Source organism: Larimichthys crocea, chromosome VI, assembly GCF_000972845.2.
Source record: "Larimichthys crocea isolate SSNF chromosome VI, L_crocea_2.0, whole genome shotgun sequence".
Classification (NCBI taxonomy): Eukaryota; Metazoa; Chordata; class Actinopteri; family Sciaenidae; genus Larimichthys; species Larimichthys crocea.
The window spans coordinates 11565446-12104104 of record NC_040016.1 but is presented as its reverse complement, the minus strand read 5'-3'; the positions used below and the strand labels follow the sequence as shown (position 1 = coordinate 12104104).

The 538659-nt window shown below is 39.0% G+C and overlaps 29 protein-coding genes across 58 annotated transcripts; 11 read left to right on the top strand and 18 right to left on the bottom strand.

The window, feature by feature from the left end:
• Positions 1–47759: 47759 nt before the first annotated feature.
• Positions 47760–60438, bottom strand: rbm6 (RNA binding motif protein 6). Of its 3 annotated transcripts, none has more exons than XM_010732781.3 (23): positions 60308–60438; positions 59685–59755; positions 57174–58722; positions 56978–57067; positions 56790–56859; positions 55781–55854; positions 52683–52757; positions 51762–52044; positions 51484–51641; positions 51237–51337; positions 51078–51147; positions 50848–50977; positions 50680–50738; positions 50466–50589; positions 50120–50217; positions 49548–49895; positions 49309–49458; positions 49122–49187; positions 48807–49034; positions 48646–48720; positions 48465–48562; positions 48324–48375; positions 47760–48228 (listed from the first exon to the last, which is right to left on the bottom strand). In XM_010732781.3, exons 2-23 carry the CDS (start codon positions 59735–59737, stop codon positions 48133–48135), a joined length of 4047 nt encoding a protein of 1348 aa, XP_010731083.3. In that variant the 5' UTR covers positions 59738–59755; positions 60308–60438; the 3' UTR covers positions 47760–48132. The 3 variants fall into 3 exon arrangements, with proteins under 3 accessions (XP_010731083.3, XP_019118493.2, XP_019118492.2); XM_019262948.2 differs by having other exon boundaries at positions 47760–48225; XM_019262947.2 differs by having other exon boundaries at positions 50848–50974.
• A 1547-nt stretch (positions 60439–61985) lies between these two features.
• Positions 61986–74782, bottom strand: LOC104920530 (caM kinase-like vesicle-associated protein). Its single transcript, XM_010732813.3, has 11 exons — positions 74483–74782; positions 66703–66842; positions 66474–66605; positions 65481–65555; positions 65176–65314; positions 64925–65045; positions 64717–64792; positions 64488–64618; positions 64293–64371; positions 64074–64161; positions 61986–63428 (listed from the first exon to the last, which is right to left on the bottom strand). The coding sequence occupies exons 2-11, from the start codon at positions 66795–66797 to the stop codon at positions 63132–63134; spliced, it is 1233 nt and encodes a 410-aa protein (XP_010731115.2). The 5' UTR covers positions 66798–66842; positions 74483–74782; the 3' UTR covers positions 61986–63131.
• Positions 74783–85824: 11042 nt separating this feature from the next.
• On the bottom strand, positions 85825–99105 carry LOC104920504 (macrophage-stimulating protein receptor). Of its 4 annotated transcripts, none has more exons than XM_019262977.2 (21): positions 98967–99105; positions 96937–98220; positions 95278–95454; positions 95018–95140; positions 94341–94514; positions 94065–94234; positions 93514–93646; positions 93273–93409; positions 93018–93191; positions 92805–92904; positions 92435–92665; positions 92145–92291; positions 91880–92042; positions 91268–91357; positions 90811–91014; positions 90637–90717; positions 90348–90529; positions 90107–90216; positions 89128–89293; positions 88903–89039; positions 85825–88704 (listed from the first exon to the last, which is right to left on the bottom strand). In XM_019262977.2, the coding sequence occupies exons 2-21, from the start codon at positions 98134–98136 to the stop codon at positions 88473–88475; spliced, it is 4131 nt and encodes a 1376-aa protein (XP_019118522.2). In that variant the 5' UTR covers positions 98137–98220; positions 98967–99105; the 3' UTR covers positions 85825–88472. The 4 variants fall into 4 exon arrangements, with proteins under 4 accessions (XP_019118522.2, XP_019118523.2, XP_019118524.2 ...); XM_019262978.2 differs by having other exon boundaries at positions 90811–91017; positions 91283–91357; XM_019262979.2 differs by having other exon boundaries at positions 91283–91357.
• Positions 99106–102349: 3244 nt separating this feature from the next.
• uba7 (ubiquitin-like modifier activating enzyme 7) lies at positions 102350–135841 on the top strand. Its single transcript, XM_010732784.3, has 24 exons — positions 102350–102532; positions 102615–102783; positions 103106–103240; positions 103545–103651; positions 103741–103831; positions 104154–104286; positions 104446–104543; positions 104628–104777; positions 104941–105105; positions 105268–105372; positions 105469–105549; positions 106007–106162; positions 106702–106867; positions 107010–107206; positions 107831–107895; positions 109456–109666; positions 112232–112306; positions 113146–113347; positions 113441–113532; positions 115831–115923; positions 117311–117502; positions 131823–131924; positions 133420–133502; positions 134879–135841. Exons 1-24 carry the CDS (start codon positions 102486–102488, stop codon positions 135006–135008), a joined length of 3045 nt encoding a protein of 1014 aa, XP_010731086.3. The 5' UTR covers positions 102350–102485; the 3' UTR covers positions 135009–135841.
• On the bottom strand, positions 135122–138641 carry inka1b (inka box actin regulator 1b). The gene is made up of 3 exons (XM_010732785.3): positions 138515–138641; positions 138354–138404; positions 135122–137195 (listed from the first exon to the last, which is right to left on the bottom strand). Exons 2-3 carry the CDS (start codon positions 138354–138356, stop codon positions 136284–136286), a joined length of 915 nt encoding a protein of 304 aa, XP_010731087.1. The 5' UTR covers positions 138357–138404; positions 138515–138641; the 3' UTR covers positions 135122–136283.
• A 1596-nt stretch (positions 138642–140237) lies between these two features.
• LOC109138798 (guanine nucleotide-binding protein G(i) subunit alpha-2) lies at positions 140238–179102 on the bottom strand. Its single transcript, XM_019260235.2, has 9 exons — positions 178165–179102; positions 155735–155777; positions 153826–153967; positions 148873–149033; positions 145038–145166; positions 143160–143289; positions 142575–142728; positions 142234–142426; positions 140238–141488 (listed from the first exon to the last, which is right to left on the bottom strand). Exons 1-8 carry the CDS (start codon positions 178280–178282, stop codon positions 142236–142238), a joined length of 1068 nt encoding a protein of 355 aa, XP_019115780.1. The 5' UTR covers positions 178283–179102; the 3' UTR covers positions 140238–141488; positions 142234–142235.
• A 715-nt stretch (positions 179103–179817) lies between these two features.
• On the bottom strand, positions 179818–204863 carry slc38a3b (solute carrier family 38 member 3b). 2 transcript variants are annotated; one of them, XM_019261330.2, is made up of 17 exons: positions 204531–204862; positions 196173–196358; positions 195790–195810; positions 195546–195627; positions 195318–195433; positions 192840–192913; positions 192138–192230; positions 191388–191469; positions 188207–188289; positions 186719–186777; positions 186170–186343; positions 185932–186011; positions 185743–185843; positions 184859–184983; positions 184626–184770; positions 183302–183405; positions 179818–183173 (listed from the first exon to the last, which is right to left on the bottom strand). In XM_019261330.2, the coding sequence occupies exons 2-17, from the start codon at positions 196277–196279 to the stop codon at positions 183069–183071; spliced, it is 1551 nt and encodes a 516-aa protein (XP_019116875.2). In that variant the 5' UTR covers positions 196280–196358; positions 204531–204862; the 3' UTR covers positions 179818–183068. The 2 variants fall into 2 exon arrangements, with proteins under 2 accessions (XP_019116875.2, XP_019116923.2); XM_019261378.2 differs by lacking the exon at positions 195790–195810 and having other exon boundaries at positions 204531–204863.
• A 5748-nt stretch (positions 204864–210611) lies between these two features.
• On the bottom strand, positions 210612–219345 carry rbm5 (RNA binding motif protein 5). 2 transcript variants are annotated; one of them, XM_010732789.3, is made up of 25 exons: positions 219190–219345; positions 218896–218938; positions 217576–217756; positions 217331–217489; positions 217128–217197; positions 216630–216703; positions 215856–215939; positions 215496–215556; positions 215067–215132; positions 214810–214970; positions 214618–214715; positions 214373–214460; positions 214214–214282; positions 213957–214023; positions 213570–213670; positions 213324–213480; positions 212857–212948; positions 212572–212745; positions 212308–212448; positions 212133–212219; positions 211832–212017; positions 211651–211725; positions 211452–211552; positions 211183–211312; positions 210612–211080 (listed from the first exon to the last, which is right to left on the bottom strand). In XM_010732789.3, the coding sequence occupies exons 2-25, from the start codon at positions 218910–218912 to the stop codon at positions 210955–210957; spliced, it is 2565 nt and encodes an 854-aa protein (XP_010731091.3). In that variant the 5' UTR covers positions 218913–218938; positions 219190–219345; the 3' UTR covers positions 210612–210954. The 2 variants fall into 2 exon arrangements, with proteins under 2 accessions (XP_010731091.3, XP_019117062.2); XM_019261517.2 differs by having other exon boundaries at positions 212133–212216.
• A 1223-nt stretch (positions 219346–220568) lies between these two features.
• Positions 220569–222592, bottom strand: brk1 (BRICK1 subunit of SCAR/WAVE actin nucleating complex). Its single transcript, XM_010732791.3, has 3 exons — positions 222358–222592; positions 221843–221925; positions 220569–221089 (listed from the first exon to the last, which is right to left on the bottom strand). Exons 1-3 carry the CDS (start codon positions 222473–222475, stop codon positions 221063–221065), a joined length of 228 nt encoding a protein of 75 aa, XP_010731093.1. The 5' UTR covers positions 222476–222592; the 3' UTR covers positions 220569–221062.
• Positions 222593–223736: 1144 nt separating this feature from the next.
• Positions 223737–225300, bottom strand: gpx1a (glutathione peroxidase 1a). Its single transcript, XM_010732792.3, has 2 exons — positions 224985–225300; positions 223737–224353 (listed from the first exon to the last, which is right to left on the bottom strand). The coding sequence occupies exons 1-2, from the start codon at positions 225207–225209 to the stop codon at positions 224003–224005; spliced, it is 576 nt and encodes a 191-aa protein (XP_010731094.2). The 5' UTR covers positions 225210–225300; the 3' UTR covers positions 223737–224002.
• An 821-nt stretch (positions 225301–226121) lies between these two features.
• On the top strand, positions 226122–263213 carry tex264b (testis expressed 264, ER-phagy receptor b). The gene is made up of 4 exons (XM_010732793.3): positions 226122–226613; positions 233207–233428; positions 252991–253156; positions 261487–263213. The coding sequence occupies exons 1-4, from the start codon at positions 226362–226364 to the stop codon at positions 261774–261776; spliced, it is 930 nt and encodes a 309-aa protein (XP_010731095.2). The 5' UTR covers positions 226122–226361; the 3' UTR covers positions 261777–263213.
• A 3831-nt stretch (positions 263214–267044) lies between these two features.
• On the top strand, positions 267045–292874 carry grm2b (glutamate receptor, metabotropic 2b). Of its 4 annotated transcripts, XM_019261628.2 has the most exons (8): positions 267045–267679; positions 269592–269769; positions 271014–271090; positions 271983–272610; positions 285350–286187; positions 286732–287795; positions 290650–290842; positions 291779–292874. In XM_019261628.2, the coding sequence occupies exons 4-8, from the start codon at positions 272101–272103 to the stop codon at positions 291850–291852; spliced, it is 2679 nt and encodes an 892-aa protein (XP_019117173.1). In that variant the 5' UTR covers positions 267045–267679; positions 269592–269769; positions 271014–271090; positions 271983–272100; the 3' UTR covers positions 291853–292874. The 4 variants fall into 4 exon arrangements, with proteins under 4 accessions (XP_019117173.1, XP_019117289.1, XP_019117228.1 ...); XM_019261744.2 differs by lacking the exon at positions 269592–269769; XM_019261683.2 differs by lacking the exon at positions 271014–271090.
• A 981-nt stretch (positions 292875–293855) lies between these two features.
• On the bottom strand, positions 293856–300769 carry rrp9 (ribosomal RNA processing 9, U3 small nucleolar RNA binding protein). 2 transcript variants are annotated; one of them, XM_010732795.3, is made up of 15 exons: positions 300575–300769; positions 300346–300434; positions 298864–298976; positions 298701–298768; positions 298114–298155; positions 297879–298005; positions 297627–297751; positions 297459–297551; positions 297245–297345; positions 297021–297155; positions 295936–295998; positions 295642–295799; positions 295298–295377; positions 295111–295184; positions 293856–294008 (listed from the first exon to the last, which is right to left on the bottom strand). In XM_010732795.3, the coding sequence occupies exons 1-15, from the start codon at positions 300647–300649 to the stop codon at positions 293906–293908; spliced, it is 1446 nt and encodes a 481-aa protein (XP_010731097.3). In that variant the 5' UTR covers positions 300650–300769; the 3' UTR covers positions 293856–293905. The 2 variants fall into 2 exon arrangements, with proteins under 2 accessions (XP_010731097.3, XP_010731098.2); XM_010732796.3 differs by having other exon boundaries at positions 295654–295799.
• Positions 300770–300872: 103 nt separating this feature from the next.
• On the top strand, positions 300873–304566 carry LOC109139248 (hypothetical protein). Of its 5 annotated transcripts, none has more exons than XM_027279872.1 (6): positions 300873–300988; positions 301475–301641; positions 301740–301896; positions 303046–303221; positions 303430–303658; positions 303768–304566. In XM_027279872.1, the coding sequence occupies exons 2-6, from the start codon at positions 301492–301494 to the stop codon at positions 303968–303970; spliced, it is 915 nt and encodes a 304-aa protein (XP_027135673.1). In that variant the 5' UTR covers positions 300873–300988; positions 301475–301491; the 3' UTR covers positions 303971–304566. The 5 variants fall into 5 exon arrangements, with proteins under 5 accessions (XP_027135673.1, XP_019117604.1, XP_027135671.1 ...); XM_019262059.2 differs by having other exon boundaries at positions 300873–301199; XM_027279870.1 differs by having other exon boundaries at positions 300873–301284.
• Positions 304567–304699: 133 nt separating this feature from the next.
• si:ch211-213o11.11 (probable G-protein coupled receptor) lies at positions 304700–310416 on the top strand. The gene is made up of 2 exons (XM_010732814.3): positions 304700–305359; positions 307671–310416. The coding sequence occupies exon 2, from the start codon at positions 307772–307774 to the stop codon at positions 309050–309052; it is 1281 nt and encodes a 426-aa protein (XP_010731116.3). The 5' UTR covers positions 304700–305359; positions 307671–307771; the 3' UTR covers positions 309053–310416.
• Positions 310417–315212: 4796 nt separating this feature from the next.
• Positions 315213–317574, top strand: cav4a (caveolin 4a). The gene is made up of 3 exons (XM_010732797.3): positions 315213–315526; positions 315745–315932; positions 317016–317574. Exons 1-3 carry the CDS (start codon positions 315299–315301, stop codon positions 317164–317166), a joined length of 567 nt encoding a protein of 188 aa, XP_010731099.1. The 5' UTR covers positions 315213–315298; the 3' UTR covers positions 317167–317574.
• Positions 317575–317918: 344 nt separating this feature from the next.
• On the top strand, positions 317919–323217 carry LOC104920518 (caveolin-3). 3 transcript variants are annotated; one of them, XM_027279874.1, is made up of 2 exons: positions 317919–318160; positions 322721–323217. In XM_027279874.1, exons 1-2 carry the CDS (start codon positions 318065–318067, stop codon positions 323060–323062), a joined length of 438 nt encoding a protein of 145 aa, XP_027135675.1. In that variant the 5' UTR covers positions 317919–318064; the 3' UTR covers positions 323063–323217. The 3 variants fall into 3 exon arrangements, 2 of the variants coding, with proteins under 2 accessions (XP_027135675.1, XP_010731100.3); XM_010732798.3 differs by lacking the exon at positions 322721–323217 and adding an exon at positions 318875–319461 and having other exon boundaries at positions 318002–318160; XR_003462519.1 differs by lacking the exon at positions 317919–318160 and adding an exon at positions 319582–321251 and having other exon boundaries at positions 322721–323060.
• oxtrb (oxytocin receptor b) lies at positions 323215–330323 on the bottom strand. Of its 2 annotated transcripts, XM_019260784.2 has the most exons (4): positions 330076–330323; positions 328849–329936; positions 324563–324863; positions 323215–323728 (listed from the first exon to the last, which is right to left on the bottom strand). In XM_019260784.2, exons 2-3 carry the CDS (start codon positions 329771–329773, stop codon positions 324601–324603), a joined length of 1188 nt encoding a protein of 395 aa, XP_019116329.1. In that variant the 5' UTR covers positions 329774–329936; positions 330076–330323; the 3' UTR covers positions 323215–323728; positions 324563–324600. The 2 variants fall into 2 exon arrangements, with proteins under 2 accessions (XP_019116329.1, XP_010731101.1); XM_010732799.3 differs by having other exon boundaries at positions 323215–324863.
• Positions 330324–355226: 24903 nt separating this feature from the next.
• Positions 355227–383973, bottom strand: LOC104920520 (SLIT-ROBO Rho GTPase-activating protein 3). 4 transcript variants are annotated; one of them, XM_010732802.3, is made up of 22 exons: positions 383411–383958; positions 376543–376738; positions 372667–372829; positions 370886–370948; positions 367651–367842; positions 367199–367327; positions 366855–367076; positions 366623–366724; positions 365015–365212; positions 364821–364905; positions 363612–363639; positions 362564–362666; positions 361212–361272; positions 360439–360516; positions 359964–360098; positions 359760–359865; positions 359460–359687; positions 358844–358917; positions 358557–358737; positions 357698–357844; positions 357242–357557; positions 355227–357106 (listed from the first exon to the last, which is right to left on the bottom strand). In XM_010732802.3, the coding sequence occupies exons 1-22, from the start codon at positions 383475–383477 to the stop codon at positions 356642–356644; spliced, it is 3339 nt and encodes a 1112-aa protein (XP_010731104.1). In that variant the 5' UTR covers positions 383478–383958; the 3' UTR covers positions 355227–356641. The 4 variants fall into 4 exon arrangements, 2 of the variants coding, with proteins under 2 accessions (XP_010731104.1, XP_010731103.1); XM_010732801.3 differs by lacking the exon at positions 362564–362666 and adding an exon at positions 361599–361629 and having other exon boundaries at positions 383411–383957; XR_003462518.1 differs by lacking the exons at positions 355227–357106; positions 357242–357557; positions 357698–357844; ... (2 more) ...; positions 359460–359687; positions 359760–359865 and adding an exon at positions 361599–361629 and having other exon boundaries at positions 360036–360098; positions 383411–383972.
• A 3872-nt stretch (positions 383974–387845) lies between these two features.
• ptgis (prostaglandin I2 (prostacyclin) synthase) lies at positions 387846–394173 on the top strand. The gene is made up of 10 exons (XM_010732803.3): positions 387846–388002; positions 388543–388666; positions 388802–388977; positions 389084–389230; positions 389342–389454; positions 389575–389756; positions 392146–392308; positions 392612–392793; positions 393186–393337; positions 393853–394173. Exons 1-10 carry the CDS (start codon positions 387932–387934, stop codon positions 394010–394012), a joined length of 1470 nt encoding a protein of 489 aa, XP_010731105.3. The 5' UTR covers positions 387846–387931; the 3' UTR covers positions 394013–394173.
• A 1664-nt stretch (positions 394174–395837) lies between these two features.
• kcnb1 (potassium voltage-gated channel, Shab-related subfamily, member 1) lies at positions 395838–428919 on the top strand. Of its 2 annotated transcripts, none has more exons than XM_010732816.3 (3): positions 395838–396244; positions 399063–399718; positions 422287–428919. In XM_010732816.3, the coding sequence occupies exons 2-3, from the start codon at positions 399110–399112 to the stop codon at positions 424210–424212; spliced, it is 2535 nt and encodes an 844-aa protein (XP_010731118.2). In that variant the 5' UTR covers positions 395838–396244; positions 399063–399109; the 3' UTR covers positions 424213–428919. The 2 variants fall into 2 exon arrangements, with proteins under 2 accessions (XP_010731118.2, XP_019118595.1); XM_019263050.2 differs by having other exon boundaries at positions 395839–395927.
• Positions 428920–429020: 101 nt separating this feature from the next.
• On the bottom strand, positions 429021–432926 carry si:dkey-7k24.5 (somatomedin-B and thrombospondin type-1 domain-containing protein). The gene is made up of 5 exons (XM_019263123.2): positions 432194–432926; positions 431417–431608; positions 430840–430918; positions 430538–430720; positions 429021–429397 (listed from the first exon to the last, which is right to left on the bottom strand). Exons 1-5 carry the CDS (start codon positions 432429–432431, stop codon positions 429280–429282), a joined length of 810 nt encoding a protein of 269 aa, XP_019118668.1. The 5' UTR covers positions 432432–432926; the 3' UTR covers positions 429021–429279.
• A 6559-nt stretch (positions 432927–439485) lies between these two features.
• On the top strand, positions 439486–442904 carry rdh20 (retinol dehydrogenase 20). Its single transcript, XM_019262715.2, has 5 exons — positions 439486–440060; positions 440674–440772; positions 440983–441128; positions 441405–441536; positions 441892–442904. Exons 1-5 carry the CDS (start codon positions 439608–439610, stop codon positions 442007–442009), a joined length of 948 nt encoding a protein of 315 aa, XP_019118260.2. The 5' UTR covers positions 439486–439607; the 3' UTR covers positions 442010–442904.
• Positions 442905–443125: 221 nt separating this feature from the next.
• Positions 443126–450233, bottom strand: stau1 (staufen double-stranded RNA binding protein 1). Its single transcript, XM_010732805.3, has 15 exons — positions 450030–450233; positions 448577–448893; positions 448030–448151; positions 447795–447942; positions 447529–447685; positions 447239–447410; positions 447041–447136; positions 446432–446644; positions 446211–446354; positions 445970–446116; positions 445809–445884; positions 445405–445724; positions 445191–445313; positions 444347–444426; positions 443126–443927 (listed from the first exon to the last, which is right to left on the bottom strand). Exons 2-15 carry the CDS (start codon positions 448767–448769, stop codon positions 443840–443842), a joined length of 2079 nt encoding a protein of 692 aa, XP_010731107.2. The 5' UTR covers positions 448770–448893; positions 450030–450233; the 3' UTR covers positions 443126–443839.
• Positions 450234–450388: 155 nt separating this feature from the next.
• pbrm1l (polybromo 1, like) lies at positions 450389–463585 on the bottom strand. Of its 6 annotated transcripts, none has more exons than XM_019262329.2 (30): positions 463461–463585; positions 463018–463196; positions 462013–462110; positions 461748–461895; positions 461504–461653; positions 461150–461266; positions 460991–461059; positions 460788–460886; positions 460611–460696; positions 460380–460471; positions 460073–460289; positions 459737–459878; positions 459473–459558; positions 459042–459321; positions 458840–458945; positions 457975–458614; positions 456907–457127; positions 456624–456815; positions 456222–456379; positions 455882–456124; positions 455215–455360; positions 454941–455098; positions 454650–454833; positions 454360–454561; positions 454067–454265; positions 453823–453978; positions 452528–452689; positions 452113–452177; positions 451725–451929; positions 450389–450841 (listed from the first exon to the last, which is right to left on the bottom strand). In XM_019262329.2, exons 2-30 carry the CDS (start codon positions 463159–463161, stop codon positions 450678–450680), a joined length of 4929 nt encoding a protein of 1642 aa, XP_019117874.2. In that variant the 5' UTR covers positions 463162–463196; positions 463461–463585; the 3' UTR covers positions 450389–450677. The 6 variants fall into 6 exon arrangements, with proteins under 6 accessions (XP_019117874.2, XP_027135668.1, XP_019117984.2 ...); XM_027279867.1 differs by having other exon boundaries at positions 452561–452689; XM_019262439.2 differs by having other exon boundaries at positions 453907–453978.
• A 2458-nt stretch (positions 463586–466043) lies between these two features.
• On the top strand, positions 466044–482250 carry camk1a (calcium/calmodulin-dependent protein kinase Ia). Of its 2 annotated transcripts, XM_019260161.2 has the most exons (13): positions 466054–466142; positions 466229–466325; positions 467710–467828; positions 474628–474759; positions 475735–475809; positions 476534–476672; positions 476767–476893; positions 477177–477252; positions 477342–477454; positions 477553–477631; positions 478298–478385; positions 478547–478718; positions 479714–482250. In XM_019260161.2, the coding sequence occupies exons 3-13, from the start codon at positions 467743–467745 to the stop codon at positions 479815–479817; spliced, it is 1191 nt and encodes a 396-aa protein (XP_019115706.1). In that variant the 5' UTR covers positions 466054–466142; positions 466229–466325; positions 467710–467742; the 3' UTR covers positions 479818–482250. The 2 variants fall into 2 exon arrangements, with proteins under 2 accessions (XP_010738186.1, XP_019115706.1); XM_010739884.3 differs by having other exon boundaries at positions 466044–466325.
• A 689-nt stretch (positions 482251–482939) lies between these two features.
• On the bottom strand, positions 482940–486066 carry LOC104926106 (protein FAM107B). The gene is made up of 4 exons (XM_027279875.1): positions 485835–486066; positions 484909–485089; positions 484663–484819; positions 482940–483501 (listed from the first exon to the last, which is right to left on the bottom strand). The coding sequence occupies exons 2-4, from the start codon at positions 485079–485081 to the stop codon at positions 483397–483399; spliced, it is 435 nt and encodes a 144-aa protein (XP_027135676.1). The 5' UTR covers positions 485082–485089; positions 485835–486066; the 3' UTR covers positions 482940–483396.
• A 3332-nt stretch (positions 486067–489398) lies between these two features.
• si:dkeyp-67f1.2 (protein FAM3C) lies at positions 489399–493312 on the bottom strand. The gene is made up of 10 exons (XM_019261101.2): positions 492781–493312; positions 491418–491503; positions 491238–491336; positions 491097–491132; positions 490875–490998; positions 490722–490780; positions 490291–490341; positions 490096–490180; positions 489878–490004; positions 489399–489729 (listed from the first exon to the last, which is right to left on the bottom strand). Exons 1-10 carry the CDS (start codon positions 492783–492785, stop codon positions 489631–489633), a joined length of 771 nt encoding a protein of 256 aa, XP_019116646.1. The 5' UTR covers positions 492786–493312; the 3' UTR covers positions 489399–489630.
• A 6322-nt stretch (positions 493313–499634) lies between these two features.
• Positions 499635–534272, bottom strand: cfap20dc (CFAP20 domain containing). Of its 2 annotated transcripts, XM_010739882.3 has the most exons (17): positions 534048–534272; positions 533833–533922; positions 533130–533223; positions 532976–533048; positions 531900–532014; positions 531612–531759; positions 531011–531157; positions 527974–528146; positions 527732–527840; positions 526169–526282; positions 525942–526076; positions 524270–524592; positions 513057–513428; positions 511149–511388; positions 504687–504748; positions 501052–501146; positions 499635–500171 (listed from the first exon to the last, which is right to left on the bottom strand). In XM_010739882.3, exons 1-17 carry the CDS (start codon positions 534066–534068, stop codon positions 500053–500055), a joined length of 2430 nt encoding a protein of 809 aa, XP_010738184.3. In that variant the 5' UTR covers positions 534069–534272; the 3' UTR covers positions 499635–500052. The 2 variants fall into 2 exon arrangements, with proteins under 2 accessions (XP_010738184.3, XP_027135669.1); XM_027279868.1 differs by lacking the exons at positions 499635–500171; positions 501052–501146; positions 504687–504748; ... (4 more) ...; positions 526169–526282; positions 527732–527840 and having other exon boundaries at positions 528035–528146; positions 531007–531157; positions 534048–534261.
• Between the last annotated feature and the right edge of the window lie 4387 nt (positions 534273–538659).

Below are 538659 nucleotides of genomic sequence, written 5' to 3'. Positions count from 1 at the left end.
ATCAACAATATTATTCCCATCTTCAGGCCTCTGGTGGCCTCACCATCTGTCACTTGCGTGAGACAAGAGGAAAGCAATTATTGAATCCTGGCTTTGAGGAGCGCCTGCCTTCATAAAAGTCCCTCATGCTTTCCAGTTTTTTTCCTCTAGCGTTGCTTTCTCGAGCAGCTATCTGAAGAGCAAAACGTGAAAGATAATGTTGAAACCAAAGATCACCATCGGGTGCCAGACCACAGAGGCAACACTTTTAGAGCAATTCTGTGAAAAGTGACGTTTGGGTGCCTTTGTTCTGCAGAGGAGATGCCAGGATTATAAATCTGAGTTTGAATGTTGCTGCTGGGACACTTTATTCTTCTTTCTCTGGAGAAGTTTTTATGTTTGTTACAGATATGACATCACTTCAAATGATTGACTTTTATCATCCAGACTGATCCTGCCAGTTTTAACAATGTTATGTTTGACTACAAGTTGAATGCACCTATTTATAAATGTTGTCATTTTCCTGGAGGACATGAAGGCAACGCTGCATAGATTATTGTTATCTCTGAGAATTGTTCATAAGAAGCATTTTCTGCTGAAGACACTGTTGGTTTTCATGGAAACAGGTGGCACTGGGGAATACAAATCCAGGAAGTATAGGAGCAGAGGTCATTCTCTCATATGAGTTTTATTACATTCAATGAATTTTCCTCTAACCTTCTGCCATCAATGAGTCCACCAGCCATGGAAAGTAATTATTAACAGGCTGTGACAACCCTAACCTCTGTCTCATGGTTCTACCACATGATGCGGAGGCAATTAACAGCTGTTCATTACTGATGAGGTGAAGAAACAAGTGCACCCGCACACTGTGGAGCACATCTGCATGTACGCACACATCTAAATGACACGGACAGATGTGAGTGCGCACACATCCTCGCACAATTGACCATTAGCAGTACACTAACAACACACACACACACATAGCTGAGGATGCCGCGGCGCACCGAATGGCCTTCAGCCCCCTTCAAGGGACACATCGTTTGTGTAGAATTTAATGAGGGAACATGTACTCATCCCTCCACCTCACCGGGAGAGCTGTTACCTTTTGGTGTGATAAGATATTAAAAATTCACACTGTTTCTGCAGCGCTTTGACTAGTACGGCAGCACGCTCATTAGCATTTAAATAGGAAAAAGATAACGCCACACTTCGCAGAGTCATACCTCCATCACAAAGCTGGCAGACAGAGAAGAAAACTTGAATCAGGCCCTGAAAACTTTGGCTCTTTTTTAGACACCTGAGAATGGAAATAGTTACATCGTAATGTTGAGATTCCCTTGAAAACATTTATTTTTTCCCTTGGAGAGAAGGCTAAGCTTTAAAATCCAACATCAAGTTTCATTTGGCAGTTTTCAACCGTGATTTATTAGGAATTAGTTGGCATAACTTTATGTAGCAAAAACAATAATAAAGTTAATTGAATGTAAAAACCAAATAAAAATGCTGACTCTGTGGTCTCTTATCTTTGGAGCAGTTACAGCTATTCTGTCTTGCTACTGTAATATTAGAGCCACCATTCGGTTTATTTAGAATATAAATACTGCAATATTTGTTTGTTATTCTGCAAGTACATTCCTGCCTGTAGAATAGACAGTCACTCCATGTTAGGAGATTCCCATTCAGGCCACATACTGTTAGTTAGGGAGTGAACCCAAACTAGAAAAATACTTTGGATTTTTGCTATTTTTGTTGGCCTGACGTGACGCTCGCAATGCTGACTTTAACAATGAAAAAGTCGACTGCATATAGTTGAAACAATAGCCTCGCTGTAATACTAATATACATAGAGGGAAATGTTTTTTCTTGCCAGTGAATCCGTAATTAGCCACATTTATGCTGCAATGTAAATTCTGTTTAGCGCGTACTTTTCTTCCTTTGATTACTCACACAAGACAAGTCTTTTGAGCCGCACTCTTGAGATTAATGGCATTCTTTTCTCCGTGCATATTTTTTCCCCCATCCAGATCTCACTGTGTTTGGCTGTCATTTTTCTGCTTGTATTTGTTCCTCAGTCTTTTGTCACAGGAGCTGACTATGACTCAGCTGGAGCTTTGCGAAGCTAAAAATGGGACAGCTGCCTTTTTTAAATGACACAAGTTTGTCTCATTGTATCTGGCTCACATGTCTCCTGCCTGGGAACAGAGAGAAGGCGGGCAGCTGTGGTGGGATGATTTGGTATGAATTAAAGCTGTTTCCTAACAGGCTCCACAGGGTCTGATCCTGTCCCCTGCTTGTCTGGTGGATTCTCTCCCCCTGTGTCAACCGGAGGAGAGCGTGTATTACATTACATCAGCTCTTTTTCCCCTCTTGTCTTTTTGTTAAAATGTACTGCAAACAATAACAATAGTCTTATATTTAGCATGGCTTTGTGGTTGAAGGTACCCCGGCCATACTACCTGTGGTCGGTCAAGGGGGGTTTGTGTAACAGTTTTCCCATGCAGTGCTGAATGGTGTGGGTCTCCTGAGGGTCTGGTCTGTCAGTGTCATTCTTCATCGGCATCCAGCCGCAGGTCTCTGGCCAGCGGGAAAGACTGAGGACTAAGAGGAAATGACTGTGCTTTTTGTTCTACGCTGCACTCAAAAGTGGTCAGCATTTGTAGTTGGACTCATTCTAATGTAGTCTGTGGTCTGTTGGGGGACTACATGGGACTTTTTGCCATAGTAAAAACCTCCTCAATATGTTCAATCTTCTGTTGAGTTTCTTCCTTGTTTCCCTGCTTTATTTTTGTTTTCAGCTACTGAAAGACTAAGACAATAAGCATTGGCTTACAAGACAGCACTTTGTTGATAAAAGAAAATATACTGCACCGCAGACATCCTTCTCCTGTCCTTTCCCCCTTCCTCTGTTTCCTATCATTTGTGTGGAAAGAAACGGATGTTAAATATAACTAACGACAAGAACAATTAAGGAAGTTTGTGCGACCATGCAGATTTAGCTGCCGTAATCTCCTCTACTAGGTCACTCCTTATTAGCCCATGGCTCTAGGGATGGCAATGTCGGTCTGTCGATCCACCACTTTAGTCCAGACTGAAATATCTCACCAGCCATTGGATGGATTGACAATTTTGTACAGATATTCATGGCTCCCAGAGGATGAATCCTAATTACTTCAGGGCTCCCCTGACTTCCCGTCTAGCACCACCGGTAGGTTCACATTTGTGGTTTTGAGTGAAATGTCTCAACGACCATTGGAGGGATTGCTGTAGAATTCGGTTCACACATCAATGTCCCACTCAGGATGAACTATAATTACTTTGGTCATTTTTCATCTATTGTCATCATTGGGTCATAATAATCATGTTAACATTGGCTTGAAATGCCACTGTGTCTAAGTACAGCCTCACAGAGCTGCTGTAGAATCTTAGTCTTGTTTTCAATGTACAACCAACAAGGACAGGAATGTGTGCGCTCATGTGGAGTTGAAAGTTTTGATTGTACAGTGTTCAAAATATATATTTATGATGCCTGTCTTTAATTTGCCGTCCTTTTGCAATGTTCTAGCGGGACTATGCTGAATCCCTTGTCCTTCACCCTTCCGCTCACTCTTTCTCCCCCTCTCTCCCCATCTCATCCTCCTGTCATCACTCGCTCTGATGAGGCCGTGAAACAGGTGGCTCGAGAATTCAAAATGACATAGGAGGGACAGCAACCAAACAGTTGTGTGTATGTGTGTGTGTGTGAAAGAGAAACAGAAAGATTTTGACTGTGTGTGTTCATGAAAGAGAGAATACAGAAAGGGGAGCACCCCAAAACAACAATAACAAACGAAATACAAATCTGATTACTTTGTATTTTTGTTGATAATTTCTGCAGAACCCATTACTGCATTTCTTTAAGTTCTCTCTCAGACTCCCCTCTCTGCCCAGACTGTCAGGCCGTTGCCAGAAAACACCTAAATTAAATTAAAGTTAATGAAATCCATCTTGATTCAAACGCAGAGACTCTAAAGTATCACAGATGAAGAGCTGGAAGCAGTAACAGATTGTATGGTTTATACAAGACAAAGGCATTCATGACTGTGGTATTGTAGTTCAGTTCAAACAGATACCATGGCTTGCTATGATAAGAAAAAATACTCACATTCGCTTGGCCTCAGAAAAGGAACGTTTTCTCAGCTCTGCAAAAAGAGAGCAAATCTGCCTTGACATCTGTTCCCGGACTTTCCAGCAGCAGTTGTGTTGTAAAAGATCCTGTAGTAAGTTGTCTGGAGACAGTATGGCACATCAAGCACATATTCTAAACTATGTCTTTCTCTGGCGGCTTAGTTCTCAATTTAATTAACTGTGAAAATGTTGTTGGAGGGATGTCACAACTGTCGGTGGCTCCTCAGTCAATCCCAGAGGAAAGTCTCCCAGTCTTATCACCGTCTGCTTTCCCATACGCACTCCCAACACTCGAGTTACCAATCGGTCTCACACATTTCACAAAAATTCTGTTCGCAGGATTGTTGTATTGTTGGTCAATCATGTTGGTATTATAGCTTTGTTTTCATGTGAGCTGTGGTTCTTGGATTTGGCAGTAAAATAGAGAATAAATGCAGTCTGTGGCTTAAACCTTGTCAGAGACGGTTGATAAAATGGTTGTATCAATTTATCCTAATATTTAGTGAAAAACTCTAAAACGCTAATGTTGCTTTACAAACATTGCACCCTGGTATGACCACATGTTGACAGTTTTTTGGTCAATAACTGAGAGAAAATGAGCAGCCTCAAATCTGCAGTAAATAGCCCTCTGTTGCCAGAGTAAGGTAACCTCATCTTGTTCACCGTGTGAAGTTGACAGAGAGATAATTGTATTTTCTTTTTAGATCTGCAGCAGTTGTCCACTGTAATGAAGTGGACTGTGACTGTGTTTGAGTAAAGGTTCCTTCACTTTGTTTCTTCAAACTCACATAGAGCAGACAGATATTTTATTTTCTCAGACCACCACATGGATACCAGCTTTTCAGGTTGTGTAATAATTACAGAAAAAATTGGGCAATACCCGGAGGAGGAATGTAGTATTTCATGGGTTTTGTCCCAGCCTCTCCAACTCTGGGGATATTTTAAAGAAGTGTGGCAGAGGTTGCACAACCTCCCAGCAGGATGTGTTACTGATACAAACCAACAGGCCAAGTCAGTTCAGCCAAGGCTTAGATGCTCCAGCAGTTTTCTTCTAGGCGTATGATGGATGTTTGGCCTGTGCACATAAATTCCACATTAGCACATGCACTCCAAAGCGAGGTTGACAGATTCAACTGTTGAATAAATATCCTCGCCTCCACAAACGTAGAGCACTTTTTTCTTTTTTTTGCTGTTACACAATGTAAACTGTTCAGCATCTCTCTATGTGTGAGTTTTGTACTTGCTGTAAGGGCGTGAAAATGCGCTGTAATACAAAGTTGACAAGCTCGTTTTCAAAGTAAAATGAGCTGTTACTGAAAACAATATTGTACTCAACTGACAGAAGCGGCTGACAGGCTGGTGTTGAGTTTGACATGTTCATTCAGTTTTTGTCGGGGGTTTCAACATGACTTCCTTTTCTGACACATTTTAACGGACATGCTGAGCAGCTTACCCTCAAGACACACGCATTATACCCATACACACAGACACACTCACTCTGTACGTTAAAGCAGCAACACATGTAGTCAGCAATCTGATTGGAACAGAGGAGGCGATTAGACAGACAGCCCAGGGAGAGGTGGCGCCTGTCATGTGGAATGGATCTCATTAAAAGTATGCCCCAGGTCACACTTTGATGGACAGGGAGACGTCAGTCATCTGCCAACTAGATTAGCAGAGACCGAAGCCCCCGTCCTTCCTCTCTGCCCCTTGAGAGCCCACAGCATACCAAGTGGGTCCAGGCAGACTCGTATGTGTACCCTGCAGCTTCCGTCAAACCTCTCACCTCTGGCTTGCCAATCACAGAAACAAACCAACTCAAATCCAAAAGGAAAAAACCCACCTGCTGTGTCAGAAGGCAGGTGGTAGCAGACTGTCCCCTGTGTATGAGGTTGTTGCAGTCACAAAGGCCAAGTCCTCTCTGCCCTGTTCGGGTATATTTGTATATAAAAAAAGAGTCTGCACAATTCAAACACTTTGCTGAGTCGAACATGGTTTTGTCAAAGCCTGTTATCATACTTCACATACTGAACTGTTGAGGTTCAAAGAATTCCTCCCCACAGGCTCACTAAACTAGCATAACCAGCATTTTTATGTGGTCAGACAGCACAACATATTCAACTAACAGTTTGACACAATTTTGTAAATCATTTTGAATCAACCTCTGCACACAGGAAGTCGTGCAATTTATATTTCCAGCACCAGAATAAGACAGTTTATTTAGAACAAATAGAACAAGAGCTCTGTGAGCATGACCAGAAATAACATGGCTGAACAAATAAAGAAAAGATCTATTCCGGCTACAACCCATATTTGTCTTGTATTTGAAAGAAAATACAAGACAAATACAGACGGTTGCAGTGGTGACTTAAAGAGAGAGAGAGAGAAAAAAAGTGAACATCTACATTTAGAGGAATAGTTTGATATTTTGGAAAATATGCTTACTGGCTTTCTTTATGGAGAGTGTAATGAAAAGACTGTCATCACTCTTATGTCTATCAGTTCAATAGAGAGCCGAAGTTCCAGGAAAACCTAATTTAAAAGCCGAATGACATTTGAAACTATGCTTAACCCATAACAATCATGCACCCTGTCTACAAGGTTAGGTTTTAAATACTTAGGCACTTAATTTTAGAGATAAACAGATGTTCTATAACTTCACAGGAAGCTTAATGACTTTGGTATTGGTATTCTTGAAATCGAATACAAGATTCTGCTGAAAACGATCTTGTCTTTTAACATAGTCCCGTAGTACGGACACTTGGATGTCAGATGTGAAGGGTAACTGCAAAGAGTGGTTAATACAGGCAGTAAAATCTTTGGGAAACCACACATGCATCTAAGTGGCAGACATGTACCAAACACCAGAACCAAAAACTCTTCACATAACAATTGATGTGTCTCAGCCATTGTGCCCACAGTTTGAATTGCTTCCCTCAGGAAGGCGCTTCAGACTGCCAGCCACAGAAAAAATCTCTCTATAATTTGTCCTGAGTGTAGTGAATTTGTACATTTGTCTTATGTTTGCAGAATTTAGCTCTTTGCCTTTTATTAATAGGTTGAACTGAATTCCCTATGATTAAACTCCACCTCCTTTTTTTTTCTTTACTGTTGTCTGACTTGTAATCCATGTTAACTGAATGAATGAAACCAAAAAGATACTTTTACATTTTCATTGTGGATAATACAGTTTCTAACCTAACCTAACCTGACCTAACCTAACTAACATAACATAATAACTAATAAGTAAAAGTACAGTCTTGCAGAAGAACCTTTCTCAATTGTGCCCAAATGTTGTGTGGCTCTTTAAAAAACAGGGTTTGCAGGCTAAACATCATGGCTTGACAGAAAAGATGATGCCATGAGCGAGACACGGCTAGCTGAGACATATCTATAACAACAGCAGGACAGAGAGCACTAAATGTTCCAGAAGTTTTTAACCAGATTACTAGAAAGTTAAAAAAAAAATGACGAGGAGAGCCTTGGTGAGTAGACAAAGTTACTCTGTAGTTTCTTTCATGAGACCTGTAGTTTTATCTGTGCTTATTAAGTAATCACCATTTATCTTTGTTATAAAAAGGCTTTCAGTTTCTTATAGCAACTGCTGTTATGGATGCTGAGTATGGAAAGTAAACCCCTGGAACACGCTTATTTTTTTCAGAAAGATGGATGCAAGAAATGCTGATTGGCAGATTGCAGTCACAGAAGTTATAATATATAACGTGACATTATGACTTTGGCTTTCTATATGTTGTGGGAGCCAGTCCCTAGTTAGCTTAGCTTAGCAATAAGAATGGAAAATGGGGAAACAGCTATCTTGGCTCTGTCTCACTAATTAACACTTTTAATGATTAAAACTATTTGTAGTTTGCGGCTTTGTGTGCAGGAATATTTCTTGGCCAGGAGAAGTGACTTCCTGGGGTTTCCACTGGTTGCTTGGCAACCCCATGGTGGCATCAAGACTCTGGTAAGTCACTGCGCTTGTCCAAGACTAACATAAACTGCAAAACCACAAATTGTTTCATACAAAATCGGTTTTGTACAGATTAAACAGTCATTTGAAAAAGCCAGCCTAGATGTTTCCTCAATCCTTGGCCTCATGCTACGCTAAGATAACTGACTGCTGACATGAGATCTTTTTTTTCCCCCAAAATGTCCAAACTATTCCTGAAATTCAAAGTCTAAAATTCACCAGTCCTGCTGTGAATATGTAAATCACTGCTGGGAAGTTAATTAAAACAGACATGTTTCCCTCACAACCCGGCAAGAATTGTAAGAGGCTGATTGCAACATACTATAAGATATAAATACACTTCATTTGAAGGCTTGCAGTATACTTCTTCTGCCTTTCTCCTTGTTCTTGATCTTCTCTTTTGCTCTTTGCGGTGTCGTTGTCTTACAGGAAGAAAGAACACGCGCTGTAATCATACAGTGACCTACTGTTTATCCCAACATTCCCAAGAGTTCATGTCTCCAGCAATAGACCTGTGGCATGATGCCCAGGACAGGGGCCATGGATGGCTCACTTTGACAAGCATGCTAGTCAAGGCTGTGCTAGCTTCACTCAAAGCAGATCAGGATTCCCAACAATCTCTGACACGCTGACTGACGTAATACAAAGTCCATTTGAATTACATCTAAGTCTGTGGCTGGTAAAATTGAGAAATAGTTTTGGCAAAAGATCGAAATAATTCCGGCTATTTACAGAGCTGAGGATGGGTGTGAGGAAATGCGTCAGTGTATAATAACCCTCATCAGCATTTCGATTTATGACAACCCATGCAGATATATGAAGTATCCCACATTTAATCCATGCTGGACACTGACCAGCATGCAGTGTGTCATGCTTCATGCATCCGTAGTGATAAAGGCCAAAGGTAGTGAAGACAGATATGAGGCGATGCCATCTCCATCCTCAGCTTCTGTAAGGAGGTCTAGTCTTGAGCATGAACTGGTGCTGGCAAAATGAACCAATAAATCATCTCTACACTGATTTTTATAAGTAGAGTATGTACCTGGTCTGTAGCCACAGTCTTGTACTTTGAGTCCAGCATGACAAAAGCTCTCGTCTTCTTCTTTCTACTCTGCTTTTATATGTTACCATCTGCCAGGGATTAGAATGGAAGCATTACTTTAACAGTGTTACAATCGCTTTAACACACTCTTTCCCCTCAGAGCTTTCTGTAGTTTACGCAAGCTCGTTCAGCATTATAAATGAATATACTTAACCTGACTTGTTGCTGGTGATACATAGTTGTTGGCTTCTTTGCGTACATGCCAAACTGCTGCTCGTATGCCAAAGAATAGCGAAGACACCGTTTGGGGACTCGCCAGATTGAATTTATGTACCAGAGTCACACAGTAGACTTACTTCTTGTTAACATGCGGATACTATTCCTGGCTGTCAGCAGAGTTTGACCTGCTGCTACCATTTTTGTTGATTAGATTAGACTTCCTTTAATACCTGTTAGTGTTAATTATTATCTCCAGGTCATTTCTTTTTTCTGCTAGTCATACTACAATATATTACAATATACTACAAACAATATATACGATGCAGTAAGTAAATGCATAATTATGTTTAAGTTTACGTGGCCAACAACTTAATATTTTAGTGTAATTGAATAAATTTCCACTGTGTCCTGTACTCATGTGGCTTGCAATCCCCTGCTCAAAAATCTTAAAAAACTCAAACATTTGATATATTTAGACATCCAGACTCGGGGATACTGAGGCAACATAACATTTGAACTTCCCGGCAAAATGAAGGCCTTGAAGTCTTTGTCACATTGACTGAGGGGGTCAGAGGGGCCCAGCAGTGGATATGATATTTGCCTTCTTTTCCTGCAGGATTGTGACTTTTAGACATCTTTGCAATTTGAGCTACCCCAGAACGCCACGCAGGAACTTCCCTCCTGAAATACCCAGGACCTGGGTCATTGGGCTCTGACATGACCCCTCACCTCTTCAGTATTTACTTGCCTAACCAATGTTATGTAAACCGATAGGTATGGGAAATGTTAAGTGGCATGCACGCTTTGTTGTTTTCTTTTGAAATGTCTTGAAGACTGGCTGAAGCATGTTAATTTGTGTAAAACATGGTAATCAATTAGATGAGGTTGTTAGTATAATGCGGATTAAATTCAAATGAGAGCCACCACGGGCTGAGATGCCTGAGGAATAGCAGACCATGGCGCTTTCTGTACAACAAGAGATGATGAGAAGAGGTTGAACACAATGCAGCAGTAATCACAATACATTTACTAATCCCTTCCTGAAAACAGCAGGGGGAAACCCCACATGTAGCTCTTCCCCGAGGCTCCAAGACCAGCCACATTTCTTTGGTTTCTTCTGGACTGACATGCCAACAATAAGTTTTGGGGAGAAGGGGGGTTGGCAGATTTGTAAATGTCAAAGAAAAGAGGATTGTTCCATGCTTTTGGCAAACCAACAAATAACCCGAACTCACAGTGGATTCAGTTTATGAGTGTGTTAAGTCACTATCATCTGCAAGACGAGGGAATTCAATACAGAAAAAGGAGGCAGATTGTGTACTTAAAACCAATAAACTGCAGTGGTATCCTTATGGAAATCAGCAAACATCAGCAACTTAGAAAATGAAGATACAACACGCAACGGCATTATGCAGTTACTGCAGTTTATTGTTCTTTTTTTTAATAATATATGCAATGGTTAAATGTCAGATGCAAAAAAGTAACAGGTCTATAAACGGCACAGTCTTCTGATTCCTCTGAGGTGTTAAGTGTTGTTTTCTTCACTGCACAGATAATAACACATTTTAGGTATAGCAGTGAATTAAACAGCACGATACTGTCAAATTCATTCAATGTGTAATCTTTTTTTTCTAGTGCTAATAGATACTCAGCTGGGCTATCTGCATCTGCATCTTTTTCTCATTAAAAATTGCTGGGGAGCCTGCATGTATTCACAGCAGCCATGAAAGAGGGAGCGATCAAGTAATCAAGCTCCTGCCTCTCGCAGGTTGTTGCCTTACTCGCGTTTCCCTCATTTGACTGTCACTCAGCGAGATACCACTTTCTGCCTCCTCCTTTAATCATCTGTCATCCCTGCTAATGCAAAGCGACTGCCAGGGCCATGTAGGAAATCAGCCACATCTTTAGTGTCACTTCTCATTAACATAGAAAGTCAGGTAAGACAGGAGGGCACCTACTGTATATCCACAGGGACCGGGGCTAAACCTCTGACACTGAATTTCTCTACTTGCAGTCAAAAGTTGTGGATTTTTTTCTGTGGCATGGCTTTTTTTTTTTTTTTTAAAGGAGCCTAAAGTGATGTCCTATATGTGGCAGTTGGTGCCTTTAGCAGTTCTGTAATTGGATCATCTTCTTGACACTTCATAGCTGCACACAAATATTGCTTCTGCATCATGAACGCTTCCCTCCACAGCTCTCTCCGTCTTTTTGCGGATCTTTTCCCTTCATTCACACAGCTGGAGGAGCTCTCAGATTCAGCCATATCAAGTTCTCAGGCACAGCTATTCTCACTGCCTGCCGGCGGGTTCAATTTTTAATATTAATGAAGCTTTAGCAGATTCAAGCCTGACACTCACCTGCAGCGCAGCATATGTACATGTATGGAGACCTCGTTCATGTCTGACAGACAGCCCACTGTGGAAAGCGAGAGAGAGCTGCTGACACACTGATGTTCTAAGTCTCTCCCCTGTCCTCCCCACATGTATGTCAACCCCCCAGCGCAGTAGCTGAAAGCCCTGCACGTCAGCGCCTCAGAGCACATGTGTGGTGATGTGTGTTCACCTGTAGCAGATTTTGAATCTACTGTACATTCCCCCTCCCTATGGTCCAGACTGAGTTACCATGGCAACGTATACTGTACAGCACTCTCTGGGATGCCTCTCTTGCAAGAAGCACAGCGGGTACGCACAGATGCAACGGGCTCTGGGGGCATACTGAATGAGCAAGCCTCTAAAGCAGATTCAAATGAACTAGTACTTGTCATTATGCTGCAGAAACTGTTTCCTATAGGCTCCTTTTCACTGAAGACATTTTGACATGTCGTGTCAGTAAGTAAAGCACAGGTGCAAGTAATAAAGTTATGGCTGAATTCCATTTAGCTGCTTGGGCTGATATTGTGCATGCTGGCTCACTGTCACACTGTCATGGCTTACTGGGATTACTTTAACAGAAACAGAGCCATCGTTAATGTTATTAATAACACCCGTGCTTTGCCTGCTATGACATGTTAAAATTGCTGCTGTCAAAAAGGCCTATAAGTTACACAAGAAGTATTTTTATTAATTCAACGATAAAATACAGGATTTGTAAGTCCCATATAGAACAACACATCGATGAGATATATTTGTTTTATGATGTGACAGTAAGGGTTAAGGTTTGGTGAAGTTAAGACACAAACTTGGTTAACATGAGGAAAAGATCACATGGTTAGGATTGGGGAATGATCGCGGTCATGGTTTAAAGAAAACCACACTGACCCCACCCCAAACTCAGTGGGAGTTGGGAAACAAACAGTGGTCTCCTGTTTTGTTGACTCATCCATCCACCCTGAACTCCTGCTTCACAAGCATCACCATTACATCCTCTGTTACTCCCAATGGACATGAGTCATAATTCCATGAGAAGTTTCTGTCACTTACACTTGTGTCACTTTGAGGCAATCAAGCCAAGTCAGCATCTTATTCTAACCTTTGTTGCACTTTTGCAAAGTGAAGTTTTTTTTCTTTAACGTAATTAGAATGATGAACTCTAACCCTGCACCGTGAAATCTGTCAGCTTGCCATGCCTCCGCCCCCCAACCCACAAGCATGACATTAAGTCTGCCCTACATATTAAACTGGTCATGCTCTGAATTGGGGTTATCCCTGCACCCACTCCACCAGACCACCCTCTGGTTGTTTCTCCTTGTGTACACAAACATTCCTATCTGTTGTGTGTTAACAAGGCTGTCTACAAAGAGGTGGATTCATCCCTGCTGTCATGGCATAAAGAGGAAATGCCGCACTGCCATCACATCCAAGAATCTCTTTATATCTGAGTATCTTCCTGGCTGAAGTCACCACTTCCTCGACCTTCACTTATTGACATTCGCTTGTGACACTAGAGTATCTTATGGGTGTGTGAGAATGTTCATCATGGTATTCACAATCCTGTTGTTATTTGATGTAGACACTGCATTAATTAATTATTCTGCAGAAATCCATCTAGTACATATAGCCATAATTATATCTAACATAAATTAGAAAGAAGTAAAGCTATATAATGTCTATACAACAAAATATAGAAGCCTTCAGTCATCATGAAGACAGGAAAGAATTTAGTGCTAAATGACTGATAAATATCTGTATCCAAAAAGATTTATTCTAGGTTTTTTATTAATGAGTTTATCGATTGAATTATACTAATTAAAACATAGATATTCTCTTTCTCCTGTGGCATCTCTGGAAATACATTTTCCTATAGCCCAACTGTATAAGTAGATAATGCTGCCACATTGCTGTGTGTCTTTGTGTGTGTTGAATTGTTCAGAGGTGTGAGTTCCTATGGTTCCTTTGAAGAACTGAGCTACCTACAGCATGAGGACGTCACTGGACGGAGGCAGCTGACACTGCCCTGGCACTGTCCTGCCTTTCCAGACACAGTAAAGCCAGAGTGCAATCTCAGCCAAAGTCCTACGCTTCATAGCCAACACAGGAAACGCAACTAACCACACACACACATACACAAACACATGTTCCAAAATACACATGGTAGCCTGTCAGTTCCCCAAACCTTCCCCCTCTGGAGTACTGTCACCTGTTTAGTGTTTCCATGGAGACCAAGCACACTAATGAGGTAGGGTGTGAGTTTCTGTTTGTGTATGTGTGTGTGTGTGTGTTTAGACACATGGGTGGGGGCAGGTGTCATTAGGTAGGGGCAGGTGATGGGAAGCAGCGTGGGCTGTTATGGCTGAGTTTGGCTCTGCAGCAGCAGAGGATGAAAGTCTAAACCCAGGTCTATGAAGAAATAAATAACTACACCAAAATGCCCATGTTGCATATAACCATTAGATAGCTCACTAAAAGGTGGAATTCATTTATAATAAAATGCCTTACCCGCATTCATGACGTCACACCCAATGAACAATAAAGCTGTATGTCCAGAGAGGCGGGATAAAGGAAGGAAACTATATGGAAAACATGTCAACCTGCAGCCAATTAACAGTGGAGATGAAGCAGATGGCTCGTTTGGCTGCTAAAATAGGATTTTTACTGACTCCCATGACCTTGAAGACTTGCCGTCAACAAGCAAACACATCAAACTTTTGATTGGTCACAAGAGACGTCTAAACAAAAGAATGCAAATTGTCTAAAATGTCACAAGACGTTGGAATTAACCGGCTGTATTTTATTACCCGTTATAGCAGCATACTAACAATCATAATATTTATGCAAAGTTGATATTTTGTGCCGTTTAAATTACCTCACAGTGTTGTGTGTGTTCATGCTCCGACAAGGGCATGAGTTTGTCACCTAGAGGTGTTGACAATGACATGTGGGAGTGGATTAGTGTGGTGGATCAATAGAGTCAGGCAACAAAATGTTAATCTAGTAGCCTCCAGAGTACGTGAGAAAACAGGGCTAGTTTGAAAGTGACTCATCGGGTCTGAATGTTTCTCTCTTCATGCGATCTGATGTTACAGGAAGAAACACTGGTGCTCTGACTGTATTGTTTTAGGAAGTGTTAGTAAAAAGTCATTATATACTGACACTCAGATAACGCCGCTGTCAACATAATCAGCCAGTGCTTACATAGCCAGATTCATCTTCATTGGGTCGTATCTTGCCAATTATTTAAAATGATAACACCTTTTGTCCACAATTGTGCTTTATGATTCTACAGTGATGCTTTTTAATTAGCTTTAGGTTTGATTGATTTCTTGTTTTTGAAACCAGCTGCACATTGTCAGACAGACTGTTTTCCACATTCCACACCTTCCGCAAGCACCAAAACCAGGTCATGTAATCAAAAACCCTGCACGGAAAGCCCACGGCCCACATCAGCTCTGCCATCTGTGAAATGGAGGCCCTCTTCTAGACCAGGATGACAGACCCCAGGTGCAATAGCCACAACACTAAAAACCATATCTCTCCTTTTTTTGGGGAAAAAAAAGCTCTTTTGCTCAATATGTGACTGTACATGTAGAATGAACTTCCCCTTTTTCAGTTAGTCAGACATACCCATAGGATTTGTGCTTAATAAACTCTCTGGCCTTTGCACTTTAAAGGAAGTCCATCTGCTCTGGAGAGTGTTGAGCAGCCTCCAGGCAGCTTGTGAGATGCGTGCGGACTGTATGGTTCAGCACTCATGACTGTGTGGAGATTTCCACTTCCTAAGCGGCACGTTCTTCTCTTCCAGATCCACTCAGCCTCTCTGACATGTTTAGTATTGCCAGTAATTTATGTCTGAGGCGCTGCAACAAGAAGCTTCAGGTAAAGGTTGTAAGACCTCAAGGGGAATAAGCAACAGCTGAGGAAAATGACTGACCTCATCCACATGTGTTAGATTACTTTAGAGTCTATTTCTGTTTAAAAACACTATTAAAAAAATCACATAATTCTTACATTGTTTGAAATGTTCATACATTATAAATGTTTTCTTTACTGCTGTCCACAGTTTCTACTTCGTTTAACAGCTGCAGCAGTGGAGCTACTGTAAAGGTCATCACAGTTTCTTATTTTCTGTCATAACATCTTATGTTTGCAGTCAAGTTTGCTGTTAATTGCATGGCAGTATGCAGAGGACAAATGTGAGCAATTATTGCTTCGTATGTGATATATATACCCACAGCAACAACTACACATGAAATGTAGACAGCTTAACATGTCTGTCAACATGATGGCATGTTATGTGGTGCGCCTAGCATCCCATAATCCCCCTGGATCCTTCAACACACAGGGTGGTAGGGGAAGAGTAGCAGGGGAGGTGGTGCTGGCGTCCTAGAGCTTGTCAGTGTTCTTTTACTGTACATTTGGTAGTAAAACGTGTACCACATACTTCCAAACTACCACATGTGACAAAATGAATAGTGAAAATCCTGACTTGGTCCTTTCATTTTGACTTTTTGTACATAAAAATCAATGAAATGTGTGTCCTCTGGCATCCTTTTAATCACAATAACTCAACTCATTCAATCTAATGTTGATGTCTATTATTATTAAACCTTTTAAAGTGTTACCAAACTCCATTGAGCCTCAGCCACACTAAAAAAATGATTGGTATTCCTTATTTAAAGATATAATTTATGGTACCAAATACATTTTCAGCTTGCCTGTATTCACACTGTCAAATGTAACTAGAATGAGGAATTGTTATACGAGCGAATACGACAACTAACCAACTGCTGTCACTGTAGATCTGCCATTATCCTCTTCCTCGGTCCCAAAGAGAGTAACACCATAAATCAAAGCCTGATGAGCTGCCTCATGCATTTAAGGAGATCACTAATGGCATTGTTTCACTATTTACCCTCTTCAGTCTGGGTGTCACAGAACAAAAGATTAATGGGATTACCCGGGGTTTGTCCCCGTGAGAACAAAATGGCCTGTCCACAACAACTCCACCTGGAGGACTGAATGTAATCAGCTGACAGACGGTGGGTTGACACACTGTTGACATTTGTTACCCCTTTGGATCACTCCTACTATGCAAAGCAGGTTTGACTTTTATGTAGGCCTGTTTAAAATAGTACTTAATCCAAAGAACAGCTATAACTATAGTTATATAGCTATAATTATAATATGTTCTGATGGAGGACGGACTTCAAATAATGACAGAATTGTATAAATTAATGGTTTGTATTTGTAATAAACATTAAATAAATATAAATACATTTTATGTCATATTTGAGTTGATCAATTTAAACTCTTGTATCACTGCAAGAACTACCCAGGATGCATGTTAAATGTCACACTTATGTGGACAGTGAATTAATCTATCAAAAAAACTCTCCTATGATCATTACCAGACCAACAGTACAGATAAATCTATATTTTTTAAAGTTATTTTTCATTGAATAATAAAAAAACGAGAGAATGGTGCAAACTTTGTGATAGTCTTTCCTTAAAAACGATGCACTCAGGGTGTTAGTAGCCGTGTGAAGAATAAATAAAGAGATCCTGAGAGAGAAGCTCATACATCTGTACGCCTGTGCAACAGTTGTGCAATATTGCAAAAGACATGATACCCATATTGTGGAAGACTGTTTTGACGCTGCTCACAATTTTGTGGAATTTTGTTTTTCCTCATAATAAGTGCGTTTTACGATAACAAAGAGCCCTGCTGTTCTGATAGAGGAAAAACCACCATGTTAGCTCTCAGTTTAGCTTGTTTTCATTCCAGATGCTGACTAGACTGTAATCACACAGTACAGCTGTTTCAGTACCGTCCTGACATATTAGGAGAGACGGACCTGGTTCACAGCTATCAGGCTAAAAGGAGACTTTCACAGGGGAAAGGTGAGCAGTTTAAATGCTCTCCAATCCCCTGCACATGTGTGGTAAAATATATCACTGCTCAAGAGAACTGTCAACCTGTGTCAAAATGAATCAACCTTAGTGACACAGACCCAGGCACCCACACACATAAATCTACACATGCATGAAATTCAAACAAATACCTTTTCACTCGCTGATGGAAGTCCTTGTAGATGGGACCGATATTTGTGTGTTGTAGGAAACTGGATTTTAAAATGAGAGAAGCACCAAGACAGTAATACGCAGCTTGTTTGCATTTAAATTTGAACATTTATTGGAAGCGTCTTTGAAACCAGCGCCACCAGAGAGGCAGCAATATTTACTGTAGCACTTTTAATACACTGGCAGGAGTCTGGAGGAGAGGGATATTCTTCGGAAGTGTTTACAGCTTTAGTGACTTCTCTCCCTGCGCACTGAGGGTCTCTAATTACAGAGTCGTTCGCATACTGTCCGTGCTTACTCCTCACGCTTCAAACACGATGCTCCATTCACACAGTGTTTGTGAACTGAAAGAATAGCAGCCACAGCTGTTGCAGCGTCATCAGAGGCTCATCCAGCAGCATGAGGTCGAAGGTCAAACACAGCTGAGTTCACGCCAGATATTCAGCTTGACATTATACAAAGGACGATCACATCACTGAGAAATTTAATTAACAGAGCATTCGATGGCACAGGCAAAGATCGCTGAGCTCAGGCCCATCCAACACCTTTGGGATGAATATAAAACGCTATTTGTGAGCCGTCCCTTATTGCTGAACATCATTTTCTGGTCTCGCTAATGCTTTCGGGGCTGAACGGGAGCAAATCCCTGCAACCACAATGTTTTGTTTCTTATTACAGCAGCATATTAATGCCACATCTTTGTTCATTAATCACATATTAGTGTAATGTGCTGATGCCATGTAATGTATATTCCTTTATCCTCACAATATTATTAGAATTCACCATCTACAGAATATTGAGTTAAAGGATAAGGCTGACAATATTATATATATTTGTCTAATGTCAATAATGCTTTGAATAGAACAAAACAAAAATATGTTTTTAGTCCACCTCTCAAGATTTAAAATTCAATTTTTATATTAAATGCTATTTCCTAAAACAGCTGGGTTTTGTAGTTTATAGCCAACCTTACGCAATGTATTTATTGGCTATTAGATTTAGTGCTTTAGTGTCCACATTCATAATAATAAAGGAAGATGTCATCCAGTGCAGCACCGTGGCTCACGGATGTGTTTTTTTGGCATACATTGGCATGTAAGAATATCAAATAAACATACTGATCATATTCATCTTTTAGAAGATACAAGGTGATACTGGAACACAAAGGATTAAACACAGCAAATACGTTTTAACTATGTAATCACAAAACTATTTAAAGTAGACAGGTATGTGTGATTTGTTGGGTACAGCGATGACCTCTCTCTGGGGGAGTCGGGAGGAAAAACATAACCCGCTCTGACTGATCAGTGCAACAGTGATGCGGGGTCATTCACTCCTGTTTTCTTTTCATGACAGAAAGTCTATCAAACAAAGTTGCTCTGAAGACCCTGGAGTATATTCTCTCAAAATAAATACCATGTCTCTCTTGAACTTTGACTCTCTGTCGTGCTGAGTTTTGATTGTTTTGCCCTCGTTGGAGTATGATTACATACGACCCTTGATTTTAACAGGCCTCCACTTTCTGTTCAGACACACCTCTGGGGATGAGGAGATGAAGTGAGGGAATGCTGATCCTCAGGAGAAAACTACTCCTGTAGCTCCTTTTCTAATTTGCACACACGGATCAGGCTTGGCTCCAAAACAAGTGTACACAATAATATACTGCAGCCTCCTCTGGATCAGAATTGTAATCTGAAGGAGCTTAATGACATTAGATTGTTTTTGCAAAACTAAAGCGCTTCACTGAATCCAAGTGAAGAGAAAATGCCTGGTGGAACCCTGACACACTGTTTCCCTTTGGAAAATAAAATTACGGCAATTAGATTAGAACAATAAAGCCAATGGTTATCATAGTGCAGCCTTTTAACTATTCAATTATGCTTAAGAGGCTGCTGCCGCCTTGGGCCAATCCACATGAAATGTCAGCTTAACAGAAATGGCTGGGTGCTGCCTCAGTTAAATACATGTTCAAACATTTTTAGCAAGTTGAAACAGAGGTGAGACAAGGGGTTCTCCGGATGATGAGGGGATTCACCTTTGGTAAGATAATTTCACCATAAAACAACAAAAATATTATTTATTATTTTGGGAATCTTCACCTTTAAACTGGTTTCTACTCTGAACATAAATGTGTTCATGAGAAATATAGCACAATAAAATGAAGGGTTTTATGATGATAATTGATGTAAGATGACACAACTCTTCCATCTAAAGAAAAACAAATTTGTAATGGAAACTTTAGTCTAAAAAGACAGAAGTAATGGCTTTTCAAAATCTTTAGTGCTATGTAACTTGACGCTATGGTTCCAGAGTTGTTTTGATCCTAGGAAACAATGTTAGCTCTTGCAAGAAAATCACATGGTCTTTACGACCTCACAGGTGACCTTTATGTTGTGGTCACCGGCACAAATTTGGAGCTATCTCCAGTTTCCAGAAAAGAAGCTGATCGTGTCTGTCTGTACTTGTCTGTTAAAATGTCTGACCTTTGACCACTGCAGTAAACAGACTTATTGGGTTATAGCTGTTCCTGCAACAAGTAAAAGGATGTGGAGTCAAAGGACGCCACTGTGGAGACGGCGGGGGTCAGGAATTAGAGGACAGGAGGTACTAACAGCAGGAGAGAGGGGAAGAGACAGCAGGAGCGACTGAAATGGAATTTAAGAAAAATGCAGTTGTTTGATGTGATAAATGGATCCCTTCTATTAAAGGCATCAAAGCACTATAAAGATGATATTTTCTAATTGGTTTTCAACTGGCAAATGCAGTACTAACCAGCAGGAAAATTTGCATTTGCAAAACTGTAAAAGAAACATGTCATTGTGCTCTGACTACTTCAGCGTCCACAAGCTTGCAAGCCAAATTTGTCCCATCAGTCAAGAACGTTATGCAATTGTTTGACATTTCACATAAGTGTGTCTATGAGTATTTGCCGCTTTTTTGAGGGTCTTACAGGAGGGGTCTGCTCCCTATTGAACTCGCCTGCTCCTCCAGTTGATGTGGCTGCCATTAAACAAACAGACCCCACACCATAGCAACTAAAGAGGCATTTGTTTGCAAAAGCATATTCAACAGCAGTTCATTAGTGTTGGAGAACGTGCCAAATTCAGTTTTGTTTGGAGTATACAGCTGGCCCAAGTTTGATCAACAATACAGAGGATTGGATCACATTTTGCCTCCAAAGATGGACCAAGGTAATAAGTTGATGTGTTGTTCATCTAAAACAGGAATTGTGGCTCAGTGTTTTGTCATAAGGTCTTTCAGAGCACCAGTCCTCCCTTGCCATCCTTCCGAGCTTCCCTAAAAGCTTCCAACTTGGCATCCCCAGGGGAGCCTTCAGCCCATGTCTACACTAATTGCTCATTGATAGAGATTGTGATTATCTGTGCTTACGGGGTAATTATGTAGTGTCAGAGTCACTAAATCAGGGTTGGAATGAGGCTATCACAGTGTTGGCTATCTGGGGATTAAGGGGGGTATGTCTGGGCCTCTGCGTTATCTTGACTCCTCTCCTGTCCTTATCTCCAGAGCGTGAGCCCGGAGAGAAACAACAGCCGGGCCACAGCCAAAGCAGACAGATAGTTGGAGTGCCAGGCATGCAATGCAAAGACATAGAGCGCGAGAATGATCCCCACACATGCGAACACACACATGCATGGCTCATTTTGTTACACTCTTTGTGTGCGCCAGTATGAACAAATGCCATATCACACTGAAAACGTCCTTGTGAAAGAAAACAACTCCACTTTAACAATTTAATTGAAATCTGGCTCCTTTTAAAGCCTTGGTCTTTTTAATATGTTTCAGCCCAGAATTTATACGTCCAACAAATACTGACTAAACTGGTGGTTGATCATTTATTGGCTGGGTATTTTGACATCATATCATGTGGTCTTATATACAGCCTGTGCGGCCGCAAATCTACGCCAGGACTGACCGAATGCCACAATTGTCTTAGCACCCATTTGTTAAACTGAATGAGAGCCCACGAGTACAAAACAACACTAGCACAACGACTTCGGAGGAAACATTATGCCTAACTAAAAAAGTGCAGTTGTGTTTATTTAAATGCATCAAGAGATATATAAAACGATTCATATATTTGAAGTGACCCAAATTTCTCTTCGTGATGTGTTTTTAATGGCAACCACAGTTCTGATTTACTGTTTATGAAGAATGAACAATACTTCCATTACAATATCCTCTTTGTATCCACTCTCTCTTCACTGAGTGAGTGTGTGTTGGATTGGCTCTGCCAGCTCACTGTCTGCAGGGGTGCCTGTCAGTCAGAGGCGCAGTTAGTGAGCCGAAGCCTCTACACGGAAATCACGTATAATTATGTGGGATAAAATAGTCTGCCTCTAATTGAATTTTGCATCCAACATCATTCAGAGTTTGTTTCTCATTTGGAATCGTGAACAGCCTCTTTTGTTACTTCAAATCTGGGTGGGTCATTTTGCTACAGTAGTAGTCTACTTAATTTACTGAATATAATGTATTAATACTTGGTGTTTATCATTATCAACTATGGAACAAAAAAAAAGTATCACTGAATCTTGATGGATCACAATTACTGTAGTCTGTTTTTTCGCCTCTCTATTACTAGTTGAGACGCACATGTTAAGTTGCAAATGTTGTTCACATGCCTTGATAGATATTTGTTTACCATATAAAAAGTTTTATGTGCATGTCCAGTGATAAAAATACCATGCAAAAGTTTTTCTTTTCTAGTAAACTTTTTTGGGTCATAAAATATCTAAATATCTAAATTGTGCCCTATTTTGCCTCTTTAATGTGAAACTTCTCAACACATACTTGAATTAGGAACAATATAGTATCCTTATAAAATGTGACAGTTTTGATTGGATTTTAGGGCTAGGCTATGCAATCAACAAAATGTTGATTGGACCATGCTGTAAAACCCCAGATAAAAGTGGCAATGTTTTAAAATTCTTTTTCTGTGCGTGACAAACACTGAATGTTTAAGATCACGGTTATGACAAATAAACTATGGTCACAGTATGGTAAAGATTATCCAACTAAAACATCTGGTGAATGCGACCCACCAACCTCACCTCTAATTCCTTCTCTACATAATCAAAACACAACTTCTTACATTGGCATTTGAATGTTTAACATACATTCCTGGGTACCAGGCTGGACTTTACTGTTTTACCAAAACATACGTACATACATACATTGACAGCATAAATAAAAAGCTCCACAAATGTCTTGTAAGTTGGACATGTACCAAAAATGGGGTCAGCTATGTGCTGCTGTCATGGTAAAAATTATATGGATTCCACATGTCAAAGGTTCTTTCAAATAGAGTCAGAATGTTTCTCATCAAAACAGAGAAATATGGAAGGTTTCATGGAATAATATTACTCAACTCTGAGAACCTCTGTAAGCCCTTCAACATTTCTGTTTCTGCATCTGCACAATGTAAGAGCTACATCTTCTCGTGACAACCTTCAAGTTCTAAAGTATCTGCTCTGATGACAGAAACTTCCCACGACCCTGCATCCATCCTTCAAATGCTCTCTTCCTCTTTCTCCTCTCTGAAGTTTCCTTCAGTTTTAGAGCATTAAGAAACTGAATTTTGAATTTTTTTTGTCTTGGCTTTTTTCTTGCCTCTGGCAACGTTTGTTTGGCTTTAATGGGGATCTTGAGAACTGGATAACATTGTGGAAACCTATAATGTCGCTTGGAGCACATCCACTTGGCTGGAGACATTGCATTTAAAAAGTTGGAATATGTTTAGGGAACTGCACAGGAAGAAATCATATCCCAACCTCCCATATCTCTGTGAATTGAAAAATCAGTCCCTTTACTGACAGCCATTGCTTAACAATGGAGGCGAAAACGGAAATTTAGCACTTACGAATCTATGGACAGCGGAGATGGGAACAACTGATCCAATCATAGGCAAACATGTTTTATTAATTCAGAATGCATTTTCTATTTGGAATTTTAAATGAGTCATTCAACATTTTGGACAATGTGCTTAGTCACTTTATCGGTGAGAGTTAAATGAGAAGAGGGATACTGTCTCATCTCACAAATATGAAGCTGGAGCCAACTTCGCTTAGCATGGCTCTGCACTACTGATCACTACTTCACTAATTAACACGTATCTCATCTGTTTAATGCTAAAAAAAATAAAAAGTTGGTAGTTATGTTCATGTGGTTTATGTCCTTTTTTTTTACACTTCAGGTTTTATGTGACGCAAACAAAAGAGACAATTTAAGTAAATGACTGTGTTTTAGGGGTGCACCTTTAGACAGGCTCATGCTGGCTGTTTGCCCAGCTAGGTGCTGCTTTATACTTACTGTACTAACAGGAGAGAGGTATCAATCTTCTCTCAGCAAGTAGACGAATAAGTGTATTTCCCAAAATGTTGAACTATTCCTTTGATTATTGCGTCTATATTTAGGTATTTATAAAGGAAGAATGTGTTTAGTCTGGAATGCCCCTTGTTTGGTAGAATGCAGAAGAACATGACTGAGCCATTCAATGTTTCACTAACGTTGTCATCAGTTCCCCAAACATGTCACTAATCAGCATATCAACCCTTATTTAGAGTGACAGTTAGAATTAGGGCCTGTAACCTTCCAGCTCTCCACACAGCTCTCTGCCACCAAATGACAGAAAACAATATTATATTTAACCGCACTGATTACACCAATAACCATGTTGAAAGCATTTGAAGGCTGCAAATTAGATGTTTGTCAATGGTCCAAGTTTCCTCATAGTAGTGGTAAACAAAGCATTATATATGCTTTTAGTGTCGTATTCCAGCAGTTCTTACTGTATTTAGATTATGATTATAGCTTTGTCTCATTTGACGTCTGGATTCAACCTCACGGCCATGCCATGGCTGTTTTGCCAATGCTTTGCACGCTATTTGCTTCATGGGTACTGCTGGACTCTCATCCCTTTTCTTTCTGATCTACCTTTCTTATCTCCAACTTCAAACAAAAGTACCCCCCTCCCTCCAAAACATTGTCTAACAATTCCTGATGCTCCTGCTGCTTTCGACTTACTTGTAGCTCCCCACCCTCTCTTTTACTGTCAATGCACGGAATACAGATTATCAGCAGAGCATCCCTTTGTTGTTGCATGGAGGGGATGGGGGTATTTGAGTTAGATCTCCTGGATAACATTCGGAGCACCCAGATTTCATTTCACGCAATGCTCTTTCATGCTGACAGAGTTGCTCATACTGGGATGCTGATACGGTTTTTATTTTTAAGAAAGTTTGAGAGGGAAAGTTAAACTCATTACCAGCAATGTGTTATTCTTAAGTATAAGATTGCAATATGATAACAAAACAAATGTATGAATGTAGTTCATGTTTTCTCATTCTCAGGATCCCAAGCAGTCTGCCTTCCAATCTGTCTGCTGAGACCCTTTAATGGAAGAGGAACTGGGAAAGCAGACTCCTGCAGACATCTCAGTGATGTTGTTGCTTTTTATGGCATGATGGACTGGCCAAAGCTGACAGACTGAAGGGGGAGATCAGATCTGTTTTTTTGTTTTGATTTCCTCAGACGTCTTATCTCTAAGTGGGTTGGGTGCAATCCAGCCGCAGACGTAAAGTCCAGAGCCGAGACGACACGCTATGCTTACAGGTTATCATCTCTGCTTAGACACGCATGACTCACCTTGGCACCAATTCTTGCATCTGTCGTCATAGTTACCTCTCCAAAATGCAAGCTAGGAAGCATTTCGGTCTGTGTCTGTATCCAGTTTGATGTTGTTTACTGTTGATTGTTTGTGTTGTAGCTGCCATACCATGTTGATTCCTTAGCAGCACATATTTCTTAGTTTGTTTTTTTCTTTTTGCCTCCTTGCCAAGAATTATATGAAAAAAACCCACTCTCAGTCTGCACAATAAATATAAAGCTATAGCCAGCAGATCAGCTAAACAAAAAGACTAAGAACAGAGGGAACAGCTAGTCTGGGACTGTTAGAGGTCATACAGTCCACCTACAGGCATTAATAAACAGAATTAACATGTTTAATCTTGTTTGTTTAAGCCGTGGAAAAAACTAAAGTTTAAAAAGAGAAGTTATGTGCTGGGCTATTTCTTGGCTTGGTTCAGTTAGCTCCTGGAGTCTTGTTGTCTTGTTGTCTGTTGTGAGATTGCCGAGCAACCAGCAGAGACTTTGTCACCATTGGACAGATTCAGATTAGCTGTTTATGTGTTTTCAGTATGATAAGCTAAGCTAAATTGCTAATATGATACTGGCATTGTAAGTTTGCATGCATACACATTATATTCCATTTCTGCTGTATTCTGTAAATAAAGCTCCCTAAGTCTTCCACAGTGGACTTTTAATCAGTCATGAAATAAATAATTTGATGACAGCTGATTAAAAGGCAATTAGTGTCTTCCTCTGTGTTTATGAAAGTTTTGGCCAATCGCTGACAGGTTTTTAAACAGTACACATCCTAAGTTATCCTAAATTGTATTGGTCACTCAGGTGGCACAGGCTAACATAAGCCATGTGAATGGAAAGTAAATACAATGAGACGGTCACTACAAGAGGCGGAAACAAATATTTTGGTTGGGTAATACATCACCTGGAGAGGTTCTAGTATCTGCTGTATTCAGGGGCCCACATTAGCAGCCTCACATTGCATAAACTAATAACTCTCACCTCGATGTGTAAACCTTTTTAAAGCAATATTTACAACTTCTGAACTATATTTCCAAATGAGGGTCGTTTTTTAGATTGCTTTAAAGACTGTTTATTGGGCTTCCTGTCAGAGATACTGTCATACATGAGAAGATTGTTTACAAGAGCTGAGGAGGCTCTTCTGAGCTATATATGGCATCTGTGAAAGCATTTGTCTTACTATTACTATTAATAGTTCTCATCCTCAGACATCTTCCATATCCTCTTGTTCAAATAAGTAGGGTAGTAAGGTGCCTGGTACAACTGATAACATAATACACCCCAATAAAACAGGATAGGACTTAAATGTAATGACTACATTAAATCAAGTCTAGTTCAAGTAGAGCACATATCTTAAATATTACAACATTCCCCGTGGAGAGAATGAAGGTCATTTCTCAAAGTGGAGAAGACTTATCCTCACGCTTAAAACAGAGCTCATCCATCTCATGCTATCAGGACATGCCTCACTGAAGAGCAAAAACAAAACACTTCATAGCAATCCACAGTGAGCTCATGCACAGTGAAGCATCATGGGAATACTCACTTCTGAACGAAACCAGGCTTTGAGAGTGTGAAACGGGCTGAGTGTCTTGCCAGACTTCAGAGCTTTTCCCTCTTTGGGCCACAAATGAGTTTCATGGAGAAATCATCAAACTCAACACAGTATTACCAATAAAACTGATTTATTCCCATGAAGAGGATTGCCATAAACCGCTTTAGAGGTTTTAAATCCTACTTTTTGTTCTCTGGATGATTGATGTGCTTTGACATGAGCAATCTTTCTGTTTTATGTTGCATTTATCTTTATTTTTATAAAGCCACTGTAAACATAGTTAGTACTTCTGTTTGTTTTTAAGTCACTCACGGAGATATGACTCTTGTGAACACCTCTTGTGCCAATGCCAGATGGCGTCTCTTGTCTCTCCCTCAGTGCGGGTTATAGGTTGATAATGAGTTGGACTGAGAATACCATTCAGGGAAAAGATGAGTAATTGTCAATAGGATCAAGAGTCAAGTGTTTTCTATTATACTCCCCTGCCATTTTCATTGAACCACAAATGCAGATATGTTTTATCATCCACATTCATCTGGAGAGATAAACCCAGCTTGCTCTAACCTGAGAGGCATCGGTAGGACGGAGTCAGATGGATAGCAGACGGAGGAGATACAGGTTCAATCTGAGCAAAGGAGCCTACTACACTGCCATGGTACACGAGGAGAGATTGCATTACATGCAGCCATGAGGGCAACGACAGAAGTAGCGGTGTCCTCCTCTTAGAAGTGGCGATGTTCTCCTCTATTTCTTCAGGGCATTCCACACACACCATGTCCAGGGAGCGGCTCACGTCAGACGATCCTCTTTCTGCTTCATACAACGCCGCCAGAGCTGTCGTCAGAGGGCTTTACCAGCGGCTTCTGTGAAACCTGAGACCTGCAGGACAGGCTTCACGCTGGGGGGCAAGAGGTGAGGGAGGGATGGTTTAGTACTGTTGAGGAGGTAATGCACACCCCAAGTAGTAGGGAAACCGTGGCTTGGTGGCTAGCCACAGGGCTGCCTGAGTGTGAGGAAAGCCAACCGGCCGCCTCTATGAGGATCAAATTTCCTCACAACTTGTTGCCCGATGCTATATAAACTCTGGCATGCGGTGTTGACACCTGATCTGGACTAAAAGGGCCGCTGGAGAGATTTTCTGCACCCACCGTGTCCCCTGCTCTTTCAAGTCCACTGCCGCGTCCTTTTGCCCAGACCAACCCACTGGCATGGTCACCCTCCATGAGGCCCCCAGTGGCTCTACCGCACAGCTCTCACTCAGTCTCAGTCATCACTGCTCTGCTAATGAGGGTCTCAAGGGACAGTCTGCCACAACTAAAGGGACACTGTGGGAACAGGGAGTTCACATTAGCGACTGTGAAGAGGAAACCTCCCTTTCTCAACTCTAATGTGTCCTGGTGTGTGACAGCTGTCAATCTGCCTGCCAGAACACCCCAAAAATCAGACTTATACACAGTCACAAAAAGACTGTGGCTCTGAAATGGAGACTGAACGGGGCAGTCCGTCAAAGTCATATTACTTGTTATGAGGGGCACTACTGATAACAGTTATTTAATGCTTTCTGGGACTCTGATGTTTTAAGTCTAAAAAAATAACCTCTGATGATGTCATTTGGGTTATTTCAGCATGAGCTTATAGACAAACTAGGTTACTATAGTTACAAACTAGGGATGTAAACAAACTAACAACCACCAATAACCAAAGCTTTCACAGAGAGATTTAAAGCATAAGATGCACAAATATTCACTTTCAGTGTGGTAAATCATGCTGGTTAGCGTCACATAGCTATCTTGATTGGGAGTGCAGTCATAGGCTCATTATACAGCTGGTTATAAACACACAAATCTATTGAATCCCTCATGGACATGACGTTTCGTATGTTGCATGTGCCGGTCTAATGTATGAAAGACAGTATCAAATTGCATTATGGAAAATATGGGATGTAAAGTTTTTGGAGTGTTACCCATACAAGGGACAAAACTCACTGGAGCCTTTCAAGGTGTGCACTTGACATAATGTAGACCTTATTAGTTACTAGTTACTATTTAGGCTGTGGTGCGTGATAGTATAGCTGAGACGAATGTCACTATAATAACTCTCATTCATGAAAATAGTAAATGATGCAAATATACAGTAAATATGTCACTAGTGCAAACAAGCAGCTGAATTAACCAAAGCCATTGAAAACCTTGACTGCCATCACAGCAATAAACAACTCAATGAGCTCTAAATGGAGCAATGAGTGCTACAAGCATCAATTATTCAACTTTATTGAGTAGGATGTAAGTTTTCTAGTCTTCTTACATCGCAAACCTGATGAGCTGGCTGCCTCTGAGAGATCTTCACAGTGTGCCATAAATATTTTCATAACACAGAAAGTCTAGTGGTCGATATTGCATACTTCCATGAAGATCAAGCTAATGGGCATGGTTGATTGAGTGTTGTTAGTTCAGAGAGATGGACAGGGGAGGCGAGACGAAGTAGAATGAAGCAGAAACATAGGAGCAATAAATGGCTTCATCCTGGAAAAAAATCCAGATGTGCTCAACACAAGCAATGCCCATCTCTACATACAAAGAAGTCCTTGTAGTCCTTGTGGTTTAGGTATTCAAAAAAAGATGTGAGAATGAAAAGATTTAGAGGACTCCTGAGTACACAGGCTCTAAATGAACTCGTCTGAAGAAACATTTCAAGTGGTTCTCCTCAAATTTAGCATTTGCAACTTTAGCTTTTAACCACTCTGCTGCATAGGCCTCTGGTTGTTGTGTTGGTGTCAGCTTGAACAATCCTTCCTGTGACCTCTGAGAAGATGCCTTAAGCTCTTTGGAGAGTCACTTCAGATGAGGATTAGGACCGGGTGTAGAAGAAGAAGAATTCAGCAACAAGAGACAGCTCTTTTTTGTTTCAGTGAGCAGGGAAACAGAAAGCGACCACATATTTCTGCAAAAGCTGCAAAGAAGTGAAGCAAGAGGAAAAAAAGAGAGATTAAAACACCAGAGGGCCCCTCTTTCTTCACTCAGGATGTTGTTTATATTGTTGACAGGCCTTTTAACCTCCCTAAGCTCATTCTGTAAGGTCTCTTTGGGAGCTCACTTTGGGTCTGGAGCCTCTGGAGCCTCCATTCAGCCTGTATCCAGTCAAGCAGTTGCATTATTTATGAGTGCCGCTGCTGTTATTCTGACTCCCTTATTGAGATTGTTGATACCTCATCGTGGAACAAAAATAATGAGAGGACAATAAATCTAAGTGCTGTCAACAGCCACTTGAGGGAACAACATGTCAGGTTTCTCTCCCGCAGATTCTGATGGCATCGGATTCTTCTCTGCGTGTGATATGTTTTCCTTTTGGACAGGTCCAGTGGATTGGCCTTGAGGCCCATTTCACAGTGGATTAGTTTCCATTTCAAGCACCGGCCCAACCCCCACCCCCTATATCGAAGACATGAACTCAGGTTAAATCCTCAGAAAGTCTGTTTCATCTTTTGTCATGGGTCTAAAAGCGATGTGACAGAAGTTTGCTCTTTGGGGAATAAATTATGCTGGGTGAGGCCAAAAACAGACTCAAATCTAATTGTTTAAAATGGCCCAGAAAACAGGGATTGTAAATCACAGACAGTGTTGAATAAACAAGTGGAAGATACAATCTAATAAACCCTCATCGCTGCATAGAAACTGATAACAATACTCATAAGACCACCAACATTCAGTACAGTGCATCCTCTCTCCTTTCTTCAATACACTTTCCGTCTCTCACGCAGTATATACACAAGTAAACATGCATACCCATGCACAAGCCTAAAGCTGCAGAGACTTACAAACATTACACACACACACACACACATATATATATATATACATACACATGCACACACCTGCCCCACAGACTTAAAGTCTAGGAACATTTCTTGTAAGAAAAGTGTTTTAAGTAGACAGCTGTACATGTATAAGCCATGAGCTCCTCATCAGCGATCGTACTTCCAGATGTGAACACAAATCAGTCACTCAGTGCGGGCCTCACTCTGCATTTCCACGCGCATGTACAGAACAAAACGGGTGTTTGTATCAGGGGAAATCATAACAGGAAAGGACCAAAGAGGAGCGCTGTCCCAGCTGAGGGAAATTTCCAGCACATCTTAGACTTTGGACAGACACCTCATTAGCATCTGTCCACATCTGTAAATGACAGACAGTCATTACACCCAACCAGTCATCTGACCGCAGGTTAGCGACATTTCTGCAATGCGGAAAAAAAATGCATAGAGATTTCAAAGCGTTGTAATATGTTGATATACACGGAAATACACAGCTCTGGGTATAATCAAGGTAACTTCACAGTGTTGCAACAAATCAACTTCATATAATCAGATTCTGTTATCAATTAGCTCTTTGTCCTGTTGCTGAATCAGTATTAACTCTTGTCCTTCAGCACCTCATCACAATGAACCTCCAGTCACACTACATTAGCGGTACCTAAATGAGGCCAGTTATGGGAGTAAAACCACTCCTGCTCTGACCCTTTGACTCCAGCACATGCATCCCTCACATTTTCTCACTTGTTTTGCGGTGCATGCCAACAGACCAGAAAGTGATTTAAAACACTCGACCCTCAGATAGATGAGGTATGTATTTCTCACATCAGATGTGATTATCTTCCTTGAAAAAAAAAAGTTTAATATGGTAATAAAACTTTGAGTTTCTCTTTTATACGGCTTCCCGAAATACAAATTGATCATATTTGTTAAACATTCTGTTTGTTTATTTAGCAGCAGAACAACTGTGGATCTTTCAGTACAAACTCAAGCTGTGCAGCCAAATATTGCTCAAACTTCGAGATTTGTATTTCAAATTCTAGCGAAGATAAATGTTTCCAAAGATGCAAAATATGTCGAATAGTGCACCATGAAGAAACATCATATTGAGTTTAAATATCCCATCAGTATAAACATGATATATCTTACAGTAAGTACACAGTGTGGAATAAGATATTTCTGGCCATAAAGGTACTTTAGTGGGGTAAAGAGGAGTCAGTACTCTGGAAAACTTGAAGTTGTTGTCCTTTGGCATCAAAGTGACTCCATGGAAATTAACCCTGTTGTATTTTCTTTAGCATCAGTCTCAAGGAAGTAATAACTAAGTGGGCTCATTTCTCACTAGCAGTGTTTTTTCTCTGGGGCTGTCCGTGGTACAGCCTGCAGGTTCCTGGTAACAAGCATGTAGACCCTCAGTCCGGCTCTCCTGCAGAGTGGCATGTGAATGACTTTGGTCCAAAACCCTAAGGGGTCTTGCTGGCCAGCCTGGCTTCATTAGCAGAGTTAACCTTCAAAATGCTCCGCTGCCTCCTACGCTGCCCTCGGGTCTGTTATGGCTGAAAGGAAGTTGGAGCAAGACTTGTGTCAAATATACTGTCAATGTGCTAAACAGGAACAGCTTGGACACAGTCAAGTGGCAGACCAGGGTCCCGCTGGGCAGATAAAAGTTTGCTAAATACTACAGGAAGTTAAGTGCCTTGCTTTCAAATAAAACTGTCTCCTGTCTGCAAGAAACTGTTTTAGTTTCAAGCTTAAATATTTATTTGATAATAAGTTATCAGGGAATTAACTGCACAAGTAGGAGAACTTTGCTGTGGCTAGAACATACCCTATCCTCACTACTGAGTGAGTGGTACTGTTTATGGGACATCTCTGTAAGGTAATGTACCAGCAGTCTCTGATCATGGTTTCACGGTGCAATTTTTGGATTAGCGGTCACTGGATCCGAAGACCATTTGCAATGTGGCATGCATGATATCACTACATGAAAGAAGAAAATAGCTGTCCTATATGTATTAAGTATACTCAGTAATCATGATGCCCTCCCTCCATCTTGTACTGGTTTACCTTTCTCTGGAGATCAGACTCCCACTCTGAAATATGGGAAGTATTAAATGACCTGAAACTAATTCAAAGAAGCTGTGGAATTTGTCAAAATAGATATGTATTGATTTCAAATGATAGGGGCCGGTCTGAATCAGTCTTCTGGAGTCTAAATTCATTAAATAAGAAGAAGGCCAGCAGTGAGTCAAAGTCAGTCCTATCTCATTACATGATGTTGTAACTTACATATTATCTATATCTCTCTTTTATTAATGTCCACACTGCTATGTCTTTGACTTTAAGATGAGTCTGCGCTCATCTGGATAAACTTAAATAGAAAATTAAGTGAGACCTGAGGTGATGCCGGCTCACCCAAGTGTCACACCTTTGTTTCCTTAATTTCCTCTGCGAAGGACACTTGTGCTCTGTGTGAGGCTGTTTCACGCCTCCCCCTCTGCTGGCTTGAGGCCTGATGAGGTCCAGATGTGGTCCAGATGAGGCCCCAGTCTGATGCAGGGATCTGAGAGGAGCTGTAGACTCTGGGGGCTCATCAAACTGCCATAGGTTCTGCTCAGATTGATGTCTGACATGGCACATGATTCATTTTATGTCTTGTTTGGTTGGGCAACAAACTTGACGCATGAATATATAATAAATGAAAATCAAGTTTTTAACTTTGTTAGCATGATGTTTTCCATATGCTACAAAACAGGAGGTTGCAAAAACATGGATTCAGACATGCGTCACATCATTCATTATTATCAGACAGGAAAAGAAGAGGCATCAAAGGAGAAGCCAGGTGTAGCTACATATTGTTATTTTGAAAGTTAAGTTTCACTTAACCCTCTCATTTCAACCTAACAGCACAAAATCAACATAGCAATGATGTGGCCACTTAGCTACATCAGAAACCGAAGCAGAAGCACTTGTGCACCAATACAATAGCTGGCAAAACAGAATATGTGTGTTTGATGAAAGGTGAGGGAGGCGTGCATGCGATATGAAAGTGAAGATGTACAGTTACATAAAAGCCATTCCAGCCTATTTAAATGGACAGAGATTTATTTTTAGGAGTGTAATTAATGCCAGCAAGAGTACCTCACGAATACTGATGCTTATTTAGGACTTATCAATGACATTGATTTAATTTGAAAAAAAAAGTGTGCATTACTGAAGTGCAGTCACAAACCCATGAATAATGTTTTGCAATTTAATTAATGTCCTACATCAAATAAAAGTATTGTTACGCCTGGTGTCTTTCCACTATTACTTCATATAATGATGGAGAAAGCCTGTTTGAGTTTGTGCGTGCGTGTATGTATAGATGTAGGACTGGTTATGATGTTAGCATGTTTAAACTGTGACTATGGTACAGTGCAGACAAAGCATTCCTAATAGGGCGGGCTCCCCATGGCAACAGCTGCATGATGTCAGATGTTGAGCAGAGATTGGACAGATGTGGTGATTTGAAGTATGCAGGAGATTAAGCCTGTAGTCTGCAGAGAAATCAGAAATGTTAAGCGAGTTTGCTGTAATGTACTGTATGTTTTGAGCTTGATAGGAAGATAAAGGATATGGAAAAGCACATTAAAGAACAGTTTTAGAGAAAACAAAGGAAACTCTGTGCACTTATTTATGTGGAATTCATCTACTTGATTTGATGTTTGGCAAAGGCTCGAATGCCTCATTCAACCTGGGACATTGATTATGGTTATTATTATTATCAGTCAGTAAAACTTTACAGGAAATAATTATGATTTTTTTTTTCTGTTTCTTTTGTTTCGACATGGGTCAGAGGTTGATTGGTGTTGGACATGCTTAAAGTTTGCTTACACACCATGTGAATTCTCACAGACTCCATGGACAGACTATTGAGGAGGATTAGTGAGCGAGCGAGAGAGAGAGAGATAGTCCTAATTGCTCATAATTCCTGTGTGCTGATTATATGTGTCCCAAGCTATCGCGTCAGCAAAACGGATCCCATGACAAAAAGACATTTTACAGACCTGAGGATTATCAAATGCAGCAGGGAGAAATGCTGCGTGATTTATCCGATTATCTTTTCTTTGTTGAGATGTTTCTCATAAACCTCAGGTTAAAGCAGTGGGAAAAAGAGACCGTGGCAGATACCATAAAAAGTCAAGTCACCTGAATCTCAAAATTTAATATTTCCTAACTTAATCTCTTGTGGTGTCTATAGATTTTACTCAGGTTTTGAAATATTTGCATCTGAGATTTCTGCTGCTACTCCAATATAATAGAGCTGAATGGAGTTTCATTTATGGTTCTTAAACCACTGAAAAATTACATTTTGAAAAACTCAACAGCAGTGTGTCTTTCCAGAAACAATGTGCTAGTTACTCACCATAAACCACAGACCACACTGTGAACAGTTTTCATTGGAACTACTTTCTTCTGAAGAAAAGCCTGAATGAAAACTGTTCACAGTAAGGTCTCTGCTGTGGTTACTATTTAAAAATGTAACCTTATATTATAACAAATAACATTAATCTCAGTTAAAGTAATCTCATATAAAGTATATATATATATATACACATATCCGTGCTTCAGACTGTGTTAAACATGGTGCTTTCAGTGTCACTTCTAGTCAGTAGTAAATTGATGTAAGTTGTGGCCAGTGAACCATGGTGGACTTGCTGGCCCATAAACACACATCCAAACACAGAACTCTGGCCAAGGTGGTAACATGACTTTTCCACGTTTCGACGTTTTAAGTGTCTTTGTCTGCCGTGTGTTTGACATGAAAATAGATGACTAAGCATAAAGAATTAACAATGGGACTAAAAAGGAAGTGGAACATGGAAATTGATGGAGGAGAAGCCAACCATGTATTTTGAGAAGTATCTTTTTGTTTCTTTCCCAGCGATGGATCACTGATATACATAGGGTGTTCTCTAATGATGTTAATATCTTTTTTTTTTTTTAACCACAAGCTACTTAAAATTTCAGGCATTGGCTCCTTCAACCTGTGTTTAAATTGAAAGCAATGAGGCAAATACTCAATACAGTGAAACATCAGTGTCCACAAATCCACATGAATTCATAAATAATAGGCATTGAGGTCAGCTGTTGTTTCACATGAAATTGTAGGGTACTTCATCATGTGTTTTGCCTTTACATGGAGATTATAAATTCTGTCCAAAGCTTATTTTCCTAGTTTGCTTATAATACACTGAAGCTCAACTTGCACACAGATGAGGATTTTTTTTGAGCCTATTATGACCAATAACACTGTTAAAAAATCAAGTAAAGTCAAATATAAGGAAATACAATAACCTATTGTCAACATCTTAAAGGATGCATCTGGAAATCCTTTTCCAAGACTAAAGCTTTAATCATGAATAAGACCAACTTTGATTTAAAAAGCACAATGAGAAGTTAAATGAGAGGGTTAAAAAAAAAGCTAACACTGACACAGGTTTATGCATAGTCAAGTACAAGCAGCCTGCGAAACATGTGATCAACTTATGTGCTCCTATGTTTATGTTTTTTTACAGTTCATAAAATATTAAATGGGTTTGTTCTTTGGCTAATGCATCGAGGCAGGGCTTTCACATGTACAGTCCCTGTTAATGCATGTGTCGACGATTCAGTGGCCTTACATTATTGTGTTTGGCACCCAATGCACAGAGAAACTTAATCCTGTGCTGCTCTTTTATTTGACCTGAAAATTACCTGTTTCCTTAAGGGCAAAAAAATTGGTTGGAAAATACTATGAGCCATTGTATTAACAGCTTGCAGCAGCTCAATTTAAGGGAATAATTCATTTAACTATACAGCTACTATACACCATCACATACCTTATTACCCAACACCTCAAAGCAGCTCACATAACTGCCTTTTTCACTTCTCAGTTAAAGGCTCTGAAATCATATCAGCACCTATAGTATGATGTAGTCAACCTTTATCAGCACTGTCTCCAATATCAAAGCGTGTATTGTGATTGAACACAGAGAATCCAGGTAGATTTCTAAAGCAGAGGAAGAGAGAGACAAAAAGTACTGATAATTAATGGCTGTCACAGGATACGGAGTGGATGCAGAACGATTACAGATGACATATAAATTGCTGTGTAATTTCAGATGCTATGGGCGTTTTTCTGTTGGAGCAGGTCTCCTCTTGTACCGCCTGACAAATGATATTCAAATGGAAGTCGAGGCCAGAGGGATAACATGCCATTGTTGAACTATTTGATATGCCAAGGACATATAATGGTCCAGGCCACATGCAGAACAGCAGATCAAACACCTTCTCGGATTTCAGGATAACAGAGTGTAACACAAAACAAGCTCTTAGAAAAGACTCACATCATTATACACTAGTGGGTTCATGTTGTAGTATCAGGTCTACATTCATTAAACTACTGATGTGTTTCATGTTGATTTCGCATGTCAGACATGTAAATGGAAACATTTATTTAGATTTATGAAAGCAAACAATGTTGCTTTCCAATGACGGCATTGTTAACAATGCTGAAATCAACACAATCCACTTTGAGGGCATGATTAGTCAAATATGCCCACGCACTGTCTACTAGAGGGCCTCATCAAGTTTCCTTGCTTGATTTATGCCTAAACAGCTGCAGAGGTGGCACGCACACCAGCCAGGCCTGACACAAATGCAGCATAAAGGTGGGTGCGTTTTCTGCCTCCGTAACACAATCTCCTCTCTCCCTCAGCCACTCCAGATACAGTTTGATGATCTATGAAGGTGATTAGGTTCACATCAAAGGGAAGACATGCAAGGCACTGGGAGTCTTAGCTTGTTGGAGTTGATCCAAGCATAGTGATGAACTGATGATGTCTGTGTTCCATGAGCCCCATTAGCTGGCTAACAGCACACCATGACTATCATAACACTTTGATCAATGGCCAGAGAAACCTGATGGCATAGCTGAACAGAATCGAACAAATCCGTGAAAGTGATGTCTGTGAGAAAGATCACATGTGACCCTAATGTCAACCCCAAGACAATTTTATACATGTATACAGACCAAGAAGGCCATAAAGTCCGAGAGAGAAAGTCACAGAACGCACACATACGTACAGATTTTGCATGAATAAGTTCAATTGACTACATTAGGTCTGTTATCAGTTAGTATGACTATCAAATACCAAAGTAAACCAAAGTAAACTTCCCAGGGACCTAAATACTGTATATCCTGCTGTATTTAGAAATAACTCCTACCATCAAGACTAAGGTCTACAGTCTCTAGTGAGGCTGAACAAAGGCTGGCTTCAACATGCTTACATACTCACAATGATAATATTAACATATTGATATGAATTGATAATGCTCATCATTTTAGTTTTAATGTCTTTGCTAATTAACATTAACCAAAATCCTTTGTTTTGCACATATTTGGTAGTATTGGGGAAATTGAAGTTTTGACTTGATGATAGATAAAATGTCACTGGGTCACCAAAGTTATTAAAATTCATTAGGAAGAAACAAATATCTGTTATTGTCCATCCAACAGATGTTGAGGTATTTCATTCAAAACCACAAATAGGAACCTCTTGGTGTCCCAGGATCACCGAAGGTATTAGGATTCATCCTCTGAACACCACGAATATCTGTGCAAAACTTCATTGCAAGCCATCCAATAGTTGTTGATTACAATCTGGATCAAACATGTGATGTAATGGATGCAGCTTAGACTCAACAGTTTACAGGGATTTGTATTTTCTGTGTGCATGAAATCAACATAAAGATGGCTACATGAGATCGGTTGTAGTTATTTGTATAACGATTGACGCAAAAGGGCCTTATATAATTCTGTCATACTTGACTGAGATTCCTGCTTGGAATTTGCTCCTGATAAAAATCTAATATAAAAAAATGTCCAACCAACATGACATAAGCTGTAAAAAACCTATCTGCATCAGTGATCTTGGGAATGCTTCCAGACAAGCACGGGAGACAAGGGGAACTGACTGTCCTCATTATCCCTCCCTCCTGTTTGCCTTGTGAAGCCATCAATCAGGGCCTGCTAACACTAATCAGTCACTATTGAGGGGTGGGGGGTGGGGGGTCTAAGCTCTTATAGGACCACCCAATCTGATCCGTAAAGTGAAGGTGGGCTGTAGCATGGCGACATGTGGCTTCTCCTGCTTGGATTGATGTTGGCGAAATCGTTCTTCAGAATAACGGCTTTCATTTCTACTTTGTGAAATTTCAAAATGAAAAGATTCACCAATGTGACGAGCAGAAGAGGGCTTAAAAGAACATGTGGAAGGCAACACTCACTGTGTTGACACTAATTAGGGAGTGAAAGAACTTAGAACTGCAAAAAGTCTGGGATTTCAAAGGTAACATCAGATGCAAAAGGACAGAAACAAGTTGAAAGATGTTCTTGGCACACTTGTAGATTTACAAGCAGACGTTCTGAGTAAAGATATTCAAAGATGGAGAAGAGGGCCAGACAGAAGTGACAGAAGTGCTTGCTTTATTATTTTCACAAGTAATAATATTACTCCTTGCCAACTGTAATTTGTTACACTACTTGTCATATTATTACACCATTCCACAACAACAACAACATTCAATCTTCCATTACAAAACTGGTGAATGCATCCCTTTTTCTTTTTTTTTCAAAATTCAGACACAAAACACAGCTGAGGCTCGAACATTTCTGCAGCATTTCCTGCAACGTGAGAGGCTACATGAAAATTACAATCTTTTAAACAACATCTGTTACTACTAATTATATTTTACCTAGGGTTATTTTGTTGCCTATGACTGGATTTTTTCCCAAATATTGTCTGAAAGAAGGAGAGTCAGTTGTGGAGACATTTTATTTACCACATCACAGCCACCAGCTTCATCAGTTCTTTGTCACTTGAAGCCTACTGTTCATGATTACAATCCAGTTGTGGTTGTTTAGCTATTGTAGGGCTACAGCCATCCTCTGTGGCTAGAGACATCATCATTTTTGGTTGGGTGTTTTTCCACATGCTTTATGTTGCGCGGTTGTAGTAGGTGTTTCAGAAGGTTTGAGGCTGCAGTGGAAAAGGTCTTAGTAACATTACCACCTGTAATGCATTTAGAGTTGAGAACAGTGTTATTGTCATCTTTCCCCTTGACAACAAAAGTTTGACAATAGTTATATTTCCAGCCGCTGAATATAAACATTACCATATTCCAGGCTATGTTGCTGCTTGGTGACATGCACGACTATGAAAATGAATCCAGGGAATTGATTAGACTGTTGGACTTCAAATCAATAGGGAGGGAGTTTGTTTTGAAGGTTATCAGCAATATTTTTACTGAAATGTTAAAAAATAAGTATTTGTCTTAGTTCTAGTAATATTTTACTGCCCAACACTGGTAGTGAGCATCAATATATTGACTACTCATCACAATAAGTGTGAACTGGTTTGATTTGATGAAAATTGTTCTAAATCAGGATCAAGAAAGCAGTAAGACAGTAAAAGTGTTGCTAACTACATTCACATTCTTTATATGAGGTTAGATAGTTGTTCAGTTTGGTAAAGGTTTAAGCCCTAAGAAGATTAATTACAAGAAATTGTGGGGAAGATTAGGAGAGGTTTTAGTTAGAGGGACATAAAAAACATAAAATACCAAATCAATTCTACCCCTGTCTAATCTCAGCAACCTAACAGGTACATTTTTAAATGAGTGGGTAAACACATTGTTCTCAGTAAAAGCATCATTTAGAGGAACAGGTAATTACTGGTTCATTATCACAACATAAATGCATTACAGTGGGGAAAACAATTTTCAATGAAAACCCAATTGCCAGAACAATGTGAAATTCTCAAGAAACTAGACCTCTGCTAAAATACATTCAGATGTGCCACCACAATTGAGGTTTTACAGGCTCCCATTAAGAAGCACATATTACAGCACGTCTCTCCTTGCTCTCACACCTACGCAGCATTCAGGGACCGTTCGCCCCCAAACGGTTGTGTTGTCGTCAGTAGTCTCTCCTGGGAGGTGAAAGTGTCTCGGGTTGAGTCCGGAGCTTTTTCAGCTATCACTGAATATGTGAGTCTTAGATGCATAACACAGAAAGAGAGGGATTCAAGGCTGGTTGGTAGATGCAATCATTTTAAACATAAAGGCATTTAGAAGTAGTTTAGAAATCGTACATAAAATGGAGCCACTTTATCTGACATGATTCGGCACTCCTTACAATGTCTATGTCTGAAAGAGACAAAATGATTTATTGCCTCCGTTTGTCACCCACGGGGCCTCAAGCACTTCATCTGGAGACAAATTACATTAACAAGACACAGAGACTTCTGTTTCTTTCTAATGTACAGGCTGACTTTGTTACGCAAATGGTGTTGCTTTCATTTCAATTTCTCCTATAATTCACTGACGGCAAGGAAGCAAACGTAGTCCTGAGCTTTTTTCTTCATGCGTAGACATAAACGCTATACGATTTGATTTGCAAACCCCATTACACAGATATGGATAAATGTGGACTTTCCTATCATAGTGAAAATCAAGAAGAGTGAATGAGAGCTCCGACTGTACACCGCAACATTTGCATGTCTCCCAGCAGCCCCATCTATTCTCATTTGTGTAAGAGTGCAGGCAACATTACAGATTGCTATAATCCCTCAAAGCGGACAATCGTGATATGGTTGTTAATGTTGTCACTGTACTGGTTTGTGCCCCCAGGACAATGAATAATTGGTATTGTATTTGTATTTTGTCATTTTCACTCCAGGAATTGGCTTCAACGCAGGTGATTGTGTTACAACAATGCTGTCATATTAAAAAAAAAAAAAAATCTGCACTGAAGGTTGTAAAGCCAAGAATGAGAATGAAAATATCCTGAAGCCAGTTTAGAGTGGATCGAGTTGTAATGTCGGGTGAATGAGAAAAGGCAGCAACACTACATCTTCATCTGTTTCCCAACACGGTGCTGATAGCTTTATCAGCTGAAGAAAACTAATGTAAACCTACTGCTGATGAAACAACCCATGTGTTCTCCAGTTTCCTTCCGCAGAGAGAAGACTTGAGTTGAGGAGAGCTTTTGTTCTGGGCTAAAAAGCTGGTGTTGCAAGCATCTTTCAGCACCCTCTGATTCAATGCACATTCACAGGGCCCTGCTACACAGGTATTGCCCCGCAAGAAGATTGAGAAGCTCTGACGTGTTTCTATCGTCAGGGGTCTGTAAAGTGGGATCTGTATTCCAGCTGTTACAATGCATACTTGGCACGTAAAACGTTTGTTGTTGATATTCTAAGAAATACAGGTACTGCAGCAGCAGGAGATGATCATACTCACTTCAAAAGAGGGGCTGTGTTTGTGAATTTCAAGGGAGGGAAAGAAAGAAGTAGATAGAGAGGGTACCATAAAAGAAGTATGGCTGGTCCTACTTTCAGCTTCCAAGGTATTCCCACTATAACACTGGATACTGGATGGAAGGGTATACATTTCATATTCCTTACAGACCAGATGTACATCATCTTGCTTACCTTGAACACAGACTCCTCATCTCTTTGTATACAATGAACGCAGAGAACTTGAGACATCCCAATATATCAGAAAAGGTCAGGTCAGGTTTTCAACGTTACAGAATTTGATCTGTCTGGCAATCACTCGCAATATAAATATACTTCAAGAGATAAAGGTGACCAGCCAGTTTTTTCAAATCCATTCTCGAACATCATGTTGAGCAGAATGCTTTTAATTTGGAGGATTTTCTCACAACGTCGATAAACACAATATAAGCGTAATCAGGCTACAGAGGTATCAGCTGCCAGATTGCAGGTTGAAGTGATGTACAGCGATGCAACTGTACAGGATTAAACTGGATAAAGAGGGAAAACAATGCATGCGTGAGGAGATGACAGATAGAGAGCAGCTCAAACGGTATCAGAATGGACTATTAGAGGTAACATTGTAATGTACAATATAGCAGTAATGGCTGATTGCAAGAATGGTTATTTCCACTTCATGTGACTTGCAATAATAAACTGAGGCAGGGAATTGACCTGAAATGATGTTTCATCCATATGGTCGCTGTGTTAAATTCATCAAACATATTCCCATGGGATATCATCATTACTGCAAAATGTTAACAACATTACTGCCAGGTATTTCCACACCAAATGTAAAATCATAAAAATACAAAAGCCAGAATAATTTGAGCATTTCTCCGCTGATGAAACAAACATGCTATACCTGAACATGTGAGTTATTACCGAGCGCAGGTCCTACATCTCCTCCTTATATTGATTCAGTATATTACTGTTTCGTCCCTCGGTCTTATGGCCCCTCAACCCTTTGCTCACTCAATCTTATATTACATTAAAAATTAAACAGGTCATTAATAATACACAAAAATGAAAATCTAAACATCTGAGTGCCTGAACTCCATGACCAGAATCTGATTATAGGAAAAGTTGCACACTGCAGTAAATCCATTAGTTTGGCAAGTTTAGTTCTCCCTCAACGTCAAATGACCACACCAAGGTACTGAAACACTTCAGAGTTCAGAAAAAGCTGCATTTTAAAAAAATCTTGGCATGTAAATCTTGTCTTGTGAGAGAAGACTGAATAGAGAATTACTTACTTAGATAATTACTTTTTATCACTTTTGTGGCGGGGGATTATGCTGCTGCCTTCGGCCAAATATAAATCTTCGTTATTACATACATCTTGCTTCAGTGAATCCTTCTGATCCCCACCCCCAATACAATTAGTATAAATACTCATGTATCTAAAATATGTTTGTGTCTAGTGGAGGCGTAAATATGAGAACTGCCGTTTGGCCATCTATGTGCAGTAGCATCCAGTCCCACCATGATATAGGCCTACACAGTATACATTTAAAATCATCACATCTTTATTTTATCTGGCATTATTTAATTTTTTTAAGTGTTTTTTGGGGTGTTTTTTCAAACTAGCTGACATATAGATGGTCATGACGTTGCAGGAATGCAACTCACAGGTTAGCTGTGCATTAGACGAACCATGTTACTGAACAAAACAAAACCAGTTTTAGGCTTTAGTTGTAGATTGACATTCATTCTTACGTAAAGAAAAAGTCTAGATATAACATAAATTATACAACAAATAAGCTGAGTGAAGTGAGAGTGTCAGGTGAAGCCTGTTCAGTGTCTGTTTCTGGGTCTAAACTTTGTGAAATATACCCTGGCAGCACAAGTGACATTTGCCAGAAGATATTAATTCACAGGGGATTCAAACCAGCCGTCAAGCTTGATGATATAAAAATGATGAAGAGCAGAACTTTCAGCTTAATGTCAGCAAGGTTACAGTACAATAAGATTCATCTTTTTTAAGTTACAAAAAGTCTGAATAGTTCAGCTATGCTTCGGGAAACCTTTGACAGCTCTCATAGGGAGTGTTTCTTCCAAGGCAATGCAGCAGTGTACGGGACGAACGCCTAACTGCGACTCATAATCTGTCATCTGAGTGATAATTAAACCAGACAACTGTAAATTATACAAAAGTTGCTTTAAAGTTTTTTTCAGCATCAGAAAAGACAGAGAAGGTTCCATCCGTCTGTTTTCTGTATTAACTATCACTGCTGTCATTTCCCCATCAGTGCTGGATTGCAGAACCATGACATCATTTCCAAATGTTTTGAATGTCCATAATGTTCTCAATGACAGGACTGCCATTTGGAATTGGTTCTGCTACGTGCAGCGTTCCAAATGTTCTCAACATAAGCTTGTGCTCTGAAGTACGTCACGCGCCTGACAATCATAAGGACATTTTCAAGATGATGTTATAGATTAGCAATCAATAACAGACATCATTTTTCAACTTACACTTGAAAGGATAAGCCAGATGGTAAAACGAGCATGATTTTCCTATGAGCCCGTGATCGTATAGCCTCTTCTGTTTGCATGGGGTGACCACAAACACATGCTACTCCTTAAGGGAGTCCCTCTACATGGGATGTGTTTTTGATCACTTGTCAAAACGGACAAAGACGAGATTTGAGATAACCACACAGTCATCCGACATGTAAGCATATTGTAAAATAATCTAATTCATCTTTAATACATGGATTTAATTTCAAATCAGCTCTTTAAGGGTCTTCTTCAAAAGGGAAAATTACACTGGAAAAACTAGATGGTGTCTGGTGAACTGCTTGTCTGTTGGCGTTGATATGAATGGATGTTTCGAAATATGTGAGCTTAATAAAATTCTCTATTTTTTTCTCAACATTTAGAGCATCTTTGTCCGTCTGCAACCGCTTGGTGTCAGACCTCCATTAAAAGGAATAATTTAATGCTTCTCCTGCCTCCTTTCGCCTCCGTGGATTGACAGCACATCTCAACATCTGACAATCCTGCTGACTGTGTTCTTCTTCTGTCTCGTCCCCAGACTGCTGCTCCAGCTCCACCCGCCTGCTGCTAAGAGCCGTCCAGCTGGGATAATTGGCCCCCCTGTCCACCTTTTCCTCCTATTCATGCTGCCTGAAAGCTCTCCTTCACAGGGGACACTAACATGGCAGCTCTCCGTGCCCTACCTCTCTGTTTGGCCTCTCATCCTCTTAGACTAACTGCATATTAATTTTCATTGCATAGACTGTTAGGACTGGGTTTTGAAGACATCTGTCACTGGGAACTGGGGCTGTCTTGTGACAGAATGGAGAAAAGAGGAATAGAAATGAGTCCAACAGAAAATAACAGAAAATAAGCAGATAACCATTTTCTGCCATTTTGGGGAGAAAGGGAAATGTCAGCTAATCACGAACCTGATGAAATGTCTACATAAATCATAATGCTAAGACCTACTAATAATGTTGACAGTGCTGCACAATTATATTTTATAGGATCTCAGTGGTACACCATCCGTGTCATTATCTAATGACAGTTTGTCCTCTCCAGAAGGCTGCGGTCTGAAATTTGTATTTAAATTCTAGGTCATGAAACACAATGTCAATAAAATACATGAAAGTTGATGTGAATCTTACTAATAAATACTCTATTTATATGCAAATACACAGACAGTGTGTCTAAATCTGTGGCTCTGGAAGTGTATGTATTTGAATGTCATAAGATATACTGACCTACATGGAATTAAAATGAAAAAATGAAAATGAAACATATCAGCAGGATAGACTGTGGGGGAAAAAACACAGCAAATATAGAAGTCATTTAAGAGATCTTGGACATCTGAAGACGTGATCAACCTTTAGGTTCAGCAGACATGCAAGCAATAAATTATTTCAAGGACAAATGGAATACATGCTTTTCAGACAAATAAGTACAATGGGTTTCCGTTTTATGGCAGCAAATGTACTCCTTCTTTTTATTCATTATATTGTTGCAAAATCTACTGAGAAGGCATATTTTAACATGAAAGTTTTCACAGTAAAAACATTGGCTCATCTTACATTATGTGTGTGGTCTGAAGCATATAAGTGAAAAAAAGGGTGTTGGGGAAAGTTGTGGGAGATCTTGATGACTAGCAGGAATTGAGATTACATTGCATAGACAAATGCAAATAATTGAATGACTCTGTAATTGCAGCAGAAACATGTAAACTTGAGATGAACTAAACAAGTTGAAACTCAATACAAGATAATGATTTTAGCTCTGGAGGGTAGGGCGTGATGCAGAGTTTGAAAGAGTGCTGGCAAACTGTGATTTTTGATGCAGGTTCAATTGTGTTTTTGAATGCTGAGCACCTTGACAACAGCAGGCTGGAGGTTTCACTTTCAGTCCTACAAGATCTGCCCCAGGAAATGGTGAGTTGTTACTCCAGTCCCTCGCTAAACAGAGCTGACAATAAACCTCCAAATTCCTAATATAAATGTTGCCATCTGAAGTCCATTTTACAACTGAGAAGCAAAAGCTATGGCAATTTGGTGTCAGAGTTTCACTGCAAAAAAAAAACAAACAAAACATCTGAACCTGAATGATCACTGTAGCTGTGTATATTGTGTTTCTCTCTGCTTTGCTGCCAAGCCACAAAACAAAGGTTTACACTGAATTCTGAAGCTTTGTTTCCATGTAGGTTTGTACCTCAGACAGAGAGACTCCATGTAGTCTATCACTCACAAGCAAAACACAAGCTACCTGTTGGTTGACATGGAGTATCTGCAGGTTCAGCCCTCTATTTCCTCATTAGTTTGGTCCAAAAGTAAGCACACAGCAGGAAGCATGATTGCACTTGCACAGAGGAAGATGTTGGCTCCTGACTTTCTATTAGTGTTTGAGTGTCTCAGCTGTTTGTCATTGACTGCAGGCTTCTCAGGCTCCCCGGTGTTCTTGTTACTGCTCCCAGAGGAGCTAGTATGTCAGCACACTAAACCCACGCAATCCTCTACATTCGTTGTACCATAGTCATAGGGAGGGTGAGGCTATGATAAGGTTCCTTCATATCAGTAAAGGCCAGAGGGGAGGATTCATGTTCTAAATCCTGCAGTGCACAACTTGGGAACACTAAAGCTGCATCGACCAAGAACTGAAGTCAAACGCAGAGAATTGATGAAGCAAATAAATATGTACACATACACACTCATATTCACTTTCAAGTTTCATTTCATAGTCTCCTTTTTTTAACTTGGAAAACAGTGTTGCTAAACACTGATGATTTGATTCAGGCTTCATGCTTGGATACATCACACAAAACAAAACATGGTCTTTTGCTGCCACCATGTGAACATGAGCTGCAAGTACAGCACACATCGACTGCAGATTATACTTTTGCAAAACACATTCACTGCAAGAAAACACATTTGAAGCAGAAAGGTTTGTTCAATCTTTTTTAATCATTTTTTTTTTTACTTACAAATGTGTACATATATGGCAATTTCGACCCATGAAAATGAAAATGTAAAAATGTTTCTGTTTTAAAACAAAATGTATTCGTGGCCAGTGTGACAGTATCATTTTTTATTAAAAAAAAAAAAAAGACATCCTGGATACGTTTCACAAATTTTACATACAGGCCACACATAAAAAACATGGGCAAAAATACTCACATTAACAGCATGAATAAACACTTTCTGTACAACATCCATTGCTGAGGACGTCAAAGTTTTTAGCTGGAGCTAAAAAGCATCATGATGTTACGTCATTTTTCACTTCATTTTATAGTAGAAAATAATGTCCAAAGGCAGGGAAACAGTAAAGACAAAGTCAAAAGAGGAGTTCTCATGCCAAAGTGGACAAGCATATTAACAACTTCACATAACAAAAGTGGGGATGTGTTCAGAGGAGATCACTCGAGTTCCTTGAACCGTGCAAACATGGCCTTGCGTACTGCTTGTTTGTAGGTGGCATGGTCCCAAACGACAGGCTCTTTCTTTTTTCTCTGCTGAAGAGGAAAGTGCAATGAAAAGTTTAATGACCTACTAAAGATGCATCACATGAAAATGATCAAAATTAATGAAATAAAAGCTTCACACCTACCGGGACAGGTTCGGCGCCTAAGCCAGGTCTATCACTGACTTTATTCATTTCCCTGAGCACAGAGGACAAACAGTTTAGAAAGAAATGTAATACAAACACTTGAATGCTTCATTTACCATTTTAATGTTAATGCACACCTACCTTGAGCTTCCAGCCCAGGTATTATGATGCTGCTGCTGTTGATGATGGTGTTTTCTTCTTTTCTGTTCCGGTGACCTGGGAGTTTCTCTGGCATTTAGCTGTGAAGGACACATCCCGCCTTTAGTCATCATCTGGCAAACTGATTCAGAAAATTTTCCCTATCCCATTCATTTCCACTTACTTCTTTTTCCTGGTTCTCCAGTGCCTCTAGCTCCTTCTTTGACCTCTTGATCTTAAGATGGATCTCCATATTTTGCTGTTAAGACAACAGATTAAATATAAGAGGGTATATTTATAGGGTCACTGTCAACTGTTGTTCATACAAAGGTTAGCAGGTAGTACTTTGTGCAGGTCAGAAAGTTGCTGGTGGCGTATCAGAGCATCCTTGTTGGGGAACTGTCTCCTACACAGCAGACAGGCCATCTTCTTCCAGTCTGTCAGTTTGTTGTCCTTGTCTTCCGGCAGACTGCCCTGACTGCTTTTAGCTGCCTCTTCCTTGTCTTCTTCCACCTCTTCATCACTTCCAGCTGCATAGTCTGATGCCAGCAGGCCCAGGGAGCCCATTGGACGCTGGCGAGGCAAAACAGACAAACGTTAGAAACAACTGTCTCAGTGATGTAGAACAAACAAAAACAACACCATGCAGAGGATTCTTACTTTTGACTTTTCATCTTTCTTAGGAGGAGCAAGGGGCTTCTTAAAAAGATCATCAGCACCTGAGATCTAAGGATGTAGACAAAAACAGGACAAAAATAATAAACAAAGGTGTACTAAAACCTATATTCACTGTAAAAATGAATGCACATAACAGATAATGTGTGATTGTTAGAGGTGGGTCCCTAACCTTCCTCTCAAAGATGGCAAAACCAGCGTCAGCCGACTTTGATTGCCTCCTGTCATCGTCCAGTCCACCCTTCAGCACAGGTGATGCAGCACGGACACTTTCCTTTTGACGGTTCTGGATCTTCGCCCAGCGCTCCATATCTTTCATGATCTGAAAAAAGCAACACACTTCTTAACTATGTCCCCTCTACACATCTGTATTCCACATTTTGTGCACGGCTATTGTGACTCAAGTGCTACCTTGACAGCAGCAAGACTTCTTGGTTTCTCCTCTTTGTCCTTTTTAGCAGAATCTTCCTCGTCATCTTTCTTCTCTGGAGTTGCTGTAGAAGTCGGGACAGGTTCAGGAGCAGAGCTGGCGGCAGAAACAGGAACTGGTGCCAGATCCTCTGTGGTCAGGGGGGGCACCAGTGGTGATTTCTTCATTTCTAGAGGTGCATCTGCTGCTGGGTTGGAAAGAATGGCCTGGTCTTCAACAGTCATGATCCCAGGTTGGGTCTCTGCAGAGCTCCCTCCTGGAACTGGGATGTAGGTCTTTGATGTAGCGTCCCAGTACATGTACTCTTGGGTTTGAGCATTGTAGAAATACTACACACAAACACGGAGGGGAGAAATAACAACCATCAACCATGTAAGACATGTACGGTGGCTAGATGCTGAGTATTGTTTAAACTGATTTTAGAGCAGACTGATCTTCAGTTTTTTTCAGAAGCTTTAATGCAGGCACACATGAAACATTTACATAGCATTTGGATATACAACATTACACGTCAGAGAAGTCGCTGGATCACTGTGTTGTCTTGTATTCTCACCCGTGAGTTAGGATCGTAGTACAGTGTCGTCTCAGGATCGTAGTAGAAGCCTGACGTAGCGTCATACAAGTAGTTGGTCATGTCTGGAATCTCAGAGCCTGGAGGAAGACATTTACATTCATTTTATTTAGTTGGCAGAACCATCTGTCCAAAGCAACATTCAAATGATTTACAAGCCACAGTAGGTCTTCATGAAAAAGTGCCTCAACACCTGAACACACCTGAGTTTTGTCATTTACTATTGAAATCACAATATTATAGTAGAGTCTTTACTGTAATATTGTTGTTGTTATTGACAATATTAATTAACACTTTTCTGGATTTGAACGTTTGTTTTTTATCTTACCATAGATGTAGGTCTGTGATCCATCCACACCGACTGTCATCCCTGGTGGCTCTGTGGGCATATGGGAACCCAGACCAGCTTGGAATGATGGATCCATAGCTGGAGCTTCACCATAGCCAACTCCCTACAAGATGTTAAGGGAGAGATGTAAAGTTTAACACCTAGCTTTAAAGACAGGTTACCCTAGAGTTCTGCTTTTTGCTTTGTAACCTACCTGTCCCATGCTGGGGTCTGGTGGCAGTGCAGGATTAGAGCTGCCAGTCATCAAATCACCTGGTGACACAAATGGCAAGACTAAATAAAACTGTTTGATGTTTCTGTTAGTAATAATAAACAGTGTCCAGGGATCAAGAGATCAGAATGTGTCTGAGTGAGGTCTCACCAGGCAATCCAACAGGGAGACCAGCTGGGAGACAAGGTGGGACACCGACAGGGATACAAGCAGGGACACCAGGAGGTGGCTGCAGAGGCTGCAAGTACTGTGGAGGTTGTGGGTATTGCTGCGGTTGCTGCTGTTGAAATGCCAAAAATCACAGGTCATCTTTGAGCTTTTACCAGCTGCTTTCTTTTTTTTTTTTTTAAACTTAATAAATTAAAGAAAAGAAAACTCACTCCCATCATGTTGGCCTCAGGTGGATACCCAAGGATGGAACTGTTTGGTTTATCCAAGTCTTTTTTGAAACTGAAACAGAAAGTCACAAGGAACAAGTGACATAAGATTTCTCTACTTGACACGGCTGTTTAGAAGACTCTTGCAAAACAGTAACTTACTTTTGGTTCTTGAGGGGTCTTGCGACCTCGGCATAAACTCTGACTCCATCAATGTAGAGGGGTCTGGGTTTAGTGAGGAGCTCAACCAGACGTGTCACTTGCTGCAGAAGAAGAGAATCATAGGGAAACGAAGACTTAGGTGACAAACTGATAGAACATAAAATTATGAATTTATGTGAATGAAATTATATTTATTATTATAATAAATTAAAAGCAAGTTGTGTGTATTCATATTTAATTTAGGTACCTCATGAGAGTCCATGTCAACAAAACAGAAACACTTGGCTCCTGGTGGCTTGGCCTTGACAAGACGAACATTTCTTTCATCCAGATATGCAAAGGGATCCAAGGCTTTCAAGATAGCTTCTACTGTGGTGGTGGGCTTTACATTTTTTATTATCATGGCTGTATAGAGACACAAAGGAAAGTGTTGTTTACCTGACTTGGGTTATGAACTATAATAGCACACAAAACAGAAATGTCGACAGATTGTTCGTGAAAACCCAGGTGCTTTAGTAGACATACTTTTGCTGTCTTTAAAAACGGAGAATTTTTGCTGTGAATTGTGATTAGGAAGGTTGCGGTTGCCCCAGGACTCTGCCTGCTGCTCAGTTTCTTGCTGTTGGAGTTGTTGGTCCACCTGCTGTTGCCAGGCCTCTGGAGTTAGGTCAGAGCTACGCTGCCACTGGTTTTGTTCCGTAGGGCTTTTTGGTTTGGACCCATTCAGGTTGGTCTTCAATTCTTCATTGGGTTCATCTGGTCTGGGCAACTGGGGCTCCTGGAGTTGAGGTACTTTGTGATCTGACTCCTAATTCACAGAGATGTGAAGGAAAGGTCACTTTCAAAATTACTTTTAAATCGTGAAATTGTAAACAATTGTCAAGCAGTCCCTTTTTTAACCTCAGACAGGAGCCATTATGTGGGAAAGGCCATTGGTAGCAACTACATTTGGTCAGCTTTCCAAAGTTTCATAAGCACAGTATATTTTTAGTAAAAGGGCTTCCTGTTTTCTGCTCCATTTTGCCTCTCTAATTTGCGGTTACTGCTATTTGCTGTTAATGCAAACACAGCAGTTTCACCATGTGGGGTATAATCCATGTCCAATCCATCTGTGTTCAGTCTTGTTACTTCCTTTAGTCAATTCCTTTTTTCCCATTGATTTACAATGACAAATTACTAATATGAGTATTTCTGTTGAAGGGAGAAATTCAGAGCAACAGTGGTTATTATGGTATGGCTATCCATCCATTTCCTTTGTATGTGGTACTAAATAAATACTATAATAGTATTACTATAATAAATTATGCTAAATTTACCATGAGAGATGCTATAATTCAGGTAACTTGATTTGTGAAGTACCTTTAGTGATGACCCAACCTTTATTCAAATTTTGGATTTGTTTAAGGATTTCTAGTTAACTGAAACAGAGAATACAATAACACTCACTTGAACACTTCTTTCACGCTCCTCAGGCTGGATGTACTTCATGGATGTTGTTCTAGTGCCAACCTTTAGGGACCCCTGAAAGGAAAAACAGAAATCATCAATTAGCATCATGCAACATAGGTGCCCTATATGTTGAATAATACCAATGACACCCAACATGCACTGTGGCAGGTTTAGCCCTCCTCTTCACTGCTGAGGATAAACTGGGCAAACACTTATAGTGGTGTGCAAAGGGAACTACAATTAGGGCTGCGACTAACAATTATTTTCAGTATCGACTAATAAATACAGATTTTTCTATCAATTAATCGAGTGATAGTTTGGTCCAGAAAATGCCAGGAACAAGTGAAAAGGGCCCATCATGATTTCCTAAAAACCATCTTCAAATTGCTTCGTCTGACCAAAACCGAAAGATATGCAGTTTGCCATCACACAATACAAAGAAAAGCAGCGAATCCTCACAACTTAAAGCTGGACATAGAAAATGTATAGCATTTTTGACTAAATCAATGAACTGATTATCAAAACGTTAGCTGTCACATTACAATCCAACAGAAAACAGAACCAAAATGAGAAACCGTCTCTCAGTAGACGATGAGTACAAACCAAACTATGTATTCCCTTTCCAAGACCATACTTGATTAGTATGAAAAAAAGGGCTGTTTCAAAGGGAAGCTCACACATCTAAAAGTACTTTACAAATGGGTAGCACTGCATTTAATATCCATAATTCTGATGTAGGTTGTGCAAAATGGATTCAAAGCCACAGTGGTTAATTCCAAAGAGTACAACTTTGGCACACAACAGAATTAACCACTAAAACCACACATACAGCCATAAAAAAGGAACCCTAATGACAACTTCTATGTGGCTAGTTGAATAGGATTTTAAATGTCTGACCACGCAACTACTCAAATCATCTAGTTTTTAAATCTTGAGCTATCATTGAACAAAAGTGAGAATAAAGCAACCAAATACTCTCAAAATACAAATAGCAGAGCCAAAAAAATAAACTGCTACACACTTCAGCAGCAATTCAACTGATCTCAACTACCCCAAGGTAAGGAGCTACTCCAGTTTTATTGGCATGGTAAAAGCACATCAATCCTGGCCAGCGGTGAGGACTTTTATCTTGACTTGTAGATTGTATCAAGAAAAATGTGAACACAAGCGAATAGAAGTCCTGGTGCCCAAAATGCATAGACGATGAGTTCAAGAGAATACCATCAAGAGGTCCTGCACTCGAGGAAAGACCAAGATGATTGAAAATACCTTGAACTGGTAAAGGAGGAGGACTGCAGCTGAAACTAAAGACAACAAAAGTAAGAGTCTGCAGCCACACTAGCAGCTTTGAGAAGCTGTAATGTTCATTGTGAAGAAAACCAAACTGCTAAATAGTTAAACCCAAGTATCAGACAAATTAAAATTCTTTGAAGCGGATCATCAAAGTGCACCAAGACCAAAATGTTAGCACCAAAGTAGACGATTACCCATCCAAGATTTTGAGTTATTTCACTTTGAACCACAAAGTGGAATAACTCAAACATTAGGATTCATCATCTGGGAATGGATATGGATATCTGAATCAAAAGTTCTGCCAATCCATTGGCTAGCTGTATAATATACTTCACTGGATAAGTCAAATATATGACCCGTTTGTGTCGCTCGTTGGAAGGTGAAGGCAAAAACCAGTCATCAGTCCATCCTCTGGGCACCATGAATATGTAAACCAAAATTCAATAGAATTCATCCAATATTAAGATATTTCACAACAAAACTACAATGTCACCTCAGAGCAGCACGCTAGGATTCATCCTCTAGGGACCATGAATCTCTGTACAAATTAGCCGTTGGGATATTTCAAATCTGCACCAAAGCGGTTCACCAACCAACTGATCTACCAACTGACAATGGTATACAGTCAAGCTGCTAGTGCAGCTAAAAGACCTCAGAAGCCATGTACATCCATAAAATGGCTCAGAGGATCATACTAAAGTTATCACTACAATCTTGCCTGAAGATTGCTTTTGAAAAATATTGTTTTTAAAAGGTATTACCGATAACCGACTATAGCCTTGTGTGAAAAAAATGCAACATTCCACTTTGTTTTCTTGAGGCCAGTCCAGGAACACAGCAGAGCCACCAATCAAGAGGGTTTCAAAAGGTTTTTTGCAGGTTTGTCCAGCAAAAAAGTTGAACCTGGCTCAACTTTTGCCAGATCACCCACAGTGCATCATCGTCCAGCAAGGTGCTGCAGTGACAAAACGATTACATACGCATTACTGGTAGATTACTTTGAAAAATGACCGCATTTGTACCGTTTACATCATGCTCGTACTGAGTAAAGATAAAATAACGGTCATTGTGATCATTATCCATGGATGTTTTTGTGTCTTCTCAGAGATTTTTTTACTCCAACTGGCATCGTGGAACACCTGTACCTGAAACACCATGCCCCTCGAACCAGCCCCATGCATCGTTTGTGTTTGAACACCCCTTAAAAGCACTGGCGAGCAATGAGTTGAAGACCGTGGTTGCCTCCTTGACAATGGAAAATTATTCGCAAGTCACGCCAAGCAAAGAGGAAACCAATATTTTCTGAGACATGAAGACTTATAAGTGCGACCCTTCAATCCTTTTTTTTTTTTTTTATATAAATACAGACTAAATCATAACAAAGGAAATGATGGATATATACGGTACTCATTGTTGATCATTGTAAAGATCTTAAAATTTTAAAACTTCTTAACTGTTAAACATCTGTATGTTCAGGTTAAATCCATTACAAGGAGGAGCAGAAATTTGAAGATTTAGGACCAGTAATGAGGGAAACCTATTGTATGTCTGTGCATTTCAGTGCATTTAAGTGCTAAACAAGTAATCTGAAGTCCTATTTCATTTATGTAAAATTACAATAAACTGTTGAGATTTAAAATATCAGCATCTAAAAATGTCAACAACTGACTAAAGTAAGTTCACTATACGTAACAGCAACCCCTTCCCAGGTTCTGTCCCTCCCCCATCTACTAAATGCCCTCTCAACCCCTCATAATCCTGATGGGAGAGACGGCCTTCGTAGAGTGACGAGGATGGGCCACCTTGTTGGACTCCATGAAGTGGACTGCATCCTCGAGGTTTAAAAACTCCACATAGGCCGTATCGTAGCTGTAACCTGGGGACAGCATTTGAAATACAGATGGGTTTTTGTTAGTCAATGCTAGTAATGACACCCACTAAAACATGAAAGACAGCAGTTCGTGAATACATCGAGATCAGTGTGAGCGAATTTTCAAACCTGTACTAACACATACCTTTTCAGGAGTACACACATTTTGTTTATGCTTTTTTTTTTTTTTTTAATTCAATCTTCTGATGACTGACGTCATATCAGACTTTGCCAGGAAAGGTTTTGATAGAGCCAAGCATTAACAGAGATATTCCAGACCAGTAGCAGTGACGACTGCGTGGTGCGCACCATGGAAACAGAAGAATGTTCTTTTCGTGTTTACATAACATTTTTAAAAAAAAGTCACCTCATACTTCTTTGTGTGATGGACATTTTATATATATATTTATGCAAAAAAAAGAAGCTTTTGAGATATAATAAACTTCACAAAATACTTCATTTATAACCACACCTACAGCGATTCACTGCGGAGAACTCTAAAGCATGTCATCAGGATCAACAAAGCACTACAAGGCAGTTTCCATTTCAGGTTTGTTGACATAGTTTTGTTTTGCAATCAGAACATTTACATAAAGTGTTCCTGAAGGAAACATTCAGTGAGTCACTTGTCACAGATGTTTTGTGACTGATATTGAAAATCACTCTCCAAAGCTCCTTATATTGAATCCTTGGTAAATCCTTGGTCCTCTAATTGCTGATAAAGACTGCACATTCTCAGAAATGAAAATGATAGCATAACAGAACCCCCCCCTTTCTTCTTTATCAAGCGACTTCACACAGACCACCAACAACAAAAGCAACCAAGAACGTAAAAAAAAAGAATAAAGGCGGAGTTTCGAATGTCGTAAAAGCGAAATTTCGAGGGGACACGTTAGCGATCGACTGCCCCAAACAGTTCCACAAAGAAACTGAATTCTTACCTGGCACAACATTTTTGATTTTCATCCCCTGCATTGGCACACCATCACGGACAGCAAAGGCACCAAGAATCTGCAAAAATAAGCACGAAATAAGTGAGTTACACCATGGCTGTCCATGATAAGTAATACAACACACAGTTTAGTAGCCATAATTGTAACACACAGTTGCTTTTCTGATTGATTATTACCTGCTCCATTGTGGCAGTCTTTGGAATACCGATTATGGATATCGTATTGGAAACTTTGTCCTCCACTGATGCGTTCCTGTAATCTTGATCCTTTCACAGAAATTTGTCAAAACACGTGTTATGAAACATCAACATTATAATGAATGCTAATATAATCTATAAAGAAAAACTTGCAACAAAATAAAAATACACCTACCTGAGAACCAGACTCACTAAACTTTGAAGGTGTGATTGGTTTAGGCTCTTTCATGAGTTTCTCTGGTGGCTGAAGTGCCTCACGTTTGTAATCAAAAGCCCTCCCGGATCCAGTTCTGTAATCGATGTCCCTGTAGTCTTGGTCTCTTGTCTGTCCAGTGTTGCCACTTTGGAAATCACGTTCTGGCTCCATCTTACCCCTGGCAGGTCCTTGAGTGTGTGGGATCTCTTTCAACCCTTTGAAACAATCACTTGGCACCTGAATCTCATGTGGGGGTTGAGCCTTCTCTTGATGGTAAGGGGGCCTCTCATCACGATTTGATTTATTCTGACTATGCTTTGGGTCCCTTTCTCCAAGCCAATGTTTATTCTCATTTTCTCTCCCAAGAGGACCAGTAAGGGGACTTATTTCTGGGTGTGGATGGTCTTGTGGAGGTTTGCTGCCAATTGGTGGTAGATCCATAGCAGGAAAGTTGTCACCATGACGAAAGCCGACATCTTTCCCTGGGAATTCAACAGATGGCCTATCCCTTTCCTGAAAAGGTGGCGGATCTCTAACATTCACATCTCGACTAAAACCTACAGGGAAGTTGGGTTCAGGTACACCTCCCATACCTTTACCCATATTCATGAAAGGGTTCTTGTCCTTGCGGCGGTTCTTCCATTCTTCAGCAAGAGTCATTTCTTCACCACTTCGATAATCCATAAGAGGACTGCCACTTGACTCTGAATATTCTCTATCTCTGAGTGGGTCTTCTGCACCCATAAACTCTGCTCTCTGAGGGGCAGCAACATCTGAAGGCATGTCTGATCTTGCCCTATCCACTGGAGGGACATCACTGTTTCCAAATCTTAAGGGAGATCGATCCCTACCTCGAAATTCAGCTGATGGTCCAAGACGATTTCTGAAATCCATATCTGAATCAAATCCACCTCTTGGATTGAAAGGTGGCCCTCCTCTTCTGTCAGTGTCCATCATTCTCCTATCACGTGGATGGACATCCATATCATAGCGATCACTGTCACTCATGCCCATTGGAGGCCTGTCACGCATGTCCCTAAATCCATCATTTCGATCCATTCTGTCCATGTGAAACCCCCCTCTTCTTCCATCAATGTTGGGATTGTTGAATTGTGGCATGTCATAATGAAATGGCTCTCTGTCTCTCATGTCCATAAATCTGTTGTTTGGTTCCCGTGGAGGCATACCCCTCCCTCCCATGTCTGCGGAGTTCCTGCCTGGTCCCGGGAAACCAGAAGAATTCATCATTTTGTCTCTCATGTTAGGCTCATAGTGTCTTCTAAGACCAAAGTCTGGCTCCTCTCCGGGTCTGAAAAAATCTCTGTTTGGCTCTCTACCACGCATATCACGTGGGTCCATGTCACGCCCCCTCATTGGTGGCCCATCCATCCTCCTCATGTCCATATGTGGTAGATCTTGAGGTCTTGGGCCCATATGACCCATGGGACCCATGTTCATCCCATCCCTACCTCTAAAATCAGGCATGGAACGATCTCTGCCACCAAACATATCCCCATGATGATCACCACTGGAACATACATTAATATATTAGACTACTGTAAAATAAAGTAAATGAAGTAATATGATACAGAGGGAAAAACATTCAGTAAAACTGGCTAATCAGCATGATGGTGTAAAGAAGAGGCAGGCAATATGGTAATAAATACTGTGATATAAAATAAGTCTGTTTAAGTAAGAATGCCGCAATATGAAGAAAATGTATACGTGCACAAACAGAGGGACTCAATAGTTTAAGACAGTAAACACAATAGGATTACTTGAAAATGTACTTCATCTCCACATACACACTCACTGGCCACCTCATTAGGCACACCTGTACAATCCAATTTGATCCAATACAACAGCTCCACCATGAATTATACTTGTACAACAGTCATCATTTTTCAGTTTTTGTTGATAGTCAGAAAGGTAACTGTACTTTGTTTATTTCTTAGGCTGTAGTGGGAGGTAGAGTTAAACTGGAGTCCTTATATTGAAAGGTGTGGCCATCTCATGTTTGTAAATTGTGTGACCAAAATATTAGAAATACAATTCAGTCAAATCAAATCAGATTTTATTTGTATAGCCCAAAGTCACAAAGTACATTTGCCTCTGTACAGGGAGTGACACCCTCTGTCCTTAGACACTCGGTTCGAGTGAGGAAAAACTTGCCCACAAAAAAACCTTTAACAGTGTGGAGGGAGTCATGTTGTACACCACTACAAACTACGACCTCAATAATACAACACCTCTCTGATATTGTCAAACAAAACTGACCTGAATGTTATCTATGTAAAGGCGGAGCTGTTGTTAAATTATGTGTGGCCCAGTGATGGTATGATCATTATAAAATTATTATTATTGTGATAGCAGATTGAAATCACATTCACCATTAGAGAAAAACACAAGAGGTGCATTTACTAGAAAATCTTCTTTCATTAATAGGAAGTTCAAATTTAATCTTTGCTTGACAGAAAGACACTTATTTACCGAAACGGTGGTCCTCCCCGTGGTCCTTGTCCTGGCCCTGGTCCATCCCACATGGTGAGTCTGTGTCTTATCTAGAAGTTAATGACTTAACATTATTTTATGAAGCTGCATGAAGACATCACCCTTCACTTTGTGGCAGTGATATATCCACCATAATATAACTGGACTTAAAATGACCACTGATTATAAATCTTTGAGCACATGGCCGCATAAATGTGAACGTTAATGTTGATACTTTAGAGAAGATGGCTGCAGACGTCAAGGTAAGTATTACTGGGTGGCGTGATTTGCTAATGCTGGCCGGCCTGCTAATTATAGCCATCAGCAGGCCTTTCAGATCTACGCCACAACATAAACAAGTATGGCTGCTACTGGAAAAGACCAGCCTACAACAACAAAAAGGGGGGGACAGCAGCATAAAATCAATGTTAGCGTGACTAAATGAGCGAGCAGAGTCGGTTTAATCAAGATTTAAAATGACGCTATCGTCAGCTAACGTGGCTAACGTCATAAAGAGCCGGTTTCTTTGCGTTAGCTCGCAGCTAGCCAGCATCACAGGAAATACTTTTATTATATGTTTCCACGTTTATCGCCTACATGTTGTTTTTGTTTTTTTGACCCACCTTTCTTGCTTGTTCCTCGAGTTCAGTGTTAGTATTTAAGAGGATTGTCGCACAGGCCGTCGACGGCTTCAGCGGACTGACGACAAATGGAGGAGGTCAGCTTCTTCTTCTTCGTTGATGTTTAACATCCTTATTGTTGCATATACCGCCATCTGCCGGACTTTACTTCTTTACTACTTCCGTTTTCTTTTCTTTAAATTATTTTTATTAACCCATTTAAAACAAGTCACCCCATTCTGATTTTACTCCTTTCTCTGCATTTCCCACATTTTCAGTTCCTGTCTTCGTCTGCAACCCTGCCATCATCTCCTCCCAGATAGCAAAAATCTTTTGGCTTCGCTTTGGCCCAAATCTGGCTTTCATTTTGGCAAGGTTATGGGGTGGATGTCTGGGCCATAAATGGCCCAAATTAGGAAAGCCAAAATCATTCCAAAAGGGAGCCAAAATTCACCCAAAACAAATTGTGGACTTCCAAAATATAGCCATAAATGTCTTAGAAGAGCCCCAAATCAGCTGTTCCCCAATCTTCTGGCATGCCATAAACATGCCATACCATCCCTATACTTAATACCACTCTTTGCCCAGTCTTCTGGCTTGCCATAAATATGCCGTACCATCCCTATACTTAATACCACTCTTTGCCCAGTCTTCTGGCTTCCCATAAACATGCTATACCATCCCTATACTTAATACCACTCTTTGCCCAGTCTTCTGGCTTCCCATAAACATGCCATACCATCCCTATACTTAATACCGCTCTTTGCCCAGTCTTCTGGCATGCCATAAACATGCCTTAACTCAGCCATATATTTCTGGCGTCTCCTTATCTATTATGGATAACCCTAATCATACCACAGTTAAGCCAAAAAGGCTTTCTTAATTCCAAAAGAAAGCCAAAAATGTCAAATGTATGCCATAATACAGCCACAAAGACCTGTTGGATGGTTCCCTATTACATTGAGTGTGTTATTCTATCTACTGTGCCGTATTCTTAGTCTGCTCATGGTCACCTGCTCCGCTCTGCTACCTCTCCTACTTCATCTTGTAGTTTATTTAAATGTCTCCCCTTTTCCTGGTTCTTCCAATTTTGTTTCCATTGATTGATTATTTCTTTCCATATTAAACTTTTTCCTTCTGCTTTTGATAATTTTACTTTCATTTCCACCTCCTCTTTCTTTACTGCCTCCTTTGCCATTTGATTAGCTTTTTAGTTCCCCTGTATTCCTAGGTGAGCTGGTACCCACATGAACGCTATTTCCCTCCCCTGCTGTGCTAATCTGGATGTCCACCCAGTGGTTATTAAATCCAACCACTGTCATAGTCGATTTTCTCGATCTATCTATCTAATGTGAATTATTCATTATTTGTGTTAACTGACTAAAATTATGGAAAATCCTCATTTAATGTCCTAAACAAATGATAACTACATGTTAATTCTGTTGAGCCTTCAAATGTCAAATATCTCTTCTTGAAGCATGTGTGTACAGTTTTCTTTCTTTTTTTTTAATACTAAAAAGACTCTAAAATATATTCTCTTGTGTTGTTATTAGGACCCAGATTGCTTCTATCTTTTGCAATAAAAAGTTGGATAACTGAAATGGTAGCTTGTCTTTTCAAGTAGTACTGTCATACTGTCAGTGAGGGACAACTTGAGAAAAATGTCACAGTTTCACCAATATTTGTATTGCTCATTTTATTCATTCACAAGCAGTGTAGCAACCCGTTAGCTCAGCTAAATGTTGCTAAATACACACGTAAATAAAAAAATACACATGTATACAATGCAAATATACATAGTGGTACAGTATATGGAGCTATATAAACTCTGAAATTTACTAATTACAAGTGACAACACAACAACGACAGCTGCACATCACTGCACATACAATGCTCTAAATCTAATTTAGTGTGTTTTTCATTGAAGTGTGAAAGAGGACGGAACACAAGTATCAATACAGCAGCATAAAACTAAACAGAAGGGCAAAGGAAAACAGCTAAAACATTACAAAGAAATCAGTAAGCAATTATAATCAAGTAGTTTCTTTTGAAACATTTCAGTACATTACTGCAACAAATATTAAGGCACTTAAACTTAAAAATATGCTTTCTTGCTGCCGTAAAATTGTAAGTTGACTTTTTTTTTTTACTGCAATAAAAATAAACCAGAAGGTTTCCAGTCTCTGTGTTAAGTTGAATCCACTAATTGATTATATGTATCTGATTGTTACCTGACCTTACGTGATTTGTAAGAAAATATATATATATATACTGTATATATATATTTATACAAGAGTATTTTTAATTATTGGTTGATGTGTCAGTTTAGTTTTAAGTCTGTAGCTACACTTGTAATATTACATATTTTTAAATGTGAAATAATCAATTTACCAAATCTTTCAACTCATAATTTTAAGTCACAAGACATGAACTCAGGGTTGTGAGTTCTGAAGCTGAAAACAAGCAACTCGTTGAAACAAACAAATACACCTATATACAATGAGCGAATGAATTGAGATGATTTCACTAAGTTACACTAAGATTTTTTACAGATTTCAGGGAAAAGGAAACAACAGAAGAGCTACTTTGCAACTAGCTTGTAAAGGGAGTTGTACACAAAATAACAAGGGAGAGTGGAGAACACTATTCAAGAGACCAATCAGTACAGGAGGCAAAAATTATGAAATGCATGATGTTGTGAAATAATTCTGCAAACTGGGGGATAGTCGAACAGCATAGACATGGTATCATCATGCCAAATTTATTGGCTCTACTGCACATGTGCTTGTTGGTTGGCAAGGGTCCTCTTCTTGTATTTGTTTGACGCCTAGTCTCCCTTCCTTTGTGGCAACATTTGGGGAACATCACCATTGCACCTTGCTTGTGGCTGCTCTTCCTGTCTGGCTGCACTGGGCTGGGAGATGGTGGCAGTCTGTGTGTCAGGAGCCTTTTCACTAAGAGCGGCCTTTATGCTGGCAGCAAAGCTACCACTGCCGCCGGCTAGAGGAGCAGGAGCGCCGCCAGGTGTGTTGGGGTCAGCTGCAGCCCCTGCAGTGGAAGCCCCAGAATCACCCTGCTCAGGCGCTCGAAGTCTCTTCATGAGGGTGGTCACTCTAACAGCTTTCTGTAAACAACGAAAGAGATATGACAAAACCAAATTAACTGATGGCATACAAATTCTCTCTGATGCAGTCAGCGTCTGAGGAAGGCCTCTTGTCTGCAATGCCTGATCTTGTTCTAGTTTGATAAAAAATTATTTCTTAGTTATATTTTTTTTGGCTGAGGACCCAGTCTCTCTCTGAAACACACACTGTGTCTTTTTTGGAAGCGTTACCAGGGAAATAGCATCTTAACAACCTAAATTAAACTTTTTGAACAGTTTTAAACAGCAGTTAAGTCACATTGGAGCTCTTGTAGAGATATTTAAACATGTTTTTGACAATTAAAAAATGGAAAGAAATATATCATGTTAGTGGGAAATAAGGGGAAACCCCTTTGGGCAATGTATGGATAAATGTACAATTGTTTAAGCACTTAAGTTGCTATAGTTGTTAACTGTTGTGAACACAATATGTATATCATTTATTATTTTGTATCGGTGGTGATATTATCTAAAATAAAGTACAGCAAATCCAGAATGTTTTAAATACACACTGTAGTACTGTCCTCCTAGTTTGAGACTTAAGTCATGATCCTGAGCATGACTACCATTTTGTCTAACACGTGTAATAACTAATGATATATGAGCAAAGAGATATAGAGGTAATACCTTCCACTTGGCTTTGGCAAAGTTCTTTTCTATTTGTGCACAAACGGCATCCTTGATGTTCTTGTCTGAGGCAGCATTTCCAGAAATCCTGAGAGAAAGATTAAGACAACATTTTTTCCCCCAGCATTTTATGATATTTGTGCTCCTTATTTAACACAGATCAAACTTTAGTTTTGCTCATATAATGATTAATAATTGATTCCCTTTTTTTTTTTTTACCATTCATGGGCAATAGCTTCCTGTGCAGTCAATCGCTGATCTTGCTCGACTTCCATCAAGGATGCCACCAGGTTTTTGGCTGCAAAACAACAAAAAAATAATAACAGTGGACTTGCTTCTCCAGACCTTAAATACATATGTAATCTGTGACATGCAATTGGAAATAATATACATAACAAACTCATTATGTCTTACCAGAATCTGAAATGTCATCCCAGTATGGTGAATCAAATTCATAGTCCCCTGACAAAATCTTTAAGAAAAGGTTCTTATCACGATCGTCATCTTCATCAGCGTCATCATAGAAAGGAGGGTTCCCAGACAAACTATTGTTGGTAGAGCATTACAGAACAACACATGTTTTGATAAAGCCACTTAAATATACTTTATAAAATGAGTGCAGTATTTTTCACTGGGCACTTACAGTATATACATGATGACACCTATGGCCCAGCAGTCCACAGGTCTTCCATATCTCTGCCTCCCAACCACCTCAGGAGCTGAAGGCAAAAACCAGCTTTAGACTAACTAATCAATGTCTGTTTCTATTGTATGACTACAAACAAAAGTTAGTTAAAAGGTTAGTTAAAATATTTTTTTTTCTATCTCCAGTCTGGTTTTATGTCACTTACCAAGATATTCTGGAGTCCCACATGGGTCCTTAATGAGTCCATTTTCCAGTTTTGCCAACTGGAAGTCACTGATAACAATTTTGGAGTGCTTCAAACGATTAAAGTACACCAAATTCTCCAGCTGTATAAGTGAAGAAATAAAAATATACTAAACAGGAAGGCTTGCTAAAGAGCAGTTATTCACACACACTTTGTTTGGGTCTGTGGTGAAATGCTATTATTTTTCACTAGGTGTCAGCAGTGTGATATACCTTAAGATTCCTGTGGATAATTTTCAGAGAGTGCAGGTAAGCTACAGCTTCCAACACCTGTCTCATTACATTGCTGGTGTCCCTCTCAGAGTAGTATCCTTGATCTGAGATCCAGTCAAACACCTCTCTGCCTGTAGCACTGAATAGATGGAATAGCCAAATTAAATGCACGTCACTTGTTGATGACAGGAAAAAAAAAAGGTCACATGTTGAATAAAATATCAGTTTTGTATCAGTTGAGGAAGTGCAGTGCACGCCAGTCTATGCTACCATTTTTTTCTTCCAGTGTCTCCAATAATACTCACAGCTCCAGAAAAAGGAAGTACTCCTTCTTCGTTTCAAAAGCGTCAACCAGCTGGAGGATGTTATGATGTTTTACCCTTTGAAAAGCAGGAAAAAGGATGAAGAGATTAATAGGACGAGGGAGAATGGAGGGATGTAAGTGACGTTAAAATGAGCACCAAATAGAGTCAGTGAGTAGTACAAGTTATAGAGCAACACACGCTCTCAGACATTTTCACAACCTTTGAAAAACCAACACCACAGTCAGACACCAGTTGACTGGGCACACGCTTCACGTGGGTAATAACAAACCACCTTCAGGCTTTTTAATGCTTAATCGTCATTACTGCCTTAAATTAAGATTGAATTAATTCTGGGCATGCATGTTGGTTATCATGATATCCTTTCATTTGCAATTTCATTGGAATTTATTATGTATTGCTCTTGGGCAATAATGAATTCTATTCTTCTTTAATCTCTTATTATGCAGCTATTGTGCCTCTTTTTTTAAGAAAACAAATTTTTAAAGGCTGATCATGTACTATATTTTTTGTTTCCGTCAACATATTTAATGAAAAGACCAAAACCCAAAATGTGTTTATCTTTAACTTAATACTTTGTGACTTCCCAACAGCCGCATTTGTTCCTACTGAAGATAAAAATCTAAGTAAAAACAATCAAATAAAGAAAAACAAATAAATCAACACGAGAAAGATCAAAATTTTGGAAAAACAACAACAACTACACAAAGCTCAGTAATCTTTGAAAATAGATGGGCACTGTAGTTCTTAGCAAATGTAAGTTAAACAGTAGTAAATAGAATCTGTGCAGATTAGATAACTAATGAGTATTGCAGCATGATAGTGTGTGTGATATGGACTTGGGAGCTTTTGCACCATACTTTGCCATGTCTTTGGTTCGACCTTGAAAAAAACTTTGTGATTACACCTTGTCTCAGTGCCAGGCCAGTGCCTCAGACATGTAAGCTCTAACAAGTAGCTTAAGACTTCACTTACATCTTTAAGATCATGATCTCATTCTTGGCAGCTTTCCTCACTTTCCTTCCATCCTTTTTGTGGAACTTTTTACAGGTGTACATTTTCAAGGTGTTCCTATCCTTCGCCCGGAAGATCTCACAAAACTCCTCTCTGTTAAAAGGAAGAAACGTACATCATATTCTGAATAGATTTCTAAATTCTGAGGTCTCTATGCACTTATCAACATTACAAAAATAGGTGTACTCACGATTTAACAATTTGTCCGAGGTCATATTTGTCGGTCACCTCTGAGGGATTGTTGTAATCCTTCTTCTCCCCGAGTGTCAGACAACCAAATGGCATGGCAGCTCGTGCCCTAGCCAGGGAATGTCAATGCCACAACACAACCTGTCAACAACATGCAGCATGTTAGATTTACCTGAATAGTACACCTGCATCTCCACTGTGCAAAGCGGATCTGAACACTGGCCATATACCATAAAACAATATTACTGTAAATATATTGTTGTAATAAGCTTCTTCATTAATGACAATAACAGAAATGGAAGATAATGTTGCTCAGTGATGGTGCTTAACACCAAATGAAAGCAGTAAATCTATGCACACATTTATAGGGAGCAGTTTGCACACATAATTACTTCTCTCTCCGAAACCTTTTCAGTCATACATCTGAGTATACATAAGTGTAACTGACCTTGTGGGGGCAAATTATTTCAAATAACCACAAGAGCAAAACAACATGAAAATTGGATTTTCCAATAACACAATCTTCTTCAGTGAACACTCTGCAGTGAGTCAGCTATGTGCTGCAGCAGCAGCAGTAGCATTATTCATCTGTCTGCTTTCTACAGTGAAGAATATTCAGATGGACTTGACCCTGTGCTGTAACGTTTGTCTCCTCTTTTTATACTTTCTCTTGAAAGTTGAGAAACCTATTAACTTGCCAGCTCTGGTGGAACAAGTGTGGAACCGTTTTGTGTTTCAATTTCTGTTATGGTCAGTGAAAGATTAAGATGTCCACAGTTGTTACAACATGCTCATTATGGTTCAGACTAGCCTATGGTATTCACAGTTACTGAGCACCTTACATTAATTAAGTAGATATGGGAGGGAAATGTTGAACCAGCATAACAATGATCTAAATTATAGTCTACTTTAATCTGTATATACATGAACACATTTCATTTGCTGCAGTTAATATACAGTACAATCAAGTTAGAATTGCCTATAATAAGGTACATTATCACACTGATGCGGAAATCATATAAAAATCAAATACTGTTATAGAGCAGAGCTGCTCATTGATTTGCAAGATTTCCCACAATGGACAATACAACTGGAGATGTTACTGCAAAAGGATAGATAACGCAATGTTAATGGTATGTAAAAATCTCTACAATCACCATCAAGTGGCTATATATTGTCATATTGTCATACAGTCATCTTTAATAACAGCCTAATAAATAATGGTCACGTTGCTGATTAAGGTAAAACAGCGGCATGCTGCTGTATATCTGGTAAGAATAAATAACGGACGCACAAATCATTGCATTTAACATTACATTTTTAACTGTAGACATCAAACAGACTAATAAATGAAGTTCACCCACATGGAGTCCTTTAACACATTTCTATGCCAATTTCACAGTCTCAATAAATAAATAAATAACTTAACCCTGTTGCTTTTTTTAACTGGAAATTTACCATGGACATAAGATGAATTAAAATACTGGCTGATTTATTATGATATATTGTATGATGCAGACAAGCAACAAGCATTGTAGTGGTGCATTTAGTGTTTTGAATTAAATGTCTCCTTCGTTAATAACCTTCTCACATGTGTTTTATTTCTTTTTTTGTTAAAGACACAAGCAGTACAAGTAGTGTCTAGTGAGTCTTTTTGTTGTAAATGAGGGTTGAATCGCTGCTGCAGCTGCAAAGCAGAGTACTACTCAGGTCCACAACAGGCAGCTAAATATTACTGGTAAAATAGGATGCTTGTATGGAAAACAGACCCAATTTTTTTGGCAGGCCTTAGAGCAGAAATGGCAGCCAGCACAGAAGAGTGGGAGTAGAGAATTTCTGACTGAGGTGCTGTCTGGAGCCACAGTCAAGACCCTATCAGAGACAGAATATTATTACGGCTTCAGCATCCAGTAATATCTGTAGTACAACAAAGAGTGGTCTTATAAATATATAATAATTGAATTTGATTGTCTAATAATGTGTCTCACACAGAAGAACTGTTTCTATTATATTATGAATCAAAGAGAGCCCTTTAGTTAAACATATTAGGCTGCATATACAGTGTTTGGCTGACCACAAGGGGACTCATTACTCAGTGATCCACACTCCGCAGAGCTCTGCTGTGGAGCTGATATAAAAAGTGTTACCTTATGTAAAGTGCTTCATTATGATGACTAAAGAGAGTCTGTTTCCACTGATGTTCCTCGTTTAAGCTTCTTTACTGATACAGATTTAATGCAGTATATCTGTCTTTGATCCGTCCATCTATTTATACTGCAAGGAGGAAAAAAGAATCGATTAGGTTTTTGATTCATTTGGAAACAGCCCTATACTGCTGTGGTCCAGTGTCTCTATTTTTTACTCTCCCACCGACAGATTACATGAAGTTTTCTTTACATGTGATAAGTCAACATGTCACTGTAATACCTAACAATCTGCCAGTCAAATTTGGGATTGATTATTAATAGACTTTACTAAATTAGCCTCAATGTGTTTATGGAACTAGGGGAAATGACACAGGTAACTTTACCCTGTCTGATATTAAAGACGTTGGTCCCAGTCTATGACAACAACACTGTGCTCAGCTACTTCTTAAGCTTGGTTCTCAAAGACAGGCATGCCATTGATATAAACAGCGTGGTAAATCATCCTCTGCCATAAGCATTATACATGCAAAACAACATGTATACATTTTTTAATTGATGGAGAGAAATTTAGTCCAAGATTGTTCACCTTCCCTTTGTTAGAAGTTATCATGGCAGCTATAACAACACCTCTGATATTATCTTAACTTCTCAGCATGGTCCACAGAGCTTCACTGCAATTAATACAACTTGGGCCAGAGAAGTGACAACTAAAGACATTTTAGCTGTGTATGGAAATGTAACATACAGTATTTATGGAATTCCAAAAGTTGCTCTCTGTCAATAACAAACAGAGATGGGTAAAATATCATTTAATACAGCATGCTTTTTGCAAGATTTCTTTTATATATTAAGCTACTTTATAAGTTTATAGTCACAGAGTTCGGAATGTAAGCCAGCGTCAGCCTGGAGTCCTTACTTTTATTGTTCAAGCTCATCACAAACATTTTTACTTGGGGCTATATTTTTTCCAGAAGTATACACAGAAGTAAAAAAAAAAAACATGTTTTCCAGGGCTGAGTTAAGAGGGTTGTAGAATGCCACAAACTACTTAGACAAAAAGCCCATCTTTTGCTGTGGCACTCACAACCCAAACAGTGATGTATTTCAGTACACCATTTGCCTGATCAACATGCAGCATACAATAGCATCCCCCTGTCCTAAAGATGAGGGCTGTCAGGACACCATTAGTCTGCAGTATGATGAGTATTTGGAAGATATGCTCTGGCTAAATCGTATCCTCTGTATGAATACCCAGACTCACAATTACTGCTTTTTTTTGGGTCTCACCAAGATTCACACAACTGCACTCTCCGGGTATCAGAAATATTTCTTGTTATAATACAGGCCTCACTCCTGTGCCATGATGCTCATTCAGACCAACACTTTCCTCTTTCAACTGTTTGTCATGCCTCAACTGTACCTTTTTTTTTGCGTGGTGTATTCAGTCAGCAGACATCATCATGTTCATGATCACTTTAGAAATGGCTTAAACCAAATTTAGATTATTTACAAAACTAAGCTTAATATGTTGAAAACGCTTCTTTAGTCCGCCACATCACCAATAGTCACCTCATCTAGACAAACAAAGAGAATTAAGGGGTGAGGTTGATATTATACCATTTAATTAAATCATTCAACCCTAAAATGAATCACAGATCCTCACACCTGTTCTCGGAAGCTTGACTCACAGTACCACAGCGCACTAAGCAGTAAGTAAGTCAGACAGAATTTTGTGCGCACTTGTTTTTCCTCCTTTCAAAGCAAGATAAAAGGCTGTTCTCCTTCGCCAGGAGAAGAAAAAGATAGAAGGCACTTGACTATTGCTGAATCAGGGGTCTTTTATCTCTGCCTTTTGAAAGATCTGAATGAAGTGTTCTTCGTTAATGAGAATGTAAATGCTGTTTTAAACCCAGAGCTCGGCATTGAGCAGACCTAACTGTGGACTCCCTTGGGGGATAATGACAAAGGCAGAGTTGTTGCTTTTGCGTAACAGATTTCAAATCTGTGTCCAATTAATTTCCCATTAGGAAATTTATTTTGTTTTCAAGTAATAAAGCTGATAATATACAAACTATAAGACCTAGAATCATACTTGCATGATTTCCTCTATATGTCAGTAATATAGTTAGAGTATTTTTGTTTTACTAATATGCTCAAATAATGACTTGCATGGTTTAATGATAAATTTAATGAGGGCAATAAGTCATTTCTTATTTTGAGGGGAATAGCCACCACATCTCAAGCAGATCAAGACAGGACCGGAGCTTCGGAGAACTTCGGGGTACTTGGCCTACTGTCACCGACACCAGGATTTAAATCAGCTTTTCCAGACACTTCAGGATATGTGTTACCAACAGAGAGCCAAAAAATAAAAATAAAACAATAAAAAAAAACAAAGGAACAACTGACGAGCCCGACAGGAACTCAAATTTGACAGAGTGGAACGAAGTGGAATGTGTATATGTAGGGCGAAATGTATGACATCCATCTTTGAGCCGTGGGCCATACTCACACAAGAAGCAAGGCAGCAGTTCAGGTGTAGCTCTTTGTCTTTTTGTTTCACTGTGCATGCAGTATATGCTGTATTCAAAGGTACCCAAGTTATATGACAAAATATTAATCAAACTGTTGCATATTGTTACGTTTACTCACTATACAATGATGTGAGATTATTATTGTTTATCATTCTTTCATTCATTCATTCATTCGTCCATCCACCTGTAAAGTACGATAACATCTTACCCAACTACCACAAGCCTAAATTTGAAGAATAAAAACAAAGAATGTTTGTTGATGATGCATCTTCGCACGTATTCATCTGTTGCAGAACTACATCAGCTAACCTGAGGGGAAATGTTTTAATGCAAAATAAAATATACAGTTGGTTCAGGTTTGACAGTTATTGACACGAATTGTGTTCTACACATGTTGGCCTGATTTCGACAAAATTTGAAAATATGTTGCACTTTGGGACAATGTTTTAGCAGTTAAAACAGACAGTAATTGGCGTAATGAGGTTCAAGACCCCAACTTCAATACCCTACATCTTCAACTACATCAGCACAACTAACCTTGTAACTTACCTTGAAAATAACACTAATCGACAAGAGGGTGTTATAATTAGATGTCAAATCTGCAACTAAACAGTGTTCAAGCTGTTGTTGAATGAGACTGTTTGGCCAAAGGGGAACATTATAACTGAAGGTAAAACATTTTTAACATGTGTCAGACACTTGTTCTTTTCTGAAGGGATGATGCATTTTGGCTCCGTGTTCTGACATTTAATAACATACAACATATAAATAGACATGAAGCTTCTCAGCTAGACTGCAGTATTGTGCTGACCAACTGAGATGAAAATTGAATGACGTGCACTGTTTTTTTTTTCTGAAGTGGCTGCTCATTTTTATGGATGTTGCGTCAGTTTGTTGTGGGTCCTACTTTTAATGGACACTTTGTCTGTGTCCAAGGGAAATAATGTAATTGTGTCTGATCTTCTGAATGAAATGTATGGCCACGGTCAATCTAAATTAAAATGTCCTGTTTAATCGCTGAACAAAGATTGAAAAAGATTTGTGTTTTGATGCCTCTCTTTCTTTTTTTTTTTATGAAATAATTATTATGTCAGAGTCAGTCAGAGTGTGGCAGCAGGCCAGAGAGAGCCATGGATTTGGCCACAGCAGAGCCTCTTCAAAGGAAAAGGCTTGGTGACAGGGGGCAGATGGTGGAGGTGATGTTCGAGCCAAATTTTAAAGCCTGTAATGCCTCATTTACAGTCTAAATGTCGCACTTGCTAATTATGAACACAAAGAACATGCTTACGCTTCATTTTCAAGGACATCATGTCAGAACATGAACAGAAGCGGAGAAATGTGCTTGTTTTTCTCAAAGTCCAGAGACAGTGTGAATCACGTCTCCTTTGTGTTTGTCTCTGCATTGCTTTGAGTCCACCATTCATCTCTTCTTCTGGCATCATTGGCTCATCTGACCAGTTTCTTCTGATGTTGTTTTGTTGCCATGGACACCAAGTGCTACAGTATGCACCATGGTACTGTGTGTACGGTACAGCTCTCTGCGTACTCATCGACACTGCTGCCCAAGAAGATCACTGCCACTTCACAGAAGCCTCCAGAATATTAACTAAACTAAAAACAACAAATAATCCTTTTTTTTTTTTTAACCACGTCAGTCTGAACGCAGTGTGTGCCACAGTTATCCAACAGCTACTTTAACTTAATTAACTATAGCTCAATGTCCAGTGACACACACCATGGCCCAGGTAACACATTCAAATGAGCGTGCAGCCTGTTACATAAACAAAAAGCAACAATTCTATTCAAAGAAACCTTATGAATGTTATATTAAATGATGTTTCCCTAAATGAGCCATCAAGGCCAAAGGGGTGAAAATCGACATTTGTGGTCAGTGTAGCAGCATAGTGTGCGTGTAGTCGTCTATTTCAATGTATTTTCCAACAATTTTCCTTCATAAACCTTTTAGATTGTGATTAATCTTCAAACAACAGCCATTCATAAATACGCCAGATTTTTTTTCCTTTAGTATCCTATTGTCTACAAAATTTATTTGAACCCCCTGTAAAATGTTTTCTGCTCTTAGTGTCCAACACAAGATCCCTTCACATGTCACCACCTCAAACCACCCGGCTGTGCAACCCCGACCTCATAAACTTTTTTCTCCTTCTTTTGTTTTTCCACAATTTTTATATATATATATATATAATATATATATATATATATATATATATATATATATATATATATATATATATATATATATATATATATATATATGTTAAGCCACTGAGGTAAAGGCTCTATAGAGTGATCCAGACCTCTGGAGGTCATCACACAGTTGTGTGTGTGTGTGTTTGTGTGTGTCTTTTTATTCAGTAGATTAGATGACAGTCACCTTGACATGTCAGAGCACTTGTCCTCCTCCTGGAATGGAAGTAGTGGCACTAAAAAAGTAAGTGTGTATTGCAATCACAAGCTTTTTGGGCGTGAAATGATGACAAATAATGACAAGGCTGCAGGGACACCGCGAGACTGTGAAAATGTGAACTCAAGAGGTGCTGCAGTCTGAGTGCATAAAGAGCATGCCTTATGTAAAAAGAAAAAAAAAGGAGAGGGGAGGGGGCAGTTTGAGCGTGTGTTTATTAACTATAAAGCTCATATTGTGAATTAACTTGTTGAATGAGCAAAATTATGCGCAAACTTTAACAGAACGACAGGTTTCATCGATCACAGTTTGTGATTTCTTATGACAGCCTCACTGCTCAAGCAGCACTGACACACTCAGACAAAAAAAGAAAAAGAAAACAGTATTTGCGCATCAGCCAGGTTAGAGTGCTGTTGCAACATGAAAACTATCCTGCAGGTAAATCCACGTGAGCACGTCTCGATATTTCAACCAAATTTGCCGCAAAAGTTTTCGAAATCAATCATGTGTCTTCGGGTTGTTTTAGTATGAGAGGTGAATACGAAAAAAAAAACACTGAATGAATAAACCTCGGAGGACATTCTTCACCTCTCGCGTTTTTGGCAGTGGTTTTGCAATCCTGTCACGGTATAAAAATAAAAAAACAAAGATTACGCAAAAATTGCGCTCACTTACCTTCAATGAAGTAAACTGGTAATAATCAATAATCCAATCCTCTGTCTAATATTTCTGTATCTTTTTTTTTTTTTTTGTCCTGGTGAGGCTTCACTTTTTCCTTCCACTGATATTTTACAGCCAGTGAGCTATCAGAGAGATTTAAGATCCTCGAGCATTTCCAACAAGTCAGCTTGTTCACGGGAGTATTACGTGAACGTGTGATGGTAACAGCGGGTTATGATGCAGGGAGGAGGGGAGGTGTGTGTGTGCGCACGGTGAAGCCTATCACTATAATGTTTTGCGCGCGTGTGTGTGTGCGTGCAATAGTGCAGCAAATGTTTTTTGATAATAATATCATGATTTTCTTTTTTTTAGGACTTTTAACAGTGAATGAACTTGATGATGATCGCACAGCTCAGTTGGAGGGGCTGCATGTCAAGCTGTCCAACACTAAGTAGCAGCAGGGTCAAAAGATTTGTTCTCTTTTTCTTTTTTTTTCTCAAAGTGCATCCGGATGATGGTGCCTGTTATTCAAGGAGACCATCTCCCCAGAACAAGAGCAGCTTCTACCATCTCACCAAACAAAAGAAACAAATAAGAAAAGCTCTCACAACTCCATCAATCTCCATCTCTGATCCTCTCCCATAGAGAAAACTGTGGTCATGATCAATCTGTTTGCTCTCTGCTAATATTAGTGGAAGTGATTGATCTGAAATCATGTGCAGAATTTCTTTCCCTTTGATATCCCAGAATTTTCAAAAATGTATTTTTTGAGAGCGAGAGAGAGTAAGAGAGGAAGGAGACAGTGCTCAAACAAAGCCTGCTTCACATTACATAATGTATAAGCAGGAAAGAACACATAGACCCAACTGCATCACTGTGTGGCAACAAAATGTTGGAGGGACAAGCAACATGCTTCAAAAGAGACAACATCACAGAATATTCAATAGCCGTCACTACCCACCATTCATGTTAATAAGTAAGCAGCTGACGGTAGACCATTCTGGTGAGTTCCCTATACAGCGCTGTGAGATCCAGCTCTGCTCTCAACAACTGATGCGGGCCTTTTCAAAGTACGCCAACCCATGGAGAGGCAGATAAAAAATAAAAAAATAAAAAAAAATCCCACAGGCTACGACTGAGACAAAGCTTGTGTGAACCAAGAGATCTCAAAATCCCACATCCTCTTCCACTGGGTCAGTGCTAACAACAAGGCTATGTTTAGAGACAAGGGAGATCTACTTGATGGGATTGAATTGACTGTAGAGAGCATGAACTGTGTGCTCATGTCTTAAGCTGGTTTGTGACGTGCATTTAACATGCTATCTGGGATGAATTTAAGCGCATTCAAGTTATCCACAAATTGATTGTCAGACTGTACTGAGGGGCTTTTTTAGAGAGTATGAAAAGACATTTCCAAAACAGTTTTGGAAAATTACTGGCAGTAATGTAAATAATGCCAGATTAATAGTGCATGGGCTGTGTCCTTTCTTCTGGGTTGATGCGCGACATAAAAATAAACCTGTGGAAAAAACTAATCAGTGTTTTTGTCTCTTCTCTTCGCGTGATATCAGTGTATGTTCCCCAGAGAGGTGAAGAAGTGAGGTAGAAACAACATTAACATCCAAATTGTCGACACACTCCTGGAGCAGGTAACACCAATAACTCTTTGCTGACCAGGTGTGTGTGTATGTGTTAAACATATACTGTCTGTCGAGGCTATGACTGCAATGCCCTGTTTTTATCACGTCTAAGTCATTTCTGTGTGCACAGAAGTATGAAACATTGATTTATGAAGTGTACATTTGCAATTAAAAGTTGCCTGACTACCACAGAAATCTTTACACCATCGTGTGCAGGTGGCAGCTCAGCAAGAGAAAACTGATCTGACCATCAATAGTACATTGCAATTACAGGTATACAGAGGATCTGCAGGGATTTTAGCTTGTAGGCAGTCTCTGTAGCTTTGGCTTATGTAACAGGAGTGTCTCTTTCCTAAAATGAGTAATGCCGCTAAAAGGCCATTGGAATAACATTGAAGAGAGCGATGGAGCATCTTTAACCTGCTCCCCACCTACCCACAAAACCACCTACTCTCTCTTTTTTGACTCCCGGTATCACATGGCTCTCCATAACGCTGGCTGTCTTAACAATACAAGTTGTACTGTACAAATGCGAGTGCTGGAATCAATTATATCACTGTCATCATTTTAAAGCTGGAGGTTTAGAATACTCATCCAATCCTTCCCTGAGGAGGCAGTCAATCACTGTGTCAGCCCTATAAGTCCAAAAGTACCTGAGACATCAACCTGAGATGCAAAAGATCCTGAATTTTAATGGGGATAGACAAATTTGAAATTACTTGAAAGTAAAGGTAAAGTTGAAAATAGAAATACACCCCCAATGTCACAGCAGCAAAACTAGAACAAAGTAGTTTTTGTCAAAAATAGAGCTCAGGTACACCCTATCCGGGAGACAGCCTAGAGTGCTGTCATAAATGAAACAACATGACAGCATTAGGACTTGATTTCACTTTCACTGTCTCAGTTTAGGGAACAGCATATGCATATGTATTCTGAAGGATTTTTTTTAGACTCTGCCAAATATAAAGTACTCACACGTATGTTCTAATAATTGTATGTGTTTGACACTACAGCTAAATTGGCGTTGACATCCTGGGTTTTGGTGCGCTGTCACCATAGTAACAGCCTCTTAAGGGACATGGATATTGTAGCATTCGTTGCCATTTGAAAGGAGTGAATAAAAGTCATTTTGCACTAACAAATCTCACACCGAGGATTCTTAAAGCAAGCTTGAGGATCATTTTCAGATCTCTGAGAGTAGCCAGGGGTATTTGTAATGTGATGATTTTTGTTATATATAAATTTTTAATGCTATAATCTCGGTGGCTGAAGTCTGAACAATCGTATTACAGGATTTATCGAGTCTTTGTTGTGGATTAACTTTGTATCTCTAGGTCTTTCTTTGACCTTTGACTCACAGTACTGACTGCCGTTTATTATTCCTTTAGGGGATCTTTTGTTGCCATTTATTAGGCACAGGTCTAATCCAGTTCTAATCGGTCTAATTTAGTTAAATTGTGACAGTTTGTTACATTGTCAGTCATTTGAAAGTGCATTACATTCATCTAGAATCTGACCTTCAATAGTCATTGTAGCTGTCTAATATATAAAAAACGGGTTACAGCCCACTGCTTAGACGATTCAATATGCAGGATCCTTACATGTCATCGGTTATTAGCCACCGTTAAAGTTATTTTTTGCCTGATTTATTTTAGTCCAGGTAAAAATGGACACCATTTCTGAGCTCATCCCAACAAAAACAGTGCCTCTAACACTCCGTGCAGTACGTTCCTCTAATGTGATTTCTATCAGTTATTAATTATCCACAAGAAAGCAGCTTTTTCTGTCTGTCATACAGTAGAAGCATACGCAAAAGTGGAATCTGCGTCACAAAGCTCGCAGGCAGTACCTCACTGTGCTTCTCTGAAACTACTCAATGCTCTGCTCATCCTTATGTTACCATGGCTGCATCTGGTTAATCCAGCATTTGTAAGTCTATGAATGGACTCGAGTGACTCCCCTGCTTCACTGTTTCAACATGTCTGTCTTCTCGCCTCTTTCTGAAATGCCTTACAGTCTCTTCATAGAGGAATTTTAAAATAGACATTGTGGGCTAAGTTTATATCACATCAAAATTATTTGCTGTTTCACAGAGATTTATATTGTGAGGATATAACAAAGCAGGAAATAGTGACTTGCTTTGCTTGCAGGCTTGTGTAGTACCTCACAAGCTCCTTTGTATACACCATTTTCTCATTAATTCTTTCTTAGCAGGCAGATCCGGGAATTATATGCTCCAAAGGTGTAAATAAAGGCCACTAATGTATTTACAAAACACAGACACTGAGCAAAACAGCCCACTTGAGCAATGAAGAATACAGCGTAGAGCAAAATGAAGACTGTGTCAAAGCACACTGCAAAAATATCCTTCTACCGTCTCAGATTCAGACCTGACATGAATTAATTGAAGCTAATACAGTTTTCCTCATCTCAGGAATATTTTAGATATGGGTGATTGAGTCTTAAAAAAACAGATTGGTCAAGCAGTGCACTGAATTAATTTTCTTTCCAAAATATTTATCTCCTCAATCCTGTTCCCAAGCTTGTAAAAGATGAGTCAACTCATATAGTTCAACTTAGTTGTCATAGAAACCAAAACCAATAGTCATGGGGCCTGTGATGGAAACCTTTGAAGGGCTGAAGGCATGTTTCTCACACGCATCAGTGGAGACCTTGACCGCTAATAGAGCAGACAAATACATAGCACCTTTAGTTTTTGGTGTATTATAAAGGTGAACGGAATTAGGGTTGACTAATCTAAACATCAGATCCATTTTTAGTTATTGACTGTAGGAATATTTACAAGACATACAAGACATGATCTATATGACAGACCAGGCCTTAAGATTAAACTTTCATGTTTGTGTAGAAGCAGAAAGTTTCAATCTTTCTATGTACAGTCAAGTTTCATGTTTCTCAGGCATTCCTACGAAGAGCAACATAAGCAAGGTAAAAAAAATGAGTTAGTTAGTTAGTTAGTTAGTTAGTTAGTTAGTTAGTTAGTTAGTTAGTTAGTTAGTTAGTTAGTTAGTTAGTTAGTTAACTGATTTGATCTTTTCCCAACTGATCCCTCGTTAACATTTTCGCCTAGTTTTTATCTGTTGATGAAAATGTCAGTAGATCAGTGCACTATTTTTTGTCTTGATTTCCTACGCATCTACAACAACAGAGGCAAATGTGCTGCTCAAAGCATTTTGAAAATATACACAGCAAAGCATCTTCCAGGAAATATGCCTTGGTTTCTCCGTATAACCCAAATACGTTGATGTGGATACTGCTTTAAAGAAGCAGAAGTCTCTTTGAGACTTGAGTGGCAACACTGAGACTCTTTTTTGAATATTGCAGATGAACTTTTTAAATAGTGTGAGCACCAAAAACAACATTTTAGTCACCCCCATTATTGGCAGAAATGTCAGAGATGGATAACTCTTGAATGCTAATTCATCTAGACAGTTGGAGAAGCCATTTGGATTTTGACTGTTATTGCCTTCTTTCGTGGAGGGAGTGTCACAGATGATACCCTCACACTTCGAGTCGAACATTTGGTGCTCTTTGAGGGTTACCATAGCTACCACAACACAGCAAGACCGGATGTCCATAATGTTCATCAGCTCGTAAGTGGTGGTGCAGCTACGATTTCTGTGTCAGAGCAAAGAGTCCAAACAAACAATCCATTTCATAATCAGCAACAGTGAAGTTGTAAAATATCTCATGCACTGACTGACCAACTTTTATTTTTTAAAGTCTTAAAACAGTGAAAGAAGTAGACTTTAGTGGTAAACTAGTTTGGTGCATTTTTATATTAGTTCATGCTTGTGGGACAAAGCAGCAACAATAAATAAATTAACATTCTTTAAAGGTTTCATATCCTCGTAATTACTGTATCTCTCTGCTCATGTGGAAAGGCAATTTATCTTTTAGTTCTCTGGTGCTAATTCAGAGTTTATGAGGGCTGCCTTTGGGTCTGCACCGGCACTTAACCACTTTCATAAACAGTGGGACTCTTTTTCCTAATTGCTGCAGGCTACCACTGATACAGAACTATTGTGCATTTCATAGACTGTATCATATCGACATTGATTTAAAAACAGCTTTCGCATTCATTCAAAAATGGTGATGAATCTTTTTTGGAAACATGATGACTTAATTAGAGTATAAATGACTAAATGATAATTACTGGTAATGTTACTTTTAGAAATGCTGCATTCAGTTTCAGCTCATCTATGAATGTAATTCTTACTGATAACCATATTGGATAATAATGCAGATATAAATATAAACCTACTTATAAAGTATATATAAGAACATATTCAATTACTTATTAATTTTATAGACAGACTTTTCAGCAAATTGTAAATATGTTTATTGCAGGGACTGTGGTGGTACTGAGTCTCATGAGAGATGTGGGTCACTACCTGATCTCCATAAGGAGGATGAGCTGAAGATGCGATTCAGTGAGTTAATGAAAGGAAAATATGTATTCAATGTACTCAGAGTATTCACTTTGAGGCATATACTGTATAATAATCCTTTAATTAATCATGGGAAGGAATATGACCCAGTGTTTAAGTGTACTCAATACTTGAATGAATGTTATTTTCTGGAGTATGTGTATCGCTCTTCCAAACTCATTTTATTTATTCCCCTGACACAAACATGCATAGCATACATGAAAAATATGAATAGATTATAAAACATGCATAAAGCAGTTTGCTAATTTTCAGCCATATCGCTCTGCCTTCCTACACACCACTGGTATCAAATGGTGGTTGTCATAGCAACAGGCTCACAAGCAACAACAGGGCTTTTGGAAGACAAATGCAGATCAGCATAACAGAAAATCTATCCGCGTTTTCTGTCTACAAACCCTGTTAACGACAGATAACTTGATAGGTTTTCACATCTGTCATTTGTGAGAGACAGTAACATACGTGACTGTTAATGCATGCAACTTGATGACTTTACGTGACTGAAGAACATACACTGTATGTGGTGTTTCAGGGATGAGTGGCACGTTGTGATGGGCCTGTGTTCAAACACAGACTGGAAAGCTGAGGCATTTCTGTGTGACCGGATGTGTTCTCACTGTGTCTGTATCGGCATGGGTTTCCTCTGGGTGCTCAGGTGCCCCACAGGTCAAAAGTGTGCTAGTCAGAGGTATAAGTTTAAGAAAAGACACATAATTTTTCTGCTAAAATGTAAATAAAAAATAAATTTAGTCCAGTTTAGTATTCTAAGGCAACTTTGGCTTGACTGACCATCTAGCACTGTCAGACTAACTGAAGTATGAAACTTTGTGCTCAATGTGCCTGACTCTGTGTGATATGACAAGAAATGGCTAAACGTTTTGTAAGTCCATTGAAGTTCACACCAGACACTGAAACTCATCACGTACTGTTGAGCTGCTTCCAAAATTGGGGCCCAGTGTGAAACAGTCTCAGCAAATGTTGAAGTGTGACTTTTACAATTTGAAGGAGCCAAAAGGATTATAAGAGCAAATTGTTACTGAGGAGGATGCTGATGAAAGAAGGGATTGCTTGAGCATTTGAAGGCGTGAGCTGGTCAGTGAGGTGTACCTGATTAACCCCTCTGTGCATTTGAGATCTCTTAGTGGATCAGATTATTGTTATTTTTTAAATGTGCTTATTTCATTCAGTCAGAAACACAGTCTGTGATCTGAACACTGACATCTTTGCCTCACGTGTTGCACTTAATGACGCTATATTCCATGTTTGTACGAATTGTTTATTCCGTGCACTTTGTTTTTGTGAGGAGCAATATGTAGGTGTCAAAGAATGTTTATGTGTTTAACATTTATGAATGTGTTTTTCTTTCTCATTTTGATTATTGAAAAAATATTAAATTGATCCAATGGCACTTCAATATGAGAAAGCAAATATGGTTTGTTATCTTATGGGTGTGTTTGTTGATTAATCATGACAAAATTGTGTCACACCTTTGAAAACTGAGGGTCCAAGACATATTGGGATTTAAGATTGATTGCTTTCCTCTCCATGCATTGACAACAGATGTTCATGACACTTTACTGAAACATATTAATTCTAGGCTTTTGATATCCCCTGCATGATTTGTTTTACAAGAAAACCCTTGACCATGACTACATTTTCCCCGGCAGGACGGATGATGCAGTCCTTGACTAAAGAAATCTAGTTGGCGTAGTCAGTACATCCAAACTCTATCTGCCCTAGTTACAGGTGTGTGTAAATAATTAATTATTGGCAGCTTTATGCCAGAGTGAGGGAGAAAATACATCGCTACAAATCGATGACAAATCCTACAATGCAGGAAGAAAAATGGACTTAAACAAAACAGTGAGATAGGATTGCAGGGGCATAAATATTAATGATTGCTGATTTGTCAAATGGCAGTTTTAGAAACTTGATGAGCAGCTGTAATGATTGAGTGTCTGTGCTGTCCTTCTAACTTTAGGTAATAAGGTGCATCTGGTTGTTTAAGGGTAGTCTGACAGGCTCTCTTGCAGACAGTGAATGCCAAATGTTGCCTTATTTAACATAACCTAGTTGATTTTCTGGGACTTGATAGCAAGGCCAAGCCGTCAGTGTACCAAGAGTATGATTCACCTGGATTTTATCCTGTCACCCAAAAATACCATGGGCTGAATATCCATAAACAATCAAACGGATACGGAGAAAGCATAGCTAGCCCAGCAGTATGCCAACGCATCATGGATCGAGTGAACAAAATCAGTTAGACCAACCACTATGCGATCCAAATCATTGGTATATTTATTATTATTATATCATTATTATATCTAAAACCTATAGATTAAGTCATGGAGGCAAGTGTGATTGCAGTTAATTTATATTATTAGTATAGAAAGCCTTCATAGGCCCATACATACAGATATATGTATGCAGGGTAGTTTTACTGGTGAAAACTTGAGTGTTAGTTTTAGACTGGGGAAACGTTGTAAACGATGTAAACATAAATAATATACACAAGGCTGGACTAAAGAGGTATAAACAATATAAAGTTGTTTTATGCGAGTAACATACATTTTCTGACAATATTCTATATGCATGAGTGTCCTTTTTCATTATTAATGCAAGACCATAAGTCAGTGCATGAAAAAGAGCAGCGATGAATCAGCCTATTTTCTAGTAAAATAGGCTATAGTACATATATTTGTGTGGTCTTGAAATGAGTCATTCCCACTCTGACCTTCTTATGTCCGTCCTTGCACTTTGTAACTTTGGGCTCTGGGTTGGCTCAGCACCCATGGACATACAGTAGCTAATGGCAAAGGTAAGGAGACCCAATGGGACGATGGAGGAAGCGTACATTTCTGAATGACTTCTGGACGTTTGCAAGAGCTTTATGAAATAAAAAAAACTGAAATATAGATGCTGAGCTGGGATTTTTACCATTGTCTACTAGTAAGTAATATTAGCTGTCTGCAATGTCTTGTGTTGTAGCACTTGCATGATGTTTGGCTGTATTGGCAAAGTTGTGAATATTCAGTATGTGGAACAAAAGCTACAAGATGCCATGGCTTACAGATAACAAGATGGATGGTGAAAAACTCTTAACGAGTACAGCTAGCTATGTGCCTGGAATGGCCTTGTGCCTCAAAAGCGCTTTCATTGCTCTGCAAATTTGTGTTTTCCTTTCAATATAATCCCATCTGTGGAGACATTCACTCAGAGAGCAGATATAGGAAAAAAAAAAAAACATAACACTTCTCTCCATCTGTGACCTCCCAACTCTTCATTTGCTCGCTGAATGCAGTGCAACAATGGAGAAGAGCAAGGGAGAGGAAGGAAGATTGCCTCGCTATTCAGGTATCTACTGATGCTACACAAGCTCAAGGATAGCAGATTCAATTCAGAGAACAAAAGTGTGAGAAAGGCAACAAAATCCACTTGCAAGATATTTTGTGCAGGATGTTAGGCTTTGGAGATGGAACAGATTCAAAAATAGTCAAGAAAAATATTGACTAAAAAACACATATCATATATACCATCCTATTGGTTTGAATTTGAAAGACAAAAGCTGTTAACATTTAAAGTAACTAATTTTGAAGATAAATGATGCATTTCTACATTTATAGAAGTTATGTTAGAGTACAAAAACACCTGAGAATTTAGATAGATAGAGATTTGTGCTGGTTTGTTTCAGTATATTTTACAAAAGTACAACTGTTGAAACCAGTCAGCCAAACACTGTTTGCGTCTACAGACTTTTTCTCACAAACATCTCAGAGACCTTGAGCAATGTACAGATGTACATGTTCAGACACTGAATACGTACACACCCCGTTCAAAGCACTTACAAGAGAACGCTCAGCAACAGTGAAATCACACTTTTTTCTTCTTCTTCTTCTTGCTGCTCAAGTCATTTTATACCAAATGGTGCAGTGCAGAACATCTGATGCTGGGTTTTACCACAAAAGACCAGAAGCTCACTAAATGGCCCAATCGTTCTCAGTGGGATATACAGATGAATCCCAGACGAATAGTAACATGTCGGCAGAGCTTTGTCCATCGAGATTGCTTGTTTTTCTCAGCAGTGTCTCTCTCAATAGAAAGGAAGAAAGAGATTACACCTAAAAGAAAAGTTGAATTTATTTGGTCACATACAGTTTTAGCTTTTATCGGGCTGAATATGCACATTTAGAATGCTAAATAACTTGGCTCATCATAAGCTAAAGTTGCCAAACTGGCGGCAGTCATGTTTGGCTCTTTCAAATTAGTCGTCCATTTACAATATTGCTCCTTATTCAGTGCCTGGCAGGATAAAAAGGACATGTATGCACAGAAGCCAATCACTGACCACTCCACTGTTCTAGTGTCCCTGCACCAAAGACTTAAAATTTGATTTGAGATTTAAAGTTTGGCAACTACAAGAGTGCTAATTGGCTGTCATAATCATGCTTTTCTTGCCATTTCTTGACAGGAAGCAGCCACAGTTTCTTTTCCCCTCTTGTCCAGTTTGTCATGGATCACACAACAGCTGCTGTATGATATTTGCGGTTTCACAGATTTCAACTGAACCCTGCTTCGGAAAAAAAAAACAGGGCAGTGTGAAATAAAAGTGTAAAATATTTATAAATATATACAGTTGAAGACAACAAAAGGAATTTTAGACCAGACACTTTAGAGATCTGCTCTCAGCATGTTCAGTGTAGATATTCCCCCTCGCTGTGCTACTGGGTTTGGATAGGGTTGTGTGTGTGTGTGTGTGTGTGTGTGTGTGTGCTTGTGCGTGCATGTGTGTGTATGTAACCAGGCTTTTCATTGATTCAGAGATGGTTGGTTCAATCATTCCTCAGTTAATTATTTTTCCTCAAAGCAACAAACTTCTTTAAAAAGGAATTTTGTACATGGAGATCAATCTGCTCTGCCTGTGGAGTACTACTCTGTTTGAAACCAGTCGTGTGCCCCTGGAGGCGTTTCTGAAGTCTGAGAAAACCCCAGTGATGTCAACCGGGTAATCTTGACTTGAACTTATGTTACATTCATGTCATATTGGCATGTAATTATCATCTTTCACCTTTAGTGTTTATGTCAACATCCGACATGATTAGTGGAAAGTGGGAGGACTGGGCATGGGGGGGGATCTCATTGAAGATGTGTTCGAGTCGCATCGTGGGAAGTGTCTACAAGTCAGGATGTTTCTGCCTCTGCTTCAATTTTGGACATTCATTTTAATTCTGTCCCTCGCAAGTCCCCCACCTGTATGACAAATTGTGAACTAAGAGACCAGGAACTGTAATGATCTTCTAACACAAGTGATCAAATTGTCATGTTGACTGAACATATTTCCTTTTGTTTCAACAAGCAGCAAGAGGATTTCATAAAGTCAGTAATGTTTTACCAGCACACTGCTTACTCCTTAACCACCTACTTCACATTTACAGTATTACAGTATCAGATATACTTCAAACGGTCAAACCAGGTAGTTTTCAACATCTATTCTCCCTTTCTCTTGAAATCCTCAAAATTACAAAACAGGTAATCAGATTTATGGTCATAACACAGGAAAAGTAAAGGTTTCATGTCATTGTGCTGTTTTTCATTCACTCTTTTCATTCCTTTCTTTTTAATTTTCAATTCTGGTGTCCTTGTTTCATACCAAATTTTTATTTGAAATGGCAATGGCCTCATACAATCCCAGAAGTTGCAAGTTAATTAAAATCATTCATAGTTGACAAATGAAGAGTTGGAGGACAAATTTGCACAGAAATCCAGACATCTGGGAGCCTTTATAGAACCTGACAAAAAAAATGTCTATTCTGCTTTATCTTGGTGGCCAATGGGCTGAGGTACAGATAGAAGATGGGGTGAGTGGGTTTATGTGCAGCTCATAATGTTTATTTCTTTTGTCCAACCTTTTCTTTTCCCAAAATAAAAGCACATCTCACATGGGATGTTTGTTCAGAGTAAAAGACATCCATCACGTCGGCTTCCTGTTCAGTCTATAGCTGCAATCCTAAACTTTTATTTGAACACAAACACAGCTCGTCATTATTTCTGCCACCTTTTCAGTACCTGAAAGCAAGAGATAAAAAAAAAAATCTTTTTTTAGATCCATAAATTATTCGTAGAGTATTACAAATGCTACAGTAGATACACAGATTAGGCAGAAGCATGCAGTTTTCGTTCTGGTTGAGCTGACATAATTCAGACCTCTAACAGTGTGTGTTTTTTTTCTCATCCACCTGGCAGAGAGCAGGAGCTGCACTGCCTCAGACCGGTGTGAGTGGTTTTGATGATCCACTTTCATGAACTTCCGTGCCTTCACTTGCTGCAGTGAGCTGCATTTTTATCAGAAAAAAAAAAAGTAAAGTAAGAGAATTTACCGTCAGGATTGTTTTCATAGTATAAGCTCACAATAAAGCTAAAAAAACATCAAGCATAGGGAGACTGATCTGCTGATTTGATTTGCTGACGCGCTTTAGAGACAAGTATGTGCAACCAACGATTTGTCTGTACAAAAACACTCTTTACAGTGCAACCTAGGGCAAGAAAAAACTGCATAAACTCATTTTTTTGTTAAACCATACTGCATTGTCAGTGTAAAAATAAAAAAAAATCAGTGCACAAAGTCTAAAATCCATTGTATTGTGTACTATGCTGTGGTGATCATTTGAATTGCGTGTAGTAAACAAGGAAACTCCCCAAATTGTGCATTATGGACAGAACACCATGCTATGTTGATTGAGTTGAAAGACTGAGTTTGTTCTGAGGTTCAGATGAATATAGTTGTGCTGTTTGCTCAACACTTGTATGCTGAGCTGCCTGCTGTAGTGCAGAGTATCACTGCAGCAACAACTGTAGTGTGCTTTAGGAGGAGGCATTGGTTGCCCTCTAGTGATGATGACGGGTACTCGACGTGTTTCTAAGCATCGGTTGATGTCTGAACAACACCGACAGCTCACTGTATAATTCAGTGGGTGCAGAGCTTTTGACAGAGGCTCTAAATATGAGTAGCTATTCTTCATCCAGTACGAAGATTTCACATGTACATGGTCAGCATATACACACCCCTAACAGTCTAATACAATGGCTTAGAGACATATATTTACATAAGAGCACATTGTCTCATGTAACCCCACATCCTATTTTACAAATCTGAAAACAAAAGCACACTGAACATTCATTCTGTCTCTTTCACACTTGTGTGCTTAAGATAGTGATGCGATTTACGGCTCTGTGAAGGGAGCTGCAACTTATTGCTGGGTGGTGGTGAAATAATCACTAGGATGATGATGATAGGGTAAGATCTGGATTAGATTCAAACATAGACATCCCACCAATATAATTTCATTTTGCACGTGTTTAGCAGCATTAAATTACTTGTAAGCCTAATACCAGAGCTGATGTGAATGATCTGCATTGCATACAAGGTAATGCAATTTTCGCATGCTATGTCAGCAAATGTACTGTGTTTTCTCCAAACACATCTACCTCTGGTGACTGGTTGGTTGTCACTGGAGTGGTGGGCACAATGATAAAAAGAACAGCTCAGTTCATTCATACCAAATGTAACATCATAAGCTTCAGATGTTTGAAGAAAAACAGAACAACAAAAAACATGTGCTTCTATCGACATGCTGTCTCTATTCTCCTACAAATAAATTGTAGTAACAGGGACGCGGGACTTCCAGCATGATTTTGCCTCTGCACCAATGAGAGTTCATAGTACCCACAGTGTCTTTTAAATCAGTAACCAAACCTTGCATGTGCTCAGGTTTGTAGAGAATGTCAACGATGTATGTGATGGATTATTGTATCCAGGTTATGTTGTCCCCTTTCTTGCATGCTTTCCAACTTTAATCCAAATCCTGAGTTTATATCAGTGAGTCTTAGGGCTTTGCACCCTCAGCTGGCAGCATGACAGTGTGAGTCCAAGTCTGAGGCCTCGGCCTCATCTGCAGATCCCGTCAGGGACGGGTAAGGCCTTGGTTGGTCTAGGTTGACATAGGCAACCTTTAGGCTGATGTAGTGCTCTCCTTCCAAACAAGACAGGATGTATTGTACTTCTGTTACCAAGCTAGTGAAGCTAGGTCTGCACTCAGGCTCTGGGTCCCAACATGTCAGCATGATGGAATAGCTGTGGAATGAATACATGCGTAAATCGGTGAATGAGTAAGTATGTGAGTAAATTTGTAAACAAGTGAATGATGGCCATAAATGATCAAACTGAGAAAAACCCCACATATGTTGAGATCTCCTGCAGACACTGAGATGATAAACAATAATGTTATGTCATTATGGTATGTGATATTTATAGGGTGTGTATGATTCTTACAGAGTATCAGGGCAAAACTGTGGCTGGAGAAGCCGACGTCCCTTCAACAAGTAGTGTGTGATGTCATAGGGGTCCACATCTGGATATGGGCTAGCACCTCTGGTCAACAGCTCCCACATTAAGATGCCATATGACCACTGGGAAACAGATAGGCAAGGTATTGTAGATACATACACAACAGGTGTAAGAAGCATATTTTTAGAGGGCTGTATGAAGTACACTCACCACATCAGACTTGGTAGTGAACTTTTGTGTTTGCAGGCTTTCGATGGCCATCCATTTCACCGGCAGCTTTACCCGTTTGTGATCTTGAATGCTGTAGTACTCCTTGTCATATATGTCCCTCGCCATGCCAAAATCAGCAACCTTGACTGTGAAGGTTTCATCCAGCCTGAAAAGACAAAGCATTTTAAGAAAATAATCCCCCAGCCGGTTCCTTTTCAGTTAAAACGTCTCTGTACTCAGGGTCTAGCCACTGAGCCAAAAAAAATCATTGTAAAATCATTGTTGATGAGCAGTGGAAAATGAAATTCTCTCTGAAAAAGCAAATGAGATGTTTCCCCAAAAATGTCAAAAGTTTCCATTAATATGTATGAACAAATACATAGACATATTATACCACCAAATATTTGTCATCCCAAGAGAGGATTTTTTATTTTTAAAGATCTAAAATTGTCCCAAATATTGTACTTTTTATTTGGTGGGATCATCATAGTGAGCTAATAGGAATTACTTGACTACGATGAAATACTGAATGAAACAGTAATCAAGTATATTTATTGTCCTTTTTTGGGTTTTAGGATTTTAGGATTACAGATTGGTCTCTTGGTCCTGTAAGTACTGTATTTGACTTTAGAACAACAACCACCAACACTGCTATCTGTTGCTTGATATCAATAAAACCAATTAAAGGATATTTAATAAATTAAATACACCTATAAAGCATAAGCTATCCTCACATTGCCTTAACTTTAAAACTAGACAGTGAAGGGGGGTCGTTTAGCTCAGTTGGTAGAGCAGCCGCCCCATGTACAAAGGCTCAGTCCTTGCTGTGGTGGCCCAGGGTTCAAATCTGACCTTCAACTGTCTCTATGAAAAATAGTTTGAAAAGACCAAAAAAAAAAATCTTTAAAAAAAACAAAAAACGTGAAAAGGCTTCCTTGTGGCGTGACAAAGCGTTAATCAGCGTATGATTCACACTCACATGCAGTTACGTGCAGCCAGGTCTCTGTGGACAAACTTTTTCTGGGCTAAATACTCCATCCCCTTAGCAACCTGAAGCCCAAAGCCAATCAGGTCTTTCACTGTTGGGTTCTGTGGAGGACAAGAAGTATTAATCAGAGCTGATGCAGAGCATCAAAGCGTAATGGAGTAGTAAAAACTCAGATTAACACAGCAAATATTCATGACCCTGCTGGTCCAGACAGTTTCATTGCGTAATTTACCCTTTTCTCTGATCGGATGAAATGACGCACATCTCCATGCTTCATATACGGTAAAACCACCAGAGGGAGCCCTTCTTTAGGCAGCATTATGCCAAGCAGACACAGTATGTTAGGATGGTGAAAACCTTTCATGATAATTCCCTCTCTGAGGAACTGGTCCACCTCCCCCAAATCTGTGATCCCTGTAAATACACCACAGCACCACTGTATTATACAGACCAATCCAACAGCCACAAGCACAAATAATGCGAATTTCAATACAACATAAAAAAAAAAGGTGTTCACATACTGTTCAATGATTTAACAGCACAGTGGGTCTCTTGCTTGTTGCTGTCTATCAGATATCCATGATAAACTGTCCCAAAGTGGCCTGCAAGAGAACAAAATAGTTATTATGATTATTTTGTGCTTAAGGAAAGGTGGAAGACAGAACAACAAACATTATAAAAGACAAGAGGATTACCTTTGCCGATAATCTGACTATCCTCAATTCGCAACATCTCAGCAGGGATCAGGACATCTTTGACTTCTTCAAGAAGATCAGAACTTAGACTGACCATTGAGATATTGTCCCGTGGCATTAAAGGAATGGCCAGATGATCATAGCTGGCAGCATACAACAAACCTTGGAAGGCCATTCCTGAACCTGATGTTTGACTGGACAGATCTACTGTAACGCACAAGAGAAAACACACAGACATGATAATTGAGTTAAGTTCTATAAAAGGTTTATTATTGAAAATAAACCAAGTTACATTTATTTAGCAGGCTCTGTAAACAATGACAGTGATTTTTAGAATAGATCTACATAAAAGATTGTATTTCATAGATATACAGGATGAAGAAAAGAGAATAAATGGATGGATGGAAGAACAAAATAACGGTTAGTATGTATGAATGAATGAATCTGTGTGCACTACCTCGTCTGTAGTCACCTGTCGGGGAGAAATCAGGGCCACTTCCCATGCGGTTTCGTGAAAGCATTGTTGATAAACGATTCTCTATGTTGGCTGAAAAGATACATATGATGAATAAAAAAAAAAAAAACTGGATAATAAACTTAAATATACAGTTGGTCAGGTTAATAATTAACAGGTGATAGTGCAGATGAGCTTACATTAGAAACTGTTTCTGTTTAAAATAAGATAAGATAGACTTGAATGATTCAACACTTGTCACAGTAACTCATATACACAAGGTTGAACATAAATTATTCCCACAGAGGAAATATATAGAAAAAGTCATTAAGTCATGTTGGTGTTGAAGGACTTGCGGTAGCACTCCTTCTTACATGGTGGGAGTAGCAGTCTGTTGCTGAAGGAGCTGCTTCAACCCACCACAGTCTCATGGAGGGTGTGAGAGGAATTGTTTATAATGGATATCAGCATTGCTATCATCCTGCTCTCCCCCACTTCCTCTATGGAGTCTACGGGGCATTCCAGGTCAGAGCTGGCCCTCTTGACTCGTGTTTCTCACGACTGCAAGTATTCTATGTTAGCAGAATATATCATGAAATAGCTGAAGTTTCTTACCTCTCTTTTTCTGCCTCAAATGGATCATCACAAGTAATGCGAGGCCAGCACCTACTACCAGTGCAGTGATAATGCCCAGCACAATGCCCGCAATCACAGTGCTGTTGTTGCCGTCATCGTTCGCTACTGTGCCCACATCATAAACCATCCCGTTCACAAACACCTAGCAGAACAGATCATTTCCTCTTGTTGAATACATTTAATTTAGAGCGATTTATGGTGATGATTTAAGGTTAATGATTTCAAAGGTCAAAGAGTCTCTCACCTTGACAGGCAATCCCTCGCTGGGTATAACCAGACCTTTAGGAATCCTGCAGGTCAGCTCATTTGACAGAACCTGGACGTTGCAGTCCACACCTCCAATGGTCATTATGATCTTCATACATGTGCTCACTGCATTCACCTTTCTATGCTGTTACATATGTGGAAAAAAGCAGTTCATTTAGTAGTAATAATTGTTATGTGTAGAGCAATTATATATTAATTGTACTGCGCAAGTATTGTTTTTGAGACTTAAAGACGATAAATGAGTTACATCAATAGATGCATACATACATGAAGTGAAACCTCCGTCTCTCCCGGTTTCAGAAGTAATAACCTGTCGTCATTTTCAAAGGGAATGACTTTGATATCAGGGTGGTAGTGAAAAGCTCTCTTCCAAAGGTTATTTTTTCCATCCATGTAAATAGAAATCTCTCCTGTGTCAGTCTTTTCATCAGGCATTTCCTCAGGAAAAGCAGGGGTCCAGCACTCCATATACGTGGCATTTGTTGTTCCATTGCAGGCCTTAGGTGAAATAGTGTTCAAAATCACAACTACAGTCACAGTCTGGCATAACAGGAAAGCAATATTCAGCTTTCCTGTTATGTTAAAAGGTGTCTATAAAGTTTCACAAAGGATGCAATTTTTAAAAAAAATCACTAACTTGTTGAAGAGACTGCAGGTTAAGGTTTCTGGAAGTGTACTGGACCACAGTTTCGTGGCCAGAGGCAAGATTCTGACCTTGTATCACCAGCTTGGAGCCGCTGTATGACAACATAAATGAGCATGTTAATAATAACATTGACGTTATGATAAGGAAGTGGGAAGTATTTTTTTAAGAGACTGAGCTCAGAGCAGACTAGGGTCAGTGTCCTACCTTTGCAAACTGCAATGAGGAGTTACAGAGGTTATAACTGGGTTTTCCTTATAGAAGAACATCTTAGAGGTGTTCACTTCAAAGTCGTCAATCAAGACTTTCACAGGTACCTTCCCGACACCCGTTGCAGCTGCTGTGCGGCAGACAATTGAAGTCCCACTTCCTTCAGGAGCACTAAAAAGAACAGAAATCTTAATCTGTGTTGTAGACTATAATCATGTGTTAGCAAAAGAAGTAGTCTTCTGTGTTGGTCACCTTTGAATGGTGCATTTTTTGTCAGCAAAGAAGACATCTATCTTCATCCCAGAATTAAGATATCTGCCTGTCAGTGTAACCATCGTTCCTCCAAACACAGGTCCATAGTCAGGTTTGATTTCTGTTATGCTCGGCTCCTGATTATACAGAGGTAAAATATTTATATCATACATATCATTGACACAAACAAACAGATGCATAACTCATTTTAAAACTGCTTAAACTGCATAAAAATGCCCACCACGAAAGAGAAGCCAGAAATCTGAGCTGTGCCTTCAATCGAGTAGCGTCCCTCCACTTCCCCCTCGTGCACTTCTAGAGTGATGTTGAGGTCTTGTTCCGGTTTGTTTTTTTCCTGTATCTTACATACTAGCCTGTATTAAGAACACAAAAAATGATGTTCTGAATTCTGAAAATGCTGTATTTGTATATTGTCAACCACATTTGCTGTTATTCAAGTCTCATGAGCTTAATTGGTTATCGTTCTGACGTCATATACAATTCATGATAGGACTTTATGTACCGAATACATTATTAGTGCCTGAAATCACAAAGAAGTCATAGTTATCCCACAAAGTACATAAATAATATCTTAAAAATGAAAATAATTAGTATTAGTATTATTTTATTTTTATTATTTTACTTATAATATTCCTGAAAAAGACAAAAAAAAAGAAAAAGAAAAGTAAACTCAGTAATACTACTCTTCCCTAATTTGCAATTCCCAGTACTTCCAACCTAAATGCTGACGAAATGCACTGTGTATGAATGAATCAAATGTGTGCTACTCACATTTCACTATTGCTCTTTTCAGGCAGGACAGTACACAAGGTTGAGCCCACTTTGATGATGTGGGTTTTGCCGCTGATGATTTGCTGCTGAGGTCGTAGCGGAGACTGAAACTCCCAGCCGCACAGTGTCAATTCTGTCTCGCCACCAGCTGGTTCCATTTTAGGGAAAAACTGAGAGAGAGAGAGAGAAGAGTAATCTCAGAATCAGTATCACCTTATGACTCATGGTGTTTAAACTTTATGCACTAGCTAATCAGTTACATAGCAGCAGATCTACCTCTGTTATGATGGGCACACAAGAATCTGTGTTCAACTGCGAGGCACATGGCTCATTATGCCTCAAGCAGATTCCCGAACACCAGCCACAGTTCATGAAGCGTGGAGCCATCAAACACGTGGAGCATGTCTTAAAATGTTCACACCCTGGTCCTGCAGAGGGCACCATGAACATCTGAATCAGAGACAAAAAGACGAAGTTAAAGTTAGCCAGATGTCAAAAGGTAAGCAGGATGTTTTCATGCTGATTAAGACATTGCTCAACATTATGCACAGACCAACACTGGCTCTGTAGCTTCATTAAAGGTCAAGGTAAGTAAAGAGATCTCATCCTCTCTTACAGGAAGAGACGTAGTCAATGCAGGATTTTGCAAACTGAATTTGTCATGTTTCCTGTAGGTTTTGTTATTTTTAACTTTAGGTCTCTATCTGTGTACCTTTCTCACTGATTTAGGATGTGGAATTTCTCCCACCCTTGGAGCCATTATCCAAATTTGAAAACCTGTTCAACCAATCATCTAATCGCAGTTGAATTTCTTTGGCTTTGTCCATTTTGACCCTGATGAAGCCGCAGTAGTTCAGAAACATTGGTCTGGTTGCACCATTAAATGCTACAGATCAATCTGTTGTACTCTGGTACTCTTACCCCTTAAAAGATAAACAGTATTGAAAACATACCTTATTTCCAACTACAAAGAGAAGTGAATCTTCTGAGAACACAGCTGCTGTCCTGGACACTTCAGTCTCTCCCAGAGAGTAGTTGGCAAAAACTACAGTAGGCCTGTATGAAGTAAGAATCACCTAAACCAGACAAAACAGAGCCACAAGGATTTTAATTTTATAATATTAACATACACCTTTGGACAAAAGAGGAGAGACTTTTATCTGGTACGATGCATTCAAACTTCAGAACATTTAATACTTAGACATATTGCTACCTGCAGTATTCGTCCATCTGAGGTCCCAAAGTGGCCCAGGGTGTGATTTCCAATAGTGGTCACCAGGACAGCAGTGAAAAGGACATCACTCATCTGCCTGTTGAAGAGGTCCAGTCTGTAGTATGGCTTTGACACCAGTGTGGGTTTCTCACAGCAACTGCCATTACCATTACAGCTCTACGCAAGTGGTAAAAATAACAAGAGTAAGTCTTTAGTCAGAAATGGAAATGCACATTCATAGATAAAATACTAAAGTAGCTGCCTGAGTCACTCCTGCTAAGCCCATATGCACGTGTTTGTATATTTTTGTGCTTGAGAGAGGAAGAGGAATAGAAAAAGAGAGATTCTTAATTCACTCATTTAGGAAGGAAGTGCTCTAGTCTTGCCTGAAGTCATAGTAACAAGCTGTGAGAGGAACAAGGTCATAAAACAGCAGTGACTCCAGCTCCATATGTTGACTCGGTGGCTGTTTCTCAAATACGGAAACTGAACTTTCTGTACTCCACACACATAAAACAGTAGATAACAGATGTGCGTGGATGTCTGGCAGAGGTCTGGTTAATAAAACGTCATTTTAAAAAAAGAGAGAGGATGTTAAACTTATGGTAAACATTCCACTGCGGCAATTTAGCTGACCTGCCCGAGCATGCCCTTGTTTGCTTCCCACCGTTTGAATGCCCCATATTCATGTCATTTGATCTTTTTAGCCACTTTGTATTACCGCATTTCAAGCTTGAATACTCATGGTGTCCTAGTTGTTTTATTGTACACACCCAAATCTAGAAATACTTCACTTGAACTCGGGAGTGCTGGGCACTTGGATTAAATGGGTGAGTCTTTCCTTCCCTATCCCTCATTTCTTTGATATTCTACCCACTTCCCAATAACGTGCGCAAATACCAGACACAGTCCAACACGGTTCTTCTCTTGAAATTCCACCTTTTTATCAGCAGGATTTATAACTTGTGTTTGTTGGCACACACACATTCCAGTAGGTGTACACATGGCTGTGAGAGCTCAAAGGACATAGTTTGAACTCCATAAAAGGAAACAGACCACACCTTTATTATTTTCTTGAACACCACAGCAAAATGCCCTATTCAATGAAGACGTTTTGAAAGTGTGCTCGGCTTGTTATTTTAGGATTTAACCTAACAAGGTTTCTTTGCCTTCCAATACCAGTTCCAATTAAGTTCTATTTTTTTCCTCTGGTATTTTATCAATTAGGAGTTCCAGTCATTGCGTTATCAGTTATTTGCAAAGTAATACAAATTTGATAAAACATTTTGCACTGTAAACATTTGCCAACCTTTCATTGACGAAGCAACAGGCCACAGAAACGATGTGGCAATGCATGGCCACACTACTGACTCATCCACCCCTCCCAGTTCTCCCATCTGACCCTGTTCTCTCACACACCTTCATCAGAGTTGCCACAGTCATACATATACTCAGGTAGACAAGGTTTACTTTACGTATTAACTTTAGTATCTGTTACTATGTGCTATCCCTTATTGCTAAAGACAATATAAAACTGATAAACTACAGTGTTCCGATTCCAGGTGACTAAATTGCACAGTGTTTGTCTGAGTAGGTCACTTCCTGTCTGGGGACCTTTGTACTGTTCCTGGTATATATATAAAAAAAAAAGTTACTCACTTCATGTGGGCAGCTCTCAGGCGGCTGGAAGTGACTGAGACCTCTGGACAGCTGCTCTGGACTTGACTTGCAGCAGACTTCCACACCTTCATCAATGGCATGGTTTACTTTAGTCAAAGGGAAGGCACACAGGGCTGAGCCTTTTTGAGGCTCACCATGCTCATTCACCTCTGCAAACACTCCATATAGAATGTCTTCTGTCTCAACCACCCTCAGCTCTCCCGCCAAATCCTTCCCTGCTCGCCCAAAGTGTGCAGCCTGTAGCCCGTTATACAAAATGTCCCTGAAATCCTCTTTCTGCCTCCTTCTGCGCTTTGGGTCGTACCTGCACTCCAGGACCACCTCTCTGTACATCCACACCTCTGGAATTAATATCGGCAGTCGTCCCAGACGAGTCTGAAAAGCTGAATTGCTCTTTAGTGGATCCTCTCTCTGCAGGGACAGGAAGTAGACATACTCCTTGTTGGAGAAGCTGTAGATGTAATCAATCTTATAAGAGTCCCGTAGACCGGGGAGCACTGTCAGGCCATTCATGACCATATGAAAGCCATCCTCAGTTGATAGTGGCCTCATCATTGATATTGACCTCCTTGGATACCTCTGTGCCACTTTGTCATTGACAGAGGCAGCTACAAAAAATAGCGATGTTGCTGCTTGTTCAACAATGGTGACTTTGGTGCCAAGTGGGCTCGCCAGACAGTCTGGACAGTAAGTTGGAGAGTTTTGCTCTTTTTTGTATAAACACTGAGGCTCAGGCATTGAGGAGCTATGGTCAAGGAAGTAACAGATCCCATGTCGAGTACTTCCACAAATGTACAGGTAGGGCAAGAGAAAGCCAGCAGGATCCAAAATGAGGACCTCGTTGTCTGTATCCACTGGATCTTCAGGGTCTGGTTCTAAGTCACACACCTGACAGGTTTGACAGTCAGGACTGCCAACAGGTCCAGTTTTCACCTCCCATATTTGTTTCATAGTGTTGTCGACTGCCTTTATTACATTCTGGCATCCAACAAACACCCTTTGATCATCTCTGTCCACTGCTATGTTCTGTATAGGTTTGTCTGTTTGGAAATAGGGGAGGGGGTAATTTACAGTGAAATCCACCAGCGTGCGTGGTGTTGAAGCACATGTGTGCTGTCCTGAGGCAACTTGTGTGTGTATCCATATGCATACTGTCAGCAAAGCGGCCCAAGTGACCATCTCCACGTCACAGTCCACCGTGATTGAGTGTTACCTATAAGACACTTTCTTCAAAGAGAACATTCTGAGGAACCAGCAGGAGCTCTGTACGGGAAAACAGAGGAGGAATGTTGAGATTTAACAGACAGTAGTAGCATCTGATCCTCACATTCAGCAGAGATTCACTGCTTTTGAAAGAGGAGGTGGATACTGTAAACATTTTAGCTTGTTTAAACTGAGAAATACAACATGAGGTATGAGCTGCTGTTGTTTTGTTTCCTCTCGTTGAACCCTGTGATTAAGTAGCTGCTGCTTTTTAAATGAAGACATCTAAAATAAGACACAGATGTGGCATAGCTGTGAAACTTACTGAGCTAAAAAAGCTAATAAAGCCAATGGAAAAATAACACCTTGATAGAGTGAAGATCAAATCTAGCATGGGCAAGACATGACTTGCTGTAACATGTGGAGCAACTAATGTTCAGCCCCCATGACCCATACACAGAATAAAAAGGTTATAACTAAACCTATTTTAATAATAAAAAATAAAAAAAACACACCAGATATTTCATGTTTTCCAATTTTAATGCAACAGTGGGCAACTATTTTAAAAGTTTCATAAAAGAGAAGAACTCACACTGATCTGTAAGTTGAGGACAAAGTCGAGATGACTATTATTAGGATTATCTGTATTTATAATAACTACTAGAATTAAAATACAAGTGCAGGAATGTGCAAATAAGCTGATGAGCTAAGAATGATAGAAAACGTGTATTTAGTCATTCATTGACGTGGACCACTCTACTCTACTCTAGATATTCTCCATTAAAAATATGTTTTAATCATCTTACCTGGCTTTGAAAAGGGAGAATGTCGCTGTGATTCGTCCACCAGTCTCAAACTTTTATTTCTTTTCAAGGTAGATTTCCTGTGAATGTCTACTCACTGACAAGCGGCAACGCACTCACCTGACAGCGGACAGGAGTTCCACTAAACGACGCTCAACTACACAAAGTCTTTAAGACCACTTCAGTCTACTTATGAGGACAGGATCTCACGCTCACCTTCAAAATAAAAGCGCGCTAAAGCACCCATCATACAATACATGGACTGAGAAGGTTGTTAACAGGTGGAGCTCTGCCATGGCTGTAATAGTGTAGTAAAGTGATTTGAATCACACACACACACACGCACACACACATACACACACACACACACACACACACACGTAACTACTACTACTTAAAATTAATTATTTGTTTTCTACAAACATTATGTAATTTTGCATTTATGTTATGTACTTAGCAGATCACAATTTTATTAATATTTGCACCATTGTTCAATATAGAAATGTTATAATGGGAAAAATGACCAAACAACGTAATAATTAATAATAATAATAATAATAAATAAAATAGAATAGCATTCAAGCTCAAGTTTAAAAATCAAGCATATAAATCTCCGCTGACACATAGATCTAAAATTTAATACGGAATAATTGTAATAATACCAAATGTGCAAAACAATCCAAAGTATGTTAAATATGATGAAAATTTGATTATTGATTATAACAAATTACAACATAATATTACATTATAACATTGCATATTAGAGTTCCGTTATTCAAACACCATCTATCACCTACTTGTATTAATCGCATTTCAGGAAACTTTGCAACGGATGCTTGAGTAAGCGATTTCAAATTTATTTTGAAAATTCACAACCGGGAATGCTGCCGTCATTCTGACTTGCTTGACCATTATTCCTGAAGTGGGAGCTGTCCTGTCAAGCCGCACCCGCAACAAGGAAGTATGAAATTGTTGCGAAATCCGACCACTTCATCGCTTTCTTTCCAAGAGTCATATCATATCTACCCTTCACTCGCGCGTCACTGTGTTGTATTTAATGGAAAAACTTGATCACCATTTCAAAACACACTGTATCCCATGTAGCTTTTCATGCCAGAAATGCATTGCTTTCAGATGAGATTGCTTTTCAGATACAGGCAACTGCAGCCAGGAAGCTATGAGAAGAATGTGTTTACTCAAGCATGTCATGAAGACTTTAGACATAACCATACTGACACTAAAGAGAAGCTTAACTGCTGGATTATTGGCATTTTACAGGATATTAATTGAGACCATCTATTATCATACATGTCCAAACAGAAATGTTATCATTGACAGGAAGCATTATAGATCCAAAAGTTAAACATCTACCAGTGAATCCAAAGTCCAGAAATCACAAAGTCTGCGTTACTGTATTCCGCTAAAGAAGAAAAAACTTTAGAGTCATTCTTCACACTTTCACGTCGACAATCCTCTAACCAGAAACCATCTTCATTCTGTTTTTTTTTTGTTTTTTTACAGAGAAAAGTTTGGCAGCTACAGAAGTACAAAAGCAGAATGTTGCACAACAGAAAAAGAAAACTCTGTCTTGTTTGGTGAGCTTGATGTGAAGCAAAACCAACAAACAAAACTCTCAAGGACTTCATCCAGTCCTTGAGTTTGCATCAGGTCATGGGGCCAAACAAAAATACACTGGACCATGCAACTGAGATTTAGATCTGGTCCATTCAAGGAACGTTTTATGTAGTTAAAGAAGGAGTATCTCCAGAGAGTTGTTCATCTCTGAGTTCAAATTCCCAGAGGGTTTTTAAAATACATGGCCATAAAATATGTTATTTCCCTTTTGCAAGTGAGAAAGCCAAGAAACCAAGTAGAAATTGGCTTATATTATTTCATATCTCTAATATTATATTAGTTACAAATAATACAGTCATTATACTGATTAAATCATTTTGTTTATTATGTAATTCTAGTAAAACAAATGTTGTTAACACGGATAATTGTACAGCAGAATAAATTACCTACAGCTTTGAAGTTTTGTAAATAAATTAACTCAATAAGTTTTACCAAAGACTGTCCATTAAAATATCTACAATAATAAATATTAATAATAAATAAATAGTATATTTAGTCTATAGACTAGTGTATGTATGTAGAATATAATGAATAAATCCAGCAATCTACACAAGACACTGTGAAATGTTGATTCCTCCAGTCTGTAGAAATGTGCATAAGTAAAAATGTTGTCAGAGGAATATCTCTGCAAATGACTTACAATGAGTTTATATAGTATATTTGTCGATAAAGAATGAACACAATCTTGTAAAGTGTGAATAAATATAACTTTATGAAGTTTTATGAACTTTTTTTTTGTTAAACCAGCAGCTGATTCTCACAACACATCATTTAGTTTAATGTTGGACATTTCAAGTGAAGAGCAGACGGTGAGCAAGCACTAATCACTACCGCTGTCATGATGAAACACAGTAATTTCAGTCATCATATTGGATTTGATTTCAGGTTCCCTTTTTTAGATACTTCCAAATAGTGTTGTCTTGAAGTTATTTGTTCCTCATTCACCACAGTGATCTCAGTGGTTTGCTGTCATACTGTCTACGTAATCGTAGCGTGCAGTAATTTCTTCTGGAAGGGATTTTTTTTTTAACTCTTTGCAAGATTGTTGAAATCAATGACAAATACATTAAGCAATACTAGGGTGTTTCTTGTTAAAGGTCATATAAATATATATAATTAAAAAAAACAGTAGTTTTCACTAGTTACAAATGTCCTAAAATAAACTCTACTCCTCCAAAATCATCAATTTGGCAATAGTTTAATATCTTGACACAAGATACCAAGATTCCTTCTTCACTAAAAAGTCCATCCTGAGTGTAGTTCAAGAGTGTATACGCAACACTTGCTAAATTGTTTTTCTTAAATTCATATTTAAATTAGAGCACAGAGAAACTTTGCTCCATAAGGCCAAAGAGAGAAACAATCTACAGAATACAGTTTATGAGTGCAGAGGCACTTCAAGTTAATATACAAGAACATTTCTAATAAATAACTGAATGTTTTTTTTTTTCAAAGTTTAGGCCATGACACCTCAATTAACAATTTTTATTTAGACCTACACAGACTTTCTGCAATAACCAAATAAGTACACCCAAGATTAAGTTTAACTCCTGAAAATTCCAGTTCTACTTTCAAACCCTAGTTTTTGGGTTTAAACATTTTGATTGTAAACTATACCGGTGTAGATTTTCTAAAGAGCTGCTGGGAACATCTCGATAAAACAGTCCTGAGTCGACCTCTAGTGGCCACGCCTGAAAGTATCCATTCAAACAACAACACATTCTCTGAAACGAAACTGAAATAATTTCTTTTATATTTTTCATAAGTCACGGTAGGTTTACTTTCTCTTCCTGGTTTGACCTGTTCGGTTGTCATTGGAAGGTTCTCGGTCTCCTCAGTTCAAACTGATCAGCTCATATTGGAGACTTTATCATCAGCAAAGGCAACATGACAGAAATCGGTGAAATCGATGAAGGGTTCTACTCCAGACAGCTGTAAGTAGTCCACAAACTTATGGGTGGGTTTAACTGTACATGCTGCTGGATGACAAATCCACTTGTTCTTTTACCTGTACAGGTATGTTCTGGGTCATGATGCCATGCACCGGATGGGCACAGCCGACGTCCTCATTGCAGGCATGCGTGGTCTTGGGGTAGAAATAGCCAAAAATGTGATCTTGTCCGGAGTCAAGTCTGTCACCATCCAGGATGAAGGCCAGACAACATGGACCGACCTGTCCTCCCAGGTACTCACCCTGTGCTGTCAATCTGTTAAAATAAACTTATTTACTCATGAAGCAACAACAGTGATATTTATAGTCAGAACTGGGGTGATATTATGGCAGTCATAAAACATTATAACATCATAAAAATACCTTGAGATTAGTTAATTATGTCTTACTTCAGCTAATTTTCTATATTTAAGATAACATCCATCATAAAGGTTAGTAACTTATCTTCTATGTGAAAAATCAGATGAATAAGTTGGTAATATATTTACTCCCCTTGCTCTCCTTTGCACTAAGTAATAACTATGTCGTCATCCTGTAATTTCATGTTTGCAAACAGTTTTTCCTGAAGGAGTCCCATCTTGGTCAGAACCGAGCCAGATGTTCCCTACAACAGCTGTCTGACTTAAACCCACGTGTGCAAGTGTCCGCCCACACTGGACCACTTGATGAAGACCTGCTTCTGCAATTCCAGGTATGTCACAGTACCTAAAGGCTTCACATCTAATTTCTAAAGTTTGCCAAGATGTCTCCTACTTCACTCTAAAGTATATTCTTAGTGTATATGTATACTGGAGGTTTCAACTATGTTTGGACCACAGTTGGTTTTCAAACTAGTTGTAATGTCACAAAGTCCTCGCTCTGATTTAAGGCAATTTAAGGCCTTCTAGTGTGAAACTCAGGACAAATGTCATTCTACACAGTACAGGTTAAAATGTCCAAGCGATGTACAACAAGCAAAACACTTTTCTGAGTGGAGAGGAATTGTCATTTTCCAGGTGGTGGTCCTCACTGATTCCTCACTGGATGATCAAAAGCGTTTCGGTGAGCTCTGCCATTCACAGGGAATCAAGTTTATTGTAGCAGACACCAGAGGACTCTGTGGGTAAGTGGCAAACTGCCAAAAAAGAATGACTCAATATACTTAATAATGCATACAAGGAAAAAAGTGAAAACCTTATGGTTCATTTGCAGTCAGTTGTTCTGTGATTTTGGGGAGGAGTTTGAGGTCTTGGACCGGGATGGAGAGGCACCTCGATCAGTGATAATACAAAGTATTACCAAGGTATTATGTTTCATTTGTTTTATGTTACTGGCACATTAAAAGCCTCTTTAACACATCCAGTCATCCATTTTAAAACTCATTCATCCTGCAAAGAGCTGTGTTGGATAACATTTACACCTAAGGGCAGTTTAGAGTTGCCAGTTCATTTAACCTGCATGTCTTTGGGACTGTGCAAAGCAAATATGCACAGGAAGAACATACAAACAAAAAGCCTATTTTCCTTGTCTAATTAAATTTCCCAATCCAAATACTTACTTACTTGAACATTATTACTCAAATATTTATTTCATATCTGAAGGTTGTTAACTTGACTTTATTTTAGGCTAATCCTGGAGTGGTGATCTGCACAGATGACCAGAGGCATGGACTTCGCGATGGCACCAAAGTTTCCTTCTCTGAAGTCCGTGGCATGACGGAGCTCAACAGCATCAGCCCGGTGGAGATTAAACACCTTAGTTAGTGTTACTTTGTCATGATTATTTTGCTTTTTCACAGTTTATTCCTTCAGCTGTTTAGACTTGCCACACATAGCCCTCTGCATGTGACTCAACATTTTCAACCTTTCCAAGAAGCATGCCATGTGTCAGTATCTGTATCTGTATCTGTATCACCAGGCCCGCACTCCTTCAGCATTTGTGACACTTCGGCCTTTTCTGACTATAAACAAGGTGGAATAGCGACGGAGGTTAAACAGTCCTTAATGCTAAGTTTTGTAAGTGTCAACATTTTGTTTTAACTTTCCTTATTTTTGCTTTTGAAGAAGATGTTATTGAGATGACTAAAACATACATTGCAGAAACCACTGAGTGAGGCTCTATTGGACTATGAGCTGGTGATCTTGAATGATTATGGAAAAATATCAAGGCACATGACCCTACACTTGGCTTTCCAAGCCCTCCATGGCTTCGTGAAGAAAGAACAGCGTCTCCCTGTTCCTTGGTCTCAGGTCAGTAACGGGTACAGGATACTATATATTCAATTCATTTTACAAAACAGGTTTTGTAAGTTACAAAAAAACAACACCCTGGCTTTGGTGTTGTAATATGATCATCACAGCATTTTACATGATTGTTTCTACTCATTTCTTGACATGATCTATCCCCGTCCAGTCTGATGCAGACACCCTGCTTGACATGGTGAAAAAGTTGAATACAGTTGCTAAACTGGACGAGCTGGATGAATCTGCTGTGCGAAACCTGTCTTACACAGCCCAGGGTGACTTGGCTCCTATGAATGCTTTCATCGGAGGCATTGCTGCTCAAGAGGTTATAAAGGTGAAGTTAAGGCCTCTAACATTAGTTACACCTTTCAGTTTTGATTTGAGTAGAACAGCACTATTGTTGCATTGTGTGTATAAATTATACATAACTTAGCACTTGCAGCATGGTGGTGCCGGTGTGTATAGCTGACTGTATGCTCTGTGCATGTTCCTGCAGGCATGTAGTAGGAAATTTACACCTCTTAAGCAGTGGCTATATTTTGATGCGCTGGAGTGCCTCCCTGAAGAGGGGGACCAACTGGCAGAGGGCTCCCTTCCAGCAGTATGTTAAGAGATTCCTCCATTTAAACAAATTTACGTACATCAGTCAGGTACATTCAGCCAAACTTCAGATGATTTTTGTTTTCCTCTTTGACAGATAGGCACGAGGTATGATGGACAGATTGCTGTGTTCGGGTCAGCGTTCCAGGAGAAGCTTGAGAGGCAGAAGTATTTCCTGGTGAGGGCAGGTTTGGTATTTTTCCAGCAGGGGGCACACTCAGCACGGGAATGCAGGCGCTCCATCTGCACTTCCCTTTGATCCTGTCTGGTGTTAATGATGGCACATGCAGGAAATGGCTGTGATTCAGGTGGCGTTTCCTGCCAGCGTTGACCTCTTGGTGTGCAGGGATCATTCAGCTGTGCCAAGCCCTTTCCCTGTTTCCTTTAAATGTGTCATTTTTAACGGTTGTTTACTAGCCGCATGTGTGTGTTTGAGAGAGATAGTGCATGCTTGTGTTTATTTTACCACAGTAAAAACTCCACATGAAGTATCATGTGCAACAATAGATTAAATTTTTTTGGTTACATTGTAAAAAATATATTTTTTATTTGTAAACATAGTTTTAATTTGATGACATTTTCTTGTATTCCATGAGATAATGTAAATTCAGTCAGTCTCTTGTCATTTTTTCAAGGTTGGAGCTGGTGCTATCGGCTGTGAGCTCCTCAAAAACTTTGCCCTCCTTGGGCTCGGTGCTGGAAAAGAAGGACACATCACTGTGACAGACATGGATTTCATAGAAAAATCCAACTTGAACCGACAGTTCCTCTTCAGGTCTCAGGATATTGGGGTGAGAAAACGCACAGTGCCTTCTCTGGGTGGCGAATAATGTCACGTGCCATCATAGATCACTGGTTCTTGTTTGACCTGGTTAAGTGGAAGGGTCAGAGGGCTTTACTAATGGGACAGGTTGAGGGGTGAAGGTATTGTGACAGTCTGAGGTAAAGCATGTGTCAGATTACACATAGCTGCTAAGCTCCATCATTTGTGGCTGCTTTGTCTTGTAGTTTACTTTAGGAGTATATCAGACAGTTGACCTCTCATGTCTGAGTTAACAGTTAGTGAATTTGCTGACAAAAGATCGTGAACTGATTCTACTGTTATATAATAGAAAAGCAGTGAGATGAGTCAGAATTTGTGTGACAGTTTAGTTCAAACATAGACTGAATTATGTCTTCTTTGACAAGTGATGATGACAAGTAAATATTAACTTTGTTTAGCAATCTATGTATATTTACCACCGTTTTGTGTCTGATTTTCTGCACCTGCATTGCTCACATACATGATCTCTCAGTCACACTGTCCATTTGCTCATTTGTCCATCAACAGAAACCAAAATCAGACGTTGCAGCCAAAGCAGTGCGAGAGATGAACCCACAGATGAACATCACCGCTCACCAGAACCGTCTGGACCCTGGCAGTGAAGAAGTGTATGATTACAACTTCTTCATGGGTCTTGATGGAGTGGCTGCAGCTCTCGATAATGTGGAAGCCAGTGAGGACACTTTGTATTCATCACCATTATGATATTAAAATTCTCATTACCACAGTGATTATACCAGTACTAGTACTAGTATCTATACAGTACATATTTGTAAACACATGCTACTTTTTTAATCCTTCTTTTTGCTGCCCAGGAGTCTATCTTGATGGACGCTGTGTCCTACACAAGAAGCCGTTGCTGGAAGGAGGAACTCTAGGAAGCCAAGGTCATACTCTGGTGGTGGTGCCTCACCTGACAGAGTCTTATGGGCAGGACAAATCAAAACCTACTAATGTCTTCCCACTGTGCACTCTCAAGAACTTCCCTCACCGCATTGAGCACACCCTGCAGGTACAATATACCTCTAATTAAGACTAATTAAGCTTTGTGTTTGATTTATTTAGACAGATAAACATGGAATAGGTCTTAATTAAAATGATTTAAAGTTTAAAACATGTTGGGTTAAATGTCGTGCCGTTGTTGTTGCAACCCTACAACATTTAACCCCATGTTGCATTGGACTACATTATGCTAAATGGTGTTTCTAATATTTTAATCCATATCTTTTACATATTGATGACACTAGTAACATCTTTTTATGTAATGCAGTCCAATATAGTGCACAGATTTCATAAAGAGTCTAGCCACCCTAGCAGTACTGTAAGGATGTAATCCAATTAGCAATTGGCTCTAAATACAAAGTATAGCTAAGGGTTATGGAAATGCCATTAGTTTTGCAAGTATGTGGTCTCTTAAAAAATTTGACTGTGTGATAGCATTAAATGAAAGGTTAAGAGATCACCACAGTTATCAGAGTTCATCCCTAAGGCGACATGAGTGAGTGTACCAAATTATGTTGCAATCCAACCACTAGTTGTTGAGACATTTCACCATAAAACAAGTTACAGTATTTTGCCGATTGTATTATCTATACAAACATTTACATTTGTCTTTTCTTCACACAAATTCTTTTAGTGGGCCAGAGACCAGTTTGAAGGACTGTTTAAACAAACTCCTGAAAATGTGAATCTCTTCCTGAGGTAAGATATGATGCCATCCTCATGTGATTTACCCTTTTTTTCCCCCCACAACAAATGTTGCCTCCAACAAACGTGAGAAATTACGCTCACCAATCTACTGGCAGTCCGCTGGCACTGGGTGGAACTTACTTTCTCATTTTACAGTGCTTGTCTGCTTGCTTTACAAAGCATTCCAGCAAACCTACAAAACCTAACGAAGTGGTCAAGCTCATTATTTTGTTTCATAAACAGGAAAACATGTGGTTGGCGTTTAGCAATAAACCCCTTGTAAAAGATTACACAAACAGTCTGTCTTGCCAGGGCTGTACTCTGCAATGTATCTTTCATAGCAGCTCTAACACTAATAATAGATAGAGGCTCTCAACTAATTAGAGGCTTTCTGGTTTCGAAGCATGTACTGAATGGAAACAGAGATGAATACAGAAAAGGGTACTATGTTATGTCAAAGAGACTGTGATATTTATTTGAGAAGTAGGATTTGAATGATTTTCGGATTTTATGACGCCTCAAAAGTGTCAGGAGGCCGAAAAACACTGAGTTCGCCATAACACGTCGACCTAATTATAATGTAGCGGCACATTAGTGACAGATCAGGAGCCTCCAGTCTAAACTTTGTCTGAGCTTTGAGCCTCAGAGCCCTCCTAATCCAGCCGTGTTTTGAGATGTCTCTCTGTTTGTTTTGGTGAGATATAATCCCCCCCTCATTGTAAAGTACTTACACTCTTGCTTGTATCTTTAAAACCAAAGCAAAAATCATGACTGGAGCTTTACACAGCTGATGTTTGGAAAAAGGAACATGTTTTATGGGTTTAGGAATACTCCAATAACCACATTTTTTCTTTCTTTGGAGGCCTCTTTGTAATGCAGTCATGAATCAACCCTTCTGCACTTTTTTATGGGGAAGGGGGTCAGCTACATGGCATAGTCCAGTAAATGTTACGTCTTTGTTAATGAGGTTATGGAAAAAAACGAACAAAGTCACATTTTGTTGTGTTATCCCTCCCACCTGCGCACTCTATGCAGAAGTATGACTCAAAATGTTCCTGTTTAGACATGTTTAGGTGAAACTTCACGCAGAGGAGGCAGGTCTCTGCTGTTTTTTAGTTCAACGCTGTGCATCATGAGCTGGCACATGATAATGGTGCAAGAACTGTCCAGGCGTGTGTGTTAAGTTACACTGACCAGCACACTACAGGCTTACGAAACACTTCCTTCCCTTGCTATGAGTCCGCAGCTCAGTGTCAAAGGAATCCCCTCTGAGTCATTAACAGGACTACACCCTAATTTAAAAAAGATCGGCTTAGTCATTTTCTTTAATGCTTCATGGAACTAAATACTTTTTCAGGAGTTTCCAGATTTTCACTTTCCAGCATGAATGTCAGCTAGATACAAAAAAACAAATCCAGCATGTCAAAGTTTGACCATAACTATGTATCGTACAACAGGACATTTAGACGACACTTGTCCTGTCTTGTCTTTTATGCATCTAGTGATTATTACCATCAGTATACTGCATGTCTGTCATTAAATCAAAAGGAACTGCTGCTCTGTTTCCTGCAGAGATGAAGGATTTGTAGTGCGGACTCTTGGTCATGGAGATGCAGAGGCCCTGGAGGTTCTTGGGGGGGTATGGAGCAGCCTGGAGGACATAAAAGCTGGGGGACAACGTCCAACAAAATGGGAAGACTGTGTGAGCTGGGCACGTTGCAAGTGGGAGACTCTCTTCAACAATGATATCTGCCAGCTTCTGCACTGTTTCCCTCCTGAACAGGTAAAATCACACCAGAGGAAAAGAAAAACAACTCTCCCTTAAGGCCAGTACTAAATATCTGTAATTTATCTTCATGGACACAGAGTGGCACTGTTGTGTACAAAAGATCATTGGATACCAATCAATTACAACACTGTAATGTGGCATTAGCACAAAAGGAATGCCAATCAGTGTCTCGTTTTTCACATTTCACGTCATGGCGTAGTGCAGCATATTTCCCCAGGCTCAGAGACCACTATTACCATCGTCTGAAACCTGAACCACTGAAAGCCGTTGCTGATAAATATCTTTGAGCGGCTCTGAGGGTTTGTAATCTGCTGAAGCATGCAGACAGAGTGATGTCACATGTTGCTGTCACACCTGGGGGTGGACGGATCAGTATCAACCCAAACAGACCCTCACTAACCCCAGATCCCAGTCCAGTAACTGGCCTCTTCTCGTCTCATTATATGTCCCTGCAGGGTTTTAGAAATTCCTCTAACCAAGGATGATTTTCTTCCATTCATGTCTGCTTAAATATTTCTGGTAGGGCCATAAATTCAATGCACAACAACAAAAACACAACTAATGGTAGTACTATCCCTTACACTGAAAAAATGGTCAAGTTCTCATGTATCATTTGTCATATGTTTATCCCCATCACAACTCACGACAAAGAAACTCTACAGTTAACTTTTTACTTCTCTTTTCTTTCTTCCATAGTTCTCTTTGTCCTAGCTACGTATAGGAGTTATGCTTTCATTGTCCTCTTGGAAAGTCTCTTTCGACCACAATCTTTCTGAGGAACTATGATAAGGTTGCTAACGTCAGTTAACGGTCACAAACCGAGCTGACAAATATAGGTACACAAGCATGAGTGTTGACCACACAATCAACATTAACAGCTGCTTTGTGGGTGTGAGCCTCCACATAGTTAGAACATGCGTGTTGAAACACTGAAGAACAATGGATGGATCTGAACCAAAGATATTATGGGAGCATCTTTATCCTACACTGATCAGAGTTTCCACACAAGGCTCAAGACAATACATGAAAGAAAAACAACAGTGTGAGACTGGCCTGTATAAATGGCTGTAGTTAAAATGACATCAAAGATTAAAGGCCTCATGTTGTAAATGCAAATAGATCATATGTGTGCATTCAGTTTATCTGCTGTATTTATCCTCTTGCCCATTCATTACAGTGAGTGCTTCATTGCCTGCTAATGAAGTTACTGCAATTAAAGACAACAGAAAAGGATGAAAATAGTCGATAGTCAATTAATGAGGCTGCCTTGTCATTAATCAGGGAGTGAATTTAGTAATGCTGATTCCCAAATTTTATTAAATTATAAATGTATTACCAGTTCTGTTTTTTTTATTTTTATAAAAGACAAAATAAGAAATTATTACAGAGATTACATTTTTAAGTATTTTATTAACATTTTATGCAGTACTGTAAATGATTCATCAGTCATGAAATAATAATTGATAATAATAATTGAATGATAGAAGTCAAGTATATTGATTCAGCCCAAATTCATTAACCTCAAGGTTCTACAGTCTGTACAACATGTTGTGTTTTGGGGGACTGATGTTTGGCAATCTTTTGACTACAAAGACAGAACTAGGACAATGGCTTGTAAAATATTTCCCAAATCTTTCATGGTGCAGAACAGAGCAGAACTGCAACATGAGGAACATACAAAAATCAGATTTTTGGCCATAGCGTGTGTACCACGTAAACAAACAGAATAATCTGGCGAAGTCTGAAGGGAAGAGTCACTGTTGATATACTGCAGAGTCTTGAGTAGTGAATGGGATACAAGTGTGTAGGTGACTGTAGCAGGAGGAGGATGATTGGAGTCCAGAGCCCAGATAAACACATATACACAACCACAGAGAGACCAACAGGGAACCAACAAAAAACACAAGGGAGAAAGAAAACAGCTGGAAACATTAGGAGAATTTTTCTAAACCAGAGCATTGCCTAATGATTCAACTCATTTAGATTTCAAATGAATCTAAATAATCCCTCAAAGTCTGTTTTTGATTTATTAAGAAAGGAATGTGAGACCATGAGAGGGCCATGAGAACACAGTAAATGATTTTATTCTTTTTAACTGACACCATCTTTCTGCCCTGAAGCTATCTAAATCCTGATTGTGAAAGGCAGAATGTTGTTGATGCCTTTTGGCTACTACTACTACTACTGTGCCAAACCCCCCCTTGCAGTGAAAACTGGCACCAGCAGCAGTAGGTGACTTTCTCTTTCCTAGCATATGGACCATTTGGGAACATCAAAGCTCTTGGCCCCTTTGTTCCTTTATCAGACATACAAATTGTGTTGTCAACACAGGACTGATAACAATATTAATCCGGCTGTGCCATGGGAAGGTTGTAGGCCTCCTGCTGTGATGTTTTATCAAGTAACATATTGATACATTGTTGTTGTATATGATATAAGGTCAATTTGTAACAATTAATCAAAAAAAGGGCACAAAGTGTTTAAGTGTGAGTTTTATGGTAAGCTATCTTCAGCTCTTGATCATTTGGGATCAAGGGATTTTCTTCTGCTTCTCTTTAGAAAACTGCTTCCGGTCTACCCTTCTGGTCTGGATCCAAGAGATGCCCTCACCCACTGACCTTTGACCCCAACAATGTGAGTAGTGTCTGGTCTGAATCCTCATGCAGTAGTAATGACAGGAATTACTGGAAAAATGCCACAGTATTCAGTGATGACCATTTGCATTCTTTCTTTATCTGGTCTGATAGTGGCTCTTCCACACACTGACCATATACTGGCTTCTTATCTGAGCTGTAAATGCTACTTTACCTGCATGGACAATGAAAGTCAGATGGTAATCTGCTCTCCACCATCTGTTTGATTGCCAAATGACATACTCTCATATTAAGTAAAGAGGAAATAAATAACTCTCACCTTTGGCAGACAGTGTGACAACTGCAAATGTTAGGCTTAGTGCCAGTTTTCACTGCCAATACTGAAGGATTTCACTTTTTCACCTGGGTGGTATAGGTATTAACTGTGAAAGCTTTGTCTGAAGTGTATTATTATTATTTTTTTTTAACGGTACACTACTTCTGCAGTAGATCTTTTATATTTTACTACTTACTTAGTATCTTACAGTTTCAGGCAGCAACGTTAACACTTATGAATACAGTGTTGTATTTTAGAGAAGTCAAACAATTGTAAAATGCAGTTGCTGCCAGAAGATAAGAAGTATCTGTGTGTGTGTGTGTGTGTGTGTGTGTGTGTGTGTGTATTCAGAGAGAGAGAGACAGTGATTGAGTGACCCATTGTTATGTCTACCTGTTCTATTCAAGGAAGTAATTTGGTCTTAATGTACTACCTTAATATCTTTCTGCCCCTATTTGTCTCTTTTACGGTTTCACCTCACAGGCAGGTCTGCTGTAAGGACTCTTTATTTTACATGTGAAGCATTGTTTAAGACTTACCTTTATTTTCATTCTGTGTTTTAGGCAGTCCATATGGACTTTGTGGTGGCAGCAGCTAATCTGTACGGGCAGATTTTTGGTGTCAAAGGGACGAGAGACTGCGCTTCTATCAGAGATATCTTAGAGAAAGTTGTCGTACCGCCTTTCACTCCCAAGTCCTCCGTGAACATTCATGTCACTGACGAGGAGCTGAAGGAGGACAAAGAAAAGGACAGTGATGATGCTGGTGAGTTATTTTAACTCACCAATGTTTTATTTAACTGCCTCTTTTATTGCTAGGGTTTTTTTGCTTTACCCTCTCTTTGTGTCTTTGCACCAGATAAAGCCCAGCTTGAGGACCTGAAAGGAAAGTTGGCCTCACCGTCTCTGAAAAGCTCAGCCATGCAGATGTACCCCATCGACTTTGAGAAGGTAGGGCAAGAGAGCAGTGAGACCTCTGCTGCACGCTCTTCAGAAGCCACAGACAGTTCGGCGGCTTAGTGTTAGCAGGGAGCTGCACTCGAATCTATAGGTGCTTTCATTCTTTTTCTCCTCATCTTTGGGTCCTCGCTGACCCAAATCTGTGCTATTCCTCCACACTCATGAAACAGAGCGTGCTTGTATTCTGTGTTCACTGTTAGAACCCCTTGGGGCTACGTATATATATATATATATATATATATTATATATATATATATATATATATATATATTATATTATATATATAATATATATATATATATATATAATATATATTATATATATATTTGAAGTTTACATCCCATTTGTAAAAATAACCAAAAGCCATATCACATGGAGCAGATGCATTTCTAGATGGGCCTATGTGAGAGCTGCACACTTTTGGTGAAATCCAGTGGAGACAAACTGTCTGTAACCGTGTCGACTGCATCTTGGAAGTGGGGCACTGAGCCCTGCAGGTAGATTTACCTCTATAACATGTCCATTGTGCATCTAACCACTGTCACACTCTCTCCTCACACTCTTTAACACCACCTCTCAACAAATATTCACTTTTTGTGTGGTCATTAAATCGGGTTTAGCACTTGGTTGACATCTTGAAGTGTCTGCTAGGTGCAGGGGGGACAAACATAAAGTCCATCTTTTCTAGGTTATGTGGGAGGGCAGATTAGACAGTTTTTCCACAACACATTCCCCAGAGTATACTCTAACCAGTTGCTTCAGCACAGACCGTTAATAAGATGAAGTGCATGTAGCATTTTGGGAAACATGGTCACAACAACACAGACTCAAAGACTCTCTTGACTCATCAGTCATCTGCAAGAAAGTAAAAAATCAGTTGTTCTGTAACCAGGCCAGATTTTGAAATGCTTCACCTGAAAGTTAAGTTTGCAGCACTTTGTTTTTTTCTTTGTGGTTCAGCATTGTCATTCCTTCTGAATGGAGCTTACATCTTTTGTTAAGGAGTGCTCAGTGTAGCTCCATTTTTTAACACAAAACAACTCTAAAGGTTTTTGTTGTTGTACTTTATAGTACAAATATAAGCAATAAACAGAACAGGATATAGATCAAACCATTCACCCAACCCACCAGAAGATGCTGCACAACAGCAAAATGGGAAAGAGAAAAAAGTGCAATGGATCCAGAAGTTTCTCTAGTGTCGTAAGGACATCAATTTGTGCCGCTAGTGAAGTTTCAACAGTGGGGACAGAAAAAAATATTATAATTTATATAATATATAATATACCCCAAACATTCTGTCAAGAAAAACCAGCGGTGGTAACATCAAACAAATGCATAATCAGAGCAAATGTTTTCTCATAAACCTTCATAGTTGTGCACGTCCTTCCTTTGTGCATCTGGGGAAATGTGTCCTCTGTCTGATCTATCCTATTTACCTGTTGACCTACTGACCCTCCAGTCAGTTCCTGGGTTTCCTGGGAAACCTTGAGAAAAGAGAGGAATAATTAAAATTCTCACCTCTATGCAAACATTTGTCCTTTTTCTTGATGGAGGTTTGAAGTGGTTACAAATAGCAATGGCTAAAAGGTGTGTCACAGCGACGAAACCTTTATTTTCCAGGTATGGGGCACTCCAGGGTTTAACAAAGAGTTATTAGCAGGCCAGATGAGGTTCAGTTGCTGTGGCTGCAGAGGTGAATGTTGGAGGAATTTGGAGGTTGTATGAAAAATGAGCCTGAATGAGATTCTGGTAAAGCATTCAGTGACTCAAGAGAAGCAGTAATGAATGTTCATGAGGTAAGTCAGGTACATATCGAATGTCATCTCAATTAAAAATGAGATCCCCAAACTACTGAGCTCTCCCTTCTCTTCATTTTTATCACTGCGTGGCCGGGTCATACCGTGGATAGATGGAATGTGTGTAGGAGGGTTTCAAATGCATCAGGTTGCTGGTTTGAAGCTTCCTCATAACCCCTAAAGCCATCCCTGAGTGACAGTCACCCTCCTAGCCTTTGTAGAGCCGCAGTAGCAGAGGCATGATCTCACTGGTCACGTCGATCACAACAGAAATCTGACTTCCACTGCATTCTGATGGGATGACCAAGTCATGTATTGGGGTGATTGAAGTGACACAACAACAAAGCTTCAAAGCTCAAAGCAGGCATCACATCACTGGGATTGTCACTTGGAATGGACATGAATACATACATTGATATATTTTGTTCTTGTGTATCAAGCCTCTGTATTGAATGACTGATTCACTGTATGTTTAATATCTCATCTGGCACAGGATGACGACAGTAACTTCCACATGGACTACATTGTTGCTGCTTCCAACCTGAGAGCAGAGAACTACGACATTCCTGCAGCCGATCGGCACCAGGTCAACATTTTCACTAAATGCATCTTCGAAACAAATCTCTGTGAAGGGTTAAAACATATAGGGTAAAGTCAGAGGGATGGAGCTGAGGTAAGAGGCGGTACAGATTAGAAAAAGCAAGAAAACACAGCAGACCAAAGCTCCCCCTCCCTTGGGGTCATGTTTTTAGTTGGTGCTGCACACACCTGCCCTAAAGCCACAGAAACAGCCTCCTCACCTATTGTTCCAGGAGCAGAACTAATCACAGCACTTTACCTGTCGCCTGGGAGGTGACACCTGAGCCAGGCCTTGTACCGGCCGCCACTGCAGACACAGACCAAGACAGATGGAGGGTGGGGGATGGGTACTGCTGAGTGAGGGGAGACAAAAGAGGTTTACGCTTGTGCAATCACACTGAGATCTCCACATGTTGCATCTTGTTCAGGAATAGCTCTACTTTTACAACATACAGTATATAATCACTGCAAACCCTAGGCAACAATTACATTTCAGTATCAGAATAGCAATACAAATTTTGTTCCGCTATCGATATACTGTATATAAATGTGGCAAATGCATAAAAAAATTATATAAAATAATCAAATGAATGTCTAATACAATTAAATGTGCTCTGCTGCAAACAAAACTCTTCACACATAGTTGTTAGTTTCTGATTAAAATGTGCCATGGTGAAAGAAGTGCTATAAGTATTTGCAGCAAAATATACTTGAATTATGGAAAGTATAAGTACTCCTTATGCATAACAACTCCTGTCAGTGTTATATTACCAGATGCATTAATTATTACTGATGCATTGAATGTTTATGTTGTAGCCTGTTTAAGTTTAAGTATATTTTTACCGCTTCAATGCATCATTGTTATTGATTAACTTGATTGATAGATTCAATAACTGATCTTGAAATCGAAAGGAACTAGTAACTATGAACTAGTTGTAGTGAAAATGATACAATATACTATTCCATACTATACAATATACACTATAGTACATATATAATTTAGTACTTGTACTTTACTTGATGATTTTTTATTTTTTTATACTACTATTGCAGTATAATTATGAGTGGATTTAAAAAATAAAAATAAAAATAGATCTATTTGAGTAATTACTTTGCAGTTTGAGTTGAGTGGGCATTAGCACAACCTGGAACAGCTTAATATTATTCATTAGTATGTGATTTGTCTTCTTCCACCACTGAATGTAGCACAAAAGAGAAATCATCAAGTTAAGTACAACCCCCTCAAAACTGAACATTAGTACGTATGCTTAAATGTTTTGCACCAGTGGTATTCTGTAAAACAAGATTCTATTGAAAAGCAATTATCGCTCATATTGAATTCTTGTCCAGATCACTTGTATTTAAACGTGGACTCACCTCTGTCGCCTCCACAGAGTAAGCGCATCGCTGGAAGGATCATCCCAGCCATTGCCACTACCACAGCTGCAGTGGCAGGCCTGATGTGCCTGGAGCTGTATAAACTGGTGCAAGGTCACAAGAAGATCAGCTCTTACCGTACATCTTATTTCATCCTGGCTGTCGACCATTTCGTGTGGTCCCAGCCACTTCAGCCCCAGTCCTTCGAAGTGAGTAACAGCTCTATGCATCCACAGCAGTCAGTGACATATATAGGACCTGAGTAAGGCACTTCATACAACCTGACAGACTCTTACTGTATATACTATATCATTTAAGCCTGCCTGCTTTGGGGATAAATCTGTTTGGTCCTTTGCAGATTTACATCCTTCCTTGCTGGCTGCAGAGCAATAAGTCATGAATGAGTGCTCTCAGAGTAAGAGACCACTGCTAACTGTCAGTCTCTTTCATGTAAGCCAAGTCTTTAGCTAGGTCAGTCTAATCCTTAGAGAATTTTAGTGCCGTTAAGGCACAAACATACCCATGTCTGCTTCTGTGTTTGCACAAATTAAGTGACTTAAAGGCAACTGTAATTCAAAGTGAAAGGACGGGAGCTTATTTCCTTAAGACAGTCCTTTTAGGATCAAATCCAACTTAATGTTTGGGGTTATACCAGCTTTGTGAGGTCATACTAGGTTCTTTATGCTATCGACCAAGCTTTAAAACACAAATAAAAAAATGACTACTAGCCAGATTAAAAAGCCAAGCAACTCTTTGAGTCACATTTTAGGGCGAGTCTGAGAGGAAATCCTGTCAAATAATGTTGCTGCCCCCTTATTCGCCCGACTGCTTTCCCCTCAATATCTCACCTCTGGGGGGGTTCAGATATTGGAGCTGCCCTCACTCAGAGCATTGAAAACCCCTGACAGACAGGGGTCACTGGGGGTCAGAGAGTGGGGTAACTGTGTCCCATGAGACGTGAGGGTACACTGACAGGGAGCTCTGAGACAGTGTAGGTCTGGTTTCAGCTTTGGTTACAGGCAGAAATGCTGCAGCTGCATTAAAGGCTGCCATGATGACAGAGGCAGCTGTGACTTTCTATGCGGTCCTGAAGTTCCAGACATGCCCTTTTCCTTACATACAAAGACCCCGGTGTTCTTACAGTTGTTGTCTGTAAACTCCGTCATTCGAAGTGTTTGCACATACTTTCATCGTTCTTTTCCTCGAAAATATGCTGGCTGAAACACAACATTGTCCAAGCAGCATTGAACGTTGGATACACTCTGTAAATGATTGCAGTCACACGCACAGTGTAGCTGACATCATCCCAGCCAGAGGTTATTTATTCAGGTATTAAATCATTTAGTCAGTGGGATGGACAAACATTAGATATTCCACACCAAGCCTTTTTCAGGACTTTTCGTGACTTAACAGGTTGCAGCATCAGCTTTTAAGATTAGCTCTATTCAGCAGAGGAGACAGAGCAGAGACGGGACACCGCCAGCGGAAAAAGGCTCGGCTAAGGATCAGGGTTAGCATTTCAAGGGTTGGGGACAAATCCTAGACAGCTAAATATCAGTAGTAAATGAGGAATACACATGGTTACACTGAGAGGGAGAGAGAGAAAGAAAGATGGTTGGCTGCCGTCAGCTATCCGAGTGGGAGATTTTCTAGTGTCTGCCAAAGAAAACATTTGAGTCTCTAGTCTTCGTGATTAGTTTACATTTGTCTTTGATACCCTCTAGAGAAATCAGCTGAGCTTGGTGATTGATAGTCTTTCCCTCAAACATATTCGCCTTTTAAGGGATGTAGTATAAGAGCCACACAGATAAATCTGATCCTGAAAACACAGCAAAAAGAGGCCATCAGTTCTTGCAGTTTATATGAGCAAGATGAAAGTGAAACGTATGGATCCTCATAAAAAAAGTCTGTTTTGCGCTTAAATACAAAAAAAACAAAACAGATGCCGACTTTTAAATAATGATAATAGGATTACAGAATGTTGATATCAGCCTCAGAAATCAATGTGATTAAAGGATATAGCGGATGCAAATATGAATTATTTGAAATACCAAATTTAGCACACCGCAATGACTGATGAAATAACAGCAACATACCTATTAATATGTTCTTATCTCCCTAATCTGTCTGAGTTTGGGGAAGGTTTTATTAGGCGGCCTTTGAAGCAACTGCAGACGTGCAGCTGTTAAATATCACTGATCAGACATGCAGTATCAAGAGCTCGGCTTACTTTTGCAATAACTTAGTCCTCTCCTCTTATGAGATCAGTCTCAGTTCATTAATATCAAGTAACAACACTCACATCTCACTAGTAGTACTGGTGGCCCACCCACTGTTCATCCAAAGTCGAGATCATTTTAACCACCACATCACAGCGTTGCCAGATGTTTGGCAGTCATTGTAATGCAACTTGCATTATCACAACTCAAGGCTTTTGTAAAAAAAAAAAAATGTTTTAGATGTGGCTAGTTACCACTCTGTCCACACATGACAGTTTGCTCAGACTGCTCATTTTCCCACCATGCAGACCCAGATTGTTGCTTTAAAGCAGCTGTTTCCCAAAATAGGAAGTTTCCCCCCCACTGCTGCTATACTCTGTATGGAGACAGAAATATGTAAACAAATGGGAGGCTATCCTTGTCTGCTCAACACTGTGTTTCTTTAGTGTCATTTTCCTGCTTGTGTTTATGTTTTTCAGTTGGTGGGCCAAAGGCGCAGGTCATTATAGGAGTAGTGAGTCTGGCAAGTTCACAAAGATCAGAATCTCTGAAACTATCGGAAATGTTTGCATAAAATCTGTACACACACATCATGGTATGTCTGTACAAGCTTGGCGTTACTTGTCTCAGATGCTGATGCCACAGTCATGACAAACGATTTACTGATGTATTACTCTAACACATGATGAGTTCATATAAAATAACTGCAAAGTACAGCATCTCATAATTACAATTTCCTACTGAACAGAGTGCAAGTGGTTGCTTATAATGATAAACCTACATCTGACTTAGCAATTCAGCAACAGGATAATGTTTTAGTGTCTTTGAGTTCATTGTTTTGGATATGCAGTCCATGACTACCTATTTCACCTCACTTTCGACATACAATCAGAGTTTATATCTTGTTCCACTGCACGTGTGTGGCCAAAAAAAACAACAAAAAAACTATGAATACTGCTTTAAATGCACTTTTTTGCCAGTTGTAAAGTACGGTATGTAGCTCAAAGGAGTTGTGCAGTAAGTAGGCCTAAGTTCATAGATCACAGATGGTGCAGACAGTGCATGCATGCATTGTTATTTCAGAAAAACCATAAGACATTAAAGGATATCTAAAGAGCAACAGAGATTAATGAGTGGTGCTCTCCTGCAGCTGAAACTGAGCTGCAGCCTCAGTAAAACACAGAGAAACATCACCGGAGGCTAGGACAGAGGAGGACGTGTCTCAGCTGGGTATTAAATAGCTCCATCGTTACTCCCCCCACTCACCCACCAACCCTGCAGCTTGCCCAACTCTCTGTACCAGTGTATGCTGTCTTTGCTTGTCTGACACACTGCCTGCTGGTTGTGTGCCACGGAAACACTCCCTCTTCCATGTCTCCGCACACATCCTCCACACCCTGGTCTTAACTTGACGACCTTTCACGCTCCCTTGGTGCCCCTCTTCCCCAACTCGCCCTTTTAGTCTCTAATTGAATTAGCAGTGTTGGAGGCAAGGCTCCTGATCTGAAGGAAGCCAATCCAAGGTCAGCGCTCACACTGGTTCTTTGTTAATTGCCTGCAGAAATGACGGCTATTTCCTGCCTTCACAGGAAGCAATGTATTGAAACCAGATTTCCCAGTGAGCACTACGTGATCTTTCTGGAGGAGGCAGGGATTTTGGGTTCATCTCCTCCAGCCTCTGTTTCTAATAACTTTTTGTTCGCAACTGGCTCAGCAAATAAGCCCACTTGATATCTTAATGTGCATTGAGAAATCAGGATGAAACGAGGACGTTTGCACGTTTGCTGAATAGTCAGTCACTCCAGGGTGGTTATATGTTGTTTCACATGGAAAGCAAAAACTTGCAGCTACTTGATTTGTGATTTATAATTGATGGTCACACATCTGCCACACAAATGACAGGGACTGGCTTAAGAGAGAAAGAAAACAACAAAGGGGGAGATTTACCTCACATGTGGTTAAATCTGTGTTGGCCTGCTTGGACTATGCCAGTAAAGAAAAAAGGGTGAACATGATCCACGGTCCTCAGTGATCCTCCGGGAGCTCCGGCATGGAGCTGCATTGTGCAGCTTGAAACTCAAGCCGCAGACATGAATAGTGCTCACGGGATAATGAGTAATCTGTGATCAACATAGACGGCTTGTGCCTTCTGTTGTTCTCCAGTTTTTTTTTGTTTTTTTTGTTTTTGTTGGTGTTATTGTGTGGTTGACCTTATGTTTTCAAGTCATCTGTTGTTTTATGTTGTATTGTTCTGTCACTGCTGTTCTTTAGTTCCCCACAGAACATTACCTTCCCATTTGTGTCATCAATAACAATATTATGTCTGCGCAGAGCTTGTTTATTTGTGTAACATGAGACATAGACTGGCATTAGACAGTTTAGGACAAATGAGTAAGCAAACAGTTAAAGGGGATCTTTTAAATAAAAGCCCATTTAAAAATATCTGTCCATATCATTTATCTAGTAGCATATGTGGTGCGGCTCATAAACCCATGCGTGCTTCCTATTCAGCCAAATTAAAAAGCCAGAGGCGTTTCGTTCAAATCATCCTCAACGATACCTCACCATCTCATATATTTAACCCACCACAGGCGAGAGTCTTTAATGAGAAAGACGGTAACAGAATAGTTTTTTGGTGAGACAGAGCCATCTTTTTTTTCAAATGTCTCGAGAAGGCGGTGCATCTCAACCTGTCTCAGAGGCAGAGTTTCAGAGACCCACCAAACCCATGCAAAAATCACTGTTTCCTTCAATGAAGTACACTATTTACGAAAGTATAGTCTAGTCTAGTATAAGCTGCTAAAAAAATGTTAGCAGGTCTGACTAATCGTCTAACTACCTATGGCAGAAATGTATGTTTCCATCAACTTCATATTCTTTTGCAGGATTCCCTTTTTTAAAATAGGTCAGGTTGAAAAGGAGAGCGTGTTTTCGACTAACTCTTGGAGCTGAAGCCAGTTTAACTACAGCTGATAAACATTAGTCACAGTAGTTGTCGTTTCAGGCGGCAGAATCAACATTAACCCACTAAACATAAGCCTGCTTGTTTTCTTCTGTCTGAAATCAAGGGCCCATTGTTTCAAATAGCAGTGAATCTGCCACTGTTATCACTGTAAACTGCATTTGATCAAAGAATGTAAATCTTGACAGGGGTGGAGTTTAGCAAACAGTTTGTTTTTTGTTAGATGTGAGCTTTATAATTATGCTGTGAATTTCGATTAATATATCTATTTTTTAAGCAGGAAAAGATTATAAATCTGGCTCTCTGAGGCATATTCACTTTTTGTCTACTTGTTATAGCATCAGAAAAGAGCTTGTATCTTGATTTTAAATGGTAAAGGCTGTACTTATATAGCGCCTTTCTAGTCTTTGGACAACTAAAGCTACTTTTACATATCACGTTCATACACTGATGGCATTTGCTACAATGCAAGGTGCCAACTGCTACACAGTAAGAGAGTAAGTACGTAGACTGGTAGTATACAGCTGGAACAATCCTTTTTTCCTTTCCACTTTGAATAATAAAGGATCATTTTTTATCAACCAACTTTAAAAAAATAAATAAAAACTGTACAAGGAACCAACATGAAATGGCAAAATAGGTTTTTGCCATTTTCTCACAGCTTCCTCTCCTCAGGCCTGTTGGGCCATATGGAAGTTATTAGAGGTCCCTGTCCTCCTGTTTCATTATTTTCTCATTAAAACGCCAATGCTGGCAGGAGACGGGCTGCAGGTTTCTCATTAGCAACATTAAACTCAAGCTTCGAGGCTGCTCCTGATGTCATGAGTTTACAAATGTACCCATTAACTCTGAATTGTAAAGGCATTCTGTCATGTCTGTCGTAGTTTTTTTCCTCCCTTTCTCTATCAACATACACAGAAACCGTTACCTCATGCATATACAAAAAAACCTCACAGCTTGGGTCACTGTATGCAATAATGTCACAGGTGGTGCATGACGCTCTGCTCCATGGGGCACTGTAGGACAATCTGTCTGCTGTCTGTCTGCAGACTGTATGTTGCTCTGTCTTATTATGTATGCAGTGCTTAGGTATGCAGGCACTGACTAACAACATACACATGTCCAGGTTCTGTAATGGAAATAGAAATAAAATCACTTTTACTGGTCTTAAAAGACACATAAATATCCTCATAAAAGAACTGGAACAGTTTGTGTGCATCCACAGACTGTAGCTACAGGGGATATTCATAGCTCCTAGTGAATGTTTGTCATAAATTTGATGCTAATTCTAAGCTTAACTACTAAACTACATTTTGCCCTAATTTCCGCTTTGTAATTAATGAGACAGAAACGTTTTACTAACTTACTAACTGGCCAACAATCCTTTTGGCAAAGCTGAATGGCTGAGGCAGTGAAGGCTCCGTTATTAATTATTTATATTATATTTCCATGCTTATATCTAAAAGAAGCCATGCATTGGGCTAATGAGCTGGTGCAACAAGTGTGCCTCAGTCAGTAATTAAGTGATTACAATTTATACCAACTTTTATGGAATCGCAGCCAATAGTTCTGAGACGTTTCACTCAAGACCATGAATGCAAATCTGCCGGTGGAGCTAGACAAAGTCAGGAGATGACTAGATCCACCAGGATTAATCCTCTGAGCACAGATGGATCTTTGTAACAACTTTCATGGCAATCCATGAGATGTGACATAATATATAAGTGGTGGACCAACCAACAGGCTGTCCTTAACATCCCTGGAGTCATGTCAAGATATGTTTTTCTTCACAATCACTCTGATATCAGGGAATGAGCCATGTATTCAACACCCTGTGAGCTGTATGCAAGTCTAATGTCTCAGGCTTATTTGTTTGTGTCCAACAGCAGACAAGCGTAGAGCTAATTAACTGCTGACAAGAACTGGACATCACATTGACCTGCAGATAGCAATAAGTTGCTCCAGTGATCATTACATTCAGTACTGGATTACATCATGTAACCTAAGAATGTGATCTTTAGTTACGAAAGCGTTTAATCAATGCTACAAGCTGTGTGATGTAGCAACAAAATTTGCAGAGATAAAAGCTGTGTCCCAACTCCATCCTGCATGCCGATAGTTATTCACAGTTTTGTACAGGAAATAATTTAATATCTGTGAATCAAAGAGTTCAACTGACAAGACCTATGTTGTATCAGTGAATCATAAAAAAAAAGTACTGAATATGAAATTTGCATGTATTGCAAATGTTCAGAACTAATTAAGAGGCACTACCACTTATTCATGGTCTTGTGTTGGGGCCATCAGATGAATTCATAGGTAGCATTTTTATGATAATTTATCACTTTATAACTGCGACTCTGTCTACGAGACATTTGCTCTTCAAGTGTCTCTGCAGGCTCCAGCAAGTCAGTGGCCCATTTGTAAGAAGATCATTTTATTGACTCAGTCCTTCTGCTCCGGGTCATTTTCAGCCAGGCGGAGTGCTGTTATCTTCTCATTTAAAAGACAATCACATTGAGATGTTGTTTGCTGTTTTACACGTCAATGGAAGCCTTTCAATAGGAACGGGCTGCTTTTAGTCTGTGTGTCAAACTCGGCACTCTCCTGAGAAGTGCTGCTGAGCTGCCACTCCTCTTCCACGCTTCACCAGTATACAGAGGTTATCCTTTAAAACATGCATTTTACAATTCTTAATATAAAGTGTCTTTAATACTTTCTTTTTAATGTATTTTGTTTGTTGTATTGTTTTCATGTGTTTGAATCCCTTTGGGCAGTGTGCTTGGTTGGTAGATATCCTGTCAATTCTCTGGGGTGTTAATTGTAGTGGGCTGAAGTGAGCAGTTGGAGGTCCCAGCCATCTGTTTTCTTATTGCAGTCCAAAGAGAGCGGTGATCAATAGTGATCAGGTAGCAGATGACACTCCCGATCAGACAAAGGGCACATTTTACATGATAGTACTGTTGTCCCCTTTGTAAAAAAAAGACCATACAAGAAAACAAAGAAAACATAACCAAACATGTTCCTGTAGATATAAACAAGCAGAGATCAGGAGTGGGCTACAGAGGTCTGCTGAGATCACTTCTTTCTAAACCTCCAAATTTTTTTTATTTATTTTCAAACTTATCATCATCTACCCCTACCAGCACCGCTTCAGTGACATCACTGATTTACCAGATTTCAGACTGTAGCCACAAAACCCTTTAAACAACTCTTTCACATATGCAGCAGCGCTTCTCAAAACTGGCAAGCAGGCTTTGTTAAAATGTGTGATGTAGAATCAGTCTGAAAGTCTACTGATTTCTGAGACATCATCCAATAAAACATAGATAGACTGGTGTTCTCAGCGGAAATGATTGTAGACCTTATTTGTATACAAAAAGCAGTAACTTTATGACCAATAACATCATGACATTTTCACACTCCATATAAAGATATCCAATTATTATCATCAGGTCCATGTTCTCCCCATAAAAACATTAATTGGAGCATTTACTTCACTTTCATCTGCAAACATTGCATAAACATTGCAACAACATTGCAAGTTACTGAACAAATAGAAGTCATTAGCTGGAAATGAATTTTTGCTGCTTTATTGTCTGTTACAGCTGCATGATGGAGCATCACTTCATGCTAATCTAAAATGATAGTACATCGGATCAGTTTGCAAAGTGTGTGTGTTGCTTTTAGTGTTATTCCTTATGGAGCACACACACACACATGTTGAAACAAATGTACTATCATTTTCCAGAAGTACTCTGGTGATCTTGCAGACCATTTTCCAATCCATCGATGTTCTCTGTGTATCACCACAAGCTATGTGCTGCTAGTATGTCGTAAAGGAAGGTGTGTTAATACTGGATGGGTGAAGAGGAAATTGATTGTTCTCTTGTGTTTCCAGTAAAGCAGCGGTTGCTGAAAATTATATGATGTATGACAATATGGATTCAGTTTTAAAGAATGTTGTTTGTTGCTGATAGGACTGTGTAATGCTGTTGTGACTACAATTGTTTAAAACATACACTTACGTAACGCTTAACAATAAAGAGGATAAAGTGACAGCTCATGTTTTATAAATTAGTACGATATAATGTAAAGCCATTTGAAACTCTGATTACTTTCAACCCCTTAAAAAACAACAACAACAACAGCAATCCCATCTGCTAGACTGACTATCCACTATTTTACATGTTTTCCAAATATATCTGAAATAACCTTGGTGCATGCACTGTATGTACTGCATTAACAGCATATACAGTAATCAGCAGCATTACTACCATATGTTGAAATGGTTCACGCTCAGGTCTTGGTGAAAAGTTCCCAGATTGTCTCCAAAATTAAAACTCAAAGAGATTAAGAAGAAAATATGATATAAAAGGACCACACAGATCCTCCATCTGCCTCCTGTAAAGCTCACTTTGAAGCCCTCCAAAGGAAAAAGAGCCTTTGAAGAAACAGGCCTGTAGCCGCAGAGGGTTGTAAAATGTTTCCACTGTTTGGATTCTGGCCAGATAATGAAGCTGAGGCAGGAGCGTGCCTGAGCAGTGCTATGTCTTGTGGCATACTGCAGGGAGGAGGGCTTATCGAGCTTTGCCTACTGATCTCAGCATCCTGCCTCCAATAACGCTCCATTGTCTTAAAGAGCAAGATTTTAAAAGTCACATTATTATTACACTCCACATGCAATGACCTGTGCAGTATGACCAGCGTCATTGTGTTCCCTGAAGGGGATTTCAATCAGACTTGGATTCATTCTGCCTCCTTATCAGGTTCACTTGGCTGAACTTCCTCTGGCTCCACTACATTCCCATGCCCTCATGTATATCTGCAGTCGGAGGCGTCTATTTTTGGGTTCCTTCAATCAGTAGCCCTTGTTATCATAAGAGACTTTATTGTGTATCAAGTCCTGTGTTGTTAAACTGCCTTAGATGCAGAGCACAAATCTAACCATGCTAAATTGTCAAGCTATTATTTTGCAAATACTTTAACTACAAAAAATAGAAAACATCTGAACATACAGCTGATTCTAAAATGGGTTAGAATTCAACATGTGACCCTTATGATTATCGATTTAGAGAAAACTGTAGTAGTTACAGTATGATACTGATTCATATTCCCTCTTATCCTTTGATAAGTTGTTTGATTAAGGGTCCAGACTGTGACCCCAAGGCTTGGTTGACTTTTGTTTCAGTTCTCAGTTTATTCTCAGTGATTCTTAGACCGTACCATGACTCATTGGAAATAACACTTTGTGATGTAGCCGGATCCCGCTCACCTTTTGATCATGTAATTCTATAAAGTTGAAGCAGAGGTACAGAAGAATGGCTCATATGTTCCGGTTGTATTGAATTTAAGATGACTTTTTATTGGACATTACGACACATCTAGTGCTAAAAGGTCATTTTTGACTTGAAGTTATTTGTGCCAGATGGGATTTTAATTTAAATCTGTCTGGTGTTTCAAACAGAATAATGAATTAAACCCAGATATTTTTTAATCATATTGCAGTTTTTACATATAACAAAATCTTTAACACATTTTTGTTTCTCTGAATTTGTCTAGCAGACGTGTCATTTATTGCATGTTAAAATCAACTTAAAAAAACAAAAACACCTTGTGCGTATATTGACATGTGGCTTATTTTATGATGAGATAAATTTTTGTGTTATTTTTTTCCTGGAAGATGTTACTGTCTATATCCAGATTTTTCAGGAAGAGAAGCGGAGCTCACCAGGCTTCCTGTCAACAAGAGGAAGCAGCCTGAAGTTTGGGCTGTTAATGTTCGATGTTAGGGAACTTAATATCTGAACATGCCACACTGGGAGAGACATTTTATAACATGCATAGTGTTATAAAAACGTATATTACTTAAATTATGTCAAGACCAGTGGAGCATTTTTGGAATTTGGCCTTTTATCTCAGAACATTAGGATGAGAAAAGGGGAAAAGTATGAAACCATTAGTAGTATAACCACTGGATGTGTGTAATGTGTGTTGGCGTTGCATGAAAATAATGGTGTTTCCAAATTTTGGAAGTTGGTACAACCACTCTAGAATTGATATAGTCCATTACATATAATGTCAGTGAAACTGTGACGAGTGTTGTGGTGAAGTGAGAAGTATTTAAAAAGCTTGAAATGTCATTGTGTTCCTTTATTGTTCTGGAAAGACCAACTGTGTCATGTTTTAGGGGGAAGTTTAAAGCTCCATTTATAACACAGACTAGAATATGAGGACAGCAGATGAGAGATTTGGCTGCTCGCCAACAACAGAGCAGACAGAGTATAAACTTATATGTCCAACACTGTGGCTTTATTCCATTCAGACCCGTGAAGTGGTCGTTTGTCTCGTCCCCATCCTCTGAAGTCAAACTTAGTGTAATTCAGTCACCAAGAATCCTGACTGCCAGTTCTGCTTTATGTCCAAATGGACCTCTGGATCCACAGACACCCAGTGAGATAGGAGAGTACTAATACACTGAGATTTAATTCTAGACATTTTTACTGTTCACTGCCAGACACACTAGAGAGTTATTTTTATTGCATTTGCTTTGCCCACTCAAAAATCTCTGCCTGCCGTTTTCAAGATGGAAACTCTAGCCCCAAGGCCGAGCTGATTTCGTGTAGCTGTGATTAGCCACCGAGTAGCACTTGGCAGGGATTTGTCTTTTGCACCGCTGTCAGTGAAACAGGTGACCTCTCAGACAGTAATTCTACACTGTAACCTCGAGACAACCTTGCCCAACTTTAATTGAGTGGACTTGAAATATAATTTTATATCAATAGAGAAGCTCTTCTCAGTTTTCATGACAGCGGTGTCCACCTGGAGTGGAGCTGGTTTATTAAAAGGAAATGTGTATATGTATCATATACCGCAGAAAACTGCATATTGGCAGATTTTTTGTTATTTTCCCGTCGTTTCTCCAAGAGGAAAACAATAACTCTCTGTTTCATATTTTTTCTCTTTCCCCAGAGATAACTGTTATGATGGGGCGTTTTAGTTTTTCATGGTAGAGGTTCTCTGACAAAAAAGATATTGTAGTTGTGCTTGTGCGAAACCATTTGTAATTGTTTCCAGCAGCCAGTTTGGTTCCAGCATTCTTGCTTATTTTCTCTCCCCTTCTTTAGTGTTGAATAGTTGACGTCACTCTACACTCTACACAGGGACTGATGGGGCAGTTGATTGGCTTCAGGTCCCTACCAGAGTTGTGTGACCGATATGAGAGAGAGGAAGGGAGGGGAGAGAGTAAAAATAGCCTGCATGCCTGCTTTGCATTGTATAAAATCAGCATCTGCACACAAAAGCACATGTGAAAAAACTCTGGCATTGAACCACAGAATGAAGGAGGTCCATTTTAAAGTCCAACAATGACTTTGCATTTGAAAGATCATTTAGAATTATGGTCTTGTGTACCATATGTGCATTTCAGGCTTCAGTTTTGTTCTGACAGTGGAAAGCTTGAGATTGTAGTGATAATTCACTCTGCATAAACATTGAAGAAATGAACGTGACCATGGCAAGCTGCGCATCTTGCAAACAAAACATGCTTTGTCTGAAAAATAGGACAAAGGACCTAGGCATCCTGTCAGACTCAAGGAGAAGTACGCCTTGAGTGTGTCTCCATAACCCAAAACCCCATAAGTGGTGGGAGTTGTGAGGGCTAGTCGAAAAGTTCCCCTTGGCTGCTGGAGCAGAGATAATTGGACCCAGGTTTAGACGGGGTTTTTGGTATTCACATCTCGAGCCAAGTTTTGATCTTCACAACTCTCACCAGACAGCGCCTGTGCAAGTCGGGTCGTCTGACAATGTGACATATTTTGACAGATTTTCTGCATGTGAGCAATCCTGACCCATTTCATGTCAGATGATGTTTTTTTTTTTCCTTAGAGACCCTGCAAACGTGGATTATGGTATGCTTTATGGTAAACACATGGTGTCATGTGATAACTAATATCTGTCCAGTGACGGCAGAAACAGTAGTGTCTATGTCAGGAATTTGAATTGATCTCTCTGGGTGTCAGGACTTCTGTATTTTGTATTTGTTCTAAGGTCAAAGGTCGATTCAATAGGAATAATGACTTAGTGGAGTCGTTGCCAGGTCATCCGTACTAAAGTCTGATCTCATGAGATGTGAGCACACGTGTATGGTAGTACTGTAGGGTGACAGTGGAAACTGAAACAGGAGCAACTGTCTGTTTTAACCGTTTGTGAAGTTGTCTCCATGGATGTTTGTTGAGCTTCAGACTCACGAGACTCTCTTCACACTTGTCATATGGTTATGATGTATCAAATGCATTTCTGCTACTGACTAAAAATCATCATATTTTTTATTTTAAAGGTACACTTAGCAATGTATAAATTAATTGTCATGTAAAACAATACCATATATTTTTTGATTTCATTTATTTATTTCTTTTATTGTATAAATTAAAATATGATAGCTCCAACAATAAACCAAAACATGATAGTTTTTAGTTTGATACTAAATCAAGAACTATCTGATTAAAGAATGAACAAAGAAGATCACGAATCTAAGCAGACATGAGGTCTAGTTTGGATACTCCTGCGCTACAGACGCATTTTTTCATTTTTGATCAGTCCAAAAATAGCATTGAGCTTTGATATACAGGCCTATTATCAAAACAGTCCTCGCAGTACAATGTACATCTGTCAGCAACAGGTAAAAACTGCTATTATAAACAGACCCTTCCCTGTTTTGAGTCAACAGTTTAAGTTTAGCTAGTGTAAACTGCCCAATTTCAAGTGTGTCTCTTTAAGGCAGAAGACTCAAAGACTAACAGGAAACTCCGAAATAAAATGGCCCCTCGAAGCTCAAACTACAGCTACTTGAAGTGAAATCTGGCATGGTGTCTGGAAAAATTCCTATGTTGTTATTTCACTGACTAGAAAAACACATTTATATTCACACAGATGCAGCGTTTAAAAGCACCATTCTTCAACTTTTCTCAAGTTACTATAATATCTTCTGTCCCTGACATAACTGGATTTATTGTTGGGATGATTATAAAACCAGTAAGTAGATGGAAACTTGAGAAAAGCAAAGAGAGTCACTCCATCATATATAAGGAAGTACCATCTTGACCTCATCATTGCTTGTTGGGGTCTTTACTGCAGCCTCCATGGGGCTGCTGATTGTTCTCAGCTGCTTTATAACACCGTGATGAAAAATGCAGTCTCTCTGTCTGTGTGTCCAAGACTCTTCTTATGGACCCAGACATATTGTATATATCTCTCACAGCGACTAGTACTTCATCTGTCAACTTTGTCTGTATGCATGTGTGTGTGTGTCTGTGTGTTCGTCGCCGTGTGTAACGTGTCTATCGGCAGGTCGCAGGAAAGAAATTCACCCTGTGGGATAACTTCCTTGTTGAGGGCAGACGCGCCGGTCAGCAGGAAATGACCTTGGGAGATCTGGTCGATTATGTCAAGGTATGGCCTCCTTATTCCTCTCAGTGAGGAAACGCACACTTTCTTCACACCAAGTTCTATTGAGTCCATATTTTTTTTTCCTAAACCTGTTCACCTTCCTGCACTGCACACAATGGCCATTGTTTGAAATGATTGGCTACTTTACACCTACCATTCACAACTTCGGGACTCTATCATATCATCCCGGAGGAAGGGCGTGCTGTTGCGAACCATCAACTTTCCCCCAATTCATACGTGTACTAAAGTCAGTTTCACAAATTATTACTAAATATGTTTTTACTGCAGGAAAAAACACACAACCAGCACAGAATTTTGATTTCCACTGAGCTGAGATAGAGGACAGTTTGTGCTCTTGTGCCAATGACGAATGAGTCATGTGTCTGATACTTACTTTTGCCTCCACTGGTTGGAGAAAGTTATTAGTCCATGAGCGAAATGTTAGTCATGAGTTTTAGAGAGGTGCTGGGAGGTGGAAAAATAGACACAGACAGGCTTGCTGTTTTCCCGTGTTTCAAGTGTTTATGCTTAAGTTACATTAGCCAGATCATACTAAGCAGTCTGCAAGGCAGCGAATCAGCATATTTCAAAATGTCAAACTTTTCCTGTAGGACTAGTTATCTTCATGCAGCGTAGATTTTATGATTGTTATAAAACATGATTAAATGGGTAAAATTAGATAATTTGAAATTTGTACAACTACAGTGAAGTGGTAAGCTAATAGATGAGCAGATAAACATGTCAGGACTGTGCCACCTGTCTTCGATCTAAGTCAAATTGTTGGACAGGTGACAGAAATTTGATTTCATGTCTTTACCTGCAGGTTTTTTGCTACCTAACAAATTGCGATACAACTTTCAACAGCACGGACCATTAACAGAAAACAAGAGTAACAAGTGATACTCACTGTATCCTCTACCTTGACTCAGTGTTAAGTCATCACTTCCACTATCCCATATTGACTGCTACATTCACCAGCCGATCGGAAACTTGTTGATCAGGTGGTTGCACAATATAGTATACATATAAAGAAGATAGTAATATTGGTACCTACTATTGGTTTAATATTGGTCTAGAGAGTACTTGTAAATTACCCTGTGGTGTAGTATAAATTCCACAACAGAAATGTCAAAGCATATCACTCCAAACCTGTTTTTATTGCACCATCGTGTCCTAAGCAGAACTTCAGTTTATTGATTTTACTGGAGTTTGTTCTGGGGAAGCAAAGAGAAAATAAATTGGCAATTGATCTTATTCGTTCCAGGTTTCGTTTAACCTTTGACTGGCCGGGTTCGCCCTGGTTTGTTTGTAGAGACACAGAGCTCCTGAACTGCTGAAGTTGCTTGAGGTCACAGGTCATCGTCAGAACTTTAGCTCAGACTGCCGTCTTTGTAGGAATTATTGCCACATAACATATACAAGTGACGTTGTACTCTCATTATGCCTTGTTATGTTTGTTATATTGTACTGTAAAATTGATGTATTTGTCTTTGTGCAGGAAATATACAGCTTGACCATCTGCAGTGTCTTCTACGAAAAGTTTATCTTATACAACAAGCAAGAAGAGAGGCTCAAAAAGAGGTATGTCCAGTTAAGACAAAGATACAGTTCATTTTTGCATATGGATGGCTACACATGGCACGTAACCCAGTGCAAATAAACAAACACAATGTGCAGCCTCCCTTTGTTTGTTTCGAGGCTAATGGCAGGATGAGGTGTTTCCTCTGAGCCCGTGTGGAGAGAGCCTGTTGACACACTTGCATGCGTAACTGACACTTGACGATTGAGACCGCTCCATCTTTAGTGCCCTTCTGTTTGTTGAGGACAAGAGTTAAACAGTTAAATTAGTGTGAACTTTTTTTTGTTCCTGCACACTCTCTGGGCTTGTTCAGCACTGCAGCATATTAAAGAGCGTACTAAGCCTCAGGGTGTTTGAAATGAATCACATGCCTCATGCAGTGAACTCTCCTCATCAAGATCAGCAGAATATGTAGCCTTGGGGATGTTCTGAATCCAGATGGAAAGAAAAACTCTAATAAATCAGGGGGACATAGAGTTTATTGGCAATACTTTTCTAGATAAATTGAAATGTTTGATTGTAATCATCATCGTCAATCATGCAGTGAAGTCTTTTAATTTTAAAACAGTCCTTTTCTGTTTTTGACGCTCAAGTCTCTGGGGAGCTGTCTGGTGTTGGTGTTGTGGTTACAGGGGGACAGAGGCAGAGTGCCGGCCATGTGGCCGACAGGCCGTACATGACAAATGCCCTCTGGAGCAGTCACTTCCTGTGCAGTCGCCCTACACCAGGCTTCCTGTGTTGGGCCAGTGAAGGGGAAACTTAGATAACATAATAATCATTTAATTGTTCAGTTCCTATAACTCAAGATTTTTGTTATTCTATAAACTCCCCATGGAAAAACCAAAGCCAGAGGTGCTTTCTCACATCACATTCTCAATACTTTTTTGACTTCCATTATTCTGCCTGTGGCCCAAAGCCTATTTATTCCTAAAGATGTAAAATCCTTTAAATTTAGCTTCTTAAAACTGCTGATCACTTTTGTTTAGCAATCGTTACATAAACAGGAGTAAACTGTGTATTTTGGGGGACTATTTTCAGCTGTGTATTAATACACATTTGGTGTGCTAGAGACTATTTCCAGCAGCGGGGTGGTTGCACTGACAATGGTTTTTGTTTTGTTTTGTTTCCTAATATTTTGAACAATCATGACAGACTATCTCTCAGAGGAATATGTTATAACAAGCTTTGGACACAGATTTGTTAGTCTTATGAAATTTACTGATAAGAAAATGCAAATGGTGAAGGATTGTCGTCTGCAACAAATGTAAATGTATGTTAAAACCAATTTATAATGCTAATGTTTGTATAATTTGTTAAAGTGATACTTTTTCATACTGTACTCCCTGACAGATCTTACATGAATTGTATATTTTTGCAGAGTGTCTGAGCTGGTGAAAATGACCACCAAGGCCGATATCCCGCCACACAAAAAGATGCTGGAGTTGTTCCCCTCATTTGTTGAAGATGAGTACTGCGACTTAGTCCCATCTATCATGTACATGCTGTAGTAAAGTCATCACATGGAGCTGCTTCAGTGTGACAAAACAAGCTTAATGCTGTGGGGTCAAAACAGCTGAAATCAACCTGGTTTTGTGTTTCTGTGATTTTTGCGCTTATTCTCGCGCATACTGTGATCATGTTTTATTGTTACTCACACATGGATGATTCTACAAATTCTATTGTACTCTCCCTGTGCCATGTCCCAAAAAATGCTGCACAATGTTTAAACACTATATCTATTTCCTCAATCATATGTCAAAAGAGGAAACTTTGCAAATTGTAATTTCCTTACCATTATTGCCAGAAATTTCACCAGAAAGTACTGACAACTTTTCTGTACACGTGTTATGTGTCTTTTGAGAGGTCGAGCTAAGAGGTTGTGATGCTTGCCAAGGCATATGGATTAGATGATCTGGCACTGCTGGGGCATGGCTGGCCTGGTTTCAAGGTTTAATTCAGGTCAGACTGAGTACTATGTTGAAGGGGTGCAGTCAGAGCAAGCAGTTGGTACAGTAGATACAGTGCTTTGACTGTTCGGGGTGCTCTTGCCATCTGGACACAGCTGTCTTGTGTAAATCCCGATCCCAGGCACACCTCACCTCCAGTGCAAACCTCTCCCTACATGAAGAATCCCAGAGCTGGACAGAGTGGAGAAGCTGGACTCATCTACAAAGCCTTCATCCTCAGAGAGCTTTTGTGCATGTCTTGCTCTTTTCTACAACCTCACAATGTGTTTCAATTCCCAATTAACATATTTACACGCTTCTCCCCCCTGGCCATGTGATTGAAAGATGCTGTTTGTGATTAACAGAATTAAATAAAGATGAGCATGAGGAACAATGTTAAAACTGTGTACTTCACTAATCGATTTCAGTTCCCTTACCGTCTTTTAATAGTTCACAAACATACTTTACTGGGATGACCATACCACTCCCAGTCTCTAATGTTATGGTCCTGCTGAATCTATTTGGTTTTGTGACCTTTAAAAGCCAAGATGTTGTATTATTGTGTAAAAAAGATGCTTTGCAAAGGAAAGAAAAACACTTTCACTCCTACAACATGACATGTCTCATGAGGGATTAAGAAGAAGCTTAACGCACGTCAAACACAATGACAGATGACTACAATAATAAGATTTTTTGCATTCAGCACTGATCAAACTCAGAACACATTTTCATTAAATTACAAAAGCTTTTTATTCCAGATGTGTCAACATTGTGGACAAAATCCAAATCTCTTATTATCTTTTGTTTGAAAGAGCCAGTCCGCAGTTACAGCCTCGTTTAAATATATCCAATAATGTCATTGCATATGATGGGCTGTCGGCTGCCTGTCTTCATAAGAGCAGTGAACTGGTAGAAGTCAGAGTCCAATTGATGAAGGCCTGTGTGGGACTGGTGAAAGAAAGGTTTAAGAGCCTGGAGTCCAACAGGACAGGACATCCGTTTAGGAGCCTCTGCAGCCCTGCTGACCCTTGTGGAGTCTGTTGGCCTTGGCCTCACCTCTACATTTTTAGACATCCCTGTGAATCTGCGCCGCATATTGACTAAAATGTCTTTGGCAAGACGCCGGCCAGCACTGGGCTTTAGTTCTGCTGGCTCAGGACTCTCTGGCAGGTCCATCCAGTTCTTTATTAGGTCAGCAAAGCTGTTGTCTCCCAGAACCAGGGGCTGTCTGTTCCTGCTGCGGCTCAGCAGTGATGTCGTCCAGTCCTCTGGGTCACCTGCCTCAAATGAGGTCCAGCGCTCCAAGCAAGCGTCCGAGGTTGATTTAGGACGAATTCGGCCAGAAGGTCCTCTGTTTGTGCGGAGGCAAGCCGAAGAGGATACTCGCACATTTCTGGTTCTCCTCAGCACCACACCTTCATCGTGCCAGGAAGCCTCAGAGTAACCAGAATCCAAGTCCAGACTGCTTGGAGAACCTTGTGTCAACCGCTCATGCTCTTCCTCCTCTTCCATAGGGCTGGCCAGGCAGCAGGCAGAATCATATGTGCTGCCTTCACTGGCATCAGAAGAACGTAGACTAGTGAGTCGCTCTTGCTGTGCCCTTTGTTTGCAGTGCCGCGTTACAGCGAAGGATCGGACACATGGTTCACTCAGTGGCCTCGGCCTGTTTATCTGCTTCAGGTCCTGCAGGGATCGCATCACGTGCTGCATTTGGTCCCGGAGGCAGTCAGCAGAATCTCCCAAACACAGCTACACAAGACACAAAGAGTTAGTGGTGCAGGCAGAATTTTAAAAAAATTCTGTTTAAAAACAACACTTTGAAGGGAAACGTTATAGTCGGCTTTTGCGGCACTCTACGGAGAAGTCAGGCTGACTTCCAAAATATCCCATCATGCCGTGGCCGGTTTTCTCTCCGTTATTTCCACAACTGGGCCAATAAGATTTTTAGCAGCTGAGATCACTCTGCTCTATGACCATATAACAAGTGAAGCATTCCTGACAAACCTCAGAGCAGCTTTATGGAGACCATCCCATGCAGTATGATCCCAGAAAAAGAAAAAGTTGTGGCTCAGAGAGCAGGATACAGATTTTATACTGGGAAAACTCTCCCTGCCTCCTGAAGCTAGAGGGGAAGTTTGAACAAAGTAGAACTGAATCGTGGAGGAGTGCAGAGACACATATCCTCTCCGGACTCAACTAACTTACAGGATGTTGACTGGTCTGTATTATAAGGCAGGAAATGACAGCAACATTTTGGAATTACCCCAGTGATCATTCATTAATTATGAATCACACCATCTCCCAGCCTTTACATAAACAAGTAAATGAAACCACGTGATATCTCACAACAATATAAATAAAATATTACAAATCACCAAGCTTTGAAGGAAAAAAAGCAAAACAAACAAAATGTATAAGTTCTTATAATATTGTTGTGGAGCCTCCCTGTCCTGTCAGTGTTTCGCTTGGAGCAGCATGGAGACACCACAATGCCATGATGTTATCACAGCTGTGGGTGCTGAACCATTTGGTCCCTTGGGGAGACTTATCTGTCATACAGAGACATCCTCAGTGGGACACTGTGGTCAGTCTGCAGCTCTTAAAAAATGCCATGTTCTCCATGGCTGCCTTAACACAACGAGGGGAAGTGAATCACCCAATTGTATGCATTTGGCAGAAGGGAAATGGTTTGAATTAACTGTAACTTGAGGGATTAAAACACAGCCAAAAACTCAACAACAGTCATTGAAAAAAATGTTACTGCCTTGTGCTAAACACACTTTTTTTTTACACTGTTTCTGATCAGGGACCTCTGCAATCACAATTAAGCCACTGCGGTGTATTTACAAAACTGTCCTAATATGTAAAAGCATTTGGAAAAAATAAAAAAGGACAAAGAAAACTTACCATTGCTTGAGTAGATGTCTGCAGTGTAGTTCAAAATCCTTTCAAACGTTTCTGCAACAACAAAAATCAGTGCATTAGAAAAGTGATGGCTTGTTCTCACAGTTATAAACCCATTTTAATGATTAAAATTAAAAGTTTAATTTGGTAGTATTAACACTCACCTTCGCGTTTTGGTTTGCAATGAATCCGAGCGCAATCAACAACTCACTGACTCACAGCTGATCAGAGGTGATGTGTCTCACTCCCTCCTCTGAGCCAGATGAAGGACTCTCAGCGGATTTTTGACGATGCTGAACTTTTTGTTGCAACAAATCAGCACAGGGCTTCACAGAATCAGCCAATAGCAAGTCGCCTGAAACAAGATACCGCCCCCGTGTAATTACAGCAGTTCTTACTGTAACTGTATTGTACTACACTTCTCATACTTTATATTTAGAGTTGGATAATTTTATTAGAATTACATTTTTTATTAGTCATTGTTAGTAATTAATTAGTTTTTACTTTTGAATTATTTTCTATTTACCCTAATACTATCAAATTAATGATCACAGTTTATCACCGTATTGTTATGTATTTAGTAAACTTTATTTTTAAGATCAACTCTTTATTAAATTTGAGTCGTGCAGACGTAATGCAGAGTACAAAACGCCACTTTTGTGAAGTTGTTTTGGGCAACTGTCTTTGCATACATGTGCTGATTTATTGAAATCTACATGTCGCCACCTTGTGGATCTTTATAAACATTCTCCATTGTCTCTGCACGTGAAGCCTTTCACACCTTTTATTAAGGTCGGAGTAATGCTCACAGTGCATTTAACATTCTTTCCTTAATTGGCGTTTAGAATTGCAAACACGGTTTTGGGGCTCAAGTGAAGTTCTCATTTCATTTGCAGATGAGCTAAGCATTCATGACTACACCTCCTCACCTCACCGCTTTGGATGTTGAAAGCACTTTGTATTGTAATTCAGACAGTAGAGGGAGAGGTGCTCAGATCCTTCACTGCACTAAAAGTATTATCAGTAAAATGCACTTTAGGGGTCAAATGTAAAAGTACCCACTCTGCAGAAATATGGCTCCTATGGCTGATTATCATATGTGACAGTGTTAGAGTAATATTAACGCATCAAGCAGTGTTCTACTGTTAACTGGTTGAAGTGGAGACAGTTTTCACTACTTGATATAGGCTGTTAGTGGTTGAGCCCTTACAAATGGTCACAAGATAAATCATGGAGGAGAAAGAAAGAAGAAAAAAACAAAACAAAGTTGTGACCATGAATTACAATTTACCTTTTGAACTTTTCTCAAATATCTTCGGGAAATATAATAATAGATTAATTTTACCTCTTTGGTAAAACAACATAGCAATGGTAAATGTTTACAAGGTTACAACAGTTACTTGAAAGGGATCACAAGCCAGAAAGGTTGGTTTAATCTCTCAAGAAATGTCTGCATTGTTACATTATTGCTAACAACTGATCAGAAACTATAAGTTTCAAATATATGACCATCTGAAATGTAGTCAAATAAAAGTATAAAGTGGCATGAAATGGAAATATTCATGTAAGTCTCAGAAGGCCTCAGAATTATATTTAAATGCTTCAGTAAATGCGCAGCGTTACTTTCCAGCACTAGGCAAGTGGCATTAAAAATAAATGAGCCTTTCACCGATCAGAAAAAAAAGCAGACTTCTGGAGTGTTTCTGTGAGACTTGTGAGGAATTTAACACAAGCTGCTATTTGTGAATGCTGAATTTTCTTGAACAATACCCCGCTCTTGTCTACAACTGTGTTCTGCACTTATACATTTTACAAAAATTCATTTTTAGTGGAGGAACAGAATTAGTTTTACATGTTTCCTTTTGACACATCACACTGTAGAAAATATCATGTGACCAAACGTTTATTTACATTTAACAAGTGAATGACTTTTCTCTTAATATTAATGAACACCTATCATCCATTTGTCTCTGTGTTATGGTGCATCTTAAATCATGGGTTATGTGAACTGAAGTGTAAGAGTAGAAATAGCCCTAATTCACACTATGAAGATAGCATGTCTCTAAAGAACAAGTGTAAACAGATATCAAGGCACAAACATATGTAAAAAGACTTGGAATGAAACAGATAGTACAGAACAATCCATGTTAGGAACAGACATAACCACTTAAAAATCTTGCAGATATCTTAAAAGTGACACATAATCATTTCTGTGTTGTTTCTTTAAAGAAGTTACTTAAGGAATGTTATTTAGTTCATGTGGGATACAAGCTAATCTATGGACAGTCATGCAGAACAATGCACTAATAGTACAACTATGAATATTGATTCTGTGTAAACATTGTACAAAAAACATTTTCCCTTCATCCATATTCATTCTCCATGCGTGTTTGTTTTCTTCTAAAAATAAGCTCTGTGCAGTCAAAAGGTTCATAAAATGCCAACATTAGTTAACGTAAGTTAATGTGATTTTTTTTTATAAAAAAGTTGTTTCATTTACTGTATTCTCTTATTAAACTCCAAAAGCAAAAAAGGGAAAGTAAAATGAAAAACCTAAAAAAAAACTCAAAAAGAGGTCTAAATAGAAAACAATTGTTTCATTAAATCAAGTATGCCATCTTCTTCTTTGTCCTCTTTTCCTTCTGCAATTTACTGATTAAATAAGTGGTCTCAAACTGGCCCTCAAAGGCCTATTAAGAATGAAAAATACTTAAATTTGTGGCATGATGAGATAATGGATTATTATTATGATTTTTACTCTTCAGCACAATTCTTTTCCACTTACAGTAAGTCAGTCGGATAATATCATTTATGTTACAAATCTAATTTAAAAACAGGTAAGTGCCCTTGATTGTTAGTGATTCTTGTCCTAAAGGGGGTCCTTGGTCAAATATCTATTCATTATGCGTTCAGTATGAATAGTATGAGAACCCCTGATCAAGAGCGGTAAGAAATACAGATATAAAAAATAATAACACAAGTGACAGAAAATGTGATGGTTGCAAATCAGTGTCTGTGGAAGTTCTTTAAGGATCCCCCTCTAGGAATCAAGTCTGTTATGGTTTTCATTATGAAAAGCAGTAATCATCACATGGCTGTTGCAGTCTCTCATGCAGTCTGCATGCGTTGGGCTTTTTCCTGCAACACAAGGACGATAAAAAACAAACAACACCTTTAGATGAATATAATAAAAAAAAGTAGAGAAGACATGTTATTTCACTGTTTTAATGTACAAGGATTTGAATTTATGTTTACGGATCTGTTCTGTTTAATCTGAGCCTCAGCAATTACAGTAAATCACACTTTATACTTGTATACAAAATGCAAATATATTTGGTTCACCCGAATCCCAATAACATATTCTCTGACTTATCCACATGCAGATGTTTTTGTTTGTTTCACTGGCTGAGGTTTTGAGATCTCATGTTGCATTCTTGGATTTGAACGTGTAATACAGTAAATACACAATATGACTTGAACTATCCTCACTGCAGCTACATTTATGTCCATAACTGAACCAGATCTGAGGGCAGCTAATAGTCTGGAGGTAATCAATAAGAAGTACGAGGGCTGTTAACTTGTTTGAACAAGCTGTGCCATAAGAAACAAATACTGCTAAAATTTGTACCAGTTCTTAAAATCATCTAACCACACAGATTTAGACCTGCTGGAAGTTATGTTTTTTTTCATCATCATCGATGTCACCTATGATTAAAAGGGCTTATGATTCAATTCATTATTAATTGATGTGGCATTATATGAATTATTGATCTATAAAATGTCAGTTGTTGCCAATTAATTGATCAACTGAAAAATCGATTCAGGCCATCTAAATGATCCAAAGCTGTTCCATTACATTTTATATTTCCGTCACGTATCTTACCTTTAGAAAAGACCACAGTCTTTCAGGTTGTTCTTAATAATGACGTCGGTGACGGCGTCGAAGACGAACTGCACGTTCTTGGTGTCCGTGGCACAGGTGAAGTGGGTGTAGATCTCCTTTGTGTCCTTTTTCTTGTTCAGGTCCTCAAACTTGGTCTGAATGTAACTGGCTGCTTCATCAAACTTGTTGGCTCCTAGGAAGATGAGGAAGTATTAGGATGTATTACTTAATTACATAATGTTGCAATCTGTTAGAAATCTGTCTGTGGTTATACTGCAGATGTTCAACTATTAAAGCACTGCTCTCAGGTGGAGTAAGGCTCCTGATATTCTATTGTGTACCTGTGTACTCTGGGAAGCAGATGGTGAGGGGGCTGCGAGTAATCTTCTCCTCAAAAAGATCCTTCTTGTTGAGGAAGAGGATGATGGAGGTCTCAGTGAACCACTTGTTGTTGCAGATAGAGTCAAACAGCTTCATGCTCTCATGCATTCGGTTCTGAAGGAAAGCAAAATTGGTCATGACTTATGACTTACGACACATCGAAGCTGCCACCAGAGGATGATGTTGTTTAACATTTTAAATGTGATCAATAACTCGTGCAGAGTTAGTTATTCAGGGCAACTGTTGGCCAAGTTTCTCCGGGGCACTTACTCAAGAAATTGGGGTCAAATCTGTCAAGTCACTTGAAAGATTTGCTTTTATTACACAATTACTCCCCATGTGTTCAGCTGTAACTGGTTTGTTGAAGCTCTATTCTTATTATACTAATACTAAGCTATAATAATGAAGGAATGGGTAATATAAAATGCTGTTTCTTGCCTTACAATCAAAACTACCTCACACTGAAATGAGACAAAGAGCAGATTTGTGAAACTGGTAAATCATCCATGCAGACGGAGACAGAGAGAACAGGGATTTTTCCTTACCATCTCTTCATCCTCAGCCAACACCAGGTCATAAGCACTCAGTGCAACACAAAAGATAATGGCGGTGACTCCTTCAAAACAGTGGATCCACTTCTTTCTCTCTGAACGTTGGCCTCCCACATCAAACATTCTGCAAAGGGGATGAAGCAAAGGAGATACATTGTGTGTGTGTGTGCATTGGCGGGCGAAGGAGGTCGCAATGAAAGACAGTATGACAAAGCTGATATGGTGAAACAGGGCATAAAATAGGATGTTTTAGGAAGAATGATTCTGAAGGAGGAATGGAGAAAGTTGCGGTGATATTCCATCCCTGGATTTACATTAAGTTTTCATGAGACTGCTTTGAAAGCCAAAGTGTTGAGGAGGTGGAGACGTGTCAGTCAGATATCTGATAAAAGACTGCAGGGTCAATGCAGGTTACGAGGAGCAGGCAGGCAGGCCTCAATATTCAGAGCAAAGCACTGGCTAATGGGGAAGCTGAGCACTGTGATCGAAGCCGTCAGAGGCGTGAGCAAAAACCCTGCAGACAGCCGAAGCATTAACAGACCTCTACATCCAGGACAGCTGTCATATTTTGAAGATACAGAGGGCCGAGATGAGGTTACACCTAACCCAGTTTAGGTTAGCATACACCCACGAAGCACCATTTAATCCATGAATCTAAATAAAGCCCTTGTCAAAAGATGACATTTCTCTGTATCTGAAGTATTTCCTTTCCTTACTTATTATGGCAAACGGGGCAGAATTACAAAAACGTGACTTTCTTCTTATTGATTGCCTCCATGTATTATTCAGACCAAATATTGAGGCAGTGACAGAAGGTAAATATCAGAGTTTATCAGGAAACAGGTCACACCAGCGCCACAAGGATGCTGCTGCTGCTTTTTTTCCATTATCCAGATCTGTTTAACTGCTTTAGAAAGTGTAAGGTATTTTGCTTCTTGAGATCTAAAAAAAAAAGACAAAACAAACACCCGAGATGTGTAAAAGTGAGGGGACTCACTTTTGCATGATACATTTTGTGCATTCACCTGTACACTTTACAGGATCTACTTCAGTACAGGTCCTGTTAGCAAATGTTCTTACTGCATGTCTTGCACATCCTCTATTAAGAGACATATCTATAGATCCATTACTATTCCACACATGAGTGCCAAGGCTGGGTCAGAGCATATTTTATGTAAGACCTGCAGTTCTGTAGCATGGAGGACACACTCAAATGTTAGCTCTATATAAAGCTTTGGTTTTATTGAGATAGAGAGCATGGAGGGCATATTCTAATTCATTTACCCACCTCTCAGAGCAATTGTGATAATTAAGCTTTTAATTGCTGGTATGATTTAGCCACTGAGTAGCTGAGTTGTACATTTCAAGCCAGGAGTGTCAGTCGCCCCTCGATGCTATTAATGTTGACATCAAAATTAAGTCTAGCAATTTGTTTAGAGCAGGTGTGGAGGAGGCAGGCATGGTGATGTCAGTGTTTACACTGATGAGGCCTGATATAATGAAAACAATATGGTGACACACATGGCATTTATCCTGTTGCTTTAATATCCAAGCTAGGATTTTTGCCTTGCTGTTGTGCAAGCAGGCAGCTACATTTTATTCATTATTGGTCATGTTTCATGTGATTTTTGTGTGGGTAGTAACTGTCAACTGGCAGTAGTTTTTATGCATCACCAACCAACAAATGAAAGCGTGCATCAGACATGAGTGAACACTAGGAGGCCATTTTACCTCTCAGGTTACTCAAAGTCAAACACTCCCTCTCACTGTGGGTGAGTTGCCTCGACTCTCACAGACACAGGGTGACGGTGAACATGGCGGTGTTTTTTTTTATACATGTATTTTTTTCAGTTAACGTGATCAGGGCCTTACTTGAAGTGCAGTTCCTTGAAAGTGAAGTGAGTCTCCACAATGCCAGTGGTCTTGACCCGAGTTCGCAGCACATCCTGCTGGGACGGGATGTAATCTGCTTTAGCTATCCTCTCCAGGTCATTCAGGTAACTAAGGGAGAGAAAAAGCCGGAGAGAGAGAAAGAGAGAGAGCAAGATTTCAACATGATTTGCAACCTGCAAGGGAGAGAAAGACAAACATACATGAACGTTAGATCTATCCGTCTAACTCCTGTTATCAAATGTTCTTACCGTATCTATATATCTATACACAGACATTACTTTCCCACACATGAATGTGCATTACATAACTGTTAAACTTGAAATGATATAATTTCATTCGGCTGTTGTAAGAGCCTTTTAAGAGATAACGTGAAGCTCCTGTAATAATTTAGTTATGACCAAATGCATTCCACATGTTGGACTCCAATATATCAGTCATTATCCTCCAGGAACTGTGGCTTCAAACAGTAGACCTACTACTAATACCACTACCAGCTTTATGCTCAACTCAGTTCATCACTATGAACGATGTCCTTTCATATGATTAGATAAATTGTCATCCTAAAAATATTGATTGGCCAATAAACCACACAAGTACAGACAGCAATTCTGTTGACTCAGACAATAATATGGTAAAAAAAAAAAATCAGTACCACCATTTTAATCATAAATGTAGTGAGGCATGTAGATTGATTTCAGAAAAGTGGAACCAAGTGCAACCCAACCCAACATACTCTACTCACTACAACATATATCTAATGCATCCTTTGTAATTAGGTAGTTTATTTAAATTGCCTTCCCCTCTGTAACTTGCTAGCTTCTAGTGTTCGTAGATTTTCATAGTAAGGTTACTGGCCCCGCAGACAGATTACAGTACTTGAAGACAGGTTTGTGGAGTAGGTGTTTTTGCTGCCAGCTGGCCATTCAGCATCTCCTTTCATCAGTCGTCTGCTGCTAAGTCGCCTTGGTTGGTGTCTTTCTTCATGCTGACAATGCTGGCTGAAAACTGTAAGTTATTTTTTACAGTAATATCTGACAACAAAGTTTTTTTGTTGTTGTCGTTGTTGTTTGACAGGCTCACTATGATTTTTCACACTGTTTATTAAAGTAGTGAAATACTCACTATTGTGGGCGCTCTGAATTAGTTTTCACCTTGGTTGTTACTGTTGTAACATATTATATAAACATGACTGTTGTCTTGCATACAGCCAATTTTTCACATGATCATTTTCTCAGATAGAACTCACAATGGTACCAAGACACTGTGGGTAGTCATCCATACATCCACATTGCTTTACTACTCATCGCATCATAACACAGTATATTTAAAATGATAATATCATTTACACTTGTGCCACTCAGCTGCAAATCTGTAGCTCATATACATGTATATATATAACATTTCTTAAGAAATAGTTTGCCAGCTCAGTCTGAACCATACATTTTAGTTAAATAGATGCTGCTGCCTAGCTGACATCTCAGCCTGCTGTCGCATATCTGATAGTTCTCCTGTGTTGTGAATAATCCATCCCAGTTCACTAGATATCTCCTGTAACAGATATAAGTTATACCTGGTGTAAGGCTCCTGTTTCATCTAATTCAGTTTTTTGTAGGTACATCTTTTAAACTGTCACTCCAATCTCTGCTGTGCCTTGCTTGGTTTATACTTGTGGGAAGTGAGATGAGGTGATGCCAAACATCGACTCTGCGCACACTCTAATAAATCCCTGTGTGAAATGACACCACGCAAGGATTACCACTGGACTCACTAGTAGTATATACTATCCTGAGTGGGAGGATTTCTATGGCAACATGCATATTCTTTACTAATTTGCTCCACTTTGGTGAATTTGATGTATGATAGTAAAAAAATCTTATTATTGTATGTATTACTGTAAAATCCTCAACTCTCAGTGATTTAGAGAGCATCCTGATGTACAGTAAACTAAACTGCTGTGAACTATAGCTGCTATTAGACAACGTTAGCTCAGTTTTATTGGACTGTATTGGAGTGTTATTGTTTGTACCACAGACATTTTGCTCCACTGGGAAGAGATTTTCAGGCCTAAGACTGCAGGGGAATACAGCCAGTGTTGTGCAAGAACTGGAGCTCAGTGAGCGGGCAAGGTAATTGTGCTTAGCAGCTTCTATGAACATGGATAATGTTGAAGAAACCAAGAAGAGGACGATGAAGGAAGCTATGAAGAGAAAAGAAGAGAGTGACTGAGCAAGAAGCCACCAGACAAGAGTAAATCTGGGACTGACTGTATGAAATAAGACTGAAAGACAGACACTGAGCTAACTAATCTATAACTATAATCATAACTAATACAAATGACAATGTACAACCGCCTATATTGAGGACAGTGCACACCAAATTGCAAAAATACTTCTTTCTAAGCAGTGTTGCTTTAAAAGTAAGGTAACAGGGCTTTAGTTACCTGAAAGAGGAGTGTTGGAAATATACAACAACGTTGAAATAAAAAGTTAAATTTGACACAAAGAAAAAAACGGTCACCTCCCTATTAAATTCCCTTTTGCCTTTTCTCTGGTATCTGACAGACTGTTGGTCAGTAGGGGAGTGTGGAAGCATCTTCACCATGTTTGACACACCCCGCCCCACAAATACAAGCCTTGCCACTTACCATCCAGGGCCAGCTGGGAGCTTTACTGGCCAAGCCAACATACAATTCATACAGAGAAGGAGACATACATCCAGCATAGTTGTACAGAGCTCACCATTCATGCATGTCACATCCACAGCAATAAGTAATTAATCCTGACAGACTTACTGAAATGAATAAAAAAATAATACATTATCATCATCATTGCTGCCATTAAATATTTTCCAGATGAGATAAAGGAGTTATTATAAACATATCTCAAAGCAACACTGTTGACTTTTATATGCCACTGTCACTAAATTAATCAACTAGTTCCAGGAAAACAAAACAAAGGAGTCACTTGTTTTTTTTGTTTTTTTATATTATTATTATCATCGCCACTATCAATTCTCATGGTTTACTTGGAAGATCATTTCCCTTGAAGTAAACGATGACTCTCATTTTTTCATCCCTCTGTGCTCTGCTTATAAGGTTATAATATTAAGGAATCAAACTCAGAGAGGGAGAAGTAATCACTTAACGGAAGTTATTGGTCTATCATTTCTGTCTCTATAGCTCCCTGGAGAGGTTAGAGGCAGGTCTCTCACTGCAGTGCGTATGAGAGAGACTGAAAGGATTGCACCATTAGATCCATCACAGCCCCATGAAAACTGCATCCCTAGTGGCAAAACTAAACAAGCCTTCATATGACATGAAAATAAAAATTTGTTATTATTAGTTAATCAGTACAACATTACAAACATACAAACAAACCACAAAACCTTTATTGTTACTTAAATAAACCAAATATTAAAATACTTTGTTTCAGTTGAAAAACTATTTTCTTATATAAATAACAAACAGGTTTGCAGGATGAGAAAAAGAGCACATTTGATGGATAGCTATGGCTTTCCCACTTGGCTCCATTTACATTTATAGTGGTGGAACACCGAGCCTAGTGTATTTTGAAGCTTGTGTAGGAGGAGAGGAGCAGATTGCATATTGATTAATGTACAAGTAGAGGAGGATATGTAAAGGTAATGTTGATAATGGATGCCTGAATTTGACTAAAAAGTGTAGAATATTAAAAATCCTAGATTACAGTAAGCCTGGGAGGTATTACGTTATGGAAGTCATTTTAGAAAAGAACCTGAACATGTATTTGATTGATAAGTGGGATCACAGTACAAATGAACATCAATTCACACTCACTATGCCGCAGAGTCGTTGAGTTGGTACTCTCGCGACCGTGCAAAGCAACTCTGTATGCCACTGTCGCCCCACAATCGCCTGATCACATTGGCCAAGTCATCAGGAAGGATGCCCTGTTCCTCTGCAGCTGCAGACAGGGCAAAGAGCTGCTGAGCATCATCCTGCAGGGGGCGATAAGAGACACAGAACAGGGTTGTTCCAATGAGAGTATCTTTCACGCAAGATAAAATTACATCATCTGTATCCAATGTATAGATTTGTATGTGGATGAAAACAATAATAATAATGCATCATGAAAGGATAGCAACATTTCTTTAAGTTTATCTTAATACAATACTCCCATACTCATATGTACAATGAAAGGATTATCCACAGTCCTATTTCTGGTTTTGAATTTGAAGCTAAATTTAGTTTTCTGCAGTTTTAGACAAATCAACTGTGTATTTTTTTAGGGTTTTTTTTTAGTACAAAACTTTTATTTTGTCAGACAAAGAGCGTTTACTTGTTGTGCAACTTTGGAAGGCACAGATATTGTTTTGTCTAACACAGGCTTTGTCAAAGATTCGAAGATAGATAGTTTTGGCTGAACTTCTGAAACTTCTGCTGAGATTCTGCAGTGAACAAAGACTCTGGTTTTTGTTCTTTATCTCTTTTGCTGACAGTCTGGACAGCAGCAGAACATTTCCTGCAACTTTTTAATGTACTTACATGAACGTGAGTACTATTTTAGGACAGACTTGAAAAAGGTGAAAACGTGGAAACTACAAAAATCCCTGAGAAACTGTGGAAATGTAAAACAATATACACAGAATAAGTGAATTATATTTGTGATTTGTGATCCGCAACGATGATCAATAGAAAGTAGAAAATCCCCTCAGCTACCAGTTAAGTATTTGGATGCACAGTGCTAAATAAATGGAGCACTGTGTCTCTGAACTAGTGCCAAGGAAGCAAAGGTTGTGATGCTAGCAATATAATGTGTGTGTGATGATATCAATGAAACTCATAATAAACGGATGCCAGCCAATCTGGACTGAACACATGTAAGATGTGTGAGATAGTTGGTGTGACTCAAGGTAACAGCATGCAGGAAAACAAAATGTGTGGCTTGATTTCCTGCTCTTTATCACCCTTCTTGTTTCTCTAAACTCTATCTTCCTGTTGGCATGGAATTAACAATGTTCTGTGATCTTTATCCACAATGACTCGTGATAAAATACAAAAAGAAATAATTTATCCCGGCTCCTCCTTGTGTATTTGCATAGTAATGGTTGTGCGGAATGATTCAGTGAGGAATACATTTCACATAAATTTCTGTCTTAGACAGCCTCCCTCAGGCAGTGACTACAACTGTGCTCCTTTTTGTCATGTTTTTAATGGATTTGCTTCAGTCGATTGATGTTTATTTACCTTGTTCTTGGTGAGCATCAATCATTTATTCTGGGGGAAGATAATATTTCAATTTACTGAAAGTTTGAGCCTGCGTTTCAGTGTCTGAAATATGCTTATTATGTTTATAATTTGAAATAAAGTTTTTTTCTACCTGTATTACAGTGGCTATGACGGCTGATTTCATGCGGCCAATGAAAGATGTGCATTTTGTGCAAGTCAACTGTTGAGTCAAGTGATTTATACAACAGGGAATGTGATATGTTTGTTTGATCTCTTCCTGTTCTTTCATCCAAATAAAACACTAAATAGCTTGGATAATGTGTGAGTGTGCACATTGTGGATTCACAGACCTTTTTGTAAGCGAGTGTGTGTGCAGTTCTACAGCGCCGCTGTGCACAAGCACACCAGCGCACTAATTGCGAACGTGGGAGTCTGTGAGAGCATCGTCACGTACGCACAACCATTTGACGGATCTGACCACAGCAGAGTCCTCGATGCTCCTATTACAGCTTCAGTTACAGCACACACGTATGTTGTTTTTTTACGCTTCACTGTAAAATCACAAACACGCCTCAACAGAAATGAGTTCAGCCACTGTTAGAGCTCGCTGACAGCTTGTTCATAGGCTGATAAGTGTTCACAGGGTGCACCAGACTGGATCTCTGCCAGGCTCTGACTTGTTGTTGATGTTGTGTGTGCGATGGTTCTATCTGTCTGCCTGTCTGTCTGTGTATAATGAGTATAATGAATATGCTGATGACGTTCTGTGAATGTGTGTTAATTAGGGCTGTACCAAATTATTATTACTGATTAATCAAATCATGTTTTTGTATAATTGATTAACACTGAATCTGTAAATCTCTTATTTCATACTAAAAGGGGGCGGCAGTAGCTCAGTCCATAGAGACTTGGCTTGGGAATTGGAGGGTGGTCGGTTCAAGTCCTGCATGGACCAAAAATATGGAAGGTGGGCTGGTAGCTGGAGAGGTGCCAGTTCACCTCCTGGTCACTGCCAAGGTACCCCTAAGCAAGGCACTGAACCCCCCTCAACTGCTCCCTGGGCTCTCCTCAGGGGGGCTGCCCATCACTCCACCATCTCTCTCCACATTTGCATGTCTATGAGCCCAATATGGCTGACATGCACTATATGTTTTTCACTTTGAAAAGGCTTTCAGGATGAGGACTAACCATTGTAGTAGGCAGAAGTAACTCTGTCTTTTGGTCTTGTAAACCAGCTAGTACAAAGAAAGACAGAGCTGCTATCTTAGCCTGAGATATAAAAGCTAACAGTGGCTATGATAGGTGTGAACCAGGTTTTTCTTTTTTAATGTTAGGAAATAGTAGCCTAACTTTCGCATTTGCATAGACAGTGCTGAAACTTAACTAACTACAGTTAGCCAGTAGATTATATACAAAGTCAATGCAAAGATACACAAATGTGCAAAATATTAATTAATAAATATTGTGTTTTAGTTGTGGGGAGGATCGGGCATGACAGAGACACTGCTGATAGACAGAGTTTTACTACATCAAGCAATCAAAATGGTTTGGCATGCATACGAGATAGAATTTGTTCCCACATTTTGTGTAATTTGTGGGCACAAGATATGTTCTGTTTTGGTTCAATAAGGGTATAGAGCCATCCTCGTTTCTCAGATTGTTGAGTAATGTGACGCTAATTATGAAGGACTATGAGCAGTTTAACAGTTTAAGTCAATTATGTGCAGCTCTGGTTGTGTCTCTGCTTTTCTTGAGGTGCTGATGCAACGGACTGTGAGCTGTAGTTTGTCTTGTAAACACACCGATCTCTGTCACTATCGCCGGCCTGATGCTTTTCTTGGGATCACTCTTTATAGCTGTAATGGGAAATGCGAGTTAACATGTGCTGAAAAACAAACAGCCAGCGGCGGTGCTGATACAGCGAGATGTAAACTGTAGTTTTCCCAGTAAACACACTGACCTCTTTGGTTGTCACAGTCCCTGCTGACTGCCTGTTTGTTTTAATATAGCCGGAGGGCTTGATTCAAAATGTTAAATTATAAGTCCTTCAAAATTTGCTACTACTACTCAACACTGTGATAAACAAGGCCGCTGTTGTGCAGGCCCTCCATCTTGTGCTCATGAATTAATCAAAACATAGGAACGAATATTGTCTTGTGTGCACACAATATCATTTCTAGTGCTCAATGTAGCAAAACGCCTGTCATGTATCACACTTATTAAGTCCCGTTGGAGACTGCTTCAACATGTGGAGAAATCCAAAGCCTGACAGACCTGCTGGGCCTCGTTAGAATTGCTAAGCTAACGATTGGATCGCTGTTCAAGGCAGGGATTTATCAGTCAAGGTTGGAAATGTAATGTTAGGTGGGAAAAAAAGATAACAAAAAAAAAAAAACTGGTAAAGTAGACATAAAATGATAAATAGCATCTGTTTGAAAAAACAGAAACCAGACAACTCTGGGCCATCTGTAAGGTCTACCTACAGGTGGTACACTTCAAAATTAATTTGTGTCATTTCTGAGGCTGTGAAGAGAACCAGGCAAGCTAAATGTGTCTCGCCAGCACTTTTGAACAAATCCAATTCCCGAAACAGCGTCCAGTTTCCTGTCTGCTACTGCTGCTGCTGCTGCTGCTGCTGCTGCTCGTATTAGACATGCTTTCAGCCTCCTCTCTGTCTACTGCTACTCTGAGGAGAGAGGAGATCAAAGACGGAGGAGGCGAAGTCAAGGACCGTTTCCCTGCAGGCTACAAAGATGGATCAGAGAGGAATTACACTGTGTTCTAGTTTCTAGTCCCAACGGCAATTCTACCAGTGAAAAAAGGGCTGCTGTGAACAGGTGTAGGTTGGAAATCACATGATAACACATTTTGTTAAAACACTGGCACACCGGTGGTAATGACTGAGTAAGAATCACAGAGAGGTTTCACAGATTTGAAATCATCTTTGTTCACTGTGTTATAAGTGAATACACATAAGCGGCAGAGTAATATGTTTGTTGCAAAGATAATGACTAGACTTTTTCTTCCTTATTCTTTCGAGACGGGAAAACAAGTAAAAAAGACATGGTTGGGCTGTAGAAACAAAGGCAAACTCTTGTGATTTCAGTTCTGGGCAAGCATAAGTCTTGAGGACTACACCAGATAGACCACTGCAAGATGCTGTTGATAAAACAGGCTTTGTTTTGTTGTGGCCTGAGGGAGATCCTGATCTGTCCACAGTTAGCAAGGCCAACTGAATTCTGCATTCTCACTCAATGATGGGGATTTTTTATTCTAGTCAGCTTTCAGCTCTCGCTCAGCAACAATGATTTTCAACAATTACTGCGTATCCGCAACAATTTTGTTATTTGCAGGTATGTACATGATCATGCCTTCTTATACTCTGTGTCCCACTGTAAAGCTGAGGCTTTGTTCACTACAGTTTTATCTGGTAAAGACTGGTTTTGAATATGAAATTAGTCTTTTCCTTGTGGCCAACCAATGCTTATGCCACCAGATGGGAGATTTTTTGGAGCATGCTATAACATGATGTTTAAGTGTTTAGGTGCTTGTGTGTCTTACCACTCTGGAAGGGTTGCTGTAGTCTATCTTGAGACTGGCCATGGCTTTAACAATGGCCATAATAGACTGGATGGTATTACTATAAACCACTGCTCGGTACTGCTTGCACTCATCTTCTGAGTAACCATCTTCATGGATGATCCTGAGAACGACACAAGGATTATTTTTCTTAGTACGCCTTTAAACAATAGTCAAGTTTGCTGTAATCATTCTTGGCCACTCCTAAAGTGACTCCAACGTAACTGATGGGGGACAAAATTCACAGAATGTAAATGTATTCAAAAGTTTATCTTAAGTTCATATGAGACTTTAGCAGTCTGAGTTAGATAAATCACGTGAGTACCACATAAATCTCAAGTCTTTTTTACAAAAGAAAAAAGGCGAGCCCTCTGTGGCAGCTCAAGAATATACTGTCTGCAGAAATAAATACTAGTAAGTACTTACTTAAAAAGACTGTGGAAGGTACCCACTTTATTAACAAGTAACAAGAAGAAATCTATCCCCCATCAATTAGGAAAGAATCACATCACAGCCATTATGAAGGAATAATTAGCAAAACCTTATTTCAGTGTTCATATGTGCACTCGAGGGATAAATGCTCCACTCTGTCTATCTGTTACTCTCTATTTGCTGCTGTTGTAGAACAACACACAAAGGCAAAATATTGTAAAGCTGAAGCGCAACTTTTGTCCGTACACTCTGTATCACAATTATAATATCAGCATGCTGTGCAGCCTGATGTATAGCAGTGCGGTGAACACACACTGAGACTGCCTCAACTCTGCAGTATCTAGTTGATGTGATACTCTGAGTTTCCTTCCTGCAATATTATGACCCCAAACCTGGGAGTGAAGGAACTAAGAGTCTGTGCATGCACAAGTGTGCTTCCTATCATGAGATGCAATCATCCAGACTTCATCAGCATGCAGAAGGAAACGCAGAGCAAGCAAAACAAATCACTCTGCTTACAGTGTGTTCATGCAATTGAAAAAGAACAGCAGCACTTTAGCCAACAAACAATTTAAACCTGTTGTATGAAACCAGTTATGTTTTCCTAACTTCCTCTGCTCCAGAGTCATGTTTACACAGGATGCATTAATGTGTAATGTTACATAAGAGGCTAATGTTAAGAATGTTTCTGTCTTGTCGGCTGATTCATCTGTATGCCTGTACGTGTTAATAACCTGGCTTTGAAAAGCGACAGACTGCTCCTGCTCCGAGCTCATAAAAAATGGATTCAATTCCTGGCTAGCCCAGAGGAATGTGAATAATTAAGCCATTTAGGGTCCTGTGTGTGTGAGAGAGAGAGAGAGTATGTGTGCTCTGATTGGTACAGAGGCATAATATCCTCTTTAACAGCTCATTCCTCTTGTGCTATGAACAGTAAAAGACGAAAACAAACAGGAGAGGCCACGCTCTCCCCTAGACACCACCATAAAAATGATATGGTGTCTGCAAACTATTGAACTCTAGCCTCTGATTTAAGTGAACGTCAGATAAGACCAGCATCAGGAAATATAAGAGTGAGCTGAGAATCATCAGGTGTTGTAGACTGTTTTCCTCATAAAACACATCAGGATTTAAAAATGGGCACATCATCTACAGCTGAAACATTTCCTTTCAGCCCTAGAGAAGGAAAACAGAACAACAGAAACACAGCTATTCTCATACCGTAGCCTTCTTTTGTGAAGTATTATTACTATTTCATCACAACCACATTACCATACATTTTCTGTATTAGATTTAGGGTTAGCCTGTGGCCAGGTTTGGCCCAGTTTGACTAGTATATGGCATGTAATGGCTTATCCAACAAACTAGCCAAGTTTCATTTTCAATCTAACTTTATGCAGAAAAGACCAAATATTTAAAAAAAAAAAAAAGTGAGATAAAGATTGCTTTTGTAACTTACTTCATCTGCTTTACAATGGTGCTCTTCCCAGACTCCCCAGCACCTGTTGGCACATTAAAAAAATGAGAGTTACAAAGAAAATTCAAGCTGCTGTCTTTATGTTTGTGTGTTTGTGAGTGCAATGAACTGATTACGGCTGTTTCTATTTGAAAACATGAGCGAACCAGCGATGACCCACTACTGACATCACATTTTGTCCTCTGGGTTGTCTTGGTTTATTTATGTTTTCATTTTTGAGGACGTGATGTACAGATATGCATGGAAAATTCCCTCAATCGCTGTTATTATTTTTCACTCTGATAGGAAGGGATGAACATTTATTATTTATTTATTCTGAGTTTTCAAAAATAACAGTAGCCGGCTTACAGCTGTGTGAATAACAAAGGCAAAGAGGAAGACAATAAGACAGCAAACATGGATGTAAACAATACAAATTCAATTATTTTATTTGAAAAAGCGGACTCACAAATTTTTTATGTAGAATTAAATCCATTCAACAAGTTAATTTGACCTCAAGTATAACCAGAACGCATTGTGGTGAGCTACACTTAATGAAAATATAATTTTGTTGTGTACCAGAAAACCCTAGAGGGCACCTTTAAGTTTCATAGTTTCCAGACATGAACAGAAATGAAAAGAAACCTGAAATGAATAACCAGTTTATATTTTATATTTAATAATATAAAATATTTGCAGTCAATGATGAATTACATTTTAAAGGCAAGACGTACACTGCATGAAAAGTTCTCTGGATTAAAAACAAATCAAAGATCCATTAAGAATAAAAATGTAAAAGCATTAGTGCTGAGTCAGCCAAGCAAAAAAATATCTGTGCCGAACGGTAAAGAAGTAATCATGAACACAATTCACAAGTCAGCAAAGAACCATTAAACAATTGTTACTTTGTTGAAAAGAATAAGTCTTTGGTACCTCCCCTGTGCTGTCAGGGCCATGCCACCAAGCACAGTCCCTTCACACCACCCAACCCAACCCTGTCAAAACACATTAGCCCAACCCATAGCTGAAGGAGCAAGTGGGACCAGCACATGCTGTCAGCACTCATCATATTCACACACACGTCCAGCACTCCCTTTCCGAGAGAAAGCGAGAAATACCGTGCAAAGGCAAGGGTGTAAAAACAATATTTGGGGTCATTGAGGTAGCTGGAAGTATCTCCAGGTGATTTGTCTCTATATGACAACAACTCAGCACAAAACAAGATTTAACTGAATACAAATAACAGAATAAGATATTCTAAAATGTTCAGGTTCATTTTCACCTTTTCTCTTTGATCCTTTGGTGTTTCTAATTTATACATGAAGTCAATCCTGAAGTAGAAACTTTTTAATCTTACTTAAGGCTAATCAAGATGAAATTATGTAACTAGGCTGCTGCTTCTATTCAGTCGCCATCCTATCTCAAGGAGAACAATGTTTTATCATGGGACTTATTAAGTCTCTATCTATCTGCTGCACTTCCACCTGGAACATCAAAGTCTCCTTTTATGAGATAAATATGAACAAACGATATAAATACAGCAGCTTCCTGTTAAAGAATAAAAGATAAATGGTGGAAAGTAGAATATCGGTATCTCTGTGGACACACACATGCATGAAGGTCACCTTACTGACTCCAGAATAAAACTCACCCATTAATATTTCAGGTTCCCCAAAGGGAGGAACACTTGTTAGCTGCAGTGAGGAAGAAAAGCGTATCCTCGTTCTTCATGCTCAAGGTGTTTTAGGAGAAACAGGTAGTGTTGTTGTGCCGCTTCAGGAGACATCTTTTGAGCTGACTTTTGATTTTAGCTGAGTCATGATCAAAGTAAATTGTATGAAATAAGTCTCTTCTCTGTGTTATAATGGAAAATACATAATAAGAAATGGTTCATATACTGATATTTGGGAGTACAGATAAAGCTATATCGACCAATAAGCCTTTTAGTCTTACAAAAAATAACAAACACATGATAAAAGTCATTTGTTTTGCAGATTTTTGGTCATAAACCAAAGTACTGTCATTTGTTTTGCAGATTTTTGGTCATAAACCAAAGTACTGTACAAGTCTAAATGATGGCGCTAGATGTAAATTTATTAGAATTCATCCTGAGGGGAACATGCATGTCTGGACCAAATTACATGAGGAGCCTGCATGAACATTAAATGCTCTGCACTGCAGAGCTTTCTTTTTACGTATCAGCTGACTTGTTACAGTAACACAACATATCTGTGTCACCGTTTTATGTGCCATTAAGATAATTAGTTGCATAGCTGATTTCAATAACTGTCTCATCTGGAGCTCAAATAATAACATGAGTGTATCAGTGAACATTTAACCACAGGAGAACATCAAAACAATATTGCTGCAAACATTTAGTTCTGTTATTACGAGCAAACCTGCAGAATATTTGAACTGCACCGATGTATCCACTATACATGAAGCCCTTTGCTTCCATGTAGTTGGAGCAACAGCAAGGACTGATTATGACCACAAAGATCCCTCTGTGTGCTGTGCTGGCAGAGGGGACAGGGCTCTTTCTTTTTAATGTTGTTAAAACAGACCCAGAATCACTTTCTGGCAACAGAAAGACGACCCCCTCTTTCTGCTTCTTCAACCCCAACTATTCACAGTTGGGAGTTCAGTGAGTGCCAGAGCACACAACAAAGATAATATGATTTGCAGCATGAGGATCACAAGTACCCAGGCTTTAAGGAAACAGGACCATCTCTCTGGACACATCCAAGACTCTCAAAGGCCCACTCACATCAATGACAACTTGGCCACAGTCTCAGTTACCCACTGCTGATGATACAAAGTCTCCATTCATAGACTGATGAGATATCCCAATCTTGGCAAGCACACAAACATCCACACATAATGTCACAGCAGATATGGTCAATCACCTGTCAACCAGCACACCTTTATCACTCTATGAAGGCAGTGAATTTGTTTGGTGGTCTTTGTATTTATTAGTTGATCAATCAAAAAGTAAATGTATAAAAAATAATAAAGTAAATTAAAAGGAATATTCATAGGCAATATGACAATTTGATGCTTGTCTTTTTTATGCTGTTTTTTATAGTTGTAAATCAAATATTTTGGAGGTTTGGCCAAACAAATAATTGGAAAAAATCATTACCATGTTTATCAGTATTTATTATAATCACCAGTAACGGCCGCACATAACTTATAAAATCCATATTCTGTATAAAAAATGTAAAAGCTACTTGTCTCCTAGTGAAGCTACTTGAAGGGATGGCATGACTTTCATGTCTTCATCGTCATCAGACCAGCAAGAAGATAGCAATGACAAGGGCTGCAGTGAGAGGGGGGAGTGGGCCTGGGAGAAAAGTACATACTGTAAAAGAACAGTGAAAAAGCATCAGTGACACCTGGCTTCCGGTGGTCTGTATTTGATTCATATGCTTTAATTATGAGCTTCAGGCCAAGATAAGTCACATTGCTAAGAATAGCTTTGTACAACAGGGAGGAGGTAAAACTGCTCCGGTGTAGCGCACAGGACACACATTCCCTTTGGAAAAGCTGACACAGTATAACCTGTGTGTGGAGATACTGAGCAGAGGAAAGCCAACATCTGCCAAGCAAACACTAGAAACATCCATACATCCATCCATTATCAGGGTCGCGGGGGCTGGAGCTTATTCCAGCTGACATTGGGTGAGAGGTGGGGTACACCTTGGACAAGTCATAAAAAGATCCTGTATTATAAAATTTAAAATAGAATGACATGGAGGAAAGATGGTCATTAAAAGGCCGTTAAAGAAGAGGACAGAGAAGGGGAGGCATTGGCAGTAAAGGTGGACATCACAGTGACAAATGAGCATGAGATGGAGGGGGAGGATGACGATGCAGAGAAACTGTGTGTGTGAGAGGATTGAGCATGGAGGGCACTGGTTAAGAGAAAAAGTAGTGGGATGAGAACTAACAAGAGTGCCTGGCATATAGAACCATGAATATTCATAACAGGTTATCTGCCACTTTGCAGAAACATACAGAGTTCAGCTGCAAGTTCAGCTACAGGAGCAAAACGAAAGGCGAGTTTGGTAAGGGAGGCTTAATATTTAGAGAATATGCGTATGCAACATTCGAGTGCAAGCTGCAAAGCATTCAGCGGTGGCAGCAGGAAATCATCGACTTCAACACCAACAAACACAATCAGATATATTCCACGCAAGAAGTGAGAGTGCTGGATCAGCAGCTGCGTGAAGCCAAATTGCCTCAAATTCCCTTCTGGCTGTAGTCTGCAGGCGGTACTGAGTGGTGGAGCTTTGAGTTCAGTGCTAACATCAGCATAACAACAACGGTCGCAATGACACTGTTAAACAAGCATAATGTCTCAGCACGCTAGCATCCTAATATTTGCTACTCAGCACTTAATACAAAGTTCAGCTGAGGGTGAATGGGGTATTGTTCATTTTGCAGACATTTGGTTATAAAGGTATCAACCAGAACACCTTTATCACTCTGTGCAGGCAGTGAATCTGTTTGATGGTCTCTGACTAACCAACCCAAAAATTGTGATGATATTTAACAAAAAAACAAAAAAAAAACGCCAACCTCGTGGTGGTGCTAGTGTTACAAATGGTGGTGGGAATGTCAGGAGATCATTATTAATAAATTGTCTTGGACTCATGCATGTCTAGTAGTAAATTTCTCACAAGGGATTTCGTAAATGTAGAAAGAGAAAACAGGCAACGTCATAAACCCATTCTGATATTTCAACACAATATCACAGCATCCTTGGGAGACCTATAATCACAAACACTGTGTTTCACATCGTTGTGTCACACAGCCCACTGCCATGGCATTTCTTTTCGAGGAGACATGTAACTCATCTCAGCATATGCCAGCATCATAGGCCATCTATTGTCTAAGTGACTGCCATGGGAGAATGACTCACTGGCCTGGCTGTGACACGATTCCTCCTTCGCTCTCATCCTGGCTCAGCTGCCCCCACCCGTTAGTCTCACATCCAACTAGCTTTTACAGCCATTTAAAGGTTAACCTCCTCTGGGTGTTGATGACACTGAGCAGAATGCACAACAATGATGCTGTTGCTATTTAAAGCCCTGTCGCAGTGTATAGAGGGAGCTGACTAACATAAGTAGACGTGACGTTATCTTGAGTAAATATATTTGTAAGTACAGTTTTCTTCCTGACCCATAATGAAGTTGATCTGGACATATGACATCTGATTGTAGCAGGGAAAATATCTTTTCATTCGCAAGAAGTGCGTGACGCTTTATAGCATTAAGCAACACAGCACCAACGATTCTTTCTTTCTTGTTTTGGCGAAACTGGATCATTTTTAATGAAGAAAATGTTTTCTGCTTTGCCTCTGATTGCCTCCTGCTTCTCCACCTCAAATCTTGGTGGTCTTGGCGAACTGTTATCTCAAGGTCTGAATCCTGCCACCAAGTGAACAGGTAAACAAGGTGAAACCACACAATGTGTGCACAGTCTGAACAAATAAGGAGCACAAGCCAAATGCACATTTTGGCTCCTCCATCTGTTTTAATCAGTGGAAACAGTGGATTTTAGCCACTGTAAGCTACCTCCCCCACACCAAACGGGGGCCAGACAATGTTACCTGGTGAATACATTTATCAGCTAAAAAGCCACATTGATCACGCTTAATCTCTGATGAAGCTTAGTTTCGTTACTGTTATTTACAGCTCACTTGGTTTGTTGTTATTTTTAACAACACACTTCTTCTAATACAGCTCTGTCAGCGAACTGTTTTTCCATTGCTTTAAATCAAGCCTCGCTCTAGCCTCCTTTTATTGACCTTCAGATAGCGGCGGTCTTTGAATTATTTCACGTAGCTACTCAATAACTTCAGTCGGCCGAGGGAAATGAGGACCTATATTATCTTACTGTATCACTACATGCAGGTTATGCACAGGTGTATCAGCCAACCAGGAAGCCAGCTACACCTCCCGTTTGAAACCCTTTTTAACATGCAGAGTGGAAAGCGATGGAGAAATTTTGCATGGTTGGATGCAGTACAGTATGTTATCGCCTGGAGTGGAAAAGTAGGTCATCAGTCTCACAGGGAGCAGTGGAGCCTCACTGCTTTGCTCTGCAGAATAGGATGCTTGCTGCACTGCAATGTACAGCAAGTACATGTTAGCAGTGTTTAATCCTGTGTTACTGTGTGCTCATGAGTAACGCATTTATGCAACCCGGATACCAAATATATACACTATATTCCACATTTTAAACTGCCAATGAGCACCTTAAAGCTACTGCAGTATTCTTTAAATTAATGCGGCATGGAGCAGGACATTATTTGTCAGACACTGGGATCTCAAAGAAACTAATCGTAGTAAACACAATTTTATTTGATCTATCTGCCCATATTTGATTCACTTCTACAGTGTCTACCAATGAAAAGGAAACAGGTTTTAAAGGCTTGTGTCTTGTACAGATTAGGGGATAGGAGAACCAGAGAAAATAGTACAGAAAGACAAGGGGAAGCTCATTCTGATGCGTGAAAACCAACAACAGCACAACGAGAGCGCTATGCAAACACAAAGAGCAGCTGTGACATGAGATGCAGACATGTATGCAATGCAATCAATCAATGCTGCCTGAGGAAGAGCACTGAGCTCTTAAGAGGAGTATGCCAGAAGCACACTTCATTACTGTCTTTTAATAACACTTAATATCTGCCCTTTTTTTTTGCATGTCAATGACACTGCTCTTGACTGCTTCATGCCTTTCTAATACAACCTTCTCAGTCACTATTGGCAACTCATTCTCCTCCTCGGCAAACACCACCCATGTTGTGCCGCAAGGCGCCATTATTTGACTAATCCGCTCCTTACTACATGCTCTCTAATGGCGGTGAAAAGGACAAAATGCACCACTTCTGTGCCACGCCAGCGATGCCCAACTGTGTCTCCTCTTAAAAGGCCAAAGTTCCAACCGCTCTTGACATTTTCAGAAAGTGACTTCATGATGTCAAGTGCTGGGTGTCTTGAAATTGATTAGTTCTCAGCGATATAAAGTGTGAAGTAATGCTTTGGCATTTTCAGCAAAGATGTATCTGCCAACATTAAATCATTTGTGGGTGGTTTTTCACAGTGATCTGACTTTTCAGGGTGAGGTTGTAGCACTTCATCATTCTTCATTGTTCATTCTTTTATATTTAACATCTTTACCTTGTACCAAAATGGAGCAGTGCTGCCAGTGCTACACAAAAACACTTTGTCACCCCCGACTTTATCTCCTCCTACAACTAAGTTTACTCGTATTTCTGATAATATATTCTCTGGCAGTTTCAGAGTGACATGAGGGAACAGTCCTGAAAGTCTCCAGCAGCTAACTGACCCAGGGTCATTGCGCTACATGGCACATGTCTTTAGAGTAATGGATCACCAGGAGAATCAACATGTTCTGACTACCAGAGGGAAGAAAGTGCACTACAAAAACAAGCTGACAGCAATGAGCCTTGGTAAACAATTTGGGCTTTCAACTTCTTATACTCGCATGCATGCACATGCTGGCAAATGACTCACCATCAGGTCCTCTTTCTTGCTATCTGCCATTCCAGTAAGACCTTGTTTGGGTTATTAGCTCTAAAAGGAAAATGTATGGCTCTTATTGACTCACTTAGATGGCTGTTAATGGAGACATTAGCTTCAATGTTTCAACAAGCTTTAAATCTCTTTAAATCTGAGATTCATTTCCAGGATATCATTTGAAAGCTATTAATACAATTGCTAATATGATACCTAGATTTTCTCTTTTTGAGAAACTATACTCGTTTTGAGAAATACAAAAAAACAAGTCAAGCTTCTCAAATGTCAACTGCTGTCTAGACACAAGCTGACATATAAATATTCTTGATTAAATGAAACAAAGTGTAAAAACTGACAAAATTGTGATTTAAATCAGGAATAACAAAAAGCCAACATCTGGTACTTTAATAACTTAATTTGTTATGCGTTTTACCAAAAGTATTGAGCCTTAAAAGCCAATCCTAATCTTTACAGATTTATAGATTGTTTGTTTTTACTCAAAGTTACCCATTTCCTTCATGATTGAAGGCAAAATTCATAACATCAGATTCATTTTTTTCAGCACGTCAAACTGCTGATTCCACACTTTGCTTTATGTGACATGTTGTTTAAAGTATCAGATATCACGCAGGACATACACCAATCACCTGGGTCATTTAGAACCAAATCAATATGCAGTCAGCCTTGCCAGTGCCCCTATTAATTACGCTAATCAACTGAATGTGTATTGATTGCCACTAACGCTTGACATGCCGAAGCATGTTAAAACTGCACAGTTCAACATACTGTAGAAGATCGAAAACACAGATGTTATTATTTGGGTTTGTAGCAAGGAAAATGGACGATGTAATTTATGCATCAGAGCCACTGCTCAGAAGATCTCAGGTTAGGTATTAGAGCTCTATCTAAAAATCAACAGGGTCAATAAATTGGCTGATCAACAACATATCAGTCTCTGACATATGAGCCTCACTATAAACAACAAAAGAAATTATTGTTTTTTAAGTATTTAATTAACAAAAAAGGGAGAATATAGGCCAATATACCCTTATAGAATTAAAGAAAACTATTTAAAGTTAGTGTAGCTTCTAGTCTCCACCATGAGAGGTAGATTTTCTCTGGCACCCAAAGATGTATGACCAGATAAATTATTCATGCAATACTAACAAACCAGAAATCTCAGGAAATTTTGCTTAAATTCATTATTCATTAGTATCCAGTACACACAGGACACTACCAACTTCCCAAAATACTTTGGCTCTAATACTGTAAACCCATACATGCCGGTCTCCTGTTCTTAAACACTGAAGAATGATGAAATATATACTTCATGTTGAAGAGTGTGAGATTCATGGTTTTCGTACCCTTTCCACATTTCTCCACTAATCAATACACTGTGCCTGGAGAGTGATTCCTCACATAACCATCCATAACAGCTGGTGTTTGCCTAGCAGTCATACTGCTTACTCTGCCACCTCCCTATGTTTCCATATACCGTCATGTCGGCTTATTCTCTATGCACTCACACACAAACATCAGAAAAACAGATGAGACATCAAGCACGTTGGGCAGTTGCTGCATTGCTTGAGGGACCCCATAAAATTCTGTTGGCACACCAGATTGTCAGGGTGAGTAGTTGTTTAGCTGAATCACTGGATGGATGCACATTGGATATTGCAAATTGGACTTTTTCTCAACTTTTCATGCATGCATATGTGTTGTTGCTGCATTTTCTGTATGTAGGGTGGGAAAAATCGCCTTCCACACCTGACTACTGAACAACATCATTTTTCATTAAATTCCCAGGTGGCTATGGGATTTTTTTCTGTTTGCTAGAGCAGCTGATATTCTGTGAGACATTCTTCGTTATTGTGCCACTCCCAGCTGGGAAACTAAATGTCTAAATGTTGGTATATGAAGGTCGGACCTGGTAGCGCTGGTAATGAAATGAGGGACGGTCTTGCATGTGCATGCACTAGATTAGTTGCCATGGTTACAGTACCACATTGCCTCACCAAAACTAAATTGCGAACATCAACACATTTACACATTTGCGTGGGCTGACTGTAAAAAAACAAAATAAAAAACACTAAAATACTTTTAAAGCACAGACTCATTCAGTAACAGATTTTTCTGTGGCTTGTTTTTAACCTCAGTCTGAGGTAAACAGTGAAGGGATGAAGACTGAGGCTGAGAAGAGCATATTCGTCTTGTTTGTTTTTTGTCAGTTTTATTTGAAATTGTCCTGAAAAGGTGTTAAATGTTGAACAAGACACTCATTGTGTGTATGCCTTTGGATTGGCTTATGATAACTCTTTGTTTAGGACCGTCACAATCACAAATGCCTTTAATGATCTCTTCATGCGGGAACTTATTACACTTTACACAAAATGTATGGGCATGAATCAGAGGACTGTGACTATCCAAGTGGTGAAATAACTGTCCAATAAAATCAAGGAATGGTTGAGTATGCAGAACATTCTGCAGGCAGCATGAGATAATGTCACTATCAGTGAAACTGCAATGATTATCTCTGTTTTAGATTAATCTAGTGTTTTTTTTCTGATTAATGGATTCATCTAGTATGCAAAATTATGGTAGGGGGAGCTAACATGCATACAGCTTGTTACAGGTTCAGTTTGTAAGAGTATTTGCCATTTATGACTGTACCTATTTTACTGTAATGTGATCTAATTTACAAGTACAGCGAGGCAAATAATATCCTCTATACACAGCTTGTATATGGAACTATAAACAACAATAAAGCTCTTAAGCAGCAGAGTCAAATAACTAGTCACTGGGTGCTCTACAGACAATACAATAATGTAATGGTCTGCAATAATGATGAGAGCAATAGGCAGAAATAAGTATGAAGTGGATACACAGACATATAATAAACAACAAATTTGCTATTGAAATAATATCCATTTCTAAAATCACAAGTCTCAAGCCAAATGCAATTCATAATCTAGAGGTATAATGTCTTGTTAATGACATTCAGCTCTTTTGACTCCTGCACTAGACAGTTATGACTTACTGCCAAATGAATGCCACATTAATTCAGTCTGGTTCCAACCCGATGAGGTCTCCCACGTGAACTTTTAAACAAACTCCAGAGCAATTAGAAACGCGTGAGACTATTTTATTTTGACACTATCTCGAGAAAGAGAGCTAGGGCAGTACATACATATTTATTTTCCTCTATTCAAACACAGGGAGGCATCATGGCCATTTTTCTTGCTCTGAGCTGCAGATACTGATGTTTTTAAACATGTGACATTACAATACCCAGATGCAGAATTTATATATTTTTACCATTTCCAACAAGAAGAAACTCTGATGTCTTTTTCTCTCGCCATTCTGTGTTAAACATTAATGGCATTAAAAGCAAACAAATAAAATTATCTCATTTACTTCAAACTGTTTTATATCCTTTTCCAGTATCTGCTGTAATTTATCATGATGCCTTGTCTGAGAAATGGGATCATGCTGCCTTTGGGAAACAGTATCATGACAGGTAATTTGGTCTGGTCTTAAGTTGCCATCAGTATCTCTCAAAGAGGATTTCTAGACACATCTAAATGACTTTTGTTCCAACAATTGATGGATATAAAAATGTCAAGATGATTGGAATTATTGTAAGTGCAAGAAAAATCTAATGTAAAGTAAAAAAACAAAACCCTACATGGACTTATGTATCTATAACTTATCGAGTTTTATGGCTAACATGTTAGAAAACAAATGCCTATTTCCACATCAAGCAGACAAAAAGCAACTCCAATATTCACTTGCATTTTAGCTCTGTTTTTGGTCTCCATCAACTCTAGAAGAAGAAGGCTCTTTAGCTGCTAAATACCCCATATGTTCACCATCTGATTGTTGACTTTGTATGTCTCCCGTCTGGTACTGAACAGCATTAGAGCTTTTTTTGCTGAAAACAGTTGTCTGCTGCAGCTGAAAATGACACTGATGACAGCTGTGAGCGTGAACCAAAATAGTAAAGTTATGTTCATAAAACCAAGGAATAATCATTCTTCAGCATTTGGTACAAAATGATCATTTGTAACTCTAGTCAGAACTAAATTATTTATTTTTTAAAATGAATTCAGGCTTTGTAAGGAGACTAGTTTGGATCAAGTGTCTGCTACTCTATCACTTTTTCACAATAATGGCAATAATAATTGAGAAAACCAACTTCTAACCTCTAAAACATCAGAAAAGACTGTATCTGAGATGTACACAAAAAAAACAAATGACCCTAACCGTGTGTTGGCAAGAAATATTCAAGTCACAATCAGGTGGTGCTTGGAGATTTTTATTTTTCTAAACTTAAAAGAGCGTAACACATTCACCAGCTATTAATCTAAAGTATTAAAGCTGTGGAATTATTGTTCTCTCAGCTGTAAGATTCAACTTGTAATGACTTGGAAAGATTTATTTCTTTTTTCACAGTGAGGTAAACAGGAAGAATAATGCATCTCATGAAACTAAAAGCCAAACCAAAAGGTTGGCTCCTGCTTTGGCAAATCATCACCATCTGTCTCAACTAGCAGTAAGAACAGACTTGTTTTACATGAACATATGATAATAAACAAGATTACTTCAAGCATCTTGGTGGTTGGTGTTTTGCAGAATGAAGAGGATTAAAAAAATGCATCATTCAGTATGAATATATCCATGGCAACTAGGCAGATAGGTCTGGTTTGAATTTGTGTGCTAGTCACCCAAGTTTTTTAAGTTCGTTCACCATAATTCAATATATTCACTACACCCAAAATGACACATTCCCTGTCCGAGGACTTTCCAGTGGAAATACACAAACTTTAGGACTTTAGGAAAAACAGATTTCACAGAGTTTAACATAGCAAAGAAATTAAACTTCTACAGCATAAATTCAGTGTAATGTCTAAGTCATTTAACCTGTACCTGTAACCACCAACACAGTGCTTCTCCTGTAAATGCTATTCCTGCCTTTGCACGAGCCTCTATTGGCTTGTATTAGTGCTCCGAATCTACAAGGTACACCATAGGGCCGAAGAACTGTTTTGCCCTATTCCCCATCGGGACTTTCACCCCCCTTTTTTTTTTACTTCTATATAATCGTATCATTGTTTTGCCTTTTCATTGAACCACATGGAACCCATTAGCCCTGGAAAGAGGTTCCCTGTGATCTACTCCAGAGGTACAATCCAGTTTTTAACCACTTAAGTGTTTTTAAGAGTTTTCCTCAGACTGAAAGGTCAAGATCTGGTTGTGAAAGTCATATTAATTCATCTGATATTAGAACTGCTGATGACATTATCACAACATGCTGCTTATGTATATAAAATATACTTTGGCCAGTGCTATGCTATGCAAGCAGTCAAACTGTTGTATATTTTATGAATTTCTGAATGTGTGTGAGGAGGGAGGGTTGATAGCTATACCAGGAATCAACTAGGACTCAAATCGATGAGTGACTTGAATATTGAAATATAGATCACTGATAATACATTCTTTTGAATGCACTGAATGTAAATTGCTGCTGCAGCCCTTTCAAACAGTAAAGCTACTGTGTTAATGCAATCCACTGGGTAGTTTTCAAACTCTTCAGCAGCCAGTAATATAGGTGATGTGACGTTATTGCTCCTCCAAAAATGTTAAGCAGGACAAGGAGAGAGGTCCGGCTCCTTCAAATGACCTGGCATGTTGTTCCAGGAAAAGCAGCAGCAGGTGTAATTAATATTATTCACGATGATCTGCCTTACATTTAGGTACATTTAGGCTTCAGGACTCTGGTTCATGCTGGCTCACTGGCACAATTAATGGAACTGAACCCTTGTTAACAAAATTAATTCCACCTGTCTTTTAACTGAAAGTTGTCCTTTCATGTGCACATATGTACATCCAACAGTGTATGATCTGCAGCATTTCATTTGGGTCTGCTACTCCTGCATTATATGGGAGTTTGATATATTATGGTTTTACCTCAATGATATTGTCTCGCACATTCGGGAGAGTGTGTCTGAAGGATGACTATAATACACCCGCCCAGTCGTTTGTCTCCCTCTGGACCAACCTGGCTGGTAGGAAACCATGCACAAACAACCAAAGGACACTTGAGTGGCCAGAAATCAGGTCATGTTCTGCTTCTTGAGGTTTTGATTGGACCATTGGACAAATTCAGGTACTGAATGAATCTGGGAGTTAATCCAAGAATAGTTTTACAGAGGCTCATAAATCAAATCTGACATTTTATGTGGCCCATTGGCCTTTAAAGTGGTCTGACATCTTTTCCAGCTGTAATTACTGACTTACTTATTTGCACCTAATTTCAGAGTGAGCAGAAAATCATCTCCAGAGGTAACAGTTTAAAAAGAGGAAAAAATCTGGAAAGCTCCCGTTCCAACATGATTTCAGGACATGTTATATGTTTGTATACAAGCCTTATTTATAGTGTAAAGAACCATTTTTATAAATTTTATTTAGTGCACACTGTACAATGTATATATTTCATAAATAACTTTAATAATACCCAATATTCTCTGGCTCCAGTTGTACAATGCTGAAAATATCTTTACATGTTTTATATTGTTGTTATATTGTTAAATTGACAGCGTTTGGATTTTAGACTGTTGGCCTGGAGACAATTTGCAATAGGCATTTTACCATTTTCTAAAGTGTTGTATTATCACTTGATCCCAACATGATCCCGGGCCATTTACTGGAATTAAAGTGGATTTATCTTCTCTCTCATTCTAAAACTGTCAGCAGCAGTGGAGGTGCACACATGCACCGTTGTTTTATTAGTCATAATTACATGATGGTTCTTTTTTCAGCTCTCAGTCGCATGTTCTGCTGAATGTTCTTACCTTGTGTCTCCCTAAGTTTTCATATTTACAACTCTGTATGAGTATCTTAGTATAAATTATAAAGGAGAATCCTAAATGAAATTTAAATTTAATTTGGTATGTTTTTTCCCCCAGGCAATTGTATGGATTTATAAATACCTTGAAGAACGCCTTGTTTCTCCCCTATTCTCTGCCTCCGTCATCTATTATTTATATCTCTCATCCTTTATCTCGTCATCATTCTCCATCCAGCTGAAAAGGTTTTTGCAAAACCAATTAGAGGTCAAAGTCATACCAAGTTATGCAGCACCTCCTGCATCAACTGACTTTGATGTGAAGTGTAACGAATGTGAATGGATTGATATTGACACAGGAAATAGGTATCTTAATCAGTCTTGGACCAAACAAGACTTTGCCGTATGCTGACGCACTCGTACTCTCTTCACATAGTCTAAGAAAGGTTGAGTAGAATATGAAAAGACGAAAAGAGAAAGAAGCGTGTTGAATTATAAATGGGGCTGACAACGGAAATGTGATTGGAAAATGAAAGTTCGGGAATGATCAGCTTTGTCATCTGCACTACAGAAGCTGAGGCTTGAGAATGGTCTCTGGGACAGACTATTATTTTTCATATATTTGTGAGCGGTGATAAATATGTCTGTTAATTGAAAACAGCTTTCATATAAAACTTCCATTATAACTTCAAAGACTATAGAAAGCTGCTGGATAACAACTAGGGGTACTATAAAGTCAACATATACATTTTCTCCTACTGCGGCAACAGAAAAAACAGAACATATTTTAAATTATTTTTATATCACATACAGGCCGGGGTACTTTATCTTATTTCATTCTCTTCTACACCGACAATGCAGCACTATGAGGATAAAACTAAAGCAGTACATTTTTAACTGGAGGGAGTGAGGAAGGTAAAGTTATAATATTTATTCATGGTGTTAGTTGTTGTAAAATTATGAGGACATTACTCAGGCTGCAAAGGTTCGGCTAAACATGGCATAGCTTAGAAAGATTAATCAAACATTCAAACAATCTGTTTCGATAAAGCAGACCAACTGTAAATTAATGTTGTAAGTGCCGACTACACACAAAGATGTTTTGATGTTGAATCCAGCAGGCGACCAAACTCATCCTACCGCCGTATGGCTCGCAGCCGCCATGTTGGCATACTACTTTGTCCTGATTTAATAAAATTAATTTCAACTCTGGATTCATAAATCTGCATAGCCAAATCACCAAAACTTGCCAAAATAACATGAATAAAGAATAACTTTCTCATGTTGCTCTATCAATAACCCGTACCGGTCAAAGGTTTGGACACACCTTCTCATTCAATAGTTCTGTTTTATTTTCATTACTTTCTGCATTGTAGATTAACATTAAATACATAAAAACTAAGATTTTTTTTATATTTTAGATTATTTAGAGTAGGTTTATATATTCTAATACACTAAGTATATGGAGAAAGCACATGAAAAAGGAATACACTCCACTATAAATGAGAACTTACAGTACTCCTTGGTTATCAGTGACAGTGTTGTTGTTACTCCAATGCACCAACTATAAACCTAGCTAGTTAGTTCATAAATTAATCTGAGATGTTTATGACGTTGTCTTGCCCTGCTGTGAGTATTAGTACGTATAGTGTACATAAACACTTGCATATTGACATTTCTGTATGTTAATCCAGCCAATGCAAAGAACAGGCGAAAGTGATCCTATAGGATCTGGGGGCATATAAAATGCACATCAATCGGAATGGTTTGATTGTGTAAGAACATTTCCATTGCGTTCCTTTTAAATGTACAACTGTCTGTGAGCTATAAAACACATTAACGCTCTCATGTCATAGACCACCACCCTGCCTCGGGAAATACTTAGAACTCATTTCACACTATATCAAGCACAGACACATGTACCCACTGCCTTATGTAGACACACATCATCTCATTTACAGACAAAATCACACACACACACACAGTCTGAAAGATGTGCTGTGCCTCTGCTCATTAGTCCACTGTGACCTGGAGCCAAACTGCCTCATTAAGAACAATCCTTAAATCGCCTCTGATATCCTCTGAGTAGAGGTCACTCTTTTATGCTGCTACCAAAAATAATCTTTATCAGGGGATTTATTGGGCATTGTCTGTTTTCTTCACACAGAACTCACTCATAACTCTCAGCTGTGTAAACTGGAAAGGTGCAAAAACTAAATCAAAACAGAGATCATAAATTTGACTGCAGTTCAACATTTCTTGCTAGTTCAGCACATAAACACACGTGCATTTATGGAGGACTTAGTGGTGTTGAGCAAAGACATGACTAACAGCACGTAAGTATATTCTTTCACTTTGTGGGTAGCTGGGATCTCTAGATGGACAGTCTCACCCTGAGCCCTTCCCTCTGTCATGAGAATTGAGTCATGTCTGCAAAGCACTATTATTATCGTCTGCCTGGGGTGAGAATTAGAGATAAGCTGCAGTGCAGGCTGCTTTAAGGGGAGTTCAAAGGAATTGAGTTTCAGAAAGATAAAAGTGTATCCTCACTTTACAGTTTTGGATGAAAATGTATGACAGATAGTGTAGTATGTTGCCCCTTCAGATACCTTTACATGTGTAATTCCTCTCTGATTACCTCTAACAACATCATGGTAATTAGATATCACTAATATGGCATAATAGCTATGACGCTTCATCTGCCGAAATAAGAATTATTTAGAGTCTGTGTAAAGGCAATTCTGAGATTTCTTTCAAAATACACTAATGTGTTGTAAAATTGTTGAAAACACGTGAAAAAGGGCTTTGAAAGATATGTTACTGAAATGTGGAGTTAGAGGTTAAAACCATTCAGGATTTTACTGAAATGTGGAGTTAGAGGTTAAAACCATTCAGGATTTTTTGGGCGGTCCTTGGAGGGTGGCTCGATGACACGCTGAGGCTACCCTGAGCATGCCCCTGCACCCCTCGCATAGAGATAAAGATGAATTAATCTTGCTCAGAGTGTTTCAAAGTTAGTCATGTCATTCTCTGAACTTATCTGACACGTTTCAGTGGCTTCAAAATTGCTGCTTGAATGCTCGAGTACAAATGGGCGTGCCTTCAGTGCATTCAGCGACCACAGTCCTGGAGCTGAGAAAACTAATTTTTTACCTGATTTTGACACCTAATTTCACAAACTTGTTGATATGTTTAATCACTCAAATTTGGCTGGGTGGTTCTTCTTGGGTCTGACAAACTTCAGAACACATATTTATTCTTACTTTACAAAATTGTAAGCAATAATAATAATCAACCAAATCCTTGCAAATTTATCTATGACATTTTAGCTAAATCACATCGCTTGTACATAGTGTAACAACACCGTTCATTACCATTCTTTCTAAATTCATTTCTTATGCACAGCTCTCTGCGGGATTAAATCTTTTTAGTTTGCCTTTGGCTGCACTGCTTTGCATTCATAATAGTGTTGCTATTCCTATGCAGTCAGAACCCAAAAAAAAAAAAAAAAAACACATAACATAAACACATTTTCTCCTCCTTTGAAACTCAATGCTTTCTGATTACTGTATATTCATTTGCTCCATGCTCCTTAATTTGCTGTTACTGATCCCAAACCCAGTTCCAACTTCTTTGAATCAGAAAAGGCTCAAGGGTTAAATTTCCACTGGTGGATCCTGTTTTAGTTCTCTCTGCTTTTACATTTTCAGTTTGATTTGCTCACTAAAATCTCTGCAAACTGAGTTTTCTCATGGTTTCATCCACCCAATTCTACAGCAACAGACCTGCATTGTTAGCCTATCATCTTGCTGCTGACCTTTTCAATACGATTCTCTCTCTGTCTGCTTTCAGTGCGTTCATGCTGCCGTTGTGCGCGCCCCTCCACCTCCCCCAGCTTCACCCAGTCTTTGCTCATCAGCTTCATCATAGTATTCGCCATCAGCCTCAGCAGTCATCAGCCACCACTGCTGCTCAGGGCCAACACCCCTCGATCACAAAAATTCCTGCAGCAGTCTAAACGCCAAAATGTCATCTTTACTTCATTTGTCTCTCCTGATTGAAATACTATATGTTTAATGTCCTAAAAAAAAGATACTTTATAGCCAACTATCAATGAAAACTATGAAAGTGAAAAATGCAAAAAAATCTGCATAGCATTTCTTCATTAAGCAACCCTCTTTCAACTGAAGAACCCCTGAATTCATGTATAAACAACTGGGAAATGTGCATGTTTCATCAATACTTCTTCTTGTACGTGTATGTGTTATGTGTATATAATGTCACGGACTGATGACCCTCACTTCCTGAAATGTTGCATCAAAGATCAGAACAACACGAGTTTTTGTTCCTGTTCCAGCTCTGATAAAGACATGCCATCTAGTCTGTCGGTTCCACAGAGAAGAGCTCTCGGGTATGGCGCAACATGGTGCAATCAGTGTTTTCTTACAACACTGAATGTGATGAGAGAGGAGTTTCTTACGGACCTGCCAAGGTTTCTTTCAAGCCCTGTGCTAAAAATATGGCATAAAGTCTCAGCCCAGCCAGTTAGAGGTGAGGTTAAGCTTTATGTCTCAACAATATGTTGATTAACTTCAGATGTTCTCCTCCACATAATTTGCTTCTGAGTGTCCTTCCCTGGTCTTTACTGACACTTAACATAAGCATATAAATCGGACACTTGGTTGACTTTTTTTTTGTTTCCACAACATCATTGGTAAGTACCGACCTTAGTCATTCTGCAAGGAAAAAAGGGAACAGGCTGTTTAGTTCCCCCAAGAGCTCATGATGGAAAAATGACTCGGAATGTGTAAACCCAATAAAAAAGTTTGTTTGCACCCATTTCATACTTCGGTGGCTATCATCAAGTGACTCGCCTTCTCTTTGCCAGGACAAGTCAGTATATTCTCATCCACAAATGAGACAAACACAACCATTATGTCGTCTACATTATGTCCTCAGCTTAACCTTTCAGAAAAAAAAAGTCAACAAACCTCCTGCATGTTCTCACTGCTTTCAGTAAATGTCCACTTGGAACAAGCTGGAGGATTTTGTCATATTATCTTCATTTTGTGATTTTGTTCATCTCTTTCCTAAGCTCCTACAGCAGTGAAATAATATCATGATGGGGGTAAATACTGGTGTGGCAGTGCAGAAATCTAATTTTACAGTGATTATGTGGTGTTGGTCAACCATGGGATTATCGGAGAATCTTCAGACGACAGTAAAAATACTGCTCAAAATACTGGAATCCTGTGCCTCAGTAAAACCATAAGGGCTACGATTGAAATGTTTCAACATTTTGAGGAATATGTTTATTTAATTTCTTGCAGAGAGTTACACGAGGAAAAAGCTAGTCTGGTACTAATTTACGTGACTGTATTCCTCTGGACACATTGAAAAATATTAACGTTGTGTGAAAAAGCATCAGGATTTGTGTGTTGTTAACTCTTTTTTAAAACATTTTTAAATCATAGTTGTTTTCTTTTCTTTTTATTTCAGATGTTTGACGTTCAGCTAAAAGAAGGTCTGGTACTCCCTGTGCTGGACAGGTTTCATCATACCAATGACCTAATTCAACATGTCAGATCACATAAATAATTGACACCTGTTGGATTTAGGATTGAAGTGGACCTTGAAAATAAGTCGAGGGAGAAACATGCACGGAGAGACTGTATATTATGGTAAGACCGAGGGAGGCTATTTAAAGTCATCAATTAACCTAACCTGCATATCTTGCCTAATCCCTAATGATGCCATTCAGAAATGCTTACAAGTACATACCTGAAAAAAGACATATGACATAAACACTCCATACATTCAGGTGTTTAGAAAAACTGGACACCATATTGTATCTCAACACCTATTTTGTTTATAATTTGCTCTCTTGTTATTTATCCTGGGTGATGATTGATCATTCTCACAATACTAATATTTTTGATCAAATGGCGAATCTATTTAATTTTCCTAAACAATAATAAAACGGTTCCACTGTGTCTACACTGCTCATATCAATTTGAACAACAGAGAAAAATATTCACCTGATAAAAGAATATTGTTTTGCTGAAAGGTGATAAACAATAACATTTAAATTTTCATCCGGCCCTAATCCATAAACTTGTTATGCTATTAAGTTAACTCGTAGCTACTCTGCTCCGGAGGTTTTAAAGATAAGCCGTTAATACGTTGGTAGCTAACAAGAAGCCAAAACTACTAAACCAAGCAGCAACCTCTTGGGTTGGCTGTGAAGTGAAGCCAACACCAAAGTGCCAAAAACTGCAGTTCCTCAAACGGCCACTTGATGCTGGCTACAGAACGAGTCAGTCTCCATAAGCCCTCATATTAAAATGGACAACTTCACAGCAGACATAAACATTTAGAGCCTGGTACAAAAAACAGTTTTGGTCTCTAAAGCTAATTTCATTGTTGATTGACAACTCTACTAGCTGGGTTAGGTACCAACATTTTAATAGCCTTTTAAAACTTTGATGGCTAACCTGTTAGAAAGTTGAATTCAAATATATAAATATGGTGAGTATGCATCTAGGCTTATTTCGAAAAGTCTAGTTTTAATAAACTTCTTCTATTGAATGATAAAGTAATAGCAATCTGTAACCTGTAATCTAGTAATCTGTGTAATCTGTGCCCGCCTGTGTCAGGCTATTTTTCACAGTAGACATTTTGACTTTGACTATGTGACAGTGACTTCAGCCTTCGTTTATTTTCAAAGTGTGATGTCAAAATGTCCTCCATGAAAAAGGCAGATTTAGAAATACTGTTACCTCCACGCCCAGTACCTCTGGTTCCAGTTTCCTTTTCTCAGTATCTTCAAAATCACGCTGCTGTTTTTGCTCTGCTCGCTCACTGTGATTGTCAGCCAACTGTCATCTGATAGTCTCTAATAACTCCTACACTGCGTTGACATTATACACAACGTTCCAAAGACACGCACCTCATAAATCTGTGTGAAGACAAGCAGACTGAGGGCCATCAAGACATTACAGGTTTGACTAACACATGCTTTATAGCTGCTGTGGAAATTAATGAGGACAGATGGCATAAAAACCAGCTACACAAGGAGCTTTTAAGATGAGAAGATTTTCTCGTTTTGGTTGAAGGCTGCAAAAAAAACAAAAAACTCTGTATTATTAGTGACAATTCTTCTTGGGCTTATAATTGTTGAGCGAGACCGCATTCGCAAACACAGGTTATCAAAACTTAACAACCATCCTGTAGCTCCTCAGCACTTCACTGGATCCTGTCCTCTATCAACAGCTCACCACATACAGAGGAGTCTAATCTGTGTCAGTTTCAGACGGTGTTCTCGGTCACTTGTCAGTCGAAATTGGGCACAATTAAAGAGAGGGAAAGAGAAAAATAAATGAAGACGAAGACGACGGCAAACAAAGACAGCTGAGTCGAATAAGAGAGGAAGTGAGAATGTGGTGTTGAGTGGGAGGGTGTGTGTGTGTGTGTGTGTGTGTTTGTTGTGTGTGTGTGTGTGTGTGCACATGCAAGAGAAAAAGAGAGAGGAGGGTGTGTTTTTCCATCTCGAGAATCTGTTCAATAAAAACTGCTTTCTTTCACTGTTGTCTTACAGGAATAGTTTTTGCTGCATTTCAGAGTGATGTGTATTTAGGAGTGGTGCTGAAGTGTAACCCTGTTAATGTTTAATCATATTCTACAAATCTGACATATTGAATTAAGCTTTCTGGGCAAAATACCAGCTCATAGCTCTGGGAAGCTGTGCAGCATGTTGACATGATGGTAATTGACTTATCTCCAAGTGTGAGGGTAGATGCGTCTCATGGTATAGCTGAAATGATTTTCTGCAGATGGTTTGATGGCCTTATTGGGTAGTTAATGATGATTTGATGCTTGATCAACGTTAAACTTTATTTCTACTTGCAACCACAGTTTGAAAGATTTCAAGATCATGTTTGAATGTTTCTGTTCTGTGAATCTACTGAAATTCACAGTAAAACTGTGGAGACGTTTCCTATGTAATATAACCTGAGGAGCAGCCATCAGCTGTGACCTACCTAATAAAAGCAGTTTCACTTCTCTGGCTGCCTTCTCTCCGTCCTCTCGGAGGTTTTTGTCAATCATCTTTGACCTCTCCGCGGCAGCCTTATCCTCAGCGCTCACCGTACAACCCATGGCTCCAAACGCAGGCGCGCACCGACCACTTGTCCAAAAAAACCCAAACAAACAAAAAAACGGACAGAGGCTTCGATGCTGATAATCTCAGGGTGCCAGCAGATGCCACAGAATAAGGAAGAAGCAGTCCCTGCGTCCAGCACTACCTTCTGGAGAGGCAAAAACAGCCGATTTTCCAGAGTTTTTACGCAAGCACAAAAAGTCAATGTAACAGCTCTCCTGTTCAGCTCAGAAGCTCAAAGATGAAGCAGATGCAACCAAATCATTTGGTTTGTTACCGCTGGTCCATGTCGAAGCGCTTCACAGCCTTCTGTCCTGCATCTATCTACAGGCTGAGATGCCTGAGCCCCGCTGCCCCGCTGCAGACTGCCTCACTTGTCTTGTCGGCCTGGTGAGCAGCGCGTCCCTCGTTTGCTGGCGCTGCTGCTGCTGCTGCTACTGCAGTCTGTGTCCAATTAAGCTTCCTCAGATATCCTAAGATATTCCGACGACAATCGTAAGTGGCATCGACGTCACTTACGAATACTTGTCGCGATAGTCCAATTAAAAAAAACAGGTGAGCTCTCTCCACACTGGAGCTGCTGTGGTACCAATTAAAGTGGAAGCCAGTGAGGCGTGATTTCAAGAGTGCGGTGTGCAGACTGCAGCGGGCGCTGTGCCAGCATCATTCCTCTGCATTTCACATGGATGGATGTGGCCACTCAGACGATAAACTCAACGTTATACAGTGTAACACTGCTGACTGAACTGATGCAGGAGCACGTTTGTCTTTGCAAGGATGCAGTGATGTAAAAATGGCTCATCGTTGTGTGCCATGTTTATGAAATACCTTGGCACAGAATTAGGCTGATAAAAGAGTTGGTTGACAGCGCCCCAAATGGCCATAAGGAGATTTTTTCCCTGGTAGTTGAGTTACTGGGTTGTATACAAAGTTCTGTGTATAGACGAGGACAAAAATAATGATAATAACAGTAATAATAATAAATACTGATACTTGCAAAGCACTTTTCATGCAATAAATACAGCTGAGAGTGTTTTACAGACCAAAACAAACAGTAAACAACAGTTAAAATAGTAAAATAAATATTTCAAAAATTAGAGGGTGAAAATAAAATGAATTGTTTTGTTTTTGTTTTTTTAATATTTATATTTAGCTACATTGTGATTGTAAGTCCTTTATTTCCATCCAAAAAACTGCAGGATGTTGACATAACAAGGTCAGCAGTAATGGATGATGATGACCTAAAGGTCAGGTTTAGTGTTTCTTTGTAAACACAACTTGGCCTTGACAGAGATGATAAAAACACTGACCAGAAATAGATAAAGTCTTCTTTTAACCACGTACAATAATAAAATAAAATATGACGACCTTAATCAAATGTGTAACTATCTGTTGAATGTATAAAATCCATGGCAGACAAATTAATTGTATCACACAAAAAAGATAATAGAAGTGGGTGGGATTTGTCCATTTGCGCATGCTGCTTAAATATGAGTTAGTTTAGTAAAGGGAAATGATGACAACAGAGACAATGTAAAAACATCTACAATTATTTTATTGCCAAACTAAAACTGTCCCTGCTATTTACACTTTATAAGCTACTGTAAATATGCATCACAAATATAAAAGGTTTACATTTATATACATTATTTATATAAAGCCACGTCTTATTCACCAAAATTCATATATCTTATTATAGTTTTATAGTTGTGTCGTGTCCATAGATTTGTGTCTGAACAACAGCTATAATAAAATATCACATAGATTTCTTTAGATACATTAAAAATGCATATTTGATATACGTATCTGGTATTAATTAAAACTGTGGTACCTGTTTAAAAGCTAAAGGCATTTCAAAGCAGTAGGTAGTCAGTTGTTATTTTGGCATGATCCCTTAAAGTGAAGAAATACTCTGTTCACTAAATATGACAAAACTAAACTAAACCTTCATTTACACCACAATAACCACTGCAAATACATGTAGAAAAGCAAGGGACAGAGGTGAATATGTGCACTCAATATTTCCTCTGCTGTTGTTCATAATTTATCTGTAAAAATCAGGAATCAAAACTGCTAAACAAACACAAAATAGAGTAATGTATAAATAAGATGAGAGAAGATTTACTCAGGACTTTTCCGAAGCCTGAGAGTGGCGATACAATATAAAACCATCTTTGGGTATAAGAGCAGCAAGTATTCATGTATATTGTGCTGTGTTTAAGCTTGTTAATTTGTGATATATATTTATATATATTAAAAATGCTCCTTGCAGGTTGTTAGTGCTATAGTGGGATGCAAAATTCACCTGAAGAACTACTCGAGTATCCATTGACATCCCAAAAATTAAGCTTGAAACAAATGCATCATCACTAAGAGACACAAATTATTATTCCATGTAGAATTTTCTAAGAAAGGCTTCATAATACTAATATAACACTATAATGACTATAGCACAGAATGGGACTTCAATACACTTCACTTTAAGATGCCAAATTAATAACATTTATGACGGTGTAAGCAGGAAATTCTCCGTTATTGTGCAGTTAACTATACCGACTACAGGACATGTGGGACATAATGGCATGCAAAACATTAAGTCAAGTCTAAATACTTAACACGGGTGAAAGCAGATCGAAATACTACAAACCAGTACAGCAAATACATTACGACAGAATCAAAAAAAGCATAATACATCTTCAAATTGATAAAAAAAATTAACTTGTTAAACTCTACCAGACCCACCAGCAGGTTCATCTTCACAAATTTCATGTAGGCATTGTTCAAATGCACAGAGCTCAGGTGGCTCCACCCAAATTTAAAAAAATATATATACCTAATGTACCCTTTGTTTTATTGTTTTATTATGTTTTGAGATGCGCACATTGCTTTGGTGTCCATATTGTCCATATAATATATTTCTAAACCTGGACAACCAAAACTGTATGTGTGGTTAGACACCATATTTTCTCACTTACTCAAGAAGAGTGAAGTCTGCTGGTTGTGAGACGATGGATTTTATAAAATGAGAAAGAAAGTGTAAATTAGTGAGCTTTAGAGGTGCTGGTAGGCAGATATTTTAACCTTTGGGCTGTTTCCCCCCCTGCTTTTAGTCTTTATGCTAAGCTAAACTAAGCTAAATGTCTAGAGTTGTTCATCACATACACATATGAGTTACACATATGGTATCAACCTTCTCATCTAATGCTTGGCAAGACAGTGAATACAGGTATTTCTCAATTCAAAATGTCAAACTATTCCTTTCATTTAAGTTTCCAGAGCAGAAAAGAGTTCAAAAACATTTTTTTTCCATCATAAACATCAATAAAGTGTTAAAATACCTAGATACAAGATATGTGATATTATGGTGTAGAAAAAATAATTGCTGAATTTATAAAAGTTTAAAGTTTAAAGGGGGATCAAGAGTTTAAGAGATTAATGATTGAAGCCCAAAGGTGAACTGTAAGGATTAACTTAAGCTGTACTTGGTTTATATTCAAGGTCACAGTTTGACTAATATTAGGTGCTAAAATTTTTTACAAAGCGAGGTTTGAAATCCTAATCAAGCATTGTGTTTAAGGTATTTAAAGGTGCAGAGGGTAAGATTCAGGATAATCTATTGGCAGAATATGATCATGAATAATAATCATGTGAAAATAACCATCATTCAACAACATCGACTATCGTGTTTCTATAGCAGCCCTGAACAGACAATCCAAACACTGGCTCTAAATGGGGCTTTTTGCAGGATTCAATTAGACACAATCTGCAACTTCACCACTAGATGTCACTAAATCTTACACACTGGTCCTTTAAAAATATCATCAGTCACAACACCTTCCGTCGACTACATACTGTAAGCTTAATCAAAAACCTGATAATGTATTTGGATCATTAACTTCATCATATAAACTCGATAAATATTTTGAAATTAAAAACAGATATAACAGCTAAATAAATATATACTCCTGTCTTTACTGTTTGTGTGCTGTTCCAAACGCTGAAAGGCACCGGGGTTTCTGTAGAACGTTAGCTGATCTGGAACAAAAGCTTAGACTGTAAGATAAACTACATAAAAACTCTGGCAGTTGACAGATCATGAAAAGTCACCTGCATTTTTAAGGCCTTACGTTTTTTTTTTTTTTTTTGTAGTTATATTACAATGTGAGAAACAGTTCAGAGTGCTGCTGGTACAGGATGAAATCATCTGACTGTCCTCTTTTGTGCGTTTTGTGGAAAATAATAATTTGTGAAAAAATAATTTATGTTTTAGTTATTTAACCATCTCTCATGTATATCTTGGTGCCTTCCTCTCTTTAGCCTAGTAGACATTCATGCCTTCTTTTTCTGTACAGTACCAGCTGCTGTTGCTTGTGTGTAAATAAGGAGGAAGAAACAATATAAAGGACCATTTCACCATCATGGACGGACTCACAAACCCTGTTCAGTCCTGATTATTCATAAAAATTGCATAACTATTGCACTATGTTAAACTTAAAATTATAGAACGTTATTATGAAATGATTTTGTTCAGATACGTGTTAAGTTACAGTCAAAAAAAGTTAATTTAACTTGATTAATATCACTGTTATTCCAACCGACATACTATACTGAATATTTTATACTGTTACAAACCCCAGTTTCTGTTCTGGGCAGCCCTGTAGTGTGTTCCCACTGATAGTGATAGTGCTCCCCTCACATTGGCCAGTTTGTTTCCCCCCTTTCCAACGCTCTCACATACATGCACACACACACACACACACACACACACACACACTGAAGCAGCATCTAGTGGCCTCCTGCAGCATGACCGCCCCCTGTTGTCCAGTCGATGAATATGAAGCTCAAACTCATTACCATGAAGGAGACACCCAAAGCAGCAAAACAGGCAGCCTAAGAATGAAGGGAAGAAACACAGGTATATTAAATGCAAATATAAGCCATGACAAAAACCGGCATCACACAGGACAACCACCAAATTAGCATTATGATTTAAAGAGAGACATGTTTCAAGGCCTCACCAGTATCTTAGGAGTAGAGTTCATGGGTTCGTCCTCTTTAGGAACAATGCGGATGTAAAAGACAGCAGGGAAGATGAAAATGAGGCAGGGAGCCGATGTGGCACCTGTACAGAGAAAAAGAAAGGGCTGGTTAAAAACTAATCATATGGCACTATAAAAAAAGTTTGGACAAAACATGTAAGTTTTTACTTTATTTTACTTTTAGTTTTAGTGTTTTAAAATGTGCAGCTATATAAATATATAAACTAGAGTCAAAAAGTAAAGAGGTTTGTGTTTGGTAGATTATTTCTTTGTTGTAACAATGCTTCTTGGCAATCTTATACCACTGGAAAGCCTGATTATTTATCCTTTAAATGGTGCCACATTTGTAAGAAACATGCATTTGTGGGATGAGTATGTGGGTTGTCCCCATGAAAAATTTGCTAAATCTTTTGTGACCAATGCCAAACAGCTTTTCTTTGCTGTTGACTCCTGATTGGTGGATTGGATGATTGAAGTCAGAAGAAACAAGACATATTGGCAATTTATTCATTTAACAGGAGCCCCAGTAGCGTGTGGAAGAGCCATACACAGCCACCTGAACACGTGGAAGAATGTTCTTCAGATAAATATATTTATATATTCTTTTATAATGTATTTTTAGATTTTTGTTGCTTTTCAACTGAAAACGATCACAAATAAATTCCCAGTTTGTGAGCCCCAAAAATGTACAAAGGTTGTCACAAACAGCTTAAATATATTGCATCATCTGAATTTCTTCATGTTTCTGTACATTCATGTATCATTCAGGTGGTCTCTGTACAAACTCCCACACGTGTACTAAAATGTGTATGCATGTTTGTCAAAGCAGATGCCCTTGGCGGTACTTTAACTTAAATGTTTTCAACTTTAATCTCTATCCTGTGAAACATGACCGTCAATCTGAGGACAGAGCATGACAATAATATTGACTCAGGTCATCAGCTTGTCCGCTAGCAAACATGAGCTGGTCACGTTTTTTTTAGTTTTGCTTTTGATGTTTTTTAGTGTCAGGAAAGTCCTGCTGCTTGAAACACAACAGACACTGCCCTGTCAAACAGCACGAAACAGTCTGTAAACAGAGACAGAATAAGTAAACCATGATCATATCATGTGTAGAATATAAGCTTTCGTTAAATAAATAAGAAGAAGAAGATAAACAAGACCTGTAACGGCTATATGTTTGCTACTTGTCCACAACTTTTAAGTGTGTCATGCTGATAATGCTTCTTTGGCAGTTTACCTTAAAATTATTTGTCTTAACATTAACAAGAAGAGTTAATGACCGGATGGGTGCTGTACTAACCAATAATGCCAAAGATTCCCAGAATGTTGGGGGCAAATATCACCAGCATGTTGATGAAGGTGAGGAGAATGAGAGCAATGGCAGTGTGGCGCAACCAGTTGAAAGACTTGGTGGGGAACAACATCTGCTGGATGGCTCTACGTACCTGTGGAGGAATACAGAAGGGAGGTCCGATAAGAAAATAATACCACAATACCATATTCACTAAGGGAACAAATCAACGACTGACTTACAGGGAACAACACAATGGGGACAGTCAGTGTTACAGCTGTGAGGACAGCCACTCGCACGCACAGGATCAAAGTGTCGTAAGGGTCAATTCGGCTGTAAGTGTGCAGCAACTCTGGCTCCACATTGTCTGCGGAAGAATAGAAAAGATACCCCACTGAAGTTTAAAGTGAACATAAGTTATAGTTAGTAATAATGCCTTCTAGCTCATATTGAGGTGACAATATGAGCAGCATATTGTCACCACAAGAGGGAGCTTGGGCTCTATGTGTAGGAAGAGTAGCAACTAGTGTACCAGAGTGATTTTCTACAAAATAAAATACTGTGTGAAAAAATAAAATCATTGATTAAACATTTAACATATTTTGTGTGTGTCACTGGTAAATATTTGATCTGTTTGCTGTCTCAAAATATAGTTGATTATACCCTGTAGATTCTTCCGTTTGGCCTAAATTATTATTATTTTTTCTAACACGGTCATCGGTGTGAAACTGTGCACAGGAAATAAAAGTGTGTTTTAGTAAAATATAAGTTTTATTTTAAGCAAGGGCGTCATCCATAAAAACCCTAACTCACAAACAGTAATTGAATGTTGCTGAATGTGATTTTTTTCCCATTTCTGAATAATGGTTTCTTTAAACCAGTTAATCCACAGAGCTAAACGGAATAATTTGCCAGCTTTCACATTCTAAGATAAAGAAAATAGCTAATTTCACCTCAGTCATCTTGAACTATTCTTTTTTAACTATTCTTGTTTTTCTCAACAACAAAAAAACCCTCACTTCTATCTCTATAATTTATAACTTTTAACTCTAAATTTTTGCATGAACATTTGCATTTTTCCACTGAACACAAACTCCAAGACAGTGCCATGGACAACTGTTCTCACCTTTGAAAGTCAGATAGCCAAAAAGAGCTGCCAGAAAGTACATGGTGTACATGACAAAGATAGAGATGTTGGACACCTGCTGCATCCTCTTCTTCGTGGGACTAAAATCAGATAGTTGAAAGTTGTGTGAATGCAACATTCTGCACTGACGTGTTATCAAATATTGCAGGCAACGGACAAGTGACTCACTTTCGGAGCTCAGTGTAGATAGGGAGGACTTCAGGGTGACAAACAAAGGCGAAAGCCAAGATGGGAATGGTGTATGCCGTCTGTGAGGAACACACAAACACGTGACTTTCTTGGATTAACCTCCCAAAATAAGTGTGGGAACTCAGGCAAGTGAGTACACCTGCAGAATCCAACATTTGTGGCCTTAATGTTAAAACAATCCAGACATGCAGACTCTATTTTGGCCAGAGCTGCCTACCTGTGAGTTGATAGTGAACATGCGTGTAATGCAGTGAGCGTCCTCGTCCTCATGAACCACACCGTTATTGTACTCGTGGCCGTGGCTTGAGACATTCAGGCTGAGGTGGGCAGCAGTGCTGTTGGCTGAGAACTCCTCAAATGGACAAGGAATCTGAAACTTCTTATAGATAACCTGCAGAGAGATGTGCAAGAAGGGAAAATGGTAGGGCATAATCAAAGATGAGACATAAGGATAAGAGGATGTATCAGTAAACAAGGGCTCTCAATATTCCCTGCCAAGCTCAAAAAAGCCATTTCGCATCGGATTAGTGTGACTCAGCTTCAAAGTACTTAAGCTTTACTTTCAACCTTTGATGTGTCTAAGCAGCTTTTATATTCGCCTTATCAAACATAGCCACCTATCACTGAAAACAGAGACGAGGGTGGGAAAGAGACGAAGGCGGAAAAGTGAATAACGTGTGTGCCAAGATGACATGCCAGAACAAATGAGGCTCCTAATAAAGAGTCACTGTGATGGTGTGCCACTATGTGAGCTGAAACAACTTACAGCACTGAGAAAAAACACCATGCAGCTGAGAGAAAATCCACTGGTATAGCCAAGGTAACCTAAAAAAAACAAAAACGAAAGAGACTGTTAATGTTAGAGCTATTTAAACCGAACTGATCCATCTGGCCTTTGGGTGTTTTGTGGGACTTTTGTAGGCTGTATTAGTTACTTGAAAAGTCCAGAAAGTTTACTGTTTTAATGAGGCTTCTGCTAAAAAACACCCCAAAAGTGCCCCCATCACAATGCTCTTAAAGCATTATGAGACCAGAAAGAGCATGCATATTTCATGCAGTAATAAAAAGCTCAGTGAAAATGAAGTCTAATTGGGCACCTGCTGTTTCCACTGCCAGTGGTAGGATAAAAAGACACACACTTAACTGCTTGACTCCATCGAAATGTCATTATCTAAGTTGGCTCAAAGTCAAAATAAAACATCCTGAAGATACAAAATGTTTTGTGAATTCGTGAAGAATTTGGCAAACTTACGGCGTGTGTGTTAGGTAAGCACATTAGAGTTAACCGTAAAATGCAAAAATACTTTTCAAATTACTTCAAATTAACTGAAGTTTAAGGAACGAAATGTTAACAGGCTTCACAACAAAGCTTTAAAAAAAAAAGAAAAAAAGATGATGATATTCCAGTACAAGTACAAGGTCTGTTAATATTAGAAGACAGGAACAAAAACTATAACTCATTCCCATTTCCATGGACAAAACATTACCCATGATTAAAATAAAAAATATAAACATGGTAAGTTAAAGGTCCAGTGTGTAAGATTTCTTTGCAGGAATGTAATATAATATTCATTAGTATGTTTTCATTAGTGTATCATTACCTGAAAATAAGTCATCATCATTGTGTTATTGTTGTCTTAAAATGAGCATTTTATATCTACAGTGAAAGCAGGTCCTCTTCCATGAAGTCCGTCATGTTGAACCGCCATTTTTGTACAGTAGCCCTGAGCAGACAAACCAAACACTGATCCAGATAAGGCCTTTTGCTTTTTATGTAGATTTTGCAGCCAGAGTTTTTCCTATATGCTTTGAAGGAGATCATAAAATGTGTATTCATATTATGCCACTAAATCCTACACACTGGACCTTTAAGATTTTTTTAATAAGTTTTTGTACCTGATCATTTTTACCTATATTGATCATTTTGACTTAGCAGCCTTTTCATTTTTGTCATGACAAACATGTATTTTTTTTGTTTTGTTTTTCTTGGCAATACATTTTCACATAAGTGAAGTTTTACTTGAGCTCTCATAGGAACTAGGTCTTTAGATGGTTAAAATACAGATGAAGATGAAGATCCATGGTAAAAAAAAAACAAACAAACTCCAAAGTGTCACCTCCTTGCAATATGAACACATGATAAAAGTCCAAGCAGTTTATGTCATATACACAGATGACATGTCTTATTCACCCCATGACTGAAATATTACTAATAGATCTACAAGACAGGTCAAACTATGTTAGCTCTACTCACCGAGCTGTTTCATTAAAGCAAGGGGCAGGATGATACTGGCAGAGACCATGATGACCAGGTAGTTTCCATTCAAGTACCACAGACTGTTTGGAGAAACATTCAGTTTACTTTGGTGAGCTCAATATTTCAAACACTGGCACAGAGACACAGTACACAGAGGGAGAGACAAAAATAGAGACATTTGATGGAACTACTTTTTTTCTAAAACCAACCAGGTAGTCTGAGAGCGCATGGTTGCATGACATACGGTTGTTAGAAATCCAAATGGTTCAAGACCAACAGTGACCTGCTAGGAACATTGCTGGCCTCAGGATGTTGGAAAAAACGTGTCTGCTTATGTTGCCCTCCGCAGACGTACTGGAATAGACGTTACATAACACGGATGATTTATGTGATAGTTCACAGTTGCAGAAAAGGAAGACATAGTTGAGCCTTACAACACAGCACTGACAGGGTCAGTAAATAGTACCAATGTCAGCTTGTTCCAACACATGTTCGCCATTTCTGTCCCTCTCTTTCTTGCTTACCAGTCGCCCAAAACATCTCCATTCCTGACTCCATACCATAACGCCTAAAAATAGTTTCCATTTTAAAGGTACTGCTTTAACTGTTTTGGATCAGATCAGTGCTAATGAATATTTGACGTTGGAATGACATATCCAATCTTAGCTCTGCCAGTTGGGGGGGACATACTGCTGCTTCATCATCTGCTATATGTGAGCATCACACGTCCTCCCATTAAATAAACCTCCCGTGAATGCCATACATAAAACATAACTCTCTCATAAAACCTAATAAGCCCGCACGACATGTATGTGTGCCTGTAATGTGATCCTTCCTGACTGTATGACCGACCCTGTGACCAACCTTGTGAGGAAAAAAAATCTATATTTCACAAGCTAATCAGTCCTGACATAACTGTTTATAGTAAACAGATGGTGTGTGGTTAAACAGCTTGTTAAGCTTCATGTGTATAGACTTGTTTCAGTCCTTGAGATGGGTAACCACGAGTTTGCTTAATGGAGTATAAAAGACAAACCCTGTCCCTGTATGTCATGCCTAGGAAAACAAATATAATCTAGGGGCAGTGATTGTCAGTCTCAAACATCAGTAGCTGTAGACATAAGAGGAGCTCCAGCTCCAGGGAAGATTTTAGAAATGACTGTCAGTCCATGAAAGACCGCTGTCTCCTAAATCCTGTGTATAGAACAGTCTTTGTGTCCTACAGCCCCCTTTTTAAGTTGCTAAATCCTGTTATTCTTAACAAGACATAACCAGTGGGATCAGCTGCCTGCCATGGCCCTACAGGCTTTCGGACACAGTGCTCTACAAAATTGTGTGTGTGTGTGTGTGTGTGTGTGTGTGTGTGTGTGAGGAGGAGAGGACGCGTGAGAAGTCACACGAATCACAGGTCATGTCCTTCTTAAACATTTGGTCAGTAGGTCATTTTAGACGATCAGCTTTCTCATGTAAGATGAAATGTAGCTGCTGCGAATCAAGAGTTGTTCGGGGGCCAAGTCCATGTCACAAGACTTCATAACTACAAATCTTATTCCAGTTATGAAGTCTTGTTACATGGACACGGCCAGATTCACAGCACATTTTGAAAATTTTGGTACGACAGATGCCTCTCCAGTACTTTTTTTTCAATGATAGTAGTTCAAGTTATTTTATGTTATAACAAATGTTACATTGAAGCAGCCATTGCCAATGAAAATCTTGTATTTCAATCCTCTTCTAACAGATATGTATAAAAAATATGTACAAAAGAAAATCACATAAATGGAACAAAATCTAATTAGAATCTAAGACATAAAGAAGTGCAGCAGCTAAGACGTTGATATATGAATTATAAATAAGTAAATAATTTTAAGAATATGACATAATATAAAAATAAAATATGTAGGTAGTAAAATATAGAAACTGTGATGTAAACAGTTTGTGCAGAAAAGGAGAAAATGTCTGTACACAATAAGAACAGGTATGCATAGAAATAATGTATATACGCTGTAATTACTTTGTGATCACGAAAATATTAATTGTTAATTGTCAATTGTTTTTGGTCACTTTTTTACCATACATCATTCTGAAATATTAATATTGGTAGATTAGTATCAACATCATAAATCTAGCTGTGCACAAGTCGCCTTGGAGTCGTCTTACAGCAGGCCAAGTCAAGTGTCAAGTCCAAATATCTTCCAAATGGCCTTCTCATTGTGTGACCATGTGCTAATACTCCTGCACTGCAAACACCCAGCCCCACCCACCAACCCACCCACCCACCTACCACTCATTCCACTCTGTTCTACTGACGCCATGGCTCTTGGAGAGGGGCTTTGAGTGGAAATGCACAGTGTGTCTCGGTTGTTAAGAGCTAGCCCTGAGCTGACCTGTCCTTATGCTTGGCTTCGGAATTTGGCACCCATGTTACGCCACCTGCTGCTGTCATTTGTGTGTGTGTGCGTGTGTGTGTGTGTGTGTGTGTGTGTGTGTGTGAGTGAGTGAGTGTGCGACATAGAGAGAGAGGAAGAGTCATAACATTTCATAGATCAATTTCGATTGTAGCTAAGCCTCTGACCCTGACATTAACACACACAGATACAAGTATCTATCCCATTGTTCTGTGTGTTGTGCATTGCACTGACTGTAAAATTGCCTAGGTGGATTATCTGTCTGTCTCCATTATGTATAACACAAGGTTGAAATTGGTTTCTGACATTTCTAAAGAGATATTTTTTAATCTTTCAGGCCCTGAGATGTTTTGAGAAAGATGTCTGCAGTGGCTGTGATCCTTTTTGAGCACGAGGTTTGTTTTTAGATTGGAGCAGGCAGCTGGAATCCACTTCAGTCCTCCATGGCCTTATGCAGAGTGTCTGTGAATGTTGCTTGCCTGAACAAGTTGACAGCACTGAGAGTTTATGTTATATGTATACATAACTAACAGATAGCATCCAACCATGGGGCCCCCTGTTACTCAGCCAATTACAAGCCACCATTCTCATTACACCCCCACACTGACTAAATCAATGAATGGTGCAAACTGAAATATTCACTGCCCACATAGTCTTTCCAGGTCCCTTGACCGCTGCAAACAGTGTCTGAGCTCTGGGCCAACAGCATGCAGGAGTCACGTGCATTTCACCAGCAGCACGGTGATGTTGAAAAGCACTTAAATACTCACTCAGAGTTGGGATCTGCCTTCAGGAAAGCTTGGATGACGAGCGGCAGCTCAGATTTAACAATGTACAAGTAGCTGGACATAGCTGTAACAGACAAGACGGAGAAAATGTGAAAATGTGTGGCCAAGCATAATCACGTGACGTACATGTTGGCGTATTAAACAAACAGGCACCAGCTAAGCCATGTCACGATGATATTTTATGTTTGTGTAAGTGACAGAACAGTTTTAGCAAAGGATACTTTCTAAGTTAAAAAAAACTTGACCTCAGTATTTCTATAAATTCTGGCTATGGCTCTGCAAACAGAGTTACTGGCACCAGTGAGGTTATTCATGTGCAGTTACAGCCCCTACTTGGGGCTGAATAAGCTTTAAGAAAACCTTTGCAATCAGTCATTGAGCATTAGTGTATCCTATGTGTAGCTCTCCCTGCTGCTGTATTAAGTCACCCCAATGTGTATTCGCATAACTTTGGTTGGTTTGCCAGCGATACATGCTGTTCACTGAGTAGGAGGAACTTGTTTTAATGCCAATAGCACCAAGAAGGCATCTGTTTACCAACAGGTCTCCTGCTCTTTGCGCTTAATTCATCCCCATAGGGACATATATCCAAAAACAAAAGTGATACTTACTGTTGTAGTGAATATAGTTGTGTGTGTGTGCTTGGTTAAGGTGGACATAAACTCTAAGCCACATGATTGTGTTGGCAGTCGACATATATGCAAATACATGAATGTCACATTGGCTCCTTACCTCCAATGTTCTGCAGAGTGATTGCTATACCAGCAGCCATTTTTCCAGGAGTGCCAAAGGCCCTGTAGCCCAGCTGTTCATAAGCTCGAATTCCTGCAATCAGATTGCAGACAAAAATATTGACTCAGTGTTTTGCTGAGATGTCCCTCTGAGCGGCACTATAAAATATTATATAAAAAGAAAATATTAAAAAGGTTGTAAATCTGTCACTAATGGGTGAAGGACTATTTGGAACATTTTAATGTTTGTCTAAGCGTATAAACTTTGTCACATGCCAGATTATAGAATAAAATAATTCATTAATTTTCCCTCTTATAATTAGTCTAAGCCAATAGAGAGGTTAAGCAGGCTGGAAAGTAAATCCTTGTAATACTAATCATTCTGGCATGAAACCAACAATTTGTAATTGGCAAACTTACTGCTTAAGTCAGACTGTAATTCCCTTTTAACTTTTAATCCTTTTAAACTTTTAATGCTCTTTTTTTTCTCTTTTCTTTTTTTTTAGATGAATATGCTGGAAGTCGAGCACAGTTTCCAGTTTTGACTAAATGGTTCTTAATCTGTATCAGATATCTCCATCGATTTGGTTTAATCTGGCGTTTCATGTCTGCATATAATTTTGATGACATAACTGCACTATAATATATAGATACACTGTTTCTTTAGAAAAGTCATGAGTCAGAGTCATGACACAAGGCTTACCCACAATGCCAGAGGATTTGAGCAGCAGATGAATGGAGTAAGAAGACAAGGCTGCTACTGCGGTCAGCAGAAACCTGTGACACAAAATGGAAAGTCATACATCGTTGTTATACTATATGGCATTTTATATAATACCAAATTCTACATTCCTTCTGGGATTATAATTATAATCCTGGCATTTCCTTTCTGTCCATTTCTATACACATTACAAGCAACCTCTTGCATTAAGTTGTGATGTATTGTGCATGTTCTTACATGTTTCCACATCAATAACATTTATTGTTTGGTTTGACATTCTGTATTAATGAGGGGAAAAGGCCTTTTCACTAAGCCTGGGAAGTTGAACTGCAGTGGTGGTTCTAGCGGCTAATTTTCCACTGTCCTGCCATTGTATAACATTATTTAAGCTGATGCTGTTCATTGCCTCAAAATGTTAATATCATTACTGTGAAACGAACAAATGCAAGAAACAAGATGAGCCTTTCTTTGAAATAATACGTCTTTTATGAGAGAATATAATTATTCTCCATTGATAACAGTCCTTCACAGGGATGAAAACAATATTTCCCACAACCCTCTTTCTAAGAATCGCAGTGGTCCTCCTACGGAGGCACATGGGTCTCAGGTCAGCATTCCTACAGGGTCAGAGGTCTATTCCAGATTCATCACCTTTCTCAGACCCTTTCTAAGCATTTCTGTGCACTCTTGTAACCACAACTTTTTCCTTTGGCCCACGTTTGTAAGCAGAGGGATGGAGGCTGAGCCCTCAGATTCCACTGAAATCTATCCAACCTCCCTCAACTAACAAACAAGCATTTATTTTACGGGTCAGCTTTGTATCTTTTGGAAATATCACACACACAGTAGTGTGATGGCCTTGTCTAAATGAAGAAATATCCTTGTCTGGATCCTGACACCCGAGTGAAAAATTTAGCATGGCATCAGACTTTTCATGCTGGCTCTGTTTCTGTGTCTCGCTGGACAAGGATTGAGAATGTCTACTTTTCTGCTGGTTAAAGTTGGTGTACAAAGAGCAAAACTGTATATGAACAAAAACTTATGAACACGTCAAAACAGTTACTATATGGTAAAATCAGTACCTGAAATAATACATACGTAAGTAGGCTCCTGTGCCTTCTTTCTAGGAATTAAGCTTTTTAAATCCTTCTTGCCAGTTCCAGTGAAATGAGCTACTTGCCTTTGATCTCATAGAAATCAGGGATTAAACATAAAATGTGCTGTCGAAAGCAAATATTTATAGCAATGGAAACATTACAGCGAGGTATATTATAATAACAATTAATGATGATTAATGATAATATAGGGGGAAAAAAGTTGGTTGATAATCTGTATATCAAAATAAAACTGCACTACACTACACTATAAATAGATTTTGGCTGTCTTGAGTCTTTGCCACAGCTGAACCTACTGTATACCTATCTCCTGTCAAATCAATCAGTGTTGATGAAAAATTATACCACCACTGTATCATCAACAGGGGAACCACCACTCTATAACTGCCTGCAAACTGACTCCTCTGAGGTCTGGGGTCTGGTTGGTATTAACTCCTAGTTACAAACATCGACCTCCAGCTTAATGTGAAGTCTGAATGTTCAATGTTAAACTTGTCAAACTTGAAAACTTTTGGTATTAATAGTATTTTTTCCATGACCTACATCACACTCAGTGACAAATAGTGCTGACTCATCCAGACCTACAGTTTTTCCATAACTCACAAGTCTATGTTTGTTTGTTTGTTTGTTTTTACTAATTTATTTTTTCATTCGTAGCCTTCAGGTAACATTTAGTTAGTAGAGGATTCTGGTTGCTTTGAAAAATCTACTAAACTGTAAATGTAAATAAAATGTCTCTTGCACATACTGCTACATAACAGTGATCTAATTACACCAAACCAGTCACCAGCTATATATAGTTACAACACCACTGACCCAATTACTCAGCATTTAACAGACTTCCAGTTTCCACAGCTGAGGCAAACACTGAGCAGGCCAAACCTGCTAATTTCTCTCTACAGCTACGTGATCAAGACAACTAGAGTCTGACAGCAGCATTCTGCAAGGAGCAAGGAGGAAGTAAATGAGCTATCCAGATGCCTCACACAGGGTCTGGATGTTTGGTTATTCCGGGCTATGGCCTTTCTGGGGTCTGCACATGTCAACGAGGGAGGAAACGGGATCCTGAGAAAAAGGGTATGAATAGAGGTGGGGATATCATGGGACATGATATGTTCAAGACGTCATGAAGGGTAATAAATCCACTCCTCTAAGTGTCCAGCAGCACCATGGCCCTTCGTCACACCACCAACCATGAAACACACTCCACCCTTCAGTGGAGCAGTATAGCTATAGGTACAGGTCCACAGAGACAAAAGTGACTTTTTATGTGATTGTTAAGTTGGCATATATTTTATATATTTTGTAAATGGCTACCAATTGATGAATATACTCATTTACTCACAAGAAGAGGAGCACACCAGTGTTGGCCATGGCATAGGCCAATCCCAGGATTCCACTTCCCATAATAGCATTACCCAGGTTGAAGACAGACATGCCAAAAGAGGTCTTTCCTTCAAACTGATGGGGGGAGGGTGGACAGGAGCATACAATGAATGTCATAAATGAATCTCATTTCAACAAAAATATAATGGTCTTTCAGTTGTTTTATGTCTTTAAATTTTACACTTACATCTGTGAAGCGTATTGGCTTCTTTCCATCTGCACTGGGCAAAAACTCCTCATTCTCCAGTCCCCCATCAGGATCGTCAAATCTAAGGGGCAAATTTATAACTGTTAACTGATGGTCTGTTCATCCACCTCTGAAAATTGTTCACATATCTGCTGTCGACAGTAGTTACAATCACATGCATTGTATGTATCAAAACAAATGCAGTTTGAAAAAAATTCCTTCAGACTAATCGCCACAGACATACCTGACTGTCTGCGTGCCATTTCTGTATAAGGATCCACCCGTTGAGGCGAGCAAAAAACAAGGTAAACATGCATTTAAAAGAAGCAAAGATTATGCAGGAAGTCATACTGTATGTCACAGACCACACCCGCTATCCTTGTCATTATTAATGGAAGACTCTTATCACAGGGACAAAGGTAAATGTATATAAATCAGTCCAGATGTCTATTTTTCTGTCAGTTGATTTACTTCAAATAGGATGTGGTTTTCACACAAGTATAACTAATACAGACACACGAAAGGACTCAGTATAAAAAAGTGCTTGACACATGCTGTGTTAAAATGCCATTACCCAGTATTTAAGCATCAAAGGGCAGCCATTTAAAATAAAGGTTGAATACTCACTGATCCTCGTCCAGCATCGTCTTCATTGGCATACCCATGTCATCTCCGAGGTCATGACTTTTCCCATTGGATAAGATGTTCATCTCTGACTGAGCAGGTTCCATCATCCAAGTTGTAACAGTATCTTTTTTGGCGTGTATGTATTCAATGACGATGATGCTTAGAAGTCACTTAATATTTGAATATCTGGTACAGAGAAAGAGAGGGGACATTATTTAAATAAGACACATTATTATTTTGAACACATTGAAAACTTGCACCACACTTTGGGTTGTTGTTTTGTCTCGTTTCTTCTCACAGGTTTGAAGTGGGTGCAACTGAATTGGAAAAAGCTGATGACATGATATGATATTTCCAGTAAAGATATAATAACATCCTGTGGGGTTGTTTGTGTCTGTTTCCACAACACTGTCAGTCACATCCTACCACATCACACCCACACAGCCCTGATGAGGTGAATGGTAAATATTTATTTATTAAATTAATCAGAATTTTTTAGGTGTGATTTAATTAACTATGTATGTTCCAAAACTGCATTTTCAGATTAGTATGGTAAAGACAACTTTAGTTCGTGGTGACTTTTGATGTCAAAGAAATTATGTACTGTAAGAAACGAAAGTCATAATAACCTGCTTACACCTTTTTGGTGTATTGCTATTGTTAGAGCCATTTTGTATATGGTATATAAGGTGATAAATAATGCAGATTTGATTTTCAATAAATCACAAGAAAGAAAACTGTGGATTTTTTTGACAAAGACGCGTCAACTACATCCTCGTGCTCCATAGATTTAGTGTGTGTTTAAAAGTAAAAAGCGACGAAATCACACTAACAGCTATACACAGTGCAGTTTTGTTGGCTGTAATTGCCTTTATGTTTTTTCTCCTAATTGTAATCATTTAGCAATGATTTTCAATAGGCGTCATCAAACCTTATATTCAATACCTGTCTGGAAAACTTTGTAGCGATGACTCAGCTATACTGTTGACTCAGTGACTTCCGTCATCTGACCTCATTCGGTCACTCATTCAATTCATCCACTGAAACTCCGGCAAATACTTAGACTAACATGAATGGTCCATAGCTGTAAATGATCACAGTCTGAGATAAAATGCTGCAAAACACGGCAAATTTTGTTCTGCTTTTGAACTTCAGTACTGAGCAAAGCAAACAAGTCCAGACCACACGGTCAAAGGTCAAGGTCTATTTGACTTTTTTTGACTTTTGTTTGCTTTTGTCTTTAGTGTAGTTAATGTCACAAGTGTGCAGATTCTCTGTGCCACTACTCAGATCCCACACAGCGTTCTTTTTCAGGAACACAAGCACAATGTCATCAAATTAAATGCTAAATCACTCACAACAACACGCCCCAAGTTACAGAGAAAAGGGGGTTTTCAAAACAGTTATTACTGCAATACTATAATTATACATTTCAACAGAGCTTTTTCTTTAATGAGTGGGTCTTTTGGCTCGAGGAGGAGGTACATCACTGGCAAACTACTCACATCAAAATTCACATTACTATTAACTCAAAACTATTAATAACCTGCCATTGCCACCTGTGACCCCAGTGACCCAAATGAATCCTCTTTTCTATTTCACAGTGAACTCAGAGACAATGGTCTGTTGTTAGCTGCTTCCGTTATACAGCAGTTCAATTGTATTCGCAGTGTCCTCTCAGCTCACTGTTACTGCTATACATACTGTATAGTTATAGAGAGCCACTGATACCATGGCACTGCAGCTACAAAAGAACCTGAGAAGAATAAGAACAACACCCTCATCACAATTATCAGGTACAGAGAGAGAAGTAGAAAAATCTTCCATTGCCTTATCTAGTGAGTCACTTTATTTGCCCAAGTTCCCTTAACGTAGTTGCAAAACGTGAAAGCTAATGTCAATACTGTCTGTTGCGACACCAAATAATAGATAATGATCATTTCCAGAGAGACAGAGAGGGGGGAAAAAAACCCCGCCACGTACATCATGTTAAAATGAAGCTTATCACGGTGTTTCCATCAGCAGTTATAAATTGATTGCTAATTGAGGGAGGACGAGTCGAACAATTTCTCGATGCAATGTCACGCATCAAGAAATTGTTCAACTCTTACTGATTGACAAAGAATAACATTCGTTTGAAGACTGTGCCTGATGTGGTACTGGAAAATCAAGGAGAAAACAGCAGGTGGGCCTGACGAGACTCCATTTACAGTAAATATAGTAGGACACTCATTATGGATTATTATGGTCTTGTGATGTTGATGTTTTTCTCAGGTGAACATATGGGGGTGAGATGATGGTGTTACACTTCATTTCTGTCAATGGTGGTAGATGTTTGCTAATACCAGCTCAATAGCCCTTGGCATAGCATTTCTTTAAAGATGTTTGTGAAGTTCATGCGTGCCAGTACGCTGAATGTTACTAGCCAGTGAGAAATGCCTCAGTTTGGTCAAGGCAGTGAGTCATTACAGATAGAAAGTGGCACTAAAAGATGAACTGTGCATTTACTGCGTATTAAACACAGGAAATGAAAGAACAAGAACAAGAACAAATCTAACCAGCACCCTGAAAACTGATTAAAAATCAAAAACTGAAAAAATCTCTTTAAAAGTTTCTTGGATTATAATTAATTAATTATGTGTTTTTGTCTTTTCATCAGTGCACAATAAATCACCTATGTTTGTCTCCAGGCAATATGGAGGATAAAAAGTTTCCAATTATTGATTCATAATGAATTCATTTTACTCAGATTTAAATTCTTCTTCTTCTTCTTCTTCTTCTTCTTCTTCTTCTTCTTCTTCTTCTTATTATTATTATTATTATATTATTATTATCCAAATTCTTTCTTTCAACTCTTTCCAGGAAACTTCCACTGGAAACTATTACACTAGTACACAAAATTACAGACCTGTAAAATAAAACATTACCAGGTGTTCAAGTGTCACAAAAACCCGTAAGGCATCAATTTTGTTGCAGTTCTCAGTAAAAGTAATGATGTGTAACAACCAAAAGTAAAACCGGGCCAACTACCATGTGAGAGACGCTTGTGATCTAGGATAGCTTTCCAGATTGACATAGTAGTTCACCCGGATTTATACAACTGGCAGAACTGAAACTCTGCAGAAACTTCTGACGCATACAAACCAAGTCTGACATCGGGTATGCAAATGGGTACAGTGCTGGTACTATTTCTGCTATGTAATTTTATCTAGTGAATCAAATGTCAGGCCAGTTGGGCAGTTTAGCCATATGTGTTCCTACAAACATGTCCCTCAAAATGAAGAAGACAGCTTGTTAGATACTCGTCTTATGAAGTGACTCTTGTGCAGTATACAGTTCCAAGGAATAATGTCTGCTGATCTTCAAACCTGGAGGATATCCTTTCTGTATAAATACTGATATTTTAGATTCACATTGGGAGTTGGTATAATGCTCATTGCATGACTTTTTGACTATGAAACAATAACAATTCAGATACTTTGTACAAAGTGTGGTTCACAGGAAGGGCCTTCAATTAGTAGGAAAGCTGCAAAGATTATGGATTAAAATAAAACTTGACTTCCTCTCTGCATCAACTTTTTGGGGAACTAACCATTTCTGTTGTCACGGTGTTTGTTATCAATAAAATACATACATGCATACATGCAATAATGGGCAACAACTTTTCAACTATTTACTGATACTGATATAGCACCCGATGAACATATCCTCTTCTACTGAGCACCAGGAGGGTCACCTTACACTCAGCAGCACACTGCTATGTATGAACTTGGCCCTGACGGGACATGATAGTGAAAAGTGCCATTTTGAGTTAGTGGACATGCATGGCACTTGAAATGTTTGAACAGGTGGGAGGGTGAAATGATAAGCTCTCTGATTTTTCCATGAATGTGAGAGAATGGCTATTTATAAAGCATTTTACTCTTGTAAAAAACAAAACAAAACATAGTCGCATAGTTGGACACAAAGCAGGGCAGGCACGGGACAAGCGGGGGACAGTGGGTGAGCACAGTGGTACATGTAGATGAGGAGATGCCCATGTGGTGATGTATCAGGAACAGGCACGAGGTTCAGCCAACAGCGCCTGGCAGCACCAGCTCATCTCAGCCACGTGCCCGCTGGGGCACAGAGAAACACATGCTTGTGTCCTGAGATAACGGCCGGCACCTGAATCGCATATTTCCACTCAGTGGCAAAACGGGCTGAAGGGACTGCTTTCATCATGGTAAATTTCTTGTGAACTACAACCCTTTTAAAAATTCCTAACAACTTTTAATTGTTGATTAAAAAAAACAGTGTTTTTTTTCCTTCTGTTGCTTGTGCATGTGAAGTCTAAAATAAGAAGGGATTTTTTTTTCTATTTATATTTCATCTTTCTGAGTATATAAGTAACAACTGAACGGACCTTAAATTTCAATAATTTATTCAAATAATATGACAAATAAATATGTTTCCTTTTATCTGGGGCTGGCATGATAATGTCACCCTCGTCCTCTGATGCAAATTTTCAAATAATACGACGACGATAGGAAAATGAGGACGTTAGCTTTCTGCATTACTTCTTACTTCGGTAACTGAGGCAGTGTGACGCGTGGCAGAACACACACACTACTGATTAAACTACATCACATGTCAGCGCTTGAGCCAGAGGAAAGGATAACATTTTCACCAGAGAGTGCAACTATCTATTATATCTATCTATATAAAGCATTTTTATATCTCTCTGTAACCTTGAGCCAGCTTTAAATGCAATAAAACATCTGAACGTCATTCTGCATTTACTGTAAGTGACAATTCAAAAGCATTTGGAAGCCACTGAAGCCGTGAATAGATGTTGTATGGGGTTGAGAAGAGGGCGCATCCCAAACAGGTTAAATCTAATACAATAAAAGTGTTTGATCAAGTATAACGTCTTCATGGAATGATGCAGATTTATCTGCAGGCTGTTTCCTCTCACTTACTAGTTAGGACTCCTTGTCACACTCCGACTGACTGAATCGTTAAAAGGATCGTAAAAGGAAGCTGGACTACTAGAGTGCAAACATGGAGCTATAAGATATAATATCCTATTTTACGAGAGGCCAGTATAATCTGTTTACTTAAGGATTATAGCTAAGAATATTAAGATCAGCTGTTATTTAAAGCAACATGAGACAACCTGACAATACTCCTACTGTTATTAATAATCCAGGCACCTTGGTGGCAGGTCTGGTGTTTGCTGGACCCCATAGGTTCCAGTTAATGGTAAGTCGATTAATTGGGTCATTAGTTTAAGCCCAGACAACCGTAAGCACTACGGAGGTATGTTATGAGGGTGACGACTGACACATCCTGAGTAATGATTGGAATACAGGACATGGATACAAACACAGGAACACCTGTACAATGTAGTGCAATTGTATGCTGTGATCCAGCAATGTGTTTGCTCCATCGCCTGAACATAAATAAATAAAAAAAGACAGGGAGTAGCTCTGCAAATGCAATTGTACATTCGTCATTTAGACCTTTCACTTCTGTGTACACTTCCACAGAATTAAATTGAACTTATCTAAGAGTACTGATGTCTGTCTTTGCCAGACAACAGGCAGGAATGTAAACAAAAGTAAGGATTTAAGTAGCATCTTAGGGGCAGCTGAGCTATGAAAAGAAGACATGTTTAAATCAGTACTTGTTTACTGAAAATACAATATAGGCTCGAGTATTTTTTCTTTCACATCCAAAGCCCAGTTATATAAGCCGGCTTATATATACATATATTGGTTAATTGCTGACATTCATTATACACTAGAGCTTGTATCTTGCCAAGTATATGGTGATTCATCTCTTGTAAGTAACATACGGCTCTCTGTGGAATTTTTTTTGGCGATATATAAACTTGTGAGCACATATTTTGGCTCTCGTTGCTCCAGAGGGAACAAATTCATGGGAGTGTTGATACCATTTTTTAGCCATTAAGTTACATAAAAGCATAAAGATTAAAGGTGCTATTTGAAGAGACTGAAAGCCACAAGATAAACAAAAACTTTCTCATAAGATTATGAACAAAATACAATTTATTGTGACAATTTCCAGACGGTTGTCGAGATTAAACGGCCTCCAGGAAACATTTAATTTACCAGTACTCTCTACTTTTAATTTATCCATTTGTAAACACAATATCAACAAGGGAAGATGACTTTCCAGTGACTTAAATATAAATAGACAACAGCGCATGATATAGTCAGGTCTGCCCACAGATTATGAGCTTAATGACAAAGATAATAATAACCTCTCGAGTGTTTGACACTTAACACTGTGGCTGACTCAAACGCAGATATTCCGCTGGTCTCTTCTGTGTGACAGAAGAGCTCAGCTGGCTGCATCCCACAATGATAAAACATCGGCCTCCACACAGTGCACACCTGTCCACCTCCTCCTCAACCCCTCAGCTCATTTGATCACGGCACATGCTGGGGTCACTGACCATGGCCAGGCTTATCTGCTCACTCTCCACTGTGATAAACCCAGCATGAAAACCCATATAGGGTGTTGGTGTTTAGATAGGGGCCAAAGTCAAAAACATACCCCTTTACCCACCCCACCTTGAATACACAAGCTCTCTGGACGGCATATCTATCTCATATACCTGTTAAACATGTCCAGTCTTACCATGGTTGGAATTTCAAAATCTTTTTCTCTTTAACTCTAAACTTTGTACACATCATTGTATTAACGTTGCTTTTTCTACAAAGACCACTCAACACACGCATTCACGCAAATAGGGGCGCCTTGTTTCCTACCAGTTAACAGATGTTGCGCAAGAATATTCAGATTTCTAAGTCAGTCAAAGATTTAAACAAATAACCCTCAGCACACTTGTAAACCATCTACTTGTTTCCAAAATATAAACATCTAAAGTATGATTATTATTATTATCAAAGCTGTGGAGACCTGGAGAAACTGCATACTATATTGCAGTAGATGTTTAAGGGCTGGTTCCTCATAAAATCTTAATCAATAATGTAATTAGTGCACGTATATAAGCTGTATTGATACATAGAAGATAAAAAGAGCTGTAACTAAGTTATTTTCATCATCCATTGATTCATTTGATTCATTTGTTAATTAAAGGATTAATCATTTGGTCTATAAAACTGCAAAAATAGCCATAATAATTTCATAAAGTCATATATAAACATACGACATAAGAAAATCAGCAATCCTCACAGCTGAAACCATTTGAACAAAACAGTTGATTCATCGTTATTGTCCATTTCTAATCATTTCAGCTCTAAAAAATAAATAAATGTGCAATTCATGTCATATTGCTATTTGGAATGGTACATGGTGTCCAACATGAGAAACTAAGACAAGCAGGACATACCAATCAAACATGGCACACATCCATTACATGAACACTGCTCAAAGAAAGCTGCAAATCAGCACATTTGGATCACAAAAGAAGTCTCCCACATACTAATGGAGAAACATGCAGCAGAGAACACATCTTGGAACCAAAAGCCATGTTTGCCAGGCTCAATTATGACACAGTGCATCAAATGTAATAGGTTCAGTCGACAAAGAGTGATAATGTGCAGCATTCACTTCCCACACAGGGCGCTCTTCCTCCACACAAGTATATTTAGCCGACCATAACAAAGGCAAAGTGCTTTAAATGGCTGCTACTGGTTTGTTAAAGCCACTGGTGTCTTGACGCAAACTGATTATGTTAATGCTGACATGTATATCAGGTTTGGTCGCTTTAAATAGGATGGAAAAAAATACGTTTAATCTGCTCGATGCCATGTGGTTTGAACACCTCCAACACATTAAAGAGTAGTTTGGTTAAAAGTGCAAAAAAAATGTTCCACATCACAAACAAAAGTCATATCTGCTCATGCGTCATTCATTGATCACATGTGGCATTAATCCAGCTGTTGATTTGCAAAGCGACTTTAAACTTTTAGGTTTATCCAAGACTCAAAACTAACACGAGGCAGGCGGACAATAGACGGACAAAAATCTGTCAGACTCCTTGAGGCACATGGTCATGACATCTGGACTTGGCGCTCCCTCCAGGAAATCTAAACATCCTATTCTTTCTTTATTGATCAACCCCCAGCACGTAGGAAACAAAGTCCCCATATGTCCCCGTGATGTGCCCTATGAGATCATATAGGCTACAGATTCATATATATTTGTTCATATTCATTCTTTCCCCCTATAGCTGCGTTACAGTATCTCTGTGTGATTGAAATAAATCCACTATGAAAGGTTTTGAAAAACATTACTTCCCGGTAAAATACCTTAATGCAAACCAACATGCCAAATACAATAATCTGTAATCTAACGAAATTGGACAGATTTGTTCAATCTTACCAAAGATTCTTGTCACAAAGCTCTCGAGTTAATTCCTCTGGTGAGTGGGAATAAACCTGATGATCTCTGGTGATTCTCCTTACGTGTTTTCTCCTTCTTTTTTGTCCTCAATCAATGTGATACTATCTTCAATTGTGGGCTTTTTTTTATTACTTACATTCGTACCGTCGCTCTCTAAAACCAGCGGATACTAAAATGTTCTTAGAGGAACGGACGGGCATTGTAAAAACCATCTGTGGGGGTCGCTTTAGGTCCGCCTCCTTTGCAAACCCCCCTATAGCTGCGCTGTAGGTTTCACCACTGCCCTCTCAGTAGGTGTGGGAAATACTAAAAAAAAAAAAAGCACAGAGCGTGGCAGTCATACGAGTCTTGGCATGAGGAGAATTGCGTCAAACGGCACTACATATGGACACTCTGGCAGTGCGTTACGCAAGAATACTGTGCGTAAAGCAAAAATTGGTGATTGGTTGTAAGCAGTATATAAAATAATTTATATATAAACATTTCTCTGCCTCATTCACACACGCACTGTAGTGGGCCTACATCATCATATGCAATAGGCAATTCCCTACAGTGTGATATGTTTAACTTTCTTTAATCTTGTATTTCTCTTTCTCTGCCCGTTGTGATCCAACAGCTCCCAGCACGGAGCAGCCTGAGATGTGGCACCTGTTATGAGTCAGGAATATGGAGAAAAAAAATAAAAAATCAGAACAGGGCAATAGCTGGACATTTAAAGCAGATGTGAGCTTTGGTTCTTGCAGGCAAATATTGTGTAAAGTAAATTAGCAGAATAGAATATAACTTTATTTTTCATCAGTGTGGAAACTTCTTCAGCTCACCAAAATATAAGCAGCAATAGAGTCTAGTGACAAACAAAAGAACAAACACTCAAATACAAAACACTGATCGCCAATAAATATGTGATTTATCACTGTATAAGTTCATCAATCATCCATTTAGCAGTAGATAGCACAAACTCATTAGAGACCCTTCTAGCATTTTGGATTAATGAAGTTTGAGGATATGTTTATTTGAATCCTCATTAACACGTCCACGACCTTGATATTTATAGACAGCGACACTATTCTTCTGACCTTTCAGGGTGATTCTGATGGACACACAGACAAAACTCACGACTTCACATTGAAGGCAAAATCAAGAACATTTATATTACCTAACACACTCATACCAGAGGGGTTGGTGGTCAGTGGTATTTGTACTATTACTTGAGCTACTAGATAAACATGGTGGCTAGACAACAGAGCTGATCCTTGTACTGGTATGAATGTTTATCAAACCAGTGGGGTTAGTGTTGTGATCGCAGATAAAATAAAGGCCTGGATATTTTCTGGAAAGTAGAGCAGACCTGTGCAGACAATGAGTTTCTGTCTGTGTGCACATTCCTCCTTTGTGGACATGGCTACATTAGTGGACAGGCGAACAGGGTGAATAATTTAAAATGTCATTATAATGTCCACAGACATTTTTGGCCTTCCCAATGTTTAACCCAAGTTGGCGCCAACGCATTTGATCAACTTTTAAGTTGAAATGTTAGCGAACTGTTTCTTATTTACAGATCCAGCAAACACAAACAAAACTTTAGATTTCATTGGAAGTAAAGTTGTGTTTTTGATCTGTAATTAATATTCTCCCTTCTTTAATCTCTGTTTTGATCTCCACCAACTCCGCCTGTTGTCTGTCTGCTGTGTCGTACTGAGTCGGTAACATGCAATGTTACCAGAGCAACTTCAGAAAACCAAAATAATCAGCCAAAAGAAATCACAAAGTGGAAGGGAAACACAGAGCTGAGTGATAATCCTTGTGGGTTCATCACTATGAGAGATGTCCTTCATCTTGTTAGCGTCTTTGTTAGGATAAAGAAAGTCACCACCAAGGAAACTGTGCATAATTCTTATCGTGCAGCAAACATAATATTGTTTTATCCAGACGGTCCAAAAAGTCTTTGAGGAAATACTGCCAGAGAGTCTTATGTTAAGTCAAACAAATCAAGTCAAACAAGTCAAACCACCCCGGTGCAGCCAAAAACAACAGAAGACGACAGTGAGCTGAAAGATGATATAAAGCTTCGTAGAGTTAAAGGAAACAGCAGTTGGATGATCAGAAACCCCCTTTTATATACAAGTAGTCATTGTAAATGTGAAAATGCTGTATTGACTATAGCTGCTACAAAGGTACAGCAGGGTGAGAGGATGGTGTCTCCTGTCAGAGGGCTTAGTGGATTTATAACAACATAGCATGATATCCACTGAATTCCAATAAATAATCATTTAATATTGGACTTTCATATGAATGCACACCTAACTATTGGCACATTTCATCTTGTGTATTGATAATGATCAAAGAAAATGCATACATATCACATTCACTTCTAACACAATACATATCCATATTATTATCAGCAGTAAGCAAAGAGCCATATACTAGAATGTGCATGCTTTCTTTTATATACATATAGTACCCATTTATTGAAACCATTTCATAAAACTTCAATACAGGAATTGACAGATTCATCCGAAACAGCTTCAGATAAGCTTGTTTGAAACTAACAATATTCATTTTCGGGCTGTGGACAATGTTTTAAACATGGAACAGCAGAAAAAAATCTAATTTAAAACTGTACATATTCATAAAGCCAACACATCAGATGATTCTGTGGATTAGTCACTTCAGCATCACCTCCACAACTTCACTGTGTGCCTCCACGGTCACGATTTTTAGGAACCAATGAAATTCTTTTGGCTAGGTAGCAAAAAACGTTTCACCCAGTATGTAACTGTTGTGTTCCAGGACAAGCAGGATAAAGGTATGAATCATACATTCCAATACCAATCAAACGCCCACATTCATACCTGACAGTCACTCATGCATCGTTTGTAGTGCCAAGAACAGAATGCACATTTGACACCTAGCAGCCTCCCTCTTTTATCCAGTTTGTTTAGTGTGATTTAAACACAAGATTCTGCCTTTTAGTTACTTTTCATAAAATATTTTAAAAAATGCAAAAGCACAGAAAATCTATGTATTGTAAAATGCATGTCTGCATGAAAACACATTAACACCATCATTCAGAAGCTTGAAATTGCCTGCCACAAAAGCTCGATTCAGAGAGGACCACTCTATTTTTGAAGGGCCTTTCGTGCTTTCAGGTTGTATAAAGGGTTTGCAAAAAACGTAATATGTTGCACATAGAAAGCAAAACACTGTACAATAGTTCAACGACTGACAAAACGGGTCACTGGTAAACAAAACTGCTAGCAGACATGTGACCAAAGTCATTTGGTATTAAGCAAGTCCCAACTTATTTTTTCTTGGGCAAGTCAAGTCGAGTCTTTAGTTAAGACGACTCACTTTCTTTAATCAATCGTCGTCAGGAGTCGTGAGAGAACAAAATGTATCTGTATGTATGCTGACATTAGCTACCATGATGTATATGTACATTAAGCGTATGTGTACACATACCAGGCCAATAAAGGGGTTACTGATTCTGGTATTTCTGTATTGTTGAACATTCTGGCTTTTATTATCATCGTTATTTATTTTTCAGAAAAACGGATGGTTAGGCCTGTGACTTGAATGTAAGGCAGGCTGGAGATAGCAAAGCACTACATACTGTCTTTGCACACCATACTGTCATTCTATCCACAGCTGTGCCTTTAGGTGTCAGGTTTGGCAGCATATAAGAACAGATACAGAGAGTTCATACAACAAAACATGTAGATCATGAGGCTTTCCTCGTGCTGTCTGATGGGATCCCAGCTGGTAATGAAATTACATTACTTATATAATGTACTGTATGTTATAAATTACATTTAGTGGAATCAGTTGACCTCACCAAAAGGTTAAATATGTTACACTGAACTCCTGTTGTACCTCCTCATACACTTAATCTACACACCTCAGCCAAAATCTGCTGAAGCAATGGCCAGAACTTGCTTGAACAAAAGTTCTTTATCAATTTGACAGTTTATTTAAAATAATTACGTAAGCAGCCTTCGTGGAGAGAGGCATACAGCTCATCTTTCTCGGGCTACAGATGGTTTTTGTGATGTTTCTGAGAAAGCGGGATGGAAATATAAAAACAGAAATTTCCACCACAGACCACAGGATATTTATGTAACGGAGGTGGATGAGCAGCTCAGAACATTTCTCCCTGAGAGGTGAAAATATCAAAGGAGGAGGCACCATAAGGTCCATGAGATAACCCAAGGGATATATTGTATTATGTTCCATTGTGTAACCAACTTTGTTTGGATAAGGACGGCCTGCAAACTGACCGGCTCTTTGTGTGGACAGACAGTATCATTTGCAACACAGTTTTTACAGGCCCAGGTGAATGTACCCTTTATTAGCAATGGCAGTTGTATGCTGTAAATATTAGCCGTTCATTCTCCATTTACAGAATGCTTTAATTGTCTCTTCATCTATCTACACTAACAAACACATGCGCAAACGAAGACCTTGAACTCAGCGGGCAATGATCTCTTTGAAAAAAAGATACATAGGAGCAACACAAACACATTCTTTTCTTCAGCTTCCTATGGATCAGCATGGTTGGGGTCTTTGAGACTCTAAAACCACATAATGTATGTCGATGGACAGAGAAGGCTCACAAGATGTAACAGATCCAGTGTCACCAAGATCAGTAATGCTAACTTGAAATGAAAAGATGGGAAGAAAAGAAATGAAGGCACATCACATTATAGATAAATTATAGTAAAAGTTGAAAAGGGTTCAACAGACTTGTGTTTTTTATCTTAGCTTAAGAAACTTTCCACTGTGAAGAATTTATGTACTTACACAGATCCATATTATTACGTACAGTTCTTGGATTGCACTTGATCATCAGTATAAATACACAGCAAAAGACTCCAGTTGATTGCTTATGTTATTGCAAGAACACCTCAAAGGAATGGACCCAAGAGAGAGCACCAACGTGATTCTCAGCTTTGCGTGTTCTGTGACTAATATGGTACCAGCAAAGGCTCATATTGGGACTTTTGACATACAAGAGGACAAAAGACCAGTCCAAATATAGGATGGATCACTAATGGCAGGAGCTAGTGTTAAAACTCTATCATTTTCATTTGTCTATAATGACACAGTGTTACGTATGGAATCTAGTCATCTCACACATGTATTTTGGTTGTTGCCTTTACAGGAAGGTTAGAGTGCAAGGTCAACAATGGGATTGCTGGAAGTGGAAAATAGCTGGTGTCTTGCTGAAGGACACCTCAGCAGCCTGAAGTCAACCCATAGCTTTTAACCTGTGTCCTCTAGTGGAAGGACAGTCTCACTACAACACCTTAACGGACACGGCAAACATGCACACAGCAAATAGAATAATTTGAAGTCAGGAAAACTGCACTGCTGAGCACAGAGACTGCTTTTCTTGAGATAGTATGATGTAGCTACATTGTAGTGAATACAGAGGGGATGAGGAATAGCAGGTCGACAGTTTCATGTTAACATGAGCAAAATATACAGCAAGCACACTTGCCTGACTCCTACAGAAACCCTAGAGTCACAAAGGGTTTTTTTCCATCTTGTGCACACAAGATATATATATTAAAAAAAATAGCACCTTTTGGGACTCCGCAGGTTCCAGCTGGTAGTGTTGATTATTTTACTTGTCAATGATTGACCCAGACAATGCTAATCTGCCCCGTCTCTTGAACCTGCATGGCTGAAAGGTTTCTGGAAAAGCTGGAAAAAGTTGCAAACCATTCAGGTTAAATGCATCTACAGTGGAAATCACTTAGAGGACATAGTGTAATGATGCAGATTACCTCGTTCTATCTAGTTTTGTAGGGTACATGTTCGAAGTTCAAGACATGGTGGTACTGCCACACAATTGCCTTGGGCATCAGTTCAATATCAGTACTTTTACACAGTGATAATTTAATTTCCCTACTCTTGCTTTTTTACTTCATGACTCATAAAACTGTAACTCGAGGGATTCATCTTCTGCTCTAATCTTGTAATGATTACACAGCCTCATTCTTTATTACTTGGTTTTAAACAAACACTGTTAAATGTGATGAAATAAAGACCGTCATAAATCATGTATGTCTTTTATTTTCTGTACAAACAGACAGGATTTTTATATAAACTGTACAATCTTCAACATGCTGAGACAAAAAAATGGCATTAACACAGAAGAAATATGTAAACGAGGAAAGTCAATTTAATGTGCCTATGTACAATTTATAAATAATATTAGTCACTATCTTAACACACCTCCATTACAGATGTATTCTATTGTCTTGTTTAAACCATTATGGCAAGAGGCACAATCATCATGTATCATACATGGAGTGAAATCATAAAAGAGAACCTCTCTTTTCCATGTCAATTAATTTCTCTTTCACATCCTCTATCATTTGAGCTTGAGACTAACAACTCATTCCAATTCAGTGAAGCGAGCGAACATGGCTTTGCGGACTGCGTCTTTGTACGTGTCTGAAGCAGAGAGAGTGTAGTTGGTGCCTTTAGTGCCAAGTCCAGCTCCCTTTGTTCTCAACTGTGCCTGAAGAGAAAAAAAGAGATTTTAGAGATTTATATACAGTTATTAGGACTGATGAGTGCTGAATGAAACCACCAGATTTCACCAGGTCATTTTTGTGGATACCTCAATTGGTGTAGTGATGCCCTGCTGGTTGCGACCAAGACCTTTACCCTCCTTCCAGCCCATGGCCTGCAGCATCTTGTTCCCGATATTGTCACTGTTGAGACCATCTTTAGTGGGCTGTTCGTAGTTACTGCCAAGGGGGGAAAAAAAAGGAACATTTTAAGTATTTTTATATTAATAAACACACCCAAAAGTAACAACTAGAGCCGTAGTGAATTGACTGATACAGAATTTTATAGAAATCGGTGCATTAAGATGAAGTTACTTACACGACTGGTGCTGCCTGGTTAAATTTCTTCTTTTTGGGCGCTGGGGGTTCAGGGATGCCATATTTTTCTCTCCTCTCAGCTGCCCTGTCTCTATATTTCATCTATTTACCAGAAGGAAAAAAATCAAATGTAATTTTAAAATGTAGTCGTGTCAACTAATGATTCACTGGCAAATGGGTGATTCTGCGTTAAGTCGAACCTCTGTCTCTTTTCTCTCCAACTCTTCCAGCTCTGCTTCAGTCATTCTGGATCTGCGGAGAACCTCCAGATTTTTCTGGGGAAGGCCAAAAACAAGAAAATGATTACCTCAATGAATTAATGTCCTTATGGTTTTCTTGACAGACACTATTCAAGCCTAAAGACATTATGTGTGATGTTACCTTGTGGAGGTCTGACAGTTGCTGATGTCGAACGAGACCCTCTTTGTTAGGAAACTGTCTCCTACACAGCAAGCAGGCCAACTTTGACCAGTCTGTCAGCTTGTCCTGGACTCCGTCACCACTATCAGGCTCTGCTACTGCCTCCTCGGGGTCACTGTCTCCACTGTAGGCTGCCACAAGGCCACACTAACCACACAGTGGATAAACAGAGGCAGGTGTAAAAACAACACTAACACAAAAAGCACCTGAAGCCATAACTGGAAGCATACATTTATATTTAAATGATGCAGAAATAACTCACCTTGGAAGTGTTGGTCGAGGTAGTTGGTTGTTCCTCTTCGGGGTACCTTGGCATCTCTGGCATTAGTCTGTCTAGACTTCCTGCCTGCTAAATAAATAAAAAGGATAAAAATCAATCAACCCATTTGAGATATTCAAGTCTGAAAGCTTCCTGGATCATAATCCTATTAGATTACCTTCTTTTCAAATAGTATATAGCCAGCATCTGCAGCTGCTGCCTCCTTCCTCTCTTCTTGACTAATAGGCTGAAAGCTACTCTTGAAATTCTCTTTCTGCTTGTTGAGAGTTTTAGCCCACCGTTCCATGTCTTTAGCAATCTGGAAGAATCAAACAGATAAAGGATCCGATTTAAAAAGGACTCAGAAATAAAAGATAAAAGATATTCAGAACAAAAGCACAACAGAAAATGCTGCACTGATGTAGAATTCATATTATAATACCTGCTGAGCAGTCTTGCTTTTGGGTTTTTCCTTTTTCTCCTTGGCTTCTTTAGGTTCTTTGCCGCCTACTGCGTTATCGCTCTGTCCAGCATTTACATCGCTTGGGGCAGGTACGTATGTCTGTTTTTCATTGTCCCAGTAGAGATACTGCTGGGTCTGAGAGTTGTAGAAATACTGAAAAGACATGAACACCAATGCACATTATTAACACAATATCAACTCCCATGACTCTCACCAACAGGACAGAAAACCAAGCAATGCACACAGTGCTTGTGTACTACTTACATGAGTGTTTGGGTCATAGTAGAGGCCAGTTTGTGGATCATAATAGTAGCCAGATGACTCATCATATTGATAGGTGGACGTATCAGGATGGCCTGTTAATTATAAAACACAAAGTCATTAGACAACTACTCTAGAAGTCTTATGAGTTCTGAAACTGTTGTGCAAAAGTTGCGTTGAATTTATTCCCAAAACAAAAATCTACATCATTTGTACACTGTCACATAAAAGTCTACAAGCAGAAACCTGCAGATGTCATGCATTTTAAAGATCTTACAACTACGCTTTATCAGTAATTAATAAGTAATACATCTCAGGTACTGCTGCACGGTTCATATGGCTGGTCAGTCATATCATTTAAAGCTAGTCATGGCTTATTCTCTCTTATGACAGTGACCTCCAGAGGATTTTCTCTTGATGCACATCACACTTCAACAGGACAGGTTTTATAGGATCTTGTGTGCTCATACCAGTGCTGGTGTCAGCTGTCTGTCCTGATGCTATAAGTGTACTGGCTGCAGTAACAGTTGCAGCAGCTACTGGGGGAACCGGCACAGATGCAGCTTCAATGCCTGAAAGATGTCCAGTGAGGGGTTTTGCCTCCAAATGCTGGGCAAGTGGCAAAGCCTGCAATCAATGTAGTTCTCATTTAGAGTTTGTTGCAACATACATTTAAATAATGGTACTTAGAAAATTAAGAAAAATGTGTACAATACCTGGACGGCAGGCTGCACAATTATATGGGGCTGGTAGACCTGTGCAGTCTGTGAGATTACTACTCCAGCTGCAGTTGGAACAATCTTCACACCAGGGGCAGCTAAAATAGAAAAGCAAAGCCGTGGTTATTTGGAAAAAAAAATCATTGTGAAAACAAACATTTATTACATTGTTTTGAATCAAGCTGATTGCTTCTAATAGCAGGATTGATCAACTTGACTATTGCTGTTTGTTGCACCTATCAACAAATGTTAGAACAGGCTGTAAAAAAATCACTGATTTGACTAAATAATAACTGTAATGTTATTTCATTTTTCAATAACTCTACATAATAAATGGTCAGTAATTGTACCAGTATTCATACAAGAGGTGAAAGCAGCTCATACCTCCTAGAATCCCATTTCCCTGAGAGGTGCTGGCTCCTGCTCCCTGCTGATAGTATGTCTGGTAGTCCTATTGCAGCAAAAAGAAAAAAAAACATTTCTTAAAATATTACATTTTTAAGCTCCAGTGGTGGTAAACTGCCTCACCCAAGTCTGCTTTTGTTCCAAAGATACAGGAGATGTAGATACCAGCCAGTGTAAAATTGTCTCAATTTTAAAAGACAGTGTTATGATATACAGGTGCAGCGTCATGTTCTAACCTGTGACATTGGAGTGTAGCCCTCTTGCAGGTAGCTGTATTCTGACATTCCATCTGAGCTCTGCTGTGGCTGAAAAGGTAAATCATGGGTTATGAGTCTGTTACATTGACATTAATATTGATAATAAACAAAGGGGATGTTGGCAGAAAATGTGCCTACCTGACTCGAGGACCACTGGGCTGCAGCAATGGCTGTGCTGGCCACTGAGAAGGCACTGACACGATTTCCATCAGGTAGCAAAAGGTCCCTAAAAACAGGCGAGAAGGAGAGAAACCGTTTACTTCCATTTTTATCCTGAGAGTGTCTGACTCTCTATTTCAAAACAGGCCGTTTAGAGAAAAACACATAAGATTTGTCAAGAAAATTAAAGAAAGCCAAGTCACATATTACACGATTATACTCACTTTCTAGCACTCTTAGCGTAATCCACCCCGATTGTTTTCCCATCCAGTTTTAGAGGTGGCTGCAGTCCCTGTAAGATGGTCAGCAGCTGAGATGCCTCCTGTAAAAAGTAGGAATGTTACATTTTAAGTGTCTTACACTGAAAACAGTAAATTGTGACAATGTTTATCTCTATATGTTGAAGAAAGCTTTACCAGAGGAGAGGACAGCTGTACAAAGGCAAAGCCTCTGTTCTGGCCTGTCTGCTTGTCCTTGATGAGGCGAATGTTGTTTGAAGAAAGATTAGCATATGGTGCCAGGGCTGTCATGATGGCTTCCACGGTGGTCATTGCTGCTATATTTCTCAGGATGATTGCTGTACGGGGACAAAAACCTATATGTCAGAACGACCTATCATGGATAAGGATATTGGTTATGTGGGACACTGCATGTTTGAAAGAGATGTCCTTACTGTCGCCATAGAAATCTCCAGTGGGTTGAGTTTCAGAGACTCCAGTGTGATTGCTGGTTTCACTTTCTGTTGAGAGAATCACAGAGAAGTAAGAGGTGCATTAACATAACCTTCAGAACGGTTCTTTTAATCAAAGAACTGGAAATGAGTAAGTGATCTGTGTAAAAACCTGTGCTAAAAATGACTCAGTGTTTACGTCAAAAAGCTTATTTCATAGCCTATTTCATAAACTCCATCATGTGTTGTGTTTTGTCCCCATGTATTGTCAGGTAGCAAGGGGGAAAAAATGCATGCTGTTTCCCATCTATGCACTTTGCCTACATCTGACAGAGTGACAACAACACAAACTTTGCGTTGCATCCAAGCTCTGTTGACCCAGGCTGGCCGGATGTCTGCAGTCAGTGGCCTCTTGTTGATTTAACTACTTACCAGCTTTGGCTGCTCCACACCTGAAGCACTTCAGCCTCCTCCGGAAATTGTACAGGCCACACTGCAAGTAACCGTTCACATCATTTTTATTATACACCTACTAAAGCCCTGAACAGTGCTGCCTCAGAAAACAGGCAATCTATATTGGTGCAGCATACCATACTTACCTGAGACACAACCTAACCTTTACCGCTTAGCCAAATGCAGGTGTACCATAATATGAGCTAACAGGACTGCAACAATTGTAATGCACAGACCTATCATATCAACTTACAGGCCTGTGTGTATGTGTATGAGGTGTTGTGTAGTAGCATTGTTTGGATAATGTGGCCATGAAACCAAGACAGATCATTAACTTACAGTGTTGCAGAGCCAGTCTTCGTACTTGTTTCTGGGGTGGCTGTAGTGCATGTCCACGCTTTTTCCTTGGATGGTCAGACGTTTCTGAAAGAGGATGACGAAAATCAGTCAAGTATTCTTGGCAAGCATCGATCTCATCAATAGAGCAAGCAGTGTTGGAAGGGAGAGATGGGGGAGAGGGACCCCCAACAGATAGCCTTTGTGTTAAAGACAAGACAGGCACATGATGTTTATGTGAGCATGATGTATGCAGGGTTCTTTAGGTGTTTGGGACCCGAGTGCCCAGGCTGAGCTGGAGCAGAGTGTACAATGTGCCCTAACAACCCTAACAGACATATTTGACCTCTTTAAAAAAAAAAAAGAAGGTATGATTGAAAAAATCCCATCTAATCTACTAAGGAACAGACAAAAAACAAACCATACAAACAAAACAAAAAAAAGTCTGAGCTTAGATACAACCTTGAAATATCATTAATACCATCAGCATGGTGAAAATAGTGTGTTCATTATCTTAAATGCAGATTTATTAAGGAGAATCTGCAGCTTTGATGCTACTGCTATTCCAATTAACTATTTACATTAAGATATGTAAAATAAATATAATCATATATTATTCTATAAAATTCTTTTTTTTTTTAGTATCCATTAGTTTTTTTTTCCTCCAAAAAGATCTGTACAGTTTCCACACTACTTATTCAATGCACTTTGGTTGCCGTTTGGGTTATTTTTCCAGATCCCCAAGATTAAAACTAGACTTGGCGATTGTGAAGCAACCTGATTGGTCTCCATCCATCGGGTAGCATCTTGCAAGTGATAAAAGTCCACGAAGGCGAAACCACGGCTTATACCTAGAGACAGCATTCAAATATAGACGGGAGGCGTGTTAGTTAAGAGTCCATGGGCATATTATTCAAACTCTTCCACAAACTGCTTCATGACCCAGGCCCTGTTTGGTACACAATAGGCCACTCCATAGGAGTTTTACCATAGCAAGAAATCCAGCTGAACACCACAGTTTGATTCACACTTAACAACAAAGTGTGTCTGTCAATTGACTTTCTCAAAATTGCCATTGCTGTTCTTACTTACCTTAAAAAAAAGATCCACAATGAACTGAAATGATAAGTCTTAAATCAACATTTTAAATCTCTTTTTAAGTAACTTGATACAATTCTCTCTTTGCTATGGGAAAATGGGTCTGAACGGAAGCAGATTGGCCCTATGGTCAAAGACGGGGGAGAGGTCGAGGTCCATCAAATATCTGGTTCTCACCTGTTTTCTTTTTCATCAGCCTGACATCCACGGGCTGCGGTCCCTCCAGTTGGTCTATGGCAAAACGAATCTGAATAACAAAATGCAGATGGAACAATTCAAAACCATTTTCATCTTAGAGAAGAGGTGCATACACATACAACTAATGACAAAAGAAGTTGAAAAACTGCAGAAAAACAAAACAAAAAACAAACTAGACTTACATCATCCTCACTGACATGAGGAGACAGACCCCAGAGCATGATAGTCTTGCTCTTCTTCTCTTCTCCAGGCTCCCTTCTGTAATCCTGCTCTGGGTAGTCGCCATCGGAGTGATAACCATCTTCTGATCTATCACTGTTGCGTCGTTTCCTTTCTCTTTGCTGTACAAAAAAAAAAAGTGTGGATGTTAAGTAATTTTATTAAAACATCATAACACCAATAAGTCACTTGAAATTAGAATAACTACCTCTGGACTGTCTCTTGATCCTCGACGATCTCCTTCAAAACGATCACTACGTCTCTCGTCACCCCAGCGGCGCATGTTATGATCCCGCTCTTGGTCCCTGCTGTCGCGTCTGTCCCGCCATTCCGATTCATCACGCGATTGGTCAGAGCCATACCTACCGCTACGTTCTGTGCGACTAATCCTATTCAGGAGGACATTGAAAGGCAAAGTAAGACATCAGCACAAACTATTGCAGAGTATTTCTTAGAATATGATTCAATGAAAACTATTGTTTGAATCAGATCGCCATGTAATTCCTTTTTAAAACATTATACAAATGAAATAAGCGTTGTTGTGAATCACTGAAATGCTTCAATATTTATAGTGATGATTGCATCTACATGTCAGGAAAGTAAATAAACAACACACAAACTAATTTTAGAGAGAGGCTGATCTGCTGGGCATTACATTACATTGCATTTAGCAGACACTTTTATCCAAAGCGACTTACAGAGGAGGACATAAGCTGACAAAGGTGTAAAGGAGCACAGAGTAGTTGTTAGTTTTGTTAGGCAGGGAGGCAGTCTCGAAAGAGAAAGGTTTTTACAAGTTTTTTTAAAGGTAGAAAGGGATGTTGCTGTTCTTGTAGTCGTTGGTAGGTCATTCCACCATTTGGGGACAACCACAGAGAAGAGTTTAGAGAGAGCTTTGCGAGAGGTGAGGGTACAACTAGACGGTTTGTATGAGCGGAGCGTAACGCCCTGGTCGGGACGTGAGCCTTTAGTAAGACACTGAGAGAGGCAGGGGCAGATCCGGAGATGGTTGTCATGGATTTGGGTATGGACAGGGTCCTGTCCTGTTCATTCAAAATTGTTTTCGATGATTCAATGAGCCACTTTCTCTGAAAATTAACATTACAATCTATTCTCTCTCTCTCTTTCTTTCTTAAGATGCTTTAACTCTGATGAGACAGTTTAGTATTTAAGTTTCGGTCGTCAATCCAAGGGCGCCAAATACATTTCTATGTAATATCCGGCATGACAGATTATTATTATTATTTTTTAAAGAGACTGCTCTCCAGATTTAGCTTTAAGAGAAACAAAGGCTGGGAGATGAAGTGAGAATTTTTTAGGTTACACATCCCACAAGTGTTTACTGAAATGACCCGGGCTCCGGAAATAAGTAATGCATTATTCATGTGACGGCACTAAAGTTACACGCAGACATTGTGAATGCATTAAACGCTAGCACACATCTCTCTCTCACCCTGTGAGGACAAATACAAAGTGTTAAATAAAACAGCCGCACCTACCATGGCGCCGCTGCTCTACGTGTACTCACCTTTTATCGGCTCCCATTTCGCCTTATTGCGCACACACGGTCCCTAAAACAAAACAAAAGCACAAGTCAAGAGTTTGAATTTTGTTCTGTTACAGCGTGTTTCGCTTTATTACAACGCGAAAGACACTTTACAGCTACTCTACGTGTAGGTTTTATATATAGATATACTGCAGCGAGCACAACAACATGGTTGTGAAGCATAACATGGAGCCGGACTATCGTTAGCAACAAGGCGTAGGTTAACTTGTGTGAAACCCGTTTTGACGTTACTCTGACGTTATCTCAGTAACTCACCGGTGTAGTTTGTTATTAACACGAAGTTATCACAAACTAGTAGTTTAATAAAACGATGTTTGTTGACTGTGGGCAAGAAAATTCATCTCACGTCCGACGACTTTCACAACACTACGACGACACCTTCTTTGTCCCAGCATGCATTGCTGTATAAACCCGGTGCATGCTGGGGTAGTACGCCCCTGAGTTTGACTCACAGGCAAAACTCGGCTCTTTGTGTCTGGTTGCCCGACCGGTCTCGGTAGTCGGTTCTGTTTAGGTTGACACAACATGAGATTAAGATGTGCGTCGTGACAATAGATGGGATTGTCTGTATGCTTATGCCAAAGAAGACATACCGTCGTTGAGTTAGATATGCTTGCCTGAAAGGCTAAACTGCGGGCAAACACAACCTGATGAAGTCCGCCATTTTACTGTGCACCACACTTTAATTATTTTGTCTTTATTTACATACTTTAAATGTAAAAACCAATATTTAATTAGTAATAGTAATTTGACACCAGGCGTTCAGAAGGTTAAACCCCTCCTAAAATAAAAGTGTTACTTTTGTAACTTCCATAGAAAATTCAATCTGGTCCCATAATAAATCCTGCTACTCCTGTTTGATTATTTATTATGTTTTCTACACAAAATCATCAATGTCAGTCAAGTTCATATGACTGGTATGTTGTATCATAGTGTCTGATCTGAAGGTTTAACTCACTTCAGCCTTTATGATAACTTGCAGGATATAAAATAGAGTCCAGCCTTTTGTCTGTGAAGTAACACACAACTAGATCTCTTCTTTTGTCATTTGTGTAAAATTAAGTGATATATAGATATGCTTCTATCTCTATGTAACCTATTCATATTCATAACGTGTGTGTGAAGATGATGAGGTTCTCTTTGGGAGTGACCAAGATGGATAGGATCAGGAATGAGTACATCAGAGGGACAGCACGTTAGAGGTTTTGGAGATAAAGTCAGAGAGGCCAGACTGAGGTGGTTCGGACATGTCCAGAGGAGAGATAGTGAATATATTGGTAGAAGGATGCTGAGTTTTGAACTGCCAGACAGGAGGCCTAGAGGAAAACCAAAGAGGAGGTTTATGGATGCAGTGAAAGAGGACATGAAGCTAGTTGGTGTAAGAGAAGAGGATGCAGAAGAGAGGGTTAGATGGAGGCAACTGATTCGCTGTGGCGAAAGGAGAAGAATATACTGCTATACTGTATGTAGTTACTACTGTTTTGTTTATCTCTATCCCTATATTTACGTCTTCCCCATGAAGTTGTTTATGCTTTTGAAATATCTTGAGAGCTACACCCAATTTCCTTCTGTAAACATAACTGGTAAAAAAAGAAGAAGCTGAATGTCACCAAGACAAGCTACAACATGAAACACATTGTTTATCATTTATTACAGTATTTAAATCCTGAAACATCACCAAACAGTTCACTGTACAAGCAGGTCCTTATTAAAGATGACTACACAATTACTTGTTCAACTTGGCACACGAGAATGTTCCCCCCTTTTTTTTTTTATAAATCTCTGATGCGATGACACCGTATACAACACAAGACGGTCAACAAGTTGTGCAGATACCAGTTTCCATAATCGAGTTCCACAATATGTTTTAAAACCAAATAATTATGGAGGTTTTGTTTTTGTTTCGTAACATTGATGACACTTGAGTCACTGACGCCCCAAGACTATCCCCATATATTCTGTACAAATGTGTCATGAGATAAAACAACACAAAAGCCATATAATATAAAAATGGTCCCCAAAAAAAGGAGGGTGGAAACCATCACACTTCTTCCAAAAAATTCAGGGTGGGTGGGAGGGATGGGATGGGCAGGTAGCTCTAGGACGCTATGAACCTCCATGATGAGCTCTAGGTCAAGGTCTCTCCTTTTGTCACCTGTAATGAAATACATATTCAGAATCAGAACCAGAAATTAATCCCTGCAGGGAAATTGTGTTCGTTACAGCAGCTCCCAAACGGTGAGTTAGATAGTAGTAGTAGTGGCAAGAAAAACATTTGAACACTATAGAGCAGTGGTTCTTAACCTGGGTTCGATCGAACCCTAGGGGTTCGGTGAGTCGGTCTCAGGGGTTCGGTGGAGCCTCCGCCCTGGAATTTTTTATACCATTTGTTACAACATATCTTTGTGAGCAATCGTTTTTTTTTTGAGGATGCTGGACATAAAAACTAAAAAAAGGAACAGACTTTGCTGTGAAAATGACATGAGACTGGCACTTGCCAAGGTGAAGCCACGCATATCTGAACTGGTCTCTCAAAGGCAACAGCAGAAGTCACACTGAGGTAAGTTGTTGTGAGTTCATGCACTGTGTTGGTTTTGTTATTTGAACAAGGTGATGTTAATGCACGGTTCATTTTGTGCACCATATTTTATTTTTTACTAAAGAAGGGTTCGGTGAATGAGCATATGAAACTGGTGGGGTTCGGTACCTCCAACAAGGTTAAGAACCACTGCTATAGAGGTTGGATAGTAAAATCCTAAGAAAAAACTATACTATACACTGTTTAACACTATATAAATAACAGTAACAGTAAAATAAAAGCAAAGTAACAGTGAACTACACAATATGTAAATCAAAAGACCTTTATAAGGCTTCATGCAACAGTTATAACACAATGCACTTTACTCACCCTCGCCTCGATATATTCAATTCTCCTTTCCAGCGCTGTCAGCTTCTCGTTGAGGGTTGCCAAGCGGGATCGACACGACATATCTGCGGATGATGAGTCGGTATTTTAACATGTTATAGTCGTGGCATTTCATAACACGGGGCGTTGTTTGTCGATGCAGACAATCACAACGTTTGTTCACAGCTAAAACATACACAACACCATCGTTACTGAAAACAATAAGTGTGAAAACATCATTGTTAATGTAGCTGCTGCTGCTGTTATGTTAATAACAGGCCCAACTGCCATTAACTGCCTGAACACTTTGATTTTTAATCGTCTTTTTTGATGCTTTGACAAACGTCAGGTCGGTGACAGAGTTAACAGGCAAAGACAATAAACATAAAGATGAAACTAAGAGGAAACAGTGACAGCAACACGAAGCTAACTGCTACATGCTAACTGGGAGTGGCCATTGAAAACATCAACACCAAATGCTAGCTCAGCTAAGCTAACCTGATATCTCTCCCACTCACCAAATGAATTCAGAAAGTCGGCGATTTTTTTGATGCTGCTCGTAATTACTTCTATATACTCTCGATTCGCCCAATCCTGGTGAATCTCTCTTTGCACTGGATCTTCCTGGCCAGCCATGTTTGTGGATATCGCAGCTTGGCGTAGCGTTCAATCAAAGGATAGCACCCCCACCTCCTGCTGCGATCATGCAGGAAGCGGCGAGCAGACGGACAGTGTCACTGTTTGTGACCGGGTGTAAATAATTCATACAAGTCATGCAGGAGTTTTAAATAACACAGGAGTACGCACCCCTAACGTCACAAGTTACATTAGACAGAGTTAGATACTATTCAGATATACTCACTTACTGTTACTAAATAAAGGTAGCAATACAATAAAATAAAATAAAGGTAACACCACCGGGTAGAAATACTTTTAATCACTACCATCAACATATAGGCCTTGCTAAAGTATTAAAAGTAAAAGTACATACTATCTATTTATTTTTCTTTTCTTATGGACTTAATTACCCTTTTTCCTCCGAGAGAACTGTTGGTTAAGAGAGGGTGGGAAGGAATTGGAAGGTTTGTTATTGTTTGTTGTGTTCATCATGTATTGTTTATTGAAAACGACCAACATACAATAAATAAAGTTTAGAAAAAAAAAGTAGGGAAAAAAAGTAAAAGTACATATTATACAACTCATTGCAGGAAGCTAAAAGACATCCGAGAATAAAATTATATTTTTATTTTCTATATATTTTTTTTTACATCTTTTACTTATATTTTATATTTCATGTTTATTGTTGTTTGCACTGGAATAAGAGGGAAACGCAATTTCAACTCTCTGTCCTGTACATATGGCAGCGTTGATAATAAAGTTGACTTGACTTGAGAACAATCATGTTATTGAATAGTTATTAGTGCATTCATGTGTAAACGCCACTTAAATGTTGCAGCTTATTTTAACTGCGTCATACACTGCTAGCTTGTAAATGTCCACTCTTATCTAAACATTTCATAATACGTCATGTTTTATTTTTATTTTATTATTATATTTTCCATCTCAATTAGCAAAGCAGCAATTAGTCAAAATGGAGTAAAAAGCCTTTGAATTGTTGGTAAGTGTAAGTGCTTAAGTACTTGAGTAAATGTATTCCACCTCTGCTATTCAGATAGTTAACTGAAAGCATTTTGGGCTGGTGTACACCAAAGTTTCCATTTGCGATTGAAAAACAACTCCAGTGTTGCCAAAATTTGGGCTGTTACCCATACTGTATATACTTTGACAAGAAGTCAACACTAACCACAATTAGTCTAAATTTCTAATATCAAACTGGCTAAATGATTTCATTTATGTGTTTTAATCCACTTAATACAAATGACAGTAGCACTTTAAATGACATTCATTGTTTATTAAGTGTAGCCAATGACAATATTTGTGATATGAGTTATACACAGTGGCAAAGTCAGTCTTTTACAGCTTCATCAGAAACTCCTCTCACAAAAATGGTTTCAAGAAGTGTCTTCATTAAGTAAAAAGGCTAAACAACCACAGTGTACTATACTGGAAATATCACAAACACAGGAGTGTTGCAACTGACTTCAACTCTGAAGGTAGAAAAACATGATAAAAGAATATCTTTAATAGCTAGTCAGTGCACTTTTATTTGATCTTCCCAAGTAGCTCTTTAATATCTGGCTCAATATCAATGGTGAGGAAATTTCTGCTGTAGCGCTTATAGGGCTCGCCATCAGGACCGACCAGGAACTTCTCAAAGTTCCAGGAGACGTCGTTCCTACAGACGGGACTCCAAATGATGCACTGTGGATCATTCATGAGAGCCATGGCATCGTCGCTGGGGAATCGAAGCTTGTCCTTCAGAAAGACAAATAAGGGGTGGGCATCCTTTCCATTCACATTCACCTTCTCAAGGATCTGGAACTTTGGTTCGAACCCATTCCCTGGACGGACATACTTCAGAGAGTTCAGGATTTCCTCATTCTTGCAGTTCTCCTGTTATAAAAAAGACAGAAACATCAAATACATTATGGATGCAGAGTATAAGATGATTAAAAAACACGTGAGGTTTTCAGCCAACTGCTGAACGTACGTGTGTATTTCCACTTAATATCACTTTATCTATCCACTTCAGAGGGACTCATTTTGCTCCCTACATTTCTCTGCAAGCTGCATTTACTGGTTACTTTTCAGATTAAAATTTTTAATCTATGATTAAATCATAACACACAAGGCGTTGTTATAGCGCTTACCTTTGTACTATTACCCAACAGTATATACAGTAAAGTACTTAAAAGCTCTATCTCTACCAACAACTGCTACTTTATGTTTAAAACATAAGTAGCCTTATAACACTTTGACATGGGCTTTTTGCTGCTTATAAGTAGCACTGAGGTCTAAAGATCAAACTGTTGACAAAGCCTCAAAAGCCTTTCAAATTCAAAGTGTCTTAATAACAGTAGTTACTACAAGTTATAAAAGCATATATTGGCTTTTTCGAGTCTGATGATGAAGAAACACACATTTTCAGCAGTTTTAGAGTCCTAGACAGATTTTATTCTAGGCAATATGTAACTAACTCCACATGGAAATACTGTACAAAGTGCGTCATCCGCACATGGCCTACCTGATGTCCAAACTGATTACAGGGAACACCCAGAATAACGAGTCCCTTGGCCGCATACCGACTGTGTAGCTCGTTCATCTGAGTGTAGTCCCTGGTTGTTGTTCCTCAAAGAGACGCGACATTCTCAATGAGAACAACTTTCCCCTTCAGCGCAGAGAAACTGAACAATTCTCCAGACAGCAGCTTAGCTGTCAGCCCGTAAAACCTTTTCACGCCTCCAGCCATTCTCACGTATTGCAGAAGAAGTGCACAGCCAAGACAAACTTACGAAAATTATACCATCTGCTTATCTTCCTCAAGGTTTAACGTCACCAGCTCAAGTCCAACCCTCATGTTATATGTGGGGCGGGCCTTGACACAACTTCCACTTTTCTTTCGACATAGATATTATTTATTTATTATTTCAAGATAAAATATATAAATTAACATAATATAATAAGATTACATCACAAATATATTATCAGGTGTCATTGTTGAAATTCTTGAACTCAGTATGAAGCTTAGACAGTATGAACAGGCTATTTCTCTATCAAGGAAGTTCCACAATGCACTCCTCCACATACTTGAATATTAATTAGTAGCCAAATATGGTAATTAAGGTAACCCAGTATTACTTGATAGATAGATAGATAGATAGATAGATAGATAGATAGATAGATAGATAGATAGATAGATAGATAGATTATATTTGAATACAATAAAATACAATAGAATAAAATACTGAGGTAGAAAAAATAAAAACAAAAATAAAAAACACAGAACAGGACAAGGAGACTTAAAAAAAGAAAAAAAGAAGATAAATAGGTAGATAAGGTGCCGCGGCAAGATGATGGTAGTAGTACTGATGATATAATGGTAATGTTATTGTAACTAAACAGTATATAATAATAGTACAAATGGTCTATTACATGTATTTCTTAACTAATTCATACACATTAAAGTCCCCGATTTAACTTCAGTTCAGTATAAATCACATTTTTTTTAAAAAGGCAATAATGGGCAACACAACAACGGAGTTACCGGATGCAAAAGTAAATCTGAAATATAGGAATATATTTCACATAGACATGTTTTATTTCTAAGAGTGTTACAAGTTTATTATGAAACAAAAGTCACCCCCTCCGGTCGGCAAAAAATGGTCCCTTCCAGGAAATGCCGTGCAATGTGTAAGCTGGCGGTTTAAGTTCAGCCGGAGAATCAAACATCTTTGGTTCAGTCTATTATTTAATGCACGGTTCAGTTCAAACATAACTAACCGACTGAAAAACAGCAAAACATTTCTTTAAAAAAAAAAAAAGTCAGACTGCTGCAGGAAATAGAAGTGTGTTGAGAAAGAGCTAAACTAAATAACTGTTCCTGTTGTTGGTCCGAGCCACCATGCTCGGCTGCCTCAGTCTGTGTGCGCTCATCAGCCTGGTCAGTCTCCTGACAGTCGCTGCTTACATGTTATACTCGGGTTTGCTCTCAGGCATCACCATATTCACTGGCTCTCCTCCCATAAAGAAGATCACATTCGCCTACAAATTCACAGAGCAACCGTACAGAAACCGTGGACAACTTTTTAGGGAGTCCTTAAAAATTGGACCAAAGCTGGCGTGTATCGGTGTTTATTATGATGCCCCTAATAAGGTAAGTAATTACACAACAACACTCTTAAGAATAGCAGCTTTTTATACGTGTGTTTTTGAGTTATTTGCTCTGTATATTAGCTTCAAATTTCACCATGAAAACTAGGTTATGTAGTCAACCGCTAGATGGCGATGTCGTCTTTCTCTTTAAATCTCTTATTTCTCAGCAGATGATCAACACTTGATGGTTTGAGTGTAATGTAATTTATCCAGTTAAAAAATCTATTTTCACAATGCATAATAAGTTTAGTTTCTGTGTTCTCTCTGCATTTTGGCACTTGAGATTTAAATTTTTTATTTTTTTCCCCCCTGAGTAATATCACAGCACATCTGGCCAGGGTGTGGTATGATTTGTGAATTCAGATGTCATAGAGTATCTAAAGGGACTTCAGATTGTCCAGTATTTAATAATGCATCAATATTTCAATAAATACCAAACACCTTGAATCAGTTCAGTAAACCTGCTAAAAGCCTTGATAACAATAAAACGGCAAACTGTTTTAATTGATTACTTATTTTTGCGGTGAATTATTTGACATAGATCCCAATTTCTTGCATGATCTGATTCAGCTGACTTCACGGTGTGAATGAGTATACTGGGGTTCAGATGTTTTGATCATATAATGTGTGTTTCCTGTTTTTTTTTTTTGCATGTCTCGTGCACTTCCCTTATTTGGACTGTGTTTTGCTGAGGATGGCAGAGAGAGATATCAGTAGTTCAAGGACGTGAGAGAAACAGGCCTGAGAAGTGTCATTTTGATACATAATGTTCGTTGTTGAGCAGACTCATCAGTGAGGGAGGTGTCTGAGACAGCCCATTGAAAAAATGCATAAGAACCAACTGATAAGGCTCTTCAGGGAGCCTTTTCTCTGTTACCCCTTTTGTGTGTTGCACTGTTAAACACTCCTTCTTGTACAAGAATAATAAATTCAACTTGATACTTTGAATCCAGTCCTCCTTATTCAAGGGTTCTTCCTTAAAAATTCTCATAACACTAGCTGCCAGACTCATTTCTTTTTTTACAATACATCCTTGTATGCCAATCGACATATCCAGTCAGCTTCTTCAACTCCTGATGTGTGTGTTTCTGACTGGTGTTGTGGTTTTGTGATATGATATGAATTAGTCATTAGGGAGTATAACTACAGCTGTGGAGAGTAATAGCATATTTTTAATCATCACACACACATTCCATCAATCAATTAATCAAATAAACAATTTCCCAGGCTGGTTATGTTGGATCGACTGTCAGATGTCTAGCTTGTTTGTTTTTAGCTTGGGTTTTTTTTTCCACAGCAGCAGGTTTGTAAATCAGAATCATGTTGGCATTTTTGTTACTCAGCTGAGAGGAGCTGAGCTCTGACAGTGTCACTGTAAAGAAATGGCAGTATGAAATAAAACGGAGCACTTTAAAACAGGTTATGACATATTAATTTAAGTGAACTGTTAATAATAATGATAATTATCAAGAGTGAAAATAGGAAAAGTGACTGAAGCTTTACTGTCACAACAGAGCTGCTAAAAACACAACACTATGTGAGACGTTTTCCTACATTAACAGCCGCTCCTTGTATGAAGTCATCCATCACAAAATCTCGGTTTCTTCAAGCAGCAGGAACTAATATTTGCAGGGTCTGTTTTTCTGATACCTAATCCTGCACACTCTCTGGGGTCTCCAAAAGCATGTGGTGCCAGTTCCAATACTTTAAAGCGAGTCCAGCATGAGTTGTTGTTGTTTCCCCCCAAAACAGAACACGAAGGAATGAACGAAGAAGTAGCACCTTGAAATGATTAAGTACCGTTTGATACACTGTGGAGGGTCTGGAGTTTCAGACTGACTTGATCTTTAGAAACATGCATCATCTGCAACATAAACCTCTATTGACTAGAGAATAATGTATGTAGCTGTCTGTCAACACATAACTGCTGCTCCAGGGCATACAAACACTTTGATACACTATGATTCAATGCAGTGTAGAACCGTACAGAGGATATCTGTGGACGTATATGAGATATCATCATCTTCACTACTGTAATATCATAGTGATAATAAGAGGACTCACCATATCTTCTATAACGTCTAAAACTTCACATCTCCTTTATTATTATTAGTAAGTATATTTCTTTATTCTACACCATGTTAATGTTACATTTACCTGCTTTGTATTCTATATTATAGTTCTATTACATCTTTATGTTAATGAAAAGCTAGGTCCCATTATTTGATCATATCATATATTAGTCTGTTGTCTGTGCCGTTTACATACACCTGTTCTACTTATTTTACCTGTAATTTGTCTCTGAATGGTCTGGTATGTTTTCTATTTTGTTTACTTTTTTATTTTTATTTTTTTATACCCCCTAATATTTTTTGTTTTACTTTCTATATTTATTTGCACATATTTCTGTCATTGTCTTGCTGCAACACCTGAATTCCCCCAGTAGGGATCAATAAAGGCTTTTTTAAAAGGATTTTATATTTGATGGGAATTTAATAAGTTAACCAGTCAACAGGAGTTTATTAAGCTAAATTGCCTGTCTTGTTTCATCTTCTCAAATGTGAAGATTTGATGCTTTTATCTAATTTTAATCTGAATATCTTAATCTTAATCTGAATATCTTCGACTGGTGATCGGATAGAAGAACCAATGGGAACATGAGTAGGATATCTTTCATACAATTTATTATTACAGAAAAAAACACTAGTAATTGTTTTTAAAGTAATTGTTCTCTTATATCATTATAGTGAGGTGTATATGCTAGTTAGCTTATACCCCATTGATATAAATGTTTACAAATGTGTGATGTGCCGATGAAAGTCTGTTGTTTTAGAAATCTGATTTGAAATAGTGTACCTAATAAACTGGCAAAGTTTATTGGTTAGAAAGTTACAAATTAGCAGTTCTAGCCAAGTGAAATGATCAATCAGCGTCTTCTTGGCCATCGTTAGTGATTCTTTGTTCCCATGTTACAGACCCTTATTTTAGAAGAATGCACATCGAAGCGCCAATACAACCAAACGTCATCAAATTATAAACTTTAAGGTATTAATTATACTATACTCTGATATTACATCCTTTACTCATGTGATGTATACCATTTTCAGAACTGACTTCAACAGTATTGACTTAAGTGGCACAGTTAAAACACGCCATTGCTTAATACACAACAACCTGATGGAATGTAACCACAGTTCAGTGATGGATTCTTCCCAGTTCGTCTTCAAAAGTCTTTTGTTATGCTCATCCTCTTTTTCCCAAGCCGGCAATTAGGCAAGCAGTGGGTCCTAGTTCCTCTGTGCAATAACAGCCAAGTCCTGATCTAAGTTAAAATAATTGGCGTAATGATCTCAGCTCATTAGCGTCCGAGCCTCAGGATGCCATTCAGTCGCAGTGTCAGGAGCCCCAGAGAGTCCTCTCAGATTGGAGGACTGTTATTTGGTATCTAAATAGTGAGACACTGTCCATTGATATTTTCAGTGAGAAAGATTTTCTAAAGTGCAGCTGACAGAGGATGAGTGTCTGCTAGTCTCATCCCTTATTCTCGGTTTTCTCACTTTTACCTCCTTTAATCACTTCCTCTGGAGAAACAAAAGATCTCAACAAGGACTTAAGTTGGTCCTGAGATGGTTGCCATGGATACAGGGCAGGAGCAGCTTTGTCTGTTTCTCAAAACGGCTATTCTGGGCCGCTCCTGCTAAACCCTTCTCCTCGTCCAGCCTCTTCACAGTTTTAAAGCCAGGGGGTTTCTGACCCAGTGTGCCCACTTCACCTCTACCCAGCAGCTCCCCTCCTCCTCTCCACCCCTTCCACGTCCAACTTTGACAAACGCCAGAGGGGCGTAACGGGGGTGAATCATGTAGTCATGTAGTCCGTCAAACTTGATATACCGAGTAAGTGATCGGGGTCAGGGTCCGGGGTCCTTGAGACATAGATTGTCTAAATAAAAAGCTGACAGATGACAAGAGGAATGGTGATGACATGACACATGTGTCTGCCTATCTCCAGGGACCCATGTTTGGGTCACAATATGATGAAAGCTGGTTGTGTGGCAGCTGCGGGAGGAGGCCTGTCAAGAAATGTGTATCGGTCCGAATGTTAGTCTTTGTGGTGAATGATGAAATAGTAGAAAATCTCTCTAATATTTGCCCTTTGAGAAAGTCATAGTAAAACATTTAAGATGTAAGGCTCACTGAATCTAAGTGCAAGTGGAAATACTTTGTATGCTTCCTTACCCTGTTGCCTTACCAGAAACTATTCAGCTGATGTGCAAAAGGGACACAGAGATATGGTTCCTTCAGTAGAATTTTCAAAACTTTGTGCTTCAGACGAGCTGTCAGTGTACTGAAGAAACATCAAACGACAGCGCACTTGTGTCTTGATGAGTGAAGAGAGGAAAAACAAAGATTGTGGACAGAGGCTTGTGCTTTTGGTGATGTTCCTTTTTGTTCTGGACTCCCTACATGGAGCTCTCTGTGAAGTTTAACAAATCTGCTTGGTTCAGATGTCCAACTGTGAGCTCCCAAAACATCCAAAGTGTCAAAAAATATCCTAATGTGTAAAGTTTCACAAAAAATGTATTTGTGGGTCATACAGTAAGATCAGCCTTTAACTGGGCGTTTAAGATCGGTATGTTTTGTGTTCAAATGTTATCTTTCAGTTTAGCAGCTCCGCTAAATAATCAGCTCTTCCTTTGACTGTTGTGACATCCACTATTATTGATTTTGGAGTGGTGAGTAGATGTTTATTTAGGGATTGTGGACATCTGATAGGGATCATCTGTTTTTCTGTGAGGCTTTATTGAATTCACTCTTCATAATCTCCGCTGAGCATCCAAAGCATTTACTGGACAAACAAGTCGTAAATTTCGTCTGCATCATGAGGGCAACCAGGAGTTTGCTTAATGCTTGTCAACAATGCCAACCCATCGGTGTAAAGTAAGCGTCCAATAAAGCTATAACATATACTAAAAGTGTTTTACAGAGCTGCTTCTCTAGCATTAAATGTTTATTTTCTCACAACTTGACTTAAACTGAATATTCTCGACCTGGGAAATCACAAAGTCTATCCTATAGGTTATTGTTTCCCATATTACAAAGATTGCTGAGATCCTTCTAATATAACCTTGAAGTAGGGCTATTTGTTGATTAGTCTGGAAACCATTTTCCCAATTAATCAATAAATCATGTGGTCTATAAAATGTTACAAAGTACTGAAAAATTCCCATCGCATTTTCCAAGAGTCCCTATTGACGTTTTGTCCAGCCAACAACGAAAGATCCAGCTGTTTGTTGCTTAAGAAATAGCTCAAACAATCAATCCATTATCAAAAAAAGTTGCTGATGAATTTCCTCTTGTTTGGCGAGATGATTAACCGATTGATTGTTGCAGAGATTAATCTAACAAGGTCACATTGTGTGTAAAGTTATTGATTAAACTATAGAATCCAATTAAGGACAGACACTGACAATTAGAATTCATTACAGGATTATTCAAATTCACTTAATTAGTCAGTATACTTTAGATTTGAGTTAACTAGTACACTATAGTCTGACGATGCTATGATGCTCCAAATAGTTGTTTATCTGCTGATACCACACAAATCTTAGTTCAGCATCGTTCGCAGATTTCACACATCTTGCAGTATTTCTTCATGTGAAACTTTGAGGAAATTTGCTTCGTCCACATTGGCAGCGAACACCACACCTCTACCCATGACTGGCCTTGTGTGCTGAGGAATCGAGGATAAAATAGACATTCTTAGACACGCTGGCTGTGCTAGAAGCGTAGCATTGATGGGTTTATGAACAAATTGGACCATTCCGGCTTATTTATTACAAAAGCCTTCAGTGGTGCTCAGCTCAGCACAGTGGGGAGAAAGTCTTGGATGTCCCTGGAGTATTCATTTGTAAAGAGTGTCTCCCTTTTCTTCTTTTTTAATGGGCACCGGGGTGCTCAAAATGGAGGAAGGAGCAATTATTGCCGTGCTGCCAAATGCTCCAATTAGAGCTCTGACTGATGAGCATATTTTCTCTTTAAGTTTGGCACCTGGCTGACATCACAGAGGATATCTTCTTTTTTTTCCTTTTCTTTTTTGGCCAGCATCCCATTATTTTTGTCCATTATTTCTTACCTTGTCTTACACCCTAGTATTTATGACTCATCAGTCTTCAGAGACAAGTACCTTGGAAATGTTGATGCAGATGGCATTTCCTTTATATTCAGGGAGATTGACTGACATCAAGAAAGGTGCTGAACAATGTGGTGTTTCTGTGGAATCACTTCCTGCTCAAAAACACTCACAAACATTAGAAATTGTTCTCAGATAGCCAAATGGCATTTTCTGCTTGACAGCATTAATCTGTTTGTCAGTGTGGCTGTTGTCACATTGGTTGCTCTGTATAATTATTGCATTCAGAATCACCATAATGAGGAGAAAAGGGAAAGGCAAAATGCTGTTAAGACTACCAATTGTGTGCATCTTTCCGATATACTCCCTTTTCTATCTGATTTATCTATCGATCTGTCTAAACTATCCATCACTCTATCTTGGTTGTGTGTTCTCTCTTATCAGTTCTTATTTATTTGTTTTTAGGTGCCAGGATCACAATGCCGCTATGCTGTGGGCAGCATTCTGAGCGAGGGAGAAAACAAGGCAGACGAGGAGCTTCTGAAGAGCTATGAGACATCGGGCTTTAATATCTTTTCCTTTCCCGAAGTCACACACGTGGTCACTACCTCGTTCCCCTGCAGGACGCTTTTCTCTATCCGTCTGATAGTAATGAGAGTTTACCCACGGCTAGAGAACTACATCAAGGTATTACCGCCTTTTTGACTCATTTCTACAAATCACAAGCACTTGCTAAGTCACTGCATGTAATCTTGAAAGATTTTTTAAATAGTCCATTATTTGTTAATTTAAATTACAAGAAAAAAAATGGTAAATGCTGCATTCAGGCAAATATGACATAACGAGACTAATGATAACCATAAAATAGGAATTAAAGTACTTTTACATAAATACACTGTATACACAACTTTTACCTTGGGGGTTCGGGTGTGTATGTGATTTAATTCCTTTGTAATCTTAATGTATGAGAAGCAGAAATAATCCCTGTGCGTCACAGTTAAGCAAACTGAATCTTCACACAGCCTCAAGCCCATCACATACTTCCCATGGGCCTCAGTGTTCTCACAGCATCTTGGCTGCACATTAAGTCAGCACACAAAGCGCCATTAAGAGCTTTATAGAACACAGCTTATAGATATAGATACCACGCTTTCAGTGTTTTCTGCTTTGACTCAGTTCATGACCATCTACAAAACATGTTAGATTCTTTTTTTTTTGAATGATATTTCATATTGAAAATGGAGCTAGGCGCAATAAATAACCACTGTGTGCCACCGCCTGTGTGCTTATTTTTGTGGTGGAAAAACAGCAATTGAAATGTGCGTTGGGAAGTGTGTGTGCGTGACAGAATGAATCATTGCTAACTGTAAGGTGGGCACACGTCAAGCAGCAGCAAGTAAATGATCAATATCTAACCCCGCGATCGTCAAATGCACAACTGAGTCATACTGTGTGTTTTCAGGCAGCGATAAGTCAAATTTTGTCAAAAGGTGAGCGTGTCAAATCTTTTCTTTACACTTCCTCACGCCTTCTATGTGGCATCCCCTGGAGGGATGGGAGGTGTGTGTTAGGTAGTACATCAGGAAGAGATTTATGATAGAAAAGAAGATGTGGAGAGGCGGAGGGAACAAAGGAAAAGAAAGAAAGAGAACAATTTGAGCTCCTTTTAGCACTTAATGATGAATGATATCACTGAGTGCTGCTTGAGGGATGCTGGGAAAGTGAGTCATTGCGACGAGCAGAGAATTTTGTGGACGTGGTTTAATTATGCAGCGCCCTAAAACAGGTGGCGAAACCACAGGTTGTCTCAATCACTCTGCTTCTGCTGGAGGAATGTGTTTTTGCGTCCTGTCTGGCTGACTCTACCATCTGCTTGGACGCTGTTTAAATCTGGCTCTGATCCAGTGGCACTTAGCCTGTCTTAAAGGTCAGCCTACACAGCTATCAAACTGGACGATCGATTTCTGTCACCAGCAATATTAAATCTTCTTCTAATCTTTGTTTTCTACACTTTCTACATGTAATTAACTGTGTTGTGTCAGCACTCACTGGCTGTAGTTGTAATGGTGTAACTGCATATAATAGAATTAATGATCCCTCATACAAAATCAGTAACATGTTGATTCAGATCAAAATAATAATAGCCTCCACAGTCTGATAGTCTTTGGTGCACTGGTATATGTTATAACTTATGGTTTATAGTTATAATAGTATAGTATAGTTTCTATCCTTTAGAAACAACAGCCTAATTTGATAATTGGGGACAAGTATTAGAAATACTTCTCAGTATAAGATAAAATTCAACAGCACCACAAACAGCCTCCATGCCAAATGACCACAAAGTTTAATCAACACCTCTCTAACATTCAACAAAACTGAACTTTATAAACTCAACGAAGGAATAATTTGCTGCAGGCTGTTGTACTGGAGTGCTTTATTTTTAGCTACATGTACTGAATAAACTCCATAAAGTGACTGTATACAGGCCCCATCCTTATGATGTCTAATGTGCAGGCTTCAATCAATCAATAATTAAAAAAAATCTACACATAAGCCAATGTTGACCTGTTCTTCATGAAGGCAGAATATACAGTATATGTCAAAGTCATCTGTCTGTCTGTTTGTCAGTAGAATACCTCCAAAATGTGAATTTAATTTCATGTAATTGAGTGGGTAGATGGGCATTTGGACAGGAATTAAAGAAATGAAGAAGGAAGAAAAGAATTGATTTAGGAGTCCGTGGGTTTGGGACATCTGCCATTAGACAACAAATTTTAACCACGGACATGAAACCCAGTGAGATGTTTGATTCCAAATCATGTGATTGCGTTCAGAGACCCAGGAAATCCCTCTTGTTTGAAATGTAAGTCAAATCTTTGGGTGTAACTCATGATGGACAGTTGTTCAGTGTTTGTACTGAACAGTTTGCAGCTGTTTAGTGTTTGCAACAGTTTGCAGCTGTTAGCTCTTTCTTCTCTAACAGACTTGTACAGTACATTTTCAGCACAGTGGTATTGTTTGAGAACTTAAAACGGACACATTTCTTTGCTGAACCACGTTTCTAAAAATGAAAACTAAAAAAGGCTACAATACTACAATACTCGACGTAATTATAAACTAAACTAACTATTTAAACTAAAATATGGCTCACATATCAGAGCACAAACAGTTGTAAATTACCATCTTGTAGTGAATAAAGCATGCAGTTGATGGCTGACACTTTGAATATCCCAAGTGGTGAGACCTTTTCAAACAAGCTCATCAGCATTTAGCATGCCTGGCTTGTCATGGCAGAATGCTTTCTGTCTGTCAGACACTTTGAGTTGCTGCCCCATGGTCGGGCCTGATATTTGCCTAGTCAAACCATCGATCTGCCCAAGTGTTTTTCTTCAGTGCCTTGGTTTTCTAGTGGTGGGCTACATCACAGACACCTTGGCATCTTGAGATTTGATTCGAGTGCAGTGGCCAGGCCTTCAGACTGGATTGGGGACTGGGACGGGAGGATAATATTGCTGACATTCACAGAGATCTAAAGGTTTGTGAAAGGCAGACGATGGAACATTTGTTCGCTTGAGGGCACTGAAGTTTCTTGCCAACACAGAGGTTCTGGTCTGAATATAAAGCAGGTTTTCCTTTGTTCCTTAGAAATGGCCTTTTTTAGCAACTGACACACATGGTGGAGTGATCAAGTCTTCCCCTGCACGACAGAGAGTGAAGCCTAATTTTTTGTGGGCATAAGGTGCCGCCTCTCACAATTCTGATTAGTGTCGTTTACATGAGAGTGGTGCAAAGCAGTGCACAGATGTGAGTCCGCAGGGCCTGTTAAACATGCAGACTTTTAGCTAACGGTGACGTACATTCAGAAAGGTCAGAAAAGGTTGAGGGTTTATATGCTGGACAAAGTAATGGAGGCACTGTCATATGCTGGAGGATTTAGACGGAAAGCCTGGTTTAATTGTAATTCTGGGGGGTTTGAAATATTTTTATCAAGAAGAAAGAGGACCTATACATTCAAACATAATTGATTCTCATTGGCAGTGCTCGGCTTCCTATAGCAGAGAACTGAAATTAAATTCAAAGCCCTTTAGGATACATTTCAAGCAGAGCTGTTTGATTTGTATTCAACTTTTCAGAAGCACATGTTTCTTTTGTCTATTTCAGTTGTAGTTCATGACACTTATGAGGTGCAGGGATCAAACCATGTGGTTAGAACTGCCAACTTTTATAAAGTCTTACATTTCCATCGACAAAATTACACGTTTCTGCATGAGCTTCTGTCAGACAGGAACTCGACTAACCTCTATGTATCTGTCTCATTTACATTTGGTTTTTAGCTGCCACCTGCTGTGCTGCTTTCTTTCACTGACCTTTTCTTTATTTTGAACCCACTGAACTCCAAATTTTTCAATAAATATTTACACATGGACTTAAAAACATAAAGAACTCAGAAATATTTCACAAACATTCAAATAAATAATGCTACTATAATAAACAGTTATTCTAATAATGTGATTTACAGACCTATGCAATGATAAACATTATATATCTGTTGATAAACTCTGACTGGATGAAATTAATAGGTAGAATTGTCAATTTATTCATTTTTGTGTTCATGATGAGTGATGCTTGACATATCTAATATATTATTATGTTTTAAAAATCAGTAAGATTGATGAAAAAAGTACCGTAGATACCAGTTATCATGCCTGTTTCTGTGTCGATGCTGAGGCTTCATCTCCAACAAATTAACACATTTGTGTTTTCCTTTTTTTTTATGCCCTCAGTTTATCTGTAGTTTCTTTTTGCTTGTGTGTATCACACTTGATAAATATCCCAGTTATGCTTCCAAGTCCCCTTTTCCAATTTCCTCCTGAAGTCTTGTAATCATAAACAGGCCCTGCTTTGAGTTCAAGATTTTCAGCTTCATTACCCTCCATGCGTTAAAACCATGAGTGGACACAAACATGAGTGTTTTTAATACATTTACTAAATTTAATATACAAATATTCTATTAGTAGATGCTATTTCATCTGATGACAAAAACACTGTTTTTGTCACCATGTCACGTCTGTTATTTTTGTTTTGCACCAATTAATTATATTAATATCCAAATACAGTGGGCCTCTTTTATCAAGTATGTTGCATCACGACCCCTGCGAGCAGATTCTTCCCACAGGAGGCTCTGTGGAGTTTGCCCGTCAAACGTTCAAACATGACTTTGATCCTCCAGCAGCTGGGAATCTACGGTTGGTGTTAAATGTCACATCTACATATGATTGATCTGATTTAAACTTTATCTTCAGTTGCACTGTCGCTCTGAATCAAAATCAGGCAGTAGGGTGTGATTACAATGTAAGAAGGGTAGTTATTTTTAGATACGGGACAAATTGTTTTGTGCCAGTGGCCAGCTTATCAATCACTTAGGATGCGAGGGCAAATGCTTAAAAGATGTATGCTGTCTACTTGGATGTTATTAGTTTGTGATTGTGTGTTGTTAAATTTGCTCACTGGCTCTAGCTTGCAGTGCTGACACAGTGAAAATGTGTTAAAGAAAATGACTGGAGTAGCCCTGTACATAGCAAAGCAAGCTGTTGTCTTAATTCCCTCAAAATGAGATAAAGAATACTCAAAGCAAATCTGTCTTATTAGCTGCTGGCTGCAGTTGGACTACAATAACTCAAATCCCAGAGGAATCACACTACATACATTATTAGAAACATATGGAAATAAATAAATAAAAATAGTGTTTCTTGCATTTAAAAACAACGTGAAAATACTTTGAAACCACCCTGTAGTTCTCTATTAGGACTAAATATTCCATTTATAAAACTCTCTCCAACACCTGGTCAGTTTGTGTATCTGTGATGTGGGTCTGCTTTATAGAAGAGAAAGAACACACACACATACACACTCATTCTCTTGTCGGCTACAATATTCCAACAATTTGGCCGTGTCTTTTGTTGAGATAGACATGCAAATTAAATGAATTTTCTCCAACATCCTCTTGAGGGATTTTCTGAAAAGCAATCCAAGAGGCAATTTCGAATCATTCAAGTATGAGTCCTAACATAGGGTGGGGGGCATCTAACCAAGGTGCAGAGATTTGGGACTTCAGTGTGCCAACTAAAGAAAATGGGAAAGATAAAAAAAAAAAAAAAGAGGCTTAGGTCTTAACTGCTTTATTCAGCTCAATGACTTTCAAACAGTCTGTGTTCATTTGTCAGGGCTGAATACGTCTGTGTAAAGAGTGTTGATGCTTGAGTGACACCTGGATTGTTCGTACTTACAGCGACTACTGTCACTCATTATGGCCCCCACCTCAGGGCTTTGAAATGAAATGTAGACTATTAAAGGTCTGTAGAGATGCTATGTTCCATCCTCACTATATTACTATTAAGGAAATGCTGTTGTAGTTCTATTGAATGTAGTCTCTACATCCAAAATAACCATTTGATAAAATAAAACCGAAGCCCAGTATTATGAACTGTTCAGTGGATATGGTTAGAGAAGGAAAGGAAAAGAAATAGAAGGAAAGTAAATTGCAAAGGAGAGGAGGGTCATGCGCCTCTGATGGAGTGGTATCCTCCATAATTTTACTGATTACTGTCATTAGCAAACGGGCTACAGGAAGCCAATGGTCAAATGTCAAATGTGCGGTCCCCTGAATTACACACTTTGTGCCGTGAGTGAGTGCTAGTGTTGGCTTTGCAGTGCCACTCGATTCACACATTTATGTAGAACCTAAAAAGAAAGAGCTAACCCAAAGGTCACCTCAACAATTCTTCAAGTGGAACTCCATCGATTGTATGCATCGAAGTCAAAACATGTTAGCACAATACTGGGAAGTACTAATATGTAAAAAAGTTTTTGAAAGCATTTTGTGGTTGTAAAAGCATCTGCACAAAACTACTAAGACTACAAAATAAAATAAAAGAAATCTGGGTGATGTGGAATCAGAAAGGAAGAAGTGAGTTTACTGAGCCCACTCCTCAAACTGCCATGTCCTTTGGGATAAGATTGATGGCATGATGCAATGACTGAAACACTGCTCTCATTATCAACCATCAGGTCGCTTTTACCTTTCCAAGTCATTTTAACCTACTGCAGCCGAAGTTGGTAGTGTCCCTGCAGAGGTTAGCACCAAAATGTCTTGGTTCACTTCTGGAAAACGACTGAATACTCAACCTTTGATGGATGTTGTTTCTCTATTCTATTTGCCACAGTTCTTCCTCTGCTGCAAAGAGAAATCTGCTGCATATGACTTCTTTATATTCATTGAAGCATGTGGACTGCAATCAAACATACTTTAGTAAATATGACCATGAATGATCCTGAAACTGGACAATTTTTGAAAACAGTGAAACTTTTATACTTTTTTTATTCGTTTTCTGTCAACACTTGTTGGACAAAGTCAGTGTTAGAAGAATTATTTACCAAAGGATACAGCAAGGAATCAATACATGCACTGGTCAGTACAGGATTGATTGCCGAGTTCTCTCAGCAGTACGTTTTTTAACAGTTGGTTACACCCTGGTAAACACATGATAGAAAACAAATTTTGGTTACATGTCTAAACATAGTATGGTTTACAATTCATCACGCTTATGCTTTGAAATTAAGTAGTTCCTCAAAAGCTTAAGTAGTTCATCATAAGCTCTATCTAAGGCATCTTTTTTCAGTCTGGACTGAGATAAGTTAAAAAAAACTGGTGCACAGACATATGTAAAATAATATAAAACTCCTCTAAATGTAAAATATTAAAACAAGATATTAATATGTTGGGATGTGGTGGAGTTGAAACACTGTGAAGGAGAGAGGTTACAGGGTAATGGTTTGGGGGATAGGTTATCCGGTTATCTGGTTATTCAGGGAAATGTTGACCTTGGAGCCCCTCTCGGGAAGCCCCCTTAGGTCACCAGTGATACAGGTCACCAGGCACAAATCAGACAGTATGCCTGACTGGGTGAAAATAAAATAATAATTTAAAAATATATAAGACAGACCAGAAATGTCCCGTTATTAGCAAACAGCAATATTATCTAAATATAGATATATAAAAATAAATACAAAATATGTTAACAAACCTCATACTAGTTACTAATATGTGCTATAACAGCACTGATACTAGCAAAAATGGGATTAGGGTTAGTAGTAATATACATTTTCCATAATATATCATTCTAAAATGCTTCAGAATTGTATGAAATTTTATTAAATGACGTTGCAATTACAGGACTCTGCAGATTTGTCCGCTCCACTGAGCTCAAATGAGCGGTTGTCTGCTCTCCATCCACTTTGAGGATGAGCGACAGGACGTCACCTCCGAGGTCATGACAAACAAGTAAACAACAGCATTTTCTCCTCAGGCAGAGTGACAAACAGGACAGAGCATAGTTGGAATTTTTTCCTGGTGGGCTAGTTGGTCTCTGGGCCCATTTTAAAAACAAGAGCGAGAGAGATGAGTCGTCGAGCTATTTAGCTATATCGAGTGTCTTTTGTTGGAACATGTTCAACTTTTCATAAAGTCAGTGTGTTTGTCAATGTCACTTTTTGTTGAACTGACCAATCACAGCCCAGAAATGCTCACAATTATTATTTGCAAGTCCAAATCAGTCTCAAATCTGTGGTCACTACTCAAAGTCGAGACTCAAGCCTCTTATGGTTGTAATGGATGTTCTATTAACTGCTGCATGCCATCTGGTCTGCTCACAACGCTGCATAGCTGTCTATCTGAAATTCAGATATGATGGACAGTCTTTTAAAGTTAACGACTGTAGTTTGCTTTGTAACAGGAACATACAGCTATACTATAGCTGCTATAGTATAGACACAGAGAGAGGACTCACTTGTCAGTGGTGAGAGATCTTTCCCCCTATTGTGCAGGCTTAGTGGGCCAATACGTACAAACCAATATGTCATAATTAACGTCCTTCCAATTAGGGAGACTAACATTACTCAGGGAAATATTGCTTACATTACGAGGCATGGAGTGATAACCATAACCTACTTTACCTGCCCCAACGGTTACAGTTAGTTACCGTATTGCATGCGTTAACTTGATCTCCAACTAATGACTGTTTCTAATCTACTGTAAATGAACACGTCCCTCTAGCATCTCAAATGGTAACCTAATAAACTTGTACCGCTCAACAATAAAACGGCAAAGCGCCTGTAGCCAACATTAATATTTAACATGTTTTTTTTCTCTCAGTTTAACGTTAGCCAGAAGATGGTGGCAGCAAAACATGGATGATTAAGTTACCCGACCATTTTCATAGTCATGGTAAAACCAGCGTGCAAACAAGTGTGACGAACACTTGTCTCATCTAGTCAAAATACTCAGCATACACTAGTCTCATACAAAGCTAGTAACAAACTAATGTTACATAGCTGATGCTGAGCTAAACTGTATTCACCGTTCAGGGGTCACCTCTGTTTAAGTGCACTTTCAGATGCCTTAATTCATGTGGTCCATCCGGCATCCTTTATTTTGATCAAGCAGATGTTGCATTTAGTGACAAACAAAAGTTTGCCATGTGGAGTTGTTATAGCCAAAGGTTATAACATCCAAACGTCGTCAACCCAGTGAAAAACATGACTTCACCATCAAGATCAGAATTGAAATAATAAAGAAATATAATCTGCCACGTGCATGAAATGAAGTGGTCGTCACATTGAGAATGGTTCACGCTCACCCTCCTGTCCAATCATAAGAATATTAGAGAGATATGACAAAAGAAGGTCTAATAAGCAACTGTAACTTACATGATAATCTGCAGGGATGTTGGAAATCTGTCACAGTTAAAGGAGAAGGTATTGACCGTTACACTAAATGTTGTGTGACATGTTTTATATATTAGGATAACTTATAGCCTATCTAGTTATTAAGGACATTTTACAACAGCTTGAGAAGGTTTTGCACAACAACAGACAGCAAACTTGAACACTGTAGTTAAAGCAGCCACAGCAGCTACGCAGTCTACAGCACAGAATTAATGCACGAGAACTGCAGCAGATGAAAAGGGAGAGACGCTACCTTGAACAGTGTTTATATAGAATAATATGGTTTATATGCAGGCCAGGTTTCATGAAGGATGTACTGATAAATAAAACTGTAGAGTAACATCAGGCTTTATGATAGCTTCACATCAACACTCACTCTCTCTGCTGCAGTCGGCATTTCAATTTTTTCTTTTTTCTTTTTTTAATCAATTGTGAATGGTTTGTTGCTGCTGCAAAGAATTGGTGGACGACATTATCTCCTTTCCTTTTGGAAAGAATGGTCCGGTATCCTATGCTAAAGGAGATAAGTAAGGAAGCACTGAAGCATCATTCCTTAGCATTTAGAAAATTCAAACCGCTCTCGTGATGACTGCCACGTAAACTCTCCGGGATCATTTTACCTCAGTTAGGAACCTTCCTAAGCAAAAAAGACTATTCCACTGCACTGTTAATTGACACATGGACACAAAGTTGTATAGACTGAAAAAATGTTGTAATACAGATTTTGTCAAGAAAAGAAAACTCAAAAGAGCTTCTACCACTTTTGAAATGCAGAAGAGATATTTTATGGTAGAATCTGTCTTGTTAGAGGAAAAATATACAAACTCGCCTTTAGAAAACATAGGCTGTGTTTTCCTTGGGATTCATTTAATGTGATGGTTTTGCTGAAAGAGGTACTACAGCAGAAAAAAATTAAATATAATACATATATTTTTACCCTGACAAGATGACGAAGGCTAATCAGACACTTCTAACAACATCATTATACTGCTCCTCCTAGTATACTCCTCCTACTCCTGCTAACGTATAGAAATATCAGGCCAGTAATGTTGTAGGCGCGTGCATGTACACACCCTGGATTAATGTGTCTTGATATTCACATTAACATAAGGACTCTGTAGCCTTTAAACTGTCTGATGCAGCAAATGAGTTCTGATCAGTACAAAGGCTACAGATTCATCTAGATTTACCTTTGTTTTAGTACAGGTGTTATTAGTCTTCCATTTTTACCAATAAATTAGATTGCTCTTTAAATGTAACTCTATTTGAAGCAAATATCAAGTTGTTTCAAATCAATTTGTCAATCGGTCGTTGCAGTTACTGTCATGTCTTTTATGCCTTTTTTAAAAAAATCATGGCTTGATTTGTGATTTATCAACCTTTTTGGTTTAAGTTGGGGACTTGTGCCACTGGTGTTTTTTGTCCATTTGTGTTTTATTATGCTGATGGTTGAATAAAAATGGTTTCAGTGCTGGTTTTAGAGTTCCCTTTTCTATTACTCACCAGGAAAATGAGTTAATATATACAAAAACAGCCATTTTTATCAGATTATTTGAATCCTGTACTACGGTTGGGATTTATCTGCCTTATCCTACTTTGTTCCATCAGCTGTCCTCTTCACTGCTGACAGTGGTGTTTGGTTCCTTTCGCCTTTTTCCTCAGGAGACGAGGAGCGATTGCTAAGGCAGAGGTTGTTGTTTGTATCCATCTCGGTACTCAGACTGATCATTTGTTGGCTGTTTTCCTCTGGGAAAAAAATCTGTTTTTCCTTTGTATCTCCCCGTGGGCAGCAGATCTTCACTTTTTTCCATCAATTTTTCACTGCCTTTGTTTCATCTAGGCTGACTCTTTTCTCTCAAAGGTAGGAGGTACAATATCCCCTGGGTTATTAACTGTCACTGAACTTCTTTTAGACACAGTCAAATGCTGGAAAAAAATAAATAGATTTTTCCCTTAGCAATCTCTGTAACATATTGCTACCACAAACCTGAACTCTATAGCAGATAGCCCACCTGAGAACAGATAACAGTTAGGGATGTGAAGATGAACACAGCGATTAAAAAACACTTGTGATAATTTGACCATGCGTTTCCTTTATTAGGGGGTAATTGTGAATATCCTCACGTGAATGACTTGAAAAAGCCATTTAGCTCACTGGGCAGAGATGAAGATACAATTGTCTTCCATCTCTTGAAATCAATGAAGACCCATTGCTGTGGTCATGCAGGAGAAGGGCCTCACCTTTCACCGTTCACAAGGATTACAAGCAGACATCTTTGCAACAACTCTGTGTTCTTTTCCATGTGTATTTAGTGCTAGTGGATATATTCCCACACCACAGTGAGTACAACGAAAGCCAGAAAAAATGATCATGCTGACATTTTTGAACATCTTGAAAAGGACCGTAGTTTGTTGCAATAATAATAACACCATTTGCACTTTTGTTAAAGGACAGTTCTTGTATTTCTGAAGTAAGGGGTTGATTATATATACTCCTTATTTATTTATTGAATCCTTATTTACCTTATTTAAGTTTGTTTGTTTGTTTGTTTTTCACTAAAAATGGTGAAACGGCGTTATTCTATCAGCGATGCAATACATCTCAACAAAATGTAAGGCTAAAGGTCCAGTGAGTAGAATTCAGTGGCATCTCGTGGTGAAGTTGCAGATTGCACTCGACTGAACACCCCTCACCTCTTACTCTTGTTTCAAGCATAAAATAGAAACTGAACTGGCTGTGAAACTTGTGAAAAACACGCAAGGTCCTATGTAGAGCCAGTATTTGGTTTGTCCTTTCTGGGGCGCTATAGAAAGATGATGGTTCAATATAGAAGAGGACCCTCTCCTTCTGTAGATATAATTCTGTGGTAACAAAAACATTACGATTGTTATTTTCAAGTGATTATACACTGATAAAAACATAAATATGAACATTGTTGCCAAGGGGTGCACTCTGGATCATTAAGTGATTCTACTGTGTATTTTGGTCTTAGAGTTAAGCATATGTTGATGATTATCTGGATAATATGGTGGATCAAAATCATTTTGGCCGGGATAACATGATTTTCATATCAACCCATGCCTTATTAGGATTAATATTACAACATTATGGGTTTTGTGTGCATTCCTGTATTATATTTGGCATATATTTCAATAAAGTTGAAATTTAGATATTAACTCAACTAAAATTCCAATGAGATGAAACTTAACTACTTCCTTTATCACATTAATGTTACTTTGTGAATCTACACGAGAAGCAGTTCCTCAGGGTCTTCATTCCTCTCTGTGTTTGCTGCACTGTCTTGCACCTGTTTATCATGGCTGTGAGGGTGTTATCACTATTATCTGTGAAATCTGTGGCAACCTGGGCATGGTTTCTGTTCGGCAGACAGCCGATGTGTTGGTGCTGAGAGTCGATTTTTATCTGGACACTTGCTGTTTCATACCTTTGCAAGCTGAATATCTTCTGGGTTTTGACTACTGTTGAGACAGAAACAAGAAAGTTGAAGATGTCCCTTAGGCCTGTGAGGAAGAAGTGTTATTTGATTGATACTAAAAGGTAATTCAAATACTGTACATTAATATTAAGGATAACTTAGTTGCAGGCCTATGTGATTGGAACATAACACCTTTATTACATGGTCTGACATTCTGCTGATTGGTCCCATTGATGATGATTCTGCAAGAATCCCTGTTTTCTGATCATCTAAGGTATCAAGGTACTTGCCCACCTTCAAAAACACACCTTTTTAAAATTGCTTTTATTGTTTAGCTCAGTCTATTGTGTTTCTGGTGTACTACGTCATATTGTTTTGCTGATTTGATGTTCTTTTTATGTAAAGTGTCTTTGACTACCTTGAAAAGCACTTTTAAATAAAATGTATTATTATTATTATTATTATCATTGTGCTCAGGAGAACAGTCTTATCAAGGCCTCAGGGTTATTTGGTTTTAGGATTATTACGGTATGCATGTGTGGGTGTTCCTAGACCAAGGCCACCAGATAAAGAGGTGGATGTGAATTATCAAGAGCAACTTGGGAAAAGCATGTATTACTTCTTTGTGCTGGGAGTTAATGGTTGCATTACAGAACCACCACTGATAGCTCACGCATACAGTAGGCTTTATTTGTTTCAGGCTTGACTTTGGTTATTCTGCTCCTACATTTCCAGCAGTATTTGCCTTGTTAAAAACACTCTTATGTCCAAATGTATTCACTATATTTGCAACGCTGTCCCAGAGTGCCTATTTGTGCACTGGTAAAATATCTCTTCTTTGAGGCAGAGAGCTCTTTGCTGCTGTCTTCTTTATTGCTGCCTTCTCTGCCTCACTTCCAGCTCCACACTAAAGAGAACCCTTGTCATCATTTATCATTGAATTGCTGCTTGTAAGTGAAATTGCAGTAAAACACATCAGAAAAATGTACATCTATAACACAGCTGCACAACCAGGCTCCAAATCTTTCCCTTAAAAATTCAATTCTTTGGAGAAAAAAGCTTGAAAAGCAAATAAAATAACAAAAAATAAAAAGCAACAACAACAATAGTCAAAAAATACATTCTGCTGCTGTATTTCTCTCCACTTGAATTACGTAATCAGAACTGTTTACGTGTTAACACCTTAGCTAAGTAAGCAAGCCCCAATTAACAGACCTAAATTACTCATCGACATTTCACAGTCATCTATTTAAATCATTGTAACTTTCACACAGGTTAGTCTGATTTTTTTAAAATTTGGTTTGATTAATTTTATTAGAATTATAGCCACAAATGGCACTTGAGAGAAATTAATTTATTAATTTATTTTATTTAGTCTTTTTATTTATTTTTAATTTATTTATTTTTGTACTGAAAAATTGTTTCCAAGACTACCACACATCCAGATTCTCAAATAAATTATGCAAACTGTACTCCAAATCATGTAAAATCTTTAATGGAACTCTAAAGAGTCCTAATCAAGCTTTAATCAGGATTCAGGTTAATGTGCATGTAAATATTCGTCCCATAACGTGACCAGCACATAACACAACTATAACTAAACTTCTGAATAAAATAAATGTTGCTGGAAGTATACATTTATATGTGTTGGTGGTGACTTTCCAGGAAAAAAGTAACTTGTCAAGCATAAGTGCATATCTGTGTTGTACCATGGGAGACCAGAAATCTTGATTTAAGGCTCTAAAAATACCCAGTACAGTTTCATTTATTTATCCAAGGGCACATGTGATGGATTTTCACAGGGGTCCATGCAGATGTTGCTCCTCAGGCTATAAACCTGGAAAGAAAGAACACTAGCACATCCTCTTCAGTATGTAGACTATCCCTCACCAGTTTCATTATGATGTACTGCAGAGCTACAAATACGCAGCTAACCTGAGAAAGTGCATGTGATAGTGACTTAAAGCGCCTTGTGTACACACCTGTGTGCGTGTTTTTAGTAATACCCCCTCATTCAAAACTAATTTCATTCATTTGCAATTCTTTGTTGATGCAGATTATCCTTCACAATGTTTCAGTATAACAAAGCACCATAATAACAAGGTTTATTTAACTGTGACATGTGAATTAGCTCAATAATTAAGCTTTCTGGAACCCATTAATTGAGACTCCATGGTACCTTTTAATGATTTCCCGTGAAACAGCTTTGGCTGGAAACTGATGATGAGCCGATGTGTGCTTGAAAAGCTTGTGGAGGGCAGCGTCTACTACTGCAGATGCTCTTTAGAACAAATGAGTATGAGTTACCGCTGTTCTCCTGGACATGGACTTAATATTGAAACGCGGTGTTGGTGAATCATCAAGGCTGGAAGAGAATAAGCATGCAGCAACATAAAGCAAAACTGGATACATCCAGTTCTCCTTCATTTTCTTCATTTCATTTTTTTTCAAATTTTGAAAGTTTAATAAAAGTAAGGTGATGCAGTGTGGGCACGTAATTTCCCATGTCTATTCACTTAATAACGCTGCAATATAATAATGTTTTCAAACTAAATAACCTACATCTTTCAGTACAAAAATATTGCCATTCTTGTGCTGTAGTGGATGTGAAGAGAAAAAAAAAAAAAACCTTACTGTGACCCTGTTAGTCTGCACTGAGCCTCAAGTGCTCTCCTGGGCTCCCAAGACCCTGATACTGCAGGAGTAGGGAGAAAATCAAACAAAAATCAATAAGTACACTATCCACAACCCCCTACCCAATTACAAAAACCTACCGTGCACAGTTTGTCTCAGTGATTCCACTGCTGGTCTAATTATTTGCCTACCCTCTGTCCCAGGTCTTGTGTTCATAGGACACAGGAAAACTGACCTCACTGCACAGCGAGGCTCACTAGGTTAGGTTGTTGTTTTACTCACCGGTTAGTGAGGGTAAGTAATAGGTCCAGGCTCCCTGCGCGGTTGCACAAATAATAAGGTTGTCCTCAGGTTTCACAATAAAAAAAAAAATCATTATAGATCAAAGACCTTTTAAAGGTCAGATGAGTTTAGGTCTTTATTACAGTTAATAACAGGTTATGTTCTTAATATGTTATATCAACATGGCAGGTGTTTTTTCAGTTTGTATGCCATGACGTCATGTCAAAACACTCATGAATAACAATGTAAACTGACCATTGTTACATTTATACACACTTTAACCAGTGTATGCACTAAAAACACGGCAGGGCTGCAACTAATAATCATCAATTATAAATCAGCATTAACAAATAATTTTTTTAATGTTTAAAATATCAGAAAACTGTGAAAAAACAATCACAATTCCTTTAACAAATAGTCCAAAACCAACAATGTTTGGTTATCATAAGATAAAGCATCAATTCTTTGTAATTGCAAAACTGTATCTAGAGAATGTTTGCTATTTTTTCTTGAAGAATGACTTTAATGATTAACTAACTTGTCATGTCAGTCTTTTAATCAAGTAATGAACTATTCGTTTCAGCTCTGAGCATCATTTATGTTAAACAAAAATGCACCTTATAAATAAGTGCACATTGGGTGTTACATTTCTATGTAAGCGCTACTGCTGGACTAGCACATATTGTTGCCAAATTCTTAGCTAAATGTGTATTGTCTGCTTTACATGATATATTTAAACAAAATATATAACCGTTAATACGTTGTGGTTGTCGAATGCAAAATATTATTGCGTAAATACGTCCTTACTCATAATTCAAGTTAAATTAAAGTCTCTTCTTTGAAGAATATACTTATTTTTTAACTTTCTGAAGAACTTTAATCTCATGAAGAAATAAAAACTGTAATGTTTGGAGCGCACACACAAAGGGAGCATGAACCCTTTCGCTGAAGATGAATTCAGAATGAGTTAGTATTTAGCATCTCTTTATTCTTCGCTCGCTTGTCTCGCCATCAATGTTTGTCTGAAAAAAGTCAGAGGTACTCAACCCTTTACCCTCGGCTAAAGAGCTTTTTTTTCTTTTTCATTAATGACACTTTAATGTGCTAATGCAGTGTTTTGCCTTCTTTTTAACAGGGAATTCAATTTTAGCAGATGTTCAGTGGTTAGTCGAAAAAAACAAAAAAAGAACACATGATAAACCTTCAACTAATCAACGACAAAGACAGATTGACAGATGATTCACTCAGATTTGAGCAGAAACCTGATTTCTTTGAGTATATAAAGTAAGAAACCTAAAATTAATTATAACAATTTAATCTGGCAGGGAAAGCCGTTTCAAGAAATTATGACAAATATAAACTGCACTGCATTGACGAGAGAGGAGTATAAATTGTCAGATTTTAACAACAAAAGAACATCACAGAGAGTATAAATTGTCAGATTTTAACAACAAAAGAACATCACAGAGGAGGTTTTTATGGTGGGACAGCCAGAAAAGCTTAAGTCACAATATCTTCTTCTACTTCTAGTTTTATCTACATTATGAGAAAGCCAGAATATGTTTTTAACCTTTTGCTGTCATGAAGGACATTATTGCACTGCAGCTTCACATAATTGCTGGTCTGTGAGGGCATGTACCTTCATTTCCATTGTAAACACGATTTCTCCATGTTTCCATTCCCACAATGTAAATAATAATTGACATTGACACTTAATGACATTCGACCTAGGCCAGGAACCTGTAAACACTGTGATGCAAATCTAAATTTCTTTTTATGAATGCCAATCTAAAATTGGACATCCGATGTGGCTTCCCGAATCATCAGACCTAAAACATCACTAATTCTTTACAGGTTGCTGTGAAGCAAACATGTTGTCTACTTTCTTAATTTCCTAATGGGCTGTAGGCTGTTCATCTGCAGAAAGACCAGAATTTGTATGAAAGAATTAACAACAAAGACAGAAGCTGTTCAAAAAGAGAAAGACTGGCCTTTCTCTCCGTTAGGTACTTTATATTCTTTTCTAGTAAGGAGTTTCTATTTTTGTCCTCTAAGCGTAAATGCAGTGCTTTTTAAAACCCACCCTTGGCATATAATGCTTTTGTGCTTGGATCTTTAAAGTGTGCCATTAGGCTGTTAAGTCAACTCTTATTTGGTACATCTTTTCTGTGCTGTATTTGTGAACATCTCTCCAATCCTTTGTTGTTTGACTTTTAGTGCCAACTAGCCAAATCAAATATTGTTTTTATTCATTAAACTCTGTTAAATTAAAGCAAAGAACATTCTGACAAATCTGAATTCACCAGTTAAATATTAACATGAACGCCTCCTTAGCTATTGCACCGACAGTGTGTCTGTGCTCCTCTTCATTTTCATATATGATCATTTATTTAGTGTCTGAACTGCAAAATAAAACTTGCGTATGTGTGTATCTGTATGCGTTCGTGCATATCAATATGCAATATGTAGTAGCTGATGTCTAACTCCATCTGATGAGCCAAGCCAATGAGTATACACAGATGTTTCCTAAGGAGAAATGCACCAATAATTGATGTTGCCGAAATCACTGAAACTGACGGCGTTGTTCCTGTAGACAGCAGCGAGAGGAAACGTCTTCGCTGTCATAATTGGGCTGAGAGACAGATGGTGAGAAAGATGATAGGCTAGAGTTTGAAAAGAAGTCAGCTGTCTCCTATAAAGATTCTATCTTATGTGTGTCTGTTGAGCCTGATTATCCAATTTTATGTGTGCAACGTTCCTGTTGTTTCACTAAACGGTAACCTGCCTGTCACCGCTTCTGCTTTGCTTCAAACGGGAACGTCAGCAAGGGACACAGGGACTCCGCACTCCAAGGATCTGTCAAGGAACGATAATAATCTGAATAGTTTCAACTCTTGGAGAAATGTCATGAATTTGCCATAGTGTAAGAAATGATTTATAGTCTAACATACTCAAGGTAATAGTTCAAGTCAGTGATGAAACACAAGGTTCAGAGATGGAGGAAGAATGCAAGCTATGAATACGACATAATACCATGTTTTTATGTTAAACTAAACTACTTCAAACTACACTAAATAGTAACCTCTGTGTTATGATTCTGAATACTTAACCATTTAACCATCAGATAATAATAATAATGCTTGGATTTTAGTCTAATGTAGAATATCTCACCAGACCAGTAATCATTATCGAGTTTAAATGATTATTAAATAGCACTAAACATCTCTGCTACACTTTGGCAGCATTGAAATAGTCAAGTGGTAATAAAATCTGACATCAATTTTAGCTAATTAAAACAAATGATATTTAAATAATTCATCACATTGAGATACTGAACTGTAGCTGCAATGTGTTTGCAAGTATTGCTCGACATTTAGCATGTGCCGAAAGGGTGAAACAGGCAATTGGCTGTGCATGAGCGGAATAACAAAACATTGTGTATGAAAGGTTAATGAGTGGAGTGGTCTCTGTCATGTGAGACTTCCCACTTCTAGAGGAGTGAGGCAAGTAACGGAAGAACAGCAGTTTTAGCAGAGGCAGCATGACGTGTGGAGGCAGAACATTTATTGAGACAGATTGTAGGGGTTTTAGCTGTTCTGCAGGGGAGAGTGAGGTCAGTGTTCAGGGGGAGAGCAGGGGCTTCCCACGTACGAGATCAAATTATTGACTAGATGCAGACTCGTGAGATTATTGGCATGTCTGCACTTGCATCCTAATGTGATGTTTCCTGTGTGTATTATACGTACATACGTGTGTATTCAAACATTAATTTCAACAAATTTCAAGTGTTGATGAGACTCATTTTAACACTGGGAGTGCGGACTTTGCACCTTCCTGGTTAAATTAGCACTAACGATTTTAACATATAAAACATAACACATATTAGATGTTATATATATATAACTCATTTTTTGTTCATTATATTCATTATTATTATTATATTGATTTTATTTATTATTTTTTATTTTTTAATTTATTATTATTTATTTATTTTTTTGACTAAATTAGGCCCTTAAATGTATAATGCTATTACCACACAAATTTAAAAGATGAAAAATGTTAATCGTGTGTATTATATTTGTTGTAAATCATGAACTTTTTAATATTTTGCAGAAAAAGGATCTGTGCGCGCATCCGACTCTTGAGATCTACAGAGAAGGTCAGATCCAGTTCATGGTGCCCTTGGCTCGACAGGGAGATTTCTATGTGCCTGAAATCAGAAAAGTAGAAAGGAGGCTGTCAGAACAAGAGGAATCACACAGTGACACAGACATCTCAGGTACATGTACTTCATGCTGTCACCTTCTTTCATGCATAAGCACGTATGTTCTTATATACTTACAGGTAAACTTAGTGGGATTCAAATCTCACAGGACAACGGGCTTGGTAATTGTACTGCTGTAAAATGGACATCATTTAACATCTCTAGATAACCATCATTACGTTTGATGATGATTGTATTTGATGATGATTGCAAACTTCAGATTCAGAAGAGCGGACCAGCTTTTCTTCCTCGCAGGGTCGCTGGACTGTAAAAACTGAAAGTGTTCAGACAAGCCAACATGATGCAAGAGATGTTTGAGTTTCCTCAACTTCTGACTACAGTTGTTGAGTTTACTAAAGTCTAGACAAAAGTTCTGCCAACTTGGATCTTTTTGTTCACCAAGTTATAATATTCCTGCGAGGCAAATTATGAAATTCTTGCTTCAAAGCCTTCTCTTTCTACCTTCAACAAACACAGTCATATTCTCATTGAATAAACATACAATTCTCGCTTTGGTGCGGTAGAACCTTGCCATAATAAATCAAAAGAAATGTATATTGCTCTAATTATATTTAAGGAACGCTCAATAAATACATTAACAAATTAAGAGCAAAATGTTAGCTGAAATTTTCATGTGGTTTTCAACATTAGGAGTTAACATGTAAAATATACACTGAGGTTAGTCTGGCATCAAGTACAGTATATATAAATTAAACAGATGTGTGTGGTTACATTACAATATTGTAGACAGAAAGATTTTCTTCATAACTGAATATAGTGATGAATCCTCATCTGCTTTACAGTAGATCATTTAAACAGGGGTTGAATGAGGTACAAATGCAATATCTGTTTAAGTGTATACTATATTAAGAATATTTTTACCACTTGGTTTACTCTTGGCACTAAATGCAGAACTTCCAACTCGGCTTCCCACTGTACGTATTATGCCTCAGATCAGCTGCTTGGATCAAAAAGATGTAGACTGAAATCAAACTTCATGCTTCTAAATGTTTCTGTGGTGCACGGCTGTGTTTTTTCTGGCTGTAAACTTTGATCCAAAGAGCTAATCTGTGGGGTAATACAGTGCACAGAACAGTTCAGAGCCAAAGAAAAAAAAAGTTGACAGCAAGGTAAAGTGGTGAAAATAGTCTTCATATAACTTACAATTGATTCTGAGGCATTCCCATCTGGCCTGGGAAAGCCTCAGATGTCTGGAACGCCCTGATAAAACTGCTACTATTATAGATAAGCAGGTGAGAATGGATGGATGATTGCAAATCAATCATGTATGTTTATACTTATCATTACCATTACTGAGATGGAACAAATTGAGTACATGAGCAGGAAACAAATGCCAGTTTCATACACATTTAGGACATTCCAGATTTGTTTCTTTGAATAAATCACTTAAAGCACAATCTCTATAAATAGATATCTGCATACAAATACAGATATCTGAAGTGTTTGTAGTCCACTCATACTCGGAATAGTATTGACCAATCATGTTTAAGTGGACTTTAGTTGCATGCAGGTAAACAATCCATGTGGAGAGCAAAAGAGCTGGAATGCATTGGCTGAAACACAGACTTGGGAGATCATTGCTATCACCTGAGAAAGCTTATCTCCATTCATGCAGATCTATGTTTTGATCTATGTTGAGATGAACCAAAATACATATTTCTCATCATTCTTGCATCTCAAGTTGCTACTTAGACCATAAAAGAGAGAAGAGGAAGTCTTTCTCTTGATATGCGAACATTGTCTGTTTCCCCCTGAGGATAAATCATTGTCAGATGATAGCTGATGGGTTCTGAAATGACATTAAACATGGAAATGGTCAGAAACTGCAGAGCAGTATTATAAAAGAAAAAAAGTTTAATATATTTATAGAAACTGTTACAGAATCATCACATAAAGTGTGATGAAAAAAAAAGGCATCTATTTATTCAGAGCAGCATATTTTGGAGCACATTTGGAGGACAAATTTAAGTCCAATATTCAGCTATGTTTTTGACTCCTGAGTAAAATATCTGTCTCCTTAGCTGATAAATAATCCACTATTTTCCTCAGGTAGTCATTAACTTTGTCTGCCTCCAGTGCTGAGCATGTAGTGTGTACAGTGTCTGTAGAGCCATTTCTCTGCTGGTGCCAGAAACGAGGTTGTTGAGAGCAGTGCGAGTGAATCAAAACGATAAAGGTGTGGGCTGTAAAACCAAAACAATGAGATGAAAAGACACTAAAACATTCAGTAGAACTGAGGGGGACTTCACAGTCTGGTGATAATTCTCTTTTACTTTACCCATTTGACATATCGTCCATATGAAAATATTGATTAATGCTACTTTAAGGATTTTAATGACTACCAAGTCACATTTCTTAGAAGTGAAAGCAGCTACGGATACCAAAAAACTGTACACAAAGCTCCTGACAATTTACTCAAAGAAAGTGTATTTTTCTCACTTAGTTCAGTACTGTCAGCTACTTTTTGATAACTATTAGAAAACTGCAAGTTAAAGCATCTGTGTCTTGGTTTCCGCATTCAGCCTTGCTAGTTGCCACTCGGGTGGGTCCCGGGGGGATTTGGACCTCGTTTCTGCTGCTGTTTTGTTTATGAGCTGCCCTGCAGAAACAAACTGTGATTGACACCTTCTTAGGTGTTAATGAAAAGCCCAGACATAACAGCCTCTGATGGAAGCGTGCTGCCACTCATCAGAGGGTTGTCCACAGGTTCACGGACACCATATGGAAAACCTGCTTTCAATGTAAAAGATGTACAAACACTTTAACACAATTACGCTTGACACTAATCTATCCTCATGACACATAAGGCTTGTGAACGAGTGCTTTCAAAAGTCAGTACTGCGTGAAGCATGGAGCGAGTCTAATCATGACATGGAGTGTGAACTGTTTGATCATAACAGCTTTATAGCACCTATTGAGTTCAATTAAATACCTGCAGATATTATAATTTACCCAAATATGAAACCTAAAGGACAAAAACAGAAAAATTACAGAAGAAAAAAGCAAAACAGAATACACGGAGGACCATATGTCAGTGTTATAGTCAAGACCACCTCAACCAAGATCAAGACATGACCAAGACCTGAGTGTATCAAGACTGAGAGAAGACCAAGACCAGACATTTGAAACTCACAGCATGATATCGTTATGGAGAAAATGCCAAAGTCAAAGGTCAATGGTGAGGTCAGGAAGAAAGTGTTCAGGAGCCTTTGTTGTCTTATGCTGTAATATTTATTGATGCTTGGCCAAGGAGAATTAGAGACACTCTCAAAGTTCATCAGAAGTGCCTGAGTCGGTCTCACATTCTGCCTAACTCATCCTGGTGGATCTACTTTAAACCCCAAGATAACACCACAAATACTATACGCCAAGAATTAGTCAAAGAGAATGTTTTTACCCATGGAGGTGTTATTGTCAGCATATTCTAGTCTGGAGACACAGATATCTGGTTACGCAGAATGGACCATCAATCTATCGCCATCTATCATGTCTAGGAAGGCAGCAATAGGTCTCTTTGACCCTGGCCACCACAGTGTTGAGACAGACTGGCACCTACTGTTCTCAACTAAAGCCAAACAACTAATACTGCCAAGGACCTCAAGGCCCACATGTGACCTCGTGTGACCCAAAGATAGAAAATTTCATAACCGATATAACCAATCAATATAATACTTTGCACATAGAAATTAACTCGATCAATTATTAGATAGATTTGTTTTCCATGTCTCTAAAACAACTGAATCAGCTTAATATATGTTAGAAAGTACAAAATTGTCTGGGGAGCACAATGTACAGTGATTTATTTATTCAGGTGGGAATTCATGTACTCTTAAAATTATTTTAATTGTTTCCAAATTGCTTTTGTTCTCAAAATGCCAGATGTTTGATATATCCTGACTTCCTTGTGAGAGCTGTTGCACTTTTTCACACTCACTGTGAAAGAATCTGTGTAGTGCCTACATCACGATTGTTTTTCTTTCCAAAAATGATGACCATCCCTTCTTAGTAGGAAAGATTTGTCTTGTTTGCACAAAAAATGAGTTCAAAGCAAACAGCACATCACCCAAACTCTGCATTCTTTGCCATTTTAAAACTAAACCAAAACTATTTGAGTGCAATTCTTCATCAATAATCTACTTTTTTTTTTTTCCACTGAATAGAAAAACGATAAACAGTAATCTCAATAAATTAATTACTTACTTGTCATTCCTAACTGTAATGTCTGGTTTTGTCCAACACCTCTCAGTGCCATATCTTTTTCCATCGTCCACCCACAAGCTCAAACTTTATATCTACACCAACAAAAACCACCCTTCATCCACCCAGTTCATCTAGACCATCCACTCTGCTACAGAGTGGAACTGAGCGGCATTGCAGTGCTTTTCATGTGTCATGGGCGCAGAGAAGGGATGACATTTTGGTCCATGACTGTGAATGATAATGTGACAGGTAGCCATGCTCCTGTCACACAGGGATCAACTCAGCCAAGTTAGTGGTGCATTTGGGACACTAGAGGCTTCTTTGGTCCACCAACCCCATACCCACACATCCGCACCCATCTACTCCACCGTACTGACACAGTTTCAGTGACCAGATCAATCCCTGGCCTCCTCACACATGGCTCCTCACTCTGTCAGACAGCAGCTCAGAAATCACCCTGTCATTCTCTAAGATAGTTCACTCTGTGCAACTACAAAAGTGGCTTTGTCACCAGAGCTGTCGTCTTCTGGGGCAAGTCAACGTCAAACCTCAAGTCTCTTCAAAGTGTGTCCAAGCCATGTCACAAATATTCCAATTTCTTAGTCTTTCAGTTGTGTGAATGATGACCTGTATCCCCTTTGTAACACATGCCAACATTCACCTATTCACACACACATTCATACACTGATGGCAGTGCCAACAAGTTAGGGGTTCAGTCTCTTACTCAAGGACACTTCAACACTCTTTGGACAAGTTGGGGATCTATTTCCCTGAGGACTGCTCTGCCTCCTGAGCCATTCCTCCATGAATTAGATGAGTGTATCGTTATCAATATCATAATTATCAATCTTGTATCTGTCTATTGAGTATAAAGCTAGTCGTATCTAGCTTATCTTAGCATAAAGACTTTTGCTGGAAGAAACCATTTGCCTCTGTTATAACAAGTTTTTAAAAATCTGTCTACCAGCAACTCTACAACTAATTAAAATGTTATATCATGTTTGTTTAACCTGCAGAGTAGATTTTTTTTGTAGAAATAAAGTTTTAGTTTTACAAGGAGTAACATGCTTCAAGTATTTCTTGGCCTCACGCATTGAATTCCTGGAACGTTGTCTTCACCGAGAGTTTGCCAGGCAACTAGCAGCAGAAACTAATCAATTATCAATAATATGTTAATTAGTGTGCCTTGAAAGAAGTGATAGGCAGCTGCTTCAGATCTTTATGCTAAGCTAAGCTAATCACTCCTGGCTTCGTACTTAACATATGTGAGTGGTATTGATGTTCTCGTCATCAGATTTACCAAAATGTCAACATATTTCTTTATATTTAGTCAATAGTGTTTATTACATAGCTATATATAGGCCTAAAAATGACTTATTCACAAGGTCATAAAAGACCCGTTTGGTCTCATAACAGTCAAGGTATCAAGTCTTTATTTTTGTGCTACAACTGAAATAAAGTCCAGGTCTTGTGTCTCAACTCTAGTTTTCAACCAACAGGATTTGAGTCTGAATATAATAATTAAGTAAGGTGGAGTATGCACATTAAATCTTAGCATGCTCAAATTCTGCAGGATCTTCCTCTGTCTCATTCCAGTACAAGGATCAGCTGTCACTCACCTGTATATAGAGGCCGATGCCTGCAGGCACCTCTAAACCCCTCCAATCAAATATGGAGACAATTTTAACCATAAAAAAATGAAGATATCCAACTTCGTGTGTATCTTCCAAACCAAATGGGATTTTTCTTCCCCATTGACTGATTAAATTTGTGACTTGCTTTAGGCGTTCCACCAGCAGAGGAAAACTAACATGAGACCAAACTAGTTGATCTTTCAGAGCTCGGTATTCATATTAATGTTTTATTTCATTTTACTTCTGGCTCCATCAGTCACAAGCACATGATGTGGGTGTAAATTAATCAGCGAGAGCTTGTGGCTAGAATCAAATTTGGTTGTTTTTTTATTTGAATGTTAAATGCATTTTTCCAAGAGATAAATAGGAGTTTACATACTCTGCATTATGTTTAGCTTATTATAGTCCACTCTATGCAGTGCTATTGTTGGAATAAATAATATAGCATTTAATCATCTATGCGGTTTATGCAATTAGTTTAGATTCTCACGGTTCACCTCTTGTTCAAACTCCTGGGCTCGATCTTTGCCTCAGTCTTATATTCTGTGTCAACATGACAGCTGCGATATCTCCCTCTCTCCCTCTCTCATCTTTTCTAATATCATATTTTGGGGATGTGCGACACAACAACATGAGCCTTTAGGTCTTTTATGTTTTGAGCAGAGCTCCTCTTACTTTATTAAATTTTCAATATTCTGAAGTAGTTTTCATTCATGCTCGAAACTACACGTTGCCATGCATACTTGTTCCTCTTTCTTAACTTCAGAAGTGTGACTTTCAACATGTCTCTGATGTGTTCTGTTTTCCTACCTTTGAAGTTTAACGAGGAATGACGTAAATGTTGTTTTGCTTTAAAAAGCCTGCCACGGAGACACTTTTTATCCAACTTTGTCAAGATTATAGCTTGAAACTGTTCAGGTTATAGCCACTGTTCATTCCGAATGCCTGAAAAAGAGACTTGGAGTCTGTTAACATATCATTCATCCTCAGTTAGCTCCCATGTCATAATGTATTCATCACCTGTAACATGATGATTACTCTTCGCTTTTGTCCATTTTATATGAAAGTTTAGTTTTTGCCATCTATAACAGGTTTGATTTAATGACATGCTGCCTTAATGTAAGGAGATATTGATTTGAAGAGAGTGTTATGTGGAGACACGTACAGCCACACAAAGACAAAAAGGTCAGCAGACTGGGCACACAGGTATGAAATTGATCCTATTAACCTGCAAGGAACAAACTGAAAAACGCTGAGGAGCCAAATGGTTGATGTGCGCTTAAATGAACCCGTCCAATTAAAGAGCAGACCTTTATATTACAGGAGTTTCTAATTAACAACATTTCAGTGCCTATTTCGAGTTCTGACTTCCAAGTTGCAGCACAAGGTGTTGCTGCTCATCACATTGTTCGTTAACAAGCAGAAAAATGTGTGACAAGCAAGATGTATTACGTCCAGTTAGGTAAAAGATTCAAAGAAAGAAAGGATTATTAAGTATTTCACAGCTTCCACATTTCTGTACTTTATTTAGATTTTGTGCTTCCTTGTTCATTAATCACCATAAAACAGACCGAATGTGCAAGATGGACAGGATTTGTCATTGTTTGAGATTCGCTTGAATACTAAATATAACAATGAAATACAACATCAAGAGAAATGAGCTGGGCGTACAGTACAAAAAGGGCAATGTAAGCAAGGATTAGCATAATAATTGTAGGAAGAATTAAACCACAGCCTTGCACTACATTAAACAAACACGATCTCCGTGATCTCTCTTATATCCTCCAGTTTGGTAGTTATTTACCAGCCCAAAATATAGCCTAGTAAACATAAAAGTTATCAAAACAGATTGTCACTGCAAGATTTAATATCTCTTAAAGACAAAGGTGATCTTCACTTTGTCACTGCCTTTGTTATTGATCACATTACGGCATAGATGGAAATCTGTGAGTCAGTCCATCACTTTGGGCCAGGATCTAAATATCACCAACTATTGGATGGATTACATGAAACTTTGTGCAGACATTTATTGTTTGAGTCTCACCTGTCCTCCTCTAGCGCCACCTTGAGGTTGACATTTGATGTGTTGAATGAAATATTTGATCTCTATTGGATGGATTACAGTTAAATTAAATTTGTTACAGATATGCATGTGTCATTGAACATTCCTATGCGGCCTTCTATTGAAAGCAGATTTGGCCTCACTGTATGAAACATCTCATACTGACAACATTTTTAATTGAAGAAGCATTTTCCTTTTTGCATATAATTTCTAAATAATTTATGGGTTTGTTATGAACACAAATCATAGACGAGAGAGTAATTATTGTGGACTGAAGTCAAAGTGCAGCTTAAATACCATCATGCAAATTTTGGTTGAATCCCAGTACTGGGTTTTTTTTGGGCAGCCTAGCTTTTCTCATGTGGTGTTTGTTTATAGAAGTCCTCTCACCATCTGTCCGTTTCCTCCTTGTTTTATCACTGCTCTAGGTGCAGACTCGAACAGTGAATACAGCTCAGGGAGTGGGGTTCTCTTGTCAGACAGCAGAGAGTCGTCCCCGGCGGCGTCACCGGACCGCTCTGCGCCTCTCCAGGATCAAGGGGATAGAAACTACAGACGGAGAGACTCAAGGGGAACCTCATTTAGGGAGTTGGACTGGGAGCAGCCTGGTGGACAGCAGGCAGAGAGAGAGGATTGGTTTCATGGAGACTCCAATCAGAAGAGCCTAGAGGCTCCCACTCAGGAGAGGTGGTGGGGTGTCGTTGGAGGAGAGGAGTAAGCGTTAAAAGTGAGACATAGTGAGGATGAGCGTATAAAGAAATGAAATGGAAGTACAGATTATACAAGCATGTCTCACTATGAGTTTTTATGAAAAGGTAATATTCTATATTTTTGTTATTGTGAGCAAATCCAATGAAAAAAACAAAACTTACAATTTCTCAATACTTTCAGATTTCCCTGCTATTATTTCCAAAAGAAGTGTTTAATCTAATATATAGCGTAAGCTAAAAAAAAAGAAAAGAAAAAGGGTCAAATAATTTCCTTAAACAGCTGGCCGCTGTGTTTTTCAGCAAATATTTCTCAAACAATAGCAACAAAACAGTGCATTTGTCGAGGACCACTTCGCACGCTCTACATGCTGCATGCTCCAGTGAGCATTTGCAGCAGCAGGATGGATGAACTCTGAATAAACTACAGTGCCGCTGTTCATTGTAATGCAGCAGTGTTTCAGTAGGTTTGTTGATAATGAGAAAAATCTAGAATAAAACCAGACTTTTTTTATTTTATTTTTATTTTTTATCAGTTTTAAAGTGAAAGTACTGAAATCTGACAGATTTTCTCACAGAAAACAATCTGCAGAACCCGTTCAGGTAGTCTGAATTTCTTGAAACATTTTTATACAAGTGAGTTGTTTGTCAAAATGATGAAAGATGACTGTATGAGTATTTGTCAGCCAAAGCATTTTACTTGAATGTATTTTATATCTTCGGTTCAAATATTGTTGTAAGTTTGATAGTTTTTGCTGTACTGAATCAATTTTGATATGCAAACATAACAGGGGAGTCTGTTCATGATTCATTTGTTTACAAAGGGCCCTCATTTCGTTCATTAATAGCTGACATAGGGCACTGAAATTAGTATAAGCACATTGACCTCACCTGAAGTGATCTAAACTGTGTTTTTTATGGTTGTTTTTTTTAATGCCTGGTGTTGTGTATTTTACCAAGGCTGTGTGTTGGGTGTAGTTTGTGATGCACATGTCTTAATGTTACTTCCTTTCCAAAGAGAAAGGTGTGAATGAGTGCATAATTACCTCCTTCCTGTACTCCTCCCAAGCACCTCTGAGATTGAGGACATGATTATGGGGAGTGGGCAGCCTGCTGTCGTGATCAGTCAAGGAGAAAGATGACAAGACAAGTGGGCTGACCATTAATATTCATTTCACTATCACTGAAGGCAAAGCTCGTTGACTCTACCTTGTATTTACAGTCACTCTACATCGTGCCTCACATCCTCAAATTATCCTCACATTCGTTCGCAGCCCCTTCATTTTCTGTTTAGCCGTGATATTCTGTTATTTTACTTTCTCGACCCTTCTCCCGTCTGCCATCTCTTTGCACAGGCTAATTTCTGTTTGCTTTTTTTTCCTCCCCTTTTGTTATTTTTCTCTCGTCTCCCGCTGAAATAAATATGGCAGCTGAGGCCTGAAAGACCACCTGATGACCCACAGCCTATAATGTATGTCCAGTCATATTCATATCCTTTATCTTCTAACAAACACGACATCACACCGAGCACCTCGCATCAAGCTGAGCTCGCTTGGAAGGTGCAGGCAGCTCACACAGCTGTATGTGTGTAATGCAGTGAAACAAGAAAGCCATATATGCCACTTTCCTGATTACAATTGTCAATTTGACAAATGCTGTCTTTCATTTTACTGGGTTTCTTTCCTTAAATAAAATCGTCAGGTAAACTGATACTTTATTAATTTTAAAGACATCCTACAATGGCTTCCAAATTGAGTCATCGGAGTTTAAGGCCAGTGTAAATCTGCCAGTTTTTTGTCTAAGCTAAGGTTGTGGCACATTTCTGCTTTTCACAGTTTCAAATGATGATTAACAACATTGAAATCCAGCCCAGAATGAATGAATGTAGACCTATATTTACAGACAATATGAATATATAACAAGTGTCCATGAATAAATAATACAAAATCACGACATTCATTCAGCTTCACAATGCCACATCTGCTTTCCCTCAGTGGGGCTTTTTGGGTGTTGATCCAGTCAGTGACCTGTTTCAAGTAGACGTGTTTTTTTTTTTGCATAACTCAGTAAAACCTGGATCAAAAGTTATCCAGATATTATTATTATATTATTGTTATCCAGTGCACCTACTTCTCGTTCATCTTTAGAGGCAATGAGACAATTTATTTATTTATTTTTTTGCATTTTTGAGACATTATCTGTTAGCGCAGTGTCTGGGGAAAATAATTGCATTCATGGAGATCTTCAGCTGCCTAACTGTTCATTATTTTTTGAACATGGAAAAGTGGACTTACAGCATCACGTGTTCGTTAATTTACTTAACTCTAAATTGGAGTTGCCTCTGAGACTTAATTGGCAGAATGCTGAGCTTTTACCTGGCAAATGTTCTACAAATAAGATGATGTATGGTAGGTGTTTATATTTTTAATCTAAATGCTGATCACTCTAAACAAAGGAGTTCAATTCTCTGAGGATGAAGTTAATTCAGATGAATGAGCTTTAACAGTAAGAGTGAAGCCCTGAGATGCTTTCTGTGTGTGTAATTATAAAACCCTCACTGGGAACAGTGGGTGTACTCCTCTCTTTCTTACAGATACACATGTGGGAGTAACTTAGCAGAGTCCGTGCTCAGCTGTGAAGTATTTGTAGGCTTTGTTGTTTATTGTGCACACAGGTGGGACGCACACTTAAATATAACTAGACCTAAATATGACATCAAAGTTGTGACACAGTAATGAAGTCAGTGAGTAGATACTCGCAGACTCTGCCTTATGTATTTGGGTGTTTAAATAGTAAATTATTACAACTTGTTTTGTATTTTCATAGCTTAGGACTGCTGTTCAAAAAAAAGTTTATCTTACTCTACATGTTGTAGTTGTGGTTTTCTTGTCCAATCATCTATTACAAGAGCAGCCACTTTCTATTACCTCCAAATAAAGTAGTGTCAGTGATCTGATTAAACTCTTGGCTTGACTTATATCTGATTAACTGGCTGCTTGTGTTTCCTGCCACATTGGGACTTTGTTGTAGTCATTTTGCTATAGTGCTTTAATGGGTACAATGTTGTTCCAACCAGGAGAAATAAGGGTCCAAAATATGAACATAAGAAACAAGTTGTAATCAAACAGACTCATCCTTTAGGTAAGGATGAACTTTTGAGTTGAGAAGTTGAAGCTGTGATCTTCCAGTTATAGGAATCTCTTGCCATTAGGCAATCATGCTGGTTAAAGGGGCAGTTCAGCCAAACAAATAAAAAAAAACAGACTTTTTTGTTGTTGTTGTAGAAAGCAATATAGTTCCAATAAAAGCCTTTTACAGAGAGGTCTGTGGATTTTCCAGACTAACTGTTTTCAAGTAAACGTTTTAGTGTTTGAACACCATGAACAGAATTACATTCACTTTCATTATATTGATGGCGGCCGCAGCAGCAGCAGGTAAACTCAAATTAAACTAAAACTGTGTTCTTGGCTAGATATCACAAGCACCAAATGAGAAAATGTTTTGATTTGGGTCACTCGACACTTTAATAGTAATTCTACTCAAATCAAACCTGGATTCTCCTGCTGAAATATAAAAGTCTAGTCGCGGGTTACTAAAAGTGATGACGCATGTAATGCGAAATCACCCTGATCAAGGGATTTGTCCAACTCCTCTCTGTACTGTAGACATAGAGGTAAAGTTTTTGCAAGTTCTTTGTGACAAGACCACATGTTTCCAACAAAACAGAAACACAGCGGAGAGAAACTAAATTGTGGATTTTTGGACTGATTGTTTTGTCATCATCCATTAACTTTGTATCGTCAGAAAGCCACAAAGAAAGCAGCAGTCAGACTGATGTGCACTGACCACTTGCTAAGAACACTTTATTTTTGTCCCCTACAATTTCCCCCGACATTAATTGGCATGTTCCTATCTAAACTCTGTGTTCCACCCACATGGCCTCTACTATTGTAATGTAAACTACAATTCTATTTCAAGAGAAAATTGGTCCCTTTGTGTTAGCTGAGGGAATTATGCAACAAGCAGGACCCCGCTCGTCATTTTAATTGCCATTGTACGTAGAAAAAGTTCTTTTTTCCCCCTAACTCCTGACTGCAAAGTAACTATTGTTAGTCCGGAAATGAAATATTTGAAAATGGTGAGATGTTTTTTAACGTGTGTGTGTGTGTGTGTGGGTGAGAAGAGGAGGAGGAGGAGGAGGAGGAAGGTGGTGGCGGTGCTTAAGCTTGTGAAGGTGACAGAAATGGATGAGTAATGAATTCATATTGAATGAACTTAATGTTGCCTCCTGAATACTTCCAGATTTAATTGTAACTCTTTGTGCAGCAGCAGGGTCGGACACGCACAGACCAAAGTGGTGCAGCAGACCTTTTCTCCTCACTCCTCACTAATTATACAACAGGAATGTTGCTGATGTAATGTTGTTTTGAATGAGGAAAATAATTGCAGTTTGCTGCTTGATATAGTGTCTCTGGAGAATGTTTTACTACAGAACGGCATGTAGTATAGTTAACCTTAATTACCAGCAAGTTTTCACCTGCTGGCAACATAGTTTTTATGTAGTATATGAATCTATACAGTGAGGGTCATCTGTTTCAGCTGGGAAAAGTTTTATGTGTATTAAATTATCTGTAACAACACTACACATGAGGACAAATGATGTGTTTGATTCAGCCTTGAGCTCAAGTATGCCTCCATCCTGCCTCCATGACTGAACTGCAGTTTAAATGATATGAACTCTTGTGTGTGAGTGTGTGTGTATGTGTGTGTGGGATGTTGTGGCCTTTTCAGTTGGGGGGGAAAAAACAAACAAACTGTGCAACATACCTCTTTAGTTTTTTTTTTTTTTTTTTTGAAGTGCTATGGCACTCATCTGGAGTGTGATTCAGTTTTAATGAGATGGAGGTGAATGAGGCTGGCCAGCCTTCATGGAGAGAAACGAAAACAACAGCAACAAAAAAGAAAAAAAGAAAAAGTTGATGCTCATTTCTCTTTTCTCTGTCCAAATTTAGCTGGAGAGCTGCAGCACCGTGTGTGTAGTCTATTTGGAAAGATTCATTAAAAGTTAGATCGACACAGTTCAGTTCCAGGGGGAATGCAAAAGATGAGTCACAAAGATTTGTGAGGATTTGGAAATTTTTTGATTGATGCACTTTCGTCCTTGTTTTTATTCTTCACTGCTGCATACTAAACAGCACATGTATAGATATAAATATATGTTTTTTTTGTTTTGTTTTTTGTAAGATAGATTGAATTATTTTGGACTCTCACCTGCTCCGGCGCTGTGTCTCACTTCGCTTTGCCTCGCAAACAAACGCTTTATGAAGCGCAGTCAGCTTTCTCTGAAAGGCAAGAGCGTCGACTCGTCGCTCTCATTATAGCTGTGGAGCTGCACCGAGTAGCTGCATGTGTTTTCTGATCCGACGGTGCTGCAGCAAGGATTTCTCCACAGCTCATTGTTTTGAAGTTGAATTGATTAACTTTCCAAAAGAGACGCGACTATAAATAGAGGGGGGGGACAATGCAAAACATAAAAGTGTAATTACAACTGTTTTTTTTTCCTCTCTTTTTTTTTTGCCTCTCAGTCCAATCGAGCAGTAACACAGGAGAATACATCGAGCATCAATACTGTGGATGCTGGTGGACATATGAGCATTATTTTAGGTGGTTAGTAGTCTGTAGGTGGGCTGGCAGGCACAAGTTGGAGAGCACCGAGAGGAGTTTGCCACACTTCAGAACCAAGGACAGATCCAAAAAAAACACAACAATAAAAAACCGCTGGCTGGCAAACATGCTCAAAGTGAACAACATCTGGACTCCGCTCGTCACATGAAGCAGTCCCACGTTGTATTTGTCGCTTGAGGAAAGGAGACCTGCAGATACTCACTCGCAAAAAGACATCTAGTGATACGAGGTAAGAAATGTTTACTTAATAACTTTGATTTTGGACATAGTAGGAGGTTTTTGTGCCCATGTTGTCTCTCGATCTGCCTTTTTTCTTTACCGACGTGTCTTTGCATTTTTAATTGTTTTTAATCGTATAAGATCTGATCCCACAACCTCAGCTTAACTGCCACTAAATCCACTATTATGATCTGTTGATAAAACATTTATTGCGCAGAACAGTCACAATTTATAATGAACTTGATCTGACTGTACTTAATCTTTAGACCTTGCAGTACATGTGGGTATGGCTGTAAACCCACATAAAGTTGTCCCCCACTTGACCTGACAAAATATGCAGCACAGTCCTAATTATCTCTTACCGCACTTGCTCTTCTCAAACCAATCACAGCTTTTGTTTTTTTTTTCAGACAGCGCCCCAAACAATGTAATAGCATCCTGCTGTGAATATAATTGGGTTATTTACAGTTTGCAACATTCCTGAAAGTGTTCGCGTAAAAACAAAAAAACAAAAACACGATTGTGTTTTGGATAAATCCATGATGGCATATTGTTGTCAGTGGATCAGACAGGATGTGATGTAGCAGCGGGATTTCACTCAAATGTAAAAGGGTGGCAGTAACAGATTGGTTATATGTTACTGTATTACCAGCACCATGTCTCCATGTTAATATCATGTCATGATTGGAAGCCACCAGTCACAAACAACCTGTTGTAGCCAGGCTTTGTTCTCATATCTGCACTTTGTCTCTTTAAATTTTCTTGGGAATTAACATCCACTTGAGATATTATTAGCACAATAAAATAATAATCTGTCATTTGAGAGAGCCAAACAGGCTGACAAACAGATTTCCCTGTGCTATTTTGACGAAATGATGCACTTGATCTTTGTTCAAATTCACAATCTCAGCTGGCTGCTGGCCACCACAGAGTCATCTTAATTCCTGCAGCTGACAAAGTCCAGGTGGAAGGATAAAGTGCGTCCCCACTGGAGATGATATAATGATGGAAATCATTAGTGGAGGGATTTTTTTCACCCCCCTTCTTTATTTGTTTCATGAGCTGTAAATGTCTTTTGCTTTGAACAGCTAGTTGCAGCCCTTTAGAGGATCGCGAAAGGTCACAATGTTAACTGGTTCAGGTGATTTGTCATGTGTCTTATGACAGAAAAAGCTCCGTCTTTTTTCAGGAAAATGTAGAAATCAGTTGCACGAAGAAAAAAAAATGAACCTGGGCTTTACCTGGTATTTATAATGAGCACCAGAAAATAAATAAATAAATAAATAAATGCTACCATAAATGATCGTCCTGTCAGTGTTGGTCATGTAAACATAGGAAAACATTAATTTAGCTAAATCTCATGGGACAAGTTCTATGTTTAGGCTGTTATTACTCAACTGGCTTAATGATTCGTGTGCGGTGGATTAGACACTAAATTAATGTCATGTCATGTACATTCATGTGCTCAACAAAAGGCTATGTGCCAAACAAACCTCATAGCAGTCTAAATGCCCAAAGTGATTTCATGAAACGATCATTAATAACATAATTATATACCATAGTGTTTGATACCATGTCAAATTGATTTATACTTTAGGATTTTAGTGAATTCTGTCAACAAAAAGGTAGTTATTGTAGACAGGTACGTAGATCCTCATCCCAATCTCTTGAGACATGAGTAGCATTATATTTCTCCATAGATACATAGTAGGATTATATGTGCCAATCGCCATCACTGCTGAAAGCAGCTGTGCAGTGAGTCATACATGGCGCATTAGCTACATTTGGATAAAACACTGGATAAGGAACGGCGTTCTCAAAGCATCTTTATGCTAATATTGGCGAAATCCTCTCTGTCCATTAGCTGATGGTTCAAAGCCGAGTAAAGCACACTGCCTTTTCTTTTTGAACTTGCCTTTCAGAGGGAATATTGTGCTCAGACATCTGGGGAGCGAGTGACTCTCTCAGCTGCTGAGTGTGAGCGTGACAGCCTGTCTACATCAAGGTGGTCCTAATGATGTGATGGAGCCCCGATAGGACCTACTTTACAACTAATCAGAGGCTCATGCAAGCTGATAATACAGCTCCCTGTTTAATACTGTAAGTGTTTCAAATATTGGTAGGAAATATGGTTTTGATAGCTGCATTTCATGCCCACTTTAGACTCTCCGGCATCTGTTTGCACTTCTTAAAGGTTTTAAGAGGCTCTTCTGGACCTCCAGCCTCACTTTGGCCTACTTTGCATAGGCATGCCTAATTGGCTGCTCCTTATTGCGCCATTAATTCACACTGTGACCTAGTCTTTGCAACCAGAAAGCCCCCATCTGCTTCAACAGACAGCACAGAGGAGCAATTAGACTCTAATGTTGAACTCTTCAAGTTACTTTCTCACCTTGGTTCTAATAATAGGGCAAATGTGGCGTAGCAATACCAAACACCTGCAGTACACACAGGCAGACTTTACATTACGACTTCACACATTACGACATGTAATCCTCTCCGCTGGATCGAGGGTAGTAGATTCTTCAATTTACCACATGGTTTTTCCACCCACAACCTGATGTAATATTTATCTGGGGGGGAAATTCAGCATTCATTACACCTTTTCCTCCTAGTTTTCTCTGTTGTTTGTCACTAGCGCTGCTTCTGGGATGTCACGGGATATTCTTCAAATGTCCCTGCAAAAGCATGCTTGCACACACACACACACACACACAGCACATGAACTTATCTGGGTGTGGCTGCAGAAGCTGGTGTTTTTGTAACCTACTCCTGCATACCTCACAGCAGGGGCTTTCTGCCTCTGTGCAGGACGAACACAGATTGAATAAAATGACTGTTAAGAGCTCTACTAATAATAGAACACATATTACATTTGGTTCTGAACGCACTTTTATGTAATGCTACCATGTCAGTCATAATACTGTGTGACAGAATAGGAAAAGTCACTAATAAGCTCCCCACTGCTTGTTAATGGAGAGGGGAGCAGCAGCACAGCGAATAGTCCGAACTACAGCCAAGCTCTGTGGGTTTTCCAGGGTGACTCCGCTAAAATCTGAACTTGGAGTTCAAAAAATCCAAAAGATGATTATTGTATGTGTCATCTGCGTGTCCCTCTGACTTTCAGATAATGTGACTAACACTGCTGATATATTCTGTGATAAAGATACGCTGAAAAGACTGTAAGTCATTAAAAGTCCATTGTCTCTATGTAGAGAATGACTATGTAAAGACTGCTTCAATCAATCTGTTTGCTGAACTTGTGTGTCTGTGCGTGTGTGTGTCTGCCTGCGTGTGTGTGTGTGTGTTTGAATGTGATGAATGACTGTGTTTGAAACAAACAGGATTGGTTCCCTCTCTCACTGAGAGCAGTGTGATTGAGCCAACCCACCTCCCTAATCAAACATCATAACAACTCCCGGTGAGACGGAAACCTGTACCCTCCACATGACAGGAATCTATATTAGCATACATGTCTCGCTGCCCACTTCCCTGCAGTCCAACCCTTACTTTTTACCCACCATGTTTCCATGGCAACCCCAGCCATTGAGGAGAACCATCTATGTGATATCTCGGGTTGTAAGCTTGGAAATTTCGTTTCACATGAGAGGTGCCTTAAACATCTATAAATGTTTGATGTGGTCACTCGGCATGTGGTAACTCAGAGTTTGTCTTTGAGATAAAACTGCAGCGGTTATGTTTCACACCAGAATCCTGGAGAGAGCCTGGCTGACATAATCTCTATTTACGTTTCACTTCAGAAAGTAACTCATAAGATTTGAGTTAGCCCCATTTCAGCCTCCTGACAAAGAAGTGCTCGGGTTTAGACTCTCCAATAATAGCATTATTTGTCTGTAATGTTTCTATAGATCACATTAGGTGGAGGAATAACAATAAAAAAGAAAAAAAAAATCCAGTCAGAAAAATCGATAAGAAACCACCTGGAAGAGAAAGTTTAGATATAAAACTGGCTTAGATATGAAACAGTTACACCAAGGCATAAAGCAGTATTTATGCCTTCGTGTGACTGTTTCATATCTCTGAATAACCCTGTGGGTGAACAGCTGAAAGGGAGTAATGGTACTAATGAAAATCAGTGACAGAAAGGCACAAATATAAGCTGTCAGTGGGCGTCAATAATACCCCCTTTGAAACATATGTCACCAGTCAGCTCTGTTTCATTCCTCATTAGCTCAGTGATATATTCTGTGATAGACAGACAGATAGATAGATAGATAGATAGATAGATAGATAGATAGGCAGGCTGTATGCATGATTAATTGGGTAATTAGTTTTTCCTTTCATTCACTCAGGAAATATCAAACATGTTGAACCCACTGAGAGAAGATTTGAAAGTAATCCGCCTCCAGACCCTGTGAACCTCTGCTCGTCTCTACTTCAACCATCTGAATCCTACTACCTGATCCTGCCATGCTGAGTGTAGTGCTTTGCCCCAGGTCATTGGCCAGCTCTGCCCATTATTGGCCTCTCCACGTGCTCCTGCTGGAGCTGCTGATACTAGGAGTTCTGCCCAGCATCTCTAGATTACCACCCGCGGCCAAACGTGAGATAATCTTGGACGGAGACTTGGTGATTGGAGGCTTGTTCCCGGTGCACCATAAAGGCGATGGGATGGAGGACTGTGGTAAGATCAACGAGGAGAGAGGGATCCAGAGATTGGAAGCCATGCTGCTGGCACTTGATGAGATTAACTCCAGTGATCACATTCTTCCCGGGCTCCAGCTGGGGGCCCACATCCTAGACACCTGCTCGAAGGACACGTATGCTCTGGAGCAGTCTTTAGATTTCGTCAGGGCCTCCCTCACCAAGGTGCAAGACCCAGGCTTCATTTGCCCAGACGGTTCCAGACCCATCCAAAACGAGGTTCCACTAGCCATCTCTGGGGTCATCGGAGGATCCTACAGTGATGTTTCCATTCAGGTAATGGAGCAAATTAATTTCTTTTGGCTCTGTTTATATCCATTTACAGAAAACGCTATCTTGACCACACAATGCAAAGCTCTACGTATGTTTTTGATACTAAATTAAGCATAAATGGAAAATGCTGATCTTTTGCAAGCAGCACCGATTAAGTAAATAAAAGTCATGGGATTTCTCAACCACGTAGCTCCCTTGAAATGATTTCAATCTTGTTGATTCTTCACCTCATGATTTACTTCCCATGCCAATGTTCATTACGACACAAAAATTAATATGTGCTTTATTTCAGAACGTGGTGGTGAATGGGTTTGGGATTTCTTTGTTTTGATCCTGTTTAGGTTGGCATCATAGTCCTGTTTGTAACCTTCTCACCATTTTAAGATCCTAGTGTTTTAATTACATATTTTTGTTTGACAGATTTGCAAATATTTTTCAACTTGAAGCATTTTACACCTCACGGAAAACCTTAATGCACTTAATTCATTGAATCATTTATGAAGTCATTCTTTCAGTGTTTCATTCTAAAAAATGGGGATGCACCAAAGTTTTATCTGCATACATTCGCTCACTCACACCTCACACTCACACCACAAATACAGCTCATTACCTCGCATCTCCACTTTTACTGAGCTGGCGGACTGAGCCTTCAGCAGTAAGTATGCTTCGTCTGGAATAAGAATCCACCTGGGATGATTCTGTCTGAAGCATCAACATTCACAGAGACATCCATCACTTTGTCAGCAACTTCATTTCCACCTCACAAAGAAAAGTGACCTTTCACTCACGTATGAAAGGTTGCCAGAGGCAATGCATCTGAGCATAATTAATAAATTCTGATTGCCCTCACACACCATAATTACCATGATGCAATGGGTGTTAGTGAGTGTGTAGGTATAATTTGGTTACACTTTCCATTAACTTCAGTTCAAAACACATTTATCATACACCAACACACACACACACAGATTAGGCTCTGTCTTTTTATTTGAAGCAAAGCTCTGGAACAGTAAACTATACGCATATAAAGATGTTTTTTTTATTAGCAGTGAAGTGCGTGGCCGTACCTAATGCTTTAGTCACAGAGACTCAATTTGCTTTCAGAAAGTGACAGTTTACATTCAGTGGTGTTTTCCATGCAAATGTATCTGCAGTGACTGGTTGACTAGTTGTTTACTATTATAGATAATGGATATCTGCTATCTACAAAACATATTATTACATCTTAAAATATATTATCATTGTTCTAATACATCCCAAAAACTAAAACAAAGTCTTATATTTTTTCTTATATTTGGTATGATCTTATATTAATTGTTACGTTTATGAAGCACAATGGCGACATTTTTTTCCACCAAAGTTTTTCAATTTCACAAAAACTGTATTTTGGTTTCCAGTGCTTCCAGCTCTAATTAAACTTTGATTGTAATAATGTGTCTGGCCCTGCGCCCTAACTTATTTTCTCCAGTTTGGATATCACACTGAGGAACACTTCAGAGGGGCTTGTTGATATGGTGCAGTTTCATCATGTTAAAAAGTTGCTGAAACAATGAGGGCTTAGCAGCTTTGTGCTTTACATAACACCAGTAACACAAAGGATATAGTGTTTTTTGTGGGGAAGACGTCCCTGTATTGAAAAGACCAAAGCTAATAATAACATGTGCTGCATGCAACAATTACACATACAGTATGACTAATGTTGGAAATTTTTCCCACATGACATACACTAAGCATATTTTATATTACTGTACACCTGCAACTGCAGATGACTGAATCATCACTAATGAATATGCATCAGTGTTGGTGCAGTCTAATCAGCGTACATGCTACTGTACAACGGTGAGCAGCATAGCCGTTGAAAATGTTAATGAATGCATTTCAAATTACTCAGTTTTAGGTGTTGGGTGAAAATTATGTCATCAGGACTGATTGTAAAGATATAATGTTGCTGATGAGTCCAGTCATTCCCAAGAGAGAAAAAGGAGAATGATCATTTTTGTCAAGCTTGTGGAGAGGGGCGAGATTACTGTGCTGAAATATATTTTAGTCCATAAATAACACAAAATAAAACAATTTGGGGTAAATGATGAATCCGTAGACGCTTGGCTGACTCAAGTCTTTTGGTCCAAGTCTCCCTCCCAAGGGCAGTCTTACCTGGAGAATCCAGTCTCTATAAAAAGAGAAGACAGGATTTCAGTGCCTTTATTTAATTTATCTGTAACGTTACTATGTAAAAATGTAGATTTTATTCTTGCTGTTAGGTAGTGTTATAAATGTTGTAGTCTGGCTGACAGAAATCTTTGATGAGCAGGTTCTTGACATGTCAGACTCTTGAATGCAAAAGTAATAATCTTTGGCATGCTCTGATCTGATCCGATCCATAGACCGCATTGCGAGTTGCCTGACTGACAGAGTCATCATCCAGTCACACAGACATTTGTAAATAGTAACATATTTAATATAAACTGAAAACATTTACAGACAATTAATTTAAGTCTTATTCTTACCAACATTTCAGTCATAGTAGGAGAAGTTACAATGTCCTTGTGTCATGCTAAAACAATTAATCAGGCCATATGATAATTCATTGTTTTCAAATATTTTCTTGTTCTCCTGGCTCTGTCAAAAATGAAATATGATTACTGGCTCGTCTAAAGGTTACGTATTCGCATGTTTTATCATTAATCCATACAAACAACCAAAGGGTAAAAACTGTGTTATGTAGTTTCATGTAATGGACTAGCAGAGCTCTACCTCCTGGCTGTGGTTACCACATAACAGACAGATGTAAGAGTAGTATTGGTCTAATTTTCCAAAATGTCAAACTACTCCTTTAAACAATCTTTGTTTAAAAAAAATCCCCTTTTCTTCTACATTTGAGTTCTTTGCTAAAATGTGCTTTATGTAGAGAACTCATCAAGTACAATTCTCATGGCTCTCTTTCGTTCTCTCTCTCTCTGAGTGTGAAAATTGGACTTGCATTTGATTTATATTACTAGGAAACACTGATTTCCTGAATAAGTTGAGTGCTGCAGCCTCTTTGACTGTGTAAATGTATGCTACGTCTGTAAGCAATGTCAGAATCCAGTGTCTTCGAGAGGTTTGCAAAGAGTGGGCACTGATGAATGTTTCATGTCAGCATTAATGGGGAGTATAATCATGTACACACAGTTAAACAGACTGGACTGAGGATGTCCACCTTACCATGTTGGAGTCATGTGGAGCCCCCATTTAACACAGGGCTTCTTCACTTGGAAAGGATTAGATAATATGGATCTTGTTCTCCCATAATGTTGATGATGTTTTAACAAAGGAGCAGAATGTTTTAAAGATGCATGAAAAGGCCTGTTTGTCCCTGTGAATGAGATTTCACAGGGACCACACGGACTCAAAAAGAAACCCAATGCTTTTGAATGTTTTTGTATGAATTTGAATACATACCTCTACCGTCACTATGCTCAACAGTCTCTTTGTTCGCTTCCCGGGCACCATAATGAATCGAGCCGTGAGAGCAGCGAAAAGCCCATGGTGGGATTTTTTTGAGAGGTCACTGATTTACACAGTGCCTATTTATCCCAGAGAAGCACTTTGTAGAGATGAAAAACTAAGAAGGACAAGTGCCAGGGACACTACTGTGGAACTTTTAGAGGAGCTGTTTTTTTTCCCATCTGTGGGGTGCATCTCCATTGGCTGGCAGAGACATGTCCACCTGCGTGTGGAGAGGAGGATGACGCTTGCCTGTGACAGGGGCCAAGGATAAGATGTGGGAAAGATGGTGGGAAAAGAGCCAGTTTCTCCTCAGCCTCAAAAAGGTTTCTTTCATAATTAGCTCAGCAATATTTATGTTGTCCTTCTCACAGTTTGAAAAAAAGAAAAAAAAAGTCTTTATCGCCATCTGGGATGTTAGCTGTATGGGATCAACCATGAATGATGACTCAGTCCTAACAGCCTACATGTTTTACAGTTATGAATTTAACCTAGCTAATAATGAAAAAAAAAAAAGAACAATGAAATCATTCTGAACCATTCCCACACTTTTTCTTGCAAAAATAACATAAAGAAAAAATGTGTATATTCAAATTCACAAGCCACTACACTCTCACAGTCACACAATAACAAGCTGAAGTCTGCTTAGAGGCATCATTTCAACTTTTGTCTTCAACATGGACTTTATGCAAATAACCCTTTGGCACAAATTCACACTGAAACTGTTGCACATCCTTCAAACATTTAAGCACAGATGCACACAAGGAAGAAGTGTTTTTGTGGTAAAGAACTATAAAACCCTCGCAGAACGGCCATCTCCTTTATATCAAACATGTAATATGAGCTGATCTCCCTTTAGACATACGTTATTGAAAATCTAGTATCCTAGAATTTATATTTCAAAAAAACATCTGCTAAATCCTTTAAGACACGACGACAAGTCATTAGACAAACTCTGTCATACCGCTGCTGAAGCTGGTGGGAAGGTCTTCAGTAATCTGAGGTTCAGCCACATATTGATGTTTAATATTTTGGGTGTGCGGCGGTTTATTAGGTCTGTTGCTGTGTCGTGCAGAGGAACTGGAGAAGGCTCTATCTTTATTGTGTTTCCGTCTTCACAGATTGCGTCAGGTGAAAAAAAGAAAAAAAAGAAATCCTGCCTTGGTGTTAACTTCAAAAGGGTCTTGTTCATCATGTGATATTATAGTTGAACCCCCCCCAACACACACACACATGCACACACACACACACATATATAACTCCTCCACCTCCTCCTCTTCCTCCTCTCCTCTCCTTTCCACTCCTCTCCTAGAGACTGTTATTTTTGAACTGGAAGTTTTAGCACATTCGGAAAAAAAAAAACAGCTCGGCTCCCTAATTAGCACATCAAAATGTCATTCAAAGTGAAGGGAAACATTGCAGTGACTGAAAGGTTGGTTAGAGTTGAGACCTATGCGGTCAATAATATTGTTAGCCTATCGATTTCCAGATGCAAATCCCCTGATCTTGTCTGACTTAGAGCTGTTGTTTTTTATTCACACGATATCGCTGGAATAAATTACCAGACTTTTCTCAGAACCTGTTGGCTTAAGATTGTGTGACAGGAGCACTGTACTCTAGTCTCAATAACAGTAAAAAAGGACCGGACTTAATAGGTTTATTTCATAAGTGCTTGAGGCTAGAAGTGATATTTGAACGCTTTAAACTAAGCAGATGATAAAGAACAACATTTTTCACAGCTATATCCCTGAGAGCGTCTTGACAGGTCGCTCTTGTGGTGAGCATTGTTTTGCTGGTGGGAGGAAATAACAGAAGTAAGTTAAATGTGAAAATGTGTCTCCTCCTGAAACAGTGCATGCAAGCAGATCAACACACATCTTCCTGCTGCTGCATTTCCAGCTGTATAATATTAAATCACAGGTCTTAACCTGCAGACATGAATATATGCAGTGTGTTCTTATGTATGAAACATACCTGTTTACATATGCATTTGCTGCTTTGATTTTCTTATCATCTGCTCAGGGCTGTGAGGTGTATGCGCGTCTGTGTTTGTGTGTGTGTGTGGGTTCTTTGGGTGGGTGGGTGTCTGCAGAAGCAGCACGCATAAAGCACACCGAGTTTAAGATATCTTGCCTTGTCTTCCCCTCACTAAACAACATCTCACATGAGATCACATCACATCCTACTGTTTTACTTTTTATCGTTACGCCCATATGTTCAAACCGCAAATATGTTCATTATCAGCATCTTTCCAACACGCTACATACTCTAGTTATCTTTTTTTTCCACAGGATTCCTGTCACTTAATAAAAATATATAATTTTTTTCTGTGTTATTGTGACATATTTTCATTGAATTACTAGAAGACATACAGATTTATCACATATCACTTTATTATTATTATTGTATCTCATTAAAACAAACTTGTCTTAATAACAATTGGAGCCCACATCAGATTAAAAAAGTTGCAATGACTGGTTTGGTTTAAATAGAGTTTAAGTTTTATCTGTTGTTTTGGATTTTGAAGTATCCTCCATCCATAATGTTATTTATATCGCTTATTCTGCGCAGGGTCACAGGGCAGGAGGCTGGTCCCAGGGCGACAGTGTGGGTACACCCTGGACAGGTCACCAGTCAATCACAGGGCTGACACAGATGGACAGACAATCTCACATGCACATCTACAGGCAACTTTTAGAGGGTTTACTAGTTAAATATGTTTTTGATACTAAATATACACACAATGAATAATTATAGACATACGCACACAACAAAAACAACCCACAGTCATAGTACATAAAAAAACACACTGCCAAATATCATCATGTTTACCATAACAGTGTCTCTGCAGGGTCTGATGCACCAATTTCTCTTTTTAATACCGTATGTAAGTTTCTTGTTATAACAATATGCCAACTAAAGTTTGTTCTTTAAAATAAGTTGATTTTGTGAAATAACAAGAAGTTGTTTTGATATAGCAAGATCAAGTGATATGTTGTTATTACAGGACACTTGATGGAGTTTGTTGAAAACAAATAATTGACATAAAATAAATGGGGAAGCATTTGTCTTGCCATACAATTATACCTATTATAGTTCAAAACTTAGGGTAGAAGGATCCAACAAAGCTGCTTCAAATCAAAAGTAATCCTCATCAGCTGCAGAACAGATGGGAAGCTGATCCAGCAGATATATGATAAAACAGCTCAGGCAATCGAACAGTCTACTCTGCCATTGCTATGTTTTTCCTTTCCTGGCAGTGGGTATGAAAAAGAAAGTGCCAAGATGAACTCGGAGCTGGGAAATCAGTTGGTAAAAACAAATGCAAATGAGCAAATGCATCAGAGGTGTTGCAGCAGTGCAATTTCCAATTTAGGGGAATCAGTCTTGGAAGGAGAGAGAGAGACACCACAGTCATACTGAGGAACTACTTGGTACTTACGTTTGCTTAAATTGTCTCGGAGAGAACAGACTAGATCCAAGTTTAAGATGTATGTTTTTGATGTTGCACTGGCATTCTGCTGTTTCAGCCATCTCTCCACAAATCGACCAGAGCAAGATTTAACTCTGAGGCTGTTTCCTTTCAGTGACTGTTTGGATCAGACCTTAGCCTGCTGCATGCATTAAAATAATGCAAACCTGTCATTTCCTTTGGCTGCTGTATAATCAATCAGTCATATGAAAATGAAATGAAATCAACATGCCACCATGGAATTATAAAATATAGATCCTATCCCAATGATATTGATATTGAATTTGAACTAATGCCACTTCACATAAAGGCATAGATGTTAGGTTATTGTTTATCTCAGATATATTTTGACATCCGGGAGAGCGAACACATAGCTTTATCAGCATTTTATTGTTTCCCTCCTTGCTGCATTTCTATGTGATTTCCCTTTCTACAGGCACTAACATGGTGGTGTAGTGCTTAGCAGAAGGTTCTGGGTTTCTGTGTGAAGTTTGTATGTTCTCCCCGTGTCTGTGTGAGTTTCCCGCAGGTGCTCTGGCTTTCTCTCACAGTCCAAAGACATGCAGGTTAATAGTTTAACTGGTGACTCTAAGTCGCCCATGGGTGTGAATGTGCCGTGTGACAAACTGGCAACGTGTCCCCTGTGACCCTGCAAAAGTGTAAGCGGTTATAGATGATGAAGGAATAATCTCTCATCTCCTGAAATTGAATCAAATTGGACCTAAGGCAAGCTCGGCACGGATAATTTGGGATAGTGTTTGCACAACATCAGTGTTTTTTTTATTTTAGTGCTACCCTGAGAATAACTATTATTTTAAGGTAACGGACAGATTATTAAATGAGTTATTAACTGTATTATGCCTCAGAATTTAACTGCTCTGCTAAATAAAACTGTGTTCAGCAACCAGATTAATCACTATCATCAATAAATGCATGTTACCTCACAGCTTTGATTACACGTTCACAGTATTGGGGGAAAAAAACACATTCTACTTATACAATTCAAATACAGTATACCAAACCTAGAACCAATGTGCATTTTATCCATAATGCATAACATGTATTTCTGGACCTTTTGTAAGTGGCTTTGCTGTTGCACTCTACATCCACTCTGCATGCCATCTACTGTATCTACTGTAGGGCACAACTTGACAGGGACCTCAGGGACATAAAGATGGACTTTCAATGTTGAAAAAAAAAATCATGACCGTCACATGAGTAAGAGACTGCCTATGTTCCAGCTGTCTCACATCTTCCCTCAATGCATCTGCTCTTTGAAGGAACACTAGCCTGGAATCCCATAATACTGCCCACGATCCGTCTTATACATCATCGCATCAAGCACGATCTTCAAACCACAGTAGAGCTTTTGAATTCCAGAGATCTGAGTAGCTTTTAATATGCATGCAGCCTTTTTTATTGATTATGTTATAATGATATTGACTGACCAGATGTTAACACAAATATACTGTATGTATTCATGAACAGCTCGACACCAGTAATACCATCACGTTCTCAGCCCACTTGTTCCCTTTATCCTTGAAATATCAATGCTTACTGCAGCCCGCCTTCTCTGATATGTTTACTAGCTATAGTATTACCTGTTATTGCAGTATTGCAGATTCACAGGAAAGTGCTACAACATAGTGTGAGTATGCTATATATTGTCCATGGGCTTGTCATTAGATAAAATGAAAAAATTGTAGGCAGAATATACAATAGTTCTCATCATTTGCAAACTGGACCACAATTGGTTTCCAAGCTAATTGTCACAAATCCTACTCGTACATACACATCTACACATCAAATCTGTGAAGATCAAGCAATGGATGGAAGGAAAGAAAACACAAGGCGATCTAAAAAATATCTAAAAATCTAACATGAAAGTAAGCTAAAATAGAATAGGACAGATGAAACAGGAGAATAAGAATTACAGAGCAGTTACAGTTCAGTGAGGAGATATGAATAAATAGTCCCAAATTTCCTTTAATAAAAGGCAGCAGAACCACATTCAGACATTCATTTCCATCTTTTGTGAAACGAGCTCCGCACACAGTTCTGAACATGAATGTTTGAAATATGAATAATATGACACAACCCGAAATATAAAAAATATGTAATAGTAATAATAAGTATATAATATACTGTAGATAACAACTACAGCAGTGGATGCTTCCACTGAGTTTTGATAGATAGATAGATAGATAGATAGATAGATAGATAGATAGATAGATAGATAGATAGATAGATAGATAGATAGATAGATAGATAGATAGATAGATAGGCTGTATGCATGATTAATTGAGTAATTAGTTTTTCCTTTCATTCACTCAGGAAATATCAAACATGTTGAACCCACTGAAAGAGGCATACGTAGGAGGAAACATTATAGAAAACACTGTTTCACTAATGAACCCACTAATTCATAGAACCAAAACAAGACCTTAACTGCGTTATTTAGTGTCATAACCATCAAGATATATTAGACATAACGTGTAAGGCTAATGAGATCATTAATTGAATGAGTGCAGTGATTTGCAATTGCAGTTCTTTGTGTATTCTTTACTTGTCCTCACACAATGAACAGGCACTATTCAGATGATTTCTACACCTTAAAAGATTAGTGATTTTAAAAAGATTACTTACTTGTAGTTCATGTTAAAATAAATGCAAGATGGCTTAAATCTTGCGGGGAGGCTGTTGTGTGAATATGCTTCTGTTATATATTATTTTAGACTCTGTGGTCCAGAGTGTAGCTCGTCTGGGGACCACTTTTGGATTTTAAACCAGTGGACTGTAAAGAGGACATAATTAGTGCCTCAAATTATTGCAGTTGTGACCAAAACAGCTAAACTTTATTAGGGATGTGTTCAGGTTAAGGCAAAGTCAAAAGTTTTAAGTATGTATTGGTTATGATTAAGGATAGTCTAAATAGATTACAGTCAAAGTGTCAGCAAAGCTCCTTTAAAAAAAATGTACCATCTATTACAGTGCAAGACTTAATTAAGAAACTAAATGCAAGTTGATGTGCAGTCTCATTCAATGAAAGCAGATTTACAGTATGATTCCCACTGAGTCTGTACTGTGGTTCTTATCTGACTTCTCGGTGGAGAGCGAGAGCGAAGTACCGCATGAAGACGAACAGACGGTTACTGTCACACACTCCAGTGCCGTCCTGAAAGGTGCGCTGTCAAGCCTCTCCAAGAATCTATCGATGAAGGCCAACAGCCTGCCTGAAAACCCTGCAAGACGAAACTACCTTATCACTATGCACGTGTGACTGACTGGCTCAGTGTGGCTGCTCATATACTAGCCTGCTGCATACAAGATGCTGTATATATCCTCAGCAATATAAATGAATCAGTGCATACACAGATCCACTCAGGCTTCCCCATACATTAACAACAGAAATCACGTCTCTCGATGGATAATTTGATGAGACCTCTGCCCTATATTCTACTAGACACTGTGGGGAGGACTACTGCTGAGTGCAGTGTGCCTGTCTAAGTACATCATATTTACTCCATTCATCCCCTCAAGAGCTTTGTAGTATGCCTTTCTGCTGGCACTTGTCTTTAGGGTGTTTTAGTTAAAGGAGGTTAAGCACACAACTGCTTGCAGACCAGGGTTAATGTCAGTAATTTCTGAGGCAAAACGGAGCGTGTTTGCATTGCATAAAAAATGTCATGAAGTCTCCTGTGTTTCTCTCAGTCCAGTAATGTATGTTTACAAATGTTTCACTTTAAATTAAGGCTGGCCATTGCGATGGAGAGGTGACTGGAGGACATAATTGTGCAATCAGAGAGAGAGTAATGCAAGAAAAATAAAAAGTAGAAGCAAATCTTGCAGTTTTGCGAGGTTGTAATTTGACTTAAATGACGATGGCAATGCCAACATGCTAATGTCAAGCATATATATGTTGTAGTATATATGTTGCACACTAGCAATGAATAAGATATTATGATTTTACTTTATTAGTATTATTGGAATCAGTTCTAGATTATGCTGCTTTTTTTTTAGATTAAAAACAAAATTAAATCTGTCATTTGTATGCTGAATGTTGAACTTGGCTGAGAATAAAAGTTTAAAAGTTCATAGTGTCAGTTTGCCAACATTAGCAATTTAGCTCTTAACACAAAGTACAGCTTTAGCTACATGATCATAGTTTGTTAGTCTGACCTGATGGTGGCGCTACATTAAAGGCAAGGGGGTCACCAACGTTTATTCACCCTCAGGGGAACATGAATATTTGTACCAAATGTCATGGCAATTTACTCACTAGTTTTTAAGATATTTCACTCTCGATCAGTGATGATACACTGACAGACAGACTGACATCGCCAGACCCTAGAGCCATGCTGCTAGCATTAAGAAAAAAAAGGGTTGTTGAGTAACATGTTCAGGGCATGCACCACGTGTAGAAAACTGTGCACGTACAATATCTATCATTCAAGATTTATAATATGACAGAAAAGATTGATAGCTTTGTTTAACTATCGATTGAGTGATCTGTAACGGTACTTTTAATAGGACTTATTTTGTGTGGAAGGTTCCAATTACATCCATGGGGATGCCATTGTCTGGGAAGCCCCAAGGCATACAATAATGCCTGAGGGAAGAGGTAGTCATATTGAGGCTCATGGGTATTCACTAATCACCACTGTGTCTCATGAGAAGTCCTGCGAAATTACAAGTTTTCACCAGCTCTCTGTCATAGTTATCTCTGTAATGCTATGTGGCAAAATAATTGCAGTGATTTTATGACACATTCAGCAGGCTTGTGTCCAACATGGATGCCTCACTGAGCTTTCAGTCAAAGATTATCATCCACTATCAACTATCATCTCCACAAGGAAATCCATATATTTGTCTGAGTTAGGGGCGCATCATAACGCCTGACTGAATCTGTAGTGAGTCTTTAATGACTTGACAGAATGATTTTAACTTGAGAAATCCACAAACAACACCCTGATATAATTCTTATCTCTGTGCCATTGTTGCTGTTGTTCCTTGTTATCTGGCACTGTCTGTGAAGGGATGTGTGGCACTAACTGCTGGTGATGTGGATCCCTGACAGAGTAAACAGTTTGAGATAGAGGAGCATTGAATTGTCGCAGTTTCCGCTGCCAGCCTCCACCACAGAACTGAAGCACATCTGACAACAGCTCTGTCCTTTAATGGCTCTGCTTTACCTACGGACCAGATGGATATCTACAAGTTAAAAAACAAACTGATTTTAAAAAAAAAAGACTTGAAGAGATTTTAAATGCAGCATTGCAACATCTTCGTTTACCACCACAAGAATGTTGTAACATTGAGCAATTGTTATGCTTTCCAGCTGCACAAGCATATGCAACTGTATCACTGTATCAGACAGGTTGTGGCTTTAATCAATATTTTGAGAATAACACTGGACAAAATGACTATTGTGACACAAATAATTAACACCCTACTCTGCGGTTCACTGTAGCTCTGTGGACTTTTAGAATGTACTTCAGCTCAATATTTTGGTTTTCAGGTCTGAAACTCCTGCGATTAATGATAGCTCATGTAATCTATAAACTAACCTGCGGCAGCCACTGCTAAAATTTGCCAGAATACAACTTACAGTACCTCATGAAACAAAGCTTTCTCAGGACCCTCTGGTGAGCAGTAAGATGTAAACCAGCAACAAAGTCGTTCATTTAATTATAGCACTGGACATGATAAAGGTTTTACAGTATGAAATGAAACTTTACAAACACATAATAAACCTAGTGAAATATTTTTCTTCTCTCTCTCCAGGTGGCCAACCTCCTGCGATTGTTCCAGATCCCTCAGATCAGCTATGCCTCCACCAGCTCAAAGCTCAGCGATAAGACCCGCTATGACTACTTTGCCCGCACTGTGCCCCCTGACTTCTACCAGGCCAAAGCCATGGCTGAGATCCTGCGGTACTTCAATTGGACCTACGTGTCAACAGTGGCATCAGAGGGGGACTATGGTGAGACTGGCATTGACGCCTTCCAGCAGGAGGCCCGCACTCGCCAAATCTGCATCGCCACTTCAGCCAAAGTGAGCCGCTCCATGAACCGCCAGGGGTATGATAATGTGATCCGCTCTCTGCAGCAGAAGTCCAATGCCAAGGTGGTCATCCTATTCACCCGCAGTGAAGACGCCCGGGAGCTGCTGGTGGCCGCTACTCGCATGAATGTCACCTTCACCTGGGTGGCTAGTGATGGATGGGGAGCGCAGGAGAGTGTAGTGAGGGGTAGCGAGACTGCAGCAGACAGAGCTTTCACCATTGAGCTGGCCTCCTACCCAATTAGAGAGTTTGAAGACTACTTCACCAAGCTGAACCCGTACACCAACACAAGGAACCCATGGTTCAAAGAGTTCTGGGAGCACCAGTTTGGCTGTAACCTCCAAGAACCCGGCTGCAGTGAACACAGCTTAAGAGATGGAACCTTTGAGCAGGAGTCGAAGATCATGTTTGTGGTAAATGCAGTCTATGCCATGGCCTATGCTCTGCACAACATGAGGCAAGCTGTTTGCTCCAACACATCCAAGGTCTGTGATGCCATGAAACCAGGTAACGGCAAAAGGTTCTACAAGGAGTTCATCTTGAAGACCAAGTTTGAAGGTAGAGTAAGCAAAGCAAATGAAAGCAAACACAGACAAAATGCTTCACTCAAACAAGAATGCGTGTGTTTTATGTACCTCTTTCATGTGAAATTGGTTTCAAATAGCTAAGAATAGGATCACAGTCATTGTGAACATTTGAATGTAAAGCAAAGGGGGATTGCAAATAAGCATGTCAGCGGATTAAGACTTCAAATGACTTCCTCTGCAGCACTGAAAAGGGTTTGTAATCATTCAATTAGCAGAAATAATTTATCAATTAGCATGGAGGAATCAATGAATAGTCATTTAGATTGTTGAGTATTTACTTTTTTATGTTGCATTTTTATGTTTTTAAGCATCAATAAATATACTAGCTCAATGTATATCACTATTTGTGTTATTACTAACATATATGTATATTTATAGTATAAATAATTTAATATAACTTCACATAAATTAGTTACAAAATAAATTGTACCCTACCCTTTCTATTGAGACCTATGAATATGAGTTTTTAAATCTTTTACAGTAGTCAACATTGCTGTATCTTTGTTTCCTACTAGCTCCATTCAGACCTGCAGACACAGAGAACATGGTGCGCTTTGACTCCTTTGGTGACAGCATCAGCCGCTACAACATTTTTCATTACCACAAAGAAGATGGGAAGTTCATCTACAGGAAGGTCGGCTACTGGGACCAGAACCTGACTCTGAACACTTCCCTGGTACCATGGCCTGGCCTTGTACCACCCACCTCCCAGTGCAGCGACCCATGCAGGAAGAATGAAGTGAAGAGTATGCAGCCCGGAGATGTGTGCTGCTGGATCTGTATCCCCTGCCAGCCCTATCAGTACTTACAGGATGAGTTCACCTGTGCTGACTGCAGCTTTGGTCAGTGGCCCCTAGCTAACTTGACTGGCTGCTATGATCTACCTGAAGAATATATCCGTTGGGAGGATGCCTGGGCAATTGGGCCTGTCACCATCTCCTGCCTTGGTATACTGTGTACTTTATCTGTAGTGGGCCTGTTCTTCAAGAACAATGAGACGCCTGTGGTTAAAGCAAGTGGACGTGAACTCTCTTACATCCTTTTAGTGGGAGTGCTGATGTGCTACCTCATGACCTTCATCTACATCGCCAAACCTTCCACTGCTGTTTGCACCCTACGGCGATTAGGACTGGGCACCTCATTCGCAGTGTGTTACTCAGCTCTTCTGACCAAGACCAACCGCATTGCTCGTATCTTCAGTGGGGTGAAGGATGGAGCCCAGCGGCCACGCTTCATCAGCCCCGCCTCCCAGGTAGCGATCTGTGGCGCTCTTATCTCCTGCCAGCTGCTAGTGGCTCTTATCTGGCTGCTGGTAGAGGTGCCAGGGGTTCGGAAAGAAGTGGGCCCGGAGCGGAGAGATGTGGTCACCCTCAAGTGCAACAGCAAGGACTCCAGTATGCTCATGTCACTTACCTACAATTGCATCCTCATCATCCTCTGCACTGTCTACGCCTTCAAGACGCGCAAGTGCCCCGAAAACTTCAATGAGGCCAAGTTCATTGGGTTCACCATGTACACCACCTGCATCATCTGGCTGGCTTTCCAGCCCATCTTCTATGTCACTGCCAGCGACTACAGGGTAACTGTCAACGAAAATGTTTTTTTATAAAGACATTTAGTATTTACAACTTGTATTTCTAGAACTTTCTCAAGCCCACTGTTGTGTTATAATGTAAACAAAGTCTATAAATGACTTTCCCTGGTGTTTATCATCCCTAAAGAGGAAGGTGTTACTTTAAGATTCTATTTGATCAGTCACCCACCCCCATGAAAGCACGAGCTTTCTTTTCATGTGGGTTGAAGGATCTTTCAAGACAAGAACAAAGACTCTGGAGACAGATCAGGCTGGAATATACCGATAGAAATAATTAATGACACTCAAACTGACTCATTGAATCACTGCATTACTAAATGCTTAATGACACATTTAGGTGCAAGAGACAAAGTCTGGAGATTTACAGTTTTCAGATACCAAGATTAAATCACAATTGGCACTGTATACTGAATGCACTACGTAGTGTTATGTCATGCAGTAAAAATAATTGTAAGCAGGGACAGTCGGAAGGGAATATGAAATATCTGCTGGACAGTTGTCACAAGGGAATAACGTCTTACATCCTTTAGTCATATGGCCAAAGGCTGCATTTTTATTTACAAATTACAGCAAATAAATGAGCTGACTATATGCATAACTATTTCTGGACTTATCTGAAATGCTGCAACAGGCCAAAAATTAGAATATGCATTTTATTTTTCTCAAGTAGAAAACATATAGCTGCGAGGATAAATTAAGACATTTCTCCATGAGGCGTAAAGTAAGACAAACAAGAAAAAAAAGAGGAGGGGGGGGCATAATGCTGACAGTCCATGTAAGTTATGAGTCCTGATGCCTTAGGCAGACTCAAGGGTACTGCCACAGCATTTGGTCAGCAACAAGGCCTTTGTTGTGCAAACAGATGGGGGGAGGTCTAGGATCACACAAGCTTTGGATCATCATGAGGTACCTCAGGCTTTTTTATGTCTGTAGTCATCAGCCTCCCTGGCACCCAAACCGTGAAGCAAAAATCTTTACCTTTCCTGATCCCCAGTGGGATACACGAGGCCTGCTGAACATTGTAGAATATAAAGCTTCACACTGAAGAGGCAGCACACACGGTAATTGAAAGAATGAGAGGTTTGGCACTGCAACAGAGACCTTGATGCTTTCGTTCTGTGTGACACCAATAATAATGGCTGTGGGTTCAGTTGCCACATTTCAAATTAGGGTTGGGTAACACAGAAATATTCTAATGAGAGTCTAGCCTTGTTGCCCAGTGAATCATGATGAACCCAGTGTTTCACAAATGATGCCGATATTCTTCAATGTTCAAAAACCTCTCATGTAATTTATTATTTAAAATTTCCTTTCCTTGTTCATTTAATTCCTCTTATTTGATCAAAGGTCAATATTATCACTTTAGAAATAGTCCCTGAGGCTGGTGCACTATATACTAGTTATTTATACACTGAGTTAAATTGCAGTACATTAAAATTCTGAATCATAAAACACAGCAAAAGTGTAAAAATAAATCATAGTGTGTACTTATATATATACTAATATCAAAACTACTATTGATAAGCTTATGAAATATATCTAATAAACTATCAAATCAATTATATAAAAATAAATCAAAGATTTAAAAAGGTACTCTATTAAATAAGACAAAAAAATGTAATCTTCTCTTTGCTGTCAGTTTTATATTAAGAGTGGGCTTCACACAGTGCTGCAGCATGTCCTATTGGTGTTTCATAATTACTTGTATCGAGCACTCTTAAATGTAATAGCTGCAACAAATACGTCGCATTGTGGCTACAGTAGATATTTTCACCACTTATCTTTTTAGTCTGAAGCTTAAATGAGGACTTTTCATATTTCTGCAGTGTTTTTGTTGTGCAGTATGTTTAGGAGGGATTTCACTTCATGCTGTGGTTCTGCAAATAGAAGTTCATGGACTGCAGGGGTAACCAGTGGGGTGGGAAGAGATGGAGCTCAGGAAGATGACCCCAGCAGTCAGCTCACATTAGCAGCTGAAATATGACTAACAAGGCCTTGACTTTCCAGGACAGCCAGCTGTGCTTATTCCACATTCTTCTTCTTGCCCTCATATTCATGCACATACAGATAAACAATTAGAATTGCTAAAATTCATAATTGAAAACCTCACACACACACATAATTGAAAATGGAAATGTGGAATACTGGAATAATAAGTGTGTGACACATGAAAATGACAAAAGAGATTTCTGTTTTTGTTTTCGATGTGCCTGCAGGGTACAGAAACTTTAGAACAAATGAGCGCATGATCTGAATATAATCATCTGAGTTAATCTGAAACTAAAAATACTAAAAATGTATTTAATTGCCATACATTTTAAACCTCCATAACATTCAAGGCAGGAGAAACCAACAAGATTGATATTTTTCATTATTTATTTCTTTGTATTACGGGATAATGATGAGTGTTATAATTGGGTTATTAGGAAAGATGAAGGACATGAAGATAATTTGTGTGTCACCCATTTCAAGCCAGGAGAGGTGAGAGAAGAGGCGGAGGAGAAGAGGTGTTACGCTAAAACACTGATATGATAAAGAGCACATAGAGTGTAATATTTATTGGACAGGAAGATTGTGAGCGATTTGAGTGATTTTTTGGAAAGGAAGGAAAGTAACAGACTGGTTATATGATTTTAGGAAAACCACAAAAGGGTTGAGAGGAAATTAAGCAGACTGGTTTAAAATTTCGTGAGTAACTGGAACAGGAACAGAATAAAACTGTGAGTGACCTGATTGGATCAAAGGCTTTATTGAAGTAACAGGTGTATGTGTGAAGAGTGCTGGGGCTAGGTGGCCTTTGAACAAACTTCACTGTGTCTGTGTCTCCCCCTCCTCACAGGTGCAGACCACCACCATGTGTATCTCCGTCAGTCTGAGTGGTTCGGTTGTTCTCGGCTGCCTCTTCGCCCCAAAGGTTCACATCATCCTGTTTCAGCCCCAGAAAAACGTGGCCTCACTCAGAGTCACAACTAATCGCTTCAGTGCCACAGTGTCTGCTTCTGCCTCCGCTCCCAGCTCCAGCTACTCTAAAGGTACAAGTATCTACTATATCTGGTGCTGACTGCTCTATGCAGTACTGTGCATACTAAAGAAATTATAAACACCAGCATGACAACATCTGTTTGCTATTTCGGCTGCAATTTTATACCTCTCAGCAGCTTAGGCTTTCAAAATAGGATGTAAGTAAAAACAGTGCAATTAACAGGATAATTGTGACCTAACTTATATAGAACCCATGCAATATAAAGTATGATGCTGCTCAGTATTGCTACATGTTGCATTTGTTCAAGTTTCTACATATTATTGAATGAAAAAGGTCTATAAGCTCTGAAACCTGAGAAATGAAAATCAGACAATATTTCTCTGTGTAGCTAAGCAATTAAAATCCAGTCATTATGTTGTTTTTTTCATTACGGTCTTATCTAAAGCTCATTAATAAAATGACAGACTAATTTACAGCCAACTTTAAGCTTCATAAATAAAATAAAAAAATTAAGTTTACATTGTGCACTGAGGTTAAGAGAGCTTTTAGTCCAGACTACAACTGTGTGTTCAAAGGCTTAACACAAGTTTAACTATTGACGTTTCACCTGCACTAAAGATATTTTAGTCATCTGAAAAGGATGTTTGATGTGATAATTGAGAGTGGAGCTTTTACTTAAGTAAACGTAGAAATACAAGAATGTAAAAATACTAAAAGAAAAGAATAGATGTAAAAGTCCTGGAGCTAACTGTAACTGCAGTATATAGTGGTGAAAAATGTCTCTATATGTGCAGTCCAGCAAAGTAGCTTTCGAATGGGGTCGAAGTATAAAGTAACAGAAAAACAGAAGCACATAAACTGACATTTTTGGAAGTGTGGAAGAAATTGACCCTAACCAGCACAGTGCTGCAGAGCTCATGGCTGTCCGTTTCCATACTTTTACTGCTTTTGCCTGGCTAACATCGCTGTTTTTTTGTTCTCCTAGGATCAGCCTCTAACTATGTGCCAACAGTTTGTAACGGCCGCGAGGTGGTGGACTCTACAACTTCTTCTTTGTGAAAAGCACATGAGACCATCCCATTATCCAACATCCTTCTGTTAAAAGCTGTGTATAGCAGTGCCCACCCCCACCCCACCTTACCCTCCACATCATCCAACATGCTGCAGAGAGATAACTCTGTCTGGGTAGACTGACTGACTGACTGACTGACTGTGGCAAGGGTAACTCTAACTGTGAAAGCTAAGTGATGTTCCTACAGCGAGCAGTATGTATCAATTGTAAAGCCTTTTTGTATAGATTTAATATGCTGTGATCTCGTTGGTTTACAGATAGATGTGATTAAATGCACCGTGCCTTGTCCTAAAGAGTCTTGTTGTCAAATGGGTGCTTGTGAAGCAATAGTGTTATACAAAAACAAAAGGCTGTTCTTATCTTGTCCTTACAGTGCTGTGAATATATCCAAATGTTGTAGACATTGACCAAAAAAAAAAAAAAAGAAAAAGAAATGCTATGAAATAAAATTAGCCCTTCTGTTGAATAAAATGTGTGACTAACCATAGTGAACGTGATGAAAAGTAGACAAAATAAAGGACATGTGTTAATGTCAACTGGTATAACAGTGTGTGTGCTTTCCTGTAATCTATGTAAATAAAATGTTTTTTTTATATTAAAAAATTAAACACCACTGTTTGGGTTCAAACTTGCAATTCTTGACACTATTTCAACTAAAGTTGGAAGTTTTTTTCTGCACACAGGATTTAATTTTTTCCCTCTTCAAAACCACATTAACTTACTTATGTTATTTTAGTTGAATCTGATTATTTGATTTCTTCCTCTAATTTCACCAGTTTAAAAAAAAATGCAGGCACAGCATGATTTATAAATTCTGCTCTAATACAAAGACGTGTACTTGGTGCTCAATTCTCTATAAGCTATAACTGTTGCTGTAACTACTAGTTGAGTATGTGCAATTATACATGTACAGTGCCTATAAAATGTATTCACCCAAGTTGGACTTTTTCATCTTTTATACTGATCGGAGCATCCTGATATTAAATTGTAATAACGTATCTATTAACAACCTCCCCACTGTCTGCCTGGTCTGTTTTTATAGGTTAAATGTACATTAAGTAAACCTTGTAGCCCATCCCTAAGTGACTTGAATTACAAAATGAAATGTCATTGTCAATATGTTTATCTGTAAAAAGTGGAATATATGGCAGAAATGGTGTTTTCCTTTAACATTTATATACAAACTGATAAAAGAGTAACTAACACATGAAAGCCAAAGAGGACACCTGCAGGAAAACTGAACAAAGTGCAAATACAGTACAACTAAACAGGTTTAATCACTACAGTGTTAATAAGACATTAATCATCACCTCCAATATAACATTCCTATCTCCATGGTTATGCTGAATCACTTTTTTAAAAATGTACTTAAAAGATTTCAGCACATTAGTAACACTGCAAATTTTATATTATTAGTATTATTATTTGGTACCTTCAGTCACATAACACGAGCTACCTGACATTTGGTATAAACTGTTTTAGCTGCACAGTTTCTTTTATTGCTTGTTACACTGTTCTGCAAATATTACAGGATTTAGACAATTCTGCAGGTCCACTAGCGAGAGAGATAAATTATTCTCCTGTAGAGTTAATTGCAAAACTTATGTTTGGCTCCGACAGGCTGATAATAACCTACAGAGAAAAGCAGTTACCATGATGATGTTGGCCAGGGTGAAGCCCAAACTTATCCCTGCAATATTTCTTCTTAAGCGCCTAATGATTCTTTAAAAAAAAAAATGATGTTAATTTTGCCCCACAGATACTCTCACAGAAACTTTTAGCAGAATTCTCAAATGAAAAGGAGTAAAAAATGATTAAAAAACAAGTTTGGGTCCTAAGACATGCTCAGACAGGATGTACAGACTCTTATAAAACAATCTCTTCTCACTTGCAGCCTAATCCAGCGAGCCCACCTTCACTAAAGCTGTTTAAGCTGTGAAGATGTTTTTCGCTCAAAAGGAGGATAAACAAAAAAAACATGTCACGTAGGCAGTTTTTTAACCTTTAATTTACAAAATAAGACATTTAACAGTCCACTATTCATTCAGTCACCTTGGCTTCCTCCGGGTTAGGGAGTTTCCTTTTAAGAGGAATAATATAGATCCCATTCTTGGCCTCTTTTATTCTCCACCATCGTCCTAACCTGTAGAAAAAAAAACAAAATCTTCCAATCAGAGGGTCATCAATACAGACAAACATCATCATCATCAATTTTAAAACAAAGAAAATGAAACTGAAGCCAAAAGACTTCTTTTACAATACTTTCTTCTTTGCCATTTTTAGATTATTCAATCCATTTCAATTAGACGTTCAAATCAGAGCAAGGGACACTCAATTTTTAAAATGTGTGTGGAATCATAAAATTTCAAACTCAAGTTTAGATCCGGGTCCTGGTCTGGACTGATGAGACAGGTTGTTAAAAATGTAATTACAGACGTTCCTGACTTTCGCCTTCAGGTTATATGGTCAACTGTGATTGGAACTTTTAGTACTAGAGTAACTTTAGGCAGCAGAAAACTTCATAATGAATTTATAATTTGGATTCAACCACATTATGAATTGTTTGGAATCCAATTAAAGTCAAATTTCTATAGATGTGCCCCAATCAAAGGTCACTAATAAGGTATAATAATACTTATGTTATATTCAGCATAAAGTGAGCTGGCTATGTGTACCATAAAATATGGCTACAGACAAGATATCTACCAGTATGGTAAGACCGGATGGGTTCAGCATCACAACTCTTATAGCAAACAGAAATATCTACTGAGATATATACTTTATATCTCTGTTACTTGTTCTCTTACTGGTTCTGTACTGAATTCACTACTGGTTGACGCTTTTCTTTTAACTACTATGACCTCGACTCACCCTCTCCTTCCTAATGTGAAGGAGAAAATACCTCAATGAAAAAAAAAAAAAAAAATAATAATTATCAGACAGACATGAGGCATTATCCATCGATATAATCTAATCGAATACATTGCCACTGTGAATAACTGCTCTTAAATTTCTTTCAATCATCTAATCTTATCTCCCAAAATTCAAATCACATCCTTCAAGAAAAGTTGATCGAAGTGAAGCTGCACTTGGAAAAACTTGAAGGTGTGACAGAGGCTGAGACAAATTAACACTGCCATCTAGTGGACGTTTTATGTCCTGAACGTGAACCTGCACTGACATTTAGTAGTTCGTAAGAACCCTACAGACAGTTTCTATGGAAACATGATCATTAGTTCAGTTACCTGTGCTCCTGTCCAACTCCTGCCACCAAGAACTGACCGGAGCTTGAAAACTTCAGGCTGTTGACAAACCCGGACTGAGAGAGAGAAAGCAGAGACGTCAGTTGTGGTAGCTGTAAATAATGTGTATGGAAACACATCGCATGTAAATGTTACCATTTCCAAGAGAGTGAAGGAAGTAAGAGCTTACCACTGGTACACTGAACAGAGGCTCCAGGCTGCGGTAATTCTGTCCACACTTCCATAGCTGCACCTGTGAGTTGTGTGAGCCTGTAGAAAAGACCCATTGTGAGTTTATGTCACTGCAGACATCTTAAGTACAGCTTAGCAAAGTGCATCAGCTGTTCTACTTATCTGCTACGTTCCCCCTGGGATTATTAAAGTATTTCTGATTCTGATTGTGTAGTAGGACCAAGTTTATTAATCACCTGGATTCAATTTGCATTTATACGAGACAACTTTGAAGGATTTAATTTAATGTGTTATGCATTAAATATGTATCGCTGATAGTAAGAAGCTGGTAAGGACTCTCACAGCCAGAGGCACCTGAGGCGACGGTATCCGAGTTCTGAAGCGCCGCTACCGAAGCCACCCAATGAGGCTGCTCCAGCCCTTCGTCGCCATGGCAACCGTGAGCCTGCTTCACTGTGCTGAGAGGCTTCTTCTTGTTGACACTCCAAAGAGACACGGAGCTGAGGTCGTATGGAAAATTGAGAAAGGGCACGTAAGAGAAACCATGCCTGAATCTGTTAACGTGATTAGATCCTGGAACAAAACCAAGTGAAACTGAAGAAAATAGGCCCCCGTAAAAAGCTGCAACTGTCTCACCCATCGTCGGCTCCTGTTATCATGTGCTCCTCATTTATGAGCTGGATACAGTCGATTGAACCCCTGCAGAAACACGGAATGACAGATGAAATGAATCTCTAACTGTATATTTACAGGAACTGTATGATTTACAAGTCAATATTTAAGTGTTTGTGCTACATAACAAATCTGACTGACTCATTAAGATGAAATCAACTGCTCTCTGAATTCTGCAGAATCATATAAAACTACTCCGTTATCCCAAAGTTGGAGGATTATTTAATCATTTTTGGTGACCGAGGAAAAGCTGATGGACATTTAAACGACAATAAAATAAAGGAGGTACAGAAAAACGTCACAACACATCAAATGTCCATTTTTTATAAATCTATACCGACTCTATATTCTGCCACCGGCAGTTTCAGTTGAGTGCTGGTTGCTAGTAGCAACCACCACTGTCAGAGTTGTGTTACAGTGACTGAAATTAATCCATGTCTGAAATCACTCATTCCCTATCACTACATATAGACTAAATAGTTTCTGTATGTACTCTTTGTGACTGTTGGTTTGCCAATTGAGTTTTTTTTGGTAATTAGTTTACTAATAATCAACCCAACTACTATACTAGCTGACCGGACCTAAAGATTAAGAAGCCGTTGGAACAATGCAACACATGATCTTATTTTTTTTTTAAATCAATATTTTCTGTGCTTATGCCTGTGTTTCAAGATATTTTTCCCCTCTCAAAAGGAATAAACATGAGGGCATTTTAAGATTTATGTATTCTTATATATTCTGACAACTTAACACTATTTAGAGTTGTGCACTAATCAATAATTACATGTATAAATCAATACACTCTATAAGGTTTAAGCAAAAGCCTCTGTGGTAGGCATACAGACGAAAAAACTTTAAGATTAGGATTGATTTTTACATCATCACCTCACTACTTTTTTAAAAATAATCATTAAAAAGTAAAATCCTTTCTCCATTTTAAGATGTGTCTATTAATTAATCAGTGCAACTCACCATGTCTTCACATCTGGACTAAACATTGTAAACAGTGAGACACAGAAACACCAGAGGAAAGACAGAAAGAGACTCACTGGTGGCCGTGGAACACCAGCTGAGATTCCTCGGCTATCTTCCAAACCCTGACCGAGCGGTCCCTTCCTCCCGCAGTCACACAACGCTCACGGCTCAGACTGTCCAGTCCTGTGATGGCGTCCTGATGCCCAAAGCTACAGTGAATCACAATGAAAGTTAAAGGATATAAAATAAACAGAACTGTTTGGCGGTCCAATCTTTTTTCGTTTGATTAGTTACTTACAGAGTTTCCACATATGCGTTCTCGTCCACGTTCCACACTTTGACTGAGCGATCGTGAGAGGCGCTGTACAGATCATGAGACCCCTTTCTGAATGAAAGACCCTGAGAAATAAAATACATTTGTTATGATTCACAGAAGGATCTCAGAGTTACAGTGCAGGGCGATGTTCCCCGAGTTATACCATGCAGCTCAGAAAGGAAAAGTGTGAACGTACCGACACGGGCCCTTTGTGTCCTGTGAATTTATATAGATGTTTACAGGTTTCTGCTTCCCAGATCATGATCAGTTTGTTCATGTCTCCAGTGGCCTAAAAAAAAGAGGCTTCTGTTACAATATGCAGGTTACAACTATCAAAAAACAGGACAAGGTGGGAGATACTCACCAAGTATTTTCCATCTGATGACACGGCCATACACAGAACATGGGCAGTATGTCCAACATGTCGATCCTCTGTACCTTTCCTTCCACCGGGTACTGTGTGCAGTTTCTTCCCACTCTCAACATCCCCTGAAGTCATAATAAAAAACACTGAACTGAGACTGCCAAATCAGAGTATTTGTCTCAGCAAAAAGACTCGGCATGCTTCTCTGAAGTATGAAAACAAAGTGTTTGGGGATTTTAAAGGTATACCAACATTTAATGATGGAGCAGTCTTTGGCAGATGAAAAGATGTACTTCTCATCAGTGGTGATGACCAGACAGGTAATTGGAAGTTTGTGTCCTCTTAGCACTCTGATCTCTGAAGCATCTGGTGGCATGAGCTAAAAAACAGAATGGTAAGTTAATAAAAAAGGCGACTCTGTTTATAAATTGCTGGTTCCACTTAAATACTGGACATGTATTGGAGTGTTAAAGATTCCTGTACTTACATCTTTGGCAATAAACCGCTGAAGCTTTCCTTTTTGCTCAAGCTGAGGGGGGAAAATCACATACACAGCAAGATCAATAACATAGATGGTAATTTATCTAACATAGCAAATCCAAAATGAATGCCTGTGTCTAAGATCAAGGACGTGGGTTTGGTTTCAGATGCCTGGAACAGTCCAAAAGAGACCTGATGCTTCGTGACAGATTAAAACAGTATCTTCACTCTAGGAGAATATTCCCTGTGAATCAGCTTGACAAATGTTTTTCTTTTTGGCAAAAACATGCAGAGGCGGCAGGTAGTGATGTTACGTTCAAAGCAGACAACACAACAGAGTAACAACACCTAGAATTAAGAGTATAACGCGACCAAACGGGAACAAAATTCATGATTACTTCATGGTTGTTTGGTGCTTTAGAAAACTTGTTTCCCTCCATTTGAAGTTACAGTACTTTTATCAGACATGCAATGTATCTGCAGATCTGTTTTTCAGGCTGTACAGGGAGGCGTGGTGGTGGTAGTGGTCAGGGGATGATGAAAAATGAGTGCGCCACATCAACATTCATCCTTTAATAGAGAAGACACTCTTACCACTTCTTCTTGAAGTCTTCCCGCAATCAGATCGGTCTCGAATGAGTCGTCTTCTGCCTTCTTCTCCTCTGACGAGATCAGATCACACAATGAATGAATACATAAAGTATAATAACTTAGTTAGAACTCTACGTTACATAGATATATATGACTACAAGCCTACCTTCTTCTTTCAGTTGGTCCAGGTAAAGTTTGGCTAATCGGAGCTTCTTCTCCTGTGGCGTTTCCTCATACTCGTGCTCTTCATTGGATTGTCTTTTCCTGGTCCCTTCATGACTGCACAGCAAGAAACACAGATCACAACAACGGGTTAGTTCTGCGCTTTAAAGTAGAGGGTTTTAACGTTGTCGTTGCACGTCAGAAATTAGGTAGGATAGCCGTTGTTTAGCAACCCCACAGGCTGGTACATTTCATATACAAGGCGATTCTCTGGTTGCTTCCCTCATGTCTCTGTTCTTTTATTTCTAGAAAGTGTGATGGGACAATATCCGCTGCCTTCAAGGGACTTTCATATTTTATCTGGACCAAATGTTCGTACTGAGCGAGGGAAGAGGGCGTTTGTTTTAAAACTCAAAGATCCAAACTCTTTTAAATCCATATATTTTTTAAAGATTATTTTTTTGGCCTTTTATGCCTTTATTGATAGTACAGCTGAAGACAGACAGGAAGCAGAGAGAGGAGGAGTGACACGCAGTAAATTAGCCGTCCGATGCGGGAATCGAACTGGGGCCAGCTGCAGCGAGGACTATAGCCTCCACACACGGGGCGGCCGCTTAACCCACTACGCTACCGACAGCCCCTTAAATCCATATTTAAAGAAAGAGAATGAATCATAGAGGTGTTGTTGTTGATTTCATGGCTTGTATTGTACTTCTTACCATTTTAGACCACTATGTGTTGTAATATTGTCTGTGTGTTTTGCATGTGGTTTGGTTTGACCTGTTCTTAGTTTTGTTATGGAATTTTCTATCCTTAGGTTACACGGGGTCACGCGTTGGCCTTCAGGTCCTCGGCAGCAGTAGTAGCAGTAGTAGCAGCAGCAGCAGTAGTAGTAGTAGCAGCAGTAGTAGTAGCAGCAGTAGTAGTAGCAGCAGTAGTAGTAGTAGCAGCAGCAGTAGTAGCAGTAGCAGTAGTAGTAGCAGTAGTAGTAGCAGTAGCAGTAGCAGTAGCAGTAGTAGCAGTAGTAGTTTTTTGGCTTTGTTTTAGGACAACAGGTGCCAACCTATCTCAACATTGTGGTGACCAGGATTGAAGAGACCTTATGTTGCCTTCCTAGACACAACAGGTAGCTGAACACACAAACAGTGGCTCCAGACTAGAATGTGCTGACAGTAACACAAACATGGGTAACTACACTCTCTTTGAGTATTTCTGGGCGTGTAGTATTTTTAGTATTATCTGTAAAGGTTTAAAGTCTATCCACCAGCATGAGCACATCAGCTCTGATGTACTTTGAGAGTGTCTCCTTGGCCAAGCTTCAGTAAATACTACATAAGACATCAGAGGCTCCTGAATACTTTCTTCCTTCCTGACCTCACCATTGACCATAGATTTCAGCAATTTGTCCAACACACACAACAAGTGTGTGCTGCTGTCAGTCTTGGCCAGGACTCCCCTATAAAATAAAATCAAATGAAGCAACAACCTCTCAGCCTCAGAGTCGCTGGAAATCTCCTCGTTGTATTTGGAGTTGGCTTTCTTCGCTCGTACTTTACTCTTTCCATCCACATCAGCCTGCAGAAGGAGGAGGAACACACACAGGGTTTGTAATGTCATATAATAAATAATAACACACACACTCACTCACACACTCACAAACTCAGCAGTGTGTGATGCGTTAGAGCAGCACGTGCTAACACCCCACGCTCTCTCACCTTCCGTTTTGGCGCCTCTGCGTGTTTCTTGACTTTGGCGTTTTCTTTCTTCTTGATGAAGAAGGACGAAGACATGATGAGACACGGGGACGAGCAGCAAAACGTGTCAGACAGAAAAACTTCAACTCTGTCTCAACACTGAGCCCCACATGGATGCACTGCAACCAAGCTATGACGCTAGGATCACTTACCCCTGCTCTGATTGGCTGTTTCTCCTAAATGTCCCGCCTTTTATCCAAACTCTCAACTCCTATTGGTCAGATTAAGAGAAACGGGACGAGCAGGAAACTGTACTGGTGGTAAATACTTCCCTCGGGGAATAAGTTTTCGCAGCTTTGTTCCGCACATAATTGTAAAAATATAAATTTCACAACACAGCGCTGTTATAGACACGCGCACCGCGCACGGCGAAAGGTAAACATGGGACTGGTATTTCACAGGTGTTTAAGGGGAAACGTTTTGCGCGGCTGTGAACAATGAGCCGTATTTGTATCAGGATCCATGTACTGTACTACTGCAGTAGTACTACTACTTCCTCTACTACGCAGTATTTCCATTTACTGCGCTCTGTCCTCAGTGAGAGCGCTTTACAAGTCCATCCCCTGAAGTCGAGCTGCACGGACAGGTGAGCCCGGTTTGAAGCGTGTGTCCATTAAAAACATGTTGCAGAGACATGTTAGTGGCTCCAGCTGGAGGCGATCCGGGAGCTGGTAGGAGGGGTTGAGGAGGCAAGAGGGGGGAGGGTGCAACGTGAACTAACTTTTCATTATTGTGTCTGCATGAATGAGTTTTTTTGCAAGGATCAAGCGACTTGGTGGAAAGTTTGAAAGTTTCAAGTGCAGAGAAGCAACAAATTGATGCGTCAGCTGATCAAATCTCCACCTCTCTTTCTACACACAGATATATATTTTACCCTCATGCCACCCAAGAGAGAGGCAGGAGTGAGTCCAACACAGCCACCACTCAAGATGATAAGAATCGGCACAGACACGCAGGAGTTTGATCCGATGGAGAACAAGTACAGGTTGGCCGAAGAGCCCAGCTTCTCACCGTTTCCCAACAATGAGGTGAGAGGATTTGATTTAATTGTGCATTAAAAAAAACAAACAACCTGTTGTTTACCTTAATGCAATGTGCAAATGTTGCTTTTCTTCTCATTTGACAGCATGAAACGGTTGAATTTGATGAAGAAAATATTTCAAGTCCAGGCCTCAGGACAGACACCATCACACTCCTCATGAAGATAGAGCAGCTGCAGACGCAGCTGAAGTATGAGCGCAGGTGTAGGATTTTGGCTGAGAGAGAATTGAGAGAGCTGAAAGGTGGGTGGAAAAAAGAAAAGAAAAGATGGCTAATTTATTAAGCAATAGGCTAAACATATACCTGTCAAGACAACATAGTTTAATTAATGTATGTAACTCATCATCATAGACAGAGCAGGGCTCTAGCTACGATTGTGGCCAGGCCCCCTGTCATATATTTGTAAATTTGAGTGTCTTCTATTAAACACACATTATACGTGTTGGGCTTTTTTAGACTAAATAGATTTTAACAAAAAATAAAGTTCCCATTTCTTTTTCTAGTATTCCACACTTGAGTTTCCCCTCAAAAAATGATCACACACCCCACGTCACATTTGTTTTTTAATCAATCATTAACAAAAATAGGGGAACGGCTACAAGTAGTGAAATTAAGGTTAGCACTCCATATTTTCCCCCTGGTCATCAATGACCCACCGGTGGTGTTTTTGAGTAATTTGCAAAATAATAATAATAATAACAACAATAATAACAATAACAATAATAATAATAATAACAAAATTAATCTGATACTTTATTAGTACCAAATTAAATTGTTTTAATAAAGGGAAAAGATCATTGTTATTTTATTTGTTACACTTCCTCTTTAAATAGTTATAATTTAGTAACGGGTGTAACTTATAAAGTGTTTCAGTCAGTGCAGAGCATCTAATTATCAGCTGATTATGAAAAAATGTAATATCGGTCTACAGGCGACCATTTAACATACAGTATTTTGAAAATGTTTGTCCAAGAATAGCTGTATGTTGCTTAAAATTATTCCCAAATTACTTTTTTCTTTTCAAGAAACTTTAGAAATTTAGGAGGACATAACAAACCTGTTTTTTTTTAAAAAGTACTATTATATTCAGTAGTACCTGTAAATAAGTGTGGAAAGGGTTTTGAAATAGTGTAGCACAGGAATAATGACCACAATATAGGGAGATAAATTAAGTTAAATGAAAAATAAATTGTAAAATTCTTCTTTGTGATTCTCTTTTATGAGTTTGTTTGTTTGTTTGGCTAGTCAGAAGTTTCTTGAAAGGCTGGGAGAGGTTTTGCTAAAATCCTGACAGGAACCTGAACCTGTGCTGTAAACATGGCATCTAATAATTTGCATTACTCTATGTATAAACTTTCAGCATTTCTAAAGTCATTTGACCCTTTTTACAGAGATGAACACACTCATGATGCAGATGAGACACACAGCACACGAGCTACGAGTTACTCTGGACCACGTTATGCAAGGAGGCGAGGCTGCAGTTGCACCACAGAACTCTCAGGATGAAACTGTCTCTTTCCTGAATGAGCCTGAGGCAGAGATGAGTGCGGTTCATAATATTCCAGAGGTCAGTACAACAGGAAGATTACTCCCTTCACATTTTGTTATTGGAGCAGAATCAGAAAATTGTCAGTGCTCCGGTTTCAAAAATGAGTTTTTCCGCTCAGGCTCAGCCAAAGTAGACAATTTTTACAAAAGCAGTGGTGTCAAATTCAGCCATTAATAAATCTTAATTTGTTTTCTAGCTGACATTTTTTTCCCCTTTTTGCCCTCAGGACGATCACAACTTCTTGTATCTTGCTGAGAATCTTCAAGTACCCAAAAATCTTTACGAGCGCATTGCAGAGATTGGAGACTACAAGAAGTACACGTCAGCACTGCTGATGATACTTTTTGACAGAGAAACATTGGCTACACACTCTTTGCAGGGCCGGAGGAACACCTTTACCGGAGAAGATAGCCACAAGCCTCAACTCCCACCTGAGATCTTGAGAAGTATTATCGGTAAGATGATGTCATTGGATTTTAATCACATAGAACCTCTTTGTAGATACTCATTATTTCTAAATTAAACATCAAAAACATATTTTCTGTGTTTTTTTTTCCCCTCCAGATCATGTGGCAGTCAAGTTTGGAGTTGATAGCAGCCAAATAAAAACTGCAATCCGCACAAAGTTGAATAATGAGGATAAATTATTAAAGAAGAGACTGGGTGTGGGTAAAGCTGAAAACAAACCTATGACGGATCACAGTTTCTGCCAAGATACTTCACTCCTGCCTGAAAATGGAGAAATGACAAATGATGCTCAGTTATAGTCTTTTTACTTGCCTTCATCTGTTGGTCACCAGTATTTCACGTCTGATAGAAATGTGTGACGGGTTGCCTTTTTAAAAAATCCATGTCCACTTTATTCCATATTGAAATCTAGTGCTTTTTTTTTTTTAACACTTTCTAGACTTCTTATTTTTTTTACTTTGACAGCTGTTGTTGTCTATGTGTTAAAGCATAAGTTTAATGTGGTGACCCAACCAAGATGTTGAACAGCAATAAAAAAAAAAAATCACGTGTAGTCAGTCATCAGTGGTAAAAACAACAAAGTGTCTTATTGAATTTGAAGGTTGTAAATGGCTGTGTCTGGCTGTGAAACATTTTTACTGATTGACTGACTGAATTTTAAAATCAGCAGGCGTTTGTGTGGTTAAAAAGTAGGATGTGAACATATTTAAAGTAATAGGGATGTTGTTTGTATCCTGCTGTTCATGATATGTGCATTACACCAAGTGATATTGTGTTTCTAGATTTATTTTTTGCAGTTGCAAAATAATACTTTATGGGGTAATTAATCTTTCTGCTTTCACAACATCTGTTTCATCACTTTCTGTTTATCGTGCTTAACTAAACGTTTGAAACTGATATCCTGCTGCTATCTCTGACCTTTTTCTTAAATCAGTGTATGCTCTCGTCGTAGTGATTACAGTCCCAGCGACCAACAGATGTCAGCACTGAGCCCTGTTTCCTGCTCTTGTATGAGCAATGATCAAGTCCCAAACAAGTACAAACTGTGAAATGAAGGTTTCTATTACTTGAAGAAAGCAAGAAATAAGATTAACCCCTTTTTTAAAGAAGAAAATACTCTGTGTAAATCTGGTGAATGGGTTAAAAAAAAAAAATCCAGCCAATACATCAATGTCATTCTCTCACAAGCTCTGGAGAGAATAGAGGAGAGTGTGTGCAGACAGAGGCTTAAAGGACAGTGTGTGACAGTCACTGCCACATACTGACTGATGAAAGAGTGTGTGTGTGTGTGTGTGTGTGTTGGGCATGCTTAATGTCAGTGTGTGGCCTTTTGATAGACTCATCTTGTCTTGAAAGATGTGATGTCAACAAATCACAGATTGCTGGCTCCTCCCCCACCCACCCCCTCCTTTTTGCTCGAGCCAGCTGTGCTGTCTCAGTGGACACACAGCACATCACCTCTCTCTCTGGTAGTGTCAGCTCTCCCTGGATCCTGGAGATTTGCCGGTTTCATGATTTATCACAGTTTTCGTATAGTTCCTGATAGGCCTCTTTAAGGTGGACTACCACTGTTTATATACTTGAAAATACGAGACCTCAGCACTTTGATGCTTTTAAAGGATTCAGACAGAAGTCAGCAGCATGATTTGGATGTTGGACTCGGGGCAAACTTTTTGGAGCTTCAAAATGTGAGTTGATGTAAAGGTGTCTTAATGCTTACAATATATTTGATGCATTTCATTATTATTAAAAAAATATTGTCTGTAAAAAATACTCTAGATACTGAGTTCTGCAGTATTTCCTATGAAATCCGCCAATATTTTTTATTTGTTTTCAAGAAACAAGAGGCCTGAGAATTACTGACAAAATAGTTTGGGCTCCGTACTGAGTTACATTTGTTGTGTTATCAATCAGAAAGACAAGAGCAGATGATTCTAAAAACACGGTGAACCAAAAACATACAAATGATATAATATATACATATTGTACACATTTGTTTGTGGTGCTGTAATAGTTGTGGAAACTTATTTTTCTTACTATGTTAACACGAGATCCTTAAGACATCTAAGAACACTCTGAGATAAGGGACTGCTGGTCTTATCTTCCAAATATTAAAGATTTCTGGTGGTTTTGAACCTGAATGTTCAGCATTATTGATGACAAACCAGACAAAAAAGTCCTGTAATGACTCCTTCCCCCATCAGAAATGGGTGGTGCCAACTCTCACATGGTTACTCATGTTACACCTGGACAGGTTCGGGTCTGTTGCTGATTGTCATTTTACTTTGATGTCTTAGGTGGAACTTGATATAAACCTTTGACTGGACTTTTTTCTTCTTTTTTTTTTAATTCTTAATATTTTTACATTTGAAACATCACTTGTAATATATACATTTAAATGCATTGAAATGAACATGATTAAGAAGGTCATAACAAATGGTGGATTGTGGGGTTTCCCTGCACAGGCTAAAATACTCGCAGCTTTGCAAGAGATTAAAAAAACCTTCACAATTCCCTCATTCCTCATCTTTATTTGCAGCATATGCAACTGGAACATTGTGGGAAAATGAGTACACTCTTACATAATATGCATGAGAATGTACAGTACATGTACATAGACCTTTCTGGGGATAAATCTCACTGCAAATGTGGCATGCCAATAGCTGTCCACCAGAGAAGATTATGGCAGGGGAGAGCATCAGTGGATCCCTGGCAGTGTACAAGCACATGTATTTAGGACACAGCATCCTCCACAGTCCTACATCTAAAATCTGATTATGATCAGCACATGATGGTAGATCCATGTATGGGGAGACACATTAGCACATGAAAGGCAAAAAGAAAATGTGATTTTTTAAAATTCAGTTAATGATTTTACACGCATAATATACACAGTAGATTCAGTTTGTGCATTCCGGTTGTTCTTCATCAGAGATGACATAAGAATCGGAGGTCAGACTTGTCCTGGTAAGAGGTTTCCTCTTTGATGGTGAGGTGCGGGGTGACACTGAACACATATTAATCAATGCAGCCAGTTCCCTGCAGCTGGGCTAAAACAAGCACACTCATTATCTTTCATTTCAAAAGGATAGGGACGGATGGAGGAGGGACAGGGTGTCCTCCATGAATTATTCCCATTGATTGCATCTCTGCCTCACTAAGAGAGAGAGAGAGAGAGAACATCACTTCTTAAACATTCCCACAAATGTAAAGAGTTATTGATTAACTTTCCAATACCAATACCTATTAAGTATGTGCATGTGCGTTCTATTGAGAGTTATGAGGCTGCAGTAATATCACTCACAACTGGTGAAATGAAAAAGTATGAATAAATGTTGAATAAAATGAAATGTCATGGAAAGTACTACTCAGCCTGAACAAATATATAATGATAATTTATAATAAATAAATAATGTCTTCTGCAGCTTCAACCCCAATTATGTCACAGTGATGTCAACAAGGGTAAGGGTCAGCTCAGCCTACAGTACAAACTTATTAGTTATTAAGTTTTAAAGATGCAGATGTTTACCAGGCAGGGCTGAAAAAAGAAAGATGGTTTGAGTTGCATTATGGGAAATATAGGACCCAACATTTTTGGCCCATAGTAAGAATTAAAAATTACGATATTTTGATATTGATCAGATCCTTTTTTAAAATCTGCGTCAGCTGTTATGAAAGTGCAATCTTAAATAGCTCCTTCAACACCACTAAATGTGTTTGTCTGCCTAAAAGAAGTAGAAGAGAGTTAATCTTGCACCAGGTGGACATAAATGTGACTCAAATGAATGCCAATGTTGCTCTGTATCTGCTGGATGTGTAAATAGGAGTCCATCAGCCATATCAACATAAACAGTGATAATGTATCAATGTTGTGTTTACAGGTTGTTGCCACTACACCTAAGTGGCCAAAGAATTGGTTAATGCAAGTTTAAAGATTTAAGATTTGAGTCTTTGTTATGTAAAAATGTTAAACGTCCTGTTTTATTTTCTCCAACACAGGAGTAAGGCGTGTTTCATCTGATGTCTGAAGGATCCATTGACCTCATTACTGAACAATGGGGGAGTCTGCAGCGTGTACTTTGAAACTCTTATTATGAATCATGGAGGAACACAGTTCATTTCTGACCTCTGAGTACAATGACAGCACCACAGTTTGGGCACCGGTGCCCTCAGCTCCCAGCAGACAGCTGGGCACTCTTCCCAGCCCACAGACACGCTTCAAGGACCTGACAGGGATAGTTTTCATGGTGACCTTGAATGTTCTGGCACTTCTGGCCAACACTGCTGTTCTGGTTGTTGTCATAAAAGCACCTCATCTCAGGAAATTCGCCTTTGTGTGCCACCTGTGCGCAGTGGACCTGCTGTGTGCCATCTTGTTAATGCCTCTTGGGATTGTTTCATGTTCTTCATACTTTGCTGGTGTGATGTTCAGTGTACTGCAGTGCCAGGTCTACGTCTTCCTCAATGTAATTCTTATAGCTGCCTCTATTTTCACCATCACAGCCATCAGTGTGGAGCGTTACTACTACATCGTCCACCCCATGCGCTACGAGGTCAAGATGACGCTGAAGCTGACTGCAGCTGTGATAGTCACAGTGTGGGTGGCCTCTGCTGTGCTCGGGTTGACCACTGTGTTTGGATGGCCGTCTTACGGCAGCTTGAGCTCCATCAGCGCCACACACTGCTCACTGCATTGGAGCTACAGCGATTACAGACAAGTCTTCTCTGTGCTCTTTACTGTCACATGTTTTTTCCTGCCTGCTGTTGTGATTTTTGCTGTGTACTGTAATGTGTACAAAGTGGCCCGTGTGGCTGCCCGCCAGCATGGACCTCTGCCCTTGTGGACAAACAGTCAACTGAAGCATCGTTCTGACTCAATAAACAGCCAGACTACCATCATCACAACCCGCAACGCCCCACGTAGGATTATGCGTGACCGGCCTTTTGGTGGAGGTAAAGCTGCTCTCACTCTGGTGGTTATTGTTGGCCAGTTTCTTATCTGCTGGCTGCCTTACTTTGCCCTCCACCTCCATTTCATTCTAGACACAACACATGCGGTTCCCCATGACCTGGAGGAAACAGTCATCTGGCTGGCATATTCCTCCTTTGCGATGAATCCATTTTTTTATGGGCTTCTCAACCGTCAGATCAGGGAGGAACTTTGTAAGCTGAGGCGCTGCTACTCGGCACGACCCGTAGAGCTGCCTGTCTCCAGCCATGAGGGCTCGGGCCATGAGAACTTCCTGCAGTTCCTCCATAGGACCAGTTGCACAATAGAGACACGAGCAAGCCTCACCACATCCAGTCCAAGAAGCACTCTAGATCAAACTGAACACGCTGGTTTCAGGATACCAGGACAGATCCCAGAAGAGTTCAGTTAGATATACCTCACTGTTGTGTGACATCACTAGTAGCCTGCAGGACTATGACAGTCTGTAAACTGTATTTGCATACGGTAAAAGCAGCAAGAAACACTTTTATTTTAAGATTTAATACCAGGATAGAAATTTAATGGACAGTTTCTTAAATGATGGTTAGTTTGATTTTGGTGAAACTAGTAGCAATAAAATTATACTTTATTTTTAATAGCTACTAAAGCATAGTTACTGCAGTGCATCAGTTTCATTAAAAAGTAATGAATACCAATATCAGATCATACTTGAATAGTAAGTCATGACAATATAATCAGTAGTGAAAAAGTGAGCAATCAAGACCACGACTAAGACTACATGTATTTACATGAGGTATCAACATAGCAGCAATATTATTTGTACATGTAATTCAGTGTGGTCATGTTGTATTTACGTTGCAGGAATTTATGTAAACTTTATTTATTGTACTCAAGAGACACATCACTTTTTGTTCAAAGATGTATTGTTTTCTTATTGCTTTAAATGTAAAAAATAAACACTGGTTACTTTAATGCTTTACATATATCATAGCAAGAAAGCATTTCATGATAGCAAGCTATGTTTACTATGTAAGTTGCTTTGGATGCTTTGGAAGTGTTCCAGCTAAATGCTTTCAAATGTAGAAGTGAAATTATGCTGTCTCTCTCTGATCACCAGAAAGCTCTAAAAGGCGACATATGCAACAGTGACAAGGTACCTTGTGTACCTTCTCTGTATATGCTTGACCTTTTGTGAGCTTTGACTCAACAAGCCTGCGACTAAGACTGAGCCCAGTTAACATACGATTATATAAGGCAAAAATGCCATTTCATAACAGATGAAGTGGTTGCCCCTAATACCCCCTTGATATTTGTTCACTGACAGATTAACAACAACAAAAATGATATTTCCATACATTTAGAGATTACACATAGAGAGTGTGATCTACTTGCCGCACCATGCAGATAAAATACTGCATATATCTTGTTAAACTAGGCTAATCATTAATATTCTTTACAGGTCAATCAATGAAGACAGATCATAAATGTCTGTGGTAAATATGTGGAATATGAAGCTCTCCCACGCAGATTAGATTCAAGGGACAGACTTTGGATAGACAGGCAAATGAAGATGAGGATGCTGAGCTACATTTTCACTAATCCTGTAAACACCAATTGGAGATATACACAGAAAATCAGATGACATATAAATAAATTAAATGGAAAAAAATGAAAAAATAACCCCTGCTGCCTGTCAGTGTAAAACGGAAATAACAAAAGGCTTGACAACTATTAAAGACAATGTACTGATAGGCAGGAGAAAAGACATCCAATACACACACACACGCACACACACACACACCAAATATGTCTGGCTGAATTTTTGGGAAATGTCTGTAAAAGTGTGTCAAATGATTCACAAGGCATCTAATAATATTTCCATTTCATGGAATGGTGCAGCACAGTGTAAACAGCATAGAGCTTTAATATAAGACAATGGAATAAGATTGTTTATCATTATTAAAGACCCTTAAAGGGAATTTAAGAAAAGTGGATGGTAAAATGATAGTTTGGGTATTTTGAAGTGAATCTGTAGGAGGTAGCAAACAGTGGTCAGTGCTAAAAAAGCTGTCTGATGCACAGGTAAACAGTGAAAATATTCTTAATATAGCATAAACTGTAATGGGAATTTATTTCATGTGGCTAAAATACATTTGTCTGCTGGTCCTGTCCACAGCTGTGCATAGCTCTGCTTCTGTGCTACACACCAACTGTGGTAGTACATCATACAACCCCCACTTCAAAATATCCAAACTATCGCTTTAAAGGATTATAAGAAACACATGTACTCCATGAGAAATACCAGAATCAGGATCAGAATCAGAAATACTTTAATAATCCCAGGGGGAAATAATTTTTTGTTACTATACTCCAGTATACAAACAAACAAAAACAACATATGTAACACAATCTATAAGACTATATATATATATATAATATATATATATTATTATATATATATATATATATATTATATAGATATATATATATATATATATCAAAAACTAATTGAGATATGTTCAGTCACATCAGTCCAGAAAGTTGAAAGTGTTTTCTCAAAACACTACAGTTACCAATCTTTTGAATACAGTATACGTTACGTAATACAAAGATATGAAAAAGGCGGAAAGGTTGATAACAATACAGTTTCAAAGAGCCGACCCTCTGTTTCATCACCCAGCTTCCAAAATGTGTGATTCAGTCTAATGAATATTTGAGTCTGAGCAGTTTCATAAGTTGCTAATTAAATTGAAGGACCTCCCACCTCAATGGCAGCTTTTATTCAATCAAGACAATCACATCAACTGTGCATCGGTTTTGCAAAGCATATTCATTGTAGATCAAATACAAGCCCACTCTCTATAGAAAATGGGAACCGTGTCTTGAGCTCAGCTGATTGTGGTTTGTTATTTGGCTGTACTTAATGGTAAATCTGAAAAGACTTAATCTTCTTCTGCGTGCTGCGTGTCTTGTGCTGTCTGTTTATTTTAAACTTGATGAGCTTCTCTGTTGTTGCACAGACGGCGATAATGAGAGAACCACTCCTGAAAAATCAAAGGAAGACGGTGTGATTGATGCTGCTGTCTGACAGAGCGAACCACATTATTTCATCAGACCGTCCCTTAAAGAGAAGCGCGAGTTTCCTCAAAACCGCATGTACACATACAACAAAATTGCATGCAGGGTGATTAGGTCCACACAAACAGATTACGGGCCCAAAGAATGAGACACAAGTAAACATATTACAGGCTCTAAAAAACACCTCTTAAAGGGGAAGTTCTTTGTTTTCTTGTCAGGAGTTAGAGTCCTCTGTCCATTAAATATGAAGTATGTGGCATAAAGTTTGAGAGATGAGGAAAAATACATGTCTGACTGTGTCCAAATGTAACAAAATCTGCCTACTTACCTACTTTAATGTACATGTTTGATCTTATTTGTTTAATATGTACAAAATGCCAAAAGGTAAATAGATTCATTTCTGGTTACGTGACAGACAGATTTATTTCAGCAATGACAGTTTCAGTTACGACAAGACCACAGGAAGTTACTGTGCCCTGCCAAGAAATAGTCACGCACATAACCACCCACCTGCCAGGCTAGCAATTTCCTCCTATTTCTATGGTCTTCATGCTAGTTTAATTTCTCAAATAACCTAGCAGTAATGGCACCCACCAGTCTATTAAAGTGACCAAGCAGTTAATTATGCATAACTTTAAGCTGGTTGATTGGTCTTTAATCAATAGTTTGACGCCTGGTAAGGTGGATTCCAGCAAGGTGGTTTACTGACTGTGAGTCCTCAAAGTCACCACTACAAAACCTTTTGATGGAACAATAAAATATAATCATTGTTAGTGTTCACATGAACCAATTAGTGGTTTCCACATATATTTTTGGACATACATGCATTTAGATGCATACCAGGGATTTTCAGCTCCTCTGAGTAAATCTAAAATCCCCCATTCATGTATTGATGGCACCATATTTTTTAACATAAGCAAGCAGATCTCATGAACTGATTTAAGTGCTTATATTGAGATAATCCATACATTTTGATCTGTGAAAATGTAAAAGTGAACTGAACTGACTTTTTTTTTTTTTTTTTGCCTTGGAGGAGGATTTTGTAGAGGCAATCCAGTGCTAAAAATAAATGTGTTTCTCTCAGAAGCACTGAGTCTGTGATTGCGTTGTTAACTCCACATGACAAATAATCAGTCTGACCTATCGTACCGAAAACAGCTGGACTGACAGGTGCTGAGCAGGAACACAGTCTGATATCCCTGATGCTCCCCAATAAGCTGCTGCTGTTGAGAACAGAGAGAATGAACCGCAGTGTGAGTCAAGTCAAAGCACAAAAAAACGCACCCCATCTCAGTGATATGAATATAATTAATATGTGTCTGTGATCTGAGGCAGCAGTTTTTTTGGGCCTGCACAAATTCACATGTACAAAGAAGAGACAAAATTTGTTAGAATTATATAAAATGTTATAAAATGCATGTTTGCATATGCACATAAATAAAGTGACATCATACAAGTCAGATTATGAGTTTTGTCATATTAAGCTATTGCGCTGAGGTCCCGAGAGTGTCACAGACCACAAACTCGGCCCTGAAAACCTATTAACCTATTTTCTAAATCAGCTTTTTAATATGAGCGATGGGGTCATACATGAAGCGACATTTGTGGTCAAACCTCAATAAGATTTTGTCACTTTTCTATCTGTGCTGTTTAATCTGTGCTTTTCTTGCTCATTATGTGTCTTTCTCTTTCTCTTTTTCCTCACTCCCTCTTCCTCTTACACACACAAACCCACTCACATTCTCCACTGACCTCACCTGTGCACGGACACAAACAAACCCCATCTGGCGAGGTGTGCAGACCATTAGCATACCATCGTCTCCGGCCCTGACACAGGAAACTCTCTGTCATCAATACACTGTGTTCTCTTTCTGTCTTCATCCAGCAGCCAGAAACTGTTATTACCATGGAGACTCTGCAGTGTTCATTGTAGAGTAGCTCACTTATGTTCAGCTCTGAACAGATGTACAGTTTGTTACGTACTTAGTAGCTTGTTATGTGCAGTAATTGTTTAACCTGATTTCCATTTTGCTATTTTTTTAATTTACCAGCACTTCATAAGTAAAACAGTTTGATGGATACCTTTTAAAATGAACGAAAACTGAATCAATCACCTGAAATATCTTATTTTGTAGGATATTCAAGTTTTGCAGATGTTAACTCTGTTGATTCTGATCTATTAATAGCTGTAAGAATGGTTAATGGGTCCAAAGGTTAACAGAGGTGAAAAGCATGTTGCGAAACATGTTTTACACCAGATGGAGTGCAGAGACCTAAGAACACTCTTCATACTATCTGGGCCTAGGGGACAATATTGTGATAACATGTAATATTTCTTCTGTTAGTTCCACATTGTTATTGATGCGACTGGTGAACTAGAAAGAGGTAGTAATGCATGCATCGTCACAGCTGAACAATTAACTGGACAGTATGGAAATTATGAGAGGAGGGGAGAGGGGCTCAGAAAATGGGGAGGGTTCAATGTTTTTCATTTCGCTAAGGGGTGAGTAGTTTTTTGGGGAGAGCACGGGAGGAGTGTATTTCTTATCCCAGAGTTAGATTTTACATGAAAAAGATGCATTTTGTGTGCCTCAGGGGTCATAAAGTTGCTTTTTGCCATATGATGTCAACTGGTGGCTCATTGATCTGAATAGGATCAATGTCACTTTTGAAAAATAGACTAGACGGATTCTATCCAGATGGATTTTACATGTTAGTGACTGAACTTTATATACAGTATGCATATCTCCAGAGAACATATTGTTTTTTTTATCAGCTCACAGTAGCTCATATCTTCTTTTTATTACACATCAGAACAGTAGAGCAGATCTGGAGTTAAATGCGCCATAGAGTGTATAAAGTGACATAATGAGATGTGAGAGTACATCATCTCATATTCATGCACACTTGGTTATCAATGGCAAAGTCAGTTGTAACAATCCCGATCCCGTTAGGGAGATTAAAATTCTGTGAGAATCGTTACATCTGATTCTTTTAGGTTAAAATGAATCTTACTTGCACATTAACAGTTACAGGTCAGTCACACAACAGTGGAGCACAAGCATATCTGATTGCTCTGAAGGGGACACTTCATTTCCATTGTAGGCCACAGGGAGGCAGCAGCATTGCAGTAAGTCAATCCCTTTTCTGACACAAAGACACAAGTAAAAATGAAACATTGGAAATGAATTCAATCCTAGAATCAGTAAAGCAAGTACACCTGTTATTATTATTACTCAATGTGCACTCTAAATGTTTGTTTTACTCTGTATTTGCTCTCATGCTTACAGACTTGTCTCATATTGTCTCCCTGTCTGTGTGATAGCATGCCTAGTATTTTGTGTATCAGTGTATACAGAGCCATATCCATGCTTAGAGTATTTATATCCCCCCCTATCCTTCCTATGCTCCCACAGCAAGGGAAAATGATCTTCACTTGAGAGACCATCTGCAAATACCATCCGGGGTACTGTAACGTTCCCAATATAACCTCACTGTGAAGCCAGCTGAGGGGTTTGGGCAGTGGGCTCAGTCTGAGCTGTAAGGGAGGTGACAGACACCCATTCTGTTCTCTGCATTGTGTTTTCTTCACGTTTGGATGGACACCATGATGAAAGGAGAAGATTCAGAGGAAGTAGAGATTGACTTGGAGGACTCCAGTGACCCTGAAGAATATGATAACGGGACAGAACCTGAAATGCTCTGGAGGGCCCCTCCTGCTCTGGAAGACGAGGAAAACATTCATACGTCTACGCTAGTGGAAATCAGTGACACCAAGCCTTTGATTAATGTCAGAGACCCCAGAGGTATCAACGACTGCCTCAAGGTATTGCATTCTTATGCAGTAGCTCTATTGAACTATTGAACAGCTTTTTGGATCATTTGTGCATTTTTTACATGCAGTGAATTGGCATGTAGAACCAAGCTTGGCTGATTACACAGCATTCCAGTGGATATAATTTATTTTTAAAGGTTAATCGAGCCCAGCAGGACCATGGCTCCTCACATTTACCTCTCAGTACCACTTTCTCTTTGTGTCTGCAGGTAACGTTTGAGGATGTCATTGCTGAGCCAGTGTCAGTGCGCAGCGGGGACAGAGTGTGGATCTGGAGTCATGCCTTGTTTGAGGTGTCTAGGGTTTGGATCTACAGGATAGTCACAGTGCTTCTGGCTATTCCTGTGTCAGTTATCTCCGGTCTCCTCTTCGCCATCCTTAGCTGCTTTCACATCTGGTAGGTTTAGAATATGCCCTCTTGATTATATTAAGATGACAACATGAAACATTTTTTCACACTTACTGTTTCATTTGACCAGATCACCAGATATCCATTTCTACAATGTTCTGCTACCATGGGAACATGGGTGTAACATGAGATTAGATGGGTCTGTCCATACAACGGGCCCTGTGTGGCTGCACAATAGTGCTTTGAACTAAAGGCTAACACTGGCAAAGATCATCGTCTTAGTTTAGCATGTCAGCAATCTAGTATTTGCTCATTAGCACTAAACAAAAGTACAGGTTTATGGGAATTTGCAGGTATTTAGTCAAAAAAACTAAGTACTGGATAACAAATATGAATGTCTGTACACAATTTCATGACTAGCTGTCAAGATATTCTTCTCAAAACTACAAATGTTGACACAAGAGGCACTACAGGAAAAGTCAAAGGGTTACCAAAGTCATTAGGATTCATCTTCTTGGCAGCATTGATATCTGCACCAAATTTCATGGCCAACAGTCACCCAATAGTTGCTTCAGTGTTTGCACAGAATTTTATGGAAGTCCATCTGATAATTGTGAAAATATTTCAGTTTGCAATATTCTCTACAAAACACAAAAAGATACTTCATGAATTTCACACGTATAGTTCAGTCGACACCTTTTAATCCATGGTTGTCAAATACGTAACCTGCTTTGTCAGCCATGAATCATGCCAAAGCGTATAAAAATTCACTGGTCCACTGTGGCAGTGTCGAACTACTCATTGTGGTTTTTAGTTAAAATGGCACGTGAAAGTGTAAAATCCAGAATCAGTATCGTTCGGTGGCAAAAGAGGAACTGCAAAGCTCTCTGGAAAGACCGAAGAAGCGCTCATATCCTGATTTGACCTAAGATTGAGAAACACTAAACCCATCAAAGCATATTATCCCATCGATTTTGGGGAAGTAAAATACTTTCTGTCAGTTGCCAGTCTACACTGCTTCAGAAGACAGATATAAAAAAACTTTAATAAGTTTAACTAAAGCAGGCTGCAAGGTTCAATACTATGGTGTTTATGAAAATGTGTTTTGTTTTTTGTTGTTGTCTCTGACAGGATGGTTGGTCCTTGTGTCCAGTGTGTCTCTATTGGCACACGCTGGCTGCAGAGCCTGTGGAACGTTGTGCTGAGCATCATTGTGCGTCCCTTACTCTTGAGTGCTGGGAAATGCTGTGGAGGCTTCAGCGTTCACCTGGCCAAAGAATAAGACTCACCCATCGATACCGGGATTGTTTGTTATGTGCACATGTACACTGATGTTCGGGTGGACTGAGCCCAAGTGGGCATTGATATTTGATTCTTTAATATTTAATTCAAATGTTTGTAACTACATATTTTCTACAGTTAGGAAGAAGTCCAACAGTATCTGCTTGTCATTGTTAATGATTATAAAAGATTTCACAATTTGTTATGCATTTAGATAGATAAAATATTTAGCTCTATTGAAAAGAGGAACCACTTATATTAAATGTATTCTTACGGAAATCTGAGATTAAGTGAAGGGCCAGTGGGAGATTTTTTTATGCTATGTGTGAGTTAGTAAACAGGATCTACGTCTAAGACCTATAAAGCCATTACAGTTCTAACTGTCGGTCAGTCATGGTTTTATTCATGCTGTTGTTTTTTGCTTGAAACCAAACATTCTTGCCAAGTCGTGTATTTCATAACCATGGTTTTATATCAATTTATATCAGCGATATTCACTTAGCATGGTAAATTAATAAAGGTCTTACATGAACTCACCATAGATCATACACTTTTGTACTGGCGGTTGATTGTGTAGTTTGGCACCTTCCTTCTTATGACAGAGTCAAATGCAACATGCTTCCCTCTTTGCAAAATGCACAGTCGCAGTTTGAGTTGTGAAAGTTTTTGCAAAATAATGGCCAACGCTTTTGTGTTAATGACCATGTGCATATGTGTGTCTTTAACAGTTTAAGGTGGCCATTGGGATTTCTGGAGTGGCATAACATTGAGTTTCAGTTTATAAACTGCCACTCCCCTACACTGCCCTCTGTGGCTGTGGCTGTAACCACACCCAGCCGCTATATTATCTTAGCATCAGCTTCAGCTTCAGACTCTTCCTTTAGTCAGGGAGCAGAACCATGGATGAAAATGAGGCGCAGATCACGGTGGAAAGCCAAACCATGACTGACATCGACAACAGGGATCCCAAGGAAATCCATGCGGAGGGAGCCAGAGTACGTAAAATCTACTTTTACTGTAATATATCAGTAGTGCATGATTTATGAACTGAAATATAAATTTGTGACAGTTAAGTCATGCCAAAGTGTGTGTGTAAAAAATCTGCCGAAAATAGCCATTAACCTGATCTGACCTATAACCCATAAAATCTTTTAATAATGTCAACTTCCTGTCAGCTTCAAATAACTAAAAAGCTATTAAGCCTTTGATAAAACTTGAATGCATAAAACATGTTTTGCTGCATTGCACTGTTAATACGTGCTTTGGTTTATAAACATTTTATTATGTTTTAGTATGATTTTAAACTTTCTGGCCATTAACTGGGAAGTTTTAAAGAGTTGAGAAAGTTTTAACCTTTGAAGAATCAGTTAACCCAGATCACAAAACAACCTCATTTCCCCTATTTAGACAGATCCACTTTCTATTTGCAGAGGGTTTAAGATCATTCGTAAAATAATACATTTATAAAACCCTGCATTTATATTTATATTTACTATTTCCAGAAACAATGTCACTTACTCAGGATTACCCACAGGCTTCACTATCAGATGAATATTATCATATTATGTAGGCTACATGAGGTTTCAGGGTTAGTGTTCTGTAATGCTGGTGTCTGGAGTAAGAGGAACTACAGATTTATGTGTGAACTGAACTTTTAAGCCTATATAACCAAACACAGTAAATAAATGACCAACCTCTGTATGCTTTAGGTCGAGTTTGCAGATGTGATTGCAGAGCCTGATGGCCTACACAGTCTGGATTTCATGTGGAAAGTCAGCTACCACACCTTCACACAGACAAGGCGCTGGATCTATCGATTCTTTACTCTCATTTTGGGCTTCCCTTTGTCACTGATCTGGGGCTTGCTGTTTGCTTGTCTGTCATTCTTGCACATCTGGATTGTTACGCCCTGCCTCAGAACCATCCAGTTTCATTTTTATTGTCTGGTCAGACCCCTCCTCCAGCTCATACGTGTCTGTCTTCTCCCGCTCTTCAGGGTAACGGGAAAGATACTTTCCAAAGTGAAATTGATTATACGCAAGGAAGCCTAAGTCCTGTACAGCCGCATCATTCAGGCATAAAGACCAATGGTTGGACATTTCATTGACTTTGAGAAGAAGAGTTGAAGAGTTGTCATTTTCATTTGGTGATCTCCATTTTCAGCTAATTTACTGTCAGCTTGTTTTTTTCTTCCTTTTTTTACATGATAATACAGCAAAATCTAGAAATTGTCTAATCATGACTATTGCTCTTTTATATTCTGTCTGTATAAAAATCTGTTTTGATGTCAGTTTTGATGTCAAATAAATAAGTACAAACTGAAAGGTATTATTGCACCAAAACAATAAAACTTTCTCCCACATGCCATGACATTTATCAGGTATCATGAGTACTTTTTAAGGTTACACTTACTGCATGTGAATGTTTCTTCCCTCCTTTCCCCTTAAACCCGCTCCCTACAGATGATCATCACTCCGAAGCACATCTTGTCAAGCTATTTAAAGTTACGCCAATTTTAAAACAGATGAAAACAGAACAAGAAAAAGTTTCAGTCATTACCGTGGCCACAAGGGGGAATCATTAATCTAGTTTGATCACAGTGTGTTTAAACTCTGAAGTCCAGGTGCACAGATTACCTCAAAACACCACCATCTTGAAAAGATGGAGTTGATAAAAAGGGATGGTATGTCTGCATACCATCCCTTTTTATCAGCTCCATCAAAGTGAATTTCACATTACATCATCAAGGATAAATGCTGTTGTCTTTAAGGTCAAATCAGGACAACAACTGTTGGCTTTAAGAGTCAGACTGAAGACTAAATGCCCATATTGTTTATGCAGAAAGACAGAAGATAAATCTTAAAAAGCTAGAGGCGACAATGTAAGAGAAAAACATTTGCAAAAAAAAAGAAAAAATGAAAGAGGTGCTCTGTGATAGCAAAGGGCTCACTTCAATAGAGATAGAGACACAAAGACATTTTGTTCTGCTCTGATATCACAGGATGCAGGGTTTTGTCTGATCAGAGCTGCAGGAGGATTGCATATTGAGTGTAGTGAAATCAGTGTTGTTACACTCACCACTGTACATGTTCTTGTGCATGCAAGTGTTTCCTGTAAATAAACACATTGTGGTACACCCCATGAAAATTCACATTAGCCACCACCACCTAGAGCAAAGTTGTTTTTTTTAAACTGGTTTTGCTGTTATGGTAAGGCATCTAAGATGGTGCAGACTTTGAACAAAACAGATACCCAGGAACTTCCTGTGTGGTTACAATCAAATGGCGCTGCTCTGTCGATTGTGTTGTTCAGCTACATGATGAATTTCATCAGAACACCAGTCTTTCATTGTACCCTTTGACAAATATGTACCTGCTGTATGCTATTTAACTTATACATTTATTTATTGAGCATCCATTAAATATAATTACAACAAGATAAATTCCCTGTGATTTATTATAGCAAAGAAGAATATCTGCATTGCTGAAGGTAGAAACACATATTGTAATATGAATATTTCTCAGATGTTTATTTATTAATTATCGGTTCAGTTAACACGGCCTCATCCAAGTCCATCAAATACCAAAGCTGCTTTGACAGGCATCTCATGCCAAAGCAGAACACTGTGGCAGTGTCAAACTATTTTGTTTGTTTGGTTTTTAGTTAAGGAAGCTACTACTATACAAACATTGTTGCTAAGATGTGTACTTCATAAATTATGTTTTATATTAGTTTGTTCAAGGACGTGTAGATGTAAATGAATATACATCTTGCATGAACTCACCGTAGATCATACACTTGTTATTTACTGACTGTTGACTTGTGGCACGGTGAGTCTGCCTCCCTCTTTGCAAAATACGGTGTGCTGTGGTGCTGCTGTGAAACCACATACCCAGCTTCTCATCTTGGCCTCTTTTGCTTCATTATCTAAGCTTCATCTTAATCTTCAGGCTGTTCCTTGAGTCAGGTAGCAGGACCATGGAAGAAAATGTGATCGCGGAGGAGTCTGTGATCATGATGGAAAGACAAACCATGGCTGACCTTGACAACAGGGATCCTAAGGAAATCCATGAGGAGGGAGTCAGAGTACGTAAAATCTACTTTTACTGTAATATATCAGTAGTGCATGATTTATGAATTGAAGTATAAATGTGTGACAGTTGAGATGAGTCATGCCAAAGTGTGTGTGTAAAACATGCTACTTTAAATAGCCATTAATCTGATGAGCCTATAACCCTCTGTTGATGATATCTGAGGCAGGGTCAAGCAGCCAATAAATCAATAAATAAATTATTTTATTTTTGTCAGCTTCCTGTCAACTCTGGGCCTGAGATAATTCTGGCCTGTGTGCTGACAGATTGTAAACTATTTAGCTTTTGCTCAAATTTAGGTCAAACCCATAAAATGTTTTGCTTTAAGAAAAGATCAAGATGCTGGTGTTTCCCTTTACTATTGACAAGTTCTTTGATTTAAATTTTTTTTATTTAATTTATGGAAAACTCTTAGTACTGATTTGAAACTTTCTGATAGTTAACTGTGACACAGTGATGTAGCACTCGAGACTTTTTGAAGGTCTCTGTCTTGGACAAACAGACCAAGACACAACCGATCAAGACCACAACTGCAGGGATACCATCAGTGTTTCATATTAATTAACTAATAAGTCACTTGTTCTAACACAGTTTCATAATGAACCAAAAATATTTTTGCACTTCAGACGGATCTTAAGTTTCACTTTCACTTTGCACTATGAAGAGAGTAAAACAAATGTTGAATGTCTGGGCCTGAAAGACGGTTCAGTCTTGTTGTAGTTGTAGAGCAAACACCTGTATGGATGCTCAGCAAAGTTTCAGATTTGATTCCTCCACCAAATCAAAGTCAGTATTTTATAAAGCAGCTCAATAAAAAGAAATGAACATTAATGTGAATAATTATTGTTGTAAGAATAGTTAAATAAATCATGCTACATGTTAAATACAAGGCTTCAAATAGACCCTATGGTCGGTACTGGCCGATACAGCCAGTGATCAGTGATCAGCCCCAAAAATCCTGATTGGAGCGCCTTTAATATTAATCATCAAGCATTTGGCCAAGCCATAATATATATAGTAGTCACACCGCAGACTGGTCTTGGTCTTGACTTGGTCTTGGTTTAGGTGGTCTTGGCTACAACACTGCTCTGAAGTTTTAAAGAGTTAAGTACGTTTTAACTTAAAGTTCACATTTAAATTTCCCTTATTAAGAAATTAGATTAAATAAATCAAATTATTTTCCATGATGGAGTGAAGTTTTTTACTTAGTAAAAGCATTTACCCCTTTATAAAACTCATACATTTATATCTCTTTGTAATATCTAACTTCTAATCATAATATTGAATATTATCATATTAGTGCCGTGCCTACTTGAGGCTTTCACTGGGGAAAGTTTCCTTTGTCTTATGTTCTGTAATGCTGGTGTCTGGAGTAAGAGGAACTACAGATTTATGTGTGAACTGAACTTTTAAGCCTATATAACCAAACACAGTAAATAAATGACCAATCTCTGTATGCTTTAGGTGGAGTTTGCAGATGTGATTGCAGAGCCTGATGGCCTACACAGTCTGGATTTCATGTGGAAAGTCAGCTACCACACCTTCACACAGACAAGGCGCTGGATCTATCGATTCTTTACTCTCATTTTGGGCTTCCCTTTGTCACTGATCTGGGGCTTGCAGTTTGCTTGTCTGTCATTCTTGCACATCTGGATTGTTACGCCCTGCCTCAGAACCATCCAGTTTAATTTTTATTGTCTGGTTAGACCCCTCCTCCAGCTCATACGTGTCTGTCTTCTCCCGCTCTTCAGGGTAACGGGAAAGATACTTTCCAAAGTGAAATTGATTATACGCAAGGAGGCCTAAGTCCTGTACAGCTGCATCATTCAGGCATAAAGACCAATGGTTGGACATTTCATTGACTTTGAGAAGAAGAGTTGAAGAGTTGTCATTTTCATTTGGTGATCTCCATTTTCAGCTAATTTACTGTCAGCTTGTTTTTTTTCTTCCTTTTTTTACATGATAATACAGGAAAATCTAGAAATTGTTTACTATAAAATATATGTATACAATTTCCATATATTTGTCAAATAAATGTTTTTAAAGTACAATATGAAAGCTTTCACTGCACTAAAACAATAAAACTTTCTCCCACATGCCATGACATTTATCAGGTATCATGAGTACTTCTTAAGGTTACACTTACTGCATGTGAATGTTTCTTCCCTCCTTTCCCCTTAAACCCGCTCCCTATAGATGATCATCACTCCGAAGCACATCATGTAAGGCTGTATAAAGTTACATACACTTCAAAACACACATAATAAGCCAAGAATTTACATGATTTTATCATGACACCGAAATCCTCCATAACAGCTGGCATTTTGCCTCAAATTGTACAGCAATGAAACAGAGCAGAAAAATAAGACTGTGTAGTAGCTATGGCCACAAGGGGGAAGCATTAATCTAGTTTGATCACGATGTGTTTAAACTCTGAAGTCCGGGTACACAAGTTACCCCGAATCCATCAACCTAGAAAAAGAAGAGATGAGAAACAGTGGGAACTATTTACAAAGTGAATTTCACATTACATCATAAAGGACAAACGCTATTTGATCTGTCGCACGAGAAAGGTGCTGAAAACAGTGAAAGCATCCTATTTGTGGTAAAATGTATTCCTTATGGATTTAGCTCCGTTAAAGTTGTGTGTTGTTGCATTGTCACAACAGACATACTCAGATTAAGCATGGATATTATCTTAATAACCTCAATATCATTCATGCATATCAACATTGTGATTTTACCACCAATGTAATGTACTTATACAATTATAACATCCTTTTACACAAAGTAATGCTGCATTAAAAGGATATTTTTGTAATCTGCCAAACTCCTTCTTTTTTTCTTTGTAGAAAGAATCCCTCTATGCAACATTAATAGTATTTTTTGTGATAGCTGTTTACCAAATCAAGACAACAACTGTTCACTCTAAGACTCAAGACTGAAAGACAAAAGCATACAAACAAATTTTAAAAATGCCCATATTGTTTATGCAGAAAGACAGAAGATAGATCATAAAAAGCTAGAGGCGACGATGTAAGAGAAAAATATGATTTGCAGAACTTCAGTGCAAAAAAAAAAAAAAAGAAAAAAGGAAAGAGGTGCTCTGTGATAGCAAAGGGCTCACTTCAATAGAGATAGAGACACAAAGACATTTTGTTCTGCTCTGTTATCACAGGATGCAGGGTTTTGTCTGGATGGAAGATATACATCATCTATTTAGCTCTGTTTAAACCGTGTTGCAATGGCCACCTCTGCTGATGATTAAATGCCTAAAATTGTGGACTTGCACGATTGCCAGCTTACTCAGCTAAAGGAAGCCTTGATGGCTTTCAGCTGGCTCCTCAGTGTCCTGGTCCTCCGGTACTGGACGTGTGTGTGAGGCTCCTCTGGCTGCTCGTGTTCTTGATGACGTAAGTTGAGGAGCTGCTCTTGTGCCTGCACTGTTGATCAGAGCTGCAGGAGGAGGCTGTCATGTACTGTCTACAGCAGCAGAAGAAGCACTGCATCAGGTCCTGGAAAAGGTGACCAGCAAAGAACATGTAGATCCAGGGGTTACAGCAGCTGTTGAGACTGGCCAGCAACATGGCGATGATGAAGGCCATGTCTAGAGAGAGACAGAGAGAGACCAAGAAGGACATATGTTTGATATTTTGGTATAAGTATTGTCTCTATAGTCAGATCCTGATATATCTTATTCCTCTGTGCCCCATTGTTGTCAAACATTAATAAGAATCAACGATCCTCACCATTGCAGTAGTTTCTTCATTACACTGAACTGCACGGTACAACTGTTTCCAGCAAATACACAGTTTCCTCAAGTTTGAGTAACATTTGCTATAAACCTTTTTTAAAAAAGGCAACTATATATTTCTGAGCCTTTTTTTAAAGATTCACATTTCCAGTAGCACCCGATGGAGCCCTGCCACATGCAGGGAACGGAAGTCATTAAATATTGAGATATGGACTAAAATGTTGTTGCTTTTAGTCTTTTTCATGGGATTTGGAGTCAAGAACAAAAATATAAAAAAATATGGCTAGCCTTATCCTTAAAAAAACACCTTGTCTACGTCAAGTTCCCTGCCTGTCACCTTGTGTTTGCTGGGATAGGCTCCAGCCTCCCTGCTACCCTCAGTAGGAGGAACTGTTAGAAAAAGGAAAGATATTCTTCATTCCAGTGAAATATAATCACCTGGTTGTCAGCTAAAGTCCCAACTCAGTGTGTGTATGTGTCTTGTTTAGCCTCTCAAGGTGCACTTTTAAGGGATTTTACCATTGATAGTGTCATAGCTGTAGGTGTGGTGATGTTGATCAGTCGGTGTGTTGGTTGGCCCACCGCTTTGTTTCCAGACTTAAATATCTCAATAAATAATTGATGGCTTACCATTACATTTCATACCGACATTCATGGTTCCCAGACGATTTATTTTGTTAATTTTGGATCTCCTGACCTTTGGTTGTTTTTTATTGAAATATCACATATCATAACACTTGGCGGCTAGATTACCATGAGATTTGGCATAGACATTCATGGTACCCTAAGGATGATTTGGAATAACTTTGGTGAACTTTAGTTTGTCCAACCCTTTTGGTTCATCAGCAAATACTTGCATGACGAATGACATTCCCATCAGCTTCAGCTGCACAAGTTAGCACACTAACAGGCTTAGCCACTAGCCTGGCTGTAGACTCTTGTTAAAAATGTGCAAATTCTCTGCAAAGATTTCAGTCAATTTATCCACATTTCTTCAAGTTTAAGCAGGATGTCACAAGCCACCATTTTATTCTATAAAGATCAGTTCATATTCAAGGTAACCACACTCATAATACACATCAGTTATAGAGAAATATAGGAACTGGCATGCAGAAAGCTTTTCAGACAACCCTAAAACCATTTGGGATTATAGCTGAAAAAATATGGAAGGTTGATTGATGTCGTACAAATAGGATTTTAAGTTCCTTGACACAAACGTGATAAATGGCTTCAATTATCAGAGGCCATCCTGAATGGAAAAGTATACCATTTTTTTCATTCAGTTTGATTAAATTTCCAATCGTTAGAGGCACAGAGCACAGTGAAGAGGCACGCCATTCGCACAGTGGAAAGTGGACGGCTTCCAACATCTTTTTTTTTTCTTAATGGGGTGAGAGAGATTTAGTGCACGTTGTCTTCTTCTCTCCTCGAGTGAAAATGCTGACCTCCATGGTTTTGTCCATGGTGCTCTGACTGTCTATAGCGATTTGCTTTATTGTGAGAGGTGTGCTGTGCACAATGTCAAGAAAATGGCCTGTCAAAATTATGATTTAACAGATAACTCCAGAGTTCTGAGATTATTTGGTGCCATGGGGAGTAGAGTTCTCATAAATTCCACAAAATGACAGAATTGAGATGTTTATTCTCTTCAAACCTTTCCTTATAGTACCTTTTCACCACTTTCTTGTGCTGCCAGAAATAAAAGGAAAATATTAATCTTGGCTGCTTTTCTGTAGTGTCATGATGTATATGGGTTTCAAGCTGGAAAACTGGAAAGAGGGATGACGTTGAAATCAAAAGGAGGACTGTGTTGACACTCCTATCGCTAATTTGATTAAGATACGCGCCAAGAGCCAAAGATATTTCTAAGAATGAAAAGTAAAACAAACACTGCACGAGAGAACAAAGTCAGATTCTCCTTCGCTATTGGCAGATCCACTGTAAGTCATAAAATATGATGATATGACTGAAGTTCAAGGCCTGGAAGAGAGTGGCTGTTTTCACAATTTGATTGTACTGTCTTCAGCAACAGGAAAATCAGCTTCACGGAGTCTTAACCTGAGTGTCCTTACTTCAAAGCTTTTCTTTGAAATGAACACCCATAACAGTTGATTTTCAGAAAACCAATGTCCCTTTCATGACAGTTCTAATCTGAAATATTTCAAATTGTGTCGCCACACTACAGCACCATGTATCCCCAATTTTGGTGACTTTGAAATTTTGGGACTTTGAAGTGAAATATATATTTTTATTCCATTAACACTTGAAACAATTCTCTGAATTCTTAAGATAAATAAGCCATGAAAACACATTCAGGTTATATAAAAACACCTCCCATGTGGGACTTTTGAGAGCTATACCTATTTTAGAGGGTGGAAATTCACAGATTATGGATATGGCAGCCGATATGGTGAATGAAAACAGACCTTTTCTGGTTCTTGCACCATTGTTCCACCAATGTATTCAGAATGCTGCTTTCTTTAAACAAATAATAAACTTTATAAAATAAAATTTCAGTTAAAGATTTAACTTAACATGTTACATATACATTGGAGATAACTAGATAATTCTAGTTGACATTGCTGAGAGCTTCTTCTTTTCTATTACTCTGTGCTGCTTGTTACAGTATTGTAAATTGCAGCTTGCACTGACAGCAAAATATTACAACAAGCATTTATTGTGCATCATGTACCAGGGGGAAAAAACTGTTTTTATACAGGTGCATAATGAATAACATGCACGCCGATATCAATATGTCTGCAATATGCCAATATCGTCCAATGATATTGGCTAACCGATAGATCGGCTGGGGTCTAGAACAAATACATTAAAAAAACTAAAAAATAGGGCTGGTTTCCTTTTTTTTCACAGGACCTCTATGAGGAGTTCACTATTTCATAGTTAATGTTTCTATTTCAGTATGAATCAGTATACAATAATAATACGAAATATATTTTTTATTTATTTAATAATAAATCTAAAATGTGACATGACTTTTGAAAGTTTTGAAAGCAAAATAACATGTTAAAAAGTTTAGATTTATAAATGGTAAAGAGAAATAGCCTGTAGTGGTTGAGTTCACCCATCCAAACAATATGGGCCCCCTACCGCAACAAAGACTTTAACATCTGTAGTTACAGTGCATGCATTCTTACCTTTAATGTCTTTATTTTCCCAATTTTGTGCAAAGCCATTTGGTAGAAGACGGGAAGATGATTAACTTGGCTAAGTCTGGTCCATATCTGTGTCTCTAAATGAACATTATGCTGTTTGGCTTGAAAGGTTACGGAGCACATCTGCTCCGCTGCTCTTGTTCATTTTCATGGCAAACCCAAAAGCAAATCTGAACAAACTACACACTTAAATGGGAATTATACTACAAACCACCTCTGGTAGAGCAATAGAAATTCTTTGAATGTCCCGGTACTCTCTTACTGACTTTCTCTGAACTGATAAGCACTGTAACTGACGCTCCCATTCATCTGTTTTCACTCTAGGGAAGTCTGAAAGTTAAACACTATTGTGTTACCTTGGAAGTGAATTGGATTGGTTATACATTCTAAGAGATATGATATCAGGTTGAGGAGTGGCCTTTCTATGTATGTGACATCTGAAATATTGTTCTTTATGTCACAGGTTTATGGGCAATAAATCTACCATTATAAATCTTGGACACAGATGATGTGCTACTCATTGTGTCACTGTGCACTTGCCACAAGACGGATTATATATAAAAAAAAAACAATTAATCTGTGAAAATCACTATTTCTGGTGAATATACATGATATTTGTATCAGGATTATAATTCAAACTAAAGAAACCAAGATTGTGCCTTTACCTTCTCTTGGTGCAGCAGGATCCCATGCAGACCACATCTGGACAAAGAAGAAGGGAGTCCAGCACACAATATAGGCAAGGACCACTACAAATGTCATTTTCACTGTGCGGATCTTTGCTTTTGAAATTAGCCTCACGCTGCTCACACGAGAGAGGGGATGTGCGCCTTTGGAGGACCTTGTAGTCAGAGCCAGGAAGTGCTCCCTTTTGGTTTTTAAATTGAAGTTCTGCCATATTTTAAAACATATCAAGCCATAGCAGATGCTTAAAATTGCCACTGGGAAAATGTAAATGCTGAGACTCATCCATGTGATGTATGCTTTGGCACCCCATGGCTGTACAAAGTCTCCCCAGCAGTCATACACACCGTCTCCGACCTCTTTCAAGGAAAATATGTACGCTTGAGGAGTGCTGAATATCAGACTGAGCATCCAAGAGGCGATCACGTAGTAACGGTCCTTTCTCTTGTGCACGGACCGAAGAGGCTGACATATTGCTAAGCACCGGTCGATGGACATCAGGACAAGCATGTAAGTAGATGCAAACATACCAACAACCTGGAGGTACTTAACCAGCCTGCACAGCAAATCAGGCCCATAGAAGCGAAATGTGATATCCCAAATGAGTTGCGGTAAAACTTGAAATATTGCAACGACAAGGTCTGCGATGCTCAGGTGCTTCATGAAGTAATACATCCGAGACTGGCTGTGCTTGGTGGCGTGGATAGCCCACAGGACGCACAGGTTACCGGTCAAAGCGAGCAGCAGCACCAGGACCAGGACGGTAACTTCCACTTTGGCCACTTCTTCGTTTCGCTTCAAAGGGTTCACTGTTGTGTTTCCTAAATGGCTGTCGTTTCCTCGACTTGAGTTGCTCCAGGAAACATTCTGCGCCCAACTATTCTGTTCGCGTAAAAGGTCCTCCATCGTGCGTAAAAGCGCCGCTTTGGCGCAGCCAGCGGTCACATCACAACAACAGACTCAGGACCGCTATCAGCTCTGTGGTCGTGCGGGTACCCTGCGCAATTTAAAGCCGGCTCACTCTGTTAAAGTTGTTTTTGTGGGTTTAATTACTGCGTAATCCAAAAGTCTGCAGAGAAACAAAATGTAACACTTTTATTGAAAACTCTGATCCATTGCACACTCATCATTGAACTATTAGAAGTCCACAGAGAAATGATATAATCACATAACCATATAAAGTGTTTTTTTTTCTTGATGAATCTTACCTTTAAAGCGATCCTTTGCAGTTTTTTGGGTCCTCGGAGCACCGCAGTCCTCATCACTCGCTGCGTCCAGTTTGATGCCTGCTTTGCTAAAGCTTTGTATACTACCAATCTCAGCAACCCCCTCCCCTCATCTTATTTTCCTCTAAATGAAACTGTCTGGGTTGAGTATGAGCACACCGCACATTATAACTACTTCTCTCACTCACTCACTCGCTCTCTTCATGCATTATGTTTAGGTTTGGACTTTTAGAGTGCTTTGTAAAAATCCATTGTCCTTTAACAACATTTGAGCGATGCTATCTTTTATTGAACAGCGAGCCGAGGCTTTTAGAATCTATATTAGATGAAGTGATCAAAGGAGAAAAATTCCACTGATCCTACACAGTTTAAAGCGTTCACCTGTTTTCCAAAGAAAGCCACCAAATATGGGGAATAGATGCTATCATCGGCTGAAATTGTATGCTTTGGTTGAATGTAATTACATTGCATTACAAGGCTGTTGTAAACTGGTGCTTTACGCACAGGCCCAGCCATGGCTGACTATAGGTCAAGTTAAAATGAATAATTCAAGAGTTGCCAGGGCATTGAGTCACTAAACTGACATGGGTGATTGATATATTTGTGGAATCTATCCAAACAGAGCCAATCAGCTGTCAAAAATTTCCAAGGCTGCAACAGATTCCCAAAGTTGGTGGTGCTGGAAATCGTGAAGGAAGGATTTCTCCAGTAAAATAAATAACTCAAAATATTCTCCAATTTTTTCAGGCCCATACACTACAGTGAAGCAAAAGATGATTAAAAATACTAAAACAACATCATCCAAAATGTTCTTTACTCTCACACAGAGGATGTCATTTTATATAAATGTCAGATTTCTTGTTTTTTTACTTAGATCCAATTTAAAGTTAGAATTCCTTTGTTTTTTCTCATTAGCACAACAACCTCAACATAATTGCCTTCTTCCTTAACAGGAAAAAAAACAACAAAATATTATCTGGATTCTGAAACATACACAGCACAACTCAAAGTCAATTTGATTCATGTAACCCGGTATTACAAATCACAATTTGCTTCAAGGGGCTTTATGATTTCTACAGCACCCTCACAGACGACACACTCTCTGCTTAGACGAGGAAAAACTCCCCCAAAAGAGCCTTTAATGGGGATAAAATGAAAAAAACCTAATTTTGCACAGAATGTACAGACATAGATAGATGTCATGTGTACATAAACAACCAGCAAAAATAAAAAAATAGGATGTTGAATAACTTTGGGTGTCACCGTGTCACTATTATTTAAATTTCAAATCCAAATGTCTTATTTTCTTCAGCCATTTTCTTGACCCAGGTTGCTTTTGCTTTTGCTCCAGAGAAAATGACTTATTTTTCACCACCATAACATGAACATGTGACCATCACATGTACGGTGTTAACGTGTTTGTTCCTTTGGCTTTATTTGACAGGCTCAGTTTAACACTTGCAGGTGCTGCACTGGTAGTCGTTTGTTCAGCTGAATAGCCCTCATAAGAGATGTGCCAGATACAGTCTGACCAGACGTGTTGGCAGATAAATGGTTCATTTTTGAAAAAGAATTTTTTAAATACTGAATCATGAGGTGAAAGCGTATTTTTGTGCACCAACCACAGTGACCTACAGATAAAATCACCCAATCACCCACAGTCCTACTACAAAATAAAATGCAGTTACCAAAACAACAAAAAACAATTCAGTGGAATAGAAGCATGTGTGCGATTTATGTAGGTTTTTCGTCTATCATAGATCACAGTGAAATGACAGAAAAATGACTAGAAATATGCTAAATGAGAAAGCTAAAATGTCTCGACATCTGATGTGAATAACTGAGTGCATTATCTGCTGATGTACAGGTGCTTTATAGGGGTTGCTGACATCAGCCATCCATCTGTGAGTTATGATGTAACTGTATGCAGTAACACCTTATGATTCATACTACATGATCCTAAAGTATGAACTAGGCTATAATTTCAGTCCTGCTTTCAAAATCAGACCACTTAGGATCCTAATATTATAAATTTAAAAAGTTTAATTTGCTGCAACACTCATCCCCATGCGAAAGACTTCGCATACCTCATTAAATCAATGAAAAGTGTTTTGTATGCAAATTCAGAGAAAAAAACCCTTTTTAAATTAAGTGGCACATGATTATTATCTGTTTTTTAAAATTATTTATTTATTCCCTTAAACGTAGAGCTTGTGTATTTCTTAAGAAATTAGGTTTCCAAGGTGACTTGCTGTTTCCAAGGTTACGCGCAGGAGTCAAGATGCTGCTGAACTGCGAGATGAGAGTTGAGATAGTTTGGGCACTAATGAGGAAGCCTTCCAGGTGACTCTCAGAGGACACAGAGGACTGTGGTACAAACCCTGGACACTTGGGACAGAGATTTAACGAGAGATCCGAAAAGTGAAAGAAGGACTGCTGCAGGTGAGGTGAAAATGTCATTGTATGATTAACATCTTCTTTGAAATCAAGTGAAATGTACAAAGAGCAGAATGATGAGTATGTCATAGATTCATTGCATCTCATAATTCACTGACTGTAGCCACACATGGCCCCCTAGAAAGAGAATTTCTGAAATGTTGAAGAATATTCCAGGACATTTGCCAGATGGTTGACGTCCATTATTTTTTTCCTGAATCAAGAACTGTGTGACCTGCTTAGACTTATGTGAGTTTTGGCTGAGGAAATAGACATTTGAGGTTTATACATGATCCAGGATTTTATAAAAACAAGTTGAGGAGCTTGCATATCACCTATGTGTCACCTGAGGCGTTCTTTTAGTCATACGTGCTGTTAAAGCCCCCAAAACAGTAGTTTTACAGTGTTTTACTTTTATATTGAATATTCATGATTAAAATAAGATACTTAGTTATTATTTACACACCTCAAACATATCAACACAGTTGATGTAAACATAGCTGTGGTCTGATGAGATTTGCAGTGACCTGGAAATAAAACCCCACAACTGTCATCACTTTTGATTCAAACAGTACAGCATCCTGACTGCTGCATGAAAGAAAGTATTTGCCGTTACCCCTTCCTAAAGTCAGCTCAGACAAAATCACAAAACAAAAATCTCTCATGTGAAATGATTAAAAGTGATTCAAATTGTGTGTTCATGTAGGACCCAACTCAGCTGGACTTGTAAACAATGGTGGACACCAAAGAAGTTCACATTAATGCTGTTGGCATATTTTATGTCAAAACTGGAGAGAATTTAGTGACTGAAAGAAGACCTGAGGGCTTTCATCAGCTGAAAGAGATTCAGTAAGATTTAGACGATGTTATATGGTCCCAGATGGTTCTGTAGAGTAAACCATCTGGTGGAGTTAGGTTAGGACTCAACCACTTAAAGTATGTAGCTGATTAAAAAACATGTTTTCAGTGCCTTTAAACCGCTGATATCACACAACTTTGCACAGTCTATGAAACACCAACATGAACAGAACATGGAACATTTTGAATCTGGACTGCAAGGCTCTAAAAAGCCACTTAGTTTGTTTATGCCTCAGGCCAGCTGTAGGCATATCAGCCAGTATTCATCATTCAAAAGAATCTGAACACGTCACTGATTTTGCAATCAACTGTTTAAACATAACACAACATTAGGTGTCAGACATTATGCAATGCATTAATGAATTTTGCACCATGGCCCCATTAATTGGTGCTTTTCAGAAAAACACATCAAGCTCTGATACTGTACTAAGCAGCTGCAGCTGGGCATACCCCCAGGCACTGGCATGCTGTCCTGTTATGTACATATTTTAACAGTAAAGTGAATTTGTTAACAGTTTTGTCATAAAGAAGTTATGACACGTCATATAAATTCGTTACAAAGAAGGTTTCTGTTATGAAACCAACTTTTATGAAGCAATAAATATTATAATGGGACATTTCATTAAGAGGAGCTGAAAACTGGTGAATACTTGGAAAATCTCCCAATCATACCATCTCTGTTCCAACTCCTGGCTCCTCTCACATCAGGGTCAAGTATTCACTTGTCTTAAAAATAAACCTGTCTCAAAATGCTCTGGCCAGTAATTATTTTTCGACAAGATGTACTCAAGATCAGCAATGCATCTTAAAACAAGACAGGTGATTACTAATAATGAAGACCCAGACATGATTTCATTAGGATTTACTGGCTTAGTTGTGAACTGCGACCCCATCACCTTACCCTCTTCATTCTACCATGATGGAGAGTGTAGTCATTGTTTGGTTTGTCTGTTCTCTGCTGTAGAAACACGATGGTGGAAGAGGATCCATGGTGTCTATGGATATAAAAGGCTCTCCAAGGTAACAAAAACATAACCATTCTCTTTTTCAGGTGATTATACATTGATGAAAACAGTATTGAACATACTAAACCTGGATCTAAATCTTTAATAACTAATTCTAATTATACACATTTCTATGTCCTCCATTTTGATTTAGTAATAATAATAAAACCTATTAGCCAAAATATATATCACAACATCATCAATTAAAGATTAAGGTAAGATTCTTGTTTCCGAATAGTACAGCAAATGTACAACCTAATATACAGAAATACTTCACATTCTTCAGATGTTTTCAGTTTAAAATAATCTCCTGTACACACGGTATGCTCGAGGTGTCTCGAGAAATATTGAAGTGAATACTGAGCTCTTTTGATGGAGGTGTAAATTAGTAATGAAAACTTTCTCACCACTTCGTTATAAAAATGTACCTTTGTTCCATGGGGACTGTTGCTAATGCTGGAGAAGGTGACTCCTAATGGTTGAGTGAGGGCTCCATTAAGTGGCTGTGAGAGCTCCTCATGTAAAATGTCTTGTAAAAGAAACTTTAATGTAATTTGACTGTTTGTTTATACTCTCTCCGTAGGTCAACAGAGGTCGCCTGCAACTTGGCCAAAAGAAAATGCGCATGCATTAATGTCTCTTGAGGGACTGAAAATCAGACCCAAATTCCTGTGTCTTTAAGAACTCACCATCTGACTCCATATTAATCTCCAGTTATTCCTTGCACAAACCAATAAATATGTGTTAAACAGACAACCTTTCTATATTTTCAATGACACTGCTTTTCTCTTTACATTACCTCCAATATATATTCTACATCAAGCATCAAGCAAACATCCTTTACTGACTGTTAGCTTGCCAGGCTCTCCTACACTCTCTATCTGTCCTACTGCAACACATGATACACATAATATTAGACAATAACCAAACCTGAACACAACAAAACGGCCCGATTCTGACCCAAGACCCAGTCCTTCCATGTTAGAAATCTATTGAAATCAAATTGTTTACTCCTGCAGAACAGCAAAAAAGAAACTCAGATGTATACATGCTTTATTTTGTTTATAAGAAACATGCCAGAGCTACATTATAAAATATTGCATATATACAACCTAATCTCTGACTGTAAATCTATATATACACAGTTATCTGGTTTCACTAGCATGTTTACAACCAAACAACATATTCAGCTTACAATGTCTGCTCCAAATGTTTCTGTTATTTTTCTGTACATTCATGGTCATCTTCCTGTAACTCCATTGATTACAGAACTGATGAATTATATAAGTACAGCAGAGTACAGTATGAAAACTGGAACATATATTGTAAAAAAAAAATACTGTTTTACAAAAATACCTCGAAACAGATGAGTGTCACAATGAAGAGCATTCAGTGTGGAAACTAACATGTAAACAGACAGATCCAGTGTTATAATCATGACCACACATAAACTCTGTGTGACACTGATTCAAGCATGCTCGGCATCTAGCATCATCAGTTCACCGGTATATTTTAAAATCAAGCTGGCGTGTTGTGACAGTCGTTTGACTCGGTGATGTAAGTGTAAAGGCATCCTGCTGTGTTGATGCCTGAGCACGTAAGGGTCACTGCGATACCAGGATAACAAACCAGAGTGTTGGTACAGCTGCCCCTATGGTTTCCGTGCACTCACACAGGTATAAACAGCAGTCACTCTTTTATTCCTAACCTGAAGCATGTGTGTGGTGGTGGAAGGGTCAGAAATCACATGCAGAACTAAATCATGTTAGCGTGACTAACACAAGGCTTGTGTGAACACTGCCAACCAAAGCAAACTCTGCCTCTAAAAGCTGATATTTTTTCACTTAAATGTGCCTTCATGACATGTTTAAGGACTGTTTTTTTTTTCCCCGTGGTGTGTTTCACGTTTTAGAATATGCCTGCGAATGATTAAAAAAGACACCTTTTTTTTGGCATTGGCAACTGGTTTCTATATTGGTTTCTGCGAAACTTGAGAAAAGTAGCAAAAACAAATCCACGTTTTAACGTTTTAATTCTCAGTGCATGTTGATTTGGCTACACCTGTGGATACTGATTGTAATAGCAAGTGTTTTTGGATAACAGCATGCTGACTTTCATTTGAAATGATGCCTGCTGGAGGCAACAAAGATGCCTGGAGAAGTTATTCTTGTCAGAAATCCAACAGACTAGAAATTTGTCTTTCTGTGTACTATCTGTCGTTGTAGAGCACAAAAACAAATGGAGGATTTATTACATCACTTCATTTTAATAAATAAGACAAAAGATGACAGTGATACTGAACTCTCAAAGGTGTTTTGCACATTTAATATTTATGTGTGCACCGGCTTTTGTTTTCTGCGTTATGGCCAGCACATGCATGCATTGTTTCTTTAAATCCCTGAAAGCTGTACTTTACCAGTAACAATAATAAATACTATTAGAAAAAGCAATGACTTAAGGCAAGTACGGCTTTAGATATGAACTGTGGTCATAAATATGATCAAAAATAGAGTTTGATGAAATTAATGAAAATCTTAAAGGGATCATTTAGATCAGACAGAAGTCCTGGCACTAAAGTAGAGCAAAGCACTGCTGTGGACAGGATCAAAAGAAAAACATATTCTAGCCACATAAAAATAACTCAATAAAAATCCTTCTGTTTACTTCTCCAAACTGGGAGTGTACTGACTGCTGTCTACTTTAGGCAACACACTAACTATGCTATAAAGTACTTCATGCACAGCCTCTTTCAAAAAACCCAAGCTATCAATTTAAGGATTAAAATGTGAAAGTATCAAGAAATGAATGTTGGAATACAACACTAGTCGTACACACATACATACTATGAGTGCAAACTACGTTTTTTCGCTGTTTATTCAATTTGGAAAAGGCCTCAAAATATCTTGTTGGATCAATGCAAGTGCAAGTACGTACATAAATATAAGCAATATCACATGCAAGGGAGAGAAGATAGCAACACAGCATGTTAATATTTAGTACAACATCACAACCCCAAGTGTGATATTGTTTTTATACAACAGTTCTATGAACTCAGTTTTTTAGTTTACAGTAATAAGTGACAACTGACGATGATTTGGTTGTTTTTTTATTAATATATCTGGGACTGCACTGATGCCAAGCAACACATCACATCTTTTTCTGAACAGTAGCTTTCTAGCTTTGTTTTGTAAGTCTACAGCTTACCAGTCAATGTTATTTTTGAAATTTAGCCAAGTCTAAAAAGCAGTTCAAAGCCCATGTTGTTTGGCTTACAGTGCTTCATTTTTACTCTTCTTTAATTTGTCGAGGTTGGCTGATGTCATATAATCACACATGGAGGTTTGAGCTCAAGTATCCAGGCTTCTTCCCTTTCCTTTGTTCTCTTCTGACAAAAACATATTAGTCAATGTTTGAAGATTAATCAAATGAATTTAGAACCCCTGTGAAGTGGAGTGATACATTTAGTTTAAAGTCCCAGTGCTGTTGTGCTCTATATTAGCACTCATGGAGCATCTCTTGTCCAATCCAATTACTGGATCGAAAATAACTGTTGTGTAAATATTGATGAAATGTAGGCGTCCTAGTGTCCCGAACAGTCAAGGGTTAGTTTTTAATTACCTAGCTAAATAGACCTCTGTTAAGGTTGAAGTCTAAAGGTCATTATTTGAGCTAATTAAACTACATGTGCCAATAAGATTGGTAAATGTATAAGTTGTCTCTCTCAATCAATAATTTAAAAGGACTGTGTCGGTATACTAAAGTGTTTACAGTCAGGCAATGTTCCTCATCTTGCCCGCCACAACTAGACCTTCTGCATAAATCTTGTGGGTCATTTATACAGCAGATGATGATAATAATATTAATGACTACATCATCCTTAATAACTAATATCATTAATAATGATGCTCCTTCCAAGTGTCCTGGTGTGCTCTGCTGATGAGGGCCAAAAAAACGACGTATAAGTGAAATATAGCCATAATTGATGTTATTAATTGCACCTTTGCTTTTCCAGTCTTTGATTTAGCAGAATGGATTTAATGTACTGTAATCAAATGATTATTCTCCTTGAAGTCCCCAATTCATCTTGTACAATATCTCTCTGAAGTGCGGGCGGCTGTGGAGAGGTCTGTTGTGGTTATCTGTCACAGTATCGCAGTATCCTCTGTACCATTTGTTTCTGTGGAATCTTTGAAGCTGTGACGTGTAGGAGCCAAATAAAAGACCCAATGTGACTTTGCACTATTTAAACTGATAACATTTTACTCTTGCAGAGCTACGAACAAAGAAATAAATGTGAACTTTTATAATTTAAGAGTTGTGAAAAAGTTAGACTTTTCTTATTAGATCTTTGAAAGTGTGAAATAAAGTTTGGCTAAGTTAGAAAATAATAATCACTTTGTTTTAGAGCCAAAAGTTTCAGTGACTGCTCCAGCATGTGGACACAATTTAAACTAACAGGGATAAAAGCCAAGTCCACAGGGAATCCATAAGACAGCAGTATGCCACTTGCCTCTGGCACTATTCTTTGCGGATAGCATACCACTCGCAGCATCTGTAACATATGGCTCAATTAATAGAAAAGACATTGACATGCATCCAAGCAGAGGGACTAGAAGTGACATTTTAGTGATGTGGCTTTTGTGAAAAACCTGCATGTCTGTAAGCTCATAATTCTGACGTATAAATTAAAAGCACAAGAGTCCTTTACTGGGTAAAACTCGCTCACGCTGGAAAAAGACCCTGAAGATTGCTCAAATGGTTTCCATAACATTGTAAGTTATAGTTTCCTGTGCCACTCAGTGCTGACCACAAACATAGCTCCAAATCATCATTTGTTTATTCCAGGTCAATTTGACTTGACATAGGATTATATTCTCCCTGAGTAAATTCACTTCAAGGTTGTGACTTGTCAAACTAAGTTGAAGGGAGATTGAAATAGCCGCTGCTTGATTTAATTACCTCGTGTAAAGCCTTCTCGTACCTGTGTGAAGGAAAAACAAACTCTGTGATTTTACAATTTGGAGTTTAAACAAATTTTAATATATTCTAACTGTTACAGAAACATACAGTATAACCTGAGAACTGAACACTAGAAGCTGGTCTGATAATGAACATCTCTCTGACCACTCCAGGTTCAGATTAACTTTAGTCATGCATGGAAAAATGTAGCCCCCTCATTTATTTGAATAAGGCCAGTCCTGTGACAGATCCAGGATGCCAATGCATAATCAGTTGAAAAATATGTTGAACTAATCATCTTTTTCCACGTTGTAAGGTGGCATCAAGGCGTTGTGTTGGTCGATTTATGTGCATGCAAGTGCACATTCCTGGTTTGAAACATGAACATTGTGCTTCTTTTGGTTGCGATGAAAATAAAATAGCTGTGGCTGTGATAACTTTCTCATACAGAACTTTTTGGATTGTATTTCATGTCAGTGGACAGCCATAGCACAGACAATAAAAACCGTAAAGTTGGGCTTTGAAGTCGGGCTTTGCTTTAGGCTCATTTTTACATTATCACCTCTTGTTAATTAACAACAGAGAACACTTGTCAAAGAGAATTGTTAACAGTTTTTAACAAATTCATGTCAAAATATATGCATAATGATATTTAGATGCAGCTGCATATTACATAAAACAATGTGATCAATATATCAGAAGGAGAAAGCAAAATTAGATCTTTTAAAAAGTCCAGTAGAGTCTATTTTACACCCATTAAATTATACCAGATGCGGCTGAGCCAGGTTAAGATGTGTTGGAGGTGTGGAGAGGCACAGTGCATTATACCCCTCCTCCATGAAATGAGGAGGGTTACCTATTATACAACCATTATGGGAAGGGTTTTACATTGCATGCTTCTCGGCCTTGGGCTGCGAAGGCCATGAAAGAATGCAAGAGTGAGCGTGTAATTCAATAAATCTCTGAATAAAATTGATTCAGATTGAATTCAAAGTGTCATGTATTGTTTTTAAGTTTTTTGAAGAATCGGCCCCTCTTTCGATGAAAAACTATTTTCTTTTTTACCAAAGACGGTCTCGAATGAAGTAGTGGCTATTAAAAGACATGAAAAGAATGCTGATGTTTTACTTGCTTAGGACAGACTTAAGGTTGAAAACTGTAACAATTACAATCCTAACGAAATATGTATACAATCTATATTATGCTAAAGTACGTTTTTCATAAATAAAGGTTATAATTGTTTTGTGATTAAGTACAAAAGTAGTCTGTGGATTAAATCTGTATGTTCCAAGGTCCTTCATAGATATTGTTCTTTGTTTATGTGCTGTACTGTAGTCTGTGGTGATAGATAGATTTGACTGATTAACACTTTGCTTTGTTTATAACAAATAGAGAGCACCTTCACATGACATAATTCAAATTTATTTAGTCTAGCAGTGACATAGTGGTCACTTTAAGCAGTGTAAATCACAGACATATTTCTTGGGGACTCACTTGGTTTCAGTCCTATATACATATTGTACTGATAAAAAAGTGTTTACAGATCAGCACACAGGGAGTAGGAGACTACACTGGATTCTTAAATATATCCCCAAGTAATGAATGTAAAGAAGGGAGAGATTTTCCTTTTGCAATGGAGCTCCATTTGAAAGCTATCCACTGAGCTTACCAGGGGGTTTGAAACAGTTAGTTAGTAAGCTTGGTCTACAAAAGGCTCTTTATTCATTGGTAAAAAACAAACAAACAAAAAAATGACATTAAAGCAACAGAAAATTGTGCCACTGTCTACGAGCGTGTTTTTAAAGGTGCTTAATCTACAACTGTAGTCCATGAGTTGTGTGTTTTAGTTAGTGAACACTACAACAACATTAATATTACGTAATTTCCACACAAAAAAACACATCATACTTTTATTTATTTTATATAACCATCCATCAAATATTACAGTCTGGACCAAAGACGTTCACCTACCACCAGATGTCACTGCCAATGGAGCCACGTTAGCAGCGTGGCTAAAAAAGAATGCGGAAACAACCACTTAAAGAAGTAGCCTGAAGCATCGTGTTAGCTTTAACTAAATATAATCAGCGTGGCTGTGCTAGCCTGTGATGTGGTTTTGACAGGTAATTTCCTCCTAATTATGAAGATCAAATTAAGCTATCTCTGGTTCATGTCATTCATGCACTAATGATGCATCCCCTGTTAAAACTAGGTGTCAGTTACATGGTGACGTAAGCCACCCATTCTAACTTAGTAACTAACTGTACTGGACTCTACCATACATATTAAGATGTATTATTGATTTTGTGAGAGTTCATTTGAAAAAAAAAAAAATAGTAGTAGCTAAAATTAGATAGAATAGATAAATGTCCAGCCTATTCTCAAAAGCCGTTGTCACTAATTAGGCTGCTTTCTATATATAGAAATGTCCATGTATTACCATACATATCTGTGAATCGTCTCTTGAGTCTGAAGTTTTTGTGAGGGGCCTCTAAGAGGAGTAGGTGCTCATTACTTGGATAACTTGACATCATGAGGACATCATGTTCTTTTCCAGGCTGTAGTTACTTCATACCCAGTTACCCAATAACTCTCATTCTCACTTGTCTTAATGCCAACTTGCAGAGCTCTTAAGTGTATAATTTATTTCAGTGTATTATTTATGTGAGTTGTTTATTTATTAAACTAAATGAATGGTGCTGCAGGCCCAGTTTATAACTACTTGGAGTAGACATGCTGGTAACTTACCCGAAGGATATTTCGAGATATTTTTCTTCGACTCATACCATAACCGAAATGGAAACAGTGGGTGTTGGTTCACCCAGAGAGTATGTGAAAACACTTAACTAAATCAGTGTTAGCTGTCATATAATGTGATGACAGCTGATGTAGTGGGTGGGCTGATAAGCAAATGTTTGAACTTTTTGAACCGTGATATCCCCCTTAAGGATTCCTGTGAAAGTATAAAAATATATTTTCCATGCTGCGCCATACTTTAAATGGAAATATGTCTTGTATGGGATCTTAACTGGAATATAAAATAAAGTTCTGTGTGTATGAACAAAGTTTTTTACCACAAAGTAAAACCGCATGCATGAAACAAAGAATAAGAAAAAAAAGCTCTATTAAATGTATATTGTTATAAAAGCACAATACATTACAGGCGGACAGAAGTCCAACATAAACAGTCACAAATACACTTTGACATTAACAGTAGCAGTATTTCGACTTAACACCGAGATCTGATCTTCAGTGAGAAGATTTTTATCAGAATATGAGCTAAAAATAAGATGCAGAGGGATCTGTGGGCACCCTCTTTGACATTCTGGGCTGATTGAATTTTAACAGGAAAATTCAATTTACAGCTCACATTTTAGGAGTGAGTGGTTAATCTTCAGTGAAATCTCAGGGCCTGTTACATATGGTACACATTACCATTCTCATTTATATCCTTTTCGTCAGTGCCTCTGTTTCACGTCATTTGCATCATTCATCAATTCAAGTAAAAAAGAAATGCAAAGCTACAACTAAGATGCAGCACGATGAAATATATATTTTTGATGCATCTAAGGAATGATACTCATATTTTAATGTTGGCGGTCGGATTGTTTTATCTTTTGACTGAGACTTCCAGTCCTTATGCTATAAGCAAAGCCAAACGTCTACTGGCTGGCTTCATATTTAGCATATAGACAAGAGAGTGATACCAATCTTGTCAAGGTCTGCTCCTAAAAGACAAGAAAACATTATGTATGCAATAAAGATTTCATGGCAATTCAATTATAAAAAAGAGCCTAATAAAGGCAGTTAGCCTGAGGCCAGACAGCCTCTTCCTGCATTGTCTCTTCCCCCATCAGTCCAGTTTAATTGACCACAAATCATAAGCCGTTACAGCTGAATAGGCTACTGTTTCATTTGGGGTACTGAAGAAAAGATACCGTGATAATGGTACAATAAACGTAACAATACCAGATGGAAATACAATCCAATTGGATTCATAATTGCAGGCCTGTTTTGGTTTCAGTTTAAAGGCAGGTATGACAGATTTGTTTTCCGTTATGTCAGCAAAAACTAATGCGGAAAGCTGTGCTGAGCAAACATCATCATGATTGAATTTTAAGTTTTTTCTCATCAACTCTTTGTTTTGATTTTCTGCCTGTAACTTATCACGACATCACGAGAGGAAATGAGAGTTAGTCACGGGCTGTTGTTATGTTTACACAATAAAATAAGATAAGAAACACACAGAGAGAGGAAATTACAGTTTACGTATTTACTGGGAACGATTTATTTGAATAATATTCTAAGTGACCCCTCACACTTGTGAATTCATTTAAATAAATGTTCCTACACATATGTTGTATTCAGTCTATATGTATAAATACATTTTGGATTTATTCCCTTACTAATTACACACATCTGGATTGTTGAACAACATAATTGCCATCAATCATAAGCAGGATTTATAACCTCTATAAGATGGAAATATCCACTGAGAGCTGTTTTTGATAGATCACAACAATATACTGTATATGTTTTCATTTTGCTCAGTAATAATAAAAAATGGCACAAAAAGACGAAATACATTTGTCCCAGACTGAAACCTTTGTCGGCACTAAAAAAACGACAAATCAAAGACAAATGATCATCAATCTCAGGCCTTCCCATATGTCAACACATATACTAAAACAAGCAACACATCCACTTATCAGCTTGCTTGTGATGACAGGTGGTCGACAACTGTATTTGTATTTCTCTTACCCTCACGACTATATCAAAGTCGGATGTGTTCTTTAGCTATGGTATGACTGGCTATTAACGGACATTTCCACCAGTGACATCCAGACAAATCAGTTCCGAAAATATTTGCGTTAGGAAAACATGTGTTGGGTCTATAGAAAAGTCAACCAAAGCACGATGCTTAGATCAAGGACTCCTGCCTCCACAGCGTTCCATGTAGTATGTCTCAAGTGAGTAGGCCATTAATAACTGCCAGGCTTGCAGAGAGGGACATTTATTCTCAGCTAACTCTTTATTTACAGGAGTAATTTCACACTCAACCTAAATGTAGAGACACACTTGACTGATACAATAGTTATAATTATTTAGTGAACATATGGCGCAGGATGTTGCTTTTTAAAGGAGCCCTGACGCGACAGGATTTACTCTTATCTGGTGGCCTGTCACTCTGTTAGTTTTCATTCTCTCCATCCTCTTCAGTCGCTTCACTTCTGCCATGCTCTGCCTCTGCTAAGCCCAGTTGTGTTGTTTTATAGTTTACTTCACTGTCCCTGATCAAATAAAATCAAATCAAATTTTATTTGTATAGCCCAAAGTCACAAAGTACATTTGCCTCGGAGGGCTTTACAATCTGTACAGGGAGTGACACCCTCTGTCCTTAGACCCTCGGTTCGAGTGAGGAAAAACTTGTCCACAAAAAATGTGGAAGAAACCTCAGGAAGAGCCACAGAGGAGGGATCCCTCTCCCAGGACGGACCGACATGCAATAGATGTCACGTGTACGGAACAAATCAACACAAACATATTGTACAATTACAATAAATGATAACACACACTGACTGAAAATCACAGTTCGTTGAGGCAGAGCAGTTGGAGGACATCGGAAGGGAAAACCAGAAAACATTTACTCCATAAAATGTGATCCAGTTTCACCAAAATCAGTGAAATCATTGTTGGTGTTTGGTGCCATAAAACAGCTTTCACCCATTTTGATGCTACATTGACTTGTAGGGTGAAGGATGCCTCTGTGATTAACACCTGTTCTTCCACTATACATCTTTGATCTCTGGTCTGAGAGAAGTGCACGACTTTATATGGTAGAAACGTTACATAATGTCGCTTTAATTTAGTTATTAACGCCTGCTTAGCCTGAGGTTAATACTACGGTTAAGCATCTGTAGTGTAGGATTTGTAAAAGTGAAGTTGATGGATTGAGCTACAATGACACTGCGGCTGGAGATTTTTCAGTCCTTTAACGTGCGTGCAAAGCTGAAATATAATCATTACAGGCATGATGAGACTGCACTATAACAAAATCTGATATAAGCTGTAAAGATGTCCAAATTGTATACAGCTCCTAAGAGACCAAGAGACCAGAAATGTTTTCTGAATATTTTCAATAGTGTGCTAAACAGAGCTCAGCATGTCCGCGTTTTGAAGTGGCCTCTGAGAGTGATTTACTGAACTATTTGATTGTTCCAACTCTTCATTTTATTTAGAAATGCTTTTTTAGTAGAAACATTTTTTTTTAATGCTTAACAACTATTGTTTGTGTGTACAAACTGCACGATCAGTCGCTTTGCCCCGATTTAACAGCATTAGTCAGATCAAAGCAAAAGCTTTCTTCGACTTACATAACTTCCTTCAGCCAACGTGTGATCCTTACCAAAAAGAAAATCACAAGATATTTTTAGTTCCTGTGTCTCTTCCCAGCAGATCCCTGCAGACTGGTGGTCATTTCAATAGGAAAACAAATATAATCAGCGTTTTCAGTTCTGCCTCTTTAGATCTGAGAAAACAAATTTGGCCACTAAACATTACCCCCAAGATCCCGGGCTAACCACAACCACACCACAGTGCAAGAGTTCAGTCAAATGAAATCTGCTCTTTGTTGAAGAGAGCTCCACTTCTTAGTACATTTGTTTTATAATATGTACATTTAGCATATATAAACTACATTTGTCTTCTTAAAAACAACAGGAAAAAATATGTAAGCATCAATAATAAAAGACAGGTATAAATGGTCAAATATGTAAATGTACAAGTCCTCACAATGTGCTGATGTTGTGTCACCTGCCAAACTATCTTCAAACAACGTAACAAGAGCTTTAGTTGTAAGATAAGTCAAATTATGTCTTCATAACATTGCTGAAGTGAATCTGGAAAATGTTTGTAGCTGCATGATCTGTTTCTGCTGAAGACAGATTACAGTTTTGGATGTGTGTGTGGAGAAGCAGTCAAATAAATGAAAACTTGGGCGCCTCAGATTTTCATTCTTTTTGATACCGTGCAAAGAAAGCTGCTGTCCTCTTGGTATACAGTCCTCTTTACCAGCTGAAAGCGGCCTGACATGATCTGTTCCTGCTGAAGTTAGATTGCATTTTGGATGTGCGTGGAGAATCAGATGAATAAAGGAAAACATAGATGCTTCAGATTTTCATTCTGATACCACATCAAGAGGATTATTGTCTTCTTGGTATGCACTCCTCTTTAGCAGCTGAATGGATGGGGTCTGACATGATCTGTATTCTGCATCATGGCCACCAAAGCCTAAAGAAAAACTAAATTTAAATGGGATTTTAGGCTTCAGGAGTCATTACTGTGCACAATGAAGAGAGGTTCGCTTGAGCACTTGAGTTGTTTAAATGCAGCTGTGGAAAATTGGACATGACAGTGGACTTAGATCTGTTTTCCATGTTTGGATGGAACAGGGTATCTATCTAGTTTTCATGTGCATGTGCATTAAAGGAAATATTCTTGTCATTTGTTTTGCAGGTTTCATTTCATCTTAAAATTAAAACTGAAATGAAATTTCACATGATTGCATGGAGCGATGGGATTTCATGGGAATCTCTCGTATCATTAGGATTCATTCTCACACTCAAACCTAGATGTCATGGTAATCAAACCAATACTTGTTTAGATGATTTATCCCAGGCCAACCGACCAAGCAACACAATAGAGATTGCCATTCACAGAGCTACACCACTAGCAAATTATGTTTACAGTGAATTAAAGTTTCTGAGAAATTCAAAACAAACCGTTGGATGGAGTTATTTTCTTTGATAATCAGGAACGCAGAGCAGGCTAAACTGGGAGTGTGCGTTAGTTCTTTATCCCTTAGAGCTTTTTTTTTTTTTAACCCACGAGACTCTTGCATCTTGATGCCACTGTCCACTGTGGCTACCCACCTCTCGTCCACAGGAAGCGCAGAAGCTAAGCAAACAATCCCCTGCTGCAGTATTTCATAACACATCGCATCTCAAATGTGGGAAAGAGATCCTAACATCTGTATCTCATATTAAACAGAGACAGTTGATATCCATGAAATCGATACCGGGGAGCTTTCAGCAGTGTAATGTAGTAACAAGGCTTCGAGCCATTCATGAGATTTATCCGTATCAAATCTCAATCTGTGCTCCTCCTGGCCATTTATCTAATAGACCCACTGGACCTTACATGAAGGACAGAAATTTCAGTTATATGTTTAACAGATGGACGTGAGTTAGTTCTCATGCATTGAAACAACCTATGCTATGCTAACAGCTAAGATAGTTGTATGAAATGTTGAGAATGATTCGTCTCCCTGACCACACGTCGGCCTCTGAGACAACAGTGTGTCCCTGAACAGTTTAGAAAGGAAGTATCACCTTAACTCATTTAAGAGACACTTGACCTTTACCTTGCACTTTAACAGGAAGAAGGAAACAAGAATCCAAACCCACTGAAGTAGCAGTTTCATGCAAGAAAGAGCCAGCCTAACTAAAGGTCCTTTAGTCATACCAGGGTAAAAAGAAAAATACACATCAGCAGTCTAGTAAAGAACAATTTAGTTTCACTGCCAGGTGAACATGTTGTATCGATTGTTTTAGTTTTGAGGTTTTGGTGTGAAGATTGTTTTCATTTTTATATCAATTTAAATCAAGGAAAAATATCAATAATGAAATCAAGGAAAAAAAACTAAAAGAAGGAAAGAAGGAAAGGGTTAGGGTTAGATATTCTGCCCAAATGCAAATACTTTAGCCTGCAAGGGTCGGACACTTAAGGGTAGAGCAACAAGCAACAACACAAAACTGATGTATTATCACTTTATAAAGTGGAAACTGGTAAATGTGTGAGCAAACACATCCAGCAGAAACTGACCAACATTAACGTTTATTTGACATTGTGTTTCTGTCCACACAATGAATCCAATATCTCTCTTTGTAGCTCTGTTTTGGTCTGACCAGGGTAATACCTGGCTTTTTAGCATAATCTTTTCCACTGCAAGCAGCCTTATTCTAAAGCCAAAACAACAAGCTTAAAGACAATAAACGCTAAAGGGACCTACAGAGTTGTTATTTCAGTGTGGGTTCGGCACTCTGAGTAGTCTCTTTGTTAAAATAGCTTTGAACAATATTTCGATAATAATGTATCACAGAGTCAATATTTATGAGTAAGTTTCAGCTCACTGTTTAAATTTTCCAGCTGGCAATTTTACTGTACAGGTCACTATAAAAGCTTTAAAAACCCACTATGTCTTGCTTAGTACCAAACTGCAAACAGATAGTGGAGCAAACTGGAGCATTTAGAAACTAAAGAGCCAAATAATTCCCAGAGGAGTTGGTAGAGATCAAAAACAGACTTCAATCCAATCCACTTTATTTATATAGTACGATTTTAGCAAAAAACAGGGTTTCCAAAGTGCTGCACAATACGATAGAACACAATAAATAACACTATAGAAACACAACAAAACATCAAGTAGATAATAGAAAGATAGAAAACAATAAAAATAAAATGAATAAAAGGCACTAGATAAAATAAATAAAAACAGACAAGAATAAAAACGTAAAAAAAACAAAATGCATGTATACACATAAAAGAGCTACTTAGCAACTTAAAAGAGAGTGAATATTCAAAAGAATACCAATGCTGCAACTGTCTGCAAACACGTTCAAAGGTGTTAACATGTCAGTGTCAGCTATTTTTCAACCATTTGCTTCATAGAAACCACTTTCTCTGCCTTCTATACATATGCTCAAATCAGTTTCACAAGCACAAGGCAATCTTCAGGTAGAAAGTAGCTCAAAAAGTTTGACTTTGACTTTTAGAGAGTTCCTCTTCTCTTTCTTCATATCAAAACTCTGTCCCTCTCACCTGCAGGACAAAGATAACCTGCATTTTTCCATAAACACATTAGTTCCACTACTGATGGATCCTGAGACTCCCTGGATGAGATATTAATCTGTGTGACCCATCAGAAGTATTTTGGCACTTTGACGTCTGCCTCCGGTCATCAGTTATAATCTGACTGTTTTTTCTCTCTTACTTCCTCTTGGGCCAAAATTCCTGTCTGCTGAGAGATTTAGTTGATCGGGCCCCTACATCTCCTGACAGTTACCTCACCACCGCCCAATTGTTGCTGGTAATTTCTAGCAGTGCCAGGGAGCAGATGAGAGGTGGTACCCCACTGATTAGTAACAGGCACCTGGATGTTGGATGTTTGCACTCTGCAGGGGCAAGAGCAGCCAGAGGCTTCATGGCAGTGCTCACTCCACTCACATTTAATTTCCAATTTTCACACACCAGCATCTCAATATTTTTTAACTCACAACTTGTGAGTCCTGCAGTTCTATGCTCTGCAAAGTTTTTTTTTTTTGCTTTTCTTGTTGGTTGCCAGTAGTTCAGTAAAAGTGCTCAAGAAAGGAATTTTTTTTTCTGCCTTGGCTCCAATTGGATGGAAAAAATACATGATTTCCCTGTGCTGCCCTCTTTTATTCACCTTTGACAAGTAAAACCAAAGTGCTGCTTGCTGCTGTGTGCGATATTAGCTAGCTTCTGTGTCTTGTGTTTGCTAAATTAGCGACTGGCTTCTGTTTGATCACACGTAATCTGATTACTAATGCATTAATGCATGAGTTATACTCTAAAATTGGGTGGCGCCAAATCGCAAAACCAGACCAAATCTTACATAATGTTGCTGTTACACAGAGGAGATTGTAGAAATCTTCTTATCTAACTCTCAGAAAGAATATGTATACATTTTTTAGATGATTAGACTTCCAAAAATACTTTCAAAGTACATCAAAGCTTCATCATGTATTGACTGTGTATAGCAATACAGATGTCTGTATGACACATCTGTATTGCTGATCTTTTTCACAGCTCCGAAAATATTTCAGAATGGGACATTTGTTTGTCATTGTGCCTAATTATCTCAGTCCATATTTATTTTTACATTGTATCACTCCCTCTCTGAAACCTTTTCCAATCCATCACTGTACCAAAGTTCATTTTTTTGCTGACTTGCCTGAAGAACCTGCTGAATCAAAGTTAAACAAATAGATAGACAACAGATGAATACTTCCAGTACTAAACAGCAGTTTTGTGTTAAGGCTGACCCAGTCAGCCAGTTAAAACAGACATGAAAGCAGACATACAGCGTTCAGGCATGTTGCTGCAGGGAGTGTACCTGCAGAGCACAAAAACAAGGTAACAAGACAAATGTTGGCAGCTGACCATGAATATCGTTCTGTGTTATTCTGCTATGATGACCACCCATACAGTATAAATCCAGCTCTGACAAGGGAATGTAGTTAGATATGTTATAAAGAAAATTCCTATTCCAGGTCATTCTAACCTATATTCAACATTTTGCAACGTTCTCAGGAAGATATAGATTGTAATACTCACAGTGGATATAAAAAAGGGAAATTACTGCAATAGATAACTAATACATAAAGTATGTTACTTACAGTAAATGAAATGGATGTCAACGTAAACAACAACACTTTATCTGAAGCAAGAACTACTATGTTTTTAAAAATTTGACAGCAGTGGCACAAAGTATTTTGTAATTCAACTCTTCTGGATCTGTTGTTTGTTGCCTCGGGTAGCAGTATCCTGATATGCAGCGGGCTAGACAGTGCATCACATCCACACTGCTGATTTTGCATTTTTTCCGTTTGGATGTTTCACTGTAAGGTACATGAAGTGTAGCGATGACTATACAGGAAATGACTTATGTAAAAGTTTGTTGCTAATGAGCCACATTACACGGTTGATCTGTGGTCAGCAATTAGTTCAGCTCAGTTGATACTATGCGCTCTAAAGGAAACCTAATGGTGTGGAAGACTGGGAGGAGATAAAGGAAGTGAACAGGAATGAAGCTGCAAATGTAGCGATTCATGCATACTCAACAAAACGCTTAGAGAGTTTGTTTGTTTCATTGGTACACATTGTTCAACGTACCATCAATCTGCATTTTATTCAGAGCAATTTAGTTTGTAGATAAGCTTAATCATTTAAATTACCTTCAACCCGTGTGTGTGTGTGTCAATCACTTATTCCTGTCAGGTTGAACTTCTTACAAATGCGCTGATCAAACGGAAACATGGAGTTAATCACATTTATGAAACTGAGATGACTCTGGGGTATTTGCACCAGAGAGTAAACCAATGTGGACTGTGAGAAGGAATTCAAACCGGACATGGATTGGTTCACTCTCTCACAGAAACATTAGATACATGAAATCTAGAAAAAGAGTTTGTTTTGCTTGAGCTATGCTTCAGTCATATTTCAGTCAGATGTTTCAAATAATAAAAAACAAATACTAGGGGAATATGCGACTGAGATATCGATTACGATCTATTTAGATGAAATCACAACATGAAGGATATCATACATGCCTCATAATATCAGATTAATAAACCAATTTCCCCTCAACCCTGTTGTTTCATACTGGAACCTTACTATTGAAAACTAAAACCAAAACCTCTGCAAAATGCAACTGTGAGCCAGTCAAGTGCACAATTTAAACGTAAGTCTGAGCTGTTTGTTGATTTTGGATAAGCATCTTATCAATTAATTGCATGTTAAATGGCCCCAATGGATTAAATTGAATCCGACAGTTTAACTGGTCGATTTTGCACAGGCCAATAGATCAAGTGAGCAGCAACAGATTTCTGTAACTGTGTGCCTTTTTTTTTTTAAACGAATGCTACAACAAACATACGCCTCTGACTAACACACAACTAAACAATAAACAGATTTGTTATAAATGGAGAAAATGGAAGGAAGGAGTAAAAGAGGCAAGCAGAGAGTCACAAAATGAGTCCGTGGGGTTGTAGGAAAATGATAAATTCTTGTTTACTTTTCAGACTTTTCTCCGATCTTTAGAAAAGTAAACGATGCCTTGCATTAAAGCAGCTATTATCAATATGTTTATATTCACAAAGGATTATATCGCTATTTGTATGTGAGCTGGATCACCCACAGTGATGGAAAAGGCTCTAGAAAGCCACAGTACACACATGCCCGAGCTCAACGACAACAAACAGACAAAGTTAATGACTAGCTGGTTTACATGGCGGAGCATTTCGCAACTAAGGGCCACGTTTCTGTAGGAGTTGTAGATTATATTTAAGCGGCATTACTACACTGTAAAAAAAAAAATACATAAAATTATGGAAAATAACACAATTTTCTGTGTATGTCTTATTAATTTTACTTTTATGTTTACTTTTGCATTCTAACTCTAATTCTGGATATAAATTTCTCAAACTTTTTTTTCATTACATCAAACGTCTTTAAAATCTTTACAAAGTTGTACAAAGCTGCACAACTCTCTTGAAACTTTATGGCATGTTGCACCTCTGGCCACACCCAGTGAGTACAAGCACATACAGTGAATTAGACAAAAGTAAACCAGTGGTTGCGACATTGGTGTGTGAATGTGTGTGTATGGGTGATTATGCCCTGATGCATTTCTCCACAGAACTATTAGTATCGATACTTTACTGAAGATGTTTGATCGTAATACAGTAATTCAAGGTAAATAACAATAAATAAAACAGTGTTGAGTATATTCAAATCTCCTTATGAATAAACAGTGTTGGAACATTCATATTTTAGCCAGAGGGTCAATAATCTAAGCTGCTTTTCCAGATTATGGATTGTAACATGTCAGAAGGTGCCACAATGAACAACATTTTGCATTTACTCAAAAATCTATTTATCACACCGCTTATATGCTAATACCCTGGAATGTAAGTGATGTATTGTTTGGAAATACTCAGAGCCTTGGCACCACAATCCTCAACCTTGTGTTAGCTGCAGCTCTGGTGGCCTTACTAATCATATCACAACATGAATGAAAAGACCTTTTGAACAGGAAACTACAGCCTGGAAAGCTGGGTGTTAGTCCACGGGTGGTCCTTTCCTTCTTGGCAGCCATTCAGGCCTCAAGCAAGGTCATAATCTGATTATATTCCCACTTTAAGCCCAATAAACACACCTAAATGAATTAAACCTGGCTCTGAAGGGGTAGACATGGAAGAAATAAAAGTAGAATCACCGTGATCAGGATATGGAAAACAAAGCAAGACAGAGAAGACCATGTATGTCTGTTTAATATATTCACTAACTAAAAATCAAACCATTGGAGCAGAAAAAATAGGTGAAATATTTGGTTGTGTGTGGTTTGGTCACTGAAAACGTTACATACTTTTCACAGGTGATCGTCCCGGGAGCACAAGTTACACAGGGAGACAGGAAGCACCATTCATCTACTCACATGTCAGTGTAGCATCAAGATGATTTAAAATGTGTTATTTTATAGTGGAAGAGTTACAAAAGGGATTCCCTAAAATAAACAGACTGGCTTTAAAGTGCAGAAGGGTTTAGTTTCCTGCCATCAGTCACTTAACTTCACAGAGTGCAACTTAAATACAAAAAAGTAAAAAGAAATTCAACACTTTTTGGTAGTAGTTCTCGCTTTATGTTCCAGCTCCATCCACAGGTCATGAGTGGTAACTGAATGTGTTGATGAGTATATAAAAAAAGATTTAAACAATGCAGTACATCAGTGATGGAAGCTGAGATCCTTTAAAAATATTCCATCACAAGGAAAAGATCAATCTTTTTTTTATTATCCATTAGACAGAACAGCATCTTTCAGTGTTATATGATTATAATTTTATTGTGACAATATAATTATCAGGGCATTAACATTAAAGTAACAGTTTTATACTTTTGTACTTTGATTTATGCTTATCTGCGGGTTGCTCTGGTGGCTCAAGGTGCATTTTAAGTGGAGTATTTTCTTAATTTTTAACTGAACCCCATTCTTTTAACAAAGTATGAAATCTACGCTGACCAGTAGATGGCACTGCAAAACCACTCTACTCAGCACATGTATGTACTTCACACTGCAGATGTTCAGTTGCAAGGGCATTGAAGCTAAATTAAGAAGAGTCACTATTCTCTGTATAGACATATTGTTACATGCATTTCCAATAAATATTGTGCACTGTCATAAGCAACATTGGCCTCTGTTTCATCTGCAGTCATTCAGCATCTTACATTTTTATTGAACGTCAAGACAATAAAACTAGACATTTCTGTGAGGTTTCATTGATTTATTGTTTTGTTAATGTTTGTGCAAGGATAAGAGTTACAAAAATCTACAGACTAGACATGATAATATATCCTGTTCCTATCATACAATGTTATTTATACAAGTATCCTTTAACAATATGTATATATTCAATTCAATGTACCTATTACGTTTTAAAGATATATTGATCATCCTTATAAGACAGACAACAAACACCACCGACAGTAAACAAATTCATCTGAACATCCACACAGCCTGAACTGACCATGTGCAATCTAGACATTATGTAAGCTTTAATGATACTGATGTGCTATAGCATGTTTCTAGAACAACTTCATCAAAATGAAAACACAGAACCTACACAGTTCCCTGTAGTGTTCAGAAGTGCATTAGTCACTTGAATTGAAGGAGAACGTTTTACTTGTTTATTGAGGTAACACAGCTAATCTTTTTTATATAGAGAGATGACTATATTATAGAAACATTGTACTGATTTTAATCTTTATTTCTTTGTATTAGTTATAGGGGTGGTATGTCTAAAATGGTCGTAATAATTGTCAATGTTCTCTGTGTAACCGTAGCCCTGCAGCCTGGTCTATTTCTGCCATCTACTGACCTATTCTGAGATGAAAATATAGTTTTGGCTGAGATAAGATTCATTTTCCTATCTCCTGTTATCAGGCTTAAGAAGAACATTTTGGAACAGTCCTGGTCCACTGCTGAGGAATTGCTACAAAGACAGGCAAAGTCTCAGGTTGTCATAGATTGTGCTGCTGCACTGCAAACCCAGTGATGCCGCCACTGCTGGCCAGACTGGAGAACTTTCACGCTTCAGGTGTTGACCTGTCCCAACCAAAAACCAAAACACTATCCTGCAGTGAGAGACCATTTCTTTAAAACATCTTACCGCTCTTGTGGAAAAAAATGAGCATTTCAACAGAGAAGTTGGAGGATATTTCCATCCAATTAATTAAAAAAAATTATATCATGATTCAAATTATTCTGATAAGTTTGCTTCTAGAAGAATTAGCCAATGTGGGGGTGTAGCAAGCACTGCTGTCTGCAATGTCACTCAGTGGAAACAAATCTGAATTTTCTTAAAATAATGGCTCTATTGCAGATGTGATTTCCTTGGAACCTTGTTTGTCTCCATGTATCAGCTCTGTCCTATCACAGCTGGCATTAAGGGACCTATCCCAACACCAGCTGGGATAGACTCCAGCTGCCGCGACCCTGATCAGGATATTCCGTTATAAGACATGGACACATGGAAATGTATTTCCTTGGTACCAACGTCTAGTGACAATTAGAAAAACTGCAACTTAATGCAATTTTAGCCTGGTCTTACCATTCAAACGTCGGCTGTGTCTGAGAACACTCAAGACAATAGTTTACACTATGGTGTTTTTTTGTGTCATTACTAAAGTGTAGCGTCACACAACTGTATCTATAAAATGTGACTTTTTTAAATTTAATCTATTGTTGGATTTTTGTAATCTACATAGATGTAAACTTCCCACTGTGAAGTCCACACACACACACAAATAAAATGGTGGACAGTTCATTTAGTGCACCACATTGCAAATAGAGCGTGATTTCAGACAGCCGTGGTGTCGGCATGTTGTTGGCAGCACTTGCTGGTATATGCTGGTACTGAGACAGGCTCTCCAAGGAAACTTCTCTGTCAATATAAATGATGCCAAAGGAGTTATAGTTTTAATAGACTACATAGACCATCAGCAGAGGCTTAATGTCTACATAATTAGTGGTGAAATATTCCCTTAAGTGTCAAAATGGAACATAAAACCAAATACAAAGTCCAAGCTCACAGCATTTTTGTGAGCTAATAACATGAGATGTTTCATTGTCAGATTTCAGTAAACAGAAGTATTTTCCAGTGCATCCCTTGTTTATCCAGCATGGCTATTCAGCATGGTAGCATTCTATAAAATCATTCTCATAGATTTAAATCCTATTTTTGTGTAATATTGTAATACAGTACATTAACTTGTCCACCGGCAAGTCAATGGGTGGGCACAGAGTTGTCAGAAACCAGCAGTAGCCGTCCGAGACTATACAAGACTAGTGGTAAATATTCGTCATACAGACCAGGTGTCAATGTGATCACAATCCACAGAGTTCTTCGAATCACTTGACTCGGGACTGACTGGAGCTACATGTTACCTTGTTTGTCTGAGGATGAAGAGGAAGTGGACGGTGATGGGGAGGGAGGTTTGGGAAAGACCCTGTCAGTGGGTGTGATGCCAGGGCTGCCAAGACCGGAGGAACTAGAGCTGCTGGAGCGGTGTGGTCCCTGACCCTGCCCAATCACAGGAGCAGGTCGGACTGGTCTGACAGGTGGAGGCCTTAGAGGTGCACTCGGTCTACGTGCTGACAGAGCAGGTTTAAAAGTGGTCATGGTCTCGGAGGAGGAGCTGCTACTGGTACGTCGCTGTGCTGCATCTGGATCCCTTATCACCATGGTGTGTAGAGGGCTGCCTGGTGGATCCTGGGCTCCACCGGGGTGTTTGAGCGGCTCTAATGTGTCCAAAACAACATCAGGGGCATGTTTGGCTACATTTTGTCGCTCCAGCTCACGCAGCTCATGAAGAGCTGTATTCATGGTTTTCTCTATGTCCTGACAAAATGGACAGAAGACAAAATACAATCAGGCATGGAGCAACTACAACCAAACGCGTATGCCTCTAACTCAGTCAATAGAGCTTCCTCCTGTATTTGTCTATTTCAAGGTCCATTCAATATTAACACTTACCTCAGCGAGTGCTTCAGCCTCGAGGGTTTTGTGATCTCCTAAACTCGCGTGCCGAGTGGTGCTGGGTGAAGATCGCTGAGAGTGGCTGTCGATGAAGGCCTTTCTGTCTGGGTGGTTGATACATCCAGCACTGCCAAAAGTGGTGAGACGCCGTTTTTCTGGACTGTCTGTTGGGCCCCTGGTAACAGCTACTTTGTGTGGGCTGCAGGGGCGGGGCATAACCCTGGGGGGCTGGTCTGCACTTCGACTGGGGCTGTGACTGTCAGCGCCGTTCCTGTGGCGTGGACCTGCAGCTCCATCTGATCGCACCCTCACCCTAAAAAAAAAAAATCACAGTTTGATACTCTATCTTTTTTTTTTTTTAAAGCTATTATTAATCATCTCTACACCATGTACTGCATGTACTATGTGCCCTCTCACTCCCTATGGCATACATCCCATGGAATTTAAGCCGACCTTCCCAATGCTGCTCCAAAGCGGTGCTCAGGTGTGTGTTCGCAAGGAGCTTGGCGGTCATTTCTGGATGGGGCTCTTTCATCGTGGTGTGGTACACTGCTGGCGGCACTATCGCTCCTCTGAACGCTATCTGAGAATGCATCATCCCTAATAAAGACAGACAGAAGAGACTGATCTCCATTAATGGATTCTGTCCTCAGGAAATGTTTTTATTGGCTTTTACTTTGAGAGATGGAACTGAAAAAAGTTTCATCTCTCAAACTGCACAAAAGAATCGTTAACAATTACATTCTGGCCACAAAAACAACACAAAAATCTAAAATGTCATCAGCACAATTACTTTTCCACACGAAATGAATCACCCATCAGTGCCTGGAAGCCACTTTTGGTATTACATACATCATTCTTCCTCTTAATTTGGTTTTAATTTTGTTACCTGCCCAATGCTGCAGGTGTGGTTATCAGGCTAGAGCAGGAATTAAAAAGGCAGAGGAGTAACCGTCCTCCTTACTGTTCAACAGCTACTTGGGGGGCATTTGTTGTGCCAAGACAACAAGGAAACCATTCAGGAACAGGAGCATTTCATTCACCCTGATCCTCACGAAGGTTTTATGAGGCCAAGCTTTTTGAAAGCATTACACAGCTTGCAGGGATGGTAAGAATAGAAACATGCATTTTAGGGAAAATAGAGCAACATAAATAATGACCAAGCCCAAAGTAGATGTTGTCCTGCAGCAGAACCAAGGCACTGGATTTCTTGACTAGAACACAGATTCATACTAAAATAATAATTTTGATAAAGCTAAAATCTTATTGTGGACTTCACAGTCAAATGTGCATATAAATGTATCTTACTCACATGTCTTGTACCACAATGTACTGATGTGGAATCAGCCCATCCACGCCATTATGTCGGCCCTCCCACCAGTCCTGAGAGGCTCGCAGGTAGAGTAGCAAAGAGGCTCCTTTCTTGAAGGAAAGCTCTCTAGGACTTCGGCCCACGTAATCAAACTTCGCTATGGCCTCGATTTGCTCCAACTCTGCAACACAAATAATATAAAGTAAGCACGAAACAAAAAAAGGTGACAGAAAGGTAATTATTTCAGCTTTCACAGGTACGGCTGCAGTCTGTGTTTGGTGACTCACCTTCGTCACTAGTGTTGGGTCCGGTACCATTGTCCACCTCGTCAAGAGCTCCTGGCTCACTGTGGGGGCTTTCACTGCATATGAAAGAAAGAAATATGGAGTTACACAGTCAGAAGCACAAAAGAACAGACAGTCCTCCAGTCTCCAAACCAAATACAAGTTCCATACTCCATTATTTTAGTGTTTCACAGTTGGCATTGTTTTCTTTCTTTTTTTAAATTTCATCCCACTTTTGTCAAAACTTTTAACACAAAAAAATACAGAAAATGTAAAAAAAAGCCAAATCAATGAATGAACAATGTACAAACATGTACAAATGCATACAAATGCATAAATATGATTATGGTTATCAGTACATACATTTACCAGAGAAATACAATTGAATACTGGTTACAATGTGCATCTTGGGTTACGGTCTAGCCACAACATCATGTTTACAAGCACTTTCTATATAACGAGAATTAAGTATTTATTATTATACCAAGCGTACAGAATTATGCATATTATCTAATCGTCTGAATAGTAAATGTATATCTCTTTTTATGAAATTGTTAACAACTGAGACAAATAGGTGGTAAATGGCTGTATATAAACTAGGGATTAAACCGCCACTTACCAGTACTCTTCTCCACCAGCCATGCACTTTTCATACACAGGCCCATCCAACTCACGTTGGGTTGGGAATATGGCCTCATGGTGGATGATAATTGTCTTAATGACCTCGTTAACATGCGCCTGGCAGGACACAGGGTCCTGGTCATCTGGTATTGGCATCAATGTTGGACCGAAGCAAATGGCCAGGTTGTAGGGGTCCATCATGTTCTCATCACTGTACTGAGAAAGACTGGAAAGATAGAAGTCATTAGCATCACTCTATCGGTGTGAAATAAGTGGAATGCGTTGTGACGGGACTTACTGATTCAGAAATGCAAACAGGTATCTCATGACGATGATCACGGGCCGCTGAAGAGTCACAATTATCTGCTGAAGGTGATGAGCTCTTTCTGCGCCCGAGTCAAGCTCTAAAATAAAAAGAAATACGCAACGGAAGAATAAAATATTTATAGAAAGCAACCCTAATTAATAAATTTTTTAGGCGTCTTCCTGGAATGTGACTCACTAGTTGTGGATATGAGGTCGAGGAAACGCTCTTTAGGGAACAGCGGGTTTTCCAGCCCTCTGAAGTAGAGCTTAAGAACGCCTGCCACAGAGTTGATGTCATGATCGGCCTGATCATCCACCAGTGGGTCCTCTCCTATAGACATAACATACATTTAATCCACTCATTAATCATTCACTACTATCAGTATCCTTGTAGCATGGCATTGACATGACCTTTAAAGCATATTTGAAGTTGTCATGTTAATATAAACATTGAAAGTGCAGTTATGTTTCCTCATGTTATTAATCCAAGATGCTGATCTTATGTATTATGCATCTAAAATGGTTTACATGTCCATTACAGGGTTACATGTGACACATGGGCTCTTTATTTGCACTTTAAAAGGCTTGTAGGAGAGACTGTGGCTTTTGAGGTGAACAAAACGCAATTTAAAATCAATCAAGAGAAGATAGCCAAGCACACCGGGACTAACCTCTTTCAAATGCATTCTTAATATCGTTGACTTCGACCTGGGAGCCTGGAACTCGAAATATACCTTGTTGCTGAAGACCTGTGAGCAGACAGAGCCATTGGTGTAAAATGGAAAACAAAAGGTATCAGCACAAATGTCTTTTCATTGAATCTCTTTGCACATTTACAGTATAAGAATAATAACCGGTCCACACACTAGGCCTACCTGTGCAGCACTTAACAGCAGAAGGTTAAAACACATTTAAAAAAAGAAATAATGATAGTTTAGACTACATTGTGAGTAAGTGCTATAAAGGTGGGGGGGAAAATTATGCAAAGACCAGAACAGTCTGCAGCAGTAACTGATAAATAAAAGATTATGTTATGAGATTAAGACTGCCCCCTGCTAGAGGATTTCAAAGACAAATAGGTCATTATCATTGACACTTTTAGTGAATTTGTTTATGTTTCTTTTATGGTTAATGAACTTTTTTGTTTTTAGCCATTATTGGATGCAATCACAATCAAGTCTGTCTTAACTGCAATCTTTACAAACACAGCTTTGTCACCGGCAAACACTTTTGATTTTATGAGGTCTGAGTTCATCAAATGCCGTCAGCTAATTTAAAACTGATAACTGATTCATTGTGCTGCTTCAATCCTTCTTCCCTAAAGTGATAATAGCAGGTCCTATTGCTTGCTTCTTGTGTGAATGAGGTTGTACAATTATAACAGTGACAGGATTTGTACATCATGTATGTCTGGCACTGCAAAAGCAGCCCCAGAAGAACCTACCATACAGATTGATGTATCGAACGCAGCTCTCAACCACCACTGGTATGGGCTGCCCTGAGTCCTACCAGAGAGATTCAAATGATCATTATTCGAAGCACATCAGTAGAAAATAATGGAAAACATGTAGTCATGCCAGAAGGGTGTTATCACCAGAAGCTTATAGAAGCAGCCCCTCGAATCAATTAACTTCACAGAGTTGATAGAACATTGTTAATCATTTAATGATTTTTATATAACTGATGTTAAGTGTGCAGAGCAAAAATAAGCAGAACAATTACTATTACTACAGTATTTTCCCAGGAATGCCAACAGGACAGAGGCACAGAAATGTTGGTTAGCATACTGAACACAGTGTGATCATCCCCGCCCTGCTATAAGACAGAGTACCTGACTCCTGGCACGGACATTCCGTCTTCCCCTGGGCAGAGAGCAGTAAGGCACGTAGACAGAGGAAGAGAGAGGCAACAACAACCACAACAGGTTAGTGAGAGAGACAGATTGTACAGAGAAAGAAAAAGAGGAGGCCTGGCCTGAGAGAATAGCCAAAGCATCAGTGCCTTGTGGGGTGTGAGACATGAGGACATGGCTCGGCGGGGGGAGTGTGTAGGAGGGAGGGTACTACCCGAGAGGATGGGGGTGGAGGCCACAAACAGTAAAGCATTTCTTTTCAGTCAGAAAAGGACTGTTTGACAGAGAGAAAAGCTAATGGCTGAATTATAGGGCTGTAACTACTCTATTTTTATTATTCATTAAGCTGACTACTATTTTCTGGATTAACTAACTGAATCATATTTTGTAAAATGTAATAAATATAAATATAAATATAAATACGCGCCCAACATAACCTCCTAAATCCCAGGGTGTTATTTCAATACTTGTTATAAAATCTACAGATTTTCACTTCATCATCATATAAGACAGATCAAAGGGAATTTCAGCTTGAAAAATGACTAACATTTAATTGCTTATCAAAATATTTTCTGCCAGTCGACAGAACATTTTAGCTCTACCGAATCCTGACGTTTATCTTCACAGCTGTCGAAGCACACTGTCTGCCTGTCACTCTTTGATTGAGCATTAAAGTGGATGCAGCCATGTGTTTATTTGCATAGCCTAACATGGCTGGTGCATGGCCAACTGACACTCATGAAGCCAAATTAATTCACTCTCACCCTGTCTTTCCTGAACGGCAAGACTGTGAAGACAAGGCAAGTGAGGAAGAGGAAAGTCAGTGCATGAGTGAGCCAACATTTGGGTAAAAGAGTGGGCAAAGGCAAAAGAGAACCCCCAAGGACTGCTATAGCGAGACAGCTGAGCTCATGGAGAGACAAAGAGCACAGATGGGCTAATACCTGAATGAAGGCCTCCATATTGCCGTTAAACAGCTTACGGTTAAAAATGGAGCGAGGTCTAGACTTCCGCATTCTCTGGGGTTTAGGGGGAAGAGTGGGGGGCCTGGGGAGATGGTGGGGGGGTGTATGGTTGGTACATGGTAAATATGGAAAATAATGCAAGTGGTATGACTATACATCAAAATACACTTTGACATTGACATTTTTTTTTACTGCATTTGTTGACATCTCAGTTTTTCACCTTGACAAAACATAAAAGGAATAGTTTGAATTTGGGAAATATGCTTCACGTCTAACTTTCTTGCTAAGAGTTAGATGTAAAGATCGATCACTATTGTATCTGTAAAATAAATATGAAGCCAGCTTAGCTTAGCTTAGCACAAAGAGTGGAATCAGGGGGGAACAGTTAGCCTGCCTCACCCCAAAGTTTGTTTGTTTGTTTGTTTTATCTGCAAAAAAAAAGGTGAAATATTTCAGTCTAGCTGTTTCTGATCTCTACACTAAGTTAGGCTAATGGTTAGTGGTAGCTTCATATTTAGTATAAAATCGATTTAGTATCAATCTTCTAATCTAATTTCCCCAATTGTCAAATTATTCCTTTAAACTCATCCATAGACGGAGGTGCTGGAGCAAAACTTTATCAGATGTCAGTGACAATGACTACAGGGAATTCTCACACAAAAAAAATTCAATAAAGATTTAATGAACTGGGCCAAAGATGAAAAAAGGCAAACGTTAAACCCTCATATTCGATAAGCCCTGAGACTGCCTTGTCAATATATGTACATTTTCTGCTCATTGAATTCTTAAGAACATCAGCAGGAAGTCATCCATCTCACTGGCATTTCATTTCTTAATCTTAACATATTAGATAGAGGCTCTGAGCACCACCTACTTTAATTAGGATCGAACCTTTTGTTCAACAAATAAGAGAGAAGTTGAGACTATTTCCAGACTGTGATCTCATTCCTGCCATTTCCAGGGACACAGGAAGGATTTCACACATCATCGCCTACTTTATTTACCCTCTTGTCACTGGACATCTTACCTAGTTGTTCCATATTCAGCCCTCTCCCCTAAAAGGAAAAACAGCAGAGAAAGAGACTAAATTAGTATACGCTAGTTTTACAATCACAGAAGTTAGCTGTACGGTTGAGTGCTGGCCGACTATACAAGGCTGGCAGATGGAGACGGAAAGGGGTGTTATGAGAAAACGGGCATCTATTCAGCCAGACTCAATGGGGTGAGCGCCATGGCTGTATTTGACTCACCGCCAGGCAGCGGTCATTCAGCGGTCGCCCTAGAAACGGCACAAGAGCCCCAGAAGGGGATAGCCTGTCTACTCGCTCGGCAAAGTAGAAAATGTATCCAGGGGCAACAGGAGTGGGTGGTTGTGGGAGCTGATTTGTACAGTGTGATGATTTCATGATATGTGCATCACATTCGCGTGCACACGCACACACACATACACATCTCACTGTACACAAACAAATTAAGGCCTCACTTTGATCAGTCAATCAGAAATATTTGTTCAAGGATTCACATCATGTGGAAAACAGCTTCCAGCACAACCCTGCTTTATGTCAAACAGACGTAATTCCAACTCTAAAGCTTAAACACAATGATGCCACATCTTTGGCTGAGGTTAATGCATATTAAGTAATGTATGATTAAATATACGATTAAAGTATGGCACGAAATACTCCTAAATTAAGAGTTCTGTGTACTTTGGTACACAAAATAATTATTTCCAGCTTTGTTGTAGAAAAAAAAAATCACAGAATCAATCATTCAAATTCCTCCACCTAGACTCTTGTATATCCAAAACATAAATGACTCTAAGTGCTGAAGAATGATGTGAGGACCAACCAACTAATATACAAGCAAAAGTAAGCAGATAATTCTAAGATTTTCAAGTAGCAACACACTGACATGAGAAGATAAACATCCGTATTCACATGCTGGGCTCTTATGAACAGACTGGCATGACATGGCCTTCAAGCAAAGTACTTCTAATCATGAATGTATGTTTTTGTTTTAGTATTTAGACCTATTGATTTTTTGCTGAAAACATCGATTTGTTAGATATTATTTGTAACACCATCTCTATATCAAGGGATCCCCAAAATCTAGTCAACTATTTCTCTTGTTGTGACTTTAATATTTCTATTATTTGCCCACATAATACTAAACATATTGTAAAAGATAAACCCCAAACTATTACCACACCACAAATGTGTAACTCAGTACATCTTACCTTCTCCTAACGTCTGCTTCAGAAGATCATGCTTGGCCTGAAGTTTGACAATGAGATTGCTGCCATTCAAGTACTCCTTGTATTTCTGCAGACGAAACAGATAAAAGGACGAATATTGACAGGATTATTTCTAATTATAGTGTGCACCGTCCATGCTGCAGCACCTTCATGGTCTCATTTCTCTGAAAACTCACAGTGAAGTAGAAGCCCTCTGTCTCCTGCTGATTGGCTCGTCTCTTTGTGATGTTTGCCTTGCTCATGTAGGAGTCCGAGGAAGCCGATTTAACCGACTCTGTGGATTGGCTGTGCTGGAAGGCCTCTGACACATCAAAGTCCTCCACTGTGAGCATGTCCTGAAGAGTCTGCATGGTGGCGTCAAGAGTCTTCCTCACCTAGTAGCAGACAATTTGAATTATATCCACAGTTACAACATCTTTGTTTAATAGGATTGTATGAAATATGTATGGAATTCATTTGGTGAGTTGTATATAACAAAGAATACTGTAATTATTCCTGATGTACATATTTCCAAAGACATCCTCTCATTGTCACAAACAAGCGGTACGGTGTAAACAAGCCACCACCGTCTCAGATTAAACCACTGCAGGCCATTTTCACAGCACTTTGACTGACACCCCGTAAACAACAGAGTAATTAGCTTCCTCGCATGGAGCATCGTGACATGAAAGATTAACTATGTTCCTTCCATGTGTGTGGTAGACAGGAAGGCAGTGTGCATTTCCATATTCATGACAGACAGGCTCTGACACATACACAATCTGATGACCTTTAAACAGGTCTGTGTGACTCACAGTGGCCTTGGTTACTATGCATGTCGGGGTGGCCCCCAGTGGAGGCAGGAGACGACCCCAGAGGTCAGTGTCAGATTGAAGATGAATCGATAAATACAGGATGACAGTCCTGAAGACTGCTTGTTTTTGGCACATGTGACAGAATTAACGGCGTTGGCTGCCAATCTCGGTTTAAAATATAGTGAAGCCAAAGGAGGTATTGAAACGCCTCGGGTGCTAAAAGTAAGACAAACAACCTTTTGATGAGTGATGAATTGCAGAAGTGGTTACATCATTGAAATTCTGTGTCATTTATAGGGTCCTAATAGAGAAGCAGATTTTCAAATTAAGCTCTATTTTTCAAGGTGTAGTTAATAGTGCATTTACTCTCACACCTGTGCAGTCTATATTAAGCTACAGCCAGTAGCCAGTTAGTTTAGGTCAGCATAAAACTGTCCAAAGGTAATGAAGTCTTCCCTCCAGCACCTTATATTACATTAGCTGGGTGTAAAACCAGTTTGTCTTTTTGACCGTGTACAGCATAGACAAGTATGTTTATTATTGCACTTTAAGGTGCTGTTTGGTGGATTTGGGTGTTGTGGATTGCCATTTAAATAAACAGATATGAGAGTTGTATTGTTCTTTCTCTAAAAATGTCTGTTGTATCACATACACACTTACATTTTGGATCAGTAAGCTTTTAATACTCTTTCTAAAAATGCCTCAATGCCTGTTAACATCATGTCCTCTTACAGACCATGTTACAAACAGAGCAGCAGATATCCATCTTTCAAAAATCTTCCTGTTCAGCAACATGTAGACAACATTGATCGTCTGAACGATAAAGGCGTTCATTTCCTGCCGTGTTATTTTGCAATGGCCTCTAGATTTTATATTTAGCCATATGTGAGTGAGCAGAAAGGAACATTAGTATGTATAGCATGTTTCATTCTAAGATCAAATGCTGACACCGGCTACCTTCAACCCTCTGAGACCGGTGTGCACTCTCACCTCTTCATTTTCTATCTTCAGCGTGGCCAGGCGAGACTGCAGCTGGTGGTGGCGCATCAAGAGCTCTGTCTGGACAGGTTGCTGTGCACTCACCTGACACACCTAGCATTAAGGAAGAAAGGGAACTTCACCAGGCGGATTTAACATAGAGAACAGCAAACATGATGAGATGCACATTGTACCAATACGTACTAAGGCCCTATTCTCAGAGCCCTGTTTTCTAGTGACTCACCTCATCTCCCATGTGAGGCTGATAGTCAAAGCGTGCAGGAGGACAGAAGATCTGGCTGTGGGTGTCCATGAACCTCAGCTTATCTCCTCTGATATCCATGGCATCTACTGCTCCCTCCAGCAAGTCCAGACCCTCGTGGCGAGAAGTCTCTAGACTATACTCTGCAGACAGGTAGGTTCTCAAGGTACGTGCCAGGCTTGCATGGTAACCTAAGTCACAACACTGAGGACAAGAATATAGTCATTATAAACCAATAAAAGACCCAGAAGTTGCAAAAGAAGCACTTGGACTAAACTGTAGTTCTTTTAACATTTGCATTTTCGGCTCTGACAATATTAACTTACGTCTATCATGTCTGAGACATCATGAATGTAGTATTTGGCCACCAGAGCATTTGTAGCTGCCAGATTGAGAAGATAGTCATTGCGGGCCTTTGTGCACTTCAGCTTGTTTTCAGAGTACTTGGCTTGTCTCTAGAGAGAAAGAGGAAGAGAAAGAAAGAGTCCCATCAATACAGGATGTAAAATTGATTCCTAATGTACTCAAAGAATGCATTACTACATCAGTCTGATTTTATTTGATATAATCTGTCAATACATGTAATATTTTGCACAATGTAGAGACGGGCTCCTTGGAGCTTTAACGACATTTTCCAGTGTCATTTGTGCAGATAGCAACTGGTGAAATTCAAGAAGATCATTATGGATGCATTTGCAGATCGTTTGTACTTGAGTGTAGATGCCGATAATGTACAACACATATCATATCATGTATAAACCAGTCAACCCAAACAGACCTTCTCCTTCATTTTCTCCATCTTCTTGACAGAGCTCCGTCGCTGTGGGCGTTCATCATGGCCGTATCGCAGAAGGCTGGAACTAATGTCATTGGCCTTGCCGATGTGCTTCTCTTCCTGTTTCTCTGCCTCCTTCAGCTTGTTCTCAGCACTGAGACTCTCAGTATGGTACATGTGGTAGGTCTTCATCACCTGTAACAACATACATCTCATGTCAAATGCGGTGATGTGAACAGAATAAAATGCTGATTTGTTACATTACACATTTAACTTTGTGGGCCTCTATGGCCAATTCTAGGCAAGTTGGTTAGCAAGCACAAAAACAGCAACAATTCATCCAGAAAGAAAATATAAAATCCAAAATATGATACTGCACATATTAAAAATAAATATAAAAAGACAAGGGTTAACGGCTGTGACCAATCTTTAGCTGGCCAACTATGTTCAACACTATGAAGACTTTATGAGTGTATTTTACAAGACCTCTTTTACTAGACTCTTATGGCTTCTGGAATAAAGTCAAACTTTCTTCCATGTGTTTTAAATGCAGTCCATTTAAAAATCATTCATAATGGCATTAGTGTAAAATAGTTTGGGGTCTTTGATAATATTATCTGTCTTATAGCGCAGGTGAAGTATATGAAAGTTACGTTGCTTTCAATAAAAGATGTTTGTAGGAGTAGGAGTTGTCAGTATTCTTCCATTGTAGATTGATTTACGTGGGCATATAATCGTTATATAAAAAGTGCATGTTATCAATTTTATAATGACATAATCATCATATGATTACCTAAAAAGATCACAAATAGTTCCCAGTCCCAAGCGTACATTACGCATGAACTCATGTAAACCTGTATTTTTATTACACTCATAAACATTAGGGAGTGTGTAGCTCACTCATGCTGCTCATGGGAGTGTCACATTGTGATCGGCATTGTGCTGGAGGTGTGCGTCAGCCTGATGTTTCTACATTTGTGTGTTTGTTTGTCTTCCCTACAGCCTCAGGGTGGGTTATAAAAATATCCTAGCAATATAACTCAAGCACTGTATGTTTCATTACAACTAAGCTTCATCACTGCTCCATTCAGCTTGCTTTAGGGGAATTTAAACAGATTCACGTTTCGTGGTTTTACTAAAGAGATTGCATGTAAACGTTTAACTAGTAACCCTGAATAAACTGTGCAATTAAACAACATCTGCTCCTCCATCACTCACTCTCAAGTTCTGGTTTCCTAGCAACCCGGTCTGAAACGGACGTGCAGAGGACAGTGAGATCGATCAGCAGGGGAGAAAGGAGGTTACAAAGTGACAGTGAGCAACCTTCTCTGCTATACCCCCGAAACAAGAAACTACTTGATTTCCACAGAAAGCCAGCAACAGATCAATAGTGACCAGCAGATTTACAAAGGCAAATCCATCCTTAAGTAAACATTTAACTGAGAACTGATGAACAAATTCTACATATAAATACTGTATATAAGTTTCATTTAAGCTATACGCATTTGAAGAAATACTGAAATTCCTCATGCTGTGTGTTGGAGCTGTAGACAGGCATTTAATAATGCATGAATAAGAGAGAGAGGAAAAAAATCAATATCAGTAAGGCAGTAAAGTGCCGTATAATGTTACGTGTGAGAATATTTCTCATACACAAGTACTTCTGCTTTGTCTATTTGTGATTTGCTCGTCCCAAACATCCTTTTAAAAACGTGCCTGCGAGCGGTCATCAATAGTCACTGAAACTGCACTGCAATTTAAGTGTTTTTTTTTTTGTTTTGTTTTTTTATAATATCATGTTTTGTCCCCGTCTTATCTTTCAGAAAGTATTCATGTAAACAAACAAAAACCATGTTACAGAATCCCTTGGATATTGCTTGGCTCATTTCTGCACAAGATCACAGCAGCTTCCTGTTTGTCTTCACTCCCTGATATGTTTAAAGGGAATGAAACCAGCGCTTCAAATATTTGCCTTTAAGGCACTATGGAGACCGCTTAACTTTAGTGTAATTATAGTTGTTGTTTTTTTATATACAATCAATTTTACAGCACCATGATAAATGTGTTTTAAGTAAAAAGACCTTAACTTTTCACAAAGTTTTTAATTCTCTTTCATTGATCACTTAAAGTTTTTATATTTTAGACATAATGCAGGTAGTCAAGTGTGCCGCAAGTAGCCAAATGTGGCGTTTCACACTTCATTTAAAATGAAAATAAAATAATCAATGAAGCACAATGGGAGTCAGAATCTTAACATAAGATGTGTTCAAATGTTTTACTTTACATTTAAATTCTATACAACTCAAGGCCAAAGCATAATAACAGTATAATAAATCTTGAAAATGAAAACTACTGTAAAACATCTGGAGTATCTAAGTGTGTCACAGTTTATTTGTTATGAAACATTTTTAAAAACCTATGAAAAATAAAATATATTTATATGCTCGATTCAACTGTAGTTTCACAACCTGTAGTTAGTTTGCCTAAAATTAATCGTATACTCACATTAGTCCCTAGTTTTAGAGTTTTAAATCATATATAAAATAATATGTTAATCTGCTGAATTGTTTGATTCATATAAACTGATTCTTATTGTAGATTTGCTGTTGAATAGCCAAACAAAAACCTCCAGAAGGAAGCACTCTTGTGATCAGTTCATTGGCCATTTCAGCACCACACAGACCGTTTCCGTATGTTTAGTGTCACGCATGCACACGTGTTTTCACAAGGGGTGTCTGTGTGTTCTGGATGTACAATACAACAATCAACAATTGACAGGAGTGACAACTGTTACCCCCCCCCGTACAAAAAGACGCGTGTGACTACATGTGACATTAACGGAAACTATTACAGCAGCTTGTGTTTTCTGTGAGCACAGTGCACCACTGCAGCACAGACTGCTGAGTCCGCTCGAAGCACAGCCAGGGACAAGAACGCTCTCCCCTTCAAACTGAAGTAGAAATTCACAGCGGGAGAAAGAAAGCAAATTTTATCCTTTCACAACCACCGGAGAAGGCGGAAAATGACCTGTTAGAGGGTGCACTGCTGATAAGGCATATCTGCTGTGCGCAGTTTCAGGCCAGCTGCTTCACAGGTTAGAGGTTCACCTATGAAAAAAAGCCTGGGCTCAGGATTGACGAGCCAGAGGCGGCTAACATAGGGAGAAAGGCAAAACAGTCTGGCTGGTGTAGACAAAGAAAGGATAGGCATAAAAGGGCAATGATATTTGTTCACTCACTGTGTAGAGCTCATTGGTGACTTTCACCAACTCCTCGTGCATCTGCACCCCGATGTCTTTGCTCTGTAAAAGAGAAAAACAGATTATAGTTTTCTAGGTGATGAAAACTGCACGTTTGAAAGGACAAAGGAAGGAAGGTATTGAAACGCCTAGGAATAACAGCTCGGTTATTTAAGAGATTTGCCTTCCTGAAAGTGGAAAAACACAAAGGCTGTGTGCCGGGGTATATTTTATATGTGAGGGATGTCAGCAGCACTGAAATGCTGTCATTATTCAGCAGCAGAAAGGATCTAATATAATGACCGAAGTGCACATGCAGACAAAAATAGAACAGTGCAGAAACTGCAGAACATTTCCCAAGGAGCTGTGTCACAGTTTCAGCTCAGTTACAGGGGCTAAGAGTCTATGAAGAATTGGACATGTCCCATGACGGGGCTTACAGCTCAAGAGGAGGAATGTGGCCAGTGGAGAGTGACTCTAAAAATCCTTTTGACTGGATACAGAGCAATGCTCAACCCAATCTGTCCTGTTTTTTTTTTTTTGTTTGCCACCTCTCAGGGGCCACTTGTCAAAACAGCAACCTTTGCCTTTTCACATGTGACAATAATTAAACAACAGCACATTCAGTACATTTAAACTTTGACTTAACACACGCCAGAGTTGATTCATTCCCTTCCCCACATGTGTAATTCATTAGCAGTGAGACTGCACTGCAGCTGAACCAAGACGCTACAGCATAACAGGATTATTGTTTTGGAGAACTTTGTCACAATTTGAGCTAACTTTTTGCAGAGGGAGACAGTTTTTTCAGCCAGAGGTTATTAGTCCTGCTCTTTGTGCTGGCCGCAAGCCACCCCATTCTCATCAAGGCTCCCATCGTGACAGTGCACAGCCCACTGGAGGGCATAAATTTACTGTGGACTCATGCCACTGTCAAACGATACTGATCTAAGATCCCCATGGTAGACTGTTCATCATAGCCGCTGAAACACAGGCACCCTGCTACCTCTCACGCGTACTGTACATCAAACATATCCCTTATCAAAATGAGAGAGCCGAGAACAGTGTGTTACACAAAAGTATACTATGATGTTGAAGATTTTGAATGAAATAAGTTAAAGCTAAATCTCTTAAGTTACTGAATGAGTCCTGTTTAATGTGAATCTGGTGTGAAATGAATGGGAGACAAGAGTGATGAGGTGTAAAGACCATCAAAGAAAGGTTAGTGATCTGAAACGTGGAGTAAACCGAGCATGGTATCGAGAATGACAATCATCGCATGATGAATGGGCGAGTTTTAAAAAGTGTAACAAAATCTCTCACCAACCGTGTTAAGCTTTACTTTTGACACTTGCTACTCCATAGCCTCTCGCAATACTGCCAGACTTAAAATGGTGCATTGTAAGGCAGCTAAAACCTCAGTGATGGGTGAGAATAGTCTTCTGGGCATCGACGTAATGAAGCCAGGCTTTAAAAAAGGCCTGTGCATGCAAAATATCAATCAGATTAAACTGCTGCTGATTAAACATTACTGCTCACAACAAGAGACAATGGCATTGTGAATCTGATGTCATGATATGCTGTATGAGAACCACACAGCATGAAATATACTGTATGTCCTGATACGTTTAAACATATTTTTACATATTTTTGTTGGTCTGGCGTCAAGCTCCCTGATCTGTGGGCTCAGTCATGCAGTTTGAGCAGATAAGTTTCTGTGACTGTGTGCGTTAGTAACGGTCAGGGTTACATGCCCTCATCCATTTAATTCCAATTCTGACCTTTTTGAAAAGTCTGATGACATCCTCGCCCACGTGTGCCAGACGGACAATGACGTTGTTGTTGTAGATGTCACTGAGAGTGGCGTGGTCTCTGCTCTCCCGCCTGGTCTGCTCCAAGACCAAATACCAGCAGTTCACAGTGGACACGAGATTCTGGTCCTTTCTGAAACAGCAAAAGAAAGACGATGTAGACTAATACAACTCCAACATTTAGGCCGTATATGTATAACCAATAAGTACGAAAAAATGTGTTATCGTCTCCACCACAAACTAAATTACAGCTGAGGTCATCAGCACACCAACTGTTGCATCATTACTTCAACTCTTATCAAAATACTCGATCATCAGGCTTTGGTAAGTTTCATGTCTGTGTAAAATGAAGACCATCAGAACAGGTCTTACATTTCATCTATTGATACCAGCTCTGGGGGTTTACTTATTAGAGATCAAGGGGTCACTGCACATGTGGTGAGGAATCAGCAAAAAAGGAGGCAGCTGTACACACACCCACACACACACACACACACAGAAAGCATGCTGCCTGCACTTGCATCCTTGCTCGAGGGAGCATGTGAGTTCAATTATCCTCACACCAAAGAGTTTGTTTGTCTTCATCTTTTGCCTTTAGAGGGCATTTAACTGTTTTTCTGACCAACAACAATTGTGACTCCAGTACAAAAAAATGCTGTGTCATATTACTTTGTATGCAAAGCCTTTTTATTTCTCCTTTAATGGCTGCTGAAAGAAAGAAGAGAAGTTAAGATCAATGAGTTTGCATGTCTTTATTGACAGGGAAGAGGATATTCAAAATAAGTTCATACCCTGATAGACATCTCTGCTGTTTTGCACCCACATATTATTTTTTTTTAATCGTACCACACGAGCTGTCAGCAGCCAGATAAGGAGTAATGAACTGTTTCAGTTTGTCGAGCATGGCTGCCACAATTATCTCTCTCATCAAAATCTTGATTTTCTGAAAAACTGATATTCTTTTGCACGTCGAACTGAATGCCATTTTGTTGCTTGTGATTTGTAAATATAACTTGCATACGGATTCCCACTGTGCCAGAATACAGCACAAAGCACCACAAGCAGCTACGTTGTTACATTAATATCACAAGATTCATCAAATTCATTCATACTTTTTAACCACACAACTGGTTGTAAGGAGCCCTTTGTTGCTCCAGGATGTTTTTTGCATATTTATATCAACATCTTTCACGTGACCTTCAGTAACTGCACTATCGTCATTGCCTATTTCAGATGCAGTGCGGCAAACCTAAAGTCTAATAAATTATTCTAAATTCCAAATTATTTCTTTGACCAACTACAAATCATCAGATGAGACACTGATCCACATTATAACATTGGACTGTAGTAGTTTTTTTGAGTCTTACTTTTGAAGATCGCATTAAAAAGAGTTGTCCTGACTAGTTTTCTATCAACTGATTGAAACTTTGATCATTTTTTATCCCAGCTGAGGTTTATTCAGGCTGTCGTTGTTATTTTGAAGTGAAATATGACTGTAGTGTGGACTGCAACCCCACACTTGTTCTAGAGCAATTGTTTGGTTTGGCTGTCCAGGGCGATTGTGGAAACATGGCGGTGTAACACACTCCTCTGTGCAAGAGGACCTGTGGCATCTGTAGATATTAAAGGCTCAATCTAAGGTAACAAAAACAGAACAATTTATATTTTCAGGTGATTATACACTAATGAACTCATGCATTTTATATTATATTATTATATTATATTATATTTATGTCATAGTCTGTAAATAAAGCTCTCTAAATCGTACACGCTGGCCCTTTAATACCTGTCAGTCTAGATCTGACTTATTTCATTCATCATTTTTACATGTAAATTATCCGTCTTTTATATTAGCTCTACCCTTATGTCTGGGTGAATGATGTTAAAAAAGTAGCACAAACTTAGTACACGGCACGCAACAGAAATCTGAAAAGTCTGCAAGTTAAAAGAGTTGCACTTTCGATGCTAAAGGTAATCTAGAGTGCTTGGCATCAGCATCTTCTTCTCTTTTTTTTTGGCTTTTTCTTTCATCCTTTAACACTTTGATAAAAAACATGAACAAGCTATCCCTATAGGCCCTCCTTTCAAGCAGATTGTTTGATCCTGTACTACACGGGATGCCAGGACCTTGACTGTACATCTTTGGCTGTTGGCTGGTCTTGAATAAGGATGAGACTGTAGTATTCGGGACACAAAAGAGTTGGTTCAGAACTGTTCAAGGGAGATGACAGAAGGTGGTTTTCTGCCTGGCAGCATACAAAAAGTACAGCGATAACCGTCAAATAAAAGTTCTCTCCATCATAAAATGAAATGCACTAGCCAACTGATAGTGAACTAGCACATAATGCACCTATAATTATTGTAAAACACGTCGGATAGAAATTGTCTTTTAAAAAGAAGTACACAGAGTCATCTTCTCTTATAAGCACATTTTTGATAGTTACTCTTCCACAGAAGGTTTTGAAAATGTTCGTTGACAATCTCCTTCCAGCCGCTTTATTAGATCTGACACCAGAAAGGGAAATTTGAAAGGATCACAGATAAAAAAGACGGGCACTGTTCAATGGTTTCTCTGCTTTAAAAAATTTAAATGAAACCAGAGAGTACAGAGCCAAATCTGAAACCCAAAAGAGAAGACCATGTGGGATTATTAATGATAGACTTAGTCAGTCCATTGTAGTCTGTGAGTATGAATCTAGCCTTTGACAGAGAGATATAATGATGACCATTTAATGTGACGGGGGAGAATCTGGGACAGCAGGGTGTAGAGAGAAGTCATGCAATGTGAATCTCTTGCAGGGGTCTCCCTTTGAGGAAACGCTCCATTTATCAATGTCCCAGTGACGGGGGCTCTCCGCCATGATTACACTTTACATCCAATTGGCCGGAGAGACTGAAAGAGAGCCGGGAAGACCTCTCCTGAATAAACCAACGTGTTTGTTACACATGACTGACACAGCCAGGTCACATGAAAGGGTGCGTAACAGCCTATGAATCGATTACACCATCTGTACGGTCGTGCTTTATAAAAGGTAGGTTCAATTTCCAAATTTAAAACGACAAGACTGGGTATTAGAAAAGTAGATTTTTTCTAAATTTGACAAATTCATCTGAACTTTTTTTTCCAGGAGCTTTCAACCATATGTGGCAGCCCTAACTGGTCTATTTCCAAAGTGAGGAGCAAACTTTTAGGCTTAAGATTTTAAGAATGTATTTTGTCTTGTTTTTGTGGACATGGACAAAAACAAGCATGCACGGGCAGCATGTACAGTCAGACAATGATCTAAAAGTCAAAGCAAGCTGCAGGCTGGTCAGAGCATCCGAGTAGTAATTCCTCAACATGCTGCAGGGTATGTTTGTTTCATGACCATAGATCTCTCTTACACAAATATTTACAGTTTACAAACCGTTAACATCAATCTGAGTAAAATAGCCTGTGTTTTTTTTTTCTTCAGACTCCTGACTGAGGCCCTAATTTCATTTGTGCCCATTGAAAAAAATATGAGCATTTGGGTAGCAGTCTAGCATGAAGTTGTCTGAGAATGGAAATGAAATGACAGCCACATAGAAAAGCCGGGGCGGTGGCGGGGAGGTGGGGGGGGATAAAGAGTCTGACCTAGTTGGGAGAAACACAGAAGCCTGAGGCCACAAGTTTCCTTGGCTCTGGCTTCATTTCAGGTCATTTCTTCTGCTTTTATCCCTCCTCTCCTTGTCTGTCTTTCTATTTTTCCATCTCACGGTGCCCGTGCCAGTGATCAGTATGAAATATGTGACACTCATTTATCAGTCAAACACATTCGATACAGACGTTCCAGTGCTTAGCTGACAGACAGCGGGGAGACTCACTTGAAGTGCTGGTGCTCTCTGGAGGTGCGGATCTTGGCAGAGTAACGCTCTGCCAGTTTGTCCAGGCCTCTGGAGTACTCAAGCTGGAGCTCGGCCTTTCGACGGAAGAACTCCTGCAGGTCCTGCAGCAGCTGCAGACGGGATTCAGACTGCTGCTCCAGACAACGGAACTGCTCCACCAGCTGGTTACGGATCTCTGCATATCAAAAAAGGGGAGACCACCTTCAGAATAAATAGTGCTTCTCTGGGGGGAGTGGGGTTACATGCTGGGCCTCATTTCTGCCTACAAAACAGTGCACCAGGTCAGCATTTAACCCACAGTGGCTTGACCACAGCACATGAGTAAATATAAGTATGTGAGGATACGGTCAAGCACAAGTGCTAATAAAACAACAAAGTCATCATAATTGGATAAATCTGGATGACAAAGTGCATTTGTCTGCTGTGTGTATTTGAATAAGTGTGTGCGTGCAGTGGGAGGGAGGGAGGGAGTGTGGGGGTGTCTAAATGCTGGGGTAGCACACGTGCACATGAGATGCATGTCTGATGATTGCAGCAGACAGCACGGAAAAATATAAAATAGGTCAGCTCCTCAAAATGCATTGTGCTGAGTGAGCCTTTAGAGAAGTTTGTCTTGAAAAAAAAAAAAAAAAAAACAAATTGCAGGAATTCTTTCGATTACAAGATTGCTGTGGTTTTTCTGCTTATGAGGTTTGGAAACTCACTGTTCCTATTCATAGTCTGAGAATGAGGAAAAAAAATATGGTTTGGTCTAAAGTTTGAAAATATGGTCGATATGGTACTTACAAATCATTTTTAAAAAGGTAAATGCTTTACACTGTGATACAGCAGGAAAACACCATATTTCCTGTCAGTAGCACACTTAGCATGCCTCATGTTGTGGTCAACATACCTCAACAGAGAGTTAGGTTAAGCTTACATTAATTTCACCTCATCCTGTGCCTGTTTCACTGCCGTCACTTGTGTGTTAGGATTATAGTTAGACCATCTAGATTTTTGAAAATGTCCAGAAATAAATCTTCAATTGTATTGGCACTTCTGAGATTTCAGGTGATAAAAACAGCCACTGGAGTAATAACAGCATTTTTATGGTCTTATATTAACACTGAAAAGGAAAACAAATAACATTTCATTTGATCCATATACTGTTTATTGCAAGGCTGCCATAAATCTAGCGACTAAGTGGCTGCTGAATGCGTTGTAGCAGACGAACCATAAATCACATCAGAGCGTATAGCGCTGAGTGATATGGTTGACATCAGTATCAGGTTATTGATAGCTTTACTACAAAATGTCTACATGTATCACAATATTGCAAATGGGCATAAAAAAATTAAAGAAAATAAAGAAACTGATGCCGAAAGCTATAAACTGATCCACCGTTATTCACTACATAAAACAAAACGCTTCATTAAAAGCATTAAAAGAAAGCTACTTTATTAGTTTTTTTTTAATTATGGTTTGCTTGAAATCATCTATTTGATTGACAGACGTGTGCAGAACAATAACACCATAAGATCATATCATACTGTCAATAAACAAGCATTTTAATTACCGGTCAGCTCTATCAAACACCACAAGATTTTGACAGATCTCACAGAGCAACTCAAAGCAGATATACCATGCTAAACTAACATACCGGTAAACTCACATCTGTGTTGTTATGCACACACACTCACACACACACACACTGGGGAAATATACAAGGCTACTCTCTCTTCAAGACAATAAAATGCAGCTGAGCAACATTGAGATGGCTGAAGATTCCGTTATGACAGACTGTTTGAAGCATGCATATGGCGGCTACACTACAGAAAGGAACTTTATCAATGGAAAAGATGGCCCAGCAGAAGAAAAGCCCTTTTGTTCACTTCTAAATGCTGTTTCTGTATCTTGAATAAAGGATTTTAAAAAATGCCTCCCCCGTCGTCTGTGAGTGTGTGAGTGAAAATGTGAATGAAAGAGCAAGAACGAGAAGGACAGAGTAAATATGTAGTCCCTTGCTGCTTGGAAATGTACCCCTCATGGTCCCCATAGTTGCCCAGTTGCCTGGTTACATGCCTCTGGAGGCATCTCAGTGAGAGCAGGCCAGTTCCCTGTTCTGACAGTCGCAGCAGTCAGTCTGTTTAGCATAATGACCGAGGACAAGGGCAACTTTCTCCGCTTAGAAATACTCAATAAACAGCCTGTGCTGATGAACGAGGCTGCAATCAAGTTCAAAACACTGATGTACTCCTGTGCTAAAGTAGACCACTGAACAAAATAATTTGTCGGCCTGTGTGACTTCATTATTAATCATACAGCGACAGTGTGAAAGAATGAACAGATGATATAATGAGCAAATCTAAACTGATTTAACTGCATCATTTTATCAGCGAGACACCAAACAGACTGATATTTGAATTCACTCTCCCGTGAGCGTGTTATTTTTAGAACTTAAACTGTTACTAGGGACTGTGCAATACTGCACTACATTCGATGAATGATTCAAGCCATCGCAGAGTAATGCATAATTACGAGGAAGCTGGCAACGAGGCAAGTGAAAAATATCCAGAGCCTCAAAAGCTTAATGTAGTCTCGTTTCCATCTTTTTATAGTTGGGACAATAGTACAGATGTCCTTAAATGAAATGCAGAGTCATGTGCTACACCAAGTTCTCTGCCTGGGAACATTGTGGAGCCAAAATGAATAAAATGTTCCACACCCAAAGGCTTGTGGAAATTTCACTAATAGGACTTTACCCATTTGTAATGTTTATTTTGCTCCTAACCCATATGGTTAACATCCTGGTATGTTCTGGTGACTTTAACAAGCATTTTGAGCATAAATTAATTGCTTCCAGAGACTTGAGGGTAAAATTGAGAGCAGAATAAAAATGAGGAAAATAACTTTTCGAGCTGCTTAAATCGCCAGTCTGGTTTGCACTATGCACAATGGTATGAAAACAATACAAAAAAACAAAATCAAAACACAAAATGGCGCTCGTTCAGATCATCCACATTGTTTTGTTGTGTATGATTACTGTCTTAGAAACGGGAAAGTGCTTGCCGAAGCTCAGCTGTCATGACCTCCTCTTTCACCCTGAAGTTCAAACTTGGCAAGTCAGAGAGACAGATAATGTAATGAAATGGGGGGTGGGCAAACTACTACAGGGTTGCCAGTTACACTCCTGTACTGCTGCAACAGAGAGCACCAAATATTATGGAGCGATGGGGTCCTTGTCACCAACCTAGCACAGCTATCGCAATGGCCAGTAGCAGTCTCTGGGGCTGTGTCTACAGTTAACCATGCGTGGCTAGTCACATGCGGCCTAACCCAGACTGACACGTTGACATAATTTGGCACAAATCAAGTCTGTGTTCTGTGAACACTTGTCTTCTGAATGCAGTAATGGCTATGGTATGCCTTTACAGCCCGTTTGCTTGAGTTCACATTTCTTCCCCCTCGCTCTCTCCATACAAATATTTCTAACAAGGAAAGGAATCGTTATTTGTGCAACCACAGGACAGGAAAATCCAGAACCGAGTGGGCAGAATTCCAGGCAGTTTTCTCTTTAAATCTCTCCACTGCGGGTATGCACTGTATCTGTCAGCACAGCAACAGACAATGTCTCATACACAAGGCATTGTTCCACTGTCGCAACGCAACCCTGGCATTTTCAAGACAGTATCAGTCTAAGGATTCCTTCTTTATGATGAATACACACAGAGGGGTGTGTCCACATGATCTCGAATATGGTGCCGACGAGTTTGTGTGGTCGGTTGCTTCCTTGTCACAGCAATCATAGTGATCATTACAAATTGCTAGAAATGTTCAATTGCGAATGTGTAAAGTCAATGTTGCACCACTTCCATGTTACCATGTTCCCTTGGCAACAGCAAATATTACAACATACATTATTAGAGCAATTTGTGCATGAGACTAAAAGCACCCAGGCGCCAAACAGATCAAATGGCATTAAAGATAATGTGGCCAAGAGATAGAAATGCAGTATAATGTGTGATGTGGGGCATCCCCTGATTTTTTCCCTTGTGTTTTATTTTTGGGATCAGCACAAAGCTTAGAGATAGCTCAAGCGTGTCAACTACACTCAATGTAGAAACAAATACTAGTTTCACCAAAACACTTTACATAGAAACCTATATGACGTACTATTCAAGAAGACAACTCATGCATTGGTCATGAAGAGAAACAAAAATATTGAAGCTGTTGACAGCAACTAAATGGTGACTAAGTTTTATGATATCATGCAGTATCTCCTGCCCATGTGTGACTATTCATTCATCAGTGATTCAGAGATGACATGAAAATAATTGCAGAATACATGCCCTGACCTGTAAAGCTTTGAGCTCCAACTAAACACCAGCACACCAACAATCACAGTTCAAATGTGACTGAGACCCCGATGTTTGCTGCTACGAGGCACGTTTTTAAAAAAAATACAGCAAAGTGCATTAGGATTGTGTCTGATTGAACTGCTGTGCAGTCAGCAACTCAGCATTATTGGAGGCCAGTGTTGGTGTCAGAGTAAAGCCCCCCACAGATCCAAAATGATCTAAGCTCGGTTTGCAAATGAGCTTAAGATGTCAGCTTAAAAGCTTTTCCTGAAACTGAGACGAAAGACGAAGCTGTGATGGCTCTCTCACAGCCACAAAGCTGATATGTGTGTTTGGATGAGACAGAGAGAGAGAGAGCGAAGAAGTCAAACAAATAGACAGACAGACAAAGCGTGTGATGGGGCGAGAGTAAAACACACCTCTGTCTGCAACATGCTAATCATACTCTTCATTCCAGATACATGTTGACAAGCTTTGCTCATTTCCGCTCTATGCATATGCAATAGTAGTTTATTTTAAGTCTGGAAAAGGACATTTTAACGTTAACTGATGAGATATTAAAACATGTTTTCATACATATCCTAATAACTTCATCAGCACCAACAATGCCTTCAGCGGCACCACCGCTTTACCAGTTTCTTTGTGCTTTCATTTTGCATGAATTCAAACTGGACTGACACTAATGTTATTTAAAATAATGTAGAGCTACACAAACAGATAGCTTCTGTTTAGTGTTTTTGTTTGTTTGTTAATATGTATGTTGGTGTAATATCAAATAATAGAATATTGTAAGAAAACCAAAAATTTGTTATAGTTCAGCCCGGGTCAGACCATCCAAACAAAACATCTGTGCAAGGCCATATTTATGCTCAGAATCAACTGACAGATGTGATATATTTTCTACAGTTAAATCTAAAAGTTGCATGGAAATGATATTACAGCAGGCACAAATAATATGAACCATATGATGGAGGATAATTAAAGCCGCAACAAGCTCAGCTGCTGTTGACTGTCATGAATACAAAAATAAAAAAACTAATGGGCCACGTGAAATCAAAGACTACAGCAAACAAGATTAAGGATGAATGCAAAACATTAAAAGCAAAAAAAGAGTATATTTGCCGAGTTATATGAGAGTATTGATATCTCTCATGTCTGTGTGCTCTGGAACTGGCCAGTTAGTTTAGCTTAGCATCAAAACTGAAAACAGGTGGAAACCCTGGCTCTGTCCAAGCCTTCAGAAAACCTTCAGCAAATGGTTGTGACAGCACCCAGCCAAGAAATAAACTTGCTGTTTTTTCCCCTGTCTGAGCTAAGATAACTTCATATTTAGCAAATAGGTAAAAACTTTGGAGTTGTGGAGTTAAAATCGTCTAGTTGTACATTTAAAACGTAGTTTCCTCCTCGTGAGGGTTAGATCCTATACGTTGATGTATTAGACCCGAAAACGCCAGTTCACAACCCAACTTTCAATTCTCTGCAGAGTTCTTCAGAGTTCTGTTGGGTGATTTATAGTCCATGAAACACTATAGTATTTATATGTATAGCCTTTAGATATAATGGTTTAAAATAGCAAATTATTCTAAAGCCTGTTCTCTGTCTGACTAAAACCTGATGCATAACACTGAGCAAAACCACAACAGTGAGAAGGTGATGCACAGAGGTGTCGGAGTCAACACTGCCTGAAGTTGTCTCTCAAAACCCGAGAAGACAACTCACCAACGTACATCCTGCTCTGTCTTTTCCAACACACCATCAGTGTTACTGACTCTATCCTCTCTCCTCTCTCTCTCTTGGTGTTTCATGCAGTCACATAGTTAGTGGCAGACAGGAAAATCCTTTCATGGTTCATAATTCATACAGACAGCATATATTATTTACGGACTTTCTGAACTGTTTGCTGTGTGATCGTCTCATGCATTCCCCCCCATCCCTCCTGATACTACACTTTGTCCTGGAGTATACACTCATCGCTCACCATACTACTATAATATCATTTCATGTAAATTTGAATCTTTTTTTTGCGTAGGAGGAAGTTGTAAAAATGTACCCAGATGTCTCCTGTAGGACTCTCTGAGGAACGCATGACCTCCAGCCTATTGGAAAGATTATCCAAGGTGAATTGGTTCATTCCTTTTTGGGGTGTGCAGCTTTAAAAGACAAGCCTCACACACATACCAGCTGCACTTTGAAACAAATTATCAGGCTCCTGAAGCCTACATGGCCACACATGCAGGGTTAGGCGTGTTAGAGAGCACAGTCATCTTCAAGGGGAGAGAAACCGGTTACACATTCATGACTGTATCACTGCATCCCAAATGCTCAGAGTTAAATTCATGAGAGATATGTTAAAAATACACTGACTGTCATCTCCAACTATAAAATCTGTCCCACCCCACAGCACAGCACTGCACACTGAGAGCCATATAAAGCAGTGTGGTTAAGTTACGCAATAGTGCCTTCACACACAGAGAATAACAATAACGCGAGCAGGCCTGCACGTTACTAACCTTTCACTTGGGTCTCATATTCAGCAATAATCTCTTTGTCCTTCTTGACTTTCGCCTGAGATGACATTTTGGGGGAGATCGGATTGTGCAATCCTCGGGCAGGAATCAAGCGTCTCAGTTGCCACAATGCAGCGTTTGCCCTGTCTGCAGTCCTCTCCGGATAGTTGAGCAACAATCAGATGCGAATCATCGCCCGCTTGACACAACTTCGGGAGATTAAACGCACTTGGGGAGCTGTGCGAGGTTTGTTTTTGCGCTGCGTTCAAGGCGACGTCGACCTAAAAGTGCATAATGATCTCCGTCCCTGACCACTCCTCTACACCAGCACTCTTCAGTAAATCGGAAAACAACTCACGTTGGATGTTCATTTCACTGAAAGGAACAGCTATGGCATCCTTTGCGGTAATCGCACTGAGCTCCTTCTGCACAACCCTGTCCAGTCTGCCTTTTTTCTGCCCCCTTTGCTCCCCACCTCTATTTTCTCTCTCTCTCTCTCTGCAAGTTCAGTGCTGCTGCAGAAAAGGCTGAATGGATGTTGAAAGTCAATGTGAGACTCCTCCCCCCACCCCCCTCCCTTCTTCAGCACTTTTCTTCTCATGGATGACTTGAGATTTGTCTGAGTAAAGTGATATGCAAACCTTTGCCCAAAATCATACATGATGTATGTCAGAGAGGTGGAAGTTTAGTGATCGGGATGTTTCCAGGACACAGACATATGTTACATATGAGACTGAAGCTGACTGCAGTAACAATTTCAGCCATTTTTAAAAAAATGTATTAAAATGTGTGGCTTATATTATATATTGACAATATACATGCAGTCATCCGTGACACAATTATGTGACACAGAACATAAGATTGATGGCACATGGATGAAATACTGGCATCTTCATACTGTAGATTTATGAAAGGTCAACATTACGCAATCAGTGACTAGTACCTGGCACTTGAAGACTGCATCAATGGCTTAGTTTTCAAAATGACAAGTGTGATAGTGTCAGGTGTGATAAAACAATTATTTCCACTGTTGATTAATTCTACGATTCTTTCTTCTATTCTTATATAATCTTATCTTAAACTTATTCTCATACTATTCTTTAAATAGATCAAATTGGGAAATGCTCATTCAAGATGGCACCTTCAGCTTTCTTGTTTTGTCTAATTATCAGTCTAAAACTCAAACATATTCAGTTAACTATCAAACATGACAAAAAAAAATAGTTGCAAATTAATTTCAATCTACTAATCATTGCATCTTTGGATAAAACATCAACCAAGAACCACTGAAGATCTGCCATTTTGCTTGCAGGGCCTCTGTTTTACTGTGTAGCCTGCTGGCAAATTAAATCATATTTCTATGACAAAATCACCAAATAATCCAGATTATATAGGATATTCAAATTCAAAACAACTATTTGTTTTGTTTTTTAATTAGCTTGTATAGCCTATTGTTATTAATTATTTTTGGATGAGACATCAGAAAATCTTATTTCTGAGTGGAAAACTAAGGTGTGACTAATAACCTGTGGTACACTCTTACAGAGTTGTGACATTTTTAAAAAAACAATATAATGGAATATCTCCCCAGGCGAAGTCAGAATGACTCCAAGAGACACTTTGACCTGTTCTTTTCCTCTCAGTGCTCTTTACTTCAGCAGTTCACTGACAAATACTGTCAAATAACTTCCTGTGACTTCTCAAGTGCAACCGTGTGTCACACCTTTGACCTTACAATTATCCAAACTATGTTTAGGCAATGTAAACTAATTTATAGCACAGAGATTATTGAGCACTTTCTTTTTAAAGCCTTTCTGTGTGAAGATTGCAGTTTGAGTGATGACAAGAAATCCTGATCCTTTGGCCTTTGCACCCGATTTGCAAGAAATCTGTGGGCTACTGTGTCATCTGTTAAAACTGGAAGAGAGCCCAGGAGAAATCTTCAGGGGGAAACGTTCACTTCTCACTACACAATCTCCACTTCAACTTCTAATTCCCTGAGCGAATGTTACTCACCAGTCCTTTGGCCACAGAGTGAGCCTGATGAAAGTCGGGGTGGATTTAATGTGAAAAAGCTGTGTCTAACTAGGCCATGGAAACTTTAACACCATCCACTTATATGCCTTTACAGAAGGAATGATCATAACATGGTCCACCTAGAAAACATTAGGTCGCTCCAGGAGGCTAATAAAGATCCCTGGCAGTGTAAATGTAAGAATTACAGCAGTCTTTGTGGTGAAACTATTTAAGGTTATGCCTAATGATCACTGTATTTTTATTATGTAAGCCATGATGACTTTACACAAGTTATTTTTTAACCAAAATAATCAAGCCTTTACACTGCAGGATTATTGTATCGGATAGCATCGGTTTTTCTTTGAACCAACACTTGATTGAATGTGGTCTCTTTGACTTGTGTCCATGATAATAAAGCGATATGCTGTTGATTTTAATAAGTGGATGTATACATAAAAGGTTTCAGATCACTGGACATTAAATGTTGCATAATCCCAATGAGTTGTTTGTGACATTGTATGTGCACATTGTATAACCTATTCATATGGTAAGTATGAATTTAACACATAATTCTTGTGAATTTTTAAATTCACTGAAATTAGGAAAAGAACCGCATTGCACCATTCAACTCAGGTTACAACATTTCCTAGAAACACAACTTGCTGATAAGAACGGGCCGTGAGTCATTTCACCCTATTATGGTGTGTGTGAGTAATTCTTTCACCCTAATGTAATGTAACTTAGACAGCTGTTTTTAAGTAATGTCGGACGTTCAAAGTAAAATAATAAACTGATGATATCATCTGATTTCATCTGTCTACAGAGCAAGCATGCAAACACAAAAAGCAACTTTAGTGATCAGCAGTGTTTGCATATTTAACATATTTAACAATAACATGGCAATTATTGACACTGGTATCGTGTCACATGAAACAAGTAACATGATGTTTATTTGTGTGTGTGTGTGTGTGTGTGTGTGACTGTTAATATCTATATATTTATATTTGTTTATTGCCCGTATACCTATACTGTACAGTAGGTGCATTGTCAAAAAAAAAAAAAAAAAAAAAAAAAAATGTCCATGCACATTGCAGCAGAAGTGTTTGCTGTAGGAACTGAAGTTTCAGGTTGTTGTAGCTAGTCCGTCCAGTTAGAGGAGAGCACACAGTTAGCTCTAAGTTGCTACAAGCTAACGGCAACTTGTGATAATTATAAAAATTAAAACAAAATAAAACCCAAATCAACCATTTCACGACCTTTAAATAATAATTAAACTCAAACTCGTGTGTTGAACTGGCGTTATGTTTCTTTTTACTGACGTCATACAGACGTATCTTGTGTGTGACGACACGTGTTGTTTTTAGGGATACATTTAGTTTTATCACATTTGAGTTATTAACTCATTAACTTATGCTGTATAAGTTAACTTAACCACAGGGTGTAAAAATCTACTTTTTCGTGGATGTTTTTTTTTTTTTTTTTTTTTTTTTTACCAGCCACGCAATGACAAAGAGCATTGTTGTATTTGGGTTAAATCACCAGACATTTACTTTATATACCAGCTGCTGCTTGGTGATAACTTTGTGCCCTGGTAATCTATGCAGCTCTTTATTTTCAGGTGAAAAGCTAAAGCAGCTGCTGTGGATTTTGTCCTCTCTTCTTTTGTATCCTCCAGCTCAAAGTTGAGGGCATTACTACCCTCTGCTGGTACACTGTACACACCAAGCAACCAAACAACACCTACTCCCTTATTTAAAACACTGTATATGAGTATATGTTTCATGAGAGTTAATCAGTTTTATATTCATATAATTGATTGTAATTGACATGTATTACATTAGTTGTGTAATTGTTTTTGACTCAAAGTAAGAATAACAAAACATAAACTCTGTGCTTCAGAGTTGGGGCAGTTAATCATTTCGGTTTCGGTGTTGCGGATAGTGACATCAGTAGATACTTTGTGTTTAAAGCCTTGAGGGTTTATAAGGGAAGTAAAAATAGACGTTTCACAATATTCAAGGGTAATTGGATGTTGGCATCACCACACTGTGATACCTGTCACAGAAATATGTGTGACCTGACATCACCCATATTACTAAAGAAACATGAGTTGCTTTACCTCGATGATGTCACTGCAATGAAATGTTCAGGTGCCTTTTTCCAGGTATACTGCGTGTGTGGGTATAAAAGCAAAGCTGTTTCCCAGCCCTTTGAGAGGAGTTACTTCATGTGATCTAAGCTTATAGAATAGTATATATATAAATAAAATAAAAAAAGTGAAGGGGTGCTTGAATAATTTCAGTTTCTGTTGTTCTTAGAATATAGTGACTTTTCTGGTGTCTGACTACAGTTGACTGTTGTGTAACATTTTGTGTCACTAGCCACACCTTTCCACTCCCCCCTAACAAAAGCAGTCAGCTAAACCGAGTTCAAAGATATAAGTGAGCTGCCAGCAGCTATGGAGTAAATTATCTGCAGGACAGGACAAGTATCAGACATCACAGAAACATGTTATGGACAATTTTCCTCCTGCTCAATGGACTGCTTATACTAATTCTCCTTTACTCTACTCGCACAAGGTAAAGCCATTCATTTGTATGTTGATGTCTGCTTGCTTGGCAGTTGATCAGGACTGCACACTGCTGTACGTCCTTGTGTATTGCCATTTTGTAATATGCTTTTTAAATCAATTCTAATTTTGTTGAATTTGTATTGCATTTTCTAAAGGTCTGTAAAATATTACAAAAGGAGCATTTTTATACTGTAATTTAAATAAGCTTTGCTTTGCTATTTTTCTTTAGTTGAAGTGTTAATCTAAGACATTAATGGATAGTAAAAATTTCTCTTAATTCGAGTATTTATAGTATGACTGATCACTGAACTATTCTGACTATAAAACTCAGATTTTCTGCATTTAATTTAGTCCTTAAACATGAAAGAATAAAGCTCAAAATAATTCCCATGGCTTATGACTTCGACCACATGATAGTAAGCTTTTACAACATGACTTCATGTTAACACTCAAACCTGTTGGCTAAGACGCATGGATAAGTGAAAGGTACACACACCAACTCTATCACACTGCTGTAGTTTTAATGAGTTTCCTTGTACTTGAACAGACAGAGTAATGAGCCGCCTCTGGACAAAGGTTGGATTCCATGGTTGGGGCACGCTCTTGAATTTGGAAAAGATGCTGCAAAGTTTTTGGCCAGGATGAAAGAAAAACACGGTGATATCTTCACAGTGAGTCCTTTTACAGATCGTGTTGTAGAGTTTTGGCGGCAGCTACAGATAGCTAAAGATAGATCCAACACCTCAAATGAGTTGCAATAAAAAAAAGCAATGCATATTAAAACAACTAAAATGATGTCCTCCCAGGTCCGTGTTGCTGGTAATTACGTGACGGTGCTATTGGACGCCAACTCTTTTGATGCCGTGCTGAATGACACAATCTTCTTGGACATCTCCCGCCACAGAAACCAGATCCTAAAAAGAACCTTCAATCTGCAGATGCCGAGCATCAAACCTGCAGAAGAGAGGAAATGGATGGAACAGTAATGAATGCATTTTTTTTAATAAACAGATTTTGTGGAGCAGAAAAATGTAAAAAGAAATGAGTGATGCAAATCTCAATATGTTTTTTTTTTTTATTATTATCAGGCATTTTCAAGGTCTCAGTCTCTCCAAGCTCTGCACTTCCATGAACACTCACATTCAGAACCTGCTGCTGAGTGACCAGAAAGACTTCGGCCCTTCCGAGTGGAGACAGGATGGACTCTTTAGTTTTTGCTACAGCCTACTGTTCAGGTATTGCACAGCATCCTAACCTAACATAATACTATAACCAAATTATATACGTGTTCATACAACTGGTAGTAAAAGATGGAAATATTTGTAACTTTATTCATGTGCACTCAGGGCCGGGTATCTTACATTGTTCGAGAGGAGAGACAACATGACTGTAGTCTACAAAGAGTTTCGCAAGTTTGATGGCCTTCTTACCAAACTGGCCCGGGGCACAATAAGAGGAGGTAAGCTGCACATATGAAATTAAAGTAAATATATTTGACTTTCAATACTGTATCTGACTTTGTATATATATATATACAATCCAGTAAGGTATGTAAGAATTAATCTTGGATCTTTAACAGAAGAAAGCAAAACAGCCAACCTGTCCCGGGAGCGACTGCGGGAACTGCTGTCCCCAAACTTGCTGAGCAGAGGATCTGAGTCAGAGTCCTGGCAGCAGAGCTACTACCGGTTCTTGCAGAAGGAGGAAGTTGATACAGAAATGCAAAATAGAGCCCTACTCTTGCAACTGTGGACCACACAGGTGAGAAGTGGTTCATTGTGTCTTTCTCACGCGTACACAGTAACACACGAACGCCTGAAACACAAATAAGGCCACACATTTGCATCAAAATATGCAAACTTTCCACACCCACTCTGCAGGCTTGAATACCTTGCCAAGGTACCAACAATAGCCAGTTGAGAGGCACTGGATTCCTCTTTACCAGTTCACTCATAGCTACTTGCCTCAACTTGTGACTCGAGAGGCTTGTCAGTTTTGATCATGTGAATTCATTTCCATGATATTTGTTTGGGTTGTGGTAATTGTGGTTATGTAATTGCATATGAGTACAGAGTGTATCAGAGCTGTGTTTGTCAGCTGACGTTGTACTTCCTCTACATTCACACTCATGTGTGCAAATTGTGCCGTCAGTTTTTCCACTGCTGACTACAGTGCAGCTTTACTGGAAAATGCTGTTTATCCTGCGTGCATGGATACAGACATTGTTGAAATACAAGATACAAGGATATATCAAGGAATTCTAACTTTGTTTTGCTTCGTATTTATTTTGTTTCAGATTATTAAAGCGTACAACGTTGCCAACATGAACAATATTGCTATATTGATAGGTGTGAATACAGAATTGTTCCTCGACCTCGCCGGTCTAAGCAAGATCAGCATGGTGTCATTGCTCTGTGCTGCCATGTGGGGGAGATAGCAAGCTGTTTGATTGTCTTTAATGTCTGCTCTCAAATGCTGCATTTTAGCTGTAATAGCTCCGGCCCTCTGTTAACCTGCCAGTCGCACTGGAACAGTGATTGTTTACCCAGTAACACCAGTGCACAGTATTTAATAGAGGTGAAACCTCAGCCAGGCCACCCACTGTGGGATCTTTTTCGGATGCTCTGCTGGTCTGGGAAAGTCCACTCTTCCTCCAGCATATTTGTTTGTGCTTTATCATGTCCGCAGGGATATTTGAGCACACAGTCTCAGTCTGGGAGGGAAACTGGAGCAGCACTGCAGAGAATAGAGGGATTAGATGTGAGAGTAGTGAGACGTGCCATAGTGAATGTGGCTTATTCATGTGTTACAGGCAGACTGAGGCATTTCAGAGTGCAATGCTAGGATTTCACGCAAGCCACCTACCACTTCATTATGGGTCCTACGTGCTGGCGGTTGCTGTTCTCTTTCCATTTGCAAACAAATCAAAGTTATTGACTGAAACATATATAGATTGAGAGTGTTCTGTGAGTCTTACCTTCCTGGCTTTTTCCACAGCTACTAGTGAATCATGTCATTCCTTAAAATGATCATTTGGCTTATTCGAGATATGTTAAGAGTTCGTTGAGAAGATTGAATCTCCTCCTACATGCATACATTAAATATGTAGCTGGAGCCAGCTTAGAATAAAGACTGGAAACAGGGGGAAACAGCTAGCCAGGCTGTATCCAAAGGTAACAGAGCCACCTGCCAGTGCTTCTAAAGCTCATTAATCAACACATTATATCTATAAATGTCTGTGACATGTCCCATAGCCTTTATAAAACTCATGAGTGATAGTTTTGGCCATCGCCATCTTAGCACTGCCAGCTCCTGGTTAATATAATGGGCAAAGACGTAGGTGGAGCTGAGGCAGCCTGACTGAAGCCTGGTTGCTGAAACCAGCCACCTCTGACGGCACCCACCTGTCAATCAAAACTGCCATACACTTAATTATGCATAACTCTAACCCGTATGGCTGAGTTATTTGCATAAAAATTCTCCCCTGCACAGTTGAAAAACTGTTTTTGTTCCAAACTGTAAACATGTTTATTTTGTGCTGTGAAACTGGACAATTTAATATTGTATATTTGGAGCCGGGCTTTCAAAATACCACATTTTTGGCTTAATTCTTCAACCCAGGGTATTGCCACTTATATCATTTGATTAATCCGTACAAAAACCTGATGTGTAAAAGCAATATTACTGGATAGACTTATTCCTATAAATGCCAAACTGTTTCTTTTAAAACATCTGATGGTCTGAACATCTAAGAAGTCAGAAAAGACACTGCAATGCACCTTTAGTCGCTTTTTGGTGTTTGCCCTGGCTGTCAACGGAGAGCTGACCTGAGATGTGCAGAAGTAAGGAGAACAGCTCCCTTAACCCACAGCAATTACTGTCTGACAGGCTCAGGTGTCTCTCTCCCAAAAGGCTGACAGCAGTCTCTACAAAGTGTGGACTGATTCTCTGGCTTCTTCCTCGTATCATATTTAGACTGCAGCATTACAGGAGAGAAACATTTATTGAAATAATATAATATATAATAAGAAGAATTTCTATATTATATACGTAGGTCCAGGAATACAAAATGTACACTGACTTTTTTTTTTTAGCAAGAAGCTGATATTTTATTTATAGTTTGAGCTAAGTTTTGTGTTTTTCCTTTCAGTGTAATGCTGGACCTGCTGCTTTTTGGTTTCTTGGCTTCCTGCTCACTCACCCTGAGGCCATGAAGGCTCTTAAATCAGAATTCAGAAACCTTACTCTTCAGGACACTTCCCTACAGCATCACCCCATCAACATGCTGGAAGCACACAGCACCCCTGTTTTTGGTATGTAACAGCAGCCTTTTCACTTATTCACTCCAACTCCTTTACCTTTGGGGTTTAGCCTCTCCAGTGAGATGGAAACAAAGGCTTATTTGACTTGTTGGAAATAACAAGATAAGTGCTGTGTACTGAAACAATGACAGCGCCAATAAAAGTTTGACCTTTGATTCAATTTAACGATTTTATATAATCATATCCGTGCAAATGTTTGTATCTCTTCTAATTTATCCCCGAAGGAACCGCTGATTTAACTCACGCTGACACCCCTTTGATTTCATCCTCTGTGCTGTCCTTTTCATTCTGCAGATAGCGCTCTGAAAGAGACTCTACGGCACACCGCTGCGGTAATGATCGGCAGAGAGGTGGTGCAGGACAAGGTCCTGCGCATGGCCAATGGACAGGAGTATCATCTCAGACAAGGGGACAGAGTGTGTCTGTTCCCCTTTGTCAGCCCTCAGATGGACCCAGAAATACACCAAGACCCACAGGTACTTTTGTGTGCTGACCGAAATGTTCTGACACGATCGAATTATTAATAGCACGAAACAGTTTTTGTGATGTGTGGAAAGTGGAGGCTCCATTCATCATTTTTTAAGCCATATTATAATGCACAAAGCAATCTTGAGGCGGCAGGATTAAGAAGTGTGATTTAAATCAATGACAGAATACATCCTTTGGGGTACACCGCTAAATGCCTCCAAGCAACTATTGGACAAGCAAGAGAGCGTGTGTTCATTCTGTTTGTTCGTCTTCAGTGGTTAGAGGTGATAAGTGCACAATATTTTAATCAGAAGATACAGAGCAGAAGGCACGTGATCAAGCCCATTTGCATGATATTATAACCCACACCACTAACGTGCGCCTTGTCTCTTCCTAACAGACTTTCAAGTATGATCGCTTCTTAAACGACGATATGACAGTGAAGGATAAATTCTACAAGGATGGAATAAGGGTGAAGTACCACACCATGCCCTGGGGTGCAGGAAGTAACATGTGCGTTGGGAAAGAGTTTGCTGTTTCAGCCATTAAACAGTGAGTGTTAGATTTATGTCTTTTTATATCTTTCATGATGTATGTTAAGTTTTAAAATGATACATTCATGATCAAAGCATTTCCAGTAATTTCATCCCAATTATCCAGACCAGACCAGCGAAATCCATCTCACAATATTTTCCACTATTATCGTTTCTGTCCCGCTTTCATGTCCTCTATCATCATTAGCAACAAGCCGCAATGTAGTTATTGCTTATACGCTGTAATGAACTGTATAAAAAGGCTTAGATCAATAGAGGACAGTCAGTTGGAAGAGTGTGTCTTTGTCAGATGTCATATCCAGTTACACAGGTTAAAGGTCAATCCTTGTAATCCACAAAACACACAAGGGAGAGCAGAATCATCAATTATGCTGGTTATTTCAGATTGGTTGATTTATTTGATGTGATCTTACGTTTTTAACTGGATGTGTGAAAACTGTTTTTGTTTCAGTGTGAACTCAATGTATCAGTGAGGCGGTTTATTCTTAACTTCTCTGCCTCTTGTGTCTGCAGATTTGTGTTCTTGCTCTTGACCTATCTCGATCTGGAGATGTGCGACCCAGAGGCTAAACTGCCACCGATTAATCACAGTCGCTACGGCTTTGGGGTGCTCCAGCCTGATGGAGATCTGCAGATCCGATACAGACTGAAGAGGACGCAACACGCAATGTGACTTGAACTGTAAAAAGTGACTGAAAAAACTGTTTTTGTAGAAGAATTGTAGCACTATGCACTATGTAGATGTATTATATTATATTTGCTTTGACACACATATATCTCATATATATATATACAATATTTAAATTGTTGTTTGTTGTTAATATTATCAATAAAAGGAAAAAAAAATTGTTGTTTGTTGTTAATATTATCAATAAAAGGAAAAAAACAATGATGCATCTGCAGAGCTTGACACTACAAGACTACAAGACTGTTTTCACCTTCATTTGCTAATGTTGGAAAGTTTCTTTGTGCTCACCTTTTAAATGTGTTATTGTCCAGTTTGAAACTCCAGTTTGAAATGTGATGTGGAAACTTGAAACCACACACACCCAGAATGGACTTGAAGAGTGCTTGAAGTGGTGAGACATTGTAAGACATCTTCTGTACAATAGTAGTAGATATCATTTTTAACCTTTTTGTGTATAAAGATAGACCAATTATTCAAAGCAGGGTATTTTCTATGTCTTTAAACAAAGGGATTTTAACAAAATATGAAAACAATAAGTAAGAGTTTGAGATTAGGCACAAATAGTTTTTTTTATCTGGGAAGTGAAAAAGAGAACATGCACATTACTCAAGTGCTGTACTTGAGTAATGATAAAGGTTCCACTTTGTGCTACTTTATACTATACATACTGCTCTGCCGCAATTTATCTTATTATTGCAGTTTGGGTACTTATTTACTCATTTCTAAAAGATTTTACATAAGAAAAACATATGAGCTTAGAAAATACAGTGTATTGTTAAAGACAAGCCTTTTTGGCTTGTGATGACAAAAAAAGAAGGTTGTGGACTTATCTGTTTCAGATGTTAGCAGTTCAACCATAGAGACATTTATTTATTTAAAAAACCATCCAAGGCCTAAGGTCAAATTTCCGAAGTCGTAAAACGTGAACAGTGTTGTTGTTGACCTTTTTTCCCCTGCCTTTCCCATCTCATTAATCGTTTCACGGCACCCATATGCTCCCTTTGCACTGCTGCATCACCAGTCTAATACTGTAATATATAATAATACATCACTCACAGGGCCCGTTTCTCTGCAGAATTAATCCTTTTACTCTTGATAGTTCAAGTAGGCTACATTTTACTGCTAATACTTCTACTTGAGTGGGATTTTGAACGCGGGACTTGGATATACTTTACATGAATGTCTTGGAGGATGATCTGAATATTGTGTCTATCACTGTTTGCAGAGGTGAGTAGAGGGTAAACCCACCTCCGCTCACTAAATGAAGCAGCATTAACTAGACTTGAGTCATACATTATAAGGTCCTATATGTTTTAGAATTTTCTGGTGTTTTATTTTAAGATTTTAAAAGGTTTATTTGTGGTTTTGAGTACCCAAAACCATCTCAATATAGTTTGACATGCCCTGTCTCATTAGCTTCAGCAAGAACTGGGTGTTTTGTCTCTTTAATATTTATAAGCCTCTCTTCTGATTGGATGACTGATTGATGCCAGCCCAACCACTGGATTATTAGTTCATAATAATAATAATAATAATAATAATAAATGTAAATCACTTTCTACAATATGTACTCTATATCTAAATATTTTCCTGTGAACACCATTGTTGCATCCCTCATTGATTTTCACTCATGCCTTCATGTCATCATATCTTACATATGCTCTTCATCTTTCTATGCGCACTGTCATGACATCTTCCTCTTCTATTTTTTTCGGCCTATAAAACACAAACAGCAGTGCTCATGTCTGTTTTAGTGATCCAGCCAGACGGTGCCGAAAGAGTTAATAAAATGTGTGTGTGTGTGTGTGTGTGTGTGTGTGTGTGGGGAGGGAAGGAGCTGCCATGGATCCACCTTCAGAGAGATGCGGCGCCTCCTCACACGGCTGACTGGGAAACACAGGTAGTCTGTCCGAATGGGCTCTCTGCGTACTTGTTGATCTCCGGGTTAAACAGCGGCGGGATATGCGGAGCAGGAAGCCGGCGGGGAGGCAGTAGATCGTGCTGAGGATCTCTCTGCCATGTCGGAGGCAGAGGAGGGAGAAATGGATTGGGTTAGACCCTGGCAATAGTAAACCAATAACGGCGCCTCCTTTTTTTTTTTTTTTTTTTTTTTTAAATGCTCCTGCTTCATCTCCGTTTGTACCAGCGGATTGATTGTTCACAGAGCGGTACGTGCTGGTTTCATTCAGTGCAGGATGACAACAACAACTCACTACGGTATTTTTTTTAAAGCTTTTCTCAATCTTTAGACTATGAATCATATGTAACCTGTTATTTGTAATAGAGTATTTACCAGTGGCTTTAAACTGCACCAATATGGAGCAGGCAGAGAAATGCCCAAACGATGGAGGGTTGGCATTCATAACATTGCAGTTGTGGCTGCTCATTAAGCATATTCTCAATGTAGCTACAGGGAAATATACTGTTTGTTTTAATGGTGCGTTTAATGCTGAATTATTTTGTCGAAGGCTTGACTTGCAGGGTGGGGGCTCCTTCAAATTAACATTTCTTCTTTTTTTTTCTTTTTTTTTTACTGCCTCCCCGCAGTCTCTTACGGCATGTCCAAAACAACCAACAATATATCATCAATTATGCATTTTGTGTTCATGTTTTTTATGTTGCATCTTGACATAACCCTTAGGCCTAATTGTGTTGGTGAAGTGCTGGAAACTTTGTGTGACAGCTGATCAATGATCACATCTGCAGGCAGGTGGTCATGTTGGGGCTTCCAGGCATAAACAAAATGAGCAACATGTAGAGTGTTAACAGCTTGTGTCACAGTGTACAGTCCTAAATGGATAAAAAAAGATGTTGTTGGTCTCTGTCATAGGAGGAGATACAGGCTTTTTGTATTCTCAGAGTCAGCCTGCCTTCCCTTGGGAGGTTTGCCGTGATTCAGGGAGTGAACAGCGCTTCCTGATGTTTCAGCACCATTAGAGTGGACAGCGCTCACTTTGTACGACACTCGTCACCGTGGTGTCCAGCGTCCCCACCCACAGCTCTGCACGGGCGTCACATGAGCAGGGGCAGTAATTAACCAAATAAAACCGAGCTACTACATCCAGAGGGATAAACACAATTCTGTTCTTTCTTTCTGAGCTGTGTGCAGCCCTGTGGGACATTTTAGAGAAATTCTTTACATGCACAGCAGTGAGGCAATGAAATTAAAAAGAAAATTAGGCAAGTGAACATTCAAATGTAAGACATAAAATAGTGAAGAAGTTTAGGAATGGAATAGAAGATATAATATATAATACCGCAGTAGGCAGAGATACAGTATTGATACACTGTAATGACAAGATATGGACAGGGTTTTAGACTAATAAATGTATATACTGTGTGCTGTGATGTATGCAGGTATAAACAGTAGTAATAAATATGTATAAATAAGTATAGTAAGTAGTAGTGGTATAAAGGTAAAGTAACATGGGGTGTGACTAAAAGTAAATAAGGGTTTTTTTGTGTTTAAAACAATATTTTATTATAAATAATACCAAACATAACCACCTTTATTTTAACGGTTCTTATTACTATTATTATTGTGTAATGTTATAGGTCTAACACTTGTGTAGTTAACACATGATCCTCTGAGAGAGTTCATGTCCAACACCACATAGAAGTGTTGAGAACAACTAACACTGATTGTTGTTAATAAGTGTTCAATTTTAACTCATTAAAAAATGACACCAAATTAGTTATAAGGTACCAACACTCGAAAAAGGAGTTAAATTAACACTTGTGGCGTGGACCCATATAGACACTTTAAAAGTGTTGAAATCAGCTCTGGCAGTGTTAATTTGGGTATTCTAATTTTACTGCGTGGGAAGTTTTTGTATTCAACAAAACGTCCTTCCATTACTTGATGATGTAAGAGATAAGAGATCATCTATAGCTATTAGTCATGATTTTCAAGTATTTTCTTGTTAAACCTAAATAGAAATGTATGATTCTGCAGACTGCGATTCGCTGTGAGTCATCTCAAGAACCCACATCTGAGGGTATGTTTATTGTTTATTCAGGATCTCATTTAAAAAGAATTCAAAGAAGATGATAAAATAGATGATGTATAATGTAATGGCAACTGATAAATGAAAATCCAGAGGTAATAATTCAGTGTATCTGTCCTACAGCTTTTTAAACCAGTGGTATTCAGTTCCGGTCTTCAGTACCATGCAGTTTCATGCTGGGTTTCAATCTGAGTAAAGCATTTTAAAATGTTTTTGGAATTTATATCCATTGAAGTATCTCTTGATCACAATATAATAAAGCTGGACTTCCATTTATTTCTCCATTGTTAACTCCTGATTTTGTATGTATGAGTCATTTCAGGAACCCCCATCTGAAGAGTTTAAACATTTGGCTGGATGTTATTTGTTATTATGCTCTTTAGCTAAGGAAAGAACAATTACAAGTAAACATTTTTAACAATTCAAATAATATGATACTGCAAATGTGGCGATAACAGAATAAGAATAATTCTTTTGAAATGATAGTATACTTAATCTATCTTTTATTTCACTGACCTTGAGCACTTTAAACTAGTGATTTTGAAACCTGATCTACAGGACACTGTAGTTATTGTCAATTTTCAGTCTATCAATCTGAGCATGGACTAGTGTGACAAACTAGATAGGATGAGGATTGACAAACACTGCTTGTAACCTGTGGTCTTTTTTTCTTCCTCCTTGTGACCTGTAATCACAGATTATGGCCTTTGTGTGGACATGAACAGTTCGCCCAAAGAATGAACTTGGATTGTTTAATCTGAAGGATTTTTAGAGGCCTGAAGAGGCAAATGACCCAACAAAAAAGTAGATTAAAGTAGGTTTGTGTAACAAAAACGTTTTTATTTTGATCTTAAATCATCTTGTGACCTGTCAGATGTATTTTATGTACCTCGACTGCTGACTGCCCCAGGTTAGGAACCACTTATCACCATATTAGTTCAGATTCCGATGATTGATGTGTGGGCCTTGACATTTGTGGCTAGTCCTAGAATACTAATGATTTCTTTTGTTTTTTTTGAATCCTTTAGATACAGTAATGAAAGAAAACAGGACCAACTATAACCCATAGCCCTGGATGTTTGCCTCCTTGCTCAAACCTAAAGCCATCATGGAGAAATCCCTGACAGAGTTAAATAAAGCCGGCTCCCGCTCAACATCATCACTGCCACCTGAACCGGTGGACATCATTCACAGCAAGTCATGTTTCCGCAGAGTCAGGCTGAATGTCGGGGGTCTCCCACATGAAGTCTTGTGGCGAACGTTAGATAGGCTACCACGAACACGTTTGGGAAAGTTAAGAGATTGCAACAACCATGAATCTCTAATGGAAGTGTGCGATGACTACAACCTTGAGGAGAATGAGTACTTTTTTGATAGACATCCAGGGGCGTTCACGTCTATTCTTAACTTCTACCGCACGGGTAAACTGCACATGATGGAAGAAATGTGTGCCCTGTCATTTAGTCAAGAACTTGACTACTGGGGCATTGACGAGATATATCTGGAGTCATGTTGCCAGGCGAGGTACCACCAGAAAAAGGAGCAAATGAATGAGGAGCTCAAAAGAGAGGCCGACAATTTGAAAGACAGAGAGGGAGAAGAGTTTGACAACACTTGCTGTGCCGAAAAACGGAAGAAGCTTTGGGACCTCCTGGAAAAGCCCAGCTCATCTGTTGCAGCAAAGGTAATTGTCATTGGATGTTGGGTGTAAGAAATGAGTGTGTGATTAGTTGGAAAACTATCAGATGGATTGCCATGACAAAATGGGTCCTGCCTTTGTGTTGTTGTGCTTTGGTGTTTACTCAATGTGTGTTTGGATTGTTCTGAGGATGGAACACAGAATTAAGAGTGGGAATCATAGAAGATGCTTGTGGATGTGATTTATTAGTGTGGGATGTGTGATCTACCATTACCGTTGTTCAAGAACTAGACAAAGCATGTCTTAACAGTCAAATGTGTTTGGTAACAGTGAAAGCAGCTCTCTGGATCACTAATAACCATCTTTAAAACACGACACAAGGTTTATTATCTGTATCTCCTGTAATGTAAAGGTCCATTGCCATGTCATTAACTCCCTTGTGAAACTATCTACATATCTATTTCACCGAACCATACATGTACAAAATAACACTTTTACTTTCACATCCAGACATGCCTACGCATGCTTACACTTTGTCTGGCCTTATGCTCTGGTTACGCATCAATAAATCATTCGAATATCACTTAGTCGCTCTCGCTTACAACATGAAAATACATATTTGATTATTTTGATGTTTCTTTTGCATTCTGTTAGCTGTCTGTGACAACCCCACCCTGCATCATTCTGAGCCGACTGAAGCTGAGATATTCTGCAGGAGTCTGGGAAATTGAATTATATCTTTGTGCACATAAACAATGAGTCAGAAATGGTATAGGATTGTTTGAATCATTTAGATCAATCAATATTTGGGAGGAGCACTTTTATGATCCATCGAGGACGGTTGTGACATGTCATTAAAGCGCATATTTTAAAGCCAGAAAAGGTTTGTTGGTGTGTGGAGTTTAGCTCAGTTAGTCAGTTAAGAAAGCAGTCAGGATCATACTTATGAGGGAAGACTCTGGGAAAAAGAAAGGTGACAGCACAACAGCTGCAAGAATGTAAAAACCATCTGGTTGTGCGTTAATATTATGCACTGTTTGATTGAATGAGCGTGTATGCGTGCATTTTGTTTGCATGCCTGCATCCATAATTGAATATTAAGGTCCCCACCATACATTGCTTCCTTATCTAAAGGCCATGTGTTAGAGTGTCGATTTCTGTGAGGTGTGCTCACCTTTACTTTCAGTTTTAGCCTTTCAGAGACATCTGCAACTGCAACCTGGGATACCACAGCAGTGTTAAACATAAGATTAGATTGAAGGATCAAAGAGGAGGCTGTACTTTTACCAACACCATTTTAAATGGAGCAGAATGCCTTGTTTAGGAAACATTTAGGAAATGGAAGCGAAACTGTTAGCAGTTTGCGTCGGGTGATTCTTTGCGGTGAGGATTTGTGAGAACTGTCAGCGCTATCCCACAAACAGGCTTGAGATGAGTGCTGGGAGTCTGTCAGTGAAATATCTTCTTCATAGGAATCAAAGAGATGTAAAATCAATGTTTATTGTGTTGGAGCTAAGGAAGTGCTGTAGCCTACAAAAAGGAGATGACCACTCCGAGTCGACCTCACGTTGCTTGTCTCCATTATCGTGCCGTGATATCTGCAATTTATCAAAATATCACTGGAGAACAGTTTTGAAGTGCTTAACCAAGATGGGTGCACTTTGTTTTGAGTAATGACACAGCCAAGTGCTTGTGCATATTGTTTCCTACAAATATGGAGCTCTCAATAACCACCAGTTGATGAGTGCTTACCATTAACAAAAGTTCATCATCTCTCGTTTGGCATCATTATTAGCCTAAAGCTGGGGGGGAAAAAAAGAGGAACCTTGACACAGCAAGATGCAGAGTTTATCAATTCCTAATTAGCTTAAAAGGGCAATGTGAAACCACAGACCAAACTACTAAAAGCATTGATAGGGCTTGATGTATTGTCTAAGTAAATTTTTTTAACAGGCTTGAACAAACTGTGGGCTTGTCAAGTGGTCCAGCTTAGACCACAGACTGTTCCAGTGTTAGCTCATGAGCTGTGCTCTCCTGTCCTGGGTCAGAGATGGAAATGGAAACAGATGGTGAATGGTAGAGATGAACACAAGACAAATGGTTTCCAAGCAATAAAAGTATAATTTCATCATCACTGAAGGAGTGCGTACTGGAAATTAGAGTAGGTCTATTTGTGTTTCTGTGTGTTTAATGGCACATCTGCTTAGTTCATGTATTCCAACGCCTATATGGTGCAACGTAAGGAAGTGAGTAGTAGCTGCAATCTTTGTCGAGACGTTCATGGAAAAATCCCTTATTGCTGCCTGTGTTCTTTCCGCCCTGTCGTCCTTCCTGTCTCACTTCTCCCTCACTGGCTCATATCTCTGCTTCCTTCCTTCTATTCTTCAGGCTCCACCACTATACCTCTGACTAAATGTCAGGGAAATGTCACATTAATTATTCTCCAGGAGACTCCGGGCCCAATTCGAAGCTTCTCTTTCTCTGTTTACATTCTTTGTAAGCCACAGCATTGTCTGTCCCTTGCGCAAATCAGATTTCAGTCACTATAAAATAAGATTGTGTCTGAGCGCCATGAAAAGCACCTGCAGTAGCATTTATCATCTTAGATTTGGGTGGACTCTTATCTGGACGTCACCAGTCGGGGATCAGAATATCACCTAACATGCGAATAATTCTTCGTTATACTTCTTACAAACAAAGCATTTAAAATGTAGTGATGTTAATCTCCCGATAAATAATTAGGACACTACAGATTTACAATGATTTGAGTAAAATTTGTTACTTTTGTACTTCATTTCTGGAACATTGTTCAAAACATCCCATCCTCCTGGACATCCATTACTGAAGGACTGAAGGAAATTAAATCCTAATAGATTTGGCTTCCTACATGTCCAAAAATGGAGAATTACCAGTTTCTGCTCTGTCAGTGGGTATTGTGCATCAGATGGCAGACAACAAATTCCAATTATGCTCCTCTCATGTAACACTTAAGATGACATATAAATGCGGTTGGGCTATACTTCTTCTCATAAATCAGTCTGCGGCAGAATCCAAGACATGAAGCAACCAGACTAGAATCAATCACTGTTTCTGACAGCTGGAAAGTCACAGCCAGTGAAATGGATGATGATGTAAAGGAAGCCATGTAAAAACAAGACTAGACTACTGTCTCCCAATTCAGGGGCTCAATTATCCAAAGTCTACATTTCTAGACTGAATACCTCCCGAAAGACCAACGATTCCTGTCCCATTTTTCAATGTTATTAATGTAGCTTTCTGTTGCGCAACTATTGCACAAATCCCATGAATCATTTTACGTATGTTGGTGCATCAACTTTGTTCGTGTCTGGAAAATTTGATGGCCTTGTTTGAGTGAAGAGGCAGGTTTAGTCTGGCTGTGTTTAAGTTTTTACAGATTTAAATAGCACTGAGAACGCCCTTGTAAACAATGACCCTCTTTTGAACCAGTTACATTCAGACCTCTATAACAAAAACATTTCCCTTTGTAACAACAGTTTTCCGTTCCTCTTCAAATGACTTTAATTATTAATTATTTCCCCAAGTGTCTATTCTTAGCATGCTGTTTTTTGGTGTACTCTCTGTCAGGTGATGCAAAGCCATGATGAGGACACACTGTTATTCCAGCGGGATAAATAATTGTCTAAAATCTCGCTATTGTTCTCGATGCAGAACATGACAGCATAGAAACCAATAACAGTTTGAACAAATGCCTTCTAAAAGAAATCAAATACCACTAAAACAAAATTAAAAGTGTAATGAGGGTACTTAAATAAATTAAATAATACAATGCATCTTGTGTATAACATATAATTAGCAGAATGTATATAGTCATACACTACCACACACTCTTGTAGGGAATCTACACGATGATGTAAGACAAACTCCGCACATTCAGTATTTCATAACAGTTGCAGGGCACACTGATGAATAATTCATCTGCTTTGTCATATCTGTTGTTATAATCCAGTATTTACAGTAAGTAAGCGGTGTCTGTTCTGTGGTAGCATTGTTGCAGTTGCTGTTCATTGAATGTGAACATCATAAGTACAGTATGTGTTTGTGTGTATGTGTTGGCATTTGTTTACATGTCAACCGTCAACCAACTTTTGGATGCAAACGCTGTGTGCATCTGTTCTGTAACCTCTGCACGCCGTGGACAGCTGATCCTTCACGGGTTTACTACTCTCGCTTCTTTTGCTTCTGCTTTTGATGAACACATCTGTCCAGGTATTTTTTTTAGTGTGACAGGCTGGCGGATGACCTGAGTTTCACTTCGTCACTTGTCGAACTGGTTGTGCAGATGATTTATCACTAAACTGTGTCGCTGTGAACTGATCTGGTGCACGATACCTCCCACTCTGTTTGTGTTTTACTGAACATCCAACATGTAGCTTCTGGTTTAGGAGGTAATTTTAAAAAACGAAAAAAGAGAGTTAATTGTCGTTTGTCCTTTTTACAGAGCAAACTCTCATACAGATGATGTGTCAGGTAGGCAAATAGGAATACAGACACACCCTCATCTTCCATATCAATAATATTGACTATTAGCCATTAGTGCTTTATTTTAAGTGCTGATGGCTGTTCATTACCTAAATGATCTAAAGAGAAAAATACCAACCTGGTAGTAGCAACAGGATGTGTCTTTTTATAAACCTATGTCAGCATTTGAGTCCAGAGATATAGTGCAGCAGACTATCAAGTATCTCATGTAACTTCCTTCCTTATGTGTCCGCATTGTCTGGGCATGTGAGGTGCAGAGATTTAAGCTGGGATCATGTGTTCTCGGAGACTGAGCGCCTCAACAATTGCCTTCATGCCAGTTGCTCTCTCCGCCTGTCACAATGTCTCTGCGTCAACAGCAGCGCCTCTGAGTGATTACGCCTCTTCTAACTTGCCCTGAAATCAGATTCAAATGCAGCTATATAAATTCTACTGCAGGTAGTAAGGTTGAAGTTGAAATAAACTCAAAATTTCAAACCTTATTTGGTCCGTATTTCAGTTTTAGCTATAGCTGACATATCGATTTATTGACAGAGAATAGTAAAGGAAATTTAACAGCTCTGCCCTATAAGCGATTTTGTTGTCTATTAGGAGAACACAAGCAAACACACAAACACACACTTGTATTTGCATATTAAACAGTTTTTAATGTAGTGGAACACTATCCCTAGAGTTATATTGTAATGGATAGTGAAAATAATATATGATGACGTTAAATCGCCTTGTATAAAAATATCTTACTGCCTCTGCTGCCTCTTTCTTTAACCCCCCTCTTACACACACATAGCAAGCCTACTCAGACAGATTGAAAACCTCCGGAGATTAAAGCTGACATCCAGAGTAAAACATTCTTTAGATTTATGTAAGTAATTGTGTTATTTTTATTACTATGTGTCAAATAACGTCTTCCTGAAATATTGAAATATTGTGACAGTAAAATGAGTAAGACCCTGACAGATTTAAGTAAGATCTTAAAAACCTGTACATTCAAAGGATATAGAGATAAAGCTGAGGTTCTGTTTTTGTGAACCTGTTTGAAAAACATGTAATGTTTTACCAGCTAAAATTATAAAGACCACTTGTTTTTGCTTGTTTTGATCTATAAAAGTCAGTTCATTTTTTTCCCGATGCCACCATCCAAGAAAGTTGTCAGCCAGAAAGTGACCTAACATTTGGCCAGATGGATGGTGGCACACTGAGGATTTTGGTAACTACTCAGAAATTATGATCAAGATCTTATAATGCAGAGAGAGATGGCTCCCTTCCCTTTCCTGCATCCTCATTGCCCATTCATTTGCAAATCACAGCCACACAGTTTGGAGCACCATGAAACGCATCCAGGACATGCTTTTCCTCACATATGGTTGTTAGATTGTTAGTTTTTGACTGCTCAGAGTCGCACCCAAAAATCTTTCGTGACAGAAATGGAAAATAGCAAACAGTATTTATTGGATTACACATCTTGATCCAAGAAAATTAAACTTGCATTAATTCATTGGCCACTTGGGGGCAGTGGAACAAGATGTAAACGTAAGATTAAAGTAATAGTTGTTGCCGCTTTACACCTCCAGTAGTAGTAGTATTTCTGGCCTCCACTAACTGTTATAAACTCCATTGTGTTTACCGGATAGTCACAAACTGTCTGTGCCATTTGGTGTTGGACAGGAAAACCAGAACAATGCTAACATACACTTCATATCTTCTAACTCCTGAATCCGGAGAAGCTGAGGGAATTCTCTGTGGGTTCATCACCATGAGCACCTCCTGCTTTTGCATTATACCTAATGTAATTTGATCCATTTTTTGTCCGAAAGTTATAGCAAAAACAATAGATAAAATCATAAATTCACCTTGTTACATACTTTATGCTTTTAGAGTAAACACTTCTTAGGAAAACACTTAATAAAGTACAGATGTCCACTAAAGCCCGATAATCCCCCCCACTTAGCTGCTACTGTCACAGTGAACAGTCTGCTGGGCAGATTACACAATAGTAACAGAAGTTTGGCCCGATGGTTCAGTAAGGGAAAGGTGATTGCATTCTCGGTACCAGTTTTTTTTTTTTTTTTTCTGTTGGCATCATCACATATGTTTTTGCTTCAGGAGACACTCATTAGAAAACTGAATATTTGGTCTGATGGTGGCAATAAAGAGAAGGTCATGCAGGGCTCCGAAATCTGTGTTGCTTCCTCCTCAAGGAGATGTTCATGGCAAATTTCACGCTGATTCAGAGGTGATTAGATAATCACATTGCCGGTGCCAGTTATCATTTGATGTGTTAAGGGTATATTGAGCATGAGACTGCAGGGCATATGACCAAGCATAGAAAGACCAAGCCACAGTGAAGATTATAAAATAAAAATAGCATCATTGGTCATATTGTCTTTTCATAGTATATATAGTATATATAATATTCAATTTTGGGACTATTTAATAGCTGTTTTAACATTGTACTGCATATTTAAGCTCTCATTCACTGTTTATGTTTTATGTTGGTATGTTGCACTGCTGCAGAATAGGTTTAGTAAAGGTACTTTGTTTATTTTGCTTTGTTTAATAATTTATTTCAGTGGACATGTTATGTCTGTTTGATGACTAAAATTAATAAGTGTGTGTGTGTGTGTAAATTACATAACTGCAGTAATCATAGCAACAGTCCTTAAGTCTGTGCAAAGTGATCATACAGATATGTTTAAATGAAATGAAAATAAAGAATGTATTTTAATCTTATAAAACTGATAGAACTGTCTTTGAGATTGTGTAGGGTATGATGTGAAAGTGGTCCAGAATTGTGCATTGCCACTGCAAAGCTACACAGCCCCTTTGTTCATTCAATTTGGAGTTGAGCTGTTGTTACGTGAGCACCGACGTGCTAAGGCTTCACTGTCCCCAAGAGGAGGCAGCTTGAGGAGTAAAGACTGTAAGTGAAAAAAAACAGAGATAGATCAGGAGATCTGGAGACGAAGAGAGATGAAAGAGAAATTCACTGTGAGACATAGAAGCTGAATCTGAGCCAGAAAATGGGTTGACGTAGGTTTATGACTACCAGAGGAAAAAAAAGTATCAATCAGATAGTTGAATATTCACTCTTCTTTAGCCTGTGGGAAGAACATTTGAAATCCTGGGTTGTCTGAGTATGACGACATAGTATTGCTCATATCTCTGTTTCATATAGGTATGGGAATCAATATGCATCATACAGTGGTGTCTGTAGGGCCTCAGATCAAAGCAACAATAACATCTTCAATAATTTCACTATTTTAAATTATAAACCAGTCCTCACTTAATTATTAAAGTCAAATTTGGGTTATTTAGACCTTCATGTCACCTACAGAAATAGTAGCATAGGCTATTTATGAAAAAACAACAACAAAAATTGTTTAAGATGATCATGTTATTCCTCTTATTTTTTATTCGGATTTTATACATACAAGTTGCACTGTTATTATTATGAAAACGATATAAAAAGGATGTTTACAGCACACGTTTCAGCTTAGTAAAATATTACTTTAATATAAAATGCACGTTTAAGGTACTAAAATGTGCTGAGAATAAGATATAGTATGCATAAAAATGTAAATGTTTATGTAAATGATCGCTTCGCTTCAGTAGCGGTCTCTTAGCTGTCCAACTCCTAACAAGTTCAGCTGAACCTAGATAACCCTGGAAAAGGCTGTGATAACCACTTTCATGGGGAGCATTAGCCGTTTGAGTTTGTGGTTGCCTTCGGACCAAATTAAACTCTCATATGCAGGGCAATCACTCTCATCCCCGCAGGCTGAAAGAACAAAAGCATCTGGTTAGTATATTCTTTCTGCTATGAGAGCAGAAAACTAAAGTTCAACATGAAAGACTCAGATCTTCTAAATGAATTAATGCTCATCACGACAATATACATGTACTGCAAAAAAAAAAAAAAGAAATGTCATTCTGGGACACAGATGCCTTCCTGTTCACAGGAGAAAACACATGTATAGTTAAAATAATCATAAAATATTTAGCATAATGAAAAAGGAAACAACAAAAGCAATTTCAACATGGACAAGCTTGTTTACTTTTTAATGTCTAAGCTCAATTGTCTGCACAGCAAAATGGAGCCATACACATCATCGCATGTGTTCAAGCCCTTTCCTCTATGAAAACATTTATATTTTATTAAAGACATGGTAGTTTTAGTCTTACAGTTGACATAGTTCACGCCATTCAGCTAAACTGAGTAAACTCATGGCTAACCCTCAAGGACAGTGTTTATCAACTACTGTCACGATTTCTGAATCATACACGAACACCGACATTGTTTGAGTTCAAACAACCATGTCGTCCCCTTTTCTGACAATCAGCAGGGAGCCTGGGGAAATTTTTATTTATTTTTTTATTTCACAATTTTGAAGAGTTAGCATGGCTGCAATAGTTGTTTCCCCCTCCCTGTCTCAGTTATTGTGAGGTAAACTGTAAATGAATGCAATGCTACAGGGTACAAGCAACATGCTGTTCGACCTGGAAAGACTGCTTCTACACAACCCTCAGTGGAAAGAGTGAAGAGCTTATACGTAAAGTTAAATCTGCCGTCACTGATTTCAACACAGACTTTCCAAACGTATAAATAAATAATATCTGTCGTGTCTGCAAGTAGAAGCCTGTTCAACAAATGACAAGTTCATACAGATATCCAAGCGTATCGTGGTAGCTCAGTTGGTGAAGCTGCACACCATGACGGATCAATATCGATCTCACATGGGACCTCTGTTATTCCCGACTTCTTCTATCGCATACTGGCCAGTGAAGTGTAAATTACCCATTTCAGTCAGTTAACACAGAATGGATTTTTTTTTTTAAACGTGAATATAGAGTACGTATTCTGTGTTCAGGCTCAGCCCTCTGTTCCTGTAAGATGTTGAGCAGTGTCAATAATACATTTTCCACCTTTCAGTCATACCCTGCAGTTGGAGATGGAGGGTTATGGAAAGTTATATGAGTGGCAGCTGCAGTAGCAAGTGCTTGCATCATCGTTACAGCAGAGTTTGCAAATGAGGAGTGAACACTGGATGGGGTATTTCGTGGTAAGGTATACAGGCTGCCTAGAAGAAGGTCCTTTGGCTATGCTGTGTTGCATCAAGTGGAGTGTAAGTGTATCAGCACAATTCAAGTTGTCTGCCTGAATCAGCTCACAGGCTTTATTTGGTTAAAAAAGATTTTCTCTCTATAGTGTGTAATGGTCTCTTGTTGTTGTAGCCATTGCAGCTTTCCTTATTGGAGGGTTTTACTCCAGTCTGTAGGTTGGAGTGGAAAGGTGAATGAATGACTTTGAGGAAAGTGTGAAGGCCAGAGTCAGAAATAGAATCCACTAAAGATGAGGGAAAAGCCTTCGTCAAGCCAGTGACCGAGAAAACACTTGACTACTGGTGCGAGAAGCCTTTCACCTTCATGACCACCTTCACCAGGCTTGGGAAAACCTTCAGCACCAAACCCAAAAACACACACTCTCATAGACACGCCATTTGCATATACATATCATCACACTTCTCTATATCAGTTATTCACATGCTGAAGCAATATGCATGGGGTTAAAGTGGTTTTGTTATCTTTCTTAAGCTTGTTCAACCCAAAATTCCAAAAGCAAAAGTATTAGGAATGGATTAAGCTGTTTGTTTGCTCTAATGTAAATTAGTTAGCATATCCAACTTACTATATTATTGTTACTTACTGACAAGGACCATTTCAGAGAGATTATTTTGTGGAATTGTGGATAGGCCTGTGTTTAAAAAAGAAAAAACTGTGTACAATATCCCCACTGTGTGGAATCAGGTCCTAAATGTTATTATATATGAGTTTTGGGGGAGTTCACTCCCAAATGTATGTACAAGATATCTATCAAATAGTCTTTGTCCTAAAAGCCTTACCTCTTGTGATGTTAAAATTAAAACACACGCTGAGCAATCATTTAATTTCCGTGCCACACTATTATTCTGAAGCCCCTGTAGTCTGAAAAACTGAACCGGAAGCCCTTTGCTCTGAATACAAACAGCCTTTGCTCTGAAGGCTGATTGCTCTGAAAATAACAGCCTGCTATAACTTACGTAACATATTTAACCTCCAAAGTATTTTTGGTGTCTAAATCTTACCAAACGGTGACGTTTATTGCTACCATGATGCTAAAGGTCACCTAACTATGACAGCATCCATCACCTGACTATTGTTACTATGACAATGAAGATCACCTGATGTTTACAGGTAAAAGTAGACAAGATATTGAGGGCAAAAAAAACCCTCCAGGGACAGTGTGTATTTTTGTAACAACGGGCCTTCAGTGACGTGGGCTTTTGTTTTCGGAAATATTGGAAATCTTTCAGATTATGGGGGTTTTGGAATAACTGGCCATTCAGACAATGAGGAGTCCTGCTTTACATGTCGTCTACATATATTCATCAACTGGTGATACTGACCTTTTGCCTCAGACATGCAGCTTCATCCTTAGCCTTTTAGCACTATATGACGTATAATAGATTCATCAAGAGTACAGCTATGACACATTTTACAAGATTGTCCTTGTAAAAGAGAGAAGGTGGGAACCTTTAAAAGTCAGACAGACATGGCCTTTACAACTCACATAGCTAACATTAGTTTAATTAGCTAGTAGTAATTAGACTACAATACCTGTTGAAAAATGACTGCTTTTATCTACCACTGTCTGAAATCATGGACATAGACAATCATTGTTTCGAAAATTACTTAGAAGGTCAAGTGGTAAACCTGTGAATGATATCATCTGCATATGTGCTATGTATGAACTGCAAGGAAAGCTTGACAGGTAACAGTAACTCAGGGTCTTGGTTAATTATCTCCTTGTACATTTAAATGCATTAGAGCCTCCTGTACGTGCTGCAGTAATTAAATTACATAGTGTGAATGTATATTGTGCTCATCATTGCTACAGTATGTTCTCACATGTTCTCTTTGACCCGACAGCTATTTAAAGCACAATCAGGGTGGCTGTTGAATGAGTTCAGGACCAATACAACAGAGGTTGTCTTGAGTACAAAAAACATATGCTCATGAGCTGTCCAATTACAAAGAGTTCAAGGATTTACGCGTACATCTGAATAGAACCCTTAAAGAGATTAACAGCACTGACGCTGAATGGCCACTGATCTGAATTATGGACTCCGTGTAATGTTACTCTGTAAGTAAGTAGAATATCTGCAGTGAACGTGTGCTCGAGTTCAGGATTAGGAGTAATCTTGCTTTGTATGTTGCTCTCACTGTGATGCGTTGTTCAGTCTAGGTCGTTCAAGTCTTGCCTTTTGTTTCTGAACATTTTTGTGCTCTCTCTCTCTCTCTATCTCTTTCAATTTCTCTCTCTTTTATTTCACTTCCATCACTAAAATGTTTAAAATTTCACTGTCACTGTCACCATGGCAACTGTCATTTCTGTGATGCCGAGACTTGCAGCTGCCTTCTATTCAGGCATCATTGTTGATTGACTGCGTGTGCGTGTGTATAGAGGGATTGTGTGTCTTCTCTTCTCTGTCTGCCTCTCTCTTTGCATTTCAAATCAATGCCTCTCTCATGTTTACATTTTCCTTCTGTGCTGCTGTCCGCAGAGCATACTGTGACGTTCTCTGATTTCTGTAATAAATAAACTACCGTGAACGGCAAGACTGTGTTAACTGCAAAATACATTAATTATTACACTATATAAACAATATCCCTAAACATTGTGATGGACGTGCCTCTTTATATATTTAGTACTTTCTATAAACTGAGATTGATAAGTTCCTTTAAATGCACATTTTTGTCAATGTGTGAATGTTCACTATTGCTAAGGTGCTAAATAATTTTCTGTGCATAGAGACTGCCATAGGAACAAAATTAGATTCTTTAGACGTTTAATGGACAGCCGCAGAAACCCACACCTCTATAACTGCTCTATGATATTTCCTTAATTCAGAAATGCCTCTACACAACACTGACTAAGCTGTCTTTCATCTTCTTCCAGTCCTTATAAATGCTCCGTACTCTGATTCAAAATTCCGGATGAAAACAACCTCCTTTGGTGTGCCAGACCAGACCCTATACTGTTTCTATTTATACCGCCACCGTGGACCAGCCACAGTTTAAATATAGATGCTGAGTCTGGATTCTCTTCTTCATCTGAAATGCATGAATAATTGAAAAGGAAAGGAGATGAGGTGGGATTCATTCAGGAGATGGATGGACCTACCTAGTAGTTTACTGAATGGGGTTGTGAGGCACTTTGTGCATATGAGCATGTTTTTGATTTAGTTTAAAAGTTTGCCCCAAAACTGGCTTACTTCAGACTTTTTCATGCAGTCCAACTACATAATGGTTTAAGTGGCTAAATAAAAAGAATAACATACAGAAGCTTGCAGATATTATTCAATGTTGAGAATCATTTGAATACTTCCCACATCTTATGAAAATGAAGTTACTGATGGACATATGTTGATGGATATATATATAGAATATATAGTTATATATATATATATATATATAATATACTCAGAGCTGAAGCAAGGTCAAAGGGACTGTAATGTAACTAAATTAAATTTAATATAATTTAGTGGCGTGAAAGGAAGACAATCTATCATGATAATGTGACTTTCAAATTGTCTTTTGCAATACATGTGCAGATTATTTAAGAGAATGACTCTTAACCACCATATAATATTCATAGAGACTGAGCCGGAGTAGCTGCTCATCAATAAGAAACACACAAGGAGGTTAAAAGTGCAGAAGCCGTAACGTTAGAAAGGCTGGGTCTTGATCATAGGCCACAAATTTAAATCTACAGGCATTCAGGCATTTGTTTAGAGAGCTGAACAGGCAGAAGCTCCCTTGAGGAGCCATAAGATACGACTTATTCATTTCGGCAAGATGTGGAAGGTTAAGATAAATGAGCCTCTGCTGTTCAAAGTAACAAGTAGATGTGATGTAGGGTGGAGAGACTACAGCTGAGCCACTGCAAATGTGTGTGTGTGTGTGTTTCAAGCTATCATGCTGGGGGAAAATGTGGAAGACACAGTCTCCTCCCGTCTCCATGGAAACCCCATCTCTTTCACAGACAGAGAGGCAGAGCCCGTCTACATTCAGAATCAGGGGTGTGAATTATTCCACATTATTTACCCACTCATATTATTGCTCTCATGCTCTTGACCACTGACCATGACATCTTGATGAAGATGCAGATCAATACTGTGGTTGTGTGATGCCTGGTAATCCAATCAAGATGATATGACAGCAAGAGTGTGGCGTAAAAATTCAAGCAACTACGTCTGAAGGAGGGAGCTTAGTAACGGAGCACACCTTCACTTTTAGAAACGCAACGTTATTCTGAAAATGAAACCATAGTCCTATCGACCAACATCAGCCAACTTATACCAGTTTAAGCATTTGAAGAAGAGGGCGCAGCATAAGAAATTCAAACAGCAATCTGACACAAGCAAGAGAAAGATCTAGACACAGAACAGAAACTAGAATGGTACAGATGGTTCAAAGCTGGGTGAGCTTTAAATAAGGTACAAATCAGGGATAGAAGGAAGGAGAGAGGGAGAGAGGAAGGGAGGGAGGGAAAGAGAGAAGGAGACTCTGTCAGACTTGCTTTTCACAAGCAGGTCCACGTAGCCACCTCCTGTCGAGCTTCAAGGGGGTTGTCATGGTGACAGTGGCTGGCAGTCGAGGCTGGGAGAGTGTTGCATGGTATCCCTGTGGCCTCGGATGTGGCTCAGGGGATGATGGGAAAGCAAGTCAGCTAGTCAGGGGATCTTAGTGATCAAAAAGACCTGGATTTACGCACGAGAAAATAAATACACCTTTACAAAAAACCTTTTGATTTTATGCCAATTTAAGTGTTAAGTGGAAGTTTTACTTATTAGCTATTATTAGGTAGGTCTAATGTGTTTCCCAGGGTGATTGCTGGCAGACTTAACAGACAAGGTGTTGGACTCACAGGAACAGGAGCTTCCACTGCTAAAGCACAGCGGTGTGCCTGTTGCTCCTGTTGCTGCTAATGAGAAAGGTTCCAACTGGAGCACTGGGAGTCTGGGAGTTCCTGAACCGTCACTTGGGATGCCGCCATGCTTATTACAGACTAACCTGTGCTGCACCTAACCAGAGGTGGCTAAGTCAAATAAACAGCGAAACAAAGTACAAGTTTAAACCAAGCTGACCCAAGGCAAAGAGAGAGTGGACAATGTGCAGAGACAATAAAGGCCATCAAGAGTGCAGAAACCTTTAAAGCTTGGTGACTTTTGAAAGACGAGTAATTTGAAATGAGCCTGTTTACTTACTTTATGATTCTTCTGTACGTCTGTTACTGCTAAATTGATTTTTATTGTACCATAGCCATAGATTACTAATGGCTTTCTTAGTGTGAAAGTTACACAGCCATGAAATAATTCACTGCCTAATGTGACAGATCAAGCCACAGGAAGCATTTTAATTTTCTTAAAAAGAAACTTCACTGTATGCTACTAAACTATTCACAAACAAAGTTGACGACTCGCTGGTGAATATAGTTCACCATAGTGCATTCAGCAGCTAAAGAGCCAACATATCTTCCTTAGGATTTGGTCAAGACCATGATCCAGGCACAATATTAGACTTATATTTGTAATGTGGCCACAATTACTGTATGATTAAAAATGAACCAATAGGTAACTTTTTGCTCTGGTGATAATATGCCAGTGTTGTTTTAAAAGGTCTTTTTACTGTCCACAGGTTTTTTTGTTTTTGTTTTTTTTATCAGCTAATGCTTCAGTGACTACTAATTTCCGTACAGTACAGTCACATCTGCAATTTAATGGTTCGTAATGTTGCTCATTTTTTAAAGTCCATGTAAAAGAGCACAAAGTTCAAGGTTCTCTCCTTGTTTGACGGGTGTTGGGTAGACAGATGAATGGACCCGACCTTGACAAAACCAATGTAGCACAAAGAAAATTAATCACAGCTGCTGGGACACAGCCAACATGAAACCAGGCCAATGCATCTTAACGAGAGCTGGTGACAGAACAAAGCAAGCACTGCTACAGTAACAGTAAGTGCCCAGGAATAATTGTTAATGAATGAGTTTTACTTCTCCCTTAGCTGCAAGTGTACTTGTCTCTGGAGAGCTGAAATTGTTTTGGTGTATGTATAGTGTATGAGTCTCCGTGCAATGACTGAATTTATTCCTCCTTCTATATATAAGATAATTTATCTCCCATATGTGACTCAGAGGAGAATGTCACAGGACCGTGAATGTTTTTTAAGGGCGTCATTCACACCAATTGTGTCCCGGATATCTTTTCAAACGGGCTAATGAGGCTGGTGTCACCTTGTCCTAGAAGATGGGGGTATGGGGGGACTATTGTGTCTGCTGATCCACATGATGATGTGCCATGAGAGACAAACCAGTGTGATCTGGCTTTGTTTAGAGTCACAGAGGGATTTCCTGTCAATCTGCTCTCCCTCTCTCTTCATCTCTAACTCACATGTTGTCTTTTCCTCTCCTCTAGATATAAATATCTCTCTCCCTTCATCTTTTTTTCCCCCTTTAATAGGCCACCAAGGAGCATTCACTGAGAGTCACTCTTATTTTTTTGTGTCCATATAATCTCGTTGCAATAGTAAAATATACATCATACCCAACTTGTAAGACATAAAGGGCATAATTTAGGGTGTGGTCGCTATTATCATCTTTTTTGTTATGTATGTATCTGGGTCCAGTGAGAGTCTATTAATAGCCTGTAATTGTGTTGATGCCATTACAATCATGTCTGGAGGTCTATTGAACCTTTTCCTAGACATGGGTTTGTTTGCTGTCTCCTTTATTTGCAGTGAAAGGTTTATCTCAGATTTTATAGTGCAATAGTTTGATGAAATTAGCGCCCTGTGACATTAAACAACTCATTATAGACAGAGATAAAGGCAAGCAAGGCAGTGGGAGAGAGAGTGCATGATGTGTAGAGGCAACAGAGACATAGGCCAGTGGGAGATACACAGGGTTACCTAGTGGAACTTGACCTCATAACCATATTGTTACACAGCACCTTCATTAGCGACCTTTTAATAGCTTCGCCTATTTCCTCTGCCCTTTTTTTTTGTCGTGCTCTTTCCCATGGCTTCAAGTTTTCACATTTATTAGCAGCATATCTCCGTCCTTTTTTCCGACTCATTACAATTCTATTGTGTCTGCTACTCAATGAGTGAACTTTAACCCTTTTGTTTCTTTTACAAAGATAGGTACAACCTCACACAAGCAATACACCTTTTTGTGTCCTCTTTAACAACATCATAATTTTCCGTTCCTGGCGGCACTTCTCAGCTTCACCTTCACTCTCCGGTCCCAGCACCTCTCTGCTCCTCAAGTGTTGATTCAAATAGATTTTCTCCAGGGCAGGAGGAGAGGAACAAAGAGGGAAGAAAATAAACAGATAGGGTCATTATTCATGTCTGCCATGGAGCTATGGCAACAGTGTCCTCCTGCTCTGATTGGTCGTAGATAAGGTTGCCTCTTTAGCCATCACTGTCTTTTACTCTTGGGAATCGACTCTGAATTATTACGCCGTTGTCAAGGCTCGTGCTGTCAATCACCTCCTAACAACCGTTAATGCCCTATTTCTGCTGTTGTGCTTTAGTTTCCTTTGGGTGATATACATATAGGGATACCCTGCATCATGTGCTCTACACTGGCCTTTGGTTTGTTTATACAAGTGACTGTTTAACCAGTAGATCCAGTTCATGATGAGGTTTTCATGAAGCATAACAAAAAAGAGGGAGGGGGCAGTGTTTATTTTGTATTGTTTTATGGTTTACATAAAATCACACTGAAATAATTAATTTAATACTCTGAACTCTGTGAATGTGTCTTCTGCATGGTCTATGCTGCACCAATTTTTTAAGAAAATATTGAAATATTCTCTGATTTATTTCAACATATAACCTCATTTGTGTGGGCTATAACCAAAACAGGCTCTGTGTTCCAGCTACAACCTCCTACTCATCCTCAAGTTGTGCTGTTGGTTCTGTGTCAGGATTTCTTGGAGTCATTAAGGGTTAATATAACAAATTCAAGCTGTAATTCATGAAGTAATCCTGTCCTTGTACAGCTCTATAGTCAGCGAAGCCTCCCACTTCAGCATGGATTATGGATGCACTGTTAAATTTGAGCCTGTCTAGTCAGTAATAGAAATATGTAATGCTTTGTTGTGTAATACTTTGCATTGAAAAGAATGTAAGGCAGAATTTTAGAGCACATGTAAGTTTATGATGATTATACACAATTTATACTTGTTGATTATGCTCCCTCTGTGAATCATCTTTTCTTATAGCTGAGCACTTAATATAAAGGCAGAAAAGCTGAATATGTGCCATACGCCCCCAAGTTTGAGGAAAGCTGATTATCAATGGATGCTGACTGGCATAGCCAATGTCCAAAATGGATATTTTATATAAGTAATTGAATAAACCCCTATAAAAAAAACTATTTTTAGACATAGGAAGCTTAATAAATCCCCCAGTGTGTACAGAACCGCAAATTAAAAGGTCCATGTACCCAAATGATATTACAGAAAATAAAGGAGACTATATCTCCTGAACCAGACTGTTTCTTCATGAGTTATACACATGGAAACTGTTCCAATAAGAAGTCTTACCAGGTCTGTGGATGTAACATAAGGGGTAAAACACTGATATAACATGTAGAAAGACTATATGAAACAAACCGGAGGATAAAAGTCAGACAGATGCAAATATTAAGGTAGGTTTTGAGTTGAGTTTTAAATGTGCTTAGGGAAAGGGATGAATTTTGGGGGGCCATAACTGCAAAGGCACGATCACCGCTGAGTTTTTTATTTGGAACGTGGGATAACTAGGCGACCACTAGGGAGCAGAAAGAATTAGAGGTGGAGTGGAGGAGGAGGTCAGATATTTAGGGTAGTGCCAGGCTAATAATAGCTTTAAAAACAAACAGAGAGATCTTAAAATTGATGCAGTACTGGGAAACAGAGCAGTGCAGCCATAACTGGAGTGATGTGGGCTTTTCCTGGTTCAAGTCAGCAGCCGAGCAGTAGAACAGGTTGCGTGTGGAAATGAGTAGAGGGAGTTGCGGTAGTCAAATTAAGGATATGAAGGCAGGGATGACTTTTTCCTCAATTGAGATGAGAGGAATGGTTTATTTTGGCTATGGATAGAAACTGAAAGAATCTGGACTTGATAATTACATTTACCTGTTTATCAACATTTATTTAGGTAGTCAAAGATAAAAACCAAGGTTGGTAGTAGGGGCCTTGAGATAAGGGGACAGGTGGGCTAGATTACTGGTGAATAGTTTCATGGAGCTCAGAGATCACAGCCTCTGATTTGTCATTATTGAGCTGCAGGAAATTGAAGGCCATCCAGCTTTTGAGGCAGTCTCTAAATCAGGTTAGGTCTGATGGACAGATGGACGTCATTGGTATAGTGGTGGTAAGAGATGTTGTATTTTAGTATGATTCTACCAAAGTGGGGGAAAGTAGAAAGAAAAAAAGGATGAGGCTGGGGATGGAACCTTGTGGGACTCTTGGTGGGAGGGAAAGAGGAATGATGATTTTTCTATTGGCAAGATCGAATGAGAACCAATCCCTGCCCATGCTGATGGTTGATGAGGATGACATGATCTACTGTGTCCAAGATGGCACTGAACTTTTTTTTCAAAAGGGTTGATTCTGCGCTGTGAGCTGTCTTCATACTTAGTCCATAATGTTGTGGCTCAAGTGGTAGAGCGGATTGCCCACTAATCAGATGATCTCTGATTGGGAGAGGGTGGCTTTTTCTAGGACCTTGGAGGAAGAGTAATTAATAATAATGTAATTAGAGAGTATTTTAGGGTCAGGTCAGATCAGGTCAGGTTTTTCAGGATATTGTTTGAGGAACAGAATAGGAACTGAGTAACTCTATGAGTAAATAAGTGGGGACAATGTCAAAAGTTCATGGAGTTCACGAAATGATTTCATCTTCAAGACTGTTGCGTTTGTGAGATGGGTGAGATCCTAGACAGCAGGGCTTTGGTTGGTGCTTGATACATTGGATTTGACTGAGTGATTTTATTATGGAAGAACCATTACATTTTAGAGTCAATCCAACTGAATCTCTCGTTTTTAGTAATGAGGTTGGATGAATGTTTTCCCCTTCACTGTATTGGGTTGTTTTTTAGTATTTCAATTTTTTTTATCTTGCCTTACTGTACCTTATGTTACCTATATTATTTATAACTGCACTCTGCTTTCTTGCTTAAGGTTCTGGTGAGGTCATTTTGCCATGTTTGAGATTTAGTGCCATTGCCTTCAGAGATAATCAGGTCCCTTGTTATGAGTAGGCCCTGCTGGGAGAGACCAAAAGTATCTAACAGAGCAGAGAATTCTCTAGAGGTAGGGTCTTTAGGGTTATGATGTGATACATATTAAAACTGCAGGAGGCAATAAAGCTGGCACACCCAGGGGATATAAGAATACAAGTTCAGCAAAGTGATGATTATAAGAAAAAAAAAGTTGGATTAACTAATATAATTAACTAATATAAGGATGCAAGAGAAGCATTTCAAGACAGCAAAAGACACTGAAATGCAAATTTAAACAAGGAGAAGCTGACTAAGGGCTGCTGTACCAGTGATATTGTCAAGTCAGGTTTGAGTCAACATAGGGTCAAGATTATGAGTTTCTTAATTAAAAATGATTTGTTAACTAGTAACATTGAGTAGTATCAAGCTCCAGTACCTTCTCCATAGGCTCTAACACAGACTGCGAGTGACAGGAGATAACGCTCAGATTATAAGCATTAACAGAGCGAGCAGAGTGGACTTTTCTTTTCCTAGCAGACATTCTTTAGATAACAGGCATGGGGATGAGCTCAGGGATTTAAAAGGGATGCAGGCAATGAATCACTTATAAGTACTTGTGTGTACTTGTGAGTTTTTCAGGAGCAACATTTAAAGTCTCTTCACCTTTCTCTGGGCGTCAGCTGTAATCTCAGTGCCTGATATGTCAAAACATGAGCGGACAAAGGCAGAATATTTTCATGTTTATATTGTTAATATGCCTCTAAGTCAGTGGTTCTTAACCTTGTTGGAGGTACCGAACCCCACCAGTTTCATATGCTCATTCACCGAACCCTTCTTTAGTAAAAAATAAAATATGATTTTTTTTACTGGTGCACAAAATGAACCGTGCATTAACATCACCTTGTTCGAATAACAAAACCAACACAGTGCATGAACTCACTTCTGCTGTTGCCTTTGAGAGACCAGTTCAGATATGCGTGGCTTCACCTTGGCAAGTGCCAGTCTCATGTCATTTTCACAGCAAAGTCTGTTCCTTTTCTTAGTTTTTATGTCCAGCATCCTCGAAAACGATTGATCACAAAGATATGTTGTAACAAATGGTATAAAAAATTCCAGGGCGGAGGCTCTAAGTCAAGAGAAACATTTATGTCAATTTGTGAAGTCTGGGAATTTATGGATGCAAAGATTAAGTAGATTAAGCTATGAACATAAAATCTGTATACTGTTACTAGTATATTTTTCCTGAATAAGTACATGAGGTTGACAGGATATCAGGCTGGATAACAGTTGAACATTTCCTCTGGTGTTTTTCACTGCGGCATATAGGTGTAGTCATTTATTCAGATCAAACAAACTCAAGATGCGAGAATAATATACACCAAAGGCAGTGATATTTGTTTACACTATGAATGCTGGTTGAAAAGAGAGCTGTCATAAGGTGCTAAAAGAGATGCAGTCTACCACCACGTACTTGTTTGTTAGCATGGTGGCGGAGTGTGAGTGGTGTGTGTGTGTCTCAGGATGTTCTGGGTTCTGACAGATTTCCCAGTTCTCTGTACTGTGTAATGTGAATCAGGCATCATCTTGTGGATTCTGGGGACATTGTGCTCCTTTGTGACTATTGCATGTTCATTTTTATGCCATAGTGGTGTCACAGCAAGGGTGCAAGTGACAGACAGTGATAGGCCTCTTCCCTCTAAATATAGAGAGAAAACTGGATGAAATAGCTCAAGGGTAGTGTTTTATAACCATAGTTCTATGATCACAGACGGAAGCCTTGAAGCTTTTTGAACTTGCTATTTGATCTAGCGTTTACCATATCACTAATTTGGCGGATACTACATGTACAAAATATTAGACTTGTCTGATTATCTGAGAAACTTCATGCAAATTTCAATGGTCAAGAGCACGTTCAAGGGCTCTTTCTGTCTTCATACAGTTCATGACCTACTTTCATTCATCATCTAGCTCCTCTTTGACCATACTTATTTTGAGGGTTTTTTTATGCAAGCTAGTGTATTCATTCTAAATCTTTTTTTTTACTCATGTTCACCACTTTTGGTCCAAATATCTCAATAATTATTTGATAGATTGCCATGAAAGTTTGTACATGCATTCACGGTCCCCAAAAGTAATTAAAATGACTTTAGTTATCCCCTGAGTTTAGGGACACCATTATTTGTTAGAAACATTTATGTCCCCCTCAAGATGATGATGATGAATTGTAATAGCTTTGGTGGTATTATGATTTTTCATCTCGTACCATCATCAGGTCTTGATCCTTTTTTTTTTCATATGAAAACATTCCTTAAATCTTTACAGTTTATTAAATATGTAATAACTGAAGATGCATACTGCATTCTGTGATGCTTTTGCTTTTGTTTATTAGATGCTAAACATTATTTTGCACTCAAGTATATTCACTCATGTGGATAAGCCTGATAAGTGAGTCATGAATAAATAAGTGGTCCAAGTCAATCCAATCCATTAGTTCCCAGCCAATCACACACTTCAGTCGGGAATTCACTGGAGGTTTGCTTAGACTGTAAGGTTATTGGAAATCACTTAGAGTCAGCACTTTCATAATGTAATCAAAGCCCATTTTAAATACACTGGATGTGCATTCATTGCATTTTGTGTAGAGTGTAATTGTCTAAACAGAATTAGGAATGTTATTCTTAAGTATGTCTATCTGATTTTAGCTGGTATATGTAATTCCTTGACCCTTTAATCCCTACTCATATTGTTTCTTCTTTTTTTTTATAAATTTGTCTTTCAGATCCTGGCCATCATCTCAATCCTCTTCATTGTGCTATCCACCATTGCCTTGTCTCTGAACACCCTTCCAGAGCTACAGGACACAGATGAGTTTGGCCAGTCCTCGGACAACCCACAACTGGCCCATGTGGAAGCTGTATGTATTGCCTGGTTTACCATGGAGTACTTGCTTCGCTTCCTTTCATCTCCCAACAAGTGGAAGTTCTTTAAGGGTCCTTTGAATGTTATTGACCTGTTGGCCATCTTGCCCTACTACGTTACCATCTTTCTGACAGAATCCAACAAAAGTGTACTGCAATTTCAGAACGTCCGCCGCGTGGTTCAGATTTTTCGGATCATGCGTATCCTGCGTATTCTGAAGTTGGCTCGTCACTCCACAGGTCTTCAGTCTTTGGGCTTCACTCTTAGGAGAAGTTACAATGAGCTAGGCCTGCTCATTCTTTTCCTGGCCATGGGCATCATGATCTTTTCCAGTCTGGTGTTTTTTGCTGAGAAGGATGAGGAGGATACAAAGTTTAAAAGCATTCCAGCTTCTTTCTGGTGGGCTACTATTACTATGACAACAGTAGGCTATGGTGATATCTACCCAAAAACTCTGCTGGGAAAGATAGTGGGGGGGTTATGCTGCATAGCTGGAGTACTGGTGATTGCCCTACCTATTCCCATTATTGTAAATAACTTCTCTGAATTCTACAAGGAGCAGAAGAGGCAAGAAAAAGCACTTAAACGAAGAGAGGCCCTAGAAAGGGCAAAAAGAAATGGTAGTATTGTCTCCATGAACTTGAAAGAGGCATTTGCTCGTAGCGCAGAACTGATGGATGTGGTAATAGAGAAGAGTGAGAGGCCTCATGACAACCACCTCTCACCGAGCCGTTGGAAATGGACTCCCAAGAGGGCTGCGTCGGAAACAAGCTCAAATCGTTCGTTCAACGCCCAAGAGTTAGGCTCTCCTAATAAGGCCAGAGTCACCAGTCCCCAGAGGCTAAATGTTCAGAAGCTAGAGGAGATGTACAACCAGATGGCCAAGACACAATCCCAGCCAAACCTCAATGCTAAAGACAGGGCCTCCAAAGTTGGCAAACAGAGGGACGAGATAGAGCTTGGGGCCATCCAAGATCATGGACCACCTGTGCTGGGAACAAGAGAAGGAGTAGGGGACATGAAAAGCTTGTCCAGCATTGACAGCTACATCAGTTGTGCTACAGACTTCCAGGAGAATCCACGCTTCTCCCATAGTCCAGCATTGGACCTTGGTGTTCAGGAAAGCAACCGGTTCTCCCACAGTCCAGCTATAGCTTTGTCCCAACGTGGCAGTAAAAAAACAGGCCAGCAAACCACTGGGGAGCGTGAGCCCATGTTGACTCCTGTGTCTGTTACAAGGCCCTCATACTCAGAGAATGCACGAAAATTCTTCTTTCCTGGCAACTCCTCAAAAAGCCTTACCCCAAAAGGAAGCTGTCGCAGCGATGGGGAGTCAGGCCCCTCCCCACTCTCAGACAGCTCAGTTCTGTCAGATCACTCTCTGTTAAGCCCTGAAGTTTCTATCTACACTACTGCCAGCAGCAGAACCCCTCCAAAGTCCCCAGAGAGCACGGCCCTGGCGGCAACTGTATTCACCTTTCATGATTCCTCCATTAGCAAATACATTGACGCAGATACAGATGATGATGAGCACCTCCGCGACATCTCTGATACCAGTCCCTCAGAGCGTCTTTTGGCTGGTTCAAGCCCAAAATGCAGCATCAATATCAATTACCAGAAAGGCACCAACCATTTAGAAGCAGCCCAAAAAATGCTGGGCCAGAACTGTCTGTTCCCCATTGAAGGAATTCGCGGAGTAGCTCATGAGAATCACATAGGACCTGACATGGCACGTAGACCAAAGGTTGAAAGGGGCCGTCAAAATACTTTGGATAAAAGCCTCTGAGGTGGAATCGACATAAATGGGAAGCTTTGGCCAGAGTGTTTCTGATGGAGATACAAGACGGACTTAAAACACTATATAAGCCAGAGACAAAAAAAAGAGGGAGAGACAAAATGTCTCACTGAAACATTTCAAATTACAAATTACCTGAGCATGCCATTGGGCATCGAGCTCAGCGAGAACACGTATGGTGAATACTCTGGGAGAAAAACACTTCTAAAATGGAGAATGTCACTGCCCCTCCTTCAGCTCATTCCTATTAATGGTATTAAACACTCACAAAACAAAAGAGCACTCCCAGGTAGCCAACTGGTCTGTTCAGATATCCCTGTGGAAGCAGAGTCATGGAAAAATAGGTTATACCTGGTGTAACCCAACTGAATGAAGCTTTTTGCAGCAGAGGGTTATCTCCATATTGTCCAGGAGAAAAAAAAACCCAGCTGCCCACTATCTCATTACTGAGTCCCAGTTCATTTTGTAGTCTTGGAGATACAGGAGAGGACCTAGAAGCCTATAAGCTACTTACTTGTGCCCTCCATTCCCAAAACTGGCCTTAGTCATTTACATTTGTAGGGATGTGCATGTCTGCATATAAGTGTGTGTGTGTGTGTGTGTGTGTGCGTGTGTGCATGTGTGTGAGTGTGAATGTTGTGTGAATGTTGATTTAATGTAAATTCATGTATACACACTCTTGAGATTGTCCTACCTGATTTATTTTTATATAGATAAGAGAAAGTTCCTTATAGAAATATGTGGTTTGCTAGTCTGCTGTGTCATAATCATATGTGAAGAGTAATCATGTAAAAGGTTCAATGTCTTGTCACAGAGGCTGCAGTTATCAGAGGCTCCAGCCCATCATCCATTACAACGAGCGCTCTTTATTGAACAGTATTTTGCTATCCCCTATGTTATTATGTCATGGTGAGAATGGGTGATACTTCCAGATGTTGACCAGTGAATATTGTCTTAGCACCTCAGTATCATTTTTAACGGATGGTAGTGGACCAAGAATCTTTTGATATGGGCTAACACAACAGCCAGAAATAATAAGCTTGTTGCATAAAACAGACATTTATGAAGCGTGCATGCACCCAACCAGTCAACATACAAAGACATGAGATGCTTTTAGAAATTTAATATATAAAAATCCTCTAATATAGTTTTTTTTGTTTGTTTTTTTGCTTTTTTCACAATTACTGAAATAAAGTTTAGATTTCAGTAACAGATGTTCAGCATGCATTGGCCTTCCTTTGACCAACATGAAAACAGCCAAAAAGCTCACACTCTCAGATAATGGAATATGCATGTATTTGATACTGAAAGCAGTGGAGTTTTCCATCTCTGCTTTGTTACTTAAATCATCAAACTGTAATAGCATTGAATATACAAAGTCAGGTTAACTCTACCATTTCAGTTGTAAATGCCCAACCTGATAAAACCCATGCATGAGCACACACACACGCACACATTAAAGGTATATGCAGGTATGGAAGACAATCTTCAGGATAGAAACATACACTTAGTTTCCATGGTGACAGCAGGTGTCCTCAAAGGCTAGCAGCAGCTCAGCAACAGTTTGTTTATTGGGGCGAGAAGATTTGGTTGCATGCAATGTATGTTCAACACATCTACAAGAAAAACACACAAAGGCATGTACCCATAAAGTGACAGGTATGCACAGCTGTCACGTGTTAGCAGAACCACTCTTCACTGTGCAGATTTAAAAGCAACATTATGTAAGGACCTTGTACATTGTTATGTTTCTGTCTAAAATCTATGTAGCATCCGATAAATACGATTCCTACACAATGCATTCACTATTATCTCTTTATATTACCACACAGCTGAGAGAAACAGTCTTATGTAACATGTAAGTTTCATTACAAAGAGGTAATAAGCTACCGTTCACTGTTCCTCACTCAGCCCTTTGAAATCTAATTTAAAATGTGAAGATAAAACAGTTTTGTAATGGCTTTAAAAAATCCAAGCGCAGGTATGTCTGACGTCATCACAACTTTCTCGAATGATAATGAGATGCGTGGAGAAGAACCTCACTGCCAAATAAACAAATTCTGAACCAAACTGTACAAGCCTCCTGACACAAATATTGGTGAAAGATGCAAATAAAAGAGGTTGTTATAAATGTAGGTGTTGGATAGAACATAAAATGTTGTGGTTGAAAGACTAATCACAAACCCTGATTTCATTTCCTGTTTTAATCACAGTTGAACCATTTTATATTGCTCTCCCATAGTGGGAGGAGCAGAGGTGTGAAAGGAATATCAATGACTGTGAGAGGCAGAGGGAACCGTGTGTGTCTGCATGCGTGTACAACTGCTGTAAAGAGCAGTGTGGCTGCTGCTTAATGGAAAAGAATGAACTGTTTCCGATATGAATGTATGCATCTCGGGGGAATCCTGCTCTTGTTTTGACCATATGGTATCTGCAGCTCTAATTCTAACATGCAGCCGATTGTAGTACCGAGAGAGATCTAATCACGTGAAAAATTAAGATTATTTTAGCACACGTTTAATCTCTGAAGCGCCGCTTCATTTACAGCACTGACGAGAGGGATGGGAGGAGCATTTTCTGAATCTTATTTAACACACATCTTATAATTAGGCAAGGATGGATGGTTTGAGCTGGTGTCAAATTCATTTTATGCAGCAATTATACATGCATTGTACAGCTGTGGAAGTGAAATTTCCAATCATTGCGTCATCTGCAGAAGTTTAAAATGCTCATACTTAAATACTCTTAAAATATAAACCTAAGTATCATCTGCAAAGAGATGTTCCCAAATGATTTGACAAAATGTCCTATTGCATAACATTTGGCTGCAGATCATTTTCCAGAGGGGCCCTGGTGAATAATAGCTGCTTCTTTTGTTATATTAGTACATTAGTTAATTATTTCCCCAATAAACCTGTATAATCTTCATATCACATTATGAGGTGGAAGCGGCACAGATTCAACTACACCATGAAAATATGAAAAACAAGCTTGTGCCATTACATTTTATTTATTTATTTCTTGTTTAAACTACATCACTCTCAACATTTGGTACATAGACTACCAGTCAGATGTTAGTTCCTGATGAACTTTTCACTGCATATTTATCTTTTGAAAAGTCAAGGCCAATGTATGCCAAACATTTCAACATCTTTACCCTGTTCCCATATCCATGGAGATTTCAGAATGTTTTTCTTAAGTTACGAAGAAACAAATTTCACTCATGACATATATTTCTGAGTGTATTACATAATTTCAAAAACTGGATCATTAAGTTTAAATTTTCAATACTAAGATAAAGGGCATTCAGCACACGCAACCTCTCATGAAGCATCATGGGAGCTTCTGTCCCATCATTTAGATTTTCTATATTATGGTAGTCAGGGACCATTTATCACTGAAATATCTCTCAACAATGATGACAATCAATATTCCATAAATAGGCAGCAAGCACTATTGTAGAGAACTGAGATTTATTATGGGCAAATATTACACAAAGGCACACCGATGTGCATACACACACTCTCACCCAAGTATTGAAATCCTTATGACACTCTTAACCTTAGACAAAGTAGTTCAAAGAAACATCAAGCATGGTGTTGTGATTTGATACTTAGACTGTGATACTGTGACATGATACCACAATAATACAAATATATATATATAAATATATTAATTTGTTTTTACAAGTCATCCTTGTTTTTGTTTTTTATTTGGGCACTTTACTCCCCTCAATCTCCAAGGGAGCCATTTAAATTAATGAAATTTAATACTATAAAAGAACTTTTCATTTCACTGAGATCCCCCCAAAGGACTAAACCATCATGCTTCATGAAGAAAACACACTCAAGTGACTTCTTTTATTTATCATTTATTGATACAACTTAAGATGAAGAGCACAGTTTCCTCAAACTTTTCCATAATGGGACTCCCCACTGTACAGTAAATGCATTTAGTTTTAGAAAACTTAAACTAGAATTTGGGGGTTATGCTATCTGCTAAATTTATCTGTAAAGAGGTTCAAGTCGTTTTTTTCATTTTTTGTTAGAACCCCACAGGACCCTTTTCAAGGACATGTGGTAATTTCCAAGACCCAGTGAGAACCACTGCTTTAGCAAGTAGCCCAGTTTCACATACTTTGAATCTAACACTGTATTACAGGGTTGGGGTCGATTCAAGATGCCTTGATGGAGTAAAACACACATCACACATGACAACCAGTATTAGAGCATGAGACCAATTAAAACCTAGTACAAATTTAAAGCATAAACTATATTTTTTCTATGTTTTAAGCTCTCAGTGGAATTGACCCCAACCTTGCCTAAGCCATCAGTCTTTGTAAAGTACACTGTTTCCAGGGAATTGAAAAAAAAAAGAAGATATTTGAACGACATTAGCCAGCTCTTATACAATGTTGTTTGTAGGTCCCGAGGCTGTCTGTTTTGTAAAAAAACAAAATAATAATAATAATTTTTACTTGTTGACTTTCTATGCTGTTGTTTCTGTATAAATGTTCTATTGTTCAGTGCATGTTGTAACTTTGGCGTTGTGACTGGTTGTGATTTACACAGAGCCAGTACTTGTCATGTAAAAAAAAGAAAAGTGTCTCAATGTCCCAAGATATTTCTATTTCTTAAGAAAAGCAACATTTCCCTTGGATGACTAAAAATGAAATAAATCAGATCACTTTACATTTTATTTAGGATTTGCTGACTTTTATTTCTTTGTTAATTTGTTTGTTGATTTGCCATTTTCATGCAAACAGGAATATGTGATATTAAAGTTTGTGTTGTGCAGTAAGGACAGTATTGATTGTGTTCTGACTAAGGAACAGGACTTTTCATTGGCACGCATTTACCCTTATTAAAACAAGACCTACATGTAGCTTGCTCTAATATGAAGAAGATTAAATTTGGTCATTATAAATAAAAATTACTCTTTAATAGAGCAGGTTTAGCAACCAGTGTTTGTAATTACTGTGGCCGGTTTATAATTATACTGGCAGATTGGTCTTTACACACGCATCTGAGTAAATATGTACAGAAGGAAGGAGGATGTTTAGATGAAGAGGAAGCTGTGGGCTGTTGGGCAGGAGCAGGCCTCCAGCCTTCCCACACGCCTCCACACACCCCTGCATCGAGGGTTTCCCACCGCCTGCCACTGGAGAGACTGTCTTCTGCAGGGAAGACAGACGGAGGTAAAGAGTTTGTGGTCATAAGATTACTCTTTGATTGCAAGTGATGAACAATGTAGCCATCTAGTGGTAGGTCTCATTGCTACCTTTCAGACCTAAGACAGGGTGTAGATTAGTGCTCTGGGATAAACAACAAACCCTGGAAGTGTGACTGTTCTGCACAACTGATCCACATATCAGGTACAAGGCCAGGTTCTTCGGTCTATACTATGTTGTACAGATGTACCTGTATATCTGCAGACATACTCCTGTTTCATTTGATATAACCCCACTCAAAAACATGTGTCTTGGGATTAAAGCTCCTTGTGGAGTTGTTGACCTCTAGTAGTGCTATGGAACAGTTTTTCAATGAGTGGGTCCCTGTTTTGTTTATCTTGTGCATGCGTACTGGGTTGTACATGCAGCACACCAGTGGTGTGATACACAGTCCTACCAGTGGTGTCACACTATTCTACTGATATACAGATATAAGATATGCAGCAATGCACCAACAAAGGCAGAAGAAGAGGAAGAATTCTTTGCAAGTAAAAATGCATTTGCATAATGCATTTTGGTGAATAACACTGAAAGCAAACATAACTTTGGTTGTTTAAAAGAAAACTTCACAGTCACCTTTAAGAGAAGGCTACAACAACAAAGATCAGCTGATCAGTTAAAAAAAATAAAAATAAATAATAAGGTCAATATTCTTTTTCTTTATAATGCAGTTACAGAAAATACTAATACTTGTGTCATTTACATTTTATGGTAAGTGACTAGTCTACATCCTAATCCTAATGAGCTACCCTATAACATAATACACCAGACAAATAAATACATTGTATATGTAAAGAAACATTCAAATCATTTAAACCAATCTGTGACATTATAATAGTAATTTTTTGTGTAAATATTGTCATCTATTATTAATCGTGAGAGACAAATGGTGTGTTTTAAATACAATAAAAGAGCTGTAATGACTTTACCATATATCAGGTGAGACAGAAAGGTCACCTTTATAGTGTAGTGAAGTTATGTTCAACACTGAGTTTCTTCAAATATGAGCAAAAATTAACTTCAAACTAATTTCATGGTTGAATAAACCCTTTCCTTAACAACGCAAGCTTGAATTTGTCATCTTACCTGTCTGCTGCATTTTCCTCTCCATCTCCAGAACAGTGCATCTGTCCGGCAGCAAGAGCTGGCGGCTGACACTCAACACACACACGGTGCCCCTCCGTCAGGTACTGCATCCACTGGGTGTGTGGGTCTGTACTCTGCTGGCATCCTTTTGTCAGAGAGGTCAACTGAAACTGGACACAATACCTATTTCACACAAACACACACACACGCAGGCTGATTACAAATGGAAGATTTATCAGATGTATGAGGAAATATCAAATGCACAAAGAGCGTAATTGCACATTTTTCTGGAGATGGGTTACCCTATAATGTCACTGCCGTCAGGGATGTCTCTTTTCTTTCTGGCGTTGCCATAGCCACCCGTGATAATAAGCGCTGGGACTGCAGAAAGAGCATCCGTGATAAGAACATTACATGGGAACATATGTTGTTACATAGCTCCTCATACATTTCAAATGAACATGTACTGGGAAAATGTTCATGAACGTAGGATTCTCTGGTGTGTCGTTTTCAAATTAAGGAAGTGAAGTCAATCCGCACTGTTGAGATTACATCTAGTTTGATTTATTTTACATTTTGAAGGAAAAGCCTGGCATGCTGGGAGAAACAGTTTCGCTCTCAGGCTTCATCAGATATGTCTGGAGGCAGTGTCATCAATCTTATTGAATATATACTACTACAGTTTGTCTTAAGACCCTATGCATCACTATCTCCATCACTACAATTGTATAAATCGGTATGATGGAATAACAATAACCAATGCTGGTGAACAATGCTGGAGCACAAGTAATAACAGTAATTACTGATTTTTAAAGAATGTTAGAGAACAATGTGATGATCACATGGACACGGGGAAGGATCCAGGTGGATGTGACCCACCAAGTGAGTTGTGACAGTGCCCTTGCTGAGACCGGTACTCTGCACAGCCGGCATGCTCCTCCAGATGGGGACAAGGTTTTCCTGCATTGAGCGGCTCCCTCAGGATGGTCCTGCTCCGCCTGCGGATTGTGGCCCTGCAAGCCTCAGCACAGCCCGACCACTCTGTCCACTCACTCACCACACAGGACACCGCTGAGGGGAAAGAGACAAAGCACAGAGAGCTGAGGAAAAAAACAAAACCAGCATCATAGAAATCGGATAATAGATGTCATATGTCTGCAGATTCAGACGCTAAACACTGATTTCAGGAATATTTATTTATATTCAGAATATTTCAGTGACAATGTAGGAACAGGAAACTAGATCACCGCATTTCATGCCTTACTGTGTTTGGTGGTTCTCAATGGAGATCAAAGCTGTGGTCTCCTTTAAACATGATCTAACTGTGAGCATTTCCCAGTATTGCAGTGCTTAAACATGCCTTAGCCTCCAATTTCAATTGTGAAGGAGGAACTTCAGTGGCCCTGAAACAGGCCCTAACAAGAGCTAGTGTTTATTTTGTACATTCTGGGCTACTGTAGAAACATGGTGGGGCAACATGGCGAACACTGTGGAAGAGGACCCGTAGCATCTGTACATATAAAAGGCTCATTCTAAGGTAACAAAAACATATATCTGGTGGTTATGCAGTAAAACATATTAATGCATGTAAAAATTTCGCCATGTTTTGTAAATAATGTGTGACAAAGAAAAGTTTTCTTGTCAATACAAACCTACCGGGGCAGGCTGTCTCGTAGTCATAACAGCAGTCCAGAGTGGACACACATGCTTGGTCGCAGTAGCAGGTGCCATAGGACCGGTCTGACCTCCATCCTCTGCTGAAGCATGATGGGTCCCTGCCGGTGCAACACAGACCTGTTTCCCGACAGCCTGACTGACATGGACTGATGAGGAATGAAGACACTACGAGAAAAAACAAAGTGACAGAGATGCTGCTCCTCCAGACTGTCATCATGAAATACACAGATTTAGGTAGTTGAGTGTGCTGTGTAACAATTTAAACGGCTGAGCAGTAAACCCTGACTGAGAAGTGTCGATCTGTTGAAGTCCTTAAAATGAACTCCATCTGTGTCAGTTAGGTCAGAACTGAACCATGAGGAGCTGCTCAGTGAGCTGGAAGTTATTCATGTGTCAACTCTGCATCTGTTAAAGGAACAGTTCACCATTTTAAGTTAAAGCGCGAGACCCACAAAACTTAATTTAGCGTGACTACTATGTAAGATGAATTGTGCAATTATTAGATCTGATCTATTAAATACAATTAATGTGTAAATCATAATAAACACAATTCTTGACTATACATCTATTTTAAAAGGATTCTACAGTTCATTTGTTATCTAACCGAATACATTGTTTTCCTAATCTTGTCCAAGCATCATGAAAGAAAACCGAAACTCAAAAATCTCCTCCCGCTGTGTTTGAATTTTAAATAAATAAAATAAAAAGCCGGTTTCCTTAAATTCTTTCACTGCCTCTCTGTCAAACATCCAGCTTCCCAGGCCCATGTGTGCCTCAACATGTGAAAAGAGTGGATTAATGAAACTCCTATGGCCGAGGTTATTCATGCAAAAAGAACAACAGTGCAGGCTTCCACTCAAACTAAGATTCCCAGTAGCTTTCTACTCTGTGCGTAGAGGGAGAAGATAGGAACACCAAGAGGGAGAGATGGGTGGAGCTGAAAGACTGATTTCAAAACACCACAAGTTCAAGTTTAAGTGTAACACAGCAAAAAAACATGTGGAAGCTGTGGTTTCTTTCCCAATGTGTGGTGCTACTTTGTGGTCTCTACAAGACTGTGTAGCTTGTAGTGACGAGGACCTTGTTCATTTACTTCCCCAGTAAACAGACAGTCACCACTAACTGGACACAGCTGCAGCAGTCCATACAGACACCACTCACACCATCTCTCCTGTTCTTGTAATATGTTTCTCATCAAATCTTTTTGTCAGGATATATATTTTCTTTTCAAATTAATAACAGCCTTAATTCCTCACGACAAAATTGTGTTTTTGGAGTTTAAAAAAATGCATAAGAATGTCAATTTGGAAGCAATGGCGGATTGTAATCTTGTGTTTTTGATAAATTCAGTTTACAAAACACAAAATTGCCCAGAGTTGAAAGGCTTCCCACCATATTATAGTCAAAAAATGTGCTTTTTATTTCCAATGGAGAAACTGGCTAGCAAACAATCAGACATAACTCTACACTGGATCCACATTATTTGAACTGCATGCCAATGTTCAGGTACAACAACTAGATTTAAGGTATTGACTTTGATGTAATTGTTCCTAAACATTTAACAAATATTCTTGGCAACTAACCTTGACCCATTTCTGTAAATATATATTAAAACTAGAAAATTCCCGCACACCTCAAATAGTCATTTTTAACATGTTTATTTAGACACAGGAGCAGCTAGCGCTTACGTGCTACCAATTAACATTAGCATGTTAGCATTAGCGTTTTAACATTAGCATGTTAGCGCTGATGCGCTAGCAATTAACATTAGCATGTTAGCATTAGCATGTTAATGCTGATGCGCTAACAATTAACGTTTGCATGTTAACATTAGCATGTTAGCATTAGCGTGTTATCGCTGATGCGCTGACGCACTAGCAATTAACATTAGCATGTTAACATTAGCATGTCTTTAATTCTTAGTGGCTAATGCTAATTAGCATTAACATTAGCATGTTAGCAATTAGCATTGTATTTAATTCATAGTGCGTCTCCCGCCAAAACTATATATCTGACGGCTTTAGCAGGCAAATGTGAGTGAGACGACAAATTTTCCAAATTTTTTCCCTTGTTTTTATGTTTTTCTCCATGTGGTTAGGTTCTCGAGTCAAACCTCAGATATTGTTTGACAACATTAACCAAATTCTGTTTAAATTTCTCTCATTTCAGAGTTGAACGTGGATATGTCTTACTAATTCTGCTTGTTGTGTTTCTCTTTATTAGTTTAGGTTGTTGGACCAGACGTAAGTTATTGATTGTCAACAATAAGTCTGTATAATTAACGGTGGAATGCTCTCTCCGGTATGGGAGCGACTTACTGCCCCAAGCGAGGGAGTTCAAGTATCTCGGGGCCTTATTCACGAGTGGGGGGAAAATGGCGCGTGAGATGGATCGGCGGTTTGGTGCGGCATCTGCAGCACTGCGGACGTTGTGCCGGACCGTGGTGGGGAAGATGGAGCTAAGCCAGAAGGCGAGGCTCTCGATTTTCCAGTCCATCTACATTCCAACCCCACACTTAGAGACCGAAAGAATGACGTGGCAGATACAAGCGGCCAAAATGAGTTTTCTCCGCTGCGTGGCCGGGCTCAGCCTTAGAGATAGGGTCAGAAGCTCGGCCATCTGGCTGGAGTTCAGGGTAGAGCCGCTGCTCCTTTGCGTTGAAAGGAGTCAGCTGAGGGGGAGATACTTGAACTTCCTCACTTGGGCCAGTAACTTGCTCCCAGGCGCCTCCCTTTGGACGTGTTCCGGGGATGTCCAACTGGAGTACCTTGCTAAATTTGTTGTTTTTATATTTTTCTCTATGTGGTTAGGTTCTCAAGTCAAACCCCAGATATTGTTTGACAACATTAACCAAATTCTGTTTAAATTTCTCTCATTTCAGAGTTGAACGTGGATATGTCTTACTAATTCTGTTTGTTGTGTTTCTCTTATTAGTTTAGGTTGTTGGACCAGACATAAGTTATTGATTGTCAAAAATAAGTCTGTGTAATTAACTTACTGCCCCAAGCAAGGGAGCGGCATCTGCAGTACTGCAGAGGGAACTAAGCCAGAAGGCGAGGCTCTCGATTTTCCAGTCCATCTACGTTCCAACCCCACACTTAGTGACTGAAAGAATGACGTGGCAGATACAAGCGGCTGAAATGAGTTTAATCCTAGAGATAGGGTCAGAAGCTCTGTTTCTGTTTAAATTTCTCTCATTTCAGAGTTGAACGTGGATATGTTTTACTAATTTTGCTTGTTTTGTTTTTTTTCTATAACCTGTGGTTGTCCGGTGGCCCCTGTCCCCTATGTCGATCTGGCAGTCAGTGGGGCTCTAGTACCTTTGGTTGTCCGGCAGTCCCATTCTCCGTAATTATTTTGTCGATCCAGCAGTCAGTGGGCCTACAATACCATGGGTTGTCCAGCAGCCCCTTGCCCTGGAAAACCAAAGGTCTCCTCCGTCAACCCGGCTGTAAGCCCAATGCCTGCCAAATGGTGTTCCTCAATCCAGCAGTCAGTGGGCCTACAGCACCTAGTGTTTTTTTTATCCTCGATTGTACTTTGTGTCCTTCACGTGTAAGGCATTTTGATACAACTAAATGAATCTAATCAAATCACCATTAATTTCTACATAGACACATTATTAAAAATCTACTAAAAAATCTTATGTCACATTATCATCAGAAAACAGCTATTTTTGCACAAATTTGTCTCATATTGACAGGGCTTTGAAAAGTTATATTTTCTTTACCTGGTAGTCCTTGATCAACTCTTGTTTTCAACAAGGTAGAGAGTGAGGCCTCTTATCACAACTTCTCTTCAGGACTCAATGTTGCTGTCCTACAAAAATATGAAATGAGATATTTTCTTTTCTTTTTTTCCTACTACAGAAGAATATGTTACAAGAGACATTTGCAATTGAACAAGATTTTAATATTCAGTTTCATGGTCAGGAGTGTGGTTTTACTACTAATGTTAACTTCAAATTACACTAGAATCATCTGTTTTGTATCCACTTAACTTGCAAGGCCTTGAATAAAGCCACTTGCTTATGGGCAAGTGTTATTCAAATTCAACAAAAAGACTCAAAGTTATGAAAACTAGAAACTAGCATCCCAACAAGCTGGCACCGTCTTATTTCTAGCCGTCCTGTTGGCTGGTGTTTCGAGCCAGAACACGGAAAAACCACATAGCCTACAACATTATGAAAACTGAAAAAACAGCAATATCTAATCTAACCACCTACTTGGCAAACTTTACACTTACCTTAAAGTTCAAATCAAATCAATTTTTATTTGTATAGCCCAAAGTCACAAAATACATTTGCCTCGGAGGGCTTTACAATCTGTACAGGGAGTGACACCCTCTGTCCTTTTTCAGTCAGTTCAGTCAACTCAACTATAAGCTCAGCCTCTGGAAATGTGGCACTCTGCTATTTTCATGCAGGATGTAACCAGAATGCAGGTGTCAGTTGGCTGGATTACGAAACAACATAAATGAAGTTTAAATCAGTTTTTTCAGTGCAGTTCGTTGTTGTACTTTCCGTGGTAACACGGAAGTGATTTAGCTATTCCGTTTTGTCTTCCAACTTATCAATACAGAATGAAATGTGAATCGTATACACTACATCCAAGCAAAGGCTGGTATCTACATTAGAACTACTGAGGTGAAAGTACAGGTTTCATCTGAATGCCATAGAACACTCATAGAAGTCAAACATATCACACAATTCTGACCTGCTGTACCATAACCAAGTAAAGCACCATCACTGTTGATCTGGTTACACTAAAAGCCCCTTTATGAAAAACTCTCACTAAAGAAAGGACATGGTTTCAACATGACTGTAACGACTAAATTCCACCAGCCACGACATCACAGCACTGTATTGGTCCATCCTCTTGAGCTTTGGCAGAACAGTGAACCCACAATGCAGACCACAAACAGGAATTGCTTCTTAAGGTTTTTATTTGCAAGACCTAAGACAGGCATCTAAAAAATAAACAACAAAAACATTTTTAACAAATAAGTTTCTCAGAGCTGGTAAGTTGGGAATGCTGACACAGAGAGAGAGAAAATGCTGAGACCATCCCTCGAACGGAAGGATTTCTGGCCAAACCGTATTTCCAATCATTAAACCGGCTTAACTTTGAGCAGGCTGAGCCCTTCCTGAACGTCTACATAGGCATTTTGTGTTGATAAAGTGAAGAGATGTGCCCTTGAGAGCAATTCAGAGAAACGTTACTTCTGCTTTCCTCCAGAAAATTTCCCGCCTTTTTAACATGGCAGTCTATGAGGCTGTCGATGGGTGTTGTTGCCGCATCTTTGCGTCTCCCGCCAAAACTATATATCTGACAGCTTTAGCAGGCGAATGTGAGTGAGACGACAAATTTTCCTACGTTTCTAGCTATAAATTGTGTCTGTAGTGGGGCATTTGAGGCCACGGTAGTCAAATACGTTTTATTTTTTCACTCATCGTTGTCTCTCCTCTCAACTCTAGCGATGGCATCACACACTCTAGCTCTCGAACATTCTCGCAATACACACCCATTCATTGTTTTGCCGTGGTTTTTGGAGATTTATGGCAAAACCGTTTGCCGTAACTCTTAGAAAAGTCACAGCACACGATCCCGGCCGAGTCGCGCGTTTTGATACCCGTTTTGTGTGTGTGCGACAAAAACTCTGAGAGGAAATGCGAGCCAAAAAAACGGCGTAAGAATAATAAGTTGAAGAAGAAATAAGTGTGGTCGATAACATATAGTGTGTGCTTTCAGCCACACTCAGTAAATGGTATTGCTGTGAGATGTAGAGCTCCACCAAGTTAAAATGTTCAGTCTCGCTTTAGAATATACACACATAGATCATCTTTACATTACTGGTAACAACTTCAGCTCCACTGATGAAACAATAAATGCAGATGATCACTGTGACAGATTAGTTCTCCTAAGTCAGTTTCAAGTCTCTGCCGACTAATTTCTAATAGATACCGGCCACCTGAAAGGTAAGGAAATGGGGAACTGTGACTTTAAATACACGTGTTAAAATATGCTAATTCACTAGTATGATTATCTAAATATGGCTCACATGCTAATATAGGAGGTAGACAAGGCTGGCAGTGTTCACACAGAAAACAAGAATGTGATCAGAAACAAGCTGCCTTCTTGAGACTTAAGTAACAATGTGGAGATTTACATATATATAATCTCCTTATGTTCTCATTCAGTATGATTCTGACTGCTCTATAGGCCATTTATTGGCCATTTAATTATTTTCTCTGTTTGGTTTCTAAAAGTTCTGAAAATACTTACATTATGACACCTTCACAATTTTCATTTCATCCAACCAATAAGTGCAAAATATTAATAATACATTTAAATATGAATGGAAAAATGATTCAAATACCACAGAACTAGTTGCCAGTTGATATTCTGTCAATCAATTAGTCAGCTCTAATTGCACATTTATATGTTTTGTGTGCAAAATCTAAATTCCTAAAATAACCAATAACAGAAGCTGTCAGATAAAAGTAATATAGTAAAAAGTAAAATATTCAACTCAGGAGTAGTAGTATCAGAGTATCAGAGATTAAAATACTCATGTAAAGTACCAGTGGATCTAATCTATACATTACTTAGTTAATTTCCGCCATTGCTTGGGGTATATAATTTAGAAGTAGAGTATTCCTGCTTCATCTTCCTACTTCACTAGGGAAAAACACTCTTTAGTCCAATTCATTATTCTGTTATGCTTGACACTGGTACAGCTGAGGCTGTAATTTACAGAATCCTCCTTGTATCACATCAGGATAATCCACTGATATATCATAAATTTGGATACTGTAATAGTTGTATTATGGGGCTTTGAACTAATAGCCAAACATTTTGTCAAATTTCAGGTGAGTCATGGTGGTAATTATAAGCATGTGCATTATTATTCCTCTCAATTTTCTGCTTCTGTCTGTCCTTAAAAGCTTTAGAGATAAACCCATGTTACATGTGCATCTGTGCATATCACATGTACAGCATGTGCAAGCTGTGTTCTTTACAATGACCCTGAAACTTAAAGGCTCTTTAACTTGGTGTAATGCCTTCTGGCACGTTATTTTCCTTTGTGTTGCTAAAAATACATACTTTCACATCTTGCAACAAAAGTTGTTTCATTAGGAGCTCAAGGAATTTCCTCTAATCTGGGAGGAGAGTGTTTAAATAAACCGTGGATGGAGGCTGATGGCCACAGGGAGAGGGAAACACCAGCTTGGCTGTCTGCATCCTTTGCACTCACACAATCTTACACTTAGTTAGTCAGTAGGAAACACACCTTCACAGGTAACTGGTGTGAAGGTGTGGGTGATCACTTGTAGGCTCACTGAGATATTTGTTTTTGCACTCAAGACCGTCAATAGTAAAAATAGATCATCATGATTTTTCTAATGGACCTCCAGATGATGCTGCTGGATGTGATTTACTTCATCCTACGCAATTCTGTGAGGATCGTCCTGCGCCCCCGCACCAAGCCCATTGATGGTGAGCTGGTGCTGATCACCGGAGCAGGTGGTGGCCTGGGTCGTCTCTTTGCTCAGGAATTCACCAAGCATGGGGCAGAAGTTGTGCTGTGGGACATCAACAGCAGCTGCAATGACGAGACAGCCAAGCTGGTGCATGAAAATGGAGGTAAGGCGTACACGTACACGGTGGACGTGACCAACAGGGAGGATGTGTATCGCAAAGCAGACCTTGTACGAAAGGACCTGGGCCGGGACATTACGATTCTGGTGAACAATGCTGGAGTGGTGGCTGGGGCGCGTATGTTGGACTGTCCTGATTTGCTGATGGAGAGGACCATGAAAGTCAACTGCCATGCTCACTTCTGGGTGAGAACTCTTTAGTCAATATGAAACATGTTGAAGACCATGCAGGAAGTTCAGTTATCCTTTTTTACTACCTACATGTCCGTATATCACAGACTCATATCTGTGTGTGTTTTGGGACAGCGAAGTACTGTCATATTGATTTGCTAATCCAGAATATAAATTCATGTAATGTGAACAGAAATATTTAATCATTTGTGCCAATATTAGTAAATATCTTGTCCAAAAAAAAGTGAAAAAAGCTTTAAAACTGCAATCAGTTGTCAAAGTGGAAAAAGGTTTGTGAACAAGAGAAATCTACAACATCCTAACACACAATTGTGAGCTAGAAATGATTTACTGAGTTGGTATTTCACACATGTATAATCTTTACAGCATCAGCTGCCATACAGAGTAGCCTATTGTACATAGGGTGACACATGACATGTAAAATGTATCACGTTAATAGCTTTATGGACTGAGGGATTCCCACATCAATCCTCTTAACATGAAGCTGCTCGTGCGATATAAGCTTCCTTCACATTGATCATTTAAGTCACTTCAAGTCATATGAACACTCCACAGTTGTTGTTGTTTCATATTAACCTGCATCGCTCTGTATGTGTGTGTCCCTCAGACAGTGAAGGCCTTCCTGCCTCAGATGAAGGCCCAGAATCATGGACACATTGTGACCATCGCCAGCGTCCTTGGCCTCTTCAGCACAGCTTGTGTCGAGGTGAAGCAAGGGGAGCGAGAAACATCAATGCAACACTAAGATATGACAGCTTTATTGTCTCAAGTCTTTCACACAGCCAGTCAGGAAAATTAAGTAACAAACGCAATATCACAAAAACAGCAGTCTGAACACTGACCACGATAGATTTTTGTAAATATTCAATACTTGCAGAGACAAAGTTAACAAGTTTTGATTTTTGTTTTGAGACAGGATTACTGTGCCAGTAAGTTTGCTGCAGTGGGTTTTCATGAGTCTCTGGCCCACGAGCTGATTGCTGATGAGGTTGAAGGAGTAAAGACTACCCTTGTGTGCCCCTATATCGTGGACACAGGCATGTTTGAAGGCTGCAAGATACGGTATGTCTGCAAAATACTCACATACTGTTTGAGTGATTTAGAATCTAAGGTAAAACAACTGCTCCTAATTTGAACATAACCTGTTTAGCAGTTTGATATATTTAAAAGCTGAAATATATCAAACCGGAGTATTCTGTTCATGCTCTAAACAAAGATGCAGCACAGGAATGTGCCTTGTGTTCTGTCATAGAGTGGCTGCACATGTGGGTTTGTAGCCAAAACGAGGCAAACCAACACACAAGTGACAGCCCATTTGTACTTTGGTGCCACTGATAGGGAGGAAGTGGAACTGCTCCTGCCCCCTCTGGAGCCCCAGTACTGCGTGGAGCAGGCCATGAACGCCATCCTGATAAACCAACCATTGGTGTGCATCCCTCGCCTCACCTACCTGGCTTTCCTCTCCAGAGCGTAAGTATAAAACCTCCTTTTCATATTAACTAAAGTCCATAAATCATTTTGGTAACACTAAATGAGTCAGCCTCTAATTTTCCATGCAATTTCACTGTATGAAATACTTCATGCTGGTATAAATACTGGTTCCTACTGGTGCTAAAATGTAGACAGTGGAAGAAAAACAAGAACATGAGGAACAAGGGAGTAACAATGGGGCATAGTCTTATTATCTTCCACTATATTCCTACATTAAAGTACCATGAGGAACAAGCAAATACTTTATTTATACCTGATTTATATAACTAAATTACACAAATTGAGAGCTGCATCTTACAGTATTTTAAGCTCTGCTGCACATATTCTCTTTCAGATTGTTGCCATGGGAATCCAATGTGGTTGCATATCGCTTCATGGGGTCAGACAAGTGCATGTACCCCTTCATTGACAACAAGAAACAAGTTTCCAACAGCTCTGTTAAGGTTGAATAATCATACCCAGGCACAGTCGAGACAACAACAACAACAAAAAACTTAAAATCAAATGTCATTTAAATAGTTTTTCATATCGGTAAAAAGGAAAAAAAATACCTTCTGCTTGTGTAGACCAAGCCAGGATCCAATCATCAAGAGGCCAAATCTAAAGAGGACTTTGGATTTTGAAACTGATCATTCAGAAGTGTGCACTATATGATGACTCAGCCAAGTGATCATCTGCATCTAAACAACATTTCAGTAATGATCAGATCAAGTTTAAAGTCCCTTTCTTTTTTTTTTTACCATAAACCTTTAAAAAGACTAAATATGTAACAATGATCAAATACTGGACTGACCAAAAGGGGAATGGGAGTGTCTTTAATATTACTGTAAGTAACTTAATAATGTACCTGAATATTGCGCTGTATTATGTTTACATAAAATAAAATGACTGAAAACCACTGGTCTGAACACACAGTCTGATGTAATGAGCACCAAGTACGGTTCGGTATTAAGAACGGTTTCTGAACTGAAATCCACATTCAAACTTAATAAATAACATGGATTCTTTAAGAAACATGATTTTTTTATAAAAAGGCTTATTTTGGATTTACTTGCACGTTCTCCATTTGCAAGTGTGGCTAATCTGAAAAGACATCAGTAACATGGTAATACATAATCACTGTTTGGGCACAAGAAAAGACAACATTTATGTTATATACTACATGTACATTACTACACAATGCATGAAGGCTAAACTTCATACTAAAATTTAGCCTTTGGATTTTATAGCAAACTATACATTTAATATAAGAACTTTGCTACATTTGATTGTTACTTTACAGAGGGTTTATCTTTTCTAACTCCATGTACATTATTGGAGACAATCATATTTTATATTTATGCCCGACTATTGTACGTGGGGATTGTGATTGGTTGCCAGTTCCAGCCAGTTCCTATTAGTAAGTTTCTCACTTTCTGATGAAGGTCCAGCATGAAACATCGCAAATAAATGTATTATTAGTTAGACCGCGTGCAGAAGTTTCATTTGCAGCTTCTGATCTACTCATGCATCTCTCGGAAATGAACGTGCTGTTATGTTTGGTATTGAAAAAGACGAAATAACAGAAGTCTTTGTTTTGTGCACAATAGCACAGAAGTTTAATTACCATGGGGAGCAGAGAGAGAAGGGATGATGACATAAGAGAGGGGAAAAGGCGTTTCGGGGAAAATTGACGCAACAAGGAAACATCCCTGCCACACACAGCAGACACAACGTCACATTACATCACACGCTACATTTAGTCAGAAATTCTTCCCAGCCCTACATGGTAATGTCGATAACACTGGTTGTTGATATAAAGCACTCTAGGAAAATCAACAGAGGTTCGTTAGCTGCATCCTAGACAAAGATGAGGTCCAAACCTTTACAAGATCTAGTTTAATGAACTACCTCAGCGGGGGATAAAACATAAAAAAAGATTTAAAAACGAGAGTTAGAAGATCTCACAGAAAGGAAACAAGTTCGAGACAAAACAAAACACAGTTCACAGTTAGTCAATTCTTTCCACCAAGTAAACCCCCAAACTTATCGACTAGGATGCAGCTACTTTTTTCTACAACGCAACAAAATAAATAATGTGGACAGTTGAACAAAATCAAGAGAAAGAAACTTATATTTTCCCATCAATCTTGTTTAACTGTGGACATTTTGGATCAATGAGTATGAACAGTGATGGTTTAGAGTGTACAGTGGCCAGAGCTTCCTGTAGCCTTCTAAAACTGACTAAGAACACAGTGTCTGAGTTTTCTCTAGTGCTTTTACAGACAACCGAACCTGATCGTCTAAACAGTGCCATCCAGGGTCTGTGCCAATGTGCTTGAGTTAGCCTGTTTGAGGTGCAAGTCACCTTCGATTTCCTGCTTGCCACACCTGTGAAAAATAAAATCACATACAGTGTCAGGTCTCTGATGGCTGAACCAGTGTTCCTTCAAGTATTTACATGTGTGCAGAAAAGTTAAAAGTCTGTTCGCTCACTGCTGTGTTCTTCATACTCAAACAACAGTTCAACCAGTGTATGCTACAACCAGTAATAAAAAATAAAAAGGTAGGCCTTCTGTTCATATGCCAAAATTAATTCAAATGAAAATGATTTCTCTGAAAAACACGCAGCGCACGAAGAGCAACGGTAAGTGACAGCGACAACAAAAGCCATTTAATGATTCACGTCAATGATTGAAGTGTTTACACAAGGCGCTATTATTATGGCCAATTTGATTATTAATAGAATGAAAGGCTTATTGTGAACACGGCTATACATAAACGGAGAGACGGTGTTTGTCAAAGCTTACCGAGAGACTGGTCCATTTCCTGTCCTTTCATTTAGCTGCTGGTCCAATTCAGAAAGTAACTTCAGTATATTCAGTGCAGCCTGTAGAGGAGGAGACAACAGTTCAGGTTAGGCTGAAAGATAAACCTTGTTGTCTTGGTAGCAAGTATTCTTTCAAAAGAAATATGTATAAAAGTGTGTCAGGACGTCACATTTCACACGCATATGGCTTTGTTTAGATATTAATATGACTGATAATTCATACAGATTGTTGAAAAAGGAAAAAAGCAACGTTGTCTTAGTAACCACCAGCTTCAGTTCTCTTTGGCAGCGATCCTACAAGGGTTCAATCTTCAAAAAGATATTTGGTGTTTTGATGATACTTCTTGGACAGTGCTGTGTTGAACGTCGATCTAAGATCTGGGTTTTCATCATAACTTAGGATTCACATCATTTTCACGCTCAACAAACCATGATGGGACCCTTTGTCAAAGAGGGATTGTGCTTTTAGTGTTTTAGCTGCCAGACTGTGGAACAAACAAGTCTTTAGCACATCTTACAGATTTTTTAAATTCTGTATAGGCTGGCATTTTGAAAAATGTATTATCACCAATGGTTTTAGGTTGTTCATTTTAGATTTAGTGACCATTCTCCTGCAATTCACTGTAAAAAGAAGTTTCCTGACTGACTTCTCCATTTTGAGTTCCCCATTTATTCAGAGATTCATCTGTGTATGCTGACATTTTTCGATTTCATTAAACACCTCGTCACCAAGTTAAATATATTTCAACTTTGCATGCAAGGACTTATACGGATAGTTGACTTGTTTGCAACAATTTGTTCCAATTGTTTAAAAATCAACTCACCATATCATGACAGGATTCTACATCTTTCCCAATCCCATGACTGATGAGCGGTGGCTGGGAGGAGCAGTTAATCAGTGACACAAACTCATTCTTATTGTTTTTGGGAAAATCTTTGTATTCCACCTGAAAGCAAACAAAAATATTTCAGTTCATTTTTTTTACCATCTAAATTAAATGCACACTAATGGCCATGACCAACATGTGTTACAGTTACCTGCAGGCCTTGCACAGATGCAAGGTAGCTGAGCTGCTCTGAAGGCCTGGTGAGGGGTCCGTGGGGCAGTTGGTTCATGTTATTTTTGTTTTTTAGGATAGTCTCAGCAGTTAGGGATGTCCCTGCATAAAGCAGCTCGTTGGCAATCATGGCAGTGATAGTGGCCTTGCCTGGGTTGGGCATAGGTCGACTGTAGTCCTTGGCCTGGGATCCTTGGCAGGCCCCGACAGCTTGAGCCACCTCTGGGACCATGGGCAGGATGCCTGCAGGCAGCTGCTGGTGGCTCAGGTAAGGCAGGCGGAAGTCCTCCTCCTTGGAACCTTGGAAGGAAAACGCACGCTTGTTAAAGGCACTTTACAATCTGACCACTGCCACATGAGTCTTGTAGATCTACTGACACTCACCCAAAGCCGCATCTTCTACAGAGCCAGGTTCAAAGAAGGTCACTTTGCGCCCATCACCAGGCTTTTTCACCGGGGTCTAAATATTACAAAAACAAAATACGTACATGAGGGAATGATGGTTTCACACTAAAATAAAAACAAGACTTGCTTGATTAGAGTACCTTTTCATCAGTTTTGAGTGCCGGTTTAGGGGGCTGAGGTTGAGGCACTTTATATCCCAAGAGCTCAAGCATTTTCTCCGCTGCGTTCCTCTTGGCCACCTTCTTACTAGGTCCCATTCCCTCTGCAGACTGGCCGCACACTGTCACCTGTACCAGAAAACATGCGGCACAAAAACAAATAGTTGAGCAGTTGACAAGCAAAGGCAGAGAGTATCGTATGCTTCAGGTGCTGTCGACTCACCTGCATGACAAACTCCCTGCGCCGAGGTAGACCTCTCTCTGTCACCATGCTGTACTCTGGCTCTTTCTCCTTTTTGGCCTGCTGGATCTGAGCCAGGCGGCTGATGGGGTTCATTCCCTGACCGTATTCTGGGCTGGTCTGCAGCTGTTGGTGTGACAGGTTAGTCGTCGCTTTAAGCGAGACTTTAGGTCTGCACTGAAACATTTGACTGGTTACATTACCTTGATGATGGATTTGGTTTTCTTTTTGATGCGTGGCAGCGTCTTTTCCACACTGGGTATGTGGGGTAGCCTCTTCAACTCCCCCAGCACTGCTGCTGCTGCCAGCTTCTTGGCAATCTTTTTACTCTTTCCTTCACCCTCTCCAGTGAACTCCCCGACTGTAACGCACACTACAAAACTCTTCATGTGGGGAGGGCCTTCTTCCTTTAAAACCTGGAAAATAGTGACAAATTATGACGCGAGGGAGCGATCATGTTTTATTCCTCTTAGAGCCTCAATGTTGCCGTTTTAGTATTTTACAATCTTTTTTTTAAACTTAGTTTTATTTTCAGTAGTTTACATTTGTGCACATATTTTGATACTGCCTTGTATTATCGTTGCAATTTATTGTTGCTCTTGTGCCTTTCACGCTACTGTTTGTTCAGCTTTAATTTGTAGAGCACTTAAGTCAACCCGGGTTGTTTTTAAACCTACTACTGTATATTAATAAACATGACTTCACCTGACTATTATTAAACTAGACAAGAAACTGGGGCAAGTCAAACGTCCTGTCTACACGTCACTGAACTGATAACATAACATTTACAAAAAGGGGAATGTACAAATCACCTCAAAGTTGACAGGTAAGTTGCGTTTAAGTGCAATTTCAAACACTTGGCTGATTTCTGATTTGTTGAGGTTCTCCTCCTCTGGCTCCCCGTTCATCTGTCAAGAGCAGAATGTTTATTAAAAAAAAAGAAAAAAAGAGCAGCAATAAGTCTGAATAAAATTGCACAAAGGCTTTTTTGTGTGGACATCTTTTCTCACCACTGGCAACTGTTGCAATATTGGCTCCTTGTGCAGCACTTTCAGGGCCTTGGCAGCAGCGTCGTGTTTGGCTAACTGCCGTGTGCGTCCCTTACCAATAAACTGCTGGCCTCCGATGGAAAGCTCCATGTGGTATAACATTGGTCCCACTGGAGGAAAAGGGTAGTAGTACCTGGACACATGAAAAGGTCAATGCAGCTGTTTTTTTAACCATCTTTAAAGACAGACTTGATGAAATCATTCAAAATTAAGACAAAATGGAAGAATGTTCTGTTTTCTAATGTACTTACTGTTGCATAGAGCGCTGGTAAGGTCCTGGAGCCCGAACATTGTAGTTGAAGTTTGGTGGTCTCATCCCCGGGTAGGGCTCGACTGGTTTATACATAGGTTTTTTACCAAGCTTCATGCATAGTGCATTTAACTCCATGCTATGTGTCATGCCATCGGCTGCAAGGCCAACACAAAGAAAGACAAAAAATATAGATGAGCGGACTCTTCTTCAAAGTGTTAACAAGCTATAAGAGAGAGTGAGACAGAGCCAGTGGGACGAACCCACCTGGGCTGTTACGGGGGGTCCTCATGGTGGGCTTGGGAAGTGTTGTCTCAGCGAGGGCAGATGCAGCAGCCGAATGCTGGGCTTTCTTGATGCTGGTCCCCTCTGCTTCCCAGTGCTGATCTCCCAGTGTGAGTCTAACTGAGAAAATCTGACAGAGGCAGGAGACACAGGAAATACATTATTCGTCGACAACAAAGTATCTTAGATAAAAACGACGTGATTGATTGGATCGTACCTTGGAGTGAGCTGGTCCTTGCTCACAAAGCAGCTTATACTCAGGTTGGATCTTGTTGAAACGGGCTAACTCATTCACCAAACACATGGGGGTCTTCTCTTTAGGGTTTGCCATGTTAGATACTGTGACAAAAACATAACTGAGATTAAAAACAGACACCTAGTCCTAAAAGTCTGACGGTAAATTCGGAGCAAAATATTCCAAATGCAGTATCGTTTATCACTCACGGTGCAGCTTTCCTTGACAAGAATACCACTGACCTGAACTGTGACATACAGACATAGCTCCATCGACGGTGCGAAATACAAAAGTGAGTCTAATCTAATATGTAGTGTTAGCAAATATGTGATATTTGCAGAGGGATCGAGTTCTGCCAAATTCACCATGACACGATGCCACTGGGAGCGTGCTCGCCTGGGAGGACGTGCTCCAGAAACCCTCTGGCTCTGTGCAGATATTGTGGATTGTACGCATTGTAGTAGTTCTTTACTGTGCACAAAAAGTAATTTAAGTAATGAAAACTTATTTAAAAATAAATCAGTCGAACCTGGGGTGGTATTGTAGGGAGTGGCTGAGCCCGCGGGGAGAGAGGAGCTCCTGATGGGCTGACTGGCACTCTCCGAGGGCAGGGTGCCCGAGGGACAAGGGATGCTGTAGCCAGGCTGTGGCTGCCCGAGCTGCAGTGGGGCAGAGGCAGCAGGCATGGGGCTAGCCGGACACTGAAACTGGATCTGGGACATCCTCGTTGGTGTAGCTTAAGTCAATCGTAGGCTGAGGTCAAGGCAGGAAACTTTGTAGCACAGCAATGGTGAATGCCAAAGTAGGAGGAACTGCTTGTTGGGGAGGTCTGAATGTATGCTCTGCCTGGAAACAAGAGAAAGAAGATACGCAACTAAGAAAATTATGTAATTAAAAATATCACAGGTTTGACAGATATAGAGAACCACATTATAGTGTCCAATTCTGGGCTTCATGGGAGGCTTTTGCACGCTCATATTCAACATTCAACCTTGAAACAGATACATTTTGCATATTTTAAAATCATTACGTACATCACTGAACTAAAACACAGGAACATATGAATGTAATACAATGTTTTAATACAATCTGACAAGCGCTTTAAGGTATTCTGAGCCACAACTATGAAATGACACAATGTTTTAGGAGAAAGCCACAGTTACATATACAGACTGACTGTACGAAGAAGAAGAAGAAGAGAAAAAAAGCAGCAGGGTGCGTATTATAAACATTACAATAAAATGAATGTGTGTGCACTACAGAGACGCTTCACTGTGACTTTAACAGCGAAGTGTCATTTACACATTTGCACTCACACCATCAACATTTCACACTACAGGTCATTTGTGTAGGATCCCAACAATGTAAACAGTATTTCATGACAACCACACAATGTAACCAGATGTCTGGCCTCTGCTAAACAGACCAGGCTGTCAAAAAACAACAAAAAAGAAACAAACACTTGAAGATGTTGTTCTTATTTAAAGGTGTCAGGGTTAGGATGTGGGTCTGCCACAGTCTGGGTGTTGTTGGACACTTTTACTGTACAACAAAACTATTTTAACACAAAATTATAACCAGCATGTTGATAAGATTCAAACGCTGGGGAGCTCGTCTCTCACATCACTGGGCTTTTATATTGTTTTTGAATGATCTGAGCCTCTGTGTGAAGGAGGACAACATCAGAGTTGGACTTATAATAAATTTAAATCAGGGTAGACAGACAAGACGTTAGCTAACACTAGCAAAGATGGACATAATGGGACCTCTGTTTAAAAAAAAAAGAAAAGCTGGACACGTAAATGAGTACACAATGATGTCTGCAGGACATCCACCTGGTTACCAGCAGCTCCTGACACTAACACGCTTTAACTCGTGAATTTAAACGATGCATACGAGTTCATCCAGCCGGTGAAATCTGCTTTAGCTTTAGCTCCCAAAGCGCCGAGCAGCGATACGTCGGTGCATAAAACAAACCTCACCTCGTCGTTGCTTTGGCTCGGGTTTTTTTTTAGCTCAGTCCATAGTACACGTTGATTTACTGTCGTCTGCTTTTGTGAACGGCCAGTTTCAAGGCTCGGGCTGTGTTGTTTTTATGTCAAAATACGGGCGGAGAGGAGATGGACATTTGGAGAACAGGGCAAACACTAAAGAGAATGGCCCTATGAAGAGCCCCGACACAGGAAGTGACGTCGCCAGACAGGAAGCACTTCCAAAATAATCACAATAATAAATAATAAAATAAAAAACATTCATCACGCATTTCTTATTATTATTATTACTAATATCATAAGTAAAACAGGGTAATGCTTGTTGGAGGACAAATAAAATACAAACACAAACAGGATAGTCTGAGTTTTATTTTGGAAGGTTCAATAAGACAAAAAAACATGGTTTTGCAGCATAATTAATCCGGTCTGTAAAAAAATGCACACACACGCACACACACACACACAAATAACTATCAAGCTCATTATGTTAGCTAATAAATATAAAAAACTGATCGGGATTCACTATAAAATATTGCTTCTATGGGTCTATAATCTTTCCTAAACTCCCGTGACTTTTGAGGATAAGAGCAGTGAGTGAGCTGGTTATAGTGGTTTTAGTGTCCGGTCACAGGTCACAGGTTACAGGTTGTGCGCCTGACAGATGTTAAGAGAGTCTCTCAGCATCAGGTCGCGCAGGCGCCACAGTGCGTCAGCCATGGTGGTGTGGGCTCCTTTGCTCTTCAGCCAGTGAGCTGGCAGCCGGCTCTCCTGTTCTTTGGTCAGGTGAGCGTCGCGCCTTTGAGCTGTTATTGGAAGAAAAGAAAAAAGAAAAAAAACAGGGTAAATAATGTCACCTTTATGAGCAGGATGAGGATAAAAGCACACAAAAACAAGAGGAGGCACTTGAGCTGATCAATATGCTATGATAATCACAGTTTATATTAAAAATGTTCATCTCAAAGTACAGTAATACTTCAGAGAGGTGTTGGAGGGGTTGTGGACTGGTGGGGGACTTTACTCATATTTTGGGATTGCCCAAAGATTTTAGATTTTTGGAAGAATATCCAAAAAGGAAATAAAACATATTTTGGGTATTGACTTTACTTTAGATCCAGCATTGTATATATTAGGTTTAGTCCCAGATAATGTCATAGATGGGAACTTGACTTCTGCTCAGGTTTGATCAAAGAAAGTTACCAGTAATACAATGTCAGAACTTTAGTCACCTTTTTTAAAAAAAAAATTCTTCTTCTTTCTTCTCTACTTTAGTTGTATTTTTACACTTAATGCAGCACAGTTGTCAGTAAATGTGTGTACTCATTGCTACGTGTTGCTCATGTTCCCTCCTTTTAAGAAGGAGTAAGAAATATTTGAAGATAGATTATGAAGGCATGAGTATATGGTAGAACTGAAATTGTAATGGCGTCTCCTGTTATGTGTGTTTGTCATTTCATGTGAAATAAAAAAGTAGGTAAAAAAAAAAAAGTTTCATATTTATGCTTTAACGTATCTAATTCTCTCCTGTACTGTTTTTGATATATGTAATCACATTTCTACATCAGCAACGGGCTATATGGTCAAATTTGCATTTTAATAACTAATAAAAAAGAAAAGTACGACATTAAATTATGAAATGTGTGATGAACAAATTCAAATCTAAATTGTGACCAAATGAAAAGACACTACCTCTGAGCGTTTGGTCCCACTTGCTGATGGTACTAGACTCTGAATTTAAGCCCTCGATGTACTTCAGGTATGCCTCTGAGTGGAGCACCCGCTGGGTCTTTGGTGGTGGAGCCACAAACATGGGAGTGGTGGGCTGCAGGTGTGAGGGCTGGCCCTGTCCCGGATAGGGTGGAGGAGCGTGTGGTCCTGGGCTGAACATCCCAGGCTACAATCGAAAAAGACAGTTAGTCTTACTGGATTGTGGAGTGTGTGAATTCAACACTTAATCAGTGAAATACATGACTGATGGAGGATACCAGTAACAATAAATCATACAGGAATCATTATATTATAATCAATAGTTCATATACAAAACGCAGTCGGGAGTATTTTCTGAAATAGGGCTCACCTGTTGCATAAAGTTTCCTGATCCAGGACTTCCTGCCATGCCATTCATCCCAGCACCCATCATACCTATCAAATGACAACAGTTTGTTTCTGAGCATGTAGTAACTGTAGTAAAAATTCATCCTGTTTGGCTTTTACGTTAAGATCTACAGCAATGTTTCATGGAAATGTTAGTTTTTAAAATATCAGTCGAATGTTAGTTATCCGTTTTCACATGCATTATATCTGTGAATGTGTATATGGATGAGGTGTAGTATGCGAGTACACTTTGAGAGAGACTGTTGGAGACCAGAGAGCTATGGCTGCTCAGCGAGTACATCAGGCTGTGCAGCCTGTGTGGACCAGGTAAACCCCTCCGGCAGGAGAGACACGACTGGATGTGACTGAGCAGGTGTGGCTAGGACAGTGGCCCTTACCCTGATGAAGCATGCCAGGGTACCCAGGCATACCTTGCTGGAAATGGTGAGGAAGCAGGTGGGGCCCCCCTGCAGTGTGAGGTGACATTGGGGCCACACTCAACAAACCCTCATGAGGGCCCTGCATGGGCATGTAAGGTGGGCCGTAAGCTCCCATCATGCCTTGGGGGAAAAGAGGGCGAGGAGAGGACAACAACATCCATGCATAAGTGACATGCAGCCGACTAGAAAATAACATGCACTACTACTGCACAGTGTTCCCTTTCACACATGCACCTGTCTGTGTCCAAGTCAATTTCCTATGAACTAGTTAGACATCTGCCAATGTCTAAGTCTAGTGGAGACAGAGGACGCAATATCCCGGAGTAAAGGTTGCACAATACTACAGTTTTCTTACATATTTATGGTTTTACATAGCAACCAGGATAACCATATACAGTTGTCCCTCGCTATATCGCGGTTCACTTTTCGCGGACTCGCTGTTTCGCGGATTTTTTTTAGTGTAATTTTGCATGCTTTTTTTTTTTTTTACAGTGTACTGTACAGTATGAATGCGCATTGTGTTCTGCGTCCTAAATTGGCTAAGGGAGAACCGCACATGTGTTCTGCGTCCTGATTAACTAAGGGAGTACTGTACAAAATGCGTGTAAAAAGGTGTATAAAAGTGTGTGGTTAGGGGTTTTACGGCCTTAAAACATGTATAATAATTGTAAAACTCACTTCACGGATTTCGTTTATTGCGGGTTATTTTCAGAACGTATCCCCCGCGATAAACGAGGGACCACTGTATATCAAACTGTGATGTGTTTTTTAAATTTTGGTATAGAAATACAGAATGGCCGTCTTCTGTAGTTTGCTTCCCCACCCTAACTCTCTTTTTATCAACAATCTGTTCCATCATAAAGGATCATGCAAAACAAGAGGAGACTTATTTACAAATAAATGTATGTATAACAAAAAAACACTGCTACCTGGTGATGTTAAGGTTCAGTGTGAAAGGGGCAGACAATACACATGGTCTGAGAATGTTAGCAGGCAAAACAAGCATTAAATGAAAAATAATAAAAAGTTATTCATGAAAGTTAATCATGCAGTCAATGTCATGCAATTTCAGATATGGAGCTGATGATAATAAAAAAAATACTATAAACATAAAACAATGTGAAACAGCAGCAAAAGAAGAATGTAGTTACAAGATAAATATGTTAAAGGATTACGATTTTTTAAAAACAGTCCAGCCTGATTTTCCTGCTGCCTTGTTGTCAAACACTCGTGCTGCCTCTGAGAGGGGTTACCTGACACAGGTGACATGGTCTGGTTTATCATTCCCATAGTGCTAGGCGAAGGCACCACCCCCATAAGTGACCCTACGGGGGTACCTGCTCTAGGGGATGCTTGCTTCTGAGGTGGCCTCTCGCGATCTTGCTGCTCCACTATTTTCGCTGCACGTTCTGAAAACAAGCAAATCATCTCAGCTTTTACTTCAGTTCACGTTAGAAAATTTACGTGGACTTGAATCCACGGATTTCTTTGTCTCACCTTCATACTCCGCTTTCTTGGGAGCCTCGAGGTTCCTCCACTCGGTGCCCACGAGTCGACTCAGCTCCCCAAAGGAGAAGTCGGGGTGTCGAGCTTTGATGACCGCTCGCATTTCACTGCTGAACAAGATATAGCCACTCATGTTCATCTTCCTCTTGGCCCCTTCCTTCTTTGATAAGCCCTTCACCTTGGGAGTGGACTTAAAAAAACGAAACCCAAGTTAAAAAACAAACAAGTTGTGTGTTGTAATATCAACAGCAAACAGCTTATGGTCTCTGGAGGTTTGTGGATACCTGAGGTGTGTATGGCATATTGTCCATATCGCTTGCAAGTGGGGTTTGCATCTGGGGCATAGAAGGTGTCGCTGGAGCCTCCTCATCATCCATATCTTCCATATCATCATCTGCATCCTCCATATCTGCCAGTTTAACCTCAAGCTCATTTATCTTCTTGTCCAAAAAGGGTGATGCCTCCTTCTGTGGCACTATCAATTTTCTGCAGAAGATACCGACAAAGAATTCAGACTGAGCGAGAGATTGTATCGTTTTTGTATCAGATTCTGTGCTCTGCTGGACTGACCAACCTGAAATAGAAAATCTCATCCTCCACTACTTTGGAAGAGTACGAGAAACGTTTTAGACCCTTGAACTTTTTCATCTGCTTCTCTGTGTCAATGTAGCGACTCTCGCACAGCAGGACATCCTCTTCAGCTACCTCGGTAGGTCTGCATGATAGGTAGTCCTTAAAGGAAGACACCATGCATTTGCCTAGAGAGCAGACAAGAAGAATAAAAACACTGTTGATGTCTAACTCGGAGGAACAACGTTGGAACTATTCATTTAACATAAATTATGGGAAGTTATCCAAGCGGTACCTATGACACAGGTCATGGGCAAGGTCTCCTCCAGATGGCTCAGAAACACTTCTCTCTTGTAGAACATCTTTGTGGGTTCATGCTCTGTTTCCTCAGGATGAATGAAGATGGGTCCAAAGAAGAAAGCAATCCCATTCTGCACCCACAGCTTCTCTATCCTGCAGCCCAGTCAAGGGAGACATGTTACTAACAGTTAATAAAAATGGTTAACTAAATGACTTCATTCAAATATGAGTGTTTCTTACACTACAGAGTCAAATATACATTCACCCACCTGGCAACCCGGGGCTTTGACAGACCATGTGACTGGATGTAAACACAGTCTCCCACTTTAAACCAAATGTTGTTGTAGCACAACTGTTCATAGTGATAACAGCCGGGCTCAGCTCCGCTCATCTCCATGGGGACATCCTCTCTCTCCTAAATGGATAAATTTGCACACACAAAGGACTCAGGTGTTTGTTTATATTGTGACAAACAAACTTTCATATTGGAACTAACTACTCCTCTGCTACCCGGCTGATCCTTGTTAAGACATGCCTGCTATCACCCCGTGAGCTAATTAATCCCCTGTAGTCGAGGCTTTGCTTGGCGACAATATACTTTTTTTTATCTAGACTCCAGCCTCATCCTTCCCACTGAATTTGACTAGAAGGCCAGTGTCCTCATTCTGTAGGCCTTTTGGGATCAGGCCAAAGTCTGATGTCACCCCATTATCTGTACCTATAATTTTGACTTTGTTGTGTCCTTTGCTTCTACAATGACCCAGCTCCCATAAAAGTAAAACTCAAAGTCAAACACAGGATGTTTGGCAGCTCAGCTTATCTATAAGGGCTTATTCAGAACAAATTCTTCATGTCACAGACATAATTTTATTGTTATTTTTAGATAGGGGGAAAAAAAATTATGTTAAAACTCTAGAAAACACAGTATCGCCTCACCTTGTCCACAAAACCGCCACTGCCTGAATATGAAATTGTCGGTTTGTCCTGGTCAGGCTTGGCAAACATGGAAGCAACACGAACAACAGGCAGCGGCACCTCCCGAGGGACAGATTTCACAGAGCTCAAGGGCACGTCCCATATCTTGATCTTGTTGAACGACTTCTTTCTGGCAGCATATCGAGATTCGCAGACGTACACGTCCTCGGCTCGGTAACCCTCGGGCTGCATTTTGAAATAATCCTACAGAAACCAGCAAAAATTAAGATGAACCGATCCAAATTTTGGTTGAAATAAGACTATATTCGATCTGTGGCTCAGTTTCTGTAGAGGGTCTTACCTTTACAAACATGACCACACATTTGCCCAGAACTTTACTGATGGGCACTTTGTTTGAGTAGTCGCTCTTGAAGACCTCCTTTTCCAGAAACTTGCGAGTTGCCAGGTGGAAGGTTTCACTTGGTCTGTAGAACCAGCAGCCATAGAGCCACTTGTCACCTTCACACACAAGCACAATATTAGTGAATAATGACCATTTATAAAGTGTTATTATTAACAAATTATTATGTACAAGTAGTTTAAGGTTCTGTGATATATCATAATTGATTCTATCATATTTATTATATTAATTCAGCCTATTCATTTTGACTGTGGTGTGCCATATGACCATAGTATACTATATGTATACCACAAAATAATAATGACTTTTTTTGATGTTCCAAAAACATGATGAGCATGTTACCTGCTTCATCCTCCCACAGGCGCTCAATGCAGACGATGTGTGGCTTCAGCTTCGGCTCTGATGGCTCCACGTAGACAAACTCTCCCACGTGGTAGGTGCTGTTTTCAAAGCTGCAGTCTTGACTATACCTGCGCTCTTTCTCCGACTCTGGCTGCCACACCCCTCCTGGCACGTCCTTGGCTTTCTCATCTTCTTCGAGTGAGAAATATATAATGATTTTTAAATCCATGCCACATCAACATTTTCGCATGTACTGTGTATTACGCCACAAGTTCACACACACCTTTGTCTCCCTCGTCCTCTTCCTCTGTCTTTTGTTTGTCCTCCTCGATCTCTTTGGGAATTTTCTCCCTCTTTTCCTGGTCCACGTCACTGTGCAGGTGTTTTAAAGTGTAGTTGAGTGACACCGACAGCAGAATCTCTCCATTCTTGCACAGCTCGTCCCTGATCTTAATGAAAAACTGTTGCAGTTCCACTGAATCCTCAAATATCTCAGAGTCAGTCCTGGAAAAGCAGAAAAAAACATTGTGTAAACACTTTTGAACAAAGCTGTTTTGGTTTCTGTAAAGTGGTTCCACACTCAGAAAGCATTAAATAGGCCAGTGTTTATCAAAGTTATTGGCGCTCTGAGTACCACCATTAAGACAGATGTTAAAATACAGCAGCACAGACAGTTTCAAGAACCAGAGCTAGTTTATTCTGATCCACACTGTGTAATACTTCCAGTTTTGAGCCACGACTGCAGGTTGTTTTTAAACCATTCATTTTACATCCGCTTACTATCTTGCCATCACATTTTAGCTCATAACTAATCCTGTATGTATACATACGCTACCTGGATGAATGTGACTATTTAGCAGGCTGTTATTGAGACAATAAATTACAGGAAATGGAAAACCTATTTTAAATTACAGTCTACTAATTCCTACTGAAATTCTGGACACCATAATGTGTTTCTAAATAATTTTTTGAATTTCTAAAAAAATATTTCAAGGATTCCTCCACATACCACTAGAGGGAAGTTGCGTACCGCAGTTTCAGAACCAGTGAAACACAGTATAGAGAATATTACACCTTTTAGCAGAAGAAGCGTGTTGGACTGTAAGAATGAAATTGGTGTTAAACCCTAAACAGTGTACTAAAAATTTAATTATTGTGCAACAAAAATATTTTACACTAAATGCCTCTAAAATTAAATGCTAAACAAGCAACTGGACATGAGTAACAACACATCATATTATCCTAATTATGTTTGAAAACAAAGTCAAGGTTCAGGATAAATTATCTGACTGAATAAACAGAGCAAACCGTTTATTTTCACTGATAGCCTTTTCAAAATAATGTACCATACCTATGTAGTCTCCTTGCTTTCTCTAGCACTTCGAACATGTGTTCCTGGAAGACGTCCAGCCTCCGGTAGCGTCCACGGTCCACGTTCATCCTGATGATATCGAAGTTGAGTGGTGGTTTCTCAGGAGCGGCCGGATCTATAGCGGGAATCTCAGCCAGTGAGTCACTGTAGCAACGGCCCTCTTCATCCTGGTGGCCCAGCACGGACACAAACAGGTTTCTGATCAGCTCTCGTACCAGAGGTCCCACAGCAGGAGCCCCTGAGTCCTCGCCTCCCTCCTGCTGCTTGCGTGTTTCCAACAGCACGCGGTGCAACACGAGAGCATCCCGATAGATCAGAGACTCGGGTTCATTGTACATGCAGGCATTGTTGAACATGAGAGCAAAATCTTCCACCAGGGCTTCGACGTCTTGATAGCGGCCGGCCGCCATATGGCTTCGCAGGCGCTCCATATCGATGGGTCTCTTGATAGTAGCATAGTAGTCGGGCAACTCAGCCCGAGATGGCAGGCGGAGGAAGATTGTGCTTAGACGTCGACCTCGGCGATCAGTAAAGTTTCGCACAGCATCGTACAGCTCGTTTAACCTCTGCTGCAGAGGGGTGAGGTATTTAGACTTCTTTGGAGAAACGCCGCTCTTTCCTGGATTAAAAAACAAACCAACATTACACTTAGAAATAAAAAGATTACACAGAATCGTAAAACCAAAATTAAAAAGGCCAAGAAAAAGTCGGATCAACAGCAACATGAAAGCGCTTTATTTAATAAACCAGAATTCAGATTGCGATCACTTCTTGCCATTTTACTGGATAAAAAACTGGGAGGCTGAAAGCTGCTTAAAAAAAACACAAATATTTTTAAACTTACTTAGTTTCAGTTTTGGAGATCCCATTTCTTCTTCTTCAGGTGAAGGGCCCAACTCTTTGCGCTTGTCCTTCAGTATCTTCTCCAGAATATCAGCATCATTATACACCTACATTAACCCCAGAGGAAATTGAAAAATAAAGCGCATGACTGGTTTGACATGAAGATCAATGTTGCATGTTTGAAACCTTCATTCGCTGTTTACCTGAGATCCCTCCTCATTGTAATGCCGGGCGTTACGGAACATCAGCCTCATGTCTTCCATCAGAGCTTCCTCTGTGGCGTAGCGTTCGTTGCGTACATTGTGCTCAATGGTCTTCAGGTCCACCGGTTCGAGGATCACCTTATAATAGTCCGGGTAGTCTTTCTTGGATGGTTTGACCATAAACAGGTCACAAAGACGGCGACTGGTGCCTGCCTCTCTCGCCTCAGTCACTGCAGCGTAGAGCGCTTTCATTCGGTTCTTTTTGACATTTTTCTTGTGGCTTAAAAAGAATCAGAATAGAATATGGGTGAGTTTGGATGGCAAACTGACACACCAAACAATGCTTCGGGAGTAGCAAACTACTGAAGCAAACTACAGATTCTAGAGAAATAGCAATGATAGACAGTAAAATTCAAGAAATACAGGTATACCTTTTCTTCTTGATGCTCCCTGCATCAGTTGACAGAATGCTGTCTCCATCCTCGTCTTCTCTCCTCATAAGTTCCCTCTTTTTCGCCTGTATGAAAACAGACAGATGGATACCTCAGTCGACAATTAGACTCATTGGGTTATTTTTTTCCCCAAGATGCTTCATGGTCTGTTTCAAATTGCAGCTAATTTCTCTCATTTTTGGCCTAACTAGCATGAAAACATCCTGCAGCGTGACCAGAAATAAAAGAAGCAGATGTCCTTACCTGCATGATCTGCTGAAGCCTAAAGGCCCGTTTGTAAATACTTGAGTTAGGCATGTTGTAGCGCTTTGCATTCTCACACATCAGACTGAGGTCGGTGTCCATCTGTTCTACGCTTTCATACTCGCCGTTCTTCATCTTTGCCCTTGAAAATAAACAGATTGTCAAGGGCTTGAACTTCCCTTTGAAACTGCCATTTGATGGCAAAAAGGTGAATATACCATACCATGTGTAATTAAAATGTTCAACCAGTAAAACATATCATTAACGTTTTATCAATCTGTCATTCTTCCTCTCAATCAGTGATACAAACAAATCTACAGATTGATAATCGCTTACCTGATCTGCTGCAGAGAGATGGGCTGTTTTATCTGCTGATAATAGTCTGGATATTCCCTGCGGGACGGCAGGTGCTGGAAAGGCTCAGAGAAGACCTGGCCCTGGTTGTTCCTGGCACCCCGTACAGCCTCGTACAGCTGGAAGATGGGGTTGCTCATTTCCATACTGGAACTCTGACTCTCAGCCTCTGATTCTCCTTCGTCATAGCACACAGAGCCTGCAAGCATTTAAATAAATGGTTATTTTACCCCCCCCGAAACATAGACACATGGTAAATTTCTCTGCTGCCTAAAGCGCCGATACTTACCAGAGAGCACGGGGTCATCCTCGCTCTCTGAGCCATACTGAAGAGCTACGCTGACGCCAGAGAGTCGATCCCCTTGGCCAGACCTGCGATTTCTAAATAGTAACAGAAAAGACACAAGACATACACCATGTGGATTTTGAAAGAAACTGTTTTCTGTCAGGGAGTAATTTGTTGATTTTTATTTGAGGCAAAAATAATGCACCAAAAGCCAAAGGAGTTGTTGTTAAATACCTAATGCGAAGACTCGATTTAGTGGGTTCACCGTGTTCAAGTTCAGTCTTCCGCTGAATGAAGACTTTCTTTATGGTGTTAGCATCCTAGACAACAGGAGAATAAATCGTTAATATTTGGGATGTTACATTTTATATATAAAAAATAAATAAAATAAAATCAAGAAAAAGAGGTTACCTTGAAAACCTGAGATCCTGGTTCATTGTATGTTTTGGCATTTTTGGCCATCAGGTCCACGTCCTTAGCCATAGCACTGACACTCTTATAGTATGCAATCTATGCAAATAACACAAGATAGTGCTGATTGTACTAACACACCACAAAGTTATGAAATCTTGGAATTTTAAGAAGAACAACTGGTCTGCACGTGAATTAAATACCTGTATTCTTTGAGCAATCGTTCTCAGATCTATTGGCTCCTTTATGATGGCATAGTAGTCTGGGTAATGCTAGGAAAGACGGAAAAGCATGTAAACGTCAAGAACGTGCAAAGATTACACGGGCGCCATCTGAAAGCCAAACACTCTCCAACGACTTACCACTTTGGAAGGCAGTTTCTGGAACAGTTCGCTGACCAGACGCCCTGAGGGATCAGTGTGTGACACAACAGCCTCCAAGAGTTGCTCCAACACCTCTTTCAAACTGCCAGTAGGGGTCTAAAAGCAACATTTGCATAAGTTAGTTCCCCTGTAGCATGATGATGCTTGCTATTTATTACAACAAAGACAAATATCCTTGAAAGTCACACCAATCAAGTCAATACAGAACCACTTTCACCATTTAAAAATACTGAAAATATGCTTAATTCAGAAAAAAAGATTTTTTTAAAGACGTTACACATGTATAAGTGAGTCATATGAGCAGGCAAGCTTTAAATGGGGAAATTAACTTACCTCATCTTCAGTCGACATTCCTGGATTATCCATCATGTCATCACCGTCTTCATCATCCTCATCTCCGTCCCCAGGTTGCACAAACTCAGTCCTCGTTTGCAAATATACCCCCCACAACCTGCATGCGGCTTGATACTCCTCGCTGTCACTCTGAATTGTTGAACATGGCAAAGAAACATGGAGATCAAAACTTTAAGCTTAACTACAATGACAGGACTACTGCACCGGTATGTTTTCTCCTTACCTTGTAGAACGATTTGGCATTGTTGAACATGAGCTGGAAATCTGCAGTGAACTGCTCCACGTCAGTGTAATCTTCTGACTTCAGTTTATACTGAATTTTTGTCATGTCAATTGGCTGGGACACCACTTCATAGTAATCAGGCTGATTCCTGAAAAAAGGAACAAAAGAAAGATCAGACATCGCTGCAACCTCCTAAAGGTCTGAATGAGCTGCACAGCAGGACTGTCAAGACTCAGTCATGTAAATGTCATGTATGTTACAATACCTTCTCTTTGGTACCCTTAGGAAAAATTCACAAAGTTGCCTCCCTTGTTCGTCCTTGTGGTCCCTGACAGCATTGAACAGCTCATGGCATACAGCAATCTGATGGTGACAAGTAATGTTATTCACATTCACATGGCACTTTACAAACTTTAAAAACTCTTTTACAAACCCAAACTGCACTATGTACAGTCAGTTGTTGATATTGCCATATTTATACTGTTTATATCTTTATATCTTTTAGATTTGCCATATCTTTGAAAACTTGTATATATTTACTTTATATTTCATGTATATTTCTGTTTGCACCAGGGGATATGAGGCAAACACCATTTGAATTCCCTGTATGTCCTGTACATATGGCATACACACCATCATCTTCACCCCCTTCTGTAATTTGACACAAATAAAATAATAATATAAACACTTTTTGAAGTTGTTGCACATTAGTTAACTGTAAATTCGATCTTTTATATACCTTTAATATATATACACACAGTAACCTGTTTTGAATGTTGTATTCTTGTTGTATTCTTGTAATTTGTTATATTATTATGGTTCTTTTTTGTTTGTTTCTGTTATTTGCTGTCAACTCTCATTTATTATACGGTGTCCTTGGGTGACAGAAAGGCACCTATGAAATAAAATGTATTATTATTATTATTATAATAAAGTTGACTTGACTTGAATATTCTCTTACACTGTGGTCACTTTACATTACAATACTCTTTTTATACATCATGCCACTTTTATCTTCAGTACTTGTCTGTTTTTGAAGGTTGGTTGTTTTTCGTGTTTATTGTGTAGGTTATAGATATTTCTGTCTGTTTATTGTTTTGTTTTTTGCCTTCTCTACTTTTTTTCTAATTCTGTAGTGTATGCTACACTTTCCTCTGCTGCTGTAACAAGTAAATTCCCCCGTGCTGGGATGAATAAAGTATATCTAATCTAATATTCCTGATATCTAAAGCACATTCATTACACGGCAGCATCGCTTCGGTGCACTCACCGTGTCTACAGGAGGGACATTGGAGATCCGTCTCCGCTTCCTGCCGCTTCCAGGGGTGGAGGAGCAGGTCTCGTCGAGGTCTCCGCCTCCGCTCACGCTGCTGCAGGGTGAGGTGGCTCTCCGCCGCTTGGAGCTCGCTGACATCGCTGCTTGGTTTTAACAACAGGCTAGCCCGCCAGCTACAAAGAAGAAGAAGAAAAAGACCTTTAAAGTTATCGCGGGTTTTCACCTGGTTAGTTACAGAGAGTGTTTGTGAACTCAGCCGGTACGAGACAAAGCCAGCGGAGGCTGTTAGCATGCTAGCCTAGCTCTGATGCCGCTTTCCTACCAACAACAACCGAGCGACGTGTTTATATTTAAGTCACCGGAAAAAAACACACACGCACAAACAAGCAGGGGTATATAAACGAAGAAATGAGATGATTAAAACAAACTAATCTCACCCCAAACTCAGCAAAGTTTGCCGTAGTTCCCTGAGCAAAAAAAACGTTTAACGGCTAGCTGGCTAGCTGCTGTTTGAAAACTCCAGCCCGGAAGTGAGGGGTGTTTGTGTGTAGATCAGGAAGGCGCCACCCGGAGGAGTGCTGCCCCCTTCAGGCGAGGAGAGGTACTGCACACAGGAGACTAGATAGATAGATAGATGGATAGATGGATGGATGGATAGATAGATAGATAGATAGATAGATAGATAGATAGATGGACAGATAATAGATAGATAGATAGATAGATAGATAGATAGATAGATAGATAGATAGATAGATAGATAGATAGATAGATAGATAGATAGATGAACGGACAGATAATAGATGGATGGATGGATAGATAGATAGATAGATAGATAGATAGATAGATAGATAGCAAACATACATTAAACATGTGCTAGAATTAACCTTTAACACAGTTTCCATACATTAAAATTAACATGACATAGATCTAAATTCAAATATGAACAGAGAAATCAAACATTTCTAGCTAAATTAAACATTTGCAGAGAAATTAAACATTTGCATAGGATTTGAATATGTACAGAGGAATTAAACATTTGCATATAAAATAAATATATAACTGTGTTAAGAAGTCAACATGTGCTAAACATCTATACAAGTAGAAAACTATATAGAAAATAGAAATAGAAATGCTTTACAAAAATATGAGATAGAACTACAAATGGCTGTAAACAGATGAATGAAAAGTCACAGTCACCGCATGTAGCAGAGGTAGTCAGAAATGACAATGACAGAGAGTCCAGGAAGTCGTGCAAAGACTGGCAGATTTGTCCACTGTCTACTGTCTAGTGTGCCTCCTGCCATGAGAGCTGTCGTACAGTCTGATGGCCAGAGGGACAAAAGAGTCTTAAGTCTGTTTGTGGAGCAGGGTTGAGACAGCAGTCTCAACAAACAATATAAATACATGTTTTATTGTAATATTAGTAGGCAGATCTCCTGAATTCAAGTTTGCTGAGAGAATTTAGTTGTATATTAAACCCTGAACAATTTATTTCCCTAACACCTATTTAACATGTATTTACAATTTATAACATTTATTATTTCTCACACTTAAAAAACAAGATTGCAAAGTATTAAGAGAAAAAACTGGCGGCTGTGAGATGAACATGTAGTCAAAAAAAGAAAATTATGATTCATGATGAATCTGATGCTCTTACCAGTTTTATGGATTAAGCGTATAGTCACTATCTGAAACCATTGCCTGAAACATATATGGCATTATTCTTATCTGACAACAAGTTTACAAATCAAATTACAAACACAAGCTACAAACAATGACAACTATGATAAATGTAGTTCACAAGAGGAAATGTATAAGATACAAAGTTAAGATTAAATGGAAATGTGTTTGGTAGAGTTTTAAAATAGGCACGGATATTGCTCTGCAGAGATTTACAAATAAAAAAAAAGTAATATGGTCTATTCATCATTGGCAGCGGACGAAATAATTTAGTTGAGTACAGGTTTGTGTCTGCAGCTGGGGGCAGCCCTACAGTATCTGAGTCTCTGCGCACAAATGGGGTCAAAGCCAGTGGTTAGAGCTCAGATGTTGTGGCTCACAGTCTGATGATGACATTTTTATTTTTAGAACAATTTGTGGGTTTGACCATGATCCAAAAATAATGATTCAACAGCTGTGTTACTTACAGTATCTGTGCATGCTGTTTAGGCATCGAAACATAATACAGATCATTTCTGAAGTGATATATACAGTCCATTAATCTGAAGTCTACAGTCCGGGTTGAGTTCTAGTGTCATACAAAAACATGCTCATTCATAACTGCAGTAGGTCTCCTCCCAAAGGACTATAAGATCAAGTGCAAGCGACTTAATTTGGATTCAGTGGGATGGGGGTTTGGATGGTTTAGTGATGAGGTGGTCTGTGTTTACAACGTTATGTTACAGTCCTTTAACTTGTGGTATGTTCAGGTTAATAAGTGAATAAATAAAAAAGAGACAGAAAATTCACACGAGTCACATTAAAATAAGGTTAATTCCCTCTGATAACACCATGTTATATATATGGAGAATAAAATGGGTCCTTATGGAAGGAGTGGGCCAAACATACTGCTAAACTTTTGGTAAGACTCTCAGAGAGATGGTGAATACACTTTTTGTCCTTGATGTTGGTGGTGTATGTTGTTTTGTGTCCATACCCTGTTACTGTCATGAGGCTGACTGGGCCCCACCCCTCACACACCTGTAATAGACCCAGACCAGTGTGCCCAGGTGGACTTTGAGAAGGGGCCCCCATGGGGTTGACAGTGATGATGCTGTGAGAGAGAAAGAGAAGCAGAAGCAGGGCGTTGCCTCAAGATTAGTGGAAAATTAGAGCTTTAACTCCCTGTGTACATTAGGCCTGTTGGTTTAAAACGCACAGGTCCTACTTCATTCTGCGGCACATTTTCAGTACCAAACCTAAAGACTTTCATTTCATGCAGGTCGACTGTCTTGTCAGTTATTCACAGTGACACGTGGTGCTTGTTTAGAAAAAAAAAAGCCTCTAAAATTGTCTGCAGCGTTACCAAAGTGCGCTGTGGGAAGCTTGCAGAAAATAACAAGCAGATGTACCGAAAAGCTGTTCACATATAACAGACGGGTGTGCTCGACTATCATGAGGTGAGTCGCAGATCACGTTGTTAAGAGAACAGTGAGTGATTTTATGCTGCACTACGTCCACAGACGTCTGGTTTTCTTGACGTCAGGAGAAGTCTGAACGGACCCAGCGCTGCGCACAAGCACAGCAACCACATCGCTCCCAGAGGGAAGGAGAACACATCACAGCTACAGATCGCCATTTAGGTATGTGTCTTTTTTTTTTTTTTTGTACCCCACCTCCCACCACATTTATATATTCACCTATATGCATCATCAACCCTGTAGTTTTTCCTTACGACAGTCAAACTTGTAAAGCTTTCAGTGCGCCTCCATGTCGCATGTCTGCAGCCTCCTGATTTAACCCAAAGATGCTGCCTTCCTTTGACTGCCATACCCTTGAGCGCTGCAGCACGGCTCGCACACCCACATCGCCCTTTCTTTCTATAGACTATGCATGCATGCATGTTAAGCCAAGGCGATGGTCGGATTCGTTTCATTATTGCAGACATTCCCTGCAAAATGTTTTTTTTTTTTTCCACATTTCCATTCAACCTCCTGCTTGTCATTTACGCCACTGTGCAAGCCTTAACGCAGAGCAGGTTATGAAATGTTTCTCAGTGGAATACAGTTTCCATTTGAGCAGAGCTCCTTGTGTTTGCAGATTATTATTAGTATTGTTATTGGTAACAGGGCAACATAATTGCTTAAAGCCTCAGATGTTAAATATAGCACAGGTCCCCCAGCTGGTATCTGCCCCTACTGACCATGCGTTTGTTGTTTTTTTGGGACTGTACATGGTCCCTTTCTTGTGACTGTCTCTGCTGCACTGTTTGCCCTAGTTTCAAGCGGCTTTTTGTTGCTATTTATTGTTCCATGGCCGGATGTCAGAAGAAGAAATGTGCCGCTGTTATCGCATTTTCGGGTAGTAGTCATATCTTCTTGTCAGTGTGCAAGTTTATTTATATCTTGATCTATTCTCTGTCTTGCTGTTAACGCTCAGTTTGCTCTGCCCTTTTCTCTAGCTTATCCAGTCTTATGAAATAAAGAATAGAAGAGCAAAAACTGTAAATTAGAAACAGGCTTACAGCTTTAATGTTTCAATGTTTTCTTTTACTATTGATCTGTCATGCATATAAGCAGAAACTTGTCATCCAGTCCAATCAAACTCAGTGGTAGAGCTGCAATAACCAGAACACCTCATCAGAATTATGTAGATTTGGTTTATTTAATGGCTTCATGTAACAAACACATCAGTCAGCCAAGCTACAGTGGACATACATACATTTCTTAATTCAATCATATCATTTCACCACTGTGTGCTGGAAGGATATTTGTAAGAGACAGCGTCAGAAAATGGTTGCAAACTAACAACCAAATGCTACAAAATCATGTTGTCTTTGAGGGATTTTATTGTCTATTTTCATTAAAAGTGACCAGGTCCAATCAATGTTCATTCACTATTTGTTCATTTCAGTACAATTCTCCTGATCTAGATTTGATTACACATGCGACGGGTCAACACTTAATTGTACATGCACTCTGAGTCTATTCACCGCTTTTTAAAAATTCTGTTCTCTTTGCCCCGTAGCTGTAGTGTGGCGAATCCGATCAGCATTGTAGGATGCCTCTTGGAGAGGATGGAAATGGATGGAAAAAGAAGACATCAGACATCAAAGAACATTATGACTTCAAAGAAGTGCTGGGAACGTAAGTTGCACACATAGTTTAGTGCTGCTGTTGGGACAAAGTAGGCAACTGTACTCCTGGCCCCAGACCCTTAAGGGTCCTCAGCACCTCAATACCGGGACTTGTTTTTCTGGAAAGGTGCAATGCTTGTGAAATACAAATTTAGCTCAGTCTACTTTTATTGCAGCTGCAGACATCTCTGCAGGGAATACCCCAAAGCCTAGAAAAAATAAGTTAAGCTTGCATAAATAGATACTACAATATATATTTCTTTATGTGATTTAAGTAAACTGACCCTTGAATGTGGGTAAGTCAAGCTGTCCTAGCTTTAAAGGGTGGCATTTGTCAAATATATTCTTTATTACAAGAGATTTTAAGTGTTTTAATCAAATTACCACACAAACAATTGACAAACAGCAAGCATGGGGCCACGTTGAGCTCTCCAGCACACTAGCTCTTGTTGGTTTCCAGAGTTTGAGGCAAAATATAATGAAGCTGCCATGTGCAGTCTCCCGTGTGTGGTGTAACTGACGGGTATGGGTAATAGTCGCCCACAGCTCATTTTACCCCCCCACCCCTATCTGGCCATGCTGTCATAGCTGTAGAGTTTGATTCTCGATGCTGGGATTGCTGGAGAAAATTGACGTGCCTGTCACTTACTGTATGTCTATTTTGACTCAGACATGGCCACTGCTGGATGCTGACTCAGCTATTACCCAGTCACCTAAAAGTTCAATTTATGTAATCACAGTTCATGCACTATGTACCGCAGAAAATATAAAAATAAAAGCATCTTAACTGAATCTAGGTTTGGAAGCAGCTTAAACTTTGGCAAATTGGTTGTTATTGCAGCCAGGACTGTTCACTGCTCATTAAAATGACAGTGTTAGGGTTAGAGCTGCAACTGTATGTGTTTAGCATGCAATGCATGTGTGTTATTTGCACTTTGTTTGCATGGTTGCATACGAGTGTCATTGTTACTGAACATCATCTACAACATGATTTAGTTATTCTTCCAGCCTTGGACTTTAAGTCACTACTAACATATGAGTAGATGAATACCAAATTTAGAGTGGTTCTTTCTTATTGCCCCAGACCTATACCATACAAAACCCAATAAACCCTGTAACATTTATTTCTGAATGTGTCAGAATCAGCTGCACCTTCCTCTGCTCATGTGGTGATCGCACACCTGTGCGTAAGGTAAAAGGAAAGATCACATCAACCCGCACCTGCAGCTGCTGCCTACCGTCTCACGTGTGATGTGGTCTGGTGGCAACCTATATGTCCTCTTGCTCCTGATTACATTTAGTTATTTCTACATGGGCTGGCTTGTTTCATTTCATACGTCTTTATTTTTGCACTAAACTGCAAAAAATAATCTTCAACCATTGGGGTAAAGGTTGCCTTGCAGCCAGTAATGGTGAGAGCTGGACACACACAGACCTGTGTATGCACTATCCAGGGGGACAGGATTGAGCCCAGATGGTCGGGTGGCACCTCTCCACCCTCCCCAACTAAGTACAAGTGACCCAGCACACGTCCACCTGTGATGACACGAGTGCGCCATATGGAGTGTGGTTGTTTTCTTTCTTCTTGGAATCACACCTGCTTCCCCAGAGAGGCTGCACAGAATCGGATTTTAATGACCACCAAACTTTGGTTCACATCCAAAAAAAGTGAAATAGCAGTGGGAAGATGATGAGGCTGTCTAGTTATGTGGAGTGCTGTAGGAGGACATCAAATGTGACTCCATCAGTCTGTATCTCAGAGCTGTGCATGCTGTCTGAAATGCACTCTGACTAGCAGATTGTTTATTTGAGAATTCATGACTGCTGTTAAGCGCTGATAACTTCTGCTATGATTTCGCTAAGACAGGAACTTAAAACAGTCATTGTAATTTGAAGTATGATGTTACATAACCTTTAACAGGTTATGTAACAAGGATTGAAAGAATGGATTGCCAGGATAAAAATGGGGGGGGAGGAAAAACTGTATTAATGTTCTTTCCCTCCTGTCACTGTAGCTGGACCCGACGGAGGGCAAAATTAATGTGTTGACGGAAAGCTCCTTATGCTCAGAGAGAAGATTACAGAGGAGCATTATCCAGGAATTCAGTGTGTGAAGTTAATTGATTTATGCTGAAATATTATATTCAGATCCAGCTAATCTTCACAGCTATACCACATTTTGGGGTCGTCTTCAGGACAAGCTGTCCTCAAACTAACAGGGGAAAAAATGTCCTCACTCTTATCGCGTCTGTCACCCTGATATAACTACTCATGAGGCCTCCTGGCCTTTGTAGAGTTGTGATGTTGTTTCCAAATGGAGTGTCTCGTTGTTTGATTTTTTGTCAAATGAGGGTGTGACACACATGATCAGAGTCTAGCTTGCTCAGGTTTTCCTAACTGTGATCTGGAGGCTGAGAGTTTTTGGTTAAGACTGTAGATTCGGGGGCGAGAGAGCAGCTCACCCATCACTGTTGTTATTAGGGGTTGTGTGTTCACGTCTGTAACAACACTCTTTCATGAAAATTGACATCTTACATTTCATTTTCTTTTAGTTTGACTAAATGTCACATAAACACTACGAGTTTGGTGCTTTTTTGTATGAAACAGGGTGTTGGGGCAAGAGTTAAAGGGTTAGGAAGGAGGAGGGTTAGTGATATTTATGCATGAACATTAGATCAGTTTATGAGTCCTGTGGACAGATATAACCCTGCAAGCTGGCAGCTTATCTGACAGAAATGAAGAGCATGGGGCCAGTTAACAAAAACAAATTCAGATCACAACGCAGAAGTAAAATCTGTCCTAAATATCCACAGCAGAGTACTCTCCTCTCAGATCTCTCCTCCATAAAACTGGTCCACCAAACAAAATAGCTGCATGATACAAAGATGACTCAAATGTGCAAATAGTTGCAGAAATTTGGTGTTGATTCAGAGCTGGATCAGCAGTACCGACACTCCGTTCATAATACACTGTTTGATTTACTGTTAAAAAATAAAACATTTATTTAACTAAAGACAGATATTTGGCATATGATACAACAATGGGTAACAAAGTTGCCTTTAAAAGGGAACAAATATAACAAATATAAAACTATAAATATGAGGCAGGCCAGTTTTAAGAATTACTTGTGCAGTCAGCGTGTAGGAGTATAAACACTGTGACTATGCAGGACTAAACACTGTTGGAAAGCACTCATGCTTGTCAGGTTGTTTATAGAGAAGAGCAGAGGAGTTAAGAGGTTTGACCTACACATGACTTTAGTAGAGTAGATGAAAAATATACAGTTGTACAATTGTTTGTGAATGGGCTAGTCCCAAGCTTTGTTGATATGAATATATGACGTTGTTTTTCAGAATCAGTGTACGAAAAAGAAGATATGGGACTGCTGTGTATGTCCACACATATCTACTCTGTCTACTCTGTCTCTCTTTTTCAAACAGACACACACACACACACAGAAAATGGATTAGGCTAAAAAGAGAAAGCTTTTTTTGGGCCTTGGAGGCATGTTGGGCTTGAAGGTAGTGCTTGCATCAGGTGAAATCGATAGACTAATGGATGCTTGTAACTGTTTGCAACAGGTCCAAGGGGCCTGACTCTGCCTGATTGATTGAGTATGTTTGAAACAAAAAAAAAGAAAGAATATTATGAATAATGTTTGCCATTGTAGCAAGAATCCATTTTGAGTGCATTAGGCTTTAATTATATCACACTCTTTATCGTGTAGTTAGTTAGTCTTGACTAGTTGAACTGCTTGAATTACACAAGCAATTACTACTAAGATTTAACAAACAAACTGAACTCATTTACAAATCAAAGTCCTGGACCACGACAGTATGTATCTCACAGCGCAGCTCTCTTTTCATGCGGTTTACCAACGGCGCACGCATCATGTTAAAATTCATGATGATAAATTAGGTGAAGCCTCGAAGACACAGAAGAGGGCAATGAGAGCACACATGTCATCGTGAAAGCACCGCGAGACAGTGACAGCGATATGAGAATGTGTGAATCAATATTTTCCCATATGGACAGCTGGGATTACAGCATCTACAGTGTGTGTGTGTGTGTGTGTGTGTGTGTGTGTGTGAGAGAGTGACCAATGCTGTGGAGTTCATGTGGGGCGAGTGGCTTTGATCTATCTATCTATCTATCTATCTATCTATCTATCTATCTATCTATCGTCCATCCATCCATCCATCCATCTGAGGTTTAGTTTATCTGTAAAAATGTCTAAAAATATGCAATGCGGTGACAGTCTTGTTCATATACACAAAAACAGCCGAGCGTCAGCTGTGAGTCTTGAAACCAATGACTCATATGGAACTTATTTCAATTCGTTAACAGCAAGTTAATGTGAATGCCAGAATTATTTATTGGCATAAAATAGATAAAATGATATGTCAACATTTCAGCGGTCTGTTGCAAACTGCTGGTGAAATAGAAAGAAAAAAAAAACTGGTTGCTTGAGACTGAAGATGCTTAAGACTATAAAACTGGACAATAACCTATATATCTTTCTCATATCCAATTTCAGTCCTCACACATTAGTTTATCTCATCAGCTACAGTATTCTTCCTCTCCTCCTCTGTCTACTGTTCCTCATCCCAAACTCCCAGAGAACCCAAAGCTACTACGTCTCCAAGTGCAAATTAGCAAATGGATGCTTAATTACAACGTGTCTCATGACAACAGCAGTGTTTGTGCAAGCATTTTTTTTCCTTCTTAGCAGCAGTAAAGACAAAGCTCGGATCAGGTCACACACAGTACAAGTTTGAGTCGAAATGTGTGATCAAATATCTACTGTAGTACAATCAGGCATCAAGTGACAGTCTAATAATATTGTTTTTAGTCCAGGGAAAAAACTGTGGGAACCGTAACAAGCTCATCACACCTACTGACAAATTTGACAATAGGAGTGGTGAAAATAAAGATTTGTTTTATTAAAGAAACTGGTTAGCTGGATTTTGGTGATTGCATTGCTCTCATTTCAACATATTGTAGAGCTTGCATGCAACTCATGTGACCATTGTTCCTCATCTCAGACTCGATTAGTCTAACTAATTTAATTAAATGATAGAGAAATCATTTTGTTATTCAATTTAAATCAAAAAGCACACTTCTTAAGTGTAGCTTTTATCTCTTTTCTATCATTATGAACTCCATGATGACTGTTTGAATGAATTTTGAGAACCCACGTTGGGTTCTGGGAAACTGACAGTATTATTTTCTGAAAGTTAATAGTCTAAAATATTAATCCTTTAATCAACAAAATGTTGTGCAGAATAGTCAGAAATTTAAACAATCGTTAGTTTTAGCTCTACAACCAACAGAGACTTTCTCCAAAAATAGAAACATTCTCATATCAGTTCATTTCGGGTCTTATCCATCTTGCTTCCTGTCTTGGCCTATTGACCCTTCTATTTTAAATAGCCAGTAAGACTAAACAGATTATTACACACTGATAATAGACGTTTAACACTCCTGACCCTCAGAGGAAACCCTGGCTATAAATGCTGCAGACTTAAACACATTAAAATGCTTTTATGGGTCGATGAGAATTGGAGCTTTATATGATTCAGCTTTGAGATTATTTTAAGGACGTTTTAAAAATGAAACCAGAGACTTGTGTTAGAATCGTTTCTCCTCGCGTGCGTCAGCTTCACTATGCAAACATTTCTGCTGCGCTGGTTCATTGAAGCACAAGATGGCCACGGTACAAAGCCATCTCAAGGATTACCACAGATCCACACCGAGCATTTATGATGACATGATGAGGGGAGAGGGGGGGGACATGATGATGAGGGGAAGGATCCACATTGGGAGGAGGTTTAATGACAGGTTGCACGATAACTCTTCTGTAATTAACCATTAATATCCATTAAAAGCAGAATCAACAGAAAGTGAGAGATGTTTGCCTCCTTATCGCGCGGTTGCTGTCTGCACTTTTATTTAAGGTTGCACACGTAAGTGGAGTTAAGAGCGAGAACTCCTCGTGTGCTCCGCAGGGTGACAGATGGAAAAAGAAAAGGGAATATTTGCTAAAGCATGAACATTGAACTTCCACTGTGTATTGGATGACAGCGCTGTTTCACGCACATGCAAAGAATCCCTGTGCGGTTTCTAACAATGTTCATGCGTTGAGGCCTCCTCCTGAGCTCCCTCCCACGCTCCTGTGGGGAGACTGTGTAAATACACACCATTCTCCCTCTCACCATCACCATTATCCATGATGCAGTCTAGTCTCCCTCAGAAACGACCACACTACATTTACTGTATCTATTATTCAATGGATTAAAAATAGCTTCTCTTGTTTTAAAAGCAACTGATATTACTATAAATATCCGTGTGTGACTGCTGCTTTTGAGCCTTTTCTCAGCCCCAAAAACCACTCGGTAGTGTCACCATTTTTAATTATTCATCTAAGTACCACTCACGTACACACACAACATACAAACACACACACACACACACACACACACAGCTGAATGAGGGGTATTTTAAGATCTTTTTTAAAAAGCAGCGTTCGTGTTGTTGTTGAGTTTCTAGGAGGCCATGCAAATATCTAATGACACAATGACACACCTTTGCACTGAAAAGACATCAAGAAGAATTAAAAAGAATGATTTGCATAAAAAAAAGCTCTGAATATAATGGTTCATCTTTTGTGAAGCACTTTTAATCTATCATGGCTTGTGGACTAAGAAGAATATATCCTACTTCAGCTTCCTGATCTTGTCCATTTGATTTGACCTCACACACATACACATCTCTTTCCTTCTCTGATGTATGCACTGCTTCTGTTTCAGGGGAGCTTTCTCAGAGGTGGTTCTAGCAGAGGAGAAGAGGACCCAGAGGTTGGTGGCCATCAAATGCATCCCCAAGAAAGCGTTGGAAGGCAAAGAGAACAACATCGAAAATGAGATTGCTGTACTACACAGGTGAGGTCAAGTTCTTTGCGGTGCGTCAGTTGCCGCTTTGTGTCCGGCAGGGCGGAAGAATTAGTCAGTGCAGCCTCTGACAAACAATGCAAGTACAGATGCAGAATATTATGCAAGGGGTCAATTGAATGGGTGACTAAATGCATGGTGTCAGTAGAAACAGTAGGATTGTGCACCGGAAATGTCAGGAGTAAAGAAGATAGACCTATTTTTAGTGTCCCTGTTGCCAGGGCAACAGCACACAGAGGCGGAGATGGTGTGGAGTTCCCCGCAGCAGTGTATTGAAGAAAGAGAACGAGACATAGAAGGTGGAGAAATGGAGAAGGGGGTAGGGTATGACAGAAGGATGAAGATATGGGAGGAATGGGAGGAGTGGAGTTTGGCCAAATACCTAAAGTCAGCATTAAATCTTTTTTTTTTTGAAGGAAGTTAAAAAAAAAAAGGAGGAAGGCGGGAGGGATTTTCTATTTCTACTAACAGCCACATTAGCTCCTCTCAACTGCTGATGTGTTACAGTGAGTTATAGTTCATGTGCTCTCAGCTCTACTTGAATGCCAAGAGAGATGCTTGACTGTCTGGTAGCTGGTTCATAACAATAAACCATCCAATTGAATTTTTTTTTTCTGTGTGAGAGAGAGAGAGAGAATTTGTTCTATTCATTCTGTCAAACCCTGCAGCTGCAAATCTCCCAACACTGTTCTTTGCTAATGGTTCCAGCTTCATAGGTAGTTACTGTATCTCAAGCTTTTCTGTGTTTGATCTCAGAGGCCTTTTTTAGTTGGTGTTATAGGGCAAACACACAGGTTTGATCCTAGTTTACTGCAGGGCTTTCCACGGAAAAGAGAAAAACGGATCGCTCTAAATTTGAATTATGCAGCAAGAATGCCATCTGGTGACCAAGTGACAGTAAGCGTTAGAGTAATGTGGCTCAAGTGAAGATGCAACATATTCGCTCACTGTTTATCTCCCCTTCAGAATCAAGCACCCCAACATTGTTACGCTGGAGGACATCTTCGAAAGTACATCCCATCTATATCTTGTCATGCAGCTGTGAGTTCTTCTTCCTCTTAATCCTGCACGAATGACATGATGGAAGGCAGACATTTAGTGTGCCATGTTACTGTAAAATAGAGCTGAAACAACGATTCGATTAAACAATCTGTCAGTTCACATAATGGTTTGCAAAAGTACACCAAATCTGTCATTTGTGAAGCAAAAATGTCGAAGATAATCGGGTTCTGTGTCCGGAAAGAGACTATTTGCTGCTTTCTTTCTGTTTACCATCATTGTAAATTGAATTTATTTGGGTTTTGAACTCTTTGTGAGACAAAACAAGACACCTAAAATGCAGTTGTTAATCTTTAGATAGACCTTTTATTATGTTATTCAGTTAACAGTTTTCTTCTTTTGTTACCCCTCAAATAGCTTTAAGGATGTATAATCATATTATTCTGCATTTTAGTCATCAATATTTTTATTTATCATATGTATATAGTCTGAAATACTAGAACAGAATATTATAATCTTATAGCTGCACCAAATTTTCAGCCTATGTGCTGCATATGTGATAACATGTATGTAGGATTTAAAAGTTATGTGAACAAAAGGGGTTTTAATTAAAAGATGGAGGATTCATTTTGCTTTTTATTATCCATCTCTATCCAATTTTATCTTTCCTCGCTGCCAGAATTCAATACAAAGCCTCTAATATACATGTCTTTAATAAAGGTATGGGACTATTTAGCTGTTTTCATTTTTCATTTTAACCTGGCAGGGTATCTGGAGGTGAGCTGTTTGACAGGATTGTGGAGAAAGGTTTCTACACAGAGAGAGATGCCAGCCAACTCATCCACCAGATCTTGGATGCAGTCAAATATCTCCACGATATGGGGATCGTCCACAGAGACTTGAAGGTATCATCGCTTGGGGAAAACAGAAATATAACAGTTTCCCTTTTTTTCCTGTTTGCAAACCGTCCTCCTTTGATCATTCTTCTTGTATTTGCAGCCGGAGAACTTGCTGTATTACAGCATGGACGAAGACTCCAAAATTATGATCAGTGACTTTGGACTGTCGAAGATCGAAGGAGCAGGCAGTGTCATGTCCACAGCCTGCGGTACTCCTGGATATGTGGGTGAGGCATTTCTTTTTCTGGTCAGCCGGTCTCTCCTCACCTCCCCCCATCTCTTTCATGTGAGCTCAGCACTTGCTGTTTCAGCTGATACCCCCTCATTGTGAGAGGCTCTCTCATCCACTACTGAGTCAATTGCAAGTGTTTCAGAAGGGCTCTCTACGATTTAACGTGACCTACCAGATCACATGGTATTACCGAAAGGTCAAGATTACTTCAGTTCACCCACACTGCTGCTCTGTGTCGAATATTCTTTTGACTTTTCCTGATTGTGTGTGTTTTGCAGCTCCTGAGGTGCTCGCTCAGAAGCCGTACAGCAAAGCAGTGGACTGCTGGTCCATAGGAGTTATTTCATATATTCTGTAAGTCTGAGCTCATTCATCACTGACAAGTATGTAAAGTGATCTGTTTGTAGTATCGAACGTATTGAACATGATCCCATATCCATCAGGTTATGTGGATATCCTCCATTTTACGATGAAAACGATGCCAAGCTATTTGAGCAGATTCTGAAAGCAGAGTATGAATTTGACTCTCCGTACTGGGATGACATCTCAGATTCAGGTACTACCAAATTACTAAAAATATCAACAGCTGATACAACAGTGAAAACAAAAACGAGTCAGAGTGGACTGTTACATCAACTTCTTTTTGGTTTGCAGCCAAAGACTTCATCTGTCACCTGATGGAGAAAGAGCCTTTGAAGAGATATACATGTGAGCAAGCACTCCAGCATCCATGGTAAGAGAGTCATCTATCTTTATATCTTAATTGTTTAAAGAAATACATTCAGACTCATGCCTTTTTATGTGGTTATGTGCTGAAACCCTTTGTCGATTAGATGAGGAACTGAAAAATCTAACAATTGAATTTCAGTTAACTGGAATTAACCTCAATTAAACTTTTAAAACATCTATCAAGCAAAAATACCAAACATTATGTAGCTTCATATAAGGATGTGCAGCTTTTACGTGTTTTATATCTTTGTAAACTGTTCTTGGGATTTGGACTGTTGGTCAACCGAAACAAGCATTTTAAAGATGTTCTTTTACGGACTAGATTAAAAAAAAATGTATCAAATCTTAAAAATAATTGACAATTATGTTTACTATCCATTTATCTGTCTATTATCTTTTCAACTGTTCAATGATTAATGTCAGAAAGTAGTGAAAAATGCACATTCTAATTAAGGATTAAGAGTTGATGGTGACACGTTCAAATGTTGTTGTTTTTTTTATCAAACCAACAGTTCAAAACAAGGAAGATACTCAGTTTCCTATCACATAATTATAATAAAGAAAAAGAATTTATCAGCTCTATGGACTAATTGATAAATAATACAACAAATAAGCCCCCGTCAGGTGTCTCAACTGTCTGTAAGTTGTCCAATTCTTGTTGACTTTGCAGGATCTGTGGAGACACAGCTCTGGACAAGAATATCCACGAATCTGTCAGCGCTCAAATTAAGAAGAACTTTGCCAAAAGTAAATGGAAGGTCAGTGTCTTGGCTGAATCATCGAGCAACTTGCTGAAAGAGCGGTATTAAGATTGGCAGGAGATAGAGCACATCTTGTACGCCTTTGCTGTTTTTCTCCATCAGTAGCTGTCAGACACAGAAGGTCCTTCCTCTCTCTCTCACTCTCTCTGTCCATGTAGCAAGCATTTAATGCCACAGCAGTGGTGCGCCATATGCGGAAGTTGCAGCTGGGCACCAGTCTCGAGGGACCCAGTCAAATTACTCCCACCAGTCCCTGCCATGGACATCTGCTCCCAGAGGAAGAGGAGGAGGAGGAGGAAGATGATTTGGGGAATGGGGAGGAGGAAAGCTGTAAGTTATCGGTTCACAGTGGATGAACAAACACTCTCTTTCAAAGCTGTGCAATAGCATTTGGTTAAAGGTTTAATGATATAAGGTAGTAATAAACATGTGAGGGTGGATGGATGTGAGAAAGGAGATGGACCCATGCTGTTCATGTTCATTAGAGTTGCTGTAATTACCATTTTCCAATGTGTAAATAGTGTTTGCATCTGCCAAAGTCTGCAGATCAAAATAATTATACACAAAATTTTATAAATGTAGTGCTACGTTCACAGTATTTTAATCCCCTTGTGACTGTGCAATCATACAACTGTCCTGAGTTATCCAGTGACATGGACACTTGCAAGCGGTGGTAATCTTTCTCATATTCCCCATCTAGCCCATATGGTGTGAATGCAGCATTAGGAAGAGGCAGATGCAGGGTTAGGCTGGTCTAAGACAAACGTGTAGAAGGCAGGGTAGGAGGGGGATCAACCTGCAGGCATTGTCATCCAACTTTTAGCCTCAGACAGGGCCTAGAGGGAGGGAAGGGTATGCGCAGGATGAATTAAATGAGGGATTGAGAGGATGAATGTGTGTGAAGAGGGATAGAGGGGGACAGATGGCTGTAAGGGAGGGAAGCGGTTTGAGCAAACAGAAGAGGACATTGTGGCATTTCTAACTTTTCGTTGTGCTAACTTTGCATTTGCAACCTCTGTTGTAGAGATTTGGGAAACGCGACTCCGGCAATATCAGGGGGAAGCAGCACAAGCCTCCTAAATATATCTGAACAAACACTTGTGAGTCACACTTGTAAGCAAACCAATATCTAATTCAGGGGGTTGTTTACTTTTTGGTGAGAGTCAGAGACATTTTACAAACTGACTTCTGCAAAAATTTTAGGATGCTCTTACTGCTTACTCTGATATATCTCTACAACAGAGACAGAATGGTCACAATTATAAGGGTTGACAAATACCGTAATTTCTCTTTAACTTTATATGTTTGCTGTTTTGTCTCTCCAGTGTCCCATTATGAGGACGGCCGTCGTGGAAGCACCGAGGGCAGCACAGATCGGGACAGCCTGAGAAGCTGCACTTATTGCTGCAGGCCAGCCAGTCGCGTCTGAGCACGACCTCCCATTGTCATAGTGACTTTGTATCCCTGGAGCACCCAGAGCCCACCCACCCAGTCTGGCCAGGAATGCAGAGTAGTTATCAGGCAGTGTCCACCAGAGTATATCCACAGCAAGCAGGTCACTGTCAAAAAAAAAAAAAAAACAGAATGAAAAGCTGCTCCGAGTCACAGTAATTTAGAGAAAGGGCCTGTCTGCATGATCATCTTGAAATAAACCCCTAGCAATCTAACATGTAGTTGTCCTTTGAGCAGCTAAAGCAGACAGTGGTCATTTGGCAGTGTACATTAGAAAAAAGTGGTTCTGGATGTTAGCTTCAGAAAGGATCCAAGACTCTGGAGTCTTAATCAAAGACGAGCCATTGGCCCAAAGGTAGTGTTCTCTATTATTTTTGTTCTCACATTATCTGTCACATCTACCTCTAACCGCAATTACTGTCTGTCTACATCCATCTGGCTTACACGCTCTACATTACTGGCAGCTTTCTCTAAAAATCTAGCCAGACAGGGCACAAAAAAAGGGGGGGGAACGCTCTCACGTGGGAAACAGTACTGAAAGTTAATCCTGCATGTCTTTGTACTCTTTACCTATCAATGTGACTCGGTCCAGTCACTGACCAAGTAGCTGTTTAGTTAAATAAATTGAATCTCAAGCCTTCACTGCTGATGCCACCTTGCCCATTTGTTTTGTTCGGTCACTCTGTCGTTTTTTTCTCACATTAAGTGTTTCTGTCCTTTTATAAGTGTCTAGTTTAAAGCGGTTTTTGGAAAGTGGAGGGTGATTCTGGAGGTTATGAACTCTATATTCTGGCTCAGACTGGGTTTGTGAAGAGTGGTTCTGACCTGGAGTGTCTGCATGCTTCTGTTTGGGGAAAAAACATTGAAATGTATGAATATCAAATGGAGATTTCTTTTGTTTTTATGGCTGTTCTGTTATCAGAGGCTCAAACTGAGATCCCCATAAGTCTGTAAAAATCACAGGAATCTGACCTTCTGCCATCATGTTTTGGGATGAGTTATTTTGAAGGTGTAGAGACTTTCTTTATGCGTATAGGAAGAAAATGTTCATATTCACATCAACGCTCATCCTCGCATTCTGTTCCTGGCAAGCGTCTGCCGTCAATCTTATGCTGAGTCGGAGGGATCTCAGTCTGGGTGCTCCGCCTGCTCTGTGCTGTGCACCTCTAGTGGAAGAAGTTTTGGTCTACTGTTTGCATGACCTGGTTAAATATGTTTACATGAATGATGATCAATTAGTATAAACACACATGATTATTATTACTCTGTTGTATTGAAAAATGATGTAATACTGTAATTTTGAGCTATATAATGTGAAGTGAGTAACACCAGAAGTAATGTTGTTGACAAAGTACAACACAACAGACTATGATGGTCTAGTCTCTACCTGAGTGACAATTCTCCTGTACTATGTTTATTTACAACTCAAGATATTTTTTTCAGTCTGTTTTCTTGCCGTTGCTTACGTGGAATCTCTTAAGCTGTTTATCTCCCAGGCACAAGCAGAAAAAATACACATATCTTAATTTTACACAGGTGCCAGCCAGAGTGCAAAACATGAAAAAAAATTAATATATATATATATATATATATCACGGGGCTTCAAATGTCACCTGTCTGCCATGAGAGTAGCCTTCAGTGTCAAGCTGTACTTGTCCTCCTGAGTAGATGAACTACAGTACTAAAGCCATACAGTGAAGCGATGATGTTTTACTGTAGATTCAGATATGTCGTCATCTCGACTCAGATGAAGGACAATGAAGAAAATTGAAGCAAAGTTCAGACTCCCTGCGACACTCTAATCCTGATATTAATCATACCACACCATTTTTAATTTAAGGTATGCCGTGACATAACGCCATATTATTATTAGTTAGATGTAGAGATAACCAACCAGCCCATAAAAAAATTGTGTTGCCCACATAAAACCGGTTCTCTCAATCTGTCATTGAAACTTTCAGGTCCATAGTTCAGTAAAACAAGGCAATCACTCTGGATTTACATGACTGTAATTGTGGAAAATATGCAAAATGTGTGTGAAGGGCTTCATGTTAACTGTAAGATAGCCAGTGTTGATGACTTTGACAGCCTGGCTATTATTTGTTTGGTAATGACCTTATGTTTAACCTTACCTGGGATTTGTTTCCACTTGGCTGTGTATTTTTCTTAATTTCTTTATTTTTAAAAGCTTATTTTACCCATTACAAACACTGCATAAAGAAACAAATGTATATTATATATATAAATATAAGTATATATTGTATATCCTTTTTTGTAAAAGCTGTTTTGAGCTACAAATGTATGGATGCAATGCATCATGGGTTATTGAACAAGATGTAAGAAAATACAATGATTTGTACCCACAAAGATATGATTGCAGTTAATGAAATAAAACTTCCTTGTCTATGCATTGTGTGTTCTGTCATCATACAATATGTTTTTTTTTAGTTCCACAACTGGAAATGATTGAAACGTATAAATGGCATATTGCAACGCATACTGACTGAACTTTACTTATTTGGCCTCTTTGCTCCATCACTTATCTTGGCTTCCTGTTCCCTGCAAATCCAGTGATTTCAAAGACACAATGGAAACAAAGAACAATGTAATACAACTCAAATAGCACCTGTAACATTACCACAATGAACTCCGAATACTGAGGTTCAATAGGTCAGATTCTTCTTGTATACAGATAATTATCATTTCATAAAAAAGATTTCTTTATTCTCTTATTTTCCAAAAGAAGACTTCCCTGCGGTTAAAACATGTCCAACAACTTCGTGGTTGTGAAATTTATCGTAAGAAATGTCAATGTCATGCTGCTAAATCTTTTTTTTAATGTATTATTGAATACACAATAGTTAGTTAGAGTTATAATTACACATGTTGACACCTGTCACAGTTTTAGTGACTATTATTCCACATTTCTGAACAGTATAGTGATTACACTAAACTTCTCGTCATTGTACAACAGCTGCATAAAACATTGATGTGTGAGTGGAAACCTGAATACCCCAAAAAGCACAATGTAAAATTGTGAAATAAAACTGAGTCTTTATTATTCTTAATTACAACAAGTATTATAAAAACAGTAGCAAGACATAGTGCAGACACATAAAAAAAATCACATATTAAGGGGATAATTTAATTTTGTGCAGCTACTGTATATATGGCACATCCACTCCTCAGCTGCCATCATTGTTTACATAAAGATTCAGCAGTCTATATAGCAGTCATATAGACTTAAGGGTGTTATTTAAGTGGAAACACTAATCTATATACACACACTTTAATTTCTAATTATTAAAGCATGTGGGTCCAAACAGCAACACTCTTCTGTAAATCATGTAGGCGATTTGCTGCCAAACATCTTCCTTCACCTTATCCGACTGACTTAATTTATCAAATTAATGCTGAGCAGCTTTAACAACAACAGACAGACAAAAAAAAGCCTAAGCTCCAATTTTGACTTAATACAGCCTGTAGATATTCCCAACAGTCTATTGAGCTGACTGTCAACTCAAAACACGCAACACACAATGACAAATCATAACTGTCACTCTTGTTTTTCTCCCGCATCCATCACTGCAGTTCTTCTCAGCCTCTCTTTGACTCGGAGGAACTCTGGCCCCTCCCGCTGTTGTCCTTTGTCTCTTTCCAGCTGTGAGAAATGAAAACATGCCAAAATTAAAAATGTGTCTGGCCCCAGTAAATTAGGAACATTTTTTACAAGATACTGAATGTCTAGGTTTGGAGCTAATTCACTGAAATTAAAGGCTTGACAAAAATCCACATAATCCATAATTCTATTGTTATAATGGATGAGCAGAATCATTAATTCTCTTTATGTGTTTTAGTTCACTCAAACGGCCTTAATACAAGTATAGTGTCTAACAGATCAATGGTGATTTTGTAGGAATCCAGACTGGGCCTCCTCAGTGTCTGAAACAATGTCTAGACTGCCCTCCAGTGGCTGACTGCAGAACAACTTGATGCTCCACATAGCTTTAGAAATCAGAAACCACTAGCAGCATAGTGATGCCTGGAGAAGGTGGTATAATGTTAATTTAATAGTTTTTTCTCTGTTTTAATGACTCGTCTAGCAAAGGATAAATGCCATGAGTTATAAACAGTTCTTGAAGGATCATTATGAAATCAACACTAGTCACAGAAGAGGTGCAGATTTTACACCTGACCCAGATACAGGTAAGACAATTACATAATTGAATGTGCCTGAAAGCACGCACTATATGTTATCCACCGTGCTTCTTCTTCAACTTATTCTTAAAAAAACGACAAAAGGAAGGAAGGAAGGAAGGAAAAAACGACGAAAGGAAAGAAGGAAGGAAGGAAGGAAGGAAGGAAGGAAAAAAACGACGGAAGGAAGGAAGGAAGGAAGGAAGGAAGGAGGAAATAACGACGAAAGGAAGGAAGGAAGGAAGGAAGAAAGGAAGGGAGGAAGGAAGGAGGGAAGGAAGTAAGGAAGGAAGTAGGGAAGGAAGGAAGGAAAAAACAACACTTGTATTTATACTGAATTTACTGAGCAGTTTCTTTAGAAAATTTCTAGTTGTTTATTACATCCACTCATGCAAATTCGACAACTTTCTTCTGCCTTTGCATAAGAACTGGTATACCCAACTCAAACCTGCACTGGAAATCACCCCATGTCAGTCTACTGTGTGAAAATACTGAGCATCTTTACACGACACAATAATTTAGCCTATCAGAATAGATCATTTGATTTAACGTCAGCCACTGTGATGATCTATTAATCAGGGTGTTTGGCAAACTGTGATAAAAACAGAGCATGACCAATGCAAACCTTTTCTAGCCTCTGATGTCTTTTCAACAGCTCTTGATAAAGCGGAGATCTGTTCTTCTCTGCGACCTCCCGATCCCTGTCAGCCTTCATCCTTTGTTCCCATTTTCTCTTCTCTAAAGCCCGCAGGAGTTCACTCTTTCCTTCTTGCGACACTCTCCTGGCAGAAACACAAGACGGACTTTATGATTTATATGAACAGTAAAACTTAAGTGTCAGTACTTACGACTGTCTGTGTGTCTGACCAACCTCTTGTGGGTCATCCGCAGTTCTTTGTGGAGCTCCTGGTGGCTCTTGGAGACCATTAAAGAATTTAGAGTTTTTTTGGATCTGATGAGACTATTGGACTCCTCCCCAATCTGCATTGGAGGACCCTGAAGCTCTGAGTAGCGGTCTTGGTGTTCAGTGTCTTGTGTCTGCATTACAGAGGCTGAAAAAGAAAAACATATCAACATATGGTATAGACATTTCCTACCAACAATTTATCACAATAAAATATTCATGCATGTAAATCCATTCACCATTTCAGCTGGTTTTTAGTCTTATAAACACACTATGGCAGCTTTTAGTGACACGGATAGCAAGCGATAAAGCATTATGGAAAACACTGCTGTGGAAAACATGAACCTGTTGCACTGGGAGAAATTTAAAGATAAAACATAGCTGCAAGCTGCAATTACAAGTTCAAACCTTTTAAACTGAAGCATTTAGTACTAATGACCCTAAATGAAACCTCCGAGCAGCAATGAGCAAATTCCAAGCTTCACAAAGCTGAAAATCACATGAGATACTTTAATTCATTGGGGAGCTAATTGACGTGTTTATTATTTTGCTCCAAAGTAAATACTCTAACTGGAGTTAATGACTTATGAAAAGAGAAAAAAGTAATACAATTAAAGGTGCTATTATGATGTTAAGTCCCCCTCAACAATTTCTACCATAAAATAACAGCCTCTGCACCCCGTACATTTCTTGCACTATGTAACTTTGTGCACTGGTCGAATGCCTGGTTTTCCCTCTGATGTCTTCAGGCTCCTTTGCATCAACCTTTGGTGATTTACAGTTTTCTTAAGGCACAGTAAAGTAACTGCTGTTAGTAAATGTTCAGCTCAGTTTCTTAGCTGGGCTGCTCGGACTCCGAATTCAGAGCCCCACTGGAGCACTAGTGTTCATACCACAGGCATTTTGGTCCACTGGGAAGAGGAGGTTTTCATGCCCAGGCCATGGACAAATGCTGATGGGGATCGGAGCTGGTGTTGTGCCACTGGAGCTGGGCAAGTGGGCAATATAACCAGGTTCAGCAGGCTCTATGGAGGCTTGAAGAGGCCAAAGAAGAAGAGAAAAGGAGAAAGTAACTGGGAAAGAAGCTGCTGAAGAATAAACTTGGGACTGACTTTTAGTTGTTGACTTGATACATCATGAAATAAAATGCTAAAAGACACCAAGCTGGACTTTTTTGCTGTTGGACTAGTAAGTAATATTAGCTGGCTGCTGTGTCTTGTGTTGTTGCACCTGCTTGATGTTTGTCTTTGTCAGATGTTATAATGTGTATTCTGTGCTGTTGTTGTTGTTGTTGTGTTTAATCTGAAAATAGTACAGGTAGTAAGAAGATATCACAATATGACATTGGATATTTTTAGATTTCTCACCAGACCTGCTCAGGTGTGTCTGACTTTGACCTAAAAAAACACAGCAGATCACTCTGTCAACAGGAAAGAATGACGACAAATAGTGTGACCGAGCAAGAGGCCACCAGACAAGATTGATCCTCAACTGGATTTTTCAGTCGCTGACGCTTTATGGCTTTGTGAAATAAAAGTTAAGTAAGTCATTTTAGCTGGCTGCTGATATGACTTTTTGATCATAGTATAATCATAACAAATACGCACAGCTGTTCATATTTACGACACAAAAATACCAATTTTACTCATTGTTGCTGTATTTGTATAACATAAAAAAATCTACAAACCTGCAGCAGGTTATTGAACTTTAGAGGCTCATCCTGATTTCTCTACAGTATTCACACTTTAAATCAGACGTTAGTGCCTTTTGCTTAACTAAGGCCACAAACGAAATGATAGTAGATGCTTAAACACACACTGAAGAGCAGCAGCACTGTAATACCTGTCAAACATTTGCTGCCATTAGCAAACATTAGCCACCAGAATCCACAAAACCCTGGAGTGTACTGAAGGGTGTGTTTTGCTGCTAATGGATTAATCCATTCATTTGTTAAAGGAGGATTGTGTTTCGTCTTTCAAAATGACACAGCCTCACTTTAAAACTAATTTTACAGACTTCAGTGTTCACTGTCCCTAAGCAAATGGTTTATTGACAGACACCTAACAGTTCATTGACAAATTCTGGCTCGCCCTTTTACTCTTTAATGACTGTAAAAATCAATAAAGACACTATGGTGGCCGGCTGTTGTTTGTAGCACAGATCTTCACTTCACTTTTGCCTCTTTATAATAGTAATGGTAATTATAATAAACTTTACGGATGCTACAGCGGTTCACTGGTCAGTGCTGTTCTGAGACACAGCAAGAAGCGGGAGTGTAAAATTAAATCCGACAGTCAAAATAACACAACACAGCTGTCACATCTACTGTAATGTGTGTAGTACGCTACAATGTTGTTGAACGGGATCTGAAAATAGAACAGGTAGTAAGGTAGCACAAGATATCACCATATCATATCATATTGGATATTTTTAGACTTCTCACCAGACCCGATCAGGTGTGTCTCATTCTGACTTGCAAAACGTTGCTGATCTCTCTGTCAACAGAAAAAGATTGACACGTCAGATAGAATATATCTCACAGTTATTACAATCTTATCAACAAGATACAGTGTCTTTTCTGTGTGTGATAGCACTCTAAATTGACAGAAATCTCCCATTTCAGGTCAGGCCAACAGTGCAGTTTCATGCAAATGGCAACAAGAGCGACACAAAGCTGTTTTGTGATGCTGACAGACTAATGAAGTGTCAGCTCTGGTTCCACATGTCCAGTGAAGCGAATGCCCTTACTGGAGAGGTTGCCTGGCACCTCATTAATGACAGGATCAAACAAAACACAGTTTGATTCCCACTGAGTTCCTCATTTGCTTTGAGCAGGATGAAAACACGAGACAAGAGCTGCTCCTCCGTGGGATTCATACCGGACTGCTGCATAAAGTAAAAGAAAAAAAAAATCGTGGCACACTCTTTTTCAGCTCCGAGCACGATCTGCTTTTGAACTTTAAACAAGATGACAGTAAATCACAATGAGGAAAAAAGTGCAATTCTAAGTGATTTTAATGACTCTGCTTCTGGCTGCTGTTTGGGTGATGAGGGAAGAGTCATGCTGTTTGGCTAAATCTCCAAGAGTGGAGAAGAATTAATAGGACATGACAGGATAAACACTCTCCAAGGCCCAGTCTCCAGCGCTAGCAAGGGCCTTTTTTATTGGATAAAGACGTGTGTTTAGTGCAAGCGACTCATTGTCTTTGGGATATAAAAGGTAGAGACAACAATAACAGACAAACCTAGCACGGGAAAACTACAAAGTTCTGCAAAACAAAAGCATAAATGCGATAAAGGATACGCAATTAATTCTGCATATTCAGTGTATTATGATGCAGAAGTAAGAGAACATACTGTAACGCTGGGGTTCTCATTATCCTTCAGTCTCTTAATCGCCTCAAACACACAGTGCAAGCCAAGAAAGTATTTCTGTCACATGGTTGCTTTTGCTGGATTATCTTGATGCGACTTCAGTAATGATACAAAGTAAAGGTAGAAAACAAACTGACACACTTACTTTCTTTCCATGGGTGACTCCCATATCCTCAGTAGCAGATTTTGCTTCCTCACAGACACCTCCTGGGCTCTCAGTGCACAGCGTTTCAGTAATAATTTGGGGTTCCTCTCTCTCTCTCTCTCTCTCACCCAAGAATGTCAGAAAGGGGACCATGTGTTTGGACCGAGGGAAGCAGCAACCAAGTGGAAGACAAACCCTAAAGGACAAAGTGCTGGAAGAATATTTACAGCAGTGGTGGAAAACTTGACTTCCAGCTCCACTAAAGAGTGATCCTCCCTCTTAACCTAAAATGGTTTCATTTAAATAACTCCTCGAGGTCAAATGATCCAAACATTGCTGTATATATTTTTTAATCTTTCATCTCCCATTAATCATTTCACACCCCATTGCATTTATCTTGTGACCCTTTGAAGGGGGCCCGGCCCCAAGAGGGGAACCGATAAATTTAACTGACGAACTGTATATAAAGTAGTTAAAACTAGCTCCACCTTGACCGGCTACAACAGTAAAATTATCTTACTTCTGTACTTTTACTTAAAAGAGACCAGTTTGTAGAATATAGTGGCATCTAGCAAAGTAGTTGCTGATTGCAACCCCTCCATTTGCTTTCCCGTTCCAGGCATGAAGAAGAAGAAACTGCAGTAGCCACAAAAGGCCCCATCTGGATTACTCTGTCGTATTGGTGCTTTTAATTAGGCCTAATTAAAGTAACTTCTCTCCTACTAGTGTATAAATAAAAAAGTGTCCATTAAATTTGAATAGAAACAACTAGAAATGATGTGTGAAGAAAATAAAAGGTGCTTCAAAGTCATAAAAAGTAAGAAATATAATATAAAAAGATGATCACCTGTTTTTCATTGACATGTAAATAATAAATGATCCTCCACCTTCCGGGAATCAGAAAAAAATATTGTTAATTTATCCCAGAGAGACAAAACCGCTGGTATATGAAAGCAGTCAATTTTATTTATATAACCCAGAATCACAAATGTCAAGCCGCAGGAAGCTTCGCAATCTCAAGGAAACTCCGGGAAGAGTAAAAGGAATCCCTTCTCTTAAGTCTAGAAAATTCAGTTTGGAGTTTGAAAGTCGGGGTGGAAGTCTTGAAAAGGGCATTAAAAGAGAAACTTTCATCATATTGTCCTTTTCATCACAAAAGTCCCTCGTCGTCAGTGTTCGGCAGTTAGGATCCTTGGAAAACAGGCACCGATCTCCACCATCGCTGGCCATCCTTCATAAATGTTGTTTTTCCGATCATTAACAGCCTGCTGTCAGGTGAACAGGGAGGCAGACATTTGTTTTGCCATCACTTCTCATGCTTTTTGTTTTCTAAAACTTCGGGCGTATTTTTAAAATAGATGGTCTTTTCTGACACAAATGGAACAAAATGACACTGTAGAGAAGAGGGTCACTTACCTTCTCATAGATGCTTCTGTTTCCTGTCCCTGTTCTTCCAGCAAACACCCAGCTGTCTCTGCGTTTTACAGACGTGATCAAAGTGCTACCCATTCCGACAAATATCTCCCGCATTTCTTTTGTCATTCTGCCACAAAGAGGGGGAAAAAAAGGGGGTCATGTTGTGTGTCGTGAAATCGTTTTATTTATTTTTTTTAATTATTGAGATTTAGACTTACTTTGCTGTCACGTCATCAAATGAAGCCACCAAAACAATCATTCCAGGTTTGATTTCTGTCAGATATGCCAAGATGTCTTCTGGGTCTTTTGTTAGAGTAATTAAAAAACAAACAAACGACAACTAATGTCATTTCGAGCTTTTAATAAACTTTGAAATTGAAAACAGGATTAAAAGAGTGTTTCGAAACTCTTACTTCCAGCTTGCATATTAAGGTAGCCAAATTTTTCCACAACTCCATTTTCACCTGAGATGGGAAAACATTCTTAATAACTGAAATGATCATTAATTAATAACTTGTCGTGAAATTGTAGAGATAGATGATAGTGGTCATCAGTGGCTAAATCACAAAAATACCAGTAACTGCATAATGTTGCTTTCATTCGCCAACACACACCAACACACAGTAGCAGGACACTCTTGTTGGCCTGCTGATAAGATGCAAAAAGATGTTTGCTGTACGACCAGTCGCTTAATGGACTTTTAGATTAGATTGTTTTGTCAAATGCTACTTCAAAACTATTAGCAGTGTTGATTTATTTAAGGAAGGGCATTACCAGTTTCACAGTTCAGTTAACAAACCCTACAGCATCCTAGTAATTCACAAGATCTGAGTATTTTACTCACCATTTACCACCACGATGTTCAGTCCTGGTCCCACGTTATTCAACACGTGACTCATAATGCTGTTGAGATACCAATAAGGTTGAGTTCCAGTGCAGAGTTATTAGTTTCATCTCATCCTCAGTTAATTCAGGTTCTACCATATTAAACACATACGTTTTACCCTCGAAACAGATCTTTGGTCCAACAACATTAGCTGCTCCGCTCTTGATATGTAAAGAAAAATGGTCAGGTGGACAGGCTTTGGAGAGGCTGCACTTTGGCTGAGGCGCTGATGTGGCTGAAAATCCAAAGAAAAAAAATGCACCTGGTGTTTCAGGAAGATAGTCAGACATACAGTAATGTTTAGAAGATGAGTTGTGCCATAATTGAATTTACCTGTTTCGAATTTGATTCGATATACATGATTAAGCCCTAAAATAAAAGAATGGAGACAGTTTTATTAAAATGTGGCAAATAAAACCTGAACGAAAAGAGGGAGTCAGGGATTTGAGATGTAATAAGTAGAAATGAGCTCACCAAGAATATTTCTTGTGCTCTCCTGTGAATCAAAAAGATTCATGGAGATTCCCCAAGTTATTAGGAGGAAAACAATTACAACAGCAAGGTACGAAACACCTGTCAGCCACAAAGAGTAGAAAGATTTTGAGACAGTCAACCAAAACAACCTTTTTTTTTTTTAATAAAGTAAAATCTCACCTCGACATCTCATATCTGCAAGAAAAAAATGTTTTTTTGTCCTAGATGGAAGAGCTGAAGCCTTTGAAACGCACTTCAAGTATATCCTGTCAACAAGAAATAGTGTACAGCAGAGCTTTGGCGTCAACCCATCTGTGAACAGACTACCTGATCACTCCTACAACCATGCCTTGAGGGAGAGGTGTTTGGATATGGGGGAAAAAAGTGTCTCCTCCTCGCACTACACAAAAACCAGGATGTGCTATACACACACACACATACACACACAAGCACACGCACACAAACACACCCACTGTGAACTAGCTGATCAAGTTTCTTTTTTTTACATTGCCCTAGATGGGAAACTGTCCAACAATAACAGACACTGTCTGAAGTGAACAATGTGATTTCTAAATATCAGATTGTGCTTAGCTAGTGTGCAAACAGGCATTTGAAACCTGAGTGGATGACACAAAAAAAAAGAGAGAGAAAAAATGGCTTCATATTTCAAGTTGGATGAGTCAAGGTGTGTGTGTGTGTGTGTGTGTGTGTGTGTGTGTGTGTGTGTGTGTGTTAAAGAAACATCAGAGTTTTCCATTTGTATGTAAATTTAATAAATCCCATTTGATGTGTGTATCTGCATAAAACTGCTGATACACACACAAAAAGAAATAGCTACAGAATATAGAATAAATAATACTAGGATAAAGTCTTTACAAAAATAAAAAATAATAAAAATGATTTCATGTAAACTTCACTAACAGTTAATCAATTGTGGGAAAAAAAGAAACTAAACGATGAGAAATCGATTCACAAAAAAAAAAAAAAAACATTCCCTCTTATTTTACCTGTTTCTATCTAGGTCACTGAAATTAAAACTTTTTTTTTTACAGGAAAACTGGCCTAGAGGGAGGATTACCACACGTAGAGATTGCATGAATAAGCCAGGGGCACGGTGCTGTAGTAGATTGCACTGTTGCCCAACAACAAGAAGGTTACTGGGGTGGGGGCCTTTTCTGTTTGCATGTTCTCTCTGTGTCTGGGTGTGGGTACTCCGGCTTCCTCCCACAGTCTAAAGACATGCCCTATGATGAGCTGGAGATTTGTCCAGGGCGTACCCTGCTTCCCACCCAAAGTCAGTTGGGATAGGCTCCCACTGTGACCCTGTTAAGGGTAAGCAGTTACAGATAATGCATTGGATAGATAAATAAGCCAGAGACATAAAGCATTAAAGTCTGTATCTTTAATTAATAGACAACACAGCATGTTAAGTGCCTGACCAGAGGGAGTAACACATTAGATCATGTTTACACTAACATTAAACATGCATACAGAGCCATACCACTCCCACACGTCAGTCAGACCATCTTTCTTTGCTCCTTACCGCATACATCCCCCTCAGAAGAAGCTCCACTCCTCTGACTAAGACCATCACCACGTGGCCTGAAGATGCACACTTCTCCAGCTCCAGGACTGTTTTGCCGACACTGAGTGGGGTATCTTTGAACACCAGGACCTGGCTGCACACACAGAGGCTGTGCTATCCTACATCAAGTTCTGCATAAGGAATGTCACAGTGGATCCGGATTTTCCCCAATCAGAAGCCCTGGATGACCAGCCAGGTCAGGATGCTCCTCAAGGACAGCAACACCGCCTTCAGGTCGGGCAGTACAGAACTGTACAGTGCTGCCAGAGCCAACCTGTAAAGAGGAATCACTAGAGCCAAACAGGATTACAAAACCGAAATAGAGGATCATCTCTCTAACCACAACCCACGGCAGATGTGGCAGGGCATCCAGGACATCACCAACTTCAGAGGGCAGAACAAACACGGCTGTGGACTCAAGCGACTAGCTGGCAGAGGAGATGAACGCCTTCTTCGCACGCTTTGAGATCCCAACCCATAAACTTGCAGACCATCACGAGAGACAACACCCATCCCGCCCACCACCTGTTTGACCTGTTGTTCTCTGGCAGACGCTACAGGTGCACTAGAGCCAAGACAAACAGACTCAGGAACAGTTTCTCTCACAAAGCCATAACCATCCCGTGTGAGTGCACACATGCATTAGCCCCCCCAACATGCAAAACCTCTTGTGCAATAACTTTACCTCCATAACTTCCTGTGCAATAATCTTACCTGTGTGTCACGAGCATGTGCAATAATTGTGTAATAATGCACAAACAAGCCCTGTCATGTAACATCTGGCTTTTACCAATTGCTATGCAAATACAAGCAAGATGCAGCATTTATGAATACCCCCTGTTTTCTTTGTATAGCATCTATGTTTTATTTTTGCATTTGTATTTATATTGTGGTTTTTATCTTGTCTATATTGATGCTACACTATGCTATTACCTATATTAGGACCAGCACCTCGTTGAAGCCCCCTGTAATTTCATTGTGCTTACAGTATGTCTGTTGTACAATGACAATAAAAGCTTTCTATTCTATTCTATTCTATTCTATTCTATTCTATTTTATTCTAACTAATGCCCTGACCCTTGAAGAGTCACTGAGCTTAAGCTTTCACCAGCCTGGAGGGCCCCAAACAAAACTTTCCCTACAGGTTATTAAAATTAGTGTGGCCACATTAAAATAAAGTCAAAATCACAATTGAACCATTAAGAAAGAGGTGACTGGCTGATTAACGAATTAAAGCTTCTGTGTGGACATTTTTTTTTTTTTTTTACAAATGAACCCCGTCGATGTGTGACAAATCACAAGAACAAAAAGGCTTAAATATCTGGTAGGCAGGCACGAGCCTCCACATCAGCTTCAGTGCTCCTTGGCTTTAATTTGTTATCCATTTGTGTATAACCAGACAACAAGACTCACTTATGTGAGCATAAAATGAAGTGAAACAATATTATGTATAACAAAAGTAGTGCAAAAGTAGACAGGGGGTACATTTTATGCAGGAGACACCATAAACCTATTCATATTTAAATATATACTAAAGTTATTCAAATGACTGCAAGCTCAGTGCTACACATCAACATACTGGGACCTTAGAGGTCCGCAGCCACACAGGAGGTGTTATTATAATGGTATAATAATTCAAATTAAAATATTTGTTTTTTTGTGTCTGAGCTGAATCTTTTCCCAAACCTTGTCACTAGCTGCATGCTTTCATGTTTTGCTATTTTGTTTCTCTCTGTGGTCCCTGATACTAACTTACGCACTTGTTAAAGTAATAATTACATTCCATGCTTAGAAAAGTGTACAACGTCTTAACATTATGAAATCTTCAAATACATACCATGGTGTAATACTACAGAGAACCACCAGAGGGTCTATGTGTACTACATTTTACTGTTGCTTATGCACTCAAGAGAATCAAGACTGGATTACACAGGAGGAATAAAATATCCATGTTTTGTTCCCTTTCCAGGGAGGGATAATGAAACACAGCTAGTTTTAAATGGGCAACTTTAAGAAATGAAAGGTACAATCTGAAATATTCCCTTTCGAGTAAAGCAGTGACGCTCTTCGATAGCAGGCAGAATGAGTGAATTATCAGCCAGTCCACAGGATGAATATATTTAATAATCATCACACATATTTCTCAAATGAACACCAGAACATACAATGATAATACAGAAGTCATTAAAATCATTTATATGACTGTCAGTAACTGTACAGCAAACACTGTCATTAGATGTTTGCAAAAAGGTGCAATAATACTTGAACTTTAAACTCACACACTCTCAGGAGGTGGACTGATGACAACAGATTAATTCCCATTAATTAATTTGTTGTTCATACAAACACTAATTAAAAGAGAAACCACAGTGAAGACTGTCACCAGCTTCCCGTGGCTTTGATGTTCATATAATAATGCTGCCTAGCATGTGGGGTTGCTGTTTTTCCGTGTGGCAGATAAAGCAGTCAAACGATATCATGCAGCATCGCTCGGCCTGGAAGTCCATTAAAGAGTCGGCGGACTCTGAACTCTACAGCAAATTTACTTTAAGTGGGTTAATGTTGGCATGAAAAGGAAAATATATTTCAAAGAGAACCGGCCAACTGGTAGATAGCTGCAGTCTCTGTGAGACTATTTTTAGCTGCAAGTCAATTAGAGTGTTTGAAATCATCTGAAATGTCAAATCTCCATGTGATGCTTTGTGGGAAATGCTTATTTCGTGACTGCTGGGTAATGTTTCATATTCAGGCTCATACTGAATTAATGTAAAGGTGTGGATTCTATGCAATGCAACAACTAATTTAGCCAATTTAATTGCATTTTGCATATTGTCTTGTTGATGTTACTGGCAACTGTTGGTTTCTACAGATTCTTTAAATCACATGTATGTATGACAGTAACAGCTGTACATATTCCTTTGTTAGTTTCTCAACTAGAACTGGCAACCGGTTTAGGGTCTATGTGGCTTCTCTGAACAGTAGTGTGCTGATTCTCAGTCGGATCAGTGGCACTAGCCTTGCTTTAATATGATATGATATTGGTTGCGGCAGTCGTGGCTGGGGAACCCGGAGGGTGGCCAGTTCAAGTGCAGCGCAGATCACAGTATGGAATTGGACTGGTAGCTGGAGAGGTTCCAGTTCACCTCCTGGGCACTGCGGAGGTGCCCTTGAGCAAGGTGCTAAACCTAACTGCTCCCAGAGCGCCGCCACGTACCTGCCCCTCTCTCCACATGTTTATAAGCCCTTTGTGCCTGTTTGGTTCTATTTTGGGCATATATATTTAAAAACCTGAGTGAATATATCAATAAATTTAATCTTCTCCTAAATAAATACTTTATGTACATCTTCACTAAAATGAGGGTCAGCGGTGATACAGATCAGGCTCAATATTTCACATTAACCATAAAGAAATAACCCTTCGACCAGAATTCAAGTCAGATGATGAATATAAATCCAGAAACATAAATCCCACTGCAATGGTAATCTGCAGCAATTTTGAAAGTTCATTCATTGTTAAGGTGATTGTTCACACAAAAACGCCAAACATTTGATGGCTGCAACTTTTCAAATGTGAAAATTGGTTGCTTGTTTTTTCTTAAATTATATTAATTAAGTGAATATTTTTGGGGGTTTGGACTTTTGTTTGAACAACGATACATTTTTTTGTTGTTGTTGTGGACACATCCATTAATCAATCATCCAAAAAAATAATTATAAGATTACTCAATAATAAAAAGAAGTTGCAGCCCATGTTTTTTCAGTCAGTCCAGCAGCATCCCAGCCTGAGATTTATTCCAGAATATCCTGTCACAGGGAGGGAAAAAGGAAGTTACAAATGACGTGTGATGTGATGAAGAAGGTTACAGCAGTGTCAACTTGCACTGTGGGACGGATGATTGTGAAAGCTACTATCAGGGAAGCCATGATGCACTGACCTCGTCTGACTCCTCTCCCACTGTGCAGGGCCCCCTGTCACAGTCCTCCTCTGTCACTGCTGAACCCTGATCCTCCATCCGCCTCAGCAGTGAGTATCTGTACGTGGCTTCACTGAAATAAAGTGTTGTGACAGTCCGGGTTCATGTGTTTTTACTGCACTATGAATGTTAAATAATCTTGGTAAGGTTCATTAATAAAGTTTGCTTACTTGACTGGGAAGCAGTATTTCCGGATGATCAATACGGCAGCAACGATTGCTGCCACAGCGACGAAGATCAGGGATGCAATAATCCCAGGGTGAAGTCTTAACCCGGCCTAAAAAGACAAATGAATCCAATAAGATCTAACAGTAGGGTAGTTAAAGAGCCCATAAACCTAACAGCTCAATTCATGATGTGTGGCTCAGATAAAAAAGAAATACGGGCAGAGGATATGACAGCTGAACAGCAGTGTGTTATGGATCACGCTGGTGTACGACCCAAAATCTCAACAGCAGGGGTGTGAATCCCAGGGCCAAGCGGGGAACGCTCACTGATGCATTTTTGACAATAAATGATCACTCAACATCAGAACTGTGATCAGTAGCCTAAGTGCATAACATCATAGGTAAGTTTGGGAGTAGAGTGTGAGAACATTAGTGTTTGTAGTGATAATTGGGATTCAAATGGAGTTTGCCCAAAAAGTTATTTTTTTTAAATCCAACAGGAAAAATGAATCACACAGGTGAGGAGGTGCCAGACAACTGTGATGAGATAAAACTGTAGTCACACAGGTTTTTCTTTTTTACTTTTTTATTAAACAACACTAACAATATTAGTCCAAATGTGTCAAGGAACGAGGGGGACATTATCACAAGTGGCAGGTTGTGAGCAAGAATCTCCATTGTGTGTTTGTTGGCTGTGTTGTAATACATACACACACCTATTATTATTATTTATACTGTCTGATTGTATACATCATGTATACATAGGGTATTTTATGCCACCACTCAGATCTAGCTGTCTATTTTGTATATATTGCTGACACACGCACTACTTATCTAACTATATATTTAATAACTGTTTACACTGCACAATACATGTTCATTTACCTGTACTTGCTCCTTATACTGTACACATTCATATACTGTACATATTCTATAACATATTAATTCACTGTATATATCCTACAGCATATTCAATTCATACCTGCACTGTATTTATATATCATGTTCTTATGTACATATGCATTCCGTTGTCCAAGTACCTGTTAGTTTGTTCAATGACAATAAAGTTGAATCTAATCCAATCTAATCTAATCTAAATAACAATTAATTAAACATATACACTATGTAGAGTGATTAAAAGCAAAAGTCAGCTATATATTTTTTTATTATTAAAGGAGATTTGTTTATTAATTTATGTTATGCCACTCAGTTCCTGGTAGTATGAGCCTGAAATAATGATTCCAGATACAACTATAAAATAGTGAGTATTTACATGTAAATGTGCTGCTTTTACTGCAATCCTAATGAAAACATGAAAACATTTCCATGTTTCTACTTCTGCATGTTTGCACAAGTTTAAACAGCTTAACGCAATTAGACGCAGTTTACTGTGTATGGTGGGCATCTGCAAGTCTAATGACCACAGCAATCAAGTGTTTGTCCTTTCGCACATTCAAGATTATGTCTACAAACCAGCAGGAATGTATTGGCTCTAATTGTCTAATATGTATTTACATATTTACCTGTTGTGCTGACATCCTCGTGGCCTTTAGAGCTGCTTAATCTACCTGCATGAGAGAACAATGAAGCTCAGTGCATTGTATCGTGTTTAATTAAGATTGTTCCCCGGACCGGTGGGGACAGGTTGATACAAATAGAAATACTTTCTTGTCTGTCTGAAACCGCGATGAGTCAAACACCATGTTTGTTTACTTCCTGGTTGCTCTCTCACCTGTAGGGACATGCCTCGTTTCCCCGCCCCCTTTTTTCAGGAAACATCACGTGACGTGCGTTGTGGCCAGTATTTATTTTTTTTTTTTTATTATTTTTATGAAGGAGCCAATTTCAGTGAATGATCCCCCTTTGCAAAATATCCTGGGCAACGACCTACATTTTCTGTCATGCTTCATCAGATAAGGTATAAAGGTCGAATATTATATATATATAAAAAGTGACTGTGAAACACATGACAAGTCTTTAAATCATTAAATCGTTAAAAATCATTAAACCTTAAATATGTATTTAAGTATGCGTCTACCTCAAGGCACAATTCCTAGAAGTAGTTAATTCAAATATGTGTCTAAACTGTTGATTTTTATGTTAAAGGGTTTTTTTTTTTGGCCACTTTATTACATTATTTGTTATTAGAAAAATGCTTGAGCTGCCGTTTGTTCATACTGTGCACATTATATATCAGTACCTGACCTGAACCCAACATGCTGGCTGGACCAACTTAATGCTCAGTCTGTCAGTTTGATTGAACTTACTTGAATCACAAATGTGACAAATGGATTTTTTCTCTTCATTTGTTTAATTCTTTTTCCTGTCACAGAGAAGCGATAATTCATCTCAGTTGAAAATGATGAATCAGTCTTGTATCACCTGCTCATCAGGTGTGATCAGTGTTTTGGCACGACTAATGAATAGACCTGCCAGCACTTATGAACTCCCCGTCTGGTGTTACTGCCGGTTAACACTTACAGGCCATAATAAATTCCCAATTATAGGTTCAGTTGTGATTATTGTATTATTATCAAGAGACCATTGTAACTGTTGAAGATTTCAAAGGCATTCAAACTTCACTTTTGCTTGTTGGGTTATTAGATAAGGGCAACTACAGCAGCAGGACTAAAAATCAACACACGAGATCAGCTTTTAATTTCACTTTTAATTTAATTCAAACAACATATACACACACATTAACATATTTTCAATGACGAAGAACAAAATGACCTATACTGTATTACTAATCCAGGCAGAGTCAAATGTTCGACGTAAAAAAGAAGCTACAGGATGTTCTTTCAAAAGGCTGGCATGTTAGTTTGCTAGCCAAGACTTATGAAAAGATTCCATCAGATGTTCTACTGAATAGACACCAACTCAATTTCTTACTAAAAGCATGTATCTGATTTATTGAGTCTCAATCCTTTATACCCTAACATGACACAAAGCTCCTGTTAAACAAAAGCAGCAATGTGGAAGGGTTTCTTGTGAATGTGGTATTCATTACTGATCAATAAGCTAGGCCTAAAAAAAAATATCCTCAAGTCTTTCATCCGCTGTCAATTTGGACTCTTGAACATTTTGAGTCAAGCTAGTTCGTAGTACTTCCCTGTCTTTGGATCGAAATAGCAGTTCAGGCAAGGATCATAGAGCAGATTCAAATATTCGTCCTCGTTCCCCTCTTCATTCACCGATTCGTCGCCTCCTGTAATAATGCAAGAAAATCACTCTGCAACACTTAGAGGCAATTGTTCAAAACATTCATAGATAACAGAAAAGCAGTAATTCACATCAATCTACGCAGATGAGAAAAAAAATATGAATATATAGTGTATTATATCTGTACAATAGCACAGCCACGTCAGATATGAATAAGAGCCTCCTCTATCAGCTGTTCGTGGAATAAACTGTGAAGCAGGAATGGCGAGGTGACCTTGAGAATCAGGAGGATTTAAAAGTTTTCAGCCGCTGTCATTTTTTTCTCTCATCAATCAAGACCTAAGACACCCAGACCCTGCGCTACGCATTATGAAGCCGTAAAGAGATTCCCTGTAATCCCCACTACTTTAAAGCATGTGAATTTAGCTGTTAAATTGACAGGCAGTTAAATGCTAAAAAGGTTATGGGACGCTCCAGGAGGAACATTTTTATCTTATCAGAACTTCGGTGACGATAATGAAAACTAATTATAAGACACATTGTGTAAGAGGTTTAAAAATTTTGTTGTAAACTGTAAAGGTTTCATCAATTAACCTTGTTGATGTGTCCAGAGGGTACAGACCTGTAATGAGCCTGTCTCTTTTGACCTATGGAGTTATGTGGAGGACAGAGAGCTTCACTCTCATGAGCTTTTTACCCTTAATTAGGTACAGTTTCACATGCTTTCTCCCTGCTGAGTTCTGTCTTTGGTGGAAGCTTAACATTTTTGTAAGCTTTGACACTGGCGGATGTTTCCATTAGTCCTGAGCATTTGTGCAATTAGTGTGGTCGGTGTTAACGCACTGTATTGTTTGCTGTCTGCTTGACATTAAAGGACATAAAAGAGCGTCTGTGGGTAAAAAGGACGGAAATTAAGGTTACTGTACCTCCGATTAGATTTTCCCGATTACTCCAAGAGATGCCTGACCTTCTCTGCTGGCTAGGAGGCATAATGGGAGGGCTGAGTACATCCATCCACTCTCTAGGGAAAAGACCATAAAGGCACACAGTCATGACAACACATGCCATTACATTAAACATCTTCCCACTGTACCATGCACATCAAATTGCCTCTATATGGCATTTTAACAATGAAGTCCCATCATCATGTGCTCTCAAAAGCCCATCTAAGCTTTCATCGTCCTTGAGCCACTTCTCCTGCACACTTAGCCTCTCCGCCTCACAGTTTTACCTGAAGGATCATTTATTAGATTCTGACTCAAGCTGTGACTTCCAAGTGTCCACATTCTGGCCCAGAGTAGGGGTCTTAACCTTGTCTGTGTCTGCAAGAGTAGGACTTCCTTTCACTCTAAATGAGTTTATCTTCCCGGTACTGAGAAGTTCACAGGCTACGACTATACATAAATCATTCTCCACAAAGGCATCAGACTGCTTTTTTTTACAGGATGGGGCAAGAGAGAGAGAAAAAAAACACACAACATGAATTATAACTTCAAAGCGATATAAGATTATTTAGTTAGACATAATTCATAAGGATTTGAGGCTATACATCAGTTGCATCATTACAATTATTCATTTACATTTATTGCCTCAGGACATAGAGCACACCATAGCATATTAGAAATTATAATATTATTTGTATGATAACAACTGACAGCAGGCAATTTAAGCATTCATCTCTGCTTGGTCTGTCTCATTATCAAGAACTGTGATGATTGATAATGTCACTCTGAAAACAAACTTACTTACTGAGCAAATCTCAACATGTTAATACTTCAAAACAATTCCAGTAACTTCTCTAATTAACGTTACTGTTGTAGACTGTTTTAATGGGAGCCATTGAATCTTTCCTCAAAAATGCCAATGCTACCTCTGTTTGATAGTATATCTAAATAACTATACTGTAATTTTTATCAAATAGTAAGATGAAATTCACAGCTTTCAGCTGAAAAACGTTGCATATTGAAGAACCATGGTTACCATTGATTGAATTTAAGCAAATGCAATGAGAAAATGAACACACAGGCTGATTCGTTTTCATCAGATCTGCATTTCAGGACGAATCAGAAATGAATGAATTTCTAACCATATGCCTTTAAAGTGATCAAGTGCATTATCTCTATTGAGGCTCAGATTTTTTTCTTTCTAACAAAGACATTTACCTCATAAGACCTCTTTGACTGTGTGATAGGCAGGAACTCAGTATAAGAGTTAATGGAAGCAATTTTCGAGGACAAAGGCCTCTGCTACAGAGCTGCAAATTGGACTTCAAATTAAAGGGGACATGGTGAGACTGATTAAATTCCTAGATTTTAAAGTCATTTTAATCCTGATATGGAGGAACCTGTGATAAAAAGAATGAATTAGTTTGATTTAATTTGAGTGAGTGTACTGTTGTCGCACAGTGGGTGAACTGAAATTAAGCTTTCCAAAATATCTCCCACGGAAACTGCACCAGAGCAACTCTGTTTGTCTGATACTCAAGTGAGTGTACTGAATTTCACAATTGTGCTTATTGTAAAACAATTGAATTGCTACTCAAGGTCTCTCTGACAACCTAAATGTGTGGTTTGTGGTTTGGTATGCCAGCCAAAGGCAGACACAAGTATCACAAACAAAGGGGGAAAAAAATGCTAAAAAAAAAAAAATGCTCTGGCAACATGAAGCATAATAACACGAGCATTTTAGCTTTTAAGAAAACTGTAGCTCTCAACAGCGAGGAAGCCTTGCAGTGATGCCAGAATGTTCAAAAAATACCATGATAGAATTCAATGGAAGGGTGTCTCAGAATGCAATGCCTAAAAGAAAAATGGGGAAAACGACAACAAATCCTGTGCAGCTGCTCGTCAATATGTAAATCAAGGCTTGTTTCAAAGTCTAATTTCAGCAGTACAGCTGTGGATGCTGTAGTGTTGTGTGAGACAAGTCAGGGAGTATGTTGGAGGTGTCTGTCAATGGTAATATTAATTTCAGTGGACATTCACATATACAGCATAACCTTGCTGAATATTTAAACTGGCCAGAATCGTGTTAGCACTGATACACGACAAGGAGAAAAGCACGGTTGATCAAATGTCATAAATTTAACATTTGTAAATCAGTTTCAAACAATAACACCTACATATTTCAGGACTGGGAGTCTACACATGTTCGCATCAGGCTACCTTGCTTTTCATCAATAAATCAAAAGTGTTAGAGAGGAGGTGGTTGCATAATTTGAGTAGCGGATCTATGATGCAATCCCTTTGTCTTGTTTTGTAACACGCTGAACGGTTGTGTACACCCACAGAGATGAAGATGTGCCGAGACAGGGGCAGTGGGGTGATGCAGGGTCTCCAGAGTCCCCCCATGTGGAACCAACGGATGCCACGTCTGGGTTTTGAGATGGACATACAGTGCTTGTGAGGCAGCTTTAGATACTGCCATGAATTTGTATTATACTACACGCTCCCAATGTTAATGTGTGATATTGTATTATTAATGATGCGCTGAGGAGCTTCATCTACCTTGTCCTCAACATGAGAAGCTATTTGACTCAAGCCCTAACTCTGAGCTATTTTCCCTCTCAGGCACATTACTTATCTGAAAGTAAATGTCAATTAGGGTTACAATGTACATAATTTCATTTAATCTTGCTCCTGAAAACTACAAAGCCCATTTAATTCCCTTTAAATTCGACTTTCCACTTCATCTCATTTCACTTTGCCTTCCTCTTGTTCATTTGGTGGATTCCTGTTTTTTTTCTAAGCATTGCATACGCCCGAAGTTGATATTGGATACACTTTCCCCTAATATTTAAAATTGCAGCTGTAGGTTCTTCTACCTCCTCCAAGTAATGTGAGCCTATTCATCAATGTTTTCTTTTTGAGGTTAGAACTTTAACTCTACTCTGGTTATAACCTGTAGGCAGGTAAAACAAGGTGGAACATATCTGGTGGCTGCTCCATTAAAAACTACGGAGGCTCCTGCTATGCAGAGGTTGGCCTTTGCTTCACCAATGATGGATTTCTCCTTGTATGGCTGCTGAAAGTTAGTACTAAATAGACTAACCCTTGCTTTTGATTTATAAGGACTTGAAGCAAAAACTTTATGTCTAACATTAATTATCTAGTGTATAAAAAGTGTCACAACAAAGTTGCCAGACAAGCACAATAATAAGTTAAAAATTATCTGCACTCGAAAAAAATGACAGCAGCAGTTAAGGGAGAAGGAAAGTACAGTACCTGGCACACTCTCAATTTATTTATACTCATCAGTGAGCACAATAAGCCCCATTCTGCATATCTATCTGACTGCTGACATTTAGCTTTAATTCTGCAGTTGCTGGCTACCATCTGACTTAAAAATCCAGGGTGAGTTCCATGTGCATGCAGCCGAATAAAAATACAGGCTACATTGTGGAAGACACATAAAAATCTCTGGTTTAATAAAACAAGACCTTTGTTTCTATTCTTAAACTATGTCAGTATTGACTTGTAGTGTACATTTTGTCATGAATGTAAACATCTGAAGCTCAGCAAAGAGTTCTTGTTACTAATGTGTGTGACACATGCTCGCTTACCTTGGGTTTGATTGCAGGAGGGGGTTCATTTCCTTCTGATAGTGGTGACCTTGATTACATGGCTGGATCGGTAATATATGAGGAAAAGATAAAAAGCTGTGTTAAAAGTGTCACCAAATGTTGGATTTACAAAATGTTTCCAAAATTAGCAATATACAGTTATTTCCATTATGTTCATAGGACCACTAAGTGACATGTTGAGGCATAAAAAGACTCACAGGACCTCAAGATTGTTTTTTAGGTTCAGAATGACCTATTTCATCCAATATAGGCATTAATGATGGCCATCATGTCTACCAACATCTGTTTATGCAGGTTTGCTTGACAAATGATGGTTTTAGAAATTGTGTATTTCTTTTATAGATAAACTGTCACAAGCTATTTTGTCACTGTTGTGTACATGGAGAATTTTGTTACGTCAAGAGCAATTGTTGCAGTGTTTTTGGAATTTATTGCAACTGGAAAAAAGATTGTATTAAAACTCTAACATTGAGGCATATGTACAGGAAGACCTTTCTATTCTGACCATGAAAATGTAATTTGAAGTCTGTGTAAAAGCAATTCTAAGGTTTCTTTATATTTCTATGTGAATGGGAAAATAGTTGCTGAAAACATGCGAAAAGAACGATATATTACTGAACTGTGGAGTTAGGGCTTAAAACAGTTTTCAACCAGATTTATTTTTATACTTTACACAGACTTTAATAATTTCTCTCTATACCAAGCGTAACTCAGGTCTAAATGCAGAGTGAGGAGAGTCTTGTCTTTTGTGGAGAGACCACTGTTCAGAACATCAATTCAGTTGATACAGTATCACATACGGTAATTCTCTGAAGTCTACAGGCACACAACAACAACACTGACCGATCAAGTCCGAGCTAGACAAGAATATTTTTCACCAAAACCTTCACACACCCTCAAATTAAGCTGAAAGCTTCTACAGGAAATGCTTTGTGAAGTCTGTTCGGGTCAGGACAAAAACCCTTCTCTAGGTTGTGTGTCGTGCTAACTGGCTAACAAGTCAAGTATAAAAGATCACTGCAGAAAAACACACACAAAGGAAAACGGAGAGAGCAGCAAGAGGCAGAAAAAACATTGGTGAGCAATGGTGAATAAACCGAGATAAAGGGATACATAAAATCTTATAATCTGTTCAGAAATTTAGATATTCTCTAACTGCTGCAGGGTGACAAAGGATTGGAGCTGGGAATGGGACCTTTTAAAACACTAACGGCTACATTCTTTGTGAGCTATGGATATTATATAAGAGGTAGAAGATAAGAACGGCGTCACTTTCAGTATATAGTTATATTCAGCTTTAAGAAACACAAGACGATTACCCTCTCCATCTTGTCAAAGCTAAAGACCATATTATAGCCTCAGGAGGCTATTTAAGTCTAGTGCCTGCTTAAGGGCTATTACATTACGTGACGTTGATGAAGAAGCAGTTATGTTGAAACTGTAGTCCTTGCATTGCTTAAGTAAATTTTAGCTATCTGTGTGCTCCAGTCCCTTCTTTATGTAATCCTCTTCTAAAAATAAGATGGGACCTAAAATTGTACCCTGTGGAATTCTGCAGGTAATATGTACTGATGATGATGAGTTACCTTTGGGGTGATGGAGAAAATTCTTTTGGGAAAGGTAGAAGCTAAACCACCAAGGTAGTCTATGTGTAATATTAAACCCAGTGCCTCCGATGGGAGATTAAACTTACATGAACTACAGAATCAGAGGGAATGCTTAGGTCTAAAAGAATTAGAAACACATCTGCTGCTAACAGAAGTACATTACTCATTTTGAGCAGTCATCACCTCTTAATCCCACTGCAAAATGTGGACAGGAGTGTGAACACAGCAGTAGCACTAGCTGTCTGTAGCTGCAGAGTCAGTGTGATGACTTGCCTGAAACATACCCTGACTGGTGCTCAAACATTTAGCTATTCTGGTGGCTCCACTATCCACCCCCTTCTACATATCCACCCCATAAATGACAATCAGTAAACCTAAAAGAGCCATCCTTGTCGCTGATCAACACTGCCGTAGACTCGACCATTTCTGGCCCTTTGCCTGCCCTCTGTTATGGAGACATAAACACTGAAGAACCCTTCGGTTCAAAACAATTGCTTGTAAAACTATGCTGCACAGCATTTCTGGGCTGCACAGACTTGTTTGGCAATGATGTTCAACAACACCGTGCTAGTGCCAGATAATTTCTTTTTAACATCCATCTTACTGCCTTATTTATCAAGGCAGTTTCAAGGTGACGGCTGCTGGTTCAGCTCCACTCTAGTGACTTTTTTCCCCTGCTTTCTATTCTGTGTATGCTACACCCCCACGCACCCCTTCTTATTAGTAAAAAAACATTAGTGTTTCTCAGATCTATCATTGTTAGTCTTCCACCTAATATTATTTCCAAACACATATAAAATTAATGCCCCTCCATTGATTTGAGAAATACCTTGGACACAGCCTTGCACACCTAAAGTTAAGGAGCTTGCTTCCAAAATTGGACTTGTGTTATTCTAGAAAACATTACAGCCAATTTTATTTGTTACAGTATATCGTGCTCCAGATCCTTACTCTGAATTTTTATCTTAATTTTCAGTATTTGCATCAGGCTTGATCCTTAAAACAGATAATTATTGTAGGTGATTTTAACACTGATGTGGACAACCACAATGATGTCTTAGTACTGTGTTTATCTCTTTATTAGATTCAATCAGCTTCTGTCAGAGTGTAAATAAACCGACTCATTGTCTGAACCACACTCTTGATCTTGTTCTCTCATATGGCATAGAAATTGATCATCTAATAGTCTTTCCACAGAATCCTCTTCTGTCTGACCATTTTTTAATAACCTTTGAGTTCATATTACTGGACTATAAGCCTTTGTGCAGAAACTCCTACAGCAGATGTTTATCTGATAGTGCTGCAAATTTAAGGAAGTGAGTCCTTCAGTACTGAATTCAATGCCATGTCTTAATGTAACAGAGGACACAAATAGATCATCTTGTTGATAGTACTACAGGCTCAGACTATATTGCACCTCTGAAAAAGAAGACAATTAAACAAAGGAGGTCAGCACCATGGTATAGCCAGCAGACTCATAAATTAAAGCAAGAGACGTGTAAATCTGAATGCAAATGGCGTGCAACTAAACTGGAAGAATCTTGTTTAGTCTGGCAAGATAATCTTAAAACATACAGGAAGGCTCTCTAATGCCAGAGCAGCCTATTATTCTTCATTAATAGAGTTCTCTTCAGCACTGTAGCCAGGCTAACAGAGAACCACAGCTCTATTGAGCCATCTATTCCTTTAGGTCTAACCAGTAATGACTTTATGAGCTTCTTTAATGATAAAATTATAACTATTAGAAACCGAATCCATCACCTCTTGTTCTCAACAGGCACTGATCGGCATTCTAATACAGCAAGTTTGGAAACAGCTCTAAAACCTGATATGTATTTAGACTGTTTTTCTCCCATCGACCTTCATCAAATAACTTCTTCATCTAAGCCATCGACCTGTCTCTTAGACCCCATCCCAACCAGGCTGCTCAAGGATGTTTTACCTCTAGTTAGCCCTTCTTTATTGGATATGATTAATCTGTCTTTATTATCGGGATATGTACCACAGTCCTTTAAAGTAGCTGTGATTAAACCTCTTCTTAAAAGACCCACTCGAGATCCAGAGGTTTTAGGTTTTTTAACAAATGCGTGGACTAGTTTTTCTGCATCTGCTTGAGACACAATGCGTCTGATTTTGCCAATGTTACGTAAGTGGAAGAATACAGCCCTCGAAATTTGATTTATGTGGACGTTAATGGACGAATCCTGATCAAAAACAACTCCAAGATTCTTTACAGTGGAGCTGGAGGCCAGGGTGATCCTGTCTAAAGTAACTAAGTCTCTAGAAAGAGAGTTTCTGAGGTGTTTGGGTCCAATTACAAGAACTTCCGTTTTGTCTGAATTTAACATCGGAAAATTGTAGGTCATCCAACTTTTTATATCCTTAAGGCATGCTTGGAGTTTAGTAAACAGATTGGTTTCATCAGGCTTGATCGATAAATATAATTGGGTGTCGTCAGCATAAGATTGAAACATATATTACTACTGTCATTATTGCTACCATATCTCCATCACAGTTTATAGTTAGTTGATGATTTGCTGCTACTGTGCATCTGTGTCTCTCTATCTCTATCACAGGTTCCACTGCTACTGTAATCATTTTATCATTCATTGTAATTCATTGTCATTTTATCATTTATTGTACAATATGTTTGTGTTGATTTGTCCTGTACACGTGACATTTATTGCACGTCTGTCCGTCCTGGGAGAGGGATCCCTCCTCTGTGGCTCTTCCTGAGGTTTCTTCCACCTTTTTGTGGGCAACTTTTTCCTCACTCGAACCGAGGGTCTAAGGACAGAGGGTGTCACTCCCTGTACAGATTGTAAAGCCCTCCGAGGCAAATGTACTTTGTGACTTTGGGCATGAAAACATAAGAGTTGCTGGATATAACTTCTTAAATGATCAGAAAAGTAAAGGAAATTAACACATAGCTTTATGTTTATGTTATGTCATACAGTGAACAAGTTAGTTCACTTTATAATTACTTAATTATTCTTCTCTCACATCTGTCATACACAAATTAATTTCATATTTACCATCAACCTAACTCTAAAAAACATTCACACTCACATTGCTACCAATCATGCATTTAAAAGCAAGAAAAACGATTAAATCACTGGTTTCCAACCTTCAACTTGCACTTGCTGTATGAAACAGAAATACATTCTTGACTGTGAGAGCTTCTGGTAAAAACATTGACTGGCCGACAGCAGAAAAACTCTCATCAGACAGTTACCCACTCTAATTTTAAAAGTGTTATTTTGTTTCCTAAAATCTTTAAAAAAATTAGATTCAGTCTTTCACACTGCTCTCATCAGTGATTATTGTAAGAAAAAATCACCTGCGTATGAGGAGTGATATGTTAAAGTAAGTAAAGTACAATTCATTAATACAATCTAATGATTAATTTTATAGCAAAACTATTCATCTATTCAGTTTATTGTAGCTGACACAAATTTATGGAAATAACAGCCACTTTTCAAGCCAAGAGGGGTTAGGAGTGTTTACTTTCTTCAAACTGCCATCTGTAGCTGTAATCAGATATCACGGTCTAACACAACTACATACTGAGGTGTCAAAAATCTACACATTCACACAATCGTAAAATATACAAGGTGATTCTTCTGTGTTTAACTTAGTAACCAAAGTATAGCAGACAATCGCCTGGAGCTGAAGTTACATCTGGGCTGCTACAGCAGCTTCAGTAGCAGAGACAGAAGCAGTAACAGCAGGGCCACTTGAATCACAGCATCCAGGGACAAGAAATGGCTTGTCATTTCTTGTGGAAGAGTTCCAGACTATTTTCTTGCTTGGTCACAAACACATCGCTTGTTTTTTATCTTTTCCAGACACTTATTAGGTTCCTTTTAAAGTTTTATTTGTTGCAATGTCACCAGGGCTAGATTCATATTTGAAAAAATGACTTTTGGTGTCATTTTTTTTTTTTATCTCTCTTCCTCTTGTTTTATTGGCAAGCATTTTCCTGCTATGCTGATGGTGGTGCTGTTGCCATATGTATTTAGAATTGTAAAGCACTGCAGCTGATTCTTAAAACATCATTTCAGGATTTGACAAAGTCAGATGTAAATCTCATCCTGTCCCCGTGGAAAATGGTACCTACTACAAGGTCTAAAGATACATGTATTTGTTGGTGACCACATTGCTGTGTCCTCAAAAAGGAACCATGAGATGGTAATCCCTGTGGTAATACTGCTATTCATTGTTTTCTGCTGGAACTGGAATCTCAGGATATTAATGGATACCTGCATGTACTGAAATGATGACAGGCCTATAACTCGAGTATCTGTAATTATTGTATTCACTGGGGATCCTACAGTGGACCCAGTAGGGCCAGGCAGAGCAGTGCTCTCTCTTCATAAGTGCAATGTGCTTATGCTAATGGACCATAGATCTACATGACCTTCAATAGCCAAGAGCAAACTATACCATCTTTGAATTATAAAAAGACTTCTGGGGATAATTTCAAATGACCTAAATAATTTTTATTCACTGGAGGAAAGGTTGATATTATGCCAGTGTACTTTTAAAAGCTGTAAGAGGCCAATTAACATGTTTCTATCTCCATAATCTTTTGTAAAGCAGAAAACACACTGGAAAAAGAGGTGCATTAGCACTTTATCATGGCATAAGTTGGGGGCTGGAAATGGAAATTAGCAAGGGCGAGGATCAACCGGGGTCAAAAAAATTATTCCAGATGGGAGGTAGAAAGAGGAAGCACCTGCTAATGATTGTAAATAGTAAATGAGCTGCACATGAGGGTCACTTTTTAGTGAAGAATCAACAATTATGAGTAGCAGAGTATGATAGCACAGACCATGGAAATTTGGGTCCAGGTAGAGGTGTCATCACTGCTCATGCTGATGCTGACGTTGCACTGGTGGATCTGAGATGCACTGAGGCCTGAGGCTCTACATTCATCTTCCTCCTGCTCCCTTTTTAGACTTGCCAGCATCTGAAGCTCCTCATCATCATCCCCGTGCATTTGTAGACTGCTAAGCAGGCGTGAGTTGTAACCGCTGGAATCAACAGGCTTCAGTGGGTTGGTTTCTTCTTCCTTTAAAATAATGACCCACAAAACAGAAATTATTTATTTTGGAAGAAATCCCACATTTATATACCCAGTCTACAAAGTTGATGCAATGTTTAGTACAACCAACAAAATAGTGTGAATGGTAAAACAAGCAGACCCCAGATGGAGCTCAAGGCAATGCTGAATGTGATTTATTATTTTGACCCTCTGTGGAAATGTCTGTTAACAGTGGATCTATACAGTGCTACGCTAACTTGATTTGTGACAAAATGCAAGGAGGCTTGGTGTTGCCCTGGTGTTGAATCAATGGCAGTCAATAAACCAGGGCTGCGGGGAGGGAAACAAGCTCCTTGTCATATTTCTCTGACAACCTTTCAGTCAAAGCCTTCACTGCATGCTGCCTGCTGGAGTTGGCACAATTCGACAGTCAGGAGCTGCATTGATGAAGGATGCTGGGATATGTCTCAGCAGTGAGTTGTGTAAATGCAGAAAGCAACAGCCAAGTGACAGATCTCCCTTCAGGCCTTGTGATCTTTCCAGTTGACTTTCCTCTGATCCTGGATCTTTTCAACTGAAGCAGCGGCCTACCTCAATTTGTAACAGACCATAGTCTGCTCCATCTCAGTACGGCATTACAAACCTATTCCTCCAAGTCCTCCATGGTAGTCCAAATCAGCAGTGCCCACACATTATTATGGAAGAAAACGACAAAATACCATCAGAGCTTTTAATAAGCTGCACATTTGCCACCAGACCTCCGGAACCCGCTCTGCACATCCGAGCTGAAGACAAATTTAATTGTAACTTTAAATTATAAGAGTCGAGTCGAGCCCGACTACTGAAGACTTGGGTTGCAATAACAGTCACTGTAAACAAACATTTTCAAATTGAATTCAATCATACTGATGTTTATCTAACCAAGCTGCATTAATCAATTTTGAGGCAGGGAATATTGCAAACAGCTACACTTTTGCATTCTGTTGTGATCTCCACCAACTCCTGAAAAGAATATCTAGATCTTTGGTCAGGTCTGCTATCGTATATATTCGACTTTTTTCACCAGACACTTATTAAAATTGTCTGTCTGATGTTTGGTGCTGGGCAACCTAGTGTACAGCGGATTTATCAAAGCAAACAAAATATTTAAAAATTCTCTTAATGAAGCATAAAGCTCTGTGTCTATTTTAGGACTCTTAAGTATCCCTTTTCATTTAATACAGCCATTTGATTGAAATATCCAAGGTTTCAAATGTTTTATTAAATATTCTGTATTTTCACCATAACACTTGCTCTTTTCCTCAATGATGACGTAAATCTTAAAATCAGAAAACATTAATGATTCAAATACTCGGCTTGCCATTGCAAAAATGGGAGGTGTTTGTTGGGATGTCAAGCTTGTTTTTGTGGATAAGTGTGACATCCACGTGCTAAATAATGAGCATGTTTGCTTTGAGAGTGTTGACACAGTGTGAGGTTATCCAAATTGGCAATGTCTTTTGTGGGAATATAATGTAGCATCAAACATTGGCATCACACAGTGGAGGTAATTAAGGGTGATGGCCAATTCACAGCTATTCAGTTAAATATGAGGTTCAAAATAATAGTCATTTATATGCTTACAGAAAACCTATATGGAGCCATAGCTCTCTGGATGAAGCCTTGTGTTTGTTAAATTGTAGATATAAGCAGTACCTTGTGCTGTGTGCAGTCATCCAGTTTGACTTCTTGTAGAAGCCTCCTAGAAAGTGATACACTGCTGTTTCTTTTCACAACCTGGTTCACAACCTGCAATCCACGTCGGCCACTCTTGTGTTCCTGTCTGCTGGATGTCGCACTGGGTGAGCGGCAGCGTGTGGGGACGATCCCAGCTGGCTCGGCTCTCCCGCTGGATGGAGACTGCAAACTGGTGGTTGCTGGACTGAGCTCTTTTGGTGCTGTTTGTTCATGAGAGTCAGGATGGATGTCAAGTTGTGTGATGTCCAAACTTGGAATGGGAGATCTGTGAGTAGCAGGGCTGGAATCAGCGCTAGTTCTCTGATGCTGGAATGTGGCGTAACCCTTATCCTGAAGGAAAAAATAGTGATTTAAAATAAGTTATCAAACAAATGATGATTAGTCATGACTTAAGAGTATATCTTATTCTTTATTATGTCTCCGATGTTAGCTGAACAACTCTGATGTTGTGTTCAGCCCTTTAGAACGGTGTGTGCTTATAATAATAATGAGATGGCAAACAGTCATTGGAATTGACCAGGTGTTTGTGGCTTAGCTTTAAATTAACCTTTCTTTTAAAAAGGCTAATAGCATTTCTCTTTCTGTCTCCTAATCTTTCCCACCCTCAGATTCATAGTCACCAATTCATCACTCAGTGATGTAGCTCAAAATTGGTCACATAGCAATCAGAATACGTAACACACTGTACATACAGACACAGTAACATGGTTCAAAGGAATGTACCCACTGAAAACCAAAGTTTTGAATATCAACCATCCATCCCTGTAGGCTTGAAAGATATGTGATCCGGATTAGCTTGTAACTTGCTCCTTTCCCGAGGAAGGTAGCTGGATACACAGTAGCAACAATGGGTTCCAATTGTGACCCAGTTTTACAGCAAAAAAACAAATAAACACTTGTGTTGCCAACAATGTAGGTAAACTAAATGACCATGCTTAGAGCTCCACATCAATTCGAGGGTAGTAGACAGGCAGGTAAAAACAGGCTGCCTTCACACAAAAGCAATTGGAATTCAATACTGGAGGAATTCTGATTACTTTGAAACAAACATAGCTTATATGTGGATGTGGACATAAAGTGTTTTCTATAGCATTTTTGGATTCAATTGTGTGTAGTGAAACTGGGTCATAGTTATAATCCACTGTTGAATTATATTGACTACAGCTGCCCATGAAGGAGAAAGCTACAGAGCCACCGTTCAAGCCTAAAGGGGATGACTGTTTTACATCCAAAACCAAATATTTTTGGTGGTATCATCCTTTAAAAGTGTTAGTTGTGATAATTGATAATTTAATATTTTAGCTGGCACATCTAAATTAACACTGTACCTTCGAAATGTTCACACCAGTCTTGGCTAATTCTCCCTGAAATGCAGAGGATCACGATTGCAGGATACTTGCAGCTAGATTGCCAGCGAACCTACTTTCCTTAAATTTATAATATAACATTGTCATGAATTAAACAGCTTGAAACTTCCATCAATTGCAAGACTCTCTGTCTCTCCATTTCTTCCGTCTGCTGTCTCTTTTTGAGGTGTTTTCTTTCATCTCTGAGCTTTGTTTTGGGGTGAAAGGTTATCATAAGCCCCTTGAGGTTTTTATCTCATCTGCTCCATATGTTATTTGTTTTCTCTTTTCTTTCTATGCTTCATCATTTTCGTAAGCACAAGTGAATAAACAATGGACTGAATGAATTATTGAAAGGCCTTACATGGGTGTGGCTGGAAAATATGTGTTTTCGTGATGTGTGTGTAGAAGTGTGTGTGCCTGTCTATGTGTTGAAGGCATGTAGCAATGTGTTGTTTGGCTAGTATTTTGGGTGTCCGGACAGCATTTTACTATACTTCTGCATCTCATTTCTCCTTTTAGTTATAATTGCATTAAAATAGCGGCATTTCTATGAAAACATACCTTGGTCCACTGTATATCATACAGTTCATAACAGTTCATACACTAAACGTTCATTGCCTTGTTTTGCTTTAAATATTTCTCTATGTTTAAGAACAAACGTTAGCTGAAAAGAATTGCATGAACCTGATGCAACACCTTGAAAGACGATATTGCTCCAAGTTGAGAAATGAGCAACCTGCCAACTTATGTCAGAGGGCCTCTAACCAGTCTGATTTATCAGTCTAGCCAGGTTGTCAAAATATGGTGGCTTACCAAGCTAAAGCTTACAGCACTTTTTTAAAAGAATATCACTTAGGTGATACTATAAAAACTGTCTTATAACCAGTGTTGCCATTTGTACTGTACATCTGTTTAAAACCACCAGGGCAAAAACCTATATTTGAAATCCCCCATGAATTGTGGGATTTCTTATGAAAATGTTACATAAATATATGGCAGACACAGAGTTTACCTAAATTGATCAAATCTTATCCATTGGAGTGTTGATGTGTGTTGTAGTATTGATGAAAAATAAAGAGTGCACTAATGCCAGACATGAACATTGCATAGAAAAGCTGTTCATAATAGGTACATCCTACCAATTTTTAAGAATCAGTGCTTCATGAGAAAGTTAACATTAAGATAATGTTTTTCAGCACATTATTTGTAGTCCAACATAAAAAGCATTTAAAACAATATTTAGATAAAAAACCTCTGAGCATTACCGGCTATTTAGTTGTTTCTAATCTCACTTAGTTGATCACAAAGAAGCAAGATTAAAAGTTCCAACTTGGTGGGCCTAAAAGTAGTTTCTAATTATATGCAAATTAGCACATATTTAATTAGATACTGTCTAACTGACATTATTTAATTATGTTTTAGTCTTTGTCTTTTAAGTCTTTGTGTTATTTGGGTTTATATTAATGTGGCACCATTTGATCCGAATGGAATATTTTTCAAGTGATGTCTGGTCTTAAAATAAAGCTGGAATCATAGCTTTATATGTTGCAGGTCTCATTTACCCCTGCTAGTGACTACTGCAGAACCCTGGGTCTCTGTCAGATGACCTTGATAACTTCTCATCCTCACACAGCAGGCTACAGACTGAAAGACTGAGAGTAAAATGCTACAGGGAAAGCTAATGACTGGGCCCTAACACTCTGATTATCAACAACTTTGCTATAAAAATGTAAAAGTCATAAGCAATGAGAACACTAAAACAAACAGCTTTCTAAAGGATCTGGACTCTGATATAATAGAAAGAATCCCACATATTCTGGCTGCACACCCAATTGTGAATCACAGTGCACATAGGGACTAACGACTGAAAGAAGACTACTGATTTATTGAACACACTCAGCTCCTTGAATACTGAGGTGTTTATCAGTGGCCCACCACCACCACCAGTCAGAAGAGGAGTCAAGATTTTCAGCAGACTGCTGGCGCTGAACACGTGGTTCTCAATTGCACGCTCCCTCCATACAGTGCGCTATATTTACAATTGTACTTTTTCTGGGACATCTCTTTAGAACAGATGGAGTTTGTCTCAACAAGTCAGGAGTAAAACTGTTCATTTCCAATCTATTTTTCTTCCCACGACACCCATCTGCTTCCTCTGCCAAGGACAAGCGACAAAAGGAATCAAAACAAGACAAGACATAACACCACACATCAGAAACCTCGACGGATAGTAGCCATTTTAGCCCAAAGAGTATTTAAAACTTGAGGGATGTCAGAACCAAGAAAGTGAGTCTTCACCCCACATGCCAACTGTTACTTTTTTCACCCCATCCAGTTCTCTCTCCTCCCTAGTCACCTTCTCTCCCTCCACTTCCAAATGAGAGAGATCATCACTGTTGGGACACAGCTCTCCTGAATATTCAATCTCGTTTTAATTAATGATTTTACCATGATATTTAATCTGGAATCTGTGTGTTTAACTGAAAACAGGTTAGATAATAGTGGCAGTGCGCTAGTTGTCATTGAGTCAGCCCTTCCAAACTTAAATCTTAAGAATTCTTCTTCACGTGACATTTCACTGTGAGCAGTTATCATGTGGTGATGTTTCCTCCTTTGAGTATCTTTGCACTGTGCTGAAAGGCTCAACAAAAATCCTGCTGTTTACAGACCTCCAAGGTCCTTTAAAACTTTTGTTGATAACTCCACTGAGCTGCATTCTGTTATCTCTTGTCAGGGACAACAGTGAAATGTTTTATGCAAGCTATGTCTATGCTAATAAGCTTAACATCAGACTATGTTGATTCCCTCTTTGATTATTTCAGCTGTGAAAGCTGTGAAAGTTGGTGACAGCATTGTAGTTGAAAAGGTAGAAACCATCTCTGGCAAGCAGAAAGCACCATGGAGAAACACTGCAGCTGTCTCAAGTCATACAAGTCAGAAAATGCAGGAACGCTGAGTGCAAATGAAGAAAAACAGTCCACACACAACTTTAGATTCACCACATCATCTTTAAAGAGAGGCTTCATGTTTGCAATTATAAAATAAGGGCCAAATGAGCTCTCCAAAATCATCCACTGAATATCAACAATTTATCTCATGCCTTATTTACGACGGTTAGCCTCTGACTTCTTATCTCTCAATAAATGTAATGAGTTCACATCTTTTAGTCTTTTCAGTGCTGGCTAGTATATACAGTAGCTGACAAGAACAGTATATGTAAAGGATATAGGATAGTCAGTGTTAGTGTCCATAATGTAAATTCCTGGATATTGAATGTTTATCTGCAATTTTCTGTAGTCACAGTAATAACTGTTTTTATGAAGGCATTTGCAAAAAACAATACATTCCACTCATATCTTAATATGTTTAATTAGAAAGAACTGCCTCTCATTTTTCGATGACTCACTCTATCTTAGTATCAGTGTTTTGTCAGAGTGATTGTTTTGGAAGTGCTTTAAGTGTGTGCTCTCTTACCTACCTACCATACCTCTCAGCACATGGAGAGCTGTTTTCTCTCCTACTCTGCTGGACTGTTACAGTGCGTAATTATTGTCTCTGCTTCTCACAGCAGTAGATTTTTTTTTTGCTGGATTCCAGTTCCCTCATGGTGAATATCAGCTACCGTTTCTGTGCCATTTGTGTGTAAATGATGTACTGTGATGCGATTGATTTCTCATGAAGTGGGTGTGTGCTCTGTTTGTGAGGACCCAGTGGGGCATGGACCACATCCTGCTTCGCTCTCATCCCACTAGCGAAAGCCATAGAGAACAAAACCTATATGAAAGAGAATTTTAGTTACATACTGTAACTCCAGACTCTATGTGTGTAGGTACAGCCCTTCACTAGCTGAAGAAAATGCTGTTTGTGGGAGGCAAGGACCAAGGTGGGGCTTACAAAGTAAGTGGGCAAGAGTCTTCTGTTCTGCATGAGTGCAAGTAAGAGATGAACCAATTAGTTATAGCCTTAAAAGGCTGCAACTACACTCACAGAATCTGGAGTTACAATATTTGCCCATACTCATTTCAAAAGAGCGTGGCAACTGAATAACCATGATTGTGACTTCGCCACTCACTCGCTCACTCAGAAAGTCAGTGATTTACTTTCCCATTCATAGGGCAAAAATTATTCCATGGCAAACAATGGAATCAGCCCACTCCTACAACCACACATCAACAATTTGGCTAGATTGTCAACATTCATCGCTATCGATACTCGAACTCTGGAGGGTGTGAAGCGTCTTAATTCATCCACCTGTTGTTTTGACATCCTGAATGTGCTCAAATTGTCAATAGCTCACTCCCATCAGGCACTTTTCCAAAATCACTTCCAAAAACTGCAGTTTTGGTCCTTCTAAAGAAGAGCTACCTGGATATTTCAATATGAAATAATTACAGACACTTTTGGACAGATTTCAATCAGACCACATCACAGCATTCATTCAGGTAAAACTCAGGTTTGGTACTGCTTGATGTTAGGTCTTTGATATCTATTGCTCATAAAATACCTCTTGACAGACTGGTAAAGTGTGTGGGATCTGCTGCAGTCTTTAGTGGGTTCAGAACATCTCTTAAAGGCTATGCTGTTGCCATTGGTGAATAGAAAATCTGAGCAGAACACCATGACATGGTGTCCCCCAGGGTTTGATTATTGGGTTGCTATTATTCAGCCTGCTCTAATCATGCCTACACAGATGACACTCACATTTACGTAGCTCTTTCACCAAGTGGCTGTGGTCACTTAAATATGGACAGTTGTACACATGTATTTATTATCAATACATTACTTTTGTTAAAAAAAAGTCAGCCAAACAGTGAGCAGGTGCAACAACAAAAGACATAGCAGCCAATTACCAGTTCAGCAGCAAGAGACCCAGCTCAGCATCTGTCTTTCAGCATTTTATTTCACAAAGCTCTCACCCACGACTAAAAAGCCAGTCTGAGATTTACTCTTGTCTAACGCCTCTGCCATTATGTCAATAGAGGCTGCTGAGCTCCGCTCTCCATCTGCATTCATGTACAGAGTGGAAATGACACCGTTTATCTGATTACACATCAGTGTAGAATCAAAATGATTTAAATTTAAATAAATTGTAGAAAATTAGACAATGCTGCTTTAAATAAAGAGGGAAATCTTTATATTTGGCAACAAGGAGGAAAGAATTACATTTCTCAGCTTGATTCCAGAGATAAACATCCAAAAACCCAAATCCTTGGTGTTTTAACTGATTCAGATCTGAGCTTTGACAGCCACATCAAGGCACAAACTAAATCAGTATTTTATCCTCTCAAACAAAGAGCAAGAATTAGAAGTCCCATGTCCAGACAAGATTTAAAGAAACTCATTCATGCCTTCATTTACAGCAGAGTGGACTATTGTAACAGCCTCTTGTTTGGTCTTTCCGAAAGACTTTAAAAAGATAACTTCATTCAGAACACTGCTGCCAGAATTCGAACAAGAACCACAAGAACTGAGCACATTACTCTCTGTTCTTAAATCTTTACACTGGCTTCCTACTTATAGATTAGATTTTAAAGTGATGCTGCCGGTTTATAAATCACTCGATAACTTTAGGTCAAAATACACTTCTCATCTCCTTGAAGAGAATCAACCAAGAAGAGCCCTCAGATCTCTAGGAAGTAGTCAAAAAATAGTACCTCACAACATCAACATGATCTCAAATGTGCCCCAACTTTAGCTACTTTCAAATATAAATAAAAACGCTGCTGTTCCCCTGTGCCTTTGATTGATTGGTTTCTATCCTGCACTTCTGTACTTTGTTGAGTTTGGGGCAACTTATTACTGCATTGTAACTGCATTGCTCTACTATATATATCTAAAAGCCCATTTGTGGATGTTTCCACAGCAATACGCTCCTTTTCTGGAGCCCTGCCTACAGCCTGACCAGATATCTATATATCTATATTATCTATATCTATTTGTATTTTATATTTTATCAATCTTATTTCAGTTAATATGAACATGTTTTATTGTTATCTTAATTGTTTTTTATTCCTTTTTCAATGTTCATCTTTGCTTGTAAAACCATGTTAATCTCTGAAATGCAAAATATCTATAAGGCTGGCTTGCCTTGGCTTCTACATGCTACAAGTTACCTGTTTATATTCTGAATCATGTCATTATATGTAAATAATGCTCACTTCATTACCTAATTGGCGCCTGTGTGTGACTTATTAATTGTTATTTACAGCAGAAACCAAACATACAAATCTCCCGACTAGCACTTTCCTGCCACCGATGTCATTATTAAAGAAACAAATCATTATTATTGAATGTTTTGTTGTTGTTAATTAACAACCATCCTGATCTCAATGAAAGTTGTTTTAATCACTTAACACTCAACAAAATCTCCCGTGTCGCAACCAAAGGTGATTATCTGATCTACATACTGTTCATGTTTATAATGCCACACAGTCAGAGTTGATCTGGTTTGTAGTCCAAAGCAGTAAGCTGGTTCTGACTTACAGGAAAGTACTGAAATTTTATATTTAGACCAACACTATCCTATTAATTTTAAACAGTTGTGTTTGTCTTGTTGGCAGCGGAACTGAGGCATGTTGGTTAAACATGCTATTGTAATTTTACTGCATTGTTTATATATATTAAATCTACATACACACACACACAGACACACACACACACACATATATATATATATACATATATATATATATATATATATATATATATATATATATATATACACAGTAACAGAGAACACTGTATATAGTGTTCTGTGTTACTTGTTATGCTGCTGCAATATCTATCTATATGGCCTAACCTAAACTTTGAGAAAAAAGTTTAAAAAAAGATGCCCTACTATGCCCATTTCCCACAAACAAAAGTTGTTTATATGCAGTGTTATTCATTAAAACATTACGTATTAAGTATGTATCTCTGTGGTGTATATGTACTGATTGATTTTTTTTTGTTTTTAAGCTAAATTCCAGCAGCAGATCAGTGGAATACAGTAACACCATTGGCAGAACTGTGTCTGGGCTCAATGTGCATCCTTGTGGCGGTGCATGGGATCAAAACAAAACACAAACAGGGAGCCACACAAAAAAAACTCTCCATAAAAACTCAATAAGGAACCTTTCAATGAACTTTCTCAGCTAATGTTTGAAAACATAAACGGAAAGTTGCTACAATAATTCTAGGTAACCAGCAGTATGTTTCCTGTATATCTGGGGCAATATGCAGTTTGCAGAATTGTGCTTCACCAGACATACTGAAGCCATCATAAAAATCCATCACAGGAAAACACTTCAGCATACTATACCCCATTGGAGGGTATTTTAAACTTAAAAAAACTCTGGTTGTCCAATATATGATCTTTGTGGACACTCGAGGGATCAGCCATTGTTTCATTTTAGAAAAACTTTGTTTTCCTTGGATATTACAAACACATTATATCTCTCTTTTTTTTTCCCCTCTGAAGAATAGTCATCTCCAAAATGACATCAGAAACACTGTATGTAAGTGGCCAGAAAACATAAATATACCTTTTTTTTGCTGGCTGTCTCAAATTAAAGAGATCAAAATGCTTACTCTGCTCTAACAGAATAAAATCACATGCTCCTTTCTTCACCTTCTAACCTTAGTTCATGTTGTTCATGTGTTCATTTGTGATCCTATAAACACCCTACAGACACACTTTTAGCGATATTTTATTGCAAAATGTAATTATTTGGGTCGTTTATTTTCTCTCAACCTCAGCTGTTAATATATAACACCTATAATACATTTGCTATCAGTTAATGTCCTAGAATGGACCATCCCTAAAAAAAGTTGCAGTTGTCATGGTTCAGCTGTGCCTCACCCTCGTTCCTTGTGTTTTCAGTTGTTTACCCCTCACTCGTATGACATGCTCTGTCTCTGTCTGTGTGCGTCAGTATCAGGGTGTGGCACTCTATCTCACTCCTGCTGTCAATATTCCTGCACACCTGCGACTCATCCACTCAACAAGCCCCTGCTGCCAACCTGCATGCACACCTGTGGCTCATCCACTCATTAAGCTCCTGCACTACAACCGTCTTCACTGCGTTCTTTGCCAGATCGTTCAGTTTGCCAATGCTACAGTAAAAGTCTAGTCTAGCTCTGTATTTCCTTGCTCAGTAACCTGCATCCTATTTAGTCTTGTTTACCTACGCCTCATCTTCATTGTCTGCCTGTGGATCTCTCCCTGCCTGCCTCATTTCGCTCCTGGTCAGTCTGCCATCTAGTCGCCAGCCCCACTCCCCCTCTCTCTGCCGGCCGTGCTCCACAGCGAAGCTCTGGTTAAGCCCTCCAAACATCATTTCCTGTGCTCTGAATAAATCTATTTTGGACTGTTAAAGCCTTTTATCTCAGTCCTGCTTTTGGGTCCAGAAAATTAACAGAACATGACAGCAGTTTTTATTATTATTTTTTTATTACATGGAGAGGTGGAGAGAAAATAAAACTCTATAAACTATGTAATGCATAGCAATAGCAATGGCAACAGAGCAAGTTTCCAATCTAAAGTAAAGTCCCAGTGAGGGATCGATAAATCTCAGCTACCTAAACAAGTAACAGACATGCCAGGAGTTGCCACACACCTACTGTCAGACAATCTACTGTTTAGATGCATGGTCCTGGTTCAGACAAAGAGGGAAAACACGCTGCACATAATATTTGTGTGTTTCGATAGGCTTACTTTTTGGGCAGTTTCTGTTTCAGCATTTGAAAAGGCTACATTATCATTAAAACACAAACACACAACCTGTGTGTATGTGATTTCTCCCCACCTTTCTAAAAGCAGCTACTTGTAGTATTATATATTTTTGTTGTTGTTGTTGCTGTTTGTTTGTTTGTTTGTTTGTTTTGGGAAGTAGTTCCAGGATGCATTGTTAATAAGCTACTTTTGGCTTGTAAACAATGTAAAACGCCAGCCAAGGAAATTTATGAGATTGTACACTTTAAGCAGAGGCAAATATACAGTAGTAGTAGTAGTAGTAGTAGAAAATAACTAAAACTAATGCAAAATCATAAGAAAACTGTCAATCTGGAATACAGAAGACCATACCTGCAGGGTCACTTACAAGGCTGCTTCTATGTTGTTATTTTTTTCTTAGTGGATCACAGGTAAAAAAAAATGCCTGAGAAATATGGCTGTTTTTCTTTAGGTTTCTGTGCATTAGAGTTGATTTTGTCCCTGATACTCTGCATAGAATACATTACTTTGATGCAAAGAAAAAAAAAATGATTAAAGCTTAACTAATCAGCTGCGGAACAAAATGAGATTCTTGAGTCTGAATTATTAGACTTATAAAGTTTTAAATAAGTAAAAGCAATTAGCATTTCTTTGAAGATAGTCATCTTTAAACTAATAGTTCAACTGTTTAATTTCACTGCTCAGCATAAAGAAAACTACTATTCTTTATTAGAAGTCTCAGAACCATTAATAAATGATCTGATGATTAATAACCCCACTCACATTTTGATGCTTATGTTTACTGTATATTGTACATTATGGAATTTTACACTCCAAGATACAAAATATGCAGTGCGGTGCATAAAAATTTCACTCAATATACAAAATATGCAGTGCGGTGCATAAAAATTTCACTCAATCATATGAAACTATCTATTTAATTCATTAAATTAGATTAAACACATATCAGAATACATCTTTGAAATAGACTTGTGTTTTTGGTGCTTGTCTGCACAAGTTTGCTTATTTAAAGCAAATGGTCATTAATGTCAGCATAACATAAGATGCACTTCAAATGTGTGTGTGATTCAAGTACAGTGCACATGTGATCTCACTGAGATCAGACGTACCTCATCACTTTCACTGCCGATAAAGTCATCTTCAGGCTGGGCCTCATACCGCCTTTCACTTTTAGCGTGAACCTGATAATTTCCCATCTCCATCTTCTCCTGGTCACCCTGGCTTTGCCCTCGTTTGGGTGAATGTGGCTGAGATAGGAAAGTGAACACCTCCTCTTGCAGAGTGAGCTGGGGCTCGGACCCCTCATTACTCTCCCAGCTGCTGCAGACCTGCAGGTCACAAGACAAACCCGGCCAGTTCGAGCCAGAGAGAGAGACTGCTGTTGTGGGAGAAGTTCCTGAACTTTCACTGGCAGGACTGCAGCTACGTTCATCTGAAATATAAGATTACAAAGCAAAACAAAGGCAATGTTAACCTATGCAGGAGTAAATTCTCTTATTGAAACATCCACTGTTGCGCATTAATATTTTTTAGGGCTTTTAATGTAGACATTTTAGAATACACATGCAGGACTTAACTGCAAAGACTAAGTAGAAAATAATAATACAGATCTAATTACAGTGAGTAATAAATCCTTTTTGATTTTTTTTTTTAATTATGTGGCTAATGTTATTCGAGTTCATTTGATTATATGCACATAAAATGTATAATAACAATATGCAAGATTGTAATGAATTCCACTGCTTGTCAAACATAAACATTAATTTCTCCTGCACTGACATTTTTGTAGCTTTGCTAATAGCTCTGCTAATACCTTAATGACAATATAACAATATAAACAACATAATCAGCATAACAGCAGTTTATTGAAAAATTGTCACTCATGAAATGGCAGCTCTGTACAAACAACAATCTAACGCACTCACACATGTTTTCCAAGCAAATACTGTTTTCATTCTGCGTTAGTATTTTTCCCCCAGTTTTATCTGAGTAAAAAGAGAATCTTACAGCAGAGTAAAAATACCTGACACTATGTTCCTAAATTTGTTCAACCTTAAGTTGCATCTATTCATGTGTGCATGCAAGAAACAATGAATCCTTAAACTCCTGATAGGCCTAAGCTCAAAGACAGAGGCACCTCTATCTGAATGAGTGAGCACATCTGAACCTCTCGACAGTATAATCACTTTCTCTAATTGCCCACTGTGTGGCAAACCCTGGGCCCGGGAGATGTCCCTCTGACTTTTATTTAATGTGCCACATTACCATTAATGAACTGACTACTTTCTGTCTGTGGGCAGGGCTGCAGCAAAGGAGCTTATTGCGGTGGAGAAACATCCATAAATGAGCTTTCAGAGCACGCACACTCGTTTTGTGAGGACAATGCTGGTGTAGGTGTGTATGTGGGTGTTGGGGAGGGGATTTCGTGAGTTGGAGTGAGTTGACGTGGGTCTAGACGTGGGTTATGCAAAATTTAAAAACAGGAACAAAAGCGATGGTGTATGCAGCATAGAATGAGGCTGATTAAAATTCATGCAATATTTTGAAGTGATCTAATTCATAAATTAAGAGGAATAGGTATCTTTCTCAAGAATAAAGGAGCTACTTGGTAAAATTAGAACATGCAAAGAAGACATCAATATCAATCAACATAGATATTATTCTCTTTTGTCCCACCCCCGCTGTCTTTCTACACTTTTCCAGCAATCACACTGTCTAAAACTGCACATGTCGTTGTGCTGTTCCACTCCCCAGTCTATTCGCAGCAGATGTGAACCTCACCTGCTGTTAGGTGCTGTGTCCTTTCTGTTAGGGTAAAAGGTTGTTGCTTGCTCTCTTGCCTACTGGATGGGGGAGTGCACTTCTCTCTGGTTTGACTTCTCTTTCTGTTTCCGACAGGGACCATATCTAAAGGGGCTGTTAACCAGACAACATATTAAGCCATGCATTCAACGGGCCATATATTGCCACATATGCACAGAATATAAGATGCAGTGCACGCAGCTTACCTGACGATGCTAGCCTCTCTCTTGTAGCACCATAGACCCGTAGTTTCTTAGATCTCAGCTTGTCAAACAAAGAGTCTTCTGCGAGATGGGGCTGCTGCAAAGTACCAGGTGTTCCTACATACAGTACTTTCAACTTTAGAGAAAGCTTTATAACACAACACTCAAACAACAATGTCACTGAAGCTTGCCAGAAGCATATCTGTGAACTGATTATGCACTGTGAAAATCCCTATTAATGAAGGCATTTTAGTAACTGAGCCTCTTACATTTATTCCGCGTAGAGAGAATACATCCAGCTATATTATGTTCAGCTGAATTAAGAAATTTTAATCATCCATTTTTGCATTCAGTCATGCTCAAAGGATGGCATATTACCAATTGTAAAAGCTTTTATTAGATGCATAGAATAGCATACTTGGTAAGAGCTAGAGTCTTGTTGGTTGGTGGTTGGTTTACATGTAATGCTTTTATCAGTGTGCAGCACTTAGGGCAATATAAATGTAAGAAGAGGACTATGTTGTGCACTGTAAGTGCAGGCAGTATAGTTACAGCATACAGCTGGAAGCTTTTAAACATTATATTCACATGCTAGAAAAAAATAAGCTCATCTATGAATATATTTAACCTCTTTCTTATATACTTAAACTCTCACAATTTACATTTGAAATTTACCATTGTACTGTTTTAGTTTAGTTTATAACGTAAAGATACAATTTTGATTTTCACTGCGTACCAACAGGAGAAAGGTAAAACAACAACATAAAAAAGTGATAATCAAGCTCTGTACTCAAATCATCTTTGGGGGCTCTACTGAATTACGTTCTACTGAGGTCCGGGCAGTTGTGATATTGGTATCTCCTTAATAATTAATTATGATTGTTGAGCATAGAAAGTAGACATTTTATTTTATTTTCTACAATACTGTAATTCTTTGGAAAATTTCCCCAAACTTGTCAGTTACATTTTTATGTCTTTTTGTGTCTAGTGCATTTTTACATTTTCTGCCACCTATTCCCACAGAGTCACTAAGTATATATATTAGTCCTCCAACTCACTCTTCTTGGCAAATTGTGCCTTATATTCTCTTCCCTGCTGGGTCCCTGAAGCAATAATTGCTTACCTATTTTTGACCCTGCTTATGAACAAAGATTATATACTACTATACAAACTGCTTTTTTACAATAACCACTTTACCTCTGCATCAGCTCCTGGGTCCACCACTTACACTATAAATTATTTATTTATTTTCTGTCATTTATTTCCCATTTCTGTGCTTTTTATTGGGTTCCAGGAAGAGTAGCAGCTACTATACTTAGACCGATAACCAGACCATGGTTGGCATGGCAAGCCTGTGCACCACAAACAACAATCTAGACCCAAATATGTACAGTCTCCAAAAATACACAGTATCTAGTCAGCTTTGGTGTGGGAAGTGGAAAATAAACTCAAGCTTGTCATGCAAGTTAGTCAGTATGCAATGAATCAAACAAATGAATGCCTGAATTATCACTAGAAAGCCTACAGACTCGATAAAACAAAATATTAACTTTTATTTAAATTTACCCTCAAGAAGAATATGGGAAGGTTCTCCGTGTGATAAGTCCTCACTCAGGTTGGCAATGCTCTGACTTTCTGCAGTAACATTTGGGTTCATTTCACTGAACGATGATGCCTGTGGGTCACAGCAAAAGAAGAACATTTCAAAAAAGTATTTATCATTTCTGTACCTACAGTTTTTTATGACATGGTGGTGCAAATCATTCAGAGGGGTATACTGTATGTTATTAGGAGAGTCACTCGTTTACCGTATTTGAGATAAAGTGAACACTTTTATCCGTTCTGTCTGAGGCTGCAGTGCTTTTTCTTCCAGGTAGAGGAGGTGGCCCTGGAACCCTGGAGCCTGATAACGTGTGTAAAACACCCTGGGGCTTGGTTCTTCGATAACTGGTTGATCTGGCAGTGGGAGATGGATCAGGAGCTGCAAAGAAATCCCCATCATACATAGGCATTATTGATTTCCTGTTTAAATTTCCTTTAGGCATGTTCTTACAACTTTTGTCATTTTGTCATTGTGGACCTACCAGAAGTTTTTAATTTAAGCCTGACATTGGTTGATCAGAAATTTCTGTATTAGAAAACTATTTCCAAATCATCTCCAGAACTGAGTTTCAAAGCAATGTTTTGATTTCATTGGAGAGATATTGACACATTTTACTCTGATACTAAGTACATTATCCATACTGGATACTTGTTTCAGCCAAGTACTCACTCTAGACTTTGACACGATTATTCATATCATAATGTAGTAATGACTACTTTTCACCTCATGAGCCTTTAACTCTGTGTGTGTGTGTCATTTTTGAATCATGACCGCACAATCTGCAGTCTGCTGAAACTCTACAGGTGTTATTAAATTAAGGTTGAGCTCCAGGATGGGTGCGGTCTGATCATGAGTACTCATGTTTTACTGTAGTAATGACTAGGGAGTATTAATGGGTCAGAACGTCATGGCTGCTGTGATCGCATAGCAAGATGGTCTCCAGTTTTTGTTTTGTCTTGTTTTTTAGATTTCTTTATCTTGGGCAGCGACAATAGAGAGAGACAGGAAAGGCAGGAGAGAAAGAAGGAACGATACACAACAAAAGGGGCCGACACATCAGCCACAAAGCCCTTCGAGATGAGTGGTTTATGTTTAAAATGTAATAACACAAGGCTACTATAAACTTCTAATGTTCAGCTGCTGAACAGCTGAGCTGAGCACAAGATTGAACTGCTTGTTTCCGTTCAGTATGAATGACGTTTTACACATGATATTGTAAGATAGCTAAGCTCTGTAATCATATGCTGGCAGAATATAAATTAGACTTTACTGCTGAACTGATTGAGTTGATGCGTTTCTTTAATCTATCAATCTGTTCCAAATTATCATGTAAAAATAATGGCTTGTAGTGGGAGTTGTGATAAGTTCATAACGTGACCCTGCTGTATCCGTGCCAGGGCTTATTAGGCACAACTGCGCTCATGCTAACAGCAAAACACACTTTCTCTCTGATCATGATCCGAGCAGAGCAGACATCTCCGTTCCACAAAACACACTGGATCTTAAAGATAATGCAGATGGAGTGGAGTTGGATGCCCCGAGAGTGAAGCAAAAGATGAGATCCCTGGAAACTGCACATTCAACACTCACCCAGGTTTAAGGGTGAGTGTATTTCAGCATACTTTAAATCTGCTGAAGCCCACAAAATAATGCGATAGCAATACGGGATAATATGAGGTGTGTGATAGTTTAGAGATTTAAAAATATTTTGAGCAGTGATTTTTTAATCTGTGAAAAATGACTGACCTTGAGAAACGCAGAATACCTTTAGCGTATGAGATAATCACTATTTGTTTGCCGCTGTGTGACAGAAACTGCTGCAGCTTACTTTTAACGATTTCTGACAGACTGGGTGATGCTACTGATATTCACAAGGCAACTCTGTCACAGTTAAATTGTATGCCTACTTTAATAGCAATCGTTTTAATTATGATTAGGAATGTTATGCTAATAATGCAGATGCTAATTATGAAAAGCAATTTCTTGTGTGTGGTTACTGGTCTCTTCTATGGGCATCACCGGTTGCCTCAACATGACTTAGACAGGTGTCAGAACAAATAAATAAGCGCTGATAAAAAAGGCCACAGAGGAGGCAGAACTGAATTACTGGTGCATGTCTTTTTATATGAGGAGATAATTGCAGCTTTCTCAGAGCAGGTGAGGTGCAAATGAACACAAAAATGAGGACCACAAGAATTTCATACAAGGAAAACATGTTAAATGCAGCATCTATATTAACCATTTCACTGGTAGATTACAACTGAGAACTTCATAGAAATTCACACTTGCAGTATACCTGCCATAAGTCAATATCTACAGGGAATTCTATGAACCTGCTGGGATGCATTAGAGATGACATACACTAAATGGACAAAGGTATGTGGACACCTGAACAAAGTATGTGAGACAGCAGAATATTATGCTTAAATGTGATTGTTGGACATCTCATTCCAAAACCATGAGCATTGAAATGCTGCTTGCTCTTCTGGGGAGGGCTTTCAACGAGATTTGGAACCTGACCGTAAGGATTTGTTCCTATTCAGCCCCTAAAATATCGGTGAGGTTGGGCGCTAATTATGGCTACAATTCCAATTCATCCCAAACACACATACAGTAAGAGAGTCCTCGCCACACCGAATCCACAATATTTTGTCTTTAAATATTATTGCATGCTGTAGCATTACCATTCATCACCATTAATCATCCTGGAAGTAGGGTCTAGCACAAACCATGAAAAACAGGGCAGGAATTAAACAGCCATGGATGTCCTGACATGTGGCCTTAATGCCCCTTCTAAAAATAACTACCAACACAGCCAGTTTGCCATGCACTGTTTTGAACTGGCCGCTGTGCCCTTGAAAGTTAAAAAGTTTCAGATTTCCTCATTTAAAACTACTTGCAACACATCAAAATGTCTCTGTCATCAGACTTGACAGTAGCACAACATTTCTCCCACTCCTTTAAAAGATTAAAAGAACATTGTGTGCCTTTGATGCAACATTAAAAGAGGACTAGTTAAAGTGTTGAAGCTCAGGTTGTAGTATTATAGTTACTAACATGATGTGTGTTGATCAGATGATTGATAGCTTATAAGAATTTGTATTAAGAATTTGAATAGGTACAATGTACAAAGTACATTTGTCTCCAAAATGTAGGTACAAGTTAAGTACCGCAGAATTGTAGTTGGAGTACTTGAGTAAATGTACTTAGTTCTGCTTCACCACAGGTTTGCTCTTACCTACCACAGTCAGAGCTCAACAGACCAGCCCTCATGTCTGCTTTCTGCATATTCTCCATGTTCAACACCTGAGTGACATGGCTGACATCTGGTGGGAACTGGCAACTGCGAGGGATCAAGTCCACCAGACCGGCTCCACTAAGGAACATATCTAGATTAAAATGAGAACAATCTCAGATTTATCATGCTCATAGACTAAACAAAGACACATCATCATAAAATAACATCACCCAACATAAGTAATTTGATCAACAGAAAAAAATACAAATAAACAAGCTGTTTTTTACTTGTGAGTAGCCACCACTGAGTGCAGCTGTTGGCACTGCTGAGCCATCTCCGAGTGAAAGAAAAACCACTGCTGAGCTGTAAGCCAACTACTACAGCAAACAGCCAACTCTCCCTCTCTGCACACTCATTTCATATAAACTAACAAGACAAATGTCAACTAACAAATCTACTGAACGTGACGAGCACTGAATTGCTTCAGTGGCAAGTGCTTTACAATTGTATGTGTTTAATAACCCCCCATGGGCTGGGTGCCTTAAAGGTAAGCTGATAAAACTCTAATTGGACATTACTCATTCAGGTGTGATGAATTCCATTACCATCATGTGACATTCCCGTAGGCTCTGTTTTCATGGTGAAGATTCTGCGAACTTTACAGGTAGCGAACAACGTGATGACGTCCAGTGTCAAAAATCCCTTGAATAATTCATCGGTGAATGATACAAGGTCGATGCACAAAGTAGACCACTGAGACAATAAAAACAAGATGATTTTTGGAGTTTCAAGGATACTGCTCAGTAAGTTATAAACATCACTGATTAAAAAAAAAAACACATAGCTGAAACCAAACACTAAAAGAATATGTCAAGGATGGGTTAGTCACTCACAATATTGCGTTTCAATCCCACAAATGGTATTTTTGCATGCAAAAGAGTGGCAGACAATTCTTTATGCACTGTTGATAAGTGAAGTCTTCTTTTCAGGTGCTCTAAATCAGTTATCCTGTGAATAAGAGACAACAGAACAGAGCATAAATTATCACCAGCATCGATGGTGTCACAAAGAAGTCCTGACCAGAGAAAGCCACAGGCTTTACTGGTCTCTAAAGTGAGCTTAAAGGTGTTTTCACTTTAATCTAGTGGTGTGAAATCAGCTGTCACAACACACTCTAATGGAAGAAGAACAGCAGCAGCAATATTTCCCCAGATTCTTGATGTAGTGTGGGAGTATATAAGTAGGTAGGTAACTTTATTGTAAGAAATGATGTCAACTTTGTACTGTATTGCTAGTTTTGTTTTCTATACGGTTCCAGTAACTTTAAATCAACACAGTAGTACCTTCCCTGTATGCCACTGCCTGTGTTTGTGAGAAAAAAAAAGATTCACATATGAAGAGTGTTGAGTACATGAAAGATATAGTCTTGATTTCATAAACTGTGTTTTATTGATCATAAAATACAGAATGACTATAATAAAACATCCACACACTATACTATGTTTTAGAAAATTCCTTTCTTGTTATTATTCCTTTCTACCTTGTAGAATTTGCTGTGGATGGAAAGATGAAAGCGTTATTGCTAAATGGTTCAACAACATCTTAACTGCAAATGGTTATCCAAGCGATTACATAAACTCTAATTGCTAATATGAGATGCACTAATTTTTTCAGGTGGCTCAAGGGGTTTTCCTGCTAAATGTAAACAAGCTGTCTCACTAATTTGCTCTGTGGTCTGAGGGGATTCACTGTGATTCACTAATTATTTTCTGTATTTCAATGTGCACTAAAATATTACATATGATATTACAATGTTAATTCACTCTTTATTTTGTACTATTTTGTGCTACAGTAATAAAATTCCTTTATCAACTGCAGAGTTTCTGAGATCTACAGCAGTTCTCAAAAGTCTTGTTCAAGGTGAGTTGTTATGTATAAAGTGCAAAAGAAACCTGACTGCTGTACTTACGCAAGCTCAATGGAAAAATCTTTGCTCTGAGGAATATTCACTTGAAGGACTAAGAATCTTTGAAGAAGCCCGACTGCAAAGAAGTGAACTGTTATTAAATGTGAGCATAACAAAGCACTATTTACAAATGGGTGCAAGTTTGGTAGTGACTTACGAGACATTTTCCCATTCTCTGGCAGCTGCATCTTGACTGTCTGGCTGCTCCCCTCCATACAGTAAACAAATCCTTTCACTTCTTTGTTATACTCCTATGGGAAGAAATGATACAGAAGAGGTTGTGCTAAGTCCTTGCAAAGTTTGACCAGTATTGTGTACCTGTAGCGTCAAGAGTTAGGAGATGGAAAGTTTATGTGTCAGGAACAGTGCTATTATGATAGAAAAATCCATTGTCTGCAAAATGTATGGGTACAATAGCAGGGCATCCACTATGAATTTTTTACATTTTTCTCTGGTAATACAGTTCAGTAAAAATATTTCTTATTTCCTCATGTTAACAGTTTAAAAGTAATCAGCAGACTGTACTAGCATCCCAATGTATACATCTGATGTTACCTGTCCATGATGGCACCCATGGGAATATAAACAATGTCAAACAATGTAGTGTACCTTTAGAGGCTTGGAGCCTAAAGTTAAAATTTTGATGCCCTGGTTCATGAAATGTTAATTTATCTGTGGTTCATTCAGGCCATGTAAACTTTATGGTGTTTACTGTATTTGCTTCTGTCTATCCTGGATCCTTCGTGCCAGCTTGACTTAGGGGACATGTAGGCTCATGTTAATGTGAAAATGTGTAATAATGAGCGTGTTTGATCACCTTGAGGACAGGCTCATGTAAACTACCAGCCCTGAAAACTCACCTTATGTATGGCTGACGGTCCTCCACTGAGTTTCCACTTTGCTACAGGGTCTTTGCCCTGTCCACTGAAGATCTCGACCACAGCTCCACCCTGCGAGAGTAATAACAGGATTATAGTTTTGAACTCATTTGAACTAATTGGCCTGCAGCTGGTGTTGTCATCAAGCTACAACTCGTATTACTGGCAGCATAGCATAACAAGGCTAGCTAGGTTACCTGATAGTTATTCCTGAACATTTTACGTGACGTGAGGGTCAACGGCGGAAGAAAAATATTTGAAGGTGTGCACCCAGATGAAATAGTTTGGTTGGTTACATAACCCCCAAAGCGTTTTCACACTGGATAAAAAACAACTTTGGGATAAGCTGCTAACTGAGCTGCTGTAGCGCTAAGCTAACACACAGAATACGTCGCCATGGTTACCTGAGTGCCTGTTACTACAGCAACCAGCAACCGACTCGAACTCGTAAGCTAAAGTCTGACTGACAGCTGAACTAAGGTAAATATATTTAAGGTGTGTACCCAGATGTAATAGTTTGTCTAGTTTTCACATTGGAAAAAAAATAAAATAAATAAAACAACGTATAATATCATTTGGGATAAGCTGCTAACTGAGCTGCTGTAGCGCTAAGCTAACAAACAGAATACGTCGCCATGGTTACCTGAGTGCCTGTTACTACAGCAACCAGCAACCAGACTACTGCTAATGTCTAAGTGACGGCTGAACTAAGGTGAGGTGAGGTTCAGGTGTTTCATCAGTGGTCATGTCTGTGACATAGGGTGACTGAAACATAATGTTGACACAGTGTTTTCTGTAAATTACACGGAACACCAGGTTGATATACTTCTCCATGTCCCGTCCGGGTTTTGCTGGGGCACACATCATGTATGAAATCCCATTAAACGAGCTCAGTTCTGAAATTCAATTTTCCCTGCATCATAATGTGAGAAAATAGCTTTGCCCATTTTTTTTTCTTCTATCGAGATGGAAACATTAGTATGTGAAACCAAAGTGTAAAATGCAAAGCAGGAAAACGTTCATAAATAGCTACATCAATAAGGACTGAATATATAACATGATCATGAACAGTTGATAGAATTCATTTTATTTTAAACTCAGCTTGCTTTTTTTTTTTTTTTTTTTTTTTTCTCACCAGGTTATTTTTAATTCCAGCAGCATTTAATTTCATATTGCCGGTTCTCATCACAGAGCAGGTCTATTTAATCAATCAAAAAAAAGACAGGCCAGAGTTCAATGGCTGGCTGTGATCTGAATGAGTGTAGAGTATTTCTGGTTAAATTTTTTTTCTTTTTTTTCATCTCTGGACTCTTCTAGAGCTAAATAGAGTCTTATATATACAAATACATTATGTCAAACAATTACTATATGATCATAGAGTGTGATATTGGACATTTTATTAAACATCATACCTATACTAAGAGGTTGTTAAACAAAACAGTTAAAAATAGACCTATAATGAACTAGTATTTTTTTTTCTCTAGAAATGCAAATCTCTGTTATTGTGTCATTGTCACATGCTCTGTTTACCCTGGCAGCAGGGCTATTATGAGATCAAAAAGATGTCTTTTTAATTAGCTACTGAGGGACACTACATCCGGATGTATGGCATAAAGTGTGGCTTACAGCTTATTAACATGTTTTGCATGTATCTGACTTCAAACACAAGGTGGTTTCAGTTATTTATGGATATAGAACAAAAGACACCACAAAAAAGAAATCTGTCCAGTCACACTTTGTGACTGAAGTTTAATTGTTCTTGAACGAACACCACCACTGTCCCCATTTTCATGTTGTTGTTGTTTTTTTTCTTTGTGTGTTCAGGCTTGTTGTAATGATACCGAGCAAATACAAAGCATTTCTGTCTTTAGACCGTTTTCATAATGAATCATGAGAATATATTATAGACTAAAAGGAATGCCATACACGGTTAGGATAGCAAATCTTCCATAGCCAGCTACATCCATGAGTTGGTCATCATGTCTCAACCCTCTTGTGTCATACAGCAAATCGTTAGGACACATATGGGAACTTTATACACATGTCAAAAGGTGCACAACGATTTTATATATAATATCACTGTATCAAGAATTATTTATTCTAAATAATCTGAGATAGTTCAACTTGTACATGTGTTGACTTCTTTAGCTGCTTCTTCCTGCACCAGTTTCACATTCACAGTATTGTAAGAGCTTCTTTCTATCATTATTCCAAACATTTCACATGTGGAACTGTACCTTTGTATAATAAATGTACCTATAGCCGCAGATCCAGCTTATAGTGTTAATCTCTGACTATTTGTTTCCCTTAAATGAGGGGATGCTTTAACACATCTGTGCAGGACATTTATTGCGCTTTGCACTTTGTTTGTTCACATCACATTGGTTATGTAAAATAATTTATGACCATAGTGTTAAGAAATGACTTATATAGTAACCAAGAAGTTATGTAGTACACATTTTGCATATTGTCTTTTTTGATACACATGCATAAAGAAATACGTACAATCTTAACCATGATTCATTCTTAATAATAACAAAGAGGACTTGGGCAAAGTACTAGTACTACTGCTGTGAAAGCTAATTCTGTAACTGCATCCCATCTGGACTCATAACCACTGTAAAAAGTGTCTCCTCTGTATTATTGCTTTATTATGAAACTCCATGCAGAACTGTGTGAAATAGAAATTTCGTCAATAGAGCGTGGCACAGTGAAGGTTTAATAATTGACTTTTTTTCTCTACAGCAATGACTTGACACTGATTGGGACAGACAGCCTCATTAAAACAAAGCCTGGCATGCAGTGAGCACTGACGAAACCGGTATGGAGAAATCAGTTAATAAATCAGTGCTTGTTAGCATACTTAATTATGACTAATTATTCACTCATTATTTTGAAAAGAATCTATTCATTTGCATCAGTCAAAACACATAAATTAGTGTAGACAATGTTAGTTTTGATATACTGTGGAGTGACAAGATGTTTTTTCATTGTTGTAATGGCCATAATTATGTTGCTGATGCTCCCAAAATATTTGTTTTATGATAAAACTCTGAATGCAATTAAGTGATCTGGATTTGAAGTCATCGTTATGACAGATGATCAGCAGTATTTAATTAAGTTTTCCTTAAAATAGCTTGTTTTGGGGGGGCAATGAGATTTAAGTGTGTGCAGGGAGTGACCCTTACAGATGATTCACCTGACTAAAGAACATCTCAGAGTATATCATATAAAAGGCAGCTGACTTCTGCCGTATGTCTGTTTGTGCCTTCCTGTTGTGATAATTCACTACACGATTGTAGAAAATTGTTTCCCAGAAGACCAAATACACTGTTAGGAAACAGAAGATGACTGCTTTGTCTGTACCATAGATCCTTAGAAAAATTTAATGTTGCTCCTGGAAAACGGAGAAAAAGCAGGATAGACAGGATGACAATCCAGGCACTGCAAAAAATGAAATGAAATAACGTGAACAGAAATGTTAAACCTGTATTGTGATGGCTAAATGCTTTTAAAAAGAAAAGACACTGTCAGTCTTGGTCAAGGTTAAGCCACGATTAAGCGTTTTAAATGGTTTAGCCACAACAATAAAAGTTTTTTGATATTTTCTTCCCTGTTATTATTTTCTTTAATTCTAAAGTGCCTGGGTTGCCGTCTAGACTGTACAGTATATTAGAAAAAACACCTAGACAAAAGTAAACATCTGCATTTGTGTTGAATTAAAACATTTTCTTTCCCTTCTTTTCTTCTTTTTAGTTAGAATTTTAGAAGAACTAGTGAAATTCATAACTGACTTTTGTAACATTTAAGAGGCAAAAAGAGAGCATTTTTAATATATAGATATATAATATAATTAAATATATAAATACAATATAAATATCATCCCTTATGCTGAAAGACATAGTGAAAAATAAGATGTATCTGTTTGTTGGAACTGTTTTTGTATCCAATTGTACTGAAAAGATGAGAAGCCTCACTGCTAAGGGCCAAATAGCAAAAGTAAAAAAAAAATATAAATACTTGAAAAAAAGGAGCTGAATCACATTGCAAATACTATTCTAAAGTGGGATATATTCGGTTTTAGCAGCATTTGTCATAGTCTTAGATTGTATGTCTGTCAAATCCCTCAATTATTGTGTCGATGCAGAAATTGTGATTTTCTGAGACTGTTCCTGTTGTTTTACTAAATCTATTCTAGCAATTGTGTTTGATGCCAACAATACAATTGAGGCAAAGATATTTTTTGCTTCTTTTGAGTTATTTAAAAATGCCGGTTGTCAGATTTTCCAGGCTGTCAGAAATGTAATTGCAAGGTACTTGTTGGAATCTTATTTGCATTCAACAGCCTAGTATGAACCATCTTTGTAGCAGTGCTTGTAATTGGGATTAAGACATTTGAAAGTTAAAATCTAGGATTTTTTCACATGATCTTTTTTTCGCTCCATATGCTACGAACATTAGAATAAACGTATCATTATGTCACATGCTTGTTTCATTTGTGACCTGCTTTAATAGAATTAAACACAGGAACAAGTACTGTTCAAGTCACCTTAACAGACACTGTACACATAAAATGTGCAACCTTGATTATGCAACATCTATTTATAGACATTTGACCTATGTCTTGTCTTAAGTTCACAAAGACAAACTAATCAAAGTGAGAAGTTGGTAATCAGGGTCACAGTCCTCCATATTCTCACTTCCTGTTCTTGCTGGTGGCAAGTGGGACAAATGCTCAACCACTATGACCTCTTTTTGTATTCCACAAAGCCACGATTCTAACCTTAAATAGAAACTAATTGGGAAATC

Coding starts and splice junctions, on each gene's coding strand:
- rbm6 (XM_010732781.3), bottom strand. CDS start 59,737: ATGTGGGATGGACCAGGGCCAGGACAAGGACCACGGGGAGGACCACCG. Junction 52,758..55,780: donor ACTTCATGGAGTCCAACAAG/GTGGCCCATCCT, acceptor TTTTCCTTTCAG/GGGTCCCTAAAGGTTGGCAC. Junction 52,045..52,682: donor AGCGTGAAAGAAGTGTTCAA/GTGAGTGTTATT, acceptor TCTGTGAATTAG/GAGTCAGATCACAAAGTACC.
- LOC104920530 (XM_010732813.3), bottom strand. CDS start 66,797: ATGCCATTTGGTTGTCTGACACTCGGGGAGAAGAAGGATTACAACAAT. Junction 65,046..65,175: donor TTATCCACAGGAATCTTAAG/GTATATCACACT, acceptor TCACTTATACAG/CTGGAGAATTTGGTGTACTT. Junction 64,619..64,716: donor GGTGTCATCATGTATATACT/GTAAGTGCCCAG, acceptor TACCAACAATAG/TTTGTCTGGGAACCCTCCTT.
- LOC104920504 (XM_010732783.3), bottom strand. CDS start 98,136: ATGGTCACTTGGGCCGCTTTGCTGACAGTATGCATATGGATACACACA. Junction 92,666..92,804: donor ACCTGCAGTCTCTTCAACAA/GTTAGTGATTTT, acceptor ATTTCACCTAAG/GCCTGCAATGGAACAACAAA. Junction 88,705..88,902: donor CAGTTTTGCCCTGATACTCT/GTAAGAATCATA, acceptor TTCATTCCACAG/CTATTCCATCATGCTGACAT.
- uba7 (XM_010732784.3), top strand. CDS start 102,486: ATGACAGAAATCGGTGAAATCGATGAAGGGTTCTACTCCAGACAGCT. Junction 104,544..104,627: donor AGTCCTTAATGCTAAGTTTT/GTAAGTGTCAAC, acceptor CATACATTGCAG/AAACCACTGAGTGAGGCTCT. Junction 113,348..113,440: donor AAAGGACAGTGATGATGCTG/GTGAGTTATTTT, acceptor TCTTTGCACCAG/ATAAAGCCCAGCTTGAGGAC.
- LOC109138798 (XM_019260235.2), bottom strand. CDS start 178,282: ATGGGTTGTACGGTGAGCGCTGAGGATAAGGCTGCCGCGGAGAGGTCA. Junction 149,034..153,825: donor ACAGCAACCCTTCCAGAGTG/GTAAGACACACA, acceptor CGCCCCCTGCAG/GATGATGCTCAGCAGCTCTT. Junction 145,167..148,872: donor CTCAACGACTCTGCGGCATA/GTGAGTGTGAAT, acceptor TCTCTCCCTTAG/TTACCTGAATGACCTGGAGA.
- slc38a3b (XM_019261330.2), bottom strand. CDS start 196,279: ATGATGGAACCTGCTCAGTCAGAGATGAACATCTTATCCAATGGGAAA. Junction 186,778..188,206: donor TGCTTTAATGAAACAGCTCG/GTGAGTAGAGCT, acceptor TGTTTTTTTTAG/GTTACCTTGGCTATACCAGT. Junction 184,984..185,742: donor TGGCTATCTGACTTTCAAAG/GTGAGAACAGTT, acceptor ATTCTTCCGCAG/ACAATGTGGAGCCAGAGTTG.
- rbm5 (XM_010732789.3), bottom strand. Junction 215,557..215,855: donor AAGACTGGCTCTGCAACACT/GTAAGTTAATGA, acceptor GGTTACTTGCAG/TGTGGCCTGTACAATTTCCG. Junction 214,461..214,617: donor TACGCTAAGAGTGCTAGAAA/GTGAGTATAATC, acceptor GCCTGTTTTTAG/GGACCTTTTGCTACCTGATG.
- brk1 (XM_010732791.3), bottom strand. CDS start 222,475: ATGGCTGGCCAGGAAGATCCAGTGCAAAGAGAGATTCACCAGGATTGG. Junction 221,926..222,357: donor CGACTTTCTGAATTCATTTG/GTGAGTGGGAGA, acceptor CATCATCCGCAG/ATATGTCGTGTCGATCCCGC. Junction 221,090..221,842: donor TTGAATATATCGAGGCGAGG/GTGAGTAAAGTG, acceptor ATTTCATTACAG/GTGACAAAAGGAGAGACCTT.
- tex264b (XM_010732793.3), top strand. CDS start 226,362: ATGCTCGGCTGCCTCAGTCTGTGTGCGCTCATCAGCCTGGTCAGTCTC. Junction 226,614..233,206: donor ATTATGATGCCCCTAATAAG/GTAAGTAATTAC, acceptor ATTTGTTTTTAG/GTGCCAGGATCACAATGCCG. Junction 233,429..252,990: donor GGCTAGAGAACTACATCAAG/GTATTACCGCCT, acceptor AATATTTTGCAG/AAAAAGGATCTGTGCGCGCA.
- grm2b (XM_019261579.2), top strand. CDS start 272,101: ATGCTGAGTGTAGTGCTTTGCCCCAGGTCATTGGCCAGCTCTGCCCAT. Junction 272,611..285,349: donor ACAGTGATGTTTCCATTCAG/GTAATGGAGCAA, acceptor CTCTCTCTCCAG/GTGGCCAACCTCCTGCGATT. Junction 286,188..286,731: donor CTTGAAGACCAAGTTTGAAG/GTAGAGTAAGCA, acceptor GTTTCCTACTAG/CTCCATTCAGACCTGCAGAC.
- rrp9 (XM_010732795.3), bottom strand. CDS start 300,649: ATGTCTTCGTCCTTCTTCATCAAGAAGAAAGAAAACGCCAAAGTCAAG. Junction 297,552..297,626: donor CATCAGATGGAAAATACTTG/GTGAGTATCTCC, acceptor TCTTTTTTTTAG/GCCACTGGAGACATGAACAA. Junction 295,800..295,935: donor ATAACAGGAGCCGACGATGG/GTGAGACAGTTG, acceptor ATACGACCTCAG/CTCCGTGTCTCTTTGGAGTG.
- LOC109139248 (XM_027279869.1), top strand. CDS start 301,432: ATGCGTCAGCTGATCAAATCTCCACCTCTCTTTCTACACACAGATATA. Junction 301,897..303,045: donor AGAATTGAGAGAGCTGAAAG/GTGGGTGGAAAA, acceptor CCCTTTTTACAG/AGATGAACACACTCATGATG. Junction 303,222..303,429: donor CGGTTCATAATATTCCAGAG/GTCAGTACAACA, acceptor TTTTGCCCTCAG/GACGATCACAACTTCTTGTA.
- si:ch211-213o11.11 (XM_010732814.3), top strand. CDS start 307,772: ATGGAGGAACACAGTTCATTTCTGACCTCTGAGTACAATGACAGCACC.
- cav4a (XM_010732797.3), top strand. CDS start 315,299: ATGGACACCATGATGAAAGGAGAAGATTCAGAGGAAGTAGAGATTGAC. Junction 315,527..315,744: donor GTATCAACGACTGCCTCAAG/GTATTGCATTCT, acceptor TTGTGTCTGCAG/GTAACGTTTGAGGATGTCAT. Junction 315,933..317,015: donor CTTAGCTGCTTTCACATCTG/GTAGGTTTAGAA, acceptor TGTCTCTGACAG/GATGGTTGGTCCTTGTGTCC.
- LOC104920518 (XM_027279874.1), top strand. CDS start 318,065: ATGGATGAAAATGAGGCGCAGATCACGGTGGAAAGCCAAACCATGACT. Junction 318,161..322,720: donor TCCATGCGGAGGGAGCCAGA/GTACGTAAAATC, acceptor TGTATGCTTTAG/GTGGAGTTTGCAGATGTGAT.
- oxtrb (XM_010732799.3), bottom strand. CDS start 329,773: ATGGAGGACCTTTTACGCGAACAGAATAGTTGGGCGCAGAATGTTTCC. Junction 324,864..328,848: donor TCCTGCTGCACCAAGAGAAG/GTAAAGGCACAA, acceptor GTCTCTCTCTAG/ACATGGCCTTCATCATCGCC.
- LOC104920520 (XM_010732802.3), bottom strand. CDS start 383,477: ATGTCATCTCAGGCGAAAGTCAAGAAGGACAAAGAGATTATTGCTGAA. Junction 359,688..359,759: donor CTGTTTGCATTTCTGAATCA/GTAAGTCCCGTC, acceptor CTATCTTTCCAG/TCTTTCTCAGTACAGTGATG. Junction 357,845..358,556: donor TACATTGTGGTACAAGACAT/GTGAGTAAGATA, acceptor TGTCTTTATTAG/GGATGATGCATTCTCAGATA.
- ptgis (XM_010732803.3), top strand. CDS start 387,932: ATGTTATGGACAATTTTCCTCCTGCTCAATGGACTGCTTATACTAATT. Junction 388,003..388,542: donor CTTTACTCTACTCGCACAAG/GTAAAGCCATTC, acceptor GTACTTGAACAG/ACAGAGTAATGAGCCGCCTC. Junction 388,978..389,083: donor GAGAGGAAATGGATGGAACA/GTAATGAATGCA, acceptor TATTATTATCAG/GCATTTTCAAGGTCTCAGTC.
- kcnb1 (XM_010732816.3), top strand. CDS start 399,110: ATGTTTGCCTCCTTGCTCAAACCTAAAGCCATCATGGAGAAATCCCTG. Junction 399,719..422,286: donor GCTCATCTGTTGCAGCAAAG/GTAATTGTCATT, acceptor TTTGTCTTTCAG/ATCCTGGCCATCATCTCAAT.
- si:dkey-7k24.5 (XM_019263123.2), bottom strand. CDS start 432,431: ATGATGACAGTCTGGAGGAGCAGCATCTCTGTCACTTTGTTTTTTCTC. Junction 431,609..432,193: donor CTACGAGACAGCCTGCCCCG/GTAGGTTTGTAT, acceptor CTTTCCCCTCAG/CGGTGTCCTGTGTGGTGAGT. Junction 429,398..430,537: donor GAGGAAAATGCAGCAGACAG/GTAAGATGACAA, acceptor TCTTCCCTGCAG/AAGACAGTCTCTCCAGTGGC.
- rdh20 (XM_019262715.2), top strand. CDS start 439,608: ATGATTTTTCTAATGGACCTCCAGATGATGCTGCTGGATGTGATTTAC. Junction 441,129..441,404: donor TTTGAAGGCTGCAAGATACG/GTATGTCTGCAA, acceptor TGCCACTGATAG/GGAGGAAGTGGAACTGCTCC. Junction 441,537..441,891: donor CTGGCTTTCCTCTCCAGAGC/GTAAGTATAAAA, acceptor ATTCTCTTTCAG/ATTGTTGCCATGGGAATCCA.
- stau1 (XM_010732805.3), bottom strand. CDS start 448,769: ATGTCCCAGATCCAGTTTCAGTGTCCGGCTAGCCCCATGCCTGCTGCC. Junction 447,411..447,528: donor TACCAGCGCTCTATGCAACA/GTAAGTACATTA, acceptor TCATGTGTCCAG/GTACTACTACCCTTTTCCTC. Junction 443,928..444,346: donor GGAAATGGACCAGTCTCTCG/GTAAGCTTTGAC, acceptor TATTTTTCACAG/GTGTGGCAAGCAGGAAATCG.
- pbrm1l (XM_019262329.2), bottom strand. CDS start 463,161: ATGTCAGCGAGCTCCAAGCGGCGGAGAGCCACCTCACCCTGCAGCAGC. Junction 456,380..456,623: donor CCTGTGGGAGGATGAAGCAG/GTAACATGCTCA, acceptor TTGTGTGTGAAG/GTGACAAGTGGCTCTATGGC. Junction 450,842..451,724: donor GTGGGACCAAACGCTCAGAG/GTAGTGTCTTTT, acceptor TTCCAATAACAG/CTCAAAGGCGCGACGCTCAC.
- camk1a (XM_010739884.3), top strand. CDS start 467,743: ATGCCTCTTGGAGAGGATGGAAATGGATGGAAAAAGAAGACATCAGAC. Junction 474,760..475,734: donor GAGATTGCTGTACTACACAG/GTGAGGTCAAGT, acceptor TCTCCCCTTCAG/AATCAAGCACCCCAACATTG. Junction 478,386..478,546: donor TTGCCAAAAGTAAATGGAAG/GTCAGTGTCTTG, acceptor CTGTCCATGTAG/CAAGCATTTAATGCCACAGC.
- LOC104926106 (XM_027279875.1), bottom strand. CDS start 485,081: ATGCAGACACAAGACACTGAACACCAAGACCGCTACTCAGAGCTTCAG. Junction 484,820..484,908: donor CTGCGGATGACCCACAAGAG/GTTGGTCAGACA, acceptor TGTTTCTGCCAG/GAGAGTGTCGCAAGAAGGAA. Junction 483,502..484,662: donor GACATCAGAGGCTAGAAAAG/GTTTGCATTGGT, acceptor CATTTCTCACAG/CTGGAAAGAGACAAAGGACA.
- si:dkeyp-67f1.2 (XM_019261101.2), bottom strand. Junction 491,337..491,417: donor TGCAGATATGAGATGTCGAG/GTGAGATTTTAC, acceptor TGTGGCTGACAG/GTGTTTCGTACCTTGCTGTT. Junction 490,005..490,095: donor TTTGATGACGTGACAGCAAA/GTAAGTCTAAAT, acceptor TCTTTGTGGCAG/AATGACAAAAGAAATGCGGG.
- cfap20dc (XM_010739882.3), bottom strand. CDS start 534,068: ATGTTCAGGAATAACTATCAG. Junction 531,760..531,899: donor TGGGATTGAAACGCAATATT/GTGAGTGACTAA, acceptor TTATTGTCTCAG/TGGTCTACTTTGTGCATCGA. Junction 513,429..524,269: donor TCGGCAGTGAAAGTGATGAG/GTACGTCTGATC, acceptor TTTTTCCTTCAG/GATAAGGGTTACGCCACATT.